The sequence below is a fragment of the Psittacula echo genome (genome assembly GCF_963264785.1).
Source record: "Psittacula echo genome assembly, chromosome: 2".
NCBI classification, from domain to species: domain Eukaryota; kingdom Metazoa; phylum Chordata; class Aves; order Psittaciformes; family Psittacidae; genus Psittacula; species Psittacula echo.
Window position 1 is genome coordinate 64,423,990 of NC_137737.1, and position 518,665 is coordinate 64,942,654.

At 38.6% G+C, this 518,665-nt stretch overlaps 2 protein-coding genes across 3 annotated transcripts; both read right to left on the reverse strand.

Moving 5' to 3' along the window:
- Positions 1–56,952: 56,952 nt before the first annotated feature.
- Positions 56,953–450,275, reverse strand: CDKAL1 (CDKAL1 threonylcarbamoyladenosine tRNA methylthiotransferase; the record flags this gene model as incomplete). Of its 2 annotated transcripts, none has more annotated exons than XM_080610854.1 (16): positions 450,225–450,275; positions 448,924–448,961; positions 447,141–447,307; positions 443,989–444,101; positions 387,156–387,240; positions 334,771–334,867; positions 325,035–325,083; positions 311,451–311,571; positions 280,611–280,714; positions 211,155–211,321; positions 197,100–197,245; positions 163,037–163,217; positions 146,330–146,392; positions 83,687–83,770; positions 81,469–81,633; positions 56,953–57,159 (listed from the first exon to the last, which is right to left on the reverse strand). In XM_080610854.1, the coding sequence occupies exons 2-16, from the start codon at positions 448,930–448,932 to the stop codon at positions 56,953–56,955; spliced, it is 1,758 nt and encodes a 585-aa protein (XP_080466980.1). In that variant the 5' UTR covers positions 448,933–448,961; positions 450,225–450,275. The 2 variants fall into 2 exon arrangements, with proteins under 2 accessions (XP_080466980.1, XP_080466981.1); XM_080610855.1 differs by lacking the exon at positions 450,225–450,275 and adding an exon at positions 448,152–448,238 and having other exon boundaries at positions 448,924–448,959.
- Positions 450,276–454,800: 4,525 nt separating this feature from the next.
- Positions 454,801–497,575, reverse strand: E2F3 (E2F transcription factor 3; the record flags this gene model as incomplete). Its single annotated transcript, XM_080639507.1, has 7 exons — positions 454,801–457,181; positions 457,894–458,032; positions 460,923–461,035; positions 463,664–463,824; positions 464,387–464,606; positions 466,638–466,749; positions 497,255–497,575. The coding sequence occupies 7 exons, from the start codon at positions 497,573–497,575 to the stop codon at positions 456,916–456,918; spliced, it is 1,332 nt and encodes a 443-aa protein (XP_080495633.1). The 3' UTR covers positions 454,801–456,915.
- Positions 497,576–518,665: the final 21,090 nt, after the last annotated feature.

Consider the following 518,665-nt stretch of genomic DNA (forward strand, 5'->3'; position numbering starts at 1 on the left):
TAGAAGATTCTCTCAGCAACCCAATTCCTGAGGCCAATTATCATGCCAAAACAAATTATCCCTGTAGGATGGTAGTACCAAGCTGTTTAATTCTAGGCAGGTCCATTACTTCCACTGAGAACATGGAGAAGGACAGTGCCACAGCCCTTTTCCCATGCCATGACAAAACCCTTGCAGCTGTGTGCTGTGGCTTTTTGGAACATCCACCAGGTCTCCAGCCTTGGTCTGAAGCTGCCCCTCAGCTGCTGCAAGCAAAAGAGCCATTTGTGCTCTTCTGTTTAGCCACCACCTTTGCAGTTGCTCCTGAGTCCTACATGGGGAGCATGAATTTCTTCCTTTCGACTGGGACCCTCCCCAAACTCACTTCACCAAAGCATGACTGGCTTAAAGTCCCTCAAACAGTGAGGGAAAGAGTGGTGAGAGAGAGGTGCTCACTTTCACTGGAAAAACCCATTTGATCAGACTATGGAAAGAAGAGGAGGAATAAATTACCCTAGTAGGCCAGAGTGATCACACAGGACATAAACTGGGCAATCCTGCTGTGGAAGATGTCTTCAATTAAAAATGAAATTGAGGAAAAGATGCTTTTGCCATCTTGGTTAAACTGAGCAATACCTTTATAGACCCACTGATTTCACCGGGATTTTCCCAGAAGGCAGACAATACTTAGCATCAGGAAGACAGAAAAAGTGGATTAGGACACCACATCCATTTGGGTTGCAGCAATATTTATGGATGCCTCATAGATCAAAGACACATTATGCTAGGCATTGAGCAAAAAAACCCACAAAGCTCACCCAATGAGCTGCCACTTGCACACTTGCAGAAACACTGGTAAATACAGATGCCTGAGTACAGCAGTGGTAATAACAAATCTGCAGGATAAGCAGAAGCCACAACATGCAATTTTTAGATAATGATTAAGTATTTTTGCATTTTCTTAATAGAAAATAAAATGAATCACCCTAATTTCCTTTAAATACATGCCAATACAACTCTTGCCCTCAGTTTTCCATTTTCAGTCAGTGCTTAATGCATCCCTCTCCCCAACACATTCTCCCAGTTCTGAATCCTCTTCTTTTTGCACCTTTCCTCAGCCACCCCCTCCTCCCCCACAAAAAAAAATATACCTTTTTTAAAAAAAAATAATACTGCATTAATGTTTGAAATTTCCTTTTTGGTTCCCCCTACCAATGTGCCCAAGGACCTCCTCAGAATGCAACTCCATTTCAGGATCTGACATTAACCTCTACCAAATCACAGCCACAATAACTTGGTATTTATTTCATTGCTACAAATACGAAATTTGTCCTAAATAACACGACGAATGGTTTGTTCTGTTAATTAAAGACACTGTTGCTACTGAATAAGGCAAGGCATATTTTCTGACTTTAAAACTCAATATCATTAAACTGAGAGGTTAATATCAGATTCCTAAGTAACATAGCTCTGCTAATGTCAATTAATCTTTGCAAACACAGCATGAGTTTTGATTAATGAAACGAATCAGTTCAACCTGCACCAGTATGTAAACCCATAGTACTTTGTACGACCTTGAGGTGACTGACTGCATGTTCCTTTCCCCAAAGGGTATTTTCAGTTTTTTCACTTTCTTGTTCAGCCTTTTCATAACCATGGACTGTAAAGAGTCACTTGGAATAGTAATACTCAAAGAGGAAAAAAAATAAGCACACAGATGGCTTATAGCTCATGCATCAGGGCTCAGACTGTACTACAAAAACAAATAATCTTCCCGAAGCAGAAGTCCTGAATGTCAAAGAAGAAAATAATGTATCCTCCAGACTAAGATGCAAAGTGGGAGGCAACACAGCACAGACAACACCTGTTTGCCTCCTTAAGCCTTCAGACTCTCTGGTTATCTTCTCTGATCCTGTTCCTGCTTTCCCTAGGGAAGTCAGTGCTTCATCTGTATTAAATTCACCACAGAGCTTTTACTGCACAAATGGGCCTTGCTGCTAAAGTGCCTCTAGCAATAGTTTGAGGTAGGTGGCTGCATCCCAGCAATATTTTCAACATTACCCTACTGGGTAGGAAAGGGCAACATTCATGCTTTTTTCAGAGGCTGTCAGGAGACTACAGCACTATGCTACAGAAATGACATAAATCTTACATGTATGGCACGTTAGATATAAAAGAAATGCTTCTACTGGCATTTTCTACATTGAGCTCTCACTAAAGCAATGTCGCAAAGAGGTAGAAGAGGCCCTTAATTTGATTTCTTCAATAAAAACCAAGAAAAGTCTGAAAGCCTTAAAAACCAGATTTTTTTTTCCTACCAAATAGTTGTAATTAATTTGGACAAAAGAAGCTTGCTTGAATGACAGAGTTTACTTAGCTGAGTGCCATACAACCCTTCTACTAATCATGACTACGGGAAGAGCAATGTGTATTCTGGGACTGACTTATATAGAACACAGGGCTGATAGGATTACCTGGCATTTTTCAAATGCATGTAACCTCACTGAACTTTTCCATCTTTCATGAAACTGAGTTTATTCGAGTGGTCCAGCCAAAACTGTTCGGCAATCTTTGGAAAAGTGCTGCAGAAAACCACTCCAGCCTTGCTGCTTTCTCATTTCTCTGGGAGAAGGGAGGGGAACACTCACACTGGTACTGCACAGCCAGTGAACTGCCTGACAAATTTAATTCAGCAACACAAATACAACGCAGCTCAGAGACATGCCCAAGATCATATTTCCATTCGATTAGCCAAAGCATATGGAGTTTGTGCTTACTGCAGGAAGACAGAAAACAACTTGATCTGATAGTAAGGCCAGCAGTTGAAATACTAACCCCTCAACATTTTGGAAGAGATTTTAAGTGCTAAAGTGAGTTCATACCACATCAGCACTCTGCATTACATGGCTGAGGCATTTTCGATCTAGAGACCGTGAAATCAGACTTACTGCCAAAACACAGACCCATACTGAACCCCTACTGCTACTTCTCCTAGCCATCTCTTATCAATTTCTGGTTTGGAAAGCTGGGAAAGGAAGGCTTAGAGAGCCTTTGTTCAGACTTTATTGTCCACAAGCATGTTCTTGTTCTGGATGCCTGTACATCCCAGCAATTGAGCCAGAGAACTGAGTTATGCAGTTCCCCTCAATCTCAAGAGCTCCTTGTTGAAGTAAAGTATGATAGCATCCTGAGGACTTTGTTCAGAGGGAAAAAATAACTGTGCATTTTCACAATGCAAGTGAGTGTGTGCAATTGCTCACAATAACTACCTCTGTTTCCTTCCACAAAATCCCAAGCAAAAACATTTTCTAGAGCACAGGGAACACAAATTCACCTGTAGGTGAATTTGACTGAGAGACTCCACAGATGAACATGGTTCTGTCTGCTGTTCTCTCCCCTCTCTCCAGACTCCAATACAGTGCCAGCTGGGCTCAAAATGCTACAGTGATATTTTCTTGGCAAGGCTTTTTACAACATGTTTAAGAAAGCTAATTATTAGAAACACAGCCCACCTGCTGCATATGCTCTTCCTCACTCCAAAATTAGTTGGGGTATCAGACAGAAGGGAAATAACAGTAGGATAAACTTCTAACTTACAGGTAATAACAGCCTCATCAAAACTAAGGCAATTAACACCATCATGGATAATTATGAATCTAGCATATCCACTAAAAACCACAAGAACACATGAGCTGTAATCTTCTTAAGAATTTGCTTCCCATTGAAATAAAAGCATTAGACTTCTAAATAGTAGTTTAAAATAAAGGCAATAATTTGTTTCCAGCTGGTACAATCATTTAATAAAATGCCTGCTGTGTCTCCGGGAATATTCTTCTTTCCCTGGCAACAAACATAATTACACTGGTTTTGGATCACCAGTTAAGTCCATCACCAAAGTGTTCTCACTGTAAATACAAGACATTCAAAAAGAGTAATTTGTCATGTGGAAGATAAGGAATTAAAATAAGCATCCCAAAATGTGCAAAAAAATCTAGCAGAAGGTTGAAGTCACTTCGCTATTATAACTATTCATCTAACGGTTTAATAATAAGAAGAAAAAGCACTCATGCTCTCTTCTCAACCAAATCTAAACTCCATGTTTTGTAGGTGTTAAAATTAGCACCTTCAAGCTGCAAAGAGGTAAAGAGAAGAGACAGCTTCTGAACAGCAATAGGCCAGATGCAAATACTACCTGGAGCTGTAGTTAATTACCACACTGATGTTAATTGTCCTTGTTTGTCAACAGACAAAAAAGAATGAGGTGCTAGGTGCTGCTGAAGGGTTAAAGGAGTGCTGTTTGTATAGCTCCTTTCTTTAAAGATATTATTTACATAATGTATAATAACTGCTTCTCTTCTTCAGGCTCCAGTGCAAATATTTCAGTAATAAAAATAAAAGTGATTATATTGTTATTTTTTTCTTTTTTTTCTTTTGTTTTTTTAACCCTAAAGCAAAAATAAGAGAAAAGAGAGGAATAAAACTGTCCATGGCAGAACTGTCCAGTGGTATAGTACAATTTTCAACATTTTGACGAAGCAGTTTGTTTGGACAAAATCGCTGTGTGTTTATGAAACAATGTTATTTAGCACTTTAAGCCTGTAGCTGACATGCATTGTTCCCAAGCAGAGTGATCAAATTTGAATAGTAAAAAGAACACGATTTGTTTTCTTTTTCTCTGATTACTTTTATAAATCGTAGAATCATAGAATAGTTAGGGTTGGAAAGGACCCTAGTTGGAAAGGATCATCTAGTTCCAACCCCCCTGCCATGGGCAGGGACACCTCACACTAAACCATGCCACCCAAGGCTTCATCCAACCTGGCCTTGAACACCGCCAAGGACAGAGCATTCACAGTCTCCCTGGACAACCCATTCCAGTGCCTCACCACCCTCACAGTAAACAATTTCTTCCTTATATCCAATCTAAACTTCCCCATTTAAGTTTTAACCCGTTACCCCTTGTCCTATCACTACAGCCCCTAATGAAGAGTTCCTCCCCAGCATCCTTATAGGCCCCCTTCAGATACTGGAAGGCTGCTATGAGGTCTCCATGCAGCCTTCTCTTCTGCAGGCTGAACAACCCCAACTTTCTCAGCCTATCTCCATACGGGAGGTGCTCCAGTCCCCTGATCATCCTCATGGCCCTCCTCTGGACTTGTTCCAACACTTCCATGTCCTTTTTATGTTGAGGACACCAGAACTGCACACAATACTCCAAGTGAGGTCTCACGAGAGCAGAGTAGAGGGGCAGGACCACCTCCTTCGACCTGCTGGTCACGCTCCTCTTGATGCAGCCCAGGATACAGTTGGCTTTCTGGGCTGTGAGCGCACACTGAAGCCAGCTCATGTTCATTTTTTCATCGACCAACACCCGCAAGTCCTTCTCTGCAGGGCTGCTCTGAATCTCTTCTCTGCCCAACCTGTAGCTGTGCCTGGGATTGCTCTGACCCAGCTGCAGGACCTTGCACTTGGCATGGTTAAACTTCATCAGGTTGGCATCAGCCCACCTCACAAGCGTGTTGAGGTCCCTCTGGATGGCATCCCTTCCCTCCAGCGTATCAACCGAACCACACAGCTTGGTGTCATCGGCAAACTTGCTGAGGGTGCACTCAATCCCACTGTCCATGTCACCGACAAAGATGTTGAACAAGACTGGTCCCAACACCGATCCCTGAGGGACACCACTTGTTACCGGTCTCCAGCCGGACATCGAGCCATTGACCACAACTCTTTGCATGCAGCCATCCAGCCAGTTCTTTATCCACCGAGTGGTCCACTCATCAAATTGATGTCTCTCCAATTTAGAGACAAGGATGTCATGTGGGACAGTGTCGAACGCTTTGCACAAATCCAGGTAGATGATGTCAACTGCTCTGCCCCGTCCATCAGTTTTGTAGCCCCATCATAGAAGGCCACCAAATTGGTCAGGCAGGATTTCCCCTTAGTGAAGCCATGCTGGCTGTCACCAAGCACCTTGTTGTTTTTCATGTGCCTTAGCATGCCTTCCAGGAGAATCTGCTCCAAGAGTTTGCCAGGCACAGAAGTGAGACTGACTGGTCTGTAGTTTCCTGGGTCATCCATTTTCCCCTTCTTGAAAATGTGGGTTATATAAATGAAACATAAGATAACGAGAAACTCATCCGATAGCATTTCTTGCAGAATCAGTCAACAGCAGCTTCATAATAGCAAGTGTGCAGCGAGGTGATCATAACTCAAGCACACAAGCCTGACAAAGTGAACACACAAGTACAAGGAGGATGGCAATAGCTGTAGGTACTGCAATTTGAGACAAGAACCTCATGAGGTTCAACAAGGCCAAGTGAGTGCATGGTCCTGCACCTGGGTCAGGGCAATCCCCTGTATCAATACATGCTGATGCTGGGGGATAAAGGGATTGAGAACAGACCTGCAGAGAAGGACGTCGGGGTACTGGTGAATGAAAAGCTGGACATGAGCCGGCAATGTGCATTCACAGACCAGAAAGCCAATCATATCCTGGGCCACATCAAAAGAAGTGTGATCAACAGGTCCAGAAAGGTGGTTCTGCCCCTCTACTCCACTCTGGTGGCACCCCACCTGAAGTAGTGCTTCCAGCTCTGGAGCTCTCAGCGCAGTAAAGACATTAACCAGTTGGAGTGGGACCAGACGAGAGCCACAAAAATGATCAGGGGGCTGAAGCACCTCTCCTGTGAAGACAGGCTGAGAGAGCTGGGGTTGTTCAGCCTGGAGAAGAGAAGGCTTTAGGGACACCTTATTGAGGCCTTTGAATACTTAAAGGTGGGTTACGAGATAGATGGGGATAGGCTTTTTAGTAGGGCCTGTTGCAATAAGACAAGAGGCAAAAGTTTTAAAACAAAAGATGGGAGATTTAGACTAGATATAAGGAAGAATCTTTTTAAAGTGAATTGTTTTTACAACTGTAACAGGTTGCCCAGAGAGGTGGTAGATGCCCCGTCCCTGGAAACATTCAAGGTCAGGTTGAATGGGCCCCTGAGCAACCTGACCTAGTTGAAGATGTCCCTGCTTACTGCAGGTCCCTTCCAGCACAAACAATTCTATGATTCTGTTAATAATCATATGAAGTTCTCAGCAAATGCATTCATTACTCTGTTAGGAAAAATGTAGCAGCAATGTAAAAGCAGCAGTAAATAAATAAGTCAGGAAATTTTGTTGAGCAACAAAAAACTGTACTGTAAAGTGAGATGTATATAACAAAACAAAAGCATATTGAAAACCCAGCTATTTATTACTGACTACAGCTTTACTAGGGGAAAAAATAACAACCCCAAATGTTGTCCTGCTCACTGTCAACAGTAAGGTTTTTGATTAAATAACTGGTATGACTTTTCCTGCTCCTAGCAGTCTGAGAATAGCAACAACTTAAAAATTTGTATGCATTTCCCAAAATGAGTAACACCTAGGTTGTCTCACTAGCCCATTATAGACATATGCTTTTGCCAAAGCAGCACTTATTCTCACAGACTGTCGATATTGCAGAAAACAAAGGTCCCCAGGCTGTTCCAAGTCAAGACTCACTGCAGAAAGGTAACTGTGCTCCACCCTTTGTAGCAGCACTCAGTCCCTCCAGTGGTTACACTGGGGTTGCCATTGCCACATTCTTAAAGGCTAATCACAGGAAAACAGAAAGGACCTACCTGAGGTGTCCTGTGCTTCCTCTAGCTGGTCCACAGCAATGCTTGTGAGCCACTGCTGAGGATGGTGGTACCCAAGCCATCTGGGGGCTGTGACACCTTGGCATCCAGGTGCATCTTCCCAGCCAAGACACTCACGGGAAGCCACTTCCACTACTTGAGCTTCAGCACTGAACGCAATCTGGAGTGTAGAAATTCTCTCAAAACCCTGGGCAAGCTCACTGTGATCTCAGATGAAGAGATATTTTCCATAGCGTAACCTTTTCTCAATAGTGTTTCCCACCCCTTTTCAAAATGAACTTGTCACAGGCCTATGACACTTATGTTCTTGCCTTTTAACAAAGTTCCATGCACATGCCACCTTTCTTTTTATTATTCAGATTGACCCCTCCTTGAAGTAGTATGTAGAAACTCCAACAGACATATTATGGGATAACCTTTAATTTAAGATGGAAAGGTCAGTAAGAAAACCGTGGATCAGACCCACAGTTCTGCTTATTCCCAGTGACTTTGTGTTTACCAGGTCTTTTTAGAGTAGAGCTGGCCAAGTAGAAAACACTAAGTGGGGCACAATTAAAATATTTCATGGGAATGTATCCATTTTCTCTAAATTAGGAGGAAATTATATAAAAATGAATATTCATATAAAGGTCAAAATGTTTTCTTTCGACATATGAGCTCTTCAGGATAAGTGACATATATTTGTGGGGGAATCACAACCAATTGTATGTTGTACATATGGAGAAGTCATTCTTTTCCAGGGAGCTCCAAGTCTAAATGGACAAGAAAAATAAATGGGAATATAACATCCAAACACAGGACTAAACTGTAATACTTTCACTCACATTAAAGAATAATTTTTTATATAAATAATCTCGCTGATGTCAGGATCATTGATGAAATACAGGACCTTGTTTTCCCCCAAAAAGATGATGGCTTGGCTTAATGCAATCAAGTTTAGGAAAGGCAAATATTCCATGCAGCTTGTGATCTAAATATATTCAATGGCTTTACTTGTTTGCTACTTTTAGTTTCATCATAAACCCTGAAGATTCCACTTTGTATTTACTTTGGCCAATTCAGTACAAAGCCTGATGTTTCATCCCTTCCTAATCTTTCACTAAGTGATGAGGTACAGCTGTTCAGATCTGTTTTCCAGAGTTTTGCTAGTCCTCCCTCTACAAAGTCTCTTCTGAATTTGATTGAGGAGAAATAATTAGCATTAAATAACTTCAGGAAAGGAAACTATTCTGGATAGCTACAACTCATGAACTTCTTGCAGAAGGCACAATAAGCCCCCAGCCACTTAGTGAGAGAAGGATAGTGAAATTTGGCATTTGCAAGTAACTTTTCAGGGGCTTTGGCATCCAGCAAGTCTCTAATTCATCATAGGCTTAGAGCTGTTTTGTAGCTTTTCACGTCTATGGATTTGCGTACTGCCTTTGATAGGGTTTTCCAGTCCAATCCAGTGGCCCTTCTGGAGAATGACTGATCTCTTCCAGCAGCCTTTTTCTTTCATGTTTGTATGAATTTGATGTTCATGACAGCACCAGACTTACAGTTCTTGAAACCAAGCCTCCCTCTTTGTGCACTGAACAGACATAGCTAGCTCCAGCCTGCTTGCCTGCCTGGCCTGGAGGCAAGCAAAATCCATAACAGTGATAATCAAGCTCTTTAAAGCATTCTTTACACTTGCACATACTAGGAAGAAATATGAGCAAGCGTGAGGCCACCATGTCACTATGACAACTCATATCCTTGGCTCTGCTGCTGAGTTACGAACCAATTTCTATTTGAGTGCTGTTTGGTCAGGACTTCTCTTCAGTGGGAAGAACGTATATACATCATCCATCTATTTCATAGGGGTCAACAGCTCAAACATGCCAAATAAGCTACTGTAGCTGGTATCCATCAGTTCCAAACCTGGAGCATATAGAGCCTTTCACACCTAAATTGCTTTTCCCCTGTTGGATACGAGTTACTACAATCAGCACTCTTTCAGGATAAGATTCCAGCTTTGCTGACATCAGGGGTGAATGGAGCAGAGATTTTACCTTCAGTACTCAAAATCATGGAATTGCAGACACGCAGGTTTGTGGGGACCTCCCAAGGTCAGTGAGCCCAGCCCCCTTGTCAGAGAAAGGCCAGGGCTTGGTCAGCATAAAATCTTGGCTGTACTAGAAAAAGAAAAACTGATTGCTCTGTCTTCTTAGAAGAGGCTTTCAAATTAAGGCAACATTTTTTTGAATTTATTTTTCATTATGTTCTGCTATCTACTCTCAGGTATACAGAACCTTTCAGTCCAAAATCACTCATCCTCTTACTGCAGTGCAATCACCTCCCGAAACACAATTTCCACAGCCTGTTTTCTGCACACCCTCCTGCCCCAACACTCCTTCAGAAGCTGCTGCTTTTTGCCTCCAGCCCTCAGCAACCGAGATTCTGCCTCTCTGCCTGCCCACGACTGATTTCCTTTTCTGTCCCTCAGGCCCAACGCCCAGCTTCTGCCCTTCCTCCCCCCGAGTGCAGCAACATCACCGCAGAGCCTGAACTAACAGCGGATTTATTAGGCTGGCCTCTGCTCCACCGCAAATTGCACTTTTAATATTAGTGTGTCTCATTAGTGTGCACACGTGGCCAGCTGAGAACCAAAGGAAACACAGAAATCACTCAGCGCTCCCATTAACAGGCATTTTAAAATCCTGCTTGTAGCATAGACATGAGGGGGAGACTAAGGCATTTTATCTCTACCTAAAGAAATCAGTGGCAAAATTTGCCAACTCTAATCTATGCAGCATACAAGTCTGTTATCTACTGCAAAATGCAAGCTAAAACAAACAGCCCCCAGCAGAAACCCTGTGAAGAAACCCTCCAGTCAAATGTGTCATGAGAAATACAGCAAGGAAAGGTTTACCCCAGATGAGGGGAAGGACAGAAGTGTAGAAAGCAGGGTTACACTTCCTTTTTTGGGAATGGTTCACTGTGGTTTTAAAGAACAAAAAATGTGGTGTGTCAGCCACTGGCAGAGGAAAATGGTAAGTTATACTATTTTCAGCTATAGATCTAAACCTTTGTTTAATTTGGCTTCTTCCCCAGCCAGGTTACTCTGTAACCTCCTGTCCTCAGCAACACTACTCCCTCCTCCTGTACAGCTAGACAGCAATGCATTTAAAGCAGAAGACACTCTTGGCGGGGAGGGGTTGGGGGTCTGTGGGATGTGTATGTCATGCATTATGTCTCAGAAACAGTTTTACACTTTTAAACTGTTCATTTGAGACACCTGAAGTTCAGGTTGACTCCTACCTACTGCATGCACTTGAGGAATCTCTTCTGCTAGCATTAGGTTGCCTGTCCACGTAACACAGAATACTGGGATTTTCTCATAAGGGCTGCTGGGAGATGCCATGTTTACTCTAACTGAATTCTGAATACTGATTCCACTTACATTATCACTACACGTTCCAGAAATTAGCACCTCTGAATTCTTGTATTGACAAGCCTGGCAAGCATATTTTTGGTAAAGCATTACTGCTTATACCACACACCCAAAATTTGCTGTCCATGGAAATTACAGCTAATTTCAGCCTCAAGGCTAAACAAACCAGGAAACCAGGTAGTAAAATAAATGGGAAAAATTCAGTGTAGGAAATATTACAGACAATCACCATTCTCTTATGCTCTTCTCTGTCATATACACTCTCCTCTGGCTTTAGCCATGTGTTTAGATTTTGATGACACAAAAGGCAAGAATTCCTGCTGCTGCTTCTTCTTGCATGTCAATACCATTAGTAACATCACTGTCTCATCACTGTCTACAATCTTGTCTCACTGATGACACCAAATGCCAGTTTTATAACAAGCATTCAGTTAACATTTTCTATACCACAAAGGCCTTAGGTTACTTTTTAATGTAATATACACACACACACATTCTCAGATAAATTATTTTATCTGCTTTTATGGCAGTATTGGAGCTACCTGTATCTCATAAGCAAAAAAACCCAGATCAACAAATTAGCTATGTAAACACAGTGAAATCCACCAAAGGACTTTAAGATCAAAAATGCTTCTATTACCACATGTAGCTTCTAGCGTTCAGCTTTGCTGTGGAGCTCTTCCCCTCTCCAAATTACATGACCTTGTTTCAGGCCTTGGCTTTGAAGACAAGCATCCAGCCTTTGGGAGGAAACCTAAAACTCTCAGAGTTATGAGTACCTGGGGGTTACTACATCTCTACTGCTTCTGCAGGAACCCGCTTTGAGAATTTTAATGATATCAAAGAGACAGTTCAGTTCTACACAGCAGGTTTAGCTTCTCCAGTAACAGACCACTGCCTAAAGCAGGGGTCCCATTTTATGGCCTAATATGCTCCTGGGGCTAAGCAAACTTCTAAAGAGACATAGACCTTCAAATGTTGAGTCCTTTCCTGCCAGTGTAACTTCATGCACTGGGTAACTGCAGAAGCAAAGTAAGGTAGTAAGGTAATAGCGTCTTTGAAGGCACTAAGCCTTTAGAGTGGATTAACATTATCCACAAAGTGCACTCTCAACCCTTTATGGACTTAGTACTTTTACACCAGTCAAGGTCTCTGGCCCAGGAGCTTTCTACCCAGCCCAGCCCTGCACTGCAAACTTAGCTCATGGGAGGTGAGCAGTGCTAGCACAGGACAGGGTTTATGCTTGTTTTTCCCTGCAGTGTAATTCTACATTTTACACCAGGGAATACGTTTATTCTTCTTATTGGGACAGATGAAAAGACAAAAGGGTAGACCTTTCTTCCTTTTTTTGTCTGTTTTGGTTTTTTTTTTTTAATAACCAATGGACAACAGAGTTATTAGACAGATGCTTAACACTGTCAGTACCTGTGATGTTGACCTCTTTGCTTATTCACTTCATCTGCTCAGTTCAGTGTCTAGAGCCCAGTTTGGAGGCTTTGCACGTTGAACATTTGCTCCAATCTCTTCTTAAGCTATTGCTTGCTTCTTTTCTTTAAGTTAAGCTTCTCCCATTTCATTCTTCCTGCTAGGATTGCTTTCCTCAGCTGCTTCTGCAGAGAGCTCTGGTGGCATCCAGGAGACACAGCTCCATTGCCCGCAGTGACAAAGACATGAAGGGGCCTCCACTGCTCCATCAATAGATTAAACCTCAGGAGCATCCTGTCCTGTCGCCCATGGGACCTCCATGAAGGCTCCACATAACTGGCATTCCAGACAACTCGAATTTGAGACTGCCTCCCACAGAGCCTGCTGTGAGTCAGCTTTGTGTGGTGAATGCTGGAAATGGGGCAAGACCTGCATTAACATAGCCTTGCAGTGTGCACAGGACTGAAGTTTCAGATAGGTAGCTTACCATGGCCACATCTATGATCTGCCTGAAAAATTCCCAACGAGTTCTAGTTTGGCATTTGTTTTTCAGGCAGAAATAGGATCTCTTTGTGAAGGAAAAGCAGTCAAAAAAAAAAATACACAGAGGCCAGATTCCAATGACAAAAAAAAAAAAGCTTTCACAAGACCATGAATGGTAATTCTCCAAACTGGAGGTGATCCTGTCTTTAGAACAAGATGTTTCATGTAGTCTTTGGGAAGAAAGCATGATGCTGATGGACATGCATCAAGCCATCCATTGAAAGGTGGTGTGGGGGATGATGAACCTTATCACCAGCTGGATGAGGCATAGGGTGTCTTAAACATCAGAAAGGATGGGGTAATAAACACCACTAATACCACTACCACCACCATAGGCCACAATTTTGAGTCACCACCAAAGTTGAGCCCCGAACATCTTTTACCTCCTTTACTTATTCTTTATCACTAAACACATCTTGAATAGACTAAAGACATGGTTGAGCCTTCTGAAGTCACTACGCTATGGCTGCATCCGCAATGGTGGGAACAGGAAATACATCTGTTGATCAGACAGATAGCTACACTTGTGGTGTAACAGAGAGTATTGCATGGGAAGAAGGATATCTTCCAGTCAGAAAGGTAGATGCTGGAGGGCTGACGATACAGAGCTGGTGCAGTCAGCACTAGCACTAGGGGGTATAAATAATCCATGATGACCAGGAAGACTTTGGAGTCTGACAGAAAAAAAAAATCATAATGGTTATTAATAATTGAGTACATTCTCAAAGTGCCCTGGAGCACTATGTGTATTCCCTCAAGGACCATGACAAAGTGTGGCAGTGATCCTGTCCTGCACATCTAAAGCAGTGACTAGCTGATAATTTGCAAGAGACCGGTGCTGGCGCCGGGGTTATCAAGTCAAGTCCCAAAGATAAGGCGGCCAACTGGCCCTGCAGCAATCACTGAGAGGCTGCTGCTGGCTGCGCTCTGTTTGCCTTTCTGCCTGCCTCCTACTTCTCCCCTTTGCCTGGAGCTGCCTCAGCAAGCTGGCAGGGCTGAAGGGTGACAGGCAGGTGCAGCAGGCATGTGGTGCAGGCAAGGCACCAGTGGGCATCATTGTCACTGCTTAGTGTCAGAAGCACTCCATGTGTGCATAGCACTGGGTGCCCCAGGTGCTGCTGGGATGTCTCAGTACCTCCTCAAACTGGCATACATGGCACAACAAGCAGGGCATAACTGGCATGGTGTGACCTAAAGGGGCAATACCACCACATGCACACACTTCCCATAGCTGTGTGCCTTCATGCAGCTGAGTTCAGGAAGAGACCCCCGTCTCTTCATTCTCTCAGTCTCACCACTCAGCCCAGCTCTCTAAATATGTTTATTCCATAAACACTCACTGACGTATTACAGAGGGAAGGGCACATCCCAGCCTGTCACAACTAACAGGTATCACACTACACAAAATCAGGTCTGAAGTCCGGGTTCAGTTTAAATCTGCAGGGCAACTCACATTGTTATATTACACACAAACTAAGTTTTGCTCTTTTTTGCCACCCTTCATTAATTTTACCCTGGGTTTGCTCCTTTATGTTGTACCTTTTTTTTTTTTTTTTTTTTTTTCAGGACAGAGACAGCATTTTTTCACCACAAAAGGCCATTGTTATTTCAACAGTCACTTTTTCCCCATGTGCTCTAACACAATCTCACAGCACTCTCATTATCGCAACAGCAACAGCATCTCAGGACCCATGTACAGACAATGTCTACTAACAGGTTTAATGGTTTTAACTACCAAAAAGACAAAGGTTTTCCCACCCACCCACCTTTTTTTGCTATTTGTTCCATTTGCTATCCAAATGCCAGCATTCATTGTCTGCAAAATGACTGCTGAACCAATGATTATGGTGTGGCGCATTTCCTTTGAGTGACAGTGCCTGCACAATGACTTTTCTCCAACACACTCGGCAGTCGGCATTAAATATTCTTGGCATGTAGCCTGAATAACAACACACATACTGAGACCTGCCAGCATTGGAAAGTCCCTAAGTCCCAGGAGCTAAGATTAATTGCCAGCTATTCTTAAAATTTTCTCACCACTCCACCCAGTTTCTCGGGTCTTCCCACCCACTGCAGTCTGACAACTGCCTTTGTGGAGTTTCATAAAACTTCCCGAGACAGTTTCGGATGAGTGGAGAGCACTTAAACTCCCCCTTGAATGGACTGGCTTCCCATGCCAACAGTGCTTTCCTTGACTTTACAGAGGGAGGCTTGACTGGGTAGTTTTGCGTCTCTTTATTACCAAACAGGACTCTTCCCAGATTAGTTTGTCGCTAAGGCAGGGGGGTGGAAAATATGACATTTAAGGAAAAGACAGCAGAAAGCACTCCTGTAACCTACTTAACCCCTTTTTTAAACCAGGGTATGAAGGCAAGTCCTGTGAGATGCTGACATCATTAACTTCCAGTAAGTATAGATGAGATGTACTAAAGACTTGCATTTCTACTAAAGACTACAGCCTCAGTACTTCTCACTGCTAAGTCTAAATTTAAGCCAGTGGTGGAAAAACACAGAAGGCATAATAATACCACCTCTTAGCACAGATCACCATTCTGCTCATGTAACATTGCTTTCTGAACGGCAAAGAGGTTTCACAATCACAAACCGCAATCCCCTTTTCACCAAGAACTCTAAGAATGATGAGAAACAGGGGAAATAACCACATGGGAAATGAGAAAGCTCCTCTTCTGGCATTTCCAACTAAAAGGAAAGCAGGAGGCATGAAAAACCTTCACATACTTTTCACTTCGTCTTTCCACCCACAGTGGTTAGGATCAGCTTTGAAGAACCACCAAAGTTTTTGATCAAAGTTTTTGGATAAGACAACTTGGCCCATTCATGTAGAATGGATTTCTTTTTTTTTTTTTTTTAATGACAGGTGTGGGTTTTCCTTAAACAGATACCTGTAAAAGCATCTAACTCCTGCAGGCTTCAGCATCCTGGTTTAACCAGTTTTAGTCAGTGAGTCAGTTTTCTAATGGATCTTACTAAGAAAAATGCAGCCCATTTGCTCTTTCTCTCACATGTTTCACTCCCCTGTTCACCTGCTATTACATTTAGGATTGATTGGAGTTAGGAAATCTAGCAGAGGTTTTATATTAATCACCCAAAAAGCCTGTTATGTTGCCCATTCCTATTTTAGATCTTTGGCTCCAACCCCAGGCTTTCAGCTCTTAGAGTGAGCAATCATAGAATCATAGAATAGTTAGGGCTGGAAAGGACCTCAAGATCATCCATTTCCAACCCCCCTGTCATGGGCAGGGACACCTCACACTAAAGCAACGCCAGACTTGTTTTTCTGTTAGCTTTCTTTTTTTTCACAGGTGCCCTTGAAAAACATTTCAAGTAGCTGCTCATGCAAAACATATTCCATGGCTATTCTGTGGGTACAATTTCAACAGCCTGACTACAATGTTCACAACTGCATTTGTATCTGTGCATAACTTGAGTATCTACAGCTGAAATACCTCTCCAAATTACACAAGCAACCCGACATCATCCAGCTAACCTCCACACAACTTTCCAGCACAGTTTCCATAACGGCCTATGTACTCAAGCAGCTGTAGATCTCTATTGTTTTACTATCAGATTGAAATACAATGATTTTTAAAAATGGCTGTTCACAGGTAAAGAGACATGTCCATCTAAACCTTCATTCAGCCTTGGTTTATGATAGGTGGCGTTTTGAGGACACTGTCAGTGTACCAGATCTACCTTCATCTCTAACACTTTAAGTTAACGGATTATAAATTACATTAAAGGCACACTCCAGACTGAGTTACAGTCACAAGATACTATTTCAGCATAAATACTGAAGCAACTGGGTGTTGATTAACATATTTAAGGTTCAGGAAACAGATTTCTTCTTGTGATGTAAAACCACCTATGAGGCTTCTCTGTAAAGCAGTAGTAAGAATCACTTACAAAACAGTCAGGGCTTGGAAGACAATCAGGTTGAAACACAATCAGGTTGAAACACAGCAGTAATAAAAATAAAATTGTCAAAAGCCCACAGTGTAGATTTTAGAAACAAAACACCTCAAATATCAGTGAAGTGGTGAAGTCAAAGTACCAAACTGATAGAAACTACTGGACACATTTTGGAAGTGGAACACATTTTTGTAGCAAACTGATCAAACAGATGCTGTATTAGCAGAACTAAAAACTACATTTTGTGGACAGCACTCCCATTAGCTACCTGTCTTTTGGCATGATGTGTGTTGCAACAGCTTCTGATACTTCGGAAGTGCCATCTTTGCTCACCGCAGTGATTTCAGCTGAAATAGAGGCCTATTCTATCTTCTGTCCTACACACTCCAAGATTTCAAGGAAGCAGCAGCCCCTTTTTCAATCACAGGCACCCTGGCAGGAGTTAAAAAACATGGGACACAGGAAGCTTCCAGTACACCCCTTCCCTATCCTCACACACATACACACACTATACTAACAGCCAGTAATATGCACTATAGATTTAACTTGTATTTTGCAATTCCCTGGAAATTCCTGAGTTGCTGCCTCGCTCCTCCTTGGCTGGTGGAGAGCACAGCCCTGAGCCCAGCAGCTCACCTGCGAGGGCAGTGGATGTGGGTGCTGACTCACAGGCCACCCTCAAGTAGTGCTCTGAGAGGCAGTGGGCATCCCGGAGACCACTCAAGGTACCCGTCCATTGCTTCCCTACAGCTCTCTCTTATCTCATCAACTGAGGCATTAGGAAAAAAAGAACCCTGAACCCAAAACAGAGCAATAACCTAAACCTTCTCCCAGATATATCTCCATATTAGTACAAACAACCAATTTTTTAAAATGAATATTCTTAAACTACACCAATTAACATAGCCCTTCTTCTGCAGTGGCATTTTCTTGGGAGAGGTTTTTCTCTGGGGAAGACCACAGCAGGCTTGACCCACTGGACTTAATTTCTAGGAAGGGCTCTTCTAAACATCGGGTCATCCAAAAGCAGGGGAGGCTTGTTCAGAGCCAGGGCATTATAGACTCACATACCACTGATGTGAAAAAATGGACCTTATTGCAATTCACACTGGAGAAATGGCCTATACGCGTTGACACATTTCAAGTTAGTCTTTGAAAAATAAAATGGAAAAAATGTTCTGTTTTCCTGTTTTCAGTTTAGCGGCCATTACTGTCCTTTCAATAATCACATCACAGATGTTTTCAGAAAGAGTACATAAACAGCGTCACAAATTGTGCAACATTAACTTCTCTTGAAATAGCGCTATTTCTGTAATGAGACATGAATTCAGGAAACTTGACAACCATTTCTGCAATGGAAGATGGACACAATTTTCCTTACAAAAGGATCCAAAGCTAAAGTACGTCAAGGCCCACAATTCTAAGAGTATGTGAATATAATAGATGAGATTTTTGCTCATAATAAATAAAAAATAAGGAATGTTACAATTACAAGCAAGGCCACCTCCCTGTTCAAGTTCTTTGTAAGTAATACAATATGAAAAGAAAGTATGAGACCTTAGAGTCACTTACCCTCTGGCTCAGTTTTTCTCTAATTAATTAAATGGTGAAAAGCAGGAACTCGAGGCTCACAGACCAGCATCAGCACAACGCATTTCATAAGTGCTCTGCAAGGACAACTCCAAATGCCAGTCACAGGGTACTTGTTAGAAGGGCCTTCTGATGTAGCTCCTTATAGCAAAAACCTGCTGGATGCCCCAGATTACTCAGTTACACCTCATTAAATTATATCAGTTGTTTGTTGCCAGCATATTCTCCATGCAGCCCCAATGGCTGTGTAACCAAAGCTTCTGGAAACCTGTTCAATTGCTCAATTGGGTTTTTTTAGACTTCTGAGGCAGTGGGTGGAATACTGTAATTTGTTAGAAAAAGCACAGAGGATGTATTAAAACAGAAGAAGAGGAAAGAAAACAACAGAAAAACACAAATCAGAAAATCGATGCCATTACATTTAGGTTTTTACTAGATTTCTTTCAGCTACATTTGCTTTCATGTCCTTGACCAAAGAGCTCTCAGGAAAGGAAATGTTCATAAGCTGCTTCCTGAACAAGTCTCCTCAATTACTTTGCTGCCTCTGCAATTCAAACACTTTCAGAATTCTTTCTAAGGGCAGCAGCAGCAGCATTAGCAGAGCAACTGGGGTGGTCTTGTTACTTTAAACCTCTTTGAAAATTCACAGCCTGCAATCATCTCACATGCCAGTGTCCACTCTGGCTTGGAGGCAGAGGAAAGAAAAACTTTGGAGAGGCCTATTAAATAAACTCTGTTTTCACAACAGTAAAATCCCTAATAGCTTTGATTCACTGAAGCAGTGCTCCCAAACAACTCCCTTTGTTTTCAATCACTTTTATAACAGTCTCAAACTAAAAAGCCAGACCAGGATACCTGTCTGCGTGTGTACACACACATAAATTACCTCAGACTGAGTTTTTAGGACTTCTTGTCAGCATGGAGTAATTTTTTATTTTTTTATGTTCCAAGAAAATTTATTTGACTCCAAAAATAGATCTGAATCTATTTACTCCTTCACACTTAACAGCACTCCTTTGTTAGCATTTCTGTATTACTGTGAAGACATACATCACTTAATGAAAAACACAGACAATAAGGGCCTTGGAGTTGTGTGGCTGCAGATCCATTATCAGCCAGGCACTCCTGTATTTATTCCAGTTGAGAGAGGGAAAAATAATCTCTAGCTCCTCTTCACTGAAAACTCTGAATATAATTTACAAGAAAAATAAGAAAGTTTGGGGCCAAATCTAGTTAAAATGGATGGGCTCTGAAAACATTTCTTTCCATTCAGCTTCTGTTCTCATGCTTACCAATCTCCAGCTGAAACATTAAACACTTAACTCACAAGATGCAAAGGGATTTTGAAAGACCCCTCTTCAGGGATGGAAATAATTGTCTCCCAAGCTTTAGGTTCCAAGGGCTTAGAAGTGGGACTGAGCAAAGAACTAATTAAATTAGAAATGGTTTCCCTAAAAGGTGAATTTATGAAATGCAGCTCATTGATAGGAAAGAATATATGCTGCTTGTGCAAACATAAAAGAGCACACTGGAAAGTGACAGATTTGTGTTCTCAGCCCTCAAACTCAAAAGTGTCACAAACATGCTTGCAGGAGACATAGAAGAAAAACGTTAGTATGCGAAAGCCTAATTTTACAGAGTTAGGTAACCCTGAAGGAATACAGAAGAAACCCCAGGAGCCCTCCCCAAAAGGTTATACAAACCAGCCGGATGACATGGGATCCAGCTTTACTGGGTTACAGATAGCTCTTCTGAATCTCTCTTTCACACTCTCCAGGGTCCTATCTGGTAAGCTAGCATTAATGAGACCACAAAGATGCTCTGAAGGCTGGAGCACCTTTCTTGTGGAGGCAGGCTGAGAGCTGGGGTTCAGCCTGGAGAAGAGAAGGCACCGGGGAGATCTTAGAGCAGCTTCCAGGAGCTAAAGGAGGCTTCAAAGAAAGCCAGAGAGGGACTTTTTATAATGGCATGTAGTGACAGGACAAGGGGGGAATGGCTTTAAACTGACAGAGAGGAGATTTAGATTAGATATTAGGAAGAAGTTCTTTCCTGTGAGTGTGGTGAGGCCCTTGCACAGGTTGCCCAGAGAAGCTGTGACTGCCCCATCCCTGGCAGTGCTGAAGGCCAAGTTGGACAGGGCTTTGAGCAACCTGGTCTAGTGGAAGGTGTGTCTGCCCATGGCAGGGGGGTTGGAACTGGATGATCTTTAAGGTCCCTTTCAACCCAAACCATTCTGTGATTCCACGATACAATTCTATGATTAAGATGATAGCTGGCAAAACATTGTTATACAATTAAAAAGTACATTTTTAACATAGGGAAAAGGAAAAAATAAGGAAATGCATAGATGTTCAATGAAATGCTTTTACATCCTCTTTCAACACCAGACAGTACTCAGTAAAAATTATGACGCAGAAGACCAGCAACAGCTTCTTTTATATCCTTACATGTATATATGCATGCAACATATGTGCTTTACTGCAGCACCTGCATAATGAAGTATTAAGTGAATAAATTTAATTCTATTTCACAAAATGGGCCAGATCTTTAGTTGAGACAACACAGGGTCATTTCCACAGTGTTCAGTATCAATCCTCTATCTCTGCCATGTTCTTCAGATTCAATGTTTTTGTTAAGCTTGACAAGCAGGAGGAAAGAAGCTTCCACTTCTGTTATCAGCACAATTAATCACCACACAGCTTAGGTCAATGAAAGCTAACTAAAACTGTGTCAGGAACTGTTGGCCATAAACTCACTGAAGATGAGTCAGCTATCCTTAGTAAATATCTAACAGGAGGAAGCAGGAAAGGAAATGGAAATTGGAAAAGGACTTGAGACTCCTGTGGACTTCTGTGATAAATTAGAGGTGCATTGCTTAACCAACTTGTCATAGAAAGTCTGACATTTGAGTATCATTTGTCTTTTAAGTATAAGCCATCTTAGAACTTACAGCAGTTAAGTAGAAAACAATGTCAAATTTGCTGGAAAATTCTGGGGAAAAACACATTGCAAATCATTACATATCTGTGCAGTGAACCACATGTTCATGTGATATTTATGCAAGATTTTACTTAAAAATAAAGAATACAAGAAAGAGCATATTTGTGCTGGAAACAAAAGCATTTCAAGTAAGAATCTACATGGAGCCAGGTTAGAAAAAAAGGATTGTCAGCATCAATAAATTTACTTTCCAGTTAGGTGAAGTCCCAAAGTCAAATTTAACTGGAAGTCAATAAATTTCACTTCCATCGAAACAATATGGGCCACAGCAGTTGTGTAAAATCACACACTGGGCACACAATCATAACAGATTCAAATAGCAATTTGTTATCAGCTGGAGAGTAGCCATGACGTACAGTCCAAAATATGCAAAGCAATCTTATCTTCAAGGTTTCACAGAAAGGCATAGTGTATCAGGAAAAGCAATTAATAAGAACAGAGAGCTAAAGTTATGCTGTCTTGTATATCCTTTCGCAGTGTGGCTCCATTTTTTCTCTACAGCAAAGCTTTTCCAAGGATCAAATTGGAACAAAGTTATTTCAATAAGTGGTGCTCATCACAGGAACTTGATTTATTCTTCGTACTGTACCAAAAAAGCCTACTCTCTGAAGACTAACTGGTGTCTGTGATCTATCTGTATGCACCTGATTTCTGACCAATATACGGTGAATAATAGGGTTTATACAGTTATTTACCTCATTATCAAAACAGACTTCCAGAATCTTAAAGCATCAAAAGTTTGCAGGAAAGAGTAAGTAAAATTGTTTGATTGAGCCAGACTGCCAGCGCTCCACCGAGTCAAGGTCAGATAGCTACCGGGTTCTGTGTGGCATGGTGGTTGCGTCTTCTTTTTGTCTGTGCTTTGGTGAAAATGTTTTTCTTTGCTGGGGGAAAAAAAAAAAACCAACAAACAACATATTCTGTCCCTCTTTCCTGATATGATGTTAAAAATGCTGAGTAAATACATGCACAAAGGATGGGCACAAGATCCTGGACACGTAACAATGCACGTAACAATGACAAGGTACCACTAATGATTCATGATGAGAAAAAATTATAACTCTGACCTTTTAGCTGAAACAAAAGGTAACAGAATCTTTAGAGCAGTGTAACCACTGGCTCCTCTGAAAACAAGAAGCACTGATTATTTATCCTAGCCTAGGGGGGAAACAATAATTCAAAAGTTGCTTGTTCTGGTCACTGTAAATCTTAAATGCTTTTAATGAAACTTTCTCTCCTTCATGAAGTATTTCTAAAAAAACAGGACAGCACATTAATACAGCACTTCAGATATCCTTAAAGTCAGGTTTAATTGGGGCAATTCCCTCCTGTGAAGGGAAAGATGACATTCGTCTCCAGTGCCTGGTTGGAATGCTAAACTGAAAGCAGGGCTGAAATGTCAAGGTAAAATAATGCTAATAATTATTCTGAATGCTACATTCCCCTTGACCTTGGAATTTAAGAGGCTGAGATGAAGGCCTTTTGTCGAAAGTCAGGAAGTCATCTGGAGACTTCATTGACATTTATGATTAATACAATCTGGTAACATTAAGGGAGGAGATAGATAGAAAATATGCAATTTCCAGCAGAAGGGTAATTTCATCTTATATTGTTGTGAAATAAAGGGTACAAACCAACACATCACCTGTAATATCACTGCTAGTGTTTTTAGGGGAGAACATGAACAAGCTTAATGCAATAACCACCATCTCTATAAAATAAAATTCATACAACTGACACAAAAAAGAAGAAAATATACTCTATTTCATAAAAGTAATCATTTCTTGTAAGACACGAAAAAGAGGGCACAAAGCCCCAAATCCAGTTGCTTTACTATTATGTCTGTTATCACAGAAGATTTTCCACTTCATTTGCAACTTAACACTAGAATGGTAACTCTGTGGGGTGAAGATTTTATATATTAGTGTCCTGAAGAGACTCTTGCAGCCTTTATTTGCACCTCACATGTGACAGAAAATGCCTCCCCCACTGATGGCAAATGCAAGGCAGAGAAAGCCTGAAGTCTTTTATAGTCAATGTCAGAGGAGACTCTGTACACTCAGTTTCCATGAAAAACAGCGGAAGGGGACAGCACTCCTTTGTATTCCTCTTTTGATCAGATCATACTCCAGGCAAATGGAATGCTGCAATTGTGGACAAAAGGGAGAATGAAGGCAAGTATTTGTCAACATCTGGCATTTGCAGAGTTAACCCTTGCCACCAGTCCAGTTTCCTAAGGATTCAAGGAGATAATTTACTGACACCTCAGGCTTCACAAGTTACTGCTTTAAAAATATCTCATAAAATCTGGCCATTTTAAGTTTATATACATAGGTGCATTTCAAGATATAACCCTATTGAAGATGCTGGCAAAAAAAGTCTCATAAGAACATGCCCTAAACAACGACATGCAAGTCTCTTTCTCTGTCCTGATTTAATGGCAGACCTTAATTGTTAGGCTTGGAAATAAAATAAGAGAGGGAAAGTAAAGCAACACAGGTATTCATAATGAAAAATGTAATTTTCTTAAGTTTCTTTGGTGCAAAAATAATTTGAAGAAGTGGAGATACTTCACTTTGCAGCCTGTCTACTGGGCATGTAAAAACCAACACATTTTATTCAGCTATGCTTTTAATTGTGGCCCATACAAATCTTAAATAGGTATTTGCATAATGAATCCTTAACAGCTCATAAAGCCCATTATAGACTATTGAATAAATGGCAGAACTTTTAAAGATAGTTCAAATAATGAATCTAGTCCCTAGATGGAGTGTTTATAGACTTTAGCTTATTAAATTCTCCGAGTGAGTATCCTACACAACATCTGAAAAAGTCCATTGATAAATTTTATTAAAAGGAGCTTGTAATTATTTCAGCATATTGAGGACTTTTCCATCTGATATATCCTCTCTGTGTTAGACATCTTTTTGAATGCTCTTCTCTTTCAAAATATATTATTCAGCTTGTGAATTTTCTATTACATGCAAGCAAGATAAGACCACAGAAATGGTAAGTGTGCTTTAATTTGTGAAAACTGAATTCATATTTTGGCTTATGAATTCAGTAAATATTGTACAGACGTTCAAAAAAAAACAAAAAACCAGTAATACATTGCCCAAATAAAGCAGGCCAGATTTTGTAGAATGAGGGAAAACACAGAGTGCCGCATGACTGTTCAATTTTCATATTTAGTTACTGTTAACACATATGCACATGAAGCAGTTATCTGCATACGCCAATACAGCGGCAGACACTATATCAGCTATTTGTATATTCTATATCCTATTTACATAAGAAATATAGTAGCTGCCCATTTATAGTAGCTGCCCATTTATTTTCTAGAAATATTTGCCTGGTTTTACACCTTCCTCTCTAAATTCAGAATACAACTGTATGAGGGGTTTAGTATATACAGGCCACAGTTTATAATTTAAAATCTGCATTGAAATATCAATGCTATCAAGATTTATCCAATGGAGGGCTGATCTCCTCAAGGACATGTACTTCTCCAGTCATGGAGCCACTCAAGAATAAGGCATAAGCTACCTTGTGCTCTCCCTTCCAGCACTGGCAGCCTGAGGGCTTGGAGTATAGAAGAGGTCAACTGCACCTTCACGCTTGATTCTCCAGGAAACTGAGATCACAGGAGGATGAAAGGATGAGATTAACTGGAGCTGCTCAGAATGTGCTGCAGAAGTCCTTAAGCATAGAAAAGAAGTTGGCTGGCAAAATGCATGAACTGCTAAGTGAAACGGTCCACCTGGCCCAGTCTGTCAGGCATGAAAAACTCATGGAAGCCACTGCCAGACTTTTCTAACCTATCCCAGTTAGAAAATGGCCAAAGCAAAGCTTCATAAGAGATGACTCTGTCCATAAGAGACTAAACGCCACAGACCCACACATTTTTTCTTTGTGATAGTTCTTGCAGCAGCAGGGACCCCCATTGACATGGGAGCATCAATCTCTTCTCCAGCCAGGTAGCATTTTGAACACACTTGTGTGTCATAAGCAGCCAGAATACCACAGCTTTGAAATACTTGGATATTCAAGCAAGAGTAAAAGGCAGACATTTAAGTCAATAACTGGTTGCCCAGATCAGAAACACTCCTGGGAGCTGAGCAAAAACCTGGGTGAGGAAGGAAGTACAGGTTTAGTGCTCAGGCAGGGCTCCCAAGCCTGCCTTCCTAAATGACCACCAAAAGCAGGGGCTAACAAGTCCCGTAATCTCTAATTCAGGCATCCTGCAATACTTACACACGGGCATCTTAACATGTAAATAGTTGCAATACAGAGAGAACAGTAGCAGGGCTAAAAACTTTTATCAAGCATCTGCAAGTATATTTTGACACAAACCAAACATGGGCTTAATGCGCATTTTTGTAGAAAAAAAATACCAGTGAAGGGATATGACTGACAGTTTGCAGGGATGAAAGAGGTAAATGGGAGTATAGGTTCATGTCCCCTTATTCGTGTGGAGCAAATACATTGGCTGGAGTCCAATTTTGAGGGGTGAGATTATGTACGAGAAGAAGGTGAGGGACACCTCTTCATGAAGATGGAATAAAGGAAAGAGTCCCTGGACCACTTTTATACGTGGTATCTGTGGCTGCTGCCATCTATGGATGTTATGGGTACATTTGGCCATTGCAGGACACAGTAACTGAAGAAATTAGGACTGAGGACTCCAGGCCTGAATTTCAGAAGGTACATATTTCAACAACTCCCTAAGAAACTTCATAGGACCCAAAGCAGAGGCACGGTGGGAGGGTGGGGAGGGACAAAAAGCATTGGCAAAGCACTGCAGAGCACAGAAAAATCTGTGCATCACCTTCTCCACAGCAGTAATATTTTGCTACATGTAAAGATCTAGTCGGTTGGGGGACAATCTAGATAAAATGAGATCTGTAACACCACTTGGTATAATCACTCTATCAAGAAATTTCAAAGTACCAACTTTACTACTGAACGTATCATTCAGAAATGTCTTTCATTGATGAAGCTTACTAGTTTCCAAGCAACACACTGGGCCACACTGCTGTAAGAAACTAAGGCACTTGTTTCATAGAGGCTAAAACCACCTCATATCCTCAGCAAAAGAACACTAAGCGAGAAACCCTGGAAGTGAAGCTTGAATCTTCTGCTCGCAATCCTGCACTCTATAGGACATTTTTACAGCCAGGAACATAACTTTTGGGATCCATATTGAAACATCTGCAAATTCAATACTGACATCGGTCTGAAGATTAGTTAAGAGACACTAGTGTTGAAAAGTACCTGCAGCCAGTTAGTCAGCCAAATCTTGCTTTAACACCTCTGGCTAAAACAGAAAATAGCATCAATAGACAAAAAGTCAGGATTACAGAAACGTAAGTTTCTTCAGTGTAACCAGTGCCAGGGCATGCAGACAAGTAAAAAACCCCCAAATATAATTTAATGAAAAAAAAAAAAAAAAAAGAATCAATGCCAACAAAGGTATTAAACTCTAAATAAACACAGGCTGGGTTTTCTAAAAGATGCTGCATGCTTCTACAAGTTCCCTAAACCATACCTATCCTGGAGGCAAAAACCTGAAACCATTAAAAATATATGAAAACGAAAACAATGCCTGTAGGGCTTCTCAAACACCCATGCCCTTCATAGTGCCCTCATTATATCTCCTCAACTGACAAAACCTGAATCTTCACCAGTTTTCCTGGGAACGTCCAAGTTGTTCTCTGCTGCTGTAGCATGGGTTGCAGCGCCCTAGATGTCAACAGGGCTTACCTGTGTGGGTCTGTCAGGGTTCAGTACTTCTGTTTCTTCTCTCTATTTTTCTAACAAAGAGCAAGTACCACAGTATTGTCTGTCTGAACCGTAAGAACAGGACAAAACTTCAAAGGAAAAGAGTTTTAGAGCTACAAATACTCTCTACACAACTCTCCTACCCTATGAAAAGAGTTTAGGATGTTCAAGCTCCTCAGACCTTTCAGTAAGGTTTCTACATGAGGAAATAGCTTCTTAGCGACTCCTTTGCCCTCATCTGAAAGACATTTGAAATTCTTTATAGTCCTTCTGCTTTCCAGTAAAAACAAAACAAGCTGTTTAACTTCATTGCAGTCTGACAGTTAATAGCTCCTGTATTGTCTCTTAATCACACTGAAACGTCTGTTGAAGGATGTATCATTGTTTTAACTTCCTGCTAGCTTTTTTGTTACACAGCCTGCCATTAAACTAAATTAACTGCAGTCATATTGTAACCATAATTTACAACATTTTAAAGAGACACGACTCAGATCTTGAAAATCATAAGTGGACCACAAAAAAAGATGAATGAAAAGAAGGGCTATTCTATGTCTTTCAGAAAAACAGAACTAGGGGAGTATCAATGGAAAAGACAGGTAGGGGTTTCAAAGACAGGAGAAAAGGGATGTTTCTGCACACAGTGTGTCGAGAGGGTTGCTGCACCCTCCTTGCTGCAGGATGTTACAGAAAAATCAGGGAAATTTCACGGAAAAGAGTTTACACCTTGCTTTGGCTCAGAAAGCCCCTGAACCAGGAGCCACTGAAGACAGGGAAAATACTGCTGTGAAATACTTGCCTTGCTTATGCACTTACACCTCTGCATTTGCCAGCACTCACTCTTCCCATCACCCAGTTCTGTTCCCAGGGGCAGTGCATTGCTAGGTCAAGGCACAGAGCAAGCTCCAAGTCGACCTTCCGTTTCCCACACCCATTTAACATCAAGTCCTCAAACTGAAGATATGTCTGGCATAAAATTGACAAGAATAGATATTACACTTGATTTTGGATAAAAGGCCAAGGAAGGGATGTGGAGACAAGACAGCAAGTTAGTCTGACCCAAGAGACTCAATATCCAGAGTTTGATATTTGTGGAGGAAAAAAAAAATGAGCAGGTACCAAATTGCTTGTCCTGTGCTCTATCTCTAACATATTGCTGCATCCTTCAAAATGGAACTCACAGAAAAATCTTTCTGTTGTTTTTCATCTGAAGGCAGTTTCCTTCATCCCCTTTCCTGAGCAAACGATGGCAAATCCAGCAATTCTAGGGTCCCGAACAAAGCAACAAGGCTCAAACAGTACACCACGTTCGTTTTGGAAAAAGGATTTAAAAACCCTATAACTTTGAGTGACTGCTTGGTAAAATATCATACATATCCTAACACCATGGGGCAAAGCAATAAAAGCAGGAACTCCTTAATTCATATACTCATAAATGCTCCTATATTCTAGGCTGAAACAAATGGTCAGCAAAGGTGGGATGCAAGAGAAACCCAAGGTGTTTTTACTACACACCAATGATGCTGCAAGCCATAGTTAGCTGAACCTGCAAACTCCATATACTGCAATCCACTTGTGGAAATCATATATGTCCATACTCTGTGAAACTTGTTACACAAAACATGTTCCAATAATATTAGTTCACTTCATCTTTTTTTGTGTGAGGCAGTAAACATGGCACCAACTTTGTACCAGATTTGCCAGCAAATATCCCCTTGACATTCCTTTTTTTTATTTTTGAGGTTCTTCCCTACCAGACTGAGGAGGAGCTACCTGCAGATGGTAGTTACCTTCAGATAAATCCTGATATGTACCAGATATCTCCAGTCACTGTGCCATTTTCATTCCATGAGAAAAGACAAACATCCAATTTAAAGGAAAACTAATAACTTTTGAGAAAAAGGGATGGGCTTGATGAGATGATACCACACTACAAGCTTTTGTTGTGGGCAAACAGAATCCTATAGTTCAAAGTAATTATCTCATCAAGTTCCACCTCATTAGGATTGAAACTAGACATCATAATGAACATTGGACTAATAATTCACCAATGAGAACTTGGTTTTACTCCAGCTTGCTATCTTTTTTGTAACGTATTAGTTGGTTTCAGCTCATCACCCCCAACTTCACTGGACAAGATGACACACCTCTTCATTTTCGATTCATCATAAGCCTATGGGTGAATTAGTAAATTAGATTAAATTTCCTTTCTCAGTGCCAGAGGGGCACTGGGAAATTTGCATGAGCTCCCTTCCCAGGACACGGCGCGTGGAGAAAAGGGAGAATCAGGAATTGTCAGAGCAAGTTCAGTTTTGCCCCCTGGACCTTCTGCATTTTTGTGGAGGAGGGCAGAATGTATCAACACACCCTCTCCTCCACTCCAAAAAGATAGCGCTAGGATGATAAGTGGGAGATCACTTCATAAATTAAAGGTGGCTACAAAATATTTTGGGACATTAAAGACTATCTGCAGCAGGACAATCCTGTTGTGGATGAGAAATGGCAGAGTAGAGATTATGGAGTCATTAGTCATGCTATCACTCAGAGGATTAAATTTTAATACTTTCTTTTCCTTACTATCCTTCTCCCCACTGTGATGTTTTTTTACCCCTGCACCTGCCCTCTAGATATTAGATAACCTGAACATGAAAGAGTAGAACCTTTTTGACAGTAAAGTTGAAATCCTTCTGTTTTGTCATGCATTCAAATGGGAACCAGACCAACTGAATCCTGACCTACTTATCAAACTGAAACGCCTGCTGGGAAATATCAATAAAAAGGCCCACTGGGAGGTCATTCATCCTGGTCATGGTTATTATGGGAATTGTGAAAGAGAGGGTAGCTATCTTAATAAAAACCCATTTTTATATATTCTTACTTCTTAAATATCTACCTATACGAAGTGTGATAACTTCTCATTGTAGTTTTCCATTAATGAAAGCTTCCAGGGCAAATTCCAGTGACAATAAATAAGTCTGCTTCATTAATCAGACTAGAGTACTTAATGGACCACTAAACAGAAAGTGTTTCTCTGAGGGTGGCCAAGGGTCTTCAGTGGCAATAAACATGAACAGTTGAAGGTATGCACAGTATCCCATCAGGTTTATCATAGTCCTTAGAGCAAGTGAAGTGATTACAGCCTTTTCTAAAGATTGCTTCTAGCCCACATAAGGTAAACTCATCTCAATGGAGCTTTCACCAAAAACTTTCTGAAGCAAAACAAAAAAGTCTTGCAGCTTCACTCTAGCACAGATGCAATGGGTAGCAAACAAAGCAGCTCCACACTTGCTTCTCAGCATGAATGTTTCTACCCAGCCTTTTCCCACAGTAGGTATAGGGATGGAGTTTTTAACTTCCCTGCATAGGGCTGAGCTCCTGGCCTGCTTCTGCCTTTTTAAAATGAGCCCCAACTGAGAGGTCTCTGTCCTACATTACATTTTTGGCAATTTCTTCAAAGTGAGACAAGTCATTTCTCTCTGTAGGCCTCTAATCACTCCCTGTGTTGACTTAATGTCAAGTATAAACACTTCACCAGAGACCCATGATGACTTGCATGTGAAGGTCATGCTACCTTCTGCCATCCTCTTCCTACCCCAATTTTCCTATGAGTCTGTCTATCCTTTCAAATCTGAAGTCACCTCTATGGTGGTGCCAACTATTACTACAAATGCAAACCATTTTAAATGTGTGTCTGTACATACAACTATGTATTTTTATATATATATATATATGCATATTCTGAAAACAAAATATGAATTAATATTACAGTCTCTTGATTTTAACAAAGAGCCCAATTCAGGCAGCTGAACACACTGAGGGATCAAATAAAAAACCTAGAAATGAATAAATCTCTCTCCACTTTTGAAATCTAGCCCAAGGGCAGCAATCACTGAGTTGAATTCTCTGGTCTGTGTTATGTAGAAGGTCAAACTACATGGCTGTAATGGTCCCTCTTGGCCTTAAATACCTATGAAAAAATATGGCCGAGCAGTGCGTTTTTAGCAGACAGTAGGACATTCGCTTTACCCCTCTTGTTGGGAACCTGTGCCTGAAATCTGCCAGAGCAACAGATATTTTTATTAGTAATTTCAGATAAAAATATTAAGCACAGCAGGCAAGAAAGTCACAGAATCATTCGGTGCTGTTTTTAAAGCCCTTGTCTGTGATCTCATCGTTGCTTCTAAAGCTGATGCTGTTTCCATGGCATTTCTGATTAACTAGTGACCCAGCTTCTAAACCATTTCTTTTTTATGGATATATATCAAAGTATATTTGTGATTGACACCCTTTTCACCCATTTATGTTAACCAGAGCTGATAAGAAGCATCTTTCAAGCTTATTAGTTGAGGGCACTGTACAGGCCTCTAAGGCACAATTCTGCATCCACAGCAGGAAGCCCGTTCTTACAACACAGGTAATGTCCTAATGCATCCCAGCTTCTGTATGTCTCATGATACAGGTCTCATGTTGGCAAAACAGGCTTAGCTAAAAATGTCTAATACCATCTAATGATATATAGTTTACCTTATAATTAAAATGGTTATTTTATATTCTGTTCACAGGCCTGTGGGATCCAGAAAAGTTTGTCGTAAAATCAAAATCTACAGTATTTTCTTTCAAAAGGGCTCTATCAGCATGAAACAGCACTGCTGACTTGCGATTTGGCAACATGAGTTGTTGATTCTGAGTGATTTTAAATGTACATTACATAAAGGTTTATCAGCATTTTATCAAAGATTTATAATTTTGCACCTAATTTTAAACACCCTCCTCCACTGTGCTCTGCCTCAGAGGCATGAGCATACCACATAAAGGTAGTACTAGTTAAATAGCAGGAGAAAATACCACAAGACATACATAAACCACAAATATAAAAGATTTTTGTGCTCGGGGAAAACGGGAGAAGTGGAAGAGATAAGACCTGCAAAGGGGCCAATATTTAGTTTAAAACATTTCCCTCTTTCCTTTCGTTTTTTAGAAGTGAAAAACAAAATCCCAAGCAGGTGGGCATGAGCTGTGTTATTTGAGCAACACTACTTAAATGCTATCACTCATTCAAGTAATATGTTGCAGCACAAGGTAATGGAAGACATTAAAGCAGTATAGTATCATCTTGAAGGAGATGTTCAAACAGTTTTTTGCCTGGAACTTGGAAGATACCACATGAGTGGTTATTAACATATTCACTCTCAGGTCAAAATTCTTTCAGGGAGAGGACAGACCACTTTGAGAATCTAATAATGACATCTTTGCGCGAGCTTTACTTTTTGGTTATACGTATATCATCTCTTCCCTGTTCTTTGTGAAAAAAGGCTGATGAACAGGGCAGATCTTGAAATGATTTAACACTTCATCTAGCAGTATTGCCAACTCCTGGCATTCAAATATCATGAGTCAGCCTCTCTAAAATCATAAGATTTTATTAAATGTAAAAGGTAATTAAGTTGTGGCTTTGTATGTTTTTTTTGTTAATTCACTTTAAAAGAACTCTTATATAGGCACTTCTCCAGTGTTTCCAAGCATTTCTTGGCAACCACAAGGCAAAGAAATGTGCTTCAAGAAAATGCAAGCTAAGATACTCATACATTTAGGTGATAGGTATTGGGACTTGGTGAAAAATATTCTGAAGTCCAAGCTCACAAGGAAATACAATGCAATTATGTAGGCAAATAACTACAAAACTCAGCACCTTTAACACCCCTCATCTAGCAAAGAATTCAATTTCTTCTTTTATCCTGGCTAAGCAACCCCCCCGCCCCAGTTCATGCTACAGCTTATGGCACTTGTGTCCCCAAACACCCACAGCTGAGATTCAAGCTAACAGAGATGTCCCTGATTTGCTGTTCAGAAAGCTCGCTCTCCTTGTTAAAACAAATTTTGTAAAAATTTCTGGGAATAAGGGAAAAAACCCACAAGTGCCCACAACTTAAACCCATCAGTACCACAGTGGCAATGCCAGCTCAAGCTTCCTTGAACAACATGAAGTACTACAAGATTTTATTGAGCAAAAAGATGGGAGTAGCAAATGCAGGTATGCCAAACCAGCCACTCACACTGAATAGAGCACATAGAGTGCTGTCTCTAAGTCTGCCAGCTGATGTGCCTTGATGGCCCATTGGACAATACAGTCCATTAAGAATTACCTCTCAGCACCAGACTAATCAATGACACCTCTAAACTTCTTACTGAGGGTGCCATAGCAGCCTTCCCCAATGGAAAGTGCAATGCATTCATGCACACATTAAAGTGCATGTATTTTTAAATAGACTTACTGAATTTTCTAAAGAGCCCTTGCTGAAATATTCCATCTTTTTCTACTTCTACTTATTCTAACCAAGTTTCAGTAGTTGAAAAGACAGGATAAGAATTAAAAACCAAAAACCTCCTAACAGATAGGAGCAATTATAGATTATAGTTTTGGGGTTTTTTTAATTGGTGGTGGGTTGGTAGGTTATTTTAACTGTAAGCCTGATTGACTTAGAGGCCACCAAACAGGTGGTTCTCAGGCTGATACTGCTGGTTTTGTTTGCTTGCTTTATAAAGCTGCACAGTCCAGAAGGGACTTTCCCCCTCACAGATTTGTTCCACAGTCCACCAATAGTAACTGGCTGTGGGTACAGAACTTATCAAATCTCTGGCAGATGCTGTGCTTGTGAGCAAGACCCACTTGTTAGACCTCCTGGGACTGAGAAGCCTGAGGAGGAAGGGTGTGCAAATTCATTTTGACAACTCTAATATTATCAGCCTGTTAAGAATTTCTCTCTGAATTATTATCTAAGGAAATGGTGTGAGTGTGGATGAGGGATGGAGAAGTAAGGTTACCCTTTCTTCATCAGGGACTGGAAGGATCTGGACAACAATGGAGGCTTAGAGAAACAAATCACAGTCTATTCTACTCTCTCGAGAAGAAGACTACAACATCAAGTCACCTTGCAACATGAAGTCGTACCTTAAAGATGTCAGAAGAACTGGAAATCTCTGGAGGGTCAGATATGCCTTAACTAAGTCTACCACAGGTGGGCTTCTTCTGAGGAAATGTATGACCAGAATTTCAGCCGTAACCCCTTCCTCAGTGCCATACCACTGAAGTAAATAGGTGAAAAACAATGTCCTGTAGGAAACCTAGGCATTACCATCTTGAGGACTCCTTTTCGAAAGGGATCTTAATGAAATACAGGGATGATGATCTGAAAGGCCATTACAGCATGGGTAAGCCATCTTCACAATGCCATTTCACAAGTTCTGCTGACTACGGTATGATGATGAAAAAATACAAAAGTACATCTTAAGGAAAAAAGGGAAGGCAGCTTTTATAACCGCTATTTTCAGAAATCTGAAATTGAACCACAAACAACTGTTTCAGGACAGCTAACAGACTGGAGAGATAGATTGGAAGAGGAGGAAATACCCCAGTTTCACAGACAGAGACAGCCTCAGCTTTCACTAACAAGAAAGGAAACATATATGAAATCCAGTGCCAGAGATGAGGAGAAAGATATTTGAAACACAAATCTTAAATACTCCAAATCTAAATAATGACAAATCAAATGGAAAAATATTTCTTTCTGATGCTATTTTCTTATAATTACCTGAATAAAGGTATCCAAGCAAGTTATTTTTTAACATAGAAAATTAGCCACAATGTTGACTTCAAAACTAAAGAGAAAGGAACAAAGGTAAATTTTTGATAAGATGGTGCATTGTGTTTCTTGTATACTCAAGGCTGCATGTCTTTCTCAGATCAAAATGGGCATTTGGTCTCCACACCTGCTGAATCCCTGATTTGCAATGCGCAAAAGGAAACCCACTGAGGGCCAAATGGATCCCTACTGGCATCTACCTGAACACCACCCAAAAGCCTCCAACTGTTCAATCCTCATGTCCTCAGTGCAGCAATGCCCCATGTACAAGCAGCAAGTGTACGTGTCACTTGCCAAGGACATGTTCTGCAGTCACTTTAACATGGTAGTCCATGAAGAGTTCCTGTTAGGCATTATTACCTCTTGTTAATTTGATTTGGCCATGCTTTCAGAATGTGAGTGAAGGGTTTTGGCTGTATAAAGCCCAGCTTTTTTGCCAAGCCTGCTCCTGTTCCCCACACCTCCTTCCCCCCTGTTTTTGGTATTTATAGCTGCAACACTCATTTACAGTTGCATAAGTGTAAAGAAGGATGTCTTCTGGGTTTTCACGCATCTGCCCACGTGAAATTACCACATTAGTAATTACCTCATTGTTTAAGTCAAAATGCAGCTAACAGAGATTGCTTTTGTAACCTTGTCACTTCAGAATGCCTTAAGACAGTATAAAAGCACCCATGCCAGTAAAACGTGTCTTCCAAAAAAGGAGACTTTTTTGGGGTATATTCCTTGCAAAAGCTTTACCTCCTCCCCTATTTAGCAAAGTTTAATATAGGATAAACATTTTGTCACTTACTGTTTTAACTTACATTGAAATACTGCATGGCTCTCGCCCTGGGGATGCCAAATAATTTTTATCAGATGAAAAAAAAAATAATTTTCTATTTTATTTCTCAGAGGCTTTTTAAGATACCAAGAAGCCAAACCTTTTGCTATTACTTTTCTGCCCAGTATGGCTGCAGAAAACATACAGGCCCTGATTTCAAACTCATTTATACATATCTAGCAGAGAAGAAAATGGAGGAGTCAGAAGTAAAGAAATGATTTTCCACGGTCACAAAAGCCGGTCATAGAAGCACAGCTGGGTGTTGGATCAGGATCTCTTGGCAGCCAGCCACAAAAGATGCACAGCACAGAAAAAACCATTTCCTGTAAGGAAGCATTTGACTTTCAAAGCTGCATGAAATGTTCACAAGAAAACCATGTAAATGCCCAGCGGACTGGGGGGTGGGGGGTGAAGAGGATTTCATTAGAAACTGGAAGCCCTCTCTTGTTTCACCCAAAGATTTGCTCATCACAACCACTGCCAGCTAGCCTGAGGTGATTTTCATGTTTTGTATCAAAACCAAGCAAAAATTAAGTCTCTAGTAGTTTCGATGCGAGTTTGCTTTGAAGTTCATTTCAACGCGACACCAGTCAAACTCCATGGATAACGAAGGATTTTAGTTCATAAAAAATGAAGGCAATATTTTCCCAAGTCTCTGCAAAAGGAAAGCACTACTTTTTTTTTTTTTTCTGAAGCACTAGCAAGTACAATGCTGCTGTAAATACAGCCTTACACTGCACACAGCTTCAAGGACTGAAGACATTACAATTGTTCCTCCTCTTCCATCCCACGGCTGTTTCCACTACCCCACTGCCAGGATTTAATGTCTCAAAGGCACCGGGGGTTTGCACGTGCCCCCCAGTCTGCAACACTGCACACCCAGCCCAGCCAGTTAAAGCAATCAATACAGTTTGAGATAATCTGATGAATCTGTGCTGAAACAGATGAAATGCCCACACAATCCTTTCCATCAGCATAGCGGTGGGGCCAACTGTGAGTCCTTAACTGCACTAGTTACATTTGGAGGTGCTGGGTGCTCACAGATATCTCTCCCAGTACACAGCCTAACTAGAGGTGTCCTCCAAGTGACGTTACTGAAACTCGCATCTTCAGGTTTCAGCATAAGCTATGTCAGGTAGGAGCAGAAAAAATATGTGGTCTCTATTGAGTGCAAATAAGCTGAACGTGGGTGTGAAGATACCAGCCACTCTGCTTTTCTACTGGATTGCTCATTTCACTAGAGGCAGGGTGACAATTTTACTATGCTATTATCATGTAACTCTTTGCTTTTAGAGGTGTTCTGCTGCTGCATAAGGATTTATTACTGAAGTGTAATAGAAGCGTAGAAGCCCATTACACAGACCACATTTTCCCTGTGGTATGTGCTGTACCTGGACAGAACAGGGTGACAGTCCCAGTCTCAAAGCATTCGTGACCCGAGAATAAAATGTTGGGGCAGTATGGCCAGGAAAGGGAGCAAAATAAGACACGGGCAGCCAGCACATTAGCCATATATAAAGTCTTTTAAGAGGCAATGTGGAAAGGAAGAGTTGTACGAATGGAGGCTAAAAGCCAAAAGAAGCCGCTTTGCAGAGCTTCACAGGACACTCCTTTCAAGTATGAAGACTGTTTCAAAATGGAATGACTACTCAGGGGAGGCCAAGACTGTGTGTTATTAGATGTGGAAGCTTACTCTTCAATACTGAGGAGGTGATGATAGGTAGGGAGAAGACAGACCATGATAAGCCTTGAAGTAAAAACAAGCAGCATAATTTTCTAGAGCAAGGCAATGGGAAAGCACAGAGAACAGACAACACGGTTAACCTTAAGCATTGGGAAAATTATCTTTGCAGGAGCACTGGGATTGGGTAGCGTACATCTGTCAAATTTATGACAGGATAAGTACAGTGACTGATCCATAAGATAACAAGAGCTGAAATTGTAACAGCAAAGATGTAGTTGTCTGGGTAGAAAGAAAAGGATGTATTACATAGATGGCATTCAGAATGAACTTCTGAGACTGGGTTATAAATGGTAGGGGGTGTTAAAAAGCATGAGGCTACAAGAGAAGGAAGCAACTCAGATTCACATCTTTCCTAATAAGGAAGGTGTGTGGTACTCTTCATGTAAAAATGATATGCCTTGGTTGTGCAGGTGTTGCCATGGCTGGCCACTGGAACACAAAAGATCAGAGAGTTCTCTGGCTCTTGGGCTGAACAGCATTGTCTGGCTTCAATGCCCACAAGGATGAAAGAAAGATATGGGCAGAGAATATTATGAAATACAAGAGTAGAGACAGTGGCAGAACTGGAGGACTGGACTGGAGGGCCCAGTGAAGGAAAGCAGGTGAACAACCCTATTATGGACAGTATGAGTTGCAGAGGAGAGGTGCTGAGGATATGCAAAGGAAGGAAGGAAGGAGGCACATCTGTTAACTTGCCCTTACAAGAAATTTGCAGAACCACATGCAAACAAAGGACCTAGTCAAAGGGACCAGGATCTAAAAGACAGTAGCAATAAAAATGTTTTGCCTGTATAATGCAGTTGTATCCTACGCCTGTAAAGCGTTCCTAATGTAAACTTACCTTAACACCTCTGTTTAAGACTGTCTATTCCAGCACACCTTTCCTGATACAGAAACACATGGCATAGTGCACTGTAGGTTGAACACTGAAATAAAGGCAAAGTGGCATCTTTCACCTCAGTACTACCCTTCCCATATCAGTCTTTCTCACATACAGCCAACACAAAACCTGGTAAAAACAGTGTTCCTCAAGGGTTTTTTCTACTTTCTGGGTACTAGCTGTACAGCAGTGTCGGTCAGAAGCAGTACTGTCACAGCCCTGTTCAGGTCAGACTTCTAACAACATTGCTCTGTCACAGCTTTCACCCCAGCTTACCTCAATTGCATTGGTGTCGTTGCCTGCCTACACCTCCTCTCCCACAGTGGTATGGCCAGGCTATGTGCTGAGAATGAAAAAGCATCTCCTGTTGCCTTCACAGGCATCCTCAGTTCTGGACATGTTATTGTCAACTCCATCTTACATGTTCCAGCCAAGTGGCAATATGCCTAGAGACCTGGCTTGTAGGTTCCTACAGGTATCATACACCTCAGGAGTTCATTAGTGCTGTGATTAACCAGGACAATATGCACATGGTAGTCAGTCACATCAATATTAAACTGAATTCCAGGCACCTGGTTCTCTGCTTTAAGAAACAGGGCTTCAGCAATTAATCCTCTTCTGCTCCACTGCTGTTCCTGTTTTCCAATGCTCCCCGCCCCATGCTTACTTCAGCATGATCCCAGCTAGAGAAAATAGAAAAGGGAAAACAGAAACTTCAATAACTAAATAACTTGGATATAAAACAAAGAGGTTGCACAAGATTTTACTTACCTTTTGGCTAAAAAAAAGGGGAAAAAAAAAGGTCTGAAAATTGAAAGTTTTTACCTTTTAGAAGACTTATCTCTTGATAAACCTGAATCCACACTACTCTTGGATAGAGCACAGGCATACCTGAGTAATCTGCACCTTGGCTTATGTTTCCTCAGAAGCCAGAACCTCATTCCCCCAAGTTCTCCTGCTACCTCCTGCAGCAAAATGGCACCAGAGGACACCTGGTTATGCCCAAACTCCAACTTCTGCCAGGAGGATGAGGAATGGAGTACAGTGCCAAAGGCATTGTTCTTATGTAGGACAAGAGATCTTTCTTTTGACTGCCTTGTATTTTTGGTGGGGTGTGAAACAGAAATCTGCCCATGCCTGTTCCCTTCCTGCTGCTAGGAGGCTGCTCAATAATTCAGTTACCTCTCCCCAAAGGAAGCTCTGCTGGCCTGCTGCTTGCTCAAGCCAGTTACTGCTGCTCGGCAATGAAGTCTGAAGTGCCACAGACTTCCAGGGGCCCCTTTGGCACCAGCTCTTTTGTATTCCAGTGGCCAGTAGCAGCTCCTTAACTCTCCAGCAGCCAAAGCTCATTATCATTTTTATATAATTAAACAGTGCTGCTCATTCTCCTCATTAGGTTATCACAGCAAATTGATGGTTATTTGAGGGAACTGACACAATAGGAGACAAAACACTGGCAACAGATAAAACAAAAGGATGCACACAAAGCTCTTTAATTAAACTCCGTGAAGGGATATGAATTCTAGCAGAGATTTTAGTTACCCTGCTGAGCCTCTTTCTGATTAGCTACAATACATCTGCTGGCTTTCCTAGTATCCATCTGTACTGCTAAAGAGAAATTCATTCTGGCTACAGAAGATGACCTCAAAGACGTCATTTGTGGATAGTTTAATAGCTTATGTATGTTGACAAAGTGGTTCTGAGTTCTTGATGCATTGACATGAAGAAGCATCCTCTTTACATATAACAATGTGCTTAATATGCATGCACACACATATGTATATATGCACACACAAATAACAATGAGAGGCTAACATGAAAGCCAAAAGAGGTTGGAAAATTATGAGGGAAAGGATTCTTTCTCCAAGAACTCCTTATCACCACAATTACTTTTTCTTTTGGCATTCATCATCTGTTCCCCCCCGGCCCTCTCCTTCCCTTCAGCATCCAGGTGCAGAAGCCACAGTGAAGGCTAATGGATGGGACAAGAAAAAAGTAATAGGATACATACTGTAAAGTATATTAATCATAAGTTAGGCTGCTACTTTGAAATTTGATTTTCTTTCAAAAAAAAAGAAAGAGAAAAGAAAAAAAGGAAAAAAGAAAGAAAGAATAAGAATTGAAAAGAGATCTGTCATGGAGCATTTGTAAGAGGCAGTGCCACAAAACCCTTTGGGGCTTTCCATTCAGGTCATAAGGGATCTGGTTAAAATCGCAGTGGTCCTTAATCCACAAGTAATTGACAGCACAGCTCCCAGTGACTCAGTGTGGTATACTGCCACAGTGCTCATTACTGCTGCAGACCTGTAATCACTATATTTTTAGTCATGTGCACCCTGTTGGCTCTATACAGCCTATTGATACAATACACAATTTGCACGTTTATCATAATTAATTACCTGCTGACATACTAAAAGCCATTACCATCTAGCATCCAATTCAGAGGAACGTATTTGATGGAATGAGGCCAGACTATATGATGCAGACATACAGCCTCAAAACGCTCAAGGGAAACAGTGGTTCCCTGTGCTAAACATGGTGCAGTTTTTTTCCCTCAGAGCCCCAGGAACTTGGGTGGATGAAAGACCTCTTCCTCATCTCTTACAGAGCTCTGAAAATATCCCAAGTTCTGCCTAATTTACACAACCCAGTCCTCAGGGTCCTTCTTGGTTGCCAATGTCCTACTGTGAAGGATCCATTAAATCTTTTATTTATTTGTCCATAGAGGCCACTGAAGAATGTCACAAGGTATTTCCTTTTCCAAAGTAGATTAAGCCAGACATGAATGAGGCCCTAACATTATTCTGGGTGAGGGTGTGCACTCATATTTGCCAGACTACTGAGAGTCTGCAGGGAGTAAATATTCACAGGCCCGAATTCTGACCACCTTACATGCAAGTAGGTGCAGATTTGTTACACTCATGACTTGGCAGTATTTTACATTCAGGCTTTGTAATGTCAGATGTAAATGAACACAAAGTTCAAAACACTGGGGAAAAAAGTTTCATACTGATTTTCCCTGCATATACCTCAGCCTCTGCTGTCCCACTGAGCAAGATAAAGTCTAAGGCCTTATTATTATTATTATTAATTGCAATTTAATAGTAATTAAAATGAAGAGTTCCAGCACAGTCCTGGCAGTGTGATTTCATTTTAGCATTAAACATCAGTTTACTGTTAACTCAGACAACTGTCCCCCTACAGAAACTCTCTAACTCAGTCATCCCCAAGGACGTCTGTCCTGGACTGCGTCTGAAAACCAGCAGAACAAGAGATTCTGACCAGTAACAAGTATCACCAGAAAGGACCAATACTTTCCCATTATGAAAATATAATTTGAGAAGGTCTCTATTTTTTTAAAAGATCACATGCAACTGTTATTACAAAAGTAAAATTAGGCTTGCATTTCACTCAGTCTGGGTAGAAAATGCAGTCCTCAGCTGACTCAAAACCAAGTACAGCCAACAACTCCACCTCACCCCCCAGAAGCCCTATGTGCATTCAAAGTATCCTCCCAAAGCTTGTCTTCCTTGCAGTTTCTGTCTCCAACTTCTTATTCTTTAAGTTACTTAATTCTTGGCACCTCCTGCCTCATCAGGTGTGAAAGTCCAATATCTGAAGCAGGGATCTAGACACCGTTACTGTAAACACCTGGAAGCCAGTGTGATGACTGGTTACTGGTATTTATTTAGAAGTGTTAACTGTGTAGAATCCCAGGTCTGTTGACATGGATCAGCACTGCTTTCTGCAAAATGCCATAAAAAAAGCAGAAAGCTTCTGTTGCTGACAGCTAATTCTTTTAAACTTGGAAAGTGATAAGCTAAGTGGTACATCTACAGGTCACAGCAACCTTCTACAACAGCATGAACTATAAGCATAATTTTCTCACATCAAGCAGTTTGAGGAAAATGAATCTGCTTCTTTATCTATTTTCAGCATTATGAAACCACCATACAGAAATAAGCCAATAAATGTGCGTAGCCCACAAACATGCTTGTAATCTGGAACAGCTGAAGTACTTGATAAAAGCATCTGACGACTTATGCATAATGTAAGTAATACACTTTCCATTATGAGCTTTAAAAATCAAGCCATATTGCTGAAGCAGATAATAGTGTAGATGATGTACACGATCAGTGGCCTGCGCTTTCCTCTTGGACAAATCTCTTACTGTTGTTGAGTATTACAAAATCCCACGAGCTGTGAAGGACATGAATTGTCCCTGGGACCTGAGAGTCTGTGGGATGCTGTTAACAAGCTAAAACATTAGGTTTTGCAAATACTGAAAAGTGGGATTGCAGTGTATTAGCCTGAGAGGATTTTCCAGAAGGAGGTTTGAATGTCGAACCGCAACAGGGTCTGAAGAAAGAGTCAACCCTCTTGTCCTGTTACATATCTTTCCAAGAGTGAAAAGAACGGGAAAATGAGTTCAGAAATTATGAGACATGGTTAGTTTCTTCCAGCTATAGCATGTCAGGTCTGAGTACTTCAGTTAGGTGAAAGACTGTCTGAAAAAGGACTTTTGGGAGGCTTGTGCAGTAAATTGTTTTTCCATGTCTTTCTGAAGAAGAGTTCCTAGTACTTCTTAAAAGTTGGCATGGAAGTCCCCAGGTACATCGATACATTCTGTAAGTACAGCTACAAGAGCTATGGAAGGCTTTTTTCTATAGAAATTTGAGTACCTAAGGCAACAACTGCTCTCTAGTTTGGAAACTAAGCAGACACTTTTGTCTGTGTTTACTCCTAAGGGAAAGTAATATGATCATCATAAGGCTGTGAGTTACATCAATTTTAAAAGATATTGCTTTGAATTAACAGAAAAGTGAGGAGGAAAATTCTTCCTTCTGGAAATTTAGTTCTCAGCTGACTATTTATGTGTTGATATTCATTCTTTCCAAGTAAACAAAGCAATAAGCTCTTCTTATGAGCCAAGTGAATCAACATTAGTGGAATGAAAATCATTCTCTTACATAATTGTTTTTCCCCAACCTCCAAGCCCTTAAAAAAAGGCCAGAAAATCCACCTTAGAAAAGAAATCTGGTCGTACTGACCTACTAAATTAAAACAAAAGGAGTGATAAAATAATAGGGAGAGAAGGATTTAATCTTTCATTTATAAAAAGAGAACAAAAAACGTATGTACAAAGGTTTGAACATGCCTTTGAACGAATTCTATCCTCCAATGGATATTTGCAAAGAAAAATTATGAAAACATGCCCTAACTGTCTGGTGGGTAAAAGAAATACAAAATCAGCAGATGTACCAAAAAACATGGGGGAACTAATATTTTCAAACAATTAACTTTGCATGCAGTTCTGATGCTGTCTCTGTACTGCAGGAACGTAGTCAGTGTAGCAATCCTTGAGTCAGATAAATTCAACTTCAAATTAAGAGGGAAGCAGGCCCTTACAGCACTTTGCTGTACTGGAATTAAATGAGCCCACTCAGACCTGCCTTCAAGATCATCTCATTCTAACAGCGATCTCCAGCAGCAACTGCTGTCTACAGTCTCATGCTAAGTTCAGACATTGGCAAGTCACTAAAACTCATCCAGCTGTATTTTAAGTAGATGCCAAACCACCACCACAACAATGAAGACTGTTTGTGAGTGATTTTTCATTGTCTGCAATGTAAAAGTCAATAATGGTCCCAGATATTGGTAAAGTGCCATTTCCAGTAGGCATAACTGAAGGGGGAATTCACACTGCCCAAAATGTAGGAAAACAGAGAAGCGTTCCTTCTCCCAAAACTAAAGGGGGTAGGGAGGAAACTGTCTTTTCAAAACCTGATGAGATTAGATGGCATCTTAAGATGCCAAACTTTTCAGTACGGGTCTGCTCCAATTCTGACTGCTAATTATGAAGGACACCATAGAGTGGAAGCCGTCTGTGCAATTCAAGAGCCACAAGCACAAGGCTTATTTTTCCTGTACATGGTCAGGGCAACAGGCAGTGGTATAACTTACATTAGGGAGAATTTTTCTTTTTCTTTTTTTATTAGGACCATGAGTAACTTTAAGAGTTTGCCAAAAATCCATGACCACTGATCTTCTGTGAAGAACTGTTTCTGCCTCACGCATTAACAATGCCAATGACAGCTAAAGCAAAGATCACCAGCTCACTGTCACTCTTGTGCTCTTCTGTAACATCTGATCAGCCTGCTGGCTACTACATTAGCCCTTACGTCTAAGGGAACTCCTGTTTGTAAAGTGGAAATAAAAGTTATCGTTTTTATAGCACTAAAATTTAAAAATCTGTATGCTACTGTACAGCTTATCTTCAGCCCCACCTTATGCACAAACTCCTGAAGAGTTGCAAAGTCCCCTGGAAAGCCTTTACAGCCCAGCTTCACTCAGTCCCACCCCAGCCTCAGACATGTGGAGTCTCCCAGCTTGCTATTTCCACAACCACACCATTACCAGGTCACCTACAACGCACATGCATCATGTCAGGCATAAGTACAGAACTGTGCTTCTGTAGTTTGCTCAAGTAAATGACAGAAAGCTTATGGCAGCACTAGGTTTTGAGGCTGGCTGTGGAAGAAAAAATGATACCTTATCTGGTATAAAGCCTACTGGTAGAAAGTTAACTCCTCAACATATTTTGAACTAGCAGAGTAAGTTTACACAAGCTCAGTGCTTTGTGTTTTCATTGTACCACCAAAACATGGTCAAAGAGTACACAACCCTTATCATTACTGACTCCTTATCTTCAAAATCTTCTACGTGTATTTGATCCAAGTTCTTTAAGCACCCACTCAGTGTGCGCAATCCTGACCTCCCAGGACCGGTGATATTTGCACACCTCAGAAACAATGGACCCATTTGTCTTGCAAGCAGGCGTGGGCAGGGGGCAGAGCTCTCTCCCTCCCTGGCCCCAACTGGGGCATTTGTTTCAAGAAATTGAAGCAACTGGATTTCAGAGCCTTATAACAAGACACAGTATCATTTATTTAACCTTATTTTCCTCTTCCTAAACTCATGCAAGCCTTCTCAAGCCAATGTTACAGAATCAACAGGAGGAAGACAAAAAAATACCATATTATATATTCATAGTAAGTGTATATACACTTAAATGACTGCAAGCTAATTCATGAAAAAGACTTAATAAAAAGCATAGTGTTAGAAACAGTAGAATGCTTGTAAGAATCCATTAAGGTTGTTGATGATAAACTGTTTTTTTCCTGGTGTTTCACAATTTGAACATCTATTCACTTGCTTTCTACATACTCCTGGAGCAGTGGACAGAAAGGCAAGCAAGGACCATTTTTGTTCTCAAACATTTCCATTAAGCTCTCACTAAAAGTCATTGTTTTCCTAAATTGCTCCCAGAAATCAAATTTGCATTTAATATCAATCTGGTGCAAGTACAGTGTTTCCTCCTTTACGCTAATTGTTTGGGGTTTTTTTGAAGACATGTTCATCAAATGCATGACAGAAATTTTTGGCATGTACCCCTTGAAATGTCCTGCTGGGTTTTTGCTAACATTTGGTAACAAATCTCATGAGAGCCTTTAATGAAAGTTTTTGCATGTGTCATACTGCAAGTCTTCAAAGCGGAAGTTTATAACAAAGTCTTAATGTGACTTTAAAACTCCAAGTCCTTTTCTAGATATCTGCTTAATGTTTACTCACATTGCTGACTGCCCAGAATTTGGCTGGCTCTGACCAGATCTAAGCACAAAAGCAAACTGAAATGACGCAGAACTCACTTTTTCCTCCTTTGTACTTCCTTAACAAGTAGAAATTTAGCAGCATGTGCATAAAGAAAGTAAGCAACAAAAGAAAAGAATCCCCAAAACCACAACCAACCAAACCCACCCACTCACATGCCAGTTGGTTTTTAAAGTGATTTCTACAGCTAACAAAGAGACAGATTGGGAGTCTTGAAACATGAGCCTGTTCTACCCACATAAACAGCACTTCCTGAAAGGCAACCAGCATGTTGTGCTTCCATAAAGGCAAAAAAAAAAGGGAAAGATAAGTCATATTATGAATGTGTTCAAAAAAGAGAGTTACTAGCCTAAGGGAGGGGACAGGTTAACAGTAACTTCTTTAAATGTCCTTTACAATCCACTAATCCTGAGCTGATCAGAGCAGATCACTGAAGTAAACCGTGTAGTTCAGCAACATCCTGCCTGCCCTGTGGGCCATGACCTTAGCTCTGCAGCTCCTGAGCATACCTGACCTCAGAAGTTGGTCAAGGTCTTCAAACAACTTTATGGCTTTGCTCTACAGAGCTTGCACAACAGTAGTCTGTGTTCAGTTACATATTTCTGTGGCTAGGGCATGCTAGTGCAACCCTGCAGTTGAAATAAAGCATCAAAGTAAGGACCTTTCCAAAGCTGTGCCAGCAAGAAGCAGTTTAGCTTGTAAGACCCGATCCCTGTCTCTGGCCCAAAGTGTGGCTTTCTGGCAGCTCAAACCAACATAAACCGGCCTTTTTCTTGCGAAGATGCTCATGCACAGTGAGACAGTTCAGTGACATGAGCCAGCTCAAAACAGACCCCTTCAAAAAGCTCTTTCAGTTAGATCAGCTACCTGAACTACTACTCTGGCAGCCTCTGCAAAAAAAAAACAGCTGATAGAAGGAGGCAGGACAGAAAGGAAACACCCTCAGTTTAAATCTGTTTGGGCCACTCTCTGAGGCTGCCACACTTATTCTAGTTTCTGGGAAATTAGCTTCAGCCTATAGAAACTATTATGACTCAGAATTTATCATCAAAAGAGGACCACATAAGCTACAGCTATTGTATTTTGAAATGAAAATGCTAAATCTGCCAAGAACTGAGGGGAAACATGAGCTAAAAAACCCCACCAAAGTAATAAAACAAACATACAAGAGAGAAAAGCGAGGAAAATACCATAATTGGCCTTTTCATAGATATAACTCTTAAAATGTATCTTACTTTAAGAATCATACCACACAAGGGAATATAGTAGCTTATTTAAAATTCCTCCTTTGCTTAGCTCTTTATATTGTTTAAAGCTTGTCCCATACTGACAATTGCAAGGTATGGGAAGAACCATATATAGCATTCCATAGCATTCCTCTTCCATAAGGCCAAAACTTTTGCTTTCCAACCAACCACAGAGTGCCAAAGAGAAGAAAAGTTTTATGCTTGTCTTTGGCCATCACACCAGCTTGTTTTTACTGCCTGAAACACGAATAGCATGTCTAGATAACTGAACTCTGACAATTGGAAAATCAGACTAGTTAGTACAGTGCCATTATTTTTTAGGCAAGCAGACCTTGTCAGTTCTACCTGCCAAGTGAGTTTGGGCCAGACTGTTAAACATTTCAAGAAAACAGAACAAAACATGCTCCCTCCATGGAGCAGACTTTCATTTACTTTCCATGCTCACATGCACACCATCAGAGACCACAGCACAAGGCTGTCCACAGCACTAGGCTTTATTGCCAAAACTATTCCAGGTCTTTTACTCAAACTACCACTGAGAATGCAAAAGACTAGAATTTCAGTTTCATGGATTTCCTGGCAGCTAAGATAGTATTTATGAGTTGCCTCAGCATTCCTACACTTGCACCAATATAAAGTACTATTGATAGTAATCCAATTTCATTATTCTTTGATGAGTCAGTAAGTGTAGAAAGAGAAATTAAATGGGCAGCTAATCAACACACACACACAAAAACATATTCTGAGGCCAAGTATTTATATGCTGATGACTCAACTTTTGCAGCAGTGTATGCAGCAAGAACAGGAAATATACTATTGAACCCTCTTATGACAACAACTTTGATGTGAAAGGCTGAAATAGTTTATTTTCTCTGCTGTGATTCAGAAAGCTGGAATCGTAACCCTGGATTACTGCAGAATATACTCACAAGTGCTTCTGAGCTCATTAAAGGACATCAGAGAATACAAGGTTTCTGCAGGATACATGGTAAAGGTCTTTCAAAGACTACGGAAAGAAGCATAGGTGACAAAAGGCTGGCCCTGGGAGCTCTGTGCTGTTTGACGTACTGCTGTATGTATCTAAGGCTCATCCACCTCTACAGTGGCAGACCGCTGCTGCTATGAGGTAGGGAAAGAGAAGAGTTCCTCCAGCCATCTATAATGGCATGAAAACTTATGTTTGATGGTGATTTTACTTCTTGTTAATCCAAACACAGAAGTTATGTTGGAATACAGCTGATAGCTATTCTAGAACAAACTTTCTGAATTCAGAATGTACTTTTTCCTACATGAACGTTTGGATAGAGGCACGAGACAGCCCCTTCTTTACAAAGTTTAGGAACTTCTAATCTGCTGCTTATTGTTTATGTTATTGCACAACAAATGTTCCACTGAGCACATAGTGAAAGCAATGTATAACACTACTGTCCTGCAGCAGTAATTCTTACAGCAGATATATGCTAAGGCAAGGCTATCAAATTATCTATGTGTCTGATCTTAGCAACACTATAAATTGGTGGAAACTGAAAACTTATCAGTGGGTTTAAATTAGTTAGCTTCAACAATTTTTAGTATTTAATCCCAGAAAGTCTGTAGATAGAGACAGTACATATAGCAAATTGACGGCCCACTAGGCATGATTTTCTTGATCTCCCTAGTAGTGCTTCACAGGCCAACTGAAAACTTCCCTTTTAGGTTCAAATCAATATAAAAATTAATCCCATCCCCCCTACAAGTAAGGTGCTGGCTGATTTAGCTCACAAGATGTGCAGCAAAACACAAACAAGCCTGATCTTAAAAACATGATTATAAGTGAATTATTTTGTTCAATATTATTTCAGATAAAATAGTAAAAGGTCTGCTAACATGAGTATGTGTTCACAGGGAAAAAATGCCAAACAAAACTAAATCAAAATGAGGTGTCTCTCTTTAGAGCTGCATGGGGAGGAGATATTGAAGTGCAGGAGGTTCAAATTCCTATAAAATAATTTATTTCTCACAGAGCCAAAGCTGTTAACTGCTGTTAGGCTCCGCTTTATCCTTTTGCTGGAGACTGTCATTCAGATTGCCCTTTCTGCCTACTAAACAATCCAAGCAGGACAGAAGCAAATTAAGGCTGCTGCAGCATAACCAAGCTGCTACCTGTCTGTTTTATTTCCTTAATATTGCCGTAATACTTGGAGATTAAACTGTCCCTTGAGAGAGAACATCCTTCTCTCTGTTACTGGTTATCTGTGGGGTTGACTCAGTAACCTGCTCTCTTATTTCCTTCTACTGTCTCATATTAATACTCTGCAGACCATGTCACACACGGCCCTTTATAATCCCTTGTACAGAGATCTTGTAGTTAGTGATTGCTACATGTTGACTTTTACGGCTCATAAAGCCGCTACTGGATATCAAACTTAGTATGTTCAACTGACATCAATGATGTATTCTATCTCTTGCTTCAAATTACTAGAATTCTGGGGTTTGCAACATTAAAAATAATATAACACGACAGAAGAGGCCTCTTTTAGTACTGCTTACTAGCAAATGGGAGTTTCTGACATAACCCAAAGGCTACATCAACCAGACACTACACAGTTAAAGCAGAGACACCACAATATGATAGCTTCCAAGTACAGATACCTCTGGCAAATCAGCTTCACAGGAGCAGCAGTATTTGTGTTTTCAGGGAAGCAACCATCTTGCTCAGACTAATACTTACTCTTCTGAAGACACACCATCTTCTGCAAGCTTTTGGTTTTTGTTTTTTGTTTTTGTTTTTTGCCCAGGGAGGTTGTGAATGCTCCATCCTTGGCATTGTTCAAGGCCAGGTTGGATGAGGCCTTGGGAGGCATGGTTTAGTGTGGGGTGTCCCTGCCCATGGCAGGGGGGTTGGAACTAGATGATCTTAAGGTCCTTTCCAACCCTAACTATTATATGATTCCATAAAACAAAATGAGGTGCTGATAGCTTGGATGAAGCAGCTGGAAGAAAGGATAAGACAGAATGAAGGCTTACAGGGAAGGCATAGAATGGTAATACTTAAAAACCAAACAAATCAAAGATTGCAATCATTAAATAGCATGTATTATTTACTGAGTGCCATTGGACTGAGCAAGTTTCTTTTGCCCTACCCTGCAATACGAAATGTAATGCTTTGACAAAACAGGGTGATAGGTGTCAACTAGTTGGAAGTGCCCTCCTCCATAAAATTGTATGTGCCCAGCTCACAGAGAGAGGCCTGGTGAGCTGGACTGCTTTTCTCCAGCTGTGATACTAGCATGCAGTAGCTAGTGTGGTGAAACAGGCTGCTCTAACACACCACAGTAACCTCAAGAGCTATAAGCAGTTAGGAAGGAGGTCTATGCAGCAAAGCCTTCCAAGCACCATGAAAGTTTTACTCTTCAGATCATACTACAAAGAGATCCGAACTATGCAAAGCTAAATTTCCCATGGTGTCACAATTTCAGGACATTAATTTCTCTCAGCTCCCCAACTCACACTATATGCTAATCATGGCCCTTTTCTGGTGCATTTTATCATCTCCAAGCTTCTCTTGTAATCTGTTACTCATTGCCAACTAACCATTTGTACACCAGTCCCAACAAACACCACCCAGGAAGGGAGTAGACACAACATTTTATGCTCAGTTAAGCACAACTAGCCTGTTCTCACACTCAGCAACAGATGGGACATTCAAAGCATGCAAGTTGTAGGCAGAAATCTGCATTACGCTCTGGCCATCAGCATGGAATTTCACTTCAACCAGTATTCAGCAAACCACCCAAGCCAGACTGTGCTCTGTCAGATATCGTGCTAACGCCACTTTTCAAGAATGGCTATCCTTGCTAAATAGTTTCCAATAAAGTAAAGGTTGGCAAAAAGATATTCAAATCTTATTCTTTCTCCAATCACACGACGTGATTCACACACCTTGCCTCTCCTGCCCTGTGGAAAAAATGCTAAATCACAACAATCAAAAAGCAGAGTTTCGCCCTCTTGATCTGTTTAGGTTTTTTCAGGGAGCTTTTCACTTCTCTGGAATGTAGATTATGTATTTAGGAGAAAGCAGCAAAAAGTGTGAAGAAGATATATGGGATGTCACTGTGTAGTATTTAGCTTCCTTCTGAACTGTTAATGCATCTCTGGTAATGCAGCTGCTAAGTAACACTGTCTTGTACTAAAACATAACTACTCAAGGTTGTTTCTCCCCACACAAGATCCCCTCCTTTCCTTTCCCCTCATCTCCTATTCAGTGGTAGCTCTCTGCATGTGGGGGGATTCTAATACCTGGAATTTGCATTTTGGTAACTATGATCCCATGAAAAACTTCAGTTGTGAATACCAGCGGTGTATGATGTTGTACTGCTGGTTTTTCAGGACTACATATACCTGCACATCTTAGTCATTGCTAATACATTACTGCTGTACTTCAATCTGCATGTAATTTTGTCACTCTGGATTTTTCCAGCAGTACATATGAAATGCAGTTTACTCTGAGTGATAATTAAGAGGGAGCAACTAATGATTCCAGCTAGAGAAAGATAAGGATGCAAAAGACAGACCTTACGGTTTATTTTAGGTGATGATGCAGCTGTTACAATGTTGCACAAGTTTCTCATGCTCTCTGATCATCATACCACCTTCATCAATGAACCACATATGCTTCCTTACCTTCCTTTCTGAAGAGGATCATATGGAAACTTAAACATGTTATCTAACTGTTCTTTAAACCCCTGACATTGAATGAGAAGCAAGTTATGGAATGAAGTCTATGCACAGATGGTGAAAAGGCATGAGAGAGAGGTGTGGAACAGTGAAACAAAGAGATATGAAGATCTTTTCTGCCATCAGCTTGACTAGCTTTCTGACTGGAACACAGGCACTTCCATGACTTTTCAAACACCCAACTTATCACAACATAGCACAAGAAGATCTACAACATAAATGATCCAAATCCATAACCACAGCTTACCATGGGAATTAACAGACTTTGGGTTACCAGCAGGTGCAGGGACATGATTATTTGTTACAGTTGGTTTTCTTGTTTTTTCGTGGGGTTTTTTGTGTTTGTTTTTTTTTTTTTTTTTTTTTTTTTTTTTTTAATTTGGCTTCTTTAAAATTAAAATAGGACTACTCATAATTCATCTCCGCTCTACCAGTCACCGAAACCATCTTCATTTAAACAAATAAGCATTCATTTCAATGTTAAGTGCATCCATGAATGAAATATGCAACTAAAAGACATTTAATGATATTTGCACAAATACTTTCTAGTAATCATTCTAATCTTCATTATCTGGTGGATGAACCCTGCCTCGGAACAAGTCAAACGGTGTTTTGCATCCAGTCCCTAACTCTGTAGGCTCTCTTTCCTAATCCAAACCCACTTCACAGCTTTTGCACTAACATTTTTTATTTTGCACCCTAGCTTTACAGCCTCTCATGTTTTCCCTCTGGTTTTGATTTCTAAATGCTCTTTGTTCCTATCTATACAATAAAACCCAGTGCACTCAAAATAAAATGTGGGGTATAAATATGTGAAAATAAAATTTTGGAAAGTTGCAAGCAATTTTTCCAGCAAAAACTACTACATGTATGAAAATACACAAATCAAGATTTTAGTGAGCCTCACACAGACAGGCACATGCCTACTCTTTCCTCCAAATCGTCAGAGCTTTTGCACAAGACTTCTTTTACATTTGTCTTAGTCCCTGAAGTTACACACATCTTAAAGTTAAAAAAGACAGACTTGTTAGTAACACACAAATGTTCATAGACATAACATCTTTACAGACATCCTCTGTGAGCAGATCAAGCCACTCTCCCTATGTATTTAAATGCAGTGGAAGGCTGGAGTTTTTAAGTTGTCAGATTTGTGCCTGGGTATGAGGGGCTCTATTTTCACTCTTCGAGCAACAAGAGATTAGCAGCTTGAAATCACTTTGACAGTTTCAGTTACTCTATTGCATACCGCAGGGAATTTTAATTCCAACCTGTGAAATTGTAATTGCTTCTCAAGAAGAGCAGAAGGATTCTGGGTAATGGCCACAGCAAAGCTCAATGTCAGAGTTGCCAGTTGCTGCCACTTCAGATATTACTTGCTGTTATTCAGGCATCACTCTAGCTTTCCATATGGGAAGTTGAACCGGGGAGTGAAACTAGATTAACAAAAACTGTCAGATGTTCAGAGATGTGCAGGCATTGATGTGACAGAGGTGGATGAACTCTTCTCAAAAAGGTACCTCCTTCTTTTGCTCTCCTGCTTTACAGAACAAGCTTTACATAAACCTCTTCTTTGATTTTATATTATATTTCTAAACAAGTGTACCATTACTAGAAAGCTATGATGAAAAGATTAAATGACAAAGTCCTCCACCATCCAAAACCATGCACAAGCAGGACATAAAAAGTGTGCATTTAATGTTGTTCAGGAGAGACTTAAGACGTCTTTGCTATTCAAGTCTTGTGGTTTGCAAGATTCCTCACCAAAACCAGGCAAAGACAACTCAGACCTATCACAGATATTTAAGAAAAATAGTCGAGGCTTCCTTGGTACCAAAGGAAATTAGACTCTATTTTGCTTTAAAAAAACTAAAGGCATTGTATGTAGACTGGTGTTTAGCAGGCACATTCTCTAGTGATGAGGTGTGTTCATGCACGTGTAAAAGTGACATCAACTGAGTGTGGGGAAACTTCTGCAATGACCTCATTAATGTGGAGCACAGTAGATTTCTCACCTGTTCTGATGGTCTGCAAGGAGAGAATGCTTGGTGCAAGTAGGCCTCAAACATAATGCTGATGTAAAAATCAGAAACACGACCTAGCAAGACGGAACCATTCAGGGAGCCAAAAAATCACAGATCCAATGGGTTCAGGTCAATACATTCCATGAAGTAGATGTACTTTCACAGTTCACTCTATGCTCACTAAGGTTTCCCAGCCTGCAACAGTAGCCCCAGGCTGCATGCACTTTGGGTTTTGCCTGAAGGACAGGATGAGCTGTTTGACCAGAACTGACTTGTTCAGCTCAGTGGCTTTGAGAGCTTCAGTTGCAAATAAACAGAAACAAATGGCAAACACTCTACTGCTCTGCAATACACAGTGTCTAAAAGCCCTCTCAAAATCTAAAGGAAGATAATAAAATACTTGACAACAACACTTCCTACTTACCAGATTAAAGTTCAGTTTAAGAATATACTGCATCTGTGGGCAATGTAATTTATAAAGTCTTCTTTGTCCTCTTTCGGTATATTGCATTATTTCTAAGAAAATAAGCTGGTCCCATTAAAGCCAATGATGCACAGAATCTAAATCACAAGCTTTGTAAATCTTTGTAACAGCTGATGCAATGAGTCTGTAATTGCTATGATTAGATAAGCTAGAGTGGCTGACAGAGTGCTAGAGGCACAGAACATATCTGCATAGTTTATTCCCATCAAATCCAAAAATTTGGCTCACATACGACGACTTTGTCAACTCATAGTTTTCCTGAGAACCTTGCGATATGTGGCACTTTCCTGAAAATTTCAGCTCCCAGAAACAAATGTGGGTTTTTTTTTTGTTTTTTTTTTCCCTGAGAATTTCAGAGTTGTTAAAAATGTAAATCACTGATTGTTACTTATTCCTGATTGTACAGAAAGGCCTGGAAAAAAAAAATCAACCAAAAAGAAGCAAATAAAAGCTCAGTTGTTTTCTCCTTTTGGTGTTTTTTGGTTGGTTGGTTTTGTTGTTTGTGTTGTGTTTTGGTTTTTGGTTTTGGGGGGGTGCTGGGTTTTGATTTTTTTTGTTGTTTTTTTTTTTAAATCTCATGAATTTTGACTGAATGAATTTTTTTAAATCTCATGAATTTTGTTCATGACCTTCAGTGGTTGCAGTAAGAAATATGATATCCAAGTCATTACACAGCTGACTTCCTGAAGACAATTACATCTGTTGCTGTAATTTACAGGCTGTACGGAAAGCATCATGGTGGAACTTCCTGATTAATTGTCTGTAATTATTATGAAACTCTAGTTTACAAAGTACGAAGCATTCGTCCTAGAGGATTATTTATCTGCACCGTACAGCCACTCTACTGGGTTTGGCTGGGATAGAGTTAATTTTCTTCATTGTTGCTGGTATGCAGCTATGTTTTGGATTTGTGACAAAACTCATGTTGATAACACAGGGATGTTTTAGTTACTGCTGAGCAGTGCTTACACAGAGTCAAGGCCTTTTCTGCTCCTCACACCATCCCACCAGTGAGTAGGCTGGGGGAGCACAGGAAGCTGGGAGGGGACACAGCCGGGACAGCTGATCCCAGCTGACCAAAGGGATATCCCACGGCATATGGCATCATGTCACCAATAAAAGCTGGGGGGAAAACAGGAGGAGGGACACACACACTCAGAGTTATGGTATCTTCCCAAGTAACCGTTATGTGTGACAGAGCTCTGCTTTCTTGGAGATGGCTGAACATCTGCCTGTGGATGGGAAGTAGCGAATTAATTCCTCGCTTTGGTTGCCTGTGTGCACGGCCTTTGCTTTATCTTTTAAACTGTCTTCACTCAACCCATGAGTTTCCTCACTTTAAACTTTCTGATTCTCAACCTCATCCCACCAGAGGGAAGTGAGCAAGTGGCTTCATGTTAGCTGCCTACCAGGGTTAAACCACAATAGCCATGTAGACAGCTCAGCAACAATGCACAAACGAATGAACAACATCATGCAGTCAGCTGTGAGAAGAGCTGGACACAGAGTTCAGTTCCTGGCTGACCAGCACAATCTCAAGATGTGTGGAGATCCTGTCAGAACAAAAATGGCTTGAAGAAAGTAATTAGAAATTTGCAGTGTGTGAAATGTAACCTCCTCACTAACAGAGCAGTATTGTCTTATACACAGCACAATGCAATGCACAGCCAGTACAAGACTTGTGTAGTTCTCTGAGCATCATACTAAATCTATACAGTATTAAATCCATCTTTTAACAGATCTCTACCACCAGACCTCCATATTCCCATTCAATGATAAAAAAGCAGTATCTTTAAAACTACTTCTAAGTAAAAAATAATTCTCATTCTATTAACACAGCATAGTAACTCATTGCGAATTTGAGAGAGGCAAAAGAGCAGGGCAAAAATTCTTTCAGACATGACAGCAAAATAAACAGCAACAAATGACAAACTTTAATGGCCCAGCAGTTTGATTCTAATGTAGAAAGACACACATCAAACCATAACACTGCACTAAGCAAAATCTTTAAGAAAGCTTTAAGTGTTCTGCCCATAAAAGATCACCAATGTCACTCAATAGAAATATTTCTTATAAACTACACACAATTTTACCTGCTACAGCAGTTATGAGTAAGCAATGCAAACACTGCATCATTTTAGAAAAAAAAGGAAGAAAGATGCAACAAACTGTTCTACCAAACAAGGATCTCAAATTTTAGCAAGAGGTCTTCTTAGAGGTTATTAATATTCTCTCCTACAAATGACAGGAAAGGCATAGGGTGAGTAAAAATTATTGCTCAATTTAAAATAGCTTTTTTTTACAAAAAAAAAAAAAAGGAGTTGTTGCTAAAAATGTTTCCTTTGAAGATTTTAAACAGCAGTTTTATTGTTTTCATAAAAGCCTCATTCAGTTCACAGTTCTGTTTTCATTCCACCATAGTAAAACATAACAAGGGCTGCCAGTAGAGCCAGGCTGACAGACAGTATCTTCAGTCCACCTCCTTCTTGTTGCCATGGGAGCTGCAAAGCCATCCATGAGCCGAGTGGCGTTTTCATTGGGATCTCAGCAGAAGGGTGAGCTTTCCAGTTTGTGCCATTCTGTGGTGCATGTCTGAACTCCTGTGAAGAAATGCACGTATTAAGAGTGCAACTGTGTTAGGTATTTCTGAGTGTACATACCAAATACAAATAAAATCTCCTCTTTATATTGAGGTTCAAATTAATGTTCCTTTTCAAGATAAGCAACAATTCAACTATCATTGCATCATCATTAGGTCATCAGCTTTTATACAGAAATCTTCCCAATGCCATCCAAAGTCAGTCTTTCTAATGAAATTAACTGCCAAATCAATGAAGCTGTTAGCAACAGAAACAAATCTGAAGACCTCAATGTCATCAGAGAGTTGTTTGATGATTAATATTTTTTTTTTTTTTTTTTTTTTTTGCTGCTATCTCACTACTCTCCCATTTTTGGCTTCTTCAAAAGAAATGTCTAGCCAGTGATAAAGGGGACCACAACACAACAATCCTTTGCACAGCAGGGATCTTCTAAAGTCAATCATCGTCTCCTGGTATGCCAGCTCAGTGGTGCTTGAAAATCCTCCCACAGCGCTTTTCCTTTCCTCTGACCCTCAGGAGGCAGCTGTGCTAAAACACTCACCTTCCATTCAGCATATTGAATCCCAGTTCCCTGCTGTGCCTGCCATTACCATTCTCAACCTGACTGCAAGCAGAAAGATCCCCCAGAATATGAGGACTTTCAACTGAAGCACAAGTTACAGATGTTGAATCACTATTTCAGCACAAAATCCAAGTGGAAAGAATAAGGAACTCTTCTCTTCTGCAGCCTTGTTCAGTTCAGCATTGTAGATATTCAAAGGTAAAAACATCTATTAAAACTGTAATCTATGACATTTGCAAGAGGTGTTAAGTGGTAAGGGTGTAAGTAAACAAAGGTGTAATGATCTTGCATCACAACATTCAATATTTCTGTTCATAATTCTTTTCTCCTCCATTTCAGTAATCCCTTAGGAATTCAACAGCTCAGATGGATTTTTAATTGGTTTGAAATTTTCCAGTTAAAAAAGGCTTTTGGTTAATCCATTTTCCTCCACTGCCCCCCCACCAACCCACTTCACATTTTGTATAAAAACAAGTCAGGGACCCAGAAAGTACCTATCTGGATAATCTTGTATTTCTAAGCAGCTGAAGCAGGGTCCCATGAAAATATAGTCCAGATGCCCAACTCCTTCTTTCACCAAATGTATTTCTGGGCAAACTCAAAGAAATATCAAAGCTCCAAGGAAGGTGCCTGTTCATGAAAGTGTGACAGCACAATTCAAACTGTCTGTAACTACCTCCTGTTTTCCATTTCATGAATCAGCTCCATTATAGTAACTGTAGAAGGAAAATAATGATTACTACTGGTTAGGTAAGTAAGCATCAAAGGGACAAATGACAGTCTGGTGTAAGTGCTATTCTAACATCTGAGGTATTGTTCATTTAGAGCACAATTCACACAGGCAAAGGGTTACTGAACAAGTGACCTATGAAATAAAGATGACTTCTTATATATACTGCACCTAGAAGACCATCAACCTGGCAAACAGAGGAAAGGAAGCAGGTAAGCAAACTGGAGTGTAATTCTCCACAGTTAAAGGTACAGTAACAACACTACCCCACAACTTTAATCTTGTACAGAATATATTAGCTTCATCAAAAGCTACAAAGCTGCTTCATATTGTGAAGTTATTAACTAAATCAATTTCTAAGCCATATGAAATTTAAGTAACTGGCTACAGTTATTCTATCCCTCAGAATCAAAGCTGATTAACCTTTGCCTGCAGAATAAACTGGAAACTGTACAGTATATTAAGGAGGTTTTATATATTAATCAAAACTCATTTGCAGTTTATTCGTTCTAGACATCTATAAAGCCTTTTTTTTCTTTGCAGGTCTCACAATCTCAACCAATCTAAGGCACATAATTTATGGTCATGACCATTTGTATATGTATCATTGGTACATTAACACTAAGGTTAAGGTGATTTAAAAGAATGGATAACGCTGTAAAAATATCAATACAACCAATGACTGAGTTCTTCTGATATTTAATTTTCACAGATTCATACCTAAAATTTGGCTGACTAGAACCAGAAGATTCCCAACTCCTTATTCAATATTTCTACATAGCTTGATAATCAGTAAAGTCCTGAATATTTAGTTGTAGAAGACTAGATGCTATCCCTTAGAAAACAGATAAAAAGGGCCAGTACCTTGCAAACGACTTTGTAACTTTCTCCTCAATGCTTCTTTTAATGCTTAGCCTTGGTTTCTATCTACCTGTCTCTGCTAGACTGGGGACAGCCAGCAAAACACCCCAAACACAAGTCAGATCTAGTAAAAAGTTTTGAGGGACTTCCCCATCCCAACATTAGTGTTTCATGCTCCTGTGCAGTAGTTTTCAGTAGTGATTTCACTGGTGCTTCATTTCTGTTTTACAGTTTTTCTGGTTTCGTTTTCCAACACAAAATCAAGTAGTCTCATTCTGATCATGAATATCCTATACCTTTTTTTTTGCTACCACATTGTTTTCTTAAACCCTATTGCCACATGTGATGCATATGAACTAGGCAGTAGGGAAATGCCACTGGCCCCACAGTCAGTTGTCCCAGTGGTATTTCATTTGACTAAGTCAGCCTGTAAAGTTGTGAGGCCCATTTTCTTCCTTACTTCATCATATTTCCCATAAATTAGGTGAACATACTGTTACACTAAACTAATTTTCAATTTTCTTGCTGTATGTGACCTTTTATAGTATTTTACTAATACTGAAACTTTACTGGGTTGGAGGCACAATTCTCCTAATATCTCTACGCTTCTGTTTTCCTTCTAGCTTATATTTTGAACTCAGATGCGTTTGTTTCTACTGGTAGTCACATTTTCTAAATTGCTAAAAGTTTTTTGATTTTTGCAGTATCCCAGATCATATAAAAGACTGCCAATTTAAACCAGAAGTTTTGCTTTCATTAAATACTCCTCCTCCTCCTGCTCATGAAATACTACTCCTATTAACTTGCTAACCTGCATTCTTTACAAATTTTCTTACGGGTTAAAGTGTTCTTATATGGACAAAAAGATCGCAATTTGCAAACGAAAATGGCCCTTTTCTTTAAGAGGTACTTCACAGTATTGCTTAAACCACTATTGCATTACTGTTTAACAACGTCTGTCTATTCAGATGATCCTGCCAAAGACTTCCTCTCAAGAAAAACAACGAATACGTTTGTCTGATCCATGTTTTCTAAGAACCGTTCTGTCGTTTGCCCCCAAATTCTGCCCTGCAACATTGACACATGGGTAATACCTCCGGCTTCGTTGAAAATGTCTGTCATTACTGTCACAGAAGACATATTTGTAAAAAAGGGTACATCTGGTTCCCTGCAAATGAAAGGCTCCTCTAGAAAATGGCAGTCTTTTGTGTCCCCTGCAATTCCTACAACAGCTTTTAAAACCAGCATAATCTCTCGGAGACACCTGCAGGTAGATGCCTCTTCCTAAGAGTCTGTCGTGCAGCTCTGTAAAACATGCAACAAAACTCAGCGGGAAGAGGAAGAGCCCTGCAAAGCTGACCATGTTCTTGCACTCTCTGAAGCCTGAGAAGAGGGCTGAGTGGCCCTCACTGCAGTCTAGACAACAGTGACATGCCTGTCTATAATATAATCAGTTCTTACTAACATAGAAGTGTTTTATTACCAGCTGTGCTAGTGAAAAACACTGTATATATTTTTTTTCATTTGGGCAAAAATCTTGTAGTGTCTGAGGAGATAGTTTTCAAGTATACAATATATATTGTAGTACATATTGTATACTCAGACGAAGAGAGGAGAGGATGAATCTACAGAAACTAAAACTAAACTTAAGCCTTCTAGGGTAGACAAAGCAAACTACAAGAGCTTCACTGGGCTGTCTTATGAGCTTCAGAATTTGCAATACTGTAGAGCTATATTCCGAGATCCTCCCCTATATCTTTTTTTCCCTAAAGCTTTCTACATACTGTGCCTTGGAAGAGCCATTCAACACACCTGCAGAAAAGATCTTTCATGTTTTGTGGGGAGGGGAGTTCTCCACAGAAAACTAAGTTTATGAGAGCTCTTTTATGAACCTTTGGTGTAAAAAAACTGGGTGGAGGCAAAGATCGCATGTGTTGAACTAGCAGTTACACTGGTCCACTCCCTGTGCTCTCACTTCATAGAAGTATTAATTCTGAAAGGCCCTTATTTGTATCTCTAGATAAAATATTGGCAGTTGCATTCACTTTTCAAGGAAATCTTCAAGGCATTTCTGCAATATTCTGATTAAATGGTGATATTTACTATACACTATTACTAGGCAGAGTGCAGCAATTTGTTAAGCTGAGCTCAGAAATCACACTTTTGTAGCTGCAAGACTGAGGAAAATTAGCATAATGATTCAGTTCAGTGGAATTTAGAACTAAATCCAAAGCTTCATTTCCTAAAAAATACTTGGAGGAAATCCTAGGGTAAAGAAGCTTCCAGAAATCTGTGTTTATACTAATTTAAGTCTTTATAAACCATAAACTCTTTGGTAGACTTGTTAGTAAGGAGCACTGCTCTCATTAAGAAGGACTGCAATGAAGGAAAAGGTACCATAAGATTTAAACCTATATACTATTAATCAAAATGAGGGGAGGAAGGGAAATTATCAAACTGAAATGCAAAGACAGACACTTTGAGGTATGCATCTTGTATTTCCATGGAGGCAGTCTTTCATCTTGTTTTGGCAGCCACAAAGTAAACATAAGACTTTGCTAATAAGGTATAATATAAATTATTAAACCATCCAGTGAATGATCAAATGCATTTCAGATTATTTTTTGAATAAATCTGCCTTGACGACTGCCAGGAGTAATATATTTTGTGCACTCTTGCACAGACCCATTGATTGCTGTCTTTCTGAAGCTCCAGTCCCAGACTTAAACCGCTGTGCATGAAAGAAATATATAATCACATCAAAACCTAAGCTTTGGCATCTGTCGATCACAGCCTAGCTTTTTGTACATCTCACTTCATGTTAGTCAACAAAGACATGAGAGCAACTCTTTAGCTCTGAGCTGAGGTTTTAATAGATTCAAAACATTTCTTACATGCAAATTTCTTTTATGGCTCAGGGGCACTGTTAGAGCTTGAAGTGTTAGCTAACTGCTGTGAAAAACTACTTGACTGAGCATATCTCAAGATAAATTAGACTTCTGAATTTTTTAGCCCAACCAAGTACATGTTACACACTTGTACTACTGGCTTTAAAGATACAGACTTTTATAAAATCACGCACAACAAGTCTGTGTGGCAAATTAAAAGAAAACATGTTAAAATATGCATTACATATCCTACTGCGCCATTTGAAACTCTGGGCTATTACACTTTGGAGGCATTTTTCAGATTTAAAAAACAAACAGTTACTGAAGGTCACATAGATTACACATCCAAAAAATATGTAAATTAAATTTTATTGAATAGATCCAGAAAATGCATTTAGTTCTGTAGGTATTAAGAGAGCTCATTTGATTTATTATACGTGAAATTCTACCAGCCTTCTGCAAATGTGGAATGCTGATCTTAGAGTAGAAAATAAATGGTGTACAAAATAATTTTTTCTAATGGAATTAACACAATAATTCCCATAAGAAGCATCCCTGCCACCATGTATTCCAGTGAATGCACACTGCTACATTTTTAAGAGAAAATTCTGTCTACAAGCATGCTTGTGTCAGATGTTATCAGCTGTACACCATTCCTAGGAATTCACTGATTCCAAATATGCAAGGAGTTTACTTACCCATTGTAAAAAAAGGGAAACGCTGGAAAAATAAATAAAGCAGACAGAAACTTTTGCAAAGGAATTTCATACTGTTTCTTCTTTTTGTTTGCATATATACATATGAGTTTGTGTATGTGTGTGATATCTGACTGTATGCTTTAATATGTAAGTAACAGAACTGAAGGATAAATACAGATTTCTTATTAATTTCTCAGTAAATGTTCCGAGTCTTAGCAATGATTACTATTCTTACTCTGTTAATCCCAAATCCTTATCACCAGAGTTATAGCAAGAAAATAAATTAATGAAAATATCTTGCAAATAGCTGCAGTCAGTTACTAAAACTGTCTTACTGTCCATCATAGGATCCTAGGATAATTCAGACTGCATCTCCATCCTCCTGCTCAAAGGGTCAGCTGTGGCCTAGTTTGCTCAGACATTTAATGAGTTGGGCTTTGAAAACCTCCAAGGATGGAGACTCCAGTGTCTTTCTGAGCCTTTGTTCCACTGCCTGTCTTCATGGGGAAAATGTTTCTCTTCATAGCCAGTCTAAACCTCTCTATTCAACTTATGCCCAATGTCTTTTGTCCTCCCACATGCACCACTGTGAAGCAGTTGGCTTAGTCTTCTCAATAATATCCCCATAGACACTGAGGGGCTTCTCTTACAGCCTCCTCTCCAGGCTTGAAGAAGCCTAGTCCCTTCACCTCTCAGGCCAAGTGCTCCAGGCTCTCACCATCTCTGTGACCCTATGTGATCTTGTTCCAGTTACTGTCCTGGGTTCAGCAGTAGCAGTCAGTTTTTCTCCTTCTTAGTAGCTGTTGCAGCACTGTGTTTTTGACTTTCAGCCTGGGAACAAAGCTGATAACACCGATGTTTAGACTGACCAAGGACTTTGTGAGTCTCATGCTCTGCCAGGGAGGAGGAGAAGCTGGGAGGAAGCAGGGACAGGACACCTGACCCAAACTAGCCAAAGAGGTATTCCATACCATAGCACGTCATGCCCAGGATGTAGAACTGAGAGTCCTCGGAAGGGCTGGATCACTGCGGGGTGGGGGCGAGGTACCGGTTGGTGAGAGGTTGTATTCTCTTCCTTGTTATTTCCTTTATCATTATTACTATTAGTGGTAGCAGTAGTGATTTGTGTTATACCTTAGTTATTAAACTGTTCTTATCTCAACCCGTGGGAGTTGCATTCTTTTGATTCTCCTCCCTGTCCCTCCAGAAGCGGAGGGAAGAAAGGTGGGGGGGGAAGTGGACTGCGTGGTTCTGATTTACGGCCTGGGCTTAAACCACGACAGTTACCAATTCTTAATTTATAGTAAGATCGCTACAAATGACCCAGTCAAGTCAGGTCAACAATGCTCCTAACAGCTGGACCATGGTCAAATACAAACATAAACCCTATTTAATAATGGGAGGACAGAAAGACTGATTGACCTTAAGCTCGGCTGCATCAGATTCGAGTTTCTTCCAGGTCTGTCATCACTTATGGAGATGCTACTCCTGACCTACACAGCAAGTCAGCAAAATTTTTTTTCTTTCCTAGTAACACTTGAATAATCTGTCTGATTCCTTTCAGCAGATTAGAAAAAGCATCTTTCTCATTACTCAATTACCTCTCACCTTGATTACTCCTGTCTGTGCTTTTTTCCCCTATACTAGTCTCTTGCATCATCTGACCAGATGACCTCTCCTAATAAACAGAAGCAGAGATGCCAACAGGAACACACTTAGGAATGACATACTGTGTCATGACTTTCTGTCCATGTCACACAGACCCAACTCTGGAACTTCCTCCCCCTATCTTAAGATTAAATTCAAACTTTAATATTCCTGTGTAAGAGTATAAAAGAAATAAATTCTCTCTCTTCAAGTTACTGTACCAGAACTTTCCACCACTACTGTAAGGCTCCACTGGTATTTTTCTTGCAGACATCTCTCTGCTCTTTTCCATATTCTTACCTATGGGTAGACCTAACTAATTCTTTTCCTCACCCGAACAGTCTTTAAGGATTATGCCTCAATGAACTCTCAAAATTCACGATGCAGTTAAAAGGCAAACAGAAGGCTGAGTATCTGGGGCTTATTAAATTACTTCCTTTTTGATGTACACTTTGAGGAGGAGGGAAACAATCAGAGATCAACTAAGAAAAAGAAACAAAAAGAAGAGAAACAACAAATTAAGAAAAGATAAGCCAAAAATCCCTCCAAAATGTTTAAAACACAGTCTTGTGCCACTTTCCATTATACTCATTTGTTTTAGCCTGTTTCCTTGTATTTACTTACACAAGCTTTCAGGCAGGAGTTGACTCTTTTTTATGTATTTGTATTTTCTGCTGCTATTAACTTGGTAACTCAGTTATCCTCCCCCTACAGAAATATTGCATTGTCAAAATAACCTGCCATTTGAGGTCAGAAGCAACATTTTGAAAAATAGAAGGTGTGATGTCTGGAGTCTGAGCTACCTTTTATTTTCTTTTGCAATGAGGTGTCTGGAGTGTCAATCATCATGCCAGAAACAAGTGACATGCAAGCGGTATTCCACAGGAGAACTGAGAGATCTTCTAAGCAGAAAAAGTGTGATTCAAAAGTTACAGTCTTCCACGTAATGACTTGAAATGAAGAATGAACCTATGGACAGATTCAGGATGGGGATCTGTCATTATTTGTCTCCTTGTGCGTAGCACAGTCTTATGACAGAGATGGCAGGTACTTGCTCTGAGCTCTCACCTGGTAATTTGTTGGTTAAATTACAAATCTGTTTCCTAGAGATCACCAGCACAGGCTTCATGGTTTTGAAAATATATTACAGTGAATTACAGGATGTACATTTACTTGTAATAACACTAAATGCCATTTTTTTCAGTGTGCATACCATGGCCTATCTTACAAGATATCATTCCACAGGATTCCAGCTTGGTCCTTCTGTAAATGATTGTTAAGAACCTGAACGTGCACAAGTCCATGGGACCTGACGAAATCCATCCGCGGGTCCTTAAGGAGCTGGCAAATGAAATCGCTAAGCCACTGGCCATCATGTTTGAAAAATCATGGCAGTCAGGTGAAGTTCCCGACAACTGGAAAAAGGGAAATATAACCCCCATTTTCAAGAAGGGGAAAATGGATGACCCAGGGAATTACAGACCAGTCAGTCTCACCTCTGTGCCTGGCAAAATCTTGGAGCAGATTCTCCTGGAAGGCATGCTAAGGCACATGAAAAACAAGGAGGTGCTTGGTGACAGCCAGCATGGCTTCACTAAGGGGAAATCCTGCCTGACCAATTTGGTGGCCTTCTATGATGGGGCTATGGAACTGATGGACAGTGGTAGAGCAGTTGAAGTCATCTACCTGGACTTGTACAAAGCCCTGCGGAAAAGGACTTGGGGGTGTTGGTCAATGAGAAAATGAACATGACCCGGCTTCAGTGTGCGCTTGCAGCCCAGAAAGCCAACTGTATCCTGCGCTGCATCAAGAGGAGTGTGACCACCGCTCGAAGGAGGTGATCCTGCCCCTCTGCTCTCGTGAGACCTCACTTGCAGTATTGTGTGCAGTTCTGGTGTCCTCAACATAAAAAGGACATGGAACTGTTGGAACAAGTCCAGAGGAGGGCCACGAGGATGATCAGGGGAGTGGAGCACCTCCCGTATGAAGATAGGCTGAGAAAGTTGGGGCTGTTCAGCCTGGAGAAGAGAAGGCTGCGTGGAGACCTCATAGCAGCCTTCCAGTATCTGAAGGGGGCCTATAAGGATGCTGGGGAGGAACTCTTCATTAGGGACTGTAGTGATAGGACAAGGGGTAATGGGTTTAAACTTAAGCAGGGGAAGTTTAGATTGGATATAAGGAAGAAATTCTTTACTGAGAGGGTGGTGAGGCACTGGAATGGGTTGCCCAAGGAAGTTGTGAATACTCCATCCCTGGCAGTGTTCAAGGCCAGGTTGGACAGAGCCTTGGGTGACATGGTTTAGTGTGAGGTGTCCCTGCCCATGGCAGGGGGGTTGGAACTAGATGATCTTAAGGTCCTTTCCAACCCTAACTATTCTACGATTATTTTTATATAAGTATTTTAATGTTGTGTTTACAATAATTTTCCCAGATTATTTTTTTGAATGATGAAAGAATGACAAAGTGCCAGCACTATGTGAAGGTTCAAACTGTTCTAGATGAGATTATTAAATGAAATAAGAGATACTTCTTTCATAGCCCAAGCTTTCAGAGAACATCACCTTTTTGCTTCCGTTTTAAATCTTGAAATAACAATGACAATTATATGGAGGTCAACGGTAGCTACAGGCAAAGACAAAAGGCTTCCATCAGAAAGAGTATCTCAGTAAAATAAATAGCTAGATCTGAAAACATATATTCAAGCCACAAGAACCACCAATATAAGTGAATGATATTCGCATACCAACAGTGAAATGAATAATACTGCTTTTACATGGAAGTGAACTCTCTGAGTATACATTAAAATACTACCCTTGAGAGGAATTCTATACTCCCAAATGGTAGAAGGCATAAAATACTAAAAGCCTTTCTAACCATTGTTATTTGCAAAGAACACTGTAATAAATATATCAAGGAACATTCTCTCTCAAAATCAGGAAAAGCTTTAAAAGATTTTTCATACTGAGCAAAGTAGAAGGAACTTACATATGTACATGTTCTTGGCAAAGTCCTGCCCCTATATTCTAGAATATGTCTTAATCCTGAATCTATGGTGTTTTTATTTATTTCTACAGAGCCAAGCATTACAAATGGAATGTTCCAAGGGAACTTCAACATCCTATTATACAATAATCACAGAGACAAACAATACTGCAACATCATCACACTCTAACAACATTGATAATAAACATGATATAAAATGAGCTTTTTAAATATTTAGGAGCGATACTATGTTGCAGAGTTTCAAATTCCATACCAGTAGGTAGGAATCTATATGCCTCCCTCATTTTACAGGTAAAGAGACAAAGATTAAAGTTTCCAGTGCCTTAATTAATGCATGCCAGCAATCGGGTCTCTATAATTCCTGTCTCAGATTCCAGTTGGCACCAGACACCAACATAGCCTCTGATTTTTTTCTTTTTGCCAAATTTAAGTTTTAAATACATTTTCTTAAAGCTAGGCAATGCCTTAATATGTATGTTCCTAAGAATGTCTTGCATTTTCAGAGACTTTTCTACCCAGTATTAAAGAGTTCCCGGCACTGTAGATGTTCACCAACAGCAGCTGGAATCAGACCTCGGCAAAAAAGGAGCATTTCATGCAAGCTTGACATTTAACACTTAATAAAATGTGACTGATCTTGACCAACTTTGTGGGTTCAGCGACAATACAAAGGTTTTCTTTTCATATTGTCATGGCCTTTTTCCTTTAAGTATCCTTAGTTGTTTTAGGAGGTCTCCCACAGTGCCAGTTAGCATACTTTTGAGCACCTGAGGGAGTGTCTTGAAATCTGAGTCTCTTTTTTAATTTCACACTCAGTCAAGTTCAACTGCAGTTAATGGAAGACTCTCTCATGGAAACATCAAACAATGGTTACTTTCTGTGATTAGCAAGCCTAACTGCTCTAACACAATCTCTATATCCCCAGTCTTTACAAATGACTCGTCAGCCCTTCTCCACAATAAAGATTACATGAGAAAAACGTTTCTTGGCTTGCTATGTATTTTATGCTAGATAATCATGATAGCACCCTGGCGCTCTAAGACATCAAAGAACAGTAACTATCCAATCTACAGGCTGTAATGAATATCTACCCTCAGGAGTGCACTGGTATCGTTCAGGGGGTGGTCTGACTAGACAACCAACTTTTGCATCTGTAAAGGACTGAAGTGCATAAACACAAACCTGCACCCTATCATGCTCAAATACTGGTAATTTGTTTCTCAGCTGAGACGTCACTCTTCTCCCACACAGGTTTTACATGGTGTGCTCTATCAGGTTGCGTCTAACAATTCCCAGGGTTTGCTCATGAAAAGAAGATTAGTTCCTTTGGAATTAACCAGGAAGTAATAAGTACTAATTTCCTTTTTTTTCTTTGAGACTTCATACCCTGGACTTAAATTCTCTTATATGCTGAACAGTCACCACTGCAACTTAAACACATGCTACAGAATTTTAATAATGTTAAGTATCTAGTTCCAAGCATTTTAAACTGGCCACTATCAGATTTGTTCACTAGACTAACCTTCTAGCAGATACTTTGAATATGTGTCCTGCCTTCATCTCTGAAATGGGAAGACAAAAGCTGCATTTCAGGAGGATAATATAAACATATTATCACTCAGAAATTTAGTCATGGGGGTCATAGGAAAGGTTAGAAAGAAATTAGTACTTCCCTTGAGAGTGAAGTTTAAACAGCATGTAGCAAATAGCAGTGCTATTACACAACAAACAATGAACAGGAAAAATATCTAAAAGCAGCTTATTAAATTGGATGTTATGAAAAATTTCTTCACCAAACAGGTTTTCAAGCATTGGAACAGACTGCCAAGGGAAATGGTTGAGTCACCATCCCTGGAAGTATTTAAAAGATGTGTTGACGTATCACTTGGGGACATGGCTTAGTGGTGGACTTGGCAGTGCTAGGTTAAGAGTTTGACTTAATGATCTTAAAGGTCTTTTCCAGGCTAAATGATTCTATGAATTGATTTTAAATGAATAGTCTCAGCTCTGTGCACAGAAGGAAACAAATCTTGCGTGTGTACGTGTGTGAAAATAGTGCATAAGCATGTAATTAAAGGCTGAAACATAATACAATTGGCATTTACCTAGGAAAGAGGAACTGAAATTCTAGATTTTTTTTTAGTTCAGAGTACTTCACTTTACATTCCAAATAATCCGTGCACATATGTACGTGAGAAATATCATTCTTAGTTTCTTCTTGTTATCACATACTATAGGCGTTCAGTGCCGTTCCAGTGTTACACTTTATTTAGAAAAGGATACTGGTTCATAGAACACAACCCACAGTATTTTAATACTGCTTTCTTTAGTGGTTTTTTTTGTTGTTGTTTTTGAGGTTTTTATTATTTTTTTCTCTACGGGAACACAGTAGTTGTAGGCCCTGTCCTTCTAAGAGAAGGAAAAGGTTAGGGTTTTATGACAGATTCACAGTCTTTGAAAGGAATTTCTATCACCTCTACTTCTCTGAAATCTGTAAAATCTTTCCTAAAAATTAAAGAAATTTAAGAAAATCTGAGATAAACACAAATAAAACAGGTGTCCTGAAAATGGCAAATATGTACAAGGTGTCTATAGGGGTGAGAAACACAAACCCACAGGATAACAATTGTGGAGCTTAAGTTAGTCTTTAACGAATTGATCAGTTTGGATTTTAAAACGCTTCATGTCTCCACATTAAAGCTTAACAGAATTTTTTTATCACACAAGATACTCTCCCAAGTGTAACTCTAATTCATTCATTTCCAGCTATCAAGAGCTCCACATCTTACTTTCCCCTGTGGTTCTGCGACAAAATCTGATTATGCTACAGAATCTTAAGCACTCCTCACTGAAAAAATAATGAACTAATGCTTCTTTGGACAGAAATACATGCTGAATAGCTGAAAGAGGAAAATAATTCCCGTCATTCTAAGCACTAGTTCCATTATTTTATCAAATTAAAGTTCTTGTATTTATAAAAAACTATCTGTGTCAGAAATGGATATTCACAGCCATCCTTTTTGTATTATAATTGTTAACTGCACTTATCAGAGATTTTGTATGTAAGAATTGCAAAATAGTTTCCATACGGATAAGATACAGCACAGACAGTCTGACTGAAACGACTTAAAATCACATTTGAAATCATGTCAAAACAAGGACGAGATTTAATAAAAACTCCTCTAGTCCTGATAGCAAGATGCTTTCTTGAGGACCAAAAACCCATCTGGTCAATATTATGCATAGGTAGTTTTTGTAGCTATGTGATATTTTGGCAAAAGGAGCTTAAACGTACTGACTACACATCTCTGTTCCATCAAAAGTTTTTTCACAAAAATTTCCAAGTCACCCCAATCCAAAACAAAGCATTTGTTTAAGTTCTACCACAGTATATGTGTGTATATATATATACACATACAAATATATATAGCTATGAAGAAGAACCCATCAATTTGAAAGCTAACATTTAGTGAATGATTTTCTCATATAATACTGTTTCAAGGACCCCATGGTTATACTAAGACTAAAGAAAAAGAATACTAATTTCCATGGGGCTTTTGCTTTTTATTTTGCATCTGACATCTGGTCTCCAGTCAGTCAGGTTTCATTCCTTTCACTATCTGTCAATCACACATCCATCTTCTGTTGTAGTACATAGGTGGTCAACCCTTTTTGAGAAGCCACATGAGTCTACTATGAGCCTTACACTACCATGTCTTGCCAATTACAGAAACAGACATAAATTCAACTTGTGATTAATAGCTATTAGCTCTCCTCCATGCATCACGTATGTTCCAATGTGTATGGCGTTGACCTGGTAGCCACTGGAAAAGAGAGTATTGGACACTACCTAGTGAGGCAAGTGAACTCTTCTGGTGGGTGCAGGCTGTCCCACATCAGAGGGACTAGTATAAAGACAACATGCTCAGGCATCTGTGAAGAGGGCTTCTTTTCAGGCCAAGTCCCACGGAAGAGTGTTTCTACCAGAAAGGCCAGGTAAAAAGGCAAAATGAAAAGTGTCAGAGAGAAGACATTGATAGCACAGCAACATCAACTTTCATTACAGCATTTGTTGACTTACACTGGGCCAGAAGCCAGAAAATAACTGTTTTCTTGTGGAATGATGAGCTACGTAGGTCAAAATGGTTTGCCTTCAGGCCCTTTTATTATTCTGCGTGATTGTCATCACCTAGAACAACTATAAATGCATATTTCTTTTAAGAAATGTTTATCAGAGAAAATTTTTTAAATTTATGTTTTCATTTTACAAATGATTTGACAGCTGTTCTCTGCAATAGTGAGAAAAATCAACATTATTTCTTGCATTTCTTGATAGCTTTGATAGCCATGTATCATATCTTTGATTTTGACTTTACACTAGTGTATCCTAATTAAAAATGGCTTCATGATAGCGCTTGTGACCTCAACAATTAAAAGGTGAAGCACCACTGAAGTACACACCTTTCTCACCATAATTCCAAAGTCTCAGGTTTTTATACCATCTAGGATGGAAGAAATTTGACCTAGTTTTCCCAAGATCATAATTTCATTATTACACCAAATAATAACCACTGGGTTATGGTCCTGACTCCAGTAAAAGAAATGAAAGTAAATATTCTGAAATTTTAACATCCTGTGGGCTTGAATTTCAAACACAGGTAAACTGGGCTTGAAGCCCTCTGACTCTTTTGGAACCTCAAAACATGAACTGCTTCTGATGCACACCTGTGAATCTGCTTAGAGCAAACCTCCAGTGGAAACAAAGAACAAGTTTTGGAATCTGTTCTGAGTAAAAAGAAAGGTATAATACCTAACAGACTATGCAAACAGATGTACAGCTAATTTTACTTTATTGGGAATGTATATGGGATTTGGGCTATCTACACTAATCATATCACATCACCACAACCTCTCATGCTATATTGACCAGATCTTCCAGTGCAGTATTCCTCCTTCCCAATGCTGTATCGGACAATTACATCAAATCCAGTTGTATTTTCTAGATTTTAGGTAGTGTAAGTGACTTAGCCTGGCACTGGAATAAGTCAGCAGAAAAATTTTCTGCAACTTTAGGAAAGGGTCTAACATCTGATATAATAAATTAGAGGTGGGGGAATCCTTCAAGTAATTTAAATGCAAACTGAGAAGTAGTCAGAGGAAGGTTATCAAGATCAGTGTACTGTACACTAACCACAGGTAAAGCTGTCTTTGAACAGCTTTAATGAAGTGCTTAAATAATTAGTTCCTTTTCTAAATGTTTCTTTTATTTAATGATCTTTGATAAAGCCCACAGGAACAGCTTGCTTTGGAACTTGTTATAAATCAGAACTGAATCTAAAGTCATACAAATTTAACAGTCAGGTCTCATGAAATCCTTCATATGCCAAGTTTCTTAGAGGTAGAACATAAACTTTTAAACCAATTATTCCTTTTGCAGTTTGAGAGGATTCCCTTAAAAAACCCAAACAACAACTTAGATTGGAGAGAGATTGTAGTAGGAGGGCAAGGGTTTATTTCTGTTGTTTGGTCCAATAAATCTGCAACAACATGCTTTAATGGCTACTGGCATGATCAAGACTTTGATCTGATTACATGACAAAGGATCTAGAGCGAATGTTAAACTTGATATGGAATACAGCCTGTCTAAACAGTTATTGTATAACGCCTTTGAAGAAGCATTCATTTATTAAGCTTGCTTAGATACTACAACTTTCTGTGGGCTGTCTTTAAGGATATTGTGATTTTAGCATATTCAACAGGAGCACAGTAAGTTCTTTGGATAATCTAGTGTAGTTAGGAGTATGTCCTTAGTAAACTTAACTTAAGGCTCTGAATTTCACACCCACTTCACTGAAGTATGGCATTTGGATATTTTAAGATATGTGTTCTCCAGTGAAGCCACCAAATACAACTTAATTCTTATTACTCAACTGTTAAAGATACAGCCACTGTAAATTTGGCTTTGAATTTTTATTATGTGGACATCTTCATACACAAAATATAACTGAATACTGATAAAAGCTTAAAAATAGTTTCTTTCTCCTACTGAAAAGCCTTTTCCTCTTTTTATTACATTTGACACCACATAAAAATCTTTAATCTAATGTTACTGACAAGTATATTAAAATCAAACATAAATCACTATGTCCAAATACCAAAATCTGAGTGGGAAAGTATGATTATAAATGGATCTTGATATTCTACTACAGCTCTCGATTAATCCTAATATTACTGGGTCAGTTCAACACTGTTTTAATAGATTTTTCAGAATTAAAAAAAATTTGCAAAATTTATATATAGCTTAGTAAATTCTCATTATCATAAGGAGAATCAACAAGAACAGAAGGGCTGATATTTAGTCTATTACAGAACCATTAATTTACTGAGCATCTAATACAATTTTAGAACATGCAATAATATTAAAGGATACGGAACATCCTAATTTGCCTTTTACATGGTTTGTTTGTTTTTTTTTTTTTTTTAAATGAGATACACTTTTTAAACATTTAAAGTTAGAAAGTAGCTTAAGCTTATGTCTGTAATTTTTATTTGCCTTCAAAACATCTCAAAGCTAATGAACCTTCCTACTTCAATGGTTTTAGCAAGAAATATGTTTCTAAGAGGTAGAGAAGTTCAATATTCCAATACCTTGCATGAGTAAAATCAAACCTCCTACTGACCTTTCATATGGAGACAGGGAAAGCTATACACCCTTCTAAACCTCTATTTCCCTTCATGAGCTTCACGTGCCTTTTTCAGGCTGTCCTGTTCAAGTATCCATGTAGAAAGACTGCTACAATTACAGCTTCGATAGAAGAGGAAAGGTAGAAAAATCATTTATCAAAGACATAAATATCTTACGACTCTATGTGTTTGCTTGCAGGGAAAGCAGGAGAGGAAAGGAATGTAGAGAGCAATAGTGCCTATGTGAGCTTTTTAGTTATCTAAAGAGTAGTAATAAAAAGGGACGATTAAATACTACAAGCAAAGCTACAAGGTATACATGGACTGAATATCCTTCACCTACCTTTGCATTAAACTCTGCTGGAGAGGTATAAAAGTCAAACCTATAATGACTTTTGCTGGCACAATAAGTTGGAAATTGACAACCTCCAAAACTACAGAAAAAAATGAGAAAAGTTGTGGCTGTTGCATTTTTTTCCCCTGAAAGCCAATTAAAACTTAGTGAATTTATAACATGGTACATTAAATAATAAAGCCTTACTAAAACCAAATGCCTTTTGATTCTTTCCAAAGAGTCCGTTTGTTAAAGTTTTGATTGAAAAGAAAAAAATACTTTAAAAAGAATTCCTAAATACGACAGGGAGTGTCAAGTAGTTAATATTATCATGGCTACACGCTTCCAATTTATCCCTATGCCAAGGGAGAGCAGAACCCACCCACTCATCCCACAGTGCAGTATCAGCAGGTCAGGTATTAAAAATAATACACAAAAATGGCAGAACTATTTTAGCACTTGGAGTTTTACCTCTGGAGGCAGGAGGGGTAGAACATTTCTGTTTAACCGTCTCTTATTCTCCACAAAATGACTTACAGTTGAATCATCCCAGTCATTTCTATTTCCATTTGCTGCATGCATGGCACAGGATTAAGATAATTAGGTAATTTAAAGTGATTAGACAGTGACATTCAGCCAAATAACACTGTCTGTTGAGGAAATTAAAAAGTAAATAAACTAAAGTTCAGATCTTTTCAACTGAAATGGACTTAAGAGAACATTTGTTTAAAAGGTGCTATGTAATATGTGTTGTTTCAGCTGAGCTTTGATCTCTAGAGTTGAAATTCGGCCCTGCCAGAAGGATAGGCAGAAAGACAGCATGCTCATTAAATTAAAACCCTCAGGATAAAACTATCTGGTGAAAGTCTTATGCTGGCTCTTCAGTTTGCTGCTTTAAATCATCTCTATGTATTTTAACATCTCTATGTAGTGTAGATAAATGTTTTGGATCAATTAACTACCTTTATTTCAGGTTGCTAGTCATCAAATGATTGTTGGCTAAATTAAAATGTTCATATAATTACAGAAGATAAGGCTGGAAACAAGCTTAAGAGGTCACCTGGCCCATACCATGACAAATGATGAATGGTGGATGACCCACATCTCAAGCATTTCTCACAGGTATTTGCTAAGCACGTTCCCAAAGACCAGCATTGATCAAAATTCCCCAACCACTACATGTGATCCAATCCAGTGAAGAATCTATTCTGCCCATAAGAAAGAATTCATCCTGAATTTCAGATTCTAAGCTGAGAAATGCTGGGCTTTCAAGCAGAAGAAAGATTCAAATCAATTCAAATCCCCAGACAGACAAAGCCAACATGGTGTTCAGATTATGTGTAGATCATGAAAATCAGCATACACGGAACAGCACATTACAAATTTTTGTCATTTTTTTTCAGGGAAAAATAAGACTTTTGAAGGTCCTTTTAAAAAAACATCAACAGCTGGCATTGAGCTCCACTCTTAGAAATTTTTCTTTTCTTATGCTAACTTTACAATGACCTCAGTGAAATAACTGAAGAAAACATATGAAAAAAATATTAATTAAGAAGGATTTAACACCATCTTTAATGACCTCTATTTACAACCACCAGGGAACAGGAGTAATACATTAAATAAAACAGATTAATAAATGCGAAAGCACTAACTACTTGCATGCCTCACACGACTAAGTTGTTTCAGAGAAAAAGGGAGAGAGAGCTACTGAGCCAATAAAAGGTATGTTCCTAAGCATTCAAGAGCACAGAATGCACTAAATAGTGCACCATATTTTCAAGATGTATTACCTGAAATCTAGTTTACATGGAAAATGTTCCTTTTTTTCTTGGCAGTATGTTTATCTTCAATAAAAACTTCCCACATATTTCTCAAATTGCTCCTTGTTGGACATCGTAATACAAAGATCCCTTTGCAAAGTACCTTTCCAAGACAGGTAAAAGGTGTGCTTTATTTTACTTTATCTTTCTTCTTTGGAAATGCCAGCCTTTCATTAGCATATCTCAAACTTTCTATAGTTTCTGTAATTTTATGGAAGATTCCTCTCCTCACACCTCTATGCCATTTTTCATACAAAATTTGCTTCCTCATTCTCTTTTTTTCCCTAAATCTCTGATCTGTAGTTCCTGTTCAGGAACCAACTTTTCTACTGCTTTGAAACTCCAGCATATGTAAAAACTGTGCTTAATAATTACTTCAGTTTTATGCGTATCTTCCACATTTCCTTCCAAGTTCTTGAAGGAAGTTTCCAACACACAGATCTCAATTCTGCTATCATTTCTTTCATTTCTGTTCCAGCAGAATATACTTTCTTCCCCCTTCTCCATTTTATTTTGCCTGCAAGTGAAGCACCCTTTCTACCTGAGATCAGAGAGTTTCCCCCAAGCTATGCTTTGTTGATTGTTTTTTCTGGCAGGCTATAAAGACGTGTTTGATATATGCATCTTTCCTGTTTCCTAACATCAGAAAAAAGGCTGGGCAATGTTTAGAGGTCATCTTTTACTAATGTAACTAGAAAACTCTTGTTGCTAACTGGGAGACCAGGGACATAAAGCTTCCTCTGTAGTAACCCGAATTACAATGCCACAATAACCTACTGCAAAAGAAAAAGAAAAAATGAAGGCAGGATGAAGATTAAACAGGGAACAAGCAGACTGACCAAGCAATTGCTTCCTAACTCAAAATCAGTGGCTCGCTCCTCATTTCCTCAGAAGGTTCTAATCACTTGAACAGCTATTAGCTTAACAGGCCAACTGTGGATATTATCACGGCTTGGGAGCCACAGAGATGTGCCCCAAGATCCCAGACTCACAAAGGAGATACTGCAAATGGGGAATGCCAGCAGGAGCTATTTGCAGGGGATGCATTAGACATGAAGAACGTTATCACATAAACCAATACAAAAAAGATAACAAAGATGTGCCTGTATTTATTTAAAAAGAAAGTCAGTCATAGATGCATTATAGAAATAGGAATTATGAACAAAAAATAATGACTATGTAAATAGCCTTTAATATTTTTCCTTGCCTTAATTTTCCATCTGATTAAAGTTTCCCACCAAAGGCCCTCAGACTTACAGGGCTTTGATTCTGGCGATGTATTACAATTCTGGCAGGTAGCCAGCCTTTTATTTTTATTGCCTGGTCCTTTGGTCTCTTCTTCATGTATTTCTCATCTTGCAATATTTTTTTCCCCCAGTCACAGAGCATATGTAAACAACAGGAATTATTTTTGGATTACAGAACCTACTCTATTTCCGTTTCTAACAAGAGATCATATTCTTGCAGATTCTTTTTTCAGCAATTAGGTTTGGGCAAACATTTTTCTATAAACAGGACATATTTATTAGGTATTATACTTTATGCTGCTGGGAAACTGCCAAGATCCCTAAACATGGCTAAAATGAATAAAAATTAAAATATTTTTATTCAGACCATTAACATGCATTGCTGACTTTTCAAAAATGTTTATTATCCAGTGACAATGTACTCAGTAATGCATGTGTTGCAAACCCACTTCCAGAATCTCAAAGACTAGTTTAACAGAGTGCTTAAGAACATGCAGACATATTAAACTGCTTTACTGAATTTCAAAATGCTGAAGTGACAAGAGCATGATAAAAAAAGATATGCTAGAAATATCCTGAATTAATTCTATCAATATTTGTCTCATCCTTATTTGGCACAGATATACAACATGTGAATATTTTATGGGGTCTGTAAATTGTCCTTTGTGTGATATTTTGCATTCCCTCTTTCCCAGCCCAATCTGCTGATTCCAGTTGGTGACCTGCTTCTTGTATTTCTTTGGATGAATTTGTTGCCCAAATCATGCCATCAAAAGGGTTAAAAAACTAAAAATAAAAAGGCCTACAATTGTTTGTTCAGGCACACCATATTGTTTTTGATGGCCCCTCTGAACTTGTCAGAAAAAATTACTCAGGAGCATGAAGTAGATGAGAAAGAACTCCAGTCCTTTTGAGGTATTCCTCATCACAGCATCTACAGAAGTTTCTTCTTGCTTAGGATGGGTTTGTGGCTTGCTTTGACATCCTCACATTGTGGTGCTCTCAATTTATTTTTTTTTTTCAAGTCATATAATTATTTTCCTCAAAAATTGTACAGTTTTTGAAAGCTTTCACCCTTTCTCTGATCATTCCTCATTACAGAGAAATACAGCTGTGATGCTTTTTGAAACATCTTTCATTGTGTCCTATGCAAGCTAATGAAAACAGTGTTAATGATAGCAAGTGATGCCCAGGATAGAGTACAAAAATAGCATCTTCTTAACTGCTACAGACTGTCTACAACCACATTACAGCTCTGACTCAGCAATCTATTCCTCCTCTTCATAGTACTTGCGCAACATGATGGACTGTAACGTGTGCACTGCAGCCCCTGTAATATACATGGTCATTAGAAAAGAACCAAATGCTTGGTTGAATGGGAATGGACTGAAGCATGTGTTTTACTGCAGTACAGCCCATTACCCCATTCCTTTGATCTATATTACATCTATCTACATTTAAATTCATGTATTTCTCTGAACCAGCCCTCATCATGGACCAGCAAACATAAACAAGTTAAGAGGAAGTCGCATTACTGACCATGTGAGACCAGAGGTCCATTAGAAACTTCATGGGCACTTCAGACAGCTTGCTACATACAGGATGCTGGTCGCTGCTCTAAAACAGCCTCTCCCCAAGGGGTGTCCAACAGAAACATACCTGCTCTTAAAAGAGCCAGCTGGCTACCCATCCTTTCAAGCCTGGGAATGTAAAGCAGACCCTAATTCTTGCTTATTTGTGAGCACAGTGGGAAGCAGAAAGTAAAAGGGCCACATGTGTTTCAATTTTTTGCTTTTATAACCTATGTTAGGTAACATTATACAGTTTGATTACTTAAAAATGTTATCCATTATTTGCACGCTGCCTCTCTGAAAACCTGGTGGAGACACTTGGGAGCTTGTGGAAGATTCAAGATCTTTTGCTACTTTTACAGGAGTATCTGAATACATATGTTCTGAGTTGCCTCCTCCTTCTTTCCCCAACTTGCCATCTGCACACATAACAAGCTATGTAAAGGGTCATATGACATATGTTGCCCTTCTATCTTGCTCATAGTCATCTTAGGCTATAATTACATGTCTAGAGCACACCTACCAGGAAATGCTTCCCAGCAGTCCAATCATACAGAACTACTTAAAGAGCATCTTTCACCCAGCCAAAAACCTACAGTGACTTAAGAAAGTTCCTGACTTGCCACATATGATTTGTCAGGACAACCTTCCCACTAACAACATCAGCTCATGTTCTACAGATTATGCATTGGCCAAGCATGATTAAAAGCTTTCAGCTGTAGTTTCCACGTACAAAAGATGTCCCATTTACTGAAGCATTGAGATTTATTTTTTTCTCCCAGAAAGTAAAAGTTTGTAACATGTCCAGTAGACCAAACACAAATAAGATACTCCCTTGAGGGAGCACTGGCAGCCACAAAAGTCACGAAAAGCAATTTGCCTTATTATTCACTTTCTGTAGCCATTTACTTGGGCATTCCAGGTACTTGTTCTTACCCACACTCAAAGGGCAGGAGCAGGTCTATACATCTTAGTAAGTTCTTATGGCAGTTACCAATATCCTCAATTTTAATAATTTCATCTCTCAGTTTTAACGTACAAAATTTCAGTCAACAGTCTGCTTGCTTGTTCCCATGCTACAAGCTTCTGGCAGCACACACTCAGTTTAATGACAGGCTTGGGTCTGTTCCAGCAGATTATTAAAAAAACCCCCCACATTCTGATGAAAAAATCATCTGTGTTTAAATAGCTACATAGTCCAACCAGCAATTTGAGGGTTTTGTCTGCTTTTTCCCCTCTTATGGACCCTTATCAGGCCATTATACACATGCATACAGACAGTATTCAAACAAGAGTTTAGCAATGTGTTTGTGCTTAAGTTTCATGACCTGCCAAACACATTACAGTAGGTGCATTATTGTTGCTCTGTGTTTCCATAGCCAGGCTTATTCAAGAGACCAAGTAGCTTAGCTGAACACTAGTCACATAAGGTATGCCTTGATTGTTTCTTTTAAATATGACTCCTTTGAACTTTAACAAGGATGCATATATACTTTAATACTTGTCAACAATTTACTGTAATAGCAGCAAGGTGGCTGATAAACTGTCAATTATCCTTCTTCCATGTGCTAAATTATTGCTACATATTTTTGGAGATCCTAACAACAGTGCAGGAGAAAGGACATCAAATGATGCTTAGAAATGTGATACACATTTTCATTTCACACTCCATCAGTTTTTACAACTAGAGCTCCATGAAATGCATGAGAATACTTGGCTAACAGCCATATCTACTGAGGTGTAAAATAAGGATCAGATCTCTTTTTAAGAGAGTTTCATTTTCTTTAAATCAGATGTTGACATTTTTCCAAAATATATTGTAAATATCCCTTACCTCCACTCATCAGTTAATTTTGAATCTCTGAGTCCAATTTTGATCTGTTCTAACAGCATGTAGCCAATGCAGGTTTTTTAGAAACAGCTTTGTAAAGCAAAATAAACCAATTCATCCTTCCGCTAAACTAGAACTAAAATACATTGAATTATATAATCACTGCTGTTAAATCTTTTCAGTTCTACCAAGCTATTGCACCCTGGAACAAGAAACAAGTGTATTATTGCCTTTAGAGTCAGCAAAGTAAAGCTAGGAGTATCAGCAAAAACATCTTTTAAATTCAGATTTCAATCTGTCACTAAAGATTAAAGCTTCATGCATATATAAGAGGGGAACTATAAAATGATAACAGATACATAGCATGGAATCATTATGCTTGAACAGCTGCTGTTTTACTAGTGTATTAAAGCAGAAAATGTCTTTTACTCACCCCTGTTAAACCAGAAACTTCTCCTTTTGCTAACGGTCTAGTGATGGATGCAGTGTAAACTCTGGCATCTGACACTGGCTGCCCCTTCATGAAATGTTTCCCAGCTTCATAAATATTCACTTCTACCATTTTACCCATTAACAAAGGATCCTTTGGTACAAGAACCTTTCAAATAAAGATAAAGACATAGTTACTAAATGCCACAAAGAACATCAGTATCTCCAGCTGCCACTCAGAAAACAGGTACTTCATAAACATCAGAGCAAACCCTAAAACTTTAAAAACGTAGTCACCAGCATACACGATAGCCCCAGACCACACACTTGACCGGTAACATCTCCAGCTTGCGTTCTTCAAGATCTGTGCAGTGTTATGTCAGCTTTTTAAAAAATAAAAATAATGTTTTTGAGTCTGTAAATGCTTTGGGACAGAAATTATGCCCTACTTTCTGTTTGCACAAGGCCTTATTTTGATTGAGCTGACCCTTTTAAGCTGAGACGCATGATTGACAATGAATGCCTGTAAAAATGGATGAGTGTTTCTTTGGTTAGCAACTAGTGCCACCCTTTCCTGAATATGCCATAATATCAGACAGTCCCATGAGAACTTCACAAGAAAGACACAACATAACAGATGTTTCTAAATCGTGTGTGTTACAAAAGAAATATCCCAACATACAGGAGCAACATTTTCTGCTGGAAGAGCAAGTGGCATAAAAAGGCTCTAAAAGGAGAGCCTCCACAAATGTAAGCTCTAGTTCTACCAAGAAATCTGTCAGTGTAGCTCTACTGATGTAGCTTTAATAGCAAACTCTTTTAATATAGATGAGGTCAGTGAAGAGAGAATAGGTCTGATAACCATTTGAGTTAACAGAACGTTATACCAGGTCTCTGAGCTCCAGCTTCCAAACTGTAATACAATATTTAGTGACTCAAGAGTGGTTTTTAATTTACTATCATCAAATTCACTGCTATTAAAGTTAAGTAAATAGCACCAAGTCTTGTACTTACCTGGACAAACAGTAGGATATTATCCTAGTCAAACATGCCACACAAGATTTTAGGGAAAAGGCATACATTTTAAAAATGGAAAGTATGTAGTCTGTAATAAAATTTAAAATTACTCCCTATGTTACCATTTGTATTTCATGTATTTCCAGTCCCAACCAGGAGTGGTAGTAGGTGCTGTACAAATGCCCCATAAAACACCTTCTTTTTCACATACTGCTTTCTCTTTAATTAATGAAACTTTCATAAACCAAGCAATTTCTTTTTAATATCTATATGGAAAACCATGTTCCTCAAATATGACTAATAAGCAAGGAACAGCAATACATAAGGCTTAGACAGTAGCTAGAGATTAAGTACAACAACAAAGAGATTTCAAAAAAAAAAAAAAAAAAGAAAAAAAAGAAAAAGAGGAAACCCAGATATCTAACAGAAGCAGATATTTCAAGAGCAGGAATGTTACTTACTACTAACCAAAACCAAGCAAAAATAAATAAATAAATGCTGTAACGTAACCCGGAGCCAGAAGAAAGCACTATTAGTGACTATTTAAGTACAGCCATCATCAGTAGCCTCTCCAGGTTCAGACAACTGAATAGCTAAAGGTAGCGAGAGCAAACTGTAGAGAGCTTTGTGCAAGAAAATGAAGGAGAAGCCAAAGGCAAAACCAGAATGAAATCATGATGATTCAGAAAAGCTGATTTTACTGATTTTCAGCAAGTCATTTGCTTTTGAGCAAAAATAATGATTTTGTGGAATAGATGCTGTAGTTCCTTCCTAGCTCACAGACAATGTTTCTGTGTGGAAGGAATTCATTATAGAAAAATACATAAAATGAAACACGATATATCAGGCTGAAGTATTAATCCTCACAAAGTTTCTGACCCTTCCTACTGTTTGAATTATTTTATTTTGGATTTATTTTTTCACATTGCATTGCCTGAAAAGATTTTCTGAAATATGCATAGAAATTATCAAGATTCAACTATTCAGAAAACAATGCTTTGGAGACACAGAAATGAAAATGACTGCATATCTCATAAACAAGTCTTGAACTCACATCAAGAAATTGTTTCTGGAAGAATGTTGCCTGCAAAATGTTTCTTATTTATTTATTTTTCTATTTTTGTTTTCACTGTGCCACACTGTGTTGAGATTATCAGAAAGCAAAGATAGAACAGAAAAATGTTACTTTGTTTATTTAACTGTACCTGCTCATAGAAAGGATTGTGAGCAACATAGTAATTGGAATCAAAGGATTCTTCTGTTACCAGAACTCTCTGCCTCTCACCAACCTGGAAAACAAAAGACAGAGAGATGACTCAGAAAACAAAAATAAAGAATTACACTCAGAAGAGAGCTGCAACTACAAACAGTCTTAGCAGAAATAATCCAATCCTCTGAAGAAATTCTGTGTCAGCAAGAAGACAGGGCAGAGAAAGCCGTAGCGGAAACTGTCTAAAAATGACAGGGTTAGAAGTCAGGATTGAGGGCTAGAACTGTGGTACTGTAATGGCTTAACACGAAATTCCAGTTAAATGATATTCCAGAAATATAAACTGATTTTGACTGATTAACACAGTAACAAATAAAAATATGAGATACGCACAGAATCCATGAAAAAAAACCCCAAACACAACAAACAACCCATCAGCACAAAATTCTGCAGTCACAAAAAGGGTAACATCATTGTCTGCCCCATTCCATCTATCCCTGCACCCTCCCAAAGACAAACAAAACTACTAGCAGCACCTGAGAGACACACTGCACAACTTCTAGATGCCATCAAGCTCATCTATTTGCCCTTTTTTTTTTTTTTTAAGCCACACTTGTTCTTTACAATGATAGGGCATCTCTTTATCCCTTCTTGGTGATTTCACTAAGCTGTGCTCATGAGAACACATTGATTTCCATGACAGCAGAGTCAAAACTGCATATTACAAAGACTCAGCAAAGAAGAGTTTTGAACAACTCACAGACACTGCATATTAAAGGCCAAATAAATACTGGGCTAAAAAGCCCAGTGTTTCAGTGATACCTCCAAACTTCCAAATGCACTGAAACAGTTTAAAGGAAGCACCAGTTTTACAATTAGTTAAGTGGGAGACCCAAGACAAATCAGTCACATTTAGGTGCCGAGTAGATACAAAACAAAATCTGACTTCCCCCGAAGTTCAAGATTCCCCACACAACACCTGAATTTATCTATTACTGAGATTTATAATCATGCTTATAACCTAATTTCTGCAAACCTAGGAGGGAGGACATTTAGCTAACATTTTCAGTCTGAGCCCAGTGCTATTTTTTTATTTGACATCTAAATGTGCCCTGGATTATTTCTAAACTATTTGACAAATGCATTCTGCAAATTACAACTGTCCAGCAAGTTAAATTTACCCCATGCTTCTATTGCTGTTTTGAGAATCAAAAAGATTTCACATTTTACTCCAAACTTTTAATATCTGTGAGCAAAGCTGCATTTAAGACTCTTCCCCTTCTGTAAAACATTTCCATGGCATCCTACGGGCAGCTGTTATGCAAAGTTTTAGGACCTCCATCATAAAGGCCATGTGAATGAGCAAGAAGATGTGAGATGATTTGATTCTTTAAGGTACAAGCAGTAAAAGTGAAAGATTGGGATTTTCTCAGTCAATGGCAGAAAAAAAGAACACGAAGAAATAAGAACAGCAATATCACAACTACGTTATAGTGTGTGTGTGTACAAATGCATACTGTACATATGCATATATATACACACAACCACATATATAACTCTCCACTTGCCAAAAAGAAAGACTTCATGGAATATCTCTTGCCTTCCTCTCCACATATCTGGAGCACTCCCAAAATAAACCCTGGAGAGCAGAGGAGGCACTGAGCAGCCAGCTCTCTGTAACCATTTACCACTCCTCTAAACAGTAAGGTGTGTTTTTCTGTCAAGAAAACAGTTAATGCAAATCCCCAAAGGAGTTTTGCAAATACATGTCAAGAAAGCACTGGAGATAATGCCAGTAATAAGATTACAGGGAACATTTCCCCTGAATGGAGAGAAGGACTTTTGTTTGTTTGTTTCTATAATATTTGAGTCCATAGCTTTTAAAATCACAACCCAGTATCTGCTATACCACTACAGGATCAAAGTCTCAGATGTCACACAATATTAAGAAAAAGAGGAGGAGGAAATGTTAGACAGGAAACATGCACCCTCAGGGAAACATGCTACCACTGAAAAGCACCAAGGCCAATCACCAAGTCATGTCCTCGTCTTGTATTCATTATTTATGGATACTATAACTTAGCAAAACCTAATCAAAGTAATACTGGGTCTGTAACTCATTTCACAATTGTCTTGTGGTTCCCTGGTTGTCTCTGGTCATAACACTCTGCCTTCACCATCTCTATGAATCCTGCCTGTGAGGTAGTCTAAGCTACGTGTGTTATCTTCATACTTTCAGATGACAGAATAGCAAGTATGATATGCAAAAAATAATTTAAAAATAAATCAGAGGCAAGAAGAAAGGAACACCTGTGTTTGATCATTTGATATAAACAGTGGTTTCTTCAGGAACACATTGCCAATTTTTTCTTATCTTTGCTTTCGTGAGCAAAACCAGTTCAGGTCTCCATGTCTCAGTGGGCCAGACAGAGCTTCTCTGGGCTCAGAATTTCTCAGGAATGGGAGGAAACCAGGAAGACTGAATTTGTCACACAGCATCAAAACCGTGGCATTAAAACTGAGTACCAGAAATGAAGAGCAGCTAAACATCCTATACCAATTTACAATACATACATGCACATACACACACACAAGACTAAGATGGCAAACTGCACGGAGTACAGGTAAACCCAGTAATTGCTTACATGGTTACTGGATTTGTAGCCTTGGCCAAGGCTGGACTTACAGAGAAAGACAATATTCAGCTATCTGCAGACTCTTTTGCCATAACAACAGAAAAGAAAAATTCCATTTAACGAGTTAGGCCACTGGGTATTCATGATCTACAAGACTAATTGGCTGCATGTATTTGTAAGACAGAAAATGACTATCTATCCTGCATCTAAGTATAATTAAGAATAAATATAAGGACGCAGAATGCAACTTTGGTATTGATATTTCTTCAAGAAGTAGAATATGTCATCATTTCTGGGATTATTCCCCTGGGATCTCTAAGTGCTTAAGTTTCATCTCTCTCAGAAAGAATTTAAATATGCAGAAACCAGACAGGATATCTAACAACAGTCATAATTATAATAAACTTTGATGATTTTTTTCAGGCATGTACCAGCAGAAGTAATTCAGTATCTTATTTTTATTCCTAGCCTTTCATCTGCTTCCACAGGTATGCACTAGTTCCAGCTCTCAGAGAACTACAATTCTGACAAAAGCATCCGGAACTGAAGAAACTCAGCCCTAGCATCTCAGTTTAGAAAGACTCCTATATAACCAGGATTTTTTTTCTTTACAGAGGATAGTATGAAAATAATAATGAATGACAGTAGACAACTTGTCTGGCAACCTCCTCCATCCCAAGGCGGACTAGTCACAAGCACAATTTGTTTTCATCAAAATTAACAAATGCTGCTGGTGCTACCACTTCCTACACTGCAACAGTTACCAGGTACTTTGTAGATCTTGGAATTAGCAATCAAATCACTTACGAACTTTTATTTAACTTTCATTTATCCTATGGGAAATTCTGACATGATAGTTCTATAACACAGTTTTTCCTTTACTGAATACTATAAAAAGCAGTTTTTCCAGCTGGCTGATTTTCTAGAATGAATGAATGGTAAGAAATGTCAAACATCTTTCTTGGCTGCAGTTAAATTGGGTTTATTTTTGAAATCCAAACTGACTGAATCATATAAAACACAAGACTGGATTTTAAATTCTACAGTAGTATGGGTACAAAAGACAGGCCCTGCTTACATGCTTTGACAGAATATTGCTACTTAACCTCAACAATGGTCTGCTGCAATTATATTCAGATAATCCATGCCTCTAATATTTTTTTCTTTTAGTTTATGAAAACTGTAATTGTTCCAGTTTGATTCATTATTTCTTCCAGCCAGAGCACGTGGCACATGATCTTTCTTACTGTTTCCTTACTGTTTTTTTGTTTGAATTTGCTAGGGTTTTTTTTAAGAGTCTCCATTTGGCTAAAAAAAATTAATATTAACAACCACTGTATTTCTAGACTTCTCTGATAGAAGGTGGCACATTGCACATACAGCTGTCCCCACTGACTTAGAGACAATTGCCAAAGTCGCCTTCAGGTTGAGTTCAATTCATAGTGGAAGCGATGAGCACCTCTCCATTTGTGTTGAAGGAGGCTGGCTTGGATTCTGACCCCACTCCCCACACTGTGGAACATACTTAGTACAAGGCTTGGAAGCCATACAAAAAGCTACTTTCCTGTATTTGTTATACACGATATAATTTGTATTTGCTGCCCGTCATAAAGCAGGCAATAAAAAATACACATTGTCATAATTTATGTGTGTATGTTTTAGCAGATTATTCTGGTAAACATGCATATTTTGACCTTTACTAAGTATATCAACATTTAAGCAAAAGTAATTAGAAAGTGTTCTCTCCCTGTTTTTCAGTTGTGGTCTAATTATTTAGAATAAATTTTACTAACTATGCAGATGCTGTGTCCTTCCCTATAAAGCAGAGAACTGCTGGACCTACTTTTTATGAATCACATGAATCCTTCTGTACTTAGAGGATAAATTTCTCAAAAATCATAATTAAGCATTCTCTAAGCCTTAGAGATTGTAGGTGTTTCCTTCTGACAGGCAAGTCTAGGTGTGACACAATCTCCCTGTAAAAAGTACGAAGTTTGTTGAAACTTATGGCACTGTTTCGTTTTGATGGCACCAGAGCACATCTCTTTCCAAACTTGCCTTTGTACTGCTTTTTTCTGCTATTCAGCACTGCTCCTCCAACATTTAGGGTGTATACATACCTCCCTTTCTGAAGGTAGCCCTGGAAACAAAGAATGGACTTGTCTAGGAGTTCTTCTACTGAGTTGTTTGGTTTTTAAATGTTGAGATTGGAAAGCAGTAACATGCGAACAGTTCAGCTCCTGAGCATGACAATTTTAATGCCAGGATAAAAATACTTTTCTAGCATATAGCATAGACAGCTGCCACTTTACTATGGCTTACGCTACAACTACTGTCCAACTCCAGATAGGTAGGTGTCTCCTTTTTATTATGTTATGGTTAGTGCATAACCCTGTACAGAAATGCAGCAACAGAGTGACATTAATATTTAGAGTCCTTTTACATCATACAATCAGAATAATCTTTACAACATGAGTCTGGCCCATTTTACACCTGAGGAAAGAAATAGAGAACCTGACCACCCCAGCGACGCAGAGTAAGGGCAGAATTCACATGCATTTTATACATTTTTAGTTCCTCCTCCCAACCCTCGACAGCGCTGCCTTAGTCCTACAATGTCACTTTTTACCAAGAAAAACAAAATTCTCAATCTCTTACATAGGATCACAGAGCTACGGATGAACTAGAAATAAATTGGTTAAAAGACAGGGGATACTACTGGTCCTACTTATCTGTATCAGACTGTTTTGCACTTAAAGTCTAGTGTGGCTAAATTTTACCATTTCACACTCACTATGAGTCAATGTTTTTTCCTTACTTGTATTGCTCAGGTTTTTAGCAGCCTTGGAAACGGCATTGGGTGGTCGTCTTTGTACGTAGAAAAGTCCTTAGCTCTTAAGCAGAGAACCTCAGAATCCCAAGTGAAAAACAGCCAGTGTTCATGGAAGTGTCTCATTTCACTGCCAATGAATACAGCTGACTGTCAAACCACCATTACTAAGCTGCCCATCTTTAGACAACATTGCACGATTTTTATTTTAAAAGGATTACTAAAATATATGATTTATAGTATTTAAGCAAGCTGCTTTGTTTGTTTTAGGCACACATTCTTCAGACATACTGCTCTTTCCACAGCATTCAAGAATTCAGAATGGACACAGGCAACAGATGCCCACAGGACAAACTCTTTCAACCATTTTCCAGGCTGGCTTGAGGCTGTGTGAGCAGGAAGGAAGGATTAGGTATAAATTAAAGACAGCCAGCTCTAATAGTACACAATCAGCATAACAAAAAAGTGCCTCAAATCTTCAGCAGCAGGCAATACAGCTCATTAAAAGCAAGTGAACACCTTCTCCTTGGTCCCCTTATGAATTTGTTGGCATAGCTACAGGGGAGGGAAAAGGTAGTGAGAGAAGGAGGCAAGAGATGGAAGTAGACTGCTTCTGCTTTCTTGGCCCATTGCTCGCACTTCAGGGTAAACAGATCCCTTCTATTACTGTGCACCTGCATCTGACTGCTTCATTTTGATTTGGTCTCCTGCTGTGAAAATGTAGCTTCTTCCAGCACATACAAACCCTGCCATGCAGCTCAGATGAAAATTATATTCAGAGATGTGAGCAGTGACCTAAAAATGACAACTGGTCCTCAAAATATCTGATTCCTTTTAAATTCTGTAAGTTTTCATTTTGCTTGTCTCTCCTTTTCATTGCCTAGAAAAGAGGTAATAGAAGTAGCACGTTGACAACTCTGTCCTATCATCTTTCTAAATTTTATTGTGTACAATATTATAAAAGGAAAATAGATTTCTGAAATGGAATATAGATATTGCCTCTTAAAGCTGGCTCTCTCATTTAGATCCTTCTGTTGTAAACCTGGGCTTCAGCAATAAAAGGATGAGGTGGCAGAATCTTGTTTTATTCTAGATCCGGCACAATGTCGAAAAGGCACTCTGACTGTTTCTTTGTGCTCTTTGAAACTCTGTTTCCACATGTGCAAAATCCAATTCAGACTGCTACACAGCTCACAGAATAGCGACCACAAAACTGGGGAAGTTGCTATAGCAATATAAAATACTCTATGCAGAACTGGTATATTTGAGACTACCATGTAGCAAAAGCACTCCAGCAACTGCATTAACGTAATACTGGCAAAAGCCTCTCCCCTCTTTTTTTCAGGTGATTTAACAAAACCCATGAAACTGTGACAAACATCTATAGAAAAAGTCTGAATAAAAAGATCAGTTCAAAATAGGAACAAGAAACATCTGAATAGGTAAAGTATGTTTAAGGTCTTCCTCTCATAGACAGAACAGTTCACAAGCAAAACAGAAAACTAGACAGTCTGCCCTTAAGGAAACTTGACATTTAGCATATAAGTATAGGAAAAGATCCTATTAATGCTGATCTTCTAGAATGGAAGATGGGAGTTTGGAGAAATCTTTTAAAAATATTAGCAACTTCCAGACAGTTTGGCAATCACATGAATTCTGGTGGCATGAATAAACAACTGTCTGTGCTCTCTTTTTTTTTTATGGTTGGGGTTTTTTTTTAACAAGCTATGCCTGTGGAGAAGTGAGGCTACCAAGCTTAAAAATATGATGGTCTTTGTTAGGAAAGGCTATCTTTTAGCTTCTTCTGTGAAATTATTTAGAATTATTTAAGATTGGCTGTTTTTGTTGGAAGCAATTCCTTAAGATACGCGGCATACTTCCAAGTGATTTAAGCACAATATGAAGTGGTAGTTGCTAAGGCAACAATATGCAATTCCTGTTTCAGTGATGTCTTTTAACAGCTGCATGAGCCCAGACAAGTATCAGTTATGTGAGAATTTATAAATCATCTCAGCAAATACCCCACCAAATAACTTCTCCAGAAATTACTTTAGGAACTTGCAATGCCAATCTGTTTTCTCAGAATAGAGTCTTGTCTACACCTTGGAAAGAAAACCCCTCTCCAGTGGCTCTGCCAGAAGGGTGCTGATGTAGCACAGGCCGATGTAATACTGTGTTTAGCACAGATTCGCCATCACCAGCTGTTGGAGAGAATTGCCAGTAACAATAAAAGGCCCTAACGTAAGCGTGACTTTAGTAAATCACAGGCAGAACTGCACGTTGCTTCCTCACAGACAGGAGAAAAAAGGAAAAAGCTTGGAGTAGATCAAAATACTGGATGCAAGAACACAGATCACAAAGTGAAGATAGCACTGATACAAATCATGTCTTCCCTGACATGATACTGGAATGCCCGCGGTAAGACTGGGTGCTCTTAGAATGTATCTAAAGCCTGGTATTTTTTTAATCAAATACACCAAAAAGACTGCTCCAGAAAGTTAGGCTTCTCTTCAAAATAGCAATATAATTTTTCTGCTCAACCTACAGCTGAAGCCAATGTTCTCTATTAATCTCATCTGAGAATAAAGGAGAAGCAGATGCAATAAAATAGAAAAAACAAAGGTCCAAAATGATCCCATATGCAAACCCAACCCAACTCTTCCCCAAAATCCACTAAAAGTTTTATCAGCACATTTAACAACACACAAAATATGTAACATAACATTGCTGCAATTTAACTAAGAATACGAAATAGTGGTGCTAACTGAAACAGTTAAAAAAAAAAGGGTGTAAATATGTATCAGATTTCTTTTCAAAAGAATAATAAAACTCCTTTTGCATACATGAATCATAGGCTTCTGAAAAAAGCATGTGAACATCATTAAAGCTGATAATGTTAATGAGGATACGACAACGATATTATTTTCTTTTATTTTGAAGGTAGCCAACATATGATCAAAAATTACACACTTCAGGGGTTTTCTTCAATCTAAGGCAAGGCAAGACCCTAGAACTGCTAAGACTTCTAGAGGCATAGTGCTGAATGACAAAAAACATCAAGGGCTTACAGAAGGACCAAAGTAAATGACTCATTAAAGAGAGATAAATGTAGTGTGACTTCATGTTGCTTAGAATTTAATAGTCACTACTGACAAACTAATTGTGATGCATTTTATTATTTTTAAGCAGTATTCCAATTATTTACATACAGGAAAGATAATAAAAAGAAGCACCTTTTCACCAGTGTCCTGGGTTCAGCAGCAGCAGTCATTTTTTCTCCTTCTTAGTAGCTGGTGCAGTGCTGTGGTTTGACTTTCGGCCTGGGAATAATACTGATAAAGCCGATGTTTTCAGTAGCTGGTCAGAATGTTTACCCTGACCAAGGACTTTGTGAGTCTCATGCTCTGCCAGGGAGGAGGAGAATCCGGGAGGAAGCAGGGACAGGACACCTGACCTAAACTAGCCAAAGAGGTATTCCATACCACAGCACGTCATGCCCAGGGATGTAACTGGGAGTTACTTGGAAGGGCTGGCTCACTGCTGGGTCGGGCTGGTTTTCGACAGGTGGTATCGTTTTCTCTTCCCTTGTTATTTCCCTTATCGTTATTATTATTGGTAGCAGTAGTGATTTGTGTTATACCTTAGTTACTGGACTGTTCTTATCTCAACCCATGGGAGTTACATTCTTTCCATTCTCCTCCCTGTCCCTCTGGGAGTGGGGGACAGGGAAGAAAGGGCAGGGTAGAGGAGTTGACTGTGTGGCTAACTTGATGACAGGGTTTAAACCATGACAACTAGCATATTAGAATAATAATTCCGACCAATTCTTTACTATCCATTAAAGGAAGTTAACAGAGATCAGTTCAAGAAAATTAAGATAAATAAGCTCTGTTTTAGAAGAAAAAAAATTAGTAACAACTAATTTTTTTCTTTCTAACATCTTCTTTATAACCTACTCCATTCTCAAGGCTATCCATAAAATTATCACATAAATCTCAACTGTGTGATGCTGGATATGCCTCAGCACACTACCTTTTGCATGACATCAGAAACAAATATATCAAATTAAAGGCCTCACTACTTTATAGACTCTCTTCAAAAGCTATGCCACTGCTTGCAACTTTCTCCACTTCAAAAAGGTCCTTACCTAGCCCAGACAACAAGAAATACTTAAAAGTTGGAAGACATAAGGTTTTCCAACAATCTTTCAAACTAAGCAGTAACATCCTATGCTGTAGCTGAATTTTAACAAGACAAAAAGTGAAACAAGCTGTCCAATTTAATTGCAAGTGAAATTAATTATTGAGATGGATCAACAAAAAACACTAATTTGTGATGCAGGTGGTTAAGACCATATTATAAACCTTCCTAAAGAATTAGTTTTTAATAAAAAATTACAGCTGCTGTCAACATTTTGGTTGCAATTTTGTAAATATATTGTCACTAATCAGTCTGTTATGTTTTCACCTAGCAGGTTTCAAATTCCACAACAGGAATAACTGGTTATATTATCAATAAAACCAATACAATGGTTGGATAAACACACTAAACAATATGGTAGCTAGATGGGTCTGAAACTTCTTACGGTACAGAGACTTTGCTAACAGAAGAGTAACAGAAAAAAACCCAGATTCTTCAGCAATTACATGACAGATCTTTTTAACCCTCTGTGTGGATATGGCAAGGGGAACAATTAGACAGCAGATTTAAGTGTCTTCAGTGTACATGAAAATGGGGATTCAAAGTGAGTTTTACACACTGCTCAACAGTCTTAAATAATCAAGAAAGGAGTGGCTCTGCCCATCTTTACAGTCTTTGCCAACCATCCTCAAAGGTTGACAACTGTGAAACAAGGCCTTGAGAATAAATGATCTTCTTATGCCTCTGTGACAAAAGCCTGCACATACAAATAGAAAGTGCTATGTAAATCCAACAGTTCTCCAATGAAAAAAAATATTTCAAATTTTTATTTATAGTAATTCCCTTTTGTAAGTAATCTGAATTAATCACAGTCAGAATACAACATAAAATCAGAGACATAGGAAACAGATCATCATTCATTAAATGAAATGTATTAATGTATGGGGCACACTAGGTAGAAATCACTGTTATAATCCTATTACTGCTGCCAATCCTGTATTCTAATGTTCTCAAACCCAGACCTATTAATGTACCAAAATTAGGTGGAAATACTTGTGAGAAAAGTCCATATATTTGTTTTTGCCATTGCCTTCATTCAATCTTGGATCATACCAGAAGGTCAATATAATTTTATTTTCTTACCCTGCTCTTTTTCCTCTTTTGTGCTTCCTTCTTTCAGAGTACTATTTTCCCCATACCTGAATAGAATGACAAAGCTGAGGAAGACTAAACAATACTCCCATTCCTAAGAAAAACTCTTCAGTAAGTTTAGAATAAAAAAAACAAAACCAGTAAGATTTCTTCTAATTTCTTTCCTCCTTCTGCCTACATCTTACTGAATTCAAATCTAAAAATTTCAGTATGATCAGAAGTAATGTGATCAACCATGAACATTTTCAAACTGTTTCTATCATCCAGGGGCATGCTCAGAAAACTCCACCATCCAACCAAACACGAAAGTTAGCTGTGCTGGTACCAGATTGTTTTCAGTGAGCCAGGCTGGTAGCTGACAGCAAGAGACTGTCATAGCAGGGGACAGTACATGAATAATTACTACTTTTGTATTTTATCATTAATAAGCATACCTATCACAAGTGTTATAAAAGGCAGTATCAGTATGAAAATAGATTATGGTTTGGAAAGCCTACAATTTTAGCACAACCTTAGATTTCTAGATGAGTACAAATAATGAAACAGTTACCTCCCCAATTCTTAACATACTTGGTTTGAAACCTATTATTAAATGAGTTTCCTTGCCTAAAGAAGTCCATGGAATAAAAATCTTTGTCCAAACAGAAATTCCAACCGATCTTCAAACCAACACTTCAACTTTGATTATCATAGAATCACAGAATCACAGAATAGTTAGGGTTGGAAACGATCTTAAGATCATCGAGCTCCAACCCCCCTGCCATGGGCAGGGACACCTCACACTAAACCATGTCACCCAAGGCTCTGTCCAACCTGGCCTTGAACACCTCCAGGGATTGAGCATTCACAACTTCCTTGGGCAACCCATTCCAGTGCCCTCACCACCCTCAAAGTAAAGAATTTCTTCCTTATATCCAATCTAAACTTCCCCTGCTTAAGTTTAAACCCATTACCCCTTGTCCTATCACTACAGTCCCTAATGAAGAGTTCCTCCCCAGCATCCTTATAGGCCCCCTTCAGATACTGGAAGGCTGCTATGAGGTCTCCACGCAGCCTTCTCTTCTCCAGGCTGAACAGCCCCAACTTTCTCAGCCTATCTTCATACAGGAGGTGCTCCACTCCCCTGATCATCCTCGTGGCCCTCCTCTGGACTTGTTCCAACAGTTCCATGTCCTTTCTATGTTGAGGACACCAGAACTGCACACAATACTCCAAGTGAGGTCTCACGAGAGCAGAGTAGAGGGGCAGGATCACCTCCTTCGACCTTCTGGTCACGCTCCTCTTGATGCAGTCCAGGATACGGTTGGCTTTCTGGGCTGCGAGCGCAAACTGAAGCCGGGTCATGTTCATTTTCTCATCGACCAACACCCCCAAGTCCTTCTCTGCAGGGCTGCTCTGAATCTCTTCTCTGCCCAACCTGTAGCTGTGCCTGGGATTGCTCCGACCCAGCTGCAGGACCTTGCACTTGGCATGGTTAAACTTCATAAGCAACTTCATAAACTTTATCAGCAACTTCACCATGAAGTCAACATGAAGTTGGGTATATAAGGCTTTTTTTTAAGACCATAGATTGAAACAGTTATAAGGTGGATTTTACTATATTCCATTAAGCTTTAACACCAGCAGATAGAATGGATTTTTGCTATATTTTAGAGGAATATTATTAAAATTCATCTCTGAAGAGTGCTTCTGATAAAGGAAATATCTGCCCTTTCTTTTGTTAATGTATAACCAAGGAGAGAATTTCCTCGGGTAGTATGAAATAACTGTTCGCATTTGTATTTGAAGCACTTCGAAAATACTTTTTCTTAGCTTTTGCCATGAAAATTGTGACCATTTAATAAATCTGTCAAACATTTTCCCAAATTCCTTTAAGCTGCAATGCAGTGAGATAAGCCAAAGTATGGGCCATAAGTGACCTGAAGGTCCTTCTAAAGGCAGAAAAAATGCTCCCAAACCAAGAACTCAGTCTAGGTTTGTCCCAGGTCTGTTTTCTTTTATCAAGGCCTGATCGTAAGGCAAGAGATATAAAGGCTTATGAGTGCTAGTACTTAGCAATCCTCACCAACAGGAATCTGACACTGATTGCTGAGGTCCAGTATTTACAAATGGCACTACCAAATGAGACTAATTAAAATACAGAGGCAAAGAAGGTGAGGGGGCCTCGTAAGTTACGTAGCCATTTCTCTGTCATATGAAGAGTCCATTGCTAAGAAGAGGCATTTAGGACCCACAGGTTTATCTTTTTAGATGGTTAGCACTGGTAATAATTGATCACAGCTGATATTCTCTCTGTCCCAGGGTTGAAGAAGAGGTAATGCCTCACTTACTAGGAAATTATTCATGACCTAGCTTCAGTGAAGAAGAGGTTAGCCTTTCAGAGAGGTTGAGATGAGTTATGTGATCCAAACTCAAGAGAGCATGAAATAAATGCAGAACCTGGGAGAGAGGATATGCCATTTAATTTACACAAAGAGAAAGGAGATTGAACAAGGAAAGAAGGTGGCAACACAAAATCTATTTATGAAAGAAGCGGATCAAGTAGAACAGACTACCTGGAAGGGCTTTTTGCAAAATACAGATCAAATAGCATTATCTGCTCATACTTCAGGTTTCTCATGCATCAAGTATAAATTATTGCATGGAAGAGAACATGCTTTCAGAATCTGTTTATTGAAGAGAGTCAGGCAGAGTTAGCTGCATAGCTCTCAGAAAGAATCAGCTTTAGGCCTTGTCACATCAATGATTTATAGGGTGACACTAGGGAAATCAATCAAGCTCTCTATGCGCCCCAGTTTTCCCATCTGTAAAATAGGGGCAAGCCGTTATTCAAGCAGAGTGCTTTTCTATTTAATAGCCTTTCTTCTTGTGTTTGGGCATTCATTATTTTGCTAGTTTCTACACTAGCAAAAATATCAGTCTTATGTGGATATATTTTTTATTTTAGCATTAGCATATATACCTGTTCTTGATTAATTTTAACTGTTTTGGTCTTACATAACTTCATAAGTACTACTATATTTTTAGCAGCAACAGGAAAAACATGGCACACAATGTGAAGAGAACACATATTTTTCCTAGAACATGGATCCTTGAAGAAGCAATTAAAGAAATCTCATGGTAGGCATAGATAGAAAGTCCAAAGATAATGAAGTCAGAGAACTGTGAAAAACTGCTATTTATTTTCACTTTAAATTGTTTAACAGTTTTGCTGTATTTTAGCACTTCAACATTTAATGATTCTTTGAAAGAACAGCATAGAAAAAAAAATAATTGCCAGGATACAGTCTAATCCTCTAAGGCATCATGGAAAAAACACATAGTTGTCCTTGTTGCATACATTTTCTTTGTTCTCTGGTGTCCACAGAGTATGAAATTTACAAGTCAGCAGGAACATCTAAATAAACACCTTTCTGAGGTTTTAGCATGGGAAAGAAAAATCATTCTGGGGCAGCGGTACTTTTCCTGTTCTTACAGACTTAAAATGCCCAGCCCATTTGGATATCTGGAGACCACAGTTGCCTTCACATTTATATTATATATTAATATAAAATATTAATTATATTCACATATTTATATTATTACTGCTTAAAAAATGGGGTAAACAATGAAAAAAAAAAGCAAAGTAGTTCAGAAGCACAAAGATCTAATTATTTATGAACATCTGTCAGAAGGGCTTCTATTTATACAATGATTTTGCCTGTACTAGGAAACTTACCCTTTTGCCTGTAGAGGTAATAATACATTTAACTTGCAAAGTGGGAAGAAAACAGCTGAGAAAAATGTTTTAAAATACAGTTTCAGTATCAAGTGCCGCACTGTCTTAGGAGGAGGCCAGTAAGAATGAGATTGGCAGATACAGTAATAAGGTTTTTTTCTGCCCCTGCCACCTGAGCCCTCTCTTACAGTGTGACTTGCATGAAGGATAATGATACAACCGCGAGGGCATCGGAGTCTGACTCCAACCCTTCCATGATTTTGAAATTCTCCAGCAGGCAGCAAAATTTCAACAACCAGGGAGGACTGGGAGATTAATTTAATGTGTTTAGATACTTGTCTTGCCATTGCAAATGTAATCTTCTTACTCAGGACACCCCAGCTGCCTTGCGCATTAGAAAGAAAATGAGTATTCTGCTATGCATGGAGTGATGCACAGGACATCCATTGAAAATTGAGAGAAAGGACGGTAAAGCAAACTTCAGTTTGTGGTTAAGTTTAATTCTTGGCAAATGGCAGATGACTAAACTGGCAAATCCTTTTATCGTTGCAGTTTTTGCAGTGATCTCAAATCTGTTATCTGCTTGTTTTCTGGCTTGCTTAACACAGAGACTGATGATGAGTGAAGCAAAAGATTTAGTTTAAAGGTGTCAGCTAATATCTACAACAGAGCTGCCATTGCTCTTCAAACTGGCTTTACAGATGAGAGTTGTCTGCTCACCGGGTGGCCACAACAATATTATTTGAGAAAATATCTTTAAGTGTTCATATTGGCAACTGGGCCACAATATACCATGCATGTGTCCAGAAATGTTATCTAAAGTCAGGGAGAGGTTAACAGGAAATATGTATGCTTTGTATACAAGATACTATTCCAGGAGAACACTGTGGCTGGGTGGTCTGATTTAAGCAAACTAAATCCAGTCATGTATCATCAAGCTGCCGCCTTTTTTATTTTTTTTACCTTAACACAGATAATCCTTTTAGCTTTGTTGACTATAAGGTACTTTCTGCTTTTAATCCTATGGCACTGTATTTTAAAAGAGAAATAACAGGTCTCTGATCTTTGTAGACTTCCACTTTGTTTAGTCCGCTTGACTGTAGCCCATCTTCCACAGGTTCCTCTGTTCACCAACCACTGTGTCTCCTTCTTGGCCAAAGCCTGTTGAAATGTTGCTGCAGCACATCTGTCCAGCGCAGTTCTATATATAATAGCAGCAGAGTAAGTTACAAACAAAGCCAGTTTTGAGTGTAATTCAGGGACCACAAGTATGTAGTTGACCTGGTGACACTATATGGCCGTCAGCAGTTGCCGGTTACAACACTACTGTATTGCATTTCTCATTGCCCCAACTGAGCACACTCTGCTCGAAGATGCACCCTAAAACTCACTAATTATCTCTGAGCTCACTGTTAAATGCAATTCTTAAAGTACTTTATTATTGTTACTGAAATAACAGACCACACAGTAAAACTGAGTTTGCATTAGCCATTTAAGTTCCAGTGACATTTTTGCTGTTTAGGATAAGATATCTCAACTAACGAGAGCCTATGTTTTCACAAAACCAGTCTGAATCAAGATCAAAGCAGTACCTACTTCTTTTCACTTCTCTCACTGTTTGAAATTGATTTCTGCTTCTTGGGTATTTGCTTAAGGCAGTTAAAAATAAATTATCAGTTTAAATAAACAATTTGAAAAGAAAAATATTTAGGATTTCCATGTAATTTGAAGAGAATTTGAAGAGAAACTCTCATAATTTAAATTAATTTTAATTTTATGAGAGACTGATGACAAAATCAGCAACCTTCTTAAGGATTATTTTCTTTATAGATCATATTTGTTGTAAGGAAGGTGTTTGGTACACAAAGGAAAATGGATAGTGAGTACAAAATTTTCACTAGTAAATACTAAGAACAGAGGAGGAAGACTGCTGTATTTTCAATATTTTACGTTGCCTATACCTGACATTCCAATTGCATAACAGATACTCATGATCATGAATTTACTCTAAAGTAATCTATTTAAGAAGGACATTCTATGCAATTACTTGATTTGAAGAATGTAGCATTTCTCAGTACAACTGTCTCAGAGCTGCACATAAGCTGTGCATATGGATGCAATGGCAATAAATTAGACACAAAAATGTGACACTTGAAAGTAGACAGATTGCTTCTTCACAGAATGTAATACCACATACTTCCCTGCTTTCCTAGAATTCCACTGACAACTTAGAGCTTTTAGAATAATGGGTTTCACACCTTGAACACATGCCACAGAAGGCTGAGGGAGGCACTGCACACAATTTATTATATAGGCTGGAAACCTAAACATTTGGTTGCATCATATGAAAGAAACACATGCTCAGCAGATCCATCCGACATTTTCACACATACTTCAAAAGATCTCTTCAACTTCCTCATGATTTCAGTCTACATTTAGTTCATTACTAAGTCCTGCAATTGTAGAACTAAAATTAATCAGAATCCCATTTACTTTCTGAAGAGCACTCAAAAGTCTATGATTTTAAATTAATTTATGCAAAGAGAAAAGCTCTTGTCTTTGTAAGTATAATTCCAAGCCATATAAATCGAAAGCAAAGCTTTAAACCCGTAATGACCCCTTTTCCATCCAGTCTTAAATGGAATAATTAAGCAGTAACTTCCATTCCATCTAAGTACATGCAGCAGTGATGGGTGTCTGCTTGCTGACTAAACCCTGAAGCATTTAATTGACCTGTGGGAGCTGATTATTGCAAGTACAGTCATAAGGCACAGAAGCTATCTACTTTTTACTAGAAGAAATCTTTCAAAATAATTAATGATTTTGGTAATTTAAAAAGATTATGTGCAACTATTCACTATGAAGAGACTTAAGCTGCAGTCAGCAAGCCTGCTACAGATTCTTAAAGATAATAAAATCTGTAGGTGTACTCATTTGGGATATAAATTTGACTCTTTAGAGTAATGGAACAAAAATGAGTCATTGGCCAAGGGCTTAGTTCAGAACTCATGAATTATCCCTGGATTTTCCTGGAGAGACTGAGAGTAAGGCATCCCTCACTGACTTTGCTACAATCTGGTATTTGCTATTTATATCCCAGCAGTAGTGTTAAGAAACTTGCTAAACTTGGTATGAAAAATGAAATTCATACAACTGCAAAAAGAATACATGCTCTTTCAGATACCCTTCAGAGATGCATACAAGAATGGCAGTCTTCTTGAAGCACGTGTTCAAAAGTCACGAGACTGCTGCCCATACAGAGAGATCGTGGTCTTTACAGTTAACGTACTATAAATATACTTGCCTTGGTCAACCACCACTACAGATTCCAAGTGGATATATAATTGCTGGGAAAGTAAGTGAAAAAAACTTTCGTACTACAAAGTCATGATGCGTAACAAGAATAAATATAGGAGACATTTGTTTGGAGGTTCTCTTCTATTTAAAGTACAACAAAATAAAGTACTGTGTTCAGCACTTCTGATTAATAGATACTTCTTCCAGAATACAGGAACCAAAAGCAGATGAATGTTTTGTTAGCATCTTCAATGTGCAGGTGATACTGAAATCCTCCTCAGCTAGACATCTCAAAAAACTAAGAGAAATTAAAAAAAGATTGGACTGCTAGGAATCATGGAGACTTTATATAAAAACCTGTCCTGCAAGAAGGACTTGAAAAATTACACATGTAAAAAAAATCACAATTAAATATCCAGTCACATTACATAGCGCTAGCATATCAGAAAATGAATACTACTTGTTTTTCTACCTACTAATCCACCTAAAAAACCTATCAAATTCTAAAACATCTTGGAAGAGAGGAGAAAAGTTGATGGCAATTTTCAAAAGAAAAGCAAGCTGCTCCTTCCAAACAACTTCCTCTGAACCAAACTTTTAAAATAGCTGAAAAAAGATCTGAAGGTCACTGAAAAGCCAGTTCAGCAGTCCTCAAAGGATTGCCTATCCTTTGTCACTAGCGCAGACTTTCAGATGGAAGCTGATCAACACAAGTGGCTACTTAACAGATAGCACTAACCACCACACGGACATGATAGAATTCAGATTATCAGAACTCATGCCTTAGAAAACTGAGCATGCTCAATTAGAAAAAGAAAGCTGAGCAGCCAATGGTTTCCTTTTGACTAAGGGGTGGGATGTGGGAGGGATGGGTACAGAGGGTGGGTTGGTTTGTTGTTTTGCCTTTTTTTTTTTTTTTTTTTTTTTTAATAGCTGTCAAAAATTAGGGGCCAAGAGAAAAGTCATAAAGTACAATAAACACGTGATGGCAAAGCACTTTATACGATGTTGCATAAATTTTCTTAGAATAAGATTTTGTATATATATTTTGGGACAAGAATATTGGCATGCCCTGGTAATGGAAGAATTGTTTATAAGAGACAAGCTGCAATATCTCAGGTTTGTTGTAAGCATCAGATGGAAAACTTCAGCTATCAGTTACACATTCATCTTTATTTAATATATTCATATACTATCTGGAATAAGTAATATAGTACTGAAATTCATGGAGGATATTAAAACGGAGGGGATATGCAAATACTAGTAAGAGAAAACAAATTGAACTATGTACAGGAAAACAAGATCCCCATTTTGAAAACGTTAACTAATCTATTTGGAAAAATGTAATCTGAAACACAGATGCTCTCTGGAAAACTTGGAAAGCAATAATGCTGAAAAGGATTGTTAGGAGAACAGAACCCTGGAGTTGAATTTGTAACATGATACACTAGTGGAAAATAACACAGGCCTACATTGTATCAGAATAAATACACACAGCATTTATATCATGAGTATGGCACTGAGCCCTTGAGCCTAAACATTCCTTCAGGGCCCTGGAAAAAAGAGTTGTATTTTCTTACACTCAAAACCAAAACTACTAACTCTATCTTGCCTCCCCACCTCCCTTGTTGAAAGTTTTACTAAATTAAACCTACACTAAATTAGAAATGCCTGCAATTTTGTAAGGTTTATTTTGCCTCTACAGAAGAGAATAAAATTAACAGAAGAATGGACAATCAATCAGATGTGAGTAATGTTCTGCTTTGTCGTAACTGGACCTGAGCTAATGCCTTCCTTTCTAGATGTAAAATTAAAGAAAGATTTTTGAAATCTGAGTTAAACAATTAACACTAGAAATCAGGAGATGACACATAAAGGAGGGAGATCACAAGACTGATAAAGACAAGGAAAAAAGAATAACAAGAAGCAATGAGGCTGCACAGCACCTTTGGCAGATACAGCTGGGCAAAAACACCTTTCAAAGAACTTCACTGTATGGGTCAGTTAAAATGAGACCAATCAAAATATTAGAAATAAGCTCTTTTAGGTGAGAAATGGATGCTTAATCCCAAGACATTCTGACCTCTCTTGCTTAGCCTCACAATTTATGTGGAGTGGAAAACGTAAAAAAACCTTATACAGTTATGTAAAAATAACAAGCAATACATTTTTTGGCTTATATATAGGAGAAAGCTTGGCAAGTATAAAGCAGCAATGAGATGGGAAGTTGGTGTTATGTGCTCATCTTCAACGGCTGATCCTTCAATATCAATGCTTCTCTTTTAACCTTATCTTTCAAAGAAATAATCATAAATGAGGCTTGTTCTGCATTTGCATTACACATACAGTTTTTCAGGCAGTACTGGTTCATATTCTCTGATGTGCTATGAATATACTGTTGGATGACAGGAGCTTTATAAGATGTCTATCAAGCAAACTATTCCAACTTTTAGATCATATATTCATTCAGCTGCTCAGACTATAATAAGTGTAGTAGTGGAAGAAATACATGTTCTGGCATTTCTAATGCTAATTTGCTCATCTGCAGCTGCAAAAGTCAACTTTCTGGATTTCAGGGGTAAAGGGAAGATCCAGTGTAGTATTTTTTAATCTGACATTAGCCAGCACTCAGATAGTGAAAGGTTCTAGCAGCTGGAGTTGCACTTTGCATTCATTGAAATGTTACTGAAATAATTTGTAAGAGTCACCTTCAACACAAAGCATTCTGCCCCAGTGACAACTACCTGTATCCCCAAGATATATATTTTTATACTTTATGGAGTAGCTAACCGTGATCCTTTGTTGGCAAAAGACTGCAGCCACTCTTGAAAAGTTATTTAAGCTACAATTAGTTTTGTTTACTCTTGCCAAGTCTGCATTCACAAACTGTCCTCTAGCCCAGATGACAAGAAAACAAAGGAATATTTTGGAACTTCTGCCTGCTTGCAATTCGTTTACCTAAAAATGCCTTAGTACTAGCCAGTATCAATACTATGCTGCCAGTTTTCTCATTTCAAAGACAGAAAAGCTGAGATGCAGGCTGAGAACAAATGTCGAAGACTTAAGAAAGACAGCCCAGATCCAGCTTCCCACGCTTTTGACTTCATAGGTGTGCTAAGCACAGGCAATCTCTGCATCCAAAGACATTTGCTCTGTACCCAACAGAATCATACAGTAGTTTGCCATCCTGAAATACTGAACCACTTGTGTGTCTCACTACCCAAAACCTGTGTCTCAGCAAGCCTTCTGAAGATAAACAAAGAAGTTCTTTCCTATCTTTTAATATCAGTCCTTTTAATGTATTTAATATCAAACCACAATAACTAAAAACGTTTTCAGAATATCTGATACGCAACTGAAATTATACTAAAAAATCAATTTACTTTGAAGGCACTGAGGAAAAAAACCCCAGCCCAAACACTCTGAAGTAGAAAAAGGGATATGTTAACAAATAAATAAATTACTTAGGATTGCCTGATTTCTCTCTTAATTGCATTTCTTAATGATCAAGCTCACACATAACTTCAGGGAGACTATCTGAACGCAAAGTTCATTTAGCTGTAATAATAAGGCCAACATAAACCTTTCTACATTTGTTGATCCATACCCACACATTTCAATTCAGTCTGTGTCTAAACAAGACATGTCCCTGTCAGTTTATGTTCACAGTTCACCCTCATCTTTAACCTTAAAAATCTAATGAGAGCTGATAACCTCTCTTCCAAGTCAACATATATTTCACTGGATTGATCCAACCCCTGTGCCTTTAATAGAACCCAGCAGCAGCTGGTTTCAAACTGCTTGGAACCTTAGAGATCAAAGTTTGATGAACCCCTGTCATTCTCACAAAGAATTAAAGCCTGTGAAGAGCATACCTCCTCAGGCTCAGATTTCAGAAATAAAGCAACTAAAATGAACAGAATTTGTTCCTTAGAAAACCATGCCAAGCCTATTAGGAATGCTAGAGTAGGTACTTTCAATTAAAACAAATAGATGCTTTTAACAAAAGATGTACAATCATCTTCACAACAATTTAATTTGCTGAATCTGCAAGGCAACTGAAATTCTCCACAGATTATACTGACGGAAATTACTACTAATACTTTACAAGCATAGCATGTGGCTGTGCAAAGTAATATGATATTCTGGATTAGATTCAGATTTTATGTATATGTGTGAATTGCTCTTTTCCCTTTCTGAATTATCACTCAGTATGTGGAAAACTGACATACTGGCATAAACCACATACAATAATTTGAGGTTTCTCTTGTCAGCCAGATGCTATTTATCATGCTACCTTTCATCAGTGCTCAATATACCACAGAGTTTTTTTAATAATCACGAGGTTGCCCTTCATCATTCGACAGAAAACACCTCCTACTTACCTATTTTGATTGTAACCTAACTAATCAAAAGCATGACTGCCAGGACCTGAAATAGTCTGATAACACAAAGAGTGAAGCAAGCCTCCATCAAAAGTACTTCAAGAAAAAAAAAATATCATAAATTAATCTGTGCAAACAATTCCTCTCTGTCCTATTTGAGGCTTTGTGGGCAGGGTAGACTTTTACGTGTTCAACTAGCAAGGATGGTGTTTTGCATTTGCTTTTGCTTTTAAATGAAGATTATTTTCTTTAACCCTATAGTTAAGACTTTTTCTTATATGATGACAACAAATGCAGTCCTTACAGATTTATTAAGTCCAAAAAATTCTTCTAGGTGATATATTACACAATCTAATTAAGATACATTGAAGGCAATGTCAGATTTCTCCATAACCATTTTTACAAATGCAAAATACTTTTGTTTCCTGCTACCTTCTTCTCTCAGTTAAGATATATCTGTATGTGTGTGTACAACTGATCAGCCATAATTTGAATCTGCTTTGCCTTATATATATGTACAAACATGCACACAGAGGCATGCACTCTAAATCTCACACTGAATGTGTAATTCTTCATCATCTCCATTTATTTATGATACGGTCCTGGAAGACCAATCACTCTTCAAAGTAATTCACATACATATGCAAGCTCCAGTGAACAAAAAAAAACCCACCCCCCAAAAAAACCACCCTAAGAAAACAAACAAAAAAGCCTGGAAAAAAGCACATTACCCTTAAAGGATCGCTATGTTAGTAGAAAGCCACGCAAGAGGAAAACAGGTACATCAGGTTTTTGTGTGCTGAACATTATGGATGGCCCTAATCCCCCTCTTGCATGCTATGCAGACTCAGTCACAACGCAAGAATGGAGTTGATCCATCAGACTGAATAGTATGAGTGACAGATCAGTTCCCTCTTCCAACACAGAGGACTTGCACAAAAAACCTGCACACACTTTAGTGGACTTCTCCCCCAAAATATTTTTTCTCCATGCAACGACTGAAACACAAATAGTTAGATGTAGCAAACTGAACATCTGCAGAAACACACTTCGCTCATAAACACAGCGCATTGGCTGTTCTGTTCACACATCAGGCAACGATTTGTGACAAAGTGGACTTTAGGTGGAAATTTTACTCCTTATATGAATTCCTTCAGTTAAAGCAGATGAGCATATGCTACGGGACACCTAAACTCCTGATATTCTTGACATACATGACAAATTGCACTGTTTATTTTTTCTTGATTTATATGCTGGAAAGTATTTTATGTGTTGCTAGTGTGCTGTTTTGACTAAATTTTGGAATTGGCTTCCTTGCTAAGGATCCATAATAGACAAAAAAGCAGCAAGAGCAAATCTTACCATATAAACTTTGGCAGGAAACAATTTCTAGCTCAGCAATCTCTACGCAGAGACATGTGAACAATGAAATCTTTATTCAGAATATCGAATATTTATGAGTATCAGAAGTTAACATGCTCATCATTTATACCTTTTGTCTGGTATTGTTTGATACCTCACAAATTTTCACACTATAGGAATGCAAAGTTTAATTTTAATGAATGTAGGAAGAAAACAGAATTATTAGTATACGCCAGATTTACTCAGCTCCTTTTTAGAGTGCGAAATCACATTAAACTGTGAAATGTAATCTTCCTCTGTGTTCTCACATCTAATTTTTTAATTTTGTGGAGCCTGAGAATTAATAAATAAAATGTTACATTTGTTGAATTATTTTCTATAACGCATTTCCCATACTGGTGATGTCTAAGAAGTTGTACACATGCCAAATACAGAAAGAAGTGCAAAAAAAAAAAGGGCAAGAAGGAGGACCCGGGTAACTATAGACCGGTCAGCCTCACCTCCATCCCTGGGAAAGTGATGGAACACCTTATCCTTGATGCCATCTTAAGGCATGTCAAGGATAAGAGGGTTATGAGGGGCAGTCAACATGGCTTTACCAAGGGGAAGTCATGCTTGACCAACCTCATAGCTTTTTATGAGGAAATAACATTGTGGATGGATGATAGCAGAGCGGTGGATGTGGTCTACCTTGACTTCAGCAAAGCATTTGACACAGTCTCCCACAGCATCCTCATAGCTAAATTGAGGAAGTGTGGCCTGGATGATCAGGTAGTGAGGTGGACTGCGAACTGGCTGAAGGACAGAAGCCAGAGAGTTGTAGTCTATGGGGCGGAGTCCAGTTGGAGGCCTGTATCTAGTGGAGTGCCTCAAGGGTCAGTATTGGGACCAGTATTATTTAATATATTCATCAATGATTTAGATGAGGGAATTGAGTGTACTGTCAGCAAGTTTGCTGATGACACTAAGCTGGGAGGAGTGGCTGACACGCCAGAAGGCTGTGCTGCCATCCAGCGGGACCTGGACAGGCTGGAGAGTTGGGCAGGGAGAAACTTGATGAAATATAACAAGGGAAAGTGTAGAGTCCTGCATCTGGGCAGGAACAACCCCAGGTTCCAGTATAGGTTGGGGAACGACCTGTTAGAGAGTAGTGTAGGGGAGAGGGACCTGGGGGTCCTAGTGGATGGCAGGATGACCATGAGCCAGCACTGTGCCCTTGTGGCCAAGAAGGCCAATGGCATCCTGGGGTGTATTAGAAGGGGGGTGGTCAGTAGGTCGAGAGAGGTCCTCCTTCCCCTCTGCTCTGCCCTGGTGAGACCGCATCTGGAATATTGTGTCCAGTTCTGGGCCCCTCAGTTCAAGAAGGACAGGGACCTGCTGGAGAGAGTCCAGCGCAGGGCAACTAAGATGATTAAGGGAGTGGAGCATCTCCCTTATGAGGAAAGGCTGAGGGAGCTGGGTCTCTATAGTTTGGAGAAGAGGAGACTGCGGGGGGACATTATTAGTGTATATAAATATATAAAGGGGGAGTGTCATGAGGATGGAGCCAGGCTCTTCTCAGTGGCAAACAATGATAGGACAAGGGGTAATGGGTATAAACTGGAACACAAGAGGTTCCACTTAAACTTGAGAAGAAACTTCTTCTCAGTGAGGGTGACAGAACACTGGAACAGGCTGCCCAGGGGGGTTGTGGAGTCTCCTTCTCTGGAGACATTCAAAACCCGCCTGGACACATTCCTGTGTAACCTCATCTAGGTGTTCCTGCTCTGGCAGGGGGATTGGACTAGATGATCTTTTGAGGTCCCTTCCAATCTCTAACATACTGTGATACTGTGATACTGTGATACTGTGAAGTGTATCTTTGCCATCTCTGAAACAGTTATACTAGTGGAATAACTCAGAATTTTGTAAGAGAACCTCTCATGTTAAACTCTGAGCTCAGATCTCCAAATTGAAGTTGTGCAGCAAATCAAGATCCTTAATGAAACAGAAACTTTTTCGGTTTTGTGTTGAGCACACAAGCTCAAAAGCTATGCAAATAAGGCTCTACAGTCATACCATATACTGCTAGAAAAATTTTAAGGTAATTCTTTAGATTCCAGTTTCTAAATCTAATTTTACTTTACTCTTCTAAGTAGATAACTGCAGTACAGTAGGGTGTATTACAGATATCACTCTTGGGAAGAGTCTCTTTAATGACTTTAGTAAGAACTACATGACATTTCTAAATCTATCTACACTGAAGAATAAACTCATTATAATCAGTTCTCAGTTACTTTTACGTAAAGGAATTGTCTGAAACACTCGACAACAAGCACAGGTTACATTCAAATTCTGTTTATACACATCCACATACATGGTCGTATTAGTCTGGAAACCTCAAATTCAGCCATGCTGTCCCTATCTGCATAACCAAGAACTATTTGGTAGATCCCTCAAGCCACAGATTATTGAAGTCTAGAGAAGATAAACAAGTCATCCATTAAGTGTCTTTTTGGGACTCAACATATTACAGTATTTCACAGCAAAAAAACACAGACAAGTTGTTGGGCAGGGATGCAAAACAGTTTAACACTTACTGTAGGCACAAACACTGTTTTCAGGTGCCAGCATTCAGGAGGTAAGCTCCTGACATGGCCAGTGGAGGGAGGCTGAGTCAGAGCCTGAGTGAGTCAGAAGTCTGAAGAAGACGATTTAATGAGAAACCTATGATCTTAGTAGATCCTTGAAGGCATTTGTGTCTATATTTCTGGACATTTTTATGGCAGAAGTTCCATACACAGAGACAGCTAGAGAGGGATATACTGCTAAAAACGGACATATGCATATAGATGAATTCTGTACACATGTAAATCAAAGTATTTTTTTAAGTGCATACACCCAGAGGTATACACCATTAGGTTAAAGCTACAACAATATTGAAACTTCAACACTGTGGATTCCCACTTCTGGTTCTCAGCTTGACTGGACAACTGAAAAGACATTCCAATTAATATCACCAGAAAAAAAATGAAAAAGGTAGAATAAGGCAATACAATAAAACTGAACACTTTAGAACAAAAGCTTCTGTCATCTAGAGGAAACCGCTATGTAAACCTGTAAGTGGAAAGAGAAAGCAACGCTAGTACATGCCTAGCAAAGCAATGCAGTTTCATGCCATCACACTTTGGACCATTTTAGTAAAACAGACAACAACAGCCCATCACATGGGAAGTCAGAAGATTTAGGAAACACACCAAAATGGCTTAGTGAGCGAGAAGGGTGAAATCTGAACCCTAACAGAAGGCTCCACTGCAATGTAGTACCAGAAGTTACCACGGCCTGCAGCTGTCTGGCTTGCTGCCTTAATCACAACTGTTTGACAGTTTCCCCCTGTGTAATGCAGAGGTGGCGTATCAGATCCCTGCAGATGCTGGAAGCTGAAGGCAACAGAAAGAAAAGCTTTGACGTTCTGTCACGGAGATGACAGGACAAAATGGCCTGAAATAAACAACAGTTTGAGCTGGATAATTTGATGCTTTGAGTCCTTAAGCTTTTCCAGATTTTGAACTTGGCTTGGGATGTGAGATAAGGGAGCAGCAATTACTTTACTGAATTGAGTGTGGTTTTGTGAAACCAAGAAAAAGGGACCTCTCTGTGAATGCAGAAGAAATAATCCACCTGCTCTTTTTTATCCAACAAAAATAAAAAAACCCCACAAACCCCAAACCACCACCAACCCAAGAAAACCCAACTCCAAACCAAAATCAAACAACCTCCTCTCAAAAATATTTTCCCAGTCATCAGCTTTTAAGAGTATTCATGTACAGGTCATGAGTCTGCAGACTGAAACCATCAATGTTTCTAATCAATTTTTAACCATTTTATGTACCATCGTTGCAGTGCCACTGCAAAACAAAACAAAAACTGCAAACCCAATAACACCTGCAAAACTACAATGAAAATGTCTTCTCCTTCTGTCTTCCAGTAATCAGATTTACAAAAGTAGCATTTAAACTTTTGCATACATTTTTAAATCTGCGTAAAGCCCCAGCTGCAAGCATCATTGTGGCAGTTTAGCATCTCTACACTCGTGAATATATGAGCGGAGTTAGGTTGCTCTGGAAATTGTCCCATTTTATTGACACATAGGCAGATTCACAAGAAAACCGCACTGCTGGATTACTCTCCATAAATAACAACTTGTCAAGCCATGCCTGTTGGGTCCAGTCCATCCTTTCTAAGTAGTTATTTAATGGTATTCCACATGCAGGGAAGCTGTGGGTAAACAAGCAGGGAAGCTATCCCTCTGCAATCCCAATGACAGCAAAATTGTGAGCCCCAGATTTACAGCACACTTAAAAAGCATAATGAGCATCATGGGTAGTTTTAGAGGGGAAAAAATGACTTTTGCAAGTCTGACAGGATTGTCTACGCTCCTGCAAATGAATACCCAACAGGCAAGGATCCTCTTACTGAATATGTGGACTGGCCTTTGTATATACAGCATTTGATACTTAAAATGTTTACTGATGTTTGAATTTTATCTTGTGATACAGAATTTTAAAGATGGTTCAACTCTGGTTCAATGTGCTAATTTTAATAATAGTATTTATTTCATATTATGAGTTTAATCTCAAAGGCTCTTCACGTATTTTAAGAGAAATGAAAAACATGCAGTAAAACCCAATGTTATCACTCTGTGAAAATACAGCTATCCTTTAAAGAAGCCTATCAAACATTTAACCCTATATTCTCATACTGCATTAGAATTTCAGGAGAAGAAACGAGACAGACTGCATTCACTTTAACGAATTCAGCAAAATGAAAGTGACATTAGTTATTACCTAAATGGCCAAACTCAGATCACATCAAACTGTAGGAAGTTTCACAGGACCAGGTGAATATAACAATTTAGAATTTATCTTCCAAATTACAACTGCTCAGCAGTTATCACAAGGAACAGCTCCATCTGTGGAACATCATCACTAATATGTTGTCTTTCATCAGAGATTATATTAGGTAAACACTTGCCTACGTCTAGAAAGTTGGAAATTGGTAAAATCAAAATACATGAGAACTCCATCTTGAATGGTGTCAGAATGGACAGACTTCTAGCTTTCTGAATGCTAAATACATTCACAATAACCACTAAAAGTACTTGACCACACAAGTGCAATATCATAAATTCACTGGTAATACGTTTTCCAAAATGTATTAATAATGACGAATGCCCTAAAGCTACTAGCCCCAGTTCTCCCCCAAAAACCTTGTTGTCCACTCTCTGCTGAAGAAGCTTGCCAGAGTTTTCAGATTTCAGCACCTTATTTAAGGTCAAAGCCAGTATTGCAAGGGAAATGAAATATTTCAGAGAATTCTGAGCAGAACAGTATTTGAAAATAAATGCTACACTTCATTTGTCAGGAACATCTTCAGATGCTGTCAACACAAGAAGAATAATTTTCTAGAGACTGATCTTTCACCACCTCAGTTCAAAATTTCCAGAGATGGAGAAATTACTCATAAGATGAATACGCTAGCTAAGGCTATGTCCTTGAATACAAATTCCTGAAAGAGAAGAACAGGGTCTCCTTTCTATATGAGACATACACATTCCTGTATCTCCTTTCCAGTGGCTGCTCGCAAATAAAACATTTTAGTGCAATTTTGCAAAATGGGCAAACATTCTAATTGTCTCCACTTTTTTAAATATTTGAAAGATAAACAAAGTGTATTACTTCAGGCAGTTATATATAATACATTATGAGATAAGCAAAATGGATACATTACCCCCTCAGAGACCTAATATTCTACTTCAACAGTTGAATGCTTTGCTGTTCAAAGTTTGTGTGCTGAACATTATGGATGGCCTTGCTCCCCCTCTCGCATGCTATGCAGATTCGGTCACCTTAACTCAAGAATGGAGTTGATCCATCAGACTGAATATCATGTCTGACAGATTTTCCAACACAAAGAACTTGTACAAAAAACCTGCACACACGTTAGTGGACTTCTCCTCCCAAATATTTCTTCTCCATGCAACAATTTAAACACAAGTAATTAGTTAGATGCAGCAATAGCAACTATAGCTATAGTTGAACTGCTATAAACAGTTAATTTATAGAATGCATTCAAACTAGAATGTTTCGCAAATCCTAAGTGGCAAAGGACTGAATGGCAGATATTTGAAAAGTATTTAAGTGGCAAATATTTAAAAAAACAAAACCAAAAGCTTTTTTTTTTTTTTCCCCACAAAGAATAGCTGGACATAAACAAGTTTAAAGAAATGTCATTTTTATCACCTAGTTTCTTAAAACACATAGCACTCACCTCACACAGCTGTGCCTAGAAACACAACACTAATAAAGACCGCTTGGCTACTTAATATTGCTTAATTATACTAGAGAGCCAAAATCAAATATTTAAAAATTACCTAGTCCTCACCATGAACAATAATACTTCAGGACTGAGTCAAAACAACAGGCTGATTTAGGATTTTCTGCTTTTCCCTAAGTAAAGACAGCAGCAGAGGAAAATGATGCTGAGTGTTATTAAGATTTTTATTTGCATTAAAGACCTTATTTAGATATCACTGAGGTTTAAGAGATGAATAAAACCAACCGTGTTATTTTTTACCAACTCAGCAGACTAAAGTTTTCTCCTTTCTGAATGACTGATTCCCTGCCAAATGCCATTGTGACTCACTTCTATTTCTGTAAGGAAATAATACCATTTATGCACTTATTTTTTTAAGAACTCATTTGGGACTAACATTTATTAATTATCTTTCAATTTATAAAATATTACTCCATATACATGTGCAAATAAATTCTGAAAAATGCAGGTTTTGGCCACATATATGAACGTATTCATGCTAATACATACTCTTAGCAATGAGCAAAAGCATTTAGGTAAATTTTAGTTATCAGTTCCCCGTGCCTCAGATCCCTGGTTTTAGATCAGTGCTTTCCTGCTACTTCCTAAGTACTTGTGAAAAACTTCTGAATACAGATTTGGCTGATGTTCATTAGAAATAGGCAGGAAATCACATGCTGATAAAGTAGTAACGGACCAAATTCCTCCTTCAATGAGTACTGTGCATTCTATGCAATACATATGATACCATGTGATCACATCACCAAAAGACAGCCTCATAATCCAAATAAAAAAGGGAGTAGATATAAAAGTTGTCAGGCAACCATGAATTTGGTCTTGCTGATTAGAAAATCAGACTCTGTACAATGTACCAAAGCCAGCAGAGATGAACTTCCTGCATCACTGAACATTTGAGCCAGACATGTGGTCTCAAGGTTCTTTTACACATCTCCTATAAAATGAAGACTCACCAAACCCTGAAGGTTACCCATTCAAGTGTAAGCTTGGTGAAGCAGTGGGAAGATGGAAAAGCTGGCCAGCCAAGCTTGCCTGAAGAGGAGGAAGTCTTGGGGTATTGGACTACACTTAAAAGCAGAAAAAAGCCTACGTGCTACAGCTGGATCCTATACCTCAAGGGGCCCAAATGACTTAGAAAGAATACATGAGAACTAAAAGAAAGAAATGAAGCTTAGGCAAGGGAGGGAAAGAGTTTCACACTCTCTTGGCAAAGGTTTATAACTGCAGAATCAAATAAAGATGAAAATAACCGGGTAAAATCAGAAGAGGGCATACTTCATGATGAAGAACAATGAATATGCAGAAGAAACTCTGAGTCCAATAATACAGTTCTTCACCCAAGTGTGGTAAGGAAAATGGAGCTATAAAATGGAAGCAGCCATTTATTACTTTGCCTAGGCTTGTATACTACTTCTATGAAGAGCCTGGCATTTGGAACCTTTACAATGTCCACATGCTTATTAGATTAAAAGGTTGTCCAGCACTGAAGAAACAAAATTTCTGAAGAAGCGTCTGCAATTAACTTAAAGCATGACAACATATATGACATAGCTTTAGTAAAAAATATATGTTTATATATTATGCTTATATAGATGTACTGAGGAAGAAAAAGAAAAAAGGCATGCTTCTCTTAGTGATATTTATTGTACATATGAGACGTTCCTTGTATTTGAAATTTTTCCTACAAACCCTCTGGTACAATTCCGAGGCCTCCATTTTAGGATATTATTTCTGTTATTCCTTCTTACCAGACATCACATGTAATTTACCTTCACATGCTGATACATTTTCTTCCTTTCTCTGCCAAAAGCTCTGCCATTCTAAGAGCTTTTTGTACACTCCTATATTTTGTTTCCCTATTTCTCCCTAAGTAATTCTTTTGTTTCTTCTCTTCCAGGGAACCACCATTGCAAAAACACTGAAGTAATGAACAGAATTGAGCTGTGGGAGTTATTCTACTAGAAGATGTAAACAAAGCACAATCTGGGTGAAAGTAGATGGAATAACACATGGGGAAAAAAACCCAAGCTTTCCAAGCACTCATCTTCAAGTCATAAAGGTGTTAATAGCTGCTATCAATCAGGTCTTTCCTTTACAGACAGCTACAGAGGTGAGATGTTTATCTGCTAATTAGGTATCAGTACCTCAATGTGTTCTACTTTTTTCCTTCCAATTTTGACTGAAATAATAGAGTTCTGTCCTCCAAAGCCTAAGAAATCCCTTCACAGGATCAGATACCACACTCAAAATTTGTTTGTGGTATATACAAGGGTCTGAACAGAGAAATATCATCATATTACACATACTGAACATGAATGTTTGGTCAATTATGACCCCTATCAATACTACACACATGTTGGCATGATCTATACTTAAACTGTTTCTCTTTCACTAGATTTGTAGCTACTATCATTGTAATTACTTGTTGCTCTCCTTTGATTAACCTGCCAGCTTTATGTAAAATATTTTTCCTAGGATCATGATTCTTTTTTCACATCTAGTGAGACATCAGCTATGTTGGCACCTGAAGTGTCCCACAATAGACTTAGATGAGAATGGAAGATATAACTTGCTAAGAGGTTTACACTGCTCTTTGATCTCTCTGAATAAATCTGTAATGGCTCTAGCTCCATGATAAAACCAGCTTGTGAGCAATTAACATTTTATTTTAATTCATTTAATTTTCACTCAGAGGGAGTATTCACCCAATTTTGTACTATAAGCACCTGGTACAGCTGTATGATAAGATGGGAGAATTCACCATAGCAAAGCAAACAAAAATATCCTCCCACAGTTGCCTGCTAGATCTAGATCTACTGTCAGCCACCATAATACAAACAATTTTTGTCTGCTTATCCTTCTTGCTGCATCTGGTACCATTTGCCAGAATTTCATATTCAACAATGCTGCAGAGGATAGAACCAACCTGCTGGGGAGTAAAGCTTTGTGAAAATTGGATGATACAGTAGCTGGCCAGTGAATAGAAGTACGTATAATGTGAACTATCTAATTACAAATAGAGACTGATTTATTATGCAAATTTCACTTTTGTCACTCTCTCTGTTGCTAGTAAACTCCTGCACTACTGCAACTGCCAAGGGAAGCTTTAGCAGCCATTGTCCCACCAACCCACATGCTTTTTGAAAAGGAAAAATGTTTCATATGAGCCTGGCCACAACAGTTTTGGGGGCTTCCTTACTACTACTGCAAATTCTGGAGAAAGAGAGCACTACCCAATTACTTCAATATTTGCCTTGATGGACAAGAAAGATGTAAAAAACTTTCTTCGTAAGATGTCTTTCTCAGTAATTTACAACAGATAAATAAGGTTCACTTCCACCATGGAACACTGTATTTTCGGTTGATTTTTTTGTTAACAGATTTCAAAACGGTGGAAGAGATTTATATACTATTTCTGTTAGTAAGGACATTACACTGATCAGTCCTGCTGCAATTGAAATGATAATACTTAAGTTTAGGTCTAATAGAAGATATCTGCTGTTGATAAAGTGCTATAATTTGTACCAGTGTTATACTAATTTCTAATAAAAAAGAAAAAAAGCAGTGCTTGGTGTCTCAAACACTGTATTTGTTCTATAAGCATAGCTTTTTTTTCAAAATCTCCTTAATGCTATGTTAATGTAGCTAAGCATTTTTCCTCATTCACTGTAAGGTAAATCACCATGAACTGTTTCTTATGATTGAATTGCTTATGCATATATTTAATTTATACCACCATTTACCTCCTTACTGAAATCACACAAGTCTTTCAAAGTTGTAGACACCTAATAACAATCTAATTTTTCCCTAACTGTCAGAAAGCCACTCTGAAACCTGCATTGAGTGCATCAGAGGTGCAATTATAGAGTATCTGTAATAAAGCACTGGGATGCATCTTTGAACTGAGGCCTGTGGTTGGCATATCCAAAGGTGACAAGGCCTGTTCCTATTGCTTTCACTCAGCAGAGCCAATGGAGTTTTACCCACTGCAGCCAAGCAAAGCCTTCACAGACAGCTTCAGATTACGGAGGGAAATTTCCTTATCAGATGTTAGTTCATTTATAGTGAGAATTCATGTATTTTATGATCACTTCTAGTTCCACTTGACAGATTATGGAAACTGCCTAATGAGTGAATGTTGACCAATTACCAAGCTGTCAGTATGGGAAGCAAGACTGTAAACCTCTGGCATCTGAGTCTTTTAAGTTTTCACACAGAAGGGTCCCTTAGAGAACCAGGTAGGGGAATCAGTCAGGAATGACTGAAAGGCACATGCGTGCTTCAATTCTTAAGACATGCAAGAGTAAGAACTACTATGCTGCCATGACAAATGAAACTTGTAAGGCTGAAGCAACACAAACGGAGTATTTAAGCCTGCAAGTGAAAAAGAGCATGGTTTGTAATGAGAAGTGCAATGGACTGCCTCAAAATATTTACATTAAAACCTTGATCTTCCATTAAACTGCTGCTGACTTTAGAAAAAAAAAACAGACAGCAAATCCTTAGCAGTCCTATCTCCCACTGCCACTAGTAATACAATAGCTCTAACTGTGAATTAACAAAAACTTAACAAAAATTAACAAAAAATTAAAAAAATGTGCAACTTAGTAATGAGATTCTTAAAATTTTCTTTCAAGGCTTCCTGAATATCTCAGATGAACCTATTACAAACCCTATCAAATCACTTAGCTTGAAACAATGATCCAAGCTGCTCTCTCACATTTTTGTATTTAAAGGGTTTAAAGATAACAGCCATAATGTCTTATTAGACACAATGGCATAATTTCAAGGCTGTCCTATCAACTTCATCCTGACAGCTTTTCTATTTCCCACAGCTGCCTTGCTCACTTATTCCTCAGCACACAGAAATAAAAGTATAAATCCCAGTAATGAAAACAATCAAGCTGCTCATAAAATGTCATATTAAACTGAGACTGCACATCACTTCTCAAATAGTATCCTGTCAGTCACATGCTTGTTCTTCAAGTGACAGAATCACTGGCCTGAAACATGCTTGCAAAAAAACCCCAACCATTTCCAAAAAAACAAGCAAACAAAAAGCCACCAGCAGTAAAATTTACAATTTTTCCCCATAATCCAATACTGTACAAGGTATGCAATGCTATTTAAACATAATTTTTAAAATAGCCATATACAAAATAGAGGGGGGTGGGAAAGGTGACAAGACATCACTGTGCTTATTGTGTCACTGACAAACCCATAACTGAGATGTGAAGATACGAACATACAGCTTTTATTATTTTTCTTAGGGCTATGAAAGATGGAGGATGTGACACTTCTAACAAATGTCACTGCATTCCTTCAATAGACATTTATGCTGTCAAATGCAGAGTTTTAAAGTTTTTTGTTTGTTTTGTTTTTTTAATCTCAGGAAAGCAGAGTTAACAAGTATGTAACTGCTGTACTAATCCGTAAGCTTCTGATTATTTAATATCTATGGTATTCCCAAAAAGATTCAACTTCACTGTATTTATTCAAAACCCCCAGCTTTACTGCAAAATACAGCCTTTAAAAGATTAAAGTGTATGTCTCAAAATGACATAGATTTGGTGGCACAGAAAGGCACTCTGAAAACTTGCAAGATTTATGAACCACTCCTGAAAGCACAAACTAGCCAGTGTAACCCACTTCATTTTTTCCTTAGAGAAACATACTCAATCTTCAAGCTGGTTTGGGGAACAGTGCACCTGCTGGAAAGTAAGTAGCTCAAGAACCAAAATTTACCTCTATGCATGCCTAACACAATTATAGTGTTACTCCAATTGGCATTGTACAGATTTTGCCTTCTTGGTTTATTTTACAAGTTGAACATGCTAATAAAGATAAAAGCACCTCAAAGTCAGGACCAGAACTACTTCTCTGGGCAACCTGCTCCAGTGCCTTGCCATCATCACAGTAAAGAATTTCTCTGTAATATCTAATCTAAATCTACCCTCTTTCAGTTTAAAGCCATTCTCCCTTGTCCTGTCACTACATGTCCTTTTAAAAAGTCTCTCTATAGCTTTCTTGTAGGCTACCCCCTTTAACTACTGGAAAGCTGCTATAAGGTCTCCCTGGAGACCCTTTTTTCTCCAGGCTGAACAAACCCAACTTTCTCAGCATCAACTAAAGGTTTTGCAACACCAAAGCACGGACTCAGGAATATATTCCCAAAGTTACTTACAAGCTTAACAGTTACTTAAATGCCTCCTCTTCACTAGAGTTCAGAAAAGGTGAAAGATATTTTTAAGGGTCTTGTTACAGATGCTACAACTCTTCTGTTTTGAGTTTAATCTAGCATTTCCAAGTAGTGCCTATGGACTATCAATAACCTTCAAGTCATCTCTTAGCAGTCACGTGAACACAAATATTTAAGAGCCAGGTCTCTAAGCCTGTTGTACAGAGGAGATCCAAATATAAAAAAGATACTTTTTTTCTAAAGATCTGACTATTAGCAAGAATTCTTACAGTAGGCTTTGTAATACTGTCTTGCACAGGTTTAAGATAATGCTGAAATGTTCTGCAGGATTAAAAATCAGTGAAAACAGAAATACTGTTCTGAGCAACACATATGACCAAAATTATCACTGTGAAATATAACTGAAGGGTTTCACAGTAGTTGAGTTATCAAATGGCCATCAAATTCTTTTATTTATGAACTTGAAAAATAGCTTTGGCAGATGAGCTTGGGCTGGTTTTCTTCATTAATAAAACCTTATCACTTCTACTCCGAAGAATAGAGCAGCTTCTCCTTCACACACAAGTAAAATATCTATCTATATATATATACACATTAAGAATGTAATAGACCTATATGATAATTTTCAAAATTTTCTGTATTTTAAGACAATTACTGTTGCATGAAAGAATCCTTTGACCAGCAATGTAAAAAAACCCCAAAACTTGGAGTTAAAATTTACCATCACAAGCAACTTCTCAAGATGCTTCTTTTCTTTCTTCTCCCTGTTATCTACAGACCTTACCATCTCCTATAAAATCCACTGGCAGTTGCTGGCAAATTATTTTTACTTTTGTTTCAATCTCATTTCCTAATTTAACATCACCACATTCACTGCTTTATCCAGAGTAAGTAAAGGTCAGCCAAGGTATAAGAGCCTTACCAAATCAAGTAAACTTACTTGATTGTAACCATGCTAGTAACTTGGAGAAAAGAGAAAAACCTCAAAAGAAAAAAGGGTCTCTCAAGGAAGTGCAAGCCTCTTGCTAAATAAACTCCACCTTCTCCACTGCAGACACCCACTGCAAGATATTTCAGCTATCACAAGAAAATCTCTGTTCTTCAGAATAACAATAAGATTACACTGAAACACAGAGCTTCCCAGTAAGCCATGTAGAAAATAGAAATATTAAATACAAATAAGCAAATGAAAAGATGTAAAAGCATAAAGTGGTACCCATATAATGAAAACTGAAGTTTGTTAACAACGTTCTGTGAATGAATAAATTAGAATAGCAAAATGCTATAATGCTTAAGTGATCTTAATAATACCTGCCTATGGTGAATCCAATATTCCCTATGTCTCTCACAAAAATTTAATTCAATTCATGGAGCACTCTGAAGAATGCTTAGGTAGTTATTATTACTACTGCATGATATCTATAATACTGATTACACATACACACAGAAAATTCTCTAAACATTGTACATGCTTTGGACATAGACTGTACAGTTTTTATTCTAGTTCATACATTTACACAGTAAAAGATTTTCCTCACCAAAAGCAGTCTTTGAACAGTGAGTTTTGCAAGCTACCAGTTAACTATTTAACACAACTTACTGTATTATATTCATTCCCTACCTCAATGAGTTAATATGTAGACTCTACAAGGTAGCAGTCAATACATCAGTGCCTAGTGCTACTGCATTAGTGGCTCTGATCCTGCTTGATCCTAGGCTCTAGCAGAGGTTTGAACTGCTAAATAACTTATAAACAGACAGCATGGACGCACTGCCAGTGGTTTCCCAATACATGCAGCAATTTACAGCAGATCAGAGGGCTGAGGCACAGACTTAATTGGGACAGTATTTAAATACAAAAGAGAAAGGTGATAGTTGGAAAAAACCCAGGTAGGGATAGGAGTAAACCATTCCCATTACACTCTCCCTAAATCTACTGTAAATTAACCCAATTAGTTCAAGAATATTTTCCCCTCAATTCAAACACCTCCCTAGATCAAAATAGAAAACATTTATTAACTGATGCTTCCAGCTGTGACAGAAATTACAGTCATTTTTGTAGTACAGATGGTGTAAAAATGCAATCTAAAAATATGATTAAAAGCTCAAAAGATGAGTAACCCAATATCATCTTAGAAATGGCTGTTTGGATGCTGCTAAGAAATGTACGTGGAGTTAATTAGCTTGCTTTTTATCTGTTCCTCAATTAAGAACTTCTTACTTTCCCTTAATCATGAAACAGCCATTAACAGATCTGTCTGGCTGACCTTATATAAGAAGAATAAATTAGCTGAAAATTTCTTTTCTTAAAAATATGAGAATGACATTTTGAATGTTTCCTGTAACTCTCCTAAAATGAGTATTTTGGAACACTGTTTATTCACACACTTCCTGAGAGCATATTAATTCTTTTCGCCCTTAGTAAAAAAATTAGAAAACAGGTGTCAATTCCTAACAAGCAAGAGAGCACACAGAGGTAAAAGAAGTAATATTTCAGTCATTAACACTCCCTTGTAAAGAATCAGCATAATAGGAAAAATTGTCTGGAAGACGTGATTAGAACATACAAAACAAGAACTCATCTCCTCAGTGTCATTCCTTTAAATCCTGCTGTGTTGGAATAGTTGTTTTCTGGTTTTGTTCTCCCCCGACCCCAAAGTCTTTATGTGTCAGAGCAATTCCTCTAGGACTGTCTCCTTCACGGAGTCATTTCAAATTCCTGTGCTGCACTTTCTCCATGTGCGAATATGGAAATAATGAACTATGGAGGACTATAAAGCTGTACAGTGATGCTCACAGATACATGCTCCCTTTTGATATATTTTAGAAATATTTTTTTCTTTCAAAGGATAGACAAACCACAAAAGTAGATCTTGCTGTGCCATCTTTATTCACTCCAGAATTAATTCACTTGATTAGCAGGTGAATTACTCTGTTTAAATGTCAGTATTAAATTACAAAAATGGTAACCATTTTTAAATAGAGATCATGTTTTCTCAGATCTCAGATCTTTTTAAAAACATACCATATATTTTGGTTTGCCAAAAATCACGAAAATACTGCTGCTTAGGCTATGAGGATGGTGGTAATGGGGGAAAAAAGCACACTAACATCCTAAACAAAGTCCAAAGCTACTTTACCCAACAGGTGGGTAAGCAGAAACTTAGATGAGGAAGCCCACCTACAGTGGCTCAAAGAGGATGAGACATACTACAGTGGAGATCTGTGAAATGCTATTTTGCATCTATTTTGTAAACAGAGGCGTTCAGCTGCCCATTAACCACATCTGCCATTTTAAGACTTGCTCAGAATGAAGTTTTGTCCATCATACAGCAATCGAAAGGCTAGATATCACTGGTTTAATACGTCTACAAAGTTTATTTTCAAGCACACAATTTGATAAGATGATGCTTTGCACCCCAAAGAAATATGTATTTTAGGAGCACTGGCACCAATCCTGATAATAAAGTGAATTCAACAGTGCTGTAAATAAGATTATCCTTATGTGTCCTCTAGAAAAGAAACAAGGTATTAAATATAGATGAGAAATGAACTGCCCTTTTAAGATTGGGGTGAAATGATAAAAGAATGTGTCAAGATTTTTAATCTAGATGCCTGACCTCAAGGCTAATTGAGAGTTCCTGCTGTCTGTACTTTCAGCTCCATATTATACAGGAAACAAAAATAATAATGAAAAGACAACAACAGTAAAATGGTATGCTATACAGACTTACAAATTTCACCTATTAAACAACTGCCCCTGTTAATGTTCTAAGTAAAAAACTAATAGTGCTCTTCACCTCAGAAAAAAATCATGATACCATGCAGCCGTGCTAGGCATTAGTTACACTGCATTTGCCCAAAGGTTAAGAAAAACCAGCTTCAACAGTTCCTTGACTTGTTTTACAGCAGTCCAGCACTGCTGACTACCAAAATAATTCCTGAAAGAGCATGATAAAAATGAAGAGAGATTTGAAAGTTTTATTAAAATCACTTTCTTTTTCTGAACCTAACCGCAGTGTTAGAAGCCTGACTTTGATTGCTCCAGTATCATCTTCCTTACCAATGCAATCAATTCTTTCTATTTAGAAAAGATACTGTCATAATATAATTGTTCCACTCCCTTGCATTTGATACTATTTGATACTGTGATACTCTTTTGTATGTTGATATCTATTCACAAAAAACATGGCTGAACTGAGCTACGACACTAGGATGATAACTTTTTGTAGTCAGGACAAGTCCTTAAGATATAAAATCTGTAAATCCAACTCAGCCCTTATGGTTCAGGTTATGAACAGTACTGAGTATTCAATGGTAGTCTGAGCTCTAAGCCACTATAGCTAATTTTTAAGAAATATGATTTGAAGGAGATTAATAGCATTGCACCATCACACCCCTAATAACCAGCTTAATTCAAAATCCCACTATGGAGGGTGTTACTGCTATTATTTTAAACAAATGAGTAGTACCCTGGAAACACCTGGATCTAAAAGTACTTGCAAATCTAAACAGTTCTATGGAATTTACCTCATGGCTTTACTGTTAGCAGAAATAACTGACCAGCGTAAAAGGGATGAGCAGGTGAGGTCACATTTACTTCTTGAGCTTTGCAAGAACTGGTGATACGAAGTAAGGCCTCCTATGCTTTTTAGATAGATAGAGACAGCAATAAATACACACTGTTAATATGAGAAGCAAAGGTACAAGAATGACAAGAAATTCACCCAAGTCTCTAAACAGACAAATGCTGGGGACACAAGGTTGCAGGCTCTCGAGTTTCAGTCTAGAGAGGATTTGCTAACTTAAAGCCCAACAGTACTTTTTTGAAAGCAATCTTCTGATGCAGAATTTTGCTTAGTGTTCTGGCTCACTCTTTCTACTTCCCCAGTGTGTGCATCCCAGTTCTTTCTTCTTCCTCATTTATGCTCAACACTAAGAGGATAAGAGGAAGCTTTTGAGGAGAGGCAGATGAAAGAGATGGGAATCTTAAGGGAAGACTCAGCCTCCAGCAGACAGAATTGTGGGACTCTTGCTCTCATTGCTCTCCCGCCAGGAGCGCAGGACACAAAATAATTGAGCTATGTTACCAGTATCACATTTCTCCTGTGTATTATTTGTGGAAACCAAGGGGAAAGGAGTACATATCTATCACATATATTCAAGGACAAGTGCCTCCTCCTACACTTTTTTAACAGTTCTCATGTGATCTGATTGAAAGTCTCTTTTGAAACCAAACTAAAGCACTGACTGGCCTAAGTAATCACCCTAAAAATTCACCTTTACAGCTTCAGAAGTTGGCAAGTATGAGAGAACACACCAAAGATAAAACATACGGTTTCTACTCCAAGAAAAAGAAAAGGTAAATCAAGCCAAGTTGTTTCCATATTTTTTTAATATGATTTAAATAACAGACCTGTTTTCTAGCCCTGGTCGTATTCACCAATGCACATGCTAGTATCATTTTCAAACTGGGGGGGGGGGGAAGAGGGGAGGGCAAAAGACTATTTAGAAACTGCATTCCCTACCATCCACCCCCTTTTGAGAGTTTCTATCTGCTCTGACCCAATGCCAGCATGATAATTTCCCATAAAACAGGAGTGTAGGAGGGTATTATTGGCACTAAAGCATGGGAATAACCTGCGGGAGGAAAAGTTATTTTTCTTATTCCTTCCTCAAGCATAACTTCTGAAAATAAAATGGGGAGGATGGTGTGTGTGTGTGTTCACAGAAGTAAAGTCTCTTAGTACAAAAGGCAGAAGATAAGGAGGTGAGGTGAGAAATAATAAAATATGGGCAGAGTAAAAAGTTTACAAGACAGTACTTGGAAAATTCATTCAAAGCATGAAATTTATCCTAAATTTAAATAAAGGAGAGTTTATTTTTTTTCCTTCCTTACCTGTAACATAGGAATTAGACGGCCTACAGGGATTTAGAAAACGTGCTTATTGAAGGGAAGAGAGATGGCCGGCTGCAGTAGGCATATGAGAATGTCAAATATGGAGCACAAACAGAAGCGTTTAGAGCAAACCATTACTGCAGAGTGCTGGCTCTGCCTGGAAAACACACGGCTTTCCAGACCCCTCCAATCACCAATGCATGAGCAGCCCCACAATCCTGGTAACAAGAGATCAGTCCTCCAGCTTCCATCAGCTGATGAAAGACAAGATGAGATACAGAGAAAGTTCTGAATTTTGCTCCCTTGTTCATACTTCCGTCTATTAATGCCCAAGAATGAAACTAGCAAAGGCAGAATATGGTGATAAAAAAGAAGGGAATATGGAAACCAATTACTGACTTTGTTTCCCCAAACCACAAAATATTGTGTGTATTTCCCATCATGTTGCATTCTAGCTACCTGCACCTATTTCTTCAACTGTCACCAAGATGAGGCCGCTGACACCCCAACTGTCAGGATTTTAACTTGGCACAGTAAAACCCTCCTCCATGGGAGAAGCAGACATTTTTACAGAAGTCTGCTAGGAGGCTGCTAAAACCAAAGCAAGTTTTTTAGGTACCTCTTAGCTTTCAGAATACCACCTGTGTATTTATACCACTCCTCCTCGTTTTGAGTATTTTCCTGGCAGGAAAATTCTCTACACAGAAACATGGGGAGGCTTCTTTTCCCATATTATGAGTTTTTCCATTTAAAGGAGCAGCTGGTCTAATGAGTGGGGTTTAATTAAATGCACTCATTTGTAGTTCTAAAAAACATATATAAAAGGCCATACTGAACCAACATAACTGCAGTCAGTGAGATCTATATTTCACAATAAAACAATAAGTACTCCACAATAGTATAGTTCTAAGATTAAAAAGAGGGAGGAGTAATTTCAGTGAGTTATGATCTGTGGTTCCTGCTGCTATTTAAAAAAAAATAAAAATTATATATCCTTTGATCTTTGTTATAAACAGCAAACAATACTTGTGCTGCAGTGCAAAGAAAGCTTGGATTTCTACTGGTTGAGGCTGTATTCATCTATTAAAGAAAGAAAAGGTGACTGCACAGAAACAAGTGTCATGAATCATTCCAATAATTCAGAACTACACCACCCAGCTGCACATATCTCTTAGAACCATATACAAAACATTAATGTACTCAAGCAGGCAGATTAGTTCAAATAATGTTCTAGCCCAGCAAGGCAGACTTCTTTTTGTTGGCTTGAAAAGCTCATACAACTTCATAGCATGCAAATCTGAGAGCAGCTTAATTGTACTTGACTGCAGGAGATGCTCCATATAAGAGACAGAGTTGTCTCTGTTCAGGAAAAATGTGTCGGTTACACTGAGATTCATCCATAAAGCCAAGTGTACAAAGTTGAAGGCTGTGACAAAAAAACCCCAAACCTTATAAACATCCGGAAATCACTGGTATGGCTTTAAGTCAATGAAATACAAGCACAGTAGGAAGCTCCCCTTTAACTACCTAAATGCAGTATGTGAGAGCAGCATTAACTGTCTTTTGCAGCTTTGCAGAGGTTTGGTGCATGCAAACACACAGATGATTCGGAACAACTGAAGCATGCCTGTAAAAAACAGGTAGACAATGATTCGAATGACATATAATCTTCTTGGGATTTAGGATTAGGCAGAAGCAGCCAACTAATTACGCACTGTTTGTTTTAGCTGAAGGAACAATGAAGGTTTTACAGTTGCTACATTCATCACACATTTTTCAGTGTTATGTGGCAAACAATATTTATGTCTTTCCTCCGAGTGAAGCAGACATTGAGCCTAGCAGGACTGTTTGTTTGGGGTTTTTTTATTTTTTTAAGCATTTATTTCTTCACATACTGGTTTTCTCACATATAAGTCTCTCGAAGTACATCTGAAGACACATTCACCTTGGTATTCATAAACAGTGTTCATAGGATTTGCAACATTTACAAGGGCATTTCCCCATTCATATCACTTTTTGAGGTGAGGGGACACATATTAAAAAAGTCTGTTTATTATTATATGTTTATTATTGACTACAACAGTTTCACTTGGAGTACTGTGTACAGTTCTGTGTCCTCAACATAAAAAGGACATGGAAGTGTTGGACAAGTCCAGAGGAGGGCCACGTGGATGATCAGGGGACTGGAGCACCTCCCGTATGAAGATAGGCTGAGAAAGTTGGGGCTGTTCAGCCTGGAGAAGAGAAGGCTGCGTGGAGACCTCATAGCAGCCTTCCAGTATCTGAAGGGGGCCTACAAGGATGCTGGGGAGGGACTCTTCATCAGGGACTGTAGTGACAGGACAAGGGGTAATGGGTTCAAACTTAAACAGGGGAAGTTTAGATTGGATCTAAGGAAGAAATTCTTTACTGAGAGGGTGGTGAGGCACTGCAATGGGTTGCCCAGGGAGGTTGTGAATGCTCAATCCTTGGCAGTGTTCAAGGCCAGGTTGGATGAGGCCTTGGGTGGCATGGTTTAGTGTGAGGTGTCCCTGTCCATGGCAGGGGGGTTGGAACTAGATGATCTTAAGGTCCTTTCCAACCCTAACTATTCTGTGATTATGTGATTCCTTTTTTTTTTTCCATATGATGCTCCACAAATGTGGGGTTATCAGCATCTGAAGGGACATAAGATTTACTGACTATCTCTACCCATTCTATCTTATTAAAGCGGCTATTTTATTCAGTCAATTGTTGTTAGGCCTTTTTATGGAGATACAGAAAGAGCCCTGCACCATCTCTGTCTCAACCTCCCTGCTCCATTGAGAATAGCACCTATTGTAGGTACACAACTGAGCGTGCAGAGCAAGAAAATCACATCTAAGAACATACCTTCTTATGTTTCAAAACAATCTGCTCCCCAGCAATTCTTGTATAAAATTATTAAAACTTTTTTTTTATTTATTTATTTTAAATTTTTAGGAACAATAAGGACTTCTCTCACTTGTGTGCGAAAAGCACTTCATTATACTACACTTAAACCACGAAAAAGTATTCACAAAATTTTCAGTGAAAATTCTAAGTCACTGAAGAAGGTAATGATGCCCCATTTTGTATATTTGAGCAAATACAAAAGCTTTCTTTGCTTTACATATAGGGCATCTAATTTCATAAGATAGCTTGTGTTCAGCTCTTCAATACAGTTTTCTGTCATTTGGTAAATAAAACCAAGCACTGGATAATTGGGATTCATGGCTTCACACACTGCTTTCATTATGCATGCCCACTGCAAACAGTTTCAGTGTGGGTATCACTTACTTAAAATAAAGTGTTTAAAAATAGTTAAGTCTTTTACGTGAGGTCACCTTTTCTCAAGGCACAATGTAATCTTTAATTAATGCTGGAGATCCTGTATCTCTGACAGAAAGACTGTGACCGTGTAGACTTCATAGAAATGCTAAAATTAAAAACCGAAGCAGGTGCTTCAAATTTCTGCAGAAACGTGCAGATTTTTGGTTACAATTTTTAAGTGCCTATTCATTAGACTCTTTGTAAGACAAAGCGGTGCACAGAGCCAGCTGGCATTCAGGTGGTTTTGCTGCTGTCCAATGTATAAAACTGTGAAGTGGTGCAGCATAGTAATTAAGGGGCTGATACCACGAGTACAGTTAAACAGTAACAAAACTGAAGATGAAGAAAATGTTTGAAAGTGGAAAAAGCAACAGTAAGCCAGCTGGAAAAATACAACTTCACTGGGCATTCTGGAAAAAAAGCCATCTACCCAAAGTGAATTGTGTTTACATGGAAGAAAACAGGAAGGTTGCATCTGAAAAATTATCCAGTAATTTCAAATTTCACTATGCTGAAATTAAAATTAAAAAAATCTAAAGACACTGTCCACAGCATAGCACCAGCAAAATCCTGAAAACAAACATAAGTCCATCCTAATCTCTCCTATTCCCCATAACCATTAGAATACCTTGAAAGTCTTCAATTCTAGATAAATTAAAAACAATTACTTTATTGTGGGTACAAATTACTGTGCTTGTTAAGACTATTTTTTTCTTATATAGCATGCCTGTATACAGACTGGTATTCATGGCATAGCACACCACACACAGCAATAAACCTGTAATATTTATATACACACACTTAGGTGTAAGCCCAAATTTTCATCCCCAGAGACAAGGGATATCACTACTAACAGAGCCTCACTTGGAATTTATCCAGCTTCTGAACTGTAGATTAAGCACTATTTTTATTTTCTTGGAGAAATAAGGTAAAATTTATCATATTCAGGCAAGAACAGAATGGCAGGGTTCACAAGACAGATGGTGCCTGAGTGCCACAGCAGTTGCCACTTTGTTGTTCGCTGCTGAGGAAATACAGCAGAACAATAACTTTGGGCTGGTATTTGACTTAGACATACAAATACATGTCAGCCAAGCCTTCTCTGTACATCCATACATCCCTGCATGCCTGATATTTTTCTTATGAAATACAAATTCCTTTCCCCCCCCACAAATAAGCTGCTAGTGATTTTTAATTCCAGATAATTTATAGGTGACAGCTTAGAAGTTAAAAGCTATCTGTCTTTCCAGACAAAACTATGCTGACACCTGATTTTAAATATTTCAGTGGAACCTGGATTTAGGCAGGATTCTGAAAGGGGAGACTGTTCCCCAAAAATCACAACCACCACCACAATACACGAACAAATATTAATTGGTAATTAATTTTATCTTCTACTTGGTTCTAGGTTTTTCTTTTCATGGAATTACATTCTCAGAACCATGGTAAGTTGTAGTGAAGGAAAAAAAAAAAACAAAACACCAAAGCACAGCAGATCTCTTTCTAAAGATAATTTAGAGAGCATTCTCAATGGAAATGACGTATATGCATGTGATATAATGGCATATTATCTACCATTAAAAACAAAATAGGTTTCTTGGCAATAACATTATCCTATTTCCAATATCAATAATTGTATTACTTTGATTTAGATATGTGGCATTACAAAGGTTTTACAGTAAGTACTTTAACATTCCCTACTTCCACGAAATGTTTTGATACAGAGGCCCAATTTCTTACCAGACACACAGAGCTTGCACAGTGTACACAGTTGCCAACCATTAACAGAGGATTTTATGCTACACACCTACAGAATATAATCAATAAAAGGCTCTTCTCTGTCCTCTTCCTCCCCCCCTTGAAACTACACACATCACAAGAAAAGGGATTAATCGAAGACAATATTCATAAAGAAGTTTAAAAGCACCAAACCCCTGTATGTAGTCGCATGGAAGAAAGAATCCCTTGAAAGAATTTAAAGAATCTTCACATGTATACTCTCCCATATTATTATTCATATCAAATCCTGTATATTTTTAAATACAAACAGAATTTGAAATAAAATAACTGCCAACAGTATCTGTTTTCAGAACCCAAACATTCTACAACGAATTGGCATTATCCTTTGATACAATGTTACTAACAGTCAGTATAATAGCAAAACCAGATACTAGTATATGAAACAGCCCTAGAAAGCACTCATCCCATGTTTTGATTTGTTATTGGAAAGCTCCATAAAGAATGGAATACACATATAGAAGCTGGTAAACCTTAACAAATTTAAAAGTGTTTACCCCTTGCACTTCTTTCAACATAGGGATTGACAGTAAAACTAAAAGAGAAAGTAAAATTCAACAGAAAATTCAACTCTGTTCTCCATATGGAAACAGAAACAAAAAATACAAGTGGTGATAAAATAACATGCAGCATCACTAGAGCAATGCAGGACATATTTCTACAGAATTAATTGACTGGCATTGACTTCTAGAAGCTAAGTCATTAAACCTGCATAGACCAAGACAAGATTTCCTGGAGTTGTTCAATTGAAAAGTGTAGGTAAGCCTTGCATTTTAGAAAAGTATGGTAATAAATTATTGTAAATAATTTTATTGTAAAATATGGTAATAAATATTATTATCAATAAATATGTAAAATATGGTAAAAATATGGTAATAAATTTCTTCTTGTTGAGCTGCCTACTGAAAATCACCAGATGAAAACACTACTAGTCTGTATCTGCTGATGACAAGTTTTTGTGGGCAATTTTTCTAACCTGGCATGTAAAACTTTGGAAAGAGATGAAAGGAGATCCACAGTATAAATGTTCCGATTTTTACAGATTTGTATTAACCATCTTTAGACCCTGAACTCACCCTTTGACACTACATCCCAGGGTTTAAATCACAATATTAATGATTTTTCATTCTCAGGAAGACAACAGCAAATGTATTTTACTTTTTCCTCCACGTTTTGAAGTGTAATGCAGACTGAATATATCTTGTTCATAGCTTGAAAAGTTCAGAGGATCCTTTGCAGAATGCTACTATAAATGACTGTCATTTTCACCACAGAACTTTGCTACTATCAATGTACTGGGTTGCTCCAGCCCCACAAGCCTATATGGTTATGCTGCTACTCCAAGTTAGAAGCTGGATAATGAGAACACTGGGGAGCAGTATGCATACTGAAGGCTTCTTCCGAGCTTGACGTTCCCGGCTTTTATGAATAGTCAACAGGGAGCCTAGCAGAAGATATAGCTTATGCCTGTTGGCAAGACTTTAACTTCCATAATGCCTCTGAGGTAAACTATAATTACAATGACTCAGGCAAAATAATGTGGGAGTTCTATATCTGGGAGGAGCAAAGCAAAATTACTCAAGATCAGTTCTTGACTTATTAGAGAACTGTAATTCAACACAGGGCACAGTTGTTTTTTTTAAAATCCTCCTTGGCACACAAATGAAGATGGTGCTTTCGTAATAATGATTAAGCAGGTTTTGTTTATCCATCTCAGCATCTATACTTAATTTAACACAGATTATTGGTGAATTATGACTCTCTCAACCACAGATGTCTATTTTAAAAAGCTGTGAAATTGTAAACAAACAAACAAGTCTTGTCTTTAAAATAAATGCACGAGAAAACATAGATGCATTTAGAAGAAGAACACAGAAAAAGCAGAGTTTTGCATGAAACTGTGGAAAAGAACAAATGTAAGACAGGGTGCTCTCAGTGCTAGACCCTAAGGAGCTTTATATCTTTATTAAGTATAGTGGTTGAATTTTCTAAAATCTTCCTCAAGAACTGTTTCTTGCTATACTATGTCAAACAGCCTTCTAACATGCCATTAGTTTTCAACCCTAAGTACAGCTTAAAATTATAAAGAATTCATGCTGGATGTCTTGAAATAAACCTCATCTACTCTGGAGAGAAGCACCATCAAGCTCAACAGAAATAACAGGAAAAAAGAACAGGAAATTTTCCTGTAATTGGTGGGGTTATGGACAAATGCTGCTCCACCCTCCAGAGGAGTTATACATGGAATTCTTCTTTACCTCATTCTTAAGGTATTTTCAGAAGCAAAGCAGAGGGAACAATACATTTTTTAAAAAAGATTCAAAGTACCTGCAAGCTCTGCTCCTGGGAATACTGAGGAAAAGTGAGAAAATGGGGCAAAAAAGTAAAAACAAAGTAAGAAACAAAACCCCACAAAACCCCCCTCAAATCCAACCAACAATAATGCAATTTATAGCTGCCAATGAAAAACTGGTGGCTGTGATATTTCCATACCATTTGACTGGTGAGGAACCCCTAAGAAAGCACACCCAGCATGACCATGCATTTCTTATTAAGACTATGAAGTATTGCCATGTGCCCATCATTTCATGGAGTGTTATATACATAGCAATATAGGTAGACAGGAATCCTGAGCAGCTTCTCATCCCATGGTCTTTGAAAATTCAAATGGTTAAGATTAAATAGCTTCTGAAACCTAACATCCACTTCATGGCTCCAATGTGACAGGGTATACCATAGGACAAATTTTTCCCTTAAGGCATATTGTAAAGTATCACTGAATGAAAGCAACCTAATGAGAAGGAGTATAGGTAACTGCTTACTTGTAAGTTAGAAAAATAAATACAATCTGCAACGCTTATCAACTACATATTGGCTGATCAGTTCCTGCATAAATATTGGGAGATTATTAGTTTCGCTAATTCAACAATACAGTAACTCCAATACGCTATTGTCAAACTCTATTAGAAGCCTTCACTATTACTTATTACCGACTTTTGCATATTGTATGTATAATTAAGATTCTTAAATTTTCCTCAAGATGTGAATTTAAATATGCCAATTTTAAGATGTTCTGTGCTTACAGAACTTACAACCTGATGATACTTTGTTTCAGAAACCATTATCTCAAGCTGTGTTTACAAAGAAGCAAGGAACTTCAGCATATCACCAAAGCAGGAAAAAGAGAAATTTTAAGATTTACTTAAGCCAGTTGAGATGTACCTCAAGATTCTTTAGACAAAATCGCTGTCCCTAGCAGAAAACCAACATAAGGCAGTGACTATAAACAACTGATAGAAAGCAAAATAAAATAAAGTTAAAACAGTAGGAGTAAAATCAAAATACAGGCATTTGTAAGTAGAGATTTATTTAAGGATCCATTTATCTCAACTCAAGCTGTATGACAGGATTGTTGCTCTCTTTTGTATGACTGTAACCTATAGGAATTAAATATACAAGCACATATATACATGCACTTTTCCATGTATGTATACTTATTAAAAAATCCTTACTATATTTTCTTAGTCCAGAATATGATTAATGCAGCCTATCAGAAGCCAGATGGTGCAAAACCAGAGCCATCAATCAAAATGAAAAGACCAGTGAGTGCTACCCAGAGCAATGTGCTCTCAAATGGAATTTCTGGTCACAGACCCTAACACACGATGTGTAGGGGAAGCCATAAACATCATGGCACTACCTCTGAGGAATGGCCAGAAACACATCGGGCTTTGTTAAGCAAAAAAAACTGGAAATGTATTACTTGCTGCTGTAGACTCTGACTGAGAAAGGCTCTGCAAGCCAAATGTATGTACTTTAAATAAAAAATTAAAAGAAAGCTCTTTAATGAGTTTAATAATGTTTGCACTGATGACAGTATCTGTCAAACTGTGCACTTGCCATTTGATTTAATATGGGATTGTGCCATACATAAACAAAGCAGCTGCCACTGTCTGTCTGACATGTGAATTGGTATTTAGTGTCTGTTCCTGCACAGGACTTACAAATGGCTCATATTTTTAGCTTTATATTACTCATTTTCAGCAAAAATTCTATGTAAAACAAGCTTGGGGTTTGCAACATAAACCGGCAACAGCTTATGTCTTGTACAGTTTTGTACCAGGCAGGCCTTTTATATAAAAAATAAGCTTGTAAAAATAAAAGGCATGAAGGAGCATAATTTACCATAGGAATATTAAATGAGATGTGAAAATGAGCAGCAATACGAACACATAGGTATTTTTTTCCCCTGGAAAAAGCATGACAGTATGAAATAAAGGATTTGTCAGCATGACTGCTTGTATTTGCAACCTGAAGTTTTTTATCACAACACCTCTCTTACGTGTGCTACATATATCAAATTTCACAGAAATATGTTTTTTGGGGGAAAAAATTAATCTTGTGCTACATTTTAAAGACTTTTGTCAACTACCTGCAAATCCATTTCTTTTTCTACAAGGCTAGATGACTAATTGTAACTACCATGACTGTATGAGGGATGTCTGAAAGAAAAAATTAAACATGACCTAAAGCAGCATTTATATGAACTAAAAAGTCATCTTTAAAGATCAGCCTTTTGGTTGCTTTCAGTAATATTACAAAATGGCACAGTAATCATTAAGAAATTTTAATGCTCTTGTTCCTTTAAGGAGATAGAAACCCCCACTTTTATCCTGATGAATTAAGAGATAACAAACCTTAAATTCACCATCAGCCCCACAAGCCTCTTATACTTCAGATACTGCAAATCAAATAGAGGCAGTCTCTAGAATTACAGGAAGAAGCTACAACTTCCTGGAAAAATGCTTTGGTGTGGTTTTTTTTTTTTTTTTTTTTTACATTGGAACCTTTGCCAAAATTTGAAATGATGAAGTAGATTCCAGAGAAGATGGCTGCCATACAAGCCCCTCAGACTGGAGCCTTTCCCTCAAAAAATCCATCGAAGGATGGATAATTGATTTTATGCATCTTTGGATGGATACAGTATTTTGGATGAAAACTATATTCTGTGTTCATAAAATACCAAAATATAGAGGAAAAATAATATAAAACCCATGTAATATTTAAGGAATGAAAAATGCTCTTTTAATGTGCATTTATAAGAAAATTCAGGTTTGTTCCTCTCTTCCTACTGACAGCACTCCTGCTTCCTTCTGATACATTAAAGCTCAAATGCAGCTGAAATCAGATTATGTCTTAGAGATCCTTTCTTCAACCCTGAACTGGGACCTAAACCTCCATGGTATGCCTACATTGTAGAGTGAAATCAGTCTATCAGCTCTGAGCTTCCACTCTTGAACTAGGTTTGGAAGCCTTTTAAGCCTACCCTAATCTACATGAGACTGAGTGCAAAACCACTGACAGCACACTTGTAAGCACACTAAACGTCACAGATAGGTATTTTGCTGCAGGTGACTGACACCTAGATTAACTATGCAAAGTCCACATAGCAGATTCTGAGACTCCTCTTCTAGCTGCCCTTCAAAGCTGCAGCACATGTTGAGAGTGAACTAACTGTGCTGTGCTGACAGACAGCAAGACAAGTTTCCTGTGTAGAACAATATAAAGTCCAAATTATATCAAATTATATATATAGTTTTACACAGTCACTTTACTCAGACTTGTCTTTTCAGCTCTGTGATATCCTTACAATGTTTCTAGTTTCAAGATTTTAAATAACAGCAGAGGATGGAATTATAGCCAGTCCTGACTCGTCACTATTTGGGAAAAATGTGATCCCATCCTTCCCTCATTTACTTGAAAAGTGCCAGATTGTTTCTGGAGGATATTTGAAATCATTCTCAAATCAAAGTCCTGATGTGTGTTTGTGTGTATGTAAGGCTATGCAGAAGATTAAGAGGATAAGATCAACATTTCGATACTCTTATTATCAGACACAAAGGCAAAAAATACACACTTGCTTCACAGCTTTATATCAAAAGGTCATTAAAACAAGTTTTTAAACAGGAATAAGGAAGAAGAAAACTAAATGGAATATGTTCACTCCATGCAAGAAAGTAAAAACCATACCCAAGATTTTGGATACAAGAAGATTACCCAAAATCTGGTAATAAAAGCATTGATGCCAACTTGGTTAGCATCTAGAACTTTAAATAACGTAACAAATGAGTTTAAGTACACAGAAAGACTATCAGTTTTATGAGCACACTCAGCTATTGTTCTCTAGTGAGAAGATATGGAACAGAATGTAAAGATTGTTAGCATATCCATTAGCAAAGTTCCCAAAACTTGAAGTTCTGCATATGTAATTAATTAAAAGCAAGCAAGCTCAAGAGCTTGGTCATACGAACATTCTGGTCAATAGCAAAGTTTAAATTCTTTAATAGTGAAGAACTCTGCCACCACATCCGCAGGTGGGTTCCCATGACATTGCGCTCATGCACTGCTGCACTAGATGATCTTTAAGGTCCCTCCCAATCCTAGCCATTCCATGGTGGAATGACCACAAAACTATTAAGTTATACGCTCTATCACACTGCCAATGCAAGAATAAAGAGAGTTTAAAAGGAATTTTAACAGGACCAGGCCTGTTTACTTTTTGTGATGCCAAGGTTTTCCAGCAACGAATTTTAGAAAACCTGAAGTACCTTTCTTTTTCATATTTTTGTGCCAGTACCACATAACAGTGAACAAGGTACATAAGTGATACAAGGCACGCAGCAAAAGGTAATGCTTTTCTCTGGAAAATAACAAGAGAATCAATGTGCTTCAAACAATTTGTTTTACTTGAGTTCACATGACATATATTTAATGTCACCATAAAACTGGTCTCCCATTTTATATTTCAGTACCTTTTGGAGCTAGAAAATACTTACTTGAGGCAATCTGTTATATTAGGTAGCATTTGCATACTGTATCAAGGAAAAAAGCTGTGAAGTAAATGACAGCTATTTTCATGATTATGTAACTGAAAAAAAAACATATAGATGCTTTTACATGAGGGAAAGAGGTATATAATGGATTACATCATCTTAGTTCTTAAAACTGTTCTCAAGATCACTAATAAAGATATTTCAATAATATGTTCAGATCTCTGAAACCTTGTTCAACATCCAAGTCCATGCATCATCATACAGCATTACATCTGTGTATGGATGCAAATGTGATTTGACAGGCTACTATTAATTGTTTTTCAGAAAGATAATTTTAAAAAGATAGAAAAAATACCTGTTTAACTTAAACCAGGAAATACCTCCCTTCTGGTTGATAATTGAGGTAACAATCCCAAACAATTTAGTCAGCATCAGACAGGGTTGGATCCTCAAAATATCCAATTACAGCAAAAGTTACTAGCTTTGAATACAGTTTTAACCAACGGCATATATACATGACCTGTTTGTATACAATTTACATTTTGTGTAAAATAAAACTAATAAATCACTGTTTTTATAGCAATAAATTCAGGAATTCATTTGTTTGTTTGTTTGTTTGGTTTTACATTTTCTGGATGCCATATACACTTCAAATAAGATTGCAAGTCTTTTATCCCAACACTTCAGCTATAGAATTTACGCAGAGCAGATACGTCTTTTTCTCCACAGCATATTCAACACACAAGTCCTTTCATTGCTTTGCTTTTCTGGTTTCTTCTTCTTTCCCTATGGAACCCAGAAACAACTCTTGGTATTTGAACAGCCATTTCTAAACTGCCTATACATTAGCTCGGTCTGTGTTAGAGATGGCATTAACTTCAATGCATCTAAGAGTTAAGTCAAGAAAAAGCAGGAGCTTTTCAGGCCATTAGATTTTCTTCACTATCATCAAGTAATGTTCAAGTGTGCCATTAGCGCAAGGCCACTGCACTACTCTTCCAAATAGAAATTGCTTTTCTCTTTCAGCGGTCTTCTCTGAAGCCTCACATCATATCAAGAGCACAAAACAACTTTATGTAACCTCCTCCAAAAAGCAGTTCTGAACACGAGGGAAGGGAAAAGAGAAGAATGGATATAGGTTACAGTAAGAATATTTCCATAAAACGTGGTCATATCTGACATCTGAGCTATTAAATTAAACCTGAAATCTATTTGGAGGCAGGAGATAGCAAAAGGCTCTGTCTCTTTTCAGCAATAACTTCTAAATCCTTTTCATCTTACAGAAGAACAATTCAAAGCACCTGCTTTAGGAAATTCAGACTATGGCTTATATCACAGGCATTGCAACCTCACAGTTGCCTTATGATTTAGTACAATGCTGCTCCTGGAATAAATGGAAAGCAGGTTAAAAGGAATTTTGTTATTTTCCAGAATCATATACCCAAGTCATTACCAAAAAAAAAATCTGAAGGCTGACACAGTATCTCAAAACTACTTTCTCTTTTTCTGGCTCGAAAGTAACACCCTCACATTCACAGCACTTTTACTGCACATGCACATCCTACAAAACACAGTAATATCTGAGAAACAGCACTGTCTTTAGGAAAAATAACACGAATTGCTTGTGTTTTTCAGCTGTTCTGAAATTTCCCATTTCCAGACCCCAAACCTGGTTTACCTCAACATGCTAGCTGCCACACCTCACACGTAAAACAAACCACTTACTCATGCCAGTGGCTATAAAAGATGGCCAGCAACAAATGCATAAGCAGAAGACAGCAAAGTCTGGGAGGTCAGGAACTACTAAAAAAGTACTAGCACAGATTACTGGAAGATGTAAATCTCACCTGCTAGATATGTTTAATGATGCACCTATGGTTTAGTCTTTCACTAGCTATTTAAGAAACTACAATCATTGAAACACTTCCAACTCTAAAAGTTTCCAACACTTCCATTTACATGCCCTCTCATGTAATCACATCATACCACAGTCCAGACACATCTTCAAAACCAAAGTTGTCATGATCTAATAACACAGTTGCATGGTGACGCCTGCCATTAGAAAATTAGCCAACATCAGGTGTTTTTAGAGTTGTTTCTTTCAGCAGACATCAGAATTTCTTTTGTTCCATTTTGTTTATTTGTGAAGGATGCACAGAATGTCCAGCTTTCCTTAACGTGGGAGAAAAATAAAAGGGAAAGGCTCACTGGCAGGAAAACTGGAATCAGCAGAAGTACTTTACTTCCCATCTCCTCCCGTTTTTGCTGTTTAACTAAGCAATTCTCACCAGGGTGAAGGGAGATCTGCTGGTTCTCAGTGCCACCGCTGCACCCTCCATTGCCCTGTCACAGCCTGCGGTCCCCAAAGGCCACCAGCTACTGCACAGGGGCCAGAAGGAGTGCAGGACTTGACAGGTTTTCCTACCAGAAGCCAACTGACTCCATTGTCTCACTCCTAACTGGGATTTTCCTCTTGCTTTTGGATACTTCATTTTTCACACAGGTGCCCATGACAATTTCAAGACAGTGCCAGACTGGGAATTGCTATGATTAATATTTTGTATTACTATTAATGGAAATCACTTAGACCATACAGATATGCCTCCATAGGCAGGGCCAAAAGAGATCCTACCTATTTGATAGCAGTTCAATGTCTGCTTCATTACAAAACAAATTTCATACCTTCATTACTTATAGCCTCCTTCAATGTGTGGTAATATTATTTTTAATTTGTTCTGACTTAGAAATGCCTCAAACTCTCCAGGAGCTACTGAACCCAGCATAAGAAAGCGGAGCCCTACAACCACAGTTTAAGGATGCTGACCTTGGATTATTTATTTTCTGTTAAAAATTGGAGCAAGACTCTTGCACTACTGAAATAAGTGGTTGAAAACAATTATTGCGGTAAGTCTGTGACAGCAGCCATTAGAACAGTAACTTTTAGAATGATCATACATAATCTTATTAATCTTTCTTGAGCCAATTATGCACACATCAACTTTATTAAAGCCAGTGGAATACAGGACATCACCCCCTGCCTCCCAGAACTGATCACCACGTTAAGAGCTAGCCAAGGAAAAAAAAAACCCCACAAAACAAACAAACAAAAAAAAAAAAAAAAAAAGAAAAAAGAAAAAAGAAAAACAACCCCCCTCCTCCACACATAAAAAATCCCAAGCCCACCCCTCAAAACCAAACAGAAAAAGAAAGCTTTTTGTTACTTAACTGTGTACCTTAGTACAATGGTCCAAAAACTTAGCTGTCACACAGACACTGTCTATGAGGCTTTAGTTTTTTCAGTGTTTTAACATTTCCAGAACACATAGAAAAAGAACATTTTAAAGCATGAGGCTTAAGGAGTTTACAATTATTTAGCAGTATTGCATCAATTAGAGTAGATTTTGAAATAGAAATTTATGTTTTTAAACCTGAGCACTTTCAACTTGGAAAAACATTTTTCAAAAACCTCTCTTCAAATCACACAGACTTTATTTCTTACTCGGTTGGACACAGTATATGCTAAAATAAATCACTAATGCTCTAAGACATGGCCTTACTTTTTCAGAGATCATGACCCATTGTTGAGCAAGAGATTCAGATTGCAAAAGGCAGAAATGAATCCAGAGCTGAGTTTTAAGCCCAACTCTCAGAGGATTTCTCACTGTAACAGCAGAAGGCTGCCAGAGGCATGTATGGACATGCACTAAGGTCTCTGGCTATCCTCTTCAATGAGGCACAGCAGCAAAATGAATAGTAGTTCTGCTATACTGTGTTTACTATATGTAAAAACATTCCTTTTCAGTGCATAAATTGAGGCTTATAGCTTCAAACAACTGCCCTAGGGTTAGGCTGAATACTTAACCCATCTGACAAAAAGAAGAAAAGGAACTAGGGCTCTGTGCTGCTGAATTTGGACACTTGCTGCACAGTGGATCCTGAAGCTTGTAATAAGCTTTTCAAACCTCTTGTTCTGACCAGTTAACCTCCTATCACAACTGCCTTAACAGCTTTGAAAAAAAAAAAAAGGGTGAAGTTTTAAAGGGCAAACGTCTTTTGAGAGAAAGATACTAAGGGAGTTAAACATACACTGCAGGCAGAGTAAAGTTTTTGCTATGTGCAGTGTGGAACCTCACACAGTGTACACACAATAAAGAGAGCAGAAATTACTTGTGTGCAAACATAATCTTTCATTAAATGAGCTAATAGAAAACTTGCCAGATTATAGCTAAGGGTAAAAAGAGCACTTCTCAACTATTTTCTTTTTAATTTTAAATCACTAAACCTGCTGCTGGTACAGCTTTATATCTTATTTTCTGATGATCCTAGAAAAAGATAAACTCTACCTACAAGTGGAAGAGCTGTTCTCTTGATAATGAGATTCAGAATTTCACTCTCAAGAAAGCTAGACTACACATGCTCCTAATAAATAAATACATACTCTACATAAACACAGGAAAAAGTATGTCAGAAGAAGGGACGGCTTCATCTGCAAGTAGAGTTCTGTATATTTTTATACATGCTAACTGAAGTAAGTATGAACAAATGGCAATCAAACATCCACGTGGAACAGCTTTCATAATCAAGATATAACTCAACATCTCCTGAATAATTATTTACTTTTGGAAAGAACAAATTTTATAAGTTATTCATTTTAACAACAAATTGGAATGATCTTTTTGTATGTGTCTGACATGAAGAATTCAATATATTCACCAGGTGTTCAAGACTGATGGTACAATGAGGTTTTTCAGTGGCACAGTAGCTGAAAGACAAGTTCTGTGGTTGGAGGCTTTGTAAAGACTATGATGGCACAGGTGAAAGAGAAGAGGATCAGATTCCTCTGGATAAGTATAAAACAAATGGCAGTTTTTGAGATTTGCTGTTGTATGGTTTCATTAGAACAATGAGAAGGACTACTAGATGCTAAACTACACATATTTAGGCATTCGAGAATACAGTAGATTAACTACTCCTCCCTTGCTATCAGCAGAGGCAGAGTATCTCCCACTTTTCCGTCTCTTCTGCATAAAAGAATTTAAAAGTTCTGCCCCCCCTGCTGCTGAATCAAGGCCTCATTAGATACAAGACAAGACTCCACACCTGGAAGTGGAAGGAAAAGGAAATCCTTGCTTTCCTCCTCCATAAAAAAGCTGGTTTTTCACCTGGGAATGTAGAACCACAAATATTTAAGATGTCTTTCAGGATGCAGTAAATTACACTAGCTAGGCATATATACTGAGGAAAAAATTCCAGGAATAGCTACTATTTCTAATAACTATTGGTCTCCTGACTAAACATAAATAATAATAATGTTAGTAAACCTAGTGTAGTTTCTCTGTCAAAACATCACTTTCTGGTTTCATGAGTGACTCACAAACTTGGAAGAAAGAGTGCTATCTATTTTTCTTTTTTCTGTAAAATATCCCACCACAAAAGGATGAAGTACTGTAAAATCTCAGCAGACAGACCTGTTCCAGGCACTCTAGTTCACAAGCTTCCTTTTACATGTTTTAACTACTACTACCAAGCTCCAACTTATCCGTTAAGGTTATCTCTCTTCTACTCTGGAAAGGTTCTCAGAGAAAAATCTTTTAAGCAACAAACTAAGAATCCCAGAAGCCAGTAATTCAAGTAATTTGTGCCATGATCCTGCCTAACCAACACTTTGACAAAGCCATTATAACATCTTCTTTTCAAGCTTACTGAAAATTATCTACAAAAGAGCAAACAGCTTCCCTAAAAATCAACTCTTCTGCCAGAGGGACCTCAACACACTTGTGAGGTGGGCTGATGCCAACCTTATGAAGTTTAACCATGCCAAGTGCAAGATCCTACACCTGGGTCGGAGCAATCCCAGGCACAGCTACAGGTTGGGCAGAGAAGAGATTCAGAGCAGCCCTGCAGAGAAGGACTTGGGGGTGTCAGTCAATGAAAAAATGAACATGAGCTGGCTTCAGTGTGCGCTCGCAGCCCAGAAAGCCAACCGTATCCTGGGCTGCATCAAGAGGAGCGTGACCAGAAGGTCGAAGGAGGTGATCCTGCCCCTCTACTCTGCTCTCGTGAGACCTCACTTGGAGCATTGTGTGCAGTTCTGGTGTCCTCAACATAAAAAGGACATGGAAGTGTTGGAACAAGTCCAGAGGAGGGCCACGAGGATGATCAGGGGAGTGGAGCACCTCCCGTATGAAGATAGGCTGAGAAAGTTGGGGCTGTTCAGCCTGGAGAAGAGAAGGCTGCGTGGAGACCTCATAGCAGCTTTCCATCATCTTAAGGGGGCTTATAAGGATGCTGGGGATGGACTCTTCATCAGGGACTGTAGTGACAGGACAAGGGGTAACGGGTTCAAACTTAAACAGGGGAAGTTTAGATTGGATATAAGGAAGAAATTCTTTACTTTGAGGGTGGTGAGGCACTGGAATGGGTTGCCCAGGGAGTTTGTGAATGCTCCGTCCTTGGCGGTGTTCAAGGCCAGGTTGGATGAGGCCTTGGGTGGCATGGTTTAGTGTGAGGTGTCCCTGCCCATGGCAGGGGGGTTGGAACTAGATGACCTTAAGGTCCTTTCCAACCCTAACTATTCTATGATTCTATGATTTAAATCAAAAAACAGAACTACAGTAAAACTAATACAATTCTGAAATTGGCAGGTGAGGTGCAAATTAAAAGCGCAGAGCAAGAAATCTGCAGTGAATTTATTGTGGCCACTACAAATAGGAAGTATACAGCAGAAGGAAAACTTTCACCGTAAGGAAAAATCACCTTTTTAATGAACTTTCATTTGTCCTTTTTCCCCTTTTTTACTCTCAGATATATACGCAGAATGTGGTTGGAAGCAACAAAAGAGTAGAGCTTCAAAAATCATCAAACAATGGTGCTACTTTTAATAATTTATTAAAGGTCCTAAAACAAAGATCAAAAGGGAATGTATCTGAGCATTTATATTCAATTCTACATTGCCTGATGACTAATTTGTAAAGAGTGCACAAGTCTTAACAACTGAAGTCACAATCATTTGAGGATACTTTGATATAATGCCACAAAGGATATGCGCAGGAAGGCAGCAGGAGTTACAAATAGCCATCTCCATTAAAAGTGCTAATAAAAGAATAATGGAATTTCCTTGTACTATGAATGAGAAGTGTTTGGTACATGAGAATTTAGACACAGAGAGGAATATCAAAGCTTCTGGTTAATCAGTTGCTTCTCCTTATTAGATCTTAATTGACTTACTATTACATTTACTTTAAAATGCTTCAGATCAAAAAAGCAATGATCCCATTCAAAATCCTGTCACACTGATTTCCTTTACTCTTCACGTTTCTCAATTTTCACAGGCCCTTAATATCTGCTTTATCAATCCCTGTAAATAGTGCAAGTCCATCTACATAAAAACACTTTGAAGTGATGGATTTAACTTGAAATGCTAGATCATTATTAAAATTATATAATATACCTTTTGTTTGACAATGTTTTTTCAAACCATACATTTTCAAGTTGCTGGTAGCTATGGAACTCTTATGGCAACAACTTACCTGATAAATTTAATCCATTAATACTTACACAATGTATTTCTTTCTCATAGACATATGTGTAGTTACACGCACACACGGATGTGATCATAAGCAGAAATAGGTGCACATACATACACACTTCTACCAACTTCTTCCCACAAACATAAAATTTAGCTATTTTTTTCCAATGTAAAGCTATTTGTTACATGGCCAGGAAAAGAAGGCATAAAGTTCAAAATTTTCCTTTGAAATGTCCAACAAAAAAATATTTCAAATATTTCCTTTTCAAAATGGATACCTGCAAAATCACACACACTTTGCAAAACAGAAGCAGCAAAGACTGCTGACAAATTGTTACGGGATTTAGTGCACTTGCTTAAAAACTCATGCCCAAAAATGCATCTAAGATACAAGGAACTCCCCTAAAATATTTACAAACCTACTTAACTCTCCTTCAATCTGCTGCTTAATTTTGCATAATGTCTACAAAAACCCCGTGACATAGCTATAGCACAGAAATGCTGTGATCTCTGTCTCTTGGTTCTCCAAAAATCTTATTTTAACAGCTTTAAATTCATACTGCAATGTCTTTAAGGAAGTGACCTCTCTTCTTACCCTACAGTATGGGATATACTAAACAAGTTTGTTTGTTTGTTTTTTACCGGAGTTCCCAGACTTTACAAATAAGGATCAAGTTATAATGATGATGTACATTTCTTCTTCTTCCCCACAGACAACCACCAGGTTGTTACCAAAGCAGCCTCTTTCAAGGATGCTTCCAGAATCAATAGATAATTCATCAGTATCATGTATCTTGGGCCTAATTGACACAAGAGGATAAGCAACATACTAAAGGGTAACACAGCTTGTAAATAGAAAAATAGGGGAATCTGATAACACATATGGTCACTTTGCAGAATTTAGTGTGAGTCTCTAAATTATATTTCTATGAGGTTCATGTGAGTCACTGGTTCTACAAATCAGAAAATGCAACTTCTAAAGCTTAACTTGAAGAAACAAAGAAATATTCATATGATAACATAATTTAAGTAATGTGAATACCCTAGCACTTTCAATTTTATAATTTCATCTCACTTTTGAATTAAACATGATACATAGTTAACATGAATGTTTGGAATTTGTCTTAACAAAAAAATGTAGGTAGTATATTTTTTCTTACCTTATGATCATATGGACTGTATGAATGAAACAGCTGGGACAGATCCTTTGTTCGCTGTTTTTTCTGAAAAGTAGTATTAATAAATAAACCATATTAGAAAAGTTAAAGGAAAAAGAAAGAGACTACTGATTTAAAAAGCTGTATGCAGGTACAAACACATTCTCTCCCCACTTTGTTAATGGAACTGTAGGTATGAAGAGCAGTGTATGCAGATTAGGGATATTAAATATCACAGGAAATAATTAACATATATATTAACAATGTTAAGAACATATCCTTAATAAATAATAAACACTAATCTATGGAACATCAGTGGAATGTGTAAACAATTAAGATTTGTTTTAATTTCTGCACAGTAAATGATAAATGATGTTTTAGAATACAGATAACAAAACTTGATGATTAGGCTCTAATCCTGCAAAGACTTGTCTACTATTCTAGCATGTACATGCAGTCTTGCTTAATAGCATTTTAGGTTTAAAGGAAGTAATTTTAAAGAGAACTAATTCATTATTTTTTGATTTCTTTTGATGCTGATACTCTCATTGCCTTGATTGTGGAAAAGAAATACGGCGTGCAATTTAATGCCAAGGCGGAGGAAAAAAAAAAAGGAATCCTTTTCAGAGCAAAGTTCAAAGACAAAATGTGCTTAATCCAGCTTCTACTGAAATTAATGATAGCGCTTTCAGTGACTTCAGAAGACCTTAAGTACATTCAGCTGCATCCTATGGAGGGGGACAGGGAGAGGAGAAAACCAATTTCATCAATGCAGGGATGAGTCACAAATAAGTTCAAAGCTTTATTATGTCAGAATTTTTGTTGACTTATCTCATTGCTTGGGAAGGCCAAGCATTGTGTGTTTGAAGACGTGTAACAAACAGGGAGGCAACTACAAGAATTCCTTGCTTGTAGTCTGTACTATTGTCTTATTTTAGCTATTATTTCTTGTAAAGTATTTTTCCAACTAAATTGGTAGTTTCTGTTCATGTTTCCAGCAAGCTGGGAACTAAATAGACAGTAGCATGACTGCAGTATTTAACTTCTGGAACCCATAGGATAATTTAGTAACCTTTCATTCTGCAAAATCAACTGTGCATTTCCTTTCCTTACAAAGTTTTAATTTCAGCAAAATGTTCTTATGCAGCAACTTAGCCATAAAAGAATTCAAATTACTAATACAAATTTTCAAGAGCTAGATATTTCTGAGTCACTAAAGGTATCAGGTTAATATTACTACTTCTGTGAGGTAGTTAAACCTGTATGTTTAAGGTATGACCACTAAAGAGTCCAGAAAATTATTTTTTACTCACTGTCCCTCTTCAAAGAACAGTATATTAATTTTCAGTATGAGGTGACTTATGCCATAGATAATTCTATTCAATTGCCATAAGTAATAACCAACAGGAATTGTTTCTCTGAGCTTACTAAGAGGCTTTAAAACTAAGAGAAGCAATATTAAAGACATTTCTGTTAGTATACACTTCCTCAGCAATCAAACATGCCTTTGCCAAACAGAAGATCCCCCTTAGTAGAGAAACCTTCATCCTCTAACTCCCATTAATACCTCTTCTATTTCCAGTGCGAAAAAACCCCACTCATATCAAAGCATCAGGTAACAGAACCCAAATTCCATCACCATTTTACAATGACTTCTTTCTTCGTAGTACAGTTATACACAGTGAGAATGATCAAAATACTACAACAAGGACTTGGAGAAATGTAATGATAAATTGAAAAGTGATATCAAAATTATTATTAAAAAAGTTTCTTAAAAACCTAATTTAATGTAGGATCATGCAAGAAGTAGACAAAAGCATTTTAGTTTGGAGTTCTCCACTAATTTTGTATATATTTCTAGAGAAAATACCCCAAACAAACCCAACCCCCCACAAAATCAAAATAAAGCCTAATTCTTGCTTTTTCTTATGGAAGACTATTTCTTTTGTATCCTTTTTGACTGCACAAGAAGTGGTTTTGAGTAATTTTATTGCAATAGCTTTAATAACAATCAATAAAACTATTGTGACAGAAACCCTTCTGCCCTTCACCCTCAGTCTCTGGCCAAAAATACTACATGCTCAGCTAGGCAAAACGAAGATGGCATCCTTTACACAACACACTGACATAGTCTTCCACTTTTTACTATAGGAAATTATGGTTTATTTCTTACCTTTCCACAAAACGTATAAGTTTTGCTTTTTGTACAAAATCAAAGTGCTCCAGATAGGGGAAACGCTTGAAATTCAGGACACAGAGGAACATGGAATGATACTTTTGGACATGCACATGAAGAAATGCTGCCCCAAAATTCCGAGGATGCTCCATACACTTATCTGATCTAAATCAAACCAGCATTTCACTACTTTGTAGGAACTCTGAATATAGAGATAAAAATTATTTAAGCAGAGAGTTAAGATTGCTAAGTGATAATTGGTGTCATTCTAGAATACTGAGTTTAGCTTAACTGAGGTCTCTAAAAACCAGAAATATAAACTATTTCAAATACAGAGACTATGGAAAGGACAAGGAATTCTTGCTGCTATAATGGTTACCCCTTCAACTCCCACAACAGGCATTAACCACACTCTATTAATAACAAATTTTTTACATGAAGAAAAATCATGGTTCCCACCTCACCTTTAATCAGTGTAACCACAGAATAAAGCACGCTCCATGTCTCCATGTCCAGATGCTCCAGAGGAAAATAAGGAGCCCAAAAGCTCCTTCTCCTTTATTGCCTCCAGTGGACTTTTTCAGTCCCTGAAAAACTGCCTGTTTACATGCATCTCTCCAGAATTTCTTTCCTTGATGGAGCTTCATACTCTTATTTCTCCTTTCTTGGCTCAGTCCAGCATTTGTTCCTCCTGTCTTCCTGCTCTTTTCCTTTAGCATTCTGATTGCCCATCCCTTCATTCTGTATCAATAATGCCATCGAAATAATGTTAAAAACCACTCAACCCGCCCTTCTGAACTTAGGCAAATGTACTGTCCCATTGTACTGTTCCATTTACAGCAGCAGTATTGCTTTCAAACATCCTCACAGATCTCTGCAGGATATATATAAATTTATTATCTTCAAGCGTCTTTCCAAAGTCACCATACAAATTAGCACACAGTATTTCTTCCTCTAAGGAGTCTCATACCAGCATCAGACTCACAGCTTATTTCCATGCTTCTCTCAGGCTTGCCATATATTGATACAGTCTGTGTTCAGTCACCACAGAACATTTCCTTAAAACAAGTTACTCTTGACAGTGGGTTACTTGCAATATTCTTATTCACTCTGGCTGTATATAGTTTTGGAGCAAGAGCATTTGACATGCAGGCCATGAGATAACGCTATTCCTCCACAAACTTTTCCAGTATTGGTTTGCCAAAAGGACAGTCAGAGTCACATATCACTTGAGATAAGTATCATATGACTAACGAGACCAGTACAGCCTCTGTCTGAGAACTGCACACAATTTCCTACTTGTGCATCGAAGCAAGAAGTGGTGTATGAAGCAGAGATTTTTTACAGCACTAGTAGCAGGCCATCTGGGGAAGTGCAAAGCAGTACCCTATTAATACAGAAGGAAGGACTTTCCCTGGGTAAACGGTGCTGCCTGCGTCACTGCTGTGTACAACTGTTCACTTGCTGGAGTCTGTGGGAGCCCAGCAAGATCCTCCTAAATTTACAACAAACAAGACTATGGACAGAAGGCTCCCTAACAGATATGTGTGGGCACACACACATTTTACAGAGGCAGAGGTTTTGATGACTCAGTCATGCACTGATTTAAATTTTAGAACCATAGTCCTTAGTTTGTAGCACTTAAACAAGTTCAGGGAGATGAGTGAAAAGTTAAGTTTAGAAATCATAGAATCACAGAATCATAGAATAGTTAGGGTTGGAAGGGACCTTACGATCATCAAGTTCCAGCCCTGCTGCCATGGGCAGGGACACCTCAAACTAAATCATGTAACTCAAGGCTCTGTCCAACCTGGCCTTGAACACCGCCAGGGATAAATAAATAACTATACCAAATACTAAACATTGTGGGCTCACGTATGTGTATTGCCCTTCTCTGGTAATCCCCTTCTCATACTCAGGTAATAATTACCTGTCTTTCAGATGATATTAATGTAGCCTAAAACTTGTTTGCTTTCCTCCTAAGTATGGTATCATGGGTCTATGATATTTATTGTGAAGGACAGTTACAGTATCCCCAAGATATTTTATCACAGATTACTTAGAAGCAGCAGAAATAGAATATTCACAGTTTTTTATATAGGAATAAAAGGGACAAAATTATTCCCCAGTATGAAGGTATCACTGGTTTCCTTTACACTTGACTTTCAGTTTTACTAAGTCTATTATCACCTTTAGGGTTCTTAGCGATACTCAACAGATCTGCAAATTCTACCAGTTTCACTGAAGGTGTCAGCCTCAATATATCATCAGGAAAGTTTTTCTGCTTTGGTTTTTCTGTTTCCATCATGTAGAATTCCTCCAGTATGTGGAGCTACCTTCTGTAACAGTGACCCATATCTGTTTCCATTCAAATATTCTTTTCTTCATGATCACAGTGAATTAGTAGCATGTGTCAAGGCAATCAGATTAATGTCTTTATTTCCATTCTCTTCTCTCACCTACCATCTTCCCCGTTTCTCTTTTACATACTGCTGGTCAGAATTATAAAACAATTTTCTTTTGCCACAGGAACCTTATTTAATTTAGAACTTACAAAGCATCTCACACACTTGAGCATGCTAACAACCAATGGCAGCATTGTTTTGCCTCCAAACAAGTCTGTAAAACCACATTACCTGCTTGTGTGGTACCTAATGGATTAAATAATTTAGAATTAAAACCACATTAAACTTTGTGAGCCAAGGCAGAATTTAACTACAACTCTGACAGACTTTGGGAGAAGAATGGAGTAGCTTTGCAAGTCCTTTCATTTTATTTCCCAGTATTACTGAAAGCAGAGGCTCTAGCGTAACAGATGCTTGCAAAGAGCAAAAACCATAAGACGGGAGCTTTATTTTCTGAAACAGCATGTCTAACATATCTTGTGTTCTTTAACTTAAGTTACATGCATTTTTTGAGCAGTAACAAAGCTGTGACTGTCTTTGCCCCTGTGCTACACCTGTGTTCTCAAAACTACAAAGGCTTTGGGTAGTTCCAAATTCCAAACTTTTATAAAACAGAACTCCTACTTAGGAATTAGGAGCACGGTATCTAAAGACAGCAACCAGTCTAACTTTAATCTCCAAAGAGCTACTTGGCAAAGCACCAGAGACATGCAGCAAGTACTCCAAGCAAGGTACATTTAAAACCCTTGCTGGGAGATTCAATCCATAAAGCTTTAAATCAGTGTACCTATAACCACAACATAGATATAAGCCAAGCCACTGAAATTGCCACGCTATCAAAGTTTACAGATCACCTTTTGTTCTGCAAAACAATTTTTAAAAAAGTGATCAGAAACCAGTGAACCGTTCTCTTTGACCTTGAGTTATTCAGTGCATCACCCCCTTAGAAATGACCCTGAAAGAAATGTTGTGCCCTAGCCAGATTTCTTGATAACATCGTAACTGGTGTTCATTATGCTCTTGTGTCTCTGCCCTGTAAGGTCTGGAAGGGCAGAAGTGAAATACAGGCTTGACAAGTTTTCTACTTCCTACAGCTAACTCACTTCAACTGGTATTATTCCTATCTTTCTTATCCCATCTATAATGAAGCATACAAAATCATTTGGGGATTAGCTAGTCTTTGACCTAACCTACCTGAATTACTATTAAAATAGACTCACTGTTCTAGTTTAACTATTAATACATGTGCATTTCATTATTCAGCTTGGTTTAAGAAATTACTTTCTAGTAATTTTTGATCCATACATGGAAAATGTCACTTAGTGTACAATGTGTTATATTCAGCAGTTTACCTCAATGTTCCAGGATGGTGGACATTTTTTCCAACTCCCATTAACAAGAGAACTATACATGCATAATTCATATTTTCTATACTCTTTAGTCTTTTGTATACTCAGTGATTATTTCTTAAAAAAAAAAGAAAAAAAAAAAAAAGAAAAAAAGTTTTATGGCATACACAATGTGTTTTTTGTCTAAAAGAGGAAAATATGTAAAACTTTACACACCTTTACTAATCATATTAATGTAGAAAATGTTTGCAAATATCCTGTCTTCAGGATTATGGCAACAAAACCAACCACAGTTTAGGCTATTTTACCTTTAAAACAGAGATTCTTATTTATGGAAAAACACATTGTCAAAAAACAGTATAGGATTTGAAAACAATTTCTTGAAGGATCTATTTTCAATTAAACCATGGGCATTGCAATTTCTTCCTGCTTATTATCCCTTTAATTCCAGCTATGTAATACAGACTGTTCAAACTCATGTATTTTACAAATTATTGCTGAATTCTATTGCTCCTGGTCCATTGGAGTTCTTTAATTTGGTTTAGGATTAATGTTTGTTATTCCTGTCATCTTTCATAATAAAATCTCCCCCTGAGCAAATGATAAATTATGCAAAATTTATTCTGAAGACATTCAAAGAGAAATCCTTAATTTCAAAAAAGGCTTTCAAGATTTGCTCATCTTGAGGGTCCTTAAATTTGGTATAGTTTATGAAATGCTCTGTCTCACTTCTGGTAGTTTTTTGTCTGAAATTCATACTGAAATGTCAATCTATATGACGTGGGTACATTCTAAGGATGCCACTGTAACTAATTAGGAAGACTGTTTAGCTCAGGAAGATTTGTAGAACAAATGTATCTGACAGAAACTTGTCCTGAGGTATCAGCCATATTTCAAGTTAGATTGACACTAAATCAGAAATAAAGTGACTGGTCATGAGGGACAGATGGATTTTGAATATATAGATATTACACCCAGTTATACAGTAATATAAACCAGAATGAACTGCAAACTACATGCTAGTAATGAAATGTAATTTTTAGATACATATGTTGAGCCCAAGGACATATAAGGGCTTACATTTATATAACCAGGACCGACCTGTCTGCACTGACTCTTTTCTATTTTATAATCTGGTGAGGTATCTGTGTGCTGTCTTGCACAACAGCAGCCTTGAAAGCATCAGGTTTTCCAGCATCCCAGAAAGAACAAAAAGAGCAGAATAGAAGTGATTCAGAAGATACAGTGTGGCATGAATAGTGAGCGGTACATGGTGGTCAAGTGCTTGCTGTGTGGGAAAGACCACTCATGTATTCACAACACACAAATTCACTAGACACAGAAAAACTGCCCTCACTGTTTCACCTTAATCTGTTACTCAGTCCTCCACCCTACTTCCAGTTTTCCAGCAATTCCAAATTCCACATGGATTTTTAGCCCAACGACCAGAGGTGCAGGCACAGCAATGAAAACAGTGGAAGATAGGAGTTCCAAGGCACCCAGTGACCTTATTGACTGTGGAAGCCTTGAAGGAGTGTACTTGCATTATCAAAGACAGACGAAGCTCAAGAAAGGGTCACCAAGAACCCACCACAAGATATTTCAGTGTCCTTTTTCTCCAAAGCACATTTTATAGGCCATTACAAATGTCACATGATTCAGAAATGATAGACAAGCTTAGTCACCTCCATGATACAAATTAATTTACCGTGTTAAGTCACAAACTATTAAATCTAAACTATGTTCTCACTTGAGGAAGCCCAGAATTGCCAAAGCCAAGAGGGTTTTTTTGAAACTAATAGACTTTTCTGTTCTGCTGCATACATTCAATTTCAGGGATTAAGTTATGGGCAATACTCCATGTCTAAAACTGCTGGCACTGTTTCCAGCTCTGGGCAGACTGGTTCATAAAGTGTATTAAATTCTGAATTAAAGAAAGGAAAAAAAATCCAGTATTACAGAAGTTACTTAACTGTAATTGAAGTAAAAGTTGCAAAAAGGCACAGTTAAAACTTCTTCCATTATGATCCAAGGAAAAGGACAAAATATATAAACATAACATCCAGTTGCCAGAGAGGTCTCCTCTATACAAGCTTGTATGAATGTGTTCTACAGGCATCTATGGATTTGGACAGAGTTGTAACAGAAAACAGCAGGCCAAAGACAGGAACATTACCTGCTGAAAAAACAGCATATGAAAATTTTCCAGGGACTAATAAGATCTGAAGACTAGTACTCATGCTGAATCTGTAATAATTAAAACAGGACATCAACAGTCTGTTCAGTTTGTTCAATCTGCCCAAGGCCATTATGATGAACAACAGACAAAGAGACTCAGACCACATCCAAGAGGGTGGTGACTCCTATATGCAGATGAAGACTGCAGTATTACATTTATACCTAAAGGAACAAAGATCCCTCTGAGAGACATTCCAAGTATCCACCTTGAAGCCACAGGTTGACATCTGAGCACACCCCTGGGGCTGGCCTCCTAGCTGCTGCTCCACAGGTAATCGCAAGGGAGCATGTTAGTAAATGTCAGTGACTAAACAAATGTGTTGTGCAAATAGTTACCTCCTTTTAAAAATAACAGCTTGGTTCTACTAATAACAACAGCTTAATAAGTAAAAAGTGTTTGCAGAAATTGTTGTTGCTCTCTCTGCCTCGCTTCAATTCTCTATCAGGGGAGTTTACAAAACAGTCTTTTAACTTCCTGTAACATTCCAAGTTGAAGCCCCAGATCAGAGTACATAAATCATAATCTCTGGTAAAGGAAAAAGACGCACAATTTTCAGCTTTTATTGCCCTCATGACTTCTTACTGATTCAGTCCTTGAAACTAATGGCAGAGGCTTCCAATATACTCCATATATGTGTGTACTCATGCAGCTTTTACCATGTTTTATACGTGACAGAAGAAAAATAAATTTATGCATTGTGTTTATCCTGATGCCATTTTATATAAACTTATTTTGAAGAACAATGTTATAATCTTGAAAATTCTGATTAACTAAGTTTAGGCAGAAAATACAGAAGAATGATATACTCTTCTGCATTTTCATAAGCAATCACAATGGATGTTAAACCACAAAAGCCTGGGGGAAAAAAAAAAAAGGAAAGAACCCTCTATGACACCACTAAACTCGTTTCACTACACTACATTTCCAGGTTTTGACTTTCGAATTTTCTCCCTTAAGATCTAAGACTGTTTCACCTTATCTGTAGAAAGTATCTCCCTTCCCTTCTATGGGAAGTACGTGGCATACAAAACTCTTAATGCTATTTCAGCTTCCTTGCAACCAAAATCTCAGAATTCCATCAGGATTTCCAGACAGACTCACAGGGGAAGGATGCTGAGTAATGAATGCTTGTGGACACTACAAATCTTAAAGGGCTACAGTTTCCTAAAAATATTTCTTTATATTGGATGGTCAACATGTGGACATTACATTGCTAAAAGCACTAACCCACAAGTTTATACAACGCTGGTGATGGTTTCAGAATCCTTGCAAATTCTGTCATTATTTCTGGCTTGACAATGAACTTCAGAAGGAACTCAGCCTCTCTCTGCACATGTATATTCTTCACCTTTATTTTAGTGTCCATTAATTCTTTTTCTTAACAACATGGCCTAGATCAAACCCATCACTGTAATTTACCTTTAGAGACTCAATTTTTCAAATTGAATTTGTATGAAGTTTATGAGAAAGCTGTTGGCATTTCCATTCCAATCAGTTCCTGCTGGAAAAACAAAGCAAAATTCAAGAAAGTAGAATACAAACTTGGTTTCTTAATTGTATTTCCAGTCTAGCCTTGAATTTCGACTTGCTTTCTCAAGCAAGGCGGTCTAACTGTAAGAACTAAATTCTACCAGGTGCCTGAAGTAGAGGATTTAAGAGCCACAGATCTAGGCTAGAGTCAAAACATTCTTGTCCTTTCACAGGGGTCTGACTGTGCAATTTAACTCATTCCCAGAATCAGCTATGAACTGCTCCATAGGCAGATCATTTATAGCTTTCCAAAAGGGTATACAACCTCTTTTAAAACCTACCAGCTCAACTTGTCTCCCACAGCAACAAAAACAGATTTTCATTTCAGCAGCTGCTCAAATAACTTCAAGTGGTTTGAATTTGAGCTGAATCTAGCTCTAAAATAAAACTGTCTTTAAACTTTTGTAAAAATCTATTTAGTAGCTTTGTCTAACCACAAAAAACTTATTCATGGGTAATTACCTTCCTCTGAATTCATAGCACAAACTTGCAGCTCTGGCTGCACACAGAATGGTGAGCACTGTGGTAGATTTAAAGATATAGCATAAAAGAAGTCAAATGTTTTGATCATTTTTAAAACAGAGAAAAAGGAGGAACCAGGCTTTCATAGATCAGTCAGTTTATGTAGTTCCTGGAAAAATAAGGAGGAAAACATGCAAAACTATTTTTAAGCATCCAGAAAAGAGCCAACACTGATTTCCTACCCACAGCTATGTCGATCAAAATGAATCCCATCAGAGACTAAGTGGACTTGCAGATAAGAGAAATCATAGATATCTTGATGGCTTGCAAGGCTTTCTACAGTACCTCACATGTTGTTCTCACAAAAAAATCACACTAGGAAACACAGTGCAAATAAAACCAGAAAGCACGTATAAATCTTCCGGAAAATGCTACTTTGGAATACGTCAATCATTCAGTGACAAATATGAAGAATTATATATTGATTTTTCCTTTATGGTCTGCCTTCCCCTCCAGCCTTCACTTGCCATAAAAGTCTTCACTCAGGTCTTTTTCTGGCAGAGTAGCAAGCAATAAATAAAACCATACTGTTGAAGAAAAACGAAGTGTAGTACAGAGGTTCAGCAGTCAAACTTAGACATTAATCAGTCTTGGCTTTTCTTACACATGAAGTACATTCTGCATGTTACACCATACATTATCACATGTGCATGTGTGGACTATCAGGAGCCACACCTTTGATTCACCAGAAGCAGTTATCACAGCTGTATCTAATTCCCAGGTCACGTAATGCCATTTAGTCACAGAACTTAACAAGGGAGCTCAGAGGCAGTATTGGTAGATCACAGTAGAAGTATGGTTGAATAAGTGGCATTGTTCCTTTACCTACTCACTTTTCTTTCCTTTTCTCCCACCTCCTGATCTCCCCAGGTCTCTTTCTTACTTTTAAAAGAATATCTCTACATATTCCCATTGTACGATGTTTGTATCGGGCAACATTAGCTAAAGTAAGAAGTATTACTGAATCTGCTATGCTGGTGAATATTAGAAACAAGGGAGATGGTCCCTTCTTTTTGGGCATTTAAATCACATTAACTAATCAACACCATCCAAAGCTGCATACTCTCACCTGCAAGTGAGAGTGGTGCACTTAACAGCGCAATTGGTTCCCTCACACATCACAGAGTACATGAAACTCTATAAAATCCATCCCAGACAGCAGATTCTTTGCTTGCCCTAGCCATGACTGTGGCTTCCCTAGGACATTGTGCCACATCACTACCCACTAATGCCTCGAGCACATGCTCAAAGGATAGAGCAGCCCTCAGCTGTCATCTCTCCTTATTGTCTGCTCAATGGGGAGCTTACTAGCCTTTTCTTTGATGGTACAAATGCAAGGGTCGGCTGCGCTCCCTCTCCCTTAGAGTTGTGAGAAAAGCAAAAGGTGTCCTTTGCACAAGCAGTGCCATTCCAGATGCTGTCTTGCTGCTTGGAGTTACAAAGCTCTGAAGGAGCTGTTCAGCTAATATTGCCTGACAGGAATGAGGTTATTTCTCAGTCAGTCAAGGATGGTCTGGTGACACACAGCTAATTATTTATTTTGAACATGTAAGAGCATATGAGTTACCAATGAAGACTGAGCTGTTTTGTGTGTGGAGATTCAGAACTACAAAACCTATAGCCATCTGCAAGAGGAGGAATTAAACATCATACTGTATCTGCTGGTACCCAGGAATACCTACTTCTAGTGCTTGCAGAATTGTAACTGGTTAAGATGGATATGGGGGATCTGCAGCCCTCAGTCATGAAAGGGTGTCAGGAAACTTCTTGGAGACCTCTTAGAGGGAAGCAAAAGCAAAGCAGCCTCAGAAAAATAAATAGCCATCATAAAGGCATAAAATACAAGATGGTTGGTTTGCTCCCACAGAAATGGTCTGGCAACAAAACCAAGAAAGTACAGATGCTATCTAATAGAAAGAAAAATCTCTAAGCGCATTATGTATGGCTTCTATAATTGGCAAATACAGTGACAGATCTAAGTGATGGTTAGAGTAAATGGAGGAGGATACAATGTCTGATCATGGATTTTATTTTATTTTTTCCCTAGTAACAATGGGTATATTTAACAGACAAATGCCCAGATGTAGATGGATGAGGTTTTAGATTGAGCAGTTTTGTCTGGACACCTCATTTGGGCATGGACAGACGGTAGAGGGGCAAGTACTGCTTGAGATGAAGGCTGCTGAAAACTGAGCTTTTGGAGACTGAGTAGGCACTTTCAGATGTAAGACAAGGTCTCACATCTTTGTCCACCATGGTCATGGCACACCCACCACTCCCCTCCTGTACTGAAAGACTTTAGTAACTCCCTATTAATACACCGTAAAAGAAAATACCCTGTACCTACCTCTATTCCTGAAGCAAATTATTTTTGAGATTAAACAGTAGTTGTTATTTACCTCAGTACAATAAGCAGGGTGCTTAATACAACTAATACAGAGAGAAAAATTCAAGGAGACACTCTTCAGAGGAATGAAAGGAAAGGTTCAGTAGCTGACTGACATAACATTTTCTGTCTGGGAGCAAGGTAATTATTTGATGACATATAGAAAGAGAGAAGGAAAGAGATAGTAAGAGGATGTGAATATCTAAATCTTTTCTCTAGGCATCACAATGCTTTAAAAAAAATACAATAATTAGAACAATAATTGAAACTGGATTGATTACACTATTGAAAACACATACAGAAGTGTTAGAATACTCACTGCAGTTAAAGGCAGCATAATCACGAAGCTGCAGTCACATTACTGCCCTCAAAACAGCTGCCATCTCCTATTCTCAGTAGAGATGAACCCAATTGTACTTTACTAAAATCCCTATTTTTAAAATGGCTATTTCTTCATGTTATTTCCATGTGATGGAAATCCAGCTGATCCTGAGATGATGATGAAACCTAATGCTTTTAGGTTTATTCAATTATGATGGACCAAATCACAAGGACAGAGAGTTCCCAGACAACTAATAGTTGCCTTCAAAAAATAAAGAACAGGGAAATTGAAATTATCAAGAGCATAAGGTATTACAGATCCTTAATTTTAGAGAAAAAGATTCATTTTTACACTTAGAATTAAAGCATTCTGACAATCTGCAATGCAGCTAAATATAAAATCCGTTCTAATCACATCTAAATCATGTTCTTACACTGCTTATTAAAATATGTATCTGTCTAGTCAGTAATTTGAGTAATGCAAGTATCAGCACTATCACTTTTACAACTGAATGCAATAGGGAAACGGAGAAATCCAGGTCCAAAATGATGATGATAGTGATGATGATGATGGTAACAACAATCTGCAAAATAGCATTTCATAGTTAACACACTTTAGAGTGAGAATTTTCTACAGACAGCCTACTGGAGATAATGAGTATCCAGAATAATTTCTGAAAATGTATTTAGCAGTAGGTGGATAAAATAAGGGTAAAAGCCAAGAAAAGCAGCTTTTAAGTTCTGAACAATATGTTGACTCTCATGTATATGACTCAGCATCACTACAATTGCTTATTAAAACACCTCGAAACAACAAAAAATCATGCCCAATTTTGCTTAACTGTGCTCTTTTCTCTGAACTGGATACAACATTTATGGTAAGCATAACCAAACTGATGGTTATGAAATGATAAGACCATTTAGACAGATGTCTGATTCTCCATGGATATTTTTTCTCCAGGAGAAACAAGAAAAGCCTGCAGCCTTAACTGTCTTTTCTGAATTTATGGTGGCAGAACTGTCCATCTGGATTAGTGTCATCTCCCCTTTTAGAAAAAAAATCAGTGCCTGTAAGATTTTCAAAGATAAATTATCTATGTGAAGATTCTATGTTGACCTACTGTTCATTTGGGTTTTTTTTTCTAAAACAAACTCAGATGAGGGTTTTCCCCAAAAAGAGAATTATATTTACAACTTCCATCAAAACTATAAACTAAAAATTTGAAAGCACCAAATGTTACTATGTTTAATACTCCACAGACAGTCCCTAAAAGTCATAAGGTCTCCCTAAAATGAGCTAACTTAAAAGAAATCAACAAGGCAAATACATTATTGCAGCTGTGATACTTTGGCAGCATCACTGGAGCTGTCTTGGAGAAGTGCAACTCAGTAATGTGGAGCAGTCTGCAAACAGCTATAGATCTGTCCACTGCAGAACTAATGCAAAGCTAAAATAACATAACAAATAGACCCAGTATTTTTTTTCTAAAGACAAGCATAACAATTGTTAAATAACTTGCTTACTGGTTCAAAATTTGTAGTTAAATAATACAGACAAAATTATTTTCATAGAACATGATTCTACCATCAGATCCACCACAAAGGATTATGTTATGAACATCCTGTAAAATCACTAGTTCACCAGTTCAGGCTGGTAATACAATGTATCACATGTACAGATGCACATAACAGTTGTATGTCACTTCATGTGCCATTTCTCTTCCTATGCTAATGCAATGAATTAAATTCATTAACAGTAAGATGACAAATAATATTTTATTAAAGGATGACAGGGTACGAGTGCATAACATGGATGGTAACGTGCTACTTCCTTCTAGCAGAGAATCATATATGTTACACTAGGCAAGGAAAGACAAGTTAAATGCCTGCCCATTCTTGGTGTTGTAGGAAAGAGCATCGGATTCTAGCAGTAATGTGAATATAAAACATAAGAGATTAGCACAGGCTGTTCTTGCTCTGTTTGACTAGTTACTCTCCATCTCTACAGAGAGAAAAGAAAAAAAAGATCTCATAACAAGGGATTTTTTAAGAACTATGGGGAGAGGCAGGAGGGGGGAGAAAAGAGAGAAACAAAATCTATTAATTACAGATTTTCATCAGCACTGGATTAGACGCCTCATCTTCTTTGAAAGTTCTAATTACCTGAAAGCAATAAGCACTAGAGTACTACAAATAAAAAGAAAGAGTGTAAAACTGAGTTAAAATGACATTACCATTTTCCAAGTAACATTCTTAACCACAGAACAGCTAATGTTCTTTTAATAATTTAGCTCTTCACATATTGGCTTCCCATGGCACCCAGTTAAACAGAAGAGGGTAAATTAACTTAAAGTCTTTGCACCTCCTGTGAAATAAGCATGCTTACTTGTGGATGAAAGAATATAAACAAAACAGAGACATAAATCAGTATTTTGATTTTTAAGCTTCCTAACTTCCAAAAATGACACTTTGGTATTTTTTCACTTTCAAATTTTTAAAATGCATTCAAAACTAATAAAAATAATTCAAGAGTGTGAGTTGGTTACAGTAAGCACACTATTTCAACATCAGCTATTTATATTTGAAAACTCAGTATTTCCCATTATGAGATAGCCTACAATAAATGAGCAGTCATTGTAAAAGCTCTAAACAATAAATTCAAAGAGCCAAATATCTCATTTTATGTCTTCAGCAGCTGACACATCCTATGCAATTTGTGGTATATACTGAGAGTAGGCAGGAATAGTTTCTTTTGCTTTCAGATGTATATGTGAAGGGAGAGAATTACTGATAAGTAGTTTTGATTTCATGTTGGTGTAGCAGGATACATAAATAGAAAGAAAAGGTTTTTTGTTTAAACTGATTTACATTGTTGGCTTTCATTCTTACAGTGAAAGGAACTATAAATGTTATTTATGCCCATAATAATGAAATAACAAGTTGAATTATTGTAATGCCATCAGTCTTGTATGCTTTCTTGCTTTGAGATTCAGATTACAAAAAATAAAAATTCAATTTTTTAAAAATAAATCAAACCTTGCCTTCAGATGTGATTGCTGCTATTATTGCTTATAAATAGCTATTTATATCAAATAAAATGCACCAAATAGCCATCTCCCTTCTATATTAAAACAAGCTGTTTTCCTTAAGAGAATTTGATATGAGAATGTCAGGAAGAGTTACCTTTCTCACTCAAAAATGGAAAGAAAGAAGGAAAACACCTAAAAACTGAAAGATTAATGCAAATTTTATCAAAGGCCTTCAACACAGGCTAAAGGAAGCAGAGCTTATAAGCAGTGTATAGAGCGAGCCTTGAGAAGAATTTGCCTTCAACTTTGATATTGGACAAATAAATCAGAAATTATCATTCCTATATTATTAATACTTTGCATAATTATTCACAATAACCTTGAGATAGCTGGAGTCTTAAAGGTCTTAAAACGGAAAAAAACCCCATGCAAAATCAATTAGATACCTCTCCTGGTACTCATTCAGCTGAAACTTGATAGAAAGAAGACATGACTTCAGTATAACCACTATTTTACCTTCCCTAACAATCTGAAGAGTAATTTATATATGAAAATGCATTCAGTGATCTAGCAAACCTCTAAAGGCAATTCAACAATCATCTGACTCACTGGACTAAAAAAAAAAAATAAAAAATTAACTGAATTGTAGCGCAGTTCTGAAAAAAAAAAAATCTACATTTTCACATATATGCTTTATGTATGTAAAGACATCTGAGTACACCATGTACAGTGGCACAAGAAAATGGACCTTACCACTGCAGCTGGCACTTGGTGCATTTTTGCAGCTGGGGTTCCGGGGCGTGGGTAAAATTGATTAATAAACAAGCTTGGAAATCTGTACTGTTCTACAAGTTTCACTGTTTCTTGAAAATCTTCATCAGTCTCTCCTGGAAAACCACAGATGATGTCTGTAGCAATTGTTATTCCAGGCACTCTGTAAAGAAAGTAAAAACGAACACTGAACTAAGGACGTGTAAAGGTTTGCTCCCTTAAAAGCCAGTGTACATAGACTTACAACTCTTCAACTTGATCTACAGAAATTGAGACCATTTGGTACTTGGCCAAGAGCACACAGAAGACAGATATTACAGCAAATACTGGATTAGGAGTGTGACAGAAAGAAGAAAACATCTGGACTAACTCCTCCTACATTTGAAATTACAGGTGTTCACAATAGCTTGTAAGTTTCTCAAATTCTGATTGCTTAACCCACAAAATTTATAACTTTTGAGACTTACCCACTAGAATTTGTAAACTACTTGATGTTTTATAATGCTGCTAATGAAGTAGAACAGGAATTCCAAAAGCAGGGACTGGCATGCAATATAACGTAGCAATTTTGAACAAAATTGTCTTTGAAGCCAATAAGACATCTCTTAGTCACAAGTTAATTTCTAACTCAGTACTCCATAAACTCAGCTTACACCTTGCTTTAAAAAGAAAGCAAAATACTTAAGTTTACAAATGCACAAGCACTAAGCTTTCCTGTTATTTAGTAAGGTCAACATTTCCTAACTGTTCCACTTGGACTGAATACGCAGAACCCTTACACACAGCATCTTTAGAGAGCCTGGCTAGCAGATACAGCCAACAGACACAGCAGGACGCACAGAAGAGGATGAAGTAAGGGGGCCTCAGCTGAAATCACACCGTAGTGTAAATCTTAGACACTGTGGTTATGTGCCACTGAGCATTTTCCCCAGTAGATGTTGGAATAGCTGTCTGTGCTAGGGTCGAGGCTTGCACCTAGACTGAGCTTCGGACAGTGGATGCAGCCCTGCAAGTGTCTCAGGCTGCACGGAGACCCTGGGGGCTCTCTCTGATGCCAGGAGAGATGGCCCTTTGTCCTGCAGGAGCTGTGCTGTCTTGGAGTTATGCAGGAAGTCAGCAGGCTGTGAAGTGTGAGAGAAGATGAAAGGGAGATAAACAGGATGTTCTCTGCAACTCCACATCTTGAAGAACCTCATCTCCCATCTGTTGTAGAGAAGCAAGTATTGTCAACCCCAACTACCAATGGAAGTGAAACCTCTGGAGAAAGGGAATGATGGAAGCTAGTGACTTCTGACACTGAAGGGAAGGATCTGCCCCACCTAAGGGCTTACAATTGCAAAACATGTTATTGTCCTCAAGGCTGAAGAGAAGCCAGATGTGCTGACAAGCAAAGTATCTGGTCTACCCAACCCCAAAACCATACAAGACCATCAGGAAGAAGTAGCAAGTCATTGTAACGGGTGACTTCCTGCTGCAGAGGGACACAGGCACACATCTGTCAACCCAACCGATCATCTAGAGAAGTTTGCTGTCTGCCAGGGTCCAGGGTTGAGGATGTTGTGGGGTTTATCTGGCCCTCTGACTGCTACTCCCTGTTGTTATTTCACGTGCATACAAATGATACCACAAGTGGAAACCTGGACAGTATTAAAAGTGACTACAGAGCTCCTGGGGGGACAGTAATCAAGGGCATGGGGGCTCAGGTGTTGTGCTCCTTGTGTCAGGAAACACTTTTTTACTGAGGGTGACAGAGCACTGGCACAGGTTGCCCAGGGAGATTGGAATCTCCCTCCTTGGAGATACTCAAAAGCAGTCTAGACACAGGCAGCAAGAGGCTCTAAGTGACCCTGCTTGAACAGGGGGGTTTGGACAAAATGGCCTCCAGAGCTCTCTTCCAACCTCAACCCTTCTGTGATTCTGTGATATAGCTCAGAAAAATGAGTCCTACAAGATCTCTGCACAGTATTTACAGAGCACTCTGCGGGATCCAGGAGATAAAAATTCCAGTTTCCAAATCTGACATCTGCCAGCTGGATGACCACTGCCCTGTGAGAGACTGTGAAACCACTGCACTGTTTTGTATTCATCATGCTTGTGTAAAGTGGGAATAGTGGTAAACCTCTTCTGCAGAGAGGCAGAAATATATAGTGCTTAGAAGTGCTCAGTGCTCCCTACTGATACAGATAAGACTGTTTCTGCACTATCAGTAAGATTGATGAACCGGAGAAAATACGATTTATGAGGAAAAGAACCCTATAAAGATATAGGTGGTATCTGACTCCAAGCTGGCCCTGTTTCAAATGAGAGGAATGGATGAGATGACTTCCAGAGGTCCCTTCCAACCTAAACAACTCTACAGATCTTAAGTAGACTACACGCAAGGGAACAACTGAGATAGCTTCTTTTAGGGGTGAATAGCATAAAGACTATGGCCACAAGCAAAGCTCAACACCTGAGCTTAAGAAGGTGCCTCTCTAAGGAAGTGGCTGCAAGGCTTTGCTTCCCTTCATCACAACAAAAGACAGCAGAACTGTGAATGCAATGTAATGAATTTGCCTGTAATCCAAAAAAGCATTTGAATGGCCGTTTTCTTATTAGACAGCATATCATCACGTTAAAATTAATGCTGTGGCTAAAGTGGGTGAAGAGTTTGAATACTCTGAATAGCTGAAAGAAAAGCTTCCTGCAACAATGTGCTCTACTGGACCAGGAGAATCTCTTGGCTAAAGACCCAAGAAAGTGGAAGCGGAGAATATTGCTCTTAGTAATTTGATTAGGTGCAATATTACAGCATGCATAGCTTATATTCACCACAGTGGCCTTCATACAAACAGTGTATGGTAGTAAATATATTTTGTGACCTTTTTTTAACTTAACCCCCCCCACCACCACCTTTTTATTTAAGCAAAGCAAATGTCTTGGCCTCTTTTTCTTTTTTTTTTTTTTCTGAAATTCTTTCAGCTCCTTTTTGAGTTCATGAATTCAGACTCCATCACTTGAGATGAAGTTAAAACATGGCATTTGAATGCCAAATCAAAACCAACATAAAACTGAATATTTTCAAGGACTTGGTCCAGCAGTCGTAAGCAGGAAACACAAGCTGAATATTGCACAGAACAGCAAAAATCCCTAGAGCTGCTGGCTAAACAGTCTCAATTACCACTGCTTTCTTAAGACTGACAAACTGCAAGATACAAAGTTCTGCTTGATATCATGTAACAATAAAATTGGTTCGCTTTAAGGACTGAGTGAACAGAGGAGCACTATATTCTGCAACCTGATTTTGTTCACATCGCAAATATATTATGTGGTAATAGTAAGCTTATGGAAGAAAAAGTACATTATAAATCAGTATCACGTAACATCAGCTGCCATTTCTCAGAATATGAACAGAACATTCGTTACATTTGACAAAACCATTAAAATGAAGTTATTTTAACCATTTTAATGACACTATTGGCAACAGTCAAAGCATTTATTACCAATGGTAGTAGTAATACATCTTTTATAAAGGTTTGGTTGTTTCTATAGCAACATGAATTATAAGGTCCAATCAAGCTAGATACAATACAATATGCTCTTTTTCTCTATAACACCAGTTGTCATTCAGTTAAAAGGAAATTACATATTTTAAAAATTCATAAACTCTGCAAAAGTCTGAACTCCATTTGGTGATAAGGTGTTAATTATCTTAGTAATTAGATTTCTTCCTGGATGGAATTATTACATACAAAGAAAAGCTAGGGTATGAAAAGAGAATAAGGACCACAGCGTATTCAGCAACAGCAATTAATTACAGTTCAATCCAGTATGACTGCCTAAAATATGACATTGCATAGTGCATTTTTATACCTCTGTTGATTATATTGCTTAAAAAGTAGCTGTAAAAGGGGAAAAAAGCATGAGATTTCACTCAGAATAAAACCTAGTTACTGAATAAAAATCAAGCTCTTAGCCTTTCGCAAAGCACTGATGAACATAAATAAGTACAATTAGTTCCACATGCAAAACAACATTTCTTAATGAAAGAAAAGGGGGGAGAAAAAGATATAATTGCGGAAAAATATAGAACACATACACACTTGAAATTAAAGAGACCTTTGCTCTGACAGTCTGAAAGAAAGCAGCACAAAATTCCTTATTGCATAGATTCATATGTCTAAAACGTAATTCCAGCTATGAAATACGATGCAAAATTACACAAGAACAATTTCTTGTGCATCAGCCAATATTAAATTGTTTTTTTTTAAATGAAATGTAGTTTATCTATTCTGAATAAAGAAGAAAAATGATGAACATCCTCAGTAAGCATTTTGTAACATTTATTACATAAATGCATTTACAGTAAGTCTAAAAATTCAACCGCAGCAAATGTTTCCTAGGGTCAATAAAGAAGCTCCACAACACATTGTTCCATGAACCAAGAATACACAGTGCTCCTTATGAAAGAGAAAATGATTTTGAAACAGCTAGAAGCTGCTTCAAACATACAGAATTCTGGATGCTCATTATAGCCTAGCAAATGGAAGCGGTCAGTCTGTTTCAATGCTTCTAAGCATAAAATTACTTAAACTTTGCCAGTCATTTTAAACTCTCATAATCCTAACAAACTCCAGTGCAATCATTTTATCTGGCAATCGTAAATTTTACAAGATTTCTTCTCTGAAGATGTACTACTGTCTTCACTCAACTTTAGAAACCCAGAAAAAAGGAGTCCCCAGTTGACTCTCACTTGAAACATTTTACATTGAAACTGTTAAATTACAGAAAAAAATGAATTTGAGGGATACTCAAATTAGATAATACAGCCCTAATACTTTGGGTTCCTCAACATTCCCTCCTTTACGTCTTTCTACATAGATTGATCCCTTCCATCTACTCAAGCAGATTTACGCTCTGTCAGCTTGAACCAGACCAGCAATTCAAGCACTATCATCTTGAGCAGTTCTGACCATGCAAAAAGAAGCAACTACTTCATCTTACAGTAAATAAGTGTCCATTTTAGTGTGATGCTGGAAGGACTAGCACACCTAGAAATGAACAAGTGCTGAGAGAACAGAGATGCAAAACCTCAGAGAAAGGAGAAACAAATGTGTTTGAAAGGACAGAAGAAATGCAACACTTTATCCATATCTACCTGAAGAGGAACCAAGTCAGCCTCTTGGGCCAAATTAAAATGCCAAAGGAATGCCTGAAAGTAAAGTTGCGGGGTAAGTAATGAATGTGCTGTGGGTAACTGCATCCCTGAGAATTGCCTTCTCACAGCTTGCAGGTATTCAAGTTAGCTCTAAACAAGCCCATTAGGATAAATGAACCTAAGGTGAAATCTGTGCTAGTACAGCTATGTAGTTCCTGGAGCTCTGTTTGCTCAGGGATCTGCATTTGCATATTACTAAGCAGCAAGCAGGGCAGGCATACCCTCACAGTGACAAGTTTCCTGCTCTTTTCTGCCCAGGGGACTTAGTTATCAATGTTAGAGAAAACAGAAACTGAACTAGCAGTAACAGAAAAGTACAGCAGATATTGCAGTACCAGTTACCACAGGCGGATTCACCAGCAGAGGGAAGTTAGAGAACTCTTCATAGAAGGCAGTTGGGAGTGAAATGCAAAATCGCATGTAATTTGATTTAGGAAAGATAAAAGTGTCAAGCTGTCAAAAATAAAAAAAACCCAAAAAAACCTATTTTCATGGAGCAGGATGTCTAAGGCAACCAGCAGCAAAACTCTGAAGCTTGCTAGGATTCACTTGTTACATGGATCATTTCATGTGACTTTAGTTACAGAAAACATTTCCTTTAGCAACAACTATTACAAACCAAATCCATGCTCAGGGAGGAAATTATGTAAAGGAGCTAAAATTCATCAGCACCTATAGCTACTCATGTGACCACCTGAAATGCTTTTGCATGACCACATATTCTTCCCTCTTCCCTTTCAGAAATTAACATTAAAATCCAACAATGACTTAAAGCCATCAACTCACTCTTCACCAAGATCCTCCACCTCCGCCTCTCCCCATATAAAAAACCATTGCATTAGAATATAGCTATTTGAATAAATTAAAAGCACTCTATTGTCCTCACAGAAGGCTCCAAGAACTGCCTGGGAAAACTACTTCAATTAAATTCAAAACAAAAAAAGTGATGACTTAGCAACTTCTTGATTCATAAATTAGAAATTGGCATTGAAGAAATGTTAGTAAAAAATGTGGAATTCATATGAAAATAAAATCAGTATTCTCTGAGACATTACTCCAGCCTCATATAGTATTTTATAACCTGTCTGCAATACATGCCCATTTAGGGAACCTGCAAATTAAAGTTAATAGAAATTAAGTTAATAGATTAAATAATTTGAAGGTATATGAGAGCTAAGTCTTTCAAGCATATTTACAGAACCTAACAGGCATCTCAATGTGCTGTTTTATGTTGGAGCTGAAGGAGATGTTTGCATCTTCCCCATGACCACACCCAGTCCTTCTGAGCTCCTTTCCCCCCACTCTTTTTTCTCTATAAAGCCTAGTCTTGTGGGATTTCAAACTTAAATTTGAATTGCTCACTGAGGAGTCACACGAGCTGGAACTAGCACAAGAGAAACAGACTGCTCAGCTGGAAGCGCTGCGTCTCCAAAGGCTAGTAACACCACGAAACTTTACCTCTCTCTTGACTACATGGAGATTAACCTGAGAATTAAGCCATGGGAAGATCCCCATATTTTTAGAAAGGGATCTGAAATCCTCCTGCACTTCTTTCTCTCTCCGGGGACTATGGGGATGGAGGGCAGCACAATACACTCCTAATTTAAGCATCTGGAGTTAGGGGAGTAAACCTGAACATAATTTCTGAATCAGTTTATGATTTATCCTAAAATTATGCAATGGATGGACAGACTTTAATAAATGTATGTCCACTGACAATGTTATTCTTAGTAATCTTTTCCATATGCGTTTAAAAGTAGTCCAGGATGTTCAAGTTCAAAAACTCTGCGGCAGGAAAAAGAGTTCTTTTGAACCCTCATATCAATTGCTCAACCGATTTACACATGGAGTAAAACCGGAAAGTACCTCAGTTCAATGACAATAGACACTTCATTTACATTTGTGTGTGAAGCCTTTTAAATGATAACAGACCAAGCCTCACGGCTAGATATAAACTATTATTTGATAAGACTACTTATCCAAAAGCAGCTATATATACCATGAACACTAATGCTTAAGAAAAAAATGCAGAGAAAACAAGCAGTACTATTAAGTTCACCACAGAACTTACATTATTACTTCTTACATGAAATACTATTTAATGTTGCAATTTCGTTTTCCATTATTATGTTGCTCTAGCCACATAATGGCATCATTGAAATTATAAGGACAAATAGTGGGAGATTTTGCAACTAAGAGTAGGATAAATAGAGAAGATCCAATAATGACTTCTCAAAAAAGATATTTAAAATACTACTATAAAACTTAGCAATAAACAGTGTAAACAGCAAAACAGGACAGGCATTTCACAGAATGCAATACAACCTAAAAGGACAGATGGCAAGATATTGGAGTGAATGTGGCCAGGGAGTCAGACCTCAATAAAATAAACATGAATCATGTAAAAGTAGTACCCTTTTAATTAATTACTAACTGTTCTATAGTTAGTACTAATATCTTTCCCTTCAAGCTTTGGGTAAGTCTAAGGGATCTTATGTTTGTTTCTATCAAATTGTCCATCAGATTGCGCCATTTGATTGGATTTCTATTAAATGTATAATAAACTGTACTGGAAAAATCCTAAATGTGTACTACATCCAACAGTGCCAGATACATTCACATACTGAAAGAAATGGGTAAAAGATGTGGCCTCGCTCTCTAAAAAAGAAATCCGCGTATATTCAGTGCAAGAAAATGGTTTATTTCATAAACTATCAGGCTTAAACTTCATTATTTTTAAACTGTGTTGCATAACAGTTATTCAGTCCCTGCGTTTTGATGGCTTATACCAAAGTTAGACCTGTTTGCAGTGTATATATTTTTACTAAATACAATAGCATGAGATTCCACCCTGGCAGGACACCTGCCAACATTTTTTATTCATGTACATGTTGCTACTGCAAAGCAACTATACTATTTCAAGGATTTTAATATGTTCTCTATTACTGCCTAACACAACTCCAGGTTGTCTCACAAATGAGTTCTTCACTTTGCAGTTTGCCTGCATTAAAGTGAATATAACTTTATGTTCTATTGTTTTTAAAAATGTATAATGGCTTAACTTATAAGTCAACTCACTTGTTTACTTTAATTCAACGACTGAAACATTGAATACTAGCAAACATTTAAGTAAGTCATATTTTATTTATGTGTGTAAAATGCATAATTTTAAGTTTTAATTGTTTTCACAGCTTGAATCCTGTCTCACTGAAACTGATGCCTAAGACACAACAAACCAGACAAATAAACTGTAATGCCACATTGTTTGCATGTTTTTTCTTTTTTTGTTGTTGTTTTTTAATAACAAAACTGACAAACAAAATCCATACATGACCACAGAGAAACCACCAGAGTATTTCTTCAGGGCATCCTTGGAGATTTCCCTGAAGAAGGGTGTATGCATGTACACACATGGGGAAATAATTGGCAAGGCCATAAATACTAACATTTAATTCGGAGGTGATTCACAGCGAAACACTCCAGATTTCAAGGATAGCAGGAACTATGTATTAAGCCTAACCTGACAGCTACAGTCACTGTGTGCATTCTGCTTTTTGGTTTCCACATGTTACAGACCACTGAAGAATGCTCATGGCAGTGATTCCCACAGGAAACACCTTACACCTGAGCTTTGTGATCTGCAGCAACTTCCAACTGATTTGCAAGTGCAACTTAAGAAGTTGGTTTTGAACTTTGGAGTCATTCATGGTTTTTGTGCAAGCCACCTTACAAAGGCTGTAGAATAGTAGCTGTAGAATAGTAGCTGTGATCAAGATGCACAAGCTAACAGCTCTCAGAGTTTGAGAAGTAAGAGTGGGAATGGGTATTTTTTTATGACCGTACTTTCTCAAGCCCATCTCCAGGCCCCAGAAGAGCTCTTTCAGAAACTGGGCTGAACAACACCTGGAGACAGCTAAGGAGACCTGATTTACAGAGCTCAGCTTGAGAAGGTATAGGTATGGGGCACCCTGCGCAAGTAGGGACTGGGTCTGTCCTTGTTGTCGGGGAATAGTGACCTAGATAAAAAGTCTATTTCATAATTAGCATGGCTCACTGCCTGAGGATGAAAGAGTACACACAGTTTTACTCTCTAAACAATTATAGTGGATGTTTCTATAGTTCCTACTAGAAGTAGCCCAAATGTTTTATAAGAAAGATTATAATACTTCCTGCTATCAATTTTCTTAAAAAAAAAAAAACAAACCAAACAAAACCAAACAGTTACAGCTTGGACTTTGTTCAAATATAAGGTGTTTTACTTGTCCCCTAAATATGAAACATTTTACAGAACTTCACTACAGATTTATAACTTCAGATCATTATTGTTTTATGATTAAAAAATGAGCGACTTAAGAAAAAAAAACTCACCATCCTTAAACTTCATTTCCATTCAATCTCTAATAAATACCATCTGCTGTGTACTTTAGGGATATAATACCCGTCAAAAACTCAGCCGTATTATGAGAACCGGCACCAAGTTGATCTGAAATGCATATTTGAACAGATGTGTTTAAATTACATCTCTCAGTCTATCCACACGCATAAATTCAGAATAAGCGTGTGTTGATTTAAAATGCATAAAAAAGGGATTTGGAGATGCATCAAAAGTGAACAGCATCTCAATGGATCAAGGCTCGCATTACTAAAGGTCATCACTAAAAATAAAGTTTGAATTTATTAAGGATTGCACCAGGGAACTGTTCTTGGGAACCAACTTAATGTTTGCTGCACTAAAGCAGCCATTGAAATTACACTAATTTTCTGTGACCCTTCACTGTTTAGCATTAGAGCTGTCAGGCATGGTCAGAAATAATAGGATCTCAGTCATGAGTAGCTGAGAACATTATACAGTTTTTCTCAGTCTGACACAATGCTTATCACCAATACTAAATGTCTTGGGCTCTGAGGACCCATCCACGTCTGTTTCAGTGACAGTCATTTAGCTCTTCACTCTGACACAGAAATCAAGCGTATAAAACAAAATGATTAACATGCCTTTTTGGCATGATGAAACCAAATGAAAAAATTGCAAGCAGAGTGCCATTAACAAATACTAATTGAAAAAAAAAAAAAAATGATTCTGAACTTGTGGTTTTGCCCCTCTATAATAAGCCTGTAATGTTTCAGGGACCTTGAAGATAAGACACATCAGACCAAAGGTCCACCTACACCAGTAGTCTACTGCTAGCAATGAGCCGTGGCAGAAGCTTACTGAGGCATGTAAATGTAGTGTCCAGAGTGCCTTCCTCCTTCCAACAACTGGATTTCATCAGAAGCGTTTTTGTAAGCAGCAGCCTCTGATGGACTTCTCCATTAACTTGTCCAGTCTGCCCTTGACTCTAACCCTCTCTATATTGTAACCTCTTGATAAAAAAAAAAATAATCTCTCTCTCCTGAGCCTGCCACCTGCTAATTCCATTTCATGTCCCCTAATTGTTATGCTGGGAGAGACAGTAACAACTCTGCTCACCTTCTCAGTATTCTTCATGACTTTACTGACCTCTGTTCTAGTCCCTCTCAATTAGCACTTTTCCAGACTGAAGAGTCCTTAATTGCCTTTGTGTGACAGATCTGTCAGACCTCTGATAATCTGTCAGTCTTCAAAGTAACATTTCCCATTTTGAGAGGGGTGTTGACAGCACTTAACAATACAGGCAAAATGAGATAAAAATCTCTTACAGTATTTGCAGAATTTAGATAAACGGTCTGCTTTTAAAATTTTTCTTTCAGGTTTGCGTTCACTTGTTTACTAGTAAGCAGGTAGTAAAAGGTAATGGACCTTACACAAGGTAAGGGACAAGACAGAAATGCCAAAGACAGTTGTTTATCTATAAGAAAATGGAAGTACAGCAATGGTAAGCAGTCCGTACCTAGAGAAATGTTACATCCCCAAATCATTAAAATACACTACCTTTATGAAAGCCATGCTCTGAAATCTACTTTGACAGCAGAGTCTGCAACAGGGACAAACTGGTAAAAAACCCTTGCCAGTACAATCAGTGTTAAAATTCAGGAAAAGAGGACTCATACTACTGCTTTCCCCTGCTATGGGAAAACAGAATCTGCCAAATTGAACATGAAGAAAATAAATTATCTCCTCCACAGATACAAACACTACATTGAATCTCACTCTGCTTCATATGAGAAGCGTGGTATTACCCGTGTTATCTACACCTTCTTTAAATCGGTATCAGCCTCCAAATCTGAAGTGATTACTGAATATAAACTCAGAAAAACAGTAATTAAAAGAGACTGATCAATGAATATGTCATCTCAAACATAAAGCTGAGCAGAAATGCCATGTCAAAAAAATCAAGGACTGTGCAGCTGACTTCAGCTGGATGTTAAATAGTTGAGGAGCAATACTCTCTTCCTATTAAATTATTTCCACTTAAGGTATGAATTTGATGGAAGTGAATAACTCCTTGCAGAAACACACTGACTAGGTGAAGTTTTATAAAACAAGTAAGCTAGAAGTGGCTACAAAAAGAAGGCCCAGCATGTTTCAGAGATAGGCCAAAGAGAGCAATGTGGAGTAGGGGGGTACAGAAGTCAAAATATCAGCAGTATGATAAGTTGTAAGATTTTAACAGAGAATTTAAGATTTCTGTCTGAAGCAGAACCAAAAATGGATCAAGGAAGAAAATGAAGAACAAAAATTGCCATTGAGCCAGATGCTTTATTTCAAAGTTTTGGTTCAAGATTATTTATACTAAGAACTTCTGCAGCAGAGAGAAAGAAAATGGCACCTGGTAAGACTGACATTAAAGCACACCAGATTTTGAGGAATTGTAGAATGGTTTGGGATGGAAGGGACCTTAAAGATCACCTAGTTCCAAGTAGGCATCTTCCACCAGAGCAGGTTGCTTAAGACCCTGTCCAACCTGGTGTAAAACACCTTAAACATGCTCAGTTGCAAAGAGTTATCCCAAAACAGCTGATAGATTAAAGAGAGACATAATTCTGTCACATCACAAGCTACACAATTTGGCTGGATTTTCTAGTGTCCTATTCCTTTCTGAGAAATCATCACAGGAAGTTTTTCAGTTGCAAACAACTACATGGGAAGGATCAAGGTTGCGAAGGAAACAGCAGTTAACAACACACACATGATGTGCACTAGATTTAATATAATCTCCACTCCATTTTCTAAGTACCTAATGAAACACAGCAACTTATATGGTACATCCTAATCAACACAACACTTACAAAAGATGTTGTGATTAAATACCAGAACCATAGATTCAACAGTGATAGAGCAGCAGGCAGGTCAGCTGTGGCAAAGTTTTAACTGCTGTATTCCTGAATACTAGCCCGAGACATTTAAAACACAATTCGTATACCCTTACTGTATCTAAGAAGTGCTGCAGTTTTAAACCAGACACTTTTTGCTGTACTTTGCTATACATTCCTAAATGCAAATTTTTCGAAGACAGGATCCCTCATGAAATGCAAATAATCTAATTTTCAGAGATGTTTTCTGCTTAGTAGGACATAACTACCTCTAAAAACAATAGGCTTTGAATGTTAAATATGGAAGCAATGACTAGTGCTGTACAAAGTTAATTTGATGTTTAAGAAGATGGACTTTGAAATTAAGAACAGAATAGAAAAAGAGCAAAACAAAACAGTATTTTGGATAGTGATGTTACGATAGCTATAATTCTGCATCCTTATATTCAGAGATTTTCATAACTGCAGACTTGATACCTGTTTCTTAAGACAGCTTTCAGGACTAGCAGCTTCATAGAGTACATAGGGAAGCGGACAAGGTTTTCAGATAGGCTTGAAATCTATGGATTTATAAAAGGAATATATGCTATGGTAAAAATTATCACTATCACTGATCTAACACTTCTTTTTTCCTGAAGGAGCAATATTTGTACATGATAATGACTGTTTACGGAACTACCGCTTCTGTGAATAGCAGAAAAAGCAAATCTGAATAACAAATTTCTCAGTTGTAAAAGTAAGTGTAGTATTTGGTTTAAAATTCCATGTACACACCCTTCACACCCTAAACGGATTCAGAGCTCCTATCATGTAGCTTTAAAGTTTTTTTAGTTTTACTCCATGCTACACTGCCACATGTGACAATATGGTCTTGAACTTCAAAACAAAGTGTGACACAATCACTATGATATGCTTGAAACACAAACCTATATAGCTTCAGAATTAAATTTTCAGAAGTTACAATTCATACAAGCAAAGCTATTTCCTTATTAAGTCCAAACCCATTTCTTCAAAGATATCCAGTGTATTTTACTAATGAAAGTGTGATAAAATAGTTTTAATTATATTCCAAATCAGCACAATGTGGTTCACTGGATCACTGGGAACAGAGATTTTACCTCGCAAGAATTAAAGAAATTATGAAGCAAATCTTCCAAAGTAAGTGTGTATAAGGAATTACTCATTCGTGTAAAAAAATAATTGCAACAATATACAGAAATAACTGGACATGACTGTTAACGGGTATCACTAGAGTGATAGCACACAACAAATACGGTCTGTACATCACTCTGTCTCATCTCATTCATGGTATATTCTTATTGCAACAGTGATTTAAAGAAATCATTGCAGAAACAATATCAATTCTTATGAGAAAGCACAGTCCACTCATCTAACCGGAAGGTAACAGTATGAGAGTGAAAAGTATCTGGTTTGTTCTCAGATACACTCAAACAGCAGGTGAGTTGAGAATATAAGAGACTCCCTTAAATTTACTCTCATAAATTAATATTTTACTGTTATGAGACAGTCCTGTCCCAGATACAATTTATGTATCAGTCAGTAAAATATAATTTTGAGCAAAATATTGTGTCTTCACTTCCAAATGGAAAAACTGGCTTAGTCTGCAATGCAGTTGAGGATGCTGGGTAGAAAAAGCAAAATCACCAGGAAAACAGCTCCTAGTTCACATTTCAGAAAGACGGTCTCAACTGACCAGGTTCTCAAGCACTTTCTGTCCTTAGCAGTTTGCAAACAGTTTCCCTTGTCTAGAAATGTCAATAATTTAAGAACTTTTCTCTGTAATAGGCAAAATCCGTTTAGCACTTTGGGGCAACGGAAGTAAATAATACATATGTTCCTTGAAAGGTTTCGAAGAAAGTTCAGATCCCAACATGCACACACAGAAGAGCACATACAGGTCATCATAAGGAAAATAAGGAAAAGATGATATTTTAGATGTAGACTGTTACTTCGTCAATGACAAAGTAAAATGATACAAATTCAATAGCTGCTGTTGCCTCAGGAATACTCTTACCAATTTCTCTCTATTCAGTTCAGTGAACTATTTCGCTTTCAGTGTGTCAGTAAGTTGGAAGATGCCTTAAAAACTACAGGTAGTGTGGTTTACAATGTCATTAGCAGGACAAGAGTATATTTCATCATGGTCAAAATCTTCACATAAAATGAAGGACTGTTGAACATGTATAAGTTCAGGTGACTCTCTTTTGAAGGACTCTGAAAGGTTATACACAGCCACAACTGTCAAAGTCATTTGAGCAGTACCTTTGCTGTCTAAAGATTGACTCCCTAAATAGGACAATCCAAAACTGAAATGTAAGAGGAACACTGCATGAATATGAACAGAGATATCAGCTTACTAGCTTTTAGTCCTCAAAAAGCATGGACTTCCGTCATGAAGTCCACATAAAGTTCAGAAGTTTGGAAAAGATATATCCATCCACCCCAGCTATTTAAACAGAAGATTGGAAGGTGGACAACTGAAATATTTTGGGCTTGTGTCAGATGTCTACCATTACACTGAAGAACAAACACAGTGTAAATATATTACCACATTTTAAAGGAGTAAAACAGCCAGAAAAATAATCTTTTAAAGTTAGCAAATTCGTACTGTGGAGAAATAATTAAGGAAATTTGACATTGCAAGCAGTTACCTGATTGACCTATCAGTGAACTAACCTACAAACAAAGGTTAAAAGAGAATTAGCTGAAAAATCAGTAACATACTGGTATCACTAAAGAAACATCACAGACAAAATTAGACATGTTATATGAAGAATTCAAATATATGATAGCATTCCAGTTTCGGCAAAAAAGCTCTTGGACATCACTAAACCATTAGAATAGATAATGTATGAAAATTGTATTTCGAGAAAAGTTTTCAAGGTAAATTTAATAGCAGTGGAAGATGAATAAAGATGAAGCTGAGAAGAATAACTTATTTTCTCATATATGAATATATGTAATCAGGTAAGAGACAGGATCACTATCAATTGAGTCTACCAACTTAATTCAAAGCACAGGAGCAATATCTGAAGATTAAAGGAAACAGATTTTCTTGTATCTTGAAATGTTAAGACATAGACCTGGTACATGAAGTCATAGAACCCCAGCAGAGTCACTGAGGCTCTCACAATTAGAAGATTAGGCAGGGTGATTACTATTAAAAAGGTAATGAGAATCAGCATGGAGCAAGAGAACTGATCAAGAACTGGCACCAAAGTTATGCTGAGGAAAACTACAAACTTTAGGAAATCCCCCAAGAGTTGGTAAAATTCAAAAAAGCAATACTCCTGAAATTTTATACAAGAGATGGAAAGGAACTGAAAACCTCTAAAAACATCATTATAAAAGGACATCAGTGATGTCCTCAGACAAAAATATAAATGGAAAACTTTTATTACTAAAGAGACAACTACAGAAACAAACAGTATCTGGACAGCAAGACTGACAGAGATGAAAGAAATGCCATTTTTGAGGTTTCCAATATTCTAATCAGCAAATATTACAATTAGCAGGAGAAGAAAAAGAAACCTCCCCAAGACAGATTCTGACAAACTTCTCACTCGTTATTGCTGAAGCAGGCTTGAGCTGCAGAACTAAACTAAACAAATACTGAAAGACCTGGAAAATGTTTCAAATGAATGGTGATTATATATACTCAATTTCACAAGCTGAATACAAGGTCAATAGTGACCATGGACTCTCCTCATTTAAGTCTACTTAAATGTAATGAATAATTTTATAAAATATGCATGCAATGATACAGAGGCAGTAGAACGCAAAAATAGAATCAAATCAATTCAGTGGAAACAGGAGTGTTTGCATTCAGACCATATTACTAAAATCAATTTTATCAAATCACAATGTTCCACAATGGTCTTTAGGCATTAGTTAAAGAACCTGGAAAGCCTTCCAAATTCCTGTCAAGCAAAATGGTACCCTTTCGTCTCTGCAACACCAACACAAGAGATGAATTCTTAGGCAGAAAAAATTAACTACTCACAACCTTTGTGCAAACACTATCAATTCCTAAGTTGAAATCAAGTGTCTGGGTTATAACTTGGTGGGGCCTTACATGGACGCTGACTTTTCAGCTTGGAGAAAAAAAGAAGATACAGTATGAAAAGAGGTTTAAGGAAGTGGCAAATTAGGATCACTGAGGATGAAACAAGCTGTATCTCATGCAATTTAAGCTAATTTATTATGTAGAGAATATTGAGCAACTAATGCAAAGCTGCCATCTATGTACCAGCATTCTGAAAATGCTATTTCCTGTGTGTTGGAGGTGCAGAAATGTTTTACATTGGCAGAAAAAACCCCAAATATCTTTAGAAATTATTTACTGATGTGACTTCTAAGTCAATTAATGGAACTCTTGTAAGCCTTTATAATTCACACCACCTCCCTTCTCTCAGTTTCAGCTCCAGTACTGAAATTCCAGGAATTCAAGTAGGTTGGATTTATAGTTGAGTGGAAGATACAGTAGTTAAGCATCTCACTAACGTTTTTTATTGGGTTTACCTTAGCAGTAAAGAACACCACTTGAAAATATTTATTTCATTTTTAATTATCCATTTCTAGATGCTTGTGTTTTCTTGCAGAAGTTACTTTAGTTTTCAGCCTAAAAATAGGCTTAAACATCAGTATTTTACCCTTAAGGGGAAAACTGAATATTGAAAACAAACCAAAAATACTACCTCTTTAGCACTCAGATGGCTGTTAGTAAAAAATTACAAAGCAGACATGTTCTAGGCTGAAGACAAAGACCAGTTACCTACCTATACACCACTTCAGAGAAGATCAGTTATCTACATGTAATCACACAGTGGTATATGCAAGCACCCTATGTTTATTACGGCAACAGCGTTCAGAGGCACATCCTTCAAGCCATCCTACCTTTTTCAGTCAGTAGTTCATGTAGTAACAGGGTGATTAACTACTCAAAGACAGAATCCACAGATTAGACTTAATTCTGAGAAACACAGCTAAACTGAAGGGTTAAATGCATAGACAGATATCTCAAAGTAAAAATAGTTATGGGTAAGTAAATAATCTCTCCAACTCAATTGCCTGTTGATAATCCAAGAATATGGAAAATCTGAAGAAAAGCACACAAGCCTCTGAATGAACCAAGAATGAAAGAGAACTATAGCAAATACAGCTTCCTCCTAGGCAGCCTCCTCAATAAGGTAGCACTTCGCAAAGATGTAAGTGAAGCTTCAAGTGTCCACTTTGCATATAAAAAATACTAAAGTGTGATGCAGAGCATAGCGGCATAAGGTCTATCTGAAGGAGCTGCTAAAGAAGCATGTGATTTCTACTCATGACTTTGTAGTATTCCTTTCATCTACCGTGAGACTCTGAGAAGTCTGATAACTTCTCTGAACTCTTCATCACTGGATACAAGTTGTTCAGGGGACTGTTCTTTGAAAATGAAAACACACAGAAGGTAAAATGCAGGCAGGATGGAAAAGAAGCATCTGTAAAGGAAAGCATGAGGTTTAAGAAAAAAAATGAGGCACATTGTCTTTCTAAAATAACTGAAAGTTGGAAATAACATTGGAAAAGGACTTCAGAAAGGCTACATGGGCTACCTTGCCTTTATGGGGAACAACAATAAAAGGAGAATCAACCATTAGAGCACAAACCCCCTTCTACTTTCCAAGCTATCTTCACAGACAAGGATGGCAATGAACTCCCAAAAGATACTGAAAGGCCTAAAATCCACTGTACTTGTAGACAGGTACATAGAAAGGTACAAGGTTTAAAAATCATTTCTCATCCTCATTAAAAATCATTAGCTTATTCTCTGGAATAAGCTAATCATTCCAGAACAAACTAGTTTTAATGAAAAGCGTAATTTTGCATTGCAGCTTGCAGTGTCCAACAATGGGATCTCAGTATACCTAAGGGTTACGAGTATCTATCAAACTTCCAAACATACTATTTCCCATTGTGAAAACACTTCCTTGGACCTTCTTCAAGTCTCAGGAACTGGGCAGCAGCATGCATCATGTAAACATACCTGGGGCTGCGCCTCACCAAAGCCGTCAAGTTTCCATTTCTGTGGAGACAACGTAGGTGCTACTGGAGTAATTGAGTAACTTGGACTGTGAGCGATTTCCTCAACAAAAACCCCACACTGAATTTAGGAAGTAAATACTCTGAAAATGCCATTGTGAATAATCTCTGGTTTAGGGCTCAATTATCAGAAAAATAGGATATTTAGATGCAATGTGGTTTTCTCTCAGAAAGTAAAGGCAACTTCTTTATGAATAAAACAATGTTCACCAGAAAATGAAAACAAGCACTTTGAGGCAAACAGGAAAAGTCAGACCTACACCAGTCAGAAATTACATTCTTGCTTCAAGGAAAATCAAACCCAGCATGTCAGAGGACAATCCTCAAGCTAGATCTTTAAAAATGAAATGGTAAACTAATAAAAAAGAATTCATCAACAGTATTAGACGAGGACTTAAAGCGAATGTGAAACAAATTTTTATGATAGAGTTAGCAAGGGAAAGCAGGATACTCTAACTTAACCAGAAGTCAAATTAGAAGAAAAATTAATTCCTGTGCAAACTCTATGCAATGGACAGGAGGCTTGGAGCATATCCCCTACAGATGCCACTACAAAAAACCGAACAACAGATCTCCAGACACTACGGTTGCATAATCACAGTTTGAATGCACATTTAATCAATGAAACAATTTTTATTTTTTTTTTAACAATTAGCTGAAAATTTTCTTTGGGAAAAAAAATGTTTATTTGCATTATTAATGAAAACATGAAAAGATTATCTCAATGTGATAATTACCGTACTTGTAAAAGCTGTATTTTGTAAAAACATATTTTCAAAGACAGACTTCAGCTTCTGCTATTCTTGTAATGATGAAAGCTTTCAAAACAACTCAAATACTTTTCCATTCTGTAGAAAATATGACTAAGTAATCTTAGGTAGCCAACAGCACAAAATCATGTTACGACTTCTCACCACTTAACTCCATAGTATATTAAAGACATAAACCAATGAAGAACGTAAATCTTAACACAATCATGCCTGATCTTACATTATAATTGAAGACAAACCCCAGACATCTCAAATATTCTCTTTGTACAGCATTCTGAAATACTCTGGCAAAGCATTAACTATTCTGTTCACCCAAGTCCAAAGCAGGTTATGACAAATGGCAATAAGGACTTTTTTTTTTTTCCTGCAGTTTGTGTGGCAAGGTTTCGGTAGCAGGGAGGGTACAGGGGTTAGTAGCTGCTGTGAGAAGCTGCCAGAAGCTTCCCCTGTGTCCAGTGGAGCCGATGCCAGACAGCTCCAAGACAGACCCATCGCTGGGCAAGGCTGAGCCCATCAGCAACAGTGGTAGCCTCTGGGATAATATAACTAAGGGAAAGAATTTTACTGTGCAGGAGCAGTTGCAGCTAGGAGAGAGGAGTGAGAATATGCAAGAGAAACAGCTCTGAAGACACCAAGGTCAGTGAGGAAGGGAAGTCACCAAGGTCAGGCGGAGGATGTGCTCAAGGCACCAGAGAACAGATTCCCCTGCAGCCCATGGTGCAGACTATGGTGAGGCAGGCTGTGCCCCTGCAGCCTACAGAGGGCCATGGCAGAGCAGATATCCAACTGCAATCCATGGAGGACCCCACATCAGAGCAAGGGGGATGCCTGAAGGAGGCTGTGACTCTGTGGGAAGCCCACGCTGGAGCAGTCTGTTCCTGAAGGAGTGCACCCTGTGGAAACGACCCAGGCTGAGCAGTTCATGAAGAACCATAGCCTGTGGAAAGGACTCACAGAGAAGTTTGTGGATGACTGTCTCCCAAAGGAGAGACCCTACACCACAGCAGGGTAAGAGTGTGAGGAGTCCTCCCCCTGAGAGGATGGAGCAGCAGAAATAACATGTGATGAACTGACCAAAACCCCCATTTCTAATCCTCCTGCAGTGCTGGGGGGAAAGAGATATGCTGTGTCATAAATCCAGAGTCATCTGGCAAGGCAAATGTATCAAAATTCAATTATTAATGGTAAAATTATATAATTCATTATAACTTTTTACAGTGTTGACTGGATTTTGAACTAAGCCATACTTGTAAACTTCTCTTCATTATATGTAATATTTTCCATGTATCTGTATTTCTGATTTTTATTGTGAATCCATAGGTTGGGAACTCTTTCAATTTGTATGAAATGTTTTTATGCATGTAGCTGTAATTCTCTTAATGTCTTATTACTGGTATGTAGTAACCCTGCTTCAAGTTAAAAACTATATCTAATACACAGAAAACTTGATATAACACTGCTAGGTGGCTGGTTACCACTTTTAGAGCAGACAGGCTGAATCAGGTATATACTTAATTAACAGTACTGTTTTTAAACCAGCTTGTATTCAGAGTTAGGACTATCCTGCTTATTAAGAATATTGAAAATTACACTGTAAAGTTCAACCTCTATTCTGCTTAGATTGTATGTGCTGAGAGGTGCTAATACAAAGTCACCTTAAAAGACAGGAAAGTAGTTATATTTCAGCAAAATCCTGGAAAAAAAAAACCCTGTTACACTGTAGCAGTTTTGTTCAGGAGTTTAACAAGTATTCAATGATCATTTACCATCATAAGGAGGTTAGGAAATGATCCAAATGAGAGGCAGTAACATGGCTTCTTATTTTCTTTCATCTTAAATTTTTGCTAAAAACAATTCTCCAGGGAAAGCACAATTGCTCCCTGCTAATTTCTAATTAATGTTAGCTGTCCAGGGATCACAGGCATACGCACGTGGGAGAACACAAGGTTAAAATTACCTTCTGCTGTGTGAAATTATAAACCTTGACTCTCAACAGTCTCCTGGGTACCTACTTATAGTTGCGCAGGCCCTATCATAAAAATTAAGGGAAGATAATATCCACATGCACGGACACAAGTTAAAATGCATAAGAAAGGCAGATAAATAAATAAAAAAAATTAAAAAGCCAAATATTTTAAACTTTGTTTCCCTTTTCTGTGGCATGTGTGAACAACACAGATTAGGAAGTGGAATGACTCACAAAAAATATCTGGCTCCAATTACATGAGGTTGTCAATGCTGAAATAGTGCTCTGCAAATTAGGGCTAGAAAATGTCTCCTCTTATTTGAAAGATACAGAAAATTATTTTAGGTAATATCTACTTTAGTGATTTAAATATACTTTAACATTACAAACCAACTTTTGAAGTTTTGTTACCAGAGCTTCTGGATTGAGGATCAGATTTCCAAAATATGTTTCCCTTCTTCTAGTCTTAGAAGAACTTGAGACACTGTTAATATTACTGCTGTGTTGAAATTCATAATTTGTGACCACAGTCAAATGTACAGACGTTCAACTAAAACTAAGTGAATCAATGTCCTGGGTGATGCCCCAAATTTAGATTAGTTCCTTACTCCACAGGCTTTAACTTACAAATTATTTTAAGCATATTTCTGCTGATAACTATATTGGTTAAAGAAAACTTCTCTCTCACATTTAAATTACAATGCACTGCTGCACCCCATAGTGTTCATTTTATATACCGACACACACAAAATTAAGGCATATCTATTATACTTACTAAATACAGCCACAAAACAAGCAAACGACTTCCCCTCCCCAAAACCCAAAACCAACCAAACCAAACAACCCAAACAAACAAAACCACCAAAACCTAAAAAAGAACAAAACCCAAACAAATCACCTCATGCACTTTTCACTTTAGTGTATTTAAATTCCAGTTTTATTTTGCCTGTATCCTCTCACCTCTTCTCACACATATTCTAGTTATCACATAAGATCATAATAAACTATTATGAGTAAGTTTCAGACTCAAATTCAGACCCCAGTAGCTGATACAGTGCCATGGCAAAACTCCCAAGCTATCAGTCTTGGCTTACTGTAAAATACATTAGTACTACAAAATACTACATAGTGGTTACAGCCTAGTACAAGAACTATTTAAAGGAAGACATCAAGTACATAAGGAAACAGGAAGGAAGGAAAGATGAAAAGGAGATTTAACAGAAACTCTGTTTTCTTGCTCTGGTTTTGAAACAATAAACATTTTAAAGTGTCATACCATTTAAAAAGATGAATCTCCATTGTTACATTTTCCCCCAGCTGTTAGGATTTTACAATCACACAATTACAAACTGAAATTAATACAACTAAGCAAAATAGTTTTTTATTTTCCTCCATTCCAAAGTATGTGGGTACATAACAAGTGACAGCTGTAGATGAAACAGAAGTCTGGTGCTTCAAGTGCCCAGTGTTACAACCAGTGTTTCTAGGTATGATGTCTAACAGAGGTGGGGGAGGTCCAAGAGAATATGCCACATGGAAAAATAGTTCGCTGGCTACAGTTCAGAGCCCAGCTGACTGCTTTAGCAATTTTTAGAATTGAGTATGAGTCAAGTACTCCCATAAAATTAAGTCAGCAGTGTGGGAGCAGCCATCCCACTACTGAAGAGAAATCATGTCAGGCTATCATTCAAACCTAACCCATAGTCCATCCTTCTGTGTCTTCACAGTCTTGAAAAGAGCCACTCCCTGACAGACAGCAGATCTCTTCTTTTTTAACTAAAAAGTTACTGTGACTAGTTATTGTGGGGAACACACACACATCCAGCAGTAGAGCTACAAACAACCACAGGACGCGTTTTTCAGATGTCATATTTACCGCCTCTGTGAATAAGTTGAAGGCTTATGCTGAAATTTGAATCAACAAAATCCTTCAAAAGAGATAAACTGTTCAGAGCAATCAGTATTTTTTAATACAAAGCTTTTTGTAGGAGACTGATTCAAATCTGTTGGGGTTAGTAATGTCCAAAATTTATTACCCCAGAACTGACAGCAAGTCTCTATGGAATCGTGTTCTTATCTTAGCTGCCATCTCGCCTGCTACGGGTCATGGCTCACTCCAAGGCCAAGCAGGGAGGCATCTGACGCAGCAAGCCAGAAGACAATTTCTAAGACCGCTGGTTTTGCCAATAAATATTTCCTCCAGATTTAAGAGGAAACGGAACACTCTGGCTTTATATACTCCTGTGTGTAAGGTGCTTGGACACAATAACTTATTTTCCAGCTTGAACTTGTATCTGGATAGTAATTTACTGGTAAGTGGTCTGAGAAGAATCTACATAGGTTCTTGTGCCTTTACATATGACCATATTTGCAGTATCATCTTCCTGGTATAAAGTAATTTAACAGCTGTATTATGGCAATTTCTTCTACTAAGCAAACTGAGAGTTCTACACCATGATGAGAAGCAAATATAAAGACGAAAAAAACCCCTCCAAGTGCAAGAGATAAGCAATTCATTTGTGGAAAATAAAATATGATCTGCTATAGGCACTGCCTCCATGCACACACCATTTCAAATGTCAGGTTTGAAAATACTTTGCCATGTAAAAAATAAGAATTTTACAACTATAAAATTTTGTTTTGTTTATAAAGAGGTGAATCATCAACTCACGAATACGATTTACAGACCAGCATAAAATGCACACAAACATCAAATTGAACTTCCATGAAGTAATCAGTATCACAGTCCCCAGATGAATGTATATGGGAAAATTTACAGGTAGCAGAATTATTGTGTCTCTTGCATGTAATGGTGTTTTGGCTGTATAGCTACATTTTAAACAGGTTTAACAAGTTTTGTCTATTTCCACTTACTAGTTTTCTTCATTTAAGCATTTGAGGGTTAAAGAAAATAACCATTAAAGGTACTGATCAGTTATATAGAAGGACTGCATTTTTTATTTCTTCAATCATTCTTTCCAACATATTTCCCCTGAAATCTTGACACAAACCTAACTTCAATCAGTGCTCAACAGGTGGCCAACTACAGCCTTCACCAAAAATACTTTTGGCGCAAATTGTTCCACAGGATCAAAACAAAAAAGGCTTACAAAATTCATTTATACCTAGTACTATGCCAAAAATCAGAAAAGTGTACACATGTCAATAAACAAATACTTAATTTCTTTTAATATATCAAATCTGAAAATTTAATACCATCATCAGAAGAGCACTATAAGGTGTACACATGATGCATCTTGGATTTGTATGTGTACTAATATGTTAACACAATAAATACTTGAGTATCTTAATATATGTTTTGGACATGCTTAAAAATTCAGGAGCAAATTAAAACTGAGAATTACATGTAAAATCAGTATTAAGCAAATAAACATGAATTAAAGTTATTACTGTTTTTTAAAACAAATTAGACTGCCCCCCCTTTCCATCCTAAGTTCTGACCCAGACGTTGAAACACAATTAGAGAGAAAAAGCAACGTAGTGATTTTAGTTATTTTGTTTTAAAATACTAGAGCAATATAGTATCTAAGTAAAGAGAAGCATTTATAAATCATAAATATTAAATGCTTTAAGATGACTCATTTCTAATACTGCATAACGCTTACAATCTCTTCCTTTCAACCATACTACAGAATTTATATTTTTGAACTTCAAAAAAAAACACATTCATATGCCCTCAAGGGGAAAAGGGGAAAAAGATACCATCTTGCTACACTTTAGAAACTGGGAATCGGATGCACTTTACTAATTCATACCTGAATGTCTAACAATACTCCCATTTGGATTTTGCAAAAGAAAACTGTACATAAGACTGCCCAGAAAAGGGAAAGCCTAACCATAACTACATATAGAAAGTATCACCCGAGCATCTTTACTAGTTCTATTTAATTAAATAAGCCAGTTTCTGTAACAAGTATAATAAAAAGACTAAGTAAATTTCACATTTAATAAGGGTGTATATCATTATTCAGCATCAATCAGCAACCATTTCAAAAATTATTCCTCCAATTTTTACCAAGGCAGAACATCAGTGTGAAAACATCCAAAACATCCAAAGTGTGAATACCCTGTGCGCCCACCACGCTTCCATTCACAGAGCTGTGCTCACCCTGGGCACTTCATTTCCAGGTTTCACCCGCCAGCTTCTACTACAGGAGTGGAACAGCAACAGGAGAGCCAGAAAAACACCCTCCAGAAAAATATGTATTATCTAGAAGAAAATTCTGTGAAACAGGAGCACCATTTACATCCTGGTTAAACAGGAGAGTATGCAGAACAGAATTGCTCAAGAAGCTGAAGAGACTTCATATTAAAAAAATATACACCATACAGAAATTTTGAAATCATAATTCCCTAAACAGTACCTTTGCCCCCCCCCAAAAAAAACCAGGTTGAGGCTACATTTAGTGTCATCTAATCTTCAAAGCAGTCTGTAAATTTAGAATTACTTTATGTTAACATCACATTGCATGGCTCAATTTGGATTCAGTATTTGCATGTGTACATCCTCAGGCTAAGTGTGATTAGCATATGAACAACGGTCTGACAGATGTACAATAACTGAGTAAACCACAGGAAAATAGGAATTTCTGCCATACTCTTACTGTGAATTTGGGTAACATACTATAGTTTTAGGATATGTATATCCAGAAAACAAATGCTCTTTTTATTACAAAGAATACTGTTATCATGTCATGCATGGAACCTCCAAGTGTCCTGCTCAAAAAAGGTATGATCTTATTTAAGAAAGACAGCTTCTGAAAAATGAGGACTGCGAACTGTTGAAAACATCCCCCCATGGTCTTTTAGCACTAATTTTCCACACATATGAGAGAGTCACTGGCTTGGTTTGGGGTTTTTTGTTCTATATTTCTATTTCTATTTTGTTCTATATTTTTTACAGACCAGTCAGTCTCACTTCTGTGACTGGCAAAATCTTGGAGCAGATTCTCCTGGAAGGCATGCTAAGGCACATGAAAAACAAGGAGGTGCTTGGTGACAGCCAGCATGGCTTCACTAAGGGGAAATCCTGCCTGACCAATCTGGTGGCCTTCTATGATGGGGCTACAAAACGGATGGACAGGGGCAGAGCAGTTGACGTCATCTACCTGGACTTGTGCAAAGCATTCCACACTGTCCTACATGACATCCTTGTCTCTAAATTGGAGAGACGTCAATTTGATGGGTGGACCACTCAGTGGGTAAAGAACTGGCTGGATGGCTGCACGCAAAGAGTTGTGGTCAATGGCTCAATGTCCGGCTTGAGGCCAGTAACGAGTGGTGTCCCTCAGGGATCAGTGTTGGGACCGGTCTTGTTCAGTCTGTGACATGGACAGTGGGATTGAGTGCGCCCTCAGCAAGTTTGCCAATGACACCAAGCTGTGTGGTTCGGTTGATACACCGGAGGGAAGGGATGCCATCCAGAGGGACCTCGACACACTTGTGAGGTGGGCTGATGCCAACCTGATGAAGTTTAACCATGCCAAGTGCAAGGTCCTACACCTGGGTTGGAGCAATCCCAGGCACAGCTACAGGTTGGGCAGAGAAGAGATTCAGAGCAGCCCTGCAGAGAAGGACATGGGGGTGTCGGTCAATGAGGAAACGAACATGAGCCAGCAGTGTGCGCTCGCAGAAAGCCAACCGTATCCTGGGCTGCATCAAGAGGAGCGTGACCTGGTCAAGGTCAAGGTCAAGGTCAAGGTCAAGGGAGGTGATTCTGCCGCTCTACTCTGCTCTCGTGAGACCTCACTTGGAGTATTGTGTGCAGTTCTGGTGTCCTCAACATAAGAAGGACATGGAAGTGTTGGAACAAGTCCAGAGGAGGGCCACAAGGATGATCAGGGGACTGAGCACCTCCCGTATGGAGACAGGCTGAGAAAGTTGGGGCTGTTCAGCCTGGAGAAGAGAAGGCTGCATGGAGACCTCATAGCAGCCTTCCAGTATCTGAAGGGGGCCTACAAGGATGCCGGGGAGGGACTCTTCACTAAGGACTGTAGTGATAGGACAAGGGGTAATGGGTTAAAACTTAAACAGAGGAAGTTTAGACTGGATATAAGGAGGAAGTTCTTTACTGTTAGGGTGGTGAGGCACTGGAATGGGTTGCCCAGAGAGGTTGTGAATGCTCCATCCCTGGCGGTGTTCAAGGCCAGGTTGGATGAGGCCTTGGGTGACATGGTTTAGTGTGGGGTGTCCCTGCCCATGGCAGGGGGGTTGGAACTAGATGATCTTAAGGTCCTTTCCAACCCTAACTATTCTATAATTCTATATTTCTTATTTTTGTACTTCCTTTAATTAGTTATACCCATACTAAAACATGTGCTACAGTCCTCCAAGTTGACTCAGTTACATTCTTTATGGGACAGTTCCAGGCCCAACGTTTTTCTGTCTCGTTTAAACCTGAATTCAGTTGGCTGGAAGAAACAATTGGAAGAAGCAAGGAAGAGCTTAACTGTGAAACACCAATTTTTTTTTTTTTTTTAACATCTTATGGGAACAAGATGCTTGTCTTTTAAATTCATTAGAGCTATTAATAAAATATCTAGTGTAAAAATGCTACAAGGGCTTTATTTCCAACTCTCTTGTGGGTACTTGACTAAGTAAAAATGTAAGTAACTACTCTTATAAAAATGTCTTCAAAACTTCAGATAACCCATTACACCATTATTTGTATGCTCTTTAGAATAAGTAACTCATACAATGAGAACACGAACTATGATCCTAGTAGGAAAAAGTCACACTATTTCAAGGTAAATAGTTTTTGTAGCTGTGGAAGAGTCTAAAAAATGAAAAGCTAAATTTCTAGAAAATAAGGGTACTGTAGCATTTGCTGAGAAAAGGGCAAAGAAATGCTGTACAAGCCAAAATTGAAAGACTGCCCTCCTAAAATGATATTCAGCTTGGCTGGAGCAATGTTACAATAAAGAACTAAAGTTACTCTGGAATGCCTGATGTTTGTCTCTCCCCATTTAACACTGAAGGAGAACATACTTTTTAAATTTTGGTAGTTGATCATTAAATATTAAAAATATCCTAATGAAATTAATGGATCTGCAAGTGTTCAGCACCTTTGATACTTCTCACCTACTTATATCTCTTTCCATGACCTTGCAAATCAAATGCAAGCCAGGGAGACTTATAAATTTAGCAACTGCTTTATATAAGCCCAACTTTAAATTTCACAACACCTAAAGCCAGCTATTTCAGTAGTAAAAGGAGCTTGTAGTCCACCAGAGACTTCACCACCAATCCCTAGGGTGAAGTTTAGACACAAACTTTTATCTACTTTTGTGCTATGTCTGTTTCATGAAAACTCCCCATGTTGTAGTTTTTTGGTACTAATTCAGTACTTTAAAAAAACCACTCAATTAATTTAAAAGACCAAAAAAAGAGACACACATTTGGTAAAGTGATTAGGTCAGACTCCAAGCGCAGACAAATGACAGAATAAAGACAAGAGTCTAGAGACTGAGGTATTAAATTACAGATAAGTACCAAATACACTCAGCAATTTCTTAGCAGAAAATATCATAATGATTTTAAACAGATGACATTTGCACTGCCGTACTTAGACTGACAGAACAGATGTACTAAACCCCATTACAAAAAAGCCTAAATCTGAAAGACTTGTCATGGTTTGTTAGGGACACGATTTGCACATCTGCAAAATGAGCTCAATGATTTCTCTCTGAGAAACAAAAGCGCATTTTCAGAAAGAAAATGAAACACATTCATGGTGTAAAAAAAAGTGAGGGAGCTGTTATAGTCTACTTCATAATTACCTGCATTTTGAAAGTGAATAGAAAAATGTATGTAAAAATAGTAAATGGTTATTTTAAAATTATTCTATTCATTGCTTTCAAATTTTAGTTTAGGTAACTGGCATGATAATGTGATAAAGACAATACTACCACCATAAGACCTGGGATAGTTTCTAGATTGCAGATTTTCTGAAACAGATGAAATTTAATGATGACACGTTTAGATGTTTATCTTCCGATGTGGACTTAATATTCAGGGGCTTATGATAGATATGGACATCTTTCAGAAGAAAATTATTTACAGCTATAAATTTGGATTTTCATAATCATTCAAGCGATGGTATTTAGAAAAAGCTTTTGGGAAGATATTTCTTCCCTGCTCATTATTTCAGTCAAAAATTAGCTATTGGAAAATAGAGAATTTTTTCACGCAGAAAACTTCTGGATGGCAAGATACTGATTTGTACAACAAGTACAGACAAAGACCATGATAAACAGCTGATTGCCTACATAAACTTTTACGTTATGTGTTATGATGCCCAGAATAAGAACAAGGTCAGAACAGAAGACTAGAACCTGGTAAACAAATCACTGCTTGTGAAATTGCTCAGAGAGGAAAGAGCACCCATATGGAAACATACTGGACAAAACTGTATTGAGAAAGCAGATTATGAAAGGTTTCATTAGACATTTAAATACTGCTGTAAATACTAAGATTACCATTGATATCAAGCATGACTCAGGAGACAGTAGCTCAGTCTACCTTACTCCCAGCCACAGTTTTAGCTTGAAGCAGCCTGTCTAAACATGCAAACAGATACAGCCTGGCTGCCACTGCAACAAGAGAGACAAAAGTCAGGCAGATCAAATGAAACAAAAGACAGTCACTGATGAATCCCTCCAAATCCCTAAAAACAGAATTAAGAGATGGCCTAGGAAGCTGCAGAAGTTACCATCTATCTGCTGGCTTACCTTCTTGTAAAGCAACAGGGAAGAAGGGAGCCTCCCTGAAGCCAGCTGTTCCAAAATACTACATAGCATCTTCTGTCAGTTTGGACAATATCTCCAGTTTCTTCAAACATTGAGCATTTGTCTGTAATTGCTGGGAAACTAAAATTCAAGTTTACACCTGTGTGAATAAACTCTTTGCAAGGTTGTAATTTATTTTCCACTGCACTCATTTACTTTTGGTCTTTTACTTTCGTTTTCCAACAGCATGTATGTACATGATTATGTATCCACGTATGCTGAAAAATCAATGCTTGGATTACCACTAAAAGTAACAGAGTCTAGGACAGGCTTACTAGTAAAAGTCTGATTTTTATGGAGAAGAAAGAAAGAGTGCAAAAAAGAGCATAGCTTTCTGCCTAACAGAGCTGTGGCTCTGCTCTCTGGAAGCCCAAGTTTGCTGGCTTTCAGATTATATTGGAAAGCTTAGATGTTTACAGTATGAATTATGAGACAATCTCAAGTGAACAGCAGCAGCCACCCACAATTAGTACTATGCTTCTATCACAGAACACAAGCAAAAATGAACTGCAAGGCAAGCCCAGCTTTTCCTCAGCACTATGCCATTTCCCAGAACAGAAAGGTATAATGATTCAGCCTAGCTCTAAATTTCCTTGCTTTTTTATTTGCCTAAATTGTGGGTTTACAATTCTTTGATCAAGTGGCAGTCATAGGGAAATATTAATATAAACTTTGATGAACATCATAATCGCTTCACAAACCGGAAATGTAAGACCATATAACATGGTCAACAACAGCAAACAAGATTATTTGGAAAAGCCATTACCAGTCTGGATTTTTTTAATGGGTACATATTCACATTGCTGATTATTCAAGCAATTACATAATATGACATTCAGATCTCAGGCTGCTTTAACTAAAATATATTCCAATTGTTTGCTTTTATCAGTAAAAGTAAATTTCAGGGGATTAAGTTTCAAAACTTAGAGATAATTAAAGCAGTCTTGCTCTTTTTGGAACTACAAACATCACCTTTCAGAAATATAATTTATGCTGAATCTTGAAAGTTGAGAACACTTGAAAAACAACTCACATTTTGATATAATGACACTACAATTAAAAAAACTTTCTGATGCAAGACTAAGTTGATCTCTGGATTAAATTTGCTAAGCAGCAATTTCTAAAGATCCTGTATTTAGCTGCAAACACGCTGAAATTAATACCTCATACAGGAATCAGTCTTGCCAATAGTCCTGCCAGACTACTGTGTTAGTCCCTAAAGACAACAGACTAGAGCACTAGTCTCTAGTTCCTGCAGAGTATGTACAACTTCTACAGGATCACCTCTTAAGTTAATCAGTGCATCCTCATTTCCTTTATGCTGTTGCTTTCTAGACTAGCTTACAAATAAATCCTCAATAAATATATATACACACATATTAGGTCAGTAGTTAATCTACAGATATATCAACTACCCAACAGTGTTTTTCCAAATACTTGAATTTACTGAAACTTCAGTGCAAAAAAAGTGCAAAATATCAAAGAAGGACACCTCTACAATCAGCCTGGGCTCTCCAGAGCAAGGAAAGCTATTTGTTCCCTCTGCGAGAAAAACGTCCCAGTGTTTTGTTGGCTTGGTTAAGAAAAGCAAGATTTGAGAATCGCGTGGTATCTTTGGGGTTCCAAAAGCAAAAACATGACGTGGCTCGTTCTTTTCCTTTTCCCCTTCATCTTTTATTTGCTGTACTTCATTTTTATTCGCTTATATATTCGAACTCAAGTCGTCAAACACTTAACTGATAACATGTAATTCCTTGATGTGTGTGTGGCTTTCATTCTTCAGCAGGTCAGCCTATAAAATTATTGGTTTAATAGAGTTTTAGGTGAAGATACTATCAGAGCAGATGTTATTTTAGAGACAAAGGTGCTATTTGGATTCTACAGATAAGACCTTGTACATTTTGCATAGGAAGCTTTTAGATGACTTTATGGTCCCAGCAATAGAGAAAGACGATACAGGAGATTCTACTTTTGTTTTATTTTTCCTTTTTGATACATGGAAGATGGAAATAATCCCTTTTGGCTATTAAAGTTGCTCAAACACATTTAATTTTAGCTATTCTGGCTCAAGGCTCTGGAGTTATCTGTAGCAATGTCAAGCCCCAGCAAACTTTTTTGCTGAGATCTTTATAGGAATATGGGACTATAATAGCTGGCTGCTGCCATAAGAGCAGAGACTAAAAATGAAGACACTATGCTCTCAAATGCAGAAGAAAGAAAAAATTAATTTTACAGACGTGCACATGCTGAAATATCCAAAACATTTTCTTTGCCTTGCATAGCTTCCGCATCCTGTTGCCATATGGTACAAAGAATTTTCCATCTTAATATTTGGAGACTGTTTTTCTAACAGAAGCTACTAGATAAATTGGTAGTTTCTTAATAAGCAGGATAAAAAAGGTTTATTATTCTTTAAAATTAAGACAGCAAACCAATTATTTCTTCCTTGTTAAGTTCACTACCAAAAAACCTGTGGAAAAAGACATATGTCATAGATTACTGTATATTCAATGACCAGCTGTTTTAAATTTGGATATTAAGTAATCCACTCTTTTCCGTGGCAAGCGCTGAATGATTTAATAAATTCTCATATGCCCCAACATGTGCCAGCTATACTTGGTTATCAAAAATCCAGCTGCTGTTACGATATTAGCTGCCAAAGCTAAAACTACTGGAGGGAATAATGAGTAACCTCAAGTCAAATAAGACACAAACTGACACAGTTCCCACTGAAGATACGTGGGAAAACAACGTATCTGTCAATTAAAACTAACACTGACCCACAGTCACATGAAAATTAAGTGCCAAGAATTCATCTGCATTGTTGAGGGTGGAAAATTAATGCCCAGTCAACCTGTATGAAGAAAAGCAGCTCCATTTCCATGAGTTGTCCTAGATGTATAGGAATGTCCTATAAGCTACACATACACTTTGCAAAACAGATTCTATTGTGTTGCAATTTGCTTTTCTTTCTTACGTATCATAATTCCCACACAGCTCTTCCATGACATGTGATTAGACTGCCATTTCATAGACTGCTGGATTTTTCAATGATCATGAAAAACAGATTATGGAAATTTGATTCTTCTAAGTTCAAGTGTTTTAACACAACTGTAAAGTCAAAGGCACAACTCCACCACCCTTAATTCATTAAAGCAAGCATACAAAAAACAACAAGAAAAAAAAATCCAAACAAAAAAAGAGAGAAAGCAGCTAAACAAAGTGACAGAAAGAATTCTTCAAACACCTATTTTTAGGGCAGTCAGTACAGAAATATCCACCAAAATTCATCAGTAACAGATTTTAAATGCTAAGAAGAGACTTCCTTGCATATTAAATTATTAGTTGTAGTTACAAAAGCTTTGCAGGTCAATAACTTCCATCTTCAGGTCAGTATAAGTAAACACATGAGAATACACTCTTTCATTTTTCAAAATTAGCTCTGTTAAGGGAAGTAATTTTGAAATTATCCTAGAAATCATAAGGAAGATTAGAGTATTACTATATTGACGTAAACGTACACCAGCTATAAGACAAAATTATTATTTAAAAAACCCCCACAAAACCAACCATTCACATTTGCTGGAGCTGGATCATCTCCAGTACACAAAACATACAATGCTCAAAAGCCACATTAAAGAAGACTTCAATAACATCAACTTCAAGCAGTCTATATATAGTAGTTGAAGTATAAAACATAGTTTTCAGAATGCTTTATTTGAAAAAGATTAGGAATATATTGACAAATTAAAAGCATGTCATGCAGAGATTTAAGATGCTTATAAAAGCTCAAGCAAAGGGGCAAACCACATCAAGGGGCTTACAGAAAACTCAGACTTTGAAAGCTTAAAGCAGCTCATTCTTTTCATACCTTAATTACGAAGTTGCAAGTAATTCCGTTTTCAGCCACATGTTCTTGACATTGCAAAAACCCCAACACTGCTATTTTCTCAAATATTAGTAGACTTACTTTGCTTTAAGGAAATCCACTACTTGTTTGAAGTCTGCCACGCAATATTCTCTTTTCATGTCCATAAGCACACTATCAGAGGCTGACTGGACAGGTATGTGCAGAAAAGCATACACTCTTGGATGATTGAGAATCTTCGCCATTTCCTAAGAGTTATTTAAAGAGAAAAAAAAGCTTTCAAACATTATGAAAACAACATGTAAAACTCCTTTAAATTAACATGCCAGGTAAGTATCAGTAGTCATACTTCTCAAACCCAAACAATATTGAGTTGCAGTGGCCCAGTTTGAAACAGCAGGGACAGGTGAAAATACTTGGAAGCATTTTTGGTTTTAAACCAAATAAGAAAAGCTATGGGACTGCATTTCCTTTGGGGTAGGGATGTCATTCCCTACACAGTATTGGTTATTCAATTAAGAGAAAATTTCAGAGGCAAAGTATTGTGAAAGTCAGTGCTTTTCAGAGAGTGGCTGTTTTAATTTCAGAAGATGGCAAGGGTCAGCTGCTTTCTTGTCAGAGTCAAGTAAGTTCTCAGATACCAACAGAAAATGTCTCCAACTGGAGTATCCTTAAACTTGGCCATCTGCTAATAAAGGTGTACCTGGCTATCTGCAAACGTGCTCTGATACTGGTCTGAAATATGCTACCTGTGTTATTTCAAAGAATTTTCTCCAGGAATTAAAAGTGTTTGGCTACAAAATAGCCATCTATCTATTTTGTAGATAGAATTAATCGGGGGGAGGTAAAAGCAGAGTGGCAGCTTCAAAAGAGACAGAGAATGTTAAACATTTTGTACAAACACAAAGGATCAAAAAGAAAACAAGGTAAAGGCAATAGCAAGATGCAAACAAACCCTCAAATCAAAGTCAAACCAAACCCCTGACTGAGGCTTGGTAGGGTGATGGAACATGAGGTAGAGCATATTTCCGTCTCATGTGTCCTGGGTTCAGCAGCAGCAGTCAGTTTTTCTTCTTCTTAGTAGCTGGTGCAGTGCTGTGTTTTGACTTTCGGCCTGGGAATAATACTGATAAAGCCGATATTTTCAGTTGCTGGTCAGAATGTTTACCCTGACCAAGGACTTTGTGAGTCTCATGCTCTGCTAGGGAGGAGGAGAAGCCGGGAGGAAGCAGAGACAGGACACCTGACCCAAACTAGCCAAAGAGGTATTCCATACCATGGCACGTCATGCCCAGGAGGTAGAATTGAGAGTGCCCGGAAGGGCTGGATCACTGCTGGGTGGGGGGTGAGGTACCGGTCGGTGAGCGGTTGTATTCTTTTCCTTGTTATTTCCTTTATCATTATTATTATTGGTGGTAGCAGTAGTGATTTGTGTTATACCTTAGTTACTAAACTGTTCTTATCTCAACCTGTGGGAGTTGCATTCTTTCAATTCTCCTCCCCATCCCTCCAGGAGCGGAGGGAAGAAAGGTGGGGGGGGAAGTAGACTGTGTGGTTCTGATTTACGGCCTGGGCTTAAACCACGACACTCATGGAATATGTGTGAGGTGGTCACATTTCTTTCATTTCTATTATTTACACAATTAAGGACATAGACTCTAACAAGAAAGTTTAAATATTTTTAGAAGTTGAGAAAAAAACAGCATCTAGATTGTATGCAGTATGGTACAATCCGGGCTGTAAATCTTTACCCTGCAAAATATAAGTGAACTTGGACAAAGAATCATATTTACATGTACAAGTAGATTTTAACTTCAGATCCACCCTTTCTCCTTGTGCACTGAGCATACAGGACACTGCCTGGGACCAAGCACTGCAGTGCCTGCTCTTCTGCTATGTGCATCCTGCACACCCCAGTCAAGCTCACCCACGCTATTTTGCTATTTCTCCTATTTTCTTTGACAGCATAGATACTCTTGTCTGACAACACATACTGCTGCCAGACTTTTTAAATTGCAACTATTTATGAATTCTTTCCAGACCATTAATTGGCAATATTAGTCACGCACCTAGATTTTCTGTCTGTATTTCTACAAGGCTGGCCTAGATTGTTCAATGAGAGAGTAAATATCCTCATGCTTTTTAATTTTCAGGTACCCACCTTTTAAAAACACTGACTTTTAGAGCAAGAAGAGAAAACACTCTTTCAGCACACACCTTTCATCTGACAAACATATGCATACAAAATCTGAACTCTCTCAAAACATTTTTTGCAAGCAGTTTTGAAAGTTTCTAAGACTCTGTTACATAAATGTCTAAGAGAAATGGTTGCATTATTCAGTGGGATATCTATCTCAGGTATGTAAACTAAACATTACTGTAATAACTATATCGATACTGGACAGCATACAATTTGATGCACAGAAAGGCTGTGTGCAGTGAACCTGGCTCTCACTGGAAGCTGGAGTTAGCTGGCTTAGTGAATAAAAGAGTAAAGAAAAGACAAAATCCAAAAATCTAAAATGTGTTTTCCTACCTAGAGGATCTCAAGAAAGCACCCAACCAACCCTTAACACACTAGTTGCTTATCTTATGGTAATATGCAGAATCCTGACGTCAAATGCACATACAATACACTTTACGTTACTTGGAAACCCTCATCCGGCCTAGCTGCCGTGATCACAGGTTTCAGGTATGTTCTGGACACTCAAAGCTCCTTCTAGAAAAGAGGAGGTTGCAAACAACTTTTTCCAGCACTAAGTCCTTTCTTTGCTTACTTTCTATATGTAAAGCCACATAAACAAGCTGCATGTGCTTTAAGCACTGAATTCCCTTTAAGTATATGATTTTCAGGTACAGATATGAATCAAAGGACCTAGTGATAAACTGGTTTCCTACCAAGTACTTCAGAATCATAACTATTAACATGGTAAATTTAGCAGAACATAAATTGTGAACACAAATTATTAACACAAACCAAACACAAGACAGAAACACCTGATGACCCACTGTCATTCACTTTAAAGTACCACTGCTGTTCTTAAATTTATCTTTTATAACCAGAAACTTGGAGTGAGCAGTTCAGAAGGAAAGAGAATAACAAACTAAGTAAAAGTTTTTCATGATTACATCAGGATTCTGGATAAACCCATCTTCCAAACCTTGTAGTGTTCAGATATAAATATCACACTCTAACACAGAGCTTTAAGGTAAGATTGTTCCAGTCTTACCTTTTATCCTCCCTACACCTAAAACGACACTGAAGTACTTCACCACATAGGTTTGATTAAGTTACAGCTATGTGCCGAACAATCATACTTAGTCAATGCTGACAGATTTTCCCACGCCACAGACTGCACACAGAATACTAGATTTCATCACTTAATAAAACTATTAGTTAATATCCCAGAGAGAACTTGAAGGACATCATGGGCTAACACATAACTGTACTTCACAGTGTCTCAACATTCTAAGCTTAACATCTGTTTCCTGTTGGGTTTGTTTTTTTTTTTTTTTTTTTTTTTTTACAAAGTGCTTTGCATTACTAGATATAATTACGTATTTCAGTTAGAAGGAAAAATGCAATATAGAATTTTATTTCCATCTGGAAACAATAAATGAACAACTTTCTGAAATTGTATGACTGAAAGAAAATTTCTGTCTTTAATCATGACCGAACCAGCTGATTCCCTTTTCCTTTTATCCCCTGGAATCTAATAAGTCTATGAACTAACGGAAGCACTACACAAAAATGACATTTCATGTAGGAATTAAAAGGTCAAATAGTAGCACAATTTGGTTTAAGCTGACTTTACAAAAAAAATAAAAGCCACATCCATTTGGAATCTAACCATATATGTAAAATATCCTTCAGTATACTGAACACGTAAGAAATATTTTTTTTTCCCAGTTCTTAGCAGCTGGAGTACATCAGAACACAAGGCACATATCCAGAAAGATTTTATCTAGTCAGTGTATTTTATCCTAGCAATTACAATACACAAGTTTAACCACCTAAACAGATAATCACTCCTGTTTGTAATGTCACCATGCGCAACCACAGAGAATCACAGAGACTATAAACATCAATATCTGTGCATCTTTATGTCAGCACTAGAAAGCTGTTCAAAGATTCCTTCCCCTAACCTGAAGTACGCAAAAATCCAGTATTTGAATTCTGCCTCATGTTTGAGTCACGATGATGTGAATAACTTGCTTCCTAGTAAAAGGATTTTGTCCTCTGCCAGCAGTGAAGCCCAAAGAAACCCTCATCCGTATGGAAACATGACAAAATGGCACTCCCTCAAAACTTCTTTCCCCGTGAGAGACGTTAGTTTGGGATATGTCACGAGGGGTGTCTACTGACTGCTGTGTTTCAGAGACTCAGTGGTGCCACCGACAGCATGGTCTGGATAAAAATCAAGTGGCTGCAGTCCATTTTATAAATTCCTGTGCTGCACTACAGTTCAGGAACAGATGTGATGTAGAGATGCAGGCATGGCAACGATGACACAGTCTGATCAAGCCTGGAAAGCTCAAAACAGTTTTGTTAAAACTAATGAACAGGGAACCTCTTCCCTGCTTCCCACCCTCCACAGGTAATGTGGCTGTAAAACCCGAAGAAGGTGTAGGCTGTACAATGGCAAACTTCCCCAAGGACATTGGCTGGAAGGCAATACCTCCCCCTCATCTATGTATAAAGTGGGAGAGATATAATGAAGCTGTATGATGGGCAAGCTTAGCATAAACTGAGGTCATACTGGAGCAGTTAGACACCCACACAATTCTGACCAATGTAATCTGAACCTTAAAATCAAATCTTTGGGTTGCCAGATGGAGCACAAAAATCTGTTTTGTCATACAGGAAAAATGTCTTCTACATTACCAAACAAAAAGCTGGTATTAGCTCAGGCCACCCTTAGAAGTGGATATAAACCAGACTGCAAGCCATGATTTGTTGATAGAAAAACTAGCCGTGAGAGCCATATGCTCAGCCCTAGCTGTTCCCAGCTGTTCTCCTAGGTGTGGGATCTCTCTACTGCTTCCAACCTCATAGACAACACAAGCTAGCTAAGAAATTCTTCTCCCTTATGGCTCTCTGTTAAACCTAATCCTTAAAAAACAAATGAAGCCATACCAAAAACATCTATATGCCTTCATGCCACATCTTCTTTTACTAAAAATTAGGACAAGCCAACAGGAGGTCTTGCAAAAAAAAAAAAAAAAGGAAAAGAAACCCCAAACAAGTGACATTCAAACACCACCACAACACAATACTGTATTTCACAGTTCAAAGCTTCAGTTGAAGTTTGTGGCATCTCTTCCCACAAGTCAGTGCACAAACAAGGAAATGCACAGCACCAAATAATTACTACCTGATTTTTAAACACCGAAACATCAAGAACTCTTCTCTCAGTTAGCAAGTCCATATGTTTCTCTCCAAAATATAACTCTTAACATGGATACACATGGTATACCAAAAAACAGAAAGTCTCTTTGCAGAGTACAATTTTTTGCAGTTATCTGATAAAAACAGTAATTCCCAGTACAGCTATCCTAGCCTAGGTTGCCAAAAAACTTCAGGATAAGAAAATTGGTATCCCTGTTGCAACCAGCTTCCAGTACTACAGTAGGACTTTAAGTCAGGTAAAACATAAAGCATCAGCATCTACACTGGGTAAATGCCTATTGTTCATTACTCAGCCTGTATGGAGCCATGAGCCCACATGCAACATCTGAGTTTCTGCAAGAGTGTCACCAAATCACAGCTGATTAAGCAACACACTCAGCATTAATAGCACCACACGGATTTCTTCAAGGTATTATACACTTTCAGTTCCACAAAAACTGATGGAAGTTGTGTGGTTAGAAACATGCAGTAAATGGTTCAGTGCTTTCAGATGAAAGCTGTTAGCTGTTGCAGCTGCAGCCATCATTACAATCCTAAAGAGACTTTGTAGAGCTTCAGAGTGCTGTTTGTCCAGTTCCAATAAATAGATTCACTTTAAGGTAAAAAGTGCATTTAATTAATGGTTAGAGTCATGGCTGAATGACTTAGAGCCAGCCAACCAAATAGCTAATCCTAATTCCTTGTGAAATGATTAATTCTGATGTGCTAGAAAATACACACCTTTTCATTTTCTCCACAGTGCTAATTTCTCACCATTAAGCATTCCTCAAATGAAATATTTTTTTCCAGAAGTAAATTAATACTCCTTTTTGCAGTATGTATTAGAAACACATATTGGGAAGTTGCTTAAGAAGGTGATTTACTGCAACAGCACACTGCATCTTTAAATAACTCTTCATCTCATTCATACTTTATGATAATAAAAGCTTGACAATTAATTAAAGCATAGAGAGGCACACACAACAGGCTAGTAGGACTGTCACACTACCGTTTCTTCTTCAGAAACATGCTTGAGTGAACTGGATTGCTAGATTCATCCATACCATGCATATGTTCACCCCCTCAAAAATGAGAATCTTATACAATAAAGAGGAATTGATGGTTTCTGTGCAGAAGGAAGTCACAGGATGAACGCACAGCCCACCAGTGTTCAGCTGCACTGAGACAGAGCAGTGCCAGGAAGCCTTCCTATTGTTTCTCTCTATTTCAAACAAGGAAGTACAATACCTAAGATAGCATCTGATTTAGCAGGTTACAGTAGAAGAAAAATAGTGGGAAGTTTTAATAAAAATCTAAACCTTTAGGCAAGTGCTACCTCCTTCTCCGAGCTGAGGTAATTTTCATAGCAAAACAGAAAAAAAATATTCTAAACCATATCGACAAAATTGCATCATAGAACTTGCATTCTTCAATACTTCTTGCACATTTAACATAACTAAACTAACTGAATTTAAAGACTGGGTAGAAGAGATTTTGTATCTTTTCCTCAATTCATAATAGTACAGAAACCCAAAACCAATATTGTTATGTGTGCAATTTTATTAAAGTTCTGAGAACACACTGTATTTCCTTTTTCTCATTTTTAAAGAATAATCGCCTCAAAAAAAACCAAACTTTTTTTTTTAAGCAAATGCCAAAGCCTAATGAAGCAAGCAGCCTTACTGAAGATTATGTAGATGATGCTGCGAAGCACAGTGAATGTGGCAGCTCATCTATCAAAGAAAACAAAAGGGTTTATGCAACTAAACTAAATAGAATCTTTCAGAACAGCACGGAGAGTAGTTGGTAGAACCCTACTTATTATAATATAAATAACTAGGAAAGTGAGATCTTATTTCAATGAAGGCAGAAATGTTCAAAGAAGATGGCACAGTTTGCTATGGAAGCTATTTGACAATAGCTTCTACCTCAATGACTTGAAGCACATGGCGACAGCGAAAATTCCCACTTCATTTAGCAAAAATGCTGCTTCCCATATATGTACTACCCATTCTTCAAACAAACCACTCAACAGGGATTTTTATTTTCTGCTAGTAATCCAAAATGAAGTAAGCCACAGCTCCAAATGTCTGCTAGGATGAGAGAGTATTATAAGTACTTGACAGACAACCTGACACTCAACATGAAATTGAGCATGGATCTGTCTGCGTTTAAATGCTATTAATTCTTATGATACCTAATAAGCAAGAGAAACATTCATATGAGCAAAGAATAATTAAGGTACAGATAACATGCACAGCTTTAACTGGTCAAGCAATGTACTACTTAATGTTAGCCCTTTATAGAACATAATTTTTATGCACAAATTATTAAATACAGCAGAAGACTAGATACCTGCATAAAATATTCTATCTTGACGGAGAACTGAATCTTGCATAAATAAAAGCAATTCTTTCTCTGTTTCCCAAGGCATTTTTCTACTATTGTTATAAAGAAAAGACCTTTATTCCCACTACCACAAATATTCCCTTCTATACTACCTGGGAGCAAACCTTTATTTTTCATCAAAGTTCTAAATACAATAAAATTAATGTTTTTGAGAACACCTTAGATTAATAAATACAACAGAAAAACCCTCAGGAAGGTTAAGATGAGTTCTTATTCTGACATTCATTAAGCCAAATTATATTCCACCACCTGAAAGCAAACATATCACCAAGTATTTCTGGACATTAGGATCTGCTGAGTCTGAGATCTTAAAAATCTAGATTAGAGAAACTGGTGTGACAAAACATATTGCAAAGCATAGCAGAGATTCATCCCTTTCCTAACCTCATAATATTCACGTATACATTCACTCTGGGATAAGTTAACTTCTGACAAAGTTCCCATGACACTATGTCTTAAGGAGTAATTTCAAGATGATGTGCTACATTTGGGAATCCCAAAGACAAAGAACACTTTAAGAGGAAGAACAGGAGAGACAGTATTTTAGTACCCCCCCCCCCAAAAAAAAAAAAAAACAAACAAACCACCAACACACAGTGTAAGCAAAGATGCACACACAGCCTCCGTAGATGAAAAAGCATTTACCGTAATACCAAAGGAAATAGCAAGCATCCCTTCCCTTTCACCTCCCTTTTTCAGGAGCCCAGATGCAACTGCCTCTCTCATCCTCTCCTTAGTATCTGAGATTTCTTTCAATTTTACTGCTAGCAAGACAAACACAGTTTGCATAGAGAGAATTACGTAATTACAGCAAGGCAAAGTGGCATGGTCCACCGACTACAAAACACTACAGGACTCTCAATAATAAGAGGTCAGGGGCTTAACTATTCATTTATTTAAATGTATGCCACAGTTTTCATTTTTTCTGGTCAAATCAACAGATTTTAATTGGTGCTTTCAAACATAGCAGTCTATGAAAATGACAAAAATAATACTAGAAACACAGCAAACACATGCCCTACAGGCCTTTTAATTCCTGAAATCATGCTGCCCTTTTATTTGCCATTGAAGAACGTGTGCATATTATTCCCTTCTTAAATGCATTTCAAATCAGCTGACTCTCTAGCCTATTCAAAACTTGAGCTTATGCACAATGCTCAAAAACATTCAGTGCACTCAGAGGAAAAAAGAACAATACGGAAAAAAGAAAAGCAAATTAATAGTTTTACTGTAATACGTATCTATGTGCTGTGGCAGGTCACGTTTGAGGAAGCCATCTGTAGGGTATCAGCTTCAATGAGGTTAAGGAACATAAACACCAAGCTGACGTGAAAAATCAAAGCAAAAGAGCAAAAAAATACTATTGCGACTTGCAGCACACTTGGCACACCTTATGCATTTAAAGACACTGCCGCTATGCAGACTCCATCTCAATGGCTGGTGTATCACTCAAATGTCCTGAATTAATAACGGAGATAAAGCCCACACAGATGGCATATGGTATGGTTTGAGACAGACTCATTTTGACAGGTGACAAAGATGACTACTCATCTAGTCATGTGAAATTAAGCACTTACGGGAGTGGCAGGTGTGAACTGCCTCCTTTATGCAGATTTGGAAGCATCCCATCATTCACAGAAAGTGCTGTACTAAAATCCCAGAAAACTCTGGAAGTACAGCTAATGTTAAATCTGCGAGGTAAACTAAGGCAGAAATGCAAGCCCCTGCCCCATCCCAGTCTGGATGATTCCCGTTTGATTTGGACAGAGTCCTAGATACTGAACAAGAAAATGAAGTCAAAAACCCAAGTAAAAGTGAAATATATTCAAGGCAAATATTATTCTCTCTGCTGCCAGCCTTAACTTATTTCAACCTGCTATACATTTACCCTTGTTTTTTACTTTTTGGACTAACTCCCATTCACTGTTTACTCCTACCGTTTTAATGGATTTTTTTCCAACCCTCTGTCTCCACCAGTCACTACAAGTGGATGTAAAACACTCTCACTAGAAGAACAGCTATGAAGCTGATAATGTGATTGCAGAATAAATGCCTGGACATGACTTATAAAGCAGGATGTATACCATATGTACTTTTGGTATATGTTGATACTATAGCACAATAACATCTTTGCTATCTGGTAGTCTAATCCAACAGTAGCTTTGTGCTAAGTCATATGCGTAAGAATACACAAGGTAACTACACATGTGCATTTATTGCAGGTTTTGCTAGAACTATAAATATTTGCTAGGACTATAAAATGGACTCCAACCTTTTCTTTCACCTTTAGCATTTTATAAAACAAAATAAAAAAAAAAAAAAAAAAGAGCTAAAATATTTTCCCCTGACAATAGTTCATGTCCATTTACAAGAATTTTCTGCCGTGTAGATAAAACTCCAGGTTTTCCTCAACGTCAAGTGGCATCGACATTTTAAGACAGAACAGACGCTGGACAAGACACATATTGCAAAACTTCAAATAAGGAAGGTATATGCTTTATGATGTATACATTCAAACAGACTGCTAAGACTGTGAGAGAGCACTTTGGGAAATGCAATACTATCTCCATTGGTTGGCCAGATTTTCTCTCAGAGAAAAACTGAGGATGTCTTTTGCATCTAAACTGCAAACTCCAATTTCTTTCTCAGTCTTAGTACCATGACCAAGAGAAACAATGTTGGGGTCTCAGGTCCTTCATTTCTTTTAAATACACCAAATAAACCTCTCTGTCATAACAACAAACCTCATGCAGAAGAAGTCATGCTAGCATTGCCTGTGTACAAATTAACATGTTGATTGAAAGCAGCAGTGAAACTATGAAGTACAATTTCCCTCTTTCCTGGCCACAGGTTTGCTCAGTTTGCAGGGTAACTTCAGGGTGGGCAAACTAAATTCACTTCCAAGGAAATCAGAGCAGTGGCCACACATATACAGTGAATGTGCTCCAAGCCCTTTGTCAGAACATAGGGATTCAAACCAATGCTCTCTCTTTAAAACAGCTTTCGACCATGGGTAGTTTTAAAGTTACATTTTTTTTGAAGACTCCAGAATACAGATAATATGGATATAGTGGCTTCACTACCAAATTCTGCAATTTCCTGATCTGCTCTTATAGTTTCATTTAACTCACTAATGTAATTACAAACTTCATCTGCAGCTGAAGAAAACAGCAAATAAAAAGATTAGTTATTTTAGATTATACCCTGAATAACTGTGATAAAAGTTCTTTTTCTAATGACTTAGCTCAGTATGCAACATATAAAAGCGTTCAATATTTTGCTTGGCGATAAAACACCGCAAGGTTCCAAATATTTCTTTCTTTACAAATAAGAAGGCCCAACTGAATGTAGAATTCACCATTTGAAAACACATGGTTGCTTCTCATGCCAAAGCTGTTCATGCTACATACATCTGTAAGTACGTAAGGCACTATTACCCCCATATTTACTGAATAAAATCCTAACAGGATTAAATTGTCAGACCATGCCACACAAGCATAATTATGATCTTCATAAGATTAACAGCCTCCCCTGAAATGACAAACATCTTTAAGGACAGAACGGCATTTACCCCACAGTAGTACCTGAAGGCACTGGGTATGTTCAATATTTTAAACTCAATATTTTAAATCATGTGAAAACTTAAATTAATAAACCTGAGTTTGAACAACCACTGGCCCAGGCCCCCAAATCTACCAGCTGTTCAGCATGACAGCTTCAAGGGCAGTTACAGCACCCACACTTTTCCTTTGGCCTCTCCTCTCCTCTAGTCCCACCACAGTGACTAGCTTCCCAACCCAAGGGAGCTTTCCTCTTCTTCCTCCTCCTCCCCTTGGGCTGGCCTCCACCATCAGGAGAACAGCAGAGCTGTTAGCAAGTGGATACTAAGAGACTGATTCTCTGATACCTCATTCTGATATAAGTGGCATTTTCTGTGCCTTCATTGTTATTTCCTGGGAACTTGTGAGTGTGGGCACTATATTAGTGAGCCAAAAGACTCACAGGGCCAAAGCCCAGCCACACACCTGGGCGTACAGTACAAAGGAAACATTGCAGACAGCTTAAACAGATCTCTGATCATAATCCAATGCTGAAAATATCAGATTTTCAAAAAAGATACATTATTGGAACAGTGTCTTCCTTTTCATTGGATACAACTGACACGACTAGTACATTTTCCCATGCAAAATCTTTTGCAGAAAGTCAAACAACATCCTAGTTAGCAATGTCTTCTAAACAAAACAGATTGATGAAATGCAGCACGTTTTTAAACAAAAATGTTTGCAACTAATAACAGATTAATACCTTTCTTAAGAGATAACTACCTCTGGATTTTATCCTTATCAACTGACATGAAGGTTTATCAACTCCTCATTTCATTTATTTTGTTATTTTTTAAACAAGTCATAGCTTTACCCTTTCCTCAGCCCAAGAGTTAAAAGCACATTCCCTGTAAAATGTTTATTTTGTCTGGTGAAAATGTATACAGGAGACTGCTAACAACCCCTTGCTATCTTTCAAGTACAAGTCTGGTAAGCTTGGAAGAGAGGACTAGGCAAAAATGAAGAAGGTTAAGTTTTTACAAATTTAGCTTGACAAATTTTCAAAATTATTTCACCAAATTACAAGCTCAGAAATTCTTGGTCATACATGAAACACAGAAATTTGATTAAATGATCTTTAGAAAACATCATATAAACTGAAAATTGTATGAAACACTGAAGAAGCCAAGCAACAGCAGATGTTTCTATTGTACAAGAAGGCTGGTATACACATAACGCATGTTCTGCACGGCAACGTTTAATGCATTTTCAATAGGCTTTCATGAATTCCTCTGGCTTTGCCATCACACTTAAAGGTCCATTTTTAAAGAGATTAGAATACTTTTCCTGAATATGAGTCAGGTCAAAGAGAGTCTGACCTAGAGCACTTTCTGGAAAATTTAGATATGGGAAGATTAGAGATCATAAATCAAAACCTTTTACAGATTCGTGGCATGCTCACTCACTAAGATGGTTACTGATTGAAAGAAACCAATATACTTTCCACCTTCCTTAGATTATATAAAATTACGACTACTGCAGTGTCCTTTAGTTGGGTAGAATAGCTGCTTATTTCCAGCAGCTGATTTTATTTTTTTTTTAAAGGAGTGCTGGGGGAGGCGGAGGCAGAAAAAAAAAAGCTTCTGAGAGTACTCATAAGATGAGCAGCAGTGACAAAACCAGCAGTCTATGCCAAAACACTTTTAATAATGAGAGTTACAAATGAAAGCAAAGACACTAACTGTGAAAATTGCTAAAAGCCTGATTTGCTTTTGTACAAGAGGCTGAAAAACGTTAAAATAAACTTGCGACAGATACCAGAGCTTGAGACAGAATGCAAATCTCTAAAAACCACAACAAAACCACTTCCTAAAGATTTGTGTGCAGTGTGTTGTTAAAACTCTATCATAGTGAAGGGTATGTTAAAACAAAGAATAAACTAGCAGCCCAGGAGATTTCCTGCAATCTTCTGCAGCTTGTACTCTTTAGCTGGTGAAGTGAAAAAAATGCTTACTCCTATCAAGATGAGATTCCTCTAGCCTGTGCACTTCAATAGGGAAAGGTACAATTATGCCTCTCTGGTGAGAAAATACTGTCCTTGGCATCTCAAGAAAACATAAGTGCACTTATTAATTCTGTAATATCTTTGGAAAATCAGCACAGATGCCAGCTATTGTTTTAGATATTGCTGATGCACATGGTTGCAAAATTTACCTTAAGCTATATCCTTCCCCACTCTATCTATAAAACAGTTCCTATGAATTTCACAAAATTAATTTGGTGACAGAATCCAAACAAACCTATCTTTGAGACAAAGCTCTCACTTCCTGCTCTTCATACATACAATATTGTTTCAAATTCACTGTTCTATACTTTCGTGCTTCTAATCTCATTGAACTACTTTGTTACTTTTTGTTTAAATCACAGATATACACTTAGAATTTCCATTTCATATCATGGAAGATCTACAGACTTTCAGAATAGCCTCTGACATAGGATAACGAATATGTCATTGAGTGAGACTAGCATATAGTGTTTTTGGAAATACTTGACTGAGGTATAGCAAGAAGACAAATTCAACCCCATTGCTCATCACCTACTAATGATGTTTCCTTTAGTTCTTGAAAACACTAGACATACAAATGCAACATCACTATAATAAAGTTCCACTGGTCAGAAACCCCAGTAATATTATTATTTCAAAATTATTTTAATATCTTATCTCAGTAAGTTGTGATGTCAAGCAAATTGCTTAACACTATAAGTCTAACTCTACAAATTTACCTGAAGCCCATAAATGATTCTTTTCTTTCTTACCTCCAGATGCTCTAAAATATAGGGAGGGTTTGTCATGCCAAGCCTCAGCATAGCTCCCTCAGGAATAGCTTCAACCAGCTTCCACAGAAGCGTAGGGAGGTCTGTGCCAATGTCTCTGCCATAAGCCCCTGTGTCTTCACTGGTCAGCCATATCTCACAAACACCCTCTGTGAATAAAAGAAAGAGATAATTAACAAATCTGGTTTAGAGCTGTTTATTTTATCATACAGCTGCTCACTCTTTTTAATGCAGCATTTCACAAGGCTATTATGCAGCCAGACTGGGTATTCAATTGCAAGGGGGAGGGAAGGAGAAGGAAGGCTTATCCCATGGGTAGCAGTGGGTTATTAAGTTCATTTTATGAGCACAAGAGTGCTACAACAATGCTGTAAATTATCATTGCTGTAGAATGATTAACATTCACAGCCAATAACTAATTCTGTGCTGCCTCTACAGCAAGTCAGTCAAGTTTAGTAGTCTATTTTTTGAGGCTAATCCACTAAATACTACAAGTGACATTAACCAAGAAACAGTTTGCATTAATGGCTGTTACTAACAGTTAACTTACTGAGTGGTAAGCTTCTAATAAGCAAAAGTAGCTCTAAAGCACAATGATTAACATTCCTCCTGGAATAACTATTAAAAAAAACCCCTTGTACTCTTTAAATTATACAATTAGCAATGCAATATTAAGGTTGCATTGAAAATGTCTGTGACCACTTCATGACTGTGATGGTGTGGAAAAACTGTTTCCTGGCAGTTAATACTTCATTTTCCATCATGAGGGCCTTAGGAAATAGTATATTTGATTTATACTGTAAATAGTGACCTTGAACATTGATATTTGGTAATAATATCCTACTGCTCAAAGAGGGGAAAGATTGCACCACCCTTTAATAATAGTTGAAGGCAGTGAGGCTCCATGCAGTCACTTCCGTAAGTCTGCCAAGCTTCCATCCTTCCTGCAATGCAATCCATCCTCCCCCTCCTCACTGCCCCAAAGCAAGGAATAAGCCGTCAAAAGCAGGGTGGGTGGAAGACTCCTGTGATTCCCAGTGAGATAAGACACCATTAACTCAGTGAAGAGTTAAATTTGTAACACCAATGATGAAACAGTAAAGAAAACACCCAAACACTAGAAGCTGCATAATTCATCAAAGCACTGCTAGGACCAGCAGAGAATTTATGACAAAATGTACCTGTTTCCATTACAAAGATATAGTTAGCATGAGGAAAACAAACATATACACAGACTCTAATCACATAAAAAGTAATAAATCTAGAAAATGGAAGTTTTAGAAAAATGTAAACTCAAGACTGCCTCTCGGACTCAGACTACAATTATAAACGCCGACAGCAGGCTATGCTGAGCACCAAAATTACTTTTACTTGTTCAGAAAGATTTTCAAGGTAATTTATTATGTAGAATACTAACAATACTAAGAATACTTCAAAATTAAAGGTAAACCAAGAAACTAATGACTTCTTTAGTTTTACTTCAAGAATAAGTTAGTGAGAGAGATGTACAATTCTATTCTCGTAAGAAAGTTGGTGGAAAGTATTCTTGAAGTACTTCCCTCTGGTTATCCACCTTGCAGTCACAACCTTGTAGTCACACTCAAACTGAGCTCCTCCGTGCCTGATCAGGTATGCAGAATCTGCTAGCAGCATACAATCAACTCTGTATTACACTGCAGTTGCTCACATTTTTGGAATTCACCTCACCACAGGCAGTATCACACCATGACACATGCGCTGGGGTTTGCTGCTTGCCCTACATTTTCCTAAGATACCAAAAAAAAAAAAAAAAAAAAAAAAAAAAAAAAAAAAAAAAAAAAAAAAAGTAATGAATTATGTATGCCACATTTTAAAAATAAGAGAAATATAAAGAATCTCAATGACATCTAATGTCCCGTTGTCTTCTTCCCTATATCAGGCTCTAATAGCCATTAAGACACTGCAAAACAGAGTCATTTACCTGCTGAATTTCTTCCTGAAGCAGAGTAATTTCTACTTTAAAGCTTTCAACTTAACTGATTGCTTTTTTCAGGTGGTGGGTTTTTGTTGTGGTGGTTTGTGGGGTTTTTTGTTTGTTTTGTTTGGTTTTGTTGTCTGCCCATCCCCATCCCCTCCCAGAATGGCTAATGGAATACTGCCTCACAGTTACCGTATGAACACTGGGGGGGGGGAATAAATCACTAGCTACAAATGGAAATAACATTTGTGTGGAAAACAACAGTGGGCTTTTAAAGCTTCATAGGTGGGGACCATTAGCCCCCTGGTGGGCTGAAACTTCAAATTAAAATCACAAGAAGAGGAAGCAGCTGTAATAGTAAATCAGCAAAACAGGAATAACCGTCTCATCTGCCCTCCGATCAGGGTGTTGAACAACAAGCAATGGGAATAATTCATGCTGAGCCAAGGATGTAGTCTTAATACGGGGGGGTGGACACCTGTATTTTAGGCAAAAGTTCATGTCCCAGTTTCAGGCTGGCAAAATGTATCTGCAAATACTCAATATTGCTGTGAGGGCTGAGTATTTACAAGTAAAGAAAATTAACTTTGTACACAACTGTACATGCTAGATGTTTGCTGTCAACTGTTAGGCTGTTTATTCTAGCCCTTTGTATCCTGAGTTTAGAAGACTAAACTTACACCAGGTAAGAGGAGAAAACAACAGACCTCTCTAACAGGATTAATAAAGTGAACCAACCCTTCCTATTTTTACTCAACCCTCTTCTCCTCCAAACTCCAGCCCTACATAGTAACCTATTTAAATCCACTGTGGTTTTTTCCTTTCTCTTGCAATGAATGTCACTCGATCATTCACCATTCTGTTACTGGGTAATTCTGGTGCTAATAAAAGCAAGCTGATTTTGTAAATGAGAAAATTGATCCAAACTGCAGAGTTTGGATGTGCAAATTCAGAGCATTTGTTACACTATTAAGGCCAATTATCATTATATTCAAGTAATTACAAGTCTGCCTTTGGTCACAGCTCATAGTTTATTTATCACTCAGCCATCACTACCCAGCACAAAAGACTGCTGCCTCAACTGCTGGCTTCTGCTCTCTGCTCTGCTGTAATTGGAGATGACTGAGAATGAAAAATGTTGGGAAAAGAATGGGTTCTTGTACATGAAGGAGGTTCTGAAGTTATTCCTTCCCCCATGTCTGAATATAATGAATACTTATTAAAGATTATGACATGGGTTTTAACTTTTTTTGGGGTAGTCTAAACAATCCTTGTCATAAAGAAGACAAGAAATCCTGCAGTTATCATTTTACAAGATATGTTCATTTCTGCTTTAGAGACCACTTGAAATGATTCATTTCTTTAATAAAAAAATTCTAGTGCTTTTTATTTCACTTTATCTTCAAGCCACTATTGTAAACACTGTTTTCAGCAGTAGCAAACATCTTTTAAATTGAAGGGAAATATACTCCACCTGAAAAATCAATTTACTTCAATCCACAAAAGCATCTGAAGATGTAAAATATCACACACTAATCCTTTGTAATTCTGTTTATTAACCTGCCATACCTTCGTACAAACTAAATTCTATCTCAAAATCCCCTCTTTTTTTTTTCTTTTCCTTCCCTTCTCATTCTTCTCTTTCCTGCGAGAGTTTCTAATGCGAACAGGAGTGGCTTCTCCAGCAGCACAACTCTCTGCAGGGTGCCTCAGTGGTAGGCCCCCTGTTCTCACCTTCTCAGTAGCCCACATATGCTTATCAATAACCACCTGACCTCCTTGCTAGTCCTTCTCTGATGGTGAATTCTTACAGCAGCCTGCAGTGCTGTAGAGACCATAGAAATACCTCTCCCGCTGTACCACAGAAGTCTTAAAGACCATCTAAGGGAAAGCCTGACATAAATGTTTTTCAAAAACTGCTTGCAGACTGGAGGACGATCGGTCTGCCCCTGCCACTCCTGATCATAACCTTAGAATTAAAAAAAAAATCATAGCCAAAGATGGAAAGGCTTGAAGAAATCAAATTCATTTAAAATGTGCTCATTGTTCAGAATTAGCTTACCCTACCTAAATTTATTTTCTATTCAATTATTTGAGTTTCTCATTAGTTATTCAGCATGGATTTTACAGGCACTGTTTTCATACCTGATGCACTGCATGTGCTAGATTACTTTGCTGAATGAGTGCCTTAAATAAGAAATTGTGAAAATGTGTATACACTGTATCAACCTGAATATAATCAAGTTTAAACATAAATTGAGATTTGAAGGAATCAAACTCCTCCTACGCTTTTCTAGTACTCTGCAAGCATTGATTCACCATGTAAGAGTCCAGGCCTCCTCTTATACTGTTCAACTTGGATCACCACTGAAAGATTCCATTGCGAGGATTGCCTGAAAGAGTAAATCAAACTGGGAGCGGCTCGCTGGTACTAATAGGGGAGGTTTTGAAGGATTAGTTTTCAGTTCACCAAGAAATCCCTACTCAAAATGTATACACACGGCGTCTAGAGGACAGAGAATGGAGTTACACACAATCCTGTACAAATGCACCCTATCCCAGTCCCAGAAAGTAACTCATGCCTGACTGTCACAATTAGAAACTTCAGGCAGATGACAAAACAAGCAGACTGAAGGAAAAAGACACGTCTAGGTGCAGAGCTGGTGAAAGAGTCAAGCTGTCAGGCTATACTCTGGAAAGTGCGGGTCAGCTTATAATTCAGCAATATACCATACAGACAAATGAAGTACTGCAGCCCTGCTCATGACATACAAACTGGCCCCATCACAGTCTCATTTTTACTTTGAGGGACAAAGCTCTAGGTAAGCATCTCAGACTGACTTTCTAGTGGACCTTTATTATGCGCAAACATATTTCCTCTTTTCAAAAGATCTACTTTGCTTTTATCCTTCTGGACAGCCCTTAAGGAAGTGAAGAATGGTTGACCACTCCTTTTTTCTTAATGCTTGTCACAAATAGCTGAACAAGATCTCAATGGTATCATGAATGTTGGCTAACCTACTGGAATGCAACAACTGGAGAAATTACTAGGTCTCCAAAACTCCCGTTAAAACAGAAAGCCTAGCAAAAGGATGACTGGCTTAACCAACCCTTCAAAATGAAGGAGGAAGCAATGGCTGGTTGAGTGGCCCCAGAAATCCATTCAGCACTAGTGCACTTCAAAATCAGGACAGAAAAATGTTTCTCTGAATTTTCACTATTAGAGTGATAATCAATAGTTTTTAAATATGTCTTTAGTAGCATAAATCGCTTTGAAGTGTTGATTAATATTGCATAAAGACCTGCTACACACACAGCAACTAAATTTAAAAGCCTGAACAAATTCCATTCCATGTGGTCATTAGGAAAGCCAAAAGGTAAAGACAATTCTGTACACACAGTGGAAATTTCTTTTCATGAGATCACAGAATCGCTTGGGTTGCAAGGGAACTCTGGAGACCATCTAATCCAATCTCCTGCTCAGATCAGGTCCAATTAGATGTGATTGCTCAGGCCCTTGTTCAGTTGTGTTTTGAATATTTCCAAAGACATAAATACCACAGCCATTTTGGGTAATCTGTTCCAGTATTTGACCACCCTCAGGGTAAAATATTTTTCCTTTTACCTAATTGCAATTTCCTGTGTTCTGACTTGTCCTGTTACCTCTCATTCTATCTCTGCAAGACCTGTCTGCCTACAAGACAGCCCAGCTCTGCCTTCCCTATACTCTCCCATTAAGCAGTCACAGACAGCAATAAGATCTCCTAGTAGCTTTCTCTTCAAAAGCTCAGCAAATCCATTTCTCATGTCACATGTTACATTCTCATAATCATTTCAGTGGCCCTCTGCTGAACTGCTCCACTACATCAGCAAGCCTGGACCCGGGGTGCCCAAAACTGGACAGAGCACCGTCTCTGTGAGGTCTTGTAATTGCCAAATATAAGGCACTAGCCATTCTCCTGCGCCTGTAGCTGCACTCTTGCTAATATCATCTAGGATGCAGCTGATAATTGCAAAGGGGTTTCAGTGCTGACTCATGTTTATCAGGTACCTTCAGATACCTAGAAGTGGCTTCCAGGAGGGTTTGGCCAATAGAAAATGAGGTTCAACTGCACTGTGGTTCCCTAGATTTCCCCTTCTTGCTTTTCCTGAAGGGGAGGGTGACATCTCTCTTCTTCCAGTCATCCAATATCTCCCCTGATTGTCATGGCCTTTAAACGATGAGCGAGAACAGCCTCATAATGACATCATCCAGCACTCTCAGCACACTTGGATGCCTCTCATTGCAGGATTATTTCTACTACTTCTGGGTTTCAATCTGCAGTTTTCATAGCATGTAAAACTATGCTATATTTTTCAAGTGCTTAGTTCAGTACAGGTCTTTAGAGCAGCTGTGGTTTCTGCCACCCACAGGATGACACATATATTAGAGTGCTTAGAAAATGAACACACTAACTTTCATGGTCTATATATTTTTAAGAACAAATGTATTTGGAAACTAATACAAAGTGACATGCAGACCAAGTTACACTGACTCAGATTATTCCACCTTTGTAGGATAACAGATTATTTTAAAATCATAGAATTATTTAGATTAGAAAAGACCTTTAAAATCACTGACTCCAACTGTTATCATCAAGTCCAACCATTAAATGTAGAACACTCAACAGTATCCCTTCAAAGGTTCTGTTTGGCAGTGTTGTCTACTACACTTAGTAACAAAATTCAAGGTATTTTTTTCTCTCCTTAACAAGATGCTTCATTTAAATAAATGTTTGCACACAAAAAAGATGATGTATTTATACTCCTACTGTAGAGCAGTATATATTCATGGTATGAAATTCTTAAGCTAGATGAAGCCATAACAGGAACTTGGTTTAAAGGATTGTTTTCTACAGACATGATATAGGTACTTATAACAAATTCCTGATCTTGCAAACTAATGTAAAAAGTTAGGGCTACATTTCCAAACTCCACAGCAGAGAGATTAATAGTGCCTTAGACTCCCTCAACTCTGCTGGCAATTGCTGTTTCAAAAGTATGAAATACGCCTTGCATTTTGGTTAGATTAAGTTATCTTTCTGAAAAGTGAAACATGCTATCCCACTTATAAATTGTAATCAGAGCTTAAATAAACTTTGATGCAAAAGAGCTCAAGAAACAGCTTGATTCTATTTCAATTAACATGTGCTAATATACTTTTTAAATTTTATATTTTATTTTTTTTTTTCTCCTACAGTGCATTCCTATTTTGTTATTTTATGTAACTTACAAAGTCAGAGCTGGACCACAGTCAAAAAATAACAAGCATCAGGACTGCTGAATAAGAACTTTTTGTAATTACTTTTAAGTTACAATAACAGAATATTCTGGTTTTGCACATAAAAAAAAAATCTCCCTCTCCCCCAAAAACAAAACACACGCACACACTTCTCCCTTCACCTTTTGCTTTAATTTTTAGGGCTACTCTGGAGATTCTGACATAACAACCACACACTGAAGAGTTCTGGCACAGCTATGTATCTACTCTTTAGTAATACCAAGCTAACTTTAATGTAAGGATACTCTACCATCTGCTTTATATTTAGATGTGAAGTCTGATAGAAGAATCTAATAGCCATATGACTAACAGTGGCTTTCCATTTTTATCTTCTGCGGTTATGAAAGTGGAAGCTGCAAACCGATTTACTCGAGGTTTTCCTTTTGAAAAAGAATACATCTGAAAGATCAGACTGATGAAACTGTTTAGTCCACTTGGGTCTACTTAATTTGCTTATTTATCCAAATTCATCACATAACAGGACTGCTGCTTTTGCAGCACATGCTTCACCATTAAGGCATTTACAAAGGAAGTTTACTACCTGTGACTGTTGTAGGGTTTAGAAGTATTACGATTTATATCAAATATTATTTCTTTTGTTCACTTCTGTGACTCTTGATAAGCTAAGTATTTTTGAGACAAGGAGTATTTTGAAACAAGGAATAAGAAAGCTTGTGCAGTAGAAAAAGTTTAGTTTAAATTATTTCTTCTATGTTATTAATTAAAAATCAAAAAAAGTTAGAAACAGAAAGGTCCCAATAAAAAGCATGCAACAGACAGGGCAAACTGATTACTAAAGAGAGCACAAGAGGTTTCTCTCCCCCATAAAGCAAACCCTTGTCCTTGCTTATAAAAGAGGTCATTCTACCCCTATAGGGACCTCTGTTCTTAATAGCTTACTGCTAGAGCATGAACTAGAAGCCCTGTCTTGCTCGTTTTGTAGCTACAGTGTGTTAGCATAGAGAAGAGGAAGGGGGGGAAGGAAAGGGAACAGTATAATAGGTCACTTGCTGCTGCAAACAGCATGATAGCTAAAGTTATTATGAGTCTAGTTTCATTCTGTAAGTACAAGGGAGACTTAAAAGGGCATCAAGACAGTCAGGCTGCAGAAGTTTGCTCAGTGCCAACACTGCAGCATTATGCATCTTGCTTTCAAGGAGTATTAATGATGCCATACATCATGATGATAAATCGGGGTTAGCAGCCAGTCTGAAGAGAAAGGGGAAGAAAGGATTTTGAAAAAACTGAAGGGAAAAAAAACCCCCATAGTTGAATTGCATGAGTTGGTCCTATTTCTCAGGCCAAGGGATTAGGAAGTTATTCTTTAAGAAAGAAGTCAGTGCTTTTTCTGCTGATCACCTGCCTATGATCTTCCTCTTTCCAGGTATGTGTGGTACCTGCACAAAAGCTTGTTTTGAAGGTTAGCTCTTGCACAAATGAAAAAAAATAAATCCACTTAGTCATTACAGTTGCCAGCTGACAAAGGAAAAAACTGTAATTTGCCATTCCACATGCAGACATCCTACAAGAATTAAGTTGTTCTTCAGCAACAGTGGACATCTACTGACAAAGATAACAGAATAAAACTCTTATGTGTATTAATGATCAGGACAGAATTAGCTGATGTTAATTAGTTCTTTGTTGAACCAAGAACACTATTCAAGAAGTAAGTTCAATGATAGGCAATGGTACATGAATCAAAAAAACAAAGCATAAAGGACTGGGTGACAATAGGGAATGGATTTTGCAAAAAGGGACTTAAACACAAAGGAAAGCTATTTCAGAAAACACAGACAGGCGTGAATTCAGAGTTCTTTTTCTGCAGCCCTGTATACAGCATACAGATGCATATGCAGGTCCCTGAAGCGTGGAATTACTGTTCTCAGTTCTACGCATCAGATACAATTTGTGAACTATTGATATGCTCATGTTGTTCTTGTACTATAAGGAGAGAGAGAATACTCAGCCCTCCACCAGTAGGGTCACTTTAGCACTCTGCAGAAACACTCTTTACTGAAAAGAGAAAGAGCAAATTTTCCATAAACTTAAACATGAAGAACTAAAACCTATTATTTCTATGCTTATTGTCAAAACACAAATGAGAAATCTGCTTTGAACTCTGAATTTAAAATGAGGCATATAAGAAATCTTGTTTATGAGCTTACAAATTCATTGGGAAAAAGAGAGTAATGTGCCACATTGTAACATACGCTCGCTGTTTTAAAACCAAAATATGGGCTATCGGTCTGCTGTAGATGAAGTATCAGATGCAAAAGGTCACGCACTGCACAAATTCAAGGAAATGGCCACGAGCAGTAGGCATATTACAGGATGCAGTGCTAATTAATGGAGGCTTTTTACTGAGTATCCATCTCTGTAGCACTAATGAGTTTGGATTAATCTAAACAACATGTTTTCATGGAAACTGATTAATTTTTGGGAAGTTACACGGCATACCAAATTTCAATCATTAAAAATGTTTGTAGCCAAGCAAAATAACTTTCTGAATCTGACTTCAAGAAAGAGAAAAACTTACAAATTCTACAACAGCAGACCATACAAGCTACCATGATGAGTTAGAGATACTTGTCATCGAATCTCATCCTGCATTCTCCTGTCCAATTTTAATTTTCTAGAGCTGAACCTACAGTCCTATTTCACTCAATGTTTCTGATCTCTCTTATTTTCTTTTCTAATACCTGAACAGCAAGTGTAGATAGAAAACACATTTTGGGTATTTAAAGAAGCCAAAAAAAAATTACCTAAAAATTATTTGGAAACAATTTGGTATACACTAAAATGTTGAAATTTTATAACGTAATCAAAGAAAGAAGATAGCTTATGCCTGCTTTGACTGAAAACCTAACAAAAATTACTAACCTCTGCTCTGCTACATATCCCAGAATTTGGGGTAATGTCTTTTAGAATGGCATGTTCTGATCACACATTCCACAGAGTTAAGAAGAAATTACTATTATATGCGACAAATATAAAAGTGTCAAATTCTTTGTTTCAAACTAAATTATAAACCAAGCTATAACAATGTAAACAACATAATAATAATAATACTAGCAATATAGAAATATAATAATATAGTAATAAATACTTTAATAAACATTTGTTTTGCTGTGGCTTTCAGCAATTCTTACATATATCACAGTAATTTTACATTAAAGTACTGCATTCTAAGGAATGACTTGACTTACAATTATTCTTTGCATTAAATAAGCAAATAGCTGAAGAATCTGGCAAACAGCTTTATTATAGAATAAAAGAAAGGAGAGAAAAGAGCATGTATGAGGGCAAAGCAGTCAGTTAAACACAGAATGTACTTAGGGGACCCCAGTTCCATAAGCCAGCAATACAGAAGGGTATTGTATAAATACAGTTTCTGAGGATGATAACCCTTAAATTTGAAGTTACCTCCTCATGATAGCATAGATTAACACCATTCATTCATTAACAATAATATGGCCTGTGAGTATGTCAACTTGTTACTGCACCTGACTATAAGCTAAAGCAGTTCAGTAGCAAGTCACTTAAGGTATCGCAAAACCAAGGTGGTGTCTTTTTTTCTTAAAAATAAAAAAATAAAAAAATCAGAAAAAACACATAATAAAAATTAGATAGTCTACAGACAGAAATAACATAATTTCCTAATTTCTGTCAAAATCTTCCTTTACTGCTCAGTATTAGTTAAAATAATTTCTCAAATGGATGGTATTTTCTCTACAACCCTACATAGGTCAACTTGATTAAAAAGAAGAATGCTTGTATAGCACTATTAATACAGTTTCCCTAATTTTAAATCATGAAGTCATTTCAGTATATCTACTGAATTCTCACAGAGGACCCAGAGCCTCTTTGATGTGTAATCACTTTAATCCAAATTTATTTAAAGTATTTGGTGATACACCACCAAAATATATCATAATTACAATGCAATTAAAATCTGTTGGAGATATTCACAGTGAGGTCAAAGTGAAATCATTCAAGGGTTTTGAAGGATATTAATGTATTTTTCTCATACAGATTAATGCCCATTAAGGTCGCATTCTAAACAATAATTTATATTTTGATGGACTTGTATGTCAATATAGGAACAAGAATTAAATAAAAATGAAGAGATATGAGTTTTTATTTGGGAATCTTTAGCAATAGAATATTCAAAATGCAATCACTGGATGTTTCCAAGACCAGAATTCAAACAAGAGACTAGTAACTCAGAAAAACAGTTTATTATTCCATCTATAAAAAACCCACCAAGTAGATGATTCTACTATTGATGAGACTAGGGAAAAAACCCCCCACAAAACACAACAAACAAACACCACCTCCCCCCAAAAAAAAAACATTTAATAATAAAACATTTAATAATATCCCTATTAGTTAAATACTTTTTCTTTAAACACTTGGTAGAAGTCTATAGGTATTACACAGGTTTACCTTTGTCTTAGTTTAAAATTTTCCTGTAATGTATGCCTAGCCTATTACCAACACCTCTACATCCTACATTTAGCTCTGAAAGACATAACTCAGTGATGTAATCAGAGGAAAAATAAAACACATTGAACTTCACAAATCTTACAACAGCTGCTCTGCTGCATTAACTGTTAGAAAGCCATCATTAGGGAAACCATTATAGAAAAAAAAACACTACCTTGATGAGTTATCCCTAACACTAAGAGATCACATTCCCCTTCAAACCAGGTAACTGCATTTCAAATACTATTCCTTTGTACAGCCACTTTAATGGTTGAGAATAAAGCTGTTACTACTCATTCTTTTGTTTCTGGAGATGGCTTTTCCACCAGGAGTACTTTCCAGATCAGTTTTAGGATGCTCATCCAACCTGCAGTAGTAATGTCAAAACACCAGTGTAGAAAGGAGAACAGGGAGGGAAGGATGGGTTCCAAAGCCTGACTGTGATGCCTGCACATGTGCTACAGGAATGCATCACTGGGATGCAAACACACAAAACACCAGAGCAGTTAGGGTGAGTGGTGTAATTTGTCTGGGATGGCACCCTGGCCAATGACTGCTGCTCACTAGATGTTTCAAAGGGCACAACAAAATCAGTTTGGAGAAAAATTCTTCCAGGCAGCAGCAGTTCAGTCATTCTTACATAAAATCTTCACAAACCAAACATAAAAAGAAAAATTCTTTGACTAGCATACCAACCAGGTATGTGTTCTGAATGAGCACGAAAGTCTTGTGAATTCTCTTACTGCTAAGTGTTATTCATATATGATATGATATTAATTATGAAATTAAATTGAACAAAATCACTGAATTATCACTGCAACTGGCAGTGATACTAAGAAAACAAGTCATGGTAAGTAAGTTTCAGGCCAAGGAGTCAGAAGTACTGACTGAGGTTTTTCTTTTGTTGTCTTTACTATTTTTACTACAGCTTCTTAAGCATGTCTATGTGTTAAATGTGTTAAAATTTAAAATCTTCAGCATTTCAACATTACAATAATATTAGCACAGCATATCTATGACTAATCCACTTAATAGTAGCATTGCAATCAAGTCATAGAAATCTACAACTGATACATAGCTTCAGAATTCCACACATAAATTATCTTTAGAGGACCTTAAAGTACCATTTTCTTTCAGAGTTGAATTCCAACCTAAACTTTCTACAGAAATCACAAATCAAACACAAATGCTATCCAAAAATGTTTCTCATTCTTCTAAAAGAAATATGATTCAATAGTTAAAGGAGTACACCTTGAATATGTTTGCATTTTCTGATAATGATGGAATATTTTATACAGCAGTTTCACTAAAAATGCCAAAATACGTATCACTAAGTTGGATAAAGAAATAGAATACATACAATGCACTACGAAGTCATCAAATATCTAACCCAAAGCATGACTAAAAAAGTAAAAATGTGTACTATAGATTCACAGAATGGTTTGGGTTGGAAGGGACCTTAAAGACCATGAAGGTCCAACCCCACCATATACTATTGCATACTCTGCACTGCCGCAGAAGAAAAATGCTGCATACACATATATGTACATATGCATATACATTTGTCACTTCCACATATTGAACCAAGCTTTCACAATGCTAGAAACAAGAAGAAACCTAAAGAAATGCCTGTTCTTCTGCTGTTTCAGAAATGGAAGAAGTGTCACCTCTTATATAGCATGTTTTGAGTACCACTAATTCCTTTTTAACAACATGAGCTTTAGCCCTGGGTCATGTGTTACAATTTCCAAATAATCTAATAAAGGTTTACAGTGACTCTTAAGCCATATTAAGGGATCTTTTTGTCTCTACACAACAATAACATCAGCTTGGCTGCACCTTAGAACATGCTAAATACCTTTTTATTTTTTTTTCTAGGGAGGTAACTGTTGGTTAATAGAGACGGGAATAAAGTGGCTTTTTCAGTTTACCATATTTTAAGAAAGAGTCCTTTCTAGTATTCCCTCCCTCCTATATCCAGCCTGTATAGCAAAGAAAACAAACTAAAAAAAAAAGGTTAAAAGAAAAAAAAAAAAAAAAAAGAAAGCAATTACCTATTTCAACATTATGCCTGAAAGGAAAACTGTAAGGATGCTGTAAATTTGAAATAACGATCACAGAATGCACGAGCCATGCAGGCATAAACCCAAGAATTACATACAGAATGAAAACACTCTGAACCCCACAGAGAACCTCTAGACCTACCTGCAGTATCTCAGTTCAGATACTGTTTGAGGCTCAGCCATGGGAAAGAAAGGAGTGAACACATGAATGCAAACAGAAATCAGAGAAAAGAGCAAAACTGACTGTGCTGAATAACACCACACAGAATTAACTACAGACTGGCACACAAAAATAAACTGAACCCTCTTAAAAGAAAATTTTCAGAAAAAATACATTTCTTTCCTCTGGTTGAAGAAAATGTTGAGTCATCTTAGTTGGGGCTGTTCAGCTTGGAGAACAGAAGGCTTCATGAAGACCTCATAGCAGCCTTCCAGTATCTGAAGGAGGCCTACAAGGATGCTGGGGAGGGACTCTTCACTAAGGACTGTAGTGATAGGACAAGGGGTAACGGGTTCAAACTTAAACAGGGGAAGTTTAGATTGGATATAAGGAGGAAGTTCTTTACTGTGAGGGTGGTGAGGCACTGGAATGGGTTGCCCACGGAAGTTGTGAATGCTCCATTCCCAGCAGTGTTCAAGGCCAGGTTGGACAGAGCCTTGGGTGACATGGTTTAGTGGGAGGTGTCCCTGCCCATGGCAGGGGGGTTGGAACTAGATGATCTTAAGGTCCTTTCCAACCCTAACTATTCTATGATTCTATGATCTTGGGACTACAGTGAATTTTTCCTTCATCTATTTAGATTCAGAGTTACTATTCCAACCAGGGTTTTGATGTCTCTCCTAACTATGAAACATGAGTTTAAATCAATCACATTGGTTTGTAGGAATACAGAAGAATGGACAAGTTTGAGCTTCTATTTTTTAAAACAACTCACGGTTTGCATTTACTAAGAATTGAGTTACTAGATCCTGACACTGTTAACTGCATCTTCTATTCAAGACACCATTGTGGCCTTGGATTCCTTAAGCTTATATTTAAGAATTATATCTTTAATCTGCATATCTAAGAAAACAAGGCTTGCATGTTCGTGCTATGCATGTATCGTTCTACCCCAGTAACTTTTGAACTCACTGGCCAATTTTTATCAAATCTGACAAAAAACTATAAACCTCAACAACAGTTAAGTCCCCACAAGTTTTATGAACTTTAATAACCAGCAGGAGACGCGTGGCCCAAAAAGGTGTCCCACTTAGAAGGCAGGCAAGACTCTGCAACTACTGAGTTCATTTGCCTGCAGCCACCAGGCTGGGTTAGCTACATATCCTCCATAACAGGGATATCACAGGCTCCATAAGGAACAATGTAGGGTTCATACTGGTGAAGAAGAATGACTTAAGAATGATTTAAACTTTAAGAAAGCAGGCTTTATCACATCATGAAAGAGTAGGTTTTCAAATAAATAATGTAAGCACTGCATAAGTAAAAGTACAGACTCACAAGAATTTGCAATTTATAATTACGATTACTCCTCTAACTACTTTAGTTTACCTCTACTTACACCTGAAGAATGGTATGTGACAATAGTCAATGGTATGGGACAGTTAAATGATTCTCTGTCTTCAGGTTGTTAATATTCTTTATCACTAATGCTGCAAGCAATTTATCATACCATATGCTTGAATGGAAGCCACTGGAGCAATAGTTTTTCTGCATATTCTCTCTGTGTAGGTTTCTATGCATGACAGAACAAATATTGAGACTATCTGACAGCCTCCATTTTATTTTGCAGGTCTGTTCCAACACATTTAACCACAATGCATATCTCCTCTCTTTCCTCCCCTTCAACCTGCCCTACCAATGACCTTAAACCCAATTTAAATGAGCCACCCTTTGCTAGCAATGAGAAATAATTCAGCCTCAACGATGGTTTGTTAAAGCCTCTCTCATAAAAGACACACATCTTTTCAGTCATTTTCAATCATACAAGGACTTTCGGCTTAAAAAAACCATTCACTAGTGATGCTAGGAAGGCTGGACGTACATTAAAGTTCAAAGTAAAAGAATTTAGTTTTTGCAGTCCTTAATTATAAATTTAACATAAGGGAATCACAGCCTGAGCAACTTTTTTGCCACAGTTCGAGAATGACTAGATTTTGCTGCTTTCCCAGACAGAGAGGAAGGGTTTAATAATTCTCCTCACTGCAATTAATGCCTTTTTTTCCCTCTATAGAATAGCACACAAAATACATTAACAACATAAATTACACAAAAGAATTAATGAAATTCACTTGCAAATAAGTCCAATAAGGACTTCTAATATCAAACTTTCCTCAAGTACTCTGAAATGATTAGAGACAGATCTACGAATGGATTCAGGCTTCTAGCTCCCACTAATATCCTAGAACAGTGATTTTTACTTTACAAAGGTATTTAAACATTTCTGAGCTTATTTACAAGCATATATGATCAAGGAACCTGGTTAATACATTTTGTATGGAGTCTGCAATTCCTCTTCAACTTCACACAAGAGCTTCTGATACCTTTTGTGTTTATTCCAATCACTGAAATGGCATGATATGATAAGATTGAAATTCTGGACAAGAAGCAAAAACTTGCAAAAAATGGACTCTACTTTAGCCCAGAGACATGTAACAATTACAATGCAAAAGTGTTATTGATTTACAGACAATTCATATGAAAGTGTCTGCCTTGTTAAAAACAGGATCATAAAACAAAAAGCTCTGTGCTGCTAGACACAAACTGTATTGTGTCTTGCATGAGTGTCAAGTCTTGGCAAACATCCAGTTGCTGAAACATTGCCAGGCACATCAGATATATATTAATGCAGGATAATCTGTAAGAAAAGCATTCTTTCATAATTTTTTTTTTTTTTTTTTTTTTTGTAGAACCATCAATCAACTTCCTAGCTGAACACCATGTGGCTCAGCTTAAGAGATCCTCAGGAATGCTTCAGTGTCTATAAACCACTGACTAACTTCACAGACTTGGTGCCTTTCACTGCCCATTGTCCTAAGTATTCGCTGAAGTTATTTGGCTGGCTGTCAGCAGCTAATTCTGATTTGTAACTTGGGAAACCAGCAGTGGGAGGTCGCTCAGATCTGACTAGTGACATCCTCAACATCAATTAGCCAAGATGCAGACTGCCAGTAAAGAACCTTTTGCAGCTTGAATTATTTTATAGGAAAAACAGGAACATACAGGACCATCTAAACATCTGTCAGGAGAAGAACCAGGGCAAGCATCTTGTTATTTAGCCCACCTTAAACTGTAAAGAGAAGCAAAATGATACATTTTGGTTTTGTTCAAAGCTTTAATTTCCTAATAAAGACATATTCTAACCAATATAAGTGCGCTGGTGTTTCAAGATACGGGTATTATAAAAATAAAATGAAGTGCAAAGTTTCCAGATAATTCTTACTATAGAACAGTAAGTTTACATGAGCTGTAAGGACTGAACTTGACCATGCAGGAAAAATGTACCCTGAAGAATGGTTGAAACTATTTCTAGTCTACTGACATTCTGTGGGGCTTATAGAGTCCACTTCAAAGTGTTAATCCCTGCCTTTCTATTCCACAGGAAAACAGTAATTTACTTAGGCATCTGATCTTCAAAGAGCAAAGGCTACTCACCAGTTTCTAATCCAAAGCATTCCAATGTCATTACTTAAAATGTATGTTTCAATTTCATAACATATATTAAAGCGCTGTTATTTCTACATAACTTCACAAGAGTCATTATGAGGAAACTAGCATTGTTAAGTCATGGGGAGAAAATATGAACAACTTCACTATAGTTCTAACTACTGGATTAATTTCTTGCAGTCAGATTTATGAAACATGAGGGACTGGATGACTCCACGTAATGGCAATAGCGTATTTCATCTCAGACTCACAAATAACTTGAATAGAGTCCAATTTAGAGGCGATGAAAAACCTGAAAGGTTTTTGATGGCTTATACATCACCAGTTTGCTGCCTGCATCAAGCTCTAAAGGAAGTGTTAATTTAAAGGAACAAATACTGCTTTTACTTGGATACGTCCACATAAGATAGCTTGAAGTAGCTATCCCAGGCACTTATTTATAGAAAGAATACTAATAGCACAGAACTCAGCAGAAACCTGTTAGACAACCTTGACAAATATTCTGGTGACCTGAAGTTATGACTACTGACAAAATAGGTGGCTTATTTCAAGCTACACTGTGTATGCTTATGTGAGCTACAAGCATAGCTGTGCTTGCAGTGTGGTCATGCTTAATTTCTTTAAAAATGGTTCTTTAGAAAGAGTCACATCACACTCTGCAACATTCACATTATTTGTTGATGCCTGAACGATCTCAGTAAGTAACATTCATCTTATGCTACGAAGAGCACTTAATTAGCTCTCTTGTAAATTGCAAACACTCCATGGCTATGTCACCCATTGGAGATACACTTTTTATTTCAAATAATGAATGCATTCAAGAAACAAGAAAATAAAGTGATTTTTGAAGGAGTGCACTTCACCTCAGTTTTGTTTCTTTAACTAAAGAGTCAGTAGATAAGTTTTCTTCTTATCACAATTAGTTCTAACATGGTAAGAATTAATATGAGTCTGCACAGTGCCAGGTTCTCTATAAACATCAACCCAATACATCTTTTCTAAAAACCACACTCTTAAGTCATCAATTTGATACTGGAAAAGCTTATACATGATAGTTCTCAAAAGTCGCATTTGTCTGGGGTAGTTATTTCATGAGAGATTTCTCCTTAACCCCTTCCTTCTAAGCCACCATTACAGACTGAAATTATGACACAAACTTCAGTACTGCTTCCCAGCCTAAAGGCAGGTCTTGGTAGACACCTTTTCATCAACCACCAACACTCCTCTACAGACAAAGTCTCACTACCAAGTCTACTTGCATCACAAAGTCTATTCTCTATCTTCCAAGCCCTTCTTTTGCTTCTAAGGGTCCCAGCCTACAGGAAGCTTAACAGGATCTATATTTGATCTACAATGGTCCTACTCTTCTATCTGCTGCATAGTTATGTCCCTTGCCTTATCTTTGAACAAAACCAAAGCAAGCTGAGAAGTCAAGAAGTCAAGCTTTTATTTTTTTTTTCTTTTTCCCTCTTTCTTATTTGTTTTCTGTTGAAAAACAGCATTCTGAAGTGGCCTTCTCTATGGCTGCTCAATATGCAGTGGAATCAGAAAAGGTAGTTGGAAGGAAGAGCATGTGACACATGCGACAGTGTTGACATTGACCAATGGAAACTGCTGCAGATACCATAGATACATTCAGGTTACAAAAAAAAAAAAAAAAAGACCTGTGCTATGCCAGAGGATGTGAATGATATTGAACTTCTCCTTATCTGATGCAAAAGCACAAGCCCTTCTGAGTTTGAGTGGTTTGTTTTAATAATTGATACGCTGCAAAAACATTTTGCATATAGAATGCATCCATTACGTATTTAAAGTAAGTATTTAAAATTAAGTATTAAAAATACCATGAAGAATTTAAAACATAAAATATTAAATACCTTTGAGCCCAAAATTGCATGTTAGATGTAGGTGAGTCTTATGTTTTATTTTGGTACCATTATCATAGAATCACAGAATCTTAGGATAGTTAGGGTTGGAAAGGACCTTAAGATCATCCAGTTCCAACCCCACCGCCATGGGCAGAGATACCTCAAACTAGACCACCTTACCCAAGACTCCATTCAACCTGGCCTTGAACACTGCCAGGGAAGGAGCATTTACCACTTCTCTGGACTACCTGTTCCAGTGCTTCAACACCCTCACAGTAAAGAACTTCTTCCTTATATCTTACCTGAACTTCCCCTGTTTACATTTTAATCCATTACCCTTTTCCCTATTGTCACCAAAAGCCAGGAGAATAAAACTCCTTAACACCAACGTAGCATTAGGAAGCAGGCACTACTTTATTGCATTAAAGTCCCTGATGAAGAGTCCCTCTCTGGCATCCTTGTAATTATCAATATTTAATTTATATTGTATCTGTATTATTTAATTATATCTATATTCTTAATGAAACTCCATGCCACACATAAGACAACTTGTATTTATGTCAATGGTTAATTACATCTCCTTACACCTGTGTGAATTCCCATATTTCTTGTACTCTTTTTTCAAAATTCAGTCAACATGTAGACTAAATAGTGCATCTCATAGGTTAGAGGAACTGATGCCTCTTGTGGATTGCTGCAGATAGGAGGCAACTGTTAGGAATAATTTACCAGTTTTTACAATACAGAGAACTCATAGATTTATACTAGGACTGGTGTATTCAACAGGCAAACAATCTGACAAAAGCGTGGCATAGGAACACCAGGAACACTTGTGGTGACATACAATTATCCATAGGTAGTCAAAACTAAATCCACTGTAACAACTTGCAGAAAGTATACTGACTGAAAAGGTTATAATAATACAGCCAATGAAACTTTATGCAGAGAAACACAAAACAATGTACCATAAAGAAAAAATCAAACAGAACAACCCTGAAAAGGCAGGGCTCACAATCATGAATTCCAGCCTGGATAAGGGAGAAAAGTTTTTCTCTAAATTTTTGAAAGCATTATCTGACTAATTAGCACCAATCAAAACAAAAAGAAAAGTTGGCAGGATGTTAGCACTGAATAACGAAAGAATACAGAACCAAGGAGAAGCCAATGCCATGCCTCTTCACGCATCCTTGCTATTCCAAAATTCTGAATTTCATCATGACATTCTTTCATAACAGTTGTCATAAAGACAACTGTAATAAAGCTGACAGAAGAAAATTGACTAAATATTCCACAGCTCAATTTGAGATGGACAGAGATGAAAAAGAATACAACAAAGATATACAAAATCATGAACTTGAAGATGATCAGGAAAATGACTATGTGCTGTCTTTCATTATTCGGGAATCAAAAAATAATTCAAATAGTGAGTCTCACAGGCAGTAGCCTTAAATAAAAAGAAAAGCTTTCACACAGTACATGAACACTGATTACAGAAACTTTGAAAATCACTACTACAAGCTGCTGCAGAGATTGGAACTGTAAGAGTCTATAGGCAAATTTACGAAAGGAGAGGCTAGACATGATTTTTTAGGCTGTAACATCTATCATGGGAGGGCCCTAAAAGCCAGGAGACCGTGCAAGGCTTAAGTTAAGCCTCACCTTGAGCCACCTCACTTCTTTCATTGTTCCCAAAGCATCTCCAGTACTGACCATCACTGGAGAAAAGTAGAACAAGCTTATTGCATATTCATGGCTATTCCTTGGTGCAATACAGTAATACTTATTCATGTTACCTACTTCAGTCATTTGTCAAGGTGTAAACAAGGCAGGAGAAAACGCCAAGTGAGCTGATTACAGAGGAACCCATGATTTTTATAAAAGACAGTGTACTGAATGGCAATTCCAAAAATGGCTACAATTATCAAATCCTAGCAATTCCATGCTTTTGTCTGGATGCAAGGAATACACCTGGGTTGGAGTAATCCCAGGCACAGCTACAGGTTGGGCAGAGAAGAGATTCAGAGCAGCCCTGCAGAGAAGGACTTGGGGGTGTTGGTCGATGAGAAACAACATGAACCAGCAGTGTGCACTCGCAGCCCAGAAAGCCAACCGTATCCTGGGCTGCATCAAAAGAAGCGTGACCAGCAGGTCAAAGGAGGTGATCCTGCCCCTCTACTCTGCTCTCGTGAAACCTCACTTGGAGTATTGTGTGCAGTTCCGGTGTCCTCCCGTATGAAGACAGGCTGACAAAGTTGGGGCTGTTCAGCCTGGAGAAGAGAAGGCTGCGTGGAGACCTCATAGCAGCCTTCCAGTATCTGAAGGGGGCCTGCAAAGATGCTGGGGAGGGACTCTTCATTAGGGACTGTAATGACAAGACAAGGGGTAACAGGTTAAAACTTAAACAGGGGAAGTTTAGATTGGATATAAGGAGGAAGTTCTTTACTGTGAGGGTGGTGAGGCACTGGAATGGGTTGCCCACGGAAGTTGTGAATGCTCCATCCCTTGTTCAAGGCCAGGTTGGACAGAGGCTTGGGTGGCATGGTTTAGTGGGAGGTTTTCCTGCCCATGGCAGGGGGTTGGAACTAGATGATCTTAAGGTCCTTTCCAACCCTAACTATTCTAAGATTCTATGATTCTGTGAATACCTGGGCTTAGATAAGACACACTGGTGAATCCTGTATTCTAAGGCAAAATCAAATATAGTTAGGCTATACTTTGTCAGGCTGAAAACATAAACCAACTTAATGTCAAACTAAAGTGTCACATTAGGAAAAACCAAAGGTGAATAGGTGAGCTCTATCTAAGCACATACTAACAATGCCCCATCCAAACTACATCAGTCTTTCTAATAAAAGGAAATATTTCTATTTCAGTTATTAAAATATTTGCACTTGAAAAGCTGAGGCATAGAAAGATGTGCAATTAAGATGCTTAAATGTTGGTGATGTGTATCAGAATGTAATTAGGCATCTAGAAGAGTGAGAACAGGCAAAACCAATGAGAATAACATGGTGCCATGATGCAAGCATGGCAGAGAGCATCAATGGTAAGTGGAGAAAGCTGTGCCTCCTGGATTCAGGTAGTAAGATGACCACTACTTTGTTTTATTACAAGGAAAAAGAACTACCAAAAACTAAGAGGTCTGGGTTTGCTTAAAAAATACTCATCCAACTGGCTGATTTTAGATGAAAGAAAAATGGGAACTGTGTAATTATATACACTTACCTTGACAAATAGAAAGCAGTCTGTGATTAGAACGTAGTAATTAGTTACAAAATGCTTCCCATGGATTTAATTACCCATCAGTCTACATGTTTCTTAATTACTTTTATCTCATTGCATCAGTAAAAATTTATGCCTGGGGCAACTGCCACTCACTTATTTACACAGCTTCTAGTTTTTACAGTGAATATATTACAGCAACATGGCAAAACAATGCTAGAATTACAGTTGAAGTTTCATGCATATGAAATTTCTCCCTCAATTTGCTATGGAAATTATTTTCTTAGGTTTGAATTCAGACCCAACTTTAAGATCCATTTGTTCAGGAAGTTTCAAAGTATCTAAAAGAAATTCAAAGAAAAAAACACCAGTTCTTGGTTGATAGGCAAAACTGTCAATCTAGTATATATATAACTCTTCAGAGAAATGTATTAGATTTCTAAATTTGAATCAAATCTTAAGAATTTCTAAGGGAATAAAACCGACTCAAAAACTGCCCTGTTATCAATAATAGCCTTCATCATAAGCATCAGTGTTAGTTAAGAGATATGATTAAGCCACCCAACCTGTACAGAGTAGACAGCTTTTATTATGATCCACATGGCCAGAGAATGACAGAATAATTTAAAAAAAATGAAACCAAATCTATAGTTGCAGAAGTAATAAGTATATCTAATTTGTCTGTATAAACCCCAGAAGGGTTGATTCATTTGCTCGCATTTTGCATACAGTTATCTTTGCTGTGGTTGCATGCTTTTTGCTCTGATAGAATTTCTGTATTAAGAAATTTATCTTTTTATCAACCCATGAATTGATGGGTGCAATACTCACAGTATGTAAAAAAAACCCTGTTACACAGAGTATGCATTTTTGTAAGGTAATGCATAGTGACAAAACTCTTTTCTTTATACTTGAACTTTTCAGAATTTATGAATAACAAAAGCATAAATATAGTTTATGTGGAAAATGTCAGAAAGTTCAAGTGACAGAAAAAAAAAAAAACACCCATACTTTACAATGGGAAAACAATGGAGTTATTCTAGCAAGAAGGCAAAGCTAAGGGTAGGTTCCCCTAAATGGTAAAACTTTACTTACTGAAGTTTTCCTCAATATGAAGACCATGCCTCTTACACTTTATTTCTAAAGCCCATATCATCTTAGATTTATTTTCTCATGCATGTAGGGATTGAAAATGTTTTCATGAGAGTAATAAAAGTGGTTGGAGTACAAGCTTCTAGCAAGAAAAAAAGCTAGGTTCTGGTTTGCGGTCATCACTGGAAGTAGCTCATTACCAAAGACTCCAAGCCCCAAGGAAAATTATATACGTTTTCTTTTGATACCGAGTCATATGAATTGAAATCATCAGCTACTGTACTTGATAAACGAGTCAAATTCACAAGTATTAAAAATTAAATGTGTTTGCAAATCAGTCTTTGCACATCAGTAGAGAAGCTCATGGCATATTTTGGAGAAGTAGCAATATGAAGCAGTAAGGTCAGCTAACCCTGGCAAGGCAACAGCCACCATCATCTGCCCTAGCCTTTGAGGACCTGAGACACCTCACCTGCCTGATGTAACAACATCCCTTCCACCTGGCTCCTCTTACACCTGGCTAACAAAAACCCCAGGTTACTGGTGTGAGTCTGAATGTACATGTCTCAATTGGACTGTCATCAAAAGCCAGATTTTCCACATAGCTTTAGTAGTTAAAAATCAATGAGTAAAGTAATCTTAATGTGCAAAAGTTGCAGGTCTGCTGAATTATTAATAAGCAATACTACTGTAAATGCTTTTGTTCACCATTCTTCGATGCACTTGCAAATGTTTTCAAAATGAAAGGTGCTGAAGCATGAAGACTGTAGGCAGCCATTGCTTTTTGAAATCACAGTGCAGGGAATTGGTGGAATTCTTGCCTGCCTGGGTTATAATCAGACATCGTGAACTTTCCTTGAAAGCAGACTTCAAATTCACAGGGGTCCCAAACCTTCAATCAAGGAAATGCTTGAAACGACCTCCATCTGCCATTTTAATGTATTCTTCCCAAAGACTTTCATAAATATTTAATATAAGAAACGCACTGTTTAAACACAATGAATAGCTTGTGAAATTAAAGTTGGCTGATGGATTACACAATATAATACACAGTAAACAATGGCAGAGAAACCATAGGCAGAACCACACACTTTTCTTCTGCTCTTCAGCTAAATTAATCAGAAAGGAATGTGAAGGCAAATTTCATGATACTCTTATTAAAGATACAGTAAGCCTGTACAACAGCCTTATTACAGAGCATGTTCCTAATATTGTGTGTTCCACAGGCACACAAGAGACGCTTGTGAACTGTAGAGAAGACACATACAGAATCTTTTCTTATTTCTAAATTGCTTCTTTGCAAGCCAGTACAGCCTTCCTCCCAGCATCTTCACTGAGCTTCAACAATAAAGCTGGGAAGACAAAGCTGTGCCCAAATTTCAAGTCAGGACTCAAAAGGCTGCATAATTATATAACCCAATTTTGAAAAAACACTAGACATCTTATGACACTAAAACCATAGCAAATGCTTTGCAGGCAGCCTGATGTACAACCTCAACCAATACACACTGAGACAACTGCATCAGCAAATCTTTCAGCAAAGCCCAACTCAGCATCCTCCCCTCCTCCCTCAAATTTGCACTACATACAGCTGTGGCTTTCTGGAAAAGCAGCTGAATGTAATTTATGAAATTCCCAAATTTAAACATTCACTATGAGCTTTTCAATGTATACTGTCTGCTCCATGTGCCTGCGCTTGATATTAATATACAGATATACACACATATACAGGAAAAGATTTAAGTTTATGTTTACACTACCACATTCAATGTTTGACCCCTTATAATATCTGAAACACCTAAATATAAAAGCACAAATATTACAAATAATTGTATGTTTTCACCCCAAAATTACATCTTTTTTTTTGAAATACATTGCTGGTATCAGAATGTACTTTTCCACTCCAGTATAAAAGAGAATGTTGGCTTATCTGTAAATAACAAATGAATACTTGCTTCTGTAAAAAAAATGGTTCATTGTAGAAAACATCACACACTTGGCAGAAGACAAAAAAATATGTATGAAAACAATACTTAGTTCTAAATAGAAATGTAAATCTAGATAAGGCTTAAGTCTATGAAGACACAAATACTAGGATTCATTGAAGAAAACCACCAAAATATTACTCTTACATAGGTCTATGTGACAGAACAATGCATTGTTTTGAAAAGAACTCAAATCCAGCACCTCATAATTCTGTGAAAATACTAATAAAAACATACATACAGTAGTAAAACTCTGTAATTACAGTCCTAACTTTTATAGTATCCGTATATACTTGTTTTTAAATTAAAAAAAATAAAAATTTGAAGCACATGAATTTTGGGATAACAAATTGTTATAGCAGATGTGATTTTTTTTATTATTATTTTGATTCCTACTTGCCTAAAATATCATAAGAGGCTTCTTTTCTCATTTTTAAAACTCAAAACATTAATGATCTATAACCAAGCAACTGAATTTTATTTTTTTAAAACAGTTACTGACCGAACTGATACTTAAGCATTGCCAAACTCAAGTCTTCCCAACCCAACTGTCAAGATATAAATCCTTTAAACTATAATTCATTACAAAATTTAGATTCACTTCTGAATCTCATTATATTTCATTTTCTCAAAAATTCACAAAACTTTACTCTTCCTCACACTCTCTCTGGACAGATACGTACCTGCTTTTAAAAAAAGATCACTGAACTGAAATTGTTACACCAAACATTTTTTGTACAGTATGCAAATCACAGTCTTAGAAACTAAGTGGATGATCTAAACAAGGTTTAGAATCACTCTTGGTTGAAGGACATAGACACCACATCACCACTACCACCATCCAAATCCTACCAAACATACTTCAAAAACGATTCCTGGTTATCTTACATATATATCTCTATATACAACATATATGCTTGTACACATATGTATGACAATAAATTGATAGCAGTTGCTGAGACACAGACGAATGGGTGACAGGCCCATGATAATCAAGACAGCACTTCAAATCAAATTTTAGTTCAGCCAGAAGCAGCAGTAGATTCTAATACAATACAGACCAATATGGAATGATTGGAAACATGTTTCTTTCCAGTTTGGATCACAAGCACATATTGATGGCTTGTTGGTCAAAAAAGGGAGAGAGAGAAAGGGAAGGAATCATATTAATCTTTAGAAGGAGGAGAATAAAAAAGAAAAAGCCTGAACATGCAAAGAAAAAATAATGAGAAGAGACAGAGTAGGAGGAATGCAAAAGTCACAGAACAACAAAGGTTTTGATTCTGGTGTCTCAGAGTGGCTCAGAGCACTAAATCAGAATTTACTGTTGACCCTAGAGAGTAAAAAATGTTCTGCAGTTGTTCAGACACATCAAGCAGATCATAAAAATTAAGATGTATAGAGATGCTCCTACTTAAAAGGGCAACTGTTTTTTATCATCCTCACTGCAATTAATTCAACATATTTAAAGAAGTCCATGAACTAGGAAATTACTACTTTCAAGAACAGATTACAAAATTAGATAGCAGTGGCTTAATTTACATTGCTGACAAGAAAATCCAGAAAACTCACCAATTTTACAACAGATACAACTCCTTATTTCATTACCTTGTTAACTTTCTTTTTTTTTTTTTTTCCTGCTTAATGTCTTCTTTTTGGAAGAAGAGCCTTGCTTTTCTCTTATCTAAACCTAACAATCTGGGCCAACAAAACTATCTACCTACATTCATTTGGGATGAGTTCCCTACAAGCCGATAAAAGTAAGTAACTAGCTAAAACTATCAACATATTGACATTCAAAATTACAAAAATTTTTTACTATCAAAGAATACCACTTAGACATGATCTCCTTTTCAAGATGTTTGTGAAATAGTTAATAGTTTTAAGTGCCAGAAATGATTCAACTATGTTTCTCAAAAAGAGTTACATTGCCTAAATACTTACGAACTTTTCCTTCCTTGCAATTGCCATATATAAATACAATTTTGGAGAAATAAGCCATTATTTTGTATTATCTACAAAAATCAATAGACAACACAAAGCTTCCAAATGACTGACTTGCATTAAACTGAAAAGTAGGTTTGTTCTCTTGCTGGTAGAAATCTTCCCCTTCAAGGGAGATGAAGACTGACTGCGAAGGCACAAAGCTTAACATCCTCACAGGTCGCAACATCAGCCAGTTGAAGAAGTGTTCAATAATTTCTGCTTTAAATAAGTGGAGCCTCTAGACAAGTAATGCTTAAATGTTAAGTGGCAGTGACTTTTATGCCTAGTTAGAGGAAAATAGCTGGAAACTATTTCTATTAGAAGGACATACCCATGATCACTGACAGCACCCTTATGCAATTCTACTAGTTTTAAATTCTGCTAAAGAATTTACTGACATTATGATCCAGATCATAAAATGTGAACTCTCATTTTTACAATAAGCTAGAAAAAAAACCCAAATAGATTTGGTGGCGAGTCTGGGGACAGGAAGAACGTAGGTGTACAGTGCTATGTTGAAGATAGTGCACCTGTCTTCCAACAAGCCAAAAACTAAAGAGAATGAAAAAAAAAAAGCAACAAATCTCAAATAAATGCTTATTTATGAAAATTTAAAAAGGCACTAAAGAACAAGAAGGTAAAATACCAAGAATATCAAATGCAAAGGCATTTCTTGGTATTCTCAACATCCAAAATGCAATACTGTCTTAGAGCAATTAGAAAAAAAAACATATTCTGAAATTATTTCTGACCTGAATAATAAAAAGTGTCTATGAAATTTTGTTGACTTATGAATCAAAGCCTATCTTTTCCCTTCAGGTCAATATTCAGTACAGAAATGTTTTACCTGATTTGTGGAGTAGTGGAGTTCCTCAACTGGCCTATAAATTCATGACACTCAGTACTATCAGATGATATATTCTGTAAATTGAAGTGATGCTAATATAATACATCTCCCAAGAGACTTGGGAATAATCATCAGTAAATGCAATCGAAACACACTAACTTCAGAAAAATAATGAAATTCTTTAATTAATAGAAGTTGCCACTGAGTAACTTGTTGCTTTCTCCCTGACAGATTTTAAACTAGTTCTAAGCAGACATTCTCCCTTCCCCCATCCTTTTTAATTAATGTTTTCAATTTATCACTCACTTAGAAAGTGACCTTACTTTTACCCTGCATCTCCCTCTGGTGGTTTCCTTTTCTGCTTATTTAGAAGCAATTATAGTTAGTAGATTCTTCATGCCTTGATCTAAAGCAAAACACAGTGTTAACTTGAACTTACCTTCATCCCCTTCTCCTTTCACTAAAGCTAAACTAATACAACTAAACTAAAGCTGGCTAATGCAGTTCTCCTTCCACACTACCCCTGCCAAGCCTTCTTTGCTGTTTCTCTGCCCATTTCATCCCTCAGCCATATCCATGAATATCCGTAAGCTTTCTGAGACAAGGAATCAGCAGAACTTCAGAAACCCTCTTCAGACGTACACACTGCTTAACATTAATGCTCTCTAAAATATAGCAAATATTACCTCAAATATCAACATTACTACTGTTGCTTTCTGATAAAATTTGCATTACTGGGATTACAAACCTGAACTGCTGCTTCTCCCATAAGTTGGCTAGTATGGACACTTACAATAAGCAAAAAAGCCAAAAAAGCCACACAGACCCACAACAAAATGAGCAGTTTTTGCTAGTGCTGTTAGGAGAGATGTTGAAGGAGAAAGCTCACAAAAGTCTGAATGCGCCAGTAGCAGTTCTCAGATTTCTGAAGATGTCAGCCTGTTTTCTGATCAAATACAAAGACACACAAATTCCTGTAATGCACAATGGAAACCTCAACTCGTACCGAAAACCTGTTCCTACAACAAATAAAACCACTGAATCATGTGTATGATGATCATGTTTGCTACATTTTGTGATTCTTTATCTTCAGTTTATGTTTTTCGTCCTTGTGGTGGTCAATTTTCCATGATTTTTTATACACAGTATTCCCAACGACGTCTGATGCTATTTGAACTTTAGAGGAATAAAGCCAGTTTTGAAGGACACATGGTAGTATTTTGAGAGGCTCTCTAGTATTTACGTACTTTTTAATCATTAATGGTGCAAGTTGGTAAGCCATTACAGATGGTTCTGAAACTTTTATCCAATAGCTTATTTTCCTTAACTTTGTTATACTAAAATCATTCACTTTTTGTAACACATCCAAATAGCTTGTAGCACTGAAGAGTCACTACATTAAATGATGCCTCAGAGGCCTTATGGCAATAGGGAGTAGAAATTGCTGCTCTAGCAAAAAAAAAAAGAAATACTTTAAAATGATAGATGAGCAACTAACCAGACAAGTTGTTTCAACTCAACGAGAAACATGCAGGGAAAATATTCACCCAGTGGAACATGAGAGTTTTCCAAGCTTCAGAAAAACACAGTAAACAATGGACACAAAAATAAAACACGTTGAAATAACTACACAATGTCCTTTCAAATGATATGTAATATTAGCACCATTCTCCTTTCACTTTTATACTCCTGAGACACACGTCAGTGTGCCAGAGAAACATCAATCATCAAGCAAGAGAAAAACATAAAACCTATCAAACTGTAGGGTGGTCTTTTCTCAGGAAAAATGTCAGAGCGTTTCACTTTGATCATTTTTATTATTTTTTTTTTTTCTTTCAGAAACAGACCAGGAAAACTTCTCCACCCTATAAAAATAATAAAGCACAAAGCCACACAACTTTCCAGCCCAGAAAATAATCTCCATTGAAAATTGTTTCTTTCCAGTGGCACTGAGGGACAAATTAACATTAAAAATGCTGGATCACAAATGTTATGATCATAACTATATTTGAAAGCAGAAATTTCTGCTTTTAGCACTGATCAGTAAGGAAGAGGAAATGCTGTTTTAATAATGACACTAACAGACTAATTATACATCTAATTTTCAGTGTCTAAAAAACCCTACATTCTTCATTTTGTCATGTCCAGAAGCCTGTAAATTGAATATAATCAACATTATAATTAAGATTTCAAAATAGCTTCTATTCTAATAGTTTGTCTTTGGTAGTTAATTACTTTCCAGGGAAAAAAATCATCTTCTGGGATTAAACGTCCATTTCACTCCGGAAAAACACCAGCACACACACATTTTATATATTGTCAAGGAAGTCTACGTGCTCTCTGGAAGAAAGTTATTTTCCTAAGCTGAAAAGCAGAATATGCCCCAGTAATTTCTTAGCAGTACAAGAATATGACTGTTACATTTTCACAGGAAAGTGGCCACAGTCTTTTAAGGAGAGAATACCGCTGAGCAGAAACCTGGAATACCAGCAGTCACTTGTGGAAAGCACAACTAAAGTTTAAAAATAACTCATCACAAGTCAGAATGCGCATTTTCAATCAAGACACAGGCTTGGGAGGGACTTGCAAAATCTCAATCTTTTTAACAAAAGTCAAGACTTCCCCTAAAGGTTTTTACCCAAATTAGGTGATCATCAGAATTTTAGAGCAAGAATTCACCTCTGGAAAAAAAAAAAAATGGACTTGATTCTTTATATGCCTTGAGTAAATGGGGAAAGCAAACCCCAGTGTGTAAGCCTATATAACATCTGCATGTTAAGAAATAACTAGAAATCAAATTACTGCTTCTATATATGTATTTTTATAAAGGTATTGAAGTAAATGGGTAATAGATCAGGAAAGTAAAAAATTACCAAAGAGAAGCCACTTTTCAAGAAATTCATACGTTAACACTACTGTTGCCTGTTAAGTATAACAGCACCTCACAAAACACTCCTCCCCCCAGAAAAACAAATTGAGAACGTAACTCTTGAGGGAGAGGAATATCCTCTTGAGATGGAGGGAATGCAAGTCCACATGGCTGAGTGAATACAAGTCCACATAGCTGAGGAAATATGTTCGGATTCAGTGGGGAGATGGGAATCCCCTATACAATCAGTATATTGGCCTCATTAGGCTTTGTGGAGATTTTGTTTCTTTGGGTTATCTTAAAAGAGTCCTTTCAAAGTGCTGTCCCAACATGACAAGAACATATGTGGTTTAACAGCTGAAGTCTGATTAAAGGAATTCAGAAATTCTGTGCAATATAAGCAGTAGAAACCATATGAAAAGCATGTCAATGTCCAGTCTTAAAGAAGGTTCCTACTGAATGAGATTCAAATATGACATATTTTACATGCAAATACAGCAGAACTATAGAGATATTTTTTTCTGAAAAATCTAACAGCTCAGCAGATCTGTATGAAGAAGCCTTTTATACTTATCCCTCAAGCATTTTTAATTCTACCAGGGTCAATAATTATCAGATCCATATAAGGCATTCTACATATGTGGAAACAAAAACTGCAGAAAAAGAAGCCATTCAAGTAGTCCTTTATACTTGAAAGAGAAGCCCATGAAATTCCTCAGAGCTCTACAGCCGGCAGTACAATTGCATGAGCTCTTGATAATTCCCTTGAAACTTAAAAAAAACCCAACCTCTAGAATTGAGAAGGGCCAGATTTACTCTTGAGCCAAGGAATCCTCAAGCAGACTCACAGCACTCCAGCAAAACCCCTCCTGCTACTCAGAAAGAGAGGAGAAAATTTGCCTCAAAAGGAAAATTTTGAATGGAAGAAGCTTGTGAAAATTGCAATTTGAATTGCAAAACCAAAAAGCTGGACAGCAGTACAACTGCCATGCATTATGCACAGCTGCAGAAAGCCCTGGAAGACTGCACAAAAACAAGGAAAGAAAGAGGTGGGCTTATGAAATTGTTGCCTACTAAGCAGAAACTGGGCAATACGAAAATAAACACTCCTGCAAAAAGCAGCTATATATTCCTGTTTGAACAGTTTATTGCTATAAAAGCTTCCATCAACAGTTTCAATCACTCTTATCAAAATTATAATTACTTCCTCCCCAAAGATTTTATTATTTTGAACCAGTAAAAAAGGCTAAACCATATAAAGCTTTTTGTAAAATTCTTGATGTTAATTGGAAAAGTACCATACAGCTATTAGTATTTGCAATTCTAAGAGTTTACAAATTATCAATGCATACTTGCTATAGAAATTATACTAATCCAAATGCACATGGAACACAAAAAAAAAAAAGAAAAAAGAAGCAAATAAACTAATTTATCTATGCAGTATATATGTAAATGCAATCAAAAGGGTATGTGCTCTGCCAGGACTCAAATAAATATCAGAGTTACATCATCAGCTGTAATTTTCATTTCTGAGAAGTCAGTTCAAGGCAGACACAAGTTAATTCAATTTAGATTCATCAGCAACAGGAGAAGAAAAATATATATACCTATATATATACACTACAAAGAAATTTCAACATATATATACACTACAAAGAAGTTTCTTGCCTAATCACAAATGTAAAGCTAACAAATTTACAAAGAATCACCAAGAAAATTGCTCCATGTATATTAACATCTTAGTTATAGCTGTAGAACCCCCTTCTTATGGAAACAGAAATGTTAAATCAATATTAAATATGCATATAATTATAATATTAAACCTAACATGAAGTTTATGCACAATGGAAAGAGCTATATATTACATATACTGTATTTTTCTTGTGCTTATAAGCTCATATTAGCTGCAGTTAAATATTTCAAGGTAATGATGATAAAATTATGGTTTACTTCAACAATTACGCTAGTGTCAAATGCACCTAAGAGGATCATGCAGGACTGAAATCTTCAACAGTCATGAATGCTTTCTAGTGAAGCTGAAGCTTTTTGTTGCTCCTTTTTAACAAAATTACATTTGTACATTTGTATGAACAGGTTTGGAGATTTTGGTGCAGTTAAAGATTTTTAGGGGGTTTTTTGTTTGTCTGTAACCATGTAAACATGCTACTGACAAAGACTGATCAATCCAAAGAACCTTTAAAACTAAAAGGCCGGCAAAGACAGAATGTCTCCCAAGATTCAAAATACTACACTGAAAAACTATTAGCCATTACCAAGCCTACTCTATGACAGAAAACAGATGATTAATACAAGTCCTACACATGCTACTTTCTTGTAGCATGTTTCTAAGTTCTCTTGTCCAAAAGAATTAGCTGCAAGTTAATAGTATTAATAAACACATTCTCAAATGAAAACTTTGGAAAAAAATGATCAGATAGCCATTATTTAGATCTAAGTAATTCCACAATATTTTCAACTTGAAGCTCACTTTACAAAACCTAAAAACTTTAGTTTAGTTGCTAAGGCTTTTTAAGCAAGGTAAGCAGTTGATGTCTTTTGCTAAAGAAGCACTAACAAAAATGTTTCTGCAAACCACTAGTGCTTTCACTACATCCATGGAATCAGTCATTCATCAGTCACTGTGAAAAGTTATATGCTAAAGAAGCTTCCCATTGGCACAACAATGACACTAGAATAAACCAGCTGCAATTGTAGCAAATAATAATATCCCAGTTACACTGTCAGTGAAAGCCTACCAATACTGGGGGGGAAACCACGCCACACAACATCCAGTGAAACCACATTCTTAAACCTAATGTTCAAGGACAGGAAAAAAAAAAAAAAAAGCAGCCTGGACAAGAAAACAAACAAACAAACAAAGCAACAACAAACCATAAAAAAACTTGCTAATAAATATGCAGCATGCTGAACCACAGCAATTTAAAGAATGTCACTCTATAGACCAAACAAGCAAATATTTTGCTACCTGACCTATACCAGTTATTCACAACTTATGACTGTAAAACCAGTTTACCAAGCTGCTATCTAAGACAAAAAGAGCTGATTTCCCATATATTTTCCAGGAGTCACAGAATTCAGCCACAGATCATTTCCATTTCTTTCTACTGAGAGCTTATTTATTTCTTCAGGTTTTAGGATAGGTTTTAGTATATATGGATACAATGGAATTTCAGCATATGTTCAAACAATTCCCTGTGTTTTACGTTAGACAATGTGCATGATCCTTAGGTAGCTTAATACATTTTAAAGTTTGGATAAAATAAATTTGCACCTACAAATGGATTGTTTTAGATGCTAAGCCCTACAGCTAACCCCAACAAACACCTCACAATGAATTTTAGCATTTGTACAGGGAGATTATCACAGTGTGCTCCTTGACACAGCAGAGCTCACAATGATAAAACACAAAACATGCCTTCCTTTTCTCCCTAGGGGGGTGCTGGATTCTGAACCATTAGCAAATACAACTCCATTATACAGGAACGAAGTGGGAAATGGTTGTGCTCTGCAGGTGTTCAAAAATACATTTTCAGTAAGGGAGCAGATGCTTGAAAAGAAATAATATAAGTAAGCACATGGCACCACAATCAGTCTTACTACTGTATTTGAAAGCAACCGTCTTCCTCTCAAATATACAAGTTACTTGGTTTTAGCATCAGATGTATTTATTGCACCTGCAAGTGCTTGAATATATTACATTTCCACATTTCAATGTACTTTTTTTTTTTTTTTTTTTTAAAGCTATAGGGCAAAATAGATCACAAACAATGATGAACAAATTACCATCCTGGCCACAATCAACCCTGACAATTCATGTGGCACAGAGAGCTGCCTAAAATTCATTTTAAATTTCAATCTTTAAGGCTATTAATATATATAGAATGAAATGTAATAAAATGATATTGCCTTCCTTTCAGATATTTCTGCTATCTCATATTGCAGACAACGTTTGCTTGGTTCTGTACTCTGAATATGTGAAACATCCATTGTTACAGAACAGGTATTTTTTTTATTTCATCTTGAGGAACCAACAAACCCAGACAAGAGCCAAAGTATATTTCTTCATGAACAACTGTAAAGAAAATGAAGGTCTTTCACTGCAAATGGAAATGCAACGAAAACAGGACCATTCAAATGTGTTGAGTAAAACAGATACCCCCTGAGCAGAAAACCTGAAACAACATTGTAACTTAAGTGGCTTAATTTTCTCACTAGCTTCCTTTATCAGTGCATTTTTCTTATACACATAGACAGGACTGAAAGTTTACAGGAGAGCACTATTCTTGATTACTGCCTTTTAATAGTATTTCATTTTCTTCTGAATACTAGAAATTGAGGACTTCTCAAATAGGCACTGAGAACCTGTCACCAAATCTTCAGTTAGTGTTAAAGGCATTTAAAGGGCCTCTAGAACTGTTGATTTAGGATTTGATAATCTAGCACTGGATCAGCAGTTTCAGCTGAGGCACTAAAAACTGAACAGGTCAGGGACTGAATTATCTTTTCTCTGTTCCCGGGTGGCCTTTGCAGGTGGAGAGAGGAGGATATGACTGGGACACGAGCAGTTTGCCTCTTGTCGTGCTGAATCCATGCTTAAGGAGAGACACCAGTCTCCAAAAGCTACTCTGATACCTCTTATGAGTATCAGATCATTGGGTTTTGTTTTGCCTTGCTTTATTTAACTGCTTCACAATTTTCAGAAGAAGCAATCTTCAACTACCTTAAAATCTGCTTAGTATTTTCCTCTTCATAAATTAAGTATTTTCTGTGCCTGAACATATGTAGCTTCTTTGCACTAAAAAAAATTACCACTTCTCCTGCCTCCCCCCCCCCCCAGTAGTACATCCTATCTGGGGATGCACCTGCCTTTATGGTAATAAAAATCAATCTTAACTTGAAACAGTTCCTCCTTCCTTTTTTACTTTGACTGACAACATAACACCAAACAGAAAATTTAACTTCCTTACTGTTCCTTTTCTATTTCTTTTTTCATATCATCTAGCAACTCTCACCATCGTGACTGCTTCCTCGAGTAAAAATCAATGTAAGAGCAGTTGCTTCTTTCACCTATTTGAATTTCTCAAACATTAGAATCATAGATTCATAGAATGGTTTAGGTTGGAAGGGACCTTAAAGACCATCCAGTTCCACCCCCTTGCCACAGTCAGTGACACCTTCCACTAGACCAGGCTGCTCAAAACCCCATCTAGCCTGGCCTCGAACACTTCCAGGGAGGAGGAATCCACAACTTCTTTAAGCAACCTGCTCCAGTGCCTCATTTTAAAAACACTTAGTATCCACTGACTGTTCTGATCTATTACTAATAGGCTTACTAATAGGCCTACAAGCAAGTTTATCAACTTTGTGATTAACAATCACACTCTTTTCCAACATGCTATTAAATGGATACTGTGAGACCAAAACCACTTTTCATGAAGTTCCAACCATACTTCAGTAGTGACATTTTGATAGATCCATGAATTACAAGAACTTTAGTTTCAAAATTCAGGATAGCTGTTAGATTTTCCAGATTACTGTTCTGACGTAAGCTATTTACTCACATCTGCCACTAGCTTTTACTGTACTCAGAATCATAGTCTGCGCCATATTTTACTTATATTCTGAAGGAGATCATAACAAAGGCACCACACAGGTTTAATAATCTAGGCCATTCACTGCTGGCTGCTTTAACTAACTTTAAATCTGTTTACAGCGCTCTTAGAAGCTCAAGAAAGAGACAGTTTGTTTTGACTTACATTTATTCTTACTATAGCTAATTACATTTATTATTTATTGTGACGTGATATTACTATTCATTATGTGCAAAAATCTACAGAGTCCCAATGATGAAGAAACTACAATTAGAAAGCTGAAGCATAATGAGTTCTCCTGTGGTTTACCTGCTCTCTTCACTTGACTCTTCCCTAAACATTACTAGTGATACATACTTTGCACACAACTAGTCCTTTAAAAAAAAGTTGTAACAAGAGGGTGCCCTTTTACAGAATACGTTTACTATGCCATGGTACCAACCTACAGTGGTATTTCCTATGCTTAGTACACATAGCGCAGTGATATAGCTGTATGTTATATTTTCCACTTTAAATGTTTATCGTTAATATACTTCTGTTTCATAAAGGAAGGCAACAGTAAGAAAGTCTCTTTCCATAATTCACTGTTGATAACACAGCGATCACAGTCTTTTATAAAAACAATAAAGCAGCATTACTTTCTATTCTGCTCTCTTTACCCTTTAACTTATTGCTACGCTGCTGCAAGCCACACAAAGAAGTTAATGTTTTCCAAGTCAAACAACGGGCTGACTGCTTATCTGAAGACTTTAATGCGGTGCAACTTCCAGCTACCTTAGGGCAGGCACAATGCCTAGCAACCCTGCAAAATGTGAGGGCTATGGGTTTAAGTCCTACGGCAGGCGTTAGCTGTGAACATGAGTAGGCATCATCAGCACCCTTCCCCCTCTGCCTGCACATGCTTGGGCCAGGTCCAGGCCCACCTACCGGATAATCCCGGTTCACATCCGACAGCTGTTTACACTTACCTGGTGTGCAGCAGGTGCGGGACACAAGGGGCAGACGGCCCTGCACCTGCCGCCTCCACCCCTGCTTAGGTCACAGGGCAGCACCCAGCAGGCTGGCGGCAGCAGGCCCCAGGGAGCACGGTCTGCCACCCTTGGCCTGCCCCTCTGCGGCAGGTGTGGACAGCACCTGCCACCCTGCGCTGGGTTCAGTCTGTGACACCCAGCTGGAGGAGAGCAGGTGGCTTCACGGGTTCCTCTCACAGGATTGGGGATAGGGCACAAGTCCCAATCACCAGAGGGCTTCCTATACCCCATGTATTGGCTCTGCACAAGCCATCAGCAGGTATGGATTACCAGCCCACCACAGCCCCTTGAAGCCTTCCCCAAAACACACTCAGAGAATCACTCGGGGTAGGGGAATAAAAAGCCAGCTGCTGGTGCTCATGCATTTCCTTTGGCTCTATCCTAAATAGCACAGGTTTTGGCTTTACTATATCCAAAGTGCATAGAGGGCACAATTTTTGGAACACCTCCTCAAGGGAAAAGAATAGTAATTTCAGTGCAACAGACAGAGGGCTGGAGATGTCATTATTCCTCATCCAAAGCTATTAATTTAATCACCATTATGTTGTGCTCACTTTGGTGCCCCTTTAATGCACTGTCTGCCCAAACATTTCTCTTTACGTGAAACATTGCTTTGTATGCTTAGAGCTAATGACACTTTCAAACATCTTCCAGAGAGCCATGATCAAAAGTCCTTGTTGCACATAGCTGAAAGTCTTTTTCCCCCTTTCACAAGTGAAACAGAAATGTGCAGGAAGGGGTAAAATAGGGAAATGAAAGGCCTAAACACTACAAGGTGCAGGACTAAGGCAAGAAACAGGCTTAGGAAAGGGGAGGGGATGGGGAACCACACAACAAACCCCAAAACAGACATGACCACAGGTGCTACTTCGATATATCTCCATGGGATGCTGTTTTCATGTATGTCACTTAATGAACTAAACTGATTTCACATATAGCTGTGAACATTTCTGTTTGCCTGAAAGTCCATAAGCTTACTCCTTGCGCAGGTAACTAAACAACACTCTTTTCCTACATGGGAATCACAAAGCAATTTTCTTCCAGATTAAGAAACAGAACTCAATGTCCTTTGATCTAGTATCTCACACACCTATCATCAATGCTGAAAAGAGAGGAGAGAAAAGAGAGAGAGAGAAAATCTGCTGGTTTTAAAGCAAAGACACCCTAAAAATTAAGCTCATAGAACTCCCCTCCACCCTCAAACCTATGAGTTTTACAAAAGAAGAGGAAGCAATAACTGTGTACGCCTGGACACTGGGCCACACACACCATCTGAAACACAGCTGGGCAAAGTGGTAAAGACAGAGATGTTAAACCCAGCCACCCTGCAATGCATTTGACCAACTTCTCAGCTATGTTAATTATAAAATGTACCTATTTCAATTAGTCCCCAATCCAAAAGACACAAGTAAATCATTGCATAACTGATATTCCAGAGTAAAAAAAAAAAAAAGTACACCTACAAAAAGAAAGAAGAAACATCAGGAAGTACAAGAACTGACAGACTTCCACTGTTAGAAGAATGCTATTAATCAAACCCTATGGAAAACCACTCATAACACAAGGAGAGACAGTTTTAACAACATGGTATTAAAATTGCAACACCTTCCTCGCTCAAGAACATACTTTAGTCTAAACAGTGTAATCAGTAATAATATGAAAATAACAAGCCAACTATTTGAAGTATTGCATGTAAGATTTGGCACTTACATGTATTAGATGTAGCACAGTCATAACAATTACAGGAACAATTGTGAATGACTAAGTAACCAAAAGCAGCTGATAGGGCACAGTCTAACCAAACTAAGACCAGATTACATTTGCCACAGAGTACTTCAAATTAAAAACTGAAATTTATCCCTAACTACAGTGAGAACATGAAAATACAGTCAAAATGTCCAGCAATATTCCATATGGAAACTGAACGCAAGACACACTATCTGAAAAGTGATGCAAAAGCAATCTTGCAATTAAATCTGAATATTGCATTCAGTAACCCGTACTGCTTATGGTAACTATAAAAAGGAAAATTCTAGAAATCACATTATGGATATTTGGTTTACCTATTTGTGCATTTATACATAGTAGCAACATATACTCTTAACACCATATCATAATATAGAAAAACTCCTCCCACTTAATAATATCAAATTAACTATAATTTATACGTTTCTAGGAGTTAAGTTGACCAAGGGTGTGGGAAGGTATATCCTACCAGGTGCCTCTTCTGACTGAAAAAGTTAACATCCTTTGCAGCCTGCACTGTGGGTAAAAAGCTGAGACATCTGCTAAATTAGAGCAATGAACAATAAAAAAAATCCTTCACAGAAAGACCTTCAGAAATCTGGCCCTGCTTTAGCAGGGGTGGGACCAGAGGATTCCAGAGGTACCTTCCAGCCTCAACCATTCTGATCCTGGGAAACAAAATTCTCCCAGCTTCCACATAAGAAAACATGGCATCAGCTCAGATGGTGTTTGAATTCTGGCAGGACGCTATCAAACGTAGTATTATGTATACTTTCATCTATAAATTATGCTAGGGAATTTTCTGACTACTCTGGGGAACCAGATGTATTGAGACTGATTTTTAGGTGTCTAAATGAGGATCATTCCCCTGTAAAGACAATTGAGACTGAACTTCAGTTTTTAATTCCTGCACATCTTGGGTAAGTAACCTAAATGCACAGCATACTAAGGAAAGCTGGGAAGCAATTCTCTTCTTTTTGGAAGGATCTATCTCATTTTAAAAAATTAAACTATGAAAAACAACTTCCAAAGTGTTTGAAATCCTGTTTCCTTGTGCCATTTTCTGTCAGTGTGCTGAAAAGCTTCAATATCTCTGCAAGATACAGACTTGAGCAAAGATACATAATTGAGCAAAGCTGCTCAGTTACACACCTAAAGTCAAATAAATGCATCTTTAAAAGTGAAGCCCACAGAATCAGATGGAGCCTACTGTCACCACCTTGCATTTACAGATTCATTTAATGGCCAGAATTCCAACTTATGTCTCTGTGTTCAGAATAAAAAAAACCAAAAAACGACACCCCCTCCCTGAAAAAAAACCAAACAAACAAAACCACACCAAAAAAAACCCCCACAAAACCCACACACAATTGTGGAAGAGCAAGATTCAGAGAAGAGTAGAAATTTTTAAGTCTGTCTGGGATTTTGCAGGACTTAATTAAAAGCTGCAAGACATACTTAAGGACATGTCTTTAGAATTCATACCTTTGGCATGTAGTAATATATGAGACTTCAGCCTCAACAGTTCCTTGTATCAGTGCTCAGTTTATCTTACTGTGCATACATTATGGTTAATATTACATGATTTCATCATCAGTGAATAACAGGGGTGGGGGGTGGGGCTGCCCACTAGGAAGAGCTTTGGTGTCATACTAGCATGTGTTTCTGCCTTCTACAGCCTTGTTTACACTAAAAATCTGGAACCAGAAATTCCCCATAAGTAATCATGGGAAGAGTTGTGACATAAATAACACCGCTCAGGTATTCTTTAACAATGCTGTCATCTTAACATCTTCAAAGATCTCTTGATTTCTAAATTTCCCCTTAGTCATGTCTTAGTCAAAATTGACACAGGACTAAGACATGTCTAGCCAGGAAGAAACACAGATAATTACACATACTCAAACAACAAAAGGCTAAGTTTGTACTTCTTTTTCCAGTGTGCATGACCAATAGCAACCTGGATGTATGGTGCTATTTCACCACGGCATGTTAGCATGCATTGTGCACCACATTCAGGAAATACATTAAGGATACTAATCAGCACACAGACTAGTTTAAAATTAACATATTTAGGAGAAGCCCTCTGGTGTGTTCAGACAGTGAGTCAGCTTCTAAAACCAGAACAGAAGCAGCTAATACAAATGAAATGCTAATTTTTCCCCAGATGGTGAAGCAACACCCTCTGTGTATTCCAGTTCTTTTGTAACATGTGAACATTTGGGTTTATTCTCTCAGACCACAGAACAGAGTGGACCCTTGAACAGTTTTTGGCTATTTCTTTCCTGTCTGAATCAACACTGGCAAAAAAAAAAAAAGTTCAAATCTTAAATTTCCACAAATGCAATTGCACATTCACATGTGCATTTGGCAATGCATGCAAGACATACATTTCCAAAACTCTCAGTACCCACACATTGCTAATGCCATAAAAATAGCCACAGTTATTCTTCAGATGGTCTCTCAGCACCAAAATAAGCAATGCAGACTTGTTTGTCTATCTCCTCTTTACCCCTCACTTATAGAACTATATCAGCACATTTGAGTGCTAAGGAATAGCTCTGTTCTATAATAAGAATATGTAGGACATCACCTTCAACAAACCTACTTTCCTGTGTGTATGGAAAATGCATTGAAACTATTCCTCTGCCCTTACGCTCTTCTCTAAGAAGATACTTCAAAAAGTAGACACCACTTTTTTCCCCCAAAACTGATGCATCATCAGAAAAAATCAACTTAATTTTAGTCCTGCATAGCTATGGACTACCATATGGTTTCATATGGTCCCCAGTCCAGTTTATACACAAGAGTTTAATACTGCTTTATAAACTCTGGTACATTTGTGCAACATGCTAGTGTTTCCACAGTCACATTCTAGTGGCAGTAACATTATTAAAATACAACACATTTGCCCAGTATAGTTTACTGCATACCACATGTAAATCAAAAAGTACTCAGTTTGATATTCAATTCCCTAAAATGAGTATGACTGAAACAACCAATAAAGAAGAGATTTTCTTCTGAATTGTCTAAGGACAGGCACAGTAAAACCAGAAATCACCACATCATCATAAAATCAATTTTCATACCAGAAATGTAAGTTAATGAAAAAAAGCCAGCAGATCCTCTACATGTACTTCTTCAAGTTAATACCTTCTGGCAGGAAGAAGCTGTTCAAAGAAATATAACTGAAATAATAACCACTGCAATGGTATTGACTGACTTTTTTCATGCTACTTATCTTAAAATCTGTCCAAGAAATTAGCAGAGCACAGATATTTGATTTACTGGCAAAACAGAAAAAGGAACATAATAGAGCCAAAAAAATTTTTTTATAGCATTGCTGCCCTCTTCTGGTCTACAATTTCTCACCCTCCACACTTCAGATATTAACTAATCCATATTAACTGATTACATTACATTCACATAGAACATGTTAAGAATGAATAACTTAGTTCAGGCTAATCCACAAGCGATTCTGGCATGCTAACTCACACACACCTTTACATGTTATCATTTGAGAGTTGTGGATTAAAATCTATTACTAAAATTGACTGCCAAGATAATTTTTAAAAAATGAACTGTTGATCTGAAGAACGGGAATCATATTTGAAATCATGACAGGTGTCAACTTAAGGATATCAGGCAAACAGAAAACCAACCGAAGAATTTGAAAGTGCGTATTTGAAAATGTATAAGGAGAATATGGAATCAAATTGTCTATCTAATTCAGGCAGTTTTACCTCTCCTGTTACAGAAATACATTCAACAAATGCAATTCAATACACACACAGTAATTCACAATTAAAAGTTCACTGGTTTATTGTGAACCAAGCACTTTTCATATTGCCAAGATCCAGAAAACCAGGCAGACGTTCTTTCCTGCCAAAGTATCAAACATCTCAGTACAGAATTCCAAAATAAAAGGAGTGAGTATAAGTTCATGTACTGTTCAAGAGCTCAAACAATTCAGCATATTCTGTCTTCATGACACACTTAAGCATTGACCATTCCCTCACCTGCTCCCACACCCATCTTGCCTCCCACTAAATTGGCAATTGCACCATAACCTCTCACCTCTTGCTGAAGACTATGCTCCTAAAAGCAAGCTTAAAGAACAGCATATCACAACAGCTCATCTTGGTTTTATGCCTAGCTCCAAACTCCAGAGCACCCTACGTTTCATATTTAGCATCACCTTTGTAGTATTTTTCTCCTCTAAAGCGGACAACAGTGGTTGTACTTCTTACTGCCAGATCATTTAATGAGCTTTATTCATTATTCTACCAAAGACAGAAAAAATGTAAATGCATTATCTGACAAATATAAATAAATTTATTATAACTTTTTTACTAGCACCGCCAAGTATTTATAGCAATCAAGCCAATACTCACACAGAAAAGTTGCACAGCAATGGCTATTTCACTTGTGACGACCTACAGATTCTAGGCAAAAATAAACCCTTCTTTTGATGTATGCAAGTTAAATTTCTTATGTTGAAAGTTTTCAACATAACAACTGGTTTTGTTGTTAGGAATACAAATGATACGAGGAATACAACCTAGGAATACAAATTATATGAGTGAAAGCCATTACATTTCAAACTAGAAGTTTGCCTAGAACCAACTGGTTTCTGAAATTACGCTTTTGTTTCAGTTTGTTCGGTTTTGTTGCCTCTTTCATCAGCTGTTATACACTTAAAGGATTCATCTTGATCTTTAAAAACGTAGCATGTATATTTTGGAGAATAGAGAAGAGGAAGAGAGATCCCTAGAGTCTGAGAGCTGCTGCTTCCGTTTAACTTGGAAACACCATCGCTACTGACAGTTGCCACCTCATATCACAAGCAATAAAGAAGGCCAACAGAAACAGTACCAGAGGCTTATGCCTGCAAGGACAAAATCAACTCTTTTTCTCAAGAAAGAGACATTTCTACCTAGGCAAGCATGTCAGAGAGGGTTGAGGAAGACACAGAAACTCTTTTTAAAAGACAAACAAAACATATACTAAAATTCTGCAAACTAAGGTCTTCCCTAGGACACATGTGCTACTACTTTACCCCCTCCTGTTCAAAACTGGTAGAATAAAACTGAACTTTCCATGATTTAGGACAGGAACACTGAAGATATTTCTTGCCTAGTAGTAAACACTTCACCAGGAAAGCAAAAGACCCCCAAACCTTTTACACTGCATTTTTTAATCAGCAAATTGAAATCTCACCCCCACTTCCAAATCAAACTACTTTTAAGCTTAAGTTCCTGAAGAGAATGCACTTGGCCTTTCTCACTGGGTATGAAAACAGTCAGAAAAAAGGAGGAAAAGCTAACTGAACACCAATTCCACATCAGGCATAACAATTTCCTATTCTAAGGGTAGCTTATGGGGACAGTTAAAATGCCACTGTCGTTCACAGTCCCTGACTTCCTGATCATCAACAGTGTTAACAATGTAGATAAGCCAAGTTGGCAAACAGAGTCCAGGGGTTTTGTAAGCATATGTAGTACACACTTGTACATTCCAGTATCACCAGCTCCATTACCCATTTAAAAGACTAATTAATAGAATCTGGGTATCTGTCTTTTGGTTGCTGTCAGAGAAAGAAATATGATCATGAGAATCATCTTGGACCCCCACACCCTGAACAGAGAGAAAAATTAATATATGTGGTAGTAGGACAAAAAAACCCCAAAACAAAAATCAAAAAACAATCAGGCATCGAACATTCATTGCTTTCCTTGAGCGCTACAAAATGTTCTACCTTAGTAAGATCAATGGGGTAAACACAATACTCCAGTGTTCAAATCAAAAGAACTATTTCAAGTGTATTAAGAGCAGCACATCCAAGAGTTGTATAGCTTCTCAGGTCACAGGCTGCAGAGGTAATTTATCCACCAGGCCAGGAGATGTTGATGCAATCCTCTGATAAAAGACTGTCACCAAATTAATTCTCAAAAATGGATCATTTGTGTTCTCAGTCTTCAAGGGTTCCCAGAAGTGACATAAAGGTCTTAATAATGCTCAGAATTGGCTTTTGTCAAGCTGATAAAATTGAATGGCTTTGCCATCCATAAATAGTTTTTTAATTAAAAGTTTATAGGGATTAAACTTTTCTGTTCTCTGTACATGCAGCACAGTTATCATCCTACTTGCACACACATCTATTTTTAAAATGTCCGTAATTTTTCTCACTCAAGTAATCCGTTTAAAATATGATTTTTTGTGTGTGTGTTTACCTCTGTAAATCAGCATTAGCTTCTGTAAATCAGCATTAACTTTTAAAATCTGGATTTGTTTGGCAATTTATACTAAATAACTACCAGGAGCCACTGCAGACATATAGGATTGCTTTTATACCTAGACAGACTTTGTATCAATTTTATTCTTAATTCTGTAAAGCGCAAGCTTCAGCTAAAATTCGGATGCTTTAGTAGAAGTTGGGTGAAATTTATCCAAGGTATTACTTCACTGACTTCCCCGCAGTTATAGCAAGCATGAGCCTGACTCTCGCACAAACTATTAATAATAATTAAAAAAAAAGAAAAAAAAAGTCAGATTCAGCAATGTTCTTTATTAGGGAACAAACAGTGCAAATTATATAATGACCTATATTCAGCAGGAAAAACTGAGATTAATAGAAATGTCAAAGATGTCTAAAAGATGCATTGTAACAGAAAAGCTATATAAACCACAAAATATTTCACAATAATACAATCTGGCCATTAGTCTAGAAACTTCTTTGAAAACACTGCTTTTTATAACATACTCCCAGATAAGTAAACGCACATGCAGAGATCAGCTGTTAACCAGGACAGATGAATACAAGGCATCCAAGATACATTAAACCTCCTCTACATGAGACATGTAACCAAACTGCACGTGCAGCATATCCAGCACATTTGAGACATTTGCTGTGCTTGGGTGAATAGTGTCCTTGGAGGCACAAGGCTCCAATTCCCTTTTTAAAGTCAAAAATATATATTCCCATTATGCACAGAGTAATTACCACAATATGCAGGTTTGGTTTTTTGGTTTTTGGCTTTTTTTTTTTTTTTTTTTAGTTTGCAGTGATTCCAAAGAGCAAAAGATACTTTGCAGTGTTTTCAACTACCAATCATTTAAGCCCATTACTTACTTAGAAGAAATGCAAGTAGCTTAAGGCTTACAGATTTCCACTGAAGTGAACAGAAAATACAGATGCCTGTCTGAAGAAAATCGTAGTATTTTTCATTTCCCATTTAAGACCTATACATATGAGTACATACAACCAATGCATGCAGAAAACATTAAAATATTAATTACTGCCTTAAAATACAACAAACAGATTTTACTACAAGTTATTTTGAGAGAAGAGGAAAAGTATGCAACATATGTCTCAGAGCTCTAGAACAGTGTACTAATATATTCTACTCACAAAAGCTGCTGTTTTGCATCACATCCACTGCAGTGTTTGGGGCTATACCCAACTAGATGGAGAGAAGATACCGAACAGTCCAAGTGCTGTTCAAAGTCTGTGCAGTCCGGGCTTGGGGGACAGAAGAATTAATGAGGAAATAAGAAAAAAGCAGATGGTGCTGCAGTACTTCTTCCTGCATATCCGCCACCTCAAGCGGTTTCTATAAATGCAAGGCCCCAGGGCCCCACCTGGTAGCAACATAATTACCCTAAATGTGCACTTATGTTTCATTACACCTTAACCATCACTATGCACACTGATTACAAGTATCAATCCATTTCATTTTCATACACCTCTGCAGTTGTACAGCATTCAACTGTGAAAATTCAGCACTCTTGTCACTTCTAAAACAAGGCCCATGCTGATAAACAGCAGTGGGCAAATTATTTGTCACTCTGTAGGGTGCCAGTAGGGTTTGATAAGGATGACATCACTCCCATTTTCCCAATAACAATGATACTAACAAGAACATGTAATCAGCAAGCCTCAGTGCTTGGTCTAGCCGTGGCAGGTGCAACTCTTTTTATGCTAGAAGTAAGCCAGCCAGCATTAGCTTCCAGCACAAGTACAAAACTATTTATTTTATCAGAATGTTAAGCAGAAGTTGGCTTCCATAAGGCACTGCAGCTGCTGTCGCTGCTTCTACAGATGCTTTCATTAATTTTATCAAGGACATACTGAAGCAAGCGCTTGATCAGCACAATGGCTATTTAGGAACAGCTGGAGAAATGAAACAATTAAAGAGACTATGTAAGCCCAATATGCAAATTGAAATAATTAAATACCAAAAAATACATTAAAATACATGTAAGAACTGAGCACAAAGGGGCTGAGAAAGCAGAGATAAGCTTCACAGCTCTAACATGTCTAAATAAAATTCCTGCAACCTGAAAAACTATCCATGTCACAAATTTTAAAATTATATGCTCAAATACTTTCAAAATTAAGTTACAGTGAAGGGTGTTGTAGTTTATAACCACACACGAAGTGAACTTTAAAAATCTTACAGAGCTTTCATTTTGTTGCGTGCCGTGAAGGTATTTTTCTTGCCACACAATACTAGAAATGTAAAATGTTATTTCTTTTATGGCAACTTCAATGACTGGAATACTTAAAAGATGAAACACTGTACTTAATATACAAGATATAACTTACGTTTTATTTATCTATCTTCAAAAAGTAACTTAATATTGTGCTCTAACAAAGCATTAAAAAAATCCATTCGCTTACGCCTTATTCAAACTCTCATGGGTAAGCAAACACTGATATCTGGTTGATTAAACCTCAAAGGAAATTTCTATCTTCCTGTTTGCAAAAATTTTCTATGTAACAGTGGAAGCTGAGCAGCTGAAGTTGCATCTCCAGATCCATGCAGCTACCACTCCTCACAGATTTCTGAAAAAGCAGCAATGGAGAAATTAAAACTAGTTTTATCAGCTTCTCTGCTTCTGCTGAGGATACTAAGGGTTTTCTGCAACACTGTTATTCTGTCTCATTGCTGCAGGATGAGAAAAAGATCAGATACAGGTACTAGCATATTTACAAAGAAGAAAAAAGAAACAGTCCTGGTGAACAGTGAAACGATGGAGAGTACCCTTCCCCTCTGCACTGTTAGGGGAAGTTCTGGGGCAGGATAACAATAATTACTCTTACAAAAGTGCTCTGGGTAATTTTACTGAAGGCAGCAGTCTGCCAAGTGCAGATGTGACAGACTAGCCTAGGTGCTGTATGCTGCCTTCAGTATGGGGTACAGAGGTGGGATGTTGTGGCAGACATGCCCAAAGAAATCCCTCCTACCATGCTGTGAGCAAATTTTGCTTGGACATGCCATTTTAACCTCTTTCCTTTCTACATCACAGAATGGTAATAAGTTCCTCCTTGTACGGAAGGCAGAAAAATCTGCTCTTCTTGCAGAAACTCAAAAGCACTAAAGGAGGAAGAAAAGATAAGGCTGCTATAGCCTTCAAATAGCTGAATGTACTTGACATTTTACAAGGTTTAGCAGAAGATGTATTTATTTTCAGTAACCAACTAAAGTAGTCCACAAGTACATGTGTTTCCAGAGAACATGAAATAGACCTTCATAGATTAACCAGAACATCTTTAAGAACCCCAGAGTTTATGGGCAAGAATGTCTTCCCTACTGGTAATGCAAACTGAACTTTCTTGAACTCTCCATTAACTCTTTCTCTTTTGTATCCTCCAACCAGAAACCCTATTTATTAGGCTTCTACACAAAATTCTGTTAATGTTGTCCATGTTTGAATAACAGTACTCAGCACAGCTGAAGAATCACATCTTAATGTAACATTAGCTTCTATGAATAATGCAGTCCACACAAATTTTAGTTTAAATACATAAAGGTAAGCTTTCTTTATAAGAAGGACTATTTGAAGAGTGCTACTTCCCTCTCTGTTAAATGGACACTATGAGTATCTTATGTCTACCAGTGAGACCCTGCAGGTTAAAAATCAAACTTTTAAAGAAAACTTACTACTAATGTTCAATTCTTATTCAGAAAGTGTGTCAGCTTATTTTTTTTTATCCAAAACTAATGAAAAGGCCTACTCCCTAATGAAAGAGATTCCTACTGTGCTACTGAAAAGGGGCTTGAGAAAAATAAAAGAAAACCACCCAACCCCCTCCCCCCCCCAAAAAAAAAAAAAAAAAGGGAACCCCCCCAAACCAAACGAATACACAAAAAAAAAAAAAAAAAGCTGGATTTTCCTGATTTGCACCTATTCATATAGATTACAAATCATATAGGGTTTTCATTATATAGACCAATTTTTTTATATATATATATATATATATATACATATCTCTATCAAACCTTCCAAACAGCTTCCTTTCCTTAGCCACTACCTATTCCTTTCCTTAAATAATTTGGAAAGTTACTGGGGTTTTACCACATACAGAAGGTTAAGCAGTCTAGATTCTGATGAGCTAACTGCAGAGCAGGCCACCAAAAAAATCCAGTTAAGACAGAGTGTCTTATTATTGAGGCCTTGGGTGGCATGGTTTAGTGGGAGGTGTCCCTGCCCATGGCAGGGGGGTTGGAACTAGATGATCTTAAGGTCCTTTCCAACCCTAACTATTCTATGATTCTATGATTCCACTCCCAGAAGGAAGAAAATCCAAATCAAATGCCCCTCCTGCTCCTACCTGCGCAGTATTACTTAGGTAGAGGAGAAGTAGTGCTTAGTGCAACCACATGGTCTTTTCAAGGGCGATACAGGCAACTCAGATTTCACTTTTAAAACTTACAAAAAATGTATCCAATTTCTGGAGTCTGGTTTAATAGCAATACTATAAAATTTCACTTAACATACATACAACAGCACACAACAGTTTCCTGAAGTGACTCAGGTGTTGCACCCTAAGCAGCACAGCATTATCATCCTGAAACAACAAAAGATTTGTAACTATCATGAGATCTATTTAGGAAATCAGGCAACTGGTATGCTTAACTAAAAATGCTTGAAAGCATGCTTGGCCATGGCAGCTACAATCATTCCAATATCTAACGTGCTAGCTTTCAAATTGATGCCCAGTGACATAAAAAGTCTCCATGTTAAGGAAACCAGTATAGAATTTGCTGTCTCCTTCCTTCTGGAAACTATACTGTTATGCAATGGCATATTGAAAGGTAACAACTGCCATTATATGGAAAGATAATGCTGGAAAAAAGAGGCAAGCTTTCAGGCCTGAAATATCTTCAAAATTGGCAAGGTCCCAGTCTTATCCCATCATCACTGCTCTTCCTACCTGTCCTGGTTTAAGTCCAGCCGGCAAGGAGAAAAATGACTGCTACTGCTGAACCCAGGACACTACCTTATCGCAATTTCTTAAGTAGATCTGACAGAATTTGCTAAAACTTTCTGAGGACACCAGTAAGCCATTTCCGTAACATTATAGATGTGTACAGGTTCAGGAAAGAGATGCTTTCACATTTCTTCTTCCTCTCCATTGTGACATCAGCATACACTTAATTTAAGAATTGCTCTAGAAGCTCTAGACACCAATTATAAAACTGACACTATTTAGGCTGTTCTGTGTGACAGACTGAGACAGCTGAGAACATATCCATTTCACAGTGACTTACAGTGCTAAAGGACAGGAGTTTATGCACAAGCAAGACACCAATCCATGTAACTGTAACACATGGGTTTCTTGCAGCGTTCTGTGAAAATATTCTCATTGCATGTACTCTACATTTGCTCACCCCTCAAACACAAGACATGAACTTATTTCTAAGATAAGGTGGATTAGTATTTTAACTTCATCTTTTCTAATTCAATTTTGAAAGAGAAGAAACCTAAAATTGCAAGAAGGAAGAAAGCCATATCTATGCACAACAAAAACAATTTCTAATATAACATCCTGTAAGTAGTGACGTTTTTCTCATGTCCTTTGCACTTGGTTTATATCTCTGGTATACAAGGCATCCAACGGCACAAATTTTTAAATTGAGATGTGGGGACTACCTACAGGTTGTGAGAAACTAGTTTCATAGTGAAGTACAAGAATAAAGCGTCTCTGCTAAGAAGTCTACAGTCAACTGACATAATTAAACTCTGAAAATTACTTTTTGGACAACCTGAAAAAGAAATAAATTTATGTGTACAGAAGCACACAAAGTTCATAGTTACTATGTATATACAATTTTTTAAGGTTTCATATAAAATTAATACAGCAATCATACACATGCATCACTAACATCCACTAATGCAGAAGTCTGAAAGAGTCATAAAAATAAGTAATGGTCTTTGTTATGAGCATAAACTCTCATCACAGTTTTTTATTAGGAATCAAGACTAAAGAAATTAGTTCAGTGTAGAAATAATTGAATGTATAAAACAATTCGATTTTCACCTAAAAAGCAAATAAGCATTTGTGTAATTTAATGTGGCAAAAAGTTCAAGATCCTTGAATATTTTACATTAGATCCTCTCTCCCTTTATGGTCTGTTAAATGTCAGTTTTGTGAAAATTTGAGAAAAAAATATCCCTGTCCAGAATGCCTAGCAGCATGGCCATAGAGTATAAACACTCTCCACTTTTGAGTACCTCTGATATTTGACAGCTATATGAGCACTTGAACATCATTTATCATGTTTATTTTTAATAGCTCTCCCTGGGCACAGCTGCCTTGGATGCCAATCTTCTTTTCTTTTGCCTCCTGTAAATATTTGAAATAGCTATTCATTAACAGTTGCAGATTTATTCAGCACTGTTGTACTGCTTGTGAACTGGAAATAGCTTTTATTTTTCTCTCCCTACCTTTTTGGCTGATCTGAAAAAAGCCTGCTGTTTAGGTTTAATCTGTCAGGATTTAAATTATGCTCCAGCTGAGAACTAATCAAGAGTATCTGACCTGGTTTACAAATAAACTAGGAACAAGAGTATTACTTTTCCTTTTTTTTTGGGCCACTGGGCCCATATATGAAAACTAAACCATGAACAGGTCACAAATACAATTACCCTAAATTAAAGCAGAAACAATGGATCTTCACAGCTAAACCAGGTATCTTCCTACAGGTTCTGGAATATCCTGAACTCTCACTGACAGCTTTTACACCTAGTTTATGTGAGAAATTTGAATTTCATGTTTCCGCATTTTAACACAATGTACATAGCATTAAAAAGGCATATATTTAAGCTATCAAGACAACCTGGTGAGCACATCAGGAGTCCCACATATCTGTACAAATCACAGCTCTTATCTTCACGGGGTGATGTTGCAGAAACAATTTTTCTGTGTCATTCAATGTGATAACCCCTAATCTATTTCCACATACAACCAAATTGCGTATAAAAGCCATCTCTCTAGCATCTGAACTTAGCAAGTTGTATGAAACTCTTATAACATGCTTTTTTTAAGATCCATTTGTTTTGGATTTAGAATAAAGACATCACAGCATTCTCTAAAATGTACAGGTGCAAGTTATACCTAAATTATCACTTCTGTAACACTTCAATAACGAGATTAAATTTTTGAACATCAGACACTTGTTCATGTGAGAGGGTTTTAAGACAAGGAAAAACTGCAGCCATGCCTTGTCCAACAAAAGCAGCCAGTGCCCATACAATATAACTAACTGCTCCTGAAAGGCTGCTAAAAGCTACACGATATATTTTTGCTTAAAAAAAAACTTTGGCTGACCAGTCTGACTGTGTATTAAATGCTACGAATAATGCCAGGGCACCATGAAAGTACTTTTTTCTTCTGCCCAGGCCTGACTTGTCATTTCACTAGCAGTTACAATCACTGTAACATTGTGCCTGAAGCTGACTTCAAAATACTTCAACTAGTATCGACTTTTGTCTTACCATTGTAGGGAAGGTAAAAAAAAGAAGGGACAACAGCTAACCATAAGAGAAATCAGTCAATTCTCTGGGACCAATCATGTAAATTTACTTTGTCTAAGATATATTTAGTATTTTTCAGAATTTTCTCACTCACAACTGAGCTTGTCTCTACCCTGATAGATTCTAGTTCTCTTACAACTCTTAAGAAAGTAGTGCTGTCCTTCACATCTCTGCTTCAAAGAAAGACAAATTAACAGAAAATATCATCTTGAGTAGTCTTGTGGGTTGGATGCTTTAGTGGCACAGAGTAACCGGCACTTGCTCCTCCTGAAGGCCGAACTATCCAGGAGACTACTACTTACAAAATGCTATAACAAATAACTTACCTTTGGACATAATAATGGATAACCTATACTGTACTTGGTAGGTGGCTGCTGCAACACAGTGCATCTGATTTATTGAATTAATAAATTGGATTCTGGTCACCATATCTGTTTTACAGTAGGATTTTTTTGTGATATTTTCACAGGAGCAATGGAAAGCTCCAAGTAACTGATTACTGCATAATGTGCGAGGCTGGCTGTGACAATACTCTCACAATGTTTTGAAAATATTTCTAATCCAGGTTTTGCAAAACCAGCAGTAAATACATGAAACAAATCAAGGGCTACCAACAAAGAAACACAACAAGTTCCCACAGCTGAACAAGTATTTAAAAGAGTGAAAACACTCCAATACCCCTGTGGGTAAGAAGACATAAAATCAAACTTTTATTTTCAAACAAAATTAAATATATGATTTTTTTTTTTAACCCTGAAAGTAAGATCAACTAAAAACATACACTGTGCTTTAATTTGAAGTGCTTTTAAATTGGACACTAAATACACACAAAACCAACTTAAGTCTGCGTGGCAAGACTTCAACTGCTGGCTGCGGCATTACCAAACCTCATATTTTACACTCCAACTAATTCAAACTTAACAGAAAGATATTTATAAATAAAATTAACAAACAAGCAATGCTATTCAGCTTTCCTCTGCTGCTGTTCCACTGCATAAGCATGGAAAGAACATAACATACACTACTTGGTATAAAATAAACAAGTTTTTTAAGAAAATATTTTAAATCAAGCAACAGATCAAACAGCTCTTCCGAGGAAGCCCTAAGCCAGCCAAACATTCTATTAAAGAACATGAAGAATTTAAATCTATTTCACTGCCAAATGTACACAGTATGAGCTTTTCAGTCTTTTCCTCAGCAGGGCTAAACAGTGAGTTACGTTTTCAAGGCAGTACAATTCACGACAAATTTGAAGGTGACATAAAATTGGCTGACAACACTTTAAAAGAAGTAAAAATTCTACTATCAAATCTACTAATCTAAGCACAAGCGCTAAGTGAAAAACTACAAGGGAAATAGGCTGGCAAAAAGGCGAATTCGAAAGAAAACACATTAACTACCAATCAGCTTGCATTTGTGAGATTTTAGACTCAACAGCAATATTAGCGCTTACCTTTTTTCCAAAAAGATATAGCTGTGGATAGCAATTCCATTTCCTCTAAGAATTAATATTTTTACAATATAATATTTAGTAACATGATTCAAAAGTAACTTTAAAGTACTGTTTATAATGGTAAAATTATTAATCAGGAAGATGACAACCACAGAGTGTATATTCCTGCCTCTGCCAGAACAACTCGCACCTGGTTATTACCATCTTGCTACAGTATACACAAGGTGTATGAGCTTTCCTTCGCACGGAGAATGTGGACACGATGCTTTTGCAATTCAAGTTTTTCAGAAAGGCACAGGTGACTTGAATTTGAACATCAATTTTGTTTCCAGTATTTTACTACCACAGATTTTACAGGCGTCAACCTGGAACTAGAATTTTCTTTTCTTTCTTAAGAACCAGAGATCAGCAGTTCTTTTCGTTGAAAATTAAGCAGCAATTTTAACAATTCCTTGTTGAATGAAAATACTGCAGTATGACTTATAAGTCTTCCTAATAACACAGTGAAAATACAGACTGAACGAAGAAACCCTGTATTTCTGAGGAAGTCTGTTTCAAGAAGGACGAACAAAATGTATAGGCAAATACAAATTATTTTGATATTTGAGAAGCGTTTGATATAGTTTTCAAACCCTTTAGTAGACTGGTATCTAATTCAGTAACTGATGAAGAAAACAGCGAACTGTTTTAAAAAGTCCATAAATTACTTTGGCTTTTAGAAGATAGATATTTTTGTAATGTCAAGCAAGCACAGTGAATAAGTAACAGTTTTAGATAGTTTTGAATCAGTGATTAGAATAGCTCAGCTAAAATACATAGCCCAAAACCACCAGGAAGTCGGTTTGTTGAAGCCCAGCCTCTTTCAGAATATCAGCTATGAAGTACCACTGTCAGAGCCTGTAACTCTGGACCTGTAGTCAGGCTGTATGTACCTCTCCGTTCTTTCCACAACCTGATGGCTGAAAAACTTGAACAAGGATGCCAGATCTGCTATTTTGGGACATCTTCAATCTCCTATGCTGAGCAGCTCTTCAGGCTGCCCAGCTGCTGCTCCCATGAGGAGACATCTCCCTCAAGAACATCTAACTTCTCAGACCAGCTTGAGAAGTTTGAAGTGTTACCATTCTGGTATCTGAAGTTTCCCAAACTTTGGACTGTCTGGGACCATGTAAATGCACTCTACTTCTAGCAAACATTTTAAGATCATAATATGAATCATGTCAATCTTTGTCAGAGCCACAACCAACAATGAACTACTATCATAGTATCACTTAACTGTAATACAGGCAATACAAAAATAATATCCAAATGACTGAACTACCCCTAAACAGTACTGTGCCCTGCCTTCCTCTGCCTTGAGCCATTCAATGCAGTCTTGCTAAGTGTGTTGTAACCATTTCTTCTCCCCTTTCCACAGTATCTGAAAATCTCCGCTTTAGAGTTTGGAAAGGCTGGAGGTGACCTCTGCCTTCCCTTGTCCTTAGCGATCATCCCTCCTCCTGTCCCCTTACTTAACAGTGCACATGGGGTTCATGGAAATCTGTGGATCTCCTAGTAAGTTGTTGAAGGAAACACTTAAGCTGTAAAAGGTGTATCATGCCCTCAGAAGATGAGAGAAGACATGCCAGTGTGTCCAGCATTAGGGCAAGTTTTGTAGGGCCATTTCCTATCCCATGAGCTAGATAAGCTTGCACAGGAAACAGCAGCTCAGTGATAAGAGAGAAGAGCTTGGGCAGATTGCTATATCTAATGTTCCTGACATCTCTCCAGTTCCTTGCTCTAAAGGTCTAGTACCACTGGGACACTGCAGATATGTGGTACCTCTGTAACACCACCATCCTGGAAGATTCAATTTGTATTGCTTATTAGTGTCACACTTTGAGTTTTCTAAAAACACAAACATAGTTTCCTTCCAGCTTGCCCTTCTGCAGGACATTTCACAAAAATTATATTCTGAAAACCAAAATTTTCATGGAAAGAATGGCAGATTTTACCATCTAATTGCAAAGATATATGCAGGAATCTAAGACTCACGAGAGGATACACATGCAATTCCGCAGCCTTTCCCAGAAAGCAAGACCTGATCATTCCTTCAGTCTAGTTCTTCTCACACTTTCAAGCAGCATAAGCCAACACTACTAATAGAGAATCAGTCTCACCTTCCATTGTCCTCAGTTGCTTATTTCCTACACTACCAAGTGTTCACGTGGTCCTGAAGTAAGCCAGAATGGAGAACCAATCCAAGTTAAAATGAGGGGGTGGCTGGCTTTGGTTGAGGGGAGCAGGATGGAGATAAGAAGGAAGAACAACTGACATTCAGATGTACTCCAGATCAGTTCCCTAGCTTGCTTCTTAAAAGAAACTCACTCCCAGCAAGAAAGCAGGTAGACTGAGGAAAGAATGGGGATAAAAAAAAGGGGGGAGAAGAGGAGAAAATGTAAAGACATGCTTCTTTTAATGGCAGTGTTTGCTTAAAGCACAGCTGAAAATATAGCCTAAGGCTGAAGATCAAGTAGCATTTTTAATTGCATACATCTCTGCTTTGGCTCTTTTGTATTAAACTTTTATTTCAAAGAAAAATAAAATGCACCTTTTTCATAAAAATGTAAAATTAAATAGATTGGTTGACACTCAAGAACATAAACAGCACAAATATTTGAGCAGGAAAATAAAAAGGAATGAGAAGACTGAATTATACAGAGCAAATGTGACCTAAACTTGCCTTTTTTCTTTCCTTTTCTAGCAAAGGAAAAAAAAAATACAAACTTTAAAAAAGTTTCTTTAAACTGCCAAAGCTAAGAGACCAGTGGAGTCTTCTTGTCTGTAGTAGTCTTAGTCAGGCATGAAAATAAGCACTCACATACATTTTATATTCTTCTCTCCAGCACTGTAAGCCACAACAATGCATGCACAGTCACAAACACTTTATAAAAAAGTGACATTATTAGACTAGGTTTGAAAGAGACAAAAGGTAATCTGGTTATACTATGAGAAATTTTGGCAACAGTGTCAAAATTTGTCATCTGGCAAGTTATCCTCTGGATAATGCCTATGAACCTCTGACAACAACTTAGAGAGGAGACAGCATCCTAAACCAACAATTTTCACAAAATATGCATTTTATTTCATATTACAGCATTAATGGGCTTTATATTTTGGAACAGGCAACTATAACATGAACAATACTCCAGAGCATCCAAGGAACCTATTTAAAGCTATTCAAACTTATTATACTAATCTCCATAGAGAAGAAATTAGTACTTTCAGAAACGCAAGACAGCACATACACACTTCAACTCCTAATGAAAATCTTTAGGAGAACATGAATTTTAGCAATTTTTAGTGGGATAGCTCCTCCTCAAATGCACGACCATTCCCTGTTATTGCAATGTCTTTTTTCCAACCTTTCCTAAACAACAATCTTTCCTCTGTCATCCTACTGACCCTGGTCAATGTCTTAGTAGTAAATACACTGACCAACCACTTACTTACTATCCTGAATGCAATTATGCATTACTCCATGGTATTTCCCTTCAGTTGTTCACAACACAACATTATAAGCCCTTTGGGGCCACCTTATTTATTTATTTTTAAAAGGTACACAATACTTACCAGTAGAACCCCAGTTACACAAACAGTAAACAGTGCCTAAGTGGTTTTCCTTGAAAGGGAAAGACCCAATTGCAGTATTGCACATCACAGTGTAAAATCTAGCGTGATGTATTTGTGCCCTAAAAGTACCATGGACATGATTTTTTGGCTAATTAACTGTTAATGGCATGTTTGTTATATGAGGCTGCAAGATGGACAATTAAACAGATTGACTGGACTAAAACCTCTATGAATATCAGAAAAAGGCATTAACACATGGAACAAAAGAGAAAGAAATTCCCCTTCCTCATTTCTGAAGCCTAGTATCACAGCAGACCTGGCAATAAGGAAAATGAACATACTTCACGACATCAGCCTAAGGTATGAAGTATGCCTGCAAAATCAGGCAAAAATCTACTGAATTGCCACAAAACCCATTTAAACCAATCACGAAATTAAACAAAAGGTGACCTGAGGCAGCTACGACACTAAGGCACGAAGGCCTCCATAACCTTTCAGAAAGAAAAATTCTTGTTTCTAAACTTGTCTAGAATGTCTTTTTCCTGGTGTAATTATGCCAAATAAGACGTATGCTGGGCTGCATCAGAAGGTCAAAGGATGTGATTCTGCCCCTCTCCTCTGCTCTCAGAACTCCCCCCTGGAGTACTGTGTCTAGCTCTGGGGCCCCCAACACAAAAGCGACATGGGGACCAGCTCAAGCAAGTCCAGAGGAGAGCCACAAAAAATGAAAGAGGGTAGACATTAGGTTGCCCAGAGACGTTGTGGCTGCCCCATACCCAGAAGTGTTCAAGGCTCGGTTGGGTGGGGCTTTGAGCAACCTGGTCTAGTGGAAGGTGCTCCTTCCACTGTGGCAAGGAGGTTGGAATTGGATGGTCTTTAACATCCCTTCCAAAACAAACCATTCTATGATTTGATGATTTTAACTAGGATTATCAATTAGAGTTTGACAGAGTTATAAGGAAATGGAAGCAAGATTACATTACTGAAAGTTCTTGGCAACTGTAAAATTTGAAGATGGCATGATCTACACCCTTAATGAAAATATTAACATTTTAAACTATATCTGAGCCTTCTGCTGATTCTTAATGTTTCTGTGAAAAATAGTGGCATGTTGTGAATCCCCGAATCCTTTGTGGCCACAGGGCACAGAGATGATCAGCATGTTTGCTATTTTGATGACATCAAACATACCACAACTGCATTGCAGAGTGATCAGCCTTTGGCAACAGATTGTGAAAACACCAGATTTATTCTGCACGAGTCTATCACCTAGCATGTGTATAGGTTTCATGCATTCTCACAGCAGTGGACTGACTACATATATAGTACACTACAAATGCACAAGAATAGCTACACAATTTTTAGATCAAAGTCAGCTCACATCTGGCCATCTCAGAAGGAGACAGACCCTAACCACAAAAGACCAAGTAAAAACATGCAGAGAAACAAAGATTATTTTTTTTTAATGTAATGATTTTTAATAAAAATAAAGAAATGGCATAAGAAAAGCACAGATACATTTTAACACGAATCAAAGGTCATAAAATGAATGCGGATGAAACTGCCTCTTCACTAATGCTAGGAGTAAGCATACATGGAAGTGGAAACTCAGTCACTGTATAGGAAACAAGAACGTAAATATACTATCATCATTCAGGACTAACAAGCAAATACAAAAGAGAAACTTTTAAAAAGGTGTAAATGAAAGGTGCATTATTGTGAAAATATGTCTGAAATAGGGGGAAACTCACTGCCATAATGCAGTTTTGAAAAAATCTGGAGGGGACCAGGAGGAGGAACACCTTTGGTCAGACCCGGAGAAACAGTTCAGCTCAATGATCCAAAGAAACATATATGACTTTCTGTCTTGAGCCTAACTTGCCTACAAATTTCTTTAAGATGTATGTGTTCCCACATGTAAAAGGATCTGGAATAAATTTTTGTTCAGGTATTCTAAGGCATAAGTTCAGAATTAAGTAAGCTAGAATAGAAGAGTTGAGTTGGAAGGGACCCACAATGATCAAGTCCAACTGCTTGACCACTTCAGGCCCGAGCAAAAGTTAAAACATGTTATTAAGGGCATCATCCAAATGCTCCTTGAACACTTATCAGTACAGAGCATCAACTACCTCTTTAGGAAGCCTATTTCAGGGCTTAAGCACCCCGTTGGGTAAAGAAATGCTTCCTCATGTCAAAGCCAAACCTCCCCTGAGGGGTGCAGCTTTGAGCTGTTCTGGCACTGGATCCCAGGGAGAAGAGATCAGAACCTCCTCTCCACTTCCCCTCTTCTGGAAGCTGGAGAGAGCAATGAGAAAAAAGCTGAACACCAATAATTTAATGTAATTGCCACTGCATTTCTCATGAAAAATTAAAACTAAATGCAAAAGAACCTTTTATGTAACAAGACATGATGAAGAAAACAGAAACAATACTTGAGTGTACCAAAAGCATGACGGGAAATTTCTTTCTAAGCTAAAAGGAAAGTTCAATAGCTTCTAATTTTCTCACTCAAATGAAGCTTGAAAATATCTACAGTATTGTAATTTACTACTGAAAAGACATCTTTTTGTCCCTTTAAATATCGCTTTGCTGTATTATATTGGTTATGTGTGTTTAAATATTTGTTGTGCAGCAGTTTTTATATACCCAAAGACAAAGCTCCTAATCACTACTGATAGAATATAATTATATCTTTTTATTTCAGGAGCATTAGAAAAGATTACCTAGGGCAATGAAAAACTAATTCATTATACTACCCCATGCAACACTAAGAAATGACAGGCTGGTACCAAAATATTTGTCTTGGCCTACGTATCGTGTGCATTAGCAAAGTCAGCAGGAAAAACTTAAAACGCTCATAAGACACAAAAGACAATACAGAAAGAATTTTAATAAACTACAGCAACAAAAACATCACTCTTTAGCTACCGCCAAAAAGCACAGAAAAACTAAGATAAGCTGTTTATCAAAGTGTCTCAAATACAGCAGCCCAATTCCCTGGAATGGAACTTCAAAATATACTTCAGGAACAAATAAGAATATAGCCTACTGTTCATACAAGTCAGTAAAAAGAGAAGAGGTTTATCTTAGAAAAACACTCTAACCATTCTCCTCTTTCCCCCTGAAGTAAAGACAACAAAGAAACACTATGCATAGCAAAGCTGGGTATAAACCAAGATTAACTGTGATCTCGAAAATTCTGCTCTCCCTAAAAATTCAATTGCAAAGGATTTGAAAAATGGCATGGGGCTTGGGTTTTGTTTTTTTAAGGGTAAAGACTGTTTGTTAGAAAAGATTTCTGTATAAAACTTTCCTGTCATGTATGTCATAATCTATGCATCAGAAAAATTTCATTCTATAAATCAGAAAAAGATTTTTTGAAAAGAAGATTCAAGCATTACATTATACAATGCTTTTCCTATAAAACTTTGCTGTTGAATTCAATATATCCCTGTCAAAAAGTTGTAATTTGGAGAATTTGTCTATTCCAACGGAAAAGCATTCCATAGACAGTTTAAGACTAATTATAATAGCATGGACTTCATACTCTTACAAGGTCAATCTTGCTGGTAAAAGACAGCAGGTAGAAGGCAAATATATGCTACACCTGCAGCATATCATTTTTTTATCAGCTATTTATTATGGGGTAATTTCCTTCTGAGGTTTTTATGCAGTTACATGTAGTGTACGGGACAACACAAGAAACAGCACTGAAGTTTCAATGTTTCTTCATTACATTCACCTTACATGAAAACCGCATTTGGCATTTGCAACCCATTTTGGAGGTGTTTAAAGCACACTAACATTTGCTTTTTCACTCTCAAGCTTTCTTCAGCATAGCTAAAAACCACACACAAAAAAAAAAAAAAAAAAAAAAAAAAGAAGACATTGTCTGCATTTACAGGTAAAACCTGCCTTTATCTTTGTTTCTTTTTTGCTATAAAGGACACAGCATGGAAAAGTGCCTTGAGCTTAACGTTCTTAATTGCATACGCAACTTTTTGTTATGCTGCCTCAGGCAACAACTGGTGAATACTACTAAAAACTTTGCTTTTCTAAAGCTGTTTTTGCTGAACAGAAACATACACTTGCTAAAGTTTAGCTTACAGCTTTTGAGAACAAGCACCATGTCTGTATTGAAATCCTCAAACTTTCAAAAGGAAAGGATTTTTTAAATTTAAAAATGGTGAAGTATTTCACATGGAATGAAAGCGAAACAATCCATTGTAAACATTTTACATAGTAAACCATTCCCTTCAAAAAGAAAAAAGAAATAAAATCACCCCACTCAAATGCTATGTTTGGTTTTGAGTTGACCTGTGTTTTTAAAGCCAGTGGGTACTCCAAAAACTAAACAAAACATTCAAGTTGATCTAAATATTTAATTTGATCCAAAATGAAACAAATAGTTTTATTCCGAGAACAACCAAGCAACAAGCAAACATATTTCAGTTCTATACAAAGCAGATTTCCCAATCTTTCCAAAAGGCAAATGAATTTTAAAAACCACAACAAAACAACAATTCCAAAAGGCATGTCCCTCTAATCCAAGTAATTGATCAGTTGTCTGCCATTAGCATGATACAGTTTAGTTTTTCTTGGTATTTAACAATATGCATATAGTGACAAGGTTTTCTTTCCCTTTCTTTCTGCCACAAAGCAGACCACCATTTATCCTTACAACAGTCCTAGTCTTTGACTATGTGTTTGACCCATACAGCGTAGTCTCAATTCCAGGGAGTTTCCATGTATTTTTAAGCATAACTGCAACACAAATTAACTGACAGCTACAAAATCAACATTAAGTATCAGTTTGCACAAGTCAAGACTTGAGTGTATATGAACAAAGGAAACTCAGTTCTCAAGTATCAATGGGTAGCACCAATGCACTTTCTGTATATTGAATTTGTTATCCAACAGGTTTCTCAACAAAGTCTCTTCATCACATGGCTAGTATGGAACAACAGATAGCTTTCTTTCAGCACTGTTGCAGAAATCGCTGAGTAAAACTTAGGACAAATCAGCCTGAGAAAATGCTTCACTTCTGATAATGCTGCTATGCTACAGAAGAAAAACAACAGTGTGGGTCTAATAAATATATACACTTATTAGTCAGAATACTGACACCAGGAGGGTAAAAATACTAGTGAGCAAGGAATTAAGATTAGTTAAGAAAGCCTTCCTGGGGCATGCTGAAGATCATTAACAAAGACTGTGTTGAAAACACTAAGACAGCCTTTTCACTCTGTGCCCAGGCTCCAAGTAATTGTTTATTTCGCATCAAGACATGACCTCCATGTTCAGCAACTGCTCTCTAAAGTCTTGGAAAGACACTGAGGACACAGCCCCAGCCTCCATCTGGGTGACTGGGCACCCAGTACCTCTCAGCATGTTCAAAGACCAAATCCACTACTGAGGAGATGTAGGCTAAGCATCCCAATTTGGTACTGTTTTTGACAATTAATGGGAAACTGAAAACATTGCTGATACTTGATACTTGTCCTTTCACGAATGGCAGGTGCCCTGAAAAAATACAGCCAGCTTACTGGGAATTGTGCAGGAAGAAAAACAGCTACCAATTAATAAAGCAATGTCTTGACAGCACCTTATCAGAACTACTAAAACCAAAGATCCTTAGCAAAGCTCACAGTGATCTGAAAAGCTCTGGAAACCAGTCACATTATGTAATTTCAATCCTGCATAAAAATCCATTTACAGTAATACTTGTAGAGAGAGGAATATTTAGTCCCCTTTAACCTCTCAACACTTCCAAATCTACAAGATTAGGGATAATTATAAAGATGTATAATGAAAGTTGAGACTCAGAATCTTCATTTAGATGGCTCCTCTGCTTTGCAATGCCACATTTTGTCCATGATTGCCTAAACAGAAGTGTTATTCAGAATTCAACACCTTGAACACCAGTGAACCATCATGCAAACAATGGAATAAATATAAATTATATTTTGTCACTGCAATTATTCATCCAGAAGCACTTGTTCCACATAGTTTTGAGGATACAAGAACAATGTTTCCCAAAAGGACTTGACTTTCATTTGAGCTCCCTGGTTGCTACCATGAAATAAGCTAATACAGTAGTAATTACACAGTGTATATTTTAATAGCAGTATATTCCCTGCCATCTGCAACAGGCATGCAATGGTAAAGAAATAAAATTTTGTACTGGTACATCCAGAAGATTTTAATTCTAAACTAGGATGAACTAACAGCCAGTTCCATAAAACTACTTCTATTTTTAACTTAGTTTCCTGATCAGCAAAAAAAACCAACTTTGCAATATGAAGTACTATCTTTGCTCAGAAAACCTCTCACAGTATGTAGGGATTACAAACCACCAGGTAGCGCTATCAGTTACGTATCTTTTATGGTCATCAAAATCCCACTTAAGAAAAAAAAAAATCTTTTCTGAAGTCTTGCAATTTATCCAAAGCTGTCCCAGGACAACACTCCACAGAACATTCAAAGCTCAGGCTTGTTTTATTTCTGTGTCTCCTTGGAATACTGTTCACCAATGGCAGCTACCCCAGCCTTCCACTTCATATACTAAGCAAAAACACATTGTTATACAGAAAGTAGCTGTGGGAAGGAAAGAAAGAGCTCTCTTATAACTGCAAATGCAATTCCCTAAAATACAGCACTGAACGTGATACAGCAAATTTTGAAAAAAGCATACTACTAAATTGATGACACAAAGAAAGTGCTGTACTATCAGCTGCAGAAAGCCTCTTAGAATAAACAACCTTACAGTAGACATTTATTCTGTACTCAAAGACCACTTTTCTATATTTTGCAATACTTTTTCTTTTACTACCCGTCTTACAGAAGTCTGCCATATAATGTGATTTTACAAGGCTGGCCACGTAAAAAATTATGCAACTAGTTACCACAAGTTGAAATTTGCAGAAAAAACATCAAAGTTTAAACCAGCAAAAACCTCATTAGTCCACTTTCAACTTCAGATGGATTATTTTTTTAAAGAAATTTTGTGAATTATGAAAGTTGATGTCAGTGGTAATTTCAAAACTACTATGGAGATCAGGCAGGAGACATAGCCCACGCGAAGTATGCAAACAAACTGAGTTCAGTACACCTTAACACTTAGTCCAATGCATTACAAATGCATGAAGCATGTAATAGCAATCTGCAGCACACTTAGGTTTTGTGCACATTATATTGAATATATTAAAATTCAAACAGAAAAAAAAAACCTGTTTCAGAGGCTGGAAAAGTACAAGACACAGGCTTGTATCTGTTCAGTCATGATGATTTCAGACATCTCTTTTTAATCAGTTGATTTAAATCAAGTTGATGCTTATACAAACAATCTGAACACACATGTAAATTATTACAGCTTTGTCATCTGTTGTCATCTAGTTATCACTCTCAGCAGACTACTGCATTTTGCTTTTAAAAAGCTGAATTTTTTAAACTAAACTTTAAAAACCAAAAGATAAATGTTCGGACCCTAAAATACACTGAAGCGAATACCTACTTACCTACAGAACGTATGCAAAACTCAAAAAGCAGCAGCTAAATAAAGTCATAAAGCAAAATTTTTACTGAAAAGCCTAAGAGTTTCAAAAAATCTTTGGAAGCCATCTTGGAGACAACCATCAAAGAGTGATGGCTGCCAGGCACCACCATGCAGCTGCTATGACACAGGTATCTTATTGTGATGTACCACGTTATTAGCAGTTCAAGACTGGTCCACTGACTACTTGAAATTGCTTGCAGCCAAGTAATGCAGTATATACTACAGCTTGGAAACACTTTCTACACAGAGACAACCTACCCAGAGACTGCAGTACAGAAGCAACTGAAAAAAAAATTCGGAGTATTTGATCACAACACTAAAGCCTGTGCTGGCAACATACAGCTGCTAGAAATACCATTTCTAGATGTCAGCTGCAATCTTATCAAACTATGATCACTTGAATAAAGCATTTTAGAGAGCTTTTTTGTGCTGAGAATTAAGGACCTGTAACAAGATGTCCTTAAACGTAGCTCTTCTGATTCATTTTCAGTGTGTTGCAACAATTGAAACATTCCACCTCTGGGGCCTTTTGCTGTATACTCTAAGAACATATATTCACACAAAACACTGCAAATTATATCAGTCTCTCTTTTCTTACATGACTTGATCATGCGCTTACACAATATCATCACATACAGCTTTGCTGCTGTTCTTCTAAGACACCTCAGTTCTCCCAAGACTAATTCCAAAGTAGAAAAACTTTTCATCACACATCTGTACCTCTTTGTATTTTTCACTAGAGCTTCATCAACACATCTTGTGAGAAAATAGAAGTGATTGTTGAAGAGACTGTGGGTCAATAACTTAGCAAGAACTCTAATAATGACTTGGAATTGCTTAAATCTTTCACTGGATTGACGAAGTTTCTGCAGTCCAGCAGCAGCAAACTGGCAGTAATAAATCCTCCATATATTTCGTGCCTCGATATGTGAAAGCTGGAGGCAAACCCTGTCGTTTTACAACTCAGTACTTTCCTTATGTCCTTGAACAGAGGTACTAGTGTAAGGCCAAACAAGAATAGAACTCCCTGGAGATGCCTGCTGTGAGACACGTCATAGCATTTCTTCGAGAAATTTCAAAACAATAGCTTAAGGGCAAGTTTTTCCATTAGAAATCAAGTTATTTTGAAAGAGTCAATATTTATAATAAAGGCCACAGTACAACAGATGAATTGAATTACTGAATTTTCAATCCAAATGTACAACACTTGAAGTTCAAAATACTTCCCAAAATTTCACATTTCTTGCCTGCAAAGACAAACAAAACTCAAGTTTTCTTTCTCGTTATATCAAGCAAACACATCTAAATGTTAATGTGGACTGTATGTATGTAAATATAGCTGTAACAGGACAGACAAGTCTGATTTTTTCCCATACATGCAATACATCTAAATAAAGTTTAAATAGCTAACCTAAGGCAGACCATAATCCTGACCTTCTTGCCCATACCTTCTCTTCATCATAGGCCCTTGCTGAATTGCTCAGTTTCTTCAGAACATTTCAAGAGGTATACAGTGGTATCAGAATAACACTATTCTTGTGCTGCTCATAATATAAATGTACTTCAGAGTTACACCTGGATGGAAGAAAAGAATGTAGTATTTCTTTTCTACCTACGTCTCTTGTTATAACCAGGCACTTACCCGTATCTAATAATTATTGCATAATAACAACCATAACCATCAAATGGCAGCTTTTTTTTGGCACAGTAACTAGTTATCAATTTCAAAATCACCTGTCTCGTACTACTGAAAACTTTTAGCTTCTGACACATTTCTCCGGAACTGCTTCTCCACCAAAATAAGAAGAATATTTATACACCTTGTATTTCAGTTACTGACCATTTCAGAATATGCATGCAGGTTTTAGAAACCTGTCCTTCTAAACCAAGAAATTTGAGACATGACAGCATTCCTATCTATCATAACAAGACAATTCAATTCACAGCAACAACAGCATTAACTGTACAAACCTAAGTAACAGGAGAAATTTTGTGGCAATTACAGATAAGCTTCATGGAAGAAGAGAGAGGAGCTTGGCTTTTCACAAATGCAAAAGAAAAAGGCATTTACAGCCTTAAGAGCTTTCTGTGTGGACAGCGTAGAACTTAGAATTTGTGAACATGGACTTGGATTAGGAAAAGGACTTTTCCTTTCATACTACTGATACGAACAGCCAGAAATTCATCACTGACCTAAATAAGGCTCATTAAGGATCCCTAAATGAGGACAGATTTAAAATCACACTGAATCATAGGAGACCTACTTCTTAATAGAATAGTTGCAACACTCAGAGCTTTAAGTGAAACCCAATGCATTTATTGTTCATACATACACAGAGGCTGTGAAATCACATCATATTTATTGCTCTACTTTTAATTCAAAGTATTTGATACAAAGACGTGAAGAGATGACACACCTGAAATGCCTCAGTATTTTATTAAATATGCATTTTATCTTTCACACATAGCACACAAATACAAAAAAAAAAACCCTATACCTGTGCCTCCATAGAGATTGCATCACAAATTAATACTAGCATTATTTGGAAATCTGTATTTTTGAAACACCACCAGAATGTAGATATAAAGAACAACAATTAAGGCACAAGAAAGCTATCATAATTACCAGACATAAAAGAAGTTTAGGCAGATACTGGCACAGAATAGTGTACTGCAGGAAAAACTTCTGATATTTTATTGTATCCATGTGACATTATCCTATGGAGCTTAAAAGCTGATAAGCTCTGTATGGCTCTCAAAAACATTCCAGAACAGCAGGAAATCCATTACCAGAAAAAAGAGTGCATTGTTAAACAGGGTTTCAAGAATGCTAGTTCATGAAACTTACTTTTATTCTTGAGTAAAAAAGAAGTGTTCCCCTTTAAGAAACCAGAGATACAGTAAAGTGACTGAATACTACCGTTTGCCCATCAACACAAAAAAAAAAAAAAAAAAAAAAATGCATGGAACTTCATTTGAGCCTAAAATCAAAATGAAACACTCATTATGGTAGGACTACATTTTGTAAACAGGGGTGTACAACATAACATAAGCGTGGCTTTTTACTGCAAAGCCCCCACCAGACACAGATACAACTATTAAGAATATGGTCATACATATATCATATTGCAATCATTATTTATATATATTTACACGTATTTACATATCGTATCACAATCATTACATGTGAAGATAAGACCTGGTACAATTCAGAGGCTGACTTTTATTGCAGCGATAAAATCCTTACCTTGAAAAGACTGTTTTGCTCTGTTCACTAGTTCTTCAACTGGATAACTTGCTAGATCTCCTCTGGCATGCTTGGTTTTGCAGTAGGTACATGCATTGAGACACCTGTTTAGAAAACAAAAATACTCAGTTTCCAGCCAAGAAAGCCCTTATTTGCACAGATATATTTATTTTTGCTAAGCCACTGTCCATCATATTTGAAAAATCATGGCAGTCAGGTGAAGTTCCCGACAACTGGAAAAAGGGAAATATAACCCCCATTTTCAAGAAGGGGAAAATGGATGACCCAGGGAATTACAGACCAGTCAGTCTCACCTCTGTGCCTGGCAAAATCTTGGAGCAGATTCTCCTGGAAGGCATGCTGAGGCACATGAAAAACAAGGAGGTGGTTGGTGACAGCCAGCATGGCTTCACTAAGGGGAAATCCTGCCTGACCAATTTGGTGGCCTTCTATGATGGGGCTACGGAACTGATGGACAGGGGCAGAGCAGTTGATGTCATCTACCTGGACTTGTGCAAAGCGTTCGACACTGTCCCACATGACATCCTTGTCTCTAAATTGGAGAGACATCAATTTGATGGGTGGGCCACTCGGTGGATAAAGAACTGGCTGGATGGCCACACGCAAAGAGTTGTGGTCAATGGCTCGATGTCCAGCTGGAGACCGGTAACGAGTGGTGTCCCTCAGGGATCGGTGTTGGGACCGGTCTTGTTCAACATCTTTGTAGGTGACATGGACAGTGGGATTGAGTGTGCCCTCAGCAAGTTTGCCGATGACACCAAGCTGTGTGGTTCGGTCGATACGCTGGAGGCAAGGGATGCCATCCAGAGGGACCTCGACACGCTTTGGGCTGATGCCAATCTTATGAAGTTTAACCATGCCAAGTGCAAGGTCCTACACCTGGGTTGAAACAATCCCAGGCACGGCTACAGGTTGGGCAGAGAAGAGATTCAGAGCAGTCCTGCAGAGAAGGACTTGGGGGTGTTGGTCGATGAGAAAATGAACACGAGCCGGCAGTGTGCGCTTGCAGCCCAGAAAGCCAACTGTATCCTGGGCTGCATCAAAAGGAGTGTGACCAGCAGGTCAAAGGAGGTGATCCTGCCCCTCTACTCTGCTCTCGTGAGACCTCACTTGCAGTATTGTGTGCAGTTCTGGTGTCCTCAACATAAAAAGGACATGGAACTGTTGGAACAAGTCCAGAGGAGGGCCACGAGGATGATCAGGGGACTGGAGCACCTCCCGTATGGAGACAGGCTGAGAGAGTTGGGGCTGTTCAGCCTGGAGAAGACAAGGCTGCATGGAGACCTCATAGCAGCCTTCCAGTATCTGAAGGGGGCCTACAAGGATGCTGGGGAGGAACTCTTCATCAGGGACCGTAGTGACAGGACAAGGGGTAACGGGTTCAAACTTAAACAGGGGAAGTTTAGATTGGATATAAGGAACAAATTCTTTACTGAGAGGGTGGTGAGGCACTGGAATGGGTTGCCCAGGGAGGTTGTGAGTGCTCCATCCTTGGCAGTGTTCAAGGCCAGGTTGGATGAGGCCTTGGGTGGCATGGTTTAGTGTGGGGTGTCACTGCCCATGGCAGGGGGGTCGAAACTAGATGATCTTAAGGTCCTTTCCAACCCTAACTATTCTATGATTCTATGATTCTATTTTTTGCTTCTTTCATTTGGCTCATAGAAACAAAACAAATAACATAATGAAAGCCAACTAGAAAGTCACCAGCTACAAGATTTGTGTTTAGTACTTGGATATATCTTGTCTTCTATTATGATGCCTGGCAGCTCCATGACTAGGTAATTACCTTGCAAACTGTAAAGGTTTTCCTTCACAAAAATTCACCTCACAGGTTAGTTATACCTTGTTTGCACGAGCAGTGCCCTTCTGCTCCTGCACATCACCTTGGCACTGAGGCCTTCTCCAGCAACACAACCTTACTTTCTGCAAGAAGACACCTAGAGAGTTTGTGGATTCTCTTTGCTAGATTGGATGTGTATTATTTGTCCTGCTTATCAGACCCAAACATCAGATTTTAGCACCCATTTTAGATCAGAAAACTAAAAGGCAGCTTAACTGCAAAAATGAGACTGTTAAGAACTAGAAATGTATGTGAAATAAACTGCCATTCAGTAAAATATACAATCATCTATTAAAAAGAACAACATACATTTGAACCTTTATAACCTCCTCCAAATAAACGATTCATTCCCATCCAAAGTCAACATATTCATCAGATGTGAAATCATATTTATGTATCTTACCTTTCTTCTGCTAATCACAAGCCATTCATTGTTCAAGATCTAAAACACGTTTAAAAAAGTAGCATTTGAAATCAAGAAAGTATAAGCAGGTAACTGGCTGATACTTTTGCTGTGTAACCTATTTAGCAAACTAAAATGCCTTCTATTAGGTCACTGACATTTTAAAGCATGTCACAAAGGGCTTTTCCCCATACTCATTTCTGTCCCTGCTTCCCATTCATGACTCTTCCAATCTTGTTCAGTTCTTCCAGGGTTGCAAAGCAGGTCTCTGTCTTTCATAATTCTTTCTCTTTTCTTTCTTTCCTTGTTTTGTTTGTTTTTAAAGTACAACTCTCCGTTCAACCCAACACTTCATTTGGAAGCAGGCTTCCGTCCACTCCTTCCCCTCTACATCATTTAATAAGCTAAACTAGCTTTCGTTCACAGAGCTGAACAAAAATAGCACTATGATCGGTGATGGACAGTGTCATGTTTTAAAGAGCAATAGTAAACTTGCCTTCAGTAGGGGGGCTAACAGCCAGATTCCCTCCCCCTCAGCAGGACAGGGTCAGCAAACAGGTAGAAGGGGAACAAGGGAGCTCACAGGTCTAGACAGAGTTCAGGAGATCATGCACCAATTACTGCCATGGGCAAAACAGACTCATGTTAGTGAAAACTCACTAATCGCCACTAACTTTTTAATTATAAAAACCTAACTACAAATTCAGGTAAGTGGGAGACAGAGACCAATATTCAACCAAAGCCATTTCTCCCCTTTTATCCAGGCTTAGCTTCACTCCTTCACCCCACACTCCTCTACATACATCTAACCCATAGCCAAACCCGTAGCCATACCCAGCATGGGATAGCCCCGGCCTCTCCTCTCAGAGTCCCCAGCGACCCATACGCAGGTCTGCAAAACATTAAAAGAAAATGCTGGGATGGCAAAACACTGCAGGCAAACTCCAGTCCCTTCACAAGAGCACCTCACAGGCAGTCCGGCCAAAGCTCATGTTATAGTTACCAGCCAGCTCATAAGATCACTAATATAAGGTGATGGTTACTGCACCACAGTTGCTGAGGGACCGAGCAGGAACACTGAAAGTTGGCATTTTCATTAGCGGTGCAGATGGAAATCCTCTAGCATTTAGATACCCATGTTCATAAGGAGAGAACGAAGAAAAATAAGTACTTGTCATACATAGGCTGACCCACAGATATTTTCCCAAAAAAATATTTTACTCTGCATTTGGACGCTTGTATTTGAAAAACTCTACAGCAAAAGTACTAGGAACTAAGCAACAGCAATAAAGGCTGATATTATTAATCTCCAAACCTTGAGGATAAGATTCGTATCTTAAATCAATGTTCCTTTCTTACAAGACCTAGTTTCTAGTAAAATAGTTTCTCCTGCATCTTCAGAGTTGCTTCCTGGACAAATATTCTTTAAACTAAGTCCAGGGCTACGTGAAAAAACATGTTAACAGCAGTTTTTCTCTGGTACTGCAATAAACTTGTTCACAAAGACGGAATGGAAACATGCAGCAAGAAGCATGAGAACAGAAGGGGAAGTTATTCTCCAAGTATTCACAGTATTATGGGTGAATGGTTCTAAGAGCTTTATTACTACAGTCTTTAAGTACAGCTTCAGAGGGTTGTTGATTTATTTTGAGGTACGAGCTGAAAGTTGGGATTTGGATACAGACTTCTTTTTCTCTCAAGTTTTATTGCTCCAATTAACTTATTCCTACTATAGAATAAAAATACTATGAAATACCAAGGTAATTTAGTTGTTTGTTGGGTTTTCTTCCGGGTATTTAAAGAGATTACATAACACAAACATATGAGTCAGACTTTAATATAACATAGAAAAGGATCAATTTTAGAAAGCAAACCAAAAGAGACAAAACTTTTAAATCCTATTTGTTAATTCCATATTTGTTAATTCCAACTTGGGGAAAAGAATATTTTGGGCTACAACTGACTCACAAAATGATAAAGTTTCCAAATGCTTGTAAAAAATGCTAAATTAACCACTTTTCACAGATTTGAGAATTATCTATTCTTGAAAACATAAATTTAAGTCAAACCATAAGGATAAAGTATCTGTAGCATTTTTTTCCCTAGTAAGTCAGCCTCTAATGCAAGTTTCCAGCATAACAAATTATTCATATGTCCATGCTGCCACATTCTCAGACCACAGACAATCAAGTGGAAAAAGGCAGTTGGGAACTCTGAGAATCTGAACATTGCCTCTTACTGAGTGGCATTTCACCAGCAAATGGATCATCTAAAACCAGGCCAGCAGGTAAAGCTCTCCTTAAAAACCAGCCTTTATCATAGCTAATGCTCAAATATATGGGATTAAAAAGCCAACATGCTAATAGTTGTGAAGGAGTATTTGCTTTGTGTTAAACTGGAAACCTTCTTCAAGTATTTAGTTTGTAAGTGTTAGATTGTATTAATACAGGTCAAAGCTTTTTTGCGAAGAAAAAATACAGGCACTTAAAGAAACAATTATTAATGGTCTTTGTAACTGTAATTACCAACATGCTTTGAATAAATTTTGTAGTGATTCCAGAAGAAAACCCACTAACTCCTGGTCTTCCAACATACTGAACTGATTAAGGTACTTCGAATTATTAACCTTTTGCTTTTATTAACCTTTAATCAGGTATGTGCTCAATAACAGAACTATTTCACAGCAGGGTAAAACATTATCCACAGATTAATCACTACCATGTGGCTAATTAAAAACTTTTTGAACATGTTACCGAACTGAACGTCATCAACATTTTGGTTAAGTGCCTGATATTCTGTTGTAGACATAGGAAACAGTGGTCTTTGCATTGTTTAGCTAGTATGTGTTCATGTTGCGCATTAGATTAAGCAGACTCTTCATTTTAAAACCAGTAATATTCCTTATAGAACACACAGTTAACATGAAAGGCTACTCCTTACAGATGGAACTAATTATGAGTAAGAATACTTATGACACAGCAGACAAATAAAGACTTTCCTTCAGTGGGACTAATCAGAGGATTTCAGCAGCAGATGAGAACGAGAGTGCAGGCAGAAGGAGAAAAATCCTGATTCCTCTTAACAGGACTTGTGCCACTAAGTTTAGTGAAGACAGACAGGATTCCACCCTCAGATATGAAAAGTCTAAAATATCTTTCATCCAAGGATCAGAACACTCTCAATTACAGCAGACAGTGATGTGCCATTAGTGTGCTAGTCACCCACATTTAATGTGACTGACCAAGAGCAGACATCTGTGAGCAAGATGTGAGAGTGGAAAGGCTGCAACAGTGTCATATGACAGAAGATCCCCGCTGCTCTGCAGGTGGTTCATTTTGGGGAAGGGAGGTGGGACTGCCTCCTTAATTTCCAGAATAATCCAGTAAATTCTTGCTTGGTATTAATCTAACGAGCTAGCAACAAAATAGAAACCAACCAACCACACAAACATAAAACCCAGCCACACACAAAAAAACCCCAAACAAACAAAACAACAGCAAATAAACCCAACCAAAACCCAGTCCTAAGGTGGTCTTCTCCGAAATTAGAAATTTGCAGAAACAAAACATCATTAATCACGATTCAGACTAAACACTAATATCTGCCCTGGTGAGACCTTACTAGTCGTACAAATTCAAGATTTTATGAAGTTTGCCCTATTCAAAACAAAATAAACCAAACAAAACCAAATTGAATTCTGCCAATAATGTAGTGCTCCTAACATCACTGTAACATCACGTCAGTACAAATATAGAAAGATTGCTCAGTCACCCACACCATCTCTCTGCACCTACCACCTGACTTCCTGAGAGGGCCTCAATAATTCCAGTCCAAGAATATTTTGTATTAGTAAACTGCGGTTTTCCTGAAAGGGGAGTATGATTTGCTTGTTTCAAAATACAGGTTACAGAAGAGATGTAGGCTTTTGTAGGGTACTTTTTATCAAAACCGCTTGATAAAAACACCCTGTAGCATGAGTAAAGAGAAAACTCCCTTTGCAGGCTAAACTGAGCAAAACAAACACCAGAAATATACACCCCCAGTAGATGAAAAGGAGATGGATACCAGCCACAAGGTACTAAACAACAGCTAGAATTCTGCAGGTATTTTTCTCAGTAGGATACAAAGTTTCATAAACCTAACAACAGCATTTATACTATGTTACAGTTAAATATCATACTACATTTATAAAAGTTAAATGCCACAAGTATTTCTTAGCATTTTACCTCTATATATGCCACTTTGTACTACAAAAATTTCTAAATTCTGTCAAAGAACTACAATGGATCAGGAAAAAAAAAAAAAGTGGTTTACAGAAAAAAAAAAAAAAACAAAACCCAAACAAACTCATGCCTATTATGCCTCATTTGTTTTCAGGAAACTGTTCTTTTGCTTCAAGTTTCCACATTCTAGAATAAAGCTTTTCAGCCCACTAAGACAGGGAAGAAAATTTCCCTCTAAAAATCTGAGGCATGGGAGGTTATTTTTACTTTAAAAAGATTGAGGATTCAAAATACTTTCGAAACAGTGGCAAGCTATTTCTCATCAAGGCTCATTAGCTTAAGTAGTCAAACCACATTATTACGGAAATACTGTTTCAAGTATCCCAGCTTGTTCACACTGAGCTTGGACAACAGCCACAGGGGCTACACAGATGCACTCAATGTTACAACGTTCTCTATGTGATGGAAACAGGACTTCTCTGAAATTACCTTTGTAGACAACTCTTTTAGAAACTGCTTAGGGGAAAAGGAAAAAAAAAAAGAGAAAAAAAAAAAAAAGCCTCTCTTAAGAAGTTTTAGCAGAAGATAGGATGATCTTTCAAGAAACACTACACAAGATTAGGGCACTGACTGTCCCCCTGCACTGATGAGGCAACAGCTCAAATTCTGTGTTCAGTTTTGGGCCCCTCACTACAAGAAAGACACTAAAGTGCTGGAGTGCGTCCAAAGAGCAATAAACCTGGTGAAGGGTTGAGAGCACAAGTCTTACGAGCAGCAGCTGAGGGAACAGGGAGCGTTTATCCTGGAGAAAAAGAGTCTCAAGGGAGACTCTGTCACTCTCTACAACTACCTCAAAGGAGGTTGTAGCATGGTGAGTGTTGGTCTCTTCTCCCAAGTAACAAGCAATAGGACAAGTGGCAAAGGCCTCAAGTTGCACAGAGGGAGGTTTAGGTTAGATTTCTTCACCGAAAGGGCTGTGAAGCATTGGAACAGTCTGCCCAGGGAAGTGGTTCAGTCACCATCCCTGGAGGTATTTAAAAGACATTGTAGATGTGGCACTTAGGGTCATGGTTTAGTGGTGAACTTGGCAGTGCTACATTAACGGTTGGACTATATCTTACAGGCCTTTTTCAGCCTAAATGATTTCTGTAGTGTATGGGGCTGCACACATTCTTCTCAAGGTAGGATGGTATGCCATTTTTAATTACACATCCCAGGCTCAGCAAAATGGGAACAAAGAACATTTTAATTTTGTTCTTCTACAGACTTTTGAAGCCAGTGTTTTATTTGGTAATGTCCCAGTAATTACTAATCAAAAGGAATTTGGAGAGAAGGCAGCTCAGTAGCTCAATTAGTTTGATAAGCTACAATATGATTTAATTTTGTACTTTAAATATTTGCATTTGTGAAACTAAATTCCTATGGTCAAGTGCAGGTAATTCAAAGGTCACAGATACGTAGTTATGTCATCATACATTCAACTTGCTTACTTTAAGGCGATTTAACATCAGCAAAATCAAGTGCATCACTGGTACTTTTTAGCGTTTGTCTGAGGAACTTCTTGATTAATTACTCTGCCCACAAAATTCTACAACTGCTTGAATTACTTAATTCAGGCATACGAAATTTGTATGACAAGGTAAAATGTTCCATAGCTAAGCTGCATAGATCTGTGTTCTCCACCTTGACCCAAAACAGTGCATTGCTAGATGCTTACTGCAATGATTTTCTCTGTGCAATTCAAACTAAAGCTCTGTGATTCACAGCGGCATAAATTATTTTACTTATTTCCAAATAGCTGCTTGGCTACACAGACCACAGTTTTGGGGACAGATCATGACGGTCACTAACATCAAGAAAGTGATCAGCTGGAATAGCACAGGTAGATAAATTAGGTTCTGTGGTTGCGCAGAGCAGAAAATGCCACGACATTGCACCTGCAAGTAATCAATCCTTTCAGCACTTCATAAAAATAAACAATATTTGGAAGATGATGACTCTGGGTCCCAGTGAAATAGCAGCAATGAAGGTGGTTATAACAGAAAAACCTTAGACATAAAAGAAACTTTCTTAGAAATCTGCTCACGGCTAATCCCAGAGACGCAGTGGCGGAACACCCCAATACCACTATTTCAGCATGCATAAGTAACTTATTCTCAGATCCCTCCTAATGAACAGCAGTGATTGGAAAATGACCTCTGAGGACAGGATTCTCAGAGGTTTGCTTTAATTTATAAAGTTTTAGAGAGCTGTGACTTGACAAATGCCTTAGTATTTAAAACATCAAATAGCATAATTTTATTTAAAGAATTCTGCTGGGGACAGATGACTTAGCATAACTTATACAAAATGTGCTGCAAAACCTAATTGGGTTAGTAATGAACAATTTAATAAGTTTTAAAAAATTCAGCTTTCAAAGTTTTTTAACAAAATACTAAGGATTAAATTAAAACTCTGACTTGTACGCAGTAGGGGAGAGACGGTGAGCACATTTAAAGCTCTGTTTCAGGAATGAAGCATCCCAGCAGATCTCCATGAGTGGAAGGAGAAGAGTAAAGGAGGGGGGGGTGTGGGCTAAGTGTTCTTCTATGAGAAAATCACTACATTTACCATGCACCTTCACAACATTAGCAGCTCCTGAATTACCCCCACAGAAAACGTGGCTGAAAAGTAGACCACTGCCTGTGATAAGAGCTATTGTTTTTACTTCCTGAATGACTTTTGGGACAGACTCTTTTAGAGTGGTGAAATCTCACAGGAAACATTAGGCTGCAGTTAATTCTGTAACATACAGCAGGTACCACACAGATTCTCGGGATAAAAGGTATTGTTTTTGTACCGGTCAAAACATCCGGGGAGAGGGGAAAAAAAGGGGGGGAATGGGGAGTTACACTGCAGCAGCACTGAAACTATCAGGCTTAAATTAGAATTTATCTGAGGCTGCCATCAGACCAGTTTCCAAAAAAGTATTTGTAAAATGTCTGTGGGAAAGTGGATCTGAATTGTCTGGGTAAAATAATGGCAGTAAGCACATAATAAAAACAAACTCACCGTTTATAATCTAGAAAGAATCTCTTCCCAATGATTGTGTCTACACAAAGCTTTCAGCCCCAAAATGTCCTACTGGTTGTGGCAGCTTGAGAAATGTTAAAAGCTCCAATGTGGACAAGGATCAAAGCATTATCTACAAGCAATACTATGCTGTTGCTCTTAAATGTCATCTCTATCTCGTAATAAATTGGTTAGTCTTGCTGGAAAAAAAAAAAAAGTGTATGTGCAGCAGTAGAGAGACATACATGCTTCAAATACACGCTCTTTCTTATGGATTACTTTGTCAACTTGATATGAAAGAAAAGCACACATTTCAACATAATTGCCCAATCCTAAATCTGTCTGAGATTTTTCCGAGCAATTTAATGAACTGATTTACATGGTTATTCCTATAAGAATCCAATGACTGATTTCTTTTAAAAATAGAAATTTCAACCAGGGGCCTTATGTTTGCCTTTAAGAGTCTCCAAGGGGATTTTCAAGAGCAAATTAATCCCCTTTACACAGTTAAAGAGCTTAATCAGTCAGATTATCTTCATGGCCTGGAGAAGAGAAGGCTGCATGGAGACCTCGTAGCAGCCTTCCAGTATCTGAAGGGGGCCTATAAGGATGCTGGGGAGGGACTCTTCATTAGGCACTGTAGTGACAGGACAAGGGGTAATGGGTTAAAACTTAAACAGGGGAAGTTTAGATTGGATATAAGGAACAAATTCTTTACTGTGAGGGTGGTGAGGCACTGGAATGGGTTGCCCAGGGAAGTTGTGAATGCTCCATCCCTGGTGGTGTTCAAGGCCAGGTTGGACAGAGCCTTGGGTGGCATGGTTTAGTGTGGGGTGTCCCTGCCCATGGCAGGGGGGTTGGAACTAGATGATCTTAAGGTCCTTTCCAACCTTAACTATTCTATTATTCTATGATTCTATGGACGTATCTTCCTTACTGCCAATGTAGCTCTTAAAGAAACTGCAAGTTACGCTTGAAAAACTAGGCAAACTAACACTTCTAAATTATTTTATTTTCATTCTTGTATAACTGCATTATTTAAATATATATTTTGAAGAATTTAAAGGCATAGTGATAGTGCCAGAAAACAGTAGCCTTTCATTACTTAAACTAATGATCCTCTACTTCTCCATCTGCTTTGCTCCTCTAAAATTCTCCCCTTCTAATGATTCCTCAGCTTTTTTCTTCTATTTTATTTTTTTCTGCTGCCATTTTCTCAACTTTTTCCTCTCGTCTTGCATTCAGTGACCATTATGCTTGTAACTCTCCCGCGGTGCCCTCATGTCCCAGTGACTGGAATGGTCTGACTTTCTTCCAAGCTATTTGGCCAGTGTCTGTATGCTTTGATTTCCTCTTTTAACTACTCAAGTCTGCGGTGAGTCTGAAACTTTTCCAGTTCAACTTCTGCCAGCTCTGACAAAAACCGTAACTTGTTAGCTTGCCTTTTTTCTTTTTGTGCAGCACAAAGACAAACAGTTTTTATCTGATTAGACTTAAGTTGATAAAAATTCTTCTTTTTTTTTTTCCTTTTTGTCACCTCCATTATGACTCAGTTATGGTCAGTCATTTAATAGAGAACCAGAAAGACACTTAATGCACAAATCAGAGCATCAAAACCAGGCCACAGAACCCCTTGGGGATTGAGGATCTAAACAGCCTTCTAGACATTACAGGCTGGAAAATGCACAAGAGGCAGCTCTAGTCATCAAAAGCAAAACTTAACAATAAAAAGGAATGAACAGACAAAACACAAAGTAGCTCAGCAATTCAGTTGTTTACAAGCCTTAGTCAACACTTAAATGGAAGTTTTCTTCGTATTTCCACAGCTACATCTGGCTCCAACATTATCTTTACAATGGCTGACTTGAAACAGTTTTTCAGCTTGAACAAAGCTCTTAAAAAGACCCAACCTTTTAGACGATGGATGTTTTGCACTGGCTGCACATAGGCTGTTGAAAAGTCCCAAAGAACTGATGTGGGAAGAAACATCACCATCTGCTTCACTAAGCACCACCCAATAACTTTACTAGAAAAATGCTTACACAAATAAGGTTGATGACATCATACTGCAAGTTGTTTATTTTCTTTTATAAACATGGGTTAAAATGACATTTTCCCTGTGAGGCTGAAGAAAAAGACATGACGTGACCTTGCCCTCTACAAAGACGTGACTGACCCTGTGGTCATGTAACTTGACCTTAGGCAGACCTTTGCCATAGTGTCCCAGAAGATCCTTAAAGCCAAATTGCTGTGACACGGACTGAATGAGCAGACAACAAGGTGGCTAGTTAGTATCGGTATTCCTCAGGGGCTGATGCTGCGGCCAATATTATTTCCTGCATTTGCTAACAACATGGATGAAGGGATGTAATGCACCTGAAGCAAATTCCAAACTGGAGGTGCAGAGAACAGTTTACATGCTGGAGAGCAAGGTTGCTATTCAGAGGGGTATCAACAGTCTGCAAGAACGGGCTAACAGAAACCTCATGAATTTCAACAATGGCAAGAAGCCCCACATGTAGGATAGTGTAACCCAAGCTAAAAGTGCAAGTGGGAAGTGAATTCACTGGCTAGAAAGCAGCTTTGAGGATAAGGACTGTGGGGTCCAGGTGGGCAACAAATTCAACATGAGTCAATATAGCAGTATAGCCTTAATATTTAAGAGGGTTGAACACAATGGCCTGTGAAACTGGACTGCACTCTCAAGAATGAAAGCAACAGACTGAAATTATTAGTGTCCTTTGTTTGGTACTTGTGAGATTGAATCTTTAGTTCTGTGCCCAGTTTTAAGCCCTCTGGAACAAGACAGACATTGACATAAAGTAACTAACAAGTAGACAGAAGGATGCCAAGATGGTTAGGGGGCTCAGGCACATGGCACACAGGCTGACAGAAGTGGCTTACAGTTACGATGAGGAAATCTTACTGGTGTCTACAAGTAGCTGATGGGCGCACACAGTGAAGACACAGGCAGGCTGTTCTTGGAGTTTCAAGGTCATAGGATTAGATGCAACGGACACAACCTGCAATACTGTGATTAGACCAACACAAGTATTTTACCATGACAGTGGTCAAGTACCAGAACAGGCAGCGCCGCAGCTGATCTCATCTCTTTGAGGTGCTGGAACCCAACAAGAACACTATTTCTTCCTACAGCCCAAAGACCTAAAATCTGCTCCAGGATTACACGTGTCTACATGTATGACTGTGCGCACACATATCTGTGAGAGACACATAAGAGAATCAGAGCATGCTCCCAACACCACAGGATATTTAGACTAGGTAAGCAAAGCTAGAAGATGAAAAATCAATGCAGAAAAGGTCCAAGCCTCACCTGTACAAGGAGAGCCACAGAAGAACATCAAATGAAAGATACCACTAGGAGTATTAACATTTCATAATTTTCATTTCATTTTTTATTAAACACATTTAAAGTGTGATACTAATGTGATCTCACATGTTGTCCATAAGTACACCACAGCACTTGGAAGGCTAACATTAACAGAAGGAGGTATGGCAGATTTTTTGCAGCAGATAGCCAGTGGCCAGTCATGAACAAAATATTCCAAGGATGCTATTGGAGCTACAGCCAGGCAAGAGTTCACAGGGAAAAAAGAAAATTTAGAACACTGATTTTAGAGATGGCAACAGAGATAATCAGTTCTGTGCAAATTAGGTTTCCACCTGCATCATGTTCTTCCACAGGATAAAAGAATACAAGGATGGGGCACAGTATCCTAAAGAAAGAAGAGTAAGTGGACAGCAGATACTACAGTTCTAAGCAGAGTTAGATATAGAAGTATGAGCTGAGACATAATTAGCAGTAAGTTCTATTTAAAAGAATACGCATAAATTAGGCAGCTATCGCTTTGCTAACAATACCTTCTCATATTAAGTCTTGTAAGTGCTATGCATTAAATTCATTTTATTAAAATCTGTATTAGACATTAGGAAGAAGTTCTTTACTGTTAGGGTGGTCAGGCACTGGCACAGGTTGCCCAGAGAAGTTGTGAGAAGTTGTAGATGCCCCATCCCTGGCAGTGTTCAAGGCCAAGTTGGACAGGGCTTTGAGCAACCTGGTCTAGTGGATAACTAGATCTTAATGAAAGGTGTCCCTGCCCATGGCAGGGGGTTTGGAACTGGATGAGCTTTAAGGTCCCTTCCAACCCAAACCATTCTATGATGATTCTGTGAAAATCACAAAGAATACCAAAGTCTTATTCTTTCTTAACTATTCTTTCTTATCTCAAGTTATCATAAACCTCAATGTATCATAAACTGCACCAACCCATGCATCTGAACATCCTAAAAGTGAAATGGTTTTGTAATAAACACAAACACATAGGAAATCTGAAATAAAGCTAAAGAAACAAAACCAACCTCATGCCCAGCATTTTAATAGTTGTCAAGCAGAGCAAGTCTCATTTTCTCATAAAGATGCACTTCTCCTTACACAAATATACAACACACAAACAGATCTACTTCATCTAATTGTGTTTCAGCATTATTTTCATACAACATACCAACAAGCACTGCAGCCTATGCACCATTTGACAGCAAGAATATTCTTAGTTTTGTAGAATTTGAAATTCAGTTGCAGGTTGAGGGCATTTTTCCAACCACAAACATTTTTGGAACCTTTTCTGCACAAGGTATGTTCAAACAGATTTTCAGCTACAAGACCCAAGAAAAAAATCCTACTTATTTTACCTGCATTATTTGTATACTCATATGCCATTCTGTCTCCCAATAGATGGCATTTTTCGATACTTAAGACAGTTTACAAACAGACTGTGTTTAAATTAACTCCATTTAAAGAGCAAGGGACAAGAAAATTAACTCTAATCCACAGCTATCACATTCAGAAAAGGAAATACTGTGAAAGAAGAATGAAGATACCATAGTAGAACACAGTCCTTAAAGACTTTCCACTGAAAGAAGCAACAGTTGTAAGGTACGTAAGCTGTTAGAATGAACTAATAATATAGGAACAGGGGCTAATTTACATTTGGTGATTAAAATTCTCATTACAAGCTCTGCAATAAGTTCAGCAGTTGTTGGACTCACGAAGAATGTGTATGTAAGATATTAGATATCCGTATGCTGACCTGTAATCATATTAATGTGTATGTTAGATATATGTGTATACTGGATATTAAGTTAGATATTACTTAAAACCACTAGCTTGGATTTCAGTACAGATGCAGACATTACTGAGTTATTTCCAATTACAGAGTTTAAGTTAATTCATTAAACAGTGCTGAACTATACAGCTGAACTTTCCTAAAAATGATGATAGTTACATAAATAGTTTAACCTGTAATAAAATTTTTTCTCTATTACTTAAAACTTTCACTTAGACTATTTCTCACCTAAGTGGTAAATTAAAAACAAGATCTTGAAAGTTGTTACATTTTACTTTACTAAAGAAGTATTCCTACAACAAAAACCAAAGGTTTCAATATGTATTTGACTCATTATACCAAATTAATGTATTAATTCACCTATACCTACTATTTAGAAAAGTAACTGATGTATAGTTTTGGAAAAGGGAAAAAAAAATCAAAAAACCTAACTTGCAGGGAAAAAAACTCTACACCAACAGCAAAGGGAGTTCTTCTTTAAGCTCTTTAACAAACGATCTAAAACAAACTGTTGGAACACAGGAATGTGAATGACTAAACAAACCCTTCAGTAAACGTTCCCCAGCTGCAGTTTTCAGCCTAATACCAAGTTAAAATGGGGAAACTCCATATACCTTCTGCAAAACAATGTTCAGAAGTAAAACAACATTATATGATATACATGACTCACAAACATACTCACTGAAAACAAAAACCGCTAGACATTTATCTCTTAAAAACAGAAAAGACACCAAGTCTGGCACCAGTCTGCAATGCAAGAAAGACCATGTGATACTTAGACACTTGTGTATTAGTTTAAAAATAAGCTAGATAAGCATGTGATGAGTGACAATTTTGTACTTGACCTTTGCTTAAATAGCTCCTTTTCACAAAGTCCACACACATCAACAGAATTCCTAAAGAAAAATCCTAAGGAAAAAAAAAGCTAACCCCCTACTTTTATACTTTTCATCCGGTGTCTTGAATTTGAACTTGAAAAATACAGATCTACACGGCTGCTTTAGGAAAAACAAACTAACAAAAAGTATGTTTTGCAACAGGAATTTAGAAAAATAATTTTTGTTGAAAAAGCATTGAAGGCTTCTTGTTAACCAAGCTGATGAAATTCAACATGCTAAGTTACAGAGACAGAAACGTGGGGTGTATATTTCCAGTGGGAATATTTCACTTTGCCTAGCAGACAAGGAATTTGAAAATAGAGTTCCTCTTTCCTGAGGCAGAATACGCCTACAGGATTGCACAGGAAATGCTTTTAAGTAAGGAAACAGGGATGCATTCTGCATGGCATCAGGAACGCTTGGTTTAGGGTATTACTTTTTAACGTGTCAAACCACAACAGCTACTTCTGCAGTGAAGTTCTCTGCCAGTATTAAGCAACTGTACTAACATTCATAGTGTTTGTATCTAAATCCTTGTGGGTTTTTCTGCTGCTGTTTATGTTTTCTTAAAAATCAGAGAATCACACAGTGGCTGAGGTGGGAAGGGACTTCTGGAAATCATCTAGTCCAAGCCCTCATTGCAACCACGAGCAATTAAAACAGGTTGCTCAGTACCATGACCAGACAGCTTTTAAATATCACCATGGATGGAGACTTCACACCCTCTCTGGGCAGCCTGTTAGTGTTCAATCACTTCTACTGTAAAAAAGTTTTTTCTTACATTTAAATAAAATTTCTTGTATTTCAATTTGTGCCCATTAATTCTTGTCCTGACCCTGGGCAACACTGGGAAGAGCCTGACTCTGTTGCCTTTACTCCCCCCTCACACACCAGGTATTTATACACATTGAGAAGATCCCTGCTGCCCCAAGCCTGAAATTCTCTTGGCTGAACAGCCCCAGCTCTCAGTCCCTCCTCATGACAGATGCTCCAAGACATTCATGGCCCTTCACCGCTGTCTCTGTATCTCTTTTGTACTGGGGAGCCCAGTACTGGACCCAACACTCCAGGTGTCTCACCATACTGAGCAGAGGGCAAGGATCAGCTCCCTTAGCCTGCTGGAGATGCTCTGCTGTACGCAGCGCAGGAGACTCTCATCTGTCTTTGCTACAAGGGCACATTGCTACCTCACGTTTATCATGCACTTTTATTTGTGCAAACAAGCCTTAAAAATGCATTTTGCACATTTTAAGCAGAAGGTAATGACAAATATTCAAGTATATTTTAGGCTAATCTCACAGTAAATTTTGCGCTTTACCTAAACATGTATGAACATATCAGTGGGTGATACTAGGTTTCAGGGGGAAAGATCCTAGCAATATTCCTAGTAGCGCAAAGCATTCTTTTAGGCATCTTCCTCTACTTCAGTCAGTGTATTCAAGATACAGATTAAAGAGTTAAAAGTCCCCAGATCTTCATTTCTCTATTTGCATTTTTCTACCTGAAAAGAAACCATCCTCTATACAAAAACCCAAAACAGACATGGATGTCCACATCATCACTTAATTGGTATCAAATTGATAGAGGGAGGAATGAAGGAATTACCTTCTGTCTATCATGACATGTTTCGGTTTTGTTTTCAGTTTGTTTTTTATTTCCCCCCCCTTCCCATTTAGTGAAGCAGTAGTGCATGGTGTTCTGTTGCATGGGAGTGCAAAAACACCTCAGCATTTTTGGGGATCTAAGGACCCTCAGTTCCTAACCAAAGCAGCAACTTGCAGAAAAATATGCTGATTCTGAAAAAAACAGAAACTCAGGTCATCCTCATTTATGCTAACAGGTACTTAGAAAAACATATGTTTGATTTACTGGATGAGATTGGTCTTGGTGCAATAGGAAAGTTAAACTAGTCAAAAGGATATTTAAAGCAAATATTTCAACAACTTTTTATTAAGCCACCCTGCTGAAGAAAAAGTTATGTGTACACAAAAATTTAGATTTTATTGCCTAAATTCCACAACTGGGGGTAGGAGACCCTTTAAGTGTCTCTTTGAAACTAATTTATTCTTGGTATAAATATTAATTCCTCTAACACGCACCTTGTAGTAAAAGCAAAAGGAGGAGGGGCACAGAAATCTGCTCTAAGCATTTTATATTTTCCTAGACTATCTGAAGCACAACTATAACTATTACTCAACTCAGTGTAACCTGTTTTTACAATTAGGAATCTGATTATTTCTTTTCAATTATCTGACATTTCAAGAATGACAGATGAGAATAATAATGCAGAAAACATGCAAATTGTGAGACTTTTGAATGACATTAACACAACTTTTTTTCTCAATTTTCAATGAGAAAAAATCTCAACTCACCCTAAAAAGTCCAAATTTCAAAACATATTTGCCATATATACAGGTAAACGGATACACAGTGCAATTATTACAGAGATTGTGTAAATTATCATACAAATAAGGACTCTGCAAGCGAAAAGAGTAAAACCTCACATCTTAAAGTTGAGCATAAACATCAGAATTAAACAGTGTTAAGTTCTGAACATAAAGAAGCCATATAAAGAAAGATACTGTCACATAGAAAATGCCTGAAATAATATTAGTAATCTTGGAACATGTTACATAGGATTTTGTGCCACCTACATTACCTGCCAAACACTACCTTAATATTCAACTTTTCAATTATTTTTTGTTTGGTTTTTTTTTTTTTTTAAGGTACCTTTGCTTAAGTGGTTTTGTTCTTACATCATGTACTGATGATCCCACCCATATTTTTCAAGTCTTATGAAATCACACAAGTCAATCAGAGCACCATAAAAAGACGCCTTTATGTTCTTTGATAGATAATGAAAAATATAGATTTTTAAGCTCACCCATCTTATTCAATAAAAAACTATTTTTTTGATTAAAATTATCTCCAGGTGAAGTCAAAGAACAAATTCAAGCACAAGCTGCTGCCTAATTCCATTCCTTCTTTTTACACATTCCTTAACACCTTCTCCTGTTAGGACTCCAAAAAAAATTCTACCTTGACCTAAAAGGGCACAAGAGACGCTTAAATCAGACCCTTTGACATCCTGATTCATTTTTAGTCACATTTAAGAAGTCACACCAACAGTAGCAGAAGAGGTGGTTGTTATTAGGCAACTAAACGTTATCAGATTCTGCTTATGAGCAGTAAAGACACTGGCACTTCGTTTTAAACACTTAAGTTGCATAACGCTTTAAAATAGGCCATTAAACCCCCCCAGAATTATGAGTATGCAAAAGCACAGACATTTCTCATAGCAACACTCAGTAAGACAGTATATTTTTTCAAGACAATGACTTCTCTAGTGCTTGCCTTGTTTTTATAGTTTTGGGGTTTTTTTATGTGAAAAGCTGGGACTAAAGGCAACACAATATTAATTGTAAGTATGACATATGAGGTTATTTCTCAGTATTTACTGTAATCTGAGAAATGAAGAAAATGTTTCTCAGGATTCTGTCCACATTTCCCTTAGGAAATACGTATGTGGGCGTTAAAAGAAGGGACGCAAATGAATGCTCTTCTCAACAAGAAGGAATTTATCTCCAACCTCAGAAAGTGTACTGATGTCAGAATTATGGATACATGAAATTGCAAGCAACTTCAAAATGATCTCTTCTCATTCAGCCAAACTAGAACATGTAGCTTGTTGTGTGATCCAAAACCACTGCTGTATGTAAGCATCTGCCAAAGAGGCAGGCAGGAAGTCGCTTTACAGTTCCGTGTGCTGACCTGTAATCAGGTTCCAGTATGTTAAAGCTGTCTCATTATCTGAATCAGTCTTCAAAATAATGAGGATTGGAGCATTGAAAGGAATCACCTGAAACTAAAGGAAACTACATACCACAGTTACACAAAACAAAAGCAAGCCTGTTTCCCCTCCACAACCTTTTGCCCACATAGCTGAACTTGAACAGTGGGGATCGCATTAAATTCTGGTGCTCTTTCTCTTGGGTTAACAGAGTAACAGAACTGTGCAGTGTGGGAAGCCGCCTAGTGACAAAGCAGTACAAATATGCTTGAAGCTGCCCAAAGTTTTAACAAGATGACGCAGCTGGAGCATGTGATTACTGCTGTTTTTCCTCACTGACTTGCAAGTTGTGTGGTGTACTGGAGTTTAGAGAATTGCACAGTGATTCCTGGCAACTTTTATGAGTCTTCCTGAATCTTGCAAGAGAAATATCTTGTGAAATAGTAAATTTTCTGAAGATGAGATGTCTAAGACCAAAACAAAATGTATCAAAATGTAGAAGAAGAAGGTTTGATGCACATTTTAAACTCATAATGGCACTATATGCAGAAAAAGTTAAAATTTGTGATGCTGGGAGGAAGAAACCTAAGGGAGGCAAATGCGCAAGAATGGAAATAATCAAAACAAACTGTTTTCTTCTAACTCAGTGCAAACGTCATTCAGCAGACTCAAAAAAGGAAGCCTTCATGACACACAAAATAGTTATAGACTTTATGTGTACTTAAACAGCATTTCTCATTTCTCAAAAACTTGGAGCTCAAGAAATAGTATGAACACAAAATATTGCAGTAAGAATTCAAGACCAGTAATTCTTGGTGTGTACACGCAGTATGTCATAATGATTTTTGCCTATGGCAAAGAACTTTACCAACATGTATCTTCTGACCCTACTGAAAAACTTCCCTGCATGTGAACAGCGTATGACTGGAGTATGCAAAGAGCCAAGTGGATGATGCAGATTAGACACCAATTTACTCTGACATATCATCAAAATGCACCATTGAAGAAACATGCACAAAAATTCATCATCATAAGAACAGAGGTATGAAAAATAAGTGCTACAGTACAGTTGGCAGCATTAGCAGGTAGTGTGGAATAGCTGTCGTACATCGTTTTCAATATAATAATGCCAATGCAACAACTATTTACTGGAATAAATCTTCGGTGTCATATGTCAGCAAACTTAATGAAGGATTGGCTGAACATTTCCTGGAATAGGACACAATGTATGCTATTCATTAAAAACATGCTTGTTCTAGATCCATTCAAACAGCGTTTAACAGCAGCAATGAAAAATATAATCTGAGAAATGAATACTAGTCTTGAAGTCATACTATAAACGGTGTCACAAGTGCAGGTATTTGATGTACCAGCGAAAAAGTCATTTAAAGACCTTTTGAGCTTTTAATTCTCTTTTTCCCCTGTCCAAAATTACTCTTAGCAGAGGACATGCTTTAATCTCTGCAGGGAGAGTAAAGAAGCCCAGTTCAGGGTTACTCTGTCATTGAATTAAGGCAGCATCACATCACAGAAATTCAGATGTTGAAGCTAACGGGTTTCCACACGTTTGTACTTAAAATCCCATGGATAGAACTGAAGTTCAAAGAAGTGAGTTCAAGCATTGACTCTAAAAATAAGGAAGCAGTAGTATCCTAAAGAGAGTAACAGTGTCAGAAATCATAAAGACAAAGATATAAAGCATAAGAGAAAGAAATACCTCCTTTCAGGCAAATACTTCATGCAAAGTTTATACCCTGATTATATACCTAATATAGGTATGTAAAGAACTTTGTGTATAAACATCTTTCTTTTTGTGAGAGAGTGATTATCCCCTTTTTGTGAGGGATAATCTTGAATTCAAGGTCATCATCCTTTAAGGTTAGCAGGGTAGCAGACATTTCATAGAATCATACAATGGTTTGGCTTGGAAGGGAAAAGCTCATCTAGTTCCAACCCCCTGCCATCACATTTCGTACTCAAAGTAATATTGTGTAATACAGATCAGCACAAACAGCAGAACCATCATGTGCAATAGTAAAACTGAAGACATCAACAGCTTCCACCTTCCCAGCAGCAGAAGGGAATTTATTACACTAAAATCCAAAGTCCAAAGTTGACCAGACCTAATACTACTGTGGAATGAAGAGGACCACAGCTGCCTCCACCAGTATAGCCAAAGGAGTAACTTCTGCCCTCAGTTGGTGATTTCAGTGAGCAATTCCCACTAACTGACACTAGAGGCTGGGGGGGGTTGGCACTGGAGTACAAGTCTACCCTACAGAAGCAGCTGTAGCAACCTTTGATGTCTGGGGAAAGACAAAAATCAAGCTACTTCAGAGGGAGGAAACAATATTGGCCCAGTACAACTTGTTTCTTTTTTGTTTTCTTAAATTATCTTTCTACATAAGCTGCACAAGGAAACTAAGCAGCAAAATGCCATACTTCTCACTCATTCTGCATGAGGAAGGATAGGCGAGCAGACAAGTTCTCAGCAATGGGGGGACAGAACAAGACACACCGGCAACAGAAATGACTACAAGCACAACAGTTGGTAAGACGAGAATGTAAGCCACACTGATGTGCCATCTTTTTATGATAAAGACATTTTTTCCATGTTCTCAGTGAAATTGTTACCCAGCAGCACCTAGAGATTTTGTAGCAGACTGTTATAAATAATTTTATATTCCCTTCTCCAAATGTAAGTTATTTTAATTGCAAGAAAAAAGATGATAAGTGAAAAATCTTTCAGTAAGTGTCATCAATATGGTATTTCAATACCTCATTAGGGAATAACGACCTTGGCTGTGAGTTACAGTAAGCTGTAGTGGAAAGAGACCTGAGGCAAAAAAGTAGACTGTTAAAGCTTTCTGTTGTAAACAACTGTTTCTCTCTTTTCCCCTCCGTTACAGCAGTGTGGTTTCTGCATTCGTTGCAATAGTAGCTTTTCAAATTTCATGATTAAAATAAAAATGCCTGCCATACAGATACAGACAACTGTACCTTCTATCATTTTCATTACATGAATTATTTTGCGAAGTGTGCCAAAGCAGAACAGATTGATGTCTGCTATGTGCATGATTGAAATACATGCTTAGCATCTAGCATAGTTAGAATCTAAATATATGCACATGCAAATATTGATTAAAATATAAACAAAAAACTAATGCAGAGGTTTCCTTTCAAAAACACATACACTCTCGTTCAAGACTTTCCACCTTCTCTGCTTTCTGAGGGTACTGACATGATACAGTCTGGCATGTCATAGATGTTTGAGCTAAATCGATATGAAAAATGTCCATTTAAATATTATAAGCTAAGGTAGGACCCAAATAATTGTATCACTTCATATTCACTGCGGAGTTGGCTCTAAGCATTTATCTTAAATTCCAGTAAAAATAAATACAATACGTTATAATATGTAATTATATAATAACTATTATAATCTGAAGAAATGCTACTCTGCATCTCCAAGCATAATATTGAATGCAAATAAAAAGATGTATTGATCTTGTATTCTAAAATCAAAATCTTCTTTTAACTGCAGTGTCACTTACATGAGTATCTTGAAAAGTTAAACATGAAAATATAGAAAACCTATATTTTATTAATGAACAAATGAAATCAAGTAAATTGAAAATATGGAATTCATCCTTGTAACTATTCAGTCAAAGGTTTTTTTACAAAATATCAGATTTGCAATTCAGACTCATTATTCATTCAAGATGGGGACAGCAGCATCTTAGGAGAAGATGGTAATGTTGAAAATATTGCAGCACAGTTGAATAGACAAAAGCATATAAGCAGTTGCAAGAAAAACCAAGTCTATCACTGTCAAACACTAGGTAATCCAATTTTTTGCAGACCAGAAAGATTTCCATTTCTCTGTCTCTCTGTTTTTATCTAGAGAAAACATTGTACTAGGGCATAGACTTGACTACACATCAAGTAACCACAGAAAGCCAAAGAAACAGTGGTGGTTCTGCTGAACTGATGAGATTATTACTGAAACATGCCACTAATTGCAGCACAGGAGGGCAGTGGCTTTACAAGCTCTTAGACTCAAGCCACGCCATCTTTCCTGAGCAATCAAGATATTTTGGTATGGTTTCAAGATGGTGCCTCCGGAAAACTCATTCCAGTTACAAAGGAGACAGAGATCACAAGAACACAACAAAGCTCTTGCAAAGGTGGCCCACAGGCATAGATGCTGTTTGCTATATGGCACAAAAAGCTAGAAATCTAAACTCAGCCAGTTCGATTAGCCAAAAATCTGAACAGGCAACACAGGCCACTACAAGAGCTCCGGGATTTAACAGTCACAATTACGGCCTCTTTTTATAGCTTTACCAAACAGTAATTTGCTACAATAATTAGAAAAATTCTACTGCATCCTAGTTGATCTCTATGCCACCTAGCTAAATATCTATTTTAAATCACTTTTCAGACAGGCTAGACCATGGTAAGTACCCAGTTAATCAGCACAAAGTGTTGCTTTATAATCCATGTCCACCTTGTTTATGACCACGTTTCCCTTTCTTGCAGGGAGCTCCACAGTGCCAAATAATAGTACAGATCTGCAGTCACACTGTCATACACAAGCCTCATGTGAATGTGGAAAATAGTATAACACAAGGGTAAGAGCAGACTTCTGGAGAAGAGACACTGAAATGGTACAGCAGGAACAGAATATTGCAGGATCAGCACTACAAACCCAAGCCATTGTAGCCATTCATCATCTCAGTGATACAGATGGACAAGAGCCAATGAGGTGAAACAAAACCAAAAAAGGCAGACCCTAAACTTCATCAGACCAGTCTCCCACCTCTGTGTCCAACACAGTCCAGTCCTACATCATGTGCCCCTGGGCCTTTGCTTCTGCACCTGAGCCTGGTTAACACTTGACTCACCGCAGTAGTCAGATTAGTAACTAGATGCATTAATTCATTGACAAACAGTACTAGCACCCAACAACCTCAATATCTCTCACTGGAGTATCTTATGCTAGCAAAGGAATAAATACTGTTCTAACTGGACTCTACACATCTGCCAGCGTACTGGCATCAAATGATTACTAAGCAATGATTATTCTTCCATCAGAGGAGGCAGAGCCACATGCTCCTCTTCCTGATCCTTCTGTTTGTAAACCCTCATTTCTGAGATGATTCCACCACCTCCTTACCTACTGCCATATGAGGAAAGCCACTGATGCCTTGCTCATGAGCCATCTCAACCAACTCCCACAATCAGACAGAATATGACCTGCTTTTAATACTGAAAGTAGCCCAAAATATGTGCTGACTCAACAAAGACTACCTATAGCAAAATGAATCCATGCATGCCATCAAAGACTTTCCAGACCTCTTATCAGCATTACTTTACCTTGGGATTTTTTGTAACATAACACTTCACAGGTTATTAACCACGAAAAGTAAGGACAGAACCATCTAGGGCTGTAAAGTATTAGATAGTGAAACAGTTAACTAAATCAAGTATTTCAGATATCCACATTAAAAAAGCTATAGAATGGAAAGCATTTAATTGAAGTTTATGCCCTCGTTTTTTGGCACAATTAAAGAAAAGAATTAAATACACTTTCATGGACATACAGTGCCTGGGTATATTTGATCCTAAACAAATGTTGAAATGCTATACACAGAAAGACTATTATCTGACCTCATATAAAACTAAAACGCAACTCTTAGAGCAAATTCAATCCTCATACTCCCCAATTCATCATAAAACTGAAAACGCTGCTTGCAACAGAAAATGATGAAAGAGTAGAATATTAACCTTTTGCAATTCATAACCAGGGAAATATTCCTGCCTAAGAACATCAGGACTGACAATAGTAACTCCATGGCTTATTTTTTAATGATGCATGTTTGGTTACTTGATTCATAAAACAAAACAAGTACTGTAAGTAAAACTACTTTTTTTTTTTTAATTCTTCTGCTAGATTTGGATCAACCAGAAGCTTAAAAACATTCTGAACAACCACCACTACAGAACTTCAAAGCACAGCCTAAAAAGCTTGACAAAATCAGCAAGAAGCATGAAGGACTTCTAAAGCCCCAAGCACTACCATCCATGTTTTCCCTCAACATAAAGTTTGCTAGCAAGGACTGTCCCGTGACCAAAAAGTTTGCATTTCTCCGCCACTGAGAGTACTGAGTTTGAACTGTTATGCCTTAATCGGTATTTATGACTCAGAAGTAGATCTGAAAATCTTTGTGATAAAGTAACATGCTGATCTTTTGTAAGATCCTCTAGCACTGCAGGAATAGCCTACTGGGCTTGGCTACATGGGTAATTTTAAGATACTTTTCATTTTCCTATGTTCTTAAAAGCCCTTCTCCCAAAAGAAAATATATGCAGATGTGCAGATTGAAAAGAGGACGGTGCTTCCACTGACCTACAGAGTTTTTTCAGTGAGACTGTGGGTTTGTACTCCCTCAGAACTACAATCAAATCCAAATGTTCAGTTTGCTGGGCTGAATCTTAAACATCTCCCTGCCCTCTGAGGATCTTAAAAAGGGAATTTATAAAAGTAGCAAGAGAATGAGACTATATGGGATTTTTACAGTATCTTCAGATGAGGGAGAACAACAGGAAAACATGGACAAAGACTCGGTCCTTTGGGTATGTTCATATTGCAAATTTAACAACAGTTACACCAGATCGTAGCTGTCAGGATAGTCTAATGCAAGCATGCGCACCAGCAGTAGTATAATCTGCCTGCTCCAGAAGGAAAGAGAGAGGCAGAAACTTCAGAAAGGGTACAGAAAGCACTTCAGTGAACCTACACGCAAACCCACCCAACAGTAGGCTCTACTGTGGGTTCATATTCAGCTCATACCACACTCCTCTCATGCTTTCCAAGCATCTAAACAAAAGTACAAAATAATAGCATAAAATAATAATTGTGTCTGAAATGTATGTGAGTGGCAGCAATGTGGATACAAAGGAGCTCAGGCCATGCCAACACCACGGACAGGTCAGTATGTAAAAGTTCACGCAGTAAGTTCATGATAGAGAATTACTTCATTAAAAGGTGGAAGACCAAGTCTCAATCCTATTAAAGAGAGCTAAGTGGCTACATAGGTTATGAAACCAGCACTACTGAAGATTAGATCACAAGGAGAAAAGATTTTTCCCTAGACTAAAATGAAGCTATAACAAAAAACAGATTTGAGAACATTTCTCTGTCTTCCTTCAAAGTAACAGAATAATCACATTAGGAGATTAGTGAACAACTTCATGCCTTTTCTCTAAACAGCATTCAACATGCTATTCTACTACTATTACCATGCTTGTTCCAGTATGACGACCTGTACAATATCTGCTTTGGACAAATAAAAGTGAAAGAGATTGAACCAAATGCCCTTAATTCAAAGTAGAAAATTATTTTTGAGGACACAAGCAAATCACTGTTTCTAACTTGAGATCCACTAATATCACTGCAGAACTTGCTAGATACTAAGACAACTAACCAAGCTCTGTTGGAATCACTGAATTTTATTAACTGCCTATTCCACAGAAAAAAACCATGAATAATTGATTTTGAAAATATTGAGGAACATTTTCTAAGTTATAACAGAGAAAGCAAAGAAAGGGTCACTTACTCCTTAAGGGAAAGTTACAGAGGTCAACCTTGTATGGGATACTAGGATGGTAAGGATTCCTTATGTACTTGGCACATGGAAAAATTAAGATTCATTAACATACCTTTGTGTGCCATAGAAGGCTGGCAAGTCTCCTGTGACCACATTCAGGTACTCACCATGTTCTCTGCTAACATACTTAGAAGCTCTAAATATTTTGCTTCTGGGATAGAAGGTTTTCTCTACAGTCACAGTCTATTGACAGAAACCACTAACTGCCACAGTAAAATACAGAGATGAAGATAGCTTGGATTTCTAAATGAGAAAACAGAAAACCTCAGAGCAATCAAAATTAACAGTAGAAAAAAACCTGTCCATTACTTCCGAAATAAAATAAAAGCCCAAGAGTAAACAACATCCAGGTAACTCTAAGGGAACAGCAACACCTTTTATGGTTGCCACTAACGTGCCACTGTGTGAAAACTCTGAGCTGACGCACAATGTACAGAAGCAGCACTTCACAACTATCCCATACCTTATGGGGTTTCATTTTGGTTTATTATGATTATTATTATTATCATTATTGGCTGTATACTGTAGTGGAGAAACAAATGCTTGTCCCTTGATAAGACAGACTTGGTTCATGCAAACGAACAGCTGAGGAGGCTCATGTACAGCACCGGTCTGGGGAAAACACACAAAGGAACATGCGCATACGTAGCCATGCATTCGTACATAGGCAAGTAAAAAAAAACAAATCACAGTTATACAAAAACAGAACCCGTCAGGACAGGAAACGTTTTCTCCTTCAGTTTTGAGAGCAGAAGGAATCAATAACAAGAAACCTCAAGTCAAAATTACTGAAGAGAATTTGACACCCTCTTGAGTTAAGAAACAAATCTCACCCTAGTGTTGCATTTCAACTGCACCCAGATTCTCAAGCTCAGTTGTATAAGAATGAGAGATATCTTAACAATCCGCTTGTCTTAAGACTCCCGAAAATAAACTGGTCCTACTGAATTCTCAGAAGAACACTTCCAGCTAGCAGGTGTCTACATACATAAAGGTATTCATACTTCAGGACAGGAAAAGGGGTCAGCATGAGCCGTCAAAACACTTTGGGGCTAAGGGATACACGTGTTCCCACAAAGCTTTTTCTTCCCCCACAGAATTACAGAAGAGGCCAAGAGTTTATTAAGATCCCATGTGCATATGGTAATATGCCACCACCTGTCACTGCCCTGTGGGTACCATCAGGCCCTAATTGACCTGACCAGCCTCAGTGGCTCTCTCCACAAGCCTCCTCTGGGCCATGAGCCACAGTTAAGCTCAGGCCCGTGCCTCCAGTCCTGGTGTAAGCTCAAATACCATGCCTGCCTCCAGCCCTGTGCTCATCTCTAGGATGGATCTCAGACCTGTGTTATATCCTGCCTGTGTTGGTGGCACCCTTGGGTCCCTTCCTGCACTCCCTCACAGAGCAGCACAAGTAGGGCCGCTCATGGACACATTCACACACAGCACCAGACAACTCTATTTCCAAAGAGGAAATCACTATTTTAAACAAAGTATTTCCTACTATTTTAAGACCTTCTGGTCTGATTCAAATTCACCTCTCAATAAAGAGTACTGTACCAAAAACTAATCTTCAATGATTTCTCCTGTTTTTACACAGAGAAAACAGCTCAGGTCAAATTCAGTATTGCACTAAAAACTGCCATAGCCAGACTACTGATGGATGATAGCTGATGAAACAAACACAGCTAAGTCACAATGAGTAACATGTACTGTGTCTTGTTCTTCACCAATTGTTTTTTTATATTTTCAGAAACTGTTGAGAACTGCTGCTTTTCTAAAGATACACTTAATTTTTCAAACCCAAAGTAGTAGCCAAAAAAAGTCATCTGCAATACACAGGTGGAGGGGCTGGGAAAGGGAAGGGAAGGACAGGAAACACAACAAAATTATTTCAAGAAAGACAGGATTCCCTGAGCATGCAATATAACATAAAATGGGATGTTAGTCAATTTAGATGTCTTATACAACTGACTTGTTTGAGATTTCAGAATACTCTGGTCTTATTAAATCATTTTACTTTATTCTTTGTGAAGTAAACATATTTTTGTGGTTTCTACTATTATTTTCTTGTATTATCCTATGGTATAACATACATTTTATTGACCTGAGAACAGCCATAAATAAAGTAATTAGTGTTTGCAAACTATCAGGTTCCAAATAAAAGGTTTTCCAAAGGTAACATCTTAGGGAGATGTTAATTGTCTGCAGTTTAATCAACCTCGGAAATGATTTTTTAAAACCCAGTATGAAAATACATATGTTCAAAATAGATTAAAAATATTTTCACAAACTCTCATCAGCCAAGGCTAGCAATATCCTGGTATGAGAAATAGCAATACACTTTACCATCTTCAATGCACTATCACAAATCAAAACACATGTAAATAAGACCATGGCTCAATTAGTTTACATTCTTGACAACATCTACAACTAGAAAGATATTGGAACATCAGATTGTGAAAAATGCTAATGGAAAAGAAAAAATTACACCATGGAAAAGAACACTTTCCTAATGGTGAAAAGGATTTTGTTCACATGGGCACAAACAAGATAAACAGGAAAGACAGTAAGAGGGGAAAAAAGTAGAACACCTAAAGTAATTGCACCAGAAAAGCTCATATCCAGACTTTAAAACCAATAAAAATTAAAAAAATCAATAATGAAACTGCAGTTTCAATTCAGAAAGATGACAAAATGTCACCCACATGTTTACCTGAAGTCAGAGGAAAAGAAAGCAACCACACTAAGCCCTGAACTAATATTCTGACCTAAATAGCACACTAGGTTTTACAGCAAATTATGAAGGCAGGATTACTTAAAGACAAGGAATTAAGAGAGAAAAAGGACAGTAGCAAAACTCTTCTAAGAAATGTTTACGAAAGTGCTAGAATAAACCTAAAACAAAAAGTGCTAAGATCTACCACATTTTTTTTTTCTCTAGGCAACAAGTTCACACCCCCCTGGGATGCTTAGAGCAATGCATTTTATATTTTACCACCTGGGAAATACAACATAAGTTGGAGAATATGGGAAGATCAGAAAAAGAGGTGTGGAGGGGTTTGTTTGTTTCTTGTTTGGATTTGTTTGTTGGGGATTGGGAGGATTGGAGGGGGGGTTATTTTCATTTGTCTGGTTTGTTTTGGTTTGTTTTTTAGGAAACTGACCAAATGGGAGATAATCAAGAGGAGTTTAGAAAAGGAAAGCATCAAGGGAAGAAGATTAAAACAGAATTCCTCAAAGCAGAAGTGCAAAACAGAGACGTGCTTGTAGTCTTACAGAAGAAACAGGCATCCAGAGTTGCTGGATAAGCAGAGAGGAGCTTATTCAAACAGACAAACAAAAAACTGAAATATAAGCATTATAATTCTTTACAAACATATTAGAGGGGCAAGAAGCAAATAACTAATTTTGCCATTAATACATTTGGGCTGACAATCGGGTGTTTACAGAACTTCACAATGTTTAAATATCTTAATGAGTTACTAACGATATTCCAAACTGCTTTCATAAGGCTCGAAAGAACTCTAAACCCTTTTTTCTTTTCCAGTTTTCTTAGGGTTTCTTCTTTTGACAAAGAGATGAATTACAAAGGGGACTACATGACTGTATGCAGCCCTAGAGCAGCAGAAGTCCTGCACCCGAATAAGCAGTGACTTTTTTCAGAAAGAATGCCATTCGAAATCTTTTACTATTAAAAAGTGGTCATCCTGCCTCCTTCTGTGTAAACTTAGGAGTAACACACTAGGCCGGCAGAAAGAGATAAATTGAATTCCTCAGCAATACTCAGTGTTTTATAAATTTGGAAGATTCTTACCCTGTATTGATGGAAATTATTTCTATCAATGGATTCTTCCTAATCTTTGGCAAATCCAGTCGTGCTCCCCCCAGACGTTTTCCATTATCCTTTTTCTGACCCAGCAGTCTCACAGAATGACCTTTAAATGAAGCACAGGAATGCAGTCAACATAAAGCAGAAAAACATCACACTAATTTTGATTTGCTCTTCTTCCAAAGAAGTGTTTATACTTCAAAAGATCGAAAATGAGAATGAGATGTAATAATGTATTTCCACCAGCTGAAGCATTTGAATAGATACTGACAGGTAAAATCATGTTAAAATGAACAAATTATTTAATCCCACTATCTTTCACACTTGTATTTTCTGGTTTACAGTATTAAAATCATCTAAGCAGTTTCATTTTCACATTCTCAAGCAAATATCATAGGAATATTTAAATAGAAGTCATATGGCAGGATTTAAATCTTTTTCCCAAAAATTTAATTCAAAACTGAATTAGCGGGTAAAACAACTAAGTATTTTTTAGTTTGTTCTATGGAGAACCACCACATTTCCGTCAAAGTTACCTGATTAAGACTAAGGGAAAGTGCTGCAAAGCATATCCTAATACCACACTCATGGCTAAGCTGATTACCAAGGTTTACACATACTTCAACACCAAGGAGACTGCAGGGTAGAAAGCTACCTAACAACTCCTTTCCTGAAGCAGAGAGTAAAATTCAAACAGTATCACCAACTGCCTACCACAGTACATCAGTCATACCACATTAAATCCCACGTCCAAAGAGCACAATGACAGGTTTCACTAATATTCAGAAGCAAGATCAAACAACAAAAATCAAAAACATATTATTGCAACAGATAATGTAAAATGTGCCCAAGTTACAAACACAAGACTTGCACCATTTATTCCACAAAGCCTAAAATAGGCTAGAGACAGCAGGGAAAGCTAATGCTAGATGCCTGAAAAGAGGTGGAAAGTAACCACTACTTGGAATGGAGGAAAGAGGGAAAGCATGTATCTGCTGAAGTTGGAAAAAACTCTTTGATAGTACATGAAACTACAGCTACCATCTGTCAAGCATTTCAGAAAAGGAAAAATTACCCTAAAAAGGGAGGGGAGTGAAAACAAAGGATGAAATAATGAAACACCAGGTGAACTACATCCAGCACAAAGTAGATAACCAATTCAGATCAATCAAACACCATGTTCAATCAGATCTCCTAACTTACACTACCAACAGCAATTTAAATTACTAATTAATCTATCAGGTGAAGTCCTTCTCCACTACCTGTTTTGAGGAGTCATTAATTAATTCCCGGATAATGTGGCATTCATACAGTGAGTTTATTTCTATGATACAGCAACAACAGCCTGGAAATAAACAACTACTTCTGGCACACCACTGTTCTCAGGTATTTTAAGGTACAGAAAAATTCTCAATCAAAAATGTGATCTAATGAAGAACTGAGCAGGACTGGCCTAATGTAGCAGTTAATAGTAAAATAAGACATCATAATATCAACAGGAATTAAAAGACATTATTTTTGCAGATGCATTTGACAGATGTCATTACATCCTGCTGTGAATTCAGTAATATGGTAACTGCTATTAACATTTGCTAAATTATTCACCTCTACCTTTTCATGACAAGAGCAGCAATATCTTTGTCTCACAATACAATCAGTTATTTTCCAATCTAATTCTTCATTAAGGAGTCACAAGCACAGTATCGTATTATTTACTTTTATAACAAAAGTGGTTGCATTATGGCAAGTATAAAAATTGAACTAGAAGCAGGGAACATTCCTTTCTGTGCTTCCTAACATTGTGGTTTATTTGGAATAAACCAGTATATCCATTTTTAAACTATTCAATTGCATTACCATATTAAAACTCTACTTGGATTTATGGTTGAAAACATAGTGGAAAGATACATTGTAATCTTAAAACAATCAGGATAGATAACATGAAAACAAGCTACCCAAAACTTAAAATTCATAGATTTAGAATTGGAGTCAAACCACCCTTTTGAAATTTTAAAAACAAAACATAACCAAGCCACCACGAAAAAAAAATCTGTCCCCCCAACAAGTAATACTTAAAGAGCACAGAATCGGTGAATGTGTACCCTCAGAAGAACAGCCATGTGAATTGCTTCTCTCTGATTTAGCTCATGCTCTTCTTTTCTCATACTGGGAGCATTAATCAACCATGCAATCTTTTTCATGGATCTTCTGGAAAAAGAGTGTCCTTTAGACTACAGAATTTGTCACAAACCTATCCGAAATTTGTCAAAGGACTAAAAATTAGTAAGGAGGAACTGAAATGGAAATAATGACAGACCTGTGCAGGAAGCACAACTTTGTAATCCATGTTTTCTTAGGGAAACAGGGGCAAAGAAAAAAAATACAAAACATAACCCCAAAAAAACCTCCTACAAAAAACAAACCATATTATGGTAGACTAGAAAATCACGTTCACCAGAAGTAGCACTACTACCTGTCTACAGACCATTGTCATAGAATCAAAGAATAGTTAGGGTTGGAAAGGACCTTAAGATCATCTAGTTCCAACCCCCCTGCCATGGGCAGGGACACCTCACACTAAACCATGTCACCCAAGGCCTCATCCAACCTGGCCTTGAACACTGCCAATGCTAGGCAGGTTAGCATATACATTAGAAAAAAACCCATGAAAACTCAAGACGCTTGCACACAGAATATAGAATCATAGAACGATTTGGGTTGGAAAGGACCTTAAGATCATTCAATTCCAACCCCCTGCCATGAGCAGGGACACCTCACACTAGACCTAGCCTCTCTTAGCTTCCTAGACCTTCTTAATATAGGAAAGAAACCCCAGCTCTGTGACCACCTCCCATGGAATCCACTGAATGCTGATATCAAACCCAGCCCCGCATCTGAGCTCAGCAAACCTATGGCTTGGCAATGAAATACAGCTGCTTATTTTCACATGAAGCATGGCAACAGTTTTCTCCATATTCTGAATGACAACAAGCTCAAGTTAATATGAGGCTTGCAAAACCTGTGTGGTACTCAAGAATAGAACATCCCTGTATTTTTCACTGCAGAAACCAGAAGACAGAAAAAAGCAGTACTGGAAGATGAGTTTTAGCAGAGAGCTTAATGCTTCCAAAAAGCATGCAGCATGTGCATATCCAACTACAGGGATTTGTGCTGCAGGCACGATTTTTTCTTTTTTTTTACTAAAAAAACCCCTCAGTTACAGTATTCATGACCTTAAATCCTTTTTCTCCTACTCCATACAAGGACTATTTTGTTTCATTTTAAGTAATCACTAAAGCATCTGTTTACAGCATTGTTGCTATTAATAAAACATAACTTGATAAACACTGAATCATACTTTTTCACATGCTCTAGATCTTATTTCCTGATACTTATTTCAAGAAAACTTAAAAATATTTTGTTGTCTTCAATAAGGAAAAGGCTAAGCAACACTTTTTTAACTGTCTAATCGGCATTATTAAGCCTACACCAATACCAAGCATAAGAGAAAAAGCAGTCATTTTAAAACTCATTTATGATCTCCTTTCAATGCTTAGAATGGGGCAAAACACTGCAATCAAGTTATGCTTCTAACGCATTTAATCTGATTAAAGTTACCTTCCACTTCTCTAACAACGAATGCTCTATCTCAGATATCAAACAAAAAACACTCCTTTTTTTGGTGGCTCACTGGAAGAGTCAAGCTTTGAAACACAGCTCAATGACAAACAGATCTATTTGGGTTATATTTGAGAGCCTAAATATTCTAGTTCTATAAACCTCTTCTGCCATAAAGGTAACTTTTCTACTTACACATAGTCTACCAGCAGGTAAAATTCTATTAGAAAATCATGCTTCAGAGCAGTTTTTCTCTAATTAATAGACAATGAAAGCAGATTATGACACAACAGCAGCACTAACCAAATCCAGTGAGGAAGCTTATAGAGCAGAATCACTCACAGCAACTCTAAATGAAATCAAGCTAGAAACAATTTTAAATGAATCAGAGCTAAGTTTTCAGAACTGACTGTTTAAACTTAAAACTCATCTTTACATACAAGACAGCAGACACAATTCACACTACTTGGCATTGTTCACAAAGAGGATGAGGTTGGAATGAATTAATCAGGATATTAAATCCTATTGTTAGTCTAAAAAAGAGCTTTTGAATGTGTCAGTTTGATAAACCAGTGTGCAGAATATCTTCAAGGCATTTATTTTCACTTGGTGAAAAAGATAATAAAAAGTAACACAGGATTACTGGCATGCACATGAACCTTTAATCACAGATGTATATGCTTCTAGACTGTGATAGAGAATGCCTGATCCTGAAATACAAATATATGAAGGGAAAAGGTAATGTAAGTTCTTTACCATAAGACTACAACAACATTAAATGTGCTGTGAGCCTCAGGCTATCATCAGATACCTGTGACCTAGACCCACAGAAGCATGTTAACAATACTAGGGCAAACAGATTCAAGTTGGACTGGTATTTTGCTAGTGTAGATACAAGGATAAGTGAGGGGAAGTGGCCTGGCTTAGTCATCCTTAGTTAACTTCAAGAACTGCCTATCTATCTAGAGATATCTATCAGGTATTAATAGGCCTACTGTATTTCATAAAAGTCAGCTGCACTCAGCCTATAGGCTGGCACCCCTCAGCAGCTGGTGAGAACTAGTATCTGCTTGAAAGAAGAGGGCTTCCACTGAGGGTCCCTTCCCATCCCTGCACACCCCACTGGAACTACAGTGTGCCACTGAAACACAAATCCCAGCCAGACACAGAGCAGTATTTCTTAGCTGTTAGCTTCAGAGTTCAGTGCAGATATCTCAAGCATCTCAAAAACACAAGTGTAAAGAAAATCCTCAAAGATGCAGGAAACTCCAGCTTTGGCAGCAACAACTTCTATTGTTTTCAGCTTTTCTGTTACCCATTCTTTCCCTTTCCCAGTTACCTCATTATGCTTAGAGGTTATTCACCATTTCCTGAAAGACACTTTTTTTTTCCTCACAAGAAGGCTGCCGTTGTACTGTTCTGTACTTCCCAGCCATCTCTCACCAACCTGTCTGACATTCTCCAGCATCTTCAGGGTAAAGGATCAAGCACTATTTCATGTACCCTGCACACATTTCCTTCCACCATGATTTCCTTCTTAATGAATACAAAGCTTCCTTTCCTTAAGGCTAACACTGGAAAAAAATGGCACATGGGAGCAGTGTAACTAAGGAAGGTAAAGCCATATGAAGGGAAAACAATGTAATAAATGTCTCCAAAGAAAAACAAAAGGAGTATGTGTAAAGAAGATCCAAAAGCAGCGATGAAGACTGAAAGGAGCATCAAGTAAATATAGAAAGTGAAAATAGGAAACTTAACTGAAAGTAACAAAAATGTCAAGAATATAAAGAGAAAATAAGAGCTGAAGATAATAAAAAAAAATATGTGTAAAGGCAGCAAAGTCAAACAGAAGAGGCTATTACAAAACTCCAATACTGGATTTATTTCCAGAGTTGTGTTCTTCTAAGCCCTGTAACTATTGGGTAAAACCAACCTTCTAAACAAGTTATTTTGGATCTTCTGGCCAGACTAACAGAAAAAAAAATCATCTGAAATACCAGGATGCAACACAAATTGCCTAACACACTCTACAGCTAACCCAGACTGCTACTCATATTTGAGCCCAAATCTTTCTGATTTGGAGGTGCTTTAAACCCAGACTTGGTGAGCTCACAGCAGGGAGGCAGGCTTAGAGCCTCAGCCCTCGTCTACCTCTGAAGGAAGCAGCTCCTGTGTAGCAAGGGCAGACCCTAAGCTGGGCTCCCATCTTTTCTCCCTGCCCTGCAGCACAAACAAGCTGTTCCACAACAGACATGACTGACTGCAAAGGAATCCCTGAGCTCTCCCGAGCAATCACATGCTGCCAGACATGCACAAGTGCCGAAACAAGGACACTAACCAGCTCAGGGCTTTGCTGTGTGAATACTCCCACCCAAACCAACCCCAGCTGGCCAGCAGCAGGTTAGCTACATAGTGAAGGCATCCCTGAGCATCAGTCCCAGAATTCCCAGGTGCAATTAAATACACAGAGCAGAGAAAAGCCAAACCTAACCGGGAATATATGTCCTGCTCCTGGCCAAGCAACTAATGTAAATGATTCCTCTTCTACATCATCAAAGTTGGGGATATTATGTAACTGTCAAATTCCTTCAACTGAGGTAAATCAGGAACTGTCCCATGGAAGACAGGGAATAGTTCAGACCAATGTCAGAATTACTGATTTTCCTCTGTGTGTCACAGCATCACAGATAAAAGCATGCTCTAGGCCTGGCAAACAGCCCCATCAAGCTCCTGATTAGCAGGTGGCATGTTTTACATAGTCTCTGCAATTCAGAACTCTGTGATAAAATTATTGCCCTCCGCCCTATACTAACTCAAAAAAACTTTAGAGAAACATGCAGGTACTACTAAGCATACAGCACATATGTTATGAGCTTGAAATGTATACATCTACTAAGCCTTGCACTTGGAATTAGCATCCAGCAACAATTCTGTTTTGGAAGACTCTAGAATACGAGTGTCATGCAGGTGAAGATAGGCTTTTTAAAATTAGTTTTCTGAAATTTCCAAACCAACGTATTAAATATAGACAGGCAGTTCACAAACTTCAGAAAAAGTACTCCGCAGGTAGCCCAGACTGCTGAAATTCATACATCACTTTCTCTTCACTGAACATATAATAACTCTTTATTCTTGGTACTTATCCAACATATCATTCAATTGTAACAGTCTCTGTAAGCATTAAAACAGCAAAGTGCAACAAGTAAAACAGAAAAGGAGATAACTATTAACAAGGAATTACTGTTCATATAAAAATATCTTAAATTGATATAAGTATTCAAGAACATTTTTGACACATCCACAGGACTTTTCTCTCTCACAACAAAAGCACTTGAAATGCCCAATTAAAGCACTTGTTGCTTTGTTTTGTTTTTTCCAGGATTCAATAACTTCACCCTACTTCAAGATCATGTGATGTTATTGTCTTTCTGAAAAAGTGACTAAACATTAAACTGCTGTGAACTCCAAGTGCTGGCTACAATTCCACAGCTCAGAAGGACAATATGAAGAACTGGCTACAGGAAGAGTTCCCCTGACCCTCTACCTTCACCTCTCTGAAGAAATGCATTTGATAAAGGATGCTGCTCAAAGACTCAGGAGATTTTGGATAGAAACTTTCAAGGAAAAGAAATTTTGAACCAGATGAAACGGGCTGTGTTCTGAGGACAGGAAATGCCCAAGGGTGGATTGTCAGAGCCAGCTGCTGCAGTACAAGTAACCTGCCTAAAGTTTAAGGGTGTGCATGTTGAACAGAATAAATTCAGTCTTAGATTTAAACATTGAGCTGAACCTCTCGCTGTATGCAAAAGCAAGTTTTCACTTACATCTCTACTCCTTTGCCATCTATTTGTACTCCTCCTACAGATAACTAAATTGGACTGGTTTGAATAAAGTACTCTTTACATTTACCAGCTCTGAGGATTCTCTAACAGAGCTAAACGCAGCTGAGTCTAACCAACGTGAAAAAGATAGAAAAGCAGGGATTCTTTGAGATGGTCGTTCACTGAAGGTGTGGAAAAGAGAACATACAGGTCCAGAAGAAAAGGAGTCCTTCCTGTGCATGTCAGATGCTCATTTAACAATGAGCAAACACAATTTTGCTACCATGATTTTCAATCTGTTCTCTGTCCCCCGTCCTATCCGTCGTTTCCCCCCCACACACACATTGCTTGCTTTCTTCTGCAGTGCTATCTTCCATTCAGTTTCTGTGAACTATTTCAAGTCTTAACCATGACAGTCATAAGAGGGACAGTCAGTCCTAACAGTTTTCTAAACCAAATCAATGATATAACTACATTGAGAAAAATAATTACAAACCCCACCTAAACTCCTGGATCGCCTCACACACCTGATAGTCACTGCATGCTCAAAAGCAGTTGAACAGCCACAGGAAAAACTGCAACCAGCTTTGGTGCAATAACAGGAACCAACTGATGGCAACTGGAATCTGTTGCCCCAGTAGGTAAGATTTTTATAGCAAGTCACATAATTATTGATGCTTTACAAAAGCAATTAAAATCTGTCTTTGCAGAAGTAGTTTTTCTGCAATTACTGTATATTCCTCATTGTGCTCTACTGTTCTCTTTAAATTACAGTCTTCAAAGCTAAACTCCCAGAATTGATACTGTCACAGATAATGGTACTACTATTTTGAACTCATTCCTTCAGTAGTCACACTTCACCTAAGCAGTCAGAAACAAGCAATCAAAATGCAACCCACTGCTCCCATTGAAGTGTTTTGGCTAAATGACAACCCCTTCCTTTAAAATCTGTAAGGTGGGATACCTTCAAGTCAGGTTCTTCATATGGCAATGCTTGTTGTCAAAGCAGTTCTCAAATAAAAATAAGGAAAAACCAACACTACCGGTTTCAGTAATGACACTCTTTCCTCAGATAAAGCCATTCTCTTAGATGACAACAAAAGCCTATAATTATTTTTGTTTCAACAAACAGCTCCAAAATTTTGAATCCAGTGACACAAGAAAGGGGCAGGAGGTGACTTTACTACAGTTACTGTATCAGCAATTAATACATACAAATGGGTGACACTCAACCTTTTAACCAGTCATTTCACCAAGTTACTGAAAAGCTGTAGTTCTGTATATTGCCTATTGAAAGCCTGATTACAACCCCCCACAAACTTTTTTTAGTCTGTCAAATACAGACAACTCCTTGCATAACTTTCGCCCAAGTAGTACCTTGACTTTTCAATAATCTCAGTTTAAAAGGCAGTTCTACTACCCAGAAATACTGCTAAAGATGTAGTACTGTTCATGGGGTGTCTATGACGAGGTGCTGGCAGTGGGGACCGCAGGGCATGCCTGAGCCCCTCAGCCACTGGTGGTGTGAGAAAGCACAAATCACTGCCTGGCAGTGAGGAAAAGAGTGTGAGAAACTGCCCTGCAAGCATCAAGGTGAAAGAATGAGGAGGGGGAGTAGGTGCTCCAGTCACCCCAGCAGAGATTCCCCTGGACCCCTGAAGAAGACCACAGTGAAGCAGGTCATCCCCCTGCAGCCTGCAAGGACCGCACAAGAGCAGGCAGATACACCAAGGAAGCTGCAGCCCACAGAGAACCTATGCAGGCACAGGGGTCTTGGCAGTAGCCTGGGGAGGACCCATGCTGGAGCAGCCTGTTCCCAAAGGACTGCATCTCATGGAAGGGACTCACACTGGAGCAATTCTTGGAGGACTGCAGCCCATGGAAGGCCCAGGCTGGAACAGGGAAACAGGGTGAGGAGGTAGGAGCAGCAGAGAGGAGCTGTTTGTTCTGGAATGACCACAACCCACATTCGCCGTCCTGCACCACTCAGGGGGAGGAGGTGGAGGAGTCAGAGATGAAAAAGTGAAACTAAGCCCGGGAAGAAGGGGGTAGGGCAAGGTAATTTTAGTTATCTCTTTGTTTCTTACCATCCTACTCTATTTGGCAATAAATTACATTAATTTTTCCCAAATTAAGTCTGTTTTGCCCATGACGGTAAGTGGTAAGTGATCTCCCTGTCCTTGTTGTGAACCATAAGCTATTCCATCTTATTTTCTCCTCTGTCCTGTTGAGGAGGGGGAGCAAGGGAGCAGCTGAGTGGGGTCCGGCAGCCAGCCAAGGTCAACCCACCACACAGTGAAATAAATAGAACAGCCCATCCAAAACTATCCCCCCTCTCTACGTCCCTCCAAAGGATGCAGAAATGGGGACTCAATGAGGCCACTACCCTCCCTCTGACCCTCCTCAAGCTGCACTTCAGCACAGTCAGTTTCCTGACTCGGAGCCAAATGATACTCTTCCTCAAAAAGAAACTCCTGCCTCTTCCAATTTTTATTCTTTATTTGGCTTGTCATCAGCTTCTTAAGCCAAGGCTACTCTTCCCACAATCACAGAAATGGAAAAGAGTAATTTAACTACTGTTATCAGCAAATTATAGTGAAATCAAACAGCAGACACAAGTACCATTTAACATGCAGGCATTCCTATACACACACTCTAAGGTAGGAAATCCAGTATAAATTCTATGCTTTAGCCTACATGGCTAAAGGGGGGTTTTATCTGCTCATTTTCATACAGACTGACACTGCAACTATCAGCAATCCATAATTACTAACCACATGAGGACAATTTAACAGTTTAGTAAATATTGGTTAATGTTTAAACTTGGAATGGATGGGCAGCTTCACCAGACAGGTCAACGTGACTGAAATCAAGAAAGGTTATGTGAAGTATAAAAGGCTCAACCCTGAAGTAATTTCCTTTGGTTGTTTTTTATAATCAAGTCTAATGACCCATTGTAAAACCATGTTTTGTGAAACATAAGCATTAGAAAAAAATGAAAGCATTAGACACAATATGGACTAAATTCAACTTGTGCCCCTCGTCTCCCTAAGGCCTAAGCTTGCTTTTAGCTTTTAGCAGACTTTATACAAACACTCTTGTTTCATGCCTCCCACCTCCAGAAAACTTTAATAACACAGGATTTGAGAGCTAGCATGTGTAGAAACGGGGGAAAGATCCAACTCTCTAAAAACCTAAATTCAAAACCAAGAAAAGAAGAATTTCCACAGTAAGCAGTTAACTTTTCTCTTTCAAATTGTGGAATAAATGGATTATCTTGCCTACTATAAACTGTTTAGACACAAGCTTGAATACACACGCTGGATTTTAAGACAGCTTTTAAAGTGGTTCATGAAATACTGACTTGAGCAATTACCATAAAGACATTCTGTGGTTCCCATCAAAGACAAATCTTCATCTCATTGGGAAACGCTGCAGAGTGATCAGCTTAAACAGCCTTTAAATTCTCTACAGAAATTTTACTTAATGATGGAACATTCACCAGTTATAACTGTGTTTTCTTCTAGCTCACAGACATTGCAACTCCTTACCAATACTTACCTAACATACTATGTCATTATAACATGTTACTAGGAAACTAAGCAGATGAGCGGAAATGGGTGCCCTAATGGTACAAAAATTGCTGTAATCCAGTCTTATAATTTAGGTATTGTGCAGATGAAGCAAGATTTACTAAACTTCTAAATAAGAGTCTTGCATGATGAAATGTGTATCAGGAAGACTGACACACTCTGGCTACACAACAGCAACCATGACTTTGAGAAACTTAATTCTGAGGCTGAGATTGAATTAATTTGTCTAGCTCCTAGAAGGCAGTGTAGAGGTTTCAGATCATAAATTACAGTATCATAGTAAAAGTACCTGAAGATGCCTCTAGTTAAAAAACATTCTCGGACACAGTATAAATATTAATCAGACATGACCTGCATACAAATACCACGGTTATTAAAGATCGCTCCAGGAAATGACAGTTTATCTGGTAATTTACCTCATAATTAGGAAATGCCAAAGTTCTGTAATACTCGTAATAAAAGTCAGGGTGATATAAAAATGTGAAATCATAGGGTCTCAAAAAATCTGTCTCTTCTGGCTGTTAGTGCAATAATAAATATTAACACCTTTTACATTTTCTGATAAAAAAGAACAAAAAGATAAGTCACACAATAAGTGTTTAGGAGAATTACTTTAGTGAAGAGTTGGGAACTGGCAATTACATTGTTTTCAGACAGATAAGGTAAAGAACACCATAAAGATCTACTCTTGAAACCATTTCTTGAAGCAGCAGAATGACACTGTTCTGAAGAGAGTTTCCTGACAATGCCCTTAAGGCACTGAGAAATAAAAGGTAAAATCAACCCCTTTATATTTCATAGAAAAGTGTTCTAAATAATTCCAAAGAAGTAATTTTCTTTGGGAGTACAGTAAGCTTTCAACAAATCCAACAGGGGAGCCATTTTCTCGACACAGTGAAAGAGTGCTTCACATTCTTCACCACTAGTGGAAAATGATTCCCAAACAAATAAATTAATGCATTATCTTTAAACAAATTTAAATTAAAGTAAGCCCTCCTTTTTTTATGGTTGCCTTTTGCAAAAGTAACTGTTACCATATGTATAAGACCCCTGGTCAATTTGTCGTCAATTGGTTTTCTGAATTTCTATTTTCACAGAAGGGTTATAATGGAAGGAGTGTCTGGAGGACATCTGTTCCAACTCTCTCACTTGAGCAGAGCCAGTTGCCCAGAACCACATCCAGACAATTTCTGAATACATCCAAGGATGGAGATTCCACCACCTACTTGGCACCCTCAGAGTCAAAGCGTCTCCTGATGTTCAGAGGGAACCTCCCGTGTTTCAGTTTGTGCCCAGTGCCTCCAGTCCTGCCATTTAGCACCACCTGGAAGAGCCTAGCTCCATCCTCTTTACACCCTTCCTTGAGGAAGGTACATTGGTAAGATCTCCCTGAACCTTCTCCTCTCCAGGCTGAACAGCCCCAGCTTTCTTAGGCTCTCATGAAGCATCCCCATTTCCAACACATTGGTATAAACACTGTGATGTTTCTGGGAAAACAGTCTGGCTTATTTAATAACATATATGAATACACTGAATAATTTTCTTCTTCATTTGTATGGTACAGTACTCAAAAAAAAAAAAAAATTTAGATGTCATAAGGTGAGGACAAACTGGGAAAAGTTTTGATTGGGAGTTCATGAAAGTACACGTCTCATTGTTGAATGCATTCAAAGCAACATGAAATCTTAAGGCCTTCAAACCACAAACTCTAGAAGCCTTCCACCACACCGCACAATTTCTTGATAGAAACTTTTTTCTTTTAAAATTTTGCTCTGTTTCCACATATTCATGCTGTACTTCAAAAACATCATACTTCAGCATTAAGGTTACAGGCAATGTCTTGTGGACTAGACACTTGTTTATATTGAAAGTACAGCCAATTAAACTAAACTTTGTAATTTAAAGCTTCATGGAACAGTAATTTTTATGGCCTGATAAGTAATGGAGACAAACTTAGGTAACCCAGAAAGACCCAGACAAATATATTTATTTAATAGCAAATATTTACTAGTCAGGCTGCAGAAAACAATACTGTCTTTTCCCCCCTTCACTGCAAAGTACTGAGTGTACACACACGCACACAGCCAGAGAGAACAAGGAACACAGTTACAGAAGAACATTAAACCAGCAGATAATTTATCTGTCCTGCTGAGGAAGTCTCAGGGAAGTGAGCCAAAATGTGAAAAGAAGAAAACACGGGAGGACTAAACATAAGAGATACAGCACTGTATTAAGATTGCACAGAAACTTTAAACAGTACACTACATCCACCTACACTGATGCAACTTAAATGATTTCTTGAAGTCTCCCCTAGATCATTTACCATGAATCCAACAGGCCACAAAGCTCCTGTCAGAAAAGATCTTTGAAATTAACCACTTACACAAAGCATACACAGCAAAGTTTAGCACTGTCCAAACATTTAGCTACAGAAAAAAGCAAGAATTAGGTTGATAAAGAAAGTAACAGCAGCACTTCTGCTAGCTAATGTTTACATCTTTCAGACTAGCTGCAATTATTTCAAGTGTGATGCTTACCTTTAATAGTTTCCTCCACAACTTCTACTACACGATCTATCTGCTGAACCTAAAAAAAGTCAGAAGGTCAATATCTAAGTAGTCAACAACTGGACATACTTTATATAAACTCTTCGTATGTGTGCTCTCCTGAACCAAGGGGGAATAAAGAGTCTGGGGCTATGTTTTTAGCCAGGTTTTTTCTGTGCATCTTGGTTCATCTTCCAAAAGTAACTTTAAAACTCACCATCTAACTTAAACCAAATTTTGTCCTCAAAAATAGCAACTTCCTGTAAGTTCAGCAAAAAATCACCAAATGGCTAAAAAAGTTCACATCTTAACTGCTGTTCACGGTCCATGAAAGGTAGTGTTCACCCAGGCAGTCAGTACCCAGGTGGCTCAAACAGCCCCCAGTTGCTCCCTCTCCCCAGCCTCAACACCAAATTAGTAGGTGGTAGAGAATACAAAGCAGCTGAGGATATTGTGAGGGCAGACTACAGGGGAGAAAATTAAGTACTATAGGGTAAAGACACTGGAATATGGGAAGAAATTAAAAAATACTATGGTCAAGTTTAAGGGAACAAGACATAGTCCTGGATTTACAGCAGGCATTCCATTTGGAAATGGAAGGAAAAGCCCCAGTGCTTTTCACAAGACAGAATAATATTTAATGAGTGTGACATGGCATCTCCAGCAAAGACAACAGATTGATGTTTTGTTACATTTGCCAAAATTCACCCATAATGTGACAAAATGTTGAACTATTTCTTATTTGATACATTATTATTTATTTAAAGTTAATATCCAATATACTATAGAGATGTTGGTATATGAAGTAGAAAGAATTAGCATTAACACTGCAAAATTAAACACACCAAATTCTTGAACCTGAGATTCTACCTGCAACTTTTCTCTAAACCACCTATTGTATGTAATGCCCACTATTATATCCCCATAGATGTTGACATACAATGCAGGAAATGATACTTTGCCCATTTAGATTAGTTTATAAATTTCCCACAACATTCCTTCTTAAACACTGGTTCTTTAAGCTTTACATTATATGGACTAGATTTAGTATAACCTCTACAGTCATTTCCTTGGAGTTTCTTTTCTGATTTGTTTCAAAAACAAGCAGGAAAGCACAAGTTGCAGAGGCTTCAAGAGCTGAACCTGGTCTGCAGCAAGGAGCTTGGAACTTGGATCCCTTGCATCAAAACCATTAAGTCTCTCTGCCCTTAAACTGACGAGTTTGTCATTTCCTGTAAATGCACGTTTGCAGTCATCTCTATTTCACATTCATTTTCCAATTGGTCTAATAGCAGCTAAAAAAAAAACAAAAAAAACCCCTCATCTGTAGCTGGTGTCTGATCTGGAGTTCCCAACAAAAGTCAGTGGGAGTCTGTTCCTTTCCTTGTCTGGGTGTTGGATCAAGTCCATGTAGAACTATTTTTTTTCTTAAACCTTTTGAAATGCAGCCTTTTCAAAACACTAATCTCTGCCTCTTCATATTTCTGAATACAGCATATTAGTTATGAGTTCTAGAACATAAATTATTTAAAGTATCACTAATATGGGCATTTTTATAACCTTATTAAAAGCTATATATTTAAATCTTTTGCTGAAATACAAGCATTCATATTATAAACATATGTCAATATTTAGCAATCTACTTTTAAAGAAAGCCCACTTAAGCAGTTGCGTGGAACATGTGCATATTCACATTCTTGTGTGCATATCCCTTTTGGATAAAAGTTACAAAACTATGACCTAAGATACTTACATAGAGACTTCCTACTTCATTTTTTAAAAACAGATTTTAAAGATGCAACTTGAAACCAGAAGTGCACACATTTACAACTACAGACAGAGAACACAGTCTGTGGCAAATACATTGCCTAAAATATAATTGTTACACGTCTCAACACTAAACTTTAAGTTCATAATAATTTTAAACCAAGAGAAACCTGGCTGGTTCATAACCTGAGCCACCTGATGATTTTCTGTACTGTACATAAGAAGAATTTGCATAGCTCCTGCATCTAACCACCTGTTAAAGATGCAGAAAAAACCACCAGTATATTGCATTTTTATTTAATTAGATTATTCTGAATATATCTGTCAAGAATTCAGTTCACGTAAGTAATTAAAATTATAGGTTGAGAGATGAGATCTGTGATTAGAAATGGATGTTTATTCTGCCTTACATGTTACGTCCCACATTAAGTATTTTTCATTTGAGATTATTGGAAATTGTTTGGCTAAAGCCCCAAGTGCTCAAGAAGAAAAGATAGAATACTTCCCATCTGCATTTATGAAGATAAAAGTATTTTAGTAAAACTGAGGTGAATCTGGAGTAAGATGAGGGAAGGGTTCAGAGGATTATTCTTTGAAAAAAAGAGAGGAAAAAAGAAAAAGGGGGAATATCACAAAGTCACGGTAATTAAATTTTATGGAGTATACAAAGGCTTGCAGGATTCTTTTCCCCACATCTCACTAACTTTATGGACAATTCTGTTCTGGAGTGGTATCAAAGGCATCTGTAAACTTCTTAAGCAGAGACCAAATAATGTCTCCATCAGGAAGCCCATGAAGCACAGAGACATAAAAGTTCTTAGTGGCATATGAAGAGAAAATACCATTCCTCAACGTTTCTTTGTAACGAGTCTCTACAAACCAAACCTTCCAGACTGACAGCAGATACATTACTGCTGGATGTAGTTAGCGCACCATTTTGGTGCCATAGTTCTTGTGAGAACTTGTTTGTAGTATAAGCATATACATGCACATTTGTCCATCACAAATGGTTCTCCATTAGAACTTGAATAGAACAAAAGCTAATGGCAGAGTGGAGCAAGCAGCTGCGTAGGGCTACACTGATAATACAGAAATCTGGATTGAGACTATAGGACAAGAGCACTGGCAAAACCCATCGGATGAAGGAATAGTCAATGCAAGAAATGGACTGGTCAAAAAAGCAAGAAAAAAGAAGAGAGTTGTAACAAAACATGAAGCCTGATTTGAAACAAAGATGAGGAAAAATCTTTGAGCCTTCCTGGTGAGATCAGAGCTAGGGGAAGTACAGCTCAGCAATCATACGTATCCAGCTCTTATATACACATGGAAGATACAGGGGGATCCATGCTAGGGGCTGAAGCTGCAGGTCACTCCTGAACACACAATTGCAGCCAGCCACATTTCAAACCATGGACATGCCAGCACTGCACTGAGACAGAAGCCTTGAGCTCTCCAACTAAGCACCAGTAATTAGTGAAGGAATATAGATAACACACACGGCTCATCTGTCATCGGATAAAGTCCCCCAGTTCCCTTTGTGCTGTCACAATCCCATTCAACAGATGACTGTGAGATGTAAACAGCCCTAAGACATGCTTGTAATGTGCTATGTCTGCAGTCTCACACCAGGTGGTCTGCAAGTGCAGACAGACATGCATGTTGAGGATGGTCACACAAATTCTTCCAGGCTCTCAGACATGATCCAAGTTGTCTCAGAACCAGTATTAACATCCTGGAACTGTTTTGCAAATCAATTCTAGGACAAACAGCCTTTAAGAGAGCTCCTATAAACTGAATGCTCTTAATTGGCAGTTAAGTGAAAGGTTACACATTCACCCTCAGTTTTTGTACTCTATAGAAGTTGGCAAGCCTCAGATCAAAGAAAGCTATGTAGAAAACTGCAGCCATGAACCATCATGAAAGTGAGAGAAACTTTCTGATATTCTCTTCAGATCACAAGATTACAGAGTAATTCCTGTGTCTGACAAGCCATTTCGTAAGTGGTCACAAGGGATCCACATCGTCCAGCTGACAACTGTTGTTTCTTCTGGGGGACTGGGATTAACCTGGTAGAATCATCAGCAAATAAAAATGAACCAGAGACAAAAGTATGAGATCTCTGACACTTGCCACCAGTGGCTGCACAAGAAGGTTGTGGTTTCACCTTCTGATGAGTGTCAGTTCCCAGAAATTGACAGTTACCACCGCTAGTTAAAAGTGACAGCCAGGTTTGCAGCCACAATCAGCCTTCTCTGGGACTCTCCCCAGGGCGAATGCAGTTGCTCCCCACAGCCTGCTTTCCTTTCAGCATCGAAGGAAATGTCTTTTCCACTACAGGTCTGAAGGTTAAAGGTTCTCTAATATTGACAGGATAGTGACAAATCTCTCCAAATATTCCTCCCAGAGCCTTCCCCAAAGGCCCTTCTTCCCTGAGTTTCCCAGAGGTAGCACAAGCAATTTGTAAGCACATCAAGCATCAGAAAATGACTATCAAAAAGATCTCGAAGCCAGTAAAGATGGGATAAAGACAAGGGATACTGAAGACTAGGAATGTTTATTGAAAAAACTCTGCAAACCAAAATAAAACCCAACAACTCATCCAATGGTTGAGAGAAACTGAGGAAAGGGTACCCACAATATAGGAATATAGGAAAGGACAGCGGTTTGCTTGCACAGCATGAGGTTACTGCTGGAGGAGACCATCAGCACTCAGCTGCTTATAAACACCCTGGGAGTAAACACAGATAAAACTACTTGAAGTAATTTCTTTTTTTTTCCCATCTAGGAAAACCCTACATAATTCCAACCTGCTATTCATAATCCTGAAGTTTTTAACTCCCATTCACCAACTCTCACCTTCATCTCACCTTGTTTAGTCAGCTCTGTCAGATGCTGGATGTTAAAAGCCTATTCAGTCTATCCCCTCTCTAAAGCCAGTAAAAGAGAAATACACAGCTTCAAAAGTCACTTCAGATCTTCTAAAAATCTAAATTATTTTAGAGATAATTATCTCCACTGACCATAAAGGGAGTTGAGCAAAACACACTCTCAAATTACAGCACTTAGGCAGCATAAATCCAGGCCTTAATACACAACTTCAAAAGGCATGTGATTAGCCACTCTGGCCTCAGAGGGATAACATCTGTGTTTAAAACCTTTGCTGACAACACTGACCATAGTAATGGGCAATATTCTTGTTTAGGAGGGTATTCTGAGAGCAGGCTCTACACAGACTTTAAAGGGAAGAAGACTACACCCCACAGAAATATGTAAACAACTGATTTTCATTGCCAAACACTGACCAGCTGAAGTGTAATTCTTATCTAAATTAATCTAAATTAATTCCTACACCTTTTGATTCATAGGACAGTATGTAACTGCTGTAGAAATTGATAGATTCTATTTGCATGCTCAATTCTTAGTTTAAAAGCAGGTGCTTAACTGGAATAATTCTTTCCTGGCTTTCCAGGTTCAAGCGTAATATCTGAATATCAGCACTGGCAATTCACAAGCCAAAGCCAACCAGCTGAGAGGTACTGACTGAGCATGAATTTTGCATGAAATCATTCTTGGCCATAAGTTCCAGAACAGTGTGCACCTGTTCCCAGGCTTTCAACAGGCTTTCCAAGAATTCTGCTAATTCAAATAATTCAAAATAAAATTCCATCAAATTAGTCTTTCATGAAGTGCACAGTGGATATTTGCATTTATGCAAGGCTCTAGTTTAAGGGCAGCAGAGAGGCTTTCAATCTTTAACACAGTTTGACCACACAAACACCACAAGGTAGGTAAGTGTCATTATCTCTGTTTTGCAAACATCACTGAAGCTTGTATGAACTGAACATCAGCAATATCATACAACACATCATCCTCATTTAGGACACCAAAGCAGTAATGATGTACAAGCATTTGGCATCTCAATACGGTTACGCTGCTTTTTCTTTTACAACGGCACTGTTAAAGCCTGCTCAATGGAGGGGTTTACAAATGGAGACCTAAAAAGCACACTGGTGTAAACCAATTACAGATGTACAGCTTGAGACATCAAGCGCTTACTTTTTGCAATGTACTTAGCACTTTTCATACTGAATCATCTACTTCATAGCAGTGTTTCTACTGTTAAACATGCTGCCACCAGGAGTTTTCAGCACTTCCACTAATCACTTTCCACAGTTGCCATTGGATATTAAAAAAATTACCTAAAGCTCACCTTACAGAATAGAACAGCCACAGGAAAAGTGTATTTGGAGAATTTAGGAAAGGTTATTCAGGGGAATGCAGGAAGCCCTTGCAGGGAAGTTTTCCTGACTACATGTTTCTCCTGGAAGCAGTGCCTTCAGGCTCAACCAGGCCAAAGAGCATGCAATAATTTTACCATGCACAGGACCTGTACCTTCTGACTTTGCTGTAGCAGCAGAGGGAGGATTACAGCCTTGGCAATATTGGAGATATTTTGTGCAGATAAAAGAATAGGCTGAAATTCTTCCTTTGGGAAATGGCTGTATGGCAGAAAATGACAGGTCTTTTGATGTTAGATGATAGATACATTAGGAAAGATGGGGAAGGAAGGAGAACTGGGGCTCTTATTCAGGAAGAGATTCATTTCTGTAGCTATTGCATGCCTTTAACAGGATACATATGTGCGCTACTACCCACGTTTTCAGTATGTCGAGTAATTTTGGTGATTTCGAAGTACAAATACACGGGACTTGTGAAGCCTCTTAAGTCTTATGACCCCTCAGCAAACTGGTCAGGGGTTCCAACACATAGCATCAAATACCTTCAATCTCCAGACAAGTGGCAAAGAAACAAAAGGTTTTATTCCATACCAGCGGTTCAACTTACCCCTGGGAAAAAGGGGTCTGCATGCTCTCGTAGGCATTTCAGGAAGTGATAAAACCCTAGAACTACCTACATTCATGAGACCCAGAACATAACCTGTCTGCTAATTCTTTAATTCTCCCTTGTCCCTCCCTTCCCTATAATCCCCTCAAAACAATCAGTATAAACAAAGTCACATATCCTTCTTTTTAGCAATTTACAAGTGATGGACAACTCCTAACTGCAAGAGTTGATTTCTCTTTGCAATACCATATGTACACTTGAGTTTGAAGTGGGTACAATACTCCAAACATGAAGGTGTAAGCTTTGGAAACCACCAGAGTGTAAATGGCTGTGAACCTTTGTAATGCATCATTATGTGTTTTGTGTGCTTTCCACACTTGGCAAGGTTTGTTACTACCTAGACCTTCCCCTTTCCAGAAAACAGACCCTTTTACAGCCCCTATGTTATGGTTTGCCTTATATACAGCCTGTGGCAACACCCCAACTCACATTATTTGTAAAAAGTGGCAATGACTTTAAAGAAACATAAAAACACAGTAATGTGTATCACAAATGGTAACAAGCATATGAAGCTGTCCTTCCTTCCCTTCTGCCCAAGTCAAGGAACAAATAAAGAACAGTTGAAGTTCAGTCCAGTATTTTTCAAGCGCAGATCAAAACAAGCCCAAGTTACCAGGATTTCTCTGATAGTTACATCTCAACTTGCTCCTCCATCATAACAACATGAGCAGAGAAGCCCTCTGACACACTCTGCCTTCGGAAAGCTGCCCCAAGGGAGTTATAATTGCTGGTAAATAACCACATTCTCAAACAACACTGTTCTTCAGAAAAAAAGAAAAAGCAGAGCTTACATAAGCAACAATAAATCAACTATATCTTTCAGCCAAGTTGAAGATGAGACCAACCTGGTGGTAAAGCAAGATTTCCAAAACTGCACACTTAGTGCTTAAAATTTTAAAGCAGAATCAATATCGTACTGCCAACAGAATGTTTTCTATTTCTCAATTCTGTCAAAACTTCCTTTCAAAAATATTTTGCAATAGGAAGATAACAATTCTTATCCTTTACATGCAGTCACCCCCTCACACAGTCTTTGTAAAATGAAAGAAAATCTTAAATATACAAACTGAAAACATGGACAATATCTGCTCTTAGCTTTGATTCTGTTAGTAGTTACGCCTATAGTTCTGTTATAGTTATGCCTTTCCAAGCTCAAGCATCTATTACTTAAAGCACAGTAAATTTTACCACAACAATGACAGTTAGAAGACAGTGAAGAGAAGCAGTGGCAAAGCTTGGGTTTCAGTATTTTCAGCTCCAATCCAAAAGGACTTGGGAACACTGTAGTTAACAGTGTACTTCAACTCCTAACAGAAATCTTTCTGTAATCAATACAAAACTACAAATATTTTTCACTAAACACAAGTTCTAGGTACCAAAATTTAGAGGCTAATTCTCATAAACTGTGCTACCTAGAATTGAAAGTTGAAAATAAATAAACAGTGATTTAAAAAAATAAGATCAAACTTCAGCTTCCCTAAGTTTCCTGCATTAAAATCATCAAAACTGAAACACCAAACTACACTCTTCAAAGGACAGTGAATCCCCTTTTTTTTTCTCCCTCAGTTTTCACATGTCTAGATATCTTTACATTTACTACAATGACCAATTACAAATCACATGACTATGTTGTTTCTGAGCCAAAACAAAACCCATTCACCATTTATTTTTTGTTTTTCCCATCCTGCTGCACAAAGTGTAATTAGCCAGAGTCTCAGAGATGACAGAGCAGCACAGTTCTCTTCCATATATTTGTGTAAAGTAAGACTGTCGAGTGGCATGGAAAGTTTGTTTCTTCCTTTAAACTGTAACTATATAGTGTGGCATTTTACAGTCCCTGAATACCATTTCTGGGCACTGAGTTAGTTTACAGATGTTAACATCACTGAGAATGGCAGCTGGGAAAAAAAAAAAAAGGGAAATAAAACATTTTGAGTGATAGCAGCCATTAAAAGATTCAGATAGCACAAAGCCCATCTTTGTAAAAAATTCTAATAAATCAGTTAATGGAGCCATCTTCTTCCAAATTCCAAACAATTATCTTACTTCTAAATTAGTTTGAACAACTATCTGGTATGATCTTCTAACCAAAGTGAAAGCTTCAGAACATTTGTGTTATTCCTATCTTAGTTTTGACCTGAATTCATGACACTTAAGTGGAAACACATTGACCTCTTTACATTTTTAATGCAGAAATGATACTGTACAGCCACCTGCTCTGGCTCAGCATTAGTAGAGGACAGCATCATTGTCATTCTCACACACTGAACTTAATGACACTGCTTCAACTCAAACATGCCTTTTATAAATTAATCCAGTTTTAAAAGGCTTGAACAAGGAAGAATCTTTGTTCCCTTGTGCTTTGACTCCTGGGTTTTCATGACTGATTTACAAAGGTGATTCACTTATACAGTAGTACTTCATCCCAAAGGATACTGAAGGCACTTCACTAACTAAATGAAGTCAAAAGCTTTCTAGTTATCCTTTTCAAAGAAAACATTAGTAACTGCTTAACAATTCAGTCACTGGTGGATTTAACTCTTCAAACTGCCCCAAATTTCAACAAAATAATCATTGCTATTTGCCATTCTGCCTAACAGTGTAAAGTAAAAAAAAAAAACAAACCACACACAAAAAAACAAAACACTCACCAAACCCCCAGATGTGTCTGTATAATTTATATGCTCTGGCCTTTTACACTTCTTCCACTAATTTTAGCAAAGAGTTTATTTGCTTTAAGACAAAGAAATACACCATGATATTTTAAAGAATATGGCATCTTCATCATGCTGGATGAAGCCTGGATATTTTTCAGTTCCACCAAGAGTACCGCTTTCTTTCTCCCCTCATGCCACAACCAAACCAAATCAGCCTGGATGAAAGAAGACTTAAGTGCTGCATAATGCAAGACGACTTACTGGGGGAGGGAGGTGAGTAGGTACCAGGCTTCTCTGCTGCTTTTTCCCAGAGAAAGACAACAAAGTCTATATATTGACATTGGCATATTGAAAACATTTATGAAAACCTTTGGTTTCTAGTTGATAAAGATACATACCCCTATAATACTCAAGCCTTTCAGATAGTCCTGACGAGGTTGGGCTTGCGGCACACAGCCTGCTAGAACCACTTTCTTCTTCTCTTGTTGGGCTTTCCTAAAGAAGGACAGACAGTGTGTTAATATTTTCAACATTGATCGTTTTCAACTTCAAGCTTGAAGTTATTCTGCATGATACACAGGAAAGCAACTACAATTTCCAAATCAGAAGTAACGTGTCTGAACCTCAGACATAAAACTAACACACCAAAAATCCCATATATGAAGCTATCATGCCACAGCACACATGGCTTAGGTCGGAAAGTTATCTACAGAGACCATTACCACTGTTTATCTTACACAGAAGTACAACCTTGAAACCTCTATTTGTCACACTGATAGCAGAGAATCTGGTCAAGAAAGATGGAACAGAGATATTGAGCACAATTCAAGAAAACTTACACAGAATGGAAGGGAAAGCCTGCATAGATAAGAAACTCTAGCTCAGAACACAAGCATTTATGTAGCACCAGTCAGAAAGGACCAGTCACATCAAGTCTTCTGAAGCTTACTTGAAAATGTTTATTTACTTCTAAATGTGCATTTACTGAAAAAAAGGTTAAGTAACTGTTTACTTAAAATCATATTGAGCATTTTCAAGCCTTTAACTGCTTGCTTTTGGCAGAGAAACATTTGTCTGGATATTAACTTAGAAAATTCCTTAGCTTTGATGCTACCTTAGCACCAAGTAGGAAACCAAAACATGAAGATTAAATGGCTTAACACTGTTCATTTTGTTAGTAATGTTTTGACTCACTTTGAATTCAACACTGAATATCAAGCCATCACTGAATCTTGAAACTACAGGAAGCCCTGAATAAAACTACCGGCTGCATGCAAAATAGTGAGATGCAAAACCTGCTTGTGTTCACTAAACTTTGAAGATCATCCATTAACACATTAACCCAACATGACTACCGCATTATAATGTGCAAACCAGTGAAGAAAAGCAGCACTGAATAATTTTAGCAGAGTTGCTAGGTGTGACATATTATGGGTTGCTCTACAAACTATCTTTCACAGTAGCATGCTGTGTCACAACCTCTTGGCAGACTTCTGTCAAACTAGAAACCTTGTAAATTCGCATTTTCTCCAGCAATGTATGGATTCATGAAGTGTTTACTATTATGTTGGAACAGGATAAGACATGTCATAACATTTTTCAGAAAAAGTATCTTATCCAAAATACATAATTACTTAGACAATTTCATACTTTCAGCTTGCTCAAGCTGTCTCCAAGATGAATGCACTCAAGAAAGACACGTTCAACAAGTACAAGGATGCAACACTGAGTATCTGGAGATCTCCAGCAAATGCAAATTTAATGGAGAAAAAACAACAACAAAAAAAACCAAATCAAAGCAAAACCCACATAAAGAAAACAAAACCACACAAAACAGACCAGTACCACACACAGTTCCACTACTCACAATTTTCACTTCATACCCATAATACGGATTTATATACAAATTAAAGCTCAAATGAAATCTCACAAGATTACACAAATTGTAGTATTAAAGGAGATTACAGGTTATCCTACCAAATACCTGTGCTAGCACAAAAATGAGATATTTCAAAGGAAAAAATAAATATCCTATACACAGACAAGTGTGAAATAACAGGAAAGTTTATTATGCCGGTTACCTCATATGTAACATCACTGCAGCAAATCCCTATAAACTACTTGATTTTATTTTAGTGGGACCTTCAGGAAATTTTCAGACATTCATCATAGAGGGCCGTATTGGCCCTCTACTTGCATGCTAAGGTGTATAATATAAATGCAAACCCTTTCATTTCTTCCTTGATAATATTTCTGAGGATAAAGAACTATGATGAAATGCTAATTTATTACATTTTTTAGACAGGGAACCTAGCAACAAGTGTCTGAAATCTGCAATTCTTTTTTTCTTTTTTAAGGGTTTTGCAAAAACTTCAGAGGTCACCTACTTCTACACATCCAAGTGAAAAAACAACCACTTCTTGCATTACCTAAAAATGTCACATAGCACCATGTGACACTCCACTAGCTCAAAGGACAAAAATCACTACTTAAATAGTCTTAGAGACTCAACCTAATGCCTTGAGGCAAGACAATAAGACCTGTCTCCAGCAAACAATGCACGCATCCCCAGGAAACTCTGCATCTGGTATAATCTGCTGCTAGCAACAGCCATCTCCATCTACTTGAAAACCTGTGAGCACTACAGAAGAAAAAGCTTTTATTCAAATCTTTTTATCCGAGGTAAAAAAAAAAATAAACAACGTTTCCCTTGACACATTAAATGGCATTTTAATGTTATTTCACAGCTTTAACATTTTGCCATATCTTCTGGGACTATAACTGGAGCAAGGGGGGAAAAAGTTAAGCTGAATACTCTTCATAATAAGCATTGCCTTCTTTTAACTTTCTTAAAGTTGTGCAGGTCTCCACAGAATAAAGAATTTTGTACACTGAGATTTTTTTGCTTTAAAATGCAATTAAGTGGAAATGTCAGAACTAAATTTTCAATCAGTCAATTTTCATTACATCCATAATACACTGTACAATCCATGCAACCCACCATAAAAGAAAAACCATTGTAAGGAAATTATGGAAATTTTTGCTTCATTATTAAGCCGCCACTTCTCTAAATATGCATTCCAGTACTATACTGTCACCTCCTTTTAGTATTGTTTAATGAGCCCTCCTCATATTAACAAAAGCCCACAAAAATTATCCTTCAAAAAATCTAGTCAGCACAGCAACTGTATTAGAAAAGCCTTTATCCTTCAAAAACATGAATAGTGATGAGAATAATACCTCATGGAATCTAGTAGGTGGCATGAACAAATACATCTTCCCTTTTAGATACCCTTTATATTTTCAATTACATGAACCTTACCTTGAACTTTCAATTTAATTGACTCGGGACACATTTTCTAGAAATACACTTCTAAAAAGTGCTTGCATGATACACATCTGAACAGACATTTAATTAGAGCAATTCTTTTAAAAAGAAATGAATTATTTGAGCTACTTCCTAAGTAATGGGTGGGGAAAAAAAAAAAAGAAATGAGAGAGAAATAGGGGCATAAAAAAAAGGCCGCATACAGCAGAGGACTCATACAAGGTCTGTCCTGAGATCTTAGATTATACTCCATTGCAATTCCATTGCATAGACATTGCCATTGCAACCTAAGTGCATTATCAGTGAAATATGTTCAATGTATTCTGCTTTTTCGTAAATGTGAGGATGCAACTAGGATGGGGAGAAACTTGTGCCTTGCTTACATGCACTTCTACTTGTGTTGCTAGGAACCAAACTGCAATATTCTGCTCACAATTTTACGTCACATGTTGTTGCATGATTTCTTTACTTTTGATTTTTGAGCTCACAGGACATTTGGCTGGTAACATGACACAGATTAAGAAATACACCCCCAGGCCTCCAGAAAAGTCCCCTGCAAGTGTTTGCTACATCAGCACTGTGTGTATGGCAACAGTGCTGGATATCATGGCTGCCAGTGCAGGAAGCTGACTCACAGTTATTCCAGGTGGAATCATCACAGAAAAAGAGTTATGGAGCTCTCCCTGAGGTTCAAAACCAGGGAAAACAATAAAAATAAAGAAAAAAGTGAAAGCAGAAAAGATGGGTCATGTCCAATGGAAAACAAACTGTGACATCAGAAGTAATTAGTAACTCACTCTTTGCTAGATAGAAGGAAGAGAAGCCAAGATCATCACTGCTCACCTGCTTGCCTCCCTCTTCATAAGTGGAGCTGCTTTCAGAGAGCAAACATTACTACTCATCAAGGTATCCCAGCAGCACAGGAAGGCATGGAAGGCATCTGATATCAAAAGCTGTCTGCTCTGTAAGGAGCAGAGCCTGCAAACTACAGGCTGGTCATCATGAAAGATACAGTTTGCAAAGTGTTAAGCGTTGCTCCTAGTAGGCAGGTAACAATTGACCATACTCCCAAGTAAGTTTTTGCATCAGTGAGCTACATCCACCAAACACAGTACTCCCCTACTCATCACTGTAACAGCACAATCCCTGTGACGTTCAACTTAAGATGTAGATAGTCAAATCTAATTGTGTAATGCACCAGTGTAGTCTATTCTTGCCATTCTCAGAGCTTCCTATTACACAAAATCCACAAGACCCCTTCTCAGGTATTTTAGAAAGGTGTGAAGCCATAAATCAACAGGAGGTTTGTGTCTAGAAACACCTGAAGAAATGTTAGTATACATGAAGAAGTTCTGCTAAGGCAGCTCTAGCTGAATACAGTATGAGCTGGGTATATGATGAGATCAGGCAGCCAAAGGTTATAAAATGTAAAATTGGAGGGATACTACTTCCCAGGCTGTAGAAATAATGATATGTCATCTCTAGGGAAAAAGAAATGCTATTTCACTACAGATTCAAATGTGTGAAAGATCTTCCAACCATCTCATCTACTGAATTGATCAGTAGGAAGCCACAAGTTTTAAAGAGAGCCCAACATCCCTGGAATGAAAAGATAGTGCCTGTATAGCATCTGGAATACATTCTTGAAAATCCATAAAATCACACAGCTATTTTCTGTTTGAAAAATTACAAATGGTAATTTAACTGCGGCTTTACAGGCTTTGAGCCAATCTAATGTCTCATTACTACCCAAAGGCTTGCTTCCAATCCTCCCTGTCTCTTATTACCACTCCTACCTTTCTCCAGTTACCCCTCCCTCCTTCTCGCTTCTGACCATCTGGTATCACTCGTTTGCTTGAAGCTCTGCAGCTCACTGGAGCATTCCAGGGCCCCAGTGAACTCACTGACACAGAAGAAACCTATGGAGCTGGGTTTGGGGGTATTTTATCATTTTATTCCATTAAGTTAGCTCATGGTAGAAGGGCTACAGAGAGCCAAAACAGAGGTCAAGGGAAAGTTGTGGGGAAAGAAATGGAAAAACAGAAGAACATGGGGACTCCTTGTTTCATCAATGGTCAGTTTGACAAGTCTTATGAAACCTTGGAGGTCACAATATGCTGACCAGCATGACTGAATAAAAAGCAGAAAAAGACGCAAGAAACTCATACACATGCTTTTGAGGTTAGGGACAGCCCCATAGTCAAAGGCATGTGGAAAACCTGAGGAAAGCTTGTCAACATTCTATTCTAACATCATTAATGAGAGCAGAACTATTTCAATCTGCTTAGGCCCGTCAGCTTCCCTGTACACTTCCACAGCCCGCAAAGAATTACCGTATTTTCCTTGTGAGATATATGAAGATGTAAAGTTAATTTGAGGATGCTTATGCTAATTACTGGAGTTTACTAAATTGCTCTTTGAGGACCAGTCTAACAAAGCAGCCCCCTAGTTACCATGCTGCACCCTCTGAACTTGTTTCCTTTGGTAAAATACATTAAGAAACAGGTATATACTCAAGGTGAAAAAATAAGGAGCCCATTCTCCTCCTGAGAAAAGCAAGCACGTCTTATCTGAAAATACTTCAAAAAGACATAAATGCTTGTTCCATCAGACTCCAAACTGAGGTTGTAAAGATGTTCCCCAAGCAAAAATAAACAAACAAAAGCATAGAAGTATCCTCCTCCAACAGAGCTTTTAATAGGAGGTGAAGTGTCAAATCTCAGAATAACCCCAGGGCTCAGATGTTACATATCAAATTTCTGAAAGGACATACCTGGGGAAGAAACAGTGTATTCTATCTACATTTGGATATTCACAGTATCTGCGTGGACAGATGCTATGCTACTTGTGCCTTATCCACTCAGAAGAAATGAATTTGAATGCACTACTCAAACTTCTGCTCTTCACAAATGCAACAGATCCATTCAAGCTCTTGCAGTAAACAGTTGTGTTCACCAGTCCAAAATGATGGGTTAGAGCAGCTTCCAAGCTATGGGGAATTTCCCCAATGCAGTTCATGGCATTAGCTGCAATATCTTGAATTGAATTTTGTCCTTTAGCTTCTACTACTGCTTTCCTTCTTCAAGTGCAAGCATTTTTGCATTCTTTCTCCTACTTCAAAAAAGACTTCATTCTCTCCCTTCAAACTTGAAAATTTAATCAGATCTGAATTTATGTTTGCATATATAGAGGGACTGTTTAATCAGATATACTTGATTTCAAAACCAGTGAAAGGAAATCTGTAAATTCACTTGGAAAGGGACATTAAATTTATGGTAGATTAAAGAAATGGAAATGAAAATCATTACGGTGAACTTTTAAATAACCCATTTGACTCACCCTATTCTTCTGTTCTTTCTACACATATTCCTGTAAGAATTGTAATATTCTATTGTATTATTTGTGGTGTATCTCTCCTGTATGTTTTGTTAACTGACCATTCATTCTACTTCACCTTTCCAGTCCTCCCACTCTTAGTTCAATTCATCCTTCTAAAGATAAAATAAGTGCAGTTTAGGGCACACTATTATTTCAATTAATTCGTGAAATACTGCACTGCCTCTCAGGTTCCAAGTCCAGGCAGGCTTCAAGTTACATGCATGCACGGCCAACATCTGTAATATAAAGCCTTGTTGATACAATGGCTAAAAAAAAATGAAATTAGTGTTGAATGAAAATTAAACAAACTGGTTTTTTCCCCTCGGAGGTGCAGTGTGTTTCTCAATAACAGACTACCTACAAAATAAAAACAGGATCACCAGAAGAGGCTGCTGTTCTAGGAGCTATTATGAGCACTTTTAATTTTTTTTAAGTATTTCACACCAGGAAAATTTTTCCATCAGGTAAAGAAGGTGAAAAATCAAACTAAGAAAGGGTGCAGAACTGACATGGTCTAAACACACAGAGCAGTACATGGTACTGACAATGTTGTTCTACTGACTCACCAGAACAAAACACCTGGAGATCTCTATGCTGTACCTGACACGGGACATTCGGATAAGAAGTCAAGGATAACCAAGGAGCTAAGAGTCAATTCATTTTCTATTGAACACCATCAGGGCAGCTGAGGACAAAAAGTCACAGATATGAAGGGCAGCCAAAATTCTGATCATCCAGGCTTTTTGTTATTCAAAATCAGGTAGCTATGACTATTACATGGAAGCTGGAAAAAATTATCTTCAAGAGCCACTAAATGCAGTTTTCATTATGTGTGCACAGAAGACTGCCAGAAACTATCCAACAAAGAAAAAGAGAACAAAAATCAGTGAGGCTATTTTTCAAACAGAAAGCTGCATTGACTGTTTCTGTCATGGAAATGCTATGTGAGCAGCCGCACTCTGCCTAGTTTTTGTCAAGAATTCTGCAATAGAAAAGGACTATAGAATGGCTGAATGAAACAGAAACGAGCAACACAGAACAGAGCAGAAACAAAAAAGGACGTTTAGCTCCTCAATACTGGAACCTTCATTCTGTCCAAATTGCACTGTATCACACATTTTTATTAACCTTTTATTTGTTTTTAAGTTTATTAAACTCTTTCAATAAAGCCTAGTGAGCTCTTCCAAATCTAAAGCCATGAGAACCATTTAATTCCTATTCATGATCACAGTACCTGAATATTAATAGAAGTAACAAATTACATATTATACTGTCTCTTATGCTGCTTAACCTTGGCTTTTTAGAATTAGGGAAATGTAGGTTGAAAGGACTTCTAGAGGTCATCGAGCCTAACCTCCTGCTCATAAGCAGACTACTGACAACATCATTGACTAACCAAGGCTGGAAAACTCACTGTCACTTGTTACTTCTTCTGGTCCAATCAAGAACAACTTCGTTCCATAATCTTTGCAATCGCCCTTCAAGTAATTACAGGCCTCTGTCAGATTATCCACTAGCCTCTTAGTGCCACTCATGGCAACCTGACCATTTTAGCAGCCCTCCAAAGGACCTGCTTGTCTTGTTGCGTCTCTCAACTGACCCACTAACCCCAAAATACAGTAATCGACGCAAAGTAAATAGGAATAAATGCCTTCCCTCAATCTCTTGTTCCTGTATGTTTTATTCACAACTGAGTGACTCATGACAGTTGCTTCATGTTTCTTGGTCCTCACCATATATCTCACATTCTTTGCAAAAGGCTACTTAGCCAACAGCCTTATTCAATAGATTACAAAGCTGTGTTAACTAACTCTTCATTAATAGCTTCACTTTGTCATTGTTTTATACCACACCTAAAAGAATGGTAAAGATACAAACAGTTCTCCATGGACTACAGTCTGACATACGCATTTGCTGGACAGAAGAATATGGTTTCTGTATTGCAGAAGCACTAAGATGCTCTACTACTCACAAAATCATCACAGATCCTGAAAGCAACAGACTCCTACACTGCTTTCATTTGATGCTTTACAACAGCCTTCCACCACATGCCACAATACAAACTGAAGAGGTTACTATTTTATTTTCTTCAGAGACTGAAGCTTTGAGTCTGTGGTTAAATGTGCAGATTCAAAAGCGTATGACAATTATTCAAGAAGCTAATCCTACTTCTGAAGAAATATTATTTTGTCTTTTTCTACTCAGGAATTTTTAAACACATTATCAAAACCAAAAAAAAAATTTAATTCCCAGGTGACCTGAATGACAACTGCACTTTGCTTTTGCCAGTACAATCCTTGTACACAGTTGTCACTGATGCTTAAGCATGGGAAGGGAGACAATGCTATTAGAAAGCAGGAAGCACAAAAGTGCATCAAGCACTGCGAGATGGCTTTAGTGCACTCCTACTGCGAGGTGGGACTCAGAGTACCTGCATCTGCTCGTCACTAACAATTTATGCAGCACTCTTGCTTCCATCGTGGTTTAGGCTTTTTGATGTGTATGGCTGGGAAAACATTTGCACAGGGAGTGCCTATAAAATGAAGATACAAGCCATAGAAGTAGCTCTGAGAAACTAATACCACTTTTGTCATCTAAATTAGCTCAAAATGTATTATTTAAAGAACTAAAAATTCTAACTTCTATCAGAGTTGAAGGGGTAATATATCTAAGCATATTAGCTTGCCTAAGAATGCTCCTAAAATAACCAAGATATCATTCAAATAGTTTTCGTAATAGATAATATTTTACAAATTTAATACACTGACAGGCATTTCGTGGGGATATTAATAAATGCATGGGCTCATGAAAATTTTAGGTCACATGCATATCTGTAAGGTCAAAATAACTTAAAGGATCCAAACAACAAACATATCTCCTATGTCTTAACACAACATTTCTAACAAACAGCAATCCAACGTGGCTTGGATATAAATATATGCACTTGGATATAAACATATGCACACACACAACAATTAATTTACTCTAAAAGCTCTATTTCCTTTTTATTTTCTTCTAAATTTCCCATAAACTTTAATTTTCACAGATTAATACCACCATTCTATAGCACCTCTTTAGCTTTACATACACACAGAAGGAATATTGAAGAATAAGCAGAGGAATGTCAGGAGAAAGGCCTCATTGCAGTATGCTATTGATCAGTGGCTTTCTAAAGATAATAATCTATCATGAGAGTAAAGGGTAATTTTTAAAGGTTGCATAGGACTTGCAAAATAAAATGAGCTAGGTGCTTTGAAGATAAAGTTTCCGTAATGATCTTCAACCTTTTTATCTCAGTTCGGTTTCTGATGAGATCACCCACAGGTCTGTACAGGAAATGGAAACAGACTCCAGCTGCCTGTTCCTGGGGCTCCCAAACGTCCTATGCATGAGAGACTCATGCTCTTATTAACACTCTAATGAAAAAGGCCTTCAGTATTAAAGCCGTCTCCCTGGACTTCAGATGCATAGTAAATTCATGCAAAAGTTGTAACACTGAAGTTTCTCTGCAACGTATAAACAGTTGGTTATAATAATATCATCAACCTCTACACACCTCTAAGCAATATTAATTGCTCAAGCAGCATTTCCTATACACCCACTTCATATTTTTAATTCCTTTCTATTTTTAGTACAATATACATCTCTGCAGACTAAAAGACACCTCACATCAGGAAACGATACTAAATAATGCAGTGCTCTGCATTAAGGTCACTTAATGCAGCTCAGAATTCCAGTGAATCCCACTGAAAATTATCATCTTGTTATGAAACCCTGGAAAAGAAAACCATCTGCTCCTACCAGGAGTTTCAAAGAAATTCTGTTCTACAGTTTTCAAACACTGCAGAATTTGAGAGGATAGGAGAAGTGCTAACTGCACAACTTACACCCCTGAAATTTGCTCTAAATCATTTCGCACAGTTTTCTGCCAAATTTTCATAGCGACTCAACTACATTTTTCAGACTTGGACTACATTAAGCGTGTAATATTTTTTCTTTGAAATACTGCTTCATTAATAAACATCACATTTTTTTCCTATCATAACTTATATACAAAGATTCAAAGTATTAAATAGGTAATTGAGTCTTTATTCTCAACAGTCTACACCCAGGAAGATCTTCCCCTGTCATCAAGCAGAAGTTTGGCTCTAAACAGGTGCCAGATGGGAGTCAGAACTTTTCTTTTAAATAAAGCTCAATTTGGGAAATTGAGCACCGCACTCACTGAAGCTCTTTTCAAAATCAGAAGACCATTCATCAACTTTTCACGTTCCTTGCTATTGGGCAACACAATCCAGGTTTCTCTAGAACCCAAAGAGTGCTTTAAACTTGTTTAAGATACAAAACTCTGTAGAATATAGATCTACCTATATAAGCAGAAGGTTGGTTAAATTCTTCAGTGAGGGACTATAAGCATGAACTTGTAGGCATGAATATGTTACAAGCACACACTACAGAATTACAGAAGTAAAAACTTACATTCTGCATTGCTGATACCAGCAGCTGAACCTGATGGAATATTTTTAAGGCATCTTAGATTTAATAGTATAGAACACTAAGAAGTGAATACCTTAGGTTGCTTCCCTGGTTTTAACAATTCCCTTTCCATAGAGCTAGACAGTGCTGCACTGCTTACTTCCCCACACCTTCTTTTTTTTTTTTTTTGGAGGGAGGTGTTTTGTTTTGTTGTTCATTAAAACTCTTACCCTTTTATGCGCCCTGATTACAGATCAAGTGAAGGCCAGAGCTACTCTTATGACCTTCAGAAGACTTGAGAGCCTCCACTCCTGATGCACTTTCCTTGAAATGCTGTTATAACTACATTCTCCCTCCCTACTCCCATAAGCATACTGAAAATGACCCTTACTTTCCGCCTCTGTTCACAACATATATCAATTTATGGAATATCCACTTACTCTAGGATTTCTGCCAGTATTTGCCACTTTCTGAAAAAGCTATCAGATGTTATATGCAGGAGCATCTTCCCTCTGAGAGGAATCAGCCAAGCTCAGGCAAGGCCCTATGCATAAAGCAGGGTTAGCTTAAAGGGATACTGAACTATTATATTTATCTTCTAAATTATTTCTCTTTTTATGGAAATAAATGTATCTATAATAACACTGAGATGGATAAACTGTGTTTCCACCCAGTCTGACATGTCTTCAGTATCAGAAAATCACAAAGTCAGTAACACATATAACAAATCAGAAAACAATAATAGATTTGCTGCAGCCAGCTTATCTCAAACTGTGCCTCCAATAACTTTTACTTTAAGTAACCCAGAAGAAAAAGTAGATAAATATTTTACTATTCATATATTATCTTTATCAATTTTAAAGCTCAAGACCAGAGCATGTGTGGTGTTCACAATGAGTTATAATATTCAATAGGACTGCTCAAGCTCTAAAGGACATGAATAATTTGAGAGTTTGTACATAACTCTCAAAAGTTATAAATTTCAAAAAGCCAACCCCTTAATTTCGTGTTCTGTATTCTAAATAGTGTGCATTTGACCTTGACATCCAGATGGGCAACTATTCTCTCCATGTTTTCAGCTTACTGCACACTTTAACATTTGACAAACTATACCCACTGTATTGGTATTGAACATCCTGATATTGAAGAATTTGCAACACATTCATTGGATTTACTACTAACACAACCCAGAATAATTTCATTTTTATTATTACTTTTTTTTTCTGCAAAACCAGACATAATAAAAGGGATACATAACTTGAAAAGAAACTGTTCAAGGTACCAACTGTTTCCCCAGAACAGAATTTGCTGCCTGTTACTACAAAAGGAAGTCAGATAGTGCTAATTCAGCTAAATCATCAGTGAGGCTATGGACTATAGACAGTTTCTATCCAGTCATCATCTTCCATAATTTATCCAATCCTCACCACACACTTAAATTCCTAATTGCACCACAGAAAGTGCTTGGAAGCAGTTTGAAAGCATATATTCTCTTTCTGCTGCTCTCAGACTCCCCAGCTATATGTACCTTTCCTTCTATAGATGCAGCATTCCATCTGCCACAAGACCATTGGCCAATATTTCAGAAAGCCCAGAATACCGGACTGGCAGTTCTGTACAAACCCAAGCAACACTGGATGCTTTTTCCATGATTATCAACAACAGTTTCCTCTATGAACTATAAATCATGCTCTCCTATCTTTTGCCTACCATACAGTGGACTTCAGGATAAAGAGAGCTTCAGATTAAATCAACAGGCTGAAGCATCATACTTCATTGTTGTTATTGTTTCTTTTAATATTAACCCAACATTAGCATGCTCCCGGCCTGAAGGATTTTTCTCAGCATTCCAAGATTTGTTAAATTTATCACCCATCAGTTATCACCACAGCCCACGGTGTTTAAAAGAGCTAGCAGATTTATACACTTTCTATAAATACGTATAGGATACACTAAGCATGTATAATGACTATACATCCTTAGTGCCACCTCAAAATTGGTAGGATCTCTCTTTTTAGTTCTAATGTACATAGCCTTGCCCTTATTCATAGATTCCCCACCATATTCCATTCATATTCCCCACCATAGATATTCCCTTAATAACATTAGATTCGCTTTGCCAAAAAATCTAATTTACATACCCCTCAATATTATTTCACTTTCCATTCCCTCCATCTCTTACATGTATCTAAAAAAAGCTGCATTAACATCACCTTATTAGACCTTTATTCCATATTCCCTACCCTTCTTGATTACAGAATGGTGGACTAGCTGAGAAACTGTTCCTACACATCTCAAGTGTAAATTTATCTTCTCCAATAACTTCACCTGTTTCTGTAGATCTTTCTGAAAGTTAAACTCATTATTCGGATAATCTCCGGCAAAGACAATCAGCTTCATGCCATCATTCATCCTTATCAAACCACCAGTCTGAAATCCATTTATGATTTCACCTTTACCCAACACAGCCAGTTCAAAAATAAATATAAACTCATTTAGGGTAGAACAATGTTTATGGTAAAAAATACACACTTAAATGTGATGTTTAAAGATTTCCAAAAAACACTGTTCAGTTCCGAAGCCAGATGAACAGCCCAAACAGGTCAGAGGGACAAACAGTTGCGTAGGAAGGCACCTTGTTATACTGAACTTCCATTTGTCAAGGAAATCTTACACCAGCAGAAGTTGCCCATCTGTTGCATGTAAAAATAGCAAAACCAGTTTGTTTGCATTCCCAGTAAAAGCTAAGCAATCAGAAGGGAGCAAGATACATCTCTGTTTACAAGCAGGATTCCAGGAACAGTGAAGAAAAAGTTACTTGAAGTCGACAAGGACTCCTCACCACTGATAGCGGGAGGGAAGCGTGGGAGGGAAGGAGAGCCTCCCAGTTTTACTGAAATCACCAGAGTCTGCTATCATAACAGCATGAAAATAGAGAAATGGGGTCTTACCAAAGTCAGTACAAGAATTATATCAAGAAAAATCATATGGTCATATGGCATGAATTTAAGAAATGCTCATAAAATCATCACAGATTATGGCTTTACTTGAAGACAGAACATCTTTCTCTTTAGGCAGCAGAGGAGCTACTATTTGTCCAAGGTTTAAAAAATAAGTGTTCTTTGTAAAGAACAAAACTAATGGAATTACAGGCTGATAATTCAGTTGCTTTTTCCCCAACTACTTAACAAGTCATTTGCTTTGCAAGAAAAATCTGATTTTTGCCTAAAAACCATGTGCCCAAGAAGCTAACTGGCTAAATACTTTTAGCTATTTCCAATGCACATCTCACAGGCACTGTTTACAAAACATTCCAAAGACATTATACAAATTTCACAACAAACACAAACACCACTGTATGGTATCAAGAATTTTTAAGCAGTAACTAGAAGCAACAGAGCAACAGTTTCTAATTACCTACTTAAACACACAACACTTGAATTCAACACAGGTAAGCAAGTCCAAATCATATTTTTGTTACTTCTCTTATCCCAAACCACAGTTTCAATTACTGATTTAACATACTCAAACAGCCAACACAACGTTTATGACTCAGTATTCTACAGAATCCATAACCTCTTCCGCAGGAGGGCAATTAGAACACTACTAGTTCATGCTACTCCTCTCAGAAACCTGTGGTTGTTGAAGCAGGGTTGCAGACACAATTACTTCCACAAAGATTTCTGATAGAGCGAATTTATCTCAAGGAGAAGTAAAAAATGGAAAGCCAGTCTACATAAACCAGGGAATTTTAACTCTTGTATATGTAAGCTTCTGGAAAATTTGGTTTTGTCTCTATCAAAACAGTATTTACACTAAACTGAATGTGCAGAATAGGCTAAAGACTCAAGACAGACAACAGATGATTTTGAACCATAGCTAGGAAGGTCAAGGTTTGATCTTGAACTCTACTATTAGAAAACAGCATCATCAAAACAAAACCTCCTCCATACCAAAACAACAGATTGTTAACAAGTATTGCTCACTAAATAAGAATTGAGCTTTAAGAAATCTAGGGAAGCATGAAGATACTACCACATTGAAGAATTCATGGCATATGTAAAGCTTTAGATACAAAAAGTACCAGACACTAAAAATCTTCCTTTTGTAGTATTTATTTGCATAGCTACTTTCATGTGTGTAAGCAGTGAGGGAGGGAAAGTAACTTTTCCACACACATTCTCTGATTTTGAAAAAGTATAGCATGCTACATACCTGAGTAGCACTGCAAGATATACAGCACAAGCTGAAATAAGAACTTAGAGTTTGCCAAAAAGCTCTTTTAAACAACCAAAAATCCATTGGTTTGTTATTCTGAATTACAGATTTTCAGCATTTGTGTTCTTTTTCCCCAAGACCTGTGATAAATTAGGATTGCACTGTTGTAGAAACTAACTTCTGTCAATTTGCTTTAGAACTGAGGCCTCAAAGGTCAAGTTTTATGTGGGCTCTGACTGATGGGATCTTGGCTGAATAATTCACATAAGCTAGGTCAAATTCCTTACCTCACAACAAGGTGGATATGTTTGTGCTAAACAGTTCACCAATTTGCAATAGTACCATGGAGGGGGACAACCCTATACCTTGGCTGCATGGTGGACAGCTTCTGGAATGCTGCTTACCAGCTCAGAGCTGGAGACATTTACATGTGAAAGTCACGGTGAGCTGGGAACCCTTTTATCAGACTAAAGATAAACCAAGAATAAATTTACAAAATACTCTTCTACTCCTCATCATAAAATCTTAAGTGTAAATAAAACTGCTGTCCCTCAGATATCCTCTCAACAGTACTGTATACATTAGTTAGCCTCAGGGGAAAAATTCTGAGATCAACCTCAACTGGTAAAAAAAAAATACAAGGTCATGCCACTATGTACTTGCATGTTTACTATGTTCTTCTGTTGAACACACAATGATCTGATTTATTACCTTAAGTTTATTAGCCAAATTTAGGAGACCTTGAACTCTTTCTGTACTAATTAAGGGCAACTATTTTATTTGAACTGTGTTGCTTCTCACGTGTTCTCTTTCCCCTTAAAAATAGTGTCTCAAAGACTCATCAGATGAAAGGACTGACAAACAAAAAACCCTGAGTGAGCAAGCAAAACAAACAAAGGCCTTTGTAATTCTGTGTACAGAACCTATCTACAGCGATATACCTTGTGTAGCTACCAAATACCTTCTGTAAAAGTGCATTTTAGACCCTCAACATTCTAAATTTGTGGGGGAGATGAACGTTTACACCTTTAAATTCTCCTTTTCCAGTAGCAATAGAGTATGTCTAGGTAATACACAATTTCTTTCACTTAAATTTTCAAGTGTTCTTTTAAATACTGAATCTTCATACCCATCTGGTTAGTTATTATCCAGTTCTTACAGTGGCACGTATCTAGACAGAGACTGAAGCAGGGTGAAGGGGCAACAAACAAAGAATTATTATACCTGAAGTCTTTATTGCAGATCCTTTAATCTCCCTAAGTTAACAGTGTTCTTTGTTAACACATCTGCTTCCATTCCACCCCTTGAAATACTCCATCTACTTCTACACTGAAGGAACAAAAAAAAAAAAAAATCCTTATCCTCCATCCAAAGAAGTTATTGCTCTACATTAATGGAAGATTATTGATATAACACAAAACACAGTATCACAGCACACAGAAATATGTGCTGATAGTTGGATGAAAAAGACCATCTCAAGCATTTCTCATACTAAGTTGTTATGCTGACTTCGATAAAGATGATCTAACTATTAAGTAAAAAGTAAAAGTAAGACTATTTAACTTATTAAATGAAAGCTTAAACTCAGAGGGGACCTCTCATTTAACCATTTTTCATGAAAAATACATATTTAAAAAGACTTGAGCACTGCAAGTCACTCATTCTGCATTGTCTTTTCTCTTTGTTCCCATTCCCAACAGCAGAGATTGCATGTTTTACTTTTGAATTTCTTTGCATAGCTAGAAGGCAAATCAAAATTACCCTTGCTGTTAGTGTGCAAGGTACAAAGGGGAAGATATGTAACAAGGAATCTTCAGTACTTTCTGTTAGAGTGCTGTACATTTAGACCAAGGTTCTTGTGCATAATATTCTCTTGATTTTTTTTATTTATTTTTTCCTTGGAGGTGAATGAGAAGGAGAGCATTATTTCAAAAGAATAATAATAAATAAACCTAAGACTATGTCAACAGGAGGCTGGCCTGCCAGCCACTACTAGCACTCAGGTGTGCCAGGCCAAGCAAGGGAAAATAGAGGGCATCGGGCTGAGCCAGCATAAGGTGGAAAAAGCAGATGATACAGGAAAGAATAAAGCAGAAGGGATATAAAGAAGGCAAGGTATAGCAGGGTAAACAGATTACAGGAAATGTTTAGTGATTTGCCAATGCCTATGAGATCTCTCACTCTGCCTTCAAGTTTCACAAGTGCTACTGGAGCCCATTCCCACCAAGCTGACAAACTGGAATGACTCAATTACAATGCCGTACACACTGACTTCCTAAATGCTCTCCCAAAAGAACTTGAAGCTGTTTTCCCCCTTACAGACTACCATCATAACCTCTCAGCTTAACACCAAAAGCTAGAACAAGCATTTGCTATACTGTTTTAAAAACACACAAGCAGAAAGATTCCAAGTCTCCTCTATCTCAAGTAAAGTATTTGAGGAAACAACATACTTCAACAGTTGTACATAAAATCATCTACAGAATATATTAAACCAGTACAAAACTCAGCACAGTTATGCAATGGATTATTGTTGATTTATCATCACTGTGTAACTTACTTTACATTACTAAATGCCAAATGCAAGAAGTTGCATAATGTTATTTCCTGGAGAGCAGGGCAGTCATCCTCAATGCAAAGCAACAAACCCAGTCTGTAATCAGACACATTCATTTTGACTGCTGTGTGGTAACTGTATGTAAATAAGCTGCTAAGCCTGACAAGTTCTCAGAGCACATATACGCATCTCCTAGAATAACAAGTGCTCTAATTTTCACAGTTCAACTAATACAAAGGACTTAACATTTTTAAGATTACAGTATGCAGAATTACAATTATCAAAAAGACTTTTAAGACCATGTCCACGTTACTCCAGAATTGTCTATTATATGTTCTCAGGTTAACTTAAAACATTTCCATTCCTAAATTAAAACGCTTATGTTTTCATTAAATGGTTATCTGGTCTGGATCTGTCAGCAATTTCTTTCCACTGTTTTAATACTGCAAGTACCTTCAATCAACACAAGGTTTTTTCACGTTACATATCAAACTAAGTAGTGTGTGATAAGAGACAATTTTCATAAACAAAGGTTAACGGAGTAGGGCTTCTCATGTGTGTATTAAGGCACTAATTTTTTACATAAATTGCTGGCTACAGTAAAGCACTGCTGCTAGAAAGAAAATAGTAATCCCTCTGATGATCACAAACAAAAATAACTTAAATAAATGACTGCATATTTATCTCCAAGTATAATCACACTGTACAAGTTACCAACTTCTCAATGCATTTTTCCTGTAACTACTGAATAAATATAAAGGGACTGCTCAATGGTACGCATATTATAATATTACAAACAACAGCAAGACAACCAAAAGCAGAGTGCACTTCATTCCTGCAATTCACTGCCTAAAAGCCCAGATCCTCTCATCTTACTACTTACTTTCCTTCACTCCTGCTTTTTGACTTTCTCTACCTGTGCTATACTTCGCCAGCCAAAAGAACAATACAGTCCAAGTGCTTTCTGCTGTTGAACAGAGAAATATATTTACTCCTGTGTCTGAACACAAGACAACAAAATCTCTTGGTGTATTCTGTGCTCCAGATTGCCTTTCTGCATGGGAGCTGGTCCTGCCCAGCCCCTCAGCTATAGCTCTGTTCAAAGTCAATGATGAGGCTCAGAGCAGACTACAAACAAGTAGAGACTATGAACAGATGTCTTATGAAGAACTCTACTGAAGGGGGAATAACAAATTGCTAAAACTCAAAAAAGGGTGACCAGAGTTATTCCCTTGATCCCATTGACAGACAAGTTTTTGTTTCTTGTTAAAGAAATGCAGATTTTTTTATCCTGTTGCTAACCAATCTCTGTCATACATTTACCTCCCGCCTTCTCTCACACTCAAAGTGGCTAAAATCAAATTATGGTGTTTTTGTAGGCAAGCAATTAAAAACTCTAGAAGCCATGAACACTGTTCTATTACGTCAACACACCACTGGCACATATGCAAAACTGAAGGTTCCAGCTGCCAAGAGTCATACCCAGTGATCATTTGCAAACACAAGTGTTCATTATTTGTGTTGCTTGAAAAAAAATCCGTAAGAAAAAAATTAGGCGAGGAGCACAATTAGTCATGACCACCGTGAAAACCTGTGCCTAATCAGAAATCTGTAAGTGCTTAATTTTTGCTTAGCAGATTGGAAAAGCTGGCCTCAAGACCTGCATTTCTAGAGTTCGTGGATTATCATTAAAGGGAAAGCAGATGGCAGAAAAAGAGGTCTTTTAGATTACTTGCAGAAAGAATGATGTTCTGTCTTTGTTTCCTAGAGGTCAGCCAAGTCACTAAATAGAAGACCCACCAAGCAACACACATGAGATGGAAGGAGGGCTTAGGTGGATCAGGGAAGAACGCATTTATGGACTGTAAACAATTCTGGCTTGCAAAATGGAAAGGTGATCAACAGATCAATGATCAGCTCACATCTCTGGCATGGGTCGTCTTCTACATGCATTTTCATTTACATACTGCAGTAACAGCCGAGGTGAGATCTTAAAATCAGTTCCAACAGGATTCAGCCTTCTTATCTGTAAGTTTGTCTGATGCTCTAGCTACAACTCCGCAATCTGCTAAGCATCATTAGTATTAGTGAGGAAAAAAGTACAGTAATTGTAACAATTACACAAATTTTAAATTGTTCACAGGAAAGTTTTGGCACAGAGTCAACATTGCAGCTGCAACTCTTACCAGACTTCTTTGCAAATAGACAGAATACACATCAAGCATTAGAAAATACAGACGTATTAATGGAAGCTGTGAACTTTTTAGTTTGGAAGAGTTAATAAATTCAAATTAGAACAGTGGGACAGATGGGGAAACTGCTAAGCTAACATAAAATTGCATATTTCAAAGGCTGTTTTCTGGTATGATAATAAAATAAGATAAATCTGCTAGAAACCATGCCTGAGGCAAGTAGCAATATAATCAAGTCAGTGCCTGAAAAGCCCATCTTCCAAAGGCTAGTTGCTCTGTTCCCAAGGAAGCAGCTATAATTATCTTCTCAACTACCTGATTCATGCTGTTAAGTTTAATGAATTTTACTGTTTGTAAAAGATTTAACTACTGCACAATAAGAGTTAATACATTATTTTTTTTAAAAAAATAAAATAAAATAAAATAAAATAAAATAAAATAAAATAAAATAAAAATAGCAACTCTTAAAAGGTCCCCTGACAAGTCACGATATCTGGGAATAACCTGATGCCCATTTGGCTCATTAAAGGCCCCTACTAGAAGGCTCTACTTCAGTATCATTAAGCATATGTGAAAGCTAGCTTGGTAGGCATACATAGCAGATAGATGTTTCAACATGTCATGATATGCTAGAGCTGACTATCCCATTGCATGCTAGAAAAATCCTGTTATTTAAAAAAACCAAAGGCTTAGAATAATGCTGCTTTGCATTTTAAGTATCAGCTTTCATCCAAGGATCATAAATGCTTTCTTTTGCCCAAGAACCATTTTTCTAACCTCATATCCACAAGGTGTATATCGTTCTTTATCGCAATGTTACAACCCCAAAAAGTAAAGAGTGACTTGTTCGAAGTCACTCAAGCAGTAAAACCACAACCATGTTCCAAAATCCAGACCATCATTCTGTTGTCAAAATTTAGCCAGCCTCGCATGGTGGGAAACAAGAGACAGGCTGGCTACAACTTTTTCCAGTTCAGTGGACAAAGGTTTCCCTTTAAGTGCGTTTACGACATTGGAACCACTAGAGCCAAAAATCTGCCTAACATAAAATGAACCACACTCAGACTTTCACTGCCTGAGTGCTGCACAAACCCTCCATCTCAGAAAGATGACTGGCAAACATTCAAAGTGATGAGTAAACCCATCTCCCTCAATATGCCGTTTCTGATATGGTGTGAGGGGAAAACGAAACTCTTTGCATTTAGGCTTAAATAACTTGGACTTTGTTCTACCTTTCTCACATGATCGATTTAACTTTACAAGGTTAAAGCAAAAAAATCTTTCAGAAAATAACACTGTGTCAGAGGCATTCTCTTTTCCAGAGGAAATACCAAAATGCATGGGAGCAAAGAAGGAGCTGTTAATTGTCTGGCCCCAGTCAGCTGGCAAACTCATATCCCCAAGGCCAGCCCTCAAACTCAACAGGTCCGAGATGGAAAACTCACAACTACATGAAGTAAAACTCAGCAGCACACAGGAAACAGACAGGCATGCTCTCCTTCCTGACCCCATGTGTGGCGACAACTTCATTAAGTTTATTAACAATGCTTACACACCAAAACAGCTTAGCAGAGCCCAACCACGTTGCTTTAGTGTGTTTTAGATACCATGGATTTTCAGTGGTAATTTGTCCTGAAAGATGCTGAGCACTGCTCCAATGAAGACTGAATTTAACCGCAGCGCAGACTTGACTTCCTGAAGCATTTCCTAGATGTCAGTATCAATCAAAAGGAGGAGTTTTCATTAAGAAAATTATCCATTTATCTTCCAACAGAAACATTAGCTGCCTTCATCTCAAAATTTTAGTATCTTACCTATACTATGCTTCTACTGCACCTAACCGTAGTCATGGTTTATAAAACAAAACTACTATCACAAACGGTTTTAAACGTAAGCTCAGGTTTCATTCTAGGGAAAACTGATGATTTCAAGCTGTGAGAAAAGGAGTTCAGTTGGGATTTACTCAGCTGCTTTTAGTGCACTCAAGTTAATAGCGTGAAACTTATCATGCTTCAAACCACAGGGGTTGCAGAGGCCATGCTATCAGACTGGCTATAAAGAGCAAGGCAACCTAGCTTCACATGGGGGCTACAGCAGGCACTGGAAGCAGCCCAGCCATACCATCAATACACTCCATGTATGCTGAATTATCAAGAAGCAATGCAAGATTTTACTGCAGCTGACTACTTCCAATTTGTAAATCAACTCCTTTTGAAACAAACTGAGGTACCACTGGTTACACCATCTTCTGTTACAAAAGACAGCCCTACAGAGCAATTTAGTTAGGAGCTGGTGAGCTGTTATAATTCAAGATACAGTATTCTATGCAGAAATAGCTGTAATGCTGCCAGCACTGAAGTGTCAAAAAGCTCATTCTCACAGCCACTTACCTCACCCACTGCTTCCCAAAGCTAGGAAACAGGGTACACAGCAGAAACACTGGCAAAATGCAAAATCTGATTTAACGAATATGATGTTTCCAAGTTTCTAATGATCAGTTTATGAAAAGCCTTGACATCCTGTGCAAGCCTAAAATATTATTTGTTTGTACAATCCATATCCACAGGAGAGCTGAAAGCTACTTAAATGTCTACCAGTTCAGCACAGACAGAATCAAGTCCAGTTAAGCAGATTTCAAGATGCGTCAAATAACGTTGGAAACAAGAATCCAAGGGGCCAGGATTTGTCAGTTAACCGGCTGACACAGGAATGCATTTCTGATAATTTAAAAAAAATCGTGGTTTAGCAACTATTTTTTTACTGAAAGTATATGATTTTGGTCCCTGTGAGCAAGAAATCCAAAAAACAACCAAACAAAACCCACCACAACACTAGTTTCCTGCTGCTTTTAAAATTACAGAAGTCTGTCAATAATGCACTTTTAAAAATCACAACAGGCAAGTGTAAGTTTTCAAATGGTAATAGGAGTAGGTAACGTCTTCCTCATTGTTTCTGACTGGATTTCCTAGGAAAAGAACATTTAGCCTCCATAGTCAAAAATTACACTGGTTTTTTGGCCTAAGAGAGAGACAACTAAATTAAGAAAACTCATTTCAAATCATCAGCACCTTAATACAGGCTACAAAAACCAATGTATTTCAAAACCAAAACATAGGGTTGAAGCCAATTATGTTATTTATTGCAATGGAAGGATTTCCAGTGTTTATACTTTTCCTGCAGTGCTTATTTTGCAGTAAACACTTTCCCCATTCTTATATAAATTTAAATGAAACATGCTACAAAAAATATTCTACATCTAGTGCTTTATGATAAAGTTTTCAACAAATTACACAATCAGATGCTTCTTCCCAACCATCCCCTGGTATTCTAATCAGTGCTCAACAAAAAAGAATAAAATAAAAAAAATTAAATTGCAAACCTATCCCACATTACTGGGGGCACCAAAACTTGCCTGTGAAAGAACAAAGTGAGCAGGAACTGAGCTATACCAGTAGACTGCAGCTGCCAGATCTAGGCTGCATTTCTGATCCAAATGACCTGATAGAGAACACAGTGTTAACTTTCTCTGAAGGACATATCATAAGTACTACAAGATACAAAAAAAACACACACAAAAAACACCCCAAAAGCAAATAAACAAACAAAACAAAGAAAACCAGCACAAACGCAAATCCCATATCAAGGGACACGCCTTGCCCTGAGCAAGCCCACCACATACACCTCGAAACAGAGCCAACTACTCCTGCACCTCCCTTTGACCTCAGCAATAAATACAGTTCCAGAAGGCACAAGTGGCAGGTCCTGGCACAGCATTGGGAACTACATTACCCAAGAGTAGTGCAGTCTTTTTTATTTATAAAGATTACCAAAAGGAAGCAAGTTAACTTATGACGATGTTATAATTTACCTGTATGCCATAGTAACACAGTGACGCATTTTGCGATCACTGAAGAAAACCCTAGGAGTCTAGGGGGTTTTTGCATTCAGGGAGCTAGTAACCTAGCACTGCACACCAGCCTGTGCCAGCGCAGGCAGCCAGCAGCTCTCCTGGATGGTTCCTAATGCACGCAACAAATAAAAGCACCAGAACAGCACAGCCACCCACCAGATTGACACTAGAATAAAAGTACAGCAGGTGGCCACCCACAACTCCAAATTAAATCATACAGTGCTCAGAACTTTATCCCAGTCCCTGTGTAGAGTTGTATCTCTTTAATGTTACTCTTCATCCTCAATTTTCAAAATGAAAAGAAAATGGGTTTTAGTGACACACGAACCATGGAAGGAGACAATGATCCAAATGGTATTATTCACCACTCAATAAAAAAGAAAAACTATCACATCTTTTTCCTCCCGTTCTCTTTTTTTTTTTTTTTTCCCCTTTCAATATTTATTAAGTAAACCAATGCTTATCTGGAATAAATCCCTAGGCTCAGTGAAACACCAGGTGGTAGACTGGGGTAGCTTTTCTAGCAACAGATGGCTGAAACATTTTATGACAAACGGACACAGGACTACTGCTAGTGAGACCATCTTTCAGTTTCATCTTTATGCAACAGCAGCAACTGACCCAGGAGGCTCCCATGGCCCCTCACCTTAGTCAGGCCCCTCACTGCCCAACCAAGCAATGTGGGAGCCAACCACGGGGCCTCGAGCCTGCTCCACATCCATTCCTCAGGCCAATCTTATAGCAAGTGGTGCTTGGAGAGAAAATCCAATGCTTGCTATTTCAGATCAGGAAAAGGCTGTATTTCTGCAGTCCTAAGTATGAACCCTGAAGAAGACCTAGTCATTCCTCCACAACCCTCAGTCTGGGAGTCATGCAAGGAGGACCTAAGGCCAACAAAAGGAAGATGGCTTTGAGGACACACCACCTTCATGAACTTCTAGGGCCCAGCTTTGTTCTTGTAACGCTGAGGTAATAGGAGGGAGGACACAGACAGAAGCTCACATCTACAGGTAGTAAATAGCTCATCCCAATTTCACTGCTTTCACATACTCGATGGAAAACAGAAAGGTACCACCTCTGTGTAGCTAACAGTAACACTCAGTCACAATGTATTCACACTGGCCAAGGCTAGCCTTTAGCGGTTATCAAACCTCAGCTGCAGGGGTCAATGATGCAATTCCTAAGCCGTATCAATGCTCATTTTTCCCCAAGGCCACCAGTCAATGATAGCAAAACAAAATTCCAGTGGAAACAGAATATGCAATAGTGTTTATTCAACCTAGATTTTGTCAGTCTGTATCGAGGGGGGGTGGTCTTGCAGTTTGTTAGCTAGTCTTCCTGGACAAAACAAAAATACCACCCCTTTTTCCCCACAGTGATCAGCCAGCCTAACTCTCACACGATATTTAACATGGTGTTATACATGTCACACTACAATGTAGTTTTCCAGGGAAAACAAATACTTGGAGTAGGGAAGGATTCAGATTGCAGCAAACAGAGTAAGCAAACATTGTGTTTGCACACCTGTGCAGATTCAGCCCAACATTGCCTTTCATCACTTGCAGCTGTAAGGCTAGACATGCATCAGTTTGACAAAACCCCCCAGGATGCTTGCTTACAAGATGCGGAGCTTAAAACTTCTTACCTAGATTGTAAGTTGAGGTGCATACCAATATCTTTATTTGATTCTTAAGAGTCATTTTTTAACTGTACTCAGCACATGCCCAGAGATGTTATAGCAAGTGTTTTCATGCACAAAGATATGGGGGAGGGGGGGGGGGAAGTAAGAAACATGGTAGTACTTTTAACAATATTTAGTCCAGACACGACTTCTTTAGCCTTGTCAAGTGACTCACATCCCTGCACCTCTAGGAGGGGCGTATGTGCAGGTAATTATGTGTGTGTTCCCTCCAAAGTGCTGCCCGGGGCACAGCTGCAGTCTGACAGTGCTCACAAGGAAACAGAGGTGGGAGGCCAGCTTTCAGTTTTCAGCCTCAGGTCAGGCTTGTCAGTCACTGACTGCATTTAAATCATTAAGTGTATATCAGATCAGATAAGCCACCTGTCCTTCAGGGCTGGATACACAAACACACACCAACTTTCTTCCTTTTAACTCTATTTTTTGAAGTACCAAAAAATGGAGGAGGAACAGACATAAAAATCTAAGTTGTTCATGAGTAATTCATTGACATCAGTCCATAACAAAGAATTCAATACCAATAGCTGATGATATTCCAGCCACACAGGAGCTTACCTTGCGACAACACTAAATGAAAGGATGGCATAATCCTTGACTCAGAAAAGTTAATGGGTATCATAAACCCCACCAATTTCATGGACTAAGCGCTTTCATCCTTTCAACATTTAAGGAAGCAAATTCTCCACACACAGAGGCAGAAACAAGCTTATAGAGGATTAAAGATTTTTGAATATTTTAGAATAGCTCCATTGGAAGTGACCTACAACGATGATCTAGTCCAACTGCCTCCATTAGAGGTACTACTGTCTCTCCCTGAAGTTGAAATGGAAAGCACTTCAGTATTCGAGATGCATAAAAATCTCAAAACAGTAAACTGACAATTCTCTGAGACCCTGCTTTAAGTATTAAGCAATTTAATTTTAGAAACCATACTTTTAGGAAGAAAATGTCTGTAAACAGTTAATTACCTTCCTCACTGATCCTGGTTTTTTTTCCCTTAACTGTTTCCAATTTTATCATCATGCCTCCCAGTCAGCATTATAAACATGGCATTCTGGCCTTACTTGATAATGAGAGCATTCGAAAGTGTATCTGCTTCTATTCTGAGACACTCTTAAGGACAATGACCATATTTACAAATATGTGGACTTTTGAACAAGAACAAAAACATATAAGAGAAAAGCAGTGCTCCAGACTAACTGTGCAAGCAAACAAGTAGTTTGTCACTATTTGTAAGAGCACTGTTTTCCAAACCAGTTCTCCTTGGCGCTTTCTTTGACAATAATGTTCTTCTCAAAAGAAGCCAAAAGAAAACAAACTCCCCATTCCTGCTCACAGTCAAGGAATCTCTTCCAAAGAAAGGGGCGGCGGAGGGGAAATTCACTTGAAATGACACATACATACACACACTGCACAACTACACTGGCACAGAATCTTTGAGTCTCCTGGCTTCAAGGCAGCAGCCTTTGTTTTATGTGCCTTAGCATAAAACAGGTTAAGATAGTCATATAAAAAGATGTCTTCAAAAACCCTTCATCAACAAGGTAGCTGTACAGAACCACAGAAAAACTCCAGTCAGATGAGATCTCCAAAGTATCCCTTAACTTCGCATCTAACTCCCACACCTGCTTAAAGTTGGGCTAATTCCAAAGTTCAACAATGAAACGCAAAGTTGCCCAGTTGAGCTCTGAGCATATCCAAGGATAGAGACTCTTCAAAAATGGGTAAGAGCCTCTCTGGGCAATCTGTTCCTAATACTTATCCCCCATCTTGCCATGACATTTTTTTCTTTACAACCAGTCAGACTAAAACCACTGTTCCCACTGTTCCCATTACTACACCAAGGTCTTGCTGCCAAACCACTGCCTCTCATCCTACCACAGGGCTCCTATGAGAAAATTTGGGTTCCATTTTCTCTGCAAGCTACAAATTAGACAATTGAAGACAGCAACGAAATCTCATTTCCAGCCTTCCAGTCATCTTAGCAGCCATTTGATAGATTCCCTCCAGTTTGTTGATTCCCTCCAGTTTGCGTACCTAAACGTACACAAGTCCATGGGACCTGACGACATCCATCCGCGGGTCCTGAAGGAGCTGGCGAATGAAGTTGCTAAGCCACTGGCCATCATATTTGAAAAACCATGGCAGTCAGGTGAAGTTCCCGATGACTGGAAAAAGGAAAATATAATCCCCATTTTCAAGAAGGGGAAAATGGATGACCCAGGGAATTACAGACCAGTCAGTCTCACCTCTGTGCCTGGCAAAATCTTGGAGCAGATTCTCCTGGAAGAAATGCTGAGGCACATGAAAAACAAGGAGGTGGTTGGTGACAGCCAGCATGGCTTCACTAAGGGGAAATCCTGCCTGACCAATCTGGTGGCCTTCTATGATGGGGCAACAGAACTGATGGACAGGGGCAGAGCAGTTGATGTCATCTACCTGGACTTGTGCAAAGCGTTCGACACTGTCCCACATGACATCCTTGTCTCTAAATTGGAGAGACATCAATTTGATGGGTGGACCACTCGGTGGATAAAGAACTGGCTGGATGGCCACACGCAAAGAGTTGTGGTCAATGGCTCGATGTCCGGCTGGAGACCGGTAACAAGTGGTGTCCCTCAGGGATCGGTGTTGGGACCGGTCTTGTTCAATATCTTTATCGGTTGACATGGACAGTGGGATTGAGTGCACCCTCAGCAAGTTTGCCAATGACACCAAGCTGTGTGGTTTGGTTGATACGCTGGAGGCAAGGGATGCCATCCAGAGGGACCTCAACACGCTTGTGAGGTGGGCTGATGCCAACCTGATGAAGTTTAACCATGCCAAGTGCAAGGTCCTGCAGCTGGGTCGGAGCAATCCCAGGCACAGCTACAGGTTGGGCAGAGAAGAGATTCAGAGCAGCCCTGCAGAGAAGGACTTGGGGGTGTTGGTTGATGAAAAAATGAACATGAGCCGGCTTCAGTGTGCGCTCGCAGCCCAGAAAGCCAACCGTATCCTGGGCTGCATCAAAAGGAGCGTGACCAGCAGGTCGAAGGAGGTGATCCTGTCCCTCTACTCTGCTCTCATGAGACCTCACTTGGAGTATTGTGTGCATTCTGGTGTCCTCAACATAAAAAGGACATGGAACTGTTGGAACAAGTCCAGAGGAGGGCCACGAGGATGATCAGGGGACTGGAGCACCTCCCGTATGGAGATAGGTTGAGAAAGTTGGGGTTGTTCAGCCTGGAGAAGAGAAGGCTGCATGGAGACCTCATAACAGCCTTCCAGTATCTGAAGGGGGCCTATAAGGATGCTGGGGAGGGACTATTCATTAGGGACTGTAGTGACAGGACAAGGGGTAATGGGTTAAAACTTAAACAGGGGAAGTTTAGATTGGATATAAGGAAGAAATTCTTTAGTGTTAGGGTGGTGAGGCACTGGAATGCGTTGCCCAGGGAGGTTGTGAATGCTCCATCCTTGGCAGTGTTCAAGGCCAGGTTGGATGAGGCCTTGGGTGGCATGGTTTAGTGTGGGGTGTCCCTGCCCATGGCAGGGGGGTTGGAACTAGATGATCTTAAGGTCCTTTCCAACCCTGACTATTCTATAATTCTATGTGACTGCACTGACCAGCAACAGCACAAGTTTCTTTGCTCTTCTAGGTATGTCTACATACAGCTTCTGTATCAGTTTAACTACCAGTTTAACAAGGTGCAAAGATTAACATGACAACAAATACCAGCCAAACAACCCGCAAGTAAAAATACAGTGGCTCATTCTTAGCATGAAGGAAATACAAGGTCTTTCAACACTGGGTAGCAAAGACAAAGAAATTTCTCCTATGTTTTTGTTTATCTTTAAAAATAAGAATAAACAATACAATTCAGACTCAAAAACATGTCTGGATTCAGCTGCAGGCTCTGGCATACAGAAGAGCAAAAAACCTTAATGCTGCTGGATTAAGTAGGACTTAATGGCAGTAGGACTCTAGTAAGCTAGGTCACTTTCTTAGTTCCTCTACCAACTTCCTGTGAGACCTTTTTCAGTTCTCCTACTTCCTTGACTCCCTTAAAACAAAACTGATGATACCTTTCCTGCTCACAGAGCAGATTAATTTCATTAATATTTGCCAGGCACTGATTATACAAAGTGCAATTAAGTACATAAGTATAGTTTCCTTTCTCAAGGTGTCACATTAATTCTATCAGTATCTTAATTTTTAAAACTTATGCTACCTTCAAAGATAAACTACTCCATGGAGGATGCTCCAAGAAGGCTACCGGACAAAGCCACAGCCAGGCACCTAGGGTAGAATACTGGCTGTTTCAGAGTCTTGAACATTTGCCTTGCTCCCAAATCACCTAATAGTTGGGTCATTTACAGCTAAAAACCCTTTAGAGAGCACAGCTGCCCTTTTCCTCAAACCATATTGCCCCATATGATGATACCATTAATTAGCTAATCTCCCTGCTAAACCTTGGTAAGTTTCCTACTGCCTTGTTTAGTGCAAGTAAGTACAACAGATCTGACAACTTCAAATAATTGGGTTTTTTAAATAATGAAAAGTAAAACAACCCTAAAACTACCTGTTTCAGCCATGGCAATATAAAATGAGTTACACAAGAAGCTTAATACCAAAATTCATTATCAGGATAAAGCTCAAGCTGATGCAAACAGACGCCTTAACCAAAGACTCCTGGGGGCAATTCAGCTTTCAGTACCACCACATGTAAATTACTACCAGCCGTGTCATTTGAAGTTTTACTTTTTTTTTTTCCAGTACTAATGGGTTTGTGCAATTTTTGGTTCTTTAACTGATAGAGAAAGTTTTGGAACTCACAAAAGAAAAACCCTTTCTATCTTTAAAAACCTTACCGATTAGGGCTGAACTAAGCCATGAGCAGCATTCAAATTCCACTATCAATGTTTTTTGTTTTGGGGGTTTTTTTTGCTCAGCTTTTAAGTGATCAATAATGTATTTTGAGTAATATCAAGCACCACATGACTAATTAATCTCAGCAAAACAAGGGGAAAATTCATGTCTACAAAAGATGTTACTGTGTCATTTGCTCATTCCTGTTACTTGGGAGTGGAGAAAACACATAGTTTTCCTAACATCGCTCATTACTGTGGAGTGAGGCTACACCTCTGACCTGAAGACATAACCGAGGGAGGGTCTGTGAGAAGACTGCCTACTATGAGACCAGCTGAGACGGTTGGAAAAACGCTTTGAGCCATTTTCAACTCAAGTTACAGCAAGGCTTTCACTACCTCCTGCCTGATGCAAACTCCCCTCGTGACTGTTCCAGCTATTCCCTCCAGTGCAAACACCACACCTGTATGCCATAGTTTCCATTCAAAAAAACACATCTCAACTTTGCAAACCAAAAGCTCCATTTTCCTCAACTCAGTCGGACCAGGTACCTGTGCATACCTGACATGCTGGGCTTGACAACTGCTGTACAGCTTGTGTTTTGGGTTCTGTGCTTTAGGAGAGCAATTATTTCCAGCGTTTGACAGGTGCAAAGTTAAGAAACCTCCTTTGTTGCTCCTGGTCTGTAGACAGTTAACCCTCGCTGTTTAAACTTTAACTTGTGAAAGGTGAGCAGATTTTTCTTTCATTGTTCAAACTCAGTGAGCCTTCCACACTGACGTGCAACTGAAGCAGAAAAAGACCAAAACATACTAAATGTTGTCCTTGCAGCTACTGAGGTAAGTGTATCAAGTAGCAGTTCATTTTTCTCATTAAAACTGAGCTGCACCCATCAGTTCTGTTTACAAAGTGGCAGCAGTGACACTGGGAGTGTTTTACAATTTCATCCTTAAAATAATGTGATAGTTTTAAAAGTTCAGGGAAAAAACAGAATCCATCATGCTTTCTTTAATGATTTTTAGATCTACAAGGACAACAAAACCTAACTCTATTAGGCGCGCTTCAAGCCACTGTGGCTACAGTTGCTCCTGAGCAGTGAGTTAGGCAGCCTCATAATGACTCCTAATGAGACAGCATTTAAAAATGCAATTCGTTGAGCTTTAACTATTCCACTCAGTTATGAAACTCTGCTCCAGAAGGCACAGAGTTATTTCCTTAAGAAACCATTAACATTTGGCAAACAAGGCATATCTGTAACTGCAGGAAAGCACACAACCTCCATTACCTCCCTCCACCACCTGTCAAGCGGTTGGTGCTCACAGCTCACTGGGGCAGAGAAGGCAGCTGGTAGGACTCCGACACCTCCACACCTATTGGCCTTACCTCTGCTTAAAGCTGGTACCAAGCAGAGTGACACAGACTTAACTGCTTCTCGCCCCTTGGCACGCTCCTGCAATATGTCTAAATAAACTCAGAGCTCACTGGATTAGATAAGCATACATCAACCATTAGCAAATCAGTTGCAGGAGGTTTACTCATTTCTGTAATTCACCCTCCAGGTCATTTTTTGAGCCTGAATCATAGAATGGTTTGGTTTGGAAAGGACATTAAAGCTCACTTTTAATGTCCTTGGAAAGGACATTAAAACTCACAGTTCCAGATGCTACAGGGAGGGACACCTTCCCCTAGACCAGGTTGCTCAAAGCCCTGTCCTGCCAGGCCTCCAACTCTGCCAGGGATGGGGCAGCCACAGCTTCTCTGAGCAACCTGTGCCAGAGCCTCACCACCCTCACAGGAAAGAGCTTCTTCCTAGTATCTAATCTAAATCTACCTTTTACAGTTCATAGCTATTCCCTCTTGTGCTATTCCCTACATGCCCTTGTCAAAAGCCTCTCTCCAGCTTTCTTGTCAGTCCCTTCAGGCAATGTAAGATGCTCTACAGTCTCCCTGGAGCCTTCTCTTCTCCAGGCTGAATAAGCCCAGCTCTTTCAGTCTGTCTTCAGAGAATTTCTCAGGTTTGCTCCTCTTTGGAGCCAGTACCATATAGCAGTGAGGCACATGGCACCCAGGAACACAAGGCTGATCTGCAATCACTCAAGTCTAGTTGTTTTCCTTCATCGAAATCACTGAACATGCAGTGCTATGTATTTCAACATTCTTCTTTGTAGAAATATAACTGTTTCATTAGTTGTCATTTAAAAAGAACTTTAGGACTGCCCAACTAAAGTCAGGTACTACTCAGCTCTTGTAGACCACTTGCAAACATCTGTTTTAACAGTTGGCAAATGCATTGTTTTTCAGCTCAAAACCCCTCCACTCCAGAAGGCTGAAATTTCCAGAGTATCTAATTAGTTCTGGAAAACTCCAGCATGAAATCATAACTCTCCAGAAACTATAGCTCTCTTCCAAGAATAAGACTGAAGACCCAGTACAATGACATACAGTGTTTTGCCACAGACTTATTAAAACTTAGGAAGACTTTAACAGCCAAATTTCAAGATGGACAACAATAGATTTTCACCACAGATGTACTTTCTGACAATTCAATGAAAAAAGGCTCAGATTTAGACAACTTCGAAAAACTGCAGGTGCATTAGCTCAGCAGAAGGCACCCATTTTAATTGCATACTTCAGAGATACTGACTACACCAAGCACATCCAGAAAGGACTAAAGGACTATTCTTTCGAACACAACACCATGATGCAGCAGACTGCATCCCAGCTATCTAGAAAGCCTCCATCTCCTCTGCTATCAGTGAATCAAGACTGTTCAAGCAATAGATGAATTGCAAAATATAAATGCAGAGTAGAGGTGAACCAGAGAAGAGTGTTGGGGAAATGCAGCCTGAGAAAGATGTTACAAGGATAAACATGGCGAGGTATCATGTAACAAGCTGCTGTTGGCTTGTTTTCTAACCTATAAACCAACTCGCACAAATAGTATGTTTTGACCACAGTTTTAGGGTGTAAAGTCAAACATCCAAAATGTAAGAACGCCAGAAGTGAGGTTGCCCCTACACATCGACACTTCCTCCTCACAGTCTGCTCACAGCGCAATTCTAACTCATTTACTTATACAAGCTCATCCTTTCCCAGGCTTCAGTCTCATCCAGTGTTGGATAGGATGGGTTTTCCTGGTTTGTGTGATGAGGGCAACTGTACTTTCCATGACCTTTCTAACAGTCATGGCAAAAGCTGGACATTACATGATCTAGTGGCCTGCAGAAAGAAAACATGGTCTCCTTACGAAGATAGCTGATAGTCTTTGAAAACCTACCCCTCCTTCAACATTACTGCAAACATAACAACAAAAAAAAAGCAACACACCAAACCAAACCACCAAATACAACACACACAACCACAAACCAACCCAGCAAACCACTTCCGAAGGACGGTTCTGCTCCAGAGTTCATTCATACTTCTAAAATGTACCTGTATTTCTTTCAAAACACCCTGCCTTGGGTGGTGCCTCTCTGACTTGAAGAAGCAGCTGCCACCAACAGGTAGTGGGCATGGAAGGTCACAGCTACAGCTAAAGGTCTGGAAATATCAAACCTTTGGAAGTCACATATCAGATGACCAAATTTGGGGATACATTTCATCCTATTTCCAACTGCTAAGTCTCCATACACTGAGAAAAAAGTAATACCATGAAGCTCTGACCACAAAGAATACTGTGCAAATAAGCCATTTGTGTAAAGCACTTGGTTTACAGGGATGGGAAGCACAGAAAAGACATAAGGAAACTAAATATCCTGACCTCCAACAGCAGTTTTCATATTTTAAGAAGTACTAGTTACCAGTAAATAGCACCTCAGAATGAGCAATGGGAATTGTAACACAGCACTAAATAAGGCAGCAACCTTCTGCAAACACCAGCATGTAACCTTATCAATTAAGAATTGTCATAAGGTCAGAAGAGAGGAGGCTAACAAAGGCAGAACTCAGGTTATGAAGGCTACAAAGTGACCTTAGTCCTTCTGTTCCCTTCACTGGGTTTTAGGGAAGACTAAAGAATTGCTTAAAAGGATTGAAAACTTTAAGAAAACTTAATGCAGATTTTTCTTCTGCTAATTCTGCTGTAGGTGCAGTATCATCCAGCATAGAAGCAGTGACATCTTAAGCCATCAGTGATGTTTTCGATGCGCTAGGGTGTAACATAATTTGACTGAAGCCATCAGTTAACAGACTCCAGGCAAAATGGCAGTGTTGCAGTAAAACACTTCAAGAATAATTACTTTAGTTTGTTGTTGGGTTGGTTTTTTCCTCTCCCCCTCAGTCATTAACATTCCCATTTCAAATTCATTCTCCTGCTTTTTCATATTTTTATATGGAGAAATATATGGCTGGCTTTTATGCTGCCTAAATAGCTCTTCTATGATGTTTCTTTTCTATTTGTTTTGCATGCCTTTTGTTACACTTTTTAATGAAAATGTCTGTCCACATTTGATGATTTTCTTTATAACCTGTTAAAAATTTAGCTAGAGATCATCCACTGATAAAAATTTGTCTACAAACACATTTTCATGGTAACAGTTACAAGAAAAGTCACCTGTTCCCAATCAGAAGCATTTGTTCACACAAATGTTTGAATTAAGAAACTGACCCTCAAATGGCTGCATAGAGGTTTTTAGATTTACCATATTCTGTGTAAAGCAGAAGTCTGTCCTCCTCTAAGCCTACTGCACATGTAAAATTTGTCAAAAAAATGTGTAAATCCTAACAAGAAGCAGCAAATGACATAAGCTTTGAAAGAAAATCTAGTGCATTACTAAATAATTAGTGCCACAGAAGATACTATTGCAATCTCTATTATTTCTTTTGAAATTGCTGTTCAGTGGTCACTTTTTACATAAAATAACTCAGTAAAGAACATTACAGATAACAGAGACCTGGTATTTCCCACATAAATTTGTTCCCTGGGATCTCCAACCATCTATCACCCTGGCACAAGCTAAACATTGATAAACTGGTGTGCTTGCTCACCTTCCACAAACCAGAAATAATTTCTGCTTTTAATCTGACAACACTGTTTACAACCAGCTTTGCCAGTGCTTCGGAATTACTAACAGCCATGGGAATGTAAGAGTTAAGGATCAGACTTGAGTTCGTACCTTGAGGAAATTTTACCTTGATACCAGTGCTAAGTTCCAAACTCTGGAAACAAGTTGTTAAATACATCAGCAATTTACTTCCTGATGCTTAGGGTGTAAGCTTGTATCAAACTTAGCAGGCCTCTCTAGAAACAAGTGAATGGGAATTTTTCAATGTCTTTCTTCAAGTCTTTACTAAGAAACATCTGTAAGCAATCTGGGATTCCTTTTCGTAAGTGAGCAAACAGGACTGAAGCAGCTCAATGGCAAGAAGTTTCATTAGCGGTTTTCAAACATTAATAATGCTAAAGATTAAATCAACACAGAGTAATAAATTCAATTCAGCATTAGAGTATGTTTATAGTGCTTTCCAATGGACTTTGTATACTCTTATCAGTATTCCTTCCCCTCCATATTTTGAATATATTTTCAGTTGATAGTTAAGCAAGGATGCAAATTTCAAGTCTCCAAACGCAGTAATCTCTAACAACAGAAATTATGCATCTGTTTATGGAAAAATATTTTGAGTATTAAACTAACCTATAATTTATGACTCATACATGACTTCATCTGGAAATTGCCATAACAAAGTATTATCCGTAATGACTGACAGCTACCCATGTTTCTTACTGCTGTGACTCTTACCACCCCAATATCTCATTGGCCACCAGGTAAATATCAAGGTAAATATCAAGTAAATATCAAGGCTACCAGATAAATCTGGAAATCATAATGGGAAATTATTTGACTTGTCTCTTCACTAGTGAGTCATTACAGAAGGAGAAAACCCTGTTACAATTGCTAACTCCCATGGAATAAAGCAGATGCAAAGCAGGAGAAGGGGACAGAAACACAACCACTTTGCCTCAGAATTTAATTCCCTAATCCTTCCCAATGATAACACTTCTGATAAACGAAATTCTGCTTTCAAAGAGACATCTAAAAGCATCCTCAGGTGGTATAAAGCTAGCACATAATCAGGAACCTTGAGAGATATATACACATACACATAGGGGTATATGTATTTAATATATGTGTTTGTCTATATATACCTATATATAAAAATTATTGGGGGGTCTGCTCAGAACATAACTAACTCAGATCTAAGAAAAACAGACAAGAGACATTAGGAAGGACTGATCCTCACTTTTATGTTCTAGTTTTATGTTCTAGTTGTACTTACCTTACTGTCGTGGTTTAAGCCCAGGCCGTAAATCAGAACCACACAGTCTACTTCCCCCCCCACCCCCCCAGAGGGATGGGGAGGAGAATCGAAAGAATGCAACTCCCATGGGTTGAGATAAGAACAGTTTAATAACTAAGGTATAACACAAACCACTACTGCTACCACCAATAATAATAATGATAAAGGAAATAACAAGGAAGAGAATACAACCGCTCACCGACTGGTACCTCACCCTCACCCTGCAGTGATTCAGCCCTTCCAGGGACTCTCAGTTCTACATCCTGGGCATGACGTGCTGTGGTACGGAATACCTCTTTGGCTAGTTTGGGTCAGGTGTCCTGTCTCTGCTTCCTCCCGGCTTCTCCTCCTCCCTAGCAGAGCATGAGACTCACAAAGTCCTTGGTCAGGGTAAACATTCTGACCCACAACTGAAAACATCGGCTTTATCAGTATTATTCCCAGGCCAAAAGTCAAAACACAGCACTGCACCAGTAGAAAAAATGACTGCTACTGCTAAACCAGGACACTTACCTAACCTAGACCTGCATGGATGTTAATATCTATGAACAAAATAATTAAACATAATTATATCAACTATCAAAAAAGTACAAACAGATATGTTTGCTTTAAGTTAATTTTAAAGCAACATTTAAGCAGTTTCAGGACTTTAAATTAAAGCACTTTGTTTAAATGTAGTAGAGAAAGCAATGATCCTAATGCTATTTTTAAGTATTCTCTTCTTTTTCATCTATGATACAATTTACCTACAATCCAGATTTACCCTAAGGCTTCCTAACATCCAGGTAGTCATGGTGTAAAGTCCTGGGAATCATAGTAAACAAAATACAAGAAATGATGTTAGGGTATTTAATAATGCATAGCATCTAAATAGGCTGTCTTTGGACATCATGTGTTCTCAGCTCTCCTTTCAATCATAAAGACAGGCTATATAAGATGACAGAGAGCACAGCCTTGTAGAGCAGCTCAGTAAGAGGTCCAGAGGTCAGCACAGCTGTTCATCTGTGGGCATGGAGAATTGTTTAAACTGAAGATAGCTTTTTTGTTTCAATAGCTGTCTCAGTTCTTGAACAGTTACTGTGATGTACAAACACAAGATGCTTGTCTTCACTGCTGCTGTAACCCAAGCTCACCGACCCTAGTTAATAATAACCCCAGTTTGCCGTCACCTCCAACTCCAGGGACATCCTGGAAAATGGCCCTGCTGATGTTGTTTTGAACCAGATCTTAGAAAAATAGGATAGATTCTTAAAACCATGCCTAGGCAGGAGAGATTACCTAGTGACCCCAAATCAGCAGGGGACCTCACAGAAGTCCCAGAGGTGCCTTTAATGTTGGTGCTATGACACCAGTTTTCAGCAAACACAATATTTCAAGTAAAAACAGACAACTAAAACTTCACCATTCCAACAAAAATAAAATTCAAATTTACTTCTTCTCTCTGGGTTTGTTAGTGTTACATGGAGAAGATGGAAAACTAAGTTTAACAACACATGCCTCGGAGGCAAACCCAATGGGATGTGATTGAACTCCACTACTCTTTACTCCCAAACAAAAATAACAAGTTTTACTTGTTGACATTTTTGAAAAGAATGAAATAGCAGCAGATTGTTGTTCTGAAATTCATCTCCTGGCAGCAGCAGCAACAGCCTGTCATTGAAGGTAAGCAGGATGACAGGGAAGACAGAATGTAACCTTCCACTGACTCTTCAGAAAGTTACAAGTGACGTACAGAGCTCTGATCTGAGCAGTGTGACTTGCAAAAGATACGCTTTCAGTTAGTACCAACTCAATTGAAAGAAAACTCCTTCATCTCACCTCAATTCCAGGAATTTGGTGCATCAATCACAGTAGGTTTCAAAAACTGAGATATTGCCCAAATATCAACAAGCTTCCTAACTAGGTAACTGCAGTGAATTAGTTTATTTCTACTTGGCGATTTTTTTTTTTCTACCTCAGCAGCAGCCTATGTTATACAAAATGCCTATTTCATTCACAATAATACGTATTTAAAAGAATAAAACATGCAAATTTCAAATGCGGTAAGTTTCAAAACTCAATTAAAATAGTATTAAGACACACCCATTCTTAGTCAAGTATCTTTTTACTGCAGTCTGTTCTTGAGATTTGCAGTAAGAATGTTACAACTGGCACGATTAGTGAGGGAATGGGGCTGCAGATGCATAGAAGAATCAGAAGGGACAGCAGGAGTGACATAAAAAGGCACTTGTTGACAAGCACATGAATTAGCAGGTGATCCAGATTGCAGTACCTCTGTACTGAGCTTCCCAGGATACCATGGTAGAAAAACACATGGCAGTCTCAAATAAGCTACTGTTTACACCCACACGAAAACAAAAACTCGAGCCACTATACAAGAGGATGGCAGGAAGATGAAGAGAAGCCTTAAAAGCCTTAAGATATCCCACATAAGGAGATAGAAGTAGACTGAGAAAACCCTAACACTTGCAGGTATGGCACAGGAAATTAAAAAATATTCCAACCTATTCTGCATACCTATAGAATACAAAAGGCACATTAAAGACAACCTAAGAATGAAGGACGTGTTACTCTAGTCATCCCACTGCAACACACATTGCACCCCGTTGCTGGATAAAACACATGGACATGTCTAACTGCTTGGGAGGTTGCAGCTATGAAACTGTATGAGTTTTTTCAAAATATAATCACTTTCTTCATAAGGTCTTGCTTTAAGTTTTGCTGCACTATTTGCTACAATACTGCACCATTAATTTTAATTGACATTAATTGACATTAATTTTAATTAACCATTAATTTTAACTGACCTCCAGAGAGTGCAGCGTCAATGACAAAGTGGAATTACCCAGGGAATGAGAGGTTCTACAAATATCCTCAACTTGGATTCCAAGTTCCAATTCAGAAGCAGTATTTCCTATCTTTTAAAGGCAAACACTGAGATAAGCATGCTACAACTCTTAACAGATTGGCTTGTAATATCAGCCAGCCATGCCCCTCTTCCATATACTTTCATATATCAATATATATTTTTCTCTATATAAGTTTACAATTCTTACACATGCAGGCTCCAGTTGACTGTTTTAACATCTAAAGGCAGCACACATTCCCACAATGCAAAGTGAAGGAACATAGTTTTTCTAGGCAAAAAACAAACAAGTTGTGCCCGTTCTCAGAGAAATGGAAACTGAATCCCTGTGCAGTTGAATAAGGATGGCTGGGTCAATGGCTCAGTGTATCCTCATTGTTGCAATAGAGAAGTTTCCTCACAAAAAAATAAAGCTAAACAAACAACAACAAAGACAAGACAATTTATTGTGGGTCAGTAACAAAACATCCTATTGTGCAACTTCACATCTCAATGCTGAGAAAAAGGTAACCTCATTATAACATACTAGAAGCTTCCCATTACTGTTTAAGTGAAGGAAAGCATGAAAAGAATTGTCATATTGAAAAGGTTTGACTCTCCCTATTGTGAACATATTAAAATTAGAAACCAAGGAAAAATAGAGAGAAAAGCATTACAAATCAGCACTGGAGAAGTAAACAAAACCCTCACTGCTGTAATGATTCCCTAATTCTATTTCAAACATCTGGATATCCTAAATCCTCAGGACAGTTGGCAAAGGTTAACAAAAGAGCACCAAAGCTGTGTTACTTCAACAGCTTGTCCCTATCAGAGTAGAAAAGGAACACCTATCATCAGCCACAACTAAAGCTACTTGAAGCATGTTTTGAGAAGACAAAATAAAGCTGCACCTTCTACCCTGCCACCTGCCATTTGCCCCTGAAGCCACAGCAGAACACTGCATCTTTGGCGGGGGGTGAAGCTGGTAGCAGCTGTGACATCAGGCCATTTCCAGCAGGCAGCACGGGAAAAAGAAATGGGGCAACTTAATCTGTTTTCCTCTGCTCACATGGAAATATTGCACCAAGCAATGGACTCCAGCTGGAAACCTCATTATGTAAGTAATATAATTCAGGATGTTAGAGGAAGTCAGTTACAGCCCAGCTCCTCAATAAAACCATACTCCCTGACAATTTTCTTAGAATATGACAACGTCATCTTACATGTGGTTTCTGAGCAATAGTCACAAGGAATTCAAGCAAGGCACACTGCATCTCAACCACAGCATCAGTGAAGAATGATGCAAGAGTGCGCAATACCTGCCTTATTCTAATAAATGTCCTTCCTCCAATAATCGTAAAATGTTGCATAGCATTTCACAACAGCTTAACTTAAAAAATTTTGCAACAAACACACTTAACTGGTATCTTGTGTGAAACAGAAATGGAAACCACAAACTGAAGAGCATGCACTGCTTGCTGTAAAAACTATGAACTGTTGACTTAAAAAACATGTTGCTCAAGAGATATTTTAATGCTGTATTTAAATTCATATTATGCCATTAACACTGAAAACCAACATATTTCAAATATCAAGCAAATGCATGGTAGTGGAAAAAAGGAATTAAGTCAGTAAGAATTGAGCTGCCATTATAATTTCTATAGTATTAACAAGAAAAAAAAATGTTAACATCACTGGAGAAAAGCCTGACAAATTTGGGGGTTTCTTTCTCAACATCTGCAATAGGCCAGGAACATTAGCAGTGTCATCTTCTAATCCTCTGGATCCTCAGAGATCTGTGTCTAAGTTATGTTTGGGAGCTGCTACCTTCATGACTGCACAATATTTCCACAGTAAATACTAAAAATTCTTTTCCCATTTGAAAACCATTTAGAAATGATGTTGGCTTTTTCCTCTCAGCCCTTCATCCAAGCTTAATTTCAAGAGAGGTTCATTAATTACCAATCACCATAACAAAACCAAGCCTTCCATACCACCACCTGCAAGGTGAACTGGGCTTGTCTGGAAACACTGCCTGTTTTGTGCATTAGCAATGAGCATTGTATTTGTGTTATGTTGGTAGCCAGAGGAACTAACAAGGGTCAGTTTCGCTTGTGCTGTGAACTGTAAAAGCATTACATTAGAAGCTGATTATTTATCTTGTTATCAGGCATTATCTCTTTAGAAAATTTCAAATTCAAATACATCCTTGGAGTGAGAAACAATTCTGTGGTCAACTGTTTCTTGTTGGCCTGTGCTTCTGCTGATTCTTCACAAAAGTTAGAAGAATTTACAAGGAAATGTTGGTTAATGAGTTAAATTGAAGAGATTTAGATGCCCTTTTTCATGTCCCTCACAAGAGCACCAAGGGTCAAGATTGCAGCTGAAGTATTCAATGCCAAATGTGAACTTCTGTATCGCATTGGCAATATCCCAACTTGCTTTGACTATACGCACCAAAACAACATCTCAGTATACCATCTCAGCCTTTATAAATGCACGTTAGAGACACAAGCTACTACAGAACTCGGTGTAAAAAGCATGAGCTTTGTCGAATACAGACAAAACAGAAAAATCCCCAACATTATTTTCGCCCTTCCTGAGTTAGTGTCTAACATAACCATGTGATAACACCCTTTCAGAAGTATGACAGAGGATGCTTTTTTACACTGAAGCTCACCCAGACAACCAAGCATTCTGTTTTAGTACAAACACACCTTAAGTATTAGCAGATTGTCTTTTGAACCAGAAAAGAATAAAACCCACACTTGTCAGTAAGGACAAGTTTAGATCATATTGACTTCTGCCTTAATCCTGCTACAGCAAGTTTTTGCATGCTTTCCTATGCTCCTTCCCTAGGAAAAATCAGGCCTGCTAGGACAACAGCCAACATGCAGTTAATTAGATAGATATTCAAAGTTATCAACCACCTGCTTCCAGCACTTAAGGCATTAACCTTTTCTGCTCAATTCATCTGCCTTGAAATGGGAAAAAAAAACCCCACCTGTTAACATAGGCAGTCCTATCACATGCGAAACACTGATTCTGTAAAGCTCATATAAACCATCTTAAAACCAGCTAACAAGAACTTCTCTTCATATTAATGAACCATACCATTTTATCACTATCATTCATGACATGCATTTGTTTTATATATACATGTGGGCAAAATATCTCTGTTTATCCCCATCTTACAGAAAATTCTCAATCTCTACTTTTTACTAGGGCTTGCGTAAATCAAAGTTTTAAAACAGCAGTGATCACCTAGTGTGGAAAGTTTCATTTTCATCTTAGCCCAACACCTGTCCCATTTGAAAAATAAAAGGTATCCTTGCTGGAACCAAAAATCATTTTTAAAATGGAAACAGAATCAATTTGCTGTTTTTTTTTCACAGCAGCTTGTTGAAATATTCTGATCTACTGACATGCTCAGAAAAGCAAGGAAAAAAGTCACAAACATGCCAAAGCCTTTTTCACCTAGTACTGCATTCTGTGTATGCAGGCAAAGCAAAGCAAACAGAAAACACTGATTAGTAAGGAAAAACTAGAGATTAACCTGCTAATCTGAAGAGTGACTTTAATCGAGGGAGGAACTTGAACCAATGCATTAGAAATTTAGCACTAGTGTATTCAGAATGAGGCCAGCTTTGGTCAAGAGAAATCATTTTCCTCATCCGTCTGAAACAGTTGACACACATTCAAATAGTTTTTAACATGCTTTTCATGCAAATGCCTACAATGCAAGACCAAGCCAAGCTTCTCCCATGCCTCAAAAAGCCTCTTCTTTAAAGCCCTTGATTAGGTAACAAAATAAACCTGAAACTTTCTAGCCCAAAACAGTGCCTCCATCTTCCCAAACATTTTTATTGTATCTGACCCTGGCCTGGGCAAAGAAAGGGCAGCCAGTACTATGAGCCCAAAAGGAACTACACATTCCCAAAGCAAGCCTGTGGCAGAATAGCATGAGAAACACTGAAAAATGCTGATATTTGTTTCTGCTAGTTTTATTATATCAGCTTGTTGGAGAGGTTTCCTAAAACTATGCAATTTTAGCAACTCTGAGAGGACAGGAAATAAGTATTTTGTCTTTCAACTGAAGACAGTATCAGCCATGCAGTCTAAAGAGAGTTGGATCCTTTTTTAGTGTTGCTCATTATCTTAAATCAGGTTTCAGATGCTTATATATGCATGCAAGTTCTTGCTCTAAAATGCTGAAAAAGAACAAGTATAGCTGTCAGAGGATGCGGAGAAAGGTGAAAGTGTAACTTTATAAACTACCAGGGGAGCTGTACTTCCCAAATCAAAAGCTTCCCTTCTTTACTGTATCACCAAAATGTATTACATTTGCCCTTTTTTTTTTCCCTCAAAGAAAAGTATCTTCTATGTTTAGCAATCAACTGAACCGATTTTCAACGTCTGTAAACACCAGGAGCCTAGGTAGCTGGGGACCTGTAACTACAACCCAATCAAAAAGTTTGAATACAGATATATGAGGTTTAAAACATAGTTGACCTCTCATGTGCAGGTAATATTTTCTTCTTTAAAATGGCAATCAAATATATATCAGTCCCTAATGATCTGGCTCAAGGCTTAAAGAGTACCTGGAAATTTATGAGTCTCCTAAAGCATCCAAAGCTTAATACGTGCTGTAGACCTGAAGTCACTGCACTATCTAACCTCTCAAAGCATCAGTATCAGGAGTACTTCAAACAGTCCCAAATGTCTTGATATAAAAGTCAAAAAGATTTCCAGGATTGTGTTTAAAAGTTGATTTTAACAGGCTCTGTTCTTGTACTAGATTATGGTTTGGTTATTTTTACCTTGCTAAATATAAAGCTAAAGTGCACACAAGTTTATAACTCAGACTTTTGCAAATCTCTGCAAAATGCAGCCATGTAACACTTGAAATAACAAGCAGTCCATAATCCTTTTATCTTCTAAACACTATACAATGGAAAACACTCAGTTCTATATGCTCTGCTTTTTCTCCGCATTTTATAACATCATGTCAAATAGCTTTTAACATTCTCTCTTACAGCAGAGACGGCTGCAAGAAAAGGAATGCACTCAAATGCAGCAAAAAATCCTTCCACTAACAAATATCATTTAAATCATAGAATCCTTCACCAACTGCTATGTCTTCCATCAACCTCAGACAGTAAGATAATGGATGTCAATATTCAGTATGCTTAAAAATACAAAAAACAAAACAAAACAAAACAAATTTACCAGATAACAAGTTTTTAAATGAAGACTTCCAGTTCTTTAAAATTTTTGTTTTAAGCATATAAAATCCTTCTGCAGCATCTGAAACCCAGCGAGCACACTATGCTCCATGGTAGAGCTTAACCAGCTGAGTAACAGTGAAACTGGTGTTGCTCAAGCTGAGAAATGTTAACATGCAAGATGAATGTAGAAATGAAATTAACTGAAGTGGTTTGTAATAAGGATGAACATAGCTATGCAAAGAAAAGGAATCTCAAATGCTGAAGTAGAAACCCCTTCTAGAAATTTTTCCCAGAAAAAGGCTGAACCTCAAAAATATCATCTGAACACAACAGAAGTATTCAGTGTTTTCAACTAGTTCATTTGTACACTTTGTATTAAAGAACCTAATTCTGGTTAATAATGTGTGATTGCTGAGATCTTAGCAGATGTCCCATAACTAAAAATGTAAGCATTGTGCATAAATCTATCCAAATCAAGGCTTTGATGAAGCAAGTGCAGCAGTTCCATAAGTTTCTCCACTTGTTCCCAGAAGACAACTGTGATTTAAAATCCTATTTAATAGATTTATAGCCTCTATTCTAAACTAACTCCCTCCTATTATATGGGGAAGATGTTTCTCTTGCACAGTGAATCTAGCATATATCTCAAATACAAGCATTTCCGCAATCTGTGACCATGCGAGCCTTTCATCATGCCAAAATGGTAATGTTTTCATCAGTGTTATCTGGACTAATTGAGAGGGTCTGAGCAAGAAGAAATACTACTTGCGGCTTCTCTTAAAAAAAAAAGCTGAAGTGGAAAGTTTCCTCCCACCTAACAAAGCTTGTTCTACAGGCACGTTTACTTCAGAAAATTCAGCTCTTCCTGAATTTCTTCAATAAAATGAGAGTAGAAAATAGCAGTACTTCTAGCTACAGTTCTCAGGGCTGTCCTGTTACCTTAAGTACTCTGACACACACACTGAAAGTCATGGCATGACACTATTTCTGTAAAATTGAATACAAAGCAAGACTATGACACTCATCTTAAACACAGTGGAAGTGATTATATTACACTAACAAGATCTATAAAGTAAAGAGCTTTGAAATACTTATGTTTCCTCTTCCAGAGGTATTTCACGGCTTAAACCTTACTGTAGGAATTGTATAAACAAGTGTAAATCACAATCTAATTTTACACTGGAAAAGTAAAAAAAAAGTAAAAAAACATCAGTAAAAGCAAAAGGCGTAATGCTGCTTTAAAGAAAGTGCTAACACTATTCTAATTCAGTGTGCAATTTTTGGTTTTGCTCAATTTGCAAAATGCATCATATAAACTACATTCACAAGTGTGAACAAAGCAACAAAAAATTTTCTTCCAGGATTATTTTTACTTGCAAAGATGACAAGCAGCAGAAAGTTATTCTTATCTCTTAACAAGCTCTTGTATTTCTTACAGAGTAAGCTTCTCCTGTACTTAACATCAACTCAGTTGTATTCAGTGAACAGAAATTCTGTAGCATCCAAAGGTAGTCATGCCTTTTACTCTTCAACTTGCTCCACTTGGACCCGATAGCCTTAAACAATTCGCATGGTTTAAGATCAAAGTCCTGTCATACTAGGATTCCAACAATATCCCACACATAGTGCTTTATCATGAATTGGTGAAAACTGAAGCCAGGCCAGAGTTAGAAGCCACACAGTGCTACTTCAGTGCTAAAAGCCTCCGCATTTTTGTCACAACTCATAGCTATCAGATAGAAAAGGGCTGAACACACACTGGAGCACATCTTAAAGTGAATGCAGCAACGTACAGGTAAGAAAATATGTGTTAATATTAATTATTAATTATACATAAGATTACTATAGTGGTCAAATTTATTCCATACCATTAGACATGCCATAAACCCCTCAACAGCATAACCACATCTTACTTTCCAAAGTATAAGACCCAGAATCCTACCCATAATACTCAAACCAGAAGGGAACTCCTGAGGAAAAAACAAAGTCCCTTAACACGAAAGTAAGTTAACACTCAGGAAAGGATCAAACAAGGTGGAAGATGGCTGGCTAGAAAAACACAACAGTCTCTAAAGTTTCAGAGACCATTAGGAAAAGTGGGTTAGATATCTGATATTTTAACAGGCAAGAAAGAGTATCAGAGCACATACAAATCAGTGAAGCATGAGACCAAAGAATAAAGTAACTTCATTTTAAAAGAAGTGAGCTCCTCCAGAACATGTCCTTTTGCTTAGCTCTCTTCATCAAACAGCCTTAAAAGATCTACCGTGATTTATTTAAGGTTAGCAACTTATTTATTGAATCCTTGCTCTTGCTGCTGCTAACAGCTAGATTTTAAGAAAGCTACTTTTGAATCAGCTAAATGATAGCAGAGAACTTTACCTGACAACCTGCTACCATTAAAAAAAAGGCAAAAGTAGACTTAAGAGGAGACAATGAAACAAACCATCACAGAACTACCCAACATCCCCAAAAATTCATAAATACAATGACATCTGGAAAGATATTAAGGATAATTTACTTAGTCTTTATTATTTATACTGTTTATAGAACAGCTATATACATATACACTGAACTCATAAGTTGGTCACACTGACAGATTATCAGGCTCAGAGCAAAGATATCATTCCAAAACATTATCAGCAAAAAAATGATGTGATTGACTTTTAGATATAGATTGTAGGCTACCTGCTAGAAAGTATAATTTCAATCTGAATTCTAAGGCAAAATACAGTAAATGCCACAAAATATTATAAGCAAATATTTAAGAAGTTTAAGCCAATTTAATGTTATTCCATACTACCTACAGGCCTTCAAACAGAATAATATCCTAGCTCTGTGCATTGTCAAGGGCAAAGACAGCTCAGATCTCAGGACAGGATGAGGAGTTTTCAAAGCACAGCTGTTCTACAAGGACAAACTCCATCAATGAAACATTCTAAGCATTTTGCTGCCTTTAGTGCAGGATTCTCCAAAGCAATCTTGCTATATTATATCTGACTAGTAACTTGAGAAAGATAATACTTGCCACTACTGAGAGAAATAATGTGAAAGGGAAAACATCCCATTCCATAAAATATCATTAACTAAAACAAAAAAACAACAAACCAGCCATGGCACCAACAGAACCAGTTGTGGCAGCAGACAAAACCTACTTCCACGAAAGGTAAAGGTCCTTGAATCCAACCCATCTCAATGCACTTGATTCCACAAAAGTAATTTGAGATACTGTGTCATCACAGTCATTCTGTTCAACATGACACCTCGAACAATGTTTTTTCAGGGGCACTTGCTGTATAAACAGCATAGCAAAGATGCTAATGGTTGTGGCTTAGGTTGTCAGGGTTTTTTGAACTGTAACTTAAAATTTAAAAAATCCTTCTGCTTAAATGAGCGTACACAGGTCAATTAAGAAGCACAAGATCAAGGACCAATAAATTAACACTCTATCTGGGACTGCAGCCATTCACAGACACTTAAAACCCTAAGAAGGGGTCAGGGTAGAGAGATATTTTGCATGACACACTTTCCCTTCCCACTGCTTTAGCAAGAGTTCCATACCACTAGAAAAAAAAAAAAAAAAAAAAAAAAAAAAAACCTGATCTGAGGGATTCAACATTCCTGAATCTTTCCCAAAGTTGCTAATTCCCAGGAATGCTTAGCAACTACTTTACCAAAATACAATAGGTATATCCATCAGCAACCAAAAAAATATACCTTGACAGAACTAAAGCATTTCTTTTCCTTTCAGGAGAAAAATTCATTGCAGAAATGTATTTCTAAAAGCCATCACAACATATACACCAATAGCCACATCTTTACAAGGACAACTAGCTCGCTCACAATAAACACTGAGTTAACCCAAATGAATAATTTTCTTTATAGAGTTTAATATCAATTTTAAAGAAAAAGAGCTTTTAACTAATGTAATGTGTAAGCCTCATGAAGTTCAACAAACGGATACTGCAAAGTCCTGCCCCTGAGGAGGAACAGCTCCATGTACCAGGACAGGCTGGGGCTGGCCAGCTGGAAAGCAGCTTGGTAGGGAGGGCCCTGTAGATCCTGGTGAGCACCAAGTTGACCATGAGGCAGCAACGAGCCTTTGGGGCAAAGACCACCAACAGCCTCCTGGGCTGCATTAGGAATTACATCACCAGCAGGCAGAGGGAGGTGATCCTTCTCCTCTGCTCTCAGCAAGGTGAGAGCCACATCTGGAGCACTGGGTGCAGTTCTGGTTTCCCCAGGATGGGTGAAACCCAGACAAACTGGAAGGGGCTCAAGGAAGGGCTTGAGAGGCTCAGAGAGCTGGAACTGCTCAGCCTGGAGAGAGAAAGGTCTGCGGAATCGCACCATGTGTATTAAACACCTGATGACAGTGACTGGCATTTCAGTGGTGCCCAGTGACAGTGAAAAGGCAACCATGAAATTGAAATACAACACATGAAGTTTAAACCCAAAACAACCTTTTTTTACTATAACAGTAGCCAAACACTGGAACAGGTTGTCTAGATCGTTTGTGGAGTCTCCTAAGGATACTCAAAACCCGCCTGCACACAGCCCTCAGCCACCTGATCTAGCTGTTCCTGCTCTGAGCAGGGTTCAACAAGACAACCTTTAGAGACCCCCAACAACCTCAGCTATTCTGTGATTCTGTAGTAGTACTATCTATATGTAGTACTACTTATACTACACTGTTACATCATAGAGATAAAGAGACATAATTCATTCATCTCTGTGTATACCGTGTGATAACTGAGTGCTTATCAACTGCACAATACATACACCCACACTGCTCCTGTGCCCTTGCCTCCCTCTCCCCTCTGTACTCCATGTTCTTGCTCCCACTTCCAAGAAGAACATGTTCTTATTTCGTAACAGCTGCAAATTGGAACCATTTAAACAGCAGACCATCTCCTGCTCCTCCTAGCCCAAGGTAGGATCCTGCCAAAACCAGCTACTAGCAAATCTTTCATCACAAGTGTCTTCAGCCACAGGGTTACGTGCACTTGCGAATTTTGAGAGGCTAGGGGATAATGCATGTTCTGTGGAAATTTAGCAAAATATTAAAACAGAACAGCAAGGTTACTGCAGCATAACTACACCAAATGGAGACTGTTTATTTGCAGCGTTGTCTGCCTCACTTCTTCTTAATGTTAGGTTCTTCCTTCTTTTGCTTCTTTTTACTTGTTTAAGGTACTCTTTTTCTGTACCTAGCTATTTACTTTACACAGTCATCTTAATCTTCATAAACTTGCTTGATGGAAGTTACCTACTTCAGTTTATTCAATTTCCTACTTTTTCATGAATTAACCTCCATTTTCTTTCGAAGGATATAATTATTATTTTTTAACTCCACCTATGTGATTATACTGGAAACTCTTCATTACTATTACCTACCCCACCCTTTAATCTTATTTTATAATTAAACAACTATTGTAAAACTGAGAATAAAATCTGCACAGGAAATGCTCCCAATTCCCATCCGTAAGCTATGATCTTTAGGCAACTCTTTGCCCTCCATATCATCACCCCAGCTCAGCACCTTCAACTTCACTGATACTGAAGAGCAGCAGACTGCTTCTAAGAGCTATACAAAAAGGCACAGAGATTATACCGTCAGTCAGCTTGTATCAACTACAGATGCATCTGTACACCCAGTGCAAAGGTTCAGAGAGTTTGGGAGCAATTGTTTTTAAAAGAACGTCAGATAAAAAAAAAGGTTGAACATACAGGACTTGTAAGGTTCTAACACAACCCTTGGTACACGCCACTAGTGAAGGATCAGCTTCTCAGACAGTCATTCTTCAACCATCAGCATGAACACACTGCCACTGGTTTGAATAAGTGCATTTTAAAGTCATATATGCAAGGAAAATTATGTAGCAGAAACTGTTACAGAAGGCAGAGCATAAGCAGAACTGAAATACTTCTCCCAGTTCATAATTGCATATAGTGAAATTCAGAATGCTATATACCACTTCCAGCCCGAATTTTTTTTCTAATTTGAAAGAATTGTAGTGTGCTGAGTATTAATTTTTTTTGACAATCCACTTATTAAATGTTTAATCTGTTACTCAGTCGTAAAGAACAAAGATCTCCATAGCTACCAACAGGCCATTATGATAGGATATAATGGCAGGCAGTTTTCTATTACCCAAACTTCAAGCACTGGGTTTGCTGCTGCAATAAAATAATAGGTATTTAGGACAAATTGTGTTCTGTAGTGATACAAGCTTTCCTCACTGTTTTAAACCCCAAATACAGTTGTAGTTGTTCTTTTCTGAGATGGATGATGTTTAATCTTTCAGTTCCAAGTACTATGAAAGAGCACTACATACATATGGATCTCTACCCTAGAAACAACAATGAAAGTTGGCCTTCTCCACATGAGGAACTGCCAGGATCTGAGAGCAGAGAAAACCGATGTCTGCTTCAGGAAAGTAGTGAGTCTCAGCAATGAGAAAAAAGTGGAGAACAACCAGAATATCTGTGTCAGAATAGAAAGAGTATAGGGAGAAGTAAAGAACAAGAACAGTAAACTCAAGCAAATCACGTCAGGCTCATTAATAGAGCAACAACACAAACATGAAGTTCCAAGAAATATTTTTGGTCATTTGCTTTTAGTTAGACCCTCTTTCTTAACCAACTCTATTCTACTGGTTTAAAGGACACACACCATACCACATCAATTCTGGCACAGAATTAGTAAAATAGAAAGATGGCCACAACTGAACTGGAAAAGATCTTGTTATCCATTCTGTTGGCCAACACAGTGGAAGTATTCTGGGAATAGCTTTTTTTCTTGGCAACTGTAAAAAAAATGCCAAAAAGCCAGTCTCATCACTAAGTGCAACACCAGCAGTCAGGAAGTGAAGCCCTCTAAGGGGTGGAGGTACCTTCTGCTGTACCACCTCCCAAAGACAAACAGTTTCTGTTCCAGGTTACAGCCCCTGGATGCTGTTTGTGACTCTGGCACTGCAAGCAGATTGCTAATATCCAGCTTCTGTCTACCTTCTGAGCATTCTTATTAAGAACTATGGGGGCTTTTTTCTAATCAAAATGGATCTCCACCAACAGTGCATCCCCAGTGCACCACACTGAACAAATGACTGCATAAAGAGCCACACTTGTTTACTAAAGGTAAAATCTACAAGAAATGCACCACTGTATTTATTTATACTGGGCAATGATAGCTGCAATTGTACAGATTTTCTAGCTAACTCTCATCACAACTGTATTCCTGCTGAAGTCAAGAGGCAGAAGTCACTACCATGTCATACTTTCCAACATCATCAAAATGTTACAGAGAAATCATAACATATTATTTGCAAGACTTCTAGTATAGGCTAATCAGTTCACCTTCTAGGAAAATGCACACTGAAACAGTTTTAAGTAGGTACCTGGTACCCTTTTAATTGGAAGGGCCTGATTATGTAAAAATTAAGTAGAGGTGGGAAAAAACAGCCTAACCATTCACATTTTGGGGGAAAAACAAAAAAACAAAACAAACAAAAAAAAAAGACCCACACTTCAGAAAAGTATTGCAACACTGTCTTGAGAAGTGATAGAGAAGCCCCTATCTAAATAAGGCCTCCTAAATAAGCGTATTGATAATCATTTGCAAATTGCAAAAACCTACACTGCACCTTACAAATTCATCCTAGAGAACTCACCATTGTAACAAACTCAGCACACTTCTTGCTCTAGACCACTACATCACTTCTAGATTGAAAATATGAAGCTTTTAAAATGAAAACATGCAATATTCATTCATAATTAAGTATCTTTTTTAGGGAAACAACTTACTTGATTGAGTTTCTGAAGTGGTCCTCAGCAGGATTTTTTACTGTACAACTGTTCAGCAGCCATAAATCTGCTTCAGCAGAGTTGTCTAGAAGACAGAGAGATACAAATCTGTGTTAAGAATCACCCAACTTGTCAACTCTTACATCATACAAAAAAACCCCAAACCAAATAAATGTAGCCATTATCAATAAGTTGACTATTTGCAAAACAGTTTTATACTTAACATTTCAAACAATTATATTCTTGGAAGGGGACTTTTATTTGTTGTTTGCATTTTTGTGTTTTAGAAAAAAACAAAACAAAACACACACGCGAGCACTTCCATGCGGGACTTTTGGTGGGATTTTGGGGTTTTTTTGCAAAGCAAGAATGAACAGTTCTCTCACTTTAGCCAAAACTTTGTATTTCTTATTCTTTTCAGCAGCATAAAATGTTTACAAATTTAGCTCCACAGCCATTACCACATCCTACATGAGAATTAGGGGACAGGGACGCAGAGGGGACATGACTAAATAACAACAGGCTGAAACTGTCAGTCAGACAGGAGGCTGGGAATCCATTTAACAGCAAGAGTTTCCGTAGGAGTCATCCATCACTGCAGAGCATAACAATTTTCAAGTTCTGCCATTATTCAGAGGAGAGATGCCTTAATGCAGAAAAATTCTAGGCTTGGTTTCAGTTCCTCCTTGTACTGTGGTCTCCACGAGTGAAAGAAGAGATAGCTTCACTGTGACAATCCTTCTCCCTTAAAGCTAAAATAAACCCCCTTTCTTCAAAACGGCATTTGAAATACTAACACATTTAAGTTCAGGAAGACCTTACACAGTAACTCAACAGGAATCCTTTCATATAGCAACTTGGATTCCAGGATATTAATATATTAGCTCCTTGACTGGGAGTCCGAGAGACAACAACTGCAACACTTAAACATATTTCACACATAGTAAAATATCTCCCAAATACATCCAAATATATTCCTTCACAGGTTTCATCATCTGCAGAACAGAGGGTGCAGAATAAAGTCTTAACATAATAAAATCTTCCAAGAAGCTTTGGGAAAAGGAATCTCATTAATGTTTGCACCTAAAAATCATTTAAGAAAAATAAAAGTGTACTAGAGGCTTGTCCTCTCCTTACAGCCATAGCATTATTTGTTCTATTTCTGTACTTTTTTGTATTTCTATTAACTCTCATTCTCTTTTATGAATCTATTTACATACAAGTTTTGATTTTGTGGGTATATATACACATACATTTCTGAGTTACATTTATTAATAAGTGAGTTCATACCACAATTCTGCAAAATAACTGCATTTTCTTAGTTCTTTACTGCACTGCGCACAAAATATTACATGCACGGGTGTAGATTCCTTATGATCTACCGTATTTTCTCAATCAAATTTCAGTCTTAAAAAAAAATAAGAACATTCTCTGTTGGTAAACAAATATTTATTTCCTACAATAGGTTGCATTTACAACCTGTTGGGCATCTACAGGTTTTACATTTACATTGTGGGGCAACTTGTCAGTGGTACATTCTGCTTTCAGAACTTTTGATGCACTTACACTAAATGCAAGGCCTTGATGGACATGCTGAAACAAACATGGACCAAAACACCAGATCAGAGTTGGTGTGTATAAACAAGATCCTGAGGCTTCATAATTACTAAATATTAAGCAACACCAGGAGTAATGCTTCTTTATTTGGGGCAGGAAGATTGGAGGGACCGGCTATATGCATATATACCTTTATATATGTATATTAATCAGTGTTCTGACATGAGTGGTTGGTAGTGTTCAGCATGTGCCCAAAGAAAGAGTAAAATAGCTCTGACGAATAAACTCAGGCTTCTAAATACATGCCTGCACGGGCAGGGGCAGACAGACCTAACAGTTCTCTGTTTACACTCCAGGAAGACAGACATGAAGCATTTATGTCTGCATGGTAAACAGTGTATGAATATAGCACTGGGCCTACTAAGGCAGCCTGTGCACCCTTCCTTGGAAGGTCTTCACCCTCCACCTTTTCTATCTCCAGACCCCACCTTGTAAGGTCACAGGAAAGCTAAGATTCATTCATTCAGCAGGCTAAAGCCCATTGTCTGCAGAAACCGCCATTAGACCATAAGGTTTTGGAGAAACATCCAAGATTTCAGTGAAAAACAGAGGCTTGATTTTGGGAACTCACAGATGTGACTGAAGTGGACAACCTGAGCTTCACAGGTGGGTTTCCAGCAAGGCATAAATACTGTGTACTGTGACAGGCAAAACTGAAGCAAGAACCAAAAGCACAGTGAAAATCAATTACAGTCCTGAACACAAGATACAGGTGCCCTTTTCTATACCCTGCAACAAACTTCTCTTAGGGGATCTCCTTTCTTCTGCCTTTTTCCATATATGATACTTTGAAAATTATACTTTTAAAATGATATTTTGCTGCTCATCATTTTTTCATGAGGTTCTTCAACATTTTCCTGTATGTTAAGACATTTTTGGAAAAAAAGTTATGGCAAATCAGCATTGTACTCAATGCTCAAAACCATGGCCTTTTTGCATTGTGACATCTTTTCCATAAAAGAAAGGCTACACTGGAAGTAAACCACAAAATCTATCATACTCTTTGCAAAACAACATGAGAGTACAAAGAAACCTAAAGGTCATGGAAACTTCTGAACACTTATGTTAATTGGGAAAGCTCTGGAAAACATGAATTGGCTGCATTATGCAATACTAAGAGGATAAAATGGCAAGAGGCTGAAACATCAGTATACCTACAAAGGAACACAGTATTTACAATTCTTTTCTAACTAGCATTTTGGGGGTTGTTATCATTTTAGGAATCATAGATCAGCAGAACCTCTTAAGACTGAAGTAATACTATCAGTTGAAATTTGAACAATTGACTTCATCTTGCCCTGGTTGTTTAACTGAAGCCTTTCTTCTTCCAATTCTTTTTCCAAAACTTTGTTTTATTCCTGTCCCCCCTAAACCACATCTCCTTGAAAAATCAAACACACACAGAGCACTGAAGTAGAAGAAAGACAGATAGTGAAGCCCTAAAAGAATAGCCCTTCTTTACCTTCCGCAGCACATCACTTCTCTTTGTACCAAAAGAGGTAATTTGCCCAGCACTGCTTGCTTAAAAAACATGACTCATAATTTCTATGACATTCTTTTAAATCCTGTACATCCATCTGTGTAACTTCAATCTGCAAGATCTCTCTCTGTAATCACAGAAGGCTGTCCCACAGCCTTTTCTTCCATCCAGTTCTCCTTATCCCTCTAAGCTCTCGGCAAGTCTTCCTTCTCACCCTTTCTGATTTAACTTCTAACTCTCTTGCACAACAGATATACCTCTAGTTTCACTGTTTTCATGCACTGCAGTATAGCCTCTGTTCCCATTTATGGGCCTCTCTTTCAATGTTTTGTACTATGCATTCTCCCTTCCAAAACAGCTCTGCCTCCTTCCCTCAGCTCCTGCTTGGCATTTTATGCTCTGGAGACAGACCCAGTAACACCCAAGTTATGTATCTGGAGCATGTGTTCACAAATGGACTCCATGTGAATTGTCTTCCCCCAGAAAACACAAAAATCTAAGCATGAGGACATCTCACATCCAGTTACAAAAATAACCCAGCATCTTGACTGGAACAAAGTTACCAAATTTCTTATTTTCTTTCAACATCCCTGTGTCACAGGAACCCACTCTTGGTCCTTGGGTTACTGAAATTAGGTGCTGGTTAATTTAATGATTTCCTGGGCCACTGGGCATCAAGGAACCTCAGCAAGTGCTGAAAGAATCTCTTTTAATAAATGTTAGTTCAGAAGTGCTGAGTCATCAGTGCAGAAGGAAGGTACGTCTTCCTCTGGGGACATTAACTTTGGTTGTTTGTTTCTAGACAATAGGCTTTGCTTGGCAGAAGAAAAATACACAAGGTTGAGAAGAACACGAGAAAGCAATTTATTTATTTAAATATCTGCTTTTGCTTTCCAGACCATTCCTTGTGTCCTGGGTTCAGCAGTAGCAGTCATTTTTCTCCTTCTTAGTAGCTGGTGCAGTGCTGTGGTTTTGACTCTCAGCCTGAGAACAGCGCTGATAACACCGATGTTTGTAGTTGCTGCTCAGTAATGTTTACTCTGACAAAGGACTTTCTGAGTCTCATGCTCTGCCAGAGAGGAGGGGAAGCCAGAAGGAAGCAGAGACAGGACACCTGACCTAAATTAGCCAAAGAGGTATTCCATACCACAGCACGTCATGCTCAGGATGTAGAACTGGGAGGAGTTACCTGGAAGGGCTAGATCACTGCTTGGGTTGGGCTGGGTATCAGTCGGCAGCTGGTGAGTGGCTGTATTCTCTTCCCTTGTTATTTCCCTTATCATTATTATTATTGGTGGTAGCAGTAGTGATTTGCGTTATACCTTAGTTATTAAACTGTTCTTATCTCAACTCATGGGAGTTACATTCTTTTGATTCTCCTCCCCATCCCTCTGGGAGTAGGGGGAGGAAGGGGGGCAGGGAGAGTGAGCGAGTGAGCAGCTGCGTGACTGAGTTGCTGGCTGGGCTTAAACTACGACACCTTGGCTCACAAAATACTTAGTTAGCATTTGCTAGTTCACAGTATTTTGTATCAGAGATAATTAATGATCATCTTTCATATAACATGTCTTACAGAAAAAATTCCAAACAAGCACTTTCTGCTTGTCTCTTCCCTCAAAGGCAACTACAAATCAAAACCGCAAGTTACCATGAACTTCCAAATGGCATTATGTTTGAAATCTCAGAGCCATCTTATCAGTTCCCACCTCTGAACCTACCATGCATCGACCAACAACACAAACCACTCAAATGCATGCCTAAAGTACTAACTTTCCAGATTACAAATGGTTTTCAAAGGTCCCACTCATCTCTTATGAGCATATTAGGATGTAAAATATAAAAGAGTCAACTTGACTGCAACATGACTTCTGTTTTCCCATTGAATTTCTGAGATACTCTGGTCGTAAGTCACTTCATCAACAATTAATGAAAATGTAACAGCTTGGTTCAACCTTTGAATACATTATTTAAAGCTCCGCGAGGGAAGAGAGGCTGCTTATGTGGTAATGTGGACAGGTCTTCATTTAGACAAAAAAAATATAATAATTCTCTTGCCTCTTGCCCTAATTTAAACTGCAAATATGCAAAGCTATTTTTAATCTTCATTAAGATTTCCATTACTGAGGTAATTGCACAAGTAAGCTTTTCTGTTTTCTGCTGGTTTTAAGAAATTGAGTATTTTTAGTAAATTCATTCTTGACTGGGTAGACATCTCAACAGCAGCTACTGCTGGACTACAGGCAGTTTTATAAAGCCTTCCAGATCAGGATGCTGTGTTCGCTATCAAAGGACATTCTTCTTGAAGAATAGCAGGTAATTGCATTCTAAAACTGCAGTACCCATAGGGCATTTCGATAATTTCCTTTCAGGTTTTCCTCCTCCATTTTAATGTTAACTTTCCAAAGCTCACGGCTACCACATCTGCAGACACTGACCAGTTCATACTTCTTCCACCCAAGAAAGGGACCAATCATTTTGATGTCTTGTTTGCTTGCTATCTTTATCGATCAGGAAAAAAAAAAAGCAAACCCACATAGTTCAGTTATGTCTGTCTTCTACTCTGGGTACAATGTTGTGTGCCACAAACATTTGCATTTGGGCTGGATTTTATTTTACATTCTACAGTTCCACTTGTCTTGTCAAACAGCTCCTATATAGGCATCTTGAAGGATCATTTACCAGTACAGATCCATGACCATGTTCTAAACAAAGCTTCCAACATGACATGACCTTTTTTTCATAGCTCTTTGCTGATATCTAATAGTCTAAGTTCTCTCTCCACATGGTGCTATATACCAAAGGTGGAAAAGGCAGCCTGAATTTTAGCTTATTCCTTCAAAATAAAGACTTCATTACTTTGAGAAAAGTGGATCACACAGCTATTCCCTGAACAAAGCAAGACCTTAAAACAAGAAAGGAGAAATCTCATTGCTAGATAAGAAGTGTGTTAGCAGAAAGCCTAAGCATAGCCAGGGTCTGCTCAGCACATCACCAGCTGATCTTAAAGGCACCCAAATAATCCTGGGCAGCAGCAGATGGAGGTGCCATAGCATGGTGCTCTAAGGTGGGCACTTCATCCTGCTCTTGAGCACAAGCATGATCTCAATGCATTCCAAGAGCCAACTAACTGCTCCTTTCACTTCACTAAAAACTTAAAGACCAGTAAATAATTTCAATATGAAGACTAATAATGAGTGATTTATCAATCTCACAGGGAAAGTCTCACTGCACTAGAAACAAGGTCAAGTAGACTGTTCTAGCCAGGCTTCACTAACATGACATTCAAATAACTCCAACGACTCATTCTGATGATTAACACAGGTAGAATTTGTTTTGTTGACAGATTTTGGAAAAATCCCAGAAACTACTCCTCCTCCTCCAAGTCCTAAGCATGCTTGATTTTCCAGAAATAGCACACACACAGTATGATTCAGTGCTTTTTTGTCTTTGTACTCCCTACATACTGCTTCATACGCAAAACACCAAAGTTATTCAAATGAGCAAATGCAGACTGACTGCTTCTATCTTCGCCACTAACAGTCTGGTCAACCATCAACAACAGAAGCCTTGCACAATGCCATACAACTAAAGTTTCAAAACACATTACACATATTAACTGATTTACCTTCAACACCCACATATTTAATATGCACCCAGCCCCACACCAATTCCCTTTCATCTTACAAGTGTAGACAAGTAGTTTCAGAGTTTCTATAACTTGATCAAACCATGCAGGATGTCGATACAAATAAGCCAAGATCACAAGTTATCCCAGACTTCTGGCCTGTTCCCGAACACAAATTCATTGCGTAGATTCATAGGCACAAGCTATTTTAGTCTACATTTCTAATTTTTTTTTAATTTACAGTGATATCCAATAACTTTTTGACAAGTTTTAAGCCATCCCCAGAACCCAGCCCTTTCATAATTTGGGTAGCATAGCAAATCAACAGAAAATACTGAACAGCTGCTCAAACACAGATCACAATAGTTCTAACTCCCCAAGAGTGCTTCAACACAACTCTTGCAGATGTGTTACCAAGTGTCTTAGAGGCCAAAGACCAACTACTACTGCCATAGAAGGATCACAGCTGATGCGTGAGCTCCAGACAAAACTCCAGCTTTCACAGGGGTCACTGAAAAAACACCCTGCACTCTCATTTTGGTACAACACTTTAGAAATCTCCACTTGCATTATGCATATTCTCAGCGTAAAACTTAAAGGGATTAAGAAGATTCGATTACATTTTACAGATTAGAGTTTCTAAACAACTGGGAGAATTTAACTGACACTGATGATGACAATGACGAGACCTGTAAGACACAAAATGCAAGTCAGAAACTTTGTCTAAGCTATTTATTTGGGAACACCACACGCTGTGATGTTTTCTACGGTAAAAAACAAATCAGTTGTAAAGCATAAGCAGCTGATTTCATATGCTGACAGCAAAGCCACAGGTGAATGAAAACTGAAAATTTTACGTTTTCCTGTACATGTCATATGATTCCATATGAATTCACTGCAAACAGTAATAAATATTTCAGAATCAAGAAAGGTTGACTGGAATCTGCCCTAGGAAGATCATTTTAACCTCCCTTAGGTGTAACGCTCTGAGACGTCTTACTTAAACAAATGCTCTCTGCAGAGCTAATGAATTGTTAACAGCTGTCCCTCACTGCGTCTGTGGAGGACAAAACAAGAAAATAAACTGAGGTTGCTTCAGTCCTATCATGTACCCAGGTAACAACCTGCTGGGTTAGGCACAGCAGACAGAAACCAAAGTTCTTTATAAAATGCAATGGCACCACTGGAGTTACCTGCTCAGTGAAGCCTCTCACACTTACAGCCCCTGCTAGCCACAAGTATGTCCAACAAAAGAAAGCCTGAAGCAGTGAAGTAGATTCCCAACTACAGCAGAATTTCTAAGCAAACGGGAAAGAATCTTTGCTTCATTTAAAGTGTAATATAAAACACAGGTAATTTAATCACAGAATGGTTTGTGTTGGAAGGGACATTAAAGATCATCCAGTTCCAACCCCCTGCCACGGACAGGGACACCTTCCACTAGAGCAGGCTGCTCAAGGCACTCCAACCTGGCCTTGAACACTGCCAGGGCTGGGGCAGCCACAGCTTCTCTGGGCACCCTGTGCCAGGGCCTCACTACCCTCACAGGGAAGATAAAAAAATTTATTCTTAGTATCTACTCTAAAATCTATCCTCTTCCAGTTTAATGCCTTAAGTGGGACCATAAATGCGTAACATTAAGTCTGGAGAGCAGCTTTACTCTACAGATCTTTTACTTTTTCAGTACACCTATTCCGTACAAGTTGGCCCATGGCACTGAACTTCCTCACTCCCATAACTTCCTAATCTCCATTTTCACAAGAATCAGGATTACGTTTTTGCTCTAGTCTGCAAATTAAAGCTAAATTTCATTCCTGTATCTGTTTCACAATCTTTTTTCTCTAAATTCTGTCTGCATTAAGTTGTGCCTAGAAGCAATTTATTGATTTCAAATGCCTTGCTTCCACTTATTTCTCCTGATACCTAATGCCACAGGGAATATGGATTTAGGCTCCATCTATCACTTTTAAAAGAGTTAAAATATATAAGCTATTTGAGCCTGATATGTCCAAACACTTATTAAATTGTAGCTTCCGGCTATTTATTGACTTTCTCAGAACTACCTTCACACCTCATCTATTTGCTACTTTATCAGTTTTCTGAAAAGCAGTAGATACGGGCTTAAAGTACCATACCCAGCAGCCAGATAAGCCTTTACTGTAGTTAATTCCCAGACATCATCCCCAGCTCAGATTATCAGCAGAAATTAGTGCTTGTGAAAGCTCCAGACAGAACATATCAGAAATTAAAGTTCACTCTTCACACACAGAACTGATAGATGCAGTGCAGGAATCAGCAGTGCAAGCTTCTCCACAAAATCCCACCAACAGGTTTCAACTAAGTAGTCCTTAAAGAGGTTGAATATTTCTCTACCAATACAGAGATAACCATTGCAGTCTCACATAATTTCACTACCCTCTTTTTAATCTTGATTGCAGGTTTAGTTAACATTCTGTTAAAGAGCCAATTTTGTTAGGTTCCTGACAGTTGTACAAAAAAAATCCTACAACAGAAGATACTCTTCCAGTACTAATAAGTCGGCATACAATAAGACAAGCCTATTTTGAAACTTCCAACAGCAAGTGCCAAAAGTTCAAGTATGCTAGTTTTGCATAGGGAATTGTGGCTTTATGGCTCCAGACAGATCCAATTTCATCAAGCACACACCAGTACACCACTAGTTTGAGGCACCATGTGTGCATTATTTGATGGAGAAGCTCCCAAAACCAGAAAGATTATTTTGACAAAGAAGAGAATGGGGTGGGGGCGGAGGGGTGAGGGTCATTTTCTCATCTTGTTTGGAAGCAGCATCTCAAGGTATCAAGCGCTGTCACAAACAGTGAGGTTGCTGTATCAAAACACACAGTGCTGTCTAGCAGTTCTTCATTTCCTTCAGGGAAAAGGCAGGAGACCTGCTGGAAGAGTTCCACAGGCCAACAACATAAGGAGTCAAAAGTTTTCTGGGTTGTCTTCTCCTCCCCCACCCCAGGCTTCACACTGTGAGTGTCTTTCCCACTTTGAAGGCCAGGTGAAGAGTAACAACAGAAAACCTACATTTCACTACATAGCTCAAAGGAGCCAAAATATTTCAGAAGCCGTTTTCACCTTTCTCTTTTCAATAGAGTGAAGATACTTCAACATTCTTACTTTTAAGACTTCAAGACCTGTAGTTATCCACAGTTTATTTTACATTTTCTATTGTAACCAACCTGGCTAGTGGAAGGTGTCCCTGTCCTTGGCAGGCGGGTTGGAACTAGATGAGTTTTAAGATCCCCCAACCATTCTGTGATTCTATGATAGTATGATTCTATCTTTATGCAAATTTCTCTTTGCCCATGTTGATGGCTGAAGTTTAATCTGGTATCTCAGGATTACTATTCTTCCTTTGTGTATATATATATATATATATATATATATATATATAAAACTTATGACTCTACTGCCTTTACAGTTGTTTTCATTTAGCACATGTTTTCTAATTTACCTTTCCTCTGCTTTCAAAGAGGAACCACAGGGGCCGGAGTGAGCTATGTGCAGTGTGTGGACAATTGACTCATACCCACACGAAAGGAAGTGCCGGATGGTACTTTAAAATGCTAACCACAGTCTTTCATTAATAGATGTTTAGAGTCTCTTTTGATAATTTATTTCACAAACCAAACAGTATAAGCACTGACCTCTACAGTTAAAACTGAGGCCACGATGGAGAGAAAGGGTATATAAATGTAATGAGAACAGGGAGGAAGCAACTGTAATTGAGAGGACACAAAAGCAGTATACAGAAAATTCAGGAAATTAAATCACTAAAAGCACTACCACCCTGAGGACAATTTCCAATTGTATTTTTTCCTGTTGAAAAGCACAGTATTTGTTACATCATGGATATAATCTGTCAATGTTTCTTGTTAAAGATAACAGAACTTTATCACCCCCCAAAAAAAGTAAAGTTTGTTTGAAGTTTCTGCCAAACATGGCTTAAAAAGAAAAATTTAAAAAATTGAATTAAAACTTACATTAATAGTAAATTCACAAAATAGACACCACAGCACTCTACTTGTTACAGGCTTTTAGTAGCTATTAATCATCACTGAGCCTTGCAAACATACGCAATGTCCTTTCCATTAATCACCTGGCATCTAGCACACAATGTTGGAAGTAGCTTTGACCAGATACCTTTTGCCAAACCTTACTAGCTGTAAAACTGAGAAAGCACCTACTTCACCACAGAGGTTCCTGTGCTTCCCACTTCAAAGCTTTTACCAGACTTCTGCTTTCAACCCAGGTGCTTTCAGGGTCCACCACCCCCCAACCCCCTAGCTGTGCCAGGGCTCCCAGATTCTCTCGGAAAGAAAACTCACTTTCAGCTCTGAGGGCATCAACAGACTGAAAAGTTCTGTTCCAAGCTCCATGTCTATGACCCTGATCTTGAGAACCCCAAGATAAACTCCAAACATCAGTAACTCTGAGACTGCCTGAGACAGGATGAATTCAGTTCTTCTGGCCATTCCAGCCTTCTGGCACTCTGCCCCACCTGTATCCCAGGTAGGAGGTAAAGTCACCAGCTGCCCTTAGATCCAGAAGTTCTACACAGCCTGGAACCATTCATGCCACCTGGCCACTGACAAGGAGGCTGGAGAGCCCTGCATGGACAGCAAAGGCAGTTCCTGACTTCACACAGAAGCTGCCACTCCCATGTAGCCCCCTGTTTCAGAATCACCCCATACTGCTGTTTCCTGAGCAACAACATTGCCTTAACTTCTGCTTTACTTGCAGGGGAAAAAAGTAAATTTAACATCTCTTTTGTGCCCCAACCAAATTCAAACCAAGTAGAAGTCTTCTTTTACCTTTCTTACTAACAGTGAGTGATCTACAGTAGGTCCATTTTCACAGCGCTACAAATGCTGACTTTAGTGAATTGCTATGTTTTGGTTTAAAATGAACTGAATTTTATTTGTATTCCTCATGCTGACCCATGTATCTTTGTTACAATCTGTAGTGTCTTTAAATTTTCAGTTGGTACAGGATCAAAATAATTACTACAGTTGCTGCATTTGATTTTAAACTGCACAAACAGTCCAAACTCCCCAATAAATGTGACCACTTACACACGTCAAGCACAATCAGATCCTCGGACCAAACAAACACTCAGTAGGCATAATTTCCTGAAAAATATCCTGCATGAAAGCACATTTATTATTCCCAAGTTAGCCCATGGGATGAAGTACAAACTAGATCATTCTGGAGCAGATAGACTGAAGAAACTGGGTTTTTGCACACTAACCAAGTAACTTGTAATCGAAAGTTCGCAGCTGCTCACAGTCAAGACTCTTAAAATATTCTCCATTTTTGCTGACGAACTTGAGACCCAGCATTACACTTACTTTCCAAAACAGTATTTGGCACTTACTACAAATTATTAGACCCTACTCAAAACCTTGAGTGACTTCCTCTCTTTGTTCCCCACTCTCTTTTTACTATATAATATATACTTTTTTCCTTAAAAATGAAACTTAAAGTTCAACCTTACTGGGTGTCATAAAATAAGCAGCTGACTCACTTTTCTCTCACTTTCATACACAGCATTCGTTGAAGTCCTATCGGTAATTATTACAGATGTGCCGCTTCTGCATTTTTAAACATTATTTCTAGATACTTAATTGCTAATTAACGACTTAGCTGTTTGAGGAAGCTTATTGGAGGCCTCTATCCTTTCAGGCTGGCCATAACTTAAGAAATTCTTGCGAGGCTTAAACTAATCAAGAAGTTAAGGTATGCACTAAAAAGATACAGACCTCTCATCATTACACTCAGGTTGAAGATTTTAATTAAGTAGGGGTAGTAACTGTGTGTCAAAAATCCAGGATGACACCAACAGCTTCTGAATTTTCACAGGGCCTGTGTTTGGGATTTGGCAGGAAGAAGACTCACCTTAAGCCCATGTTTAGGAAGCACACAGCCAAGCCGTATAAGGGTACACTTCTTTCAACATATTAATATCCACAATAAAACCTGTACAAAATTAATGACTATAAAAAGTGCCATTAGAATGCATAAACAGGCATGCTTACTGACCAATCCATTTGAAACAGATCATTAGTGAAATAGGTAGTTAAATTTAATTGCTTAAATCCATTTACTAAAGCAAGTAGAAGCCAAGCATAACATTCCCCTTCCACTGACACACAGAAGTCTTCTGCAAAGTATGAAGAGTTGAGTATTTGCCAGGAAATCAAAACCTGTAAGATCTGTCAAATGCAGATATTCTGTATATCACACCCTCAGTTTCACAGGAAGATTTCAGTTTCATCATAGGCATTTAAGTGGTCTCTCTTCTGTTACAGAAGCAAATTTGGTAGACACTATTAGAATGCCTACCTCAAAGGGGAAAAATTACTACACTTCTTTAAGCAGGTGAACATTTAACATCAATCCCTTTGAAAAAAACAGTGTGCTTGTCATTCCTTTAAAAAGTCACTATTCATGAATGTTTAATACTTCATTTTAATATCACACTCCAAATAATATGGTACCAGAATCTTCCAGTTGCCTTTGTTTCCCCATTCGGTAATTGCACATCTAATGCCTTTTTACCATGCACAAAAATATTCAAGCAATTTTACCAGAAGTATTCCTAGCCTGCAGCTGATATTTGTTGCCCATATATGGAAAAGAATTAATATAAGAACAAATAATTAACACATGTCGGTCTGGAGGTAAACTCCAACATGAGCTGTAAAGTTGTTTGGTTTGAGGTTTTTTCAATCTCCTCAAAGAAATCACTACTGCATTTGGAAGAAAAATTCTAGAGGAAGTCCCTAAATCCTTCCTTATTTTTTATGCATTAGCCAGAGTGCTGTCTTGAGTCTGTTTTATATTATTTTCTGATGAATTAAATAATCCTGTAGAAAGACTGAAAATAAATGCATCTCCTAATTTTCAGTACATTTGCTCAAAGTGTACCCAAAGAAACATGCAGCATCAGGTTTAATATTCCCAGCCTTCTAACACAAAACACTACCTTAAATCTTTGGAGAGCTATACTACAAATATATGGGCAACTAGAGAAGTCTTGCAAGAAATGCGTTCTCACTGTGGTTAAGAGCTAAGGATGAAAAACTGAAAGTGTCAGTGTTTAAATTATTACAAGACCAGGAGTGAATTTGACCTCAGGAATAAACAGACCAAATGGTCTTTCCATTGAGGGTATAGTAAGAGGTACAGAAAGATCTGCAAGCAAATAGAAAACTAATTCTTTGCCCACCAGATGTCTCAAGAAATTGAATAAAGACAAACTAATATAAAGCATACGGGTTTCACAAATAGAAGTACCACCTTATTAGGAGGAGTATTACAGGAAGGAATGGTAAGATACAGATTATTAAAAAACATACTCAAAGTAGCACAGAATTTGCAGGAATTCCCAAAGCAAGAAAGCAAGTTTCTGACAAATCTTTATAACTAAGGACTCTTAACAACCCTAAGGACTAGCAGACTTTTCCAAAAAGTCCTAAACTTTATTTCATCAGCACCCTGAACTACCTAGCAACCATCAGTATTTCCACATATTTAAAACAGAGCCACTGGCCAGCGGTGCCTACCTAACAGGGTATCCTTGCCCACACCAGAAAAGCCAAATCAACCACCCCACTACACCTTGTCATCACCCAAGTGAGACAACTCAGCTTTGAAGCCAGATCAGCTACTACCCATCCCACAGAAAGGTGTGCCACCGTATCTTTCATTCCATATGAGAACTTAAAATCACTGATGAGAAACAAGCTGTTTATCATTTTATATCCTTATCACTGTCCACACCATAAGTACTAGGTATACTTTTTCCTCAGGGATATGTGACTGAGCAACAGTTCTGAACCTTTCTTTACCTTTCAAGTCAGCTGTCTCTATTTCATACCTTACGTCTGTGTACCCAAAAGCACATCCACTTCTTCAACTACACTTGATTATCTAATAAAACAATATCAGCCTTATCCATAAATGTTGTACAGGTTATAAAGATTTTTATTGGGTGCATTTTCCAAATCTACTGTTACCATTTCAAAGGCTATTCAACCAACTTGGAACCAAAATAAAAATAGGAACAGCCACTAAGACTCCTCACAAAAGAATTGCTTTAATCTAGTGGCGTTGAACACAAATGAGGTCATTTGCCAAGTAAGAAAGCATCCTAAAAAGATATAGCAGCCTTTGAAAATGTACAAAATATGATTAGATTAAAAGCAGTGCTTACTATTACCTTAAAACAATGATTCTTTCAGACATGGTGTTTAAACTTTACTCCTATTCTCATTGCTTTCCTGTCGTTTGAAATTAATGTTTAAGATGCTAGAGGGTTGCTGAGCTATGAGTATGCAGTTTGGGTGATTAATGAACCAGCTCACGAATGTCAAGAACAGGTTGGTATTTCCTTCAGATAATGTGTCTCCTACCCCCCAAATATCTGACATTATATCAGGTTATAGCATATCGTGGAATATTATGTCACAGAAGTCAAGAATGCACAAGCTGTGTAACACATTACAATTTAACTGGATGTTGTTTCTGACAACATAAATTGGTTCTTGAATCCCAAAACAAATATTTGCACCTTTCTGCCCCAAACAAGCAGGACAGATGACGGATGTAAGACAAGAAACATATCCTTGTGTTTAAATGAAAATATTTCTAAGCCGCATATACTGAGCTTTTGTCACATAAGCGCATATCAACTCTACAGCAAAGTGCAGAAAGGGAAGCTCTTCAGACTGAAACTACAGTGAACACCAATATTCAAGCTGCCTTTTGCTAGATATTCTTCATCAATCTTCTTTTTCTTTGCCATAGCAATCATACACAGATAGTTCATTCCTGATTTAGACACTTATGAAAGCTCCCAGGATAGGCTTACCACACTAACAATACAACTAACTACCAAGTGTGTTGATAAGAGCCTCCCTGCTGACTAAGATTTTTGTAGGAAAAGTACACAAATGTTTCCACATGCACCTCATTAAAAACATCACCATTTTACCCAGACATGACAGCATTCTGCCACAGTAGAATATCTGAGGGATTAAGGCAACAAGTGTAGGTCAGGAAAAACCTGATCAGAATAGGAAACTGAAATAGAAAACATGCCACTGCCTGGTATGTGCTGCTGTAGTGCAAACTGCTCCAAAGCAGCACAAGGACCACAAAATGCATGATTCAAATCAGTTGATGAAAACATACAGGTTTTTAAAGCATACTTAAAACATCACCACAGAAGAGAATCAAAAGCTGACAACAATTTGTTTAATGCAGCCCAGAACTGTTAGCCCTCTTTGCTGCAAGAGGGCATTGCAGCAAAGGACCCCAGGACCTTTGTACAGCCAATTCTGCCAGTTTTAAATTCACTTCACCACCTGCATATTCAGTCCATCCTTTGTCAGCTTCTCTGTGAGAAGTGTCAAAACCCTCAACTCAAGCCCAGGTAGATGGTGTCAACTACTCTTACCCCGCTCTACCAAGCCAGTCATTTAATCGTAGGTTAAAGGTTACTCAAGCATAACTTTTCCCTTTATGAAGCCATGCTGACTACTCAGTCACCTTTCTCCTTCATGTGCCTGAAAATGGTTTCCAGGATTAGCTGCTCCACCACCTAACCACTGACTGAGATGAGGCTGACCAGCCTGTAGTTCCCTGGGTCCTCCTTGCCTGTCTTTAAGGTTGGAGTGACACTTGATTTCCTCCAGTCAATCAGGCAGTTCTCCCAGTGATGATTAAGAGTGGCCTCATAATGACATCTGTTAGCTCCCTTGATACCCATGGGTGCATCCCATCAGGGCTCATGAACTTATGTATTTTCAATTCATCTCAGTATGCCCTAACCCTATCCTTTTTCCACTAGAAGCAAGTCTTCCTTCCTTGCAACAACAACCATTCCTGCACTACGTGACCATAATCCCTCTTGGTAAACTGCGCAGGCTCAGTTATCAGTTGCAGTAGTGCAGGCAGGTAGCTTGCAGATGGGGGAATATGGTACAACTCTTTGCCAAACTGAGACTGGCTTAGGTTGTTAGAGACATTGAATTTTCCACAAACACCACATCACAGATCCAAATTAGAAAGCAGATGTAGAAAGAGATGAGGTGGCCCAACCAACAAGGTAACAAACCCAAGCAGAAAAGGATGATGTTACACAAGTACATAGACTTCTACCATCAGAAGACCAACATGCAACTACAGCATTAGCCAACAGTAAAACACTTAAGTCGCAGAAACTCATCTGACCGTAGAGTTCTGCTAATTTAAACCACACCTTAAAATATACTTAAGAAGATGAAATTAAGTTCATCGCCTATACATTAGAGGGTTATAAGCATGACTGGTTACAGCAATACATAGCAATGCTTTCAATTACATCTCTACAATGTAAAACAAGTTTTAAAAGCTACAACATTGATTAAAAGCTAGTTGCAATAATATACCTATAATGAAAAATGGAACAGCTACTTAGTCTCAAGGAGCTGATGCTAAACACCAAAGAGAAAAGTAGTCTCGGCCACAGGGCTCTGACTCATACAGATAACGTATACTGAGACAGCCTTCAAGGGTACTGTTACCTTCTTCCCACAGTCTGGATGTTCATGTTGTTTGTAAAACAGATCCCAGACAGCCCAATATTTTAAAACAAAACTAGCTACAAACACAACTTCAATTGTCCCTGCTCTTGCACTAGAGCAGTCAGCAAAAACCAGACACTCTTAAATACACTGAGGTGTTTGTAATGCTCACAAAGCCACGTTCAGCCACAGCAGGAAATGGGAGATGATTACTGTATCTTTCTCACTCTACAAGAGATGAGCTGTAATGCTAAAATACACAACACGTTTGGTCTATGGTGAAGATTAAGTCACCTATGTGATTAAGTTAAAAGCCCCGCTCAGCTTGTCTTCCAGCAGATTTAAAATCTGACACAGTGCAAGAGGATAACAGAGTGTCTTCTACATTTTCTTAAAGGCGAGGCAACAATCTTTAATTCCTAGGACAGTATTCAGACAAGAAACTATATGGGGAAGACTGGAACAGGGTCCTTATACATCACTCCTGTTGAAACTTAGCCCCACTGTAGAATGAGTTCAGGAATGCCAAGATGACAGCATATATAAGATGTATTAAACCAGCTACCAAAACACTACCTGAACACAGGTGTTATGTCCAGAGATTTTAAACAAAGGATATAGGCATCTGGGGAGAAGAAATTTAAACCAATGTCTACCCCAAAGAATACCCTCTCTGTAAAAGGCAGAGTTTTGTGTTTATGCTAAACCTTACTGTTGTCTAATTTTCCCTTCTATAACACCATTCAAATTGCCTCTATTTAAAAAGATACTGTGTAGATATAACTGTCTCAGACTAAACAAATAATTCCACCAGTTATGTAGAATGCAGCTCTTTTGGGTATGGCAGTTCTCCCATGCTCACAGAATGGAAGGACTGGCCATGGTTAGTAACAGAAGTCAGTTGAGGAAATCGGAAGAAATGGAAATGTTCCAAAGCCTTTGACAATTTTTGGTTTGCCTTCTTATTTGCTGCTGCTACTATTTTTAGCACAATCAAGACAATGAAACATTTTTAAACACTCATTTCAAATAGCATCTTTTATACATATTGTCTTCAAGTGACCAGAAACACTGCTACCCTATCACTAAAAATGGCTATCAATCTGTACAACAGTAATTCTTAAGTCTCACTAGTTAAGTTTCAGATTTGTTCCCAGAGCATTTTTACTACAGATATGAAACCTAATTCTAAAATCATTAACAATGACTTTCAGATACAAAAGTTAAAGAATACTTCTTGGAGAAAAGGTGTATTTATCTGTTTCATAATAAGTTTCAAAATACATTTTCCCTTCAAGGTACACCAATAGACTACATAATATACTTTTTCTTGCCTAATCAGATCTAATTTGAATTTCTGATGTTCATACAGTATTGACATCGAGCAACAGAATGAAGAAATTATTTTTTTCCTTTAACCACCTAAATACAGGGATTAATTAAATTCAAGTTCAGACTGTGAAAAAAATAAAAGTTACTTTCTTTGAACTTAGTCTATTGAACTCCAAGTATGCTTTCAAAAGATGAAATATGTAAACCACAGGCAAAAAATCAAGGCTTCCAAACACGGCTTATTGTTCTGCGTAGTACAGTGTATTAAGCTAAAGAAATATGAAGCCATCACCAACAGCAGTAAATCACTGGGGGAAAAACCAGCAATTTCATTCATTACAGAAGTTCTTCAGTCCTGTCCCAGAAGCACAGCAGCAGGCCGGTTTTGGCATACAGACACAAGTTACAGCTATGTAACGCAGGCAACAGACTTATCTGCACTGGCCCAGCTGAAGCACACAAAGGGAAGACAACAGCAGCTGCTCATGCTAGCACTGAAGCCTGTACTACACAGTATTTAGGAACCAAAATGGAACACTAACAAGTGACTCAACCACAACCATCTCCAAGTTGCAAGGATGAGGAGGGAAGATCTACAGGTTCTTTTTCCTTTAGCACTGGTATGCTGCTATCCCCATTCAAACACATCTTGCAGAACAAATCACATGTTCTGGATTTCTCAGACCACTAAATATTTCTACCCTAGGTCAGTATTTTATTCCTCATCTTACAGATGAAAAAAAGCTATCAGGCATTGCTGAACAGATATTTGATACTTAGTGGCAGCATAAAACCAGCAGGTCGCAATTATATTTCATAAATAAACAGGGCAAGGGAATATTGTAATTTGAGAGCAGAAATTACAGTCTATTTTATCTTTGCAAAAACCCCTTGTACTGGCCCATTTTGATCACGGTAAAAGACAAGCAGTCAAAGCAATGGAAATAACTTTCCAATGCCATGAAGATGCAGATAGGGACATTAGAACATGTTAAAGAAGTATGTGTGTGTGTATATATACCTATATATATACACACACACACATGCATATATATATAGTCATACATGAGTATGCTAACAGGTAAATTAATTACTGTTTAGCAAGCATACTTGGAATTACAAGTAACAAAGTCACCACAACTTACAGTTTACTGAAAGCAACTCCAGTTCAAGAAGATAACTAGTCATACACAGCTGGAGTACTTTGACATGTGGAGGTCACACATGCTGTGGAACTACAGAGCACCTCACAGTAAAATTTGTTAGTGGCTATTGACAGTCAGGCTTTGAGTACAATTACTTTTCTCTAGTCTTTGAGAAAAGTGTAGGATTTCATTAACTTCTCAAGGATTTGAGTAATCTCAATTCAAGCCTGCAGATCTGACAGAACAATGAATATCGATTAAGCTTCAGAAGGATGCCAAATTAATATACTAGGAAATATTCTGAACACAAATGGCAATTTACTGTCAGGAACATAACAAATCAACAGCTCATGCTGTCAGTCATGAAACTGGCAACAAGTCAGTGCTTCTGCAACAAATGAATACAAGGGCCAAGGAAAAAAAAACTAAAACAAACCACAAAACTTTGGAAAAAAAAAAAAAAAGAACACCAAACGCACACACACAAAAACAAAACCTCACACAAAACACCCTAACCTACAACAAATCGATCTCTCAGTCTCCTATGCCTCTTCTTCTGCATCTGCTATGAAGAATAAGCTTCAAATTTTAGTTCTTTCTGAGTACAAATGACATTAAATCTGGAAACACGCCACCAAGCACATGCGTGTGTTACTGAAAGGTCCTATCGATGGAAACACTTCATACTTGAGTTCCCCTTTTAATCTTATGTTTGTTACAAAATGCTAAGTAGCACCAGATTATTTTTGTTTCCAAGTGCCTTCCACTCAGTAATAGGTCGTGCATGGAAAGAGTTAATACATGAGATTTTGCGTAAAGCTTATTTCACTGAGCAGAAAGCAAATCATATGCAAATTTCTTAACTGCAAGTGTAGTGTGGGGCTAATAGGCACACGAACGTTTCACTATGCAAAATCCATGCAAATACCTGTGAAAGACTTTAACATGGGAATATACAATATTCAAAATGCATGCAAATATCCATTAAAGATTTTAACCTGGGAACACAGCCTGTCACACTACCTTTCTGTGTTTTGTGCACATCGTAATATTTTTCATATCTACAACATCTGCACTCCTGACAATACAAAAATATTGAGTCAAGCAATTAGGCAAATTCTAAAGAAAACACTTTGAGAAATACCAAACAACAATAAAGGAGGTCATATTTACACAACACACAGACTGTCTGCATATGAACGTCAGTTTGCATGGGCTGGGCCAAACCAAAACACTCAGAAAGGTTGTTTCCTCCATGAGGACATACTAATGCTGGAATTGAGAGGTTTGTTAGACTGTTTTCACTCCACACAACTTTCTTGAAATGAAGCACACATAACATCCTCTCCTGAAGTCCTTGTAAACAATGCAATTGGAGTACCCAGTGCAATAAGTACAGCAGTTCAAGACAGTGCAAGAAAATATATATTCCCAAAATTCCATATAAGCCTCAAATTAGTAGGCTTATCGTGGCACCAGGTAGCACTGCAGAGTTACCAAAACATCAGAAAATGAATAATTTTCTTAAACATGACTTTTTAGATAAAAAAATTATAAATATATAAAAATTATAAATTTATGTGGCATTTAGTATCAGTCCCGATATGTTAACAAATATGAAAGAAAAATGTTTCTGTTTTAAGCAACTACAAATCTGAAACTGAATTTTCTTCAGTAAACACTGAAAAAGAAGAATGGAACTATGCTAAAGCAGAAGTGTTTAATGAAACTAAACATACCATAACATATTCTCACCAAAAGAGAAATAAGCACCCTATGACTAAGACAGTGGTGGACTTTGGGAGTGCTGGACTTCTTCAAACTAGCTTTCAAGCAGCAAGGGACAGGGAGTGGAATTAGAATTACATACTGATATTACTAATTTTTCTTTAGATTTGCTGTGCCAAATTTTCATCTGCTACTTCAGAGGAATAATGCAACTGCCTTCCAGTGTTTCTAGAAAAGTCAGGAAGTGACAGCCTGTGTCTTTAACATCTTATAGAACAAAACAGGCTGAATAAAACTTAAAATCTGTGAAGATGAACATCTACAAATCAAAAATATTTCTATATGAATCATTTAGACCAGCTTTTACAGATTGATACTAAAATAATGCATTTTCTATTATGGATTTCTCACACATTTCAAATTCACTTCACATTTTGTCTTCTTCCATGACATATCTGAGAGACATACTGACTCTCATCTTGCCAAGATGTGCTATGCAGGCAACGCATTGCAGTTATAAATAATGTAGGCCGCAAGTGTATTGTTTTTGAAATAACAACCTACTTATAGTCACTGGTAAAAATATCATAAGAGCCAATATCAACTACAGCACCATGAAGTTTCAGTGCCAAGCCTAGTATCGGCCTCTGCAAAAGGGCACTGGACTGTAAAGTCTAAAATAAATGCTGATACTTAACTGTCCTGTAACCAATGGCTCAAAGGCTCTTCTGCTTGCTTTCTCATTCTTCACTGAATTCTGCTTAACTGGTGTTGACGGAAGGCTGTCATTCAGAACTATCTCATCTTTAATGATCTCCTTCCTGATAATGCATGTTGTTCCAAAATTGAAATAAGCAAATTTATTTTGTTTTCAGGATGCTATATGCACATGCTTTTATTTGCCTGTGTGCCTACTGTTTAGTATCAACTAAGTAGATATACCAGTAAAGTTTTTCTTTTATCATGAACACACTTGACATATGCTTAAGTGCTTTGGGTTTGGGGTTTCATTTTTTTTGTTCGATTTTGGGGTTTTGGGATTTTTTTGTTCGTTTTCATTTCTGCTGCTGAGGAGTACAAAGCTTAGACAGCTTTGAGTCCCAACCTCTGTTCAAGATAAATTTCAGACTTTTACCAGCAAATTCTTGAATTCTTTATTTTTCATACCCAGCCTTAAGAGTGCCATCAAAACCAAACAAAATGTGCAACATACTTCCAACTGTATCTGAATACTTTTCTGACTTGAAAAAAAGGCATGAGATGTGTAAATGAAAACACGCTTGAAGAATATCTAAATCTCTGCCTCTTAGTCACATAATAAAAGATTTACACCTCCATCAGCCAGTGTTACATCAACTACTGAGGAGGCAACAACATTCTCACAAAAACCCTGCTGCACCAAGCAAGCTTAGTTTAGCCTCTGGAGAGATTTCCTCTGAAAAACAGAATTAAATTAAAAATATAAATTAAATTAAAAACAATTGTTATGAATGAACGTGCCAAACAGCAGTATACATTCCAATAACCTGGCCTCACGGCACAAACCAAGCAGCTCAGAACTCATAACACAGACACGAGAGCCACCATCCTGTAGCTGTCCCTGTTAGCCAAGTACAACAGGTGATGCTGCAAGATCAAATTTATACGCCTGCTTAAAGGACAAATGACTCGCTAAGCCCACCACCAGATTTCTCTTCACTTCAGCTCCTTTTACTTTACAAGAAGGCACAGTCAAGCCTCAAAAGAGGCTCTCAGTATTGTATAAATCTGCCTGCATTGCCCAAGACCTCTGAAACTGCAACAAATCAGTCTAGCTATGAGTAACCAGGAGACTGAAATCTATGAATATGAGGAGATATTTTTATCCTCTAAATGAGCTGCATTTGTGGAAGACTAAGGTAAAGAGAATAGTTTCCATTATAACAGCATGAATAGAAGCCTTTTTCTTTAGGCTGGTAACTTGCCAAGTGGAAACTATAACCCCCATCCTCTTATTAAGGATTTGGAATAAATCCAACATCTGTTGTAACTTAATGTCAAAAGGCAATCTCAAACCTGCACTTGAAACTTTTCAAACTGACTGTACACCCTCTCCCACGATAACTGATTTACTGAAGGTGCCGTCTCACCTTCAATGCTATTTACAAAGAATAACTAATACACAAAAGTAGATTATTGGCAATAAAGCTGTACGTCAACAGGCAGCAAACACTAGCTAGTGTGCCATTAGAGCTCAAGCTGGTGTTTTAAATATGTTTGCTGCAGGCAAACACACAGGCATGTTACTATAAGCTCAGCTTCCAACAGCAAGTCATTAAAGCACAGTAACTCTAGCAGACCTTTGAGTACAAGAACCACCTCGTCGATCAGCTGGCAGGATAACCCATTCAAATTAATTTCTATCAAGTCTGCACTAGCAAATTTTTTACCTTATGGCACTAGAAAACTTAATTTCCCTTCACTTTTAAAAAAAAAAAAATCTACTTCAGTTTCAAATTATTTCATTTTCAAATTCAGTTCTAACACATTTCAAACACATCAGCACCAAAGCTCAACAGAAAATCTATCTTCCATTTGGTAAAAATACAGCAACCGAAAAAATTAAAATTCCATTAAATAGCACTTCACAAAAAAGTGAAAAAAGATCCTTAGTGTTGCAAACTGTACGTCTCATGGTTTCTAAATAAAACTTTTTTCCTGCTTTTATGTTATAATAATATAAAGTGTAATAAAAAAAAAAATCACTACAAGTCAGCAGAAATGCTGCAAGTTACTATTTGAATTTATTTTGAAGAAAACTCTCATTTTTCTACATCATTCCTAACTGGAACTATGAACCTCACCATCTCTCATTTCAATCTTAACATTCTATTAATTTGGCACTAGCAGCTTGATGAGGCTTAAAAATGGCCCAAAACACACTAAAAACTTCGATTAACACTTCCTTGAAGAAGAATGGATATTTTCCTCCTTTGACTAAAGCCTGCATTTCTCTTCCAACCACGCTGTAACATTTGATGTAATGGAACTTTTCAGTCAGAACAAAGAATGCTAAAAATTAAATCCTTTTTTCTTTAAATAATTTTAATTGTAAACAGTAGCTTCTGACAAAACAGGATAAAGTAAAAAGCTGAAGTTTATGTCACCACAGAAACAGTAGCAAAATCTTAACCATTGCAGTCTTTCAACAGCACTAGCCACAAAGCATGTCACCACTTCAACACTTGCAAGTATTTAGTGTTATCTTCAGGGTAACTCTGCTGCTTCCACGCAGCTTTAAATATCAGCTTGGTCTGAAAAGACAGCAAACCTTCAAGGGTGAGCAGAGTTACATAAAGCTACTTGCTTTCCATTTTACTATAGTGGAGCAGCACAACTTGAAAACTTTGAACTCATGTAATAAAATATCAGTTTGCTTTAAGCTTCAGTCTCAAAAGAAGTTATAACCTCTGTATCAAAATCCTCCATTGCTGACCACAAAATATACTTGTTTATATAATTAAATAGTTGTGCAACATTAACAGATTTCTGCAGAGTCTTAATTTTCACATTTTCATGCATTAAGAATCACTGCTAACTATTTTTGTTTACCAAGTAATTAATGGTTAACTTTACATTTGTCATTTATGCAAATATGTACGGCAGATGGAAACCAAAGGAAGCCACTCAATTAAGCATGGAAAAACCTCCACTTCCTTCTCCCTTCACCCAAACAGTTCCAAGAAAAGAACCTACCCAGGTGTTGCCATATCTTTTATTCCTTAGGCTTTTAGCCCACCAAAAAGTATGTACAGTCTTGTTTAGCACTGACAACTTTAAAAGTTATGAAATCATACGTGACATTAGGGTTTTCATGCTAGATAGCACGGTCCCAATTCTCTATACTAGACCACACGTCCATTTGGAATTACATCTAGTATAAAACAGAGGTTTGTGTACAGCTTGCAAATACTAAGCATTATGGAGAGCTTTAACTTCTTCTCAACAGCTATGCATTAGATTTATGGACGTTACAGAAATCATTCTGAGACTGTCCAACAAGTACTTACTCTCCATAAAGAAAACATTTTCTTATGCATTTTTACACAAAAAACCCCACAGTGTTTGTTACTTCATGTTATTGCTGTTGTTAAAACCCAGTGATGCAATAGAATAGAAATTCCTTTGTTCTCCGACACTGAAAGCTTAAAAAATTACAATATTATCTGAATAACAGATAGTGCTGAACTTCTTCCACATACTCTTTAAGGTCAGCAGGTGCAAAATGGTAGTAGGATAAGCTCTTTTTACTTAGCAATTCATTGATCACTGACACGCTGGCCACAGCCAGTCTTTCTTGTCTGGCACAGAGGGACACAGGATTTTTAGAAGATGCTGTCAGAAATCTAAAAGGTTTCAAGCGAATTACAAAAGAAGCTGCTTCCAGACCCCATAGGTAATGATGTCTCACCTAATTTATGAGGTGGGAAAATACTAAATTATGAACAGATTCCTCAATCTTTGGCCCTGAAAATACTTCCAGCAACAAATTTCAGGAGTTAGTTCAGTTTACAGCACATACAAAAGCATTGTATTTTACACATTAACTTCCTATGTTTCCACCTTAGCTGCTTGCCACAACAGTAGCAGTACAAATATATAACAAGTCATATTCCTGCCAACATTTCTGCCATAGCATGAGGTAAAATCCTCAGTTTTGAGCATTTTCTTCCTCATCGTTCTCTACGAACTACTTTATTTTTACAGCTCCCTTAACTAGCTGTGTCAGAGAACATTGCTCATACCACCACTTTAATAATAGGGACCACTTCAAATTAAAAAAGAGAGCATTCATAGGACCACAAAAGCGTCACGAATGACTTAGTTACTTCTCACCTAGAGTGAGCTAACTGAAAATACCAAACTACAATCTAACTATAAATGCAAGTGGCTACACACAAACCATCATACTGATAAATCTGATTTATCATTAGTCCTTTGAAGAGAAGGAAAACAACCTTTTTAGCTTGGTAATCCTGGTACTTGTAATTCTATTAGGCAAAAAAAGAAAAGCAACATTCAAGGAGACTTTTCACTGTCTTCCAAACAGACACATTCCACACAAAACCAAGTATTTTCAGACTCTTGATCAGTGTGAACACTCCTATTCAGTATGCTCCTCCGGTCTCTCCTCCCTCTATGCTTCCGCAACAATCCCATAACTTTATCTGAACCAAGCCCTGACATGTTGCCTATGCACCTTCTGTCTGAATAGCCTAAGGGAACCATCTATCAACAGTAACAGTTGATTAAAAAAAACCCAACAAAACCCAAAACAAAAACCCAAACCCACACCCTAGAACTTCACTCTCTGGAGAATTTATCTAGAATAAATTAAGAGACTACTGTCTCTAAATATTCACTAATGTACCTCAGCAGGAGATCCTTGTCTTCACAGAAAGCCAATGGATCACATGTGATTTTCCCCCTCCTTTCCTCTTCTTCTTACTCCACACCATAGGAAGTAACATGACAACATCTAAGCCACCTTTGGTGGATGACTATGTCAGTGCTCTTACTTGCTGGTCGCACACTGACACAGCAGAAAGCCGCATCAAGAGCGCAGCATCTCTGTTCACGCAAGGCAGCAGGTCTGGTGGATGGTCCTGAAAGCCAACTTGGACTACCATTCCCAAAGAAGCAAGAATTCAAGTGCTGGTCTCCAGACACCACCCATAAGTTCTACAAACACATGGAAAATCCTTTACATATGCATGCGCGGCAGCCACTTACCTGCTTCTGAACACTAAAACCGAGGGGATATAGATGGAAAATGCTATACCCCTACACCATGCCCTCCTTGAATAACCTACCCTTTCTGCAGGTCAACGTAATAAACACCACATATTTAAATCCTTACATTCTGTATGTTAAATTAGAAGATACCTGCCTCACAGAAGTACACCAAAGCAGGCTACATCTTCCTGAAGAGCCGTGTTCCCAATACCAGCTTTACATCTCAAAACAAGCGAGATACGTCTTTCCTTCAACACAAAGCACTGCAACCCAGCAGCTGGCTATCACAGATGGCAGGCAGGGGGGCCAACTAGTCTCTTGTTATTGCTACTTTGTACTTGGATGCCTTAACTATGAAGAGAAGACATGTTTTACCCTGTTACCTCAGGGCTTATTAATCCAGAAGAAAACAAGTCAAGTAAAACTCTTGTGGTTAGAATATCTTGCAGGAGAAATCTTTCAGATAAACAACAATTCTGTTTAAAAACAACAACAAAAAAAAAATGGTGAATAACAGCAAAACAAAGAGCATCTACTTACAATAGAATAAACAGGATTTTTTTTTTTAAAGGCACACAAAATCAGCTATTTTACTCAAATGATTTAATACAGCACTATAGAATGGTTTGTGCCAATCTCTGGACAGGCAGCACCTCACAATAAAATTTGTAATGTAAACACTTAACACTCAATATTTTCAAGAATATTAGCTATTTAGCAATGAAATTATCTGTCTTTTTACTTGACATAAACAAGAAAAAAACATCCAGCCACGGAAGAAAAAAACACAAGGATGTAGACATCTCCAAAATACAATAAATACTTGTTTCAGAATTCAGAGGATAGGCAGAATTTCCTCAGTAATCAGTAACTTCGATAGTCTGACACAGCCACAAAACTAGAAACATTTTTCTCCTGACACGCTAGCACATTAGCGAACCTGATTTTCAATAGTCTCTTAACATTTATTTGATTAAACCTTAAGAAACATGTTCAAAATTCACACAAATAGCAAATGCTTTCAGAACGGGAAACTACAAGAATGAAATTTTCATAACAATCATCTGATTTTAGAGCCATTCATTATTTAGGTATTCAAAAACAAAGTTCAGACAACACCTGCTAAAAATGAACTCTCCAAAATAGTAAGTTCTCCCCATGCTGCTTTGTTTTACAAAGTAACGGTATTTTTCAAATAAAGAAGTTAATTCATCATACATTTATAAAAAATACATTTAATCCTTTGCATGGCATTGCTAAAGACAGACTCCCCACTAAGCTGCCCAAGGCATTAACTGGAAAGAAGCAAATCCTGTGGCATAATCTAAGGTTTGGTGCATAATTGATAAGAATTGTGCAATTTCAGAAGACACTTGTCATATATTATATATAAATACACAAGTAAAAGCTCTAAAACTGAAGTCTCCCCTCTTAAACAGTGCTCAGCTCCCACAAGCACTGCCAGTCCGAGGAAGATCTCAGATCCCAACGTACCACTGCAGTTTCCGGTAACAGGGGGTTTGGGTGGGTTTTCTGCTCAGATTTTTATTCATTTGAAATCTGAGCTCATATTATACAGAAGAAAAAACCTGAGGCAGATGCCTTCAAGAATTAGAAGTGTGCAAGATATGTATATACCTTATCTTTCAAAAACATGTTTAAATGGGTCCCTGCAAGCTCAGCTCCATGCAGTCTACAGCTTCATGATGAAAAGAAATCCCTTCGTCACTAAAATACTTCTTTTTCCCTGCTCTTTATTTAGCATTCAGGGAGGCAAAACATGAAGACCACATCTAATAGCAGTTGTCACCACCACTGCCCTCCCAGCATGCCTGGTAAGCTTAGGAAGGTTCAAGCCAATGTCCAAACACTCACTGAGCTTTTTGCATGTAGGGGTTATAAATCGCAAGACTGGATGCATCTGACTGATACTAACCATGGAGTTGTAACACAGCAAAGGCCTTGTGGCAAGGTGAGTATGCAGGAGGCACACGTCTTTCAGGCTGTGTCATTCATCGCAATGTACTGTCTGGTACTATCATTAATACTTATGCACTACTTTCTAATTTCAAGTTATACAATTGACTTTCAGAAGACACTTGCATGTCATCTGTCTTTAAAACAAGGTGCTGAATAATCTAGTCAAAAGGGCTAGAAGGGAATTCACACAGACAGTAGCTGACTTCTCCCCGCTGATGATGTGCTGTCAAGTACTTAAAGCACTTTTAAATCATTATGCGAGGACTTTTCAGAATTAAATTACAAGCATGACATATGGCATGAAATGAAGAAGGATCCAGACCACAACGCTGTCATTACTGTTAAAATCCTGCATCATTCAAAACGTGAACAAATTAGTTATGCCACACTTTTTAAGAATTGGTACATTCTGAAACAGTAGTATCTAAAGCGACGTGTTTTTTGGCATTGTGCAGCTCACCATTTAATTCTTGTATGCTGGCAGAACTGCACTGGTGCAAGAGCTGGTGATGCCAACAGCACTGGGGCACTCCAAGTTACATAAACCAGGTGCCAGATCCTGCTCATCCATTCTCTAGCCATGGTCACCTTCAACGCCCCCTCCCCCCCCTTTTTCTTTCCCCAGACAGGGTCTGCCTGCCTCTCCTCCACATGGAGCTGTCTTCCCACAGGCACTCCACACCAATAGTCTACTCACAAAATGAGAATCAGTACATAGCTAACGTCTTTTCAACTGCAAACAGCAGCTACCTAATCCATCCTCCTGTTCTCCCAGAAGAAAGGAACATTTATAAAGAAGAATACATTTGTTTGGGTTTGGGTTATTTTACACCTAAAATAAAATTTCTTGTCAAACACTGGTAAATTTTGTTTTAGGAAACTGCCCACTGTGGTAGACTGTGGATAAAAGATTAATCATGTTCTTTATATTGCTAGTTTATTAAGACACACAAAAAAAATAGATGTTTTTCCAGCTCCCCAGCAATGTGTTCAAAAACTCTTCTGTTATTTATAAGTTAAAGCAAACGGGAAAAGCTGCTGTGAGCCTTAAAAAGGAATAGCAAAACTGCTTCTATGTGTTTTAATCAAGGACCTTATGTGACCTGTTGATCTATACCTCAGAACACAGCAGCAGAGACATAATATTTTAGAACAAAAATATTATTCCAAAATATTTTCCTTATATTCCAAGAAGGATGAAGATACAGGAGCAATGTTTAAAAATAAGTCCTTCTTCCTAGCTTTTTGGGGGCTGATACACAATCGGGTCACCTAAAAGACCAGGGGCTTCAAAGCATAGCATCAGCCAATGCTCAGGCACCTATCCCACAGCTGATGCCCTGCACTGTGCAGTGGCTGCTACCTGCAACACAGCATCCTTCCACTTAACTAACGAACACTTGCTTCAGCAGTCCACACCATCCTTCACATTTGTACTGAAAAAGGAGCTGTGCTACCATGAAGAAAGGATCTATGTGTCAATCACCTACTCCTTTCAAACCATCAGCAGCAGAAATCAGGCCATGATTTGGAACAGCAGTGGAGGAAAGTTATGCACATTTTTGCCACATGGTCATTTTTGTTCCTCTATTGCCAAAGCTCTCAATATGCTACTTATGTCAGCATACAGTAATTGAGTAACCTAAACCAATTTTGAAATGACTGAAATTCAAGATGAGAGGACTTTTCAATTTGATAATCATTACTCCTCTAAAATTGTTCTATCTATAAAAGCTCCTTTAGCCTGTCTTACTAAAGAAGCCAATGAATAACATTTTGTGATATGTTTCAAACACCCATTTTTAAAGTCAGCACGAATAAAAGATGACTTAAAAGGAAAAAGAACATTAAAAAAAGGAGCCATCCAAGATTATTTCTCCATCAGCCCTCATTCCCCTCTATTTGTACACCTTTTCACCAGTCAGGTCAAGGCAAGGACATGAAGCCTTTCCCCACACAATTCATCTTTAAGACAACTTACATTGTCAGAATAACTCAAGGTATACAGCAGGCTGACAGATACTATCCATTTGGAAACTGTTTTCAATGGAAACTAAATTAATCAGCTTCAAAAGCAAAATCCACACTCTTCAAATCTTAATTAGTTTTTTTAGTTGAAGCAGCAAATCTAAACACTGCAGAAACTGGAAGAGAGCAAGCAGAAAAAATGTTCTCCAACCCACTAAATAATGCCTGCAAAGGTTAACTTTAATGCTTTAAGTGAGAAAAAGCAGATAGAAGCTTGAGTGCAGGTTTTGGCTCATATATTAGCTTCCAACATTTTGTTTCAAAACACGAAAATAATGCAACATAATTAGGACAGGTGTGTTTAAGAAGAAACCAAGCAACTAACATATGCTATTGCAGGTAGACAGACTTTCAAACCCACTACAAAAACTTCAGGGTCCGTAGCATATCAGATTTACAAAAAAACTTGCATCTGACCTGCAACATTTTCTTCTGGCTCTGAATGTTTTAATGCAGCAGACTAGAGAGAACAGATTTGAAATGTTGCTCTCATCTATATGGAAAAAACACATTGTTTCTTAATGCATGGAATTTCAAAAAAAATAATACTGAAATGATGAAATTACAGCAAAAGCAAGCACTAGGAAACACAGTAGATGACATAGGCACAATCTAAAATAACATCATACTTAGATTGCAAATACTCTTTATAACTCGATCTAATTGTATAAGAACTATTAAAAGTTAATTAAATTACCGATTTCTTCATAATTGCTTACATGTAGTTAAGCAGAATCTCAATAATGTAAAGCAGCACTTACATTTTTTTCTATCCTAAGTAAAGTGGGTTATTTGTAGCATACCAGATGTCTGCTGACAAGGAAGAAAATATGCTAAAGCAGCATTTTAAGCAAAATATAGAAATTCTTCCCTATAATTCATTTTGCTCAGGTGACGAAGAGGTACCCACTTAAATTCTCTGGGTCACATTTTCTGCATCTGACCTAACCTTACTCTTTTTACAGGGATGAGACCAGCAGTGAGCCAGTTTCAACACATCCTCTGCAACAAAACAACATCCCAGAATAGCAAGCAACTTCTATTTCCTAGCAAATGTCCCATTAATTTTAGTCAAAGTCCTATGCAAAGAGCCGTAAACTCTTTCTGTATAGTATATTCCATTTTATCAATTTATAATCGATAAAATAATCCCTGATGATAAGTAAAGGTCCCTATGCCAAGAAGCAAAAAGGCTTTCAGAAAAACAGGAAAATCTTCCCAAACTGAAAACAGTATAAAAGAAACATCAGCTGCTTTAATACGGAGAAAGTGTTGCATTCAACATCTCACAAGTTTACCTTTTAAGAAGCACTTTATGCTCACTTTGAGCTCTTTCTTATCCCTCAACAGTATTCACACATCATCAGTGTCTAAGCCTGAACTCAAACAGTAAAAAAAACTTGAAACAACTCTCCCAAATGGTATGTCATTCCTAAAGTTTTGATCATAGTTTCCATTATAGGAAATGGTAACAGAATTATGTATCTCCTTATTGTTACTTGGGCAGTTTGTGATGAAGACAGCACTAGGTTAGTACAGAATTCACCTTTGTAAGAACTGCCTAAAAACGAGCTAGAAAACATTTTCCATGGGATAAAGAAAAATTATGTGAAACTCTTCTCCACAAGTGCAAGAAAACCCCTCCCTCCGCTTCACAGAGAGGTAAAGACACCTTGTAAACCCTTGTAAATTGAGTGCAGACCCACTGACAGAAAAACGATACAAACACAAACGAAAATTTGGGCAAGAATCTAAGCAGAAGAAAACCAGGCAGCAACTAAGCTGACTTCATCTAACAAGAAAAAACAAAAAAGTCTGTCTTCCCTCTCCAACGTCTTCCTCCTCATCTAGAATGGCTTCTAAGGCTTACAGTTTTTTGCAGAATCACAGAGTGGCCGAGGTCAAAAGAGACCTCTGGAGATAGTCTAGTCCAAGCCCCAACTCCAAAGCAGGGGCAACTAGAACAGGTTGCTCAGGGCTGTGGCCAGTCGTTTTGTTCTGTATGTCTTCAAGGATGGAGATTCCACACCTCAAGAGACATGTTATAGCATTTGATCAACCTCACTATATAAAAAAAAGTCTTTTCTTATGTTTAAATGGAATTTCTATTTCAGTTTGTGCCCATTGCCTCTTGTCCTGTCACTGGGCACTACAGAGAAGAGTTACATGTAAATCTTATTATGTAATGACAATCTTTACTTGCATGTACAGCAGGGACATTAATCAAGCCCAACACAGGAAGGCCTGTGAGTGTTCATCAGAGCATGAAGCATATATATTTCAAACAGGGCTATTATAAGGTGCTACCAGATCCCAAAGTTAGGAAAATATTACATTTATACTGTTACTGGCTCAATAATAAGCAATATAAATATTCACATCTTACATAGTCACTAGAAAGTCAACTGACCTATAGGTCAGCCGTGCTCAAACTTTGTTTATTTGAGAATTCCCCTCTTTTCCATAAAAGTTTGAGAGCCCCTCTCTCCACTTGCTCTTCCCACACCGAGACCCCAGCTTCCATCCTGCATCCCTTGCACCTTAAACTCCAGGCACCAAGTGCGTCACGGAGGGTAACAGTTCACAGCAGCTATTCCTCCCTAAAGGAGCATGTACTCACTGGCCAACATCCATCCACCCACCCTAAGCCTCCCCAGATGTGGCATATCACATTCCAGCAGTTAGCAAGGTGAAAGTACTGGCATCTCTTCAGTTTCCACACATCATCACTGACTGAAAGAAATCATTACCTTCAATAGAGTTACTAAAGAGGAGAGTTTATGTGACGGAAAGGGAGACAGTTCTGGACAAATAGCAGGCAGCTTGTCATACTCATTTTCCCCTCAGAACATTATTCTACATGCTACCTTCTCAAAGAGTTCATCAGAAGTAGCTGTTAGATGGCTGCAGGAATCTTAGTAGGAAAAAAGAACAGTAACCAAAAGATTTGCTAGTTGTGCATGTATTTCCCCTAAACCACTATTGTAAGCAGCCAGAAACTGACTGGTGAAAAGTTTAACTTTATCATTAATGCCAACCTCCTCCCTGTTTTCCAGTATTTCAGTCACAAAAAAAAACAAGACACATCACTGACTCTAATACAGAAATTTAAACTGGAACTGACTATTTACAGGGGCTTTAGTAACAGATGTCTTAGACCAAACAGATCCAAGGTTCTTTGATACATACAGCATGCTCGACACCAGAGGTGGCCTGGCAGCCAGGGAAACACACCTGCGCTCACCCTGCTGTAACAAGCACCCACTCTGTGACTAACAAGAGGCTCTGGAAACCCCTCCCTGCTTCAAGCAGCAGTTTGTTTATATTCCACATTTTCCCAATGGGTACCAAAATAAGGTCTGCTAGGAACACCTGTGGCCAGGTGAATAGTCATCAACTTCCTCTGACCACTTCTGTTCACATTGCCCCACTTATTCTGCAAAGTGGCCACCTGGCTATTTCTTCCCCCGAAATCAAACGTTTAATATCAATGCCAGTAATTCTTCAACTCTTCGTCCATTTTTGCTGATTAAGCACTAATTTAAACAGCTGGTAAAGGTTTCTAAAACATGACGAATACCAGTACTATAGAAATCCATTGCAACTCATGCAGATTTTCTGTTTGTGGAAGTTCCAATAAATCAGAAGAAAGCTATATAAGTTAGTCCAAAGGCAAATCATGCTAATAAGCTACATCTGGAGTTTCAGATTAAATACATCACTCCTCTGCTTCACAGACTTTTACTTTAAGTCTCCTGACTTTCTAAGGCCGTTATCAACTCAAATCCAAATCATATGCATGCCTCCCTGGATGGGGCCTGCCTTTTTTTGTGGTACCTCTGTTTACACAGCTTATCCCTTATCACACTGACAACACTGGGAGCCGCAGCAGATGGTCCCCTCAGACACAACTCTAACAGGTTTTCCCCACTCCCCCATTCCACTTCTTTTTTGTGCAAACAACTGATAAGGAAGGCTGCTGCAATGATTTACTGATATCTGAAGTTGAAAATTGACAAAAGGCGAACTGCTTTTGTTCTCCCCCCTACTCCCGTGAACTGCTTAACCTCTTAACTACTAAGCAACATAGACAAAGAGTATTACTAATTGTACAAACCATACACTCTGTTGGATTAGCGTTTCAAACACAACCAGTATCGGTTAATTTAAAAATCATTACTACCTTTACAAGTTATGCCAGTTACAGCAACCAGCCTTCTACTACTAAAGGAGAAAATAGGAAGCAGTCTCCCTTACAGTTAAAAATATTACCCCTACTGGTTTGGGAAATGACTTTAGATTATATTCAAGACCATTTCCATCAGCCTACTGAAAACAGGCACTCAGGCAGAAATAAGACTACACACTGGACATTTCATATGTAAATAAACATTTACATGCATGTAACAACACACAGCAACCTCAAGCTCAGTGACATAAAAATCCAAATGCTTTCAATGTCGCTATTAAAAAGATGCTTAAAACTAAGCTCCATATAAATTCTATTAAGCAAGCCAGACTCTTACTACTGGAGAACATGATTTGCAAAAACACTGCACCAAAATGTTGCAGAAAAAACAAACCTTAAAGGTTGGCAAAAACATCGCAGCTAACCATCTATGAAGAAGCATCTGCAAGTAAGACAGTAATGAACCAGACAGACCCAGAGGGCTTTCTTAAATGTAGGTCATGCCTGTCAGACCAGAGCAAAAGGCACAGTAACATTTGCTGAAGAGAACCCTGAGTTACTAGTGTACACGAAAATTTACTCTGTAGGCAGACACTAACTGTTACACATTTGTGATGATCGCTATCTGATGCTTAAGAGGAACAGGAAGAAGAAGCTCCACAGAAGACAACTGTATTGAGTTTAATCCTTGTAACACCTCACATGCTTTTTTCTTTCTTCTGTGCATCACCTTTATGATAATTTCTGTTTAAATCTGATGTCTGTTTCACATCATGGGTTGGGGAGGGGCAGGGGACAAGCAGGCACAAAAGGTGATGTAAAAACAGTAATTTCTTTGGATTTATGCCATATTAAGCTGAAGAGTTGAATTACCTAATTACTTAGATGAGAAATAGTTACAAGCTTGAGTATTACTACTCCAGATATCTACAGTGTTCTTTCCTTGATTCACGGTTTCAGTTTGTGACTCCGATTTTTTTTTTGTTAGACCAAAAATCCCATAGAAAAAGATTGTCTAATAATTTAAGATGTGGTACAGATAAAGAACATGAGACAGCATAATGGAAGTACTAGTACTGACAGCCTAATCACTGGCTTTTTTTTTTTTTTTAATTTTACTTGCAGAAGTAACACAGCAAAAAAGATTGTAAGAATTTAATAAAAACTCCTGACAACCAAAAAGGTCAGGAGATCAAAAGTGCAGGTAGCGTTTTCACCTGAACATCTACAAATCACATAGTTAACTAAGTATTCCAAAGCATAATACAATGAAAAGGACATTACTCAAAAATACTGCACTGCAATCACACATATGCATCTCCTGCCGTAACATCAGGGAGACAAAGCAGTATTTCTTTCTTTCTAGAGGTAAGACAAAGAGAAAAAGTGAGGAACCTCTTTCTGCCCTGCAGATAGCTTATGAACAGATTCACAGTCCACCATGAAACAAAAAGGTAATGCTGTTAAGATTCACCACAGATTAATCTTTCTGGAAGGAAGGTATCAGGTGAACCCAAACATTGTAAACAGGACACAGTAAAGACTGGAACAGATTATTTAATAATAAATCTCCATACTCATGTAATTCTATAATTGGGCAGTAAAACCTGAATTCAAGCTAGGAAGTTATCTAGTGAAGAAAAGGTTAACAAGTACAAGGAATCTATTTCCTCATTCTTTTTTCAGCCAGCAGTCATCAATCATGTGTTCAAAACAAGAAAAAAAAATATTCTTCACTGGTCAGCAATAAAATTCCTCATTTAGAGCTCAGTTATTACAAGCTCTCTGTATGTACATTTCTTCTGTGTATCTACTACTAAGACACCAACAAAAACCAGTATCAGGGTGACACCTCTTTCAGTTTCTAACATAACCCACATGGAGATGCAGTGACACCAACATAAACACTTTTATACTTATTTACAATTCTATATAGATTGGGGTGTTTAGGGGGAGTGGGGACGTGTCTTTGATTTTTACAAGTTTATGTCCTCAATAAGTTTCAGATTTAAAAACACCATCCACTTACTTGAACTACTTTGGGCTGAACACAACTCTAGAGGCAACAGCTTTTGGCCTAAGTTCATGATAGTCTCGACATGAAATACAAGATAGACGATGTACCAATAGGCTTTACAGACTTATTATCAGTGAAAATGACCTCCATTAATTATTTACTAATTTTTAACAAACAAAAAGGAAAGATTCATTGGGAAGATTTTCCCTTGTCATGTTATTGCAAAAAGTAATCAACACAGTAGTGTATCTATTAGCTTTTTCACCAATAATTGTCTCTACTGCAGACACATGCATGAACCTCAGTATTACAACTCTTTAAAGTTCTTTGTCACGATTGAGTAGTTCAGTGCTTGAACTTTACTTGACTTACAAGGAAACAAAAAAATTAGTATAACAAATGCGCTTAGAGCTGCAGCTGTCTGTAGGACTGCAGTCTATTTCAAATATAGAAGTTAAAATTATCCGGCTGTAGTGTGAACAGGGTTGAATGGCAGTATTTTGACTAATTATCTTTTTCAAGGAGCTTTAAGAATACACAAATTAAGGGAGAGGGTATTGTGGTCAGAATCAAATCTCTGAAAGGTCACAACACTGCTCATTGGAGAACACTTCTTCTGAGATAAGATGGCAGTTTTCTGACTTACCACAAAAATTTAGTGATTTAGACCTTCCTGTACAAAATAATAATTTCTAAAACTAACTGCATGCATATACTCAACTAAAAATACAGTTCAAAAAAATTGTTCAAGATACATGAAACAGTGCTCACTGAACCATGAAGAATCTGAACTCTAACTGAAATGTTTTAAAGGTTTTTAATAAATACTGTTCACGAATAGGAGGAAGACAATTTAACAGAATTAACTTTACTAATATCACAAATTTTACCTGTACATACTGTAAACCAAGAATAAAAAGGAAGCACTGTGCATTTTTATTTTAACTAGCCTGAAGATAATTATGAATGCACACTCTGGCTGAACTGCACATATTCAGATTTTAAACATTAATTTACTTTGACTATGTGCATGTCAAAATGAAAGATTGCTGTCTGGATCCAGACATGCAGTATTAATACTGAACACATGCATTCATTTCAGGTCAGCAGACATTCCAACTCTACTTCAGCAGGTGGTAGGAATAGCACGCTAATTAAAATCTGCATTAAAAAGTTCACAAGGGGCTATCTATCCTGAAGCTCCCATGCAGAAACATGATTGCAACCTAAGTACCTGGTCCATTTTTGCTCAAGTCTGAAGAGAACTGAACTGCCCTTCATGTAAACCACCAATTACACCCCTTTCTGAACACCTACTTTTTCACTCTACCAACAGATTTTTCAAGGCAGCCCAAAGATTTCATGACCAAGTGTTAGATATTAAGGAAGATACCAAACTACTTCTTCAAACTAGTCTCACATTTAGATATCAAAGAAAAAAAAAAGTTATGCTAAGCTCATTCCCTATTAGATCTTGTCTCTGGTCACTTAAGACACCGAGTGCCCTTCTTAAGTCATACATCTGAGAACAGTGTAAACAAAGTAAAGCTCGCCTCAAGCCCAGACTACCTGTTAAGATACAGAGTTAGTCGATTTTACGTTAAACATGAACCTGTGTGTGGTCTGGCAGTTTTAAATTTTGTATTATACTTTTGGGGGTGGGTTGGTTTGGGGTTTTTGTAGTCAATACATACTACACTGAAGCCTAGAAATAAACTGACATTTTACAATCAAAAAAGTAGTTACAGGCTTTCTTTTTACAAAATATACAGCACTAGCTGCCCATAACACCACATAACATGCACAGTCCATCTACTAGCCTCATTCCTAGTACCTTGTTCCTACAGCCGAATGAGACTACGATGAGACGAACAGGCTGACTGCAAGTAAAAGCTTAACTTGATGGCTACCACAACAAATGAATTGGGTAGGGAATTACTTAAGAACCTGAAATGGAACATTCAAAATACACTTTTGACAGTGACTTCTGTTCCTCAAGTGCAACTGATAATTGCATTTAATACATTCCAAATAAACAGTGATATTAGTATTTTAACTCAGAAGACAATGATAAACAGATGATTTTTCTTCTTCAGATTTGAAAGAGACTAGGGATAAAGATAACTAGTCTATTATTGATAGCAAGAACAGAATTTTTGTTAGAAAGAAGCATAGAAGCTCTAAACCTTCCCACAGGGAGCATCAAGATAACGACACCTGCAAAAATATTCTCTCTTCATGTTTCAGAACCACCCATTTCTCTGTATCCAAACCAATGCTTCATGAAGGGAAATTTAAAGTGCAGCCTAATCCCTTCACTCTTGAAAACCACCTATAGCAAACACCCTTAGTATTCTTTCCCCCCCGTAAGCCTCACTATGTGACTTTTCATTGTAATTTGTTAACACACTTCACACACCTCTACACACAAAACCCCTGAAGAACCATCAGGTCGACCAAACATTGAAGGGATTTATACAATTTGAAGGAAGGTTAGATTAAAAAAAAAAAAAAAAAAAAAAAAAAAAAAAAAAAAGTCTTACTACTTTAACAACTAGGGTGAAAGTTAAAAAGGGTATTCCTACCAATGACTATGCCTCTCTCTCAGATGTCTGACTTGGGAGCAGAATTCTCTGTATAAACAAAGCAAAAAACGCCCACACCAGTGAACTCCTTACCTCCAAGGGGTGCTTCAGGAAATCAAGTGTCTTTTCACTTAGATAACGGACTCAACTAAAAGCTAAACTGTACATCTGAAGATGTATGCTAAAAACACTTCTTGAACACCCATTTTTGACAAATATTTCAGCATTCCTTAGGTAGTCCTTTACTTATCGCTTTGATGTAGCAGCTAAAATTTATCTTTAAACAAGGACAGAAAGTCCTATTTTAACAGTTGTTTGCTTGTTTTAGGTTAGGGTTTTTTTTGGTTGGTTGGTTTTTTTGTTGGTTTTTGTTTGGTGTCATGTTTCCCCCATCCCCCCCCAAGTAAGTCTATTGTTTATTCCAGAATGACATTTTAAAGGACACTCTTCTGCTTTTAAGGGTAACTATGAAAACATTTGTGAAACAATGTTAGAGAAAGTGATGCCAAAAAATAGTAGATTTTGTAGAGGTTAAAGAAAAAAGAAATCCTATGATGCAGCCATATATACATGTAGTCATGTATAGAAAGTACATGAATGTATGAAGTTCCATTTAAAATGTATCTTAAATCCACCTCATTCATCAGGCTTTAAATCTTTCATTTTAGGAATCTGTTTATTGAGAATGTGTCTTGCAACATAGAAAGCACATATGTTTTCAATACTGAAATGTGTCTAGAGTAATTGGGTACAAGTTGGTATCAAATACCACACAGTTTGTTTCTTAAGTCACACACTTCTAGCACTGGTGCTAGACGTCATTAACTAGTTCCACACTCTGTATACATTGGAGTGTATCCTTGACATAGTTCCTGGTACCCGAAATAAGTGGTAATGGGAGTGGAATTGTTTTTACAAAAAAAGCTAGACTGTATTAATGAAAAAGAAGAAATAAATCTCTGAAAGCTTAAAACATAGTTTTACAGGGATGAGCTGCTGATCAGCAGCATTTCTCAAGTGTCTTGTTTTCACAAAGCCAACCCTAATTCACATGAGTTTCCAGCTTTTTTTTTACTGAAGCTTAGGAAAATATTCGCATTTGCATTAATTTTTCTTCTGAGTGTCCATTAACAGTTAAGTATTAGAAATGCAAACCCCTTATACTGCAAATACCTTCTTGAATCACAATTTGAGTACAGGTCTCAAGAAAAAAAAACACAGTAATAATGATCTTTCGACACGTTCTTCTCCCAAAGCAGTAGGAACCTATAAGTGGATTCATACAAAAAACATTATTTTCATTATTAAAACCATTTTCTTACAGAAAGTAATTAATCAAGATACAGGAGGAAGGATCTCAACTGGAACCAAATACACGTTACTAATTCATTCTAGAAACTGCCTTACTACTTCAATCCAAAGGCTGTGAACACCTGCAAAATAAGAAGAGGTATATTAAACTAATTATTTTACATTTTAAACTGAAACTTAACTTCAGAATCACTGTATCATGATCAGAGATCAGCAGCCACAGGTATATATATGCTACAGCTATGTACTTTTTCTAAACTGATGAAACTTTCACCTGAGAAAACAGGTTGTCTCAGCTTTTCCATTGTTCACAAATACAAACTTCTTACTTCTATCATCCAGCCTCACATAAACTAATTTAGATCACCGTGATTTCAATGTCTTTGAAAGTTACATATAGCTAGAAACCATTTTCTGTTTCCTTCTAGTATAGTCTTTGTGAGAATACTTCCTCAGTACGAATGAGGTTTCCCCAAAAACTCAGTGAAAAAGATTGGTTTCAATAAAGTGTTGCAGCTAAAGAACACAAAAGTAACTGCTCAATATTTCCCCAGAATCTTCCTATAAGTGCGTGTGCCAATATCTGATAATATTTTTAATTTGTTTGTTTTTTAAAGAATCAAGTTCTATGCCAAAACTTCCATTTTCTCTTTAGCGTGTGCTTGGTAGCGCACAATCACAAGTGATTTCAATTAGTGGCAGGAAGGCAAGTAAACCTAGAAACGTTGTATACATGCAATGCAAATAATTTCTGATATGCTAGAACGTGTGTGTCCTAAAGAGAGTAACTAGCGAGATCTCAGGCAGTAAACGAAGAATATACCCTAACAAAATAAATCCACATGATCATTACAGTAAGAGACAACTACAGCATTCAGCAACTACATCTGTTCCCCCTTCCCAAAAACACAAATGAAATACACTTAACTACGCAAAACAAAATTTATACATGCACACAGAAAACATGCAGTCTAGTAACATAAATGTCATTTTAGCACTTCACAGACCCTTTGGAGTTTTTTCTTTGTTTGGGGTTTTTTAATGGTACGTAGCACAAGATGCAGCTGAAGCAAACTTTCTTCTTTTGTTGAAAGAATCCACACCTTTAAGAGTTGCAAACTTTCCTGACGTATGTACCGGAGAACCATGAAAATCTGCCTTGCCAAAGTTTGTAAAATATTTTTAATCATAACAGTAAAGGAAACTAACTGCTTGCTATATCATACTTCCCGCACAGTGAAAACCACTTGCTAACGCTGATCATCATGAAAAAGCCTTACGCCATCCTGATTGGACACAGCAAACCCTCGCTGCATCACATTGCTTCTTGGTACCACACCCGTAAGCTTTATTTGGATACAATCTTTTCCATGAATGAACAACTACTGAGCTTACAATAATATGGCACAGTCACTCTGAAGCCAAAAATCCAATTTTACAGAGAGAGAGAGAGAGAGAGAGGGGAAAAAAAAAAAAAAAAAAAAAAAAGGAAGTTATAACAATTTGAAGCTTTCCTCACTGAGATAGTGGAAATAACGAGTTCATGTAACTAGCATGAACGTACATGGATGATGATCAATTAAGAAAAATCATACAAATCCCTCTGATCTCCAAAGACTTTTACACTAATCACTGCTTCATTTCCCTTATGACCATATTTGAACTGACAACGGATCTCATTTTTTCTGAATAATCTTTTAGGATATTTACACAAGCCTAATGTATGCAGTGCTTCTGCATTATTAATAATTGTGTGGGAAATGAAGGAAAATTTTACCTCACTTGCTAGGGCTGCCTCTGAACTTTCAAGTCCTCTCGAACAACACAAAGTAAGTCCCTGAGCCAAGAGGTCATTTGTAGTGGGATCAATTAAGTGACTAAATTGAAAATAAAATTCAATAAAATGCCATTTTTAACCTAAATGTTAATTTAAACGGTTGTCAAAAATAGGTTTCCATAATATTTTTGGTGAAAGCACAGTTACACAGTGCCATCTAGCAGTGACTCACAGTATAGTGGTTATTATGATAATGAGTTTGACACATCAAATAGTTTGAAAAGTCCTTACCCATTTAAGTAAATTCAAAGAAACCAGTTAAGTGACCCCATGCAATTGCTACAAGCAAACCTGAAGTTGAAACATTACAGATGGAATCTATACCAACTGCTACAATTCTCTTCCCAGTGATCTAAACTCTGGCCTCAAGAGAAGGGAAAAAGGTATTTAACACCTTTCTTTGCTAGCTTATTAATTCTGAAAAAAACCTTTCTAAAATGTTCTGGAGAAGGTAAGGAAGCATTAGCAGAACTCTTATCATAATGGAGCCCTGTATAGATCTTATTGCAAGTCTGATATGAACATTCGACTTTGATTTAATGTTTCTCTAAAGTTTTTCTTCACTAAATTTAAGTGGCCAAAATTTCTCTGCTTGTCACGACTAACATTGTTGAAATATCTGAAGTTACATACACCAACAAATTTTAGTTTCCTAACATACTGGGGAAGGGGAAAAGTAAAGGGATACTTTAAGGCCCAAAAGACTGGCATCAAGATGGATTCTTTACCAGATCAAGTTGCACAAAATAGCTGCAGAAATCAATCACTGCACAAACCCCTAAAATAGTGTTTGAAGTCTAAAGCTCTAGTTTCACCAGCACATGCTTTTAACTCGGCATAAGTAAGCCCTAGTGCTAAATGAAAGTCAAGCCATCTCGTGTGCACTCGGTTTTGTTAATGTTCTGCCCTCTTTCTTTTGCAGCGTCTTAATACATATGCATAGCCACTTTTGTCCAACTTTGCAGTAAATCAAACCAAGAAACTAATCTGGTTTTGGACTAAAATGGCCAAGAAAATAAAACAGAAGGTGCCAGAGTATTTTTGAAGTTACAGTGGAAACAAAATAAAGGCAAGTAACAGAAGTGTGATGACAAGCTTTGGCTTAGATATTCAGAGTTTAGATCATTTAAAAAAGCTAGAACATCACCACTATGAACAGCAGCCTCCCAAAATGAGCCACAAAAGCAAATCCTTAAAATCCTTCGATCCAGATTTCAGCTGTCCTAGGACCTAAATCTGAAATATCATAAACCACAGTTTGAGTGAGGCATCAAAAATCAACCTATTTATCAGATTTGAACACACTAGATAAACAGACTAATGCACTAGAAGACTGCTGCAAATAAACTGGATAGCGTCTAGAGGGAAGGAACAAGACAGGTCAGAGATCTAGAGAACGTGACCCATAAGAGAAGCTTTTACGAATTAGGTCTATTTAGCCTACGTACAAGATGCCTATAGAGAGAAGTGATAGTGGCATTCAAATATGTGAAAGGTCGCTATAAAAATGAAAAGAATCAGATGTTCTCCATGCCCACTAAAGAAAACACAGGCAGCTATAAGCTTGAACTGTGCTAAAAGATTTAGGTCACACATTTGGAAACACTCTGCAACCAGAAAGGCAGTTAATCACCCAAAAGGGGTTGTGAATTCTCCATGATTGGAGGTTTTCAACAACCAGCTAAAACAAATGTCAGTGAGCGGCTCAGTCCTAGGAAGGAAAGCTCACCCATGCAGGTGCCTTTTGGCATATGATCTACGATAGGCTCAGAAATCTAAGAGGAGGCTCTGCCAGCCGTGAACACCAAGTTACAACCTGCGCCCTACAGGTGGTCAGGCAAAATAATCTTACTTCAAATTCCTCTCCAAGTCCTCCTCTGCATCAGTTTACACCCCAGAAATAAACTCTTCTCCCTGTATCCGGTGTCTGGACTGCCAGGTGAGCAGCACCACACTGAGGTGCTGTTAAACTTGAAGAATTACTCCCCTCCACTTACACATACTTCTGCCTCAGTAAAAGGAGGAATCACTAACAGCACTGAACAGCTACAGCTGTAAGTGAACCGTCAGCCATCTACAAAAGAAAATGCTGTTTTTTCCTGCTCTGTTGGGTTTGTATTGGGGTTTGTTTGTTTAAAAACAAACACTTTTACAGTGAGATTTTTCTCCTATAACAAAGTTTTTTATTACTGTTTTTCCTATTCTAATGTAATGTTACAAAGACTACCTGGAACAGTCGAGAACACATCTAAGTGGCTGTATCAGACTTAAACTTTATTTTCTAGGTAGTAGACTTCTAAAGCATATTCAGTTCACATGCTCCTTCCATCACTACCAGTCATAAGACTCAAATTTCTAGTTAAATAAATACTGGATGCTCAAATTTACCGTCAGCTAATGGTCTACAACTTTACATTAACAAAGGAAGACTAACCTGTGGTAAGTGAATTTTTAAAAGCATGATAGACAAACACAAAATTGCCAACCCATAAACAAACAAGCAAATTTCAAAAGTCAACTATCACTTAGGGAATCAATTACAAACAAACACACTTTTACCCATAAAGCCCAGCCAACAAAAGCTGAGGGTCCAAAATGCCTAATAAAATCAGCAGCCAAGTGATCTGCCTTCTATTAAATCGCAAGCCAAAAAACTCACTTCTCTATACACCAGTGTCTTGTACCAATCAACAGCAATTCAGTTTTGGCATGATTATCTCAAGGCCTATTTATAGTTATCCAAGACAAAGTTTCTGTGCAGTTTCCTTCTGTAAGCAAATTCCAAAGCCAGGAATTTGACACACAAGGCAAAAGCTGATGTCTTCTGCCTAAATAGATGAAGCCTATTCCTCACCCCTGACACTTAATGTGCCAACTTCAACTGGTAGCACACAAATGAAGCATATTGAAGTGCATACGAGATTCACAGATTACGTCACGTATGCATTTCTGCAGACATACTGTACCCCAGCTAAGCAAGACTAGTGTAAAGACTGCACTGCCTAAGTCAGCTTAAGGTTTCCATGTGTGCAAGACTGTTTGGTCACGGTATCTATCCCACTTCCCACAAAAGTTTGAAAAGAACACATACACACACCAAAAAAACAAAACCAAAAACAAAATCTCAGAAACTGGCTAGGATTAGGTTGAAGTTTCCTAAGAACTGCAGAAATAGGTTGACAATATTAAGCAGTTTTATGATGCAATAAAGCTGTTTGCTTCTCTAAGATGCAGAGTTATCACTTCTCATAGAGTGAAATATATCTGTCTATACTGTTACTAAAACCAAATAATTACTCAGTTTCAGTGAAACATTACGAGCATTTGCAAAACTTGCTCAAATTCAAAACAGGCTTTTGAGTGTAGCAATGCCACAGAGAGGAGTAGAAGGATGAAGATACAACGGTTATTCCAAATTCACCACCAGGAGGATACAAGCAGCATGGGAGTCTGCTCCATCCTTGGTGCAGACTGTGGCACAATGACATTCACTAACACAGGTCTCCCCCGAAACTAGATGCTTCCCAGCATTCATGTACAAGGGACAGACTGCCCTTTAACAACCTGCTTATCTCCTCTATTTTGACTATCATTCACAATAAAATATCTTTAAAATCTAAATAAAATACATACAAATTAAAAAAAAAGAAATCTATACAACCCAGAAGATAACCTCAAGAAAATGATATATGCTCACCAATAACAAACACAAAAGCATTTGCACCAACCCTAAGTTAATCACAGAAAATTAACAAGTAGTGTACATAGCTAAGCCTTACCCACATTCAATTTAGGATGTTAATTCACAGCAACTGGCACTTTTCCCCTCAAAAAACATACAAAACCAGATCCTGAATTTGCCTGAACTTAGTTTTGGGAACTTAAAATAACACTGCACTAACTGCAATAGTTACCATCTACCTGCCTTACAAAACTCTAACAATTAACTACTGAAGCCCAACCTGAACACCACCTGCTTTGACACTATTAGCTAAACTCATGGTTTTACTTATGCTGTAGTCACACATTTCAACAGATAGAATTTTTCAGCAGTCCTTGTAATTTTCAGTGCCTTGGTGTAATACACACTGTGAGACAGTCTACAGAATTATTGAAATAAAACAAAATTTAAAACCATTCCTTAATGAAAATCGGCAGGTGGTCATTTTGATTATAAGCAAAATCCTCAACTAATGCTTCAAAGAGAAGTCCATATATAAAGCCAACCTCCCCAGATCAAACATGAAGAAAAAAGGGGCTTCCAAATGGAATAGTTCCTTCAAACAGATGAAATTAACAATTATACTTCATGAATCTCAAGCCCATTACACAGACTGTTTGGAAGGGCAGCTAATAATTTATGTTTTGTGTTGGACTCAAGGTAAAAAGCAGTAACTGAGACAAAACAGAAGTATGAAACACAGGCCTTCTTAGCGTTCAACAACAAAGCTGCCATATAAATGGACGTAAGCCCAGAATAGCAGCAAATAATTTAAGTTAAAGCCGATTTAACTGAATGCACAAGTGCACTACAAATTTGCAGACTAAGCCGGGAAGCGAGCAGCACGACTCAGCAGCGCGGGAAGAGTTAAGAGCCCTCCCGGCTCCGCTACTTAGCCAATGCTGCCACCTGCTGGCCGCCGCCGGTACACCCTGCCTCCGCCCAAAGGGCCCCGCACCGCCTTTGCCATTGAGCACAAGCGGCAAAAGGCACTACTGAAAATCACGGCCGATCTAAGCAGCAGACACACTCCCAGCGATGGGATGGGACCCTGGGAGCGAAAAATACCTACATGCACTGTTACTTGTTTTCTCGGTGACAGGACCTGTTCTACACCTGGGAGCCACAGAAACACTGACCAGGCTTACATGAACATAACCCAGGTTGGCCATGAAATAGGAAATATAAATTACTAATTATTCAGCTCTGTTAGGCCAGCGCGGACAGAAAAGTACTTTATTTGCTCCCATCAAAGAGGAAAAGCACTGTGTCTCCTATCTGTTTAGTGAGTTTCTACTGTCTCCAGTCAGCCCCCATAATCACAAGGCAGTCTTCTCTTCACATACTCTCGGGCCTGACAGAAAGAGAACAGTAAAGGTTAATGCCATATATTTGGAGACACAACACAGTTCAAGATCAGTTGTGCTACTGATCAGTTCTTATCAGCAACATGCCAGAAACTAACTCACTTAGGCCTGCCTCACATCACCTCACCTCCCTGGAATAACATACAGCAACAGCAACTCACACGTGCACAGGCACTCATACTGCAACTGCCTAAAAAACATTCACAAAATATATTAAAAGCATCTTAATGCAAAGCTGTGCAGCAAGGCTGACTATAGCAAGTTCAGAGAACTTCATCCCAATCAGCAATTTCCCAAAAACAAGCAGCTGGCAGCTAAGCTTTGGCTTTCCTCAGAAATGGAACTGTAGCCGAACCCTCCTCCACTACTCCCCAGTCACAGAAGGTAACAAGCAGGTCTTCTTCAGGGGCTCCTACAAACGCTCCTGACCAAAACATGGTCTTGTTTCTGCCTGTGAGAGTAAAATCAGTAGATCTGGTCTGTTCTCCCACTAGCTTTTATTAATATTCTATGAATTATTACTCGTAACACAAAGAATCATGAGATACGTGAAGCATTAGCTTCACATTTTATATAAAGCTGAGGCATTAGCCTCAGTAGAGAACTCTATGAAGCTGCACATCACCTGTGAGTCTACGTTGAGCTCACTTCATCACTGCTATTTATGCTTCATTTACTGATTGCTTAACCATCTACTACAGGGACACATTCCAGACAGAAGGATGCATGCTACCAGAAGTTGAAATTTGCCTTTCACGGTTCAATCCTTTTCAAATTCATTCTTCTGTACTACATGAAGTTCAGCACTGCCAGAACTAAACCTTATTGCACAACCACAAGAGCATGCAACCAATTGATCTGCCACTAGAATTAACCCTAAGCATGTACGCCTGCGGATGTTTACCTATGTAGGCTTTGTGCAAGTGTCTCTGAAGTTACTGTGCATGTAGGATTTTATGCCACCTCCCACCATTCCATGCCACCATTTTAGGCCACCTCCCAACTTTCATTCACCAGCCCTGTGACTGTGAAAGGAAAGCACTAAAAATGGGGGCAAAACCCCCAACAATTCTTAGATGGGCTGTAAAATAGATTGCTTTTAATGGGATAAAGCAAACAGTACACACTTGTCAGATCAAGCCCTAATGGCAGCAATACAGGAAATCTCCGAGGTAAAGAACACACATGCTAGTTCTTTCCAGTCCCCCTATAAACAGAGAAAACATTTTGCGGTTCGAGAATTAGAGGAGTTCTAGTCCATAACACAGAAGATATCCTCAAAGCTGGTACACCAATTAACAGAAAGTTGCCTCACGGGAATAAGAAGTTGATGCTGAGAAAACCAAAGTAGAGGTCATGTATCTTGTGCTGTGCTACAAGTCAGAAGTGGTAAGTAACAGAACTCTAGCCACACAAGGACTAGGAAGTTTTACAGGGAACACAGGAGCAGTAATACACAGCTGCCAAACCCACAATTATACATTAGTTTACAGGGACCCAAGTAACATGCACTGCAGATCAGCCACAGCATGATGTATTTATTAACTACATTGCAGGACAGCACCCCAACAATACCCAGACCCATCTTCCCATTCACTGCCTTATAGGACACTTTAGGCTGCACTGGGAATACCTGTATTCCCCCAAAGAACCGTGAATTCTTGATAGTCTACATTAATGCAATTCCAGCTCCACCCCAGGAATAACACCTTCTGTCTCATTTCACACTCTCTTCTCATCCTCTTAACATCTCACCATAAAAGTTTCAGATTCTCAACAGATGACAAGAGCTCTTATATCTCCTTGTAAGATGGCTCTTGGTAAATTCAACTGTGGCAATTATTTCAGCAGCAGTAAAAGACTGAGACTAAACAAAACAACACCCACCACACCCACATCCCAAACCTTCACACACTAATTGTGCACGTCAGAGGAGGGTTTAAAGGCCCAAGCACCAAGAGCCAAAGCACAAAGCAAACTTGTAACAAGCAGCAACTTACACTGTCTGAAAGCAGACCACATAGCTGGAACTGTTAAGACAATTATCTTGTTTTAACAGCAGTTTAGAGAAGTTAGTTTACTGCCTCTCTTAGCATCAACAACTGAATGCTCCTATTCTCCAGATTATCAGACAGTTTGAATCTGAAAAAAGAATGCTGTTGCAGTAGCAGTTATGCAAGTAAGGTTATCAAGCAATGCAAAAGTCATACAGGATTGTGACTCTACAAGTTATAAACAATGAAAGAATTCCTCAGCAAGGGTACAGAACAACACAGGATTTACACCTCGGTTCACTTTTTTCCATTGCTCAGCCGCTTCAGAGATTGAGTTTCACCCCTACAGTGTTTTCAGAGAAAACAGAAATGCCTCTCATCACCAGAAAAGTCCTTTGGGTTACTATATGTATTTAAACCACTCCCCATACACTCCCACTTTCCCGCAAAAAAAAAAAAAGGTTGTAAAGTATCTTTTTTCCGCCTAAATCGTCACTGCAATCACAACATTTGAAAAGTACAAATCTAAAAGCTAAGACTAAACTTGAATTCTCTGATAAGGCTAAGTATCAAGCACTTACAGAGCAGCTAATAAAGATTTGTCTTTTAGCTTAGAAAGAGAATACTAAAAATACCTCATAATGAGGATAGCACCCCAAAATTACACAGTAATCACTACCTTTTACATGATACTGATGAAGCAACAGAGAAGCATTATCAGCAGGCGGGAGAGAGGAAAAGGGAAAGACCAATTGCCGATGCTGAGGAACTAAAAGCATAAACAAGAAAACAGCAAACCCCTAGTCAAAATACTTCACCAACCACTACACAGGTAGCAGAGAGCTTATTTTAAGTTAACAAATACGCAGAACATAGTAATCTGTTTAGGAGATTTCCACTTTGGGACAACAAAATGAATCAAAATCTAAAATAATTAAAATTTTATTGTGCAGTAGAAAAGTACTTTTAGAACAACACTTAAAACACCAGATTCTGAATTGCAATTCACAGACCAAGAGTCAACACCTGAACAGTCCTAGTAATTTCCTTTATTTTTCACTTGGATGAATAAAATGGATCCTGCAGCATGCTTTGCTGTATCTGTATGGGGATGGCCAAAGTCTAAGAAAGCATTGTTTAAGCAATATAATGCGCATTATGCAATGTCTTTGAATGCTGAAGTCTGTATGAGTTTGTAGCACCTCATCTGCTTTTTCAACTGCAGACTAAGCATGTTCCCTTTTACATCTGTCTTCTTTTCAACGTCAGGTCTTAAATAGATCAGAGCATTTTTTCCTTCTTTGTCTTTTTCCTTCTTTCTTCTACTCAAATTTGCTGTTTGAGCAGAGGGACAGTCTTAAGGGTACCTCAGTTATATCCACTGGTAAACAAAACTGACAAGAGTTTAGAAAATTAACAAGTAGAAGAGGCAATGAAAAACCCAGATAATTTCTTTAATAGTATTCCAAAATATTGATATTTGCTTTAGAGAAGTACATAAATCCTCTGCATAGTGAACTTCAGAGTTGCAAGATATGTAACAAGCACTATAAATACTAAGCTTCAATAGCAATTGGCAAATCTCACTCATCAAAGTCCCATCAACAAATACCATAATCACAGTAACAGAGTAAGCTCTCTGACAGGCACAGGAAGGAACCTGTGAAAAATACAGCATCTTTCCATCCAAAAATCTTACAGAAAAATTGCATGAGACAGTAAAAGCGATGCCTGAACAAAAACTAGTCTAAAATTGTACAAGTAAAGCTAAGGACCTATAATATAACAGTTTCCATGTGCTAAATCAAAGCCAAGGCCACTGAATTAGCAACAGAACAACTCCACCCCTTTCTGCTTCTGAAATCCCATGCTACAGCAGGAAGAAGTTCCATGCTAGCATTTATTTCCAAAGGAAAAAAAAAACAGTTTAGTGCAGATAAGCTTTTACTGGTTTAGCTTCACTGAATGTTTAATAACGGTTTTTGCTTCCTGTTCATAAACAGAAAGTCACTGTTTATTCTTTTGGTATTTCTGAGTAATTGGTAGTGTCTCCCCTCCCCCCCAACTCCACCAGCATGTTTTACAATGACTGAGGCTTTGGACCTGAAAAGCCTCAATCCGAAACCAATTATCACAATAAACATACCTAACTGCTTGATCTGTCAAAAGGGATTCCAGAAGGCTGGACCAAAAAGCATTCATTTCATAGAAACAGAAACCTACAGATGCCAAAAAATGCTAATATGACTACCCGCTTCAGGAATCGAATCATTCACGGTCTGACTATACATGTTTGGCTCCATTTTTCAGAGAGAAAATACTGTTAAGTGGCACACATACTGAATTCCCTTCCCAAACATCTGGCTCACAGTAGTTGATAGCTCCCAGCTCACCAACTTCCTCTCTTTCACAGAAGGCATTACTTGTCTGTACCATGAGTTTCTTCCTGCAGGGCGTATGTCAAAGGGAGCACTCTAGTAGGTCTGCAGGCATATCTAATACAGGGAGTCATGCTGCCAAGAAACCAAAACCAGTTTTAGAACCATTAAAGCCTCCATCAGCTACACTGTTTTCAGAACATGAACAAGTAGCACAGTACAGCCCCACACTGATAGCAGCTGGTCCACACATTTCTGCGTGGCTCAGACTAACAAAGGAGCTTTGTGCTCCCACAGGATGGTATGCAAGATTTGTTCAGAACACTGCCTACCTTCACACTGTAAAGAACAAAAATAGGTTCAGCTCTTCAGATGGCTTCCCTTTGCCATTTTTTAAGCTGATGCAGCTCCTGATTTTTAATCACCATTGCTGTTATTGCAGCATCTGTATATTGCCAGTTCACACTGTGCTCTTGCCCCAAATAGAAGTAGTCTTTGTGGTGAAAACTGTAGCACCTCAGTTTTCACCTTTGGATATAGCCACTCCTGAAAGTAACAAAGGGTGTTTGTATAGAAAGAACATTTTTTAAACAGATGAAAGACAAAATGGACAGACACACACTTATGCTTCTCCTGACCAGAGTTCAAATCAAGAACAGCAGAGAATCCATACAATAAAAAGGGGTAAGGAATGATGTGAGAATTAGATTTTTGCAACAAGTCACAAAGATTTATTTCTATAATTAGAACACATTCATTATATCAGTGTTAGTTTCAGCTAAATCAACTTATAAGGAAGGTTGTATATTACAACTTCTAGTTAGCAATGAAAGTCTGATACTGCTTCCTTTATTTTTTTTGTTTCAATCTTACAATTACATAAAAGACTAGAAATAGTACTTGATCGTTTCCCTTACAATGGACTAGCAAATGTAAGTAAAGCTCACATTTTATTTCTTAGAACAAGAACTTTACTTCAGCATCCCTTCAGTAAGTGTTGACTCAAAAGCTTAGGAAGCAGGCTAATCAACACTTGTAAGTAATAGCTGTTTGGGACCCTGTGACAACAGACAATCTTTACCTTAGTGAATATTTCTAACTTTTCCTCAAGTTTACAACAGTCATAAACTAACAAATTCTAGCAACTGAGAGGCACTGAATTAGAAAAAAGCTCTTGTGAAACATTCTATTATCTTTGAAATAGTGAAAACAATACTAAGTTTAATTTCAAGAAATATCTGAAATTTTGATTATGTTAAGCAATACTTGCTGAGTATTTCACTGTATAAGACAAAAAGAGATTAAATCTATTAAGATTCTATCTGAACTTCTCAGATGACTTATTATTAAAAAAAAATAAAATAACATGCTTTCTTAAAAACGGATTGAAGAGAGATACTTAAGAAATGTTGGGAAACTTTCTGTATTAGCATTTCCTTCATAGTAAAATGGACAGCATGAGCAGTAAGCGATGCACCAGATGCTAAAAATCTTAACTGTCACTTTGTCAAAAGGAAGACTGTTGTCTTTTGTTGTCACTGCACACCTTTGACAAGCAGTTGACTCTATTTCCTCTGTAACCTCCTACTGCGTATTGCTATCTGCAAGTAGGAACTTCCATGTGTCCTCTCTTCTTAAGGCTGAAAAAAGCCAGTCTTCCCAGTCTCTTCTACACCATGTGCTCCCAAAGCATCTTGGTGGCCCTGCACTGGACTCACTCCACTAAACTAACTTCTCTCTTTTCTCAGAGAGACTATCACACTGGACACAGCATTTCCAATGCCATCTCACAAGTACCACATAAGCTTGCTGAAGGATCACCTTCCCAGACCTGCTGGCTACACTTTTGCTAACACAGTCCATGATGCAGTTTGCCTTTTTTTGCCACGAGTGTACGTTGCTGACTCATGTTCAGTTCTTGTCAACTTCAATCCTAAAAATCTTTTTTCCACAAAGATGCTTTCTAGGCAGCCTGCCCGCCCACCCTCACCTTTACCACTAGCTGGGGTTATGCCAACCCTAGGATTTTGAATTTGCCTTTGCTAAAAAACATATGGCTTGCATTAGCCTGCCAAGGTCTCTCTGAACCACAGCACTGGTTTCCAGCCTGTCAACCACTTCCCCCACTTTGGCATAGTCTGCAAACTTGTTGAAGGTACATCACATTCTGTCTTCCAAGTCCGTTAAAGACATTAAATAGATCAATCCCAGTGTGAAACCCTGAGACACATGATTGGCAAACCAAGCACTAACAGAGCACTTCCATACACACTTGTGGCCAGAAGCATCATTACATTGAGCACATATTCTCACATACAGCTACCATACTTGCAATACTTGCACTGAGTTCCAGCTTCACCGACAGCCTATAAAGAAGAATATTAAATAGATGGATTTGTAAAAATTCACTTTAGCCAGAATTTGTAACCAATATTTTTGTTCTACTGAACAAAAATCAAATTTTCAGAGGTCCTTAAATATAATAACTTAAAAAGAAGTAACCTAATTTCACAAAGAAAAAAGCAGACTATGTAATTTCCACATACCACCTCAGCATTGGGGTTTCCTTGTTTGTTTCATTTAATGTAAGCATATACATACACACAAGTGAACAAAATCAAGACACTGATTTAATAATGACCAGAAACTAGCAGTCAATTTCATACACAATTGCCAAAATTACTCTATAGGTACTTCTATCTCAGGTACCAAAACTGTTATTCAGTCTTCAGTTCTCAGTTTCAGATTCTAGGTGTAGACTTATTTCTACCCTAAGGTTATGAACATTTAATTTGCTAAAAAGAGAAGGTACCTATTTTATTCTTTTTTCCCCTCCGCTGCACTCCATCTTTCCTACATTTATCCCAGTAGAATTCAAACACCACTGGACAGCCACCGAACCTTGACAAGCCAGAAATAGCTTCTGGAATACTATGCATTAGAAAAATTAAGGAAAAGATAAGTTTAATTTAAGCAAGCCACAATAAAGCAAAACCGAGAATTCATTTGCAGTCTTACTGCTGTCACAAATCAGGCATTTTGGACGAGCACTCCATTAGTCTGTGAAAAGAGCATACCTACTCCAGAGGTGCACTACAAATTAGGATATCACCTTGGCTCCCTAAAATAGTTCAGCACTTGAATAATTCAGTATCTAGTTTCTACTTCAATAAATACAGAAAGATCAACTGCAAAAAAGGAAATAAAATGCAACTGCTTAGCAATATCATGAGATGCTCCAAAAAAAGAAACAAGCATTCTACAAAATGAGGAATAAAATACTTATAGCAATAGGTCAGGAAAAACAACTTTGAAGTCTTTCAGTATAACCAGGAAACAATTTTAAATGCAAGACAGACCAAAACTTTAATTAATGGATAAAATTTTAATTTTTGACTACTCATAAGCTACACAAAAGTAGTCAGGTAATAATTCTCCACATTTTCAGCGTTTTAGAGTTCTCCCTCACCCTCCAATGCATTTTGCATCAAGGAGATTAAACGTGGCCAGCAAAACCACGAGTTTGGGTTTTTTTTGTTTAGGACTGGGGAGGCAGAACAAGGTGACAGAGACCATTGTAAAGTATTTGGAAGAAAAGGAGAAATAGTATTTTCAGCTCTCTTTAATGTACATACAAGATAAAATCCTGTATCATCCCACTTCCATCAAAGGATCATTCACATGGTGCAGTTCACCTCTGCTCCAGCAGCAAACACATCACTAAGAGACAATACACTTCCTTCCTCCCTCTCTTTCTCTCTCACTTGGGTTCCATCAACTACAATCAGACAACCAGCTAGATTCTGCCCAAGAATTACCTCTCCCTCCCACTCTTGTGTAAACTTTCCAATTAAGTTTAGCTAGTGAAATGCTCACAGAAGGCACTGCATGAAATCTCAGACAGCTGCTCTGTCAGGAAAATCTAACCATTCTGAAAGCACTCTTGTAATCATTCTGCTGAATGCCAAGAAAACACTTTATCTCCTCACCTTCAAATCAGAAAGAGAGAAAAGAGGGATGTAAAAAAGTTCAATTGAGACTAAAAACATTTGATGACAGCTTGACAGCTCTGAACATTCACCCCAAAAAAAACTGACTTATGCTACCTGTCCGATATTGTTACCTATAATTTTGTATCCATATGCAGCCAGCTGTCCAGCCATATATTCACCATCCGAATTATTGTGAGAACATCCCCATGTACGAATCCAGATTTTCTGAGCACCAGGAATAATGCTGTTAAGTAAAAATGAATGAAAAAGGCAAGTTAAAAGATGAACAAGGTTCCCCTATAAGCCCATTGAGCAGACTTAATTAACAGTAATTATCCAAATATAAAATAACCTACACAAATAGTACCACCACCAAAACAGCTGGTTAAGCTCATCATAATTATGCGATTTTCTTGTAATGGATTTTAAGTCTGGCTAGGATAGAGTTAACTCTCCCCACGGCAACCTGCATGGTGCTGTGTTTTGTTTTGTGATCAAAATCGTGTTGGTAACAGACCTGTGGTTTAGTTATTGTTGAACAATGCTTGCACAGCACCAAAACCTTCTGTTTCCCACTGTGCTCCATCCCACCACAAGCAGGCTGGAGACAGACAACAGCTTTGGAAGGAAAATGGACAGAATGGCTGAACCAAATTAACCAAAAAGATAAACCATATGATGACATTATGCTCAGTAATAAAAAAAGGGGGGCTTGGTCTTCTCAAACTAGCCATTGTTCTGAGACTGGTTGGGCATCAGTCTGCTTGTAGGAGGTGGCAAGTGATTGCTCTTGCATCACCTGGGGTTTTTCCCTACTCTTTCCTTCACTTAAACTTCCTTTATTTCAACCCACAAGTTTTCTTGCTTTTGCTCTTCCAATTCTCTCCCCCAGCCTGCTGGGAAAAGGGGTGAGCAAGTAGCTGGGCAGCTGCCCAGTTGTTGGCCAGGGTCAAGACAGCACAAGCAGCAAGAAAAGAATTTTAGAATGGAGAAGGAACGAGAGCTGTAGGATAAGAAGAGATTCAATACGCTGCAGTTACATTAAAAAACAAACAACCAACTCTGAAAATTATCGTATCATTTAACAAGTGACTGCTCTGAAATCAGGCCACCAGCAAACAAACTGTTAGAGCTAAACTGCAGCCCTTTGATATTATGTCACCCATTGATTTTAGTTCCCTCCATGCAAGCCATCTATAAATTCTTAGCTTAAGCCTGCTACTAGCCACACAGACAACTGAAAGCTCATATCGACCTTTCTGGGCCATAGAAGCATGGCAGATGTGCACCATGGAGCTAGCACACACAATTGTTTAAGAACCAACAAAAAATTCTGGAAGAAGCTCCCACTGAAACTCCTGGGATAACTGTGTCAGTGAGCTATAGATGCCAGTGCAAGAACACCACACATCCTGGAACACAATCCTTTGCCTTGCCCACATCTTCCCCCTCTCCATGCTTCTTTTTTCAAAGATACTTCCCCTACCTAGAAACAGGGATTTGTTGATGGAAGATTAATGATCATTAAGTAGATGTGTGCAACACATGTTGCACATGTACAATGTATTTAGACTTTCTACGGTCTAAACAACATACACTCAATATGCTTTCCTGGGTCAAAAACACTAATCACAGCCATATCTGACTACTTAGGAGAATAGAGTGCTACTGTGAAGTATCTGTAGACCATTCATTCAGCTCTATATACACTCCTGGCAGAATGGGGTCAATGCACCTTTATGGGGCTTCACAGAAGTGTGCATTGTTACACTTACAAAATCTCTTTTTAACAGTAATGGAAAAACAAAATTGTATTTCCTATGCATTCAAGACATGCTCTCATCAATTTCACTGCAGCAGATAATTGATTCTGTTCTTACAGGAATCACAAGAAGGAAAAATGCCAAGATATATTCCATAGTTAATGCAAACTTTATTTCCACTGAAATAAAACAGTAACTTTGAAAGAAGTTTCACTGTATCACTTCAGGAGGTATATACAAAAAGTACATCCTTTGGAAATCCCACATTCCAGAAATCAGGTGGGAAGACTGAACCAAGGAAGACATGCCCTTGGTGGAAGAGGATCAGGTCAGGGACACTTCAGTAAACTGGGCATATTTAAGTCCCTGGGTCCTGGCAGCATGCACCCACAAAATATGGACGTACTGCAGACAGTCCCACAAACAGCCATGAAGACAGTTAAAGAACCGGAGTATCTCTCATAGAAGGACAGGCTGAGAGAGCTGGGGATGTTCAGCCTGAAGAAGGAAAGGCTCATGGGAATCTTACCAACACACAGAAATAACTGATGGGACAGTGCAAAGAGAATGGAGCCAGGCTCTCTTCATCAGTGCTCAGCAACTAGACTAGAGGCAACAGGACAAACTGACACACGGGAGATTCCCTCTGAACATCAGTAAACACTTTTTCACTGTGACGGTGACCAAGCACAAGTACAGGTTACCCAGGGAGGTGGTGGAGGCTCCCTCTTTAGAGATATTCATAGAATCATAGCATGTTTAGGTTGGAAAGGACCTTAAAGATCATCTAGTTCCAATCCCCTGCCATGGACAGTGACACCTCCCACTAGACCAGGCTGTTCCAAGCTCCTGTGCAAACTGGTCTTGAACACTGCCAGGGATTCTTCTTATACTATCAAGCTGTACCTACAAAAGGTTGTTTATCTTTAAAAAAAACACGAATGTTAGTAAATAAAAACAAAGTGTCTTCAATGTCTTGCCACAAAAAAAAACTTACCCATATTCAAAAACTACCTACGCACAATCCTGGCCAAGTAACCCTTGGTGACCCTGCTTGAGCAGGGGTTTTGGACACGATGACCTCTAGAGGTCCCTGTCAACCTCAAACCTTTTATGACTCTCAGAATTCTGTTCATATTTCTTATTCCAGATCTCATTCCAGTAGTCAAAAGGCTACTCCAGGACTGCATTTTTAATAGCTCAGCTGCTGTTCAGGTCATTAAGGTGAAGCAGACCATTTTTCAGAAATGTCTTACACATAAAACCATTTTTCCCAGTCTGATTACTCCATTGATCAGTACCTCAGTCATAACTGATTTCTACAGAAAGTTTGTCAAGGACAAGCAATTTGGTTAGGATTTATTATTCATTATCACTACATTTTATAAATGCTATTTTACTAATTTTTCTCTTGTATTCAAATTTTCCATTACGAGATAGAGAGCCTTCCACCTTAGTTTTAGAAGCTGACAATTCATGCAAGAGAAAAGCAACAAGATACGGTTGAAGGAAGAACTTACCTGTCACTTGGGGGATCATCATCTGTCTGATTATTTTTTTGTGAATTGCGTTTTCGTACTTTTGGAAAAACATTCTTCCTTACAAATTGCCGATCATGTGGTTTCAAGTCTTCTGCTGACACAATATCTTCAATATCTTCAAGCACCGAATCACAGGCAGCTGGCATCTTCAAGACGTATTAGAGAAAACTGGTATTAGCAAACATTTGAATACAAACCCAAGGCCTAGTATCCAGCATATATGTCCTCATAAAGAAAAGTCTAATCTATTTCTATATACACCTGCAATATATCGTACATACGAGGAACACTGAGCACACAAAAAACAACTGACTACCCAGAGATATTTCCTGATGCTCCCTTCTCCCCAGATCTCAAACACAGGCAGGGAGAAAGCCACAAACCATATAAATCCTTTTTTTAATCATCTGTACCTTGTCATCTTCTAATCAAAATAAAAACCCTGCAACTTCCCTGACATATCTAAGATACAAGTATTTTTAATTGTGTCAGGAATCAGTGAAATAATGAGTTCATGTTATGTGATGAGATATGCTTCCACTCATCTCAGGAGAAGAATGAAAAATGCAGCACTCAAGTGCCTGCTTCAGAAGCTGGCTGTTCTGGCTTATTTTTTTGTGTGTGTATGCCAAAACCAGCTGCACAGTATTCCAATATGTCTCCATTGTCCTACTGGAAACCAAACTATTCCTAGAATTCCTGATCCTACAGGCCTTTCATTTGAATTACTTCATTCATCAGGTCAGCAAAATAAAAGTTCTTGTCCTCAGGTATGAGATGTTAAACAACTATACCCTAGCTAACATAAAATAACTAGATTATCATCTGGCTTGTATGACATACTAGAAGACTACTAACATCTAACTAGATCTTCCACAAGAAAGTGCATATATCTATCTCCCAGCAAATCTCAAGATACAGATCAGTTTTCAGGGGTGAAGTTATTTGCTAAAGGAGACTATAAAAAAAGTTACTGCAATAATTACACACCTCATACCATGCTGTACGTAATTCTTAATCAGAATAAAGTCTGATTTACCACTGGAAACTTGGTCTTGTAGATGTCTCAACAGCTTACTAAGGAAATCAAAAAAGGGCATTTCACAGATTTTAGAGGGAAAATACAACACTTTACTAACTGACAGTGAAGAAAAAAAAGCCCTTTAATTTCCTTAAAACCAGATTTCAGGAACAGAAAATTCGGACTACTGGCATTCAAAATACTTTCAGCTGTTGCAACTGAATTATCCCAGAATAAAAGAAGTTAAACACCTGTGCATTTTCCCAGTATGAGTCATTCAGTCAACCTTGCAAAATATACTTCAAAGTAACCTGAACAATTACACATCTGCATTTCAGTTAAAAGGAATACAATGATGTCTCAAGGAAGATGCATCTGCATACTTAAGCATTTAAGCATTCATCTAGATCCCAGCATATATAAAATAACACAGCAAAGGATGAACAAATATAAAAAGCTGTCAAAAACTCCAGCAGTGAAGAACACTGGGGGGAGGTGACATCCCTTATATTACCTTATACCAGTAGTAAGTACATACGAACAGGAAAAGGTATCAACCCAATACAGGGAAGGAAAAAAAGTTGATTTGTTGTTTTCTTCTCTCTTCCAGAAAAATATCTCATATATTGGAGCAGCTGGCAAAATAAATCAGCTTAGTTTATTTTATTTAGTTAGTTATTTTACTTATTTAGTTATTTTTATTTCACTAAACAAAGAATATAGTTAAAATAAAATTCATACCTTTTTCATCAAGGTTTAACTCCTCTTGGATAATACTCCTGGGGAAAAAAGATACTGCATGAACAAGCAGAACTAGCAAACAGAAAACTATGAGTTCACGTTATTACCCTTCAAGTATTCATCTTGCCTTTGCAGAAATACGTTTCTTGCTCAGTCTGACCTTATCAAGAGTAGGTACACATGCTGGCTGACAAGGTGGAACAGTGGCCACATTTTCCCTGTTCTTCCCTGAGCTGAGGCTGTAATCTTTTAAAATCTTCTTTTATAGTCTTTTTTGTCAAAAGTCTGATCTATTTAAGTTCTTTTAGAACATCTACATATTTCTTTCATCAGGAGTTTAAAATTTTGAATGAAAGAAGGAAAAGAGATTAACAGAAAATTTTAGCTAAGACGTTCACAGCTTTAGTTTTTTAATTGCAAACACAGGCAAGTTTTTTTTAGACCGGATAACTCAATATCTACACTAGCTCCACATGCAAACATGAGCTCTCTCCTTCACAAGCAAATAAATAAATGTAGATTCCTGCAGCTACTCTGACAGACTGACCAATGTAAGAGACAATAACAAAATTACAAATTAACATGTTTTCTTATACTGAGAAATTGTACTTACAGAACTTCATGTTTCTCGTTAAAAAATGAATGTTAGTAAATAAAAACCAGTAAAAGTGTCTTTAACGTCTTGTCACAAACAAAACCTCCCGAACCCTAGTCAATTTCAGCCACCCCTCCTCGATCCTCTTGCGCATACCGAGAGCACTTCTTCTCACTGAGAAAACTTCCATCTAGGTGGAAGAGAACTGCTCTTCCATTCATTTACCAACAGGTGTCTCCGGTAAAACCCCACGCTTTTACCCTGAGGCTTACGCAGCGCAAAACAGAAAGGGTAACACTAATATCCACTAAAACCGACCCCCCACTCAGCCTGGCTCACCGCAGGGCCCCAGGGCCAGCTTATTCCGTGACCCCCGACAAGCGGCAGCCTGATGTCGTCTGGCCCAGCCTGGAGCCCAGCTGCGCCCAGCCCGGAGCCCAGCTGCGCCCAGCCCCTCAGCAGGCTTCCATTCCGCCGACATCACCCGACCCCGAGCAGCAGCCTGGCAGCTCAAGCCTCTGCGGGATCCCGCCAGAAGCGTCACCTCCTCCCCCGGCTTCAACGTGGGGCCCGGGGAGGCTCCACACGACACAGAAGCACCATACGAGCGGACACCAGCAGTGCCAGGCGGGGGTAAGCGGCTTTCACCGTCACAACCGGGCACGGGAAGGGTACAGAGGAGTGAAAGGCGATCCCTGACGCTTACCTCCGCCAGGCGCTCTGCAGCCTCAGCCAGGTTCCGCCATCACGGCCGCTGCGCCCCGCCTCTAGCCCCCGCGCGCGCTGCAGCGCCAGGACGGTGGCCGGCAGCAGCCAAAAGAATCAGCAGAGGCCTGCGGGATAGCCTCGCGAGGGCGGGGCGGGGGCACCGTGTGGCGGCCCGCCCGCAGATAGCCCGGCGTTGCCCGTCATGCTGCCAGAGCGCTGAGGTGTTTGTTTGACAGCCGGGCCGCCAGTCTTGGCTCTCTCGCCGTTGGACTGCCTAGGACCATTGGAGCCTTAACGCGGCCGCTGCGCCGGGCCGCCCTGGCTCTCGTCGGGGAGCGGGGGAGAAACGAGGAGCGGCGCCGTGAGGCAGGTGTCCCAGGGTCGTTTTCTCGGACGGTTGGAAAGACCTGCGGGCTCACCGCCCTCAAAGCGAAGAGGGTTCCTGGACAGGCCCCCGCCGCCTTGGCCGGAGTGGTCGGGTCGCTCGTTCAGGCTGGGATCCGCACGGCATCGAGTTGCCGGGCAGCTGGGTGCTGCAAACAGCGGATCTGTGAGCCTGGAGGTGAAGCTGTGGAGGTGAAAGTGGATTTTCCCGCAGCAGTGCGCCGTGGCTGTGTTTGAAATACAAATAACCAGCGCCGGGGTAGCTGCTGAGCACCACCGCCATGCAGTATGCAATCTCTGATCGAGTTTCCTGAATCCTTGGAAACTTACCTTTATTTTGTTTGGAAATTAGGTCCAGCAATATGTGTCCAGTTAAAACAGTTGGATTCTGATGTATCTGAACCAAATGAATGATGAGCTAGCTGTTCTTGTTATGTCCACAACACTTTTTTTTTTTTTTTTTTTAATCAGTAATTCCTCAAAAGACATTGCTATTAGCAACTTTTCTACATAGTCTAGAAGACATTGATCAAAATATTTAATGTGAGATGGCTAAAGTTTCTGGTATTGTTTTGCTCCAATATAAGGCTAAGAGCAACTTTTGTGATTAATTTTTAGAAGACATCAGTCTGGGTGTTTAAACTTGGATGGCTAAAGCTAAGGCTCTAAGCAGACACATTATTAAGTATAAAGTTTCCTTGTTGATCGAAGTGTGACAGGGTGAGCGTAATATTATTGCTTTGTTTTTAATATGCACAGTTAATCTGGAAAGATTATTTATATTGCATCTTTAGCATAGGCTGCTATGGAATATTAAAGTCACCATTTGTTGTGATAGTATTTCGAACATTAAGTTATGCTGTTAGAAGGAGCTTCTGAAATGATTATTTTATTTTCCAGTTAGCAGATTATAGTCTCCCATGAACTGGAGGGAAAGTGAATGAAAGCCCCAAGTGTATTCCATAATAGGCCTATTGGTCTGCTAGGAGATAAAACTTGGCAACTTCTACCCATGAATATAATTTCTCCTCCCTCTCCTTTTCCTTAAAAACTGGTTCTTATTTTATGTCACACTTATCTGACAATGCTCAAAGGCAAAGAAGGGATAACAATGAAAACAAAGTAACAGGAGAGATTTGAAAAGGCGAACTGGGACAGAGAGAAACAAGCACTTCATTTAAATCAGTCTTACAAGAACAAATCATTCTGAGGACTGAGCACTATTAATATCACCCTGGCCTCATGATAGAGTCATTGTTACAGCTTAAGATACATTTGCCTTTGTCATTGGTCTTTGTTTAAGCACACAAGTGCTTCTTGAAGATATTTTCAGTGAGACAGTGTGATGTGTAATTCACTATTTTTGCAGTACTTTTAGCCCAGAAGAGAATGGAGAAAAACACTTTAAAATCAGTAGTCACTTTAATCTGTTTCTGACATCCTCCCTTATAGTATGGTGTAAGCAGTCCTTAGTACATCAGTAAGTAATGAGATATATATTACCAATCAGTATTTTAACTGCTTCCTGATAAGGTTAGTGATTCTTTTCCTTTTTCTTCTCAGTTTCCTGTGTTTAGTTTTCTAAGTATTTCACATGCAGTCCTTCAGCTAAACATTTCTATTCTGTAAGCACTGCACTACCCCACAGTTATCTTGACTAGCTAGGTGTTTGCTTAAACAGAACTGGGCAGACATCAGTGATGTTTTATGGTTGACTAAAAGAGCAAAGCATAGATAGCCTGCAAGAGCTACCCAAAAATCTCCACATGAGATTGAAAAATACTATTCATTAAAGGGGAGGCAGTGAGCTCCAAGAGTGGCTCCCAGGCAGGAATAACCCATGAGTCCCATACCTAGTGACATAAATAGGCCATGCTGATCAGTTTCAGCATGATCCGGCGAGTCCTTACTTTGTCCCACTGCCAAGAAGTCATAATATCAAGCAGCCCTTGTGCCAGCACAGTCCTGTTTAATTCCAGGATGTAGCCACAGATGGGAGGCACTGTTTAAGTGCTTTTGAGGCTCACAATTCTAAATTACTTTGCAGCATTTTCATAATAACAAATAAGGCTGCACACAGACTGCTGGTAGTGCAACTGGTAGAAAGGGAAGCAGATGAGTCCCTACCACCTCCTAACTGCAGGAAGTATATCTGTATCTACGTGAGAAAAGCACTTTTTAAGAGACAGCGGCTGGCAGTGCAAGTCCCAGTTCTGGCCTGTAGAGTGGCAATATACATGCATCAGTTCCTTGGATATCCAAAGAACAGCTCCAGAGCACATCCTTTCCACGTTGCCTGCATACCTTGCTTTCTGCTCTACAGGGTTGGTAGACTCAGAAGATACCAGGCTTGGGCTAGGTTACCATTTTAAGTCATTCCAGGTTTTGCAGGAGTTGCTAGCAGTTGGATAATACAAAAACTACTAGAAAAATAAAATACAAACCTCAGGTTTAGCTCATGGTTAGTAGAAGATACATCCTTAGTTGTTTTAGAGCGTTTCAACTAATGCCCTTAGGGAAGGCAAACAGCCAGGGAACTGAGGGCCCAGTTTTTACATGACAACTCAAATCTCTGATAACATGCAGTTCTGGGCATAAAAGTAAGTGGGAAGGCACACAGGAAAAAAATGGAGAGTCCTACGGTTAGATATGAGAAATCATATTTCTTCCTCTGTTCCTAGAGTTTAGGTAAATTTGGCTGGTCAGCAACATTCAGCGCCCCTCAGAATTGATAGCAACCCATTTTTCTGTGAGATATAATAGAAAACAGCTTATACTGCTAAACTTAGTGCTTCTAAACATGTAGCAATATTTCGTGCTAGAAGAAGTACCTTACGTATCTTTCATACTTTAATTTCTACTATGAAAATGCCCATGTCTGCATCAAGACTGTGGTGGAATTTATTCTTTCAGGTATAAGTAAAAAAGAATAAAGTTGTAGCATCTGGCATTTGCAGGTAGCTGAGTTCTCACTGGAGATTCAAGAGCATGAAGCCCCTTTTTTTTTAAACTCATGTGTTAAAGAGTGTGTAGTTGCCTATCATTCAGGCTGGTTTTGACAGATTTCTCAGAATCTTTTTCCGTCTGCTTGCAGCCAAGGAATGCAGCACATGCAAGCCCCTGTAAAACCTCCTTCAACTAGTAGTTGTACACTGAATAATGTTGAGACACACCATGCTAGCTTAGGGGAGCAGAATTAGGTATTTTAACTGGCTGTTGGGGTTTTTTTTTCCTCCTGCTACTCAGCAAATCTGAAGTTTACAAGGCAGATGCAGAAAGCAGGAGGAAGAAGAGAGAAATTACATGAAAACTGGCTATCAGTAGCAGGTTCTAGGGACAAATAAGTGCTTAGGGCAGATACAAAACAGAAAACCCAAGATAGGCCAGGGAGCTATGATGGGTAGGACAAAAAAATTTACTGTCATCTCCGCTTCTAGAGGAGATCAGAGAACACGTCCTCTAGCTCTTCTTTATTATTTATTGGAATATAGAAGAACAGAGGATTGTCTCTGTAATCCTCCTTTCAGTACTGCTGTGTGCAGAAGTTAAAGAGTATGGACTGGTGCAGAAAGAGATAAAATAGCCCCTTCCTTGTGCGCAGGGAAGATGACAAGATTTACAACTTGTTCAGAAGTAACATTTAAGCAAACAACTGTATTACTGTGATTTTATATCCTGATAGCTTTTTTCTTTTTGTAATCGATAGCTGTACATCTAGAAAGGTGCAGTACCAAGAACAGAGAGGGAGTACAAGTTTATAAATGCACATCTGATGCATGAGACTGTTGGAGATCACTCAAGTAAACAGAACTCCTTTGTTTCAAAGCTATTAGGAAAGTTCCAGGCAATTATCAATTGGAAGGTTAAACAGATCCTCAATAATTTCTTTCTGTGATTTAATCTTAGAATAATCAATTCTTATGAATTTTGCAAGGTCTGTTCATAATTCATATAGGAGGGACTTGTTATCCCAACCTCTGGATCTCCTACTGTGTCTCTTTTACATATGTCTTTTATTCGTTTCACTCTAGCTTTAAAAAAAATCCGCTGAACTTATTATTAGCATAATAAAAAAATGGGATTGAAACCTATCTGGTGTCAAATGAGTATGAATACTAATAATGAAAATAGTAACAGCTAGGTTAGGTTCCAAGAAGGAGCATGATAGGCACCAAGAGCAAGAAGAATTTAAATACCTGTATACAAATCTAAACTCTTTAAAAAATCCTTTTTATTGATTCATTACCATACAAAATTTATTCAAATTACATCCATTTGAAGTGGTAAGATCACAGCTAGAGAACAGGTCATCCTTTAATAAATCTATTTACAAAACTCACCATAAAAGCTTTTTGTTGTTGTGTTTTTGGGGTTTTGTTTGTGGTTTTTTATTATTGTTTTGTATTTTTTTTTTACAGTATTTTACAGAGGTTTATTTTGTGGTTTCTTTTTAAACTAGCATACAATGCAAAGCTAAGGTAGGTTAGTATTTTGCCCACACACACTGGGACAAGTGTGTTAAATTTATACAAAAAAGAAAAAAAAGAAAAAAAAAGAAAAAAAAAAGAAAAAGATGGTCTGCATTAGTCTTCATTTTCTCTTCCTCACAAAAGTGCCCCTTTGTCTCGCAAGTCTTCATGCTCACACAACTTTTACTTTCCTCTTCTACAAGACTTTAAATACTACAATTTTATTTACAGATCCACATCTAAAAAAAAACTCTTAAAAAATTACAAACCAGCTAGAAAATATCCTGGCAGTGTTTACAAATTAATTCTATTGTACAAAACTGCTAGATAACTAAAGTGTGAGTTGAGAACATACATCAACTTAAATACAACTGCTGAATGATCTATGCACACATTTGTACATATAAACACACACTTAACACTGTTTAACAGTTCTTTGTGTTGCCCTTTATACATTTGTTATATTCCAAAACTCACACAGTCATACAGTTTTCTTATTAGTACTGTGACTTCTTGCCTTTTCATGTGTGAGCTTTCATAGCAGCAACTCAATGGTACCAGAAAACCTGCATACATCATATTCTACCACAGTACAAATAGTACTAATTTTCTGAGTATGTCAGATAAGCACAACAGTAATGCAAACAAAAGGATTATATGGGCATCATCTAATCAACATTACATTAATTTAGCCCAGAACATGGCAACATATTTTACACTAAGAAAAAAAAATTATTTAAGACTTCTTAGAATTCCTCTCACGTTCAAAAAAATAAATATTGGTACTATACTATACTACCAAAGATCTTCAAAAAATAAATGCAATTCAGTTGATGTGGTACTTACAGTTATGTACTTTGGAAAAAAATTAGTTCCATTTTGCTGGCGAAGAGAATTATAAAAAGCTGTAAGCAGAGGAAGCTAAACCCACTGAGATAAATCTGATATACTGAACAAACAAAGCTTGGCATAAGTGTTTTCCATAGAGGGAAAAACCCACAGTGCATCTCTAGTAGGCACTTAACACAAAGCCCCACTTAGTACCACAAAAATTTATGTACCAGTTCTAATGCACACTGGGGCAGTAAAATTGAACTGTGCATCTTCGTTCTAGTTAAAAAAACCAACCAACAAAAACTACCTTCACACGCGCACACACACAAGCATTTTTAAAAATCTGAGATTACTACGAGAAGTGGCAGAACTTTATACTTTTCAATATTTGCAATATACACCATATTTACAGTGTATTTTTTTTTTATTAAAAGCTCTTAAGGACATAAGTATTTGACCTCATAATGAGACATATACACAGCTCAAAATGAGCATTATGACAGCAATTTAAACATTCCCACAAGTAGCTGAAGAATCCCATTTCACACTTTCGCATTACTTCATATCTATGTTCACTGCAGGTACAATCCATGTTGTGACACTCAAAAGACATGCATTCTCTGCAGAAGGCACGACCTGAAAATACTATTAGAAAATTGTTATTTAGGACTAAACCAGTTTGTTGAGCCCTTCTCCATAAGCCCACTTGTCACGGTAAGCAGAGACTGGGGGAGTGTGAAGACAAAACATTTACGGCCACCTGCTTGCACTTCTGACTCACAGGGCGCTGGAGCTGAGGGTCAAGGAGAAGGCCTTGATGTAAAAGCCATCACTTGTTGTTTACAGATTTTAGGGAGTATTTAACTAAAATATCAGCACTGTTTGAGAGCCTAGTTTATTTAATAATGCTATTTTATAGTAAGGAGGGGACAACTCTGAATGATGGCAGGTTTTTTGATTCCATTAAAAACATGATTTAGACATGGACAGAATTTTAGAGAATCAGCTGTATATAAATTCATCCACCAGTGAAGGAAGCTTTTCTAAATCATAAGCATCAAAGAGGTCACTGATGCCTTCTTCATCCCCAAGGCTCAGCAAATAATCTTCCTGAAGCAGAGGAGGCAACAAATTCACAAATGGTCCTTCAAAGTTTGAGGGAATTTGGTCCTCGGTCTGCTGTAGAAGGTTGGCTGGAGAAGCCAATGGAGAGATTGTTGCCATATTTACTGAGCAGTCACCTTGTCCTGAGTTAGCAGAAACCACTTCTGTAAGGAGGGAGAGAAAAAAATAAAGATAACACATTTCATCTCATTAGAAGTATCAGACACAGGTCAAAGTAACCACTGAATAAAGGGCCTTTCATAAAGCATCATTTCAGCCAGAAATAGCCTCCATGCAGTTTCTAGCTTGTTTTTGATATGTTACAAAGAGCTTTCTCAGAAATGCTCATGTTGCTGTCACCACTGACTTTTCTACTAAAATTTTATTTTACAAGGTTTAAACTGGGGAGAGGGGGAGCAGGAGTGGAAATCAGGTGTAGTAAGAAGTGCCCATTTTTTGGTGGAATTCAAGTCAAAGTGAAAACTTTCTAGGGAAGAGATGTCATCAGTGACATTGTGTCACTGTGTAGCTGCATATACCCATACACAGGGATTTCTCCCTCTTGTGTCAAGGTGAATCTTTGCTGCTACTGCCCTATTTGAAAATACAAAAGGAACAAAATTGTTTCTTTTTCAATACTGCATAAACTTTGGTTACACATGATAGGCAAATAAGAAACTTGTTTTAAACAACTGATGAGAAGAGAATATATTTCCCACTAGGTAAACCACAAAGGCACCGTGTAAAATCAATACCTTAGCTTTTCACTTTGAAAAATAAAGCCAAAAAATAAAAGCTGGATATCTGAAGTTCAAAATGAAATCCTGAATGAGAGCATAAAGGATGGCCATTAGCATTACAAAGATATAAGCTTACCTTTGGAAATGGTTTTGGAAATATTCCCATTGTGGTCCTGACTATAGGTTTTCATTGGACTGAGGGCATCATTTTCCTCTGGGCATAGGTAAACTTCAATAGGTCCTTGAGTACTAGATAAATGTATCAATGCACTCTGCTAAAAAAACCAAAACCCACCAAACATCAGTTAGGTGTTATACCAATGGACACAACAGACGACACGGAGTGAATTCTTACTGGGGTGTGAATGTTTGAATACACTTTTTATTAATCAAAAGTACCTGGAGTCCCCCATGCATTTTTTTTGAAGATGTGAAAGCCTTGGCTGATATAGACTGGAAGAGAACATGAAAACTTCTCCCACCGCCTCTAGTGCGCAAATCTCAGAAGCCCACCATTTTATGTGTTGTACCATAACCAGAGAGGTGTAAAGGACTGAACTTCTAATATTTTCTTACAACCACAATAACCTGGAGCATTCTGATGGAATGGAACTATGGGATGAAAGTCACAGCTTCACTCATAACAATATTATTAGATCCATTTGTGTAAATGTTTCTGCTTTAAAAGGCTGCCAAAATGTCTTTCCCACTCCTCCAACAACTTTCAGCACTTATTCACGCTGGATTCAAACAGCTATATGCTGCTTCCCTGTTTATCAGTGAAGTTTTTCCAAATAACAAAAAAAGAACAACAGATGACATTTTCTTCACCCAAACTTACTTATGTAAGTCCTCTGCCCCCTCAAGGCAGCAATTCTGATGGTGGTTCTGAATAACAGGAACTCATAATTCCCCATCAGAAGTTACATTTTCTTAACTTTGATGCATTGATGCAACAAAACAAGATGACATATATAGACATCGAACATCTGCAAAGTTGCTCTTTGTGTTATGATGGAAAAATCATAGATGACTAGTTAAAAATAAACCTGCTCCAGCTGCATTGCATTAATAGTTTTAAAAAGCATGAACACAGGCCTTATATACCTCTTTGCAGACTTGTTTCAAATACATTTTATTGTGCCCTTTGACACAAAAATTCAGAAGTCCTCATACTATTTGCATTCTGGCAGTTATGTAACATAATAGACAGCATTTACAAATACAGAGAACAACTGAACAGGGATGCCCCAGGGCAAAGAAAACATTTAAGTGTGCTTAGGGCAGTGCTTTAGATAATTAGAAAAAAAGGAGATGGAAAGAGCAGGAGTTGGAGGAGGTACTGTTGAGTGACTGGGGCATGTAAAAAAGACACCAAACTGTACCTGCAAATGAGAGAAAGAAATAGAACTACACTGCCTGAAGCTGTAAATTAAATAAGTTGGCTATAGGGGATAAGAGAAGTCTCGGCACTAATTTTAATGATTGTGTGCCTGATCTCACTGAATTAAAAAAAAATAAAAAATCAAAGCATAATGCCTAGGGTAAAGAAACAGGAAAGCAAGCAATGATAACAGTGTGTATTTATAGATACTGATAAAAGACATCCCTTCCTCATTGTAGCAAAATGATTTATTCTTCTAAACCCTGCACCTAGGTTCAAAGCGGAAACCAAGGGCAAAGGCAGAAAACAAAAAATCCAAAATAAATTAAAAAAGGAAGAAAAAAAAATGGAAATTGTTAGGATAATGAGCCTAAGCAAGTGAAGAATAATTTTTAGAAAACAAGCAACTGGCAAGGATGAAAGAATAATGCAGAAGTATGAACACAACACATAGGAGTTTGGGGGTTAACCCCATCTCTAATTGCTCATTAAGTGAAGAAATTAGGTACACTTCTTGAATCTCTAAAGCAGTGGTTTGTACAAATTACTTAAGTTTGCCCAACGTACTTGGGTCTGTCGTAACAACTGGGAACTGTAAAGCAGCACACTTTTGCCACCAAGAGATAAAATCCCAGGAGTAGCTGAACCAAGTGGCTCATAAACCATGAGAGGAATGAAGAAAAGTAAAGCTACTCCCTGAGGATATCTTCAAAGAAAAGCCACCTGAAGAATTTTTTTCTCTTCAATTGTGGCATAGGTAAAAGAAGCAGCTAAGTTACCCCAGACATCTACCTGAGATAAGGGAAAGAATAGATGAAAAAGTGAGTCAGACATCTCATACACAAAAAAAGCAAGCCCTCAAAGAGAGAGACAGAATGTGGCTTGAGTAGCAATGGGCAACAGAAGAGGGACGCAGATGAACACAGCTTCAGAAATAGAAGTACTTACAATAACATAGGAAAGGAAATCCCCACCTCCTTCAGACCTCACCATAGCAAAGCACACTAGCACAATGTACAATGTTTTACAGAAATGTATAACATCAGTGTCAGTGAAGCAAAGATGATGATGGAAGATGGATGGGCAAGAATGGATTCTAGGAGTAAACCACAAGTTTCTACAATAACTGTACTACTTTAGGAAAAAATCCTACATGAAAACATGTTGCAATAAATTAGGATATCAGTAATGAGAGTCAGAAGGTGCTTAAGGCGTCGAGTTATCCTTGCACTTTATAAATAAAACTACATGAAGTGTTGGGGGGGGAAAGAGCTGAATCTCTTAAGAGAAAGATTTTACATGGCTGAAAACAGGAAATCTCAATTGTTAAGTAAGAACTCTTCTTCACATGAAATATGGCAGAAGAGAATATCTGTAAATAGTGTGGATTACTCTGAAGGAAAGCTAGAATTAAGAGGAACAAATAATGACTGCCCTGTGTAAACTGATTTTAAAAGTTCCCCTTCCTTTTTAATAAAAAAAAACCAAACAAAAAAAAAAAAAACAAAACCCAAAAAAACAACCAAAAACAACCAAAAAAAAAAAAAAAAAAAACCCAACAAAAAACCCTCAACCAAAACTGCCCCCCTTCAAAAGACAAAACAAAACCAACAACCAAAATAACCACACAACAACAAAACACAACAAAAACCCAACATCCCTAAGTCTGTAAAATAGATGAACATAGACTGGATGCCAATATAATCCAACTCAAGCAGCAGTTACCACAGTAAGACTAACAATTCACTTGCTCCATCTACACAAAAGTTAGTTCTCCTTACCTCCACTGGGTCAGGCACTTCAAGTCTTGTTTCTGGAGGAGCTTTCACAACTATAACAGTTTGGTCTTTAAGGCCACTAATTTTTCTAATATCTTGGTACGTCACATAAGCTAATGTAATCAGTGTTAAGGAATTTTCCAACCCGGGTTACAACATATTCAGACTATTAGAAGAGGCAGAAGTCTTTCAATTATTTTTCCATTTTCTCTACATTGCTCTTACCCCAGAGTTCTCTATCATCTATGCTGGTTGTGAGTGCAGTTAAACTGTGTGACAACTTCCCTTTAGTCTAACAGCTGGAGCCATTACCTAGAGATAAAAGGGATTCTGTATGCTGAGTACTTCTCTCTTCTCCTTTACACACGTAAGGCTACATAAGCAAACCTCAACAACCTGAAATTACTCACAGACTGCGCAACACAAAATTCTTTACACACTTGCTATCAAAATGCAAAGAACTGGAAATCACAGGAAAAAAATGTAAAGAAATTTTCAGTTGCATGATATAGATGCACATACACAATGTATTTTTGAGGTCATCAACAAAATCATTATTTCCATTTCATTTTAGGGGCTACTGTAAACATTTATACAACATAGAAAACATAAACGTATAAATATTTATACAACATTCATATATATATATAACTATATAATACATAAAATTATTTCAAAAACCTGTTTAAACAATTAAACAACTGGACAGTGCAAAAGGTTGGTTTCTGCATAAGTGTGGAGTGAAAATGAATATTTTGCTGTTCAACATAAATTTGTACTGTTTTGGTGGGTTACCTCATGGTGGTACCTCACATACTGGTCGGTATAACCGATATATCACAGTGCTTTTAGTCATGAAAATAACTGAAATGACCACAATTACATGCGAGCACTTCCAGCATTTTAGTTTTGTCATCTGTGAGATATCTACCATAATGTTTATGCCATGCAAATAAAAAGCCTAATTTATTATTATACTTCTTGGGGGTGTAAGTGTGAGCTATTTTGGTAAATGTGTACTGTTACCATGCAATACAGCAAGACAGACTGCCCAAGCAAAAAGCACCAATACATCTCACATCTAACTTGGACCAAACGGGTCAAGAGGCAAAATGACAGGTCAGCTTTTACCCAAACAGCTTTCATCAAGGCTTTTACCATTCCTTTACTGAGATTTAGTAAGGTTTGCAAAGGCAGAATACAAATTACAGCAACAGTGGCTGTCACTATACAAACAAAGGAAAGGATTGCATGGTTTTCAAATGAAACAACAATCTTCATTGCTGTAGCTGAAGGCTCCCCATGCTAATGCTGGGCATATCCCCAACCATTCAAGGTTAGCAATCATTTACTTTGATTCCATTTGTAAGGAATATGAGGGAGCACATTACCTAATAGTAAGAAAGAAAAAATCTTCAAAAGCAAAAACTTCATCTTCAGTAATTAGGCAAAGGAAGAGGTTTCTCAGCTCCATGAGCATTCAGCATGTCATCTCATGTCAGTGTTCAGTGAGGTGAGCAAAAGCCACATTCAGAAGGTTTCACACTTTTGCATTCCTTCCTCAATACTCACTAGTATTACCTGTAAACTTAGAGACACAGGAGGATTTGGGGAACACACTCTCCTAAATCCAAAAGTATGAGGCCAACACCCTGCTAATGCTGATCCCTCCTCCCCATGGGAGCCACCAATAGCAGAGGCCAGATCTCTATCACAGGAACCAGCACTATGAAAAAAAAATAGAGAATTGTCATGCTCAGTTTTGTCTTGCTTACATCTGTTCATGGATCAAGCTCTTAGCTGAAGGCAGTGCTGAGCCACTCCCTATGCCATTTGGTGATCTCTGCTTACATCTCAAGATGTGTATGAAAGCTAGTCAAAAGACAATATTTACATAGTTCACATTCTTTTTACTGACACTCCCATAGTATTTTCTGTCCTTCAGGACAGAGAGTAAGTCTACCTTATTTAGGTGCTCTTTAAGAACTACTCATTACATAAAGTAATAAAAGTTTTCACATCAGCATTTAATAAAATGCTTTCTTCTGTTGCCAATAGGTGGAAAACCTAGTGAAAATGAGAAATGGTTAATTACAAGGGGTATTAACAGCCAAATCGCCATAAGTCATCCAAACCATATGCACTTGAGCATTGCTCTTACATTAAATCAGTCCAAAATAAAGGTTTCATGAGCTCTCAAAATGTCTAGGATATTCTATCACAGATTCTCTAACCAGAGGAATCTGAAGATTTGTTGCAAGTTTCAGACTAAACTTTTCTCTGTGCCTGTAATTTATATACACACCAGTTTGAAATTAAAAATTAAAAAGTAATGAATACACAGACAACTGTTACCTCAGCAAAGACTTTGTCTGCATGCCTTTACAATTGCTGCACACCTAGGCACAGGGTTTGCTCTAGGATCACAGTAGTTGAAAAAGCACAGAGTTGTTGGATGTTTTCACTCAATCAGCTAGATTCTTGGTTCTGCTCTACATGAACATGGATGTTAATAGGCCCCTTCATATACCACCTTTTCTTTTTTCCTTTGTGTTTGGGACATTCCAGAAGCAGTACAGGTGCAAATGGCTTAAGTCATTTCTAAATAGAACTATATTAAAACCCATTAGTCAACTTGCAATTTCTAATGCTTTGTATCACATTATGTAGAGGAATTCTCCTAGTATTATATTACAAGACACAGTAAGGAGACTGGCCAGCTTTGAGGTTTTGGGAAAAAGGATATCTCTGATTCTCTGAGTCCTCCGTTAGCAGCTTGAGGTCGAGGGTGCAGCTTTGGATTAGCTCATCCAGTTTCTTCTCTTCCTGAGTCAGTTCGGTCACCTCCTTTGTGAGGCCTTGACGCTGTGCCAGCATGCCACCATCTTCTGACAGACTGCAGCCCCTATGGGTACAAAGAAGGAAGACACTCTTTCAGCATTTGTAAAACTTGACCCTACACTACAGGAAAGGGAAGAGGCAGGGTTTTGCACTTCAGATTAAGTTCTTAGCCCTTTCTCCCTAAACCTGCCCATAGAGAGTCAAAAAAGAATGCTTTCCAAAAAAGCATCTTTTTATCATGACAACACATTTTGGAAGTGCCACTAGATGGAAAAGTTGAATATTTCTAAGCACTTCCAAAACCTTGGCTCCTAGCTCCCCTCTAACCACACCATGAAGATGACCAAGGAAAGCACTAAGTAGAGATGCATACGCAAAAACTTACTCCACTTGCAGAACTAAATGAGTTAATCCAGTATTCAGACAAAACATTAGTTTCTAATTTCCCTGACAAACACTATTTATACACTGAAAACCTGTCTTAACAGAAAAACAAAGCGTTATCCTGAGGGAAGGCATTTTGGATGATTGCTTGGAGCAGAGTTTCGAAAAGTGGAAGAAAGACACGACTGCACTGTGACCGTGAAATCAGCCAGCAGGAACGGAAAAGGATAATGAATACTCACATCCACTGAATGTTGTTTTTGGATTTTTTCTTAATGAGATGGATGCCTTCCAGTACATTGGTGATATCATAAATCCTCCTTTTTTGCACCTTGAGGACCTCTGCTGCTCTGTTCAAATCTAAGACCCCATCAGGAGATTGGCTCAGCAACTGAATGAACTTCTTTGTAAGAAGGCCAAGTGATGTATCATACCGAGTCTTTTCTGAAGGAGATTTTGGAGCTTAGAAAGAAAGAGAAAAAAAAGAAAAAAAAAATCAGTTTTCCTCATTTGGGTTCTGAAAGCAGCATCCAGAAGTGAGAGGATATATATTACAGTTATTTCTTTCATTTTTACTGAAGACATCTCTCAAACCTCTGCACTAAGACATAATTTACTACTGAGTATTTATTTGTATTTCAAGATGTACTTTTCCAAAAGTCACAGGTACATGAGCAAATAAAACATTTTTTTAATGCAAATACTTCCATTAGTCTGACTTATACATATAGCAATAATTTACTTAGGCTTTCACTATGTGAATTCTTAACAGTATTTTTAGTACCTATTTATTCTGGCAGCAATAACAAAAATTCCCCTATGACACTCCTTCATCAGGCTGATAGCCAGCTTTCATCAGGGTTTGATTTTCCCCTCTTGTAAGATAAGTGTTTCACATGCAATTAAGCAGGACTTAGGTGTACTTCAGTGGGTGAACACAACGACAGATTCCATCAGTGCCAGACTCCATAGCTTACAGAAAATTCAAGTGAATTATTAGAGACTGATATAATTTATAATTATCATTTCTTCAAAACCAAACAGTGCTCAAACTGGGCAGAAGTATCCACTTCTTCCAAATTAGAAGCCAGCAAAGGGCTTGGATCTTACTAAACAACTTGCTGTTTTCATGCACAAATGCAGCATCTATGCACTTAATAGATGTTCTTTTAAGAGTTTAAACATTTAGAATAATTTCTAATTCTAAGTTTTCAAGGCCTTTGTGTCAAGGGAAATGAGGCACCCATTATAAGAAGCCTGCTGGGCTGGTACATCTCAAACCTTTCATTCATTTCAAGTATTACGCAGGTTGGATCTTAGGCTATCTATGGTCATTTTCATGTTTTCAAGGTTCAGGCCCCACATTCAATTGCATAAATCAGTCAAAGCTGAAATCCTATCTGAAAGCAAACCTTCAGACTACCCTGAAATATTTTGAAGAATATGATAGCTTTTCAATGAAAAACAAACCTGTTTGCAAAGAGAACCAGCTAATTGTATCTAGTGTTTGGTAGATTCAGGGCTTGTCTGCACTAGGAAATGGAGGAATATGGTTACCACTTAGGTGACCTTGTGAATTTAAAGCATGGTGGTTTCTTTTTGCTTGTTTTTCCTTTGAGTTTGGAAAAGAATAAGAGGATCAGAGTGCTAAGGGCAAGAGGCTACTTGACCCCCACCTAAAACGGCACTAATTGCCTCAATAGAAACAAGCAGTTTGGCTGGAGAGGAGGGACAAGTACTTACCCCTTCCTCACATCTCTTGCTCTGCCATCACTGCCACTGCTGCCTCAGTCCTTCCTGTTCGCCTCCCTCTGCAAACCCAATTCTCCTGCTGAAATCCTCTAAACAAGATGGCAAGGCTGCACCCTGCAACTCTTGTTGCAAGGAACCTACTGCCTGAAGCAATACAGATGTGCAAAAATTAATACTTGCAGCAGCTAAGCAGTGGCAGTAATAATCTAGTATTACTGCAGGGAGAGAAGGCAGCTCAAAGCCCACAAAAAGCATTTAGCATACACAGCTAAGTCTCTTTACAAATCCCTGCCTGCGGGAAGAAGTCCTGCCAGTCAGCTGCTGGAACTTCAGCACAGAAGAAGGCTGGCCTGATCAGCCTTGCCTAATAACCATGTGTTTGAACCCACCATACTACCTTCTTTCCTGAGCATCTACCTCTCTTAAGAATCCCCAACTTCATGCCCTTGGCTGAAGAGAAAATTCTGGACAGAGAGGCTGAAGGCTGCCTGGCAGACAGAGGAACAGATCTAGCAGCCACGAGCCTCTGCAGCCTCTCAGCAGGTCTGCACCAACCAATGCACACTGCTAACACATTGCCCACTGCCTAGCTGTGGAACTGAGTAAGATGCATGCTCATGCAGGTGAAGACAGTAATAAACACACTTTTAGCTATGTAATGCAGCCTGTTGTACTGTTTTGCTCTGGTCTCAAGCTAATAAAACAAAACAGTAACATACAGTGTGTTATCAGTTTCCTTACTTTTTGGACTATCTGGACTTCTTGTTGCAGCTCTTCCTTTTCCCTTTGGAGTCTTTAGTCCTTCAGCAAGATACTGGTGGCCACTTTCTCCTAGCTCTAGCCTTCGTTTTGCCTGTTAAAAAGAAAACAGCATTATTTTTAAGTCAATGGATTCTTAAGAAATGTATTTTACTTTATCAAACACAATATTGAGGCTACACGGCAGTGAACTTTTCACAGCAGGGTATCAGTACAGGTTCATTCCCCATATTCATGACAACGGGATCTGAATATTTACTGGAATTCTAAGGTAGACTTAAAATAGATAACTCTCAAAGGCTAGGTTGATGGGTGGTTTATTTGAAAATTCAGCATTTTTTACTAATTTGCAAAGCTGAGTGACAGTTTTATGGTCTGCTTCAGCCTAGTTTGGACCTTTTGAAACACATGAAAGATTTCTACCCTCACTTCAGAGCATTTCAGTTAAGGAAAACGAAGTGAATCTCTCAAGCACATGCATGGATGCACCCAAGAAAGCTATTCCTTTTGAAAAAACTCCTTATATACATACAAGTTTGTGCACACGTAGTGTTATTGCAAGTTATGTTTTAAATTCACCATTCGAAAGGATGGCTTTGAGAGGACCAGTAGCTTCCACTGTTATAAACTTTCCATCAATGAAATAAAAGACATGACATCCAGAGTAACACTGGATAACTGTTCTCCTCTGCTTCTCAACATTTTTTGTCCTCACTGAAAGCACAACCACTACATTTATTTCATATAAGCTAGCAGGTTTGCATTAAGGCTGCCTATATAAAAGCAAGATGAAACAAAAGTAGTATTAGAAAGATGATGCCTGAAAATGAGCTAAATATTGCATTCAGCTCAAAGGAAAGCTGCGTACATCTTGAATAACAAAAATGAATGAAACTGTTAACCTATGCAACACACAAACTGTGACAAAACACACCACCAATATGAATATTGTTCCTAGGCAGAAATACAATCTGCTATCTTTGGAAACAATTCTAAACCCTGCCATGCTGCTCAGGTTACTGAAATAAAAACTGGGGATATTTGTTATCCTGACAATAGAAAGAACACTACCTGGGAGGACAAAGGAAAACTGAGAAAAAAAGTTTTACATCTAATGAAGTTTAGTCAAATAACTGTTTCGGAAGAATGTTGTTTATTTAATTAGGTAGACTAATTCAGAGTACTTTATTTGCTTGCTCTTTAGACTTGCCCCAAAAGGTTGGGTCATATTCTGCTCCACTGTGTTCAGCTCTGCTGTGGAGCTGTAGACAGGTATTTTTGTATTTACAGATTTAGCTTGTGTGTTTTACTTTGGGTCTGTGATCAACAGAAGGCTCTAAAATTAATTTATATGCATTTATTTATGGTAGACACCTAACATCTTTGTATTGGACTCCGTTTGCAAACCTCAAACTTATTAAAAGATAATTTAAAGCACATAAAAACATAAAGTCCACAGTGTAACAGTAAGTACAGAGTGCTCAAGCCGTTCTTTATATTTTGTGTGAAGGGGCAAGGCGCTAATTCGTCAGCGACACGGCAGAACTGAACTGCATCTTTCTAACCAACACAGGTAGTGCACTCCCAGCAGCCCATGGGAGGCAGATTCTAATGGCATAAAACATAATACAGAGGCAGCTCCTCTCCCTGAGACATTGGCTCTGTAATTCAAGGACACAGATTTTAAAAAGGTCAACTGTTAACAAAAGCATCCAGCTAATATGTTTAGCCAATGTAATTGGATTAAATTAAGATTACAGCTATTCCACAGGGAGAAATACATTTCACACTTTTTTAAGTAAGTGTTTTTCCACCCTGAGAACTATCCCAGAAAAGGAAGGAGGGGTGAAAAGGGAACAATTCAGGGCGTGGGAAGACTAGGCCAAAGGGATACAATTAAAGATAAAAGAGAATCTCAAAACCAGGTGTGAGAAGGAGGGGAAATGCTAAAGACTTAAATCCAGAGATTTGCAGCAGCTTTCTCCATCAGATGAGAAATTTAGTTTTGGACTACACATCAAAACTTCCTGTCTCAACTTGTTAGTGAGACACAAACAACGGTATTTTGCCCCTATTTTTGTGGTTAAACACAACTTTCTCCTATGAACTTCAAATAATCAGGTTTGGTAGTGTAAGACCATAAACAGCATCCTTTGGCTGTGCATAGCAGCACAAGCCTGTGTGTGCTGGGAGATGTTACAAACAACACGCTCCTGTTGGTCTCACCAGCATATTGTACCTATGGGCAGTGCAGGACTATTGACTGGCATCTGGAAAAATACCAAATGATAGAGATAGAGCTAAAGGTAGTTATTTTGTAGGGCACAAAGCATACGGAAAGCCTGAGAGAGATACAGAGTGAAGTATTTTAGAAGAGTTTAAAAGAGCTTGGTGAAGTCACCAAGAGGCAATTTTAGCAAACCCTGGGGAATGTTTAATTTCTGGCCAGATGTTGCACGTCACTCAGCAAGTGCTCTCTTCCCCTTCCTGTTTTACAAACTTCATAACTGATAAGATGCAGGACTGAAGTGGAATATTCTCTCGACTTCTTCTTCTTCCTTGGCAAAAGGCTTTCTAGTGTTTTTTTTCTTTTCATTAGAAATCCTGGGTAACTCCCAAGATTGTCTCTCTCCCAGATCTCCAAAATTATTCATGGTGCTTCCTGACATCAGACTTCCCTTCAGAAATCTCAAGATCTGTGTTCAGCAATCATCAGAATCAGTGACCCTTAAAAAAAATGATCTTGGTTTGCATAACTCACTTCTGCTACTCTATACTCAGTATTTGCGCTGTTTGTACAAATTTGTATTGTTTGCAAATTTAGTTGCGTTGTTTGACCAATCACAGCATGCAGAATCTCCTCAGCACGTGGGACCTGCCAAGACGCAGCAAGTGAAAGGACACCAGCACAAAGCTTCCCAGTGATTGGGGAAGATGGGAAGCATAGGGACTAAGAACTTCTCAGTGACATGAAACTTGAGTGCAATAAATCGAAAACAGACTCCTCAAGGGGATTGTGAAAGGAACACAAAATACATGCAGAATTAGGTAAAGCCACAAATACATACATCCAGTAAGAAACATAGAAGTAACAGGAAAGCATTCCATTGAGCTGAACCACACACCTACCTAACCCCTTGCTGGAGACAAAGAATGTGGCATCAACTGTTTTGACTCAATTTTCTCTTCCAATACTATGAGCAATTCCTGACATACATACAACTACAGATCCACTGTTCAGTGCAGATCACTAAAACCAGGTGGCACCTCAACTCCTATGTTGTTATGCCCTTTAAGCTTTTTAGCTTCAATCCTTTTTATTAAAAAGAATATAAATAAAAAAGGAAGAAAAAAAAAAAAAAGAAGAAACAAACACAGCTACCACAATTAACAGCAGAGGCAAACCCACAAAAATGCCTTCATAAGAACTCTTGTCTCCATAGGAAAATAGTTTAATAGGATAAGCTAAGTATTTTCAAGTAGGCAGGACCTGATGCAATTCACTTTACAATACTCAGTCTCAGGGATTATTAAGTTTTAAGAAGAGGCTGGAAGCAGGCATGCTTTTGGAGAACTAGGGAAAAAGCAGATGTGTTTTTCATGAATTGAAAATAGGGATGGAAAAGATGTAAATGAGAAATTACAGCCTATTCCCCTTAATGGGCTGTTTTCACTTCACTGCTGCCAGGGCCTAACAGATCACTGCTACCACCTCTTCTACACCCTCCATCCCTGCACTCTCCCTGCTCCCCTGGTGTGGGCAGCACCGGACTGACGGTCCGTATAAGACCAGGCAGGGAGCTGGATCAAGAGGTCACAACCAGCACAAACCTAGTCCTCCGCCAAAACAACAGTGAGTTTTCTGCAGGATTATCCCTTGTGGATGACTTGTATGCACAAAGAGCTACTGAGTGGGAGCCGTGGGGCATCCCCCATGCTCCTAGGGGCATCTGCTTGGTGTTCAAATGACTTTGCCTTCCTGCCACACAGCAATCAACTTCAGTTTTTAGGGAAAGAAACCGGCACCAATTAAATAAGAAAAACAAAGGTCAGTGTTACCTTGTAAGAGCTTAACAGATAGCACAGTGCTAAGTATTAAAGTAACAGCCAGCATGGGATTTGGTTGAGATAGCAGAGGGAAGTGCTGTGGTGGGGACAGCCAGCATCAGTTTCTGAAGACTGTACCATGTCACACCAAAGCTTCATTTTTTACAAGCCTTATATTTCTAGGTTTGAGGAAAGAAGCAGTAAGACATCCTCTAATTCTTTCCACTGATAAAAATCATTGAGCAGAACTTTGCCAAACTATGCACATTGAAATTTTTCCTGCTAGATGTCTCTTTTAGTTTTATTACTGGATGCGAGACAGTTGCACTGTTTGCAAGAGACAGACCCAAGAAAAATTACATTATCTGTGCTACGTTCTGAAAACCCCTTGTCTGAAATATTCATGCACCCGTTACACTTTAGCAGGCAGGTAAAACTTGACAGAAGGATGATCTGAGTTGGGCATATTCTATTCCCTGAAAATCCCAAATTTAAAAACCCTCGGAAAAGCTCAGTCAGTATATTTTCATTATTAACATTAAGAGCCAAATTCCATTTCAAACTGCAAGCACCACAGCTCTTGGGCCTGCCCAGGCTATACACATGCCATCTCCTGAAAGGTCTGAGACTCATGCAAGTCCCTTGTTCCCCTAGCAGGCATTCAGGGTATCTTAGAGCAGCAGCAGTCTGATTTAAATACAAAGGGACAAAAGTTTAACTTGGAATGAGAGCAAAAGTAACCTGGGACAAAGCCTGCTGAGATGGCAACAGAAGATAAAATAACTTATTCCAAAAAGAAACCGGGATGAGGAGCTGGAAAGAAACTGCAGTGTAAGGTTGACTGGGCAGGAAAAACAGGAAGATTGGAAATAACCAAGCATAGCAAGGAGTAAATTGTGTGTATTAAGTGATAGCTGACAGTGAACTAAGCAGCAAGCCAAAGAAATGTGCCTTAACACTCAGCTGTGTTTCCATCTGTGTCTCAGGGCAAGGACTATATTGAGCAAGTTAAGCTAGGGCAGATGACTAAGCCTGGCATAGACTCTAGAAGATACTACAATTGCTAAGGACAGATAAAATAGCAGCTTTTCTGTATGTCACCACAATGCTGATATTACTGGGGAGGGGATGCAAAACTATCCGGGGAACACAGATAAATTTTGACCGCCGCAAGGAAGCCGTAGCACAGACACTTTACCAATCCCCACACACTTTCCACAGGCTTTCTTCCACATCTTCAAAATTAAGCAGTCACTTAAAACTACGCTTTAAAAGCTGAGGTTCTGAGGCAGGAAAGCTGTTCCAGAGGTCAGGAGGTACACAGAAGAAAGCAAACATCTTACGTGAAAGGGTAAAAATTAAGCTGGAGCTTGATAAGGAAGGAACACAAGAGAAGCAGCAAGGAAAGACACCTTGGGGTGAATGCACAGAAATATTCATATGCTACGGAGTTGCAGGCTTCGTATTTTGAACATGCCCAAATGATTAACTCTGGTACGTGGAGAGCTCCAAGTACCTACCAGAGTGCTGCACCCAGTGGAGGGCATGGCAAACACTACAGCTACCACCAGGAGAGGCTGAAAAATGGGGAGAGGTGCAGAGAAGAGAGGTACGGAGCTCTCAGCAAGAAAGGGGCTGAGCTCTGCAGGTGAGCTTACAAGTGATGAAACACCTGAAGTCAGCAAAAAAAATGCAAGGAGACCACCAGAGTCCCTGCCTTTGGACTCCTAGTGACAGCTCCTCATTTCATACCTATTTCTGTCAAGCAGTGAGGAGATTAGTTTGCAGTTCAAATTCCTGGAAGGGAGAGGGGTGTCAGTTTTCCATGAAGAAATATTTACCCCAATCTACACACAGATACCAATATTTTATACCACTGTACCCTTGGTTTCAGTAGTTAATTCCAACAGCATAAAACCATTGAAAGGGGATTTAAGAAAAGAACAGGGAGATAAAGAAATAGCTGGGAACTAAACTACTTGCACGTAAAAGAAAACAAACTATGTCCTTACAAGGGGAGTTCTAAAAGTCCTCTCAACTCATCTCAAAAATACTCTCTTTTCAAAAGTGTGCATTCCCATACTACCCTACACAGAGGAATGGCACACTTTAATGAAAACATGACCTCAAAATTAAGTTTTACACATAACCCACTCATTAGATTAGGGTAAAAGCGTATAAAAAGGAATACACAGAAATAGTGCCTTGAAAATTGAACACATTGTAAAACCAACACAGAGAAGAACAGGAGTCTGAAATATCAGTACTTATTAATCAGGATTATTACTTGAGTGACAAGCAGCTGGTATTTAAAGTAACATTTAAAGATGTATTTTAAAGCAAATGACAAAACAGCTAACAGAAATCAACCTACTCCAACACAAAAGCCCCACATTTTCTTCTCAGAAAATGGCAACTGTATTAAAAAGAGGACAAAAAGATCCTTTCCACTATACCAATTTGTGTTTCCTAAACCATCATCTTATTTTTCAGCTTTTCAGATATCAGCTTATTATAGTTTTGACAGAGGGCAAATCTTCTCTAGCTCCTATATTGAAATTATTCATTCAGCTACGGTAAAGTTGTTTGGCTTTAATGTAGATGAATATTAAAAGAAAATCCCCTTTGTATGTCTTAATCAGGTTTATAATTCAATACAAGGCACCTCACAATTACCAAATTAAACTAAATTCTGATCATCTGCAGCCCCTCCTCATTAGGTTTTTGACCCTGAAAGCCAAAGGCTGGCTGTTATTCTGGTGAAGTTCTTTCAAGGCCTAATTAAACCATACTATTTCCACTGGTCTTCCATTTTCATAATTCCCTCAGAAGCATCAGGAGTGTCAAGGAAGCCATGAACTGTAAGTACTTAAATATCAAACCACAAGACTTATATTTGGCTCAAAAAAAAAAGTTTAAATGTGGATGGCCAAGTTGCAGTGGGAGATTCTTGTTTGAAAGTAGGACCCAAACCAGAAAAATCTGGTAATGGCTTTCCCTTCCCAGGTTGAATATGCTGAAAGCAGCAATGCAAGCTTCAGGAGTGCCTCTCAGTTGTTACTGCAGAACATCGCACAATGTTTCAGTAGTTAATTCTGGCAGTATAAAACCACTGAAAGGGGATTTAAAAAAAGAACGAGAAGATAAAGAAATAGCTGGGAACTAAACTACTTGCATCTAAAAGAAAATAAACTTTTCTAACACGCACTAAAAGGAATACGCTATCTTTCAGGTATGCTCAACTGTTAGAGCATGGATAGCTAGCTCCTGTGTTAGTGGCACCGTGCACTGATGCCCTTCACCTCACCCCAACATGGCAATTCACACTTCTCTCACCTTGGTCCTGTCTGAAGAAGAACACGTTCATCTGCTTTTAAACGAAAAACAGTGACATGAACCAAACCCAGCAAGTAGCGCAACACAGCAATGAAAAATGGTGGTATTTTCTTAGACCTATGGCAGATCATTTTTACTGAAGGAGGATTATAATCTTAAGGTACTAATTGCCTTTCATTTTCATTCAGATAACTTGTGGGGAGCTGACCTGCCGGAAGGTCAGAGTATCCTACAGCCACCACTGTTAGCATAACTCAGGCACTGAAGTAAGTGCACAACCTGTTTGATGTTATTCCATTTTCTGCTCATCAGTCTACTCACACACCATGGGATCAGCCAACAGCCCATCAGGCTTGCTCTTGGTATAGTGGCCACTGCTAAAATGTGCAGCTTGTGTTGTTCTCCTGCACTGGTGCAGTACTTCAATACTTACTTTGCAATAGAAGAGGAAGGACATTACAACGGTTGTGCAAGAATTAAACCAAAGCGTAAGCGAATTTTCAGACCTCAAACCAACAGAATTACACCTATGCTGCATAGGAAATGAATCACCCTAGATCCTTCTATTGCAATTTTTTCCACCAGATATGAAACAATTACTTCTTACTGGAAGCAATACCTTTGCACTGTACTAAGCTTTGAAGGCTCCAGTTACTGCTTCATGTTGAAATATGAATAGTTATTTTCAGGAAACTGCACCCAGTTTTCATCTCAACTGCTAAACTGTCTCAGGTGAGGGCCACACCACATATGTCCCTGTGCAGCCCTGAAAACAGCTCCCACGCCACAGCCACTCCCCATCCCAGCAGCTGCTGAAGGCTGAGCTGCATCTGCCTGGTTAAGGTAGAAGCTATGGAGACAAAACTTCCATAAAATGCACTGACAAGCAGTCAGGACTTGCACCTGGAAGCACAGACAGACCAGCCAGAAGCAGGGCAGGGGATCCTCACCGCAAGTTTTTGGGATGGCTGGGTGTAGCTGGACAGTTTCCCTCCCATTCCCTGGGAAGCATGGCCATGACCATGGTGGCAAGGCTAGCCCTGCCACCAACAGACTTTAATGCCAGCCTGGTCCTACAAACCGATGTCAAAGCTACTGGCCATTGTCCTACACTCATTCCCAAAGATACCACTTCAGCAGGGCTGGTGCCTCCAGAGCAAAGCAAAGCTTGGGGGTTTTCAGTTGCAGTTCATGTCAGTGATGTCTCACCACAGACATCCTTTGAAGAAAACAAGGCTGTCATAAAACAGATCTGTTACTGAATTTTCAAACTGATGGCAAGCAGGCGGGGTGGGGGGAGGAAGGACAAGATGACAGACTGGCTGCCTAAGAGATTTCTTGATGCAATTTCTTTGTATTGCATCTATATGTAACACACCAACACAGGTTCACTTTTAACATTACCCATCAAGATCAAAGGAAAGCAAATAAGAAAGTGATAGCTTGAATTCACACTGTTTATGATAGGGTACAACTTCTCCATTTGGCTGAAGAGATGCTTGCAGTGTTTCATGCCTTCAGGAGACTTCCAGCCTCTGGAGTAGTGAGGCTAAAATTGAACTGGATCAAGGGAAATTAGTCTCCCATATAATTTTAAGGTTGGTCCCAAGGAAAAGCCATCAAAAAGCAGTCAGTCGCAAAATATATCCTAGAGATTATTTTGTCATTTGTATTTAAGGACTATTTTTTAAAAAATACTCTTTTAAAAACAAGTCATTAACTTCAAAATAAAATTGTGATCATATTAGTTCCACTCAGTGGCTTCCACTCTATGTATAGAAATTAGTACAGCTACTTAAAAAGGAAAAACTTTCAAATGCTGCAAGCTGTCTGCCAAATTGTCTACTAAACAAACAAGCATTGGAAGGGGGGGAGGAAGAACATTAAGGGAGCTGGAGAATAGGATAGGTTGAACTTCCTTAGAGGAAATTCCACTAAATGTAACAGATACACCAGTTAAAATCTGAAAGAGTAGCACACAGGTATATATAGCGACATAAGAATTGGGAAAAGAGTTACTCCTTACTTGCAGAGCATGTAGAATACAGTCAAGCTCTCTAGGAAGATGTAATTAATCAGATTTGATACAAATGAAGTGAAAAGGGAGGAGGAGGAACACTTGCAAAGCCATGCCAGTGTTATCTCAGTGTAGGTGCACTGTAATGATGCAAGACTGGGCTCGCAACCCAAAGTCTGCTCAGTGAATTGCCAGCCTAAGCCACAGCATCTCAATCTTTGTTTTCCTTGGATACAAGACACCTGCAAGAAAGGACAGCATGTGTGGAATTACACCAATGAAGTTTCTGGAGCGCAAGTTTTCTTGTCCGCACAGGTCTGTGGTTCAAGATTTCTCACCCTGCCACGCCAAACCTTCCTGGACTCCATGCAAAATACCTGCACTGAGTTACACCAGTGCAGTGCCAAGGGACTGACAGGTGACTCATGGGAACCAACTTACTTGTACATTCTTTCAAAAATGGGTGACAAAGATCAACATGCAAACACTTCAGGAACTACAGCAGAGAGCTACAAACTAGACGGCAGTAAGTTTTAAATACTCAGGCACACATGAGCATTAGTCTTGAGTGTTCATGCCCCCAAAGGAGGGGAATCCCTTCTTAACAAAAGTCAACCCCAATCTTGACTGCATATTTTTAATTGACTGCCTAAGGCACAATGGTTCTTACATTTAACTACTTGTTCAGTTACTGCAATTAGTTATGAGAGAAGTCAGATCTGAAGTAGTAAAGCCTTTTATTTTGAAGTACTTCCTTAACCTAGTTCCATACATGTATGAAAACATACAGCTGGATTCCCCCAAAGTAATAAATGTACTTTGGATCCATTTAGGGTGATAAAAATATTATATAAATTCCAAAGGACACTGAAAGTTGACAAAAAGCTATCAGGAGACAACCAGACTCAGAGGAGATAAAATGACTTGCACTTAAGAGTCGGATAATGAGAAATAACAGGATCCTAAGCATTTACTGTAATACAGGATAGTTCTGTACATTATGTAAACTGTGGGTGGTTTAGTTCACTTTAAGGAAGTCCCAACATTGTCCAGGTTAACCCTGAGAAGTTACTTTTGCCCTACAAGTAACTGTAATGCTGACTTTGCACGAAGTATTCAATTTATCAGTCAAAAGTTAATTAGGTTCAGTTTTGAAAATGAAATTACGAGGATCACATGAAAAAAATGCTTAAGTAACCTTGAAGAAGTTAATATAATAACCTCATCCACATACCAAACCTCAGAGTAACGAAAATAAGTAACAAGTGCCCAAGAAACAGAAAACATGGTTTACAGATCCAAAAGCAACTATTCCTAGAAACAGAGAGAAAGGAGGCTCCAAATCAGCAGAAAGTCACAAACAGATAGAAGCACGTAAGGAGAGAGTGAGGGAGAGAATCACAGATAGCAGGGCCTTAGAGACTCCAGTTGTGGCTGGCAGCCCGCTTCATCCTAGATCAGGAGACAGTACTGATATCTTTACAGTACTAACAACTTCACAGCATGTTTGACTACAAACTGAACTTGATTTTGACCTAGCCTGGGTTGCTAAACTCTAGATTTCCTCCTTCCCCACATCAAGGTAGGCAGCTGTTGCATATCCTCTTACAGCACCGGTCAGTTTGCCAGCAGGCAGCTTATGTGACTGAAACAGCACAAAGACAGCAGAGTTCCTAATGTTTTAAATTCTATGTATCACAAAGAACAACTAATCCACCAAGCTCTCGCTGTGATTCGCATCCTACCTCAGCAGTCTTTTACCACTCCATCAGCCACACCAAGGAGCGGAACAACCTGGGAGTGCTGACAAAATGAAGACAAATTATTTGGTTCAAATAGCAAGTTTTACTCATTCTTAGTGACAGAGAGGGAATAAAAACAAGACAATAACATGCAAAAAGAGATTGAGTCTTGGTAGACTAAACTTTCTTTTTCACATCTGGGTAAATTCTGCCATACCATAGATGGGTCAATCTAAAAATCTGATGTGATAGCCTCATTTACAAGACAGCATCTGAAACAGATGTGTCATCACAGTGAATAAATATATAGGAGAAAACTAGTCAAAGTTGCTGTTCTTTCTCAGATTATGAAGTATATTTTTTCAAATTACCCCTTTTGGCTCTGGTGAAGCAGAACATCTCAGGTCATAGAGTCAAGCAAGGACTTGACTATCAAAATTAACCCACACCAGACGCAATCTGTACATTCCATTTTGTCTTCTTTACTATGTATTCCCTAAAATAAATACCTCAAGATTACTTCTCCAGAAAAATGAATACAGCCTTTAAGTCTCAATTTTTAAAATGAAATTAATTTCATTTTCTCTCTAACCTGCCCTTTGATCAAAGAAAAGAACCCAACTTTCTAGTATGACCTCCTACGTATCACTGTCACTGACCATTAGATTTCCAGTAGTTGCTATGCCATTAAAAACACTGAGCTACCTTAAAGCCGAGTACAGGAAGAGATTGCCATGCAGTTTTAAAATCTCCTTTATGAGAAAGGTCAATGAGCAAGCCCCTGTAAGAAAGGGCCATAAACACAGTTGCTCCCACCAAAAAGCAGGAAGCTGGACTTGCTGGCCTCAAGGCTGTTCAGAGATGAAATTACAGATCATAACTCTGCTGAGAAGTTAGAGAATAAAACATTCATTCTGTCAAAACTCGAAGGCATCAACTCATGATTATTTTCCTCTCAAAAAGAAAATTCTAATTTCCATCTTCAGTTTGCATTGTTTCAGTTTTCAACATTAAGTTCTCGATGTGCTTAAGTTCAACAATTTAAGATGTCCTTTAAGACTGGAATCGTCTCACAGAGTGGCTGAGATGGGGAAGGACCTCTGTAGATCATCTAGTTCACCTCAGACTGCTGAAAGTGGAGGCAGGATGCTCAGAGCTGTGTCCAGTGGGGTTTTTCATATCTCCAATAAGATATGAAAACTTAAGAGACCTATTCCAGCATTTGGTCACCCTCACTGTAAAAAAAATCTTCTGTTTAAAAGGATTTTCTTGCATTTCAATTTGTTCCCATTGCCTTTGTCCTGTCACTGGCCACCACTGAGATGACCATGTTTCCATTTTCTTCACTCCCTCTCATCAGGTGTTTATACACGTTCTTGTCTCCAGACTCAAGAATCACAGCTTTTTCAGCCTCTTCTTGTGTATCAAGTGCTCTGAGGCATTAACCTTAACTTCACGGCCGTTCACCGAATATGCTCCAGTATGTCCATATCTCTCCTGTGCTGGGGAGACTGGAACTGGACCCAGCACACCTGATGTCTCACCATGGCTGAGCAGAGGGGATTAATCATCTCCCTCAACCTACTGGCAATGCAATGCCTAAAGCACTGGGAATTCATCAGAGGTCTTTGCCCTAAGAGTGCGTTGCTGGCCCGCCAGGACCCCCAAGGCTTTTTTTCCTGCAGAGCTGCTTTCCAACAGGTTTGCCCCATCCTGGTGCTTGGAATTATTCCCTTTGCTGAACTTCACGAGATTCCTGTCAGCCCATTTCTTCAGCTTGTCAAGGTCCCTCTGGATGGCAGCATAATCATCAGCTATGTCAACCAACCCTCCCAATTCTTTATCTGGTGTATCAGATAAGTCATCCCTTAAGTTCATAAGCAGAATATTGCTTAAATAAGTTGCACTGTAGGGTATTTCCTTCAGACCTCAATTTTTGTTGCCTTATTTAACATCATCTTCTATTCTCAAATTTTCCCCTTACAAGTACTAGCACTGAACTATGTTATTTTAAGTATCAGCTGTGCCAAAACTGTTCGCTGAGGCAAAAGTATCCCTTCTCCTGTTCTTTATTTTTTTTGTACATGCCAGGATGCAAGCCTCAGTGCCATCGCTCCTGGGCATTGCTCTGGACGCTGGTGTGCAGTTGCTTGTCCGCTAAAGACTTCTGAGAAGTCCTGCTTTCCAGGATACAGGCCCTCTTTCATAAGCATAGCTTGCATTCCCTGTTCTCTGGCATACAACTTTGCCTTTCGCTGTATTAAAGACACAGTGTGTTTGAATGTGCCTATAGAGCAAGTTGTGAGAGCTCCATTATCATTTACTATTCTGCTAGCAATTACTATCAGCAACAGGTTTTTTTGTTTACTTCTGGGACAATAATGAAAGCGCTCCATAGTACTGGGATCAGTGCAAATACTGAAATTAAAAGGACCCTTTTCCTGTCACTTAGCCAATTTTTAATCCAATGCCATATTGGCAGTTACTTTTTTTCTTTTTTTAATCAAAATGCTTTAAAAAATTAAACATATTTTCTATCAGTCTCATTCACATGTCAGACAGCTACATCTTTGTTATCTTTTAGCTTTTGGTTGGCGGGAGAAAAGGCAGGAAAAGTTGTTCACTGAGTTCCCAAGTTTTAGGGAAGTTTTGTGGATGCCAGAAGGAGACTGTAAGAGCAGAGCACTAGCAGAAACACAAAAGAACAACACCTAGCGTTAAAGCAGAGACTCAAATTTCTATTCATGAGCTTTAGTTTCTACTCATTGCAGCCTAAGGTTCAGAGAAAGACCATTTGGCTTCTTGCACTGCTGCCTTCCCCCTCTTCCCCTTTCTGCTACCTGCCTTGCTGTAAAACCATCTAGTTATTAGAACTATCCCATAGGCAATGGACAGCTAAATGGGATTTTCCAGAAGCCTGGAGAAGTCTTCCATTGGAATCTAGCACTAAAATATCACCTATTAAAGGCTGCACTAAAAATTCCTTTCTTTAAATAGATTCCAGGCTCCTGGGTTCTTTCACAAATGTACCTTAATCTGTTCAGAAGATAAATGACCATATGATTTAACTGTGCCTTCTTCACAAAACCCGTAACTTTGTCTCTTATGATCGGCACACCTTGATCCTTTTCATTTTCAAATGCAGCCCCACTTATGAGTCATCTTTCCCTCTTCTCACACATACTTTTCAGTTTCTCCTTTTCATTCTTTTCCTCTTGTTTTAGTACAAGGCTGTAGGTAGGACAAACTAAAATAGCAGGTTTCACAACTGGACATGAGACAGCCTTAAATTTAGATCAAATGAGCCCTTCCAAAGTATATAGGATCTCTCCATCCAGATTTATGAAAGCTGCATATAATTATAGAAATGAATAGGATAAAAAATACCCTGTATATGATAGCCTTTCTCAATTGTATATGGATAGGAAAGACAGTTTTATTCTCCTAACAGCAGGAGGAGGAGTAAGACAACTCAGGGCAGCCAAGGGAAGCTCCCAGCAGCCTGTAGGTTTCCTAGACTGCTAAAAAAACACGCACCAAAAACCTGTTGTCTTGCCTTGACATCCATAATTTCTACCCTTTCAACAGGCACCTGCTAATGATAGCAGCAAGTCTTCTTCTTGACTTCCCTCCTATGCTTTGCACTGGCAAGAAGCCCTCACATGCTCCATGCTAGCTTAGAACAAGTTCTGCAGCGTGGCCCTACACTTTCCACAGCAAACTGGAAATTTCATCCGCTTCAGGTAAATACATTTTATTGAATTAAATGCAAGAAAGTAAATATGGCAGAGTTACAGCATTCCTTACGTGAGACACTGAATTCCAAAATAAATAGGAATGCTGCACAGCTTTCACGTTTCACCATCCTGCAAATGCTTCAACGCACAACGGTGCTAAAGAAAGTACCAGGAGAAAGATGGAAGTTCTAGCAGTTGCAGTGCAGAGAGCAAAGGCTTCTGGCAGCATGGGGAAGGACTGAGAGATAAACACATCTGAAGTTTTTTGCTGAAGTAATCAATGAAATAGTTATGCTCAAAATTAGGCAACAGATTAAAGTGATAGCCTGTAACTAATAGGGCTGTGAAGTAAGACTTGCCTCCAGAATTACTTAGTTGAGTTTGTTTGTGGAGGTTTCCTTACAATCACAATGATACACCTCCTTTTAATCTGAAGCTGAAATTCAACAGTGTATTTTAGCCACAAAGGCTGAATTCTGCAGTGGGGTGGAATAAGCAGGGCCCTGGGTGCTGTCACTACCACACAGGTTGGCTTCACCCCCTGACTTGAGGGATAGAAAAGAGATTCTGCTATGAATGCAGTCAGGTAGTTCAGCCTTCCTTGATGAACTTTGCATATGACTAGCATTCATTACCACTCATCCGACCAAAAGCTCCAGGAGTCTTCCCATAACCCACGCAAGATAAGCCCCTTGGCTATGGATGCAGCTATTGGCAGTAAAAGCCATCCCAATTACTATCTCAGGGGATTCTATGACCTCATGCAAGACCATGACACTTTTACTTTCATCTGTCAAAAATGAGTCATGTTAAAGCCCTGCTAAGAGAAGCTGTACCTGTGAAAGCAGCACAGCCAGTCTTTCCGCAGGAGGTATTTCCTGATAGCAATGATTTTGGAGAAGGCCTCCAGTATTACAAGCTCACTACACACATAACTTCCAGGTGCAAATTACATTTATATCTTCACCTACTTCAATGCCAGCCCTAAGACTGTAATTAAATTACATGTAGCCTGGGAGCCTCAATCAGGGACTGGAAGCAGAGTGTAGAAGGCACGGAGCACACACAACGCTGAGGAAACACAAACTCTCGGTTTAAGCAACGGTGGATTTCCTCTGTGAACTGAGAACATTTTCAGCCATGTTTACTCCTCTGTGTGCTCACAAAACCCCTAAACTGCCCCAAAGCCTTTAAAAGCACAAGTTCCCTTCAGCCCTTGGGCACTGGCAGCTGCATGCACTCAGTAACCTAAGCAGTAAGTAACAGCACAAAAGCTGCCTATTCCTTTACAGAGCCATCTGTTCGGGTTTCGTTCTGCACAACTCCTTGCACTTCTAGGAGATGCTAAGGTCACACACACAGCAAGGCTCTAGATCCCGAGTTAGGCATCCTACGTGTGGGGAGAGGGCACGTGCAGACATCCACAACCAAGGGTGCACCTTGGGGCCCGCTGCTGAGAGCGACAGCCCTCACTGGACACGCTGCCAGAGCCGTGCAGGCCAAGGAGCAAGCTGGGCTGAAAACTAATCACTCACCCACTGTTGGCTTTCAGCTGGAGCAGGTCTCTGGTCTGGTGGAGCAGGGGGCAGTACAAGGGAAAGCAACTACGACACAGGGAGGTGGTGGGACCGTGTGAGCAGGAAGGGAGGGCAGCATGACCCTAGTCATGGCAGCATCGACTTGGATCACCGTAAGCTGACTGCAAAACCAAATTCCCAGAGTGTCTCTCAGAATGGTTCCAGGAATTCCACTCTGTCACAGGCAGCACTCAGTGTAGCACAAACCTGATCCCCAATTCATCTTTTCCTTCCTACCCCAGCAGGCAATTAAGGTTACCCTGACTATGAGGGGATTACATTTCATTTCTAAGACCATGCAGACAAGAATCTGGAGGAGATTCTAGTTTCTAAGACAAACGGCCATTCCCATGTTGCTGAACCAAACAGATCTAACCTGTGGGTGTGAGGTATGGAGACCTGCATGCAGATCTGGTGTCCTCAGCATAGAAAGGACATGGAACTGTTGGAACAAGTCCAGAGGAGGGCCACGAGGATGATCAGGGGACTGGAGCACCTCCCGTATGAAGATAGGCTGAGAAAGTTGGGGCTGTTCAGCCTGGAGAAGAGAAGGCTGCGTGGAGACCTCATAGCAGCCTTCCAGTATCTGAAGGGGGCCTACAAGGATGCTGGGGAGGGACTCTTCATCAGGGACTGTAGTGACAGGACAAGGGACAACGGGTTCAAACTTAAACAGGGGAAGTTTAGATTGGATATAAGGAAGAAATTCTTTACTGAGAGGGTGGTGAGGCACTGGAACGGGTTGCCCAAAGAAGCTGTGGCTGCCCCATTCCTGGCAGCCTTCAAAGCCAGGTTGGACAGAGCCTTGGGCGAGATGGTTTAGTGTGAGGCATCCCTTCCCATGGCAGGGGAGTTTGAACTAGATGATCTTAAGGTCCTTTCCAACACAAACCATTCTATGATGGTGAGGAACAATAGGAAGACCTCTGTCCCTCATTCACCTACTACTGATACCTGTCACAATTGGATTGTGTTTCAGTCTCTGCATGAAGCTAGTGATCACCTAAAAGATCTTGACATGGTATTTAATCCTCTTCTATATTTTATTGTCCTCAGAAATACTGGATAGCTTACCAAGCAGCGCAACTGTTTAATAATAGCACATGACTACATAATTTATTATGCTGAAAGCAAGTCTTGTTAAAGATACTCTTTTAGGGTAGATATAAAGTGTAAAAAGGAACCATCAGTCAGTAATATTACCACTCCTTTCTCACAGCTGGAGCTGTATCCATCAGATGCACTGCAGAAAACAAGGAGAACAAAGCTAATCAAATACTACCACCTTTCTTCCTCTCCATTATTGCCTCTCCTAAGATTGACCACATTTGTGGTTAAGTGCAGGGAGTCAAACTTCCTATAAGCAGTGTCGTTACGGTTCTAGATTTCCACTGTGGTTCAGCTGTATCACAGCTCTGGAAAGGCATGCTGGCATACGCTCAAACCACTGCCTTGGCCCGTTAAGGTGAAAAAATTTCATGTTGTGATTGTAAAAGGTTCTCACCCAAATCACCTTGCTGGCCTGCTTTCTTAAAGATCTTAATACAAAGCTTGGGCCAGGAACTTTGTTGGAATTGGCAGCCTGGATAAAAACACTTAGTGAATGGACTGACACAAACTCAAAATGTCAGGGGAGATACAAGCAGCTAGTTAAACTGGAGAAACAGAAGCCCAGCTCCTCAGGATCCCAACACACACCTCATTCCACTGCTCCCAAGGACTCCTGCTCAGCCCTCAAAAACCCCAAGGCTGTATATGTGTATGTCCCATCTTCTTGTCCAAGCAACGCAAAACCTTCATCAGTTCTTGCACAATTTGAAGCTCACATCACTGATATCGATAGTCCGATCTCAGCTGTAGCCAAAATGCTAGATACAGCTGGCTGATGTGGTGGCAGGACTATCCCCTCAGCAGCCTGTATCATCATAAAGCACGTCTGAAGAGGATACAGTCTCCACAAGCTCACAGGTACTCCAAGCATCTGCTGGTTAAGTGTAGCTCCTCACAACAAAAGCGGCTCCCAAGTTTGTCTCTACAAAATAATCAGCTCATTGCAAAATGAACAGAGTGAAGCATGCTGGGTTTTGGACCTTTTTCTGAAGGGAAAAATCAGATCAAGATACCACGACCATGTGGCGTTAGGTCAACATGGTAGACCTAAGAAATCCAGTTTCAACTCCTCCTCTGAAAGCAACAGGAAACTAAGTGAAAGCTGAAGTTTCTCTACACTGTTACACAAAAGAAAAAGAAAGCAACTAGTCATGGCCCTGATCAATAGTGCTACCCAAAAAAATATAGTCTTACATGCACGGAGTGCAGACGCACAAACAAGTGGACCTGTGGCGACACGGGCATAAAGATCTCCCCCATGTACGTGTGCCACTGCATCAGCCCTGACCTGCACTCCCACCTCAGTTCAGACTAATGCACCTACTAAGTTACACTCCACATTTTAACTCCAAGTGTATCATGTACCTTCCCACACTCTTAATTCAAGACACTCCTAATTCAAGGTTCTAGCTGGAAAAGTCACTGCACCTGCCCCATGCTAGGGCTCATGCCCATGCAGTCATGGAGAGGCACTCAAACATGAGGCAGAGCAACAAAGAGGAGAAAAAGCATTGTTTCTGGCACTCAGCAGGAGGTGAAGTACTTGCAGAAGGCATTCAGCGTTACTTTGCAGCAGAAGGAACAATACACTTTTGTATGATTTGCACAACATTAACCAGCATCTGGGGCTGAATCTAGACGAAGATCTGACACCAGCTTCTCAGGAGGAAAGCAAACCTTTCAGGACCATTACTGCTGCTGGCAGGCAAGTTGTCCCTAATCTTCTAGGCATGCCATGCTTGCACAACCAGGGAAAGAGACAGGGCTGCCCTAGTGGGCAAGTACATTTGCTGGAATCCTTATGCTGTCCCTTTGTGTCATTGCAGTATTACACAAAGTTCAAGGAATTTAGAACTATTCCAGATCTGCTGGTTTTTTTTCCATTTCAACAAGGCATCATCATTGAACAAGTCAATAGACAAGCTCAAGTATGTGATATTTTTATCTAAATATGCTATAGCACCTCACAGATGCCTACAGTCTTCTCCCTGCAATGTCTTAAGGAGATTCTTCCCTTCTCAACTGCCAGTCAAGCAGAGTTTGGGGGCTGTTCTTCACATGCTGAGGCAATCAAGATCTTCAAACAGCTGGGAAAGCTGCCTTTCTCCACTTCAAATCAAGTACTAGCAACAGATACAATGCCTGTCTGATACTACCAGTGCTGCTTCCCCATTCAAAATGGTACTGAGGCCATTGAAAGAACTGAAGGGTAGTCAAGAAAACAAAAACTATACAGAATTGAAGGGGAAAATAAAAGAGTGGAATGGTTTGATAACTCCTGATTCACTTTGAAGCAGAAATACTTGATTTTGGCCTTCAGTAGAAAGCCCGTCTTAGTCTCTGCATTGCAGATGAGAACAATCACTTTTTTGCTTGCTCTGACTTATTGCTAAATTGATTATTCTCCAGGACTAGGAAAGAGGGAGAAAGGAGGGAGATGGTAATCACCCTTATAAAATTCTTTAAGGTGAAAGAAGTGAATGCATCTTTCTTTTCCTAGCAACCCTCCTTCCTAATTCTGAAGCAAATAAATCACACCAAGGATAGTATCCTGAACATATGGCTTTCTCTGAATAAGGGGAATTTGCCTGCCTACAAGCTTGCTTTTCTTTTCTCTCCCTTTTTTTCACCCTCCTAATTTAATTAAATATGTCAGTCTCTGGAATCCCCTACACATTCTCCTTCATAGCAAAGTGGGTTTCTCCCCCACCAAAAAAGAAAGGAACACCACAAAAAAAGCTTGATAAGCATTAACTCACTTATGTCCACAGAAGGCTGTACCTAAGCTTACTATCTAGCCGACAGCACACAACCTGTTCACTAATGTTGCATTCACTTCCCACATATTCAGCAAAAACACGTTATCAAGACGAGAAAAGGAAAGGGCTTCAGCACACCAAGGCCAGCAGTGACATGAAGAGCACCTTTAGAGAACAGGGCACAAGCAAGCAGTATTGGAGGCCTCCAACTGATCTTGCACCTTTCATTACCACCTTTCTTGTAAACACCAACAAAGCACATGGCTGCAAATACAAGTCATGGGATGTGTTTTTATTTTGCCATTTCCTTCTTCATGCACAAGACACCCTGTGTCGCATGGCCTGGACTTGGAATGCTCCTCAGTCTTTCTGTAGTCTTTGCTTCAGCTGCAGCAGAGGACTATTGGGAAGGATGCTGCTAACCCTTAGATCTGGAAGAGCCTTCCTGCAGGGGTCTTGCAGGCTCTCAGTTGCGAAGTGCTTGTTGCAAGGGCCCTGAGAAGGGGGAAATACCCCCTGAAGTTCCTCACTCCCCTGCATACAATCCAAGAAGGCAGCTTGTGGCAGACACAGGACATGATCACAGAAATGTTTGCCAACAGGAATGAAAGGGTAGCGAAGATGCCAAAAAGGCAATGGTCTTCATTTTTCTTCAAGTAAAAAATAAAGAACAAGCACCAAAAACATGACTAGCAACTGAATTCAGAAAAGAAACTTAAAATGATTTTATAGAAAGAAGTGTGAACCAAAAGTCATATCAAAAGCCACCTGAATTTCTCTCTATCATATGCTATTTCCCATGTTCATTTATGTCATCTTCACAGTGTCAGTTTTTGAGAGAACAATTCGCAGCTCAGCACGACAGAACAGTAATACCGACGGGCATGCAGAACATTAGCATGTTATAAATAAGCTGCTAATTTGAGGTGGGAAAAATCATCAAGGCAGCTCTTATGATTAAGAACCAGAGAAAGAAAATGAGCAACTTGCTTATGCTTTCATGGCACCGTCTTTACAAAAAGAGCTTTTTCTAACTCCCAGATCCTGAGGGGAAAAGAAGAATAAACCCTGTGAAATAGCCACTGTTGAGACAAAGCAGCCGGTGAAAATGCTATTAAAGCCCTCCCTGCCCCCACCTCAAGTAGTAAGTTGTCTTTTCTACCAGTTCAAGAGGTTTGTGCTTAAAAAGAGTACTACAGTGGAGTTGTGAAGTTTCAGCTTCCTCTCACCCGACTCGCAGTTTTACATAACTCCCAAGAGACGTTTTTAGGCTACAGATATCGCGCAGCTGAGAGATAAGGGGGGGGGGGGGGGAAGGACAAGGTGCAGAATTATTACACAGCAATTCGCATTAGGGTTACTTGGAGCCACACAATAAGAGTCTTACCATGAAAAGTAAAACTTTATTCTGCTGAGCCGACGGCCAGGATTATTCGTGCTTGCGATAGCCCCGATCACCAGCCTCCGTCTGCCCCATGCGGGGTTCCCTTCCCACCCTGTCCCTGGTCTGCGAGGACAGATAACGCCTCGCCGCAGCACAGCTGCCACCTCGGGTATTATTTCTGTACCACGCCAGCATTGTCGCTCTCGGCCAGCGTGCCACTTACTAAGCATTATTATAAAAATTTCTGTGAATATCTATGTTGGCCATGAGCGGGGATAATGGCCCCATTGCAATAGCCTTGATAAAAGCTCCAACAAGACAGCTTTCAGATATCGCCACACAAAAGCCTTCTGTGAGAGCTGTAGCCAACATCAATTCCCGCTATGCGAAGACATTAGACAAAGTGTGAACCAGCTTACTGTATGGGGACAAAAAACTGACTGTCAATGTGTGCGACCAGCGCCGTCTAAAAACACAGTGCTGGCAAGGCAAAATAACACCAGCATACATGCATGGTAATTGCCATTTAATTCCAGAGTTAGCACCACAAGAAAACAAGTACTGAAGGCACTATTAGGTTACTAGCATCACTCAAGACATTATAATTCCATATAATTCAATTTCTAGCATCTCTGGTTGGAAAAACTACTTTAAAACCAACAAATGTTAAAAAAGACCAAGCAGAGGGTGAAGGAAAGCCCAGTTTCCATTGCAGAAGCAGACAGAGAACGCAGCAAGCCCTTCAGACCTGCCTTGAAGCATGTATTTTCCAGTACACAGCAGATAACCTGATACACACAAACCACCATTCCATGTATGGTACAAGACAAAACCCTTTCTGCACATCATTTAATATTTTTACATACTTATCTACTTACACTGTGGTAGCACCCAAAAAGCCAGAAGCCTACTGTCAATGTAAATGGACCATACGAATATAAATGCCTGGCCAAGAGGTTACTGTTTTTACTTCCAGACCTGAAGTTTGCCAGATGACATGTCTTAAATAGGAGTCTAGGTAGGAGGGATGCAAGCAAGTCTCATGCCAGTTTGTTTCTGAACAACATTTGAAAGGCAAATTTGAAAGCTAAGTTTTATAGAGAGCATAGTACACTTGCTCTAGGGAGAAGTGTTTCACTCTAAAATTACATCTGTACTTTAAAATGTGTAAAAATCATGAAATCCTACAGTGCAGATTCAGTGGCTTGCAGGAAGAAAATATATCTGTTACTGCACTCCAATTTTAGTAAGAGTTTGTAACTAACGGGTAGAACCAAAATTGAGAGAAAATCTTATTTAGAGAGAACTAGTACAGTGGATAGATAAGCCTGACACTATATATAAGAATTTGACTCTTGCACTGCATGGAGACAGCCCCTAAAACAGAGAATTTTATGTCACCTTAATTAACAAGGAAGGAAGTTTGCCAATGAGTTTCTTCCCCCACCCCACTTTCTAGCAGTAAGTTATGCAATATGCAGAAACCTTTGAACCAACAGCTGTACAACAACCAAAAAGAACAAAACCAGAACAGTATTGCAAAAAGGAGAAAGTCTTTCAAGACGTTCATTAATAAAAATTACTTCTAGAATCTCTGCATGCATTAACCAACACACGCATACCATAACTTGCAGTAGGAATGCTGGAGCTGAGGCAGCCAAGGCCAAGCAGACACCTCTTGTTATTCAGTTTCCCAATACAGTTTGTTTTTATCAAAAATAGTTGTTTACATGTTTTCTATGAGTTGCAAAATAACTAGTGGCTTGCAGTGTTGACGAGACCCTAAAATCTTATTGTGAGGACCTAACTTCTCCAGTACTGCAACTCAATATCACAGGAAGCACCTAATATCCTCCTAAAATCCAGGTCCTGGACCTTTTAAGTAGGGCACCTGAAAATGCTATCAGCCTTAGGTGGTTGACACTTGTGGGCCTAGGTGCAGCCACATTCGAGCTGGATGAAATCTTGGAAAGTAGATGCAGGTGATCAAATTAAGCATCCTACTTACATGAAGTTACTGAACAGGGTACTGGCTTGACTTCTAGCGGCAGGAATAAACAAAAGCCATACTTGCCCACATAACTCAGTGCAGTTGCGAAAAAGGTGCCAGCTGATTCTGAGAAGGTGATCTTCAGAGCTCCACCTTTCTTTTCTTCCTAGCTTAGTCCTAGGCAAAAGACCTTTAGCACGAGAGCCCGAAAGCTGCAGGGCATGCATGTGCAGTGGTGGCAGTTAGTGTGTTAGTTTCCACACTCTAACAGGTCAGGTCAACAACTGTTCCCATTCACAAGTAGGATAGGAGAGACACGACACATGCCATTAACCTCAGGCAAGTTCAGTTTGCAAACAACTACCAACACATTTGTGATGTATTTGTATATGCATAAAAAGAGGGCTAAAATGCATGAAGGAGGACATGCCTACCACATAGGAGAGGTCATTTTCAGTATGCATTAGCTTCATGAATGCCTAGTCAAGCTCTTGTCTTCTCCCTTTACAAGGGTTGCAGACAGAAGTATTTACCACAGCTCACATTGAGCCCATAAGGCATTAAGAACTCCACGAATGCCATGAGATCCAGCAAATAGAAGCACCATCCAAGCAGACAGCATAGTACTTCAAGAGACATCCATGCCAGGCATAGCACTTCCAAGTGTGGTTTTGGACCAACTTACTTGAGGAAAACAGAAGTGAAATAGTTCCCTTTTAAAGATGTGATAAATTGAGAAATTTTGCCAAGTCTGTCTTCAAACAGAACTGAAATTGAAACCGAGTCCAAATACTTCATCAGCATCACCTCAAGCACCGTAGCAGCCCCATCCCGGAGGCACCGGGGGCTCCCTCCCACTACACATCACTGCCCCTAGGCACATGAAGGGGGTTTCTGCTCCCCGTAGCAACAAACACAATTCTGCTCATGAAAAATAATGCAGGAAGTGATTAACTCTGCCAGCCAAAACAAAAGCCTGAAGTCCAACTTAGTCATTTGTAAGCATGAGAGCTGCCACAATATATACACACACTCAGAGCTGCCAGCTGTAAATGAGATTATTTGCAGAGACTGTAAAACCTGGAGATTTAGTTACACTAAGAAGAGGGTCCCATCTGCTGAAGCCTTGCTCTGGGCAGGGCTGGATTGACATTACCACCATCAGTACAAGAAGCCCATCTGAACTGAAGTCACAGTCTCCAAACCATCCTTGGCAGGCAGCTCCCTCACAAGCAAGGATTAAAGCCCAAGCCACCCTCACACCCCTCCACCGCAGCACCAGGACCAACCCTGCCAATAAAGCCATGGCAGCCAGCCCAGCACACACCTTCAGAAGTGAAGACTGAGGTTTGAAAGGTGTCATACTTGAAGAACCCTACTAAGAAAAGCTCAAAGTTCACATCTTCATTTCTCACCTTTTTATAATAGGATATCTTTATTTTTAACATTAATGGCTTTCATTTCAAAAGAAATTAAATGGTCTACCACTTTTCAGCTTGGAGAGGACAATCGGGGACAGAAGATAATGTATCATAAGTTGAGTAGGGAAGCATATGAGAAAATCTTTTCCCCTGCCAAAATATCTAGGATCACCCAAACCCACTATAGACAACAAGTTCAAACTGGGGGGGGGGGGGGGAAGGCAGAAACAAACAGAATTGGTTTTCACTTGCATACAAGATAGCTAAATCATAGGCAGAACTTGTTGCTACACAAGGTCAAAACTACAACTAGGTTCAAACAGGGATTAGACAAAAATCACAGGCCATTGGTAGCTATAAAACTCATTGCAACCCCCGACCAATGAAGTGCTTTCTCAAAGTAAGTAGGATAAGGGCTTTGTGCAAGCCCTCTTCTTGTGTTCCTTCCTCAAACGTATGCCACAGCTATAGTCAGAGAAGTAGTGAGAGAACCTTCCACCTTGCAAAACACAGCTGTTTCCAAATTTAAAGATTTTTTTATTATTATTTTTTAATGCTTGCACATATTCACAAATGAGCACTAAAAGTTAACAGAGCAACAGCAACAGACCTGGGATAAAGTGAGGGGAAAGAAATGCTTTTAATGGCTCAATCAGTTGAAGCACCCGCTACAGCAGAATAAACTGGCCATAAAGTGACCCATATGCAGACTTTGGCAAGCAGGCTGGTGACACAAGGAAGATACCTTCTGTTGCTTAAACCACTACACCTTCTCCATGATCTCACAACACCATGGTAAGAACAGGCAAGACTATCTTCTGAACATCCGAGGCTCAGTAAACCACCTGATTTAACACCTCAACACCACCACATGGAAAAGTTCCTGTCTCCTTCAACACACTCATCCCATCCTGGGCCACGTACGCCCAATACCTACCACATGTCCAACCTAATGCTCGCCAGACCCAGCTATTTCACCTTGTTAAAGGAGCAGAAAACCAAACAGCTGGATGCTCCCCAAGCAGAGAGGTGGGGGAAGATCACTGCCTGGCCGGGGCAGGGCAAAGGAGATAATACAGAAGAAACCGAGGGAGAAGCAAGCCTACTCCTTCCAGCAACAGTAAAGCCTTTGAGTGGCTCAGCTGCTCATGGAAACCTGCCAAAAGCCCTTATCATCATGAGGCTACCATACTTCAATAGTTCTGGTGCAGACGGAGCCACACCAGAGTAGCTGGACTCTGTGTAAGGGTAGCAAAACCACCTTCAGCAAGCACAGCAAGCTACAGGCTATTCCTGTACGGTTTTATTAGGATGCCTGCTTTCCACTAGATGCTTGTTGGCACAGTTAGAGCAATCAGGATTTATACCTCTTTGAACTCTCCCAGATAGCTGTGCCAAAGGACCATGTGGTACCTCCTTGGGCTCAGAAGCAAGCAGTCTGTTGCTGGAAGAGATGGATTTAAACCAAAGAAACTCCCTTAAATGCTATTCAAAAAGCAAAGGCCCCAAACTCATGCTAGCATTCACTCCTAGTAACACAAACTGTCAGGCAAAGAAATACAAAAATGGGTCTGAATATGAAAACACCTGCATCTTCACAGACAAACCTTTTTATTCCTGCAGAAGAAAGAAGAGCTCCTAGTTAACTACCCACTTCCTTTATGCAACTTACAGGTTTTTCTCCCATACCTTAAATCCTTGTTCAGTATTTATGTCCTAAAGACTTGCTCCTTTACCTAACACCTAGGAGAAAAACCTTTCCAGCTGTGACATGCTGAGGAGGAGGGAGGAAGAGGTGCTTTCTAAACCACCAGAAAAAATGTGAGGGGTGCTAAGTATTCAGTTTGGAAATGTAAATCCTCCTGCCCCCGTCTGAAGTATGCCGAACCAGCCTCTCCACAGCCTATGTCATCTAAAGGCCACAGGAGTTCTCTAAAGATATTGTTGTTAAGAGGATTTAGCCCCTTTTAAAAAGGACTTAACATGTGGGTGGTGTCTCCATTTAAGCATTTTCTCATGGCTAAGAAAATGGCCCTCTTCTTAAAGGCTTATCTTTATAACCCAAAGACAGTAAGAAATTCTCCACTATTTGAATTAGAAACATTTTGAGCAGCTTGCTTTTATAGCAGCCTCATTTTTAAGTACTGGGCTTTGCAAATGGTGGTGACTTTCTCACACCAAGCGAGAAGGCAACACCAGCGAGAATGCTTTTGGGGTACCTTACCAAACATTAGTTTCTCCCACATTTTCATGAGGAGCCAAGGTGATTCACAAGTTCACTGCCACCCAAATGGCATGGTGTCACTACATCTGTGCCCTCTCCCTGGCCACCACCTTCCCTTGAAGGCCCCCGGCATTTACCAGACCTTCTATTAGCTGGTTCAACCGGCCTGCCCAGCAGAAAACCTTTATTTTTTTATTTTGGTCAGGGTTAATTATCCATCCTGGGAAGCCTGAGATTCCAGAAGGGAAGGGATGAAGGGAAGCAGCACCAGCCTGCAGCAGGGCAGGACACAGGACCACCTGCCCTTGCAGGAGCACTGACCCTGTCTCCAGAGGCTCAGGCTTTCCCCAGGAGAGCAAGCTCATGGTCGCTTTGCAAGGGTTAATTCTTCATTACCACTTGTGTTTAAGCCATGGCAGGGGTTCAGATCTGCCCGGTAACACTCTTCTATTAACTCCACAGGAGTCATTAAAAACCTCCTCAGGTTGAAAGAGCCAACAGGCTAGGTCACAGCCTCCCAGAGCCAGGACTCACCAGGGCACAAAAGCCCAGTTAGCAACCCTTGGCCACAGGAGCCACCACATCAGGCAGTGACTGAGCAAGGAACAGGTCTTGGACCATATCGAAACACCTGCTTGGCAGACAGACAGAGAGTGTGTAAACTCATCAGTCTGGGGCTGGAGCCTCCTGTTATAGTGGACTAGGCCACTTTTCAAGGCTTTTCCAGCAAGGTTACACTCACGCAACCATAGATAAAGTAACTAACAAATTCCTGGGAAGAACAAGCAGCTCGCTTCAGCAAAGGAAACTTTTTCATTTGCTGCTATAGTCAAACACTTCCCTGAACAACCTAAACTGTACTGACTTTTTTCTAGTCCATATCATAGCTTACATTTGGAAGTGATGGGTGGGTTGCCAGCACAGTTACATCTGAAGAGCTGGAGTATTTTCATAACCCTAACCAGCGCAGGTGTGCTGGCCAAATTTACTTATACTAGACTTATCCCTAGTCTTTTGCATAGCAGGGCCTTGTTTTCAGCTGGGGGCCTTGGACTCCATGCGCTACTTGCTAATCAAGTGCTAAATTTATATTGGTGCTACTTGCCTAAACTCACTGCCTCAGCTACCGAGCATTTTATCATTCCTCTCACCAGTCTTTGGTGTAAGTTTCTCAAAAATGCTCAACTAGGAACCAACTGGGAAAACTAACTGGGAAATACCCTCACCTCTCAGACCCAGAAAATCCCCTACAACCTTTAGGGAAAACTGGGTGGGAGCTGAAGAACTGCAAAAGGGCTGGATCACCTCCCCACCAAGTGGTCTGCAGAGCAGGATGACAAGGCAGAGCACTAGGGCACTTTCAGCCTTACTTCCCAAAATACAGGTCTGCAACAAACCAGCCTCCAAGAGAGGCACTCACATTAGCACGGCTGCCAGGGCAGAGTGGGATGTGCTGCCCCTTTCCTGGCACGTGCCATGGATGGCTTACTGCCCTGGGAGGGTGCCAGCTAGAGCCTGTAGGTACAGCCAGCCTGACCACTCTCTTCCTCCTCATCCCACATCTCTTCCCAAGTAAACATGGGGGGTGAGGGTATACAACAAACTCACAACTTGCAGGCAGAGGCCAAAACTGCTTTCCTGATTCCAAACTTTTAATATGGAAAGAAGATTTTATGGCTGGGAGTTCCTCCTACTAGAGAGGTGAACAGTGTACCCTCCCCCACCCCCCAGTGCACTGAATTCATATTTGAAGGTCTTGTAGCACCCATTAAGAAGTCATTTTAGGAGTCCTCCACGACACCAAAATCCCTCCCACCAAGCCAAAATACCCTGTGCAATTATTCTCCCAGAATCATCTCATAACATATGCTCCTCTTTGTATTCGCTCACCAGCACCTTTTAGGAATCAAACCTTTGCATCAGACTGCCAAATATTTACAAAGTGCCTTGAACCAGCTTCTTGACATTGAGCACGGCTAGGATATGAAGAACCCCCCGCAAAGATACTTATTTAAAACAGAATTAAAAGAGGTTCGGGTAGGGATGTGATGAGCCTCGAAACTCCCAATCACTACCTCTGCAGCCAACGCTCGCAAAAACCCACGCGGAAGGCAGCTCCTCACCGTCTCCCGGCTGCACCGAGACGGTGCTCGCAAGCGCTTGCAAAAAAGTATTTCGGACTTAGAGCAGCATCTGATACCTGGGACCATCCCCGGCTGGGCGATGGGGGGGGGCGGGGAGAAGCGGGAGGGGGATGTTAAAACCCGCTTTGCCCGGGCAGTGGCGCACCGGGGCGAGAGAGGAAGGGGTAGTGGGGGGGTTTAGCGATCTCACACCGCCGGGAGGGGGTCGTGGACGCCGAAGGAGGCACGGACCACGGCGGGCAGTTGAGCCCCCTCCCTCGGCGTCCACGACCCCCTCCCGGCGGGGATGCCCCTCGCTTTCCCCCGCTTCCAACTCCGCGCAGCCCACGAGAGCCAAGCGCGCACCCGAAAACAGCGAGGACAAAGAAAACCCTATGGGGGCGATGAGAGGGGAGGGCATGATTTTTTTGGGGGTGGGGGGCGGTTGGCCCGGAAAATATCAGGGGAGGCGGAAATATGAAGGGGGGTCGGGCAGGGGGGTCGTTGCGCGCCGCCGCCCCACGAGTCACTGACCTGCTGCAGGGGCATTTCGGAGAGCAGCGGGGGCCGGGGGGCGGCCGGCCGGCGGTCAGGCTGTCCCAGGCCAAAGGGAGAAGGAGGAGGAGGAGGAGGAAGCGGCGTCCCCCTCCCCGCCCGCCCCGGCTCCCAGTCACAGCCGCGGCCTCCGCGCACGTGTGCCAGACGTCACCGGCGGCTCCGGGGGTGAAGCGGAGACACCGGCGGGGCACGGCCCGGCCCGGCCCCCAGCCCCGGGTAGGGAATGGGGCCCTCCACGCCAACGGCTTCTCCCTGTTCGCTGCCATGCGGCGGGACGTGGCGGGAGATTATTTTTATTCCTCCCCCCTTTCTTGTCTTTTTCTCTATTTCTGTTTTTTTTTTGTTTTTTTTTTTTTTTTTTTACCTTTAAATAAGACCCGGCAGCGGGGGGTGGGAAGGAGGCAGGAAAGTTTATTGCAACAAAGCGCTACCTCCGCCTTTCCTGCCCTCAACCCCCCCACACTCCCCGGCCGCCCCCCCGGGCCCGGACGGCGGCGGGGAGAGGGCCTGCCTGGTACTGCCCCCCCAGGGTCCCCTTCACCCTCCCGCGGGGACAGGGGAAAACAAAAATTACCGGGGGGCGGCCTCCGCCGAGAGCGGGCTGCAGCAGCGCCGTCCTGCCGGCGGGTCCGTGAGGGGTGCAGTACAGCGAGCTGCCAGCGGGCTGGCCCCCATCCGCCGCCGGGGCAAAGGCACCGGGAGCCTGGGAAGCGGCGGCGGCGCCCACAGAGGAGGAGACAACACAGGGCGCCCCCGCCGCCGCGCCGGTGCTGCGGATCTGGATGAAGGTGCCGGCGGCAAAGCGGGCCGGGAAGCCGGCGGGGGCTGCTCTGGAGTCCGTGGACGGTGCGGGCGGCGGTGCTGCCGGGGCCGGCGGCTGGAGTCCCCTTCTCATCCTTCCCTCCGGGTCTGTCCCCGCAGCCGCGTCTCCTCCTCCCCCCGTCCCTCCCCCCCCGGCCTTCCCAGCTCCTTTCCTCCTCGATGCCGAGGACCCGCGTAAAATACTGGGGGCTGCGGGTGCCGGGGGGGCCCCAGCTGCAGGATGCGGGGCGCCGGGGGGGGACGGAGGCGCCGGGGCGGGCAGATGCGGCGGATGGAGCGGGGCCGCTCCCGCTGTGTGGGGCCGGCTGGAAAATGGCTCCAGGAAGCGGCGGCTGCTGACAATGAATGAAGGGAAAGGAGACGGGTTACGCGCCAAGGGCCTCCCGCGAAACTCGGATTTCCCGCCCTCTTTTTCAAACTAAATTTGCATAGCCCCGCCCCCGGGGCGCGCCCTGCCCGCCTCGCCGCCTCATTGGCCCTCACCGTCCTCCCGGCCGTCCAACGGGGCGCCGCCTCCCCGCCCCTCTCCCTTCCCACTGGCCCGCCGCTTCCCGGGGCGGCCGTGATTTGCATGCCGCCCGCCGATTGGCTGCGGGGGCGAGGCTGGGGGATTCCCCCTCGGAGTAGCCGGGATCCCGGTTCGCCGGCTCCCTGACACTGACAGCTGCGGCGGCCCCGGCCGCAACGTGCCCGCCGGAGTGGCCCCGCCTCCCGGACCCGCCCCTCGGGCTCCCCCGGGGCGGTGGTGAGAGCCGGTTCGCGTCCCCAAGAAGGGGAAAGAGGAGGGGACAGTGCTCACCCCGCCGCCTGCGGAACCCTGTCGCCACCACTCCGGAGGTGCTGGGAGTTCCCCCCGTTGCGCTGCACCGGAGTCCCGCCCGGCTTCTCTTGGTGCTCGGAGGGGGTCACCTGAGTGCACGCCCTGGTTTCCTCGGGAAGGCACCGGCCTGTGCGGGTGAAGCTTTGAGGGAGCCACTTGAACGCGGCCCCTCGCTGGATTTCACGCTCCCCTAGCTGCAGAAGCACTTCCTCACGTACCTGCATTCACAAATCCTCAAAACAGCCTGCCTGAAGCGTTTCGTTCCTTCTTTTCCACGAAAAACAACCACTCACCTTCCCTTATGCTCTGTATTACCTCCAAAAAGTAAAACAGTGAAACTATGTTCATGAACTGTTTACACTTTCTGGTAGTGTCTTCAGTTACTGAATGCCCCCTTAAATCATTGGATGTCGCCTTAACTATTATATTCCCCTCCTGCCCTGCCCAAGCACCTGCTAGCAGTGCCCAATTTTCCTATGTTTCATTTCCCCATGCACACCACTGCTCCTAGCAGACATGTCCCGCCTTACACTGCTGAATTGGGCAGTGAAGACCCTTTCCCTTGGTGAAGTTCCCTGTTTCCATCACTAACAGGTACATGAAAAAGTTGCTCCATCAGGTCTGCAGGCCTGCTGATAGTTACCCTTGTCTGACCTCAGCTCAACAGAGCAGATGCCTATGGTGTGATGCTGTTGCATGAAAAATGAGGGCATCTTTCATTCTGGGCATGTCTTCCATCAAAGGAGGAAATTCTGCTCTGTCTGGCACTGGAGAGGCCTTGATTAAGCTACTGGTTACTTTCCCGACTGCAGAGTCATGGAAACAGGAGTGACTTTTGTGGTTTTTCTCAGCCATGGCCTCTGCTATCTTCAGCTTCCTACCCATCATGCGATCCTGTCCTACACCTGGACATGCTGCATTATAGCAGAGGAAGGTTACTGGGCACATGTGAGGGCCAAAGCAGGGTAAAAGCTGAGGACTGAGGACAGCAGGTGAAGGGGGAGGGACTTAAAGAAAGTGGAAAGTAAAACATGCATAAGAAGTGTACAGAAAGCTACATAAAGGAAGGTAAATTGCAGGCCCAAGAACCTTTGTTGATCTGCAAGAACCAAACTGGTGCCTGCTGGGATGTCATCATCCAGGTATCTACTGCAGAGAAAATACCCTGCAGAACTCAAAGGCTTAGGAGATACTGTAATTAAGACTGATGTGCGGCTGTGATTTGTCTTTCCTTGTGAGTATGGTACTATACCACTATCTTTGTGAGTATAGTTTTTATCTGTATGACAATACGCAATTTTACCCTCACAGTGTCATTTAGGGAAAAGCCTGCATTTGTCCTGAAAATGGATGAACCTGTGTAGTAAGGATTACTTTCTTTGGGATTGTGAGTGTTGTTGCAGGTAGTGGAAGCAACAACAGAGATTAAGCTTTGCCTCAATGCTAAAATTGTTAAAAGCTGCTCCAGAGACCTGGATTCTAACGTGACTTCTCCCATGAAGGAGATTCTGGAAAATGTAAAAAAGAAGGTTGCAAAGAAGTTCCTGAGTTTAAAAGACAAAAATGGCTGTAAGAAACAGTAAGCGGGTGGGCAGTAAATAAATGTATAGCCCAGCATATGGAATACTTACAATGACAGAAAATCCTGAACAGCTATTTACTGCATGAGACCTGCCCATCCTTCCTACTGAGTGAAGAATCGTGCAGCAATAATGTTCACATAACAAAAGACTGCGTTGTTATACATACATGCAAGGGACAGAACCGAAATTGTACAAAATCCCACTTTCCTATTTATTTACCTTAAAGAACTCAATTTCCAAAATTTTGGAGCTTGACTTCACAAGCATCTAAGGAAATGTTGAGAAGGGAGGAATGGGATTGTGTGCTTGTGATCACACGTGTGAAACACAACTTGCATGAGAGCAAATTGACATCTGGAAGGAGTATTGAGAGTGGTGGGATACATGCTTCCTGCTGTCACTGAAAGTATGGTATCCCATCATCCAGGTATTAAAGAAGATGTAAACCACTGTGAGCCCCAGTATTGACTACTACCAGACACTGCTAATGGCTGGCCTCCACCTGGACTTTGTGTTGTTGATGAGAACCTTCTGGGACTCACAATTCAGCTAGTTTTCAATCCACTTCACTGTCCACTTAACATAGTCCACACTTCGTTCCTTTTGTCTGTGAGGACATTACAGGAGATGCTGTCAAAAGCCTTACTGAAGTCAAGATAAATATCGTCCCCTCATCCACTGAACAAGTCAGTCTCATTGTAGAAGGCTATCAGGTTGGTTAAGCACATCTTTGTCTTCACAAATTCAAGCTGACTACTCCCAGTCACTTTCCTGTCTGTTATGTGCTTGGAAAGTGTTTCCAGGATAATTTGTTCCATCACCTTCTCAGGGGTTGAGGGGAGGCTGACAGATCTGTAGCTCCCCAGTCCTCTGTCTTGCCTTTCTTGAAGATGGGATTGACATTTGCTTTGTTCTAGCTGTCAGGAACCTCTCCCAGCTGCCATGACCTTTCACAGTTATCAAGAGTGGCCTCACAGTGATGTTGGCCAGCTCCCTCAGCACTTGTGGGTACATCATGTCAGGACCTATGAACTTGTGTACATCCTGTTTGTTTAAATGTTCCCCAACTTGATCTTCCTCTACTTAGGGTAAATCTCCCTTTTTCCAGACCTTCTCACCAGTCTCTCAGGAACCTGAGATTACTGAAGGCAAAGCAGTTACTGAGGCAAGGAAGGCATTCTGTACATCAGCCATTTCCATGTCCTTTGTCATCAAGGCTCTTTCCCCATTCAGCAGTGGGCCCACATTTTCCCTCATCTTCCTCTTGCTGTTGATATACCTAGAGAAGCTCCTCTTCCTGCCTTTCATGTCCCTCACCAGATTCAGCTTCAGGTGGGCTTTGGCTTTCCTAACATCATCCATATATGCTTGAACAGCATGTTCATATTATTGGTGGGTCACTTGTCCTCTTACATTCTTCCTTCTTATGTCTGAGTTTTAAAGACAGCTTGTTTCTTTGCCTTGATTCTCAACTAGTTTAATAGCTCTGGTCAAAAATGTCAGGCTGAGGACATCGTCTTGGTGAAACATCAGATCAAGTTATGTAGTGTCTAGAAGGTGACAGATTGAAAAAGTGTGTCTCAGAATGAGAAATGTTGAATACCATTAAGTATAGGCATGCCTACTCTCCCAAATAATATATAGGCATCCTTTCTAGAGAGCAATTTGAGAATAAACATGATGGAGCTGCAGTAAAGTAATAGCAGAATCTGCTTTTGTGCAGGGGACTAGATATTTGGGACATTACTGGAAATAATCTAATATGATTTCACAACCTTTGAACACAGTTTATGTCCTTAGACCCTTTTCTCCTTAGTTGGAACTCAGAGTTAAAAACAAAAATCTGACTAGCCATTTAAGAAAAATGAACCCTTGAAAATGAAGTAAATGCCTAAAACTTGGGCAAATTCATTAAACACATTTACACTTACAAAATTTACAAGGATTGTGATATTTTCTAGGAGAGAAACCATATTTAAAATATAAAAAAACAACAGAGAAATGAAACTAAATGAACTAAACTGACTTCCTTGTTCTGTAATTATTACTAAGAAGGTGATGTGAGAATTTCGTGGTGAAATGACTCCTGTGAGCAGCATGTGATCTAATTACTGGATGTATTTACTGACCAGTTTCTAGAAACATTTTAGGACTATCATCCCTTAATTTTTCAAAGTCATCAATCTTGAAATGTCACTTTGCCTTAAAAAATAATTAGGCATGGGCACAACCTTTTCTACCAATGAGCCATCCCTCCTATTTCAATGGTTTCAGGGAGACCAGCAGACCACCTATTTAGAGCATGGGCATACAGTAACACAGAATCATTTGGTAGCATCTCCTCATTATACCTGTGTAACATCTATTAATCCTAGTTATTAAAAGAACTTCATGGCACGGAAATGATTGCTTGGTTCATATGAGTTTATTTTTCAGGGTTGATGACTTTTTTTGTAACTGTTGACAAGGTCATCACAGTCTGTTAATATTCTGTAAGAATTTCATTTTTTCACATGTAGTCATGTATTTATGTTAAAAACCCTCTTATATATGTCTACAAACTTTAATGTCTTACATTTCTATACTTCACTTCCTACGTACATTGGTAAACATACAATTTTGATTTACAACAAACGATACTTAAGAAAATACAATAAAAACCATGCATGCATTATAAATTCTGTATGTCAGCACGGTTCTGCTTTAGGGAGGATTTTAGTGAGGAACGTCGAGTCTGACTATCTGCTTAAGGAGGTGGAAGGGTGCTACACCCCTATCATGTAAAGACAGAAACATATACTTGACCTTGTGCAGGCTAGTTATCACGAGGTGACTTTAAGTGTCTGCGTATTGCAGGATTAGGGGATTGGCTACTTGAAGACTGTTGGTCCTCCTGTTGAAATTTTCTGCCTTTCCTTTGTGGGATTACAGCACATTTGACAGTTCTCACCCTCTGAGAACAAGACCCAGTGCAAGGGGTTTCTCTAGGAGGAAGAAGAGACATGAGGTCTGTTCCTCTGTCATTGGTTCTGATCCCTTTTGTCAATTCAGGCCAACTTTACGTGAAGAGTTAATATCCACAGTAGCCTCCTGCACCTTCTCCTCACACAGCGATCAATTGAAACCTTGTTCATCTTGATCAAGTGCTATTTAAAACACAAAGCAACCTAAAATAAAGCTGCCCTCACGTCATCTAACCTTCTTAAGTCTACTACTCAGAACTTCAATCTTTAAGTTCTTTCAGCCCTAGTATAACTAAACCAATTGACTTCTAAAACACCACACAATCCCCTTTTAATAATCAAGCCTAAACAACTGCTTGTGAAGAGACTCTGCAGCCAAAAGGGATTGTTTTGCCTCAACTCCAGGTTTCTGGAGATATCCATGCAGGCCCTGAACTAATTGTCCTCCTAACTTCAGGAGAAGAACTGGCTTCAGAAGGCTATTAACATCAGATATATAAGATTGACAATATATTTTGTGCAGTTTTGTACATTTTTATTTTTTAAGTTTTGTTTTAAAGAGCAAGTTATTTTAGAGACTTTTGGGGGTGAGAGTCAGTGCCAGGGCATTCTGATAGGAATCTGTTGCAATTTCATCTTTTGGAGTTTCTTCCAGTTTTCCTCACTGGAGCAAGGGCTGCAATCCAGGTCTCTGGATCAATCACTTGAAATCATTTGCTGAAGAGCTGCTCTGAGTGGTGTGGCTGGAACAACTCCATTGGAGGGTGCCCACAGCTCTGCACTCTCCTAGCACAGAGATGTATCTTCAAACCCATTTTCCAAAGCAGGCAGAAGACAAATTTGAACCCTGGCCTCCAATATCCCTCGTTGTGGGCAAAAAAGGAAAGAAAATTTCAACTTCTGCTCAGTAAGTAACTTGCTGTGAAGAAGTGGAGTAAGAACCTCTCTGAGGCTTCCTGCTCAATTCAGGGTTGGGTTTTTTTTGAGGGTTGAAGGCCAGCCTTTTATATTGTGTGTCTGTTTCTCTCCATGCACTGGGCAGGAAGACCTTGGGTGTTTGCTTCAGACCCGTAGGTTTCCTTAGGCAGCACAGGAATGGCTGCTGGGCATGCAGCTACATGGCATGAGCCTGTGCTTAGAGGAGTGGCAGAGGAAGAGCATTGACAGCTGAGCGGCTTGGGCGTGTTTCCCATGTCAGAGGCTACAAAACAAGCACCATAGTCCTCAGTTTGTACACCCTCTGTCAATTCAGCTTGAAATTACCTCCTATTAGAGGAGACAGGAGCAGGACTACTTTATTGGGGTGCTGTCTCTTCTGTAACAGCAGATTTTCATCTCAGTGTATACAAGGTCTCCTTTATCCTTCTTTAACTAGTGGACTTGTTGTAAGAAAGTTGTACTAGTGGAATGTCTTAATTCAATCCAGGTTTGTTAGGTTTCTTTTCCACATTCATCCAGATCTGATAAATTGCGTGGTGTATTTACTTTTTTTGAATGCTTGTCTAAAAAGTATGTGCACTGAGGCTGTTTCTCATAACGTGCTGACTTTTGGAACCAACTCTTTATTTACAGGCTTTGGCAAAATGGTTAGATTTATTATTTATTAACCAGAAAACTAACAGCCCTTTCTTTTAGAAAGGTACAGAGTTGCACACAGTATATATACTGTGCAACCGAAATTACAAGTCTGATTCTGGATTTTTTCATAATTCATATTATCTCTGGTTTGATGGGTAAAGCCACTACCATTTCTGGAGATAGAAATCTTTTTCTTCCTTCCCTTTCACTTTCAAAACTTCCCTAACATTTCGTGAACTCTTGTTGCATCAAGAATTTTTGTAAATTTTGCTTTGAGATCATAGCTGGATTTTTCTGTGCTTTGTGAAGAGGCTTTTCTTTACTGTGCTTTTAAAAATCATCTTACATAGATCTACTGTTCTCCTCATATAGTGGGTTCTATAAGTAGAGCTATATTCATCCTTATCTTCCTGTTTAGTATGCCTGGATATAACATCAGTTAACATTTTAATTTGGTTTGAACTGTTTTGTCAATATAGCTTTTGCAAGAATATGTCTTCTCCAATACCTGGCAGCTTGTGCAAAATCGCATACTTCATCATCACAGGACTATAATTGCAAGACATGCATTTTGGAGGCATCAGAAATATTTACAACAAATAGTAATACTTCAAATAATGCTTGAGTATTATGTAAGCATATACAGGTTTCAGAAATCCATGCTATTTAGACTACAGTGGAAACCAAGTTAGCAAGAGCTCAAGGTTTCCACACGTAGTCAGAACTATCCCTGTGGGACCATCATCTTCTGCATTCCCTATCAGAAGCTAGGTGCTAACAGAGCATGATGCTGATGAATACATTCTGACTTCTGGCCTTCTATTTTGTCCAGACCTGTTCACATTAAGTACCTTCTGGAGACGTAAGAACGTGTGGTACTGGAAGAGCAATCCAACATTGCTCCAGCATCATCCGTAGATGATTCAGGCTTGAGCACTGACCCTAGGAGCCTCTGCCCTTAGGCTGTAGTAGCATGCACAACTTCAGAAGGCAAAAGCTGCCGCCACGGCCACCAGAAGAAGCAGTCCTGCCTTTCACTTATCATTCATTCCTGTCCCTGTGCTACCCCTCCCTTTACTTGTGGCTGGGGAGCTGATCTGAGTTGGAGCCAGCTATTATTTGGGCTGGGTTAGTCTTAGCTTTTATCGGTTCCTGATCGGTTTCACTGCAGGGCTGCACAAGATGGTTTAGTGCCAACACAAAGTTGGGGACAGTGTGGAGGCAGGGATGATCCAGGTGCCTGGAAAAAAGGCAGCTGAGACGCCACCATCTTGACGAGTTCATGAAACTCCAGCCTTTTTCTCAATTGTGCTTTATAGTTCAGTTAATGAGGTCAGTTGAAGTATTGCTGTTTGTCGTGTTTCGATTGTTCCTCATCCACCTCTACATAACAGGTGATCTACACCGCTTCCCATTCCTCTGGACTTTTCTGACCCCCCCTGCTTTCCAAGGTGGGATGCTGGGAGCACCGGGTTCAGTGAAGTGGCTGTCACAGCTGCCCACGTCCCAGGCAGGACAGTGGAGTCTGGTGGTCAAAAAGGAAACTGCAACCAACAAGAACTCACCTTCCACCGCTGAGACCTTCAGAGAGCAGCTTTGGCCTTACAGTTTCTGTTCCATTTGCACAACAGCCCCACACAGGTTTCCTCTAGGTTGAACTGCAGCTGGGCAAACTGTTTAACACTGCATGTCCCTAAAAGCAGTCTCTACTATGCTGACTGTAGAAGAGATCTTCACAGGGCTGATGCTTTCTCTTGTTGCTGTGGTTCTGGGCTGTGTTTGGTTTGTTGGAGTGCAGCTGCAGATCCAAGTTTCCTCAGACCTTGCAGTACAAGCTGATATAATAGAGACCAGCTGGCATTGTTTCACTCTCTAGGACTCTTCCGCATAAAATGCAAGTAGGGGTGATACTGTCTGCCCCCAAACTCAAGGGAAGAACCAGCTGCAAATGCAGCTGGGACAAACAGCGACAGGAGCAGCTGTTGTTCAGCCTCTTAATCTGAGTTTTAATGCACACCTATATGTGACATGGTCCTATTTGCCTACATTTCTTATTATTTACTTAGGTTGGCTTTTCTCAGAACCTCCTCCCACCAAACCATGGTATTTCCTTCCACCACTTCACTGCGGTTGACTTTGCTCTGATCTCACCAGCCTTTGCTCTTTAAAATAAAAATAATCTCTTTATAAACTAGTTTCATTGCACTCCATGGGCACCATTGAAAGGACAAGGATTATAAATATTAGAATGGTTGGCTATTGAGGTTGTGAGTGATAGTGGTGAGATGGGAGGGACTCTGAGTAATATCTCAAAGATTAGCAAATCTTTCTCCCTTCCCCTAGAGAACTTCCATATGCAAAAGGGCTGTGTTATGGATATGGCTGTCAAAGTCTCAGGAAATGATGAAGCTGGTGGAATGGCAAGTTGTGAGATTAGACATTAATGTAAATTGCCCTGTACTTCTAGTAGGGAATAGTGTCTGTTGTGATGCAGTCCTTGCTCAAAAGGAAAATCTCTTGTCAGGTTTTCAGGTCCCTATGTGTCCCCAGGTTTCAGCACAATATGGTCATGCATAAAGATTTTAGGATTCAATTCCCCAAATGATTAGTCTCACTATGAACCTTTTAAAAAAATTAATAGATTCAAGTCCATGGAAATCCTCACTAGCCATGCATCAGTATTCTGAGACTAAAGAGAGCAGTGGCTGAAAGAAGCAGGTATTTGCAAAGCATATTATTATTTATCAAGGTGAACCTAAGGGAAATGCTTCTCTGATTCTAGCTCTTTTTTTTTTTTAATCATTTTTTTGGTAAATTGGTTTCTTCTTAAAACAAAGATAATTCATGTCTCGGATTTAAACTCTAAACTTAGAATAGAAAATAGAGGCTTATATTCTGTTTTTCATAAACAATTTAGCATTCTGATTTCAGAAAATGTACGATGTGAGTTAGCTGCGTTGGGGTATAATTGCATTCTTGTTTTGGTCCTCAATTCATTTTTATGTCTGACTCATCTGGGAAGATCTTGTCTTTCTGGGAAAGAGATGGCAGCAAATCAGTTGAGAAACTGCAGATTTCTTCAGATCTCACATTCATCTGATTTCGCAGTATGCCATTTCTAAGCTTGTGTCTTCAGTGTTGTTTCAAATGTTGTGCCTCTTTGCATTCCAGGAAACACCATGGGTAAATATGCAATCTCTCAGAGATACAAGAAATCTCATTTTTGAGGTAAAGGGCAGCAAATACAACAGGATAAATGCATACTCCTGGTTTACCCAATGGGGCAGCATTACTGAAATGTAGGAAAAGGCAGAGGAAAGTTACAAAATGTGCTGCCTAAAGATTGTTTTCTTGATCTAAAGACTGCCAGAAGCCTCTGAAAGGGTGCCATGTTGCATAACAAAGAGCCAAGCATCGTGTGTATGTACTTGATGGGTTCACATACTGCTGATGGAGGATACTGGTGTTTTCTTAGCAGAGAGTTGTAGAAGCAGGGAAGGCTGCTGGGACATGTGGTGTTACGCAGGTCAGTCCTCTGCTTGAAGCTGAACTATTGCCTGACAAGATCAAATCTGATGTGACCTTGGAATGGAAGTATCATCAGAGACAGCAAGAACAATCTCCTGATTATCAGTTCCCCAATAACAACAGTAGATAACATAAAACAAACAAAAAGATACATACCCAAGACTTCTCAGCTGTTGCTCAGAATCCCTTTCCACTCACTGACGGTTTGCAATTGTTTTAAATTTTTTGGGTACTTAGGGAAGCAAGGATTGCTCTGAGAAAATGCTTACAAAACTGCAGTTGAGCTTTTTTTTCATAGCTGGGTTTCCTTGGTGGTGCCTATTTAGGGTGATTGTGATTTAAGGTTAAAAAAAAATTGGCTGTGCTCTTACAAGTATGAGGTCAGTGAGTAATTTGGTGAATAATGATTTCATAGGAGTGGCAGCAGACTATGTTAATAAAGACAATGCTGAGCCATACAGCTTGCTTCTGCCTGCCATTGAGGTGCTATGTCTAAAGTGGGGCTGTTTGTTTAAAGAGCATCTTCTTGTGCTCATTGACATTATAACCTCAAGTGTTCACTCCCCGGCACCTGAAGATAGTCTCCATCAATGTTAAAATGAAGTTACCCTTTTTACAGAGTTCAGTGGTTGCATCAAACCAATGTACTACCATTACTGGTTTAAACTGGGATGTAAATGAAAGGAATAGCAGAAGTAACAGTGCTGCCAGGCTAAGGAACAAAAACTGTCTTCTGTTTCTGAGTTTCGGTATTTCCTCATTTTTTGTTTCAACAAGACTCATTTTAGCTTCAGATGATGCATATCTTGAGATCTTTTGGCATCGTGTGTGCAATGTTAACCATCTGAGCAGGGTACATTTAGAAAGCAAGGGTTGGAAGGTGTTGCAAAGGGAGGTGGTTCTTGTTTTAATTCTTCTTGCTCTTGTTATTTTCCCTTCCTTTCCCTTCCCTTCTTCCACTTCCCTTCCCTTCTTCCACTTCCCTTCCCTTCCCTTCCCTTCCTTTCCCTTCCCTTCTTCCACTTCCCTTCCCTTCTTCCACTTCCCTTCCCTTCCCTTTTCCCTTTTCCCTTCCCTTCCCCTTCCCTTCCCCTTTCCTTACCCTCCCTTCCTTTTTCCCTTTTCCCTTCCTCATCCACTTCCCCTTCGCCTTCCCTTGCATCCCTTTCCTTCCTCTTCTCCTTCCCTTCCCCTTCCCTTCTCCTCCCTTCCATTTTCCCTTACCCATCCCCTTCCCTCTTCCCCTTCCCTCTTTGCTTTTCTTTGGAAGAATGGTTGGCTGGAGGTGGGCCCAAAGAAGGTAGAAGAATGTGTGTGCGGGGACTAATTCAATGTTCTATTCTCATAAACTGACCTGCCAAGTAACTCTTTCCTCTAATTTTTGTCTAACTTTTTTTTGCCGGGGAAGAGCTTAATTTTCGTGTGCTACTGAATCATGTGGTGTTGCACCTTAATTCCTCTAGGCCTGAATGTTAAAAATGGCCCAATTTGTGCCTTTTTCTATAACAAAGAGAGAAATAGGCAAAGAAACCTAGAAGCAAAATCTCAGATGATGTTATCTGCCCAGACATTTATGTGTAACTAAAAATTTAAAAAGCATCAGGGAACACTTCTAGATCTGGATTTTATTTTTTATTTTTTAATCTCTTAAATTATTAGGGCCATTGCTGGCCTGGTTTTGGTCCAGACAAACTACCATTCTCCCAGGCCAGTTCTGGGCATAGTTCAGGAGTCACTGCTGGCCCAAGACCATTCCTGGTAAACAACTTGGAATGTGGCCACCCTGTTTTAGAGGTTTTTATGGGCTCCAAAATTTCACTGATATATCCTACTAGCTCACCCAATGACCTGGTTTTTATTAGAATACTAAACTGCAGTTCCTGGAAAGAAATTAAAACTTGATTTTGATACCAAAAGAGATGGAACATTCTCCACTTTTTATGTGAATGTATTCTTTCTAATCTTTTGAGCTTACTGTCTGTTCCAAAGTACATGGCTCCAATTTCTAGTCACTGATTGATACTTTATTTTACTTTTCTTCTGTTGGCTTATGATCATTCAGTGCTTCCAGCTTCAGAAGATAGTTATATGCTGTAAGCAAACTGATTTTAATAACAGATTGTGTTTTTCAGGTCTTTGTCCCTAAGGCATTTTCTACAGCTCTGTAACAAATACTGCTGCTCTTTTGTGTATCAACACCCATGTTCAACATTCTTTTCAATAAGGATATGCAGTTATATTCTAGTCTTAGTTCTCAGCTCCTTCCTCCCTATCACTTCTCTCTGCATCATTTTCCAAGCTATGCCAATGCTGAGCATTGTGCTTGGAGAGTTTGTCCAGCTTCTGTCTCCTGCAGTTCTTCCCAGAGTCACTGCTGTCCAGCTCCTGATGCTGCAGGCAAAGCCTTGGTTTTCTTCTGCAGTTGTATGGTTGGCTACAGTTTGTTTGTAAAGGTCCTGGTCATCCCAGAATGACTCAGATCACTCTGTACAAGTGCCCTGTCCACTCAAGTAACTCTAATCAGGCAAATCTGTGTTATTCACAAATGTTTCAGGAAGTGATACTTACAGCCTTGAAACAATTTACTATCTTCATTTAATAATATCCACAAATATAATAAAGATGTCGCACTAACAAAGCCCTGCAAAACCATCTTTGTGTCAGCAGCATTCACTGATCTTTATTTCCATTTTTTCAAATTTATTTAATTTTTATTCTACGCTGGGTTGCTATCTCTTCCCTCGTTTTCCCTTTTTTAAATATTTCTTTGAATACTGTCCATTTTGTTGTTAATGTGGAATGTTTTAATTTAAAAAAAAAAAAAGGAATAATTCAGCATATATTTAAGGAGCTGCTACAAATCACATGCTTAGTGACGACATTCAGGCTTCAGCATCATGTTGCCTAGGACAGATTTCTCCAAGTATGGAGTGGTGTTTCAAGACTGAAAAAGCTTTAAATAAGGGAATGTCCTGAGCCAATTTCACTGTAAACTACAAGGGGACAATATCAAAATGGCAGTATCTGGCAATGAAAACAGAATTTGAAAATGTAGGTAGTATTGTGGACAAGCTTCTGCCTGGCCAATTCTGCATTCTCATTGAAGTCTTTTATAAAGGATCCATCTAATTCTAAAAAACAATTTACTAGAGAGAAAAACAAACCAACAACAATTTAACCAAAGGGGCAGTTGATGAATATGACTGGTTGTAAATCTGGAGTAAAGTCTGATTGTAATTCTGGAGTAAAGTAGAAGTTAAAACTTTCACCTTCATCTGTTATGACACATTACAGAACAGAGCCCTTCACGAAGCTAAAACTTCTGAAGTTTCCTTAGGCCAAAGACATGCACATAGTTTACAGAGTCAAAATAAACTATTAGCTTTTAAAATAAGCAAACAGCTTTTAAAAAGTGTCTAATCCATTTCTATTTGTTATTAGCCCATCTGGTCAGTTATGTGCTTTGCAGCATGCCTGCTAATAATCTAAAACTTCCTACTGTTATAGTCCTGACCATGTATAATATAACGTTCACTTCCACTTATTTACAGTAACTTTCTTCTTTACACTTAAGCTCTGGAAATACTTGCTTAGAGTAATAAGTATTTTCAAGTCTATAATTTCTTGCTTTTCCTGTTCAGTCTTGAGTTCAGAAATAAAGTGCTAGAAGCTGTGCAGTTTTACCTTTCAGTTTAGCCTATCTCTTAAGTTATAGAACTTTGCACTGTATAAAATGTAAGCCAAACACAGTCTTCAAGTATAGTCACATACTTAGGAAATAATTGCTAGTGTTACCTTACAAGAACAGATCAGTAGCTGGGCTTTCCTTGTGCTCAGCTCTCTCACGCTGAAGAATGCCAAAGACGGTGCCAGAAACTTGAAAGCTATTCACTTTGCATGCATGAGACATGCATGATGCATGGGACAGCCTCAGGCACATCCTGCAGAAGTAAAGGATGGTTTGTTTATCTACAAGGAATATTCTTGTCAGTAAAACTATTGCAATTTGCAAATGGTAATGAGTAAGCTATGCAACAGAGAGATAGTACCTACTGAAAGGACCCCACTTTTAGGAACAGTGTGATTTTTGGATCCACAACTTGTTCAGAAGACTTAGTGAGCTGGAGTAATTTTATGCCATAACAAATCTTTTGATCATCTAGTGGTCTTCTTGTTTTCTTTCCACTGCATCCCTTGGGAACATTAGGATTATCTATGTGTTCTGCACTCTTCCCCATATCCCAAAATTAAGATGTATGCTGTATCTGCAGGGATCTTAAAACAACAAATTTGGAATTTGGGATGGAATTTTTTTATTTCATGAAACCAACATGTGAGAAGCCAAAGGAAGAGCTTGAGCAAGCAGGCAGCTCTTAATTATCTGCACACTCAACCAGAGTTGAATTAGGCAGAGGCAAATTAGAATGCAAGCTACAACATTGGGTCATGTTTTACCATCCTGTACAGCACAGGCTAGTTTCAGCCTTCTAAAAGTCTAATGCAAAACTGTGGGATGCTGTTAGCAACCTGTCCTTCAACTCCCATGCCCAGAAAAACCTCATGGGAAGAAAAAATTGCTGTGCAAAGCTGTGGTTTGTCGTTGTGCAGAGAACAAATAGCCTTGTTTTTCCTTCCCTTCCCCAGCATCAAATGTACAGTGTAGGGCCATGTGGAAAAGTTGGCAAATTCAATGGAAAAGGAAAGAAGGGACTGCTGAGCAGGGACACTCAGAGTTAATATACTTTCAGCAGTATTAATTCTTTTGCACCCTATTGTTTTCTTCTGCATGTATCAGGAGCCAGAGTGCCTTGTGGAGAGAGTTCAGCCCAGACAGCACAGCCACTGAATAAGCTCCTCTGCAGTGGTTGAAAGGGGGCTTTGCCTTGTGTACATGGGGGTTTGGGACTGGAGTCTTGAGTATTGCTTTTTTTCAGACATTGTCCCACTACCTCTTCATTTTGCTGGTCCCACAGCCTGGATGCCAAGAAGTTGCTTCCTGCTTGTAGATGCAGTGGAGCTGCAACAACTCTTCATCTTTTTAAGATGAAACCCACTTGGCTGCATCCCTGCGTTTACATGGTAGATATAAACTGCAAATCTCTGTGGTTTGAATCCAGATCATTAGATGGAAACCAAAATCATTAGTCTGCTTGTCTGCAAGACATCAGGGAGTTCTCCCAGAAATCTCAGGCTACAGTATATGCTATCCATGGTGGCACTCAGCAATGATCTAGAGCAGTAATCTGTAAAATGTACCAGCAGCCTAGCTAGAGAAGATAAACCCAGGTTAGATCAGAAGACTAAATGCTTTCTTACAGGCATAACTTAGGCAAACAGAAGATTTAGATGGAAACTCAGAAGTTCAGTAACTAGGTGATGGCGATGACCCTTTTTGTCAACTTTGGCTATGCATGGAGTGGAAGAGGAGATCTTTTTTTTAACAGTATAGGAAGCTGCCACTACAGTAGATCCATATCATGCTCTGTCAAGTAGAATGTAATTTGTCAGTTCCTGTGTAGCAAATCATGATGATATCCATTTAAAAACATGTTTGCAAGCAGTCATCTGGCAATTGCATTGTACCCTGGCCCATCTGTTACCACAGTAATTGGGTCATCCACTTCAGAAGACTCTGTTTTGCTCATGTAGTGACAGAAGAAATGACCTCATATGAAGAAAGCCTATATCGGACCAGGGATTCTAACAGTGGGATAGGGGAAAGAAAGTATTCCTATGGAACCAAATGGAAACAGCAGACCCCCATTAGGCAAATGTTCAACTGAGGCTCTGGAATAGGTCTAATTGCACCTCAGAAATGATGCTGAAGGAAAACAAGGAAAAAAGTTCTGCAAGTTATCATTACAGAGGGGAACGCAGCCTACCTAAAGAGAGGGTTGCTGGGGCAAGCTCTCTTCCTGTCCAGAGCTGCAGATCACCAGCTTCAGCACTTTTCTGTACCCAGGCACTGCCCATGTGAAAAAATGATACTGAGAAGGTATTAGTGTATTTTAAAATTTTAGGTTGTCAATTTTAATTTGGAATTTCCTTTTTGATATGAGTTAATAACAGAGTTGGTTTCTGATTTAAAGATAATCAGGTACTTGGTTACAAAATTAAGAAGTTATAACACCTATTTTACCTGTTTGTGACAGAGAATGAGGCCGTTCTCTACATCATGTGGAGTATTTTCTTTTCTCTCTCTGTCTCTCAGGGCAATTATCTATTAGAATAACTTTGCTAGGATTATAACTCTTCTCTATCCCTAGCAATTTTAAGAGCTAGAGTACTTGTTTTTCTTAAAGTTAGGCTCTAGTCTGAACAAGAAATAATTGTTACAAACAGCTTATGTTACCTCACCAGAGTGGATTTTTTTCAATCTTTAACCACTGATCCTTTTAATTTTCTCTTCTGAGACAAGCTCCATTACCATGTGTACAGAATAAGCTTCTGAGAGTTTAGGTGTCCATGATGTCTTGGCCACCTCTGCAGTACAAAGTCAGGTGAGAGCATTTTGTAGTGAAACTCAACAGCCTCTCACTGACACAGAGGTATGGAAAATATGTAAAACAAACTCAGAAACTAAGCAAAACTTCACCTCAAATTTAAGGGAAGCATCGTATAGCGTAGAGATTAAGCACCAAAACCATATACGTATTCTCTGAGTGAAGTCCAAACCCGGTTTAGCAGAAAGCAAGCTAAAATAGGACAAAAGGAAAGTAAAATCCTTCTACACTGAAGTTTCATACATTGTACTCTGCCACTAGTTCAGACTTTGTGACCACTAGTGTCACTTCTGGCCGTACAGCCAGGGAAAACTCACTACCAGAAATCTGCAAATGGAACTTTCAGCTACATCAGCCATTTCCATCACTTCTTTCACACTAGACTTCAAAACGCCCAAAGTATGTAACAGAGTCATCACTTGAACAAGACCTTGAACAAGTTGCCGAGACTTAATTTAGACTGCATGCATCACTGCCAAGCAATACGTTTCTCAGATTAACCTGTAAAATACACAGGAAAAACATCCAGCAAAGACAAGCTCCTCACAGTTTTGCCAGCTTGGGCAAAGGGCTTGTTGCTAGTGGTAAGGGAGCTGACTTTTGAAAGGCTGAGTGTACTCTTCTGTTGCTCCATTTTGATGGCACTTGTAGGCCCATTTTTCCACGCTTTCGCATCATCTTAGCCTTGTAAGAAATGCTGTGTTATGAGATTGGCCTAGTTGAAGCACTGATAAAACTAAACAGCTATTTGAACACACAGCTTTATAGTAGGGCAGACATTTGCTTTTTATTTTCCTGCATTCCTAAGAAACCTGAAATTTGTTCACATACAGTCCCTTAATACCATAGGCATGGTACTCTCTCTGAGCAGCTGCTAAAGCAGACAATGCTCGACTTCATTTAAGTTGTTTTCTTCAACCAGGTCTCCTTTTTTTACAGAAGTAGGTAGCCTTGCACTTATGGAACTGCCAAAAGGTGTGCCAACATCCACAGTAAGTTTATAAAATATCTGTTGACAGATGTGATTGACAGGAGACTTTGAAGGTGAAGGTCTCAGTTTCTCTTCCTTGTAGTATCCACAACCTTTGCTCGATGATCCTGGCTTGAGGCAGGATCTGATCTTGAGGACATGAATTGATCAGTTCAGGAGCGTCTAGTAAGTGGCTGCCTTTAAAACAAACAACGTTTTACAGATCAGCCAGCAGGGGTCCTGCCTTTGTCAGCGATGAAAATACACCTAAAGGTCTTATTGTTAATTGGGTCAACTTCTTTCTGGTGGCTCTTACTGGGCCTTGAATTCAGTCCTTTTCCCCATGCATATGAATATTATACTCATAATAATAATCACAGCAGTAATATATTTACTGTGTTTATTATCATTGTGCCAAGCAGCTGTATTCATGGGAGAGGACCCTGTTTTGCTGGATGATACACAAGCCCAGCATAAAGCAAGCAGCCCCGGCTAAAGGGTCTAATGATCTAAGTAGGAGGCAGGATTGAAAGCTGGATATAGACCAGCTGGCATAAGAGGCTGAGGAAACAATAAAACAGTACAAATCAGTGAATATGCTGTGATCTCAGCATAACAACTCTCTGTTGACAAGCTTTCAATAGAAGAGTGTGTGTCTCCCCCCCCCAAAAAAAAAGAAAAAGAAAAAGAAAAAGTTTTAAGAAGTTTTAAGAATTAACTAAAAAAGAGGTATATTAATCTTGCATGTTTATTGAGGTCAACTTGTAACTGTAGAAGGGCAAGTTCAGAAGAAAACCCAGGAGTGCTTGTTTGAAAATCTAACATAATGGCTAATGTTTGTCTTACGGTGGATGGATAGACAATGGGAACCTAGAAAAGGAAGAATGGCAAAAACAGAGCAAAACAGACTATGCAAAAAGAGGAGTGACATGTTCAAAGAGATGTATTTGGGAAATAGACTTTGCAGTAACATTCTGATTGGGCAAGGGTAAATTTACCAATGCTGCAGGAAGAAAATGTTTCAGTAATCAAAAGATGAGACAATAGGGGCCTGGATGAGATTTTAGCTGAGCATTTGTTGACTACATCTTTACGGGTATTCACTCAAATAGAATAATGAAGTACAACTTTAAAGTAGAAAAAGGCAATTTCTATGAAACAAACAGATTGGAAAACCTTTACAAGCCAGAATTTCTTGTAGTTACGTAATTAATATATTGGTCATCTTAAATAACACTCTTGAGCTTCAAATCATACTTATCCCTGATTTTTTTTTCCTTTGCACATTATTTGAATGTCATGACTATCCAGAACTAGAACAGTAGTACATACAATTTACTCTTTAACAGTGTACTGTAGGACAAAGTGTTCAATTAGCATTGCTGTTACTAGATATCTTATTCAGACTGTACGTGTTGCAGAGCAGTGGATTTAGCTAGCTGTTACCTGATAGCATTAGCGGACAAAAAACTGTGTAGAACTTGGCTCTCTAAATCCATGCACCAGTACTGAATGATTTCTGCAATGTAGTCTAATCTTTTCCATGGGACTTTTAACTACAATTGAAAAAGTTTGTTTGCTTATGCAATTTTGATTTTTTTTTTTATATATAAAATTGTAGTATTACATCTACAGCTTAAAAAACACTAGAACGGCTTTCTGCTAACTGTAACTCTTGTCTGGTTTCAACATCTTTTTTTACCACCTATTTGATTTACTGCAAGAAGAATTTCTAGAAAACGATTATGATATAAGGTTTTGGAACTACAACTTTCTGGCAAAGCTAAAATGACTTTCCTCTGTGCTGTAGCTTCCCCTCTAGATGGCAGCAGAGAACAAATTCTAAGGTACTTTCATTGTGAGGACTGGGTGCATACTAGCGAAAACCAATATTGCCTGCGAAGTACAACGCAAAGAAGCTGAAAAGTCATTGTATATTAAATTATCTTTGTGTTCTGTTTTCATTTGACATAGATAAGAAGAGTTATGCTATATTCACTGATGGTTCCTAGTAAATTTAAACTTGGAATTTTGAAGGAATGTTACTATCAAAAACTCCCATGAAATATGATTTGCCTTGCCTGTTCTGCAAATACTTTCTTAAGAATACAATTTTTTTTTTTTTTAATATAAAACATTATTTCAGTACTTCTGGACATCTTCCATTTTCTTTATAAATTGTTCTCTTGATTCCCTTAAACGTAGTTGAACTGAAATGACCACGTGTCCAATGTTATTGCCTGGATCTTGAATGATTTCCACGAATCTCTACCTTTTTCAGATTAGTTATGAGTAACTCTTACTAAACTTTAATTTTTGCAATTTCTCATTTTGTAAATCACAAAATTTCCTTTCAGGTTTTTAGTTTCTGTAAAGAGACTTTAAATCTCAAAATCTTCCTGAATCAAGAGTAGTAGAGCTCACAAGAAGATCCGATATAAATGATCTTCTTTTCAATTCACTAGTAAATGGAAAAAAGAATCCTTCTATATCTACATGTATTTATGTGGCCTTATGACCACTGGTTTTATTAAGTTCCATCTCAGCAGCAGGAAAAGAAACCAGGCTGCAAAATTGTCTCAAGTCTAGACACAGAGGGCCTCATGTTGGTTGAATGAATCACAAGCCATAAAGTATATGTTAACCTCTGTTCACTGTCTTCTATTGTCTTTAATTTTGCATCGATAGATCCTAGTTCACTATTATTTGAAAATATTAAACATCAGTATTCCATGATCTCTGAAACCTTCTTTAGCAGGTAACATTCTCTTTCAATAATGGTGAAGGCCATCAGTGCTGTGACTTTATAGCCATAAGGATGTATGGATGCTACCTAGAAAAAAACATGCATCCACTTTCTCCCTCAGTTGCTCAGCTTTGTTTCTTGCAGTTCTGTGTATCTTCTAGACCTGCAGTTCATCCACAGGCCACCATGGTCCATAGGCCTGAGTTTTCAATGTCAAAAGGAATCAGGATTTGAAAAGAAACACATTCTCCTTCATTCTGAAACAAAAGGAGCACAGGAGTAATTTCTAGCTCTTCTCTGGTGAGTTTCATTCACACATGTAGGATACCTTATTGGCACTTTCACATCATTATTTCCTTAACTGCATGGTTTCTCACCCCCCACCCCAACTTTTTCCAGATTTTGAATAATCTTTTCTTGATTCTTCAAAAATTACTGTTAGCAAGGCCAGAATTTAAAATACCAGTGCAAA